General features: G+C 45.4%; 2 protein-coding genes across 2 annotated transcripts; one reads left to right on the forward strand and one right to left on the reverse strand.

Annotated features, from left to right (window-relative positions):
* The first annotated feature begins 30,395 nt into the window (after positions 1–30,395).
* Positions 30,396–234,562, forward strand: PTCHD4 (patched domain containing 4). Its single transcript, XM_069728186.1, is given in 4 exon segments — positions 30,396–30,441; positions 30,443–31,024; positions 151,992–152,472; positions 232,870–234,562. Coding segments are annotated over 4 exon segments (2,730 nt in total). The 5' UTR covers positions 30,396–30,408; the 3' UTR covers positions 234,504–234,562.
* Positions 234,563–244,224: 9,662 nt separating this feature from the next.
* Positions 244,225–347,452, reverse strand: OPN5 (opsin 5). Its single transcript, XM_069728187.1, has 7 exons — positions 347,224–347,452; positions 287,392–287,544; positions 274,871–274,990; positions 267,365–267,535; positions 265,120–265,454; positions 257,174–257,400; positions 244,225–245,641 (listed from the first exon to the last, which is right to left on the reverse strand). Exons 2-7 carry the CDS (start codon positions 287,519–287,521, stop codon positions 245,566–245,568), a joined length of 1,059 nt encoding a protein of 352 aa, XP_069584288.1. The 5' UTR covers positions 287,522–287,544; positions 347,224–347,452; the 3' UTR covers positions 244,225–245,565.
* Positions 347,453–576,716: the final 229,264 nt, after the last annotated feature.

The following is a 576,716-nucleotide window of genomic DNA, read 5'->3' on the forward strand; positions in this document are numbered from 1 at the left end:
GAAAACATGGCAGAGTGGACCCAAGGCAATCCATATCATGTAACACTATAAATGCATATAGTAGTAGAATGGTAACTCAATGCATATGCAACAGCAGGCTCTGGATTTACAGAGATGAATGACCAGAAATAAGATGTAACTGAAACCAGATGAACAGAGTATTTCTATATTATGGCAATTAGTGTATAAGTAGAAGTCTCAAAAAGAAATAGAAAAGTCAAAAGGTAGAAAGTGTACCTACTAAAGTTAATCAGTATATCTTTATAATATAAGACTATGTACTAATACCTATGAGGGGTGCTACGTGGCCGATAGGTATGGGACTGTGCCAACTATCAAGTAGCCCAATGGGTATCAAGTAAAGTGTCAGTGTTTAATACAGTTAGAGAAAATGATCACATATACCTATATAAAAACCATATAGAAGCGGTTATAGATAGAGTATTAGCGCTGTGCGCATACCTGCTGGTGAGTGGATCTGCTGTGGGACAAGGAAACCCCGACGCGCGTTTCGCAGCGTAGCTTCTTCCAGGGGGTCGCGGTGGTAAGGGGGACAAGGTGCGGGCTTATAAAGTGTGGCGGATGTAATGGCGCTGGTGTCCATCAGGCACAGGACAGGAAGCGGTGGGTCCGGCGTCCCACGTCATCAAGTCCCGCCCTGCTCCGACGCGTTAGAGAGGTGGGGATCAGGATGACGCTGCGGGACACGTTGCCACGGCAACCCGAGGAGGCCGACAGACACGAGCGCGCTACGCAGCACCTCGGAAGCACCAGCACAGGGCTACAGGTAAGTATGAAAAGCAAAGGAAATAGGGGGGCGAGAACGATGAGAAGAAAGAATTAACCAGGAGCTGTGTATGATGGGAAGCCGAAGTAGAGCAAAAAAGAAAAGAGAATGTCAGGACCTAAATGACTAAGGAAGCTGCGGAAGTGAGCCTAGCCTATGAAGTGTGTGGAGTGTAAAAAAGGCACTGCAATTAGTACCAAGTAAGCAACGGAGAGTGATGTGCATACAATTAAACATATAAATATACCATACAATATACACAAGATGGAAAAATATGACAAAAATATATAAATATAAACATATAGCGCACAAAGTGAACAGTGTAGAAAAAAGGGAAAAATATGTGTAAAGAATGCGCTTAATTAGTGCGATACACACAAAAACACATATATATCCTACAAAAAAACTAAAAATGTATATAATAAATATGAGTATAAGATATATCCGATTGATAAAAGGTGATGGTGAAGCATATAATATCTTCTTTTTTCTCATGCAGATCCTTGACCTAGATAGATGACATCAGACGTCAAAGGGCAAATACGCAGCTGCTGGATAAGGTAAATTCAGATTATAATAACTAAAAAGAAAGAGGACAACACAATATTAATAACAAGCATAAAAAATACACAGAGAAAGGAAATCCTATATAGATATAAAATATTCATATGCGCTCAAAGACTAAAAAACGTTAGTAATAGCACTAAAAGACGTCCCTAAAAATATTAAAAGAATTTTAAAGAAAGGGAGCAAAACTCATCACTTCATTCAAGCCTTTAGGTTGAAGTGAGCCTAACCTTGAGATCCACTTGGTCTCAAGTTGAGCCAATTTTGTTTTCATGTCACCACCTCTTGAGTCCTTCAGAATCCTATCAATACCAATCACCCTCAGTAGGCTGGAGTCACAGTCGTGGGTCAATTTAAAATGACGTGGTATCGGTTTTAAAGATGTTAAATCACTAGCCTCCCGTGCATTGGTTATGTCACGGATATGCTCTCGAGTCCGTATTTTTAGTGGCCTGGAGGTCATGCCTATGTACATGTGACGCCCAGGAGACCGGGATACCCAGCACCGGACCAATGGAGTCTGTCTCTTGAGGGGGATGTCACGGGTGGCTTGACCCGGTGCTGTGGCCTCAGGCAATGCACAGTGTAAGGGGTATCATGAGGGGACAGGCACTTACTTGATCAGCAGCAGGTTCTCCCAGCGGTGACGATCTCGATCCTGGATAGATGGCTATTGTCCAAATGAAAGACTGAGGCACTGAAACGTTTAACCAGTTTACTTTAACATAAAAGGATTTACAACCAGTCCTGTCACCGGAGTCTGTATGGGAACTCTGAGTTACTTTGACCCTGCCGGGGTCTTCGCCTCTTATTGTGCGCAATTTCTGTGTGGCCCTGCTGCTGTATGTGAACTGGCTGCCGGCCCAATCTGTCCCCTCCGGGTCCTGGTTCAACGGGCAACCCGAGTCCTTTTATCGGTTTACCCCCTCTGGGAGTACCGCTGAACTCTGTGTCTGTTGCTGCATCCGACCCTAGTGAAGCTGATATCACCTCACGTTTTTCCGGTTGCTGTATTATACAGTGGGGCAAAAAAGTATTTAGTCAGTCAGCAATAGTGCAAGTTCCACCACTTAAAAAGATGAGAGGTGTCTGTAATTTACATCATAGGTAGACCTCAACTATGGGAGACAAACTGAGAAAAAAAAATCCAGAAAATCACATTGTCTGTTTTTTTATCATTTTTTTTGCATATTATGGTGGAAAATAAGTATTTGGTCAGAAACAAACAATCAAGATTTCTGGCTCTCACAGACCTGTAACTTCTTCTTTAAGAGTCTCCTCTTTCCTCCACTCATTACCTGTAGTAATGGCACCTGTTTAAACTTGTTAACAGTATAAAAAGACACCTGTGCACACCCTCAAACAGTCTGACTCCAAGCGCCACTATGGTGAAGACCAAAGAGCTGTCAAAGGACACCAGAAACAAAATTGTAGCCCTGCACCAGGCTGGGAAGACTGAATCTGCAATAGCCAACCAGCTTGGAGTGAAGAAATCAACAGTGGAAGCAATAAGTAGAAAATGGAAGACATACAAGACCACTGATAATCTCCCTCGATCTGGGGCTCCACGCAAAATCCCACCCCGTGGGGTCAGAATGATCACAAGAACGGTGAGCAAAAATCCCAGAACCACGCGGGGGGACCTAGTGAATGAACTGCAGAGAGCTGGGACCAATGTAACAAGGCCTACCATAAGTAACACACTACGCCACCATGGACTCAGATCCTGCAGTGCCAGACGTGTCCCACTGCTTAAGCCAGTACATGTCCGGGCCCGTCTGAAGTTTGCTAGAGAGCATTTGGATGATCCAGAGGAGTTTTGGGAGAATGTCCTATGGTCTGATGAAACCAAACTGGAACTGTTTGGTAGAAACACAACTTGTCGTGTTTGGAGGAAAAAGAATACTGAGTTGCATCCATCAAACACCATACCTACTGTAAAGCATGGTGGTGGAAACATCATGCTTTGGGGCTGTTTCTCTGCAAAGGGGCCAGGACGACTGATACGGGTACATGAAAGAATGAATGGGGCCATGTATCGTGAGATTTTGAGTGCAAACCTCCTTCCATCAGCAAGGGCATTGAAGATGAAACGTGTCTGGGTCTTTCAACATGACAATGATCCAAAGCACACCGCCAGGGCAACGAAGGAGTGGCTTCGTAAGAAGCATTTCAAGGTCCTGGAGTGGCCTAGCCAGTCTCCAGATCTCAACCCTATAGAAAACCTTTGGAGGGAGTTGAAAGTCCGTGTTGCCAAGCGAAAAGCCAAAAACATCACTGCTCTAGAGGAGATCTGCATGGAGGAATGGGCCAACATACCAACAACAGTGTGTGGCAACCTTGTGAAGACTTACAGAAAACGTTTGACCTCTGTCATTGCCAACAAAGGATATATTACAAAGTATTGAGATGAAATTTTGTTTCTGACCAAATACTTATTTTCCACCATAATATGCAAATAAAATGTTAAAAAAAACAGACAATGTGATTTTCTGGATTTTTTTTTCTCAGTTTGTCTCCCATAGTTGAGGTCTACCTATGATGTAAATTACAGACGCCTCTCATCTTTTTAAGTGGTGGAACTTGCACTATTGCTGACTGACTAAATACTTTTTTGCCCCACTGTATATAATGAATACAGCCACGGATCCGGTATCCGTCTTTGCGCCTGTTCTGGGTAGTGATTAATGCTACCCGGTTCTCACAATGTCCTTTTTCTCTATCCCTCTTCTCCTCAGGCCGGTGATTTAGGCCTGGTAACAGTCACAGGGCTGTTAGAGATTCAACTGTATGACCTCTCACTATCAGCTCCTTGGCCCAACTGCCATTTCTTCTCTCAGACCAGAATGGATCAAGGGGAGTCTCTGGAGCTCCCCCTTCTGGCCGGAGGTGGTAGTGCAGTCTTGCTATTTTAGTATTTGTACTTACTGTCAGTAACTATTTTTGTGGCAAATACCCCTAGGGGTGCCACATTCCCCCTTAGTTAAGAACAGTACTCCGGGACTGTGGGACAATAACATTTTGAAATAACAATTAATATGTACAGAGTCTTAAAAATGAAAAGTTACAAGAACCACTCAAGGAAACAAAAATAGAGTTCTGTAAAAAGTCACTTCAAATAGCGTCCATTAATACAGTTCTATCCTTGAAGGTATTAGGAACGGCACTGTACTTAGTGTCCAGGAATTTAGTTCCATTTTTCCAACGGAGTTATCAATATAAAGTCTAAAGAAAGTTCAAAAAGAGCAAAAAGCAAAGTTCAAAAAGCAGTCTTTCCGGAGCTTTGATTTAGTGCCTCCGGGCTGATAAAAAGTTCAAGAATATGCAATAAGTTCATACAGACAAGTCTCTGTAGGCACTGGGCTTAAACGTTGCAGACTGATAGCAATGACTATACTACATTTTCTGTTTAACTATATACGGCATAACATATATACAATTCACATTATGAGCTTTATAGTTGGTAATCTGCATACCTGGCCGGTAATTGACCCTGGGTACTACGCTGTGATCTACGTAATAGCGGTGTCTCTTCATGTGGTGTACTACTGTCTACTGCGGATGTAGTATCTGCCCGCTCTGCTAAAGATAATTCCACGACTATGGAGTTGGCAAGTCCACCGTGAATGGGATTACTCTGACCAGGAATCTGTTCTTCCTGGCCTGGAACCTCCTGTAGTACGGGGTCAGCCTCTTCCTGTCTTGGGACTTCTGGTATTGGGTTCGGTGTTGGGTAAAAGGCCACCATGGGAACCACTACTGCACCATGGTATGTTAGTAGGGTTTTGGGAAAGTCTCCTATACAGGTGTGATACACTTCCTCTTCTTTTTCCTTTACTGGTTGAACCTGTATGGGTTGAATAACTTCTGGTTCTGGCTGGACAACGTCTGGCTCTTTCAATGCTTCCGGACATAATTTAAGATTGTCTCTTGACACTAGTACAGATGTTAAGCCTCCGTTTTTGCTAATGAGACACATTTTAGGATTATCCACTCTTGTTGGTAAAACTGTGTAGGGTACGGCTTCCCACTGATTGTCCAGTTTATTGGTTCGACGATTTCTCTTGAGCACTTGGTCACCCGGTCTTAATGGGGTCGCTAGAGCATTCTGGTTGAAAGTTCGCTCTTGTCTTTCTCTAGTTTGCTGAAGGCTTCTTTCCACACTCTCTTGCACTTGGCGATACTGCTTTTGCCGTATGATATCCCAATTGGAGTCTTGAACTTCTGCGTCTGGTTTCAGAATTCCCATTTCAAGATCGATTGGTAATTGGCCGGGTCTTGCACGCATAAGGTAAGCTGGGGTGCAGTTGGTGGAGCTCACCGGGACATGATTATACAGATCCACCAAGTCAGGCAATTTCTCTGGCCATTGATTCCTTTCTGTCTCAGGTAAAGTCTTTAGTAGGTCTATTACAATATGGTTCATCTTCTCGCATAAGCCGTTTGTTTGTGGATGATAGGCCGTCGTCCGGATCTTTTTGCAACCATACATATTACAGAATTCTCTGAAGATCTCTGATTCAAAGGCTGTACCTTGGTCGGTGAGAACCTGTTCCGGATATCCATGGGGTCTACAAAAGTACGTTTGGAACGCTTTGGCTGCTGTTTTTGCTGTCAGATCTTTTACGGGTACTACTACCAAGAAACGTGAATAATGGTCCACGATGGTCAAGGCATAGACATAGCCGGACTGGCTTGGTGTCAACTTCACGTGGTCCATGGCTACAAGTTCAAGTGGTTGTTTGGTGATTATGGGCTGCAGTGGTGCTCTTTGGTTCTTTTGATCGTTTCTTCTGAGGTTACACGGGCCACAATTTCTGCACCACTGTTCGATTGATTTTCTCATCCCGACCCAATAAAATCTTTCTCTTAGAAGTACTTCTAACTTTTTCCAACCGAAGTGACCAGCACCATTATGGTAAGCTTCGAGGACCATCTTCACATCTTGTTTAGGCACAATAATCTGCCAAACCAATTCATGTGTTTTCGGATTGGTGTATCTTCTACAGAGCTTCCCTTGATACAGGAACATTTTGCCTCTCTCTTTCCAGAGTTGATGCGTCTCTTCTGGGGCATCCTCATAGGGATATGCACTTTGCTCAGTCAACAGTTCCTTCACCAACTTCACAGCCGGATTGCTGTCTTGGGTGTCAGCCCATCTATGGTGTGCTAACGGATTAAAATTCACCTCTTGTTGTTTCTGATAGGTACTTGACTGATGATGTTTTGCCTTGGGACGATGGAAGGCTGGTAGTTCAATTTCTTCAAGCTCCCCCGTTTCCTCTTCTACATCTCTCAAGTGTGGCATCCGGGATAGGGCATCGGCATTTCCATTCTTGCGACCTGCTCGATACTTGATTATGAAGTTGTAATTAGATAACCGGGCGATCCATCGCTGTTCTAACGCACCTAATTTGGCTGTGTCCAGGTGGGTCAACGGATTGTTGTCAGTATAGACAATAAATTCTGCAGCGGCCAGATAGTGTTTGAAACGCTCCGTCACAGCCCAAACTACTGCCAGTAGTTCCAATTTGAAGGAGCTGTAATTTTCTGAATTTCTTTCAGTAGGTCGGAGCTTTCTACTTGCAAAGGCGATGACTTTCTCCCGACCTTCTTGCTTTTGTGACAGCACCGCTCCTAGTCCCACATTACTGGCATCGGTGTAGAGGATGAAAGGTTTATGGTAATCTGGGTATGCCAGAACCTCTTCTCCGGTTAGTGCCTTCTTTAGTTGTTCAAAGGAGTCTTCCCTTTCGTCGTTCCACTGAAAAGGAGGGTTTCGGTTTGAAGGTTTCTTCATCTGCCCTACCAAGGTGTCTTGCAAGGGTGCTGCCAACTTGGTAAATCCTTTTATAAATCTGCGATAGTAACCCACCAATCCCAGGAATTGTCTCACTTCTTTTGCGCTGGTAGGTCTTGGCCAATCCCTTATGGCGCTTATTTTCTCGGGATCTGGTGCTACTCCCTCCGAACTCACGATGTGTCCCAGGTACTGTACCTTTGGCTTGAGAAGGTGACATTTGGATGGCTTGACTTTCATGCCATACCTGGATAAGGCTTCGAACACTTCTGCCAGGTCTATTAAGTGTTGTTCGTAAGTCTTTGAGTAGACGATCACATCATCTAGGTACAGGAGGATGGTCTCGAAGTTCTTGTGTCCGAGGCAGCATTCCATCAGCCGCTGGAAGGTACCGGATGCGTTGCAGAGTCCGAACGGCATGCGATTAAATTCACATAGACCCATTGGTGTGGTGAATGCCGTCTTTTCCTTATCTCTCTCAGCCACAGGGACTTGCCAATACCCGCTTGTTAAGTCTAAGGTGGAAAAATAATTAGCAGATTTCAAAGCAGTTAAGGACTCTTCTATCCTAGGCAAGGGGTAGGCGTCTTTATGGGTGATGTTATTAATCTTCCGGTAGTCTACGCACATTCTCATGGTTCCGTCCTTTTTTTTGACAATCACTAGAGGGGCCGCCCAGGGGCTACAGCTGTCTCTTATTACCCCGGCCTGTTTCATTTCCCTCAGCATATCTTTTGCACATTGATAGTGAGCGGGCGGTATGGGTCTATATCTTTCTTTTATTGGGGGATGGTCACCTGTGGGGATTGTGTGTTCTACCCCTTCTATCCGTCCGAAGTCCAATGGGTGTTTACTGAAGACTTGTTCATATTCCTTCAGTAGCCTATACACCCCTTGTTTTTGATGGGTAGGTGTTGAATTTATGCCCACGTGTAGCTGTTGGCACCAATCCTCCATTTCTCCATCTGAGCCATTGCCTTCCACCTGACAGGTTGGTTCTAAGGGCTCAATGGTTGTGACGGCATTGTTGTCAACAGTATATAGCTTTGCCATTGTAGCATACCTTGGCAAAGTGACCTCTTCCTCTCCACAGTTCAAAAGTCGTACCGGCACTCGTCCCCGGTGTACCTCGACTATCCCTCGTGCTGTGAGTATAGTGGGCCTGCTGTCGGTGTACACTGGTTCTATTAAGGCTTGATAATCTCGTCCCTTAGTACCAATGGCTGCTCTACACCATACCAGCATTTCTGTTTTTGGTGGGATTACAATAGACGTTGGATCACTTACCCTCACACTGCCGATTTCTCCACCTGCAACTTCTACCTGTTGCCTTAACATCAATACTTTTATTTCCCTCCGGAGAACTCTCTGCTGGCAGGATTGGGCAGTTTCAGCAATTTGCTGTAAGATAGAAATGACTTCGGAAAAGCAGTTCTCTAACACATTCATTCCTATCAATACAGTTGGTTCACAGTTCCGCCGGTCAACATCAACAACAATTATACCCTGTTTCTTCAGTTCTACTTTACCAATCTTTATGGTCATCTCCCTGAATCCTAGTTTCGGTACCAACTTACCATTACTGGCCCATATATCTAGTTCAACATCAGAGGGCCCTTTATCAATATCTGCATCAGCCCAGTACCTCTTATAAAGGATATACGGTATAGATGAAATCTGGGAACCTGTGTCTAGCAAAGCGTTGAGGGGAATTCCGTCCAGCACGATAGGGATAATGGGTCGTCCTCCGATGTACCTGTCGTGCCAGGGTGTTGGGCCTTGAAAGTTCATTCCTGCGAAGCGGCCCGCATTCCCAGGGGATTCCCGTTTAAATCACAATCTCGTGCAAAGTGGCCCGGCTGCTGGCAACGGCGGCAAATGGGCTGTCCATCCGGTTGGTAGCGGTCGCGGGGTCGTCCTCTCCATGTCGGGTATCTCCGGGGTCTCATCCATGGAACATCCTCTCTACAGTTTGCCAACTCCATCTTGTGTCCTCTCATCTCCTGCATGGTTTTAGCCATTGAAGCAACAACATCAGCTAAAGAGTCAAGCTTTTGTTGAAGAGCCTCATTAGTACTGGGCCCCAGGGGCTTAGCAATGGCCCCGGACATAGCTGATGTCACTGGCACTCCCTGTTGTTGAGGTGCCTCTGCCATGGGTTGCGCAGGATCCTGATCCCGAGGTGCCTCTGCTAGCTGGAGACGTATAGCGCTCTCCTTTAATTGGGCAAATGTCAATTCAGGGTTCTTAAAAACAAGCATGCTCACATGCCCCCGGTGAGAAGGGGTGTAGAGTCCCTCAATAAATTGATCTCTTAGCAGTTTATCCGCTCCGGTGTTAAAAATGGGTTCAGCCAGTGTAAGTGATTTAAGGGCTTCCTGCAGGTTTAAGGCAAAGTCTCTCACGCCCTCATTAGCTTTTTGTTTGCAACTAAAGAATCGTATTTTAGCTTTGCTGCTGGCCGTGGTTTCAAATGTAGCTTTTAATCCAGCAAATATGCGTTCAACAGTGCCTTTTAGATCAGCTGCCCATGCTGTGACTTCTCGCTTAGCATGGCCACTTAACTGCATCATCAGGAGACTAACACGCTGAACTTCACCCACAGGGAACATGTCAAAATGGGCCAGCATCTTTTCTCTGAAATCGTCAAGGGTATTAGGCTCACCTTCATACATTGGAAGCCATGGGCCACCCGGGGTATATGGCATCAGCACCGGCATGATGGGCGCCACTCCTTGCACCGCTGCGCTGCCGGACTCTCTATTGACACTCTGTCTTTCAGCTGCATTAGCGTTGCCGAGTGCTGCGGCGTCTCCGTGCTGCGACATACTGTGCCCCCTTAGTTAATCCGGACCCTTCCGGTCCTCCGCTTCCGTCGGGATAGTGTAGATTCGTTCCGCTGTGCAGCAGGATCGATTTTCCCCTTGCTCTGATGTCAGAGCGCTCAGCTTGGTGCCGCCCACAATGACACGCCCCCTGCTGCTCCCACCCACCGCGCTCTGTAATGGCGGATTCTGAAGTTTTTCAGTTAGACTGGGGCTCAGGTGATGGCGTAGCTCAATTAACAGTCTCGTGCCTAACGGTTATGAGGTGTTGGCGGCCATCTTTACTCCATTATAACCAATGGGGAAAAGTCACTTTCAATAGTTTTCAATGGGGAATGGATTTTTCTTTAATAAAGTCAATTTTCAAGATTTTTCATCCCAGTTTTCACAGTTTTGGGCTCCAATCACGGCACACAATACCCGGTATACGGGCTGGCTAGATCCTGTTCGTGACGCCAATTGTGACGCCCAGGAGACCGGGATACCCAGCACCGGACCAATGGAGTCTGTCTCTTGAGGGGGATGTCACGGGTGGCTTGACCCGGTGCTGTGGCCTCAGGCAATGCACAGTGTAAGGGGTATCATGAGGGGACAGGCACTTACTTGATAGCAGCAGGTTCTCCCAGCGGTGACGATCTCGATCCTGGATAGATGGCTATTGTCCAAATGAAAGACTGAGGCACTGAAACGTTTAACCAGTTTACTTTAACATAAAAGGATTTACAACCAGTCCTGTCACCGGAGTCTGTATGGGAACTCTGAGTTACTTTGACCCTGCCGGGGTCTTCGCCTCTTATTGTGCGCAATTTCTGTGTGGCCCTGCTGCTGTATGTGAACTGGCTGCCGGCCCAATCTGTCCCCTCCGGGTCCTGGTTCGACGGGCAACCCGAGTCCTTTTATCGGTTTACCCCCTCTGGGAGTACCGCTGAACTCTGTGTCTGTTGCTGCATCCGACCCTAGTGAAGCTGATATCACCTCACGTTTTTCCGGTTGCTGTATTATATATAATGAATACAGCCACGGATCCGGTATCCGTCTTTGCGCCTGTTCTGGGTAGTGATTAATGCTACCCGGTTCTCACAATGTCCTTTTTCTCTATCCCTCTTCTCCTCAGGCCGGTGATTTAGGCCTGGTAACAGTCACAGGGCTGTTAGAGATTCAACTGTATGACCTCTCACTATCAGCTCCTTGGCCCAACTGCCATTTCTTCTCTCAGACCAGAATGGATCAAGGGGAGTCTCTGGAGCTCCCCCTTCTGGCCGGAGGTGGTAGTGCAGTCTTGCTATTTTAGTATTTGTACTTACTGTCAGTAACTATTTTTGTGGCAAATACCCCTAGGGGTGCCACATTCACAAGATTGCACGGGCACGTGGCGTGGTAGATCACATGATCCGTACCGCAAGTGATGTTGTGGGTAATCCGAATGGTTTTGCCCTGCATGTCCTTAAATTCATGGGCCTTATCCATATTCTTGCAGGCCAGGCACTTTTTACAGGGGAAGAAACCCCAACTAGGCCCTCTAGAGTTGAAGACATTCCGGGTAGTCCCACCCTTGTATTGGCTGTGGACCAACATGTCCTTCAAGTTTTGGGATCTCCTGTAGGTAATGGAAGGAGTGGGGGGGACACTCCTTCCATTACCTTCTTCAACTCTAGAGGGCCTAGTTGGGGTTTCTTCCCCTGTAAAAAGTGCCTGGCCTGCAAGAATATGGATAAGGCCCATGAATTTAAGGACATGCAGGGCAAAACCATTCGGATTACCTACAACATCACTTGCGGTACGGATCATGTGATCTACCACGTCACGTGCCCGTACAATCTTGTGTACATAGGCATGACCTCCCGGCCACTAAAAATACGGACTCGAGAGCATATCCGTGACCAGTGGCGTAGGAAGGAGGGTGCGGGGGGGGCGGTCCACCCCGGGCGGCACAATGCTGGGGGCGGCCGCCGCTGCAGGAGAAGAAGATAAAAAAAAAAAAAAAAAGACGCCCCTTTAAATCTTCGGGCGGCGCCGTCCGCCGCCACGACCAGGGCCAGCTCCCCCCACCCCCGGGTCCTGCCCCCGCCCCCGCCCCCCGCTCTAATACTCACCTCTCCTGGTTCCTGCGGCTTCAGCGTCCTCTGACTCTGCGACGTCTCAGAGCAGAGGGCGCGATGACGTCACTACTGTGCGCGCCGCTCTGCCTCTCTGTCCTGAGCGTCGCAGAGCCGGAGAGACGCTGACTGCACCGGACCTGCGCTGGGAACGGGAGAGGTGAGGATTTTACTTTTTTTTTTTTTTTCTTTATGTCTGACTGTCTGGGGCTGGGGCAATGCTGGAGACCATGGGGCAGATTGCTGGACACACTGGGGCAGTACTGGAGACCATGGGGCAGAATGCTGGACACACTGGGGCAATACAGGAGACCATGGGGCAGATTGCTGGACACACTGGGGCAATACAGGAGACTATGGGACAGATTGCTGGACACACTGGGGCAATACAGGAGACCATGGGGCAGATTGCTGGACACACTGGGGCAATACAGGAGACTATGGGGCAGATTGCTGGACACACTGGGGCAATACTGGAGACCATGGGGCAGAATGCTGGACACACTGGGGCAATACTGGAGACCATGGGGCAGAATGCTGGACACACTGGGGCAATACTGGAGACCATGGGGCAGAATGCTGGACACACTGGGGCAATACTGGAGACCATGGGGCAGAATGCTGGACATACTGGGGCAATACTGGAGACCATGGGGCAGATTGCTGGACACACCGGGGCAATACTGGAGACCATGGGGCAGAATGCTGGACACACTGGGGCAATACAGGAGACCATGGGGCAGATTGCTGGACACACTGGGGCAATACTGGAGACCATGGGGCAGAATGCTGGACACACTGGGGCAGTACAGGAGACTATGGGGCAGAATGCTGGACACACTGAATACTGGAGACCATGGGGCAGATTTCAGGACACATTGAGGCAATGCTGGAGACCCTGGGGCAGACTTCTGGACATACTGGGGCAATACTGGAGACCATGGGGCAGATTGCTGGACACACCGGGGCAATACTGGAGACCATGGGGCAGAATGCTGGACACACTGGGTCAATACAGGAGACCATGGGGCAGATTGCTGGACACACTGGGGCAATACTGGAGACCCTGGGGCAGATTGCTGGACACACTGGGGCAATACTGGAGACCCTGGGGCAGATTTCTGGACACATTGAGGCAATGCTGGAGACCCTGGGGCAGACTTCTGGACACACTGGGGCAATGCTGGACACTGGGGCAGATTGCTGGACACACTGGGGGTAATATACTGGACACACTGGGGCAATGCTGGACACTGGGGGTAATATGCTGGACACACTGGGGCAGACTGCTGGACACACTGGGGAAAGGCTGGACACTGGGGCAGATTGCTGGACACACTGAGGGCAGATTGCTGGACACACTGGGGGTAATATGCTGGACATACTGGGGCAGATTGCTGGACACACTGGGGGTAATATGCTGGACACACTGGGGCAGATTGCTGGACAACATGGGGGTAATATGCTGGACACACTGGGGCAGATTGCTGGACAACATGGGGGTAATATGCTGGACACACTGGGGGCAGGACTTGAGGCATGGGCAGAATGTAGATACGGGGCATGATTGGAGACACGGGGCAGGATTGGATCATGGGGCAGGACGGATACAATGGAGGCTGGTGGGGCAGGATGGGGAGATCATATGGGGTAGAATGGATACTCATGAGGGCAGGATACGACAACATATGGCTGGAGCCAGGAATGAGATAAACGGGGCCAGGGTGGGGAATATTATTACCATAGGGGATAATTAAGGGATATTGTTACTGCAGTGATGTATTTATTTTATTTTTTGAGTATACTGTTTTAAATGGGGGGGCGGTCCTGTTACTGTGCAGAGTGACACTATCACCTTTTTTTCTTCATGTGGTGTAATGTAGAAGTTGTGAAAAATTAAGTAATGTGTTCTGCAAGCGGAGCTCGAGATAACTGTGTTATTTCCTGCAGAAACGAGTCCTGGCTGGAAGGAATGATGGCGGTCTGTGCTGGATGAAAGATGAAGGACTTCACCTAGAGACGTCACTGGTGAGTCAGTGTTACCTATACACTGACACTATACACTGTATACTATATAGAGGTCCTGTGTATAATGTCACCAGTGATCTCTGTATTACCTCTACACAGACACTGCATACTAAGTACAGATCTCCTGTGAATACTGGCACTTATGGTGATAGTATTGTGGTTTTTTTTTTATTACTGATCAGTATTGTAGTATTCAGTCACTATGTGGTGGTAATATGTGGTCTGGAAATGGTGCGGTGGTATTTGTCCCTTGTATGTAGTATTATTCGGTCACTATGTGGCCTGGTCATGGTGTGGTGGTATTAAGTCACAGGTGTGGCATGTGGGGGTGACACCATTAGGCCCAGTTTAAGTTCTACAAAACAGGAAAACCATTTTTGGTAACCTTTGTGTGTATTGAGCTGGGGGGGGGGATGGGGGGGGGGGCGCCAAACTCAGGAACAGCCCCGGGCGGCAAAAGCTCTAGCTACGCCTCTGTCCGTGACATAACCAATGCATGGGAGGCTAGTGATTTAACATCTTTAAAACCGATACCACGTCATTTTAAATTGACCCACGACTGTGACTCCAGCCTACTTAGGGTGATTGGTATTGATAGGATTCTGAAGGACTCAAGAGGTGGTGACATGAAAACCAAATTGGCTCAACTTGAGACCAAGTGGATCTCAAGGTTAGGCTCACTTCAACCTAAAGGCTTGAATGAAGTGATGAGTTTTGCTCCCTTTCTTTAAAATTCTTTTAATATTTTTAGGGACGTCTTTTAGTGCTATTACTAACGTTTTTTAGTCTTTGAGCGCATATGAATATTTTATATCTATATAGGATTTCCTTTCTCTGTGTATTTTTTATGCTTGTTATTAATATTGTGTTGTCCTCTTTCTTTTTAGTTATTATAATCTGAATTTACCTTTTCCAGGAGCTGCGTATTTGCCCTTTGACGTCTGATGTCATCTATCTAGGTCAAGGATCTGCATGAGAAAAAAGAAGATATTATATGCTTCACCATCACCTTTTATCAATCGGATATATCTTATACTCATATTTATTATATACATTTTTAGTTTTTTTGTAGGATATATATGTGTTTTTGTGTGTATCGCACTAATTAAGCGCATTCTTTACACATATTTTTCACTTTGTGCGCTATATGTTTATATTTATATATTTTTGTCATATTTTTCCATCTTGTGTATATTGTATGGTATATTTATATGTTTAATTGTATGCACATCACCCTCCGGTGATTACTTGGTACTAATTGCAGAGCCTTTTTTACACTCCACACACTTCATAGGCTAGGCTCACTTCCGCAGCTTCCTTAGTCATTTAGGTCCTGACATTCTCTTTTCTTTTTTGCTCTACTTCGGCTTCCCATCATACACAGCTCCTGGTTAATTCTTTCTTCTCATCGTTCTCGCCCCCCTATTTCCTTTGCTTTTCATACTTACCTGTAGCCCTGTGCTGGTGCTTCCGAGGTGCTGCGTAGCGCGCTCGTGTCTGTCGGCCTCCTCGGGTTGCCGTGGCAACGTGTCCCGCAGCGTCGTCCTGATCCCCACCTCTCTGACGCATCGGAGCAGGGCGGGACTTGATGACGTGGGACGCCGGACCCACCGCTTCCTGTCCTGTGCCTGATGGACACCAGCGCCATTACATCCGCCACACTTTATAAGCCCGCACCTTGTCCCCCTTACCACCGCGACCCCCTGGAAGAAGCTACGCTGCGAAACGCGCGTCGGGGTTTCCTTGTCCCACAGCAGATCCACTCACCAGCAGGTATGCGCACAGCGCTAATACTCTATCTATAACCGCTTCTATATGGTTTTTATATAGGTATATGTGATCATTTTCTCTAACTGTATTAAGCACTGACACTTTACTTGATACCCATTGGGCTACTTGATAGTTGGCACAGTCCCATACCTATCGGCCACGTAGCACCCCTCATAGGTATTAGTACATAGTCTTATATTATAAAGATATACTGATTAACTTTAGTAGGTACACTTTCTACCTTTTGACTTTTCTATTTCTCTTTGAGACTTCTACTTATACACTAATTGCCATAATATAGAAATACTCTGTTCATCTGGTTTCAGTTACATCTTATTTCTGGTCATTCATCTCTGTAAATCCAGAGCCTGCTGTTGCATATGCATTGAGTTACCATTCTACTACTATATGCATTTATAGTGTTACATGATATGGATTGCCTTGGGTCCACTCTGCCATGTTTTCATCCCCCTTGTTTTTTGTACATTTGATTACAATTTGTATTTTTGTCTTTTAATATTGTTAATAAAAATCTCATATTTTATTTTTTTGGTATGTTACTTCCCTTTTTTCTTGGGTATTTGCAATATGTGTGCCAACATTCTTAAACCTCCTTGTACATCTGGGGCGAGATCTGCCGATATCTCTCCTGGGTTGGTGCGGCATTTCCTGTGGGTATCTCGTGGGTTATAGCTGTAGTGCACCTGAAGTCATCTTCGTGATGGGCAAAGACATCCTGGTAATGCTCCAGTACAGCTTCCACCTGTTGCAGCGAGAGTCCCGTCAATTCAGCCCTCATCTGTTCCATGATTCGACATCCCTTCCTTCATACTTCCAAGTGGGTGCTCTGGGGTCATGGTAATGGTTACAGCTAGGGTTGAGCGAAACGGGTCGTTCATTTTCAAAAGTCACCGACTTTTGGCAAAGTCGGGATTCATGAAACCCGATCCGACCCCTGTGTGGGGTCGGCCATGCGGTACACGACTTTCGCGCCAAAGTCGCGTTTCAATGATGCGAAAAGCGCCATTTCTCAACCAATGAAGGTAAACGCAGAGTGTGGGCAGCGTGATGACATAGGTCCTGGTCCCCACCATCTTAGAGAAGGGCATTGCAGTGATTGGCTTGCTGTCTGCGGCGTCACAGGGGCTATAAAGGGGCGTTCCCGCCGACCGCCATGTTACTGCTGCTGATCTGAGCTTAGGGAGAGGTTGCTGCCGCTTCGTCAGAAGCAGGGATAGCGTTAGGCAGGGTCCATTAACCACCAAACAGCTTGTGCTGTAGCGATTTCCACTGCCCAACACCACCTTCGGTGTGCAGGGACAGTGGAAGCTACATTTTTTTTTTTTTTCCCCTCAGCGCTGTAGCTCATTGGGCTGCCCTAGAAGGCTCCCTGATAGCTGCATTGCTGTGTGTACGCCGCTGTGCAAACCAACTGCTTTTTTCAAAGCACAAATCCTCTTGTTCCTTCCTTTCTGCACAGCTATCTTTTTTGTTTGTCCACACTTTTTATTTAATTTGTGCATCAGTCCACTCCTTATTGCTGCCTGCCATACCTGGCTGAGATTACTGCAGGGAGATAGTAATTGAAGGACACTCCCTGTTTTTTTTTTTTTTTTTTTTTGTGGGAGATTAAGATTGACATTTCTGCTAGAGTGCCATCCCTGTGTGTGCCATCTCTCACTCAGTGGGCCATAGAAAGCCTATTTATTTTTTTTCTTGATTTGGGTTATAAAATCTACCTGAAAAAATCACTACATCAATCAGTGGGAGAAAAATATTGGCCTCAGGGCTTGTGTGCCACTCTTGACTCCTGTGTGTGCCATCTCTCAGTCAGTGGGCCATAGAAAGCCTATTTATTTTTTTGCTTGATTTGGGTTCTAAAATCTACCTGAAAAAATCACTACATCAATCAGTGGGAGAAAAATATTGGCCTCAGGGCTTGTGTGCCACTCCTGACTCCTGTGTGCATCATCACTCACTCAGTGGGCCATAGAAAGCCCTTTTTTTTTTTTTTTTTGCTTTATTTGGGTTCTAAATTCTACCTGAAAAAATCAATAAATCAATCAGTGGGAGATTAATATTGGCCTTTGGGCTTGTGTGCCAGTCCTAAGCGTGCCATCTCTCTCTCTCAGATAGTGGGCCATAGAAAGACTATTTATTTTTTTTTTTATTGGGTTTATAAATTTTCCCTGGAACAAAAAAAAAAAAGTGGGAGATTAATATTGGCCTCTGGGCTTGTGTGCCAGTCCTGAGCGTGCCATCTCTCTCACAAATAGTGGGCCATAGAAAGCCTATTTATTATTTTTTTTATTGGGTTTATAAATTTTCCCTGGAACAAAAAAAAAAAAAGTGGGAGATTAATATTGGCCTCTCGGCTTGTGTGCCAGTCCTGAGCGTGCCATCTCTCTCACAAATAGTGGGCCATAGAAAGCCTATTTTTTTTTTTTTTTTTGGTTTTATAAATTCTCCCTGAAAAAAAAGGGAGATTAATATTGCCCTTTGGGCTTGTGTGCCAGTCCTAAGCGTGCCATCTCTCTCTCTCAGATAGTGGGCCATAGAAAGCCTATTATTTTTTTAGCTTGATTTGGGTTCCAAAATCTACCTGAAAAAATCACTACATCAATCAGTGGGAGATAAATATTGGCCTCTGGGCTTGTGTGCCACTCCTGACTCCTGTGTGCGTCATCTCTCACTCAGTGGGCCATAGAAAGCCTTTTTTTGTTTTATTTGTTTTCTAAATTCTCCCTGAAAAAATCATTTTATTTTATTTGGTTTCTAAATTCTTCCTGAAAAAATCATTTTATTCTATTATTTTTTTTTCCTAAAGTCTTCCTGAAAAAAAAAAAAAAATCAAATCAGTGGGAGATTAATATTTACATTTGTGCTTCAGTGACAGTCCTGCGTGTGTGGCATCTCTCTCATTTGTTGCCACCAACAACAGAGTGTGTAACATTGTGCCTGATTTTCGTTGTGGTCTCACTCACCTGTAAAGGGTTAGCTAAATCATACTGAAGTTATAGCTCACCGTGTAAGTTGTGTGACAGCAACAAATACCGTTAGTTTGTTTACGTTTTTAAAACAATGAGGAAGTCTGGTGGAAGAGGTCGTGGCCGGGGGCGTTCATTGTCAGCTGGTAATGAGGGTAGTGGTAGTGGTGGAGCATCAGCTGGTCGTGGGAAAAAAAATATTGCACCTAAGTCTGGAGCTGTGGAGCCAGGTTCGTCGTCTGGCTACACAAGGCCTCGAACGCTCCCTTTTCTGGGAGTAGGAAAACCGCTTTTAAAGCCGGAGCAGCAAGAGCAAGTTTTGGCTTATCTTGCTGACTCAGCCTCTAGCTCTTTTGCCTCCTCTCGTGAAACTGGTAAATGTCAAAGCAGCGCGTCGTTAGTGGATGTTCACGGTCAGGGACAAGTCGCTTCCTTGTCCTCTTCAGCAAAAACAACAACAGAGAAGAATGCAGCAGGCGACACAACGGGTTACTCCATGGAGCTCTTTACACATACCGTCCCTGGCTTAGAAAGTGAAGCAGTTAACAGTCCATGCCCATTACAAGTTGAATCTGACATGGAGTGCACTGATGCACAGCCACAGCCAGACTACTATGCTGGTCCTTTGACTCAGACCACAACATTGCCCTCGCAGGGTAATGATCAAGAATCAGACCCTGATGAGACTATGTTGCCCCACCGACTGACACGGTGACACAGACGAAGTTGCACACGAGCTACAAGAAGAGGTAATAGATGACCCAGTTCTTGACCCCGATTGGCAGCCATTGGGGGAACAGGGTGCAGGCGGCAGCAGTTCTGAAGCGGAGGAGGAGGGGCCGCAGCAGGCATCAACATCGCAACAGGTTCCATCTGCCGGGCCCGTATCTTGCCCAAAACGCGTGGCAAAGCCAAAACCTGTTGGAGGACAGCGTGGCCATCCGGTTAAAGCTCAGTCTGCAATGCCTGAAAAGGTATCCGATGCTAGAAAGAGTGCAGTCTGGCATTTTTTTAAACAACATCCAATTGATCAGCGCAAAGTCATCTGTCAAAAATGTTCAACTACCTTAAGCAGAGGACAGAATCTGAAAAGTCTCAATACAAGTTGCATGCATAGACATTTAACCACCATGCATTTGCAAGCCTGGACTAACTACCAAACGTCCCTTAAGGTTGTAGCACCCTCGGCCAATGAAGCTAGTCAGCAACGCAACATCCCTTCCGGCAGTGTAGGGCCACCATTTTCCGCACCACCTGCAGTATCTGTGCAGGTTTCTTTGCCAGGCCAAAGCAGTCAGGGTCAGGGAATCACCAGTTTCGTAGTAGGAAACACTGCATCTAGGGCACCGGCGGCAACAATACCATCTCCCACCGTCTCTCAGTCTGCCATGCCCACCGGCACCCCCGCTAGTTCCACGATCTCCAGCTCTCCAGTCCAGCTCACCCTACATGAGACTATGGTTAGAAAAAGGAAGTACTTAGCCTCGCATCCGCGTACACAGGGTTTGAACGCCCACATAGCTAGACTAATCTCGTTAGAGATGATGCCCTACCAGTTAGTTGAAAGCGAAGCTTTCAAAGCCCTGATGGACTACGCTGTACCACGCTACGAGCTACCCAGTCGACACTTTTTTTCCAGAAAAGCCATCCCAGCCCTCCACCAGCATGTTAAAGAGCGCATCGTCCATGCACTCAGGCAATCTGTGAGCACAAAGGTGCACCTGACAACAGATGCATGGACCAGTAGGCATGGCCAGGGACGTTACGTGTCCATCACGGCACACTGGGTGAATGTTGTGGATGCAGGGTCCACAGGGGACAGCAAGTTTGGGACAGTTCTGCCTAGCCCACGGTCTAGGAAACAGTTGGCTGTAGCCGTTCGCACCCCCTCCTCCTCCTCTTCGTCCTCCTGCAGAAGCGAGAGCTCGTCCACAGACCGCAGTTGCACAACCACTCCATCCGCAGCTGCCACTGTTGCACACCAGGTCTCCCATTATGGGGCAGCTACTGGCAAACGTCAGCAGGCTGTATTGGCTATGAAGTGTTTGGGCGACAACAGACACACCGCGGAAGTTCTGTCCGAGTTCTTGCAGAAAGAAACGCAGTCGTGGCTGGGCACTGTAGATCTTGAGGCAGGCAAGGTAGTGAGTGATAACGGAAGGAATTTCATGGCTGCCATCTCCCTTTCCCAACTGAAACACATTCCTTGCCTGGCTCACACCTTAAACCTGGTGGTGCAGTGCTTCCTGAAAAGTTATCCGGGGTTATCCGACCTGCTCCTCAAAGTGCGTGGACTTTGCTCACATATACGCCGTTCGCCCGTACACTCCAGCCGTATGCAGACCTATCAGCGTTCTTTGAACCTTCCCCAGCATCGCCTAATCATAGACGTTGCAACAAGGTGGAACTCAACACTGCACATGCTTCAGAGACTGTGCGAACAGAGGCGGGCTGTTATGTTTTTGTGGGAGGATACACATACACGGGCAGGCAGTAGGATGGCAGACATGGAGTTGTCAGGTGTGCAGTGGTCGAAGATTCAAGACATGTGTCAAGTCCTTCAGTGTTTTGAGGAATGCACACGGCTGGTTAGTGCAGACAACGCCATAATAAGCATGAGCATCCCCCTAATGCGTCTGCTGATGCAAAGTTTGACGCACATAAAGGATCAGGCGTCTGCAGCTGAGGAAGAGGAAAGCCTTGATGACAGTCAGCCATTGTCTGGCCAGGGCAGTGTACAGGACGAGTTAGCGGGCGAAGAGGAGGAGGAGGACGAGGAGGATGATGGGGATGATTATATTTTTAATGAGGAATCTTTTCCGGGGCCACTGGAAATTGGTGGCGCGGCAAGGCCGGGTTCTGGTTTTTGGAGGGACACAAGTGACGTGGATTTGCCTGAAACTGCCCCTCAACCAAGCACAACCGCAGATTTGAGAACTGGAACTTTGGCCCACATGGCGGATTATGCCTTACGTATCCTCAAAAGGGACACACGCATAACTAAAATGATGAACGATGACGATTACTGGTTGGCCTGCCTCCTTGATCCTCGCTATAAAGGCAAATTGCAAAATATAATGCCACATGAGAACTTGGAACTAATATTAGCAACCAAACAATCAACTCTTGTTGACCGTTTGCTTCTGGCATTCCCTGCACACAGCGCCCGTGATCGTTCTCACACGAGCTGCAGGGGCCAGCAGACCAGAGGAGTTAGAGGGGCAGAAATCAGAAGTGGCGTTGGCCAGAGGGGTTTTCTGACCAGGTTGTGGAGTGATTTTGCTATGACCGCAGACAGGACAGGTACTGTAGCATCAATTCAAAGTGACAGGAGACAACATTTGTCCAGTATGGTTACAAACTATTTTTCATCCCTTATCGATGTTCTCCCTCAACCGTCATTCCCATTTGATTACTGGGCATCAAAATTAGACACCTGGCCAGAATTGGCAGAATATGCATTGCAGGAGCTTGCTTGCCCGGCAGCTAGTGTACTATCAGAAAGAGTATTCAGTGCTGCAGGTTCAATACTAACAGAAAAAAGGACTTGTCTGGCTACCCAAAATGTAGATGATCTAACCTTCATTAAAATGAACCAAAACTGGATTTCGAAATCTTTTGCCCCACCTTGCCCGGCTGACACCTAGCTTTCCTATGAAAAGGTCTTGCCTGTGGACGATTCTGAATGCCTTTTCCAATCTCGTAATTTTCTGCACAAGATTGTCCAGCATACAACATGTTTACACCTCACTAAATGGCCAAACTCCCCACACGGGGCCGTGGTATCGACACTTGGCGACAGCACCCGTGAGAGTGCTGTTTGTCTGAAGAGGTGGGTGTGCCCGCTTTTGGTCGACGGCACTGCCACTGGGTCCCTCCTAGTACAATAAAGTGTCTATGGCGGTGGTGGTGCGCACCCAACGTCAGACACACCGTTGTAATATGAGGGGCCCTGGGCCTGTACCGCCGGCCACAAGACAGTTCCCCCCCCCAGCTCAAACAGTGCTCTACCACTTGCAAAATTATCTCACAGCTCCACCAATGTTTAGTCTATGCGCTGACATCCTTCAATGCCTTCCACTGACAATACCATTGTATTGACATTTTTGTTATGTTAGGCCTTCGAAGCCTGTCTGCGGTCACTCCTTCCACTATGCCTCCACTGACCACACCACTGCTGCCCGTGTACCCCTGGAACCAATTTAAAATTGCCTATAGCCAGCCCAATTTTTTTTATTTTAGGCCTTCGATGCCTGTCTGCGGTCCATTCTTTCTACTACTACTACACTGACCAGGCCACTGCTGCCCGTGTACCCCTGGAACCAATTTAAAATTGCCTACAGCCATGTGTTATTATTTTAGGCCTTCGATGCCTGTCTGCGGTCACTCCTTCCACTAGGCCTCCACTGACCACACCACTGCTGCCCGTGTACCCCTGGAACCAATTTAAAATTGCCTACAGCCAGCCCAATTTTTTTATTTTAGGCCTTCGATGCCTGTCTGAGGTCACTCCTTCCACTAGGCCTCCACTGACCACACCACTGCTGCCCGTGTACCCCTGGAACCAATTTAAAATTGCCTACAGCCATGTGTTATTATTTTAGGCCTTCGATGCCTGTCTGCGGTCACTCCTTACAATATGCCTCCACTGACCACACCACTGCTGCCCGTGTACCCCTGGAACCAATTTAAAATTGCCTACAGCCAGCCCAATTTTTTTATTTTAGGCCTTCGATGCCTGTCTGCGGTCACTCCTTCCACTAGGCCTCCACTGACCACACCACTGCTGCCGTGTACCCCTGGAACCAATTTAAAATTGCCTACAGCCATGTGTTATTATTTTAGGCCTTCGATGCCTGTCTGCGGTCACTCCTTACAATATGCCTCCACTGACCACACCACTGCTGCCCGTGTACCCCTAGAACCAATTTAAAATTGCCTACAGCCAGCCCCATTTTTTTACTTTAGGCCTTCGATGCCTGTCTGCGGTCCGTTCTTTCTACTACTACTACACTGACCAGGCCACTGCTGCCCGTGTACCCCTGGAACCAATTTAAAATTGCCTACAGCCATGTGTTATTATTTTAGGCCTTCGATGCCTGTCTGCGGTCACTCCTTCCACTAGGCCTCCACTGACCACACCACTGCTGCCCGTGTACCCCTGGAACCAATTTAAAATTGCCTACAGCCAGCCCAATTTTTTTATTTTAGGCCTTCGATGCCTGTCTGCGGTCACTCCTTCCACTAGGCCTCCACTGACCACACCACTGCTGCCCGTGTACCCCTGGAACCAATTTAAAATTGCCTACAGCCATGTGTTATTATTTTAGGCCTTCGATGCCTGTCTGCGGTCACTCCTTCCACTAGGCCTCCACTGACCACACCACTGCTGCCCGTGTACCCCTGGAACCAATTTAAAATTGCCTACAGCCATGTGTTATTATTTTAGGCCTTCGATGCCTGTCTGCGGTCACTCCTTCCACTAGGCCTCCACTGACCACACCACTGCTGCCCGTGTACCCCTGGAACCAATTTAAAATTGCCTACAGCCAGCCCAATTTTTTTATTTTAGGCCTTCGATGCCTGTCTGCGGTCCGTTCTTTCTACTACTACTACACTGACCAGGCCACTGCTGCCCGTGTACCCCTGGAACCAATTTAAAATTGCCTACAGCCATGTGTTATTATTTTAGGCCTTCGATGCCTGTCTGCGGTCACTCCTTACAATATGCCTCCACTGACCACACCACTGCTGCCCGTGTACCCCTGGAACCAATTTAAAATTGCCTACAGCTAGCCCAATTTTTTTATTTTAGGCCTTTGATGCCTGTCTGCGGTCCGTTCTTTCTACTACTACTACACTGACTAGGCCACTGCTGCCCGTGTTCCCCTGGAACCAATTTAAAATTGCCAACAGCAATGTGTTATTATTGTTAGGCCTTCGATGCCTGTCTGCGGTCACTCCTTCCACTAGGCCTCCACTGACCACACCACTGCTGACCGTATACCCCTGGAACCAATTTAAAATTGCCTACAGCCAGCCCAATTTTTTTATTTTAGGCCTTCGATGCCTGTCTGCGGTCCGTTCTTTCTACTACTACTACACTGACCAGGCCACTACTGCCCGTGTTCCCCTGGAACCAATTTAAAATTGCCAACAGCAATGTGTTATTATGTTAGGCCTTCGATGCCTGTTTGCGGTCACTCCTTCCAATAGTTCTCCACTGACCAGACCAATGCTGGCCGTGTACCCCTGGAACCCAGCTGAAAGTGCATGTAGCCTCCTTTTTTTCTTTGTTTTATATTTAGAAAGCCCAGATGAACTACGCTGTGCAACGGTTCAAGCTACCCAGTCGACATTTCTTTTGCGAGAAAAGCCATCCCAGCCCTCCACCGGCATGAAAAAGTCTGCATTGTCATAGCACTCAGGCAATCAAACAGTAGAAAGGTGCACCTGACAAGAGACGCATGGACCAGTAGGCATGTCCACAAAAAGTTACGTGTCCATTACGGCGCACTGGGTTAATGTGTTGGATGCATGGTCCACAGGGGACAGCCTACAAAGTCTGTCTGAAGTCCCTAATTCCAATTTTCCTCCGCTGACCACACCACTGCTGCCCGTGTACCCCTGGAACCAATTTTACAGTGTCTACAGCCTAATTTTGTTATGTTAGGCCTACTACGCCTGTCTGCGGTCCCTCCTTCCAATACTCGTCCACTGACCACACCACTGCTGCCCGTGGACCCCTGGAACCTATTTTTAATTGCATAGAGCATCCTTTTTTTAATAGTAGGCGTACAAAGTCTGTCTGCGGTCCACTATTGAAATTGTCCTCCACTGCCCAGAGCACTGCTGCTTGTGTACCCCTGTAACTTTTTTAAGCTGCAGTGAGCCACATTTTTGGGTTAAGTCCTACTACCTGTGTCTGTCTGCGCCACTCAATTCAGCTGTGTTCCTTTGAAAAAAGCTGAGCGTCAATAGTCTAGTTTTCAGCCTCTAGGAATTTTAAAACTGCATTGGGGGTACAACTTTGGTAGGGCCTACTTACGGTGTCTGCCTCCCCAAAGTGTGCCCCAGGTTTCCTCGCCATTGCTTCGATCTTAATGCTCTCGTTTAGTAGTTGTTGGAAACTACACTGCATTAGGCCTACAAATTGGGTATGGGGTGTAGAGAGATGGTGTGTTCCACTCCAAGGTGTTCTCCAGGTTGCCTTTCCTGAACTTCTATCTTCAGGCTCTCATTAAATTGTGGTTAAACGGAACAACTGCATTTGGCGTACTAGTTGGTTTGGGGCCTACTATCGGTGTCTGCCACTCCTTGCTGTTCTCCTGGTTTCCTGTCCTGACATTCCATTTTCAGGCTCTCTTTAAGTAGTTGTTAATGTTAGACTGCATTTGGCCTACTAGTTGGGTTGGGGCCTACTATCGGTGTCTGCCACTCCTTGCTGTTCTCCTCCACTGAACAAAGCTGTGCCGCCTGTTTACTACGGTTGCCAATTTTGAACTGCATTTCGACTACTTACTGATTTGGGCCTACTCTCTGTGTCAGCCTCTCATTCCAGTTGTCCTCCACTGCAATGCCCCCTGGTTAGTCCTGTGTTACCAATTTTGAACTGCATTTAGCCCACTTTATTCTTTGGGCCTATATCTGTGTTTCCTCCTCATCCTGCCCATTGCCCAGCCAGTGATAGATGAGTCTGCTGGTACATTGACCCATAACGCAAAATTCCCCGTGCACGCTACACAGCAAGATTGTGACCCTGCTGAAAGTCAGGTTCCTCTTCCCGCATACCATACCACCTTACACGGGGACAAAGAGGAAGGTGCAGATGAAAGTGCAGGTTCCTTCATCAGGTGGGGGGAGGAATACTAGTTGGCGACGTCACTGGCACAGGGCCTCTCATAGTACGCAAAAGTGTTGCTGCCGGTGGGAGGCGCCCCCGCCATGCAAACACACCGCTGTACTTTGAGGGGCCCTGTGCCAGTGCCAATGCCAACGAGTGGGCCCCCCCCTGCTTGCTCAGGATCACAGCACTTGCAAAGTTGAAATACTTACCTCTCCCTGCTCCACTGCCGTGACGTGGTCCAGATTTACTGGGCCCACTAATTACTTGAACCTGCCCTACCCCCCACAACTTTAGCCAAATGACCCCCAATTTCAAATGCCTTCCAATTATTATAAGGTAAATTATGATTGACAAGCTTCTTTAACAAGAATGGATGTTTTTGCCATTAAAATGGGCAGTGTAGGTGTTTTCCTGGCCTCCACTCACTGCCGACTATGCTCCCCCATTGACCTGCATTGGGTTTCGTGTTTCGGGCGATACCCGACTTTTCGCGATAATCGGCCGATTCCACTCGACTCGACTTCTAAGATAGTCGGGTTTCGCGAAACACGGCTCGACTCTAAAAAGGTCAAGGTCGCTCAACCCTAGTTACAGCCCATGGATCTCCTTGTTTTACGGCCAACTGGATGTCCTCCGGCTGCATCAATTCTTCCAGCATGCCCGGCACCTGTGCCACTTGACTCTTTGGCAAAAGGGTAAGATTGTCTTCCTGTAAACTTTGAGAGATTGCTGAGCATGGCCCCCAGCGGTAAGCTGGCCCTTGGGGCACCCATGACCGCTTGGTCTGCTGCCTCCGTGCCCTTGGACTGCATTCTGCCAACTATGCCAAATGTAAGCAGGTTGTGGGATGCAGTGACGTAATGGAGGCAGAGCAAGGGCTAACAGATTAGCAATTTAATTTGGTACAATGAAGAGGCTCCTCGCAGGGAGATAATAGTTAAATTGAAAGAGAAAGCTATACTGTAGCAACAGTCCAGTTATCAAACGTATCGTGTCCTTAGGTTCCTCAGCCACAGATGATCCGTTGAGGATTGAAGTACTGGCAACCGTCGGCGTAGTGCCCTCAGATGAGGTCCCAAAACTAACGGTCCAACTTCTTGCGGCAACGGGCGGTCTCCGGTTTAACCCGTTGAGCCCCTAATTCATAAGACTGTGCAGCTAAAGAGAGCTGCAGAGATGCCGGTATCAAACGTGGGCTGATGCGTGCTGTCCAGCAGGGGGGACTGCAACTTAATCTCCCATAACCAGCTCACGTTCTCCTGCACAAGCACGGTCTTACCCTCATCTGGGCACACGGCGCTTCCCACTCTCAATACCCTGCTGAAGTGTCCAGGAGGTCTTGGCTGCAATACGTCATGGTGCTGCTGCTCTGGGTGCAGAGCCCCCTGCTCACCATCCTGCACTTTACCTGACGGCGGGAAACTGCAACTTCACGCGCTTTCTGCTCTGTATTCTCTCTAGACACGCCCCACTTCCTGGGTCATGGGGCCTGTCCAGTTCTCTATTCGCTCCCCCGGGCAACATGTGATGCAGCCTCAACAGTTCCGGACCCGACTCAATACAGGTACCCGCAGCCCGATCTTCCTCCTTACACCTACAAAGTAGCCTCACAGGACCAAGCAGGCTCACTGTGCTCTGCCCAAATGTGAGCAGAGCATAAAACAGCACTGTTGCAATTTTGCAGATTAATATTTCATATATACAACCCCTGGAAAAATTATAGACTCACCGGCCTTGGAGGATGTTCATTCAGTTGTTTAATTTTGTAGAAAAATGCAGATCATAGACATGGCACAAAACTAAAGTCATTTCAAATGGCAACTTTCTGGCTTTAAGAAACACTAAAAGTAATCAAGAACAAAAAAAAATGTGGTAGTCAGTAATGGTTACTATTTTTAACCAAGCATAGGGGAAAACTTATGGAATCACTCAATTCTGAGGAAAAAATTATGGAATCACCCTGTAAATTTTCATACCCAAAAATAACACCTGCATCAAATTAGATCTGCTCGTTAGTCTGCATCTAAAAAGGAGTGATCACACCTTGGAGAGCTGTTGCACCAAGTGGACTGACATGAATCATGGCTCCAACAGGAGAGATGTCAATTGAAACAAAGGAGATGATTATCAAACTCTTAAAAGAGGGTAAATCATCACACAATGTTGCAAAAGATGTTGGTTGTTCACAGTCAGTCTAAAATCTGGACCAAATACAAACAACATGGGAAGGTTGTTAAAGGCAAACATACTGGTAGACCAAGGAAGACATCAAAGCGTCAAGACCAGAAAACTTAAAGCAATATGTCTCCAAAACAGAAAATGCGCAACAAAACAAATGAGGAACGAATGGGAGGAAACGTCTGTGACCGAACTTTAAGAAACCGCCTAAAGGAAATGTGATTTACGTACCGATCATTGGAGATGGAGAACATCCTATTTCAGTCCTTTATAGCCATACACACTGAGGACGTATCTCATGGCCATAACATTTCTGAATCTTTTCTTATATGTGAACAATTAGAAACATTATGTTTTATTTATTTATTTTACTCATTTATATGGTGCCATTTATTCCACATTGCTTCCCAGATAATATCTGCAAAATTGTTATATCCGCCTTAGATAAGGGTTTAGCCAGCTGTCAAATTGCAAAAAAAAAAAGTGTTTAAAAAAAAGAAATCTAGAGAGCCCCTTTAAGACTTTGTATCTAGTGAATAGCAGCTTGTACTAGGAAAGGAGAACATAACCCCTATTCTCCGGCATATTGCTCTGCAGCTTCCCACGTGGAGTGGAGGAAGAGGAAAGGAGAAGGAGGAGGTGAGGAGCGTTGTAGACAGCGGAGGAGATACAGAGAGCTCTATATACTATTGACGGTATATAGCGCGCAGCTGTCAATCAATGGCAGAGATGTGCTGGCCATTGTATCCCTATAGTATCCCTATAGTATCAGTATAGATGTGTGCACAAGGATACAGAAGTGTCACTGAATAATGATAGCAGGGATACAGGCACAGAAGGGAGGCAGCCAGCCAGGAGAGATGTCTGCAGAAGCCTCACAGTGAAGAATGCTGCAACATCCTCCATGCTACAGAAGGAATCCCCATCTAGACAGAGGATCTCCAGCAGCAGCTCAGGATCCCCCATCCTCCTCATCCTCCTCCTCCTCATTTCATTGCTACCACACTGCAGTAAAATGGATTTAATCTCTCATCCTCCCCCCCAAAAGCGCTTCACTCCAGCCAGTTCATGTGGTTGCAGTGTCATAATTCCTCATCTTCTGCTCCAGATGACTTGTACACCTTGAATGAATGAATGGATGGATGGATGGGTGGGTGGATGGATGGATGGATGGATGGATGGATGGATGGATGGATGGATGGATGGGTGGGTGGATGGATGGATGGAGCCTCCATTTATCTGTTCTTTTGCCATGACTTGAGGAGGACCCTACAAGCCCATCATTGTATTCCTTCCTCCCAACATCAAACAGGGAAGCTTTGTTACTGCAAAGAGCAAATAATCCCCAGTACAAGGCTGATCAGAGAGAGAGAAGGAGAGGAGTGAAGGAGAGAGGGGGGAAGAGGGGCAGTCTTGGTGGAGCCCCCCCAGATCAATATTTGGCAGGCTTGCTGCAACTTGCTGCAGTCTGGAGCAGAGTAGAAGAGTGCATAGCGAGTGACCAAGGAGGGCAAAGCCCCACACATGTCACATGTGCTTCCTAAGGCCACCTGGAGCATCATCAGTGGTGGTGAGCAGGATCTGCTGGAGGATGCTGCGGCAGGTGATCCACAGAGGGCTCAAGTCGTTCTTCTACAAGCTGGGCTTATTTGTCAGCAGGCACCCGGTGTTTTTCCTCACTCTCCCTGCTGTCCTCACCATCATCTTTGGCTTCATCTTCCTCAGTCGCTATAAAACAGACAGTGACCTGGAAGCCCTGGTAGCCCCAAGCCACAGCCTGGCCAAGATAGAGAGGAGCCTGGCCAGCAGCCTCTTCCCCCTAGAACAGTCCAAGAAGCAGCTGTATTCAGACCTGCACACCCCAGGGAGATATGGAAGGGTGATCCTCCTGTCCAAGCCTGGGGGGAACATCCTGCTGCAGGCTGAGCACATCCTCCACATCCACAGGGCAGTGCTGGACATGAAGGTGAACCACAGGGGCTACAACTACAGCTTCTCCCATCTGTGTGTGCTGGGCAACGAGGACAAGAGATGCCTGCTGGATGATATCATAGCAGTGCTGGAGGAGATCCGGGCAGCCACACTGTCCAACACCACGGCCAGCAAGGTGGCAGTCACCTACCCCAACACCAAGCTGAAGGTAGGTGCCACCGTGCTGCTGCTGCCCTCCACCCTGCTGCTGCCTACCACCCTGCAGCTGCCCTCCACCCTGCTGCTGCCCACCTCCCTGCAGCTGCCCTCCACCCTGCTGCTGCCCACCTCCCTGCAGCTGCCCTCCACCCTGCAGCTGCCCACCTCCCTGCTGCTGCCCACCTCCCTGCTGCTGCCCACCTCCCTGCAGCTGCCCTCCACCCTGCTGCTGCCCACCTCCCTGCAGCTGCCCTCCACCCTGCAGCTGCCCACCTCCCTGCAGCTGCCCACCACCCTGCAGCTGCCCACCACCCTGCAGCTGCCCACCACCCTGCTGCTGCCCTCTTCCCTGCAGCTGCCCTCCACCCTGCTGCTGCCCTCCACCCTGCTGCTGCCCACCTTCCTGCAGCTGCCCACCTCCCTGCTGCTGCCTACCACCCTGCAGCTGCCCACCACCCTGCTGCTGCCCACCTCCCTGCTGCTGCCCTCCTCCCTGCTGCTGCCCACCACCCTGCTGCTGCCCTCCTCCCTGCAACTGCCCACCACCCTGCTGCTGCCCTCTTCCCTGCAGCTGCCCTCCACCCTGCTGCTGCCCACCTTCCTGCTGCTGCCCACCTCCCTGCATCTGCCCACCTCCCTGCTGCTGCCCTCCACCCTGCTGCTGCCCACCACCCTGCTGCTGCCCTCCTCCCTGCAGCTGCCCACCACCCTGCTGCTGCCCTCCTCCCTGCTGCTGCCCACCACCCTGCTGCTGCCCTCCTCCCTGCAGCTGCCCACCACCCTGCTGCTGCCCACCTCCCTGCTGCTGCCCTCCACCCTGCTGCTGCCCACCTCCCTGCTGCTGCCCTCCACCCTGCTGCTGACCCCCTTCCTGCTGCTGCCCACCACCCTGCAGCTGCCCACCACCCTGCTGCTGCCCACCTCCCTGCTGCTGCCCTCCACCCTGCTGCTGCCTACCACCCTGCAGCTGCCCTCCACCCTGCTGCTGCCCACCTCCCTGCAGCTGCCCTCCACCCTGCTGCTGCCCACCTCCCTGCAGCTGCCCTCCACCCTGCAGCTGCCCACCTCCCTGCTGCTGCCCACCTCCCTGCTGCTGCCCACCTCCCTGCAGCTGCCCTCCACCCTGCTGCTGCCCACCTCCCTGCAGCTGCCCTCCACCCTGCAGCTGCCCACCTCCCTGCAGCTGCCCACAACCCTGCAGCTGCCCACCACCCTGCAGCTGCCCACCACCCTGCTGCTGCCCTCTTCCCTGCAGCTGCCCTCCACCCTGCTGCTGCCCTCCACCCTGCTGCTGCCCACCTTCCTGCAGCTGCCCACCTCCCTGCTGCTGCCTACCACCCTGCAGCTGCCCACCACCCTGCTGCTGCCCACCTCCCTACTGCTGCCCTCCTCCCTGCTGCTGCCCACCACCCTGCTGCTGCCCTCCTCCCTGCAACTGCCCACCACCCTGCTGCTGCCCTCTTCCCTGCAGCTGCCCTCCACCCTGCTGCTGCCCACCTTCCTGCTGCTGCCCACCTCCCTGCATCTGCCCACCTCCCTGCTGCTGCCCTCCACCCTGCTGCTGCCCACCACCCTGCTGCTGCCCTCCTCCCTGCAGCTGCCCACCACCCTGCTGCTGCCCTCCTCCCTGCTGCTGCCCACCACCCTGCTGCTGCCCTCCTCCCTGCAGCTGCCCACCACCCTGCTGCTGCCCACCTCCCTGCTGCTGCCCTCCACCCTGCTGCTGCCCACCTCCCTGCTGCTGCCCTCCACCCTGCTGCTGACCCCCTTCCTGCTGCTGCCCACCACCCTGCAGCTGCCCACCTTCCTGCTGCTGCCCACCACCCTGCTTCTGCCTCCTGGGGGGCGACTGACTCCTGGACAGGTGCAGATAGATTCATGTGTGAGTCTGTGCGTATAGATATATATATATATGTCTGTGTGTGTACAGTACATATTGATTTGTACTGTACAACACACACACACACGCTATGTTGTCTATGTACTATATATATCAGATGGGTAGATGAGCAGACACTGTTTATAGTAAATATTATAGGAGAAAGAAGGAGCTGTAGAGATACAACATATAAAAAAGTAACAATGCAACAAATATCATAGGAAATATATAGAATATGAGATAGATAATAGATAGATGTGATCAGTGCCAGTAAGATATATGCAAAGTCATATATAAATCTGTATATTCTAATACGCATTACTGTGATTTATTTATTCACTTACTGAGAATATTTAAAGTACTTTGTTTCTTTGTTGTCGCCTCTCTATTTGATTTGATAACTATTCTGGAAAGATTTAGCAAGAACTGTAAAATTGAAGCATAATCCTGTGTTACTAGCTATTATCTATTTATTATCTATCTATCTATCTGTTATATATCTATTATCTATCTATTTATTATCTATCTATTATCTATCTATGTATCTACTATCTATCTATCTATCTATCTATCTATCTATCTATCTATCTATCTATCTATTATCTATTTATTATCTATCTATTATCTATCTATCTATCTATCTATCTATCTATCTATCTATCTATCTATCTATTATCTATTTATTATCTATCATCTATCTATTATCTATCTATCTATTATCTATCTATCTATCTATATCTATCTATCATCTATCTATCTATCTATCTATCTATCTATCATCTATCTATCTATCTATCTATCTATCTATCTATCTATCTATATCTATCTATCTATCTATCTATCTGTCTATCTATCTGTCTATCTATCTATCTATCTATTATCTATCTATCTATCTATTATCTATCTATCCATCTATCTATCTATTATCTATCTATCTATCTATCTATCTATCTATCTATTATCTATCTATTATCTATCTATTATCTATCTATCATCTATCTATTATCTATCTATCTATTATCTATCTATCTATCTATTATCTATCTATCTATCTATCTATCTATCTATTATCTATCTATTATCTATCTATTATCTATCTATCATCTATCTATTATCTATCTATCTATCTATTATCTATCTATCTATCATCTATCTATCTATCTATCTATCTATCTATCTATCTATCTATCTATCTATCTATCTATCTATCTATCTATCTATCTATATCTCTCCATCCGTCCCCGTTCCTCTGCCATGTATAGGGCTAGCTGTGATACGTGGAGGGGGTGTAGATAATTGGGGTAGTTTTCATAGTCTCCAGCACTGCATTGCTCAGGACACAATGGCTGTGCTTCCATTGTTGATGCCCGCTCATTGTCCTCTCGGTTACATTGCTGTCCTGTAACTGTTGCTCATTGCCCGGCGGTGGGCATTGTGTGCTGGAGAATTGGCAGCAGGTTGTGCATTGAGGAGTTATCTCTGGAGGGTTGTGACAGCATTGCCGCAGAATCTCGGATGTGGCCATTATTACCCTGTGTGTTCAGTAGAAGTGTAGGAATGAATTTGGCATTTTTAACTCTTGTACGTTGCGATATCATAAAATGTGATGTCCCAGGTAATTTGTGAGCTGCACAAGAAAACAAACTCCGTTCTGCTGTATCCTGGCAATTTGCTTCTAGCACAACACAAGATCAAGGATTCGTTTTCTCAAGTGCATGACTGAGCTGCTGTAATATATGGATTTGCATTGAGTGCATTCAGTGTATAGATTGCAGTGATGTATCGTCAGTGACACCTTGCATGTCGCTCTTATTGTGAGCACGCACTTTAGTAAATGGTGCATTGACAGATCTGACAAGTACAATCTACGACAGGACTCCCTGGATTAAGCCGTTATTGATGAGTCTATCCTTCCAGAATTTATGTATTTGCATCAAATATTGGGATTAACCATTTGATTATTATTGGTAACTTATATAAAAAAAATATCCCATTCTGTATATATAGAGGAAATGTCTCCATTGGGCAATCAATGATCATAATCCCTAGCGTACCGGCCACCAGACTACTTCTGGCAGAGCGTGCTGAGAGTCGTAGGTTTGCACCAGTTGGAAAGTCACAGGTTGCAGAACATTAACCAGTAGGGTATATGGAGATACAGTGCTGGGTATAACTGGCGTAAGGTCCTTGGAAAATATGGCATTGAGCTGAACACCAAATTAATGAAACCCTAGAACTACTTTTTGTCCCAATTAAGCATCACTTTGGCTAAATGTGTCCAGTAAGGGTGGCGAGGCTTCACGGTCAAGACCTGTCACCATAGTCAAGACCTGTGACCATAGTCAAGACCATCGTCGCATTTTACTGCAGCTTGTCTAAACAGGGAAAGGAAAAAGAGTAAGGACCAACTTGGGTAGGGTAGTAAGGATCCACTTGGATGATTTTGTGATACTTCGTGAACATCGTTTGCCATTTCTAAGCTTTGGTAGTGAAGTTGGCATCCCAGCTGGTCTAAGGAAGTTGAGGCCTAATGTCAGCAGTCCTGGTGGTCTACACCATTACTGGGTTAATGTCAGAAACTTTGATGGTCTACAACACTGGTGGGATATAGTCAGCAATCTTGGCGGTCGTGGCAGTGGAGGGTAAGATCAGCAATCTTGGCGGTCAAGAAGAGTAGAGGGATAATGCCATCTGCTGGTGGTCACGAGCAGTGGACAAATAATGTCAGAAGTCTTAAAGGTGTTGGACAGTGGAAGGGTAATGTCAGCAGCCTTGGTGGTCTATGATAGTGGAGGGTAATGTGATCAACTCTGGTGGTCTTTGGTAGTGAAGGGGTGATCTCAACAGTCTTTGTGGTCTAGGACATTGGTCAGACCAATCATAAACAGCACTCCAGAGGGGATAGATGAGGTTCCTTGGTAGGGATCCAATCCGTACCAGTAGTAGTAATGAAACTCGGCACTCAAAAGGATATGTTGCAAAACAAATTGAATCTATTTATAGTCCGTGGATCAACAGCTAGTGGATAATGTTTTGATCCACATGGACTTTCATCAGATAAATGCTGTGTTGTTAAATTGGGAGATGAGTAGTCAATACTCATAGGGGATGACGCTTTAAACCAACTGAAGATGGTAAGAGGTATGTCTGCGCTGGGGTGTGGTGGCTGAAAGTCTCAGTCAGGATGCCTTGGTGGTCTTGGGCAGTGGAGGGTAATATCAGCAGCCTTACTGGTTTAGAAAAGTAGAGGTGTAATGTCATCAGGCCGCGTTGTCACGACTCACAAGCAATGGATGAATAATGTCAGCAGCCTTGGTGGTCTAGGATAGTGGAGACTAATGTGATCAGCCCTGGTGGTCACGAGTAGTGGACGAATAATGTCAGCAGTCTTGGTGGTCTGGGACGGTGGAAACTAATGTGATCACCCCTGGTGGTCTTTAACAGTAGAGGGGTAATGTCAACAGTTTTTGTCATCTAGGACATTGGTGAGATAAAGTCAGAAGCCTTGGTGGTCAAGGGCAGATGTACTATGGTTTTCTCATCTCCCCATTATCCAATGTTGATCCTGTAACAAAAAATTCTGGCCATAACCACCTCAGTGCTCTTTTTCCACATAGATACTGACATTAACCCCTTCGTTACCAAGGGACTACCAAGACAGTGACACCAGAGATGTTGGCACTAACCACTTCCTTAGCCTGGACCCCTCATGATGTTAGCATGAACCTCTCCATTCCCCCTAGACCATCAAGAACATTAACTTTTACATACATACATTTTTGGTAAGGCTGAAAGCAGGCACATGTCCATTCTTTACCTGTGACAACCAAGGAGGTTGACATTAACCCCTTCAACTACCAAGACAACCTGGGATAGCGACATTAAAAGGCAGTGTAAAGAGTAGTAAAAAAACCCTGGTTACATTCTGTCTTGGCTCCACATTGTGAGGGGAAAAATCTGTAGCAGAAATTGATATCCTGCAGATCAAAAATCCACACCACATTTACGTTGCTGATTTTTTACGGGCGAGATTTTTTAACACCATAAATACCGTTACTGTAATTGGTTGTAATGCAATAACACACTAGAGATTTATAGCAACAACTTCTGCAATTAAAGGTTTTTTTTCCTTTCTCTTCTCCCAAGAATCATAACTTTTTTTTTATCTTCCCTTCAACATAGTAACTCAACGGCTTGTTTTGTGCGGGTTGAGTTACGGGGCTACCTGATGGTTTTTTTTTACCATTTTCATAGCTTTTAATTTTTTTTTTTTAGGTGGTGGCAGAGAAACCTGAATTACAGAGTTGTTTTTTTTCTTTACCTCATTTACTGTATTAATTTTATATTTTGATAAATCGTATTTTTATGCTGATTTTCACAGTTTAGTTCATTTTTGTAGAGTGGAAAAGGAGAGGAGGCGATTGAAATATTTCTATTGTTTTACATTTGTCATACTATTTTTTTTATATTTTGGGGCTTCTTTTGATCACTATCACACCCAATTGTACACTTCTTTCCCTGACATCACCCCTACCATAATTCAAAATACCAAGGATTGTCTGTCTGCTGTCTCTAACATCATTTCCTCCCTCTATCTGAAACTAAAGGTACCTTCACACATAACGATATTGTTAACGATATCGTTGCTATTTGTGACGTAGCAACGATATCGTTAATGAAATCGTTATGTGTGACAGCGACCAACGATCAGGCCCCTGCTGGGAGATCGTTGGTCGCTGAATAAAGTCCAGAACTTTATTTCGTCGCTGGACTCCCTGGAGACATCGCTGGATCGGCGTGTGTGACACCGATCCAGCGATGTCTTCACTGGTAACCAGGGTAAACATCGGGTAACTAAGCGCAGGGCCGCGCTTAGTAACCCGATGTTTACCCTGGTTACCATGCTAAAAGTAAAAAAAAACAAACACTAGATACTTACCTAGCGCTGTCTGTCCTCCAGCGCTGCGCTCTGCACTCCTCCTGTACTGGCTGTGAGCCGGAAAGCAGAGCGGTGACGTCACCGCTCTGCTTTCCGGCTCACAGCCAGTACAGGAGGAGAGCAGAGAAGCAGAGCGCAGCGCTGGAGGACAGACAGCTGTAGGTAAGTATCTAGTGTTTGTTTTTTTTTACTTTTAGGATGGTAACCAGGGTAAACATCGGGTTACTAAGCGCGGCCCTGCGCTTAGTTACCCGATGTTTACCCTGGTTACCGGCATCGTTGGTCGCTGGAGAGCGGTCTGTGTGACAGCTCTCCAGCGACCAAACAGCGACGCTGCAGCGATCCGGATCGTTGTCGGTATCGCTGCAGCGTCGCTAAATGTGAAGGGGCCTTAAATCTCTCCAAAACTGAACTACTTGTGTTTCTCCCTTCTACTAACCTCACTCTACCCAACATCGAAATTACCCTGCTGGAGGGTTCAACCATAACTCCCAAGCAGCATGCCCGCTGTCTTGGGGTCATATTCGACACCGAACTTTCCTTTACTCCCTATATCCGATCACTCACTCGCTCCTGTCACCTGCATCTTAAAAACATCTCCAGAATCCGACCATTTCTAACCTTTCAAACTGCTAAGACTCTTACTGTCGCTCTTATTCATTCTCGTCTGGACTACTGCAACTCTGTTCTGATCGGTCTCCCTCTTTCCAAACTTTCTCCTCTCCAATCCATCCTGAATGCTGCAGCCAGAGTCATATTTCTGTCCAGCCGCTTCACCGATGCCTCCATCTTGTGCCAGTCATTACACTGGCTACCCATTCGCTACAGGGTCCAGTATAAACTCATCTCTCTCACCCACAAAGCTCTCCACAGTTCTGCACCGCCTGATATCTCCTCTCTCATCTCCGTCTATCGCCCTACACGTGCCCTCCGTTCTACAAATGACCTAAGACTAACATCCCCTGTAATCTGAACCTCGCACCTCCGTCTCCAAGACTTCTCTCGTGCTCTGCCAGCTCTCTGGAATGCACTTCCCCAGATGATCAGACTGATACCTAGCCCCGACCTATTCAAGCGCGCTTTAAAAACCCATCTCTTCAAACAAGCCTACCACATCAACTACTCAGTAAGGCTACGTTCACATTAGCGTTACGCTAATGTGCGTCGCTGTTGCGTCGGCGACGCAGCGGCGACGCACCCCTATGTTTAACATAGGGGACGCGTGCGTTTTTTTGTTTGCGTTTTTCGACATGTGCGTCGTTTTCGACGCTAGCGTCGGACGCACGAAAATGCAACAAGTTGCATTTTTCGTGCGTCCAATTTTCGTCAAAAAACGATGCACGCGTCCCAAAACGCAGCGTTTTTGCGCACGTTTTTGGTGCGTCGCGCGTTGCGTCGCCGTTGCGTCACCGACGCACCGGCGCGCAACGCTAATGTGAACGTAGCCTAAACTAACTTTGTCCTGTTCCCTCCTTCCAAATATTATCTGCATGTGAATCTGCACCCTACTATTCATCTGTCTCCACACCCTCCATGCACACGATAACTGCACTTGATACTTGACTATTGCACTTAAACTCACGGGCTGATGACCGGATCATGCAGCTTTATATGAAAATCCCTATTTATTATAATTGCCAGACCTGAAATAACAAGCACTTTTCACCTATTGTGTCCCCCCATTTCCTTGTAGATTGTAAGCTTGCGAGCAGGGACCTCACCCCTAATGTCACTGTTTAAATTGTCTTAACTTGTACTGAATTTATTGTCTGTACATGTCCCCGCTAATTGTAAAGTGCTGCGGAATATGTTGGCGCTATATAAATAAAAATTATTATTATTATTATACAGGTCCTTCTCAAAAAATTAGCATATAGTGTTAAATTTCATTATTTACCATAATGTAATGATTACAATTAAACTTTCATATATTATAGATTCATTATCCACCAACTGAAATTTGTCAGGTCTTTTATTGTTTTAATACTGATGATTTTGGCATACAACTCCTGATAACCCAAAAAACCTGTCTCAATAAATTAGCATATTTCACCCATCCAATCAAATAAAAGTGTTTTTTAATAACAAACAAAAAAACCATCAAATAATAATGTTCAGTTATGCACTCAATACTTGGTCGGGAATCCTTTGGCAGAAATGACTGCTTCAATGCGGCGTGGCATGGAGGCAATCAGCCTGTGACACTGCTGAGATGTTATGGAGGCCCAGGATGCTTCAATAGCGGCCTTAAGCTCATCCAGAGTGTTGGGTCTTGCGTCTCTCAACTTTCTCTTCACAATATCCCACAGATTCTCTATGGGGTTCAGGTCAGGAGAGTTGGCAGGCCAATTGAGCACAGTAATACCATGGTCAGTAAACCATTTACCAGTGGTTTTGGCACTGTGAGCAGGTGCCAGGTCGTGCTGAAAAATGAAATCTTCATCTCCATAAAGCATTTCAGCCGATGGAAGCATGAAGTGCTCCAAAATCTCCTGATAGCTAGCTGCATTGACCCTGCCCTTGATGAAACACAGTGGACCAACACCAGCAGCTGACATGGCACCCCACACCATCACTGACTGTGGGTACTTGACACTGGACTTCAGGCATTTTGGCATTTCCTTCTCCCCAGTCTTCCTCCAGACTCTGGCACCTTGATTTCCGAATGACATGCAAAATTTGCTTTCATCAGAAAAAAGTACTTGGGACCACTTAGCAACAGTCCAGTGCTGCTTCTCTGTAGCTCAAAAGTGGCTTTACCTGGGGAATGCGGCACCTGTAGCCCATTTCCTGCACACGCCTGTGCACGGTGGCTCTGGATGTTTCCACACCAGACTCAGTCCACTGCTTCCTCAGGTTCCCCAAGGTCTGGAATCGGTCCTTCTCCACAATCTTCCTCAGGGTCCGGTCTCCTCTTCTCGTTGTACAGCGTTTTCTGCCACATTGTTTCCTTCCAACAGACTTACCATTGAGGTGCCTTGATACAGCACTCTGGGAACAGCCTATTTGTTGAGAAATTTCTTTCTGGGTCTTACCCTCTTGCTTGAGGGTGTCAATGATGGCCTTCTTGACATCTGTCAGGTCGCTAGTCTTACCCATGATGGGGGTTTTGAGTAATGAACCAGGCAGGGAGTTTATAAAAGCCTCAGGTATCTTTTGCATGTGTTTAGAGTTAATTAGTTGATTCAGAATATTAGGGTAATAGGTCGTTTAGAGAACCTTTTCTTGATATGCTAATTTATTGAGACAGGTTTTTTGGGTTATCAGTAGTTGTATGCCAAAATCATCAGTATTAAAACAATAAAAGACCTGACAAATTTCAGTTGGTGGATAATGAATCTATAATATATGAAAGTTTAATTGTAATCATTACATTATGGTAAATAATGAAATTTAACACTATATGCTAATTTTTTGAGAAGGACCTGTATTTAGTTTTACTTCAATATGGTGGATTTTTATAAATAAGGGTATAGATTGGATTATCGTTCAAAGGGCCAGATGACTTAATAGGTGGTTTCGGGGGACTGATGGGTTACTTACGATAAGGGGATATGTAATCTGAGAATAGAATGATGTAGGGGCAGGCACAATGATTCCAGCGCTATATCACTTCGTTTACTGGGTGCAGCAGTTGTGATGTAATCCCTGTTTTTTCTGCTGCAGATCAATCAGAGCTCGGAATAGTAAGCTGCGTATAACCCCGCCCACACCCCTGATTGGCTGCTTCCTGTTAGGCCTCTTTCACACGTCAGTGTCTCCGGTACGTGTAGTGACAGTTTTCTCACTTACCGGAGACACTGACACACATAGACCCATTCAAATGAATGGGTCTATGCACATGTCTCCGTGTTTTCACGGACCGTGTGTCCGTGTTGAAAACACTGAGACATGTCCGCTTATCTCTGGCAGCACTGTCCGCAAAGCATCCCGCACATGTGCACACGGAGAACAGTGTGCACTCTCCTCCGTATGCACGTACCGCCCGCAGGAGAGACAGCACTACAGTAAGCGCTGTCTTCCTGCGTGTGGTGCTGAAGCCTGCATTCATTCCTTCTCCCCAGCAGCGTTCGCTGGAGAGAAGTAATGAAAAATCACGATTTTTTTGTTTAAAATAAAGTTTGTGGGTCCCCTCCCGCCTCCCATCCCCTGTGCGCCAGCCCGCTTGCCGAGAAATACTCACCCAGCTCCTGTGATGTATGCTCTCAGCACCGGCAACAGGTCCTGTGTGAGCGGTCACATGGTACCTCTCATTACAGTGATGAATATGCGCATATTCATCACTTCAATGAGCGGTACCACGTGACCGCTCACACAGGACCTGCTGCCAGGGCTGAGAGCATACATCGCAGGAGATGGGTGAGTATTTCTCAGGATGCATTGCGAAATTACCCAGATGACTTAGCGGTCTCGCGAGACCACTAAGTCTTCTGGGTAATTTCGCAATGCATCACAGGGAACGGAAGATGGTGACCGGCGCGAGCGGCTCTCCGGACAACGGAGGGTGAGTATAGCAGGTTTTTTGTTTTTTTATTATTTTTAGCATTACATTTTTTTACTATTGATGCCGCATAGGCAGCATCAATAGTAAAAAGTTGGGGACACACAGGGTTAATAGCAGCGGTCCGTTACCGCCGCCATTAAACCTGTGTAAGCGGTGACTGGAGGGGAGTATGCGGGCGCCGGACACTGACTGCGGGGAGTAAGGAGCGGCCATTTTCTTCCGTAATGTGCACGTCGCTGTTTGGTCATGGCTGTTTTGCCGCGACCAATCACCGACTTGGATTTCCATGATAGACAGAGGCCGCGACCAATGAATATCCGTGACAGAAAGACAGACGGAAGTGACCCTTAGACAATTATATAGTAGATGAGATTCCCACAGGAATGCTTGGCTCTTTCTATAACTTCGAAACACATTCACAGAGAGAGCCATGTACAAACTATTTCATCTCAATGCTGAAAGTTACCACCGTGAGCAAACATTCTCCAGAGAGGTGAGATTTGACACAGGCTAATATTGTATTTTATAGATTGGAATCCTCCTTAAAGGGAGTGTGTCAGTAGGATCAACCCTCCTAAGCCATCTATACGGGCACGCAGGTCATATAAAGATCAATAAAATGATGCCTTGATATCTGCAATCCAATGTCTTATTTCAGAGACATACACGTGTTTCTTAACATGTAAATGAGCTGTTCAGATCTATGGGCCAGATACTGATCTCCATCAGAATCTGAGCTTATATTAAATGAAACGTGGCATTGCCAGTGTGAGATATTGTACATCAGGAAACCAGACTGTCAGTCATTACATGTCTCACACTGGTAACGCCACTTTTCATTTATAATAAGCTCTGGAGTCAGATTCTTCGGGAGATCTATGTCCGGCCCATAGATCTTAACAGCTCATTTACATATTAAGAAAAATGTAGATTTCTCTGGAATAATACATCGGATCGTAGATATCAAGGTATCATTTTATTCAGCTTCATTTGACCTACGTGCCCATGTAGATGGCTTAGGAGGGAAGATCCTACTGACAGATTCCCTTTAAATCTATATTTATAGAATTTAGGGCTCCTTCTTTCTGATTGAAAACCCACAGAAACATTGAATCAGACATGTACATTCTGTTTTCCTGCAGGCACCCCTAGGGGGGAGCTTATTGCGTACTGTTTTAGCATTAAGTTTAGGACTATGAAGACAAATTGGTAGTAAAAGTAGACATTCCCTTTAAAGTTTACTCATGCCTAAAGTTTTTCTGGTCCTCGCTTTGTTCTAAATCTGTGCTTACTGCCCATGAATGCAGACATTCTTCTATATATGCAAAGCCAATGCAGACCTAATACATAATCTATGGTGAGACGAATAACTGGGGCTATTGGAAATTATTTTATATTCTCATTGAACTGATATATTATTGCAAACTGTCAGGGGAGGAAAAATATTAGCAATAAAGATGTATTCAGATTACAGTGAATATTGTAAACTGGATACAATAGTCATCATGTAAACCACATGGCCCGACTCTCCAACACACTAAGCCAGGACCACAGTATAAGCAAAGTGGTCACTTCCTAAAGGCCTCCACCGACTGGAGATATCTACTACCTCAACCTATTCTGATGGGGTCCACAGTATAGGAACTGTATCAAACTATTATTTCAGCAGTTTATTTTTATTTTTGCCCGGGTATGTTCACTGTATGATATTGTTATGCATTATGTGTTGGCATTGTATTGTCCGGGTATTTGGCATTATATGGTGGCAGTATTTATAAAGTGTATTAAGGCTGTTATTGACCTCCATTTTCTTCTCTTCTAACAAAAAAAAAAGAGAATTTTTTACAATACGTTTGGTGGGAAAGTGACATTCGACACCCCCTACGATCAGCTGTTCCCGATCCTGGCAGCTGCTGAATGTGATGAGTTGTGGATAGAGATGGGTGAACCCGAAGAGAAATTCTGGCATTTATAGTGGACAGGTACTGTTCAGGTCTGAACGCCAAACACAGACTTTCGGCTGAAGAACTTCCACCGCTCTGCCCATCCCTAGTTGTGGAGCTCTACAGAACAGCTCCATCAACTGCATAGTGGCCATGGTCGGGTACTACACATCTGCCCCTATTCAGATGAAGAGGAGTGGACTTGCAGTACCCCACTATGACCACCATACAGCTGACGGAGCTATACTGTTCTGCTCCACAGCAAAACATATCTAACAGCTGATTGGCTGGTTTGCCGGGTGTTGCACCCATATCGATCTGCTATTGTTGACCTATCCCAAGGATAAGCCATTGATATTAAAATACCGGACAACCCCTTTAAGTCTCAGAAAGAGCCAACCAAAAGAGACCAACGACCAAAGAGGATTAGTCATGTCATGAAGCACCAGGATAGCCTCCATCTGAGTAACTGCAGTCTCTGAGCTCTTGGACACCCTACGACAATTGACACTGTCTCTATGAGACTTCCATATATAAATAAAAATGGAATTCTCCTTTAAGAGCTACAATACAAACCAGACATTTTCTGAATACATCTACAATATCTAGAAGTCTTGAAAATCTCATTGTTGTTCCTCCGGAATAGCCGCTCATATTATTTGGGCTGTCAAGCCGAGTCCGGAATATTATAACAAATAGATTGGGCTGTCTCCCCGGGCAAAGACATTTATAATAATAGCAGATTGACACCACATCGAAGGAACAGGAGAAGGATTCTGGCTCCATCCCTAGAAGAGATGTTTCTAGTAACTGGTCGCATACAAAGTCCAGCCTGCACAGATAGGAGAGGAGGCTGCACCACACAGACGAGACGAGCCGCGATCACAGTATGCCGGCCATTAAAGATGTACAACTAAGGCCATATTCACATGGTCAGTATTTGGTGAGTGTTTTACCTCAGTATTTGTAGGCCATAACCAGGAGTGGGTGATAAATACAGAAGTGGTGACGTGTTTCTATTATCCTTCACTCTGATTGTTCCACTCCTGGTTTTGGCTTACAAATACTGAGGTAAAATACTCACCAAATACTGAACATGTGAACGTGGCCTAAGAACATGTTCACACGTTGAGTATTCGGACAGTTTTTTACCTCAATATGTGTAAGCCAAAACCAGGAGTGGAAGAATCAGGGGAAAAGCCTAATAGAAACATATGCACCACTTCTGCATTTATCGCCCCCTCTCCAGGTTTTGGCTACAAATACTGAGGTAAAATACTCACCAAATACTGAACACGTGAATGTGGCCTAAGAACATGTTCACACGTTGAGTATTTAGGCAGTTATTTACCTCAACATGTGTAATCCAAGACCAGGAGTGGATCAATCAAGGGAAAAGTATAATAGAAACACGTCACCACGTCTGTATTTTTTACCCACTCCTGGTTTTGTCAATTTTTCGTTTTTGCGCATTTGTTTTTATCCTCCCCATTTTCCAAGAACTATAACTTTTTTTAGTTTTCCATCCCCGCAGCCATATGAGGGCTTGTTTTTTTTGTGGGGCGAGTTGTATTCTTAAATATCACCATCCATTTTATCATGTAATGTACTAGAAAGAGGGGAAAAAAATTCCAAGTGTGGCAAAAAAGCAAAAAAAAGCGTAATTTTTTTAATTGTTTTTATTACTTTATTTGTTTATTTACAATGATCATTTAATGGTAAAACTGATATGATTCTCCAGGTCAGTATGATTATGCAGATACCAAACATGTATAGTTTTTGTTTTATTTCAGCAGTGGAACAAAAAGAGCAAAAATACGTAAAAAAAAATAAATAAATAAGAAAATCTGCTGGTGATGCCATATTCTGAGATCCATAACGTTTCCAACTTTCGGGATATCGACCCATCTTAGGGGCTTTTTTTTGCTCCCTGAGCTGATGTATGTATTGATATCATTTTTTTTTTGTTCTTTCAGCTTTTTTAAGCGTTTTTTTCACCACAAAAAGCAATGAGAAAGTGCAAAAAATGTGATTTTTCTGATTTTTTTTATGAATAAAACAAACTTTATTAAACATGTACTGTACATAAATAACATATATAAACTGCACCCCCCCCCCAAAAAAAAAAGCAGCAAAAATGTAACAAAACCTTCTTTGGGGTAAGCAGCTCCATTTCTGCCAAGAGAGCAGGATTTGCCTGCAGAAAAAATAGTACAGCAAAAATGTAACGTGTGAACATAGCCTATGGGGGCATAAGATGTTTTGATCTCTTATTTGTTGCATTTGGGGGGCTGTCCAAAGTTGATTCTGGGTCTTGATTTTTTTTGTTTGCTGTATGGCATGAATGTTTTTATATTTTATAAGTTTGGTTAATTACACATGAGATAACATCAAATATGTTATTTTTTTATTTTTACATTCTTCTCTTTACTTTTGGGGAAAAGGGGACAAAATTTCAACATTTTAATTTTTGGATTAATCAATATATTTTTTACATTATTCAGTAGCCCCCTTTGATATACTGCAATACTATGGTTTTCAAATGTATTGAATCCCAATAATAATCTTATGGCAGACACTGAGACCTTCAGAAGGCTCCCGGTTATCATGGCAAATCACACAGATTTTTATCCAAGCAGACCTTTGGCCGTGTTGAAAATTGGCCATTGGCGATAATAGGTGTGTGCCCTTCGAAGCGCACGAGGACAGCTTACGTCCATCTGAACAAGCCCTTAAAGGGAATCTGTCAGCAGTTTTTTGCTACCTCATATGAGAGCAGCTCAATGTTGTCAAAGAGAAGATGAATCCAGAGATGTATCACTCAGATTACTGGGTTCAGCCATTCTGGCAAAATCAGACTTTTTTGATTAAGCATGAAGCAGAGCTGAGAAAGCTGCCTCCGCCCACACCACAGCTAACCCCGCCCACACCAGGCTCTCTGTGTACAAAATCCCTAGACTGTGAGCTGCCTATCACAGGAGGGGGCGTGTTGGACTAGCATGCAGGACACTGCCTAGTCCAGCAATGATAATCTCCTGGTGTTAAAACAAGAATTGCAAGCACACAAAACCACAGAGCTTGATAAAAGAGGCATCGCTAAAATCTGTGTTGTATCCCCTACCTCATTCTGTCTTCAGATTACATAGCAGAAACCTGTCTATAGATTCCCTTTCATGACATTTTTAGGTTTTGGAGAATATAAATAGTGGTGTGAAATTTCGTATTTTTTATTTTGGAAAAAATAGGGGAGCATTTTTTTTTTTTCTAATTAAAGTTCCTCCTCATTTCCCCAGTACTAATACATAAATGGTGTCAGTTCCGTTTGTGCCAGGACAATTCTGCAATCCAACTAACAAACTGGTTGGGGTTATTATTATTATTATTTATATAGCACCATTAATTCCATGGTGCTGTACATGTGAAAAGGGATTACATACAGGGTTATAGATATTGTTAACAGTAAACGAATTTACAGTGACAGACTGGTGCAGAGGGGAAAGGGGTTTATGCAAAAGCAGCCATAAGTGTCCATTTAGGGGGCATTTCTAGGTGGTTTGGGGTATGCTTCTTATATTTCCTTATTTTGATCATAAAAATATGTATGCTACAAGGTAAGACCTAAAATATTTCTGTTTATTTAATGGTTACTGTATATACTCGAGTATAAGCCGACCCAAGTATAACCCGACCCCCCTTATTTTGCCACAAAAAACTGGGAAAACTTAATGACTCGAGTATAAGCCTAGGGTGGGAAATGCAGCATCTACTGGTAAATTTAAAAAATAAATATAGATATCAATAAAAGTAAAATTAGTTGAGACATCAGTATGTTAAGTGTTTTTGAATATCCATATTGAATCAGGAGCCCCATATAATGCTCCATACAGTTCATGATGGGCCCCATAAGATGCTCCATATTAAAATATGTCCCATATAATGCTTCATATACAAATGTTCCACATATAATGCTCCATGCAGTTCATTATGGCCCCATAGATGCTCCATATAAAACTGTGCCATATAGCATGCTCCATACATTTCATCATGGCCCCATAGATGCTCCATATAAAACTGTGCCACATATAATGCTCCATACATTTCATCATGGCCCCATAGATGCTCCATATAAAACTGTGCCACATATAATGCTCCATACATTTCATTATGGCCCCATAGATGCTCCATATAAAACTGTTCCAGGTATAATGCTCCATACATTTCATCATGGCCCCATAGATGCTCCATATAAAACTGTGCCACATATAATGCTCCATACATTTCATTATGGCCCCATAGATGCTCCATATAAAACTGTGCCACATATAATGCTCCATACATTTCATTATGGCCCCATAGATGCTCCATATAAAACTGTGCCATATAGAATGCTCCATACATTTCATTATGGCCCCATAGATGCTCCATATAAAACTGTGCCATATAGAATGCTCCATACATTTCATTATGGCCCCATAGATACTCCATATAAAACTGTGCCATATAGAATGCTCCATACATTTCATCATGGCCCCATAGATGCTCCATATAAAACAGTGCCATATAGAATGCTCCATACATTTCATTATTGCCCCATAGATGCTCCATATAAAACTGTGCCACATATAATGCTCCATACATTTCATTATTGCCCCATAGATGCTCCATATAAAACGGTGCCATATAGAATGCTGCTGCTGCAATAAAAAAAAAACATACTCACCTCCCTTGTTTGCTGCCTGCTGCTCCTCAGCGTCCCATCTCTCCGCACTGACTGTTCAGACAGAGGGCGGCGCGCACACTAATACGTCATCGCGCCCTCTGACCTGAACAGTCACTGCAAGAGGACAGAAAGACGGAGCGGCGCCCGGCGGGTGGAGTGCGGACAGGTGACTATGAAATACTCACCTGCTCCGGCAGGGTTCCTGGCAGCTTCTCCCGGACAGATGGTCTCCGGGAGCCGACAGCTTCTTCCTCTGTTCAGCGGTCACATGGTACCACTCATTACCGGAATGAATATGCGGCTCCACCCCTATGGGAGTGGAGTCCATATTCATTACTTTAATGAGTGGTACCATGTGACCGCTGAACAGAGGAAGAAGGTGCCGGCTCCTGGAGACCATGGGACATGCAGGGACCGCATCAGGGGCGCCAGGAGCAGGTGAGTATGCGACAGTCCTCTCTCCCCCTCACTCGCCGACCCTGCCGCCGACTATGACTCGAGTATAAGCCAAGAGGGGCATTTTCAGCCCAAAAATTTGGGCTGAAATTCTCGGCTTATACTCAAGTATTTATGGTATTTTATACCATAAAATGTCAGAGTTCTTATAATTAGGTCAGTGCCCCAGTAATGATTATTGTGGGCTAGGGATTTGAGTGGGGTTATTACTTTATTTATGCTTTTATTTATTACTTTTTACATTTTTAAAGTATGTAACCCAATGAATTGACAGGGACATTTATATTTTTATCATTTTTTTTTCATTTATACATAAGACAACATATGAAAAAAATCAGCCCTATATGGTTATAGTCACACAGTGGAAATGCTGTGAACTTTCCATCTGGATCTGCAAAAATGTTACAGCAGAGTAAAAATGAAAATTCCCTATTTTTACGCTTTGTGTGTTGATTTAGATATTTTTAAAAAATGAGATTAAAAAAATGAATAAATATCACTAAATGAGATTTTCATAAACAAGTTGTAGTAAAATATCAGTGGATAAATTGATGGGCTGTGGGTTTTTCTAGGACATTGATGCGCTAATCTCAGGGCAGGTCAATATCAGATCTGTGGGAGTCCAACACTCAACAGCCTCACAAAGCTGCAATGGTGGCCAAGTATAAACAGTGGACGGAGCTGGAACAGCACGGCTCCGTTCACTGGGTAGTTGCTATTTCCGGTGACTCTATCTCAACTATGGTTCCCTGCAATGGTAGCTGAACTGCAGTAACCGGGAATGGCAACTACACAGTGAACGAAGAAGTGCTATTTGGATCCATTACATCCAGCCATCGCAGGAGCTGAAAACAGCTAATTGGTGGAGCTACTGGGTGTTGGACCACCATCAATCTGATATTGATTATCTATCATACCTGATATTGATCATCTATCTCCAAACTAATTTCCCGATATCTTCCCTCACATAACCTTGGTCCTCCCAAGACCTCCTTCTCTCCTCCGCACTTATTCGTTTCTCACCCAATCGCCTCCAAGGCTTCTTCCGAATATCCCCCATCATCTGGAATTCTGTGCCCCAACACGTCTCATTATCCACCACATTCGGTTCCTCCAGAACTTGAAAACCCATCTGTTCAAGAATGCTTATCACCTGCAATAACCCTGATGTCTCCTCACCACCATCGGAGCTACCGCCTTCACAACACCAAAGCTTCTGCAACCCTCAACCTTCTGTCTCCTTCCCCATAATTCTGTAGAATGTAAGCCCGCAAGGGCAGGATCCTCTTCCCTTTGTACCCGTCTATCATTGTTAGTATGTTTACTGTACGTTATTTTGTATGTAACCCCTTCTCATGCACAACACCATGGAACCAATGGTGCTACATAAATAGTAATAATAATAATGTTGGGCCTTACATGTAGCAATTTGGACAACCCCTTTAATTATGCAAACTCAGACTAGGAAATGTTGTCATTAGACTCTCTAACTAGTGTAGCTTCAAGCTTAGGATCTCTTGTAGTGACATGCCCAATATTCACGTAGCTGTAAGATATGAAAAAATGGCTTTGAATATACTGTCCTGTGCATAAGTTTTAGACAGTTATTGAAAAAATACTGCAAAGCCAGAATGCTTTCAAAAATAGGTGTGTAACTGTGAAGTATAACTACCTTTGTGTCTTGCTGCTGTGCTCAGTCTTGCCATGGTGTATGTGTTGTGACTTGAAACTGTCTTCCACGACCTCACCTTTGTATCAGAGTTTGGCTATTTCTCACCCAGTTTTAAGAGTCATACACAGCTTTTTCTGTTTCAGTTAATGACTGTGATTCAACTTGCATAAGAAAATGATGATATTACCTGCTTGGTATAATTGGTTACTCATAGACCTGACCATAATCTTACAAAAACTCTGACTTTGCCAAGTATATCCTAAAATGACTGATAAAGGAGTTGCATAGTTTGGTGGCAGAACAAACTTGTGAGAGTAGATTATATGGGGTAATTCAAATTTTATCTCCACAGAACATGAGGCAAATGCATCAGCTTCTTAATACAGCATAACAGGAAGTCTAAATGACCTTTTTACTAGAGAGAAAGTGAATCCAAAGTGCAACAAGTATATGCAGTACATTCAACTCAGCATATAACAGTAACAACATCGCCATCTACTGTCAGAAAAGTGTAAACTCCTCCTGCACACAAATAAGTCTGTATCTGTTGTGTTTCTGCCAATAAAAAGTAGAGGGCGGTCACCAAATATTGTAATTTATATTTCTCCTTTGTTCGTTCTCTTTTCATTTTGTTAATTGATATAAATGGACTATTAACATTTCTATTTTTTAAAGCATTCCTACTTTCCAGAATTTTTTTTTCCGCATCTGCCTACTAAAACTTTTGCCCAGCATGTGCACACTTTTTGTAGATCTGTTGTGAAGCCAATGATGGGCATGCAGAGGTTAATGTCGTCTCTGGATATATTCTTTTAGATTTCCGTCAAATGAATATAAAGCCCATTTCAATATTTTCTGTGATCTAATAAAAGAATTCTACAAAGTGGCTTGAAATGGAAATTTATATAAAAATATTATCTTTGATTTGATTAAGATTAAGATGGAGAGCGTGGCGTTTCCTTCTCTGTAGGTCTACGACACACAATGATGTTCTGATGGGAAAGAGATGTACTTGATTAAAAATAAATGATCTTAAAATCGTTGTGCAACACTGGCTTAAAAACTATCAGTGACTCCATAATTTATGAAGGCTCGATTGTCTCCAGAGTTTGGAGTAGGATGTGCCTGTCGTGGTAGGTCAGATTGATATTCAGGGTTGGGGGTGATCTTCTGGTCAGAAATTGGTGGGAGATATTTATCAGAATTATACTTAGTATCACAAGCAAAAAAAACCAATGAAAACATATAAAAATACAAGCAGTGACTCTGGGAACTGTTGAGGAAATACAGACTGTTATGTCTCACCTGGTTTGATAGATCCTTGAAGCCCATGGTCTTGATGAACAATTATTGAGCAACACGGACTGGTGACGATGGTGCAGCAGAACGGTTGGGTCAAAGTTTAGTTGTGTCCACGATGTAGCAGTTTATAGAGGGTGTATAGAAGAGCTATAACAACACTGACATATATCAGGGTAAGGACTGACGTAGGAGAGCTGGAACAGCAGTAAGTGATAAATCCAAGATGGAACAGCAAAGGATGATGTAGCAGATCTGTTTCAGCAATAACCAGAATAGAAAAATTGTAAGAGTGGTGTGGCAGAGGTAGTAGTTGAAAAAGAGAAAAGTTCCAGCTCACCCCCATATGATATCACACAGTTCAGAGCAAAAGTGGTATATACTGTATGTCTAGATGCAGAAAATCCAAGGAAAAGAAGAGTAGATCCAGTTTCATGAACATGCAAATATTTATTTGTGAATAAGTACAAAAAAGATTCAAATATAATTGATCCATCCTTAAAACATTCAACGCGTTTCTGGTGTGTGACACCCTTAGGCTACTTTCACACATCAGGCTTTTTGTTTCAGGCACAATCCGACAATTTTGGGAAAAAACAGATCCGTTTTTTACGCCAGATCGTTTTTTTTCCCCATAGAGTTGTATTAGCGCCGGTCTGTGACTGATGGCCAGACGTTTCATTTGTTTATTTCCGGATCTTTCCAAATAGTAGTTTCCGGCGGACGGCGAAAATGTTCACTGCAACGTTTTTTTGTCCGGCGGAAAAAGCCGCACAGTGACGGAATCGGCCTAAGACATATGAAACGGAGGTGTGAAACAATGAATCCGGCACCCGGATCCGGTTTTCAAAGTATTTTCCATACAAAGCATGCAGATTTTCTGTTCTGGTCTCTCTCTCTCTCTCTCTCTCCTCCGAAACAGGAAGTCAAAAATCCATGCGCATTAAAGATGGACGGATCCAGCTAAATAACGGATCCGGCGCTTCAGTTTTTCACAATTTGCTCCTGATCCGTTTTTTTTTACAAATTGGCCGGATCTAGCCTGAACACAAAAAACTGATGTGTGAAACTAGCCTTAATCATACTCAAAGGGTGTTCATGATTAAGGGTGCACCTGAAATCTCCCGTAAAATGTGTTCCAGACACATGGGGCCACATGTTTCGCCAGTGGGGCCAATAGACTGTAATGGTGACGACAGATCAAACATGTGCTCTGCCCTGCATCATTTTCAAGAATGTGTGCCTACAGGAGGCTGATACTCAACCGTAGTAGACTGCATCTGAATGTCCGCCTCATGTAGGCGTACACTCCCAGAAAAAATGCATGGCTGCTTTGCCATCATCATTACAGTGTATGGCCCTGTCGGAGCATGCATCCAGACGTCATCAATATACTGGTGTTTCAGGTTGCAGTCATCATCAAGAAATATACAGTATAATCACTAATGCGCCTCCTGACAAAGCTGGGCGAAACGCGCATTGGGGCACAGAATATTCTCTCATGGCTGGTTGCCTGTTAAAGCATAACTGTAATTTTTTTTATAAATCAATAGTACACATGAAAATAACGTATGTATTTTATTTTATCAGCGAAATCTGTTCCTTTCTCCTCCTGGACTGCTCAAAATTCTTAACTCCTGGGTACAATCTTCCTTCAGTGAACACAAATTTTCTCATTATTGAGATGGGTCCGTCCCAGGTAGTGCTCATAAAGTTCTATGAAGAAACGTAGCCGTCATTTTAGCAGAACTTCCAGCAGAATGTCTGTGTCTGCCTTCAGCTCCTCTTCCCTCCATACAATTTTAAAAGCACCAACGGTCATCTTTCTCTCTAATGAAATCTGCCATCACTGAATACAGATTTTACACATTATACCAGTGAATTAAAAAGGAAGGATGAGAAAGAAGATGGTTTCTCTGATAAGATAAATTATAAAGTTTCTTATTTTTAAGTGTACTGTTGATTTCTGAAATTAAAATTAAAATGACGGTTATTCTTTAACTTTTAGAATAACATGATGTTGCCAAATTTTTAATGAGCTCTTTCCCTTGCAGTTTTCCTCTACATCCTTGCAGGCATAAGTCACTTTACCAGGTATTTTATTTATTTTATTTATTTTCTATTGTGTTTTACTTTGGTGACTCTTATTACAGACCTATCCATTTTTTCCACTATATTGCTTTTAGTTATATTAATTGTATACATTAAAATGCGTCCTCGGGCCTTGCAGGGCCAACTACCCTTTCCTGTGGCACCCCGCTTTTGACAGACAGGAGGTAACGACAATCTTAGTCCATTGAGGCATGTGGCCAGGTGACCGGATGGTCCCAACTTGTCTTTTACGAATGTCTCTATGGAGCCAGGTTACCGGATCGTCCCAACCTGGCTTCTCAAAACGTATCCATGGGTTTAGTGATAGTCAATAAAGCAGATCTGTGTTCTTCCAGCTGGGGCTGTGGTCCCCTAAACTGACATCCTGTAGAAAGTCAAATCTGTGTCCCTCTTGTTGGAGCCATGTTGTCCTGGCAGAGTGTTCTTTTATGGAGTCATGGTGTCCTGGTTGTTGTTTTGTCAAGTCACTTTTAATATCCCCCTGATATAGTTCACAGCTGTCCTTCAAGCCATCATCAAGGGGAAGTTGTGATGAGATTAACTCGTATTGTTTGAGTATTTAATCAGTCTGCCTAGTTTGTCCTCCTTTTTGTTGCAGATCAACACTAGCTGGCCTGGTACAATGTGTAATCAACATATTAACAAGCATTTATTGTTCAATTACCCTATGTCCCTGTCCTCAAAAGATAACAGACAATAAGTTACAACAAACATCAACTCAAGTATCAACATTCAATAGTCCATGTATTTTGGCCAAGCAAAGAAAAACACATAAGTTCAATAGTCAACATAAATATAATAGCCTATGTCTCCTGGCCTACTGAAAATACATGCCTGGAAAAGTAAAATGAAATGCTGCATCATCACAGTTATATATTTTTTTGTTAAACTTATTCATTTATTGGGAGAAGTCATAGTTTCCTACTTTCATATATGGCCAATTGTTGGTAGTAAGAATATTGTAGCCAGTATACAATATGAAAATATATGCAAATACACATTTCAAGACTCTAATCACCTTGTATTTACAAAGTGAATGCTGCCACCACAGGAAATTAAAGGATATTAAATCATAACCAACCTAATCAAATTAAGTGGGACCTCAGTGGATCTTTAGACTGATACGGTGCATTGGGACATTTGTAAAATGTAACATGCTGATTATATTGTCAGTTGTTTAATTTTACATGTAAACACCAGAAATATCACCGCAGAATTTACACGCTATACAAGTCTCACGTTAAAAGGCTTATCTGGGACTTTACAATTGATGTTATATCCTTAGGATAAACCGCTAATATTAGATCATGAGGGTCCACATCCCAGCACTCCCACCGATCGGGTCAGATGAATGCAAAGTCCCCATCATTATTTACTAGATGTAGCACCATACTTTTAGTAGCGCCTGTACCTGGTATTACAGCTTATTACAGATTCGTCCCTTTGTAGTGATGAGGACATAACGAGGACCAGTCACCAGGCCAAAATGGGTCAGCTTTTCCTCTTATTTTATTCATGCAGCACCCCAGAGTATTTGTTTTTCTCTTTCTTTTTTTTATAATCTGCCATACGGTTCCAGACATATGAGCTTTTTTTATTTAGTGCTCATTTTTATGGTCTTTACAAAGGGGGCGTGGCTCACCAGGTAATAATGAAGAGCAGCCTAAAGACACGCCCCGGAGGAATGCTGTGAGCCACTCCCCCTTAGTAAAGACAAAAAAATTATACTAAATAAAAAGGCCCATATCACTGGTACCTTATGTTGGATTTAAAAAAAAAAATGGAATACCTGGAGGAGTACCAAGACTAAAATAAGAGGAAAAACAGGCTGTTTTTTTCCTGGTGATACATTCTCTGTAAAGTACAAAACCCGGCCTGGTAAAATAAAATAAAAAATGGCACTTGCCTGAGCTGATGTGACCCCTCTAACTCCTTTCCGACATCGAGCATAATAATACACCGATGTCTGACACCCTCCCTTTGATGTGGGCTCTGGCGGTGAGCCCACAACTTTCTGGCACATGTCAGCTGTTTTGAACAGCTGACATGTGCCTGGAACAGCCACGGGTGGAATCGTGATCCACCCACGGCTGATAACCCTTTAAATGCCACTGTCAAACTCTGACAGCGGCATTTAACACGCGCTTCTGGCAAGCGCACTGGAAATCCGCCCAATTGGTGACTCCCCGTTACGTGATCGTGAGTCACCGCTGGGTTGGCATGACAACAAGAGGTCTCCTGCAGACCTCTATAGTTGTCACTGCCGGATTGCTATGAGCACCACCCGATTGTCGGCGCTCATAGCAAGTCAACAATTCTGCTACATACATGTGATCTGATCATTGCCTGTATATAGCACAGGTGATCGGGTTATGGCAGTTTCTAGTCTCCCATGGAGGCTATTGCAGCATGCCAAAAGTAAAAAAAAATGTTTTTAAAAATATAAAAAAAAGAAAAAAATATAAAAGTTCAAATCACCTCCCTTTCGCCCCATTCAAAATAAAACAATAAAAAAAAATCAAACATACACGTATTTGGTATCACCCGCCGCGTTCAGAATTTATCAATATAAAAAAAGAATTAACCTGATCGCTAAACGGTGTAACAAGAAAAAAAGTCAAAACGCCAGAAATACCTTTTTTTTGTCACCGCAACATTGCATTAAAATGCAATAACGGGTGATCAAAAGATCATATCTGCATGAAAATGGTATCATTAAAAACATCAGCTCGGCAAGCAAAAAATAAGCCCTCACCCAACCCGAGATCTTTTAACAAACTTTGTAAAAAAAATGTCACCATGTTGATAATAAATAACCTAGACATGTTTGGTGTCTGTGACCCCGTAATGACCTGGAGAATCATGCTGGCAGGTCAGCGAACATAGTAAAAAAAAGCAAAATAAAAAAACAATTGTGAAATTGCACTTTTTTTGCAATTTCACCGCACTTTGAATTTTTTCCCATTTTCCAGTACATGATATGGTAAAACCAATGGTGTCATTCAAAAGTACAACTCGTCCGGCAAAAAACAAGCCCTCACATGGCCATATTGACAGAAAAATAAAAAAGCTATGGCTCTGGGAAGAAGGGGACCAAAAAACTAAAACACAAAAACGAAAATACCTCCGGTCATGAAGGGGTTAAACAGCTGATCTGAAACAACGTCAAAAGTCCTCTGAGTAAGTATTACCTGAATATATTAACCCTTTCATAACCTTGCGATTTTCCGTTTCTGTGCTTTCATTTTCTCCTCTCCTTATTTCAAGAGCCATAATAGTTTTATCTTTAGATCAGCATAGCTGTATAAAGGCATATTTTTTGCGGGATGAGATGTACCGTATATACTCGAGTATAAGCCGACCCGAGTATAAGCCGACCCCCCTAATTTTGCCACAAAAAACTGGGAAAACTTATTGACTCGAGTATAAGCCTAGGGTGGAAATGCAGCATTTACCGGTGAATTTCAAAAATAAAAATAGATCATTATTTCCCCATAGCTGTGCCATATAGTGCTCTGCACCGTTCATATTTCCCCATAGGTGTGAACCATATAGTGCTCTGCACCGTTCATTGTGCCCCCTAGCTGTGCCATATACGGTGCTCTGCACCGTTCACTGTGCCCCATAGATGTGCCATATACGGTACTCTGCACCGTTCACTGTGCCCCATAGCTGTGCTGTGCCATATACGGTGCTCTGCACCGTTCACTGTGCCCCATAGCTGTGCTGTGCCATATACGGTGCTCTGCACCGTTCACTGTGCCCCATAGCTGTGCTGTGCCATATACGGTGCTCTGCACCGTTCATTGTGCCCCCTAGCTGTGCCATATACGGTGCTCTGCACCGTTCATTGTGCCCCATAGATGTGCCATATACGGTGCTCTGCACCGTTCACTGTGCCCCATAGCTGTGCCATATACGGTACTCTGCACCGTTCACTGTGCCCCATAGCTGTGCTGTGCCATATACGGTGCTCTGCACCGTTCACTGTGCCCCATAGCTGTGCCATATACGGTGCTCTGCACCGTTCACTGTGCCCCATAGCTGTGCTGTGCCATATACGGTGCTCTGCACCGTTCACTGTGCCCCATACATAGCTGTGCTGTGCCATATACGGTGCTCTGCACCGTTCACTGTGCCCTATAGCTGTGCTGTGCCATATACGGTGCTCTGCACCGTTCACTGTGCCCCATAGCTGTGCTGTGCCATATACGGTGCTCTGCACCGTTCACTGTGCCCCATAGCTGTGCTGTGCCATATACGGTGCTCTGCACCGTTCACTGTGCCCCATAGCTGTGCTGTGCCATATACGGTGCTCTGCACCGTTCACTGTGCCCCATAGCTGTGCTGTGCCATATACGGTGCTCTGCACCGTTCACTGTGCCCCATAGCTGTGCTGTGCCATATACGGTGCTCTGCACCGTTCACTGTGCCCCATAGATGTTCCACATAAATTTGTGCTGCCGCAATAAAGAAAAAAAAACACATACTCACCTCCCTTGATTGCAGCTCCCGGCGTCTCGTTCCGGCGCCTCCATCTTCCCAGCGTCTCTGCTCTGACTGATCAGGCAGAGGGCGCCGCGCACACTATATGCGTCATCGCGCCCTCTGCCTGAACAGTCAGAGAGCAGAGACGCCGGGAAGATGGAGGCGCCGGCCGGGAAGATGGATCGGCGCCCGGCGGCTGGAACGAGGACAGGTGAATATGCTATACTCACCTAGTCCTGGCGATCCTCGCGCTGTCCCCTCCTGTCTTCGGTGCCGCAGCTTCTTTCTCTATCAGCGGTCACCGGCACCGCTGATTAGAGAAATGAATAAGCGGCTCCGCCCCTATGGGAGGTGGAGCCGCTTATTCATTTCTGTAATGAGCGGTCCCACGTGACCGCTGAAGAGAGGAAGAAACTGCAGCGCCGAAGCCCGTGGGACGGCAGGGACAGCGCGAGGATCGCTGGGACTAGGTAAGTATACCCCAGCGCCCTCACCCCCTCACCCGCCGACCCCACCGCTACCGTGACTCGAGTATAAGCCGAGGGGGGCACTTTCAGCCCAAAAATTTGGGCTGAAAATCTCGGCTTATACTCGAGTATATACGGTACTTTCGAATTACATTATCCATTTTATCACGTGATGCACCAGAAAGAGGGGGAAAAAATCCAAGTGCGTTGAAATTGCAAAAAAAGTGCATATGGGAATAAAAAATTCTGTCTCTGAGCTCCTTGGCCAGTTCCTTTGACCTCATGATTCTCATTTGGTCTGACATGCACTGTGAGCTGTGAGGTCTTATATAGACAGGTGTGCGCCTTTCCAAATCACGTCCTATCAGTTTAATTACACACAGCTGGACTCCAATGAAGGAGTAGAACCATCTCATTGAGGATCACAAGGAAATGGACAGCAGGTGACTTAAATATGAGTGTCTGAGCAAAGGGTCTGAATACTTATGACCATGTGATATTTCAGTCTTTCTTTTTTAATAAATTTGCAAAAATTTCTACATTTCTGTCTTTTTCTATAAAGACTGGATGCAGAGTGTACATTAATGAGAAAAAAATGAACTTTTTTTAATTTACCAAATGGCTGCAATGAAACAAAAAGTGAAAAACTTAAAGGGGTCTGAATACTTTCCGTTCCAACTGTATATGCACACTGTTCTTTATGTTTACAGTTAAGGGACAGTTATTGTCTTGTCTAGTCCTAAAGCCTCAACCTAACGCTCATTACTCTCATTACTGGGCCTGACACTGTTGTCTTTCCTCTAGGTAGCTGAAATCATTACACAAGCCCTAACCGGTGTCAATGATACTAGCCGCTAAGACGCAAATTGCAGATAGGCTAGTTACTTGTTATACGGTACACTTGTCACACGTGCCGCCTTCATCCCCTGAAGCATGGCCCAGTCTCCACTCTGTATCGTATCTCTACGCTGAAAGTAACAGCTCACACAAACATCCTTCCTCTGTGGCTAGGTCTCTTCTTCAGCCCTTGCACGGCTCACTTGGCTCAGATCTTCTGGATCTGGTCTCTCTCTGGTCTTGGCCCACTAGGCTTGGATCTTCCAGATCTGGTCTCTTGTCACTAGTCTTCACTCGGCTCGGATCTACTGCATCTGGTCTCTCATTTCTGGCCTTGGCTCTGCCCCTCAGGTCAGATCTTCCAGATCTGGTCTCTCATCTCTGGCCTTACCTTGGCCCACTCAGCTCAGATCTACTGACTGTATCTGGTCTCTAGTTTCTGGCCTTGGCTCGGATCGTCCAGATTTGGTCTTTTGTCTCTGTTCCTGGCTCGGTCCACTCGGCTTGGATCCTTAGAATCTGGTCTCTCATCTCTGGCCCTTGCTTGGCCCACTTGGCTGTGATCTCCCAGATCTGATCTCTCATAATCACGGCTACAAGCAAGCTCGCTGTTGCGCACGTTCGTCCTGCTACAAGTCCAGGTGCCAACTTCTCCCCTTCAATGCCCTTCTCGGCCTTTTATAGTTACTAACTGGGCCACAACTATCCCCTGACCCAGTTTCTTCTGCAATCTCTTCCCAGAAGGAACATGCACTTCACTCTTGGGTTCCTACTACTGCTATTCTTTCTTTCAGTTTCTCTATAATCTTTATCCAGCAGATGGCTACTCTGTTAGGCAATAGCTGTGTGCATCTTCTTTCTTGTCTATCTCCTTACATACGTGACGTGACTGCTGTGATGCTTATTGACTGCTGGCTCCTTGCAGTAAGGCATGACGTCAGCAGTCACGTTTCATCAACAGAGCAGAAGAGAAGATGTTTCTCTGTCGATGTGTTATAGTGCCGGTACAGATCAGCGCCAAATAGAACAGGCAGGTAGGTAGTGACTACCTGCCTGTTAGTTCTTAGGCACATATTTAAAAAAAAAAAAAGAAGTAATCCCAGATAACCCCTTTAAGTAGTCTATTATACAGCACATCGTAGCCAATCCAATCATGGGATTGATGACAAAACTATGAGAAGAGTGAACTGTCCTTGACGCAGGTAGTGACTTATGGAACTGTGTCAGTAAGGACAAGGGTATGGTCTTCAACTTTTGTAATCAATTACGAAACTACTACGCAAAATTATTAATCAGAGAAATGATAGCAAATTATATTTTGGATTTTAGAAAGTTATAAATGGCGGTGAATCTGTATTTTTTGTGATGTCTTTTTGATCAGAAGGTTTCTGTTCATCAACACGATGTTCGTTGACACGTCGACCCCAACTAATGATGAGATCTAGTAGAAGACATCGCCCATATCAAAAGTTATAGCTACGAATCCAAGAAGCTGCACCTCAGCGGTGTTATGTGACTACAGCTCTTTATTCCAGCCGCTTGTCTGATTAGTATTGTAAGCGTTAATCATAACAGAAGGGGAACGTTGGATTTATTTCAAGGATTTAGTAATTAGTGGTACAGAGGAAGAATGGCCTAATTATGAAGAATGTGTTTTTAAGTTGGAACACTGATTGTATATGCAGCGTGTTACTTACCTATTCTATTTTTTTTGCATTTATAACTTACATTTTTTTTAGAAAGCCAGTGCACTCCAGAAAGTTTTCTAATATAATTCTTACATGTGTCATACTATAAAAATATAATGATTTCAAAGATAGAAATAAGGGAATTGATTCAAATTTGCATCAAACAATTTGCATTTTCATTTGCGCGAACCACTAAAATTGCCATCTGGTATTTTACACAATTCAGAAGATTGTATCAGCCAGAGAAGGCTCACATGACCTCAGGCACGAATGATCAGGCCAGTAGTGTGTGTCAAAGCAACAGAGAAGAATAACCACCATCCATTTATATTGATATCCATATATTTGGAGGTCACTTTGACATTACTAAGGCTGTGTTAACATTTAAGAGGTTGAAAGGGGTCAGATACAGTCCTAGGAAACCTCATAGTGTTACACTCTTCCTTTCAGGCAATTTGAGTGACGGTGATTTGCTGCAAATTTCTTTAGGAAAAATGTATTGAAGCTGGGGACTTCATATTTCAGACATTCCAGGTGTATGAGAAATAACTGTGACATATGACCACTAAACCTAAGTGTGCCATATATAATACTTACTTGCTTAGAGCCGCTGTTGGGGTTGAATACAAGACAAACTTTATAATTGATAGGTTGAGGATAGGGATGATCAAAAACATAAATTGCAGGACCCTGGTACAGCAGCCTCATTGTTGTCCTTGGCTGTCGGGACAGAGAACCCAGAGAACATCTTTCCACCTGCCAGTATCCCCAGGGTGGCCTCTGATTAGTAGGCATATAATGATGTTATGTATATAACGTCTCAATTATGATGTTACACCGGATCTACTAATCAGAAGAAGAACTTGGGATGTTGGCATGTAGGAGGAGGATCACAGGACTGTTGTCCAGTGGCTAAAGATTACTGACGTGGCTGCTAGACCAACCAGATTCCTAAAAATTGTCATGCTTCAACCCCTTAGTGTGGCTGGGATGCAGTTACTGACGGCTCAGTCGTTTAATCTGGTACAGGGGTGTGTTGATGCTGTCAGTACTTTGATTGACAGCTCAGTTTCCAGTCTGAAGCAGGAGCATTCTGAGCTGTAGATATTGTAATTGACAGCTCGGCTGTCCAATCTGAAACTGGGAAATGCTGGCTGTATCCATGTGTTCATTGTCCCTGGTGATTGCTCTTAGTCCCAGACCTCTGCCAGACGTAGCGTCATCTAAGTATGGTTGGTTTTCTCTGTGCCTATTGCTTTGTTTGAAGATCTTTTGATGAATGATCTCGGCCCTCATTTTGACTCTCCATCTGTTTAATCCCTCTGTTTTGATCCGCTGTCCTACTGGTATTTTGACCTCGGTCTGTTATCTGACTACGCCTTTGTCTCTTTTCTCTACGACGTACCCTACTGGATATGGACCTCGGACTCCTTGACTACCCCAACTCACAGCTTGTACCTGAGAAGTGACTCGGCGTCACTTTACTTCTGGACAAAAAACTTTTTCTTTTTGACAGTATGGACTCTGTTCACACGCTTAGTGACCAGGTGGTGAATTTGATTCAGATGAATCAGGATCTGGCTAAGGAATACCAGAGTCTGGAGTCATCATAATATCAGCTGAGGGATCAGATAATTCATTTTATGAATACTTACTTCTTTCACTGCCGGCAGTGGTTGTTACGTTAGCATCTTATGACGTACAGTTGTTCTCTTCTGAATCTGTAATGACCCTCCCTGATAAATTTTCGGGAGAGAAGGCCCAGTTTAGAATGTTCAGGAAGAGCTGTATGTTGTTTTTTACCCTGCCTACGTTCCTGTTCATTAGGGGATGAGTTCCAGCGGGTGGGAATAATCCTGTCCCTACTGCAAGGGGGTTATAAGAACTATCTTATTTTGACACTTTATGTCTGATCTATGATAAACCCAACAGGATCCAGGTCCTGAGGCTAAGATCCTGAACCTGGCACAGAGTGATCACATAGAGGAAGTTCCAGCAGTGGTCCTCTGAAGTTTTGTGGAATAATGCAGCTCTCAGGTGCCAGTCCCTCAAAGGCCTTACTGAAAATGTAAATGATGCTCTGGTCCTTCATGACACCCCTTGTTCTCTGGCAGAGGCCATGACCCAAGCCAAACAATTAGACCCCAAACTCCATGAGAGATGTGGGGAACAGCAGGCTGCCTGTTATACTACCCTAGAGTGAGTACATTTACCAGAAGTGGAGCCATTGAAGGTGAGAGTTGGCAGTCTGTGTTGTGGAAAAATAAACATAAACATGAATTTGGACTCTGTATGTACTGTGGTCTCTCTGGACATTTTCTCAGCAATTGCCCAACTCGTCCTCAGGTCAGCAAACCGATGGGAGAAAGTCTGAGATGGCTGAGGAGGTCACCCGGACTCCCAGGTACCTTTTTCTTCCTCTGATTAAGTACTGATATATACGATGTTATTGTTCAAGAACCATGTGTTATCAACATTTGTGTTCATTGACTGTGGGTCTACTGCTAACTTTATTGATTTGGGACTCATTCTGAAGATAAGATTAAGGACAGTTAGCTTCAAAAGACCCATTAAAATTTTCACCATTGTTAAATCCACTGTAACACTCATGACGAATTTCCGGGTTAACGGTGGATTTCACGCGCTAAGTAGAAGCACTCCACTGTTAATCCATCTCCTGTTTTGTTTTGGATAATTTACCTACTGATTTGGTACTGTGGCTTCCACGGCTGCATGTTCACAATCCTTTTATTGATTGGTGTCAAAAGGAGTTTGTCCCTTTGGCAGTTTCTCCCTCTTCCTCGACTCCTCCAGTTTCTGTCAACAGTGGCTTGGAGCATGAGGTTCAGAGAGTTGTAGATTCTCATAAGGTCCAAAACTCCCTCGAATACCTCAACCAATGGTGGAGACACAAACTAGAGGAGAGATCCTGGGTCCAAGCTCGAGATGTGGAGGTCGAGCAGTTATTCAAGGCGTTCCATCTAAATTTTTCTGGGAAACCTGGGAGTCTTTTTGCCCCCCCCCCCCCCCCTCAGAAGAGGGGGTACTGTCAGGATTCCACCCTACAGTGTGTCAGGGATGCAGTTTCTGATGGCTCAGCCATCCAGCCTGGTGCAAGGGCATGCTGAGCTGTTGATGTTTTGATTAGCTCAGCCATCTAATCTGAGGCTCGGAGGTGCTTGCTTTCTCCAGTTGTTCATTGTCCCAAGTGATTGACCGGCTACTTAGCTGGGCTGTTAGTCCCAGACCTCTGACTACGCCTTTGTCTTTTCCCTCTGTATATAACGTACCATCCTGGCTTTTGACCTCAAAGTCCTTGACTATCCCGACTCACGGCTTGTCGATGAGAAGTGACTCAGCATCACACAAATCTTTTCACTCAAACCAACTTTCTATGAGCTCAGAATGACCATTAACGAACCGAAAAATTATTCAATGTAAAAATCATATACAAAAGTTTTGGCTTTTTTAGTTGGCAGCTTTTTCTATATCATCAGAATTCTTGTAGCACTTTAGGTTCAGGAATATCCTTTCCAGCATGCATTACAGTGTCCAAAGGCTTGTTTGCCCTTAATGGATTGTCTGCCCTTATCTGAAATCCTGCCTCTTTGTTAGGCCTGTATGAAGTTGCGCCAAACAGGAGACCAGGAGCAGAGTGGTAAAGCAGCTTACATTCCAGTTTACACAGAAAGGAGACACCTAAAGGATGACACTTTATAGCAGTGTTCCCCAACTCCGGTCCTCAAGAGCCACCAACAGGTCATGTTTTCAGGATTTCCTTAGTATTGCACAGGTGATGCAATTATCACCTGTGCAATACTAAGGAAATCCTGAAAACATGACCTGTTGGTGGCTCTTGAGGACCGGAGTTGGGGAACACTGCTTTATAGTGTTTTTTCAGGGTTTAGACAGCATACTTTTTAATTATAGTGATTTGTACATGCCTAAAAGTAAAGGAACTATTTCATTTTTTTTTACCGCTGGAAGTCTCGGGCTAATTTTTTTGAAGCTCATACACAAAAATAACGTCAGTGATCACTAATCTCTATGGAGTTTGGATGAGGTTTTGGCTCTTTATAGCATTTTTCAGCAATGCTCCTGTAGAATTTCAGTGCCTCTCTTCTCCTGCACACACTGTCTCTCCAGGATGCTTCACTGAAGTGCTATAGTAGAGACGATAAAGTCCTTTAAAATTCAAATTCACTAGCTTTGATTAAAAATGTTATATTTTCCGCTATTTTTATACATTGCAAATCATCAAAGTGTCATGAAGAGATGTAACACTCCAGGGATTCATAGTGCCCAACTCTTAAGGTACCGTTACACTAAACGACTTACCAACGATCACGACCAGCGATACGACCTGGCCGTGATCGTTGGTAAGTCGTTGTGTGGTCGCTGGGGAGCTGTCACACAGACAGCTCTCTCCAGCACCAACGATCAGGGGAAAGACTTCGGCATCGTTGAAACTGTCTTCAACGATGCCGAAGTCCCCGGGTAACCAGGGTAAATATCGGGTTACTAAGCGCAGGGCCGCGCTTAGTAACCCGATATTTACCCTGGTTACCATTGTAAAAGTTAAAAAAAAAAACAGAACATACTCACATTCCGATGTCTGTCACGTCTCCCGCCGTCAGCTTCCCTGCACTGTGTAAGCGCCGGCCGTAAAGCAGGTCGGTGACGTCACTGCTGTGCTCTGCTTTATGGCCGGCCGGCGCTGATACAGTCAGTGCGGGAAGCTGACACCAGGGGACATGACAGACATTGGAATGTGAGTATGTACGGTTTTTGTGTTTTTTTAACTTTTACAATGGTAACCAGGGTAAATATCGGGTTGCTAAGCGCGGCCCTGCGCTTAGTAACCCGATATTTACCAAGGTTACCAGTGAACACAACGCTGGATCGACGTCACACACGCCGGTTCAGCGATGACAGCGGGTGATCAGCGACCAAAAAAAAGGTCCTGATCATTCCCCAGCGACCAACGATCTCCCAGCAGGGGCCTGATCGTTGGTCGCTGTCACGCATAACGATTTAGTTAACGATATCGTTGCTACGTCACAAAAAGCAACGATATCGTTAACGAAATCGTTATGTGTGAGGGTACCTTTACACTCATCTTCACTGCTGCAGCTGTGCAGCACAAACAGTCTGCAGTATTTGTCTAATGTTTACTGACCTTCTCTCATTATCTCTATTGCTGAGCACAGTGCCATTCTCTACATACCCAGATTTTCAATAAAATGGCTGCTACATTCTTGCTTCAGCTTTTATACAGGCTATAATAGTTCCTCCTGAATAGTTGTCCTACATGATGTGACGTGAAAGATGCATGCAAGATATTACGGGAAAACCCGGCTGATGCAATCTTCTGCTTTGGGTAAAACGGCAGCAAGAATTTCTTTGATGACTGAATTGCAAACTGTTCAAATTTGCTTTGTTCTGCGACTTTCCTAAAATGAATTTGATTCACATCAAATCAATTCACTCATCACTACTCTGCAGCTCTTTTTACTTGGCTGCAAATCTTCGAGCCGGTCTCCACATGGTAGGATGTTCCCTTAAAGAAACACTCCCATGAAGTTCTATGCGTGAGCTGGAAGTCTCTGTTACAAATAAAGCCTATGGAGTCTCCTTCTGATGCTCCATAGGCTTACATGGTAAAAGCCACTTCTGGGTCATGCGGAATGCAGCGTGACCTGGAGCTTCTGCAGAGCGGTGATGTCACTGAGATGTGGAGCAGAACGACACTGGATCCAGGAGAAAACGGCATTAGGTGAGAATATTTATACTCTCGCACTACACTACATGCATATATACACAGATTTAAAGGCGTTGTCCAGCTTTAGGGTACAAGCATAGAATCATTCCATTTGACTGCAGACTTGTGAATCCTCACATGAGAATTCACAAGTCTGCAGTTACAACTTAAAGTCAGACCACCCTTTAATGAAGAACAATCATCATTGGTGTGCTTCTTTAAGTATTGTCTTGTGAACTTGGCTGTGCATCAGTACTCACCCCTCCATGTGGGGTTCAGTGCACACCATGCGGCGGCTCCTGCCCCTTTTACATGGCACTGTATGGCACTTATATGCTGGCCACCCCTGAACCTCCTGAAGTAGCAGCACTTCTTCTCTTCAAGCAGTTTGTGTTACTTCCGGCGCCATCTCTACAACTTGGAATGGCAGTGTCGATCAGATCACTGACACTTTGGTCTTTCATAGGGGGCCACAGCCATTTTTCGAATTTTAGGTTGACTTCAGACAGTGTTTATCCTACTTATTATGTGTAGAAAGTCTGTGCATTTTTGTTCCATGGAGACTTCCTTAATGAAGTACATTTTAGAAGTGACAAAACGGATTCTGCACCCCTCGATTTGTTATGATCCTCCCCAATGGTTTTCTCTCTGCTTATGTGCTGTGGTTGTGTGGAGAATACATTTTTGATCTTGCGTTATTGGATTTTCCCTTGAGCGATAATTGAGCCGCAAAGTTCTCAAATCTCAAGTCAGTGTGATACAAATTGACCAAAAAATTAAGTACAGAAAATCTTTCTTTAAATAAACGGGAACAACGTGAATATTGACGAAAGGATTCTTTTTTTTTTTCATGTGATGCAGGAGTTATTAAAAAAAAGAAGGAAAAAGAAACTTATGGGGAATCTATCACATAAAATGTAGACTAAGGAAATCCCGAAACTGAAGTGAACCAAAATATTTATTACATCTGGTTTTATTTCCCAATTTTTATGCATTTTATTTTCTGTACATGTAGTGACCATCTTACCTCAGCATCTACTCTGAACTGTCCATTGCCAACCAGTCAGAAAATGACCCATCAATATGCCAACATGGCAGAGCCATTTACTGAGTGCCCCTCGAAAATGGGTTTAGCTTTTTAGGTCAAGGTTTATATGTTTGGCTAAAGATTTTGGTGACGTGATGTACATTTATGTAACATGCACACAGGTGATGTATGGACATCTGTACATGGCGGGTGCTGGATGTGTTATACCGCTGGCACTTGTTTGTAACTCTTACAGTCAGCTCTAGGAAGTTTTCCTCACAGTTGAACACATTGGGTATGTTTCGCATGATCGAAATTAATGGTATTGACCTCAATGTCCGGACTGTCCACAAATCTCCTAATTAGAAATGAGCGAACCGGAACTTAAAACTTTGAGGTTCGTACGGGACAGTTAGTGTTCAGTGCTAAACACCGAACACAGACTTCTTCCAGAAGTCATTTGCAATGTTTGGAGTTCTGGAAGACGTTGGTTGCAGAAAGGGAGATTTTTCCATCTAAATATTTGGGTTCTCTTTGTTTTCAATGTGGTTCGGGTTCTAGCTCAAGTTCGGGTAAAGTACTGGTACCTGAACTGAACTTTGGAATAAAGTTTGGGTAGGATAACAGAACCTTAATTTCCATGGGTCCGCTCATCCCTATCCCTGTCTAGTGTTGAACGGACCTGTCGAAGTTTGGGTTCTGGTACTCAACGAAAAATTTTTTCAAAACTTCGGTTTGGATACCAGAACTGTACCCGAACTTGAACCAGATCACGAACCACATTGAAAACAATGGAGACCTGAACTTTGGATCTGGAAAAACATTCTCTCTTCTGAACGGATTTCGCCCAGAACTCCAGAAGAAGTCCTTATTCGGTGTTTAACACCGGACACTAATTGTCAAGTATGAACCCTGAACTTTTAAAGGGAACCTGTCACCCCCAAAATCAAAGATGAGCTAAGCCCACCGGCATAAGGGGCTAATCTACAGTCCGATGGGCATCGCGGTCTTCATAGGATGACGTCCTCTTCTTGTTTTCACGCTACGGCAAAGTACTGCAGTGTGCAGGCGCCGGGCTTCTCTGACCTTTTACCGGCGCCTGCGCACTGCAGTACTTTGTTCTGCCCTCAACAGGGCAAAGTATGCTGGAGCCACAGTGTGAATACAAGAAGAGGATGTCATCGTAAGAAGATGGGAGGCCCCAAACCGGACCGCAACACACATCAGACAATACCACCCCCCAGGTGAGTATAATCTAACCTCTTTTTCTCATCTTTCAGGATACATCGGGGGCTTAACTACAGCATTACAGAATGCTATAGATAAGCCCCAGATGCCGGTGGGCTTAGCTCATCTTCGATTTTGGGGGTGACAGGTTCCCTTTAAGTTCAGGTTCATGCCTCTCTACTCCTGACCTGTTTTTAACATATACTAATGAGACAGTTGAGTTTCGGTCAGGAGACCCACCTCCCCTTGTAGATATCCCCTCCATACTGAGACCGTGAATGTTAGACCTGTGAAACAGACCTTAGATGTAGTTGTCAATACAGACTACAGTATATAAATGGAAAAACATAGGCTTACAAGGTGATCGTAGGGTGCCAGTCAGTTATCATGGCAGCCGTGGACCTAAAAAAAGTACCTATATCTGCCATCTTTTTACTCCTGCTATTTCTAGTCTCCTTTGGTATGTCTACTCACCTCCCATATGATTTGATGCAGTGGACTTGGAGTAATGGCATGAGGGCAGCTACAACTGGAAAAAGTAACCTTCTTTCAAATTTTGTACACTTGGAAAAAACTTTTTATTGAACTTCCCTCAGTTTTATGCAAGACAATCGGGCTGTTTATGCCAATGACTCTCTGCCAGAATGTGAGCCGAGTCTTATCCTACAGCACATTTGCGGAGAAGATGGAGAACTTAATTTCTCCATCTTCTCCATTCTCTGTGTCCATGAATGTCAGACTGTACTCAGATGTAATCTGTGAAGAAAACAGATTCAACATATATATGTAGCATGGACGTGTGAATGAGGCCTTAGGGTATGTGCACATGTAATGTAGACCACCTGAAACAGCGCTCAATAAATGATAATGAACATTGGCACAACAATGTCAAAACTACTTTTTGTGCCCATGTTCCATCTTTTTTCACTTCTTTAAGCCGCTTCAGTCTTCGAAAGTCGGAAAGTGGACAAAATAATTGACCTGTCCTTCTTCAGGTAACCTCCGACTCTCTGTTATATATGGAACATTTTTTTAAAAAGATGACAGATGAAAAACCACAGCAAAAACAACAAAATAGACGCTTTAGGAAAAATACCGCCAAGGATTCCCTGAATTATATTCTCTGGCATTTTTTGATCATCCAAATAGAAGCCACCTGAAGAACGAACAAGTTGAGATTTGTGTGCATTTTGTTCAGTTTTTTGAAGCATAATTTTAGAGCTTTTTCAGGCTGGTTCCAGGCGGAATCCGCCAGAAAAAGACAACATGCGCGCATATGTTTAGGGTATGTTCCAACAGAGCTTTTTGACTAGATTCTGCTTCAAAATCCATGTAAAAAATCAGTGGGAACAAAACTTCAAGCAATAGACTCGTCTGAAAATTCCTTTGACTGGTGTCATTTCTGCAGTGTGTGCATGATTTTCTATGAGACCTATTTAGATAAAAGTAAAAATGGCAGAAAATTCTGCAACAAATCTGATGCATATAATTCTTGTATGACCCGACTCTCATTGTTCTCACTGTGGGGATCAATATTTCATGAGGTTTAGTTTCTACAAGGCTTGAAGCAATCAACTGTGACTTAGTTCAGTCAACTGAGTCTAATTACGGTATTTGGCTACTTGGTTGAAAGAATAAGTCTAACTAAAGGAGTAGCTATTTTTTCTCGCCTGGGGGGTATAGGTATCGACAAATGTGTCTTAAAATTCCATGTTAACTTTTGCAAACCAATTTTCACTGTAATGCATCAAAGATAACAAAAAATAAATTATCTGCAAATAGTTTAGATTAAAACTGTACTATTTTGTGTACACTGCTCCAATGCAATCCTGTGAACCAAAGTAACGCAGCTGATGCTATATAGCTAAAGATCAACATGAGTATAACTGGACCCAGCAGTCATTTAGTATTCCTCTGCCTGTTACTATCCTGGAGTATGTGATGCCAGTACTGCTATTTACAGATTATATATTCCTCTTATGAGTTTTCCGAATTGAAGACGAAACGCGTGGGCCGGGAGAAAAGAATAGGGGTGACTAGGGTTTTTATTTAGGCAGTTACCCACTTGGAACATTTTTTATTTTGGGCAAAATTCATAAAGTCGTGTGCACTATTTTGAAGAATTTAGCACAAAAAATAACAATGAATACCAGAAAACAAAAAAGAAATGCGACTTAAAAAATGCAATAGATGAATCGGGCTCTACGTGTGTAAATATAGTAAAAAACATATTCTTCTACATCATGAAAAAGATGGTCATTAAAGGGGTTACATTTAAATTTCTCCAGTGCATCTATCTCACAGTACATTGCTGCATTCTGAGTGTAACAAACACACAGTTAGGATTCCACTCTGTTGCATGCTCAAGCAGGATCCTAACTGTGTGCATATTGCACTTTCATAATTTGGCATTCTGCAGTGTGATAAAAAAAAACTGCAGAATGTTGGGCTTTGAACGGAAATGATCCTTGAGACCATTATCACTTTTTGAACATTCACTGTGGCCTAGAGACGCTGTGAGCGACAGTGTAGCCACCCTATGGGATCTGGCGTGTGTTGTACTGTCCACCTTGTGAGTGACAGTCCAGTCATCAAATCTGATGCTGGGGAGTGCTTCACAGTCAGCATTTTGATTAACAGCCCTGCTGCTCAATCTGACCAAGCCTGCAGGCGTTACTCCCAGTGCTTCCCATCCTTAATTATTTGCTAGCTATTTAGCTGGCTAGCTTTGAGCAGACCATTGTCAGCTGTAGCTTTGCTTTGCTTAGTATGTGTTTTGATCGGTGCTGTGTCTGATTCCCTGATCTCGTTGCCGGACCTAGGATTTGTCTTGACTATTCGTGTGTGTTATCCCTTTTGCTCTTGATGCTCTGTGACCTCAGGTACCTTACCCCGATCTTGGTCTCTGACTGACCGTTGTTTTAGCCCCTTATTTTGATGAACCCTCTTGACATTTGACCCAGGACTGTTACTTGGCCATGCCTTCGTCTTGCCCCTTGGTAATATGAGCCCTACTGGTATCTGACCTCGTACCTCCTGACCACTATAACTCACGGCTTGTCCATGATTAGTGACTCAGTGTCACAGCCATGTTCAGTCTTGGTCAGTTTTTTACATCAGCATTTGTAAGCTATAACCAGGGGTGGGTGAAAAATGCAGAAGTGGTGACGTGTTTATGTTATACTTTTCCTTTGATTGTTCCTCTCCTGATTCTGGCTTACAAATACTGATTTAAAATATGGACCAAATACTGAATATGTCAACGTGGCCTAACTCTTGGTCATGAAAAGTTTAACTCTAGAGGGCGGTAGGTTCGGGGCTGATTGTGTCAGATGATGTAGAAGACAGGTGGATTCTCTGTGATGAGATCTCTACCCATTGGATCACACGGCACACCGCTTCATCACTGGTATTACCTTCTGCCGATTCGAATACATACTGTACATGTAAATCAGAATGTGGAAAATGATTAAGGAATCTTATTGCAGCAATAGTAAAAGCGTAAAACAAAATTGTTTCTTTTCCAGAAATAAATTCAGAGCGTTCTGCATATTATGAAAGATTTCAGGCATTGAAAATTCCTCTGCACCTGAGCATTGTATAAAATATTCAGCTGAATTGTACATAGAAAATGTAGCTCTTAATCTGTGCCGGCTTAGTTGAAATTTATTAAACTTCTTCCGAAGAAGACAGTTTATTTGATGCCATTGTGTTCTCTATGTACAGGGAAAGGATTTTTTGCTAACGAACAGAATTGTTCCATCACCTGATATTATATTCAGAGGTATCCTTTAATGCATTTTAGGGAATGTTTTTGAGGCGGTCAAAAATGGCTTGTTTTCTAGTTGATGCCGCTTAAGGAAATATTCATTCTTTGGCAAGTATTTGGAGGCGTTTTTTGTTTCCTGAAATGTTTTCTGAAACCGTTATAGGAGAATTTTAAGAGTATGTGCACACAACTTATTATTTAGATCGACCTGAAAAAGTGTTAAAAAAGATGGCAAAAATAACAAACATATGCATTGCAATTTGCTATCTCAAAATGATTTGCTGTGCGCAAGTTACTGGGTTTTTTTTCACTTCATTTAACCACTTCAGCCTTCAAAAGCCATGAAGCCTCGAAAAGAAGTGACAGGTCCATCCTTCAGGCACCCTCTGTTTGAAAGTTGCCACTATCTTATGTATAACATTAAAAAAAAGGACTGGGGTAAAATAAAGGTACCGTTACACTAAACGACTTACCAACGATCACGACCAGCGATACGACCTGGCCGTAATCGTTGGTAAGTCGTTGTGTGGTCGCTGGGGAGCTGTCACACAGGCAGCTCTCTCCAGCGACCAACTATCAGGGGAACGACTTTGGCATCGTTGAAACTGTCTTCAACGATGCCGAAGTCCCCGGGTAACCAGGGTAAATATCGGGTTACTAAGCGCAGGGCCGCGCTTAGTAACCCGATATTTACCCTGGTTACCATTGTAAAAGTAAAAGAAAAAAAAAACACTACATACTCACATTCCGATGTCTGTCACATCCCCCGCCGTCAGCTTCCCGCACGGACTGTGTCAGCGCTGGCCGTAAAGCAGAGCACAGCGGTGACGTCACCGCTGTGCTCTGCTTTACGGCCGGCGCTGACAGTCAGTGCAGGGAAGCTGATGGCGGGGGACGTGACAGACATCGGAATGTGAGTATGTACTGTTTTTTTTTTTTAACTTTTACAATGGTAACCAGGGTAAATATCGGGTTACTAAGCGCGGCCCTGCACTTAGTAACCCGATATTTACCCTGGTTACAAGTGAACACATCGCTGGATTGGCATCACACACGCCGATTCAGCGATGACAGCGGGTGATCAGTGACCAAAAAAAGGTCTTGATCATTCCCCAGCGACCAACGATCTCCCAGCAGGGACCTGATTGTTGGTCGCTGTCACACATAACGAGATCGTTAGCGGGATCGTTGCTCTGTCACAAAAAGCGTGACATTGCAACGATATCGTTAACGAAATCGTTATGTGTGAAGGTACCTTAACACTCAAGACTTAGAAGATGTCAAAGAAGATGCTTCAGGAAAATCATCACCTTAAGTTTTCCCAAAGTGTCTTCTGCTTCAAAAAAATGCAGGTACGCCAGCATCTGTAAGATGACATATGCACATACTCTGAAGCTAAGGTCACGCGACTATTTTCTCCACATCCGTTTTTGTTAATCACACTCTGATTAGAGTTTGGTCAAAGGGTGAATCGAGTATGATCCGATTTACTTGGAGTTGGAGCGAAAAAAAAGTTATTCCACCTTCTCCAATCCGTGAAAACAGGAACGAACTCAGATGTCATCGGCTTGTGGTCCAACATTTTCCATGGACCCATTAACTTGAATGGGTGAGTGCCATCCGATTATCGAAGGCAAGTCCGAAATGTATTTAAATCATGAAGTACTACTTTTTTTCTTGTAAATTATGACGAATGTGACAGGCCTTGCTGCCTTCCAGAAAGATAGGGGACCTAATAAATTTGACAAAATTTCAGGATGCCACCAAAGCTTTTGGAAGCCTCTTGGAAAGCAAGTTTGAGAAGCTTCAGGGGCAACCAAACTCAAATTCTGGGGGCATGGAAGTGGAATAGGAGTAGAGGGTGTGTAGAAAAGCCGTGGAAGGGATTGGTCTGAAAAAGGGACATTGCTCTAAGAAAAAGTTGCTATCAATGTTTGAAGATTAGGTTCTCCAACAAAAAGGTGGAGACGAGGTTATAAATGTCTTAGCTGGAAATATAACTTTTATTGCAATTTGAGAACAGTACGTTCTTACTGGAGAAACTTGTGCATCTTTGCTTTAAATATTAAGAATATTTTTATTTTATTTCACTTTTCCCAGGTCGCCGGTTTTGCGCAGTCTTGGAGAATCTCCTGTAGCACTCCCCTCCCCCCATCCCTCAATCCCATCTGTCTTACCTTCCTTAACCTAGTTATCATAATGAGTATTCACAATTTAGATACAATGACATGAAGCAGCTCCTGTGAGATCTAACAAATGAGGCAGATTTAGTTCTCATCTTGTTCTTTCTTTGCCGTAAGCACATTGCTTCATTTATGGTAACATCAGAGCTCGGTATTATGTGTATGCTATGGTGTATGGTATCTGCCACCTCGGACATATGATATGACAACTTGTTTTTGCACCATGAGATTGTGATACTTAGTGTTGTCTGTGACGGGGTGTGCGACAGAGCATGAAGGGACACCAGGCCGATGATCAATCCAACGGAATTTATTGAGACAGAGAACATAGAACGTAAAATATCAATAGCTTCTCTTAGAGTCCACAGTGAGTCCACACCAATCCACACCAAGAGAGGAACAATTTCGGGGGCACCACCCGGTAATCCGATGCCAGGGAAAAGACAGAGATATTTCTGGGATAAGTTCAATGGACCCAACAGATGAGGGACATAACACAATTCCACATGGCAACTTTTAACCCTCCACACACGGGCACCAGGATCAGCATAAGATCCTAGCCCCTGGCCCGTCAACATCCAACTGCTTGGGCCAAATGTGTCAATTCTTCTGTGTCCTGGGATCCACCCCTCCATGGGGGAAGGCTCCGACCTACTTTTGACTGTGTGGCTAACTTAAGAATTTTCCAGAAGCTTCGAGCTTGTATTGAATAAGTCCTATGCTGAGTTGAACAAAGACAGACTCCCCCACTGGTTGTTGACAGCTGATTACATTGCAGTCCAGGGACACAGGCCGGGGGAGGGACACGCTGTTACAGTGTCATTTATTGACTAAATATGGTCGACTATGTGTTCATATGGCCAATGATTCTAAAAACTGTTTTTGACAAAATCATTCTCCAAAATTACATTATTACTAACTAGCAAATCAAAAGATATTTAGAGACGGGGCTAAGTAGAGGAGCCAAATCATTTGGGTTCTCATTTAGGATTGTACTGAAGGATCATTGCCAGAAGAAATGAGATTGGTAGCCATAGTTCCTTGGAGAGCTTCTGTCAGAAGATCAAAAGTGGTCAGTTTCCCCTCTTATTTTATTCCTGTTTCTCTCCTCAGTATTCAATTTTTTTACGTGACATACTGTATATTTCCAGAGATGTGGGGCTTTTTATTTGAAGCTATAATATGCTAGTCTTTACAAAGAGATGAGGCTCACCGTGTAATTATACAGAGAAGCCTGAAGATGCACCCCCAGAGATTCCTGTGAGCCATGTCCCCTTATAAAGGCTATGTGTCATGTTCCACACATATATGTGTGTGTGTGCCTAATGGGAGTGTTCTTGTTAGTTTGCATGTGTTAGTCTTTGTTGTTACTCACCTACTGAGGTCAGTTCTCCAAGCCGTAGCTCAGGATGAGGAACACAGACCAGAAGTTCTTGATGCAGTAGAGTAGAATATGCCAGACAATATATGGGACAACAGTTCTGGATTAACCAGATAACACCTGAAGCAGCATAAATGGATAAAGAGATGGTATGTGGATCAATAAGAAAGAACAAAACTGATGTGTGAACAAACACCAAGAACAGCAGAGCCGAGTGTGCTGACTGGTACCTTGAAATAGCAAAGCCGAGTGTGCGAACAGCACCTTGGAATAGCAGAGCTGAGCTGGATAACATGCACAGTGGTATAGAAGAGCCAAGCATGTGGACAGCATTTTGAAACAACATATCATATTGGCAAACAGGTTCCTTAGAATAGCAGAGGCGAGTGTGCAGACAGTGGAGATGTGTTAGAGAGGAGGCACACTGGAACAAGACTGCAGCAGAGCCCAGAGATTGGAGAACTGGGTGTGTCAATATTCTTAAGAAGGTCTGTACATGTAGTAGTAGCATGGTCACACTACCTATGTACTACAAGCCAACTAATCCAGCCTTAAAAGGCCTGAGAGGATAACATCACAGGTGCACACTGGGTTGCCAGTTCCCCGTTACACTCATTAGAGTAGAAAAAGATGACTAATGGGAGAGGAAGATCTGCTGGAGCCAGGAGGGGCGAGAAACATTATGGTGGGTGGGGCTGAGCCGTATACATCCTGATCAGGGGTCCTTTGTTGTGATTATCCATCTCTGATAGCAGGTACATATCTGGTAATTTTGGCAACGACAATAAATTATAACATTAAATATTCCTTTCTTGAGAAAAAGAGAGGAATTTTAATAACAAGTAAACTACAAAGTTGCTTGTTTAAACAATGGACAGTATATAGTTTTGTTAAAAAAAAATCAGTATATCGTGGTTTTTTTTGGACTCCTTAGGTTAGAATAAACTGGAATATATTACCTGACAGGCATCCCAAGCCCCTCTTTGAATTATCTAGACTGGCGTGATGTCACCATTGTGGTGTGATGTCATGCATAGCCAACTAATTAAAAAAAGCCACATGTTGGCATAAGGAAGGTGGTTCGCTGGGCTCCTGCCCAACGACCAGAGATTACCGACGTGGCCCCTTGTCCGGGCCCTGCAAATCAGTTTGCAGGAACACTTTTGTATAGGGCTAATGTGGTCATGGTCACACAAAGTCATATAAAGATTTTTCTAATCATCGAATCCTATGGAGTCCAACAGGGGGATAATGGACACTTCTTACTTTTCTGTGTAATATTTCACATATAGGTCTAGTGTAAATGAAATAAGCAAAATTAGTTTCTGATGTGTTGTCCTCGATACTGTACAAATGTGTCCCTCATTTTTGCAGGGTAATCGCCACCTAATATTTAAAACAGAAGAACGTTCGTTTGACATTTTCAGTGTCATTAATCATCCACATCTCTGATCTGTCATAAGTAGCTGCACAGTACTTAACCAGGGAAATTGGATTTTTCACTTTACTCTCCTTGAACAACTCATAAATCCACTTATTGGCGACTTGTTCCTCAGCAAACAAACTTGCTCTCAGCAAGAAATAAGTAGTGGCAGTAGGGTAATCATGGCACCTACTGATGATCTAGTCGTGTGCCAGGCTTTAGATGATTATTTTTTATAAATATGTCTTGATGAATTGCATTCTTTGATATCTTCGGAAGGTTCTTTACTAAAGTTGAGGAATCGATGTATGCTCTACAGAACAAGGTATCTATTGGCGAAGAGCCAACTATCCTGGAAACTACCTAAAGGCAAGGGAAAATCCACCCAAAAGTGATTATTTTACCCGTCATAAATGTTTCTCAGAAGACTACATCAAAAACTGATTTCAATAATTAGAAAATACAGTATGATGCTCAAAATCCATTGAGTACAACTTTGATTAACTAAAATCTCACAACATGGTCAAAAGGCTTAAGGCACTGCAGCTATGGCTACGTTCACACTAGCGTTGTGCGCCGCTGCGTCGGCGACGCGACGCACAACGCACCGAAAAACGCTGCGTTTTTCGACGCGTGCGTCGTTTTTTGACGAAAATCGGACGCAAGAAAAATGCAACTTGTTGCGTTTTCTTGGTCCGACGCTAGCGTCAAAAAAGACGCACGTGTCGGAAAACGCAACAAGCAAAAACGCATGCGTCCCCCATGTTAAACATAGGGGCGCATGACGCGTGCGTCGCCGCTGCGCCGCCCGACGCTAGCGCGACGCACACTAGCCGAACGCTAGTGTGAACGTAGCCTATCTGCAGCTTCAAGTGTTTCCGTCATGAAGACAAGCCACATCCATATTTCCTACTATAGCGCATGGACATCATTGAGTGATTCCTCAGCCAAGACCCATTTCTATGGTTAAAAGCACATACTCTTGTACACTACCAAACATTTACACTTTTCCCCTTCAACTACTCAAGTGTTGCTTTAGAAGTATGCTTTGGGTCATTGTCTTATTGGAAGGAGAACCTCCATCCCAGTGTCAAATCACTGACAGACTGGAACAGGTTTTGCCCAAGAATATCCCTATATTTTGCAAAATTCATCTTCCCCTCAACTCAGACTATTTTCCTTGTCCCTGCTGCCAAAAAATATTTCGACATCATAATGCTGCCAATACCATGTTTAACTGTGGGGATGGTGTTCTTGGGGTGATGAGCTGTGTTGGTTTGGTGCCAGACATAATGTTTACCTTGGTGGCCAAAAAATTCAAGTTCTCGTTTTGGTCTCATCTGACCACGTCACCTACTTCCATACATTTGGGGAGCCTCCCACAAGCTGAAAACGAGCCTTGCAATTTTTGTGTGTAATTAAATGCTTTATTCTGCCCACTCTTCCATAAAGACCACCTCTTATTGTGGTCATATGGACATATCCTCCAATCTCTGCTTGGGAATTCTGCAGCTCCTTCAGGGTTACCTTTGGACTCGGTGTTGCCTTTTTGATTAATGCCCTCCTTGCCCGGGCTGAGAGCTTTGGTGGGTGGTCCTTTCTTGGCAGATCTGTTGTGGTACCATGTTCTTTCCATTTGACGATAATAGATTTTATGGTGCTCTAGAAGATTTATCAGAGATTGGGAGATTTTTTATTTTAGAATCCTGACCTGACCTGGACTTCCCAACAACTTTGTTCCTATCTTGTTTGTAGATCTCCTTGATCTTCGTGGTGTTTGGTTAGTGGTGCCTCTTGTTAATGTGTTGCAGCCTCTGTGGCCTTTCAGAAAAGGTAAAGTGTATATACTGACAGACAGGTGACACTTAGGGTACCGTTACACTAAATGACTTACCAACGATCACGACCAGCGATACGACCTGGCCGTGATCGTTGGTAAGTCGTTGTGTGGTCGCTGGGGAGCTGTCACACAGACAGCTCTCTCCAGTGACCAACGATCAGGGGAAAGACTTCAGCATCATTGAAACTGTCTTCAACTATGCTGAAGTCCCCGGGTAACCAGGGTAAATATCGGGTTACTAAGCGCAGGGCCGCGCTTAGTAACCCGATATTTACCCTGGTTACCATTGTAAAAGTTAAAAAAAAAAACAGTACATACTCACATTCCGATGTCTGTCACGTCCCCCGGCGTCAACTTCCCGCACTGACTGTGTCAGCGCCGGCCGGCCGTAAAGCAGAGCACAGCGGTGACGTGCTGCTTAGAGAATCCACTTCACCAGATGAGCCACAATATTACCCTTCAAAATCATCTGAGATACAATGACCCCTAAAGGATTATTCCCATCCTTAGTATTTATCACCTATTCACTATATAGGTGATAAATTGCTGATCGGGGGGGCTTTGGCTGCTAGTACTCCCACCGATCCAGGGAAAGGGGCACTTCTCAGCTCTGTCTGAATAGAGTGGTAGCCAGACATGTGGACATCCACTCTATTCATTCTCTACTGGACTACCAGAGATGGCAGAGTACAGCGCTCTATCTGCTATGGCTCTCCCATAGAGAGTGAATGAAGCCATAGGGCACATGCCCAACCTTATCTACATTCAAACAGGGAACTTCAGAGGCAATTTCTTCAGATCAGTTGAGGTTCCAGCAATGGTATCTCCAGTGATTTGCAGGATCGGTGCAACTTGCCATGTTGGAACAATCCGCACAATGTATTCTTCCGACAAGTACCTATGAATTCCCATAACACCTCTTTTCCGCTATAATAAATGTGATTGCTAAATGGCTAACATTTTACAACCCTTCACTCTACATTATGGAGCCTTTTTATCACTTATACAACCTGTGCTTAATATGCATGTGGATGTGTGGTCAGGAAAAATAATGTAAGAGTTTTAGTAATCTCACCCTGATCACTCCAGCTTTTAAAGGGAACCTGTCACCCCGTTTTTTCAAGAAGAGCTAAAAATAGCGTTAAATAGGGGCAGAGCTGGGCTTTACATTAGTGTATTTTGGAGCCTTTATTCCCCACCTATGCTGCCGAAATACCTTTGTAAAGTCGACGTTTTGGGCTGTCTCGGGGCTTCAGGAAAATGGCCGCGGAATGCCGCGCGTGCGCAGATGGAGATCGCGGTGGCCATTTTCCTGCAGCCGAGATGCGAACTTGGCTTCAGGAAAATGGCCTTCGAGATCGCCATCTGCGCACGCGCGGCATCCCCCGGCCATTTTCCTGAAGCCCCGGGAAGCCGAGAAGAACCATCTGCGCACGCACGGCCTCACAAAGATGGCCGCGCCCACCGATAAACGGCTGAATAGCGCAGATCGCACTATTTTCCTTGAAGCTGCGCAGTGGATTCGCCACTTGGACATGCGCACACCACTACGCCACCAACAGAGATCTGGGGGAGAAACAGCGCTGTCACCACGCCAATATGACCTGACCAGCGTGAGTGACAGCCCAAAACGGCGACTTTACAAAGGTATTTCGGCAGCATAGGTGGGGAATAAAGGCTCCAAAATACACTAATGTAAAGCACAGCTCTGCCCCTATTTAACGCTATTTTTAGCTCTTCTTGAAAAAACGGGGTGACAGGTTCCCTTTAAAGAGGCCAAGCTAGTTAATATTGGGGATCCAGCTTCTTAAACCTTTGACAATCAACTATCGACTGTGAAAGTTAAGGATGGACATACATGTAGCATAACATACAAGTCAATCAAATTTGTGAACAACCACGTGATAAGTTAATGGTCCAAAACCAGCAAACTGTGAGCCACAATAGCTTATAAAGAGGAGCCAGAACATATAATTCCGCCAATACCTTTAAGATGTATTTACTGGAAAAAGCGGCAGTTCTCTAATTAAGCTGCTTATTATTATTTATTGTTATAGCGCCATTTGTTCCATGGTGCATTACATGTGAGGAGGGGTATACATAATAAAAACAGGTACAATAATCTTGAACAATACAAGTCACAACTGGTACAGGAGGAGTGAGGACCCTGCCCGCGAGGGCTCACAATCTACAAGGGATGGGTGAGGATACAGTAGGTGAGGATAGAGCTGGTCGTGCAGTGGTTTGGTCGATCGGTGGGTACTGCAGGTTGTAGGCTTGCCTACTGGAGTCATAGTGTGAAGCCAGAAATATGACCACGTCTTCAAAATACATTACCAGACGTGTACAGAAACAAAGGAAAGAATCAGAAAGAGAGGAAAAAATCAGAACTGGCTATCGATATTAGAAACTGAAAAGTTTGATGGACATTCCGGAAGTGCCCATCTGCCAAGTTATTAATAGTGGGGGTGAAGAAGTGACTGTTGCAGTAGAGTTCTGGTGCTACAAAGGGTCTAAATATCCACTTGTCATATAAGTAGACACCACTATCATACATGGCAGATAGCAGATTCCCAGGCGCAGGTTTTGCATCCGGTATCTTCAAATTATATCTCCACCCAATGAGATGGAGGACCATTTTGGACATTGCAAGGGGGCAGGAGGCAAAGAGGAGCTCTAAATGGAGATATGGTGTCTTTTCTAGACTTTGCTAGAGCCATGTAGTTTTTGAAGGATCATCTTTCTTACTGAAGGAGAATTCAAAAAAAGCAAACATTTCCCCATATGCGATGTTTTCACCTTTGACGAAATGTGTTCTCACATCATGATTTGGAATTGAATTATTTTATAGTAAAACATACTAGAATTGCACACAAGATTTGTAAGAAAATGTATCAAGCCAAATGTGCCCCAAGACCCCTACAAAACTGCAGACTTCACTCGGGTCTCTGCGTTTCCTTCCAGACTTATGAGCGGCTGGAGAGATAAGTTTAGCAGGGAAAGTGGTGTCCGACTTTAATGGATTAAATCTATCATTGTAATTGCCCACAGTCAGCATTCGGATCACATAGGAATAGGCTGTGAATTATGAACCAGTCAAATCTTCTGACATGCAATTTCCAAATGAGAAGGAGCTTGTATTTGTACCAGAGATGATTCCTCTTGGAAATAATACTTGCGCCATATTCTTCTGAGAGAAAATAGCAATTAATCAGTGTCAAGATCCAGCCCATGAAGATCTCAGCTGGATGAATATTCAGTGGAAGCACGTCCTCATCTAACAAGTAAATCGGAAACTAATTCCATTTAATGAATACAATGCGTTAGAAGACGTCATAGACGCGCATGCATCTCCAGAGAAGACTGGGATAGGCTTTGAGTGTGTCATTTTATCATTCATTTATATTAAATATAGTCTGTAATATTGACATGATAGACATTTCCAAACATACCTAAAGGGAAATTCTAGTTTTTCAATATGAATAAGAATGGGCAGATGCTGATTGTCAATGTTTCTAGATTGCTGGTCCAATCTAATGATCTAATGAAGTTCTGTTGTGCACAAACTTTGATGGCTGGTCTGATTCTATAGCTTCACTTTCCGGGACTACCATACAAATGTATTATCCTTAGACCAGAAATAACAGATTGGTGGAGGGCTGACTTCCCGGAGCTAGAGATGAGCGGATCTTTTTTGAAATTCAAGTTCACACTCTACAGGAACAAGAGAGAGGACCTTGCTGACCATAAAAGCTTACACTCTACAGTAGAGAGAGAGAACTTCACTGACCATAAGAGATTATATTCTACAGTAGAGAGGGAGGATCCCACTGATCATTTGAGCTTACTCTACAGAGGAGATAGACTTACGCTTCTATTCATCATTGCCTTTGCGCCTGTTTAGTTTTGTGTTTAGCAACTCTTTTTTTCTTATTTTTACCCAATTTTTTATTCTGTATGCACCATTTTTTAAGCCTATTTTCTATGTGCTTACCTGTTTTTTTACACTTTGTGGGCAGAGTCTAGCAATTCCAGATGTTTTAGCCTGATTCTTCACTTGCGACTTTTTTAAAAGCTGCAAAATATGGCACTGCAGCTCATTGCTATTCTGTGAATACCAAACACAACTGGTATCGAAATTAAAGAGCTTTTTCTAGTAAGGAGGGATAAGTGTACCCGTGGAAGTCTGGGTTCTGGTACCCAACCCAAATTTAATTTCAAAGTTCGGTTCGGGTACAAGAACAGTACACGAACTTAAACCGGAACCTAAACCCCATTGAAAATAATCAGGACCCAAAAATATGAGCTGGAAAAAAATCTCTCTCTTCCTCCTGAACTTCGAACATTGCAACGGACTTTCGGAGAAGTCAGTGTTCGGAGTTTAGTACCGGACACTAATTGTTCATTATGAACCCCGAACTTTTAAGTTCAGGTTCGCTCATCTCTAGTAGTAAGTTATCAAGGGTACTAGAGTGTTACTAGTGCCAGGAGGTGGACTATTATATGTGATAGTGATAGGTTATTCATGTTACAGTCCCAGAAAAATCCAGTAGGTGAGTAGAACAAACTGCAGTATCAGCTGTGAAAAATTGTTAGAAAAGGCAAATATTAACATTATCTGTACATAGTTATTTCACATCCAACACTGCAATGTTCTTTACCAAACTTATTAATGTTTTCCAAAATCGTTAAGACATTTTTGTGGTAGAGGAATTGAGATATTACCAGGAGAATTTGTGTTCCTTAGTCATTGAAGCTTTTACAACATGTATGACAAGGTGGCCAGTATCCACTTCTTGCAGAGTCATTACTACCCCACATGTGCATCTCCTAGGCAGGGCAAGTCAAAAAGAATTGAATTGCTTAACATTATTAAATTAAATTTTTTCTTTATCCAAATGTTACAGTGGTGTTGCGACTTTGGTCACTAAACAGGTCCCTAGAACTAGAGGAAGCCTTGTCTATCCTTGTCTCCAGATTACTCCTGAAAGTGAATGCGCTGGGTTCTCGTGTCTTGCTATGCTCCTATGTCTACCCTGATCTGTCCCCTCCCAGAGTAGTGGTAAGCTGAAGTGTATAGTAACACACTAATCAAACAAGCGAAGACAGACAAGGATAAATGAAAATACCAACAATACAAAATGCACGCACCAAACAACAGAGTGGGACACAGGAGTTCAAGGAAGGAGAAACCAAATAGCAGAGTATAAGGATGTACATACAAACAAAACTCCAAGCAGCAATCTCCTGAACAATCTCCAAATGCCAACTCCAACCACAAACATCTCCAATTCCTGAATCACGCAGTAAGAACTAATACTGGCAATCCCTAAGTGCTAGAGGTGTGCATATATAACAGAGGGGAGTGTCCAATAAATAATATCCCAGACAAAGGATCTCCTGAATTGATAACATATATTTCTATGGTTTGACAAATAATATATTGTCTCTAAGTATCTGTAAAACCTGAGTAACATGTACCTCATGTGACTTGAGGTCAGGCAAATAAATCAGTATGTCACCGCAAATCTACCAGCAGCCAGGTGGCTAAAAAAATATAATTTGCAAAGTTCTGAAAGACGACAGGACATTTGTCAACCCAAGTGGCATCACAAGGTTTTCATAGTGTCCCTCAGGTGTATTAAAGGCTGTCTTCCACTCATCCCCCATCCTAATTCAAATAAGATTATATGCCCCCTGAGATCCAGTTTAGAAAATCATTTTGCCCCGACGATCTGGTTAAAGAAGTCTGAAATAAGAGAGAGAGGATATGGATCCCGGACTGTAATCCGATTAAGTTTGTGGAAATGTAAGCAAGGGCGTAACCCCCCATCTTTTTTCTTAACAAAATAACCCGCTGCAACGGGAGAAGATGGAGGCCTCATATGACCCTTTGCCACACTTTCTGCAATATAGTTCTTCATGGCCTTCGTTTCCAGATAAGAAATATTATACCAATCCCCACAGTTTTAAGCGTGCCCTAAAAACTCATTTGTTCAGACTGGCCTACCGCCTCAATGCATTAACCTAACGATCCCTGTGTGGCCTATTTATAATAAAAAAAAAAAATTAAAAAAAAAGGTTCCTTGCATCATGTTCTCATACACTTTATGCAGTATTAGCCCTCTGTGTCTGTACTGCTACATACTTAGGCAGTTAACTGGTTCATGCAGCTTTACATGAACACCTGAGCCTTACACTATAGCTGGTCCGAATAACTAAAGCAATTGTTACCATCCACCTCTCGTGTCTCCCCTTTTCCCCATAGTTTGTAAGCTTGCGAGCAGGGCCCTCACTCCTCCTGGTATCTGTTTTGAACTGTATTTCTGTTATGCTGTAATGTCTATTGTCTGTACAAGTCCCCTCTATAATTTGTAAAGCGCTGCGGAATATGTTGGCGCTATATAAATAAAAATTATTATTATTATAATAATAATAATAATAATAACAACCTGCTCTTAGGCAGCTTGTCCCCAACAGTAAAATTATTTGACCAATCATAAGGACTATGAGAAGGGAGTTCTTGACATTCCTGTTTTGAAAACACATCCCTGAAGACACATACCATATTTTTTGCACCATAAGACGCACTTTAAAAAAAAAAAAAAATTGGGAGGAAAATGGGGTGTGCATCTTATGGTGTGAATGCAGGCTTACCAGGGGGGTGCAGCAATGGAATCGGCGGCGGCAAAAGTGTAGTGATGCTGCGGCGCTGGGCGGTGCGGAGTGCACCTGAGCAGGGTCCCTTCCTCAGGATGTAGGCAGCACAAATGTGTCCACACCGCGGCCCGATGTCCACGCTGCTGTCCGGTGTCCATGGTGAGCGCATCCCTGTGTTCATCTTGCTGAAGCTGTGGGCCACCATAGGATTCAGGAAAATGGGCTCCGGAGGCCAAGTGTGCACAGATTGAGATCTCGGCAGCACTCGGCTTCAGGAAGATGCCCACAAAAACCGGTGATGCGCTCGCCATCGACACTTGGCCGCAGCATGGATACCGGACAGGAGTGTGGACACCAGACAGTAGCATAAACACATTTCTGCTGCCAGCATCCTGAGGAAGGGACCCTGCTCTTATTCTCTGCCTCACCGCCGACACTAGACCCGCAGCATCGCACCCCGGGACTGCAGCATTGCCCCACTTCTGCCGCTGCTGTGACTCTGCTGTACCACCACTGGCCCTCAGGTAAGATACCTTAAATTCAGACAATAAGATGGACCCCATCTCATAAAAATATTTTTTCTGCTATTTTCCACCCCAAAATTTGGGGTGCGTCTTATAGTCCAAAAAATATGGTACTCCAAGAGAGACTAGTTATTCATCCTGGCTAGCCGAGTGCCTAAAGGACAGTACTCGCTTCATCTGACCACTTCCCAAGTGCACCAGTCCACTACGGGATTGTGCAGCATAAGCCAAAGTCGTTCAAGAACCACAGGAGAGGGCAACCCCTCTAGCACATAGCAATCAATTCTGAGTGCATGGGCCTTACCTGCAGATGTATCACTCGAACAACCTGAGTAAAATACTTCTGGCTCAAGGGTGCAGAGTCAATAGCGAGCATTGGTATTGGTCTACACAGTTTATGTGGCTTTAGACTCTGGTCCCAGGTACGAACCGGGCATCAATCCAATCAGATTAAACTCCTCCCCAAAAAAGCTGAAATAACCATCTTACTTTTGCCAAGATGAGTCTCAGCCGGCAAATTTTGGCAAAAATTGAGACCTATCCACAGAGGAGATATGTACACCTGTGTTGCTGACCTCCCTGCAACTGTTGTGAATTCTGTGGCCAAGCTCCCTCCTGTGGTCGAGAGTGGTACTGCGGCTTCTGAGTTTCCTTCCTCAGGTGATGAGGTTAAGTCGTTAGGTGCTGCTCTATTTAACTCCACCTGGTGCTTTGATCCTGGCCTCCAGTCAATGTTCTAGTATTGGTCTTGCTTCCTCCTGGATCGTTCCTGTGGCCTGTCTATCCAGCATAAGCTAAGTTTTGCTTGTGTTATTTTTTGTTTGCTATTTTTTCTGTCCAGCTTGCTATATTGGTTTTTCTTGCTTGATGGAAGCTCTGAGACGCAGAGGGAGCACCTCCGTACCGTTAGTCGGTGCGGAGGGTCTTTTTGCCCCTCTGCGTGGTTGTTTGTAGGTTTTTGTGTTGACCGCAAAGCTATCTTTCCTATCCTCGGTCTATTCAGTAAGTCGGGCCTCACTTTGCTAAATCTATTTCATCTCTGTGTTTGTATTTTCATCTTACTCACAGTCATTATATGTGGGGGGCTGCCTTTTCCTTTGGGGAATTTCTCTGAGGCAAGGTAGGCTTATTTTTCTATCTTCAGGGCTAGTTAGTTTCTCAGGCTGTGCCGAGTTGCATAGGGAGCGTTAGGCGCAATCCACGGCTACCTCTAGTGTGGTGTGTTAGGATTAGGGATTGCGGTCAGCAGAGTTCCCACGTCTCAGAGCTCGTCCTTTGTTTTTGGTAATTGTCAGGTCACTTTGTGTGCTCTGTACTTCTATGTCCATTGTGGTTATGAATTACCTGTTCATAACATGCAACCCAAGCTCCTTAATTTTCTGATGGCTTTTTTTGATTATGTATGAAAGGACCCTTCCCACCACGGAATAACACACTTCAACTGCTGAACTGCAGGAGGACCAATAAAACGAGTTATCCCCACCATTTGCATGGGTTCCTCGGCTGACTCAGCCCTAGGATGCCTTGACCACGGGGCCCTCGAAAATTGAGGTGTCTCTTTAAATGTTTTCTGTAGATGGAGTAGAAAAAAACTGCAATTATTGTACATTTTTATTTAAAAGGTTTGATTTTTGTATTATTTTTCTTTAGTCTTATTATGTGGTCATCAATCTATGATCGCATTGTAACGCTTCATTCAGACTTCTTCGTACAATCATTCTTTTAGATGTCCCAAATAGTCTGAAGGGGGTTTCATCAGAGAAAATAACTTTAACCTCGTCCTCTATTGTCCACTCCCTGTGCTTCCTGTAGAATGTCAGTCTGTTCCTGATGTTTTTCTTGAACTGCTGTGGTTTCTAAGCTGCCCTTATTGACATCAGGCCTACAGTAACTGTACATGCGCATTCATTGACACTTGCCTGCTGCCATTCCCGAGGAAACTCAACACTGGTGTTGAGCTGAAACTATTTAGGTCATGGTCCTTGCACTTGCAGGAGTTTATTTTGCACTCAAAATCCTATTTGATGTTCTTGATGAGCTGAATAATGGTTGATTTAGGGGCAATCTTGCAAGTGGCAATGTCCCTGACTGTAAAGCCCATTTGATGCAAATCGATGATGACTGCACATGTTTTCTTGGAGGTTACCATTGTTAACAAAGCAACACAATGATTTCAAGAACCAGCCCCTTTTAAAGCAACTAGTCTTATCTTATAATTAAATCAGCATTACAGCGTGAAATCAGCTACCTTGTCCTTTTTGATGCTTTCTTCTGACCTAATGAAAAAAATCATTATGTAAGCAGGTCATTTTGTTAGAGGCTGAAATTTAAGAGAATTTTTTTATGACTAATTGTTATGGCAAGGAATGAATTAGCAATGTATAGCTTTTCATCTGATCACTCTTCATAACAATCAAGAGTTAATGTAAATTGATACTATGAAAACTAAAGCTGAAAAACTTTTGGCCATGAGCATGTGTTAAAGGTCTGGAATTTTTGAGCCAAGCCTTACTGTTGCAATGGGATGTCAACAGTATATGGTAACACAGCTGACACCTGCTGACGATGGCATCGGGACAGCTGCTCATCAAGGTGCATGAAAGCACTATAGTCTTTGTCAAATATAGGAGCTATACTTTAAAGGGAACCAGTCACTAGAAATATTGCTCTTAACCTGCAGATATGCGGTTAATCTGCAGGTTACAGAGTTATAATGCAGTCCGGCACCTGCATGCAGCCAAATGCAACGGGGAGAAAATAAGATTTATTCTTCAAGTCAGCATTTAGAATCCACTCATATGGGCGTGGTGGCGCTGGTTCAGTCACCACTCTGAGTATAATAAGCGGTCGCTGTTAACTCGTCCCCGGCCCTTACTGACAGCCGGCCACAATGTAGAGCCAGTGTCAGTCAGTGCCACTCTATATTCTCAGAGCAATTACTGAACCGGCACCGCCATGCCCCTATGACTGAATACCGAATGCTGTCGGGGAGAATAAAAATCATCCATTTCATCACTAATTTAACTATAGCCTGCAATGTTATGTGTATCGAGGAAATCATCCAGCCCTTTTTTAAAAGCTGTTAAAGTGTCTGCCATTACTACCTCATTCCACAGTCTGACTGCTCTAACTATAAAGAACCCTTTCCTATTTAGCTGCCGGAATCTCATTCCACCTCTAATGAGACTCCACTAGTCCTCAGTATGGTCTTTGGAAGGAATAAGTCATGTACTAGTCCTTTTGTGCTGTACTTTTCTACTGACCACACATATATTTATACATGTAAATGAGATCTAATATGAGGCGTCCATTTTTCTAAGCTAAATGGAGCGCCCCCAGACACAGGGCCACGAGTTCTCGGTACCGGGCCTCTCTGATTCGGTTCTGAGGCTGTCACGGTGGCTAGACCCGGTCCGTGACCCTGCTAAGGGGCGTCCAATAAAAGGTGATAGGAGTCTGTCAAGGTTTCGTGACGCCACCTGTGGTGTTCGGTCAGGGTGACCGATGCTGCTGTGGGGTCCACTGGGGTGATGGAATGGCAGCTGGATGGTATACCTTCCCACAGGTGAAGTATGTCCCCAGGGCTTCCCAGTAAGGTGGATGGTGATGGTGTGAGGTGCAGTCAATAACGAAGACACAAGGTTGCAGTCTCTTTACCTCTTTACTGAAGACTTCAGGATCCTCAATCCAGAGTACGTTTAACAGGGCTGTCTGAGACCGGCCGGTCCGATGGGCACTTCCAGAGTACCCTTTGCAGGTGGAAATCAGTGCCTACCACTAGCGCCTGTGTGTTGTAGTGCTACCCTGCTGAGCATTCGGGATAGTCCTCACAACTGCTGTTCTCGTTCGTTCGTTCTCTACAGCTCTCGCTCTCTTTAGTTCCATATGTTACTAGTTTCTCGTCTCCCAGGTATGTTATGGCTAGGACGCACCCGTATGACGGGATGGCTCGGAGCTCTTCCGGGACCCTAGAGACGCCCCTCTCCACGCGTTGCCCCCTATGTCTTCGTAGGAAATTTAAGGTAGACAGCCAACCTATAATTAACTGTCCTGCGGAGTTCGAAGTAAGGCCTAGAGTCAGTTACTCCGGCGGTGTTCCGGCCACCGGCTACGCGCCTCAGTAGGATGTTGCCTCGGTCTCACGGCACAACTCCTACTGGTTCTCCTTTGTGCTTGATCTCGATTCTCACTGTTCCACAATATCCTACCCTTCGTGTCTCTCTCTTAGATACCGCCGTGGGGTGTGCAGGCGCGGTTCCGTTACGTTCTGCTCTGTTCGCTAGGCACCTTCCAGGTTCCCACACCTGACAGGGACCCCCCTGTGTCTTTTCCCTGCAACACCCCTTGCCACGGGATGTTGCCTGAATCCAACCCAGTCAGCTTCTGACTAACTTCCTATCCAACCCCTAGTTTTACCAGTATTAGGAATGGCCCAATAAATAAAGCCTTTTGCTCCCCCTAGTGGCCGGAGTGTGAAGTGTAATGTGTGCTGGTGATACCTGGTCAGTAGAATTCCTTCAGTGCCATCAGACGTACCATCACTCCCCTTGGTGGCAGAGTGTCATACTGCAACGACCAGATCTCTGGGGCGCTGCATAAACAAGCCCAATTTTTCCAACCTCTCTTCATGAGAGGCCTTCCATCCCTTGTAATAATATAGTTGCTGCCTTTGAACTGACTTCTGAATATCCTTTTTAAAATGGATGTGGCCTCACCAGTGATTTATAAAGGGGTAATAATACGTTGGGATCACAGGATTTTATCTCTCTTTTTACACAGCTTAGAATCGTGTTTGCTTTTGTGGCTGCTGATTGACATTGAGTACTGCTGCTCAGCTTACTTGTAACCAGAATACCCAAGACCTTCTTCTGTTCTGTAGTCCTGAGTATACTCCCATTTAATGTATATGCAGTAATAGGATTACTCCTTCCTAGGTGCATTGCTCTACATTTATCTACATTAAACATCATTTGCCGAGTATTTGCCCATTCAGACATCTTATCCAGATCTTTTGTAATATTGCAGTGTCAATGTCAGATTTTAATATCGTACATAGTTTGGTGTCATCAGCAAAGACTGACCCTTTACTCTCAATCCTATCCACTAAGTCATTAATAAAGAGGTTAAAAATAATCGGTCCTAGCACAGATTCCTGCGGTCCCCACTGCTCCCAAGACAGATCCCTGCCATTCCCACAGCTCCCAGAACAGATCCCTGAGGTTCCCACTATTTCCAGTACAGATCCCTTTGACCCCTACTGCTCCCAGTACAGATTCCAGCTGTCCCCACTGCTCCCAGTACAGATCCTTGTGGTCCCCACTGCTCCTAGTACAGATCCCTGCAGTACCCTCTGCTCCCAATACAGATCCCTGTGGACTTCACTGCTCCCTTTTCAGATCCCTGCAATTCCCACTGATCCTAGTACAGATCCCTGCAATCCCCACTGCTCCCAGTGCAGATCCCTGCCGTACCCCACTGTTGACTATATCCCATTTAGAGAACGTACCATTTCTGACAACTCTTTGTTTCCTATCATTTAGCCAATTCCTTACCCATCTGCATATAGTTTCCCCCATTCCTTGATTCTGTAGCTTCAGTATAAGGCTGTTATATGGTACAGTATCAAATGCCTTTTCAAAGTCCAGATAAAATCACATCAGCCACATTACCAACATCTAGATTTGCACTTACCTCCTCATAGAAACCCAACATGTTGGTTAGACACGTAGTTGCCTGGATCCACCTTTTTACCTTTCTTAAATATCTGTACCATGTGAGCCATCCTCCAATCCTGTGGCACCACCCCTGTTACAAGAGAGTCTAAGAATATGAGATACAACACGGTCTGTAAATTACTGCACTCAATTCCCTTAGTATCCATGGATGAATATCATCTGGGTCAGGGGATTTGTCAATGTTTAATTTCCTCAGACACAGGCATACTTCTTCTGTTAAACTAGTCATATCGAGTGGTGAACTTTGATTTATGCCTTGTGGAAAAGTCACTGGAACACACAGGTCATTGGTGAGCATGGATGAAAATTGCCTGTTTAATAGCTCAGCCTTTTCTTTGTCCTCTATAATTATCTTATTATATTTTAAGGGGCAAATACCTTATGTTTTTTCTTTTTGGCATTGATGTATTTATAACATTTTGGGGGCTTTATTTTAATGTCACTGGCAATTTATTTTTCTGTAGATAAATTTGCTGGCTTGATTTATTTTTTACATTTGTTATTTAGATTGTTATACTCCTGAAATGCTATTTCTGTTTTCTCAGCCTTCAGGATTTTGAATGCCCTTTATTTTTGTCGTATTAAACTGTGTACTGCCTTATTTATCTATAATGGTTTATTTTTATTCCCTGATGTTTAATTGCAAGAGGGTATAAGTTTTCTACAGGATTCTAGTAGTATTTCCTTAAACATGCCCCATTTATGTTCAGTATCACCAGTTACCGTGACATAATCCCAGTCTACTCAATTAAGCACTTCCCTTAATTTGTTGAAATCAGCTTTTCTAAAGTTCCAGGTTTTTGCATTTCCCCTTTTGAATGTTTGATTGAAAATCACATTGAAACTTACCATATTATTGTCACTGCTTCTCAAATGCTACCTGATCTGTAGGTCTGAAATTGTATCTGGACTATTTGACAAAACCAAATCAAGCAGGTTACCTCCCCTGGTTGATTCATCTACCAGCTGACAGAGGTAATTGTCCTGAACTGTCGATAAGAACTTGGAGCTTTTCGCACAACCAGAAGATTCTATGTCCCATTGAATGTCTGGATAGTTAAAAGTAGAATGTTAGTTCTTCCTGTGAGCTCCAGAGACCTCAGTCCAATACTGCTCTCTCTCTCTATATATCTCTCTGCATGTAATTGAAAACATTAGTAATGTAATAATGGGAGGGCAATCGTAAAGAAGAGGTACAGTAGAAGGACCAGGAAAGATAATGACATTATCAAGATTGATAATCCAAGAAAGAAGACCAGGAGACCAAACTAAAGCATCATTAGATATTAAAGGGCTTTCCCAGATTTGGCACAAATGCATTAAAATTATAAAATAACTCATATTCACCTGCTAATTCTTCTCGCTGCTCCAGCACTTCCACTCAAATGCCACTGGTGCTTCGGATTCAAGTGGTATGAAAGCCACATTTAAACCCATCCCAGGAACGACCACAAAATTTGTGGGATCGCCACAATTTTGGGTGCAGCTTAATAAGACTGTGATTCTGAGACCAGATTTGTCACACTGTCAAGTATACAGGGTCAGAACATCACCACTTCTTCCTGGATCACAAGAGTAGCACCACTGGATCAACAGGGAAATATGCACATAAGTATAAATAATATTATTATTTTAGTCCATTCCATGCTTTGTAGCTGCTTTAAAAAAAAATGTATACAGCTTGTTTAAGTTTTAAATACTTTCTAGCACTTGATCTGTCATCCAGCAAGCAAGATGTAGTTGTCACTAGGGATGAGCAAACATTCTCTGTGAAAAATGGATATCACTCAAGTATCTGGGTGCTCGGATGTGCTCGACACTCAGTGAGCAGTAACCCGTGCTTTATTTCAAACTCAAATTTCAAACTCGAAGGTCAGGCACCTGGGTGTTCTCATCATTGGAAGAACATGCTGCAGCTCTCTGCTATATTCCACTTATAATACCTAATATTTGTCTAGCAGTTGTGCTACTGGTGCCATCTGGGTCGAGATAATCGTATGTGATAATGTAGCAGGGGCAATAATCTTCATTAGGGCTCATACCCATTTGTGCGAGAAACGGTCGAGTGCAATCCGATAGAAAATCAGGTTGCACTCGAACCAATGGTATTCAATAGGTGACATCTCATTTGCAAGTTTTTTTCTCAGCCGAGATCGGACTGAGAAAAAAATCGCAGCATACTGTATATTGCTGCGATTCTCGGACGAGACTGTGCGAGTGCTGTCCGATTTTTACGCACGAAATTGCATTACACTCGCGTAGCACTCGTCCATTTTTTCAGTCCAGAAATCGGACCGTTTTTTTCTCGCAAATGGGTACGTACCCTTACTCTGCATATGGAGTGTGTGAGCAAGACGATTGAAAAAAAAAATCATTATTTTCTATTAGTTTAAAAAATAGCGTTTCTATATCTAGCAGTTGTGCAACTGGTGCAATCCGGGTACAGATAATTTTAAGTGACAATTCAACAGGGTCAATAATCTTCATTACTCAGCTGTTGGAATATGTCAGCAGGTGACTCGATGGGTAGTACAAGTTTCGCCATTGCACAATGTGCCAAGTTTTCACAAAATACAAAACATTAGCCACGTGGGATATACATACATGAACACTAAGTACTTGTTGCAGAAACAGGAGAAAGGAAGAAAATGTGATCTTATGAACAAAATGGTTTTGGATGATAAAGGATGGATGTTAAGAAAACTTCCCAAACAAAAAATGTGGGCTGCTTTTACATTACGTTGCTGTCATCCGTAGGGCTTACAAAGTCACCGGAAATTCAGCCCTTGTTCAGTTTTAGAGGAGTCAGCGTGTCTACATTTTCCATTGACAGACGTGTGTGCCTATCCGTTATGATTGCACCAGCCAAACTAAACATCCGCTCAGGCAATACACTTGCAGCAAGACATGGCAGCACCTCCAAGGTGTAGAAGGAGAGGTCGGGCCATATGTGGAGCTTGGACAACCAATAGTTAAAGGGCACTGAAGAATAAGGAAGGACGCTGGTATGGTCACTTAAGTAGTCCTTCGTCTTGATCAGCTTCTCCCTCCTCGTCATAGTTACACCCACAGATAGCCCTTGCTGATGTGACAGTCTCATGAAATTATGTCAGTTGGTGGATATTACCCCTCCGGAGTTGCATCTGATGTATGTGGCCCTCCCCTGTCATCCTTGTGGGTGGAAAAAGCCGGGACCTCTGCCAGCGGCGTTGTCTGACTTGGTTTAGCAAGTCTTCCACAATGATCATATGAGATACATGCACTGAAAATGGTACGTCTGCCTCAGACATGAGAGAAGCAGATTTCTCCTTGTAATGTGAGTCAAGAAAGGTGCACAGCCAGTATTTCATGTTGGACAAAATGTGTTTCACGCAAGGGTCTTGGGAAAGGCATCTGGACATGAACTCTGCCACGTGTGGCAGACTGCAAAGTGTCAACCTTTTGGTATCCTCACCAGGAAGAACACTAGCAATCCTCTCCTCCTCATGACGCATAGCCTCCTCCTGTTCCTTCTCCTCTTCGAGCCATCCGTGCTGGATAGGCTTGAAGATGGGATTGGGAGTCCCCTCTGTTGTGCAGACCAAAAACTCCTGTTCCACCTCATCCTCATCCTTCTCCTACTGTTCCTCGTCATCAGCCAATGTGGCTTGAGAATATTGTGTGTGGCTGGGCTGTGTGGTATCAGCCACTGTAAAATCTTGTTCCATAGCCACCTGCTCAACATTCAAAGCTGCCTCTGTGAGATTCTGCAGCAAACGTTTTAATAGACAGGGCAGTGGGGTGGTTACGCTGATAGTGGTGTCATCAGCACTCACTATCCTGGTGAAGTACTCAAAGTTTTGAAGAAACTGAGAAATTATTATTATTATTATACATTTTTATAGCGCCATTTATTCCATGGCGCTTTACATGTGAATACGGGGCAAATATAGACAAATACATTAAACATGAGCAGATAACAAGGCACACGAGTACATAAGGAGGGAGGACCCTGCCCACGAGGGCTCACAGTCTGCAGGGGGTGGGTGAGGATACACTAGGAGAGGGAAGAGCTGGCTGTGCGGCTGTTCAGTAGGTTGAGGATCACTGCAGGCTGTAGGCTTGTCGGAAGAGATGAGTCTTCAGGTTCTTTTTGAAGGTTTCTATGGTAGGCGCGAGTCTGATGTGTTGGGGTAGAGAGTTCCAGAGTATGGGGGAAGCACGGGAGAAGTCTTGGATGCGGTTATGGGAAGAAGAGATGAGAGGGGAGTAGAGAAGGAGGTCTTGGGAGGATCGGAGGTCGCGTGTAGGTAGGTACCGGGAGACCATGTCACAGACCATGTCACAGAAATGTCATTGATCTACATCCACTCGGAAGTTGTTATGTGTAGAGGCTGAGTGTGGTAAAGTAGACCTTCCCTGTGACTGCCTTGCCCAGAGCACGGCTGATATTGTGTAACACGTGCTTATGTAATGCATTGTCGGTGCACTAGGAAAAATAATGTTGGATGCAAATTGAGTACCGCGGGGCTGCCACCGTCAAGAGATCACAGAAGACTCCGTTTCCACAAGTTGAAACAGCAACATTTCCAGGGCTACCAGTCTGGCTATGTGGGTGTGCATTTTTGGCCTGTGAGTGGGTGGGTCTATAGTTCTGCTGTCTGTTAAACGTTTGGGGCAGGGACAAGTGAACTCTGTGCTGGGACAATAAACTGGACGTGGTTGCTGACTGTTGTGTCTGTGCAATGGCAGTGGTTTTACCATCAGACACAGATTTTGTACCCAGGCGTTCTGCCCACCAACTGCGGTGCTTGACTGCCAAGTGCTTTGGCATGCTGATGGTGCTCAGGTTCGCAGATGATACAAATTACAGTTGTTTTGTCTGAAGGAATTTCAGAAAAAACTGCCATACAGGGGAACAATGAACTCTTGACCTGTTATCTAGGCGAGTGCGTTGGCTCTTGAAACAGTTGACCGAATTCTCCCTCTGGTCAAACCACTACCTCTTCTTGCCTGTTTTTGTGCAAGAAAAGGCAACAAAGATAATAGAATGCCACTAGACTCCCTTGGGAGCGTCCAGAAAAACATGGGAGCCAGACCAAGCTGTTGCAACAGTGGAGGTGGCTGTAGCCTGTGGTGCAGAAGAATCGCTTTCCCAGAGCCACCAAGTCCCAAACCCTGGCCACAGCCTTCACCACTGAGGTTCTTGTGGACTGCAGACAGGAGAGCCAGGAACCAGTGAGTGGACTGCGGGGCCTAGACTGGTCGGAAGAGAGAAGGAGGCCAGAAAGGACCAGTTCTGGAGAAATGCTAGTGGACCTGCTAGCTGCAAGACACTGAGAAAGAGCTTGCCTCAAAGACTGCAAGACCTGATGGCTGAAATAAACGTCACGTTCCTCAAAATGGAGGGTCAACATCTCTGGTATGTGTTGGGTGGGATCCGAGAAAGAAGGGAGCAGCATGAACCATTCTTGAGAAATCAAAAGGCCTCATGTCGGGTTGAGATGGGGCTGCCACCCCAAGAGATCGTACTGTCTTTGATGTCCCCCACTTCCTATGCGGGAGCAGGCAATGATGCAGATACAGGGGGTTGTCACCAATTTTTACATGTCTCTTACAGCCCACAAACCTGGGAATCAAGCTTCAAGAAGCAGGTGAAAGCAGTCCCCCCAGCCTCCCGAGGAAGGAGAAATGGATACCAGAAGAGGATTACTGTATACCCTCCTTATAATTTTTTCCTGGCTTTGCACTTACTGCAAAGCATTTATGGGTGTAGGAGTACATCAACTACACTTTCAAAATATTTATGTTCAAAGTTTTTTTCTGGTTTCAAATAGTCATCCATACAGTTTAAAGAGTTATTGCTACATTGCGGTGATATCTAAAAAAAAATAAATAACTTTAAAAAATATTTCTGGAGTCAATTAGTCATCCATAGAATTTAATGCGTTTTGTGTAAAATTAAGGTGGCTTAAAAAAATTTAAAACCGCTTGGCTTGGTACAGTTCACAAAATATTTTTCCAAAAATTGACTATTGTTATATACAATGTATTCTTTGTGTAAAATTTAGTTTGTTTGAAATATAAACAAAAAATAGCCTGATATAGGTGTACAAATTTGGTTGTTCAAAAATAAACTATTGTCATATATTCTCTAGATCTTGGTTTGTGTGAAATTTCGTTGGTTCAAAATAAAAACCAAAATTGACCTGCTACAGATGTAGAAGTTTGGTTGTTCAATAATTGACTGTTGCCGTCAAGATTTTAATTTTTTCATGTATTTTTTTTACGACAAAGATATTTTCCCACTCAGTTTTCTTTTACTTACCATTTTTTTGAGTGTAGGAGTAACACAACTACACTTTGCTCACAATATTTGAATGAGGTACTACAGTTGGTGCCTTCAAGGGTGTATGGATGATCCTCCATGTAATTTCTGGCAGGATTTGAACTTAGTGTACAGCCTTTATGAGTCTATGAGTACCACTACATGACAATTTGAAGATAATGTGTATAAGGCCTCCTTTCTAATACAGGGTATATCTGAGTCCCTAATTTTTGACACTTCTTGCTTCCTTCAGAAATTACACTGAAATTTCCAATTTTATAATAAATAATTCAATTTTGGTTTACTTAAATTATATATATTTTTTTAAATCCTTTTTAACTTTGCCTTATATAGTATTTATTATACAGGAAAAAATGTTTTTTAACATTTTTTTTCCTGTAAACTCCAATTTTTCTTCGATTTTGAATGTTTTATTGTCAGTCCTTAAAGAGGAGTAAAAGTGTGACACCATTGTTCTCAGCAGTGATCTGGGAGTTAGAGATGCTTCAAGGGGTCTTCCACATCTTGTTCTCCCTTCATTCAGCATTTTTCCCATCCATTTCAACATTTTCACTGCCCCCTACACCTCATTGTAGGGTCTGCTGGAAAAATGCTCAGATTTCCTATTGACTCCCATTATACTTTTTACTCGAAACGAGCATCCTAACATTAGAAATTGCTATGTTTGAGTAATGAGCATCCGAGCATTTTAGTGTTCTCTCATCTTTAGTTGTCACGTCTCCTCCGGGATCTGCACATGCTATGTCTGCTCCTGTCACCAGATGCCACTGTTTTCATTCTGCTATTGGTGGGTGAGACATTGGTACCAGAAGCTGTAGGCGGTGCTGGCTATGTCCAGCCACTGAGACAAGGCTAGCTGAGATCTGTTATGCTATCTAGTCTGGTAGTATGGTTGTGTGTGCTATCCTCCTGGAGTAATCAGCTCCCTGTCTTGGCCAATTGAACAGCTTTGTGAGAGCCACCAGGTGACCACTATCAGAGATCTTATACTGGTATTCCCTATGTTGTGTCCACTCATTCAACAATTTTATAAAGTTTTTTTATCATAATTTCAAAAGTTGCATACTGTTATATAATGTAAAAATATTACTACCTTAAAGTATTCCATAAATTCCAAATTATTCAAAGAATAATATCATATAGTGTTCATACAACACTGTTATTAAATGTGCACATGCCATTTAGTGCCCAAATAAGGCCTCTTTCAGACGTCCGTGTTTCCGGTACGTGTGGTGACAGCTGGCTTGGAAGCGAGTTCAGAGTAGAGCTTTATCAGGTGGAGTTAAAAGCCTTCCTTCTAGCGCTGTGTTGCTATGGTCACTTACTGCCTATGGCTTTGTAGCAAGGTCCTCTCTGTTATCTCTGTCCTTTGTTGAACTGGGACACAAACCCGTATGACAGGTGACTCGAGCCTTTTTATAGGGTCTCTATCCTGAACCGGGCTCTATGTGTCACTGTGTCTCCTGGTTGTTAAGGCAAACAGGTGATGTATAATCCAGCTGTCCTGCCGGTTTCTGTTATGTATCTTAGAGTCCCACAAAAGCCTCGGTCTTCCGGCTATCGGTGTCTGCGCTCAATCAGGGATGTAGCCCAGTCCCAGCTATTCTCCCCTGTTGTCACTCTCCTGTGCTTTGCTCTCCGGCATGTTAGCTAAAGGCTGTTCTTCCTTCTGTATCTCGCTATCTAGGAGCTACAGCACCTCAGGCTGTATGGCCCCTCACCCATCCTTCTGCCTCAGACTGCTGCACTCTGTTGTCTGGCACCGACTGTCTAAATCTTCCCAGCTGCCTAGCAACTGCCTAGCAACTAACTCCTCCCGACCAAAGAGAGAGCAGCTCTCCTGATTTTGGGTGTAGAACTCCCCCTTCTGGCCTGAAGTCAGAATGGTGTTGTATGTGCTAATTACCTGTTAAAAGGAATCTTCCATCGCTTCCAAGCATGACATCACTCTCCCCGTGAGGAAAGCAATGCCACTGTGACAACCAGGACCCTGGGGTGTCACATAGACCCATTCAATTGACTGTGTCTATGGACATGTCAGTGTGTTTCCATGGACCATGTGTCCACGAGCAAAACACGACATTTCCATTTTTTAACAGCAGTATGGGCCGCAAAACATCCCACACATGTGCACATGGATGACACACAGGGATGTCATCCGTGTGACACTTACCAGCACCTAGAAAGCAGAGGTACATTTAGCAGCGGCGGGTGCTGAAGACGGCTTTCCCATCAGCCAACACCTGCTCTCATTGTTATTAGCGGCAGCAGGTTTAGGCTGATGGGAGTGATAGTCCCATCAGCCGCCTCCTGCTGTCGCTGTTATCAGTTGTATATAACTCTCATCATTCTTCCCTGCTCGTGCTAATCATCAGCAGAGCAGGAGAGAATGATGAGAGCAGTGTTAAGCACCCAGCACCGGGGAACAGCACTCAGGTGCCGTTACGTGTAGTACTGATGCGGCACACGGTTGCCAAACGTGTGCCGCAAGTATTACACACAGACACTGATATTTCTTATACTGTTTTTTCCAGTACCAGAAATATCAGGACGTGTGAAATCTTCTTAAAACATAGTTTCCACCTCAACTCCATCTCTGCCTCTCTTGGGAATGCTTAATTTCCTCTCAGGAATACTCCCTGTCCACCCCAGAATGCCCTCTTGTTGTTGTTGTTGGATTTCCACCAGCAGGACCCAAAATCCGGGCCCATTAGAAAAGCCTCTTAACAACTACTTTGCTGAAGCCTTTCCTTCAAGCTTCACATTACCGAGGGTAACCACCTCGGGACACATAGATCCCATTCAGGGCCTGTCCAGCAGCATCCATACACCCCAACAAAAAAATACAGAATAATTTTGTGCTACATTTAATATAAGACCTAAAACATAAGTTTCCTGGGCAATACATTATTTTGCCATCTCCAATGCAAGATGACACAATTGTGTTGTTTTTGCATTTGCTGTTTAACTAAATTGAAAAATTAATTACAGCACTTAAAGAGAAAAAGCTTTTTTATTTTTGCTCATTCCCCTTTAATGCCCACCGTTTATCTGCCTGGTAGAATTATTAGATTTACACTTCCATAAACACCTTTTTAATGTTTTATCGACTTCTGTTTAAGCCAAGAAACTAAAAATATACCAATATAATTCAATCGCCTTCCTTCTGTCGGTGCCTCATACAAACATATGCCTCATTGATGGAGCTTAGTACATAAATCAAGCACAACTACAGGGAGGCTCTTCCCGAGGTGTCTTTGATGCTCACATCAGAGAGAAAAAATAATCCAAAATCTGGAGAACAGAGCTGGGTAAATAAGTATGTGAGACACAGAAAAGCGGCTTAAGATCTTCCCGTACGTGCCTACTGAAGAGGGCACACAGAGTCCAGAGAAATTAATTTTAGGATAGAACTGAAAGGGTTTGTCACCCAAAAGACATTTAAGGTATATTTGTAGAATAAGCCAGGAGTGTTTAATAGATGTGAATTCCATTCTTGGCTGTATTCTGATAGATACAGGTTCCACCTCTCATGATGGGGGTCACTCGATTTCCCCCCCCCCCCAATCTTGACAGTGTCCGACCAACACTCCCTTCATTTATTGAAATAGGAATTATGAATACATCCAAGAGTATTTGATCAGCTTTTCTAAACAATGGAAATGGAGAGCATTCCAGCTCTCCATTCACAGTTGGTTTTACATCGGCTCATTAGGGTATCAAAGGACCGCCATTCTAATAGATGGAAGCTGTATCTTTCAGAATACAGCCAAGAATATTTATTCAGCTGTATTCTGAATTCCTATAACAATTAACGGAGAGAAATGCACATGCGCCTACATCTTTCCGTTCACTGATGTCAGGTGCATGAGTGGGTGGTCAAAGGACTCCTATTTTATTGGTGGAACATGCATTTATCAGAATATACTGTATATACTGTATTTATTCATCTGTATTCAGAACTGCTATAACCATTAATGGAGAGAGCCGACGCATCTACCAACATCTCTCCACTCACTGATGGTTGGACACCGGTCGGATCGGGACGTCTCAAAGGTGGAACCTGTGTCTATCAGCATAAAGCCAAGAGAATTTGTTCTGTTGTATTCATAACACCTGTAATCATGAATGGATAGAGTTGCCTTTTGTGCTACCATTTCTCGACTCACTGGTGGTATGATACTGGCTAGAATGTGAGATCGAAGGCCCCCTTTTGTGGATAAAGGTACCGGTTTCCAAAGTGAGACTTGCATCTATCATACATTGATGTATGCTTTCTTGTGAGACAACCCCTTTATAAATGCTGTTGAAAGGGTATGATAAAACCTCCCCTACCCCTAAAAAATTTTTTTTTAAAATGTTATATAATGAAATAATCTAATTCAATTGTGCCAGATGTACCAATTGTGAGCTACCTGCTCCTGTCTTAACATCCAACTTGTGATCACAGATTTCTGTGTCAGTAAAGGACTAGTGCTCTGTGTGAAGGGGGCTATCTGCTAATTTCTATAGACTGAGATAATGACTGGCTTAGCCATTGCATTGAGCAGTCAGTAAGCCGCCTTCAGTCAAGTAACATGCACCATGGTCTATATGGTCTATATGGTTCCACATTCTCGGCTTGTTAGTGCAGCATGTTTACTTACCCGTCCATGCTCCCTCGGAGTCTGTTTCCTCTCAGGACCTAAGCACAGCATGCAGGTCTCCTGGGAGACGCTTGGATCCTCAATGTTATTGTCCAGAGGATAAGGTATGGCTACAAGATGGGTCCTTGCCTCATCGTTCCCGTTGAAGTCAGCAAAGAAATTAATGCCGTACCCTATAATTTGAAGCTGCCAACCTCCTTACGAATACCCAGCTCCTTCCATGTGTCACTCCTAAGACCAGTCTTCTTGAGTCCCTTTTTCAAGGATCCTGGTGTTACACATGCTCCCATCAGCTCCAAGGATGTATTTGAGGTGAAGAATATCCTAGCCTTAAAGAGGGTGAGATGGAAGACCTTTTTCTTAGTCGATTGGGAGGGATTTGGACCTAAAGAAAGTTCTTGGAAGCCCAAAGAAAATATTCATGCTCCATTTCTTCTTCATAAATTTCAAGTGGGCTTGAAGAAGAGAGACGTAAGGGGTCATACTTTTAGCACAGCATCTGTGTCCCTATATGTGTCTCCCTCCTTTCCTCTGTAGGATCGTTGGCATGTTTACTTACCCGTCCTCGCTCCCTCACAATCTCTTTCTTTCTAGTACCTGCACACGGCACGCAGGTCTAATGGGAGCATGCTTTGGTTAAGCGGGCATGCACTCCCAGTCTCTTAAAGGACCATTGCATGCTGCTAAATATGTCCTCAGCCAATCGCTGGGAGATGTTTGATATTTAAGGCACCCTCCCTAATTGGGAGGTGCCTTAGCAGCTTCAGTTATCAGTCTATATCCTGCTACCTAGGTGTAAGGTCCTGTGCTCTCAGTATCTGATTGTGTCCAAGCTGCTAACCTGATCCTGTCCGCCCGCTGTACCTATACCTTAATTATGTCCTGCCTGTGTCTAGTCCTTTTCCTGATCCATCTGAATCCAGTCCTGTGTACCTGAACCAGTGATCCTGTACCTGTGGCCTTCCCGTGTTCCTGTATCAGTCCTGCTTGTGCATCTGTCTACAAGCTGCATGCACCCTGCTAACCAGTTCCTGGCCAGTCCTACTTCCCTGTCCTCTCGGTGGTCAGCTGCCATGGCTCCAAGTATCCGTCCTGGAGTAGCATCTATGAGTCCACCTGGGTTCAAGTCTGACCACACCATGACCATGCCCTTTCAGGCTCTATTCGGACCACGGCACAGTGGTTCCACAACCATGTGCGAAACACAGCTCTTCAATGCTCAGGTCTGTGTTTAGCGCCAACTGCTCTCTACCACGTTTTTCCTGCACAACCCCTTTCTTTCCTTGTCTTTGGATCTAGTTGGATGAAAAACGTTAGATAGGTTACCCTTCTGTGGTAAATCGATTCTTCAACAATGACTACGGTAAGCTTTCTTTATCACAACGTGTTTCAACTCCATACCGGGTTCTTTATAAGGTGTTTTTTTTACTTGATAAAAATGCCGGTGTACCAGGCCATATTGACCCCTATCCAGCTTAAACCTGGGTATAGTTTGGCCTAAGTGTAAAATAGTCTACGCCAAACTATACCTCTCCTGGCTACAATAGCCCCCTCTATATTATGAGCCATTGTAAATTAGAGAGATTTTAGATGCCATTTTTTAATAACTTAATCTTGAGTTACACGTAGTAGGAAGTTATTTGTATTGTTAATCACAAGATGAAGATTGATCTTACAATACAATGTGACTAGGAAGTCTAACATCTGAGATGTACCATGTTTATTGTAATGGCCCAGATGTTAGAGTTCCACAAAGAAAGAAGATGACTTGCTCAAACCTGAACCCCCATTGCGATGTTGAAAAATGAAGTAATTCTTGTGTATAACACTCAACGCTGCTGATATCCAGGGGGGGTACAATCTGGCAAGAGGGGGTATGAAATGGCTTAGGCCAATTTATATCCCGGAGTATTGGTCTACGCCATATTATACCAGGGGTATAATCAAGCCTAGGCTGCTTTAACCCAGGATATAGTCTGGACTCAGGGTATACTATGGTCTGCTTCACCTGTATGGCATTGAAACACATTGTGAGTTTAAAAAAAATGCTTATTATCATCATTGTTGAAGAATCTGTTTACACCAGCCCACTTAATGTGTTTCATTCAACCCTATCCAATATTTCCTGGAGGCGCTATCCACCAACCAAAGGGCAGAAGCTGTTTTGAAATCATGCCTATATAGAAGTTGTGCCTGCCACAACTCCACCAGGGGATTGTAACCAGAACTTACCCACTCCCCTTCCATAGGGTATCACCTTATCATTCGCTCTGTTTACCACATCTAGTTGTCTCCTAGTACTCAGAAGTTCCCAGACGTTCTCTTACTAGTATCCATACCCTTAGACTCCTCACAATGGCTTATCATCACAGCAGACTGTACCAGCAGGCTGTCACAATGTGCATACTATCGTCTTTGGTATAAGGTGGTGGAATCTCTTTCTCCAATCCACTAGGTCTTCGCTATACACTTAACAGACCTTATTGTCTCTGCATCAGATGTGGAACCACTCCACCTTGATAGCCATACTCTGCTTCTTGGTAGTAGCATAGCAACAAAAATGCATACGTGGGTCCAAAATGAGACTAGTCCACCAGTCCGACAGGTGCAGCTGTTTCTATTTCCCGCGATGACCGGTAGTAAACAGTTCACTGCCCTGTTAGATCCGTACACTGTGTCAAGGCCGTTTTTGGGTACTGTAGCTCAGATCTCATTCACTCCCATTGGGAACGGAAACTAATGACTTATCCTAAGTCTAGGACAACCCCTTTGACCTTTCTATAGATACCTAAATGTCTTCCATAAGAGTGTACTTTTGCGATAAGTTGGCTGGTACACCTTAAGATTCTGAACCCTCAACGGTTAAGACACAGTATTCATGAATCTGAGGGCAGAATATTGTCATGGTTTGTTAGAATTGCCGTGGACCACCAGAGATGTGCCTTTTTTTTTTTTTTACAATAATAAACAAACAGTGATGACTACATTCATCCATACTCTGCCTTACACCCTCAGAAATTTTTAGGCCACATTCACACGTTCCTTTTTATCCTGCGGGTTCTCCCGCAGCAGATTTGATAAATCTGCAGGGCAAACCCGCTGCGGTTATCCCTGCAGATTTATCGCGGTTTGTCCTGCGGGTTCCGCTGCGGGATTTACCCCTACTATTGATGCTGCATATGCAGCAATATTCAGCATCAATAGTAATGTTAAAAATAATAAAATCATGATGATATACTCACCCTCTGACGTCCCGATCTCCTCGGCGCTGCAGGCGGCGGTCCGGTTCCAAAGATGCTGTGCGACCAGGACCTTCGGTGACATCACTGTCATGTGACCGCGACGTCACTGAAGGTCCTGGTCACATAGCAAACCTGAGACCGGACGGCCGCGTGCAGCGCTGAGACTTCAGAGGTGAGTATATCATGATTTTTTATTTTAAATTCTTTTTTTTAATACAAATATGGTATAACCCGCACATTATCCGCATTACTTCCCGCATGGTGGGCACAGCCCCATGCGGGAAGTAAGCGGATCAATGCATTTCTATGTGTGCAGAATCGCTGCGATTCTGCACAAAGAAGTGACATGGTCCTTCTTTTTTTCCGCAGCAATTCTGCGCGTTTTTTTTCGGGTTTTTCCGCATCATGTGCACTGCGGTTTCTGTTTTCCATAGGGTAACATTGTACTGTACCCTGCATGGAAAACAGCTGCGGACCCGCAGCGGCAAAATCACCGCGGTTCCGCAGTAAAAACCGCATAGGGTGAACATGGCCTTACAGTAACCTGTTACGTGCCCTACACCATCCCTGTATGCATACAGTGTCCATTCATCAGCGCTTACCTGATGTGATCGTGGGGCACCAATGGGCTGGGAAAAGATCAAATCACCCCTATTTTCCCCCATGAAAATTAAGAAATAAAAAAATTAAAAAATACTTACGGTATATTTGAAATTGCAGCATTAGTCAAAGCCCGATCTGTCAAAAAATAAGTTAGATCGTTAACGTAACGAGAAAAAAGTTCAAAACATTAGAATTGTGTTATTTTGGCCTCCGCAAAAACACAGGAAATGTAATAACAGATCAAAATATCATATATACCCCAAAATGATATAAATAAAAACATCACCTCGAAATGCAGAAAACAAATCCTCACAAGGCCACATAACCCCAAAATTGAAAATGTTACAGCTCTTGAAATATGGCATTACTAGCAAAAGTTTTTTTTCACAAATTTCACAATTTTTGTTCACCACTTAAAGGGAACCTGTCACCTGAATTTGGCGGGACTGGTTTTGGGTCATATGGGCGGAGTTTTCGGGTGTTTGATTCACCCTTTCCTTACCTGCTGGCTGCATGCTGGCTGCAATATTGGATTGAAGTTCATTCTCTGTCCTCCATAGTACACGCCTGCACAAGGCAAGATTGCTTTGCGCAGGCGTGTACTATGGAGGACAGAGAATGAACTTCAATCCAATATTGCAGCCAGCATGCAGCCAGCGGGTAAAGAAAGGGTGAATCAAACACCCGAAAACTCCGCCCATATGAGCCAAAACCAGTCCCGCCAAATTCAGGTGACAGAGTCCCTTTAAGTAATACAAAAACTATGCATATTTGGTATATCGATAACCGTACTGACCAGGAGAATGGTATTCCCAGGTAATTTTTTACTGTGAACGCTGCAAATAAAAAAATAAAAATAAATATAAATAAATATAAATGTTATGGCTCTTGGAATAAGGAAAGGAAAAAACGAAAGTTCAAAGACGAAAAATCACCTCGTCCTGGAGTCTCTTGCTTCATGAGAATTGCATTTAATAAAACATTCTGCCTTCTCTCTAGTCTGTTTAAATCTGCTAATTCCACAAAATGCTAGGTATGGCAGCTTTCTTGAGATGAGAAAGATGGTTTATGGCTCATTAGTTGCCCTGGGATTCCTTGTACAGGAGCCGAATTCCAACTGTAAATTCTGAATAGAACATTTTGTTCTTTGTGAGAAGTTCTGAAGCTTTAAATTGAAGACTGAAGATATCCAGATATGAGGACACTTATATTCGGATAATCCCCTGCCAGTATTTTCAGGTAAAGAAGCTCAAATCGTATTATTCCAAGGGGTTTCTATATAGAACCACTATATCAGCTAACACAACTTTTAAGGCTACGTTCACATTTGCGCTGTTGGGCGCAGGAATTTCGGCACAGGGAAAAAGCTACAAGTAGCGTCCTCTGCGCCCTGTCTTGTGCATCTATATGACGCATCCATCGTAAAATGCAGTACAACGCATACCGGCGCATGTCCATGCGCCCCCCATGTTAAAGATAGGGGCGCATGACGCATGCGTCGGTATGCGTCGACGATGCTGCGCCCAACAACGCAAATGTGAACGTAGCCATACAGGGTAATTCAAGGGTGCAGCTATTGTAGGTGCAGAGGTAGAAATTGCACCCAGACTCTGATGACTTTGGGGAGCAAAGGAGGCTATAAATGTTGCACCGTATTTGTGTGGGTCCGGTTACAGGATCTGCATTGGAGGCCACAAATTTTTCAGGTTAACCTTCGGGTCATATAATATTGGGTTTGGAATATAACATGACTGGAAAAATGCCCTTGCAGTTTCTGTGGCAGTTTTTTTTTTTTGCAGGACAGACAAACGTAGATCCCCGAGAAAGGAAAAAGTAGGTAGAATTTGCCAGGAGTAACACAAATTTTCCAGCAAATTTTGAGATGTCCCAGTGTTAAAAAGTGTCAAGATTTATATTAACCCCACTTTAAAGGGGATTTTCTTGCAGGACGGTCCTCGGGGGCAGGACTTAAAAAAATGTTGAATTTAAAATGGTGGTGTTTCTAAGCATATTAAGAAAATTTAATTTCTAACTTTGATTAAAAAAATAAAACAAAAGAAACAACCCCAAAAAAACACAAAGATCCTGGTGTCAGTGCATATTCTGTAACAGTGACCTCCTAGGATGTGTCACTAATTCAGACACCAGGACACAGGGGTAACCGTTATCTCTGTACGCCTCACCTCAGGCCAAACATGATTTTGTTTTCACGACTTGCTGCAAGCTTCGTGAGTGCGGAAGAGATAATTGGTCCCTTCTCTTACGTTCCGTGAATCTCCTTGGGTTGAAACCTCCAGGCTTGTTTGATAAGTTGGAGAGCATGATGAGCACATTTCACTTCTGTGGGACATCTAGGATGCATTTAGCAATTTTTTTCTTTATCAGCTCCATCCCAATGCCTCCCATTTATCTGTTCCAAACCAGGCAATATTTATGGTAAGCGCAGAAAGTTCCTAAGAGCATCTGATCGCTATCTGCCAGTGAATAATTCAATGTCTCAATTCGCAATGCAAGTCTCCTGCTAGATCTGATTAAATGTCAGAAATTTTCACAAGACACGAGATAGTGCAGATGAATGCATGCATGGCCTCTCCTCGACTATAAAGCGTTCTGACAGCAAAAGAGCTTCACTGAATAAGAATATAAAGTCATCTCTTATATATATATAAGACCTCCGCTCAATGGCTATAAATATTATAGCCAGTGAGCGGAGGTCTTATATATATATATATACTAGATGGTGGCCCGATTCTAATGCATCGGGTATTCTAGAATATGTATGTCCAAGTAGTATATTGCCCAGCCACGTAGTATATTGCCCAGCCACGTAGTATATTGCCCAGCCACGTAGTATATTGCCCAGCCACATAGTATTTTGCCCAGTTACGTAGTATATTGCCCAGTCACGTAGTATATTGCCCAGCCACGTAGTATATTGCCCAGCCACGTAGTATATTGCCCAGTTACGTAGTATATTGCCCAGTCACGTAGTATATTGCCCAGCCACGTAGTATATTGCCCAGCCACGTAGTATATTGCCCAGCCACGTAGTATATTGCCCAGTTACGTAGTATATTGCCCAGCCACGTAGTATATTGCCCAGCCACGTAGTATATTGCCCAGCCACGTAGTATATTGCCCAGCCACGTAGTATATTGCCCAGTCATGTAGTATATTGCTCAGCCACGTAGTATATTGCCTAGTGACGTAGTATATTGCCCAGTTACGTAGTATATTGCCCAGCCACGTAGTATATTGCCCAGTTACGTAGTATATTGCCCAGCCACGTAGTATATTGCCCAGTTACGTAGTACATTGCCTAGTGAGGTAGTATATTGCACAGCCACGTAGTATATTGCCCAGTGACGTAGTATACAGCACAGAGCCACGTAGTATATTGCCCAGTGACGTAGTATATTGCCAAGCCACATAGTATATTGCCCAGTCACATAGTATATTGCCCAGCCACATAGTATATTGCCCAGCCACGTAGTATATTGCCCAGCCATGTAGTATATTGCCCAGTCACGTAGTATATTGCCCAGCCACATAGTATATTGCCCAGCCACGTAGTATATTGCCCAGCCATGTAGTATATTGCCCAGCCACGTAGTATATTGCCCAGCCATGTAGTATATTGCCCAGCCACATAGTATATTGCCCAGCCACGTAGTATATTGCCCAGCCACGTAGTATATTGCCCAGCCATGTAGTATATTGCACAGTCACGTAGTATATTGCCCAGCTACGTAGTATATTGCCCAGTCACATAGTATATTGCCCAGCCACGTAGTATATTGCCCAGCCACTTAGTATATTGGCCAGCCACGTAGTATATTGCCCAGCCACGTAGTATATTGCCCAGTCACGTAGTATATTGCCCAGCCACGTAGTATATTGCCCAGTCACGTAGTATATTGCCCAGCCACGTAGTATATTGCCCAGCCACGTAGTATATTGCCCAGCCACGTAGTATATTGCCCAACCATGTAGTTCACGTAGTATATTGCCCAGTTACATAGTATATTGCCCAGCTACGTAGTATATTGCCCAGTCACATAGTATATTGCCCAGCCACGTAGTATACAGCACAGAGTCATGTAGTATACAGCACAGAGCCACGTAGTATACAGCACAGAGCCACGAAGTATACAGCACAGAGCCATGTAGTATACAGCACAGAGCCACGTAGTATACAGCACAGAGTCACGTAGTATACAGCACAGAGCCACGTAGTATACAGTACAGAGCCACGTAGTATACAGCACAGAGCCACGTAGTATACAGCACAGAGCCACGTAGTATATTGCCCAGCCACGTAGTATACAGCACAGAGTCATGTAGAATACAGCACAGAGCCATGTAGTATACAGCACAGAGCCACGTAGTATACAGCACAAAGCCACGTAGTATACAGCACAGAGCCACGTAGTATACAGCACAGAGCCACGTAGTATACAGCACAGAGCCACATAGTATACAGCACAGAGCCACATAGTATATTGCCCAGTTACGTAGTATATTGGCCAGTAGTAGTATGCACCATATCCCTGTTAAAAAAAAGAATTAAGATAAAAAATAGTTACATACTCACCTCCTGGAGCCTCCGGATCGAAGCGGCCGGTTCCAGATGCTCGTCGCGTGCTCCGGTCTGTAGATTGCATTGCGGTCTCGCGAGATGATGACGTAGCGGTCTCACGAGACCGCACGTCATCATCTCGCGAGACCGCAATGCATGCAGCGGTCACCGGGGCGTCGCGCGGAGCGGGAAAGGCTGGTTCCTGATCCGGGGGGCCACCGGAGGGTGAGTATGTAACTATTTTTTATTTTTTTTATTATTTTTAACATTAGATATTTTTACTATTCATGCTGCATAGGCAGCATGAATAGTAAAAAGTTGGTCACACAGGGTTAATAGCAGCGTTAACCGAGTACATTACACCGCGGTCAAAGCTGCCATTAACCCTGTGTGAGCGCTGACCGGAGGGGACTATGCGGACCCCGGGCACTGACTGCGGAGAGGAAGGAGCGGCCATTTTCTTCTGGACTGTGCCCGTCGCTGATTGGTCGTGGCTGTTTTGCCGCGACCAATCAGCGACTTGGATTTCCATGACTGACAGAGGCCGCGACCAATGAATATCCGTGACAAACAGAAGGACAGACAGACGGAAGTGACCCTTAGACAATTATATACACATAGATTCGTAAATTCGTACAGAGGAGATTCTTTCCATATGTGGTCTGAGCGTCAGACATGATGCATAAAGCTAAAACAGAACTGGTTGCCACCTTTTGATCCCCATGAGATAAATTCAGGAGCACTCATAGGTCATCTAGAGAAAAATTGGCTATCCATGCAAAATATGCATATATGCATATTTTACCAGCAGCTACATGGTATGTAAATCGCAATGCAACATAAGAGGATTGCTGAAGATCAGGGACTGGAAAACAAAATGTGCCTAAGGCTAGTTTCACATTGCGTTAATGGCAATGCGCTGACGGCATCCGTTACATAGCGGCACTAGCGCTATGTAACGGATGCGTTAGCGCACCCATTGACTGCCATTATATAGTGCATCGCTTAAGCTTGCAATGTATTCTCATTAGTGATGAGCGAATACATTCGATACTATTCGTTACTTACACGAATAGTACGTTATTCGGGCTATTCGTTACTCAGCGAGTAATTACTGTAGGTATTCACCTCGGTATAGTCGAGTAACCCGCCCAGAATGTTTGTCGCTTTATTTTCAGCCAGTGAACATGCTGGACTGGTTTGCCAATCACAGTAATGCTCGAGCCATCTTTGGTGTGGCGTTACCGTGATTTGCTGGGCTTCCAGTGTTATAGGAACTATTTAAAAGCTGTCGGCGCCATCTTGTGCACATTGCAGCCGGAAACAGCATAGTAAGAGCATAGTTTGAGTGTAGGGACAGTGAAAGGAGCATATGGAAAGTGATATGAGGTTATAGTAAGCGTTATTTATTTCAAAAAGCTCTTTTAAGAGCTGAAGATTGTCAAGATTAGTTGTTTTTTTTAGGTGGGGATTTAGTAGGGAGGGATTTAATAGGAGGGAGAGTGAAAGGCAGGCACCTGGGTGTTCTCATCATTGCAAGTACATGCTGCAGCTCTCTGCTATTTTCCACTTAAGATACCTAATATTTGTCTAGCAGTTGTGCAACTGGTGCAATCTGGGTAGAGATAATCCTAGGTGACAATTTAGCAGGGGCAATAATCTTCATTACTCCACTGGATTTAGATAATCGTATGTGACAATTTAGCAGGGGCAATAATCTTCATTACTTCTCTGTTGGAGTGTGTCAGTGTGCGAGGTAGAGCCAGGGCCATAGTCGTGGCTGAGTTACTATAGTTTAACACACCCTGGTCTCCCGTCACATGAATATAGTGCCTCCACTGCAGCATACCTTCTGGTCCGCCTTCTGCACCATCAGGGTCCCGTCGGGCTGGCTGAAGATCCACTGCTGCCATTGTTCCACATAAAGACTCAGAGTCTGTTTCAAACTTCAAATGCAAAACTTTACTTTCATACTTTCGCAGCACATCCATTTTTGTTGCAGCATCAACATCAGATTTCACATCACACATTTCTTCCTCTTTCCCTGTACTCTTCTCCCTGTCACACAGCACATACACAGGATGGACCGTATCATACGGTTCCTCAGCGTCCTCCCTGGTCAGACTCTCTGCGCTTGGAGATTCCCTCAGCTGTTTCTCTCCGAATCTGAGAGCATTAGTCCATGTGATGATCTGCCACATGGTGAGCGTCCTGCCCTTCGTTACTGCCGTGACATCTCCTGCAGCTCCAATTCTCATTAAACACTGTCACTGCTGCTGTTCTGCTGATGGTCTGGCCAGCTTCTGGTCTACACAACCTATAGATTTTTTTCCCCTTTTTTTTCCCAAGGAGAATATATGCTCCCAAAACAACAGTATGTATCAACCTATAAAAATATAGTCCAAATCCTCAAAATACCCAAAGAAATAGAGTTCTAAGGACTATATACCAAAATGGAAGCAGAGCACCAGAATTTGTAAATGTAACAAATTTTATTAAATATCATAATAATAATCACAATGCATAGTGTCTCTGCGCAGCATTTTCATAGAATATTTGTTGATACTAGGCTAGTCAGGAGGGAGGTTGTCCTTTGTATTCAGGTTCATTATTATCCCTTCTAATGCTTATAATTATTTTGGATTAGTTCCAGACTGTTTTATAGGGAAAGATGATTTTTCATCAGTTGGTCCTCTTATTGGTTGTACTAATTTTATTCAGGTGTCTTCTGTACATTTGCTTTTATTGTAAATGTGTTTTGTAACATGATGTAATTGATGTAGTCATGTGTTTGTCTTTTCACAAAGGTGTACCTGGCAATTACTGGATCTGGTGTGCATGGTTTGAGTGGGAGGGTCCATTTGTGACTCACCTACTTCAGCCGGCGTCACTTCCCAGTTTGCTAGACCTGTAGAAGCGCTGGTAGAGCGCGAAACAGCTGTTGTCTTCCCCTGCTCACTTCCACTATGTCCGCACTCCCCCGAGCCGTGAACACGTCATGATGGATTTTTTACCTTCAATAAAGGTTTGATCTACGCAATCTGGTGAGTGCTGCCGCAGTTCTTCTTTTTTCATATTTATACTGGATTGTTTGTTTTTTCGTATGCGAGCACCTCCAGTTACTGAAGCCCTACACCCACAAGTGACTGTGTTCTTACCAGTACGTTACATTCAGGCTGTGCAGCAATACCCCTTTTTTTTTTTTTCTCTTCATTGATTGGATTAAGCCCGTCTGGACTGTCTGGGCACTCGGGCCCCCTCCTGAGCTGTTCAGCTCCCAGGCTATTTCTCCCTGAAAACAGGAACTACTCCCTATCTTATCCTACGGTGGCCCCTCTTATGTTAATTATGCACAGTGTGCTGACTACTAATACAAGGTGCTCCCTCAAGTGGACTCTTTAGTAAACTACACTTTCCGTAGCCAAATAACATACATTGAACAAGAGCATTGGATCAATAAAACCTTATATACAATAAAACATGATGGGAAGAGTGTGAGGGGGAAATAGCACCACCTTTGAACCCCCTTACATCAGCAAGGGAATCGATAGGGAGTACAAGTTTCACCATTGCACAATGCCAAGTTTTCACAAAGTGAAAAATATTGTTGCAGAAGCAGGAGGAGGAGGTGATTTCATGAACAAAATGGGTTTGGTTGGTAAGGGATAGATGTTAAGAGGAATTCCCAAACAAAACATTTGGGCTGCTTTTACATTATGTTGCTATCATCCATAGTTCTTAAAAAATCGCCGGAAATCCAGCCCATGTTCAATAGAGTCAGCCTATCTGCATCTTTCGTTGACAGGCATGTGTGTATCCATTATGATTGCAGCGGTCAAACTAAAACCCACTCAGACAACACACTTGCAGGAGGGTATGGCAGCACCTCCAAGGTATAGAAGGAGAGATCGGGCCAAATGTGGGGCTTGGACAACCAATAGTTAATGGGCACTGAAGAATAAGGAAGGACTCTGGTATGGTCTCTTAAGTAGTCCTTCACCATCTTGGTCAACTTCTCCCTCTTTGTCATAGTTACACCCACAGATAGCCCTTACTGATGTGACGGCCTCATAAAAAAGTGTCAGTTGGTGGACATTTCCCCGCCTGAGTTGCACCTGATGTGCATGGCCCCCCCTGTAGTAATCCTTGTGGGTGAAAAGAGTCAGTACCTCTGCCAGCAGCGTTGTCTGAGTGTAATCTTCTAAGCAAGTCTTCCACAATGGCCCTGTTGCATACATGCACTGAAAATGGCACGTCTGCCTCCGACATGAGAGAAGCAAATTTCTCCTTGTACCATGGTCAAGAAAGGTGCACAGCCAGTATTTCATGTTGAACAAAATGTGTTTCACACAAGGGTCTTGGGAAAGGCATCTGGACATGAACTCTGCCATGTGTGGTGGACTGCAAAGAGCCAAACATTCAGTGTCCTCACTAGGAAGAAAATTAACCATCCTCTCCTCCTCATGATGCATCACCTCCTCCTCTTCTTCAGGCCCTCCATCCTGGACAGGCATGAAGCTTGGATTGGGAGTCCCCTCTTTAGCGCAGACCAAAAACTCCTGTTCCTACTCATTCTCCTCCTCCTCCTGTTCCTCGTCATCATCCAATTTGGCCTGAGAATATTGTGTGAGACTGAGCTGTGTGGTATCAGCCACTGTACAATCTTGCTCCATAGACACTTGATCAGCAATCAAAGCTTCCTTTTTGAGATTCTGCAGCGATCATTTTAATAGACAGAACTGCGGGATAGTTATGCTGACAATCGCGTCATCAACGCTCACTATCTTGGTGTAGTACTTAAAGTTTTTATGAACCTCAAAAATGTCATCAATCCACACCCACTCAGCAGTTATGTGTGGGGTCTGAGTGTTATTCTTACAGGCATTGAGAAGCTGGAATTCAGACACTGCTCTCTGCTACTCACTAAGGGTATATGCACACGTTGCGGACTCGTTTGCGGATTTTTCCACACGGATTCTGCAGAATGTGCAGGTAAAATGACATGTGTTTTACCTGCGAATTCCCTTGCGGGTTTTCCATGGATTTTGAGCGGATTTCACCTGCGTTTTTACACCTGCAGACTCCAATTATGGAACAGGTGTAAAACGCTGCGGAATCCGCACAAAGAATTGGCATGCAGCAGAAAATAATCTGCAATGTTTCCGAGCTGTATTTTCCACAGCATGCGCACAGCGGATTTGGTTTTCCATAGGTTTACATGGTACTGTAAACCGCATGGAAAACTGCTGCGAATCCGCAGCGTCAAACCGCTACGGATCCGCAGCAAAATCCGCAATGTGTGTACATACCCTAAGCCTTGCCAACATATGAACCGCCTACCACCTCATCATATTTATCTAACTATCCCTGTGTTGCCCATTCAAAATTTTCAAAATTCAGAACCAGGACCCTCGTATCATGTTCTCACATGCTTTATGCATTTAATAGCCCTCTGTGATTGTACTTTTACACATACTGGTTGTTAACCGATTCATGCAGCATTACATGAACACCCGATTTCTTACATTATGACTGGTAAGAACAATGAAAGCAATTGTTCCCATCGTTCCTCAATATGTCACGATCACACCGTGACCGTCACCCCTACGTCACGGATCGGGGTGACTTTAGGCCAACAGACGGCTATCACATGTGCAGGGGGCTTATCTTAGTTATCCCTCTACTGCGACAATGTGATGAAAAAAAACACACACAAGGCTATTGACCTCTTAGTTTACAGCAGAGGCTTATTTTAATTATCCCACTGCTCTTCAATATACCACGAACTGCAGGGATTTATGCATATCACGCTTTACAGTTCTGCTTGAACTTGCAGCTCTCTGGCGCCCCCCTTATCCTGAGGTCGGATTAGGTACTGCACCTAGGGTAATTAGTCACCAGAAAGGCTGCCTGCTATGTACTGGCTATTGGGCACGCTGCAGCAAGGCGATATAACTACTCCCACGCAGGCAGGAACAATAATTATCAACGCCGCAGTTGCTACAATGACTCCCAAAGGCACAGCACACGGTATGCTGCCACCAGCTTCAATTAAATGGGTCCGAAGCTAACCCAAAACAGTTGCGTAATTCCCTTCAGAAGACTTAGGAGACTTTAGAGCAGGAAGAACGAAAACTAGTAATTTATATATTTTACTCCGAAAGAAGGCAGTGTTTGTAAAAAGGCATAGAAAGATGTTACAATATGAGACAATTGAAATATGTACAAAGTAATTATAAAATAAAGGGATAAAATGAGAAAAGGTAAAACTCACATGTTCTCAGGTCATTTCAGGCAAGACCATGCTGATAGGCAGTGCTCCCAAATATCCCAATGCATAGTACAGCTCCTCAGGCAAAAAAATTCAGACTAAGACTCTGAAGGCTGGGTAAAGTGGAGTCACTTAAATAATGTGAGCGATATGAAAAAAACCCTGGAAGAATACAAAACACAGCTGCAGTATGATTTGTCAATTAAACAAATGCAGGATAATGTGTGTGCCTTTGTGGATGAAATTACAGATCGAAAAAAAACGCAAATTTGAAAGAGATCTGAACGACTAGTCAACTGACAATGTTTATGAATGGGGGAAATGGGAAAATAAATACAAATCACCCAAATCCATCCTGAAGAATAGTCGAGCACGCCAGAGACCAACCAATAGACCTCAGGTGTATTTCTCCTCTACTGAGCCCGAGTCATCAGACACTAATGCTAGTATATCGGATCTGGCTACAACCAGTAATACGCATGAAAGAAGAAAGGGAAATTATAAGGTGTCAAAAAACGGAAAAGACGTGGCGGAAGGAAACACAAAAGAACATCTAGGGGTAACGACACGTCACAGGAGGAAATACAGACAATAGAAAGAAAAAATAATGTATTGAACCTATCGTCACATAAGTTTACTCAGGATCATTTGGATGTACTGGCCTTGGGTCTCAACTTTGTTCCTGATGCTGATTTCAACTTATTTTTAACAATTTTGGATATTAATAAATTTATTAGGAATTTGACAATAAAGAAACATTTTTTCTCAGACCATGAAGTAGTATCGGAGGATATTGGGAATCCAAGAATTAATGAATTTGAGAGTCTAGATTTTAGGGAACAAGTTGCCCTGAATTGTTTACTGAAATTATCGAAAGAACAACAAGCAACATCGGTAGAGGGACCTGAGAATTTTTCAAGAACTTTCAAAACAAAAAATCCTTACTTTTACCCGATTCAATCAAGAGCTGAATGTATGGACAGATTTCAGGAATTAATTGAAAAGGATCTGAAGAATCTACATGATTCAAGCCCTATTAGAACCCATAAGAATAATTTGTCACATAAACAACGTAAAGCATTGGAGGAGTTAAAAAATATGAAGGATATTGTTATAAAAAAGAGTGACAAAGGGATACTTATTGTAATTATGGACACAGGGGATTATAAAGAAAAAATGACTGAACTTTTGTCTGACACTGCCACGTACAAAAAATTGAAAGGAAATCCAACTAAAAAAATCAATGAGCAAACAGCCAATTTAATTGCTGAAGGTGTTAGTTTGGCAGTGCTAGACAAAAAACAAGCAGATTATATTTACGTACAATACCCAAAACTTCCTGTTATGTATGGCCTCCCAAAGGTGCACAAAAGGGATGGCTTTCCATCAATGCGTCCTATAGTTTCGGGTATTGGATCTGGTCTGGAGCATCTATGTGAATGGGTGGACTCTTTGCTTCAGCCCTTGGTATTGAGAATGCCAGGGTACATTAAGGACTCACGAGAAGTATTGAAAATCTTTAAACACAAAAAATGGGAACAGAGTTACACATGGCTCAGTTGTGATGTTGTATCTTTGTATACAAGTATACCACATGAGGTGGCAATAAGAACCTTACAATTTCACCTCACTGAATGTGGAGATTACTCTCAGAATTTAATTGATTTTTGTTTACAGGTTATATCTTTTCTTATGAAACATAATGTGTTCACATTTGGGGATGAGATATATGTGCAGACATCAGGAGTTCCAATGGGAGCGAAATATTCCCCATCTTTGGCTAATCTAACCATGGCTTTATGGGAACAGGAGTATATTTACTCAGCCAGTAATCCATTCATTGATTGCATCTCCTGGTATGGCAGATACATCGATGACACCCTCATTATTTGGGGGGGCAATGTGTCTGCCATACCGGGATTTGTAGAATATATAAATAATAATAACTTCGGTATAAGGTTTACTCATGTCTGGGATCCTTGCAGTATCACATTTTTGGATCTTGACCTGTGCGGTATAAATGGTGAATTCATTGTAAGTAAGACGCACATTAAACCGGTAAGTGGGAATACTATCTTGCATGCTGCCAGCAGTCACCCTGCTCACACAATCAAAGCTATACCGGTTGGTGAATTCACCAGAGCTAAACGTAATTGTAGTAGGGAGGAAGACAGACTTAAGGAATATGGGGATTTAAAGAAAAAATTCAGTGACCGTAAATATCCATATTGGTCGCTTGATAGGGCCAAAGAAATAGTGAACAAGAAATGTAGGGATGATTTATTAACATCAAATAAAAATAACCTATCTGCGAGACAAAATTATAATAATAAGCCCCATGTATGTCTTCAGTACAGCCCCCAATTTGGACAGATTAAGAATATTATTAACAATAGATTACCCATCCTGTATGAGGATCACATTCTTATGGATATCCTGAAGGAAGGAGTTAACGTGGTTGCAAGAAAAGCCCAAACTATAGGGGATATTGTTGCTCCAAATACAATTACAAGTAAACCTGAAGGGAGCACATGGTTGGAGTACAAAGGTTTCTTTAAATGCGGCACAACAGCATGTAGTACGTGTGCACACTCTATAACTGGGAATACATTTATGAACTCAGAAAAAAATAAGAGTTATAAAATAAATAACTATATTAATTGCCATACAAAAAATGTAGTATATAAAGTGGAGTGCACAGCCTGTCAATTAGCATATATAGGCTGTACAACACGTAAACTTAAAACGCGCATTACAGAACATATCAGAGACGCTAATATCTCCAATTTTACCACCAGGAATGTATCCATGGTTTCCAAACATTTTAACACAGTACATAGGGGAGATATTAAAACGTTAAAAGTTCAGGGTATTGAAAAAGTTCACTCACATAGACGTGAAGGCGACACTAAAAGGCGGCTACTTACCAGAGAAGCCTTTTGGATGTATAATTTAAACACCCGTTCCCCTGCAGGTCTTAATAAAAGAAATGAAATTTTGTATCATTACTGTTAATATCTTTATTATAAGAATTTTTCTGATGCTATTTCTATACATGTCTCCTGCATTTAAACTCAATTGACTGCGGTCTTTAGGACCTTATGTACCATCATGTGACTCTGGTATAGTGGCTGAAATTCTGTTTTTCATTTCTCTTTTTGGGGTCAAAATAGAAGGAATGACATTTTATATTATTATTGTTAATATTTTATATGAGTACTCACTATTTGTATATGTTTTTTACTCTTTTCCGCTGTGTCTTGCGATAGAATTTATGCAGCAGTGACCTGCAGGACCTGTCTATTTGTCATGTGATCTCAATGGAATATGTGATAGGTCCATAGTATATATATATAAGCAAGACCAAACGTGGAATGTATATGGGCATGAATAAGATCCTGCGTGATCGAAACGCGTTGCCTACATTCATGTAACCACCAGTGTCCTCAGTAACCTGTAAGGATGTCCTTTTAAATGAAGATGGACTAATAAAGATTTTCACCATTTTTTGAGCTGGAGTTTCCACGTTTTCGTATATTGTCACTTAAATAACCACAGCCTCATGACATCACTAACAGGGCTGGTTTCCTCAGACTCTCCTATCTCTTCAGTTTTACTAAATTTCACACAAGTTTGTCTAATGCTTGTATCTCCTCTACAAAACATGTCAGAATCATAACACACCCAGCGTTCATCTTGTATTGACATTGGTATTCTAATGAGACCATATTTGGGCTTGATGGGATGCATAGTTCCAGAGAAATCCATACTCTGTCCCTGTTGGAACTAGAAGCCCGCGCTTACCCTGGCAAATAGATCCGTCGATGGAGATTCACAATATATCCTTATTATTTTTCTAGCCCAAATCGGTGGCCCAATATCTTACTATAACCGAACAAAGAACTGCATGTCTTTGAGAAGGATAATCAGACCAGTTTCAGCTGGAGGGAGCTTTGGGCCGCTACAAGCGCAATAAACCTTCCTGGGCTTGGGGGCAGGGCAGAACATTGAGAAGAATAGCTGCACACACACACACACACACACACATAGAAATTACCATCCACCATTCCCATTTCCCGTTTCCATTTCTTACATTATGGCTGGTAAGAACAATGAAAGCAATTGTTCCCATTGTTCCCAATTGTTACCATCCACTGTTCGTGTCTCCCCTTTTTCCTCATAGATTGTAAGCTTGCGAGCAGGGCCATCACTCCTCTTTGTATCTGATGTTTATGTGATTATTATAGGCACAGAACTTGGAGGTTACCCATAACAAATGAGGCACCTAACTTTGGAGGTTACGCATAACAGAACCTCTTGTGTGTATATTTAACCCTTTACTAATATTGGATTAATAATGGATAGGTGTCTTATTGATATTTCCATTATTAACCAGGCTTAATGTCACCTTACAATAGCAAGGTGACATTAACCCCTTATTACCACATATCTCACCGCTACAGGGGAGTGGGAAGAGAGTGGCTAAGTGCCGGAATAGGCGCATCTTACAGATGCCCTTTTCTGGGGTGGCTTGGGGAAGATGTTTTTAGCCAGGGAGGAGCAATAACCAAGATCCCTCTCTAGGCTATTAATGTCTGCCCTCAGTCACTGGCTTTCCCAATCTGGCAGAGAAAATAGCGCGGGAGCCCACACCAGATTTTTCCGTGATTTAACCCTTTATTTTAACATCTGGAGCTCCAAAATTTTGCACACACACTACTAACATTATTACTGAGGAATATGTAAAAATATAATGGATATGAAATGGTTTACTGTATGTAAACCATGTCTCATATCATGTCGGGTTGGGCAAAGAGTTATCAAAAGCCGAAAATTGAATTACCAGCTTTTATGCTATCTAGCTCTGTATTAAATATAAATATGCATATGTGTCTCACTGACATATATATACACTGAAACAACAGAAAATAACTCCAAGTAAATAAAACTTCTGTGTAATCAAACTGTCCACTTAGGGAGCAACACTGATTGACAATCAATTTCACATGCTGTTGTGCAAATGGAATAGACAACAGATGGAAATTATTGGCAATTATCAAGACCACCTCAATAAAGGAGTGGTTCTGCAGGTGGGGACCACAGACCACATCTCAGTACCAATGCTTTCTGGATGATGTTTTGGTCACTTTTGAATGTTGGTTGTGCTTTCACACTCGTGGTAGCATGAGACGGACTCTACAACCCACACAAGTGGCTCAGGCAGTGCAGCTCATTCAGGATGGCACATCAATGCAAGCTGTGGCAAGAAGGTTTGCTGTATCCGTCAGCGTAGTGTCCAGAGGCTGGAGGCAAGTACACCAGGAGACAGGCCAGTACACCAGGAGATATGGAGGGGGCTGTAGGAGGGCAACAACCCAACAGCAGGACCTCTGCCTCAGCCTTTGTGCAAGGAGAAACAGGAGGAGCACTGCCAGAGCCCTGCAAAATTACCTCCAGCAGGCCACAAATGTGCATGTGCCCGACGTCCACAGATGGGGGTTGAGCTCACAGCCCAACACCATGTGGGAAGCTTGGCATTTGCCACAGAACACCAGGATTGGCAAATTCGCCACTGGCACACTGTGCTCTCCACAGATGAAAGCAGGTTCACATTGAGCACATGTGACAGACGTGACAGAGTCCGGAAACGCCGTTGACAGCGATCTGCTGCCTGTAACATCCTTCAGCATGACCGATTTGGCAGTGGGTCAGTAATGGTGTGGGGTGGCATTTCTTTAGAGGGCCGCACAGCCCTCCATGTGCTCACCAGAGGTAGCCTGACTGCCATTAGGTACTGAGATGAGATCCTCAGACCACTTGTGAGACCATATGATGGTGCGGTTGGCCCTGGGTTCCTCCTAATGCAGGACAATGCCAGACCTCATGTGGCTCGAGTGTGTCAGCAGTTCCTGCAAGATGAATGCATTGAAGCTATGGACTGGTGCGCCCGTTCCCCAGACTTGAATCTGATTGAACACATCTGGGACATCATGTCTCGCTCCATCCACCAACGTCACATTGCATCACAGACTGTCCAGGAGTTGGGGGATGCTTTAGTCCAGGTCTGGGAGGAGATCCCTCAGGAGACCATCAACTGCCTCATCAGGAGCATGCCCAGGCATTGTCATACAGGCATGTGGAGGCCACACACACTACTGAGCATCATTTCCTTGTCTTGAGGCATTTCCACTGAAGTTGGAGCAGCCTGTAATTTGTTTTTCCACTTTGATTTTGAGTATCGTTCCAAATCCAGGCCTCCATTGGTTAATAAATCTGATTTCCATTGATGATTTTTGTGTAATTTTGTTGTCAGCACATTCAACTTTGTGCAGAACAAAGTATTCAATGAGAATATTTTATTCATTCAGATCTAGGATGTGTTATTTGAGTGTTCCCTTTATTTTTTTGAGCAGTGTATATATATATATATATATACCGTATATACTCAAGTATAAGCCGACCCGAGTATAAGCAGACCCCCCTAATTTTGCCACAAAAAACTAGCAAAACTTAATGACTCGATTATAAGCCTAGGGTGGAAAATGCAGCAGCTACCGGTAAATGTCAAAAGTAAAAATAGATACCAATAAAAGTAAAATTAATTGAGACATCAGTAGGTTAAGTGTTTTTGAATATCCATATTGAATCAGGAGCCCCATATAATGATCCATAAAGTTTATGACGGTCCCCATAAGATGCTCCATATTAAAATATACCCCATATAATCCTGCATAAAGGTTAATAATGGCCCCATAAGATGCTCCATAGACACATTTGCCCAATATAATGCTGCATAAATGTTGATTATGGCCCCATAAGATGCTCCATAAAGATATTTGCCCTATATAGTACTGCACAAACGTTATGGCCCCATACAGACACTTGCCCCATATAGTGCTGCACAAACGTTATGGCCCCATATAGTGCTGCACAAGCGTTATGGCCCCATAGAGACACTTGCCCCATATAGTGCTGCATAAACATTATGGCCGCATACAGACACTTGCCCCATATAATGCTGTACAAACGTTATGTCCCCATACAGACACTTGCCCCATACAGTGCTGCACAAACGTTATGGCCCCATATAGTGCTGCACAAACGTTATGGCCCCATAGAGACACTTAACATAGTAACATAGTAACATAGTTAGTAAGGCCGAAAAAAGACATTTGTCCATCCAGTTCAGCCTATATTCCATCATAATAAATCCCCAGATTTTCGTCCTTCTACAGAACCTAATAATTGTATGATACAATATTGTTCTGCTCCAGGAAGACATCCAGGCCTCTCTTGAACTCCTCGACTGAGTTCGCCATCACCACCTCCTCAGGCAAGCAATTCCAGATTCTCACTGCCCTAACAGTAAAGAATCCTCTTCTATGTTGGTGGAAAAACCTTCTCTCCTCCAGACGCAAAGAATGCCCCCTTGTGCCCGTCACCTTCCTTGGTATAAACAAATCCTCAGCGAGATATTTGTATTGTCCCCTTATATACTTATACATGGTTATTAGATCGCCCCTCAGTCGTCTTTTTTCTAGACTAAATAATCCTAATTTTGCTAATCTATCTAGGTATTGTAGTTCTCCCATCCCCTTTATTAATTTTGTTGCCCTCCTTTGTACTCTCTCTAGTTCCATTATATCCTTCCTGAGCATCGGTGCCCAAAACTGGACACAGTACTCCATGTACGGTCTAACTAGGGATTTGTACAGAGGCAGTATAATGCTCTCATCATGTGTATCCAGACCTCTTTTAATGCACCCCATGATCCTGTTTGCCTTGGCAGCTGCTGCCTGGCACTGGCTGCTCCAGGTAAGTTTATCATTAACTAGGATCCCCAAGTCCTTCTCCCTGTCAGATTTACCCAGTGGTTTCCCGTTCAGTGTGTAATGGTGATATTGATTCCTTCTTCCCATGTGTATAACCTTACATTTATCATTGTTAAACCTCATCTGCCACCTTTCAGCCCAAGTTTCCAACCTATCCAGATCCATCTGTAGCAGGAATACTATCTTCTCTTGTATTAACTGCTTTACATAGTTTTGTATCATCTGCAAATATTGATATTTTACTGTGTAAACCTTCTACCAGATCATTAATGAATATGTTGAAGAGAACAGGTCCCAATACTGACCCCTGCAGTACCCCACTGGTCACAGCGACCCAGTTAGAGACTATACCATTTATAACCACCCTCTGCTTTCTATCACTAAGCCAGTTAATAACCCATTTAAATACATTTTCCCCCAGACCAAGCATTCTCATTTTGTGTACCAACCTCTTGTGCGGCACGGTATCAAACGCTTTGGAAAAATCGAGATATACCACGTCCAATGACTCACCGTGGTCCAGCCTATAGCTTACCTCTTCATAAAAACTGATTAGATTGGTTTGACAGGAGCGATTTCTCATAAACCCATGCTGATATGGAGTTAAACAGTTATTCTCATTGAGATAATCCAGAATAACATCCCTCAGAAACCCTTCAAATATTTTACCAACAATAGAGGTTAGACTTACTGGCCTATAATTTCCAGGTTCACTTTTAGAGCCCTTTTTGAATATTGGCACCACATTTGCTATGCGCCAGTCCTGCGGAACAGACCCCGTCGCTATAGAGTCCCTAAAAATAAGAAATAATGGTTTATCTATTACATTACTTAGTTCTCTTAGTACTCGTGGGTGTATGCCATCCGGACCCGGAGATTTATCTATTTTGATCTTATTTAGCCGGTTTCGCACCTCTTCTTGGGTTAGATTGGTGACCCTTAATATAGGGTTTTCATTGTTTCTTGGGATTTCACCTAACATTTCATTTTCCACCGTGAATACCGTGGAGAAGAAGGTGTTTAATATGTTAGCTTTTTCCTCGTCATCTACAACCATTCTTTCCTCACTATTTTTTAAGGGGCCTACATTTTCAGTTTTTATTCTTTTACTATTGATATAGTTGAAGAACAGTTTGGGGTTAGTTTTACTCTCCTTAGCAATGTGCTTCTCTGTTTCCTTTTTGGCAGCTTTAATTAGTTTTTTAGATAAAGTATTTTTCTCCCTATAGTTTTTTAGAGCTTCAATGGTGCCATCCTGCTTTAGTAGTGCAAATGCTTTCTTTTTACTGTTAATTGCCTGTCTTACTTCTTTGTTTAGCCACATTGGGTTTTTCCTATTTCTAGTCCTTTTATTCCCACAAGGTATAAACCGCTTACACTGCCTATTTAGGATGTTCTTAAACATTTCCCATTTATTATCTGTATTCTTATTTCTGAGGATATTGTCCCAGTCTACCAGATTAAGGGCATCTCTAAGCTGGTCAAACTTTGCCTTCCTAAAGTTCAGTGTTTTTGTGACTCCCTGACAAGTCCCCCTAGTGAAAGACAGGTGAAACTGCACAATATTGTGGTCGCTATTTCCTAGATGCCCGACCACCTGCAGATTTGTTATTCTGTCAGGTCTATTAGATAGTATTAGGTCTAAAAGTGCTGCTCCTCTGGTTGGATTCTGCACCAATTGTGAAAGATAATTTTTCTTGGTTATTAGCAGAAACCTGTTGCCTTTATGGGTTTCACAGGTTTCTGTTTCCCAGTTAATATCCGGGTAGTTAAAGTCCCCCATAACCAGGACCTCATTATGGGTTGCAGCTTCATCTATCTGCTTTAGAAGTAGACTTTCCATGATTTCTGTTATATTTGGGGGTTTGTAACAGACCCCAATGAGAATTTTGTTACCATTTTTCCCTCCATGAATTTCGACCCATATGGACTCGACATCCTCATTCCCTTCGCTAATATCCTCCCTTAAAGTGGACTTTAGACAAGACTTTACATAGAAACAAACCCCTCCTCCTCGCCGATTTTTACGATCCTTTCTAAACAGACTGTAACCCTGCAAGTTAACTGCCCAGTCTGTTGTGAATTCTGTGGCAGAGTTCACTCCTGTGGTCACAAGTGGTACTTCGGATGATTCTCTCTGGGATCTTCCGTTTGTGGAGGAAAGTGGTACTGCAGCTTCTGAGTTTCCTCCCTCAGGTGATCTGGTGAGCTCGTTGGCTTCTTCTCTACTTAACTCCACCTGATGCTTTGATCTATGCTTCCTGTCAATGTTTCAGTGTGGGACTTGTTTTTTCCCTGGATCATTCCTGTGGCCTGCTGCTCTGCAAAGCTAAGTTTTGCTTATGTTATTTTGTTGCTATTTTTCTGTCCAGCTTGCTTAATTGGTTTTTCTCGCCTGCTGGAAGCTCTGAGATGTAGAGGGACCACCTCGTACCGTTAGTCGGTGCGGAGGGTCTTTTTGTCCCCTCTGCGTGGTTTTTTGTAGGTTTTTGTGCTGACCGCAAAGTTATCTTCCCTATCCTCGTTCTGTTCAGCTAGTCGGGCCTCACTTTGCTAAATCTGTTTCATCTCTATGTTTGTGTTTTCATCTTACTCACAGTCATTATATGTGGGGGGCTGCCTTTTCCTTTGGGGAATTTCTCTGAGGCAAGGTAGGCTTATTTTTCTATCTTCAGGATTAGCTAGTTTCTCAGGCTGTGACGAGGCGCCTAGGTTCTGGTCAGGAGCGCTCCACGGCTACCTTTAGTGTGGTTTGATAGGCTTAGGAATTGCGGTCTGCAGAGTTCCCACGTCTCAGAGCTCGTTCTATTATTTTGGGTTATTGTCAGTTCACTGTATGTGCTCTGACCTCCATGTCCATTGTGATTCTGAATTGCCTTTCATAACAGTACAGGAAGCCCAAAGTGCTAATGATTCTCAATAGAGGGAAAAAAGAAGTTCTGAGACCATTTTTTTTTCTTTGCACTGTGTTTTGTCTTTTTTTTCCCCTAGACATTTGGGTGGTTCAGGACACAGGTGTAGCAATGGACATTAAAGGTCTGTCTTTATGTGTGGCTCAGCTCACGGCAAGAGTTCAAAATATTCAAGATTTTGTGGTCCAGAATTCTTTGCTTGAACCGAGAATTCCTATTCCAGATTTGTTTTTTGGAGATAGAACTAAATTTCTGAGTTTCAAAAATAATTGTAAACTATTTCTGGCTTTGAAACCTCGCTCTTCTGGTGACCCAATTCAACAGGTTAGGATCGTCATTTCTTTTTTGCGCGGCGACCCTCAGGACTGGGCGTTTTCTCTTGCGTCAGGAGATCCTGCATTGAGTAATATCGATGCGTTTTTCCTGGCGCTTGGGTTGCTGTGCGATGAGCCTAATTCAGTGGATCAGGCAGAAAAAAATTTGCTGGCTCTTTGTCAGGCTCAGGATGAGATAGAGGTATATTGTCAGAAATTTAGAAAGTGGTCAGTGCTCACTCAATGGAATGAATCTGCGCTGGCAGCAATATTCAGAAAGGGTCTCTCTGAAGCCCTTAAGGATGTCATGGTGGGATTTCCTATGCCTGCTGGTTTGAATGAGTCTATGTCTTTGGCCATTCAGATCGGTCGACGCTTGCGTGAGCGTAAACCTGTGCACCATTTGGCGGTATTACCTGAGCTTAAACCTGAGCCTATGCAGTGTGATAGGACCTTGACCAGAGTTGAACGGCAAGAACATAGACGTCTGAATGGTCTGTGTTTCTACTGTGGTGATTCCACTCATGCTATCTCTGATTGTCCTAAGCACACTAAGCGGTTCGCTAGGTCTGCCACCATTGGTACTGTACAGTCAAAATTTCTTCTGTCCGTTACCTTGATCTGCTCTTTGTCATCATATTCTGTCATGGCATTTGTGGATTCAGGCGCTGCCCTGAATTTGATGGACTTGGAATATGCTAAGCGTTGTGAGTTTTTCTTGGAGCCCTTGCAGTGTCCTATTCCATTGAGAGGAATTGATGCTACGCCTTTGGCCAAGAATAAGCCTCAATACTGGACCCAGCTGACCATGTGCATGGCTCCTGCACATCAGGAGGTTATTCGCTTTCTGGTGTTGCATAATCTGCATGATGTGGTCGTGTTGGGGTTGCCATGGCTACAAGCCCATAATCCAGTATTAGATTGGAAATCCATGTCGGTGTCCAGCTGGGGTTGTCAGGGGGTACATGGTGATGTTCCATTTCTGTCAATTTCGTCATCCACTCCTTCTGAGGTCCCAGAGTTCTTGTCTGATTACCGGGATGTATTTGATGAGCCCAAGTCCAATACCCTACCTCCGCATAGGGATTGTGATTGTGCTATCAATTTGATTCCTGGTAGTAAATTCCCAAAAGGTCGATTGTTTAATTTGTCCGTGCCTGAGCACACCGCTATGCGCAGTTATGTGAAGGAATCCCTGGAGAAGGGGCATATTCGCCCGTCATTGTCGCCATTAGGAGCAGGGTTCTTTTTTGTAGCCAAGAAGGATGGTTCTCTGAGACCTTGTATAGATTACCGCCTTCTTAATAAGATCACGGTTAAATTTCAGTACCCCTTGCCATTGTTATCTGATCTGTTTGCTCGGATTAAGGGGGCTAGTTGGTTCACAAAGATAGATCTTCGTGGTGCGTATAATCTGGTGCGAATTAAGCAAGGTGATGAATGGAAAACTGCATTTAATACGCCCGAGGGTCATTTTGAGTATCTCGTGATGCCGTTCGGACTTGCCAATGCTCCATCAGTGTTTCAGTCCTTTATGCATGACATCTTCCGAGAGTACCTGGATAAATTCCTGATTGTGTACTTGGATGACATTTTGATCTTCTCGGATGATTGGGAGTCTCATGTGAAGCAGGTCAGAACGGTTTTTCAGGTCCTGCGTGCTAATTCTTTGTTTGTGAAGGGATCAAAGTGTCTCTTTGGTGTGCAGAAGGTTTCATTTTTGGGGTTCATCTTTTCCCCTTCTACTATCGAGATGGATCCTGTTAAGGTCCAAGCCATCCATGATTGGACTCAGCCGACATCTCTGAAAAGTCTGCAAAAGTTCCTGGGCTTTGCTAATTTTTATCATCGCTTCATCTGCAATTTTTCTAGTATTGCTAAACCATTGACCGATTTGACCAAGAAGGGTGCTGATGTGGTCAATTGGTCTTCTGCTGCTGTGGAAGCTTTTCAAGAGTTTCAAGCGTCGTTTTTCTTCTGCCCCTGTGTTGTGTCAACCAGATGTTTCTCTTCTGTTCCAGGTCGAGGTTGATGCTTCTGAGATTGGAGCAGGGGCTGTTTTGTCGCAGAGAGGTTCTGGTTGCTCAGTGATGAAACCATGCGCTTTCTTTTCCAGGAAGTTTTCGCCTGCTGAGCGTAATTATGATGTGGGCAACCGAGAGTTGCTGGCCATGAAGTGGGCATTCGAGGAGTGGCGTCATTGGCTTGAAGGAGCTAAGCATCGCGTGGTGGTATTGACTGATCATAAGAACTTGACTTATCTCGAGTCTGCCAAGCGCTTGAATCCTAGACAAGCTCGTTGGTCGTTGTTTTTTGCCCGTTTTGACTTTCTGATTTCGTACCTTCCGGGCTCTAAGAATGTGAAGGCGGATGCTCTGTTTAGGAGTTTTGTACCCGACTCTCCGGGTTTATCTGAGCCGGCGGGTATCCTCAAGGAAGGAGTAATTGTGTCTGCCATCTCCCCTGATTTGCGGCAGGTGCTGCAAAAATTTCAGGCTAATAAACCTGATCGTTGCCCAGCGGAGAAACTGTTTGTCCCTGATAGGTGGACGAATAGAGTTATCTCTGAACTTCATTGTTCGGTGTTGGCTGGTCATCCTGGAATCTTTGGTACCAGAGAGTTAGTGGCTAGATCCTTTTGGTGGCCCTCTCTGTCGCGGGATGTGCGTGCTTTTGTGCAGTCCTGTGGGATTTGTGCTCGGGCTAAGCCCTGCTGTTCTCGTGCCAGTGGGTTGCTTTTGCCCTTGCCGGTCCCGAAGAGGCCTTGGACACATATCTATATGGATTTTATTTCTGACCTTCCCGTTTCTCAAAAGATGTCAGTCATTTGGGTGGTCTGTGATCGCTTTTCTAAGATGGTCCATCTGGTACCCTTGTCTAAATTGCCTTCCTCCTCTGATTGGGTGCCTTTGTTCTTCCAGCATGTGGTTCGTTTGCGTGGCATTCCAGAGAATATTGTTTCTGACAGAGGTTCCCAGTTTGTTTCGAGGTTTTGGCGAGCCTTTTGTGGTAGGATGGGCATTGACTTGTATTTTTCCTCGGCTTTCCATCCTCAGACTAATGGCCAGACCGAGCGAACCAATCAGACCTTGGAAACATATCTGAGGTGCTTTGTTTCTGCTGATCAGGATGACTGGGTGTCCTTTTTGCCTTTGGCTGAGTTCGCCCTTAATAATCGGGCCAGCTCGGCTACCTTGGTTTCACCGTTTTTCTGCAATTCTGGGTTCCATCCTCGTTTCTCTTCTGGACAGGTTGAGTCTTCGGACTGTCCTGGTGTGGATACTGTGGTGGACAGGTTGCAGCAGATTTGGACTCAGGTAGTGGACAATTTGACCTTGTCCCAGGAGAAGGCTCAACTTTTCGCTAATCGCAGACGCCGTGTGGGTCCCCGACTTCGTGTTGGGGATCTGGTTTGGTTATCTTCTCGTCATATTCCTATGAAGGTTTCCTCTCCTAAGTTTAAACCTCATTTTATTGGTCCGTATAGGATTTCTGAGGTTCTTAATCCTGTGTCTTTTCGTCTGACCCTTCCAGATTCTTTTTCCATACATAACGTATTCCATAGGTCATTGTTGCGGAGATACGTGGCACCTATGGTTCCATCTGTTGAGCCTCCTGCCCCGGTTTTGGTGCAGGGGGAATTGGAGTATATTGTGGAGAAGATTTTGGATTCTCGTGTTTCAAGACGGAAACTCCAGTATCTGGTTAAATGGAAGGGTTATGCTCAGGAGGATAATTCCTGGGTTTTTGCCTCTGATGTCCATGCTCCCGATCTTGTTCGTGCCTTTCATGTGGCTCATCCTGGTCGGCCTGGGGGCTCTGGTGAGGGTTCGGTGACCCCTCCTCAAGGGGGGGTACTGTTGTGAATTCTGTGGCAGAGTTCACTCCTGTGGTCACAAGTGGTACTTCGGCTGATTCTCTCTGGGATCTTCCGTTTGTGGAGGAAAGTGGTACTGCAGCTTCTGAGTTTCCTCCCTCAGGTGATCTGGTGAGCTTGTTGGCTTCTTCTCTACTTAACTCCACCTGATGCTTTGATCTATGCTTCCTGTCAATGTTTCAGTGTGGGACTTGTTTTTTCCCTGGATCATTCCTGTGGCCTGCTGCTCTGCAAAGCTAAGTTTTGCTTATGTTATTTTGTTGCTATTTTTCTGTCCAGCTTGCTTAATTGGTTTTTCTCGCATGCTGGAAGCTCTGAGACGCAGAGGGACCACCTCCGTACCGTTAGTCGGTGCGGAGGGTCTTTTTGTAGGTTTTGCGTGGTTTTTTGTAGGTTTTTGTGCTGACCGCAAAGTTATCTTCCCTATCCTCGTTCTGTTCAGCTAGTCGGGCCTCACTTTACTAAATCTGTTTCATCTCTATGTTTGTGTTTTCATCTTACTCACAGTCATTATATGTGGGGGGCTGCCTTTTCCTTTGGGGAATTTCTCTGAGGCAAGGTAGGCTTATTTTTCTATCTTCAGGATTAGCTAGTTTCTCAGGCTGTGATGAGGCGCCTAGGTTCTGGTCAGGAGCGCTCCACGGCTACCTTTAGTGTGGTTTGATAGGCTTAGGAATTGCGGTCTGCAGAGTTCCCACGTCTCAGAGCTCGTTCTATTATTTTGGGTTATTGTCAGTTCACTGTATGTGCTCTGACCTCCATGTCCATTGTGATTCTGAATTATCTTTCATAACACCAGTCATAGCTTTCATCTAACCATGTCTCGGTTATTCCCACTATGTCAAAGTTACCTGTAGATATTTCTGCCCCATATAGTGCTGCATAAACGTTATGGCCCCATACAGTACTGCACAAACGTTATGGCCCCATACAGTGCTGCACAAACGTTATGGCCCCATACAGTGCTGCACAAACATTATGGCCCCATAGATGCTGCATACAGACACTTGTCCCATTTGCTGTTGCTGCGATAAAAAAATTAAAAAATCACATACTCTCCTCTCCATCGCTCAGGCCCCCGGCACTTTCAATATTTACCTGCTCCCCATTCCGACGCCACTCCATCTTCAGCGTCTCCTGCACTGCCACTGATGTTCAGGCAGAGGGCGCGCACTAACTACGTCACCGCGCCCTCTGACCTGAGCATCATTGCTGAAGACGGAGCGGTGCCGGAACGAGGAGCAGGTGAATAATCTCCTATTATACTCACCTGTTCCTGGTGTGGTCCCTGCACGTCTGTTCCCTGGTGCCAGCAGCTTCTTCCTGTACTGAGTGGTCACCGTTACCGCTCATTACAGTAATGAATATACAGCTGCACCTCTATGGGAGGTGGAGCAGCATATTCATTACTATAATGAGCGGTACCATGTGACCGTTCGGTACAGGAAGAAGCTGTCAGCGCCGGGGAAAAGATGTGCAGGGACCACACCAGCTGCCTCCTTATAAATTAATACCCCAGCTAAAATGAAGCTGTTCACACCAAGCAACCTTTGGTGAATATACCTAAACCGATATCACAGCCTAAAAGCACCACACATGCAATGAACTATGGAACCTCTTCACCAGGCTGGTCAACGGGGTTCAGATTTCAATCACACTAAGGGCAGAAGACGAGTATTCTTCTCTTCTCTAAAAACGTCTTTATAATAAGTCTAGGAGAAGTGACTTATTATCGGGGGACTCTTGTAGCCACTCATCTTAAACAAGGGTGAGTCAAAAATATTCCGCACAACGGTTATATTAAAATCTCTGTTGGCCGGATCACCTTATCAGCTCTTTCCGTACAAGATCGCTGTATCCCCTGTATCCGCTGTATGCTTTTTCCATGTTCCACTGCATCATTTATTATCAGAATTGCTTCTATAATATTGTTAATTTTCATCTTCCATTGTTGTTTTTTTTTAATTACAATCCATCAGTAATTATGTTATAAGCCATTCCCATTCTGTATTTCTTCTCCTTTGCGCCATTAACAATAAGGATGGGATGTGGAGGCGGAGAGCTGAACCCTAGAGCATTATGTTTCATTAGATTCAAGAGCACTACTCCGATCCGTCCACGTTGTATGTTTATATTTTTTGGCATCCGGTGTAATGTTATTCTGTTTGTATTGTAAATTGTGACATCAATGTTTTGTACCGCCCGAGGTCGTATTCCATGGGAGGACGAATCTGCATAATAAATCCATGGAGATCTGCTGGGTTGTGCAGTTTGACATTTCGCGGTGGAATATAACATTTTGTTTGTAGGTTTCATGTGCGAAGGGGTGTGCTGATCTCCGCAGACGTGTCTTTGTAGGAATGATGCGGTAACACAAACAGATTTTGCAGACGATGTTGATGACTTCCTGCCCTGTGAAGTCAGCAGCCTTGTATGCATTATGTATGCAACCCAAGCACAAAATCCAGTTACATACTATACTGAAGCCAGTGGTGTAACTAGAATCTGATGGGACCCCAGTGCAAAATTTGGACCTTAGTCCCCACCTCCATGTTGGTCAGGTGTATGTGCCTTTGAGGCTTTCTATAAAGACGTAAGTTTTCACCCTCCATGTAATAATGTCCCCATCCTGACACCTGCTGTCTGTAACAATGTCCTTCGTTGTGGTCCATTCCTGCAATAATGTTCACCTACCTGGGCCCCTTTCTGTAATAATGTTCCCTGTCTTGGTCTCTTCCTGCAATAATGTTCACCTTCCTGGGCCCCTTTCTGTAATAATGTCCCCGGTCTCGGTCTCTTCCTGCAATAATGTTCACCTTCCTGGGCCCCTTTCTGTAATAATGTACCCTGTCTTGGTACCTTCCTGCAATACTGTTCAGCTTCCTGGGCCCTTTTCTGCAATAATGTCCTCTATCATGGTACCTTCCTGCAATAATGTTCACCTTCCTGGGCCCCTTTCTGTAATAATGTCCTCTGTTTTGGTCCCTTCCTGAAATAATCTTCTCCTTCCTGGGCCCCTTTGTGGAATAATATCCCCTGTCTTGGCCCCTTCCTGCAATAATGTTCACCTTCATTTGCACCTTTCTGTAATAACGTCCTCTGTCTTGGTCCCTTCCAGCAACAGTGTTCACCTTCCTGGGCTCCTTTCTGTAATAATGTCCTCTGCCTTGGCCCCTTCCTGCAATAATGTTCACCTTCCTGGGCCCATTTCTTTAATAATATCCTCTGTCTTGAACCCTTCCTGCAATAATATTCACCTTCCAGGGCCCCTTTCTGTAATAATGTCCTCTGCCTTGGCCCCTTCTTGCAATAATGTACACCTTCCTGGGCCCCTTTCTGTAATAATGTCCCCTGTCTTGGCCCCTTCCTGCAATAATGTTCACCTTCCTGGGCCCCTTTCTGTAATAATGTCCTCTGTCTTGGCCCCTTCCTGCAATAATGCTCACCTTCCTGAGCCCCTTTCTGTAGTAATGTTCCTTGTCTTGGCCCCTTCCTGCAATAATGTTCACCTTCCTGGGCCCCTTTCTGTAGTAATGTTCCTTGTCTTGGCCCCTTCCTGCAATAATGTTCACCTTCCTGGGCCCCTTTCTGTAGTAATGTTCCTTGTCTTGGTCCCTTCCTGCAATAATGTTCACCTTCCTGGGCCCCTTTCTGTAGTAATGTTCCTTGTCTTGGCCCCTTCCTGCAATAATGTTCACCTTCCTGGGCCCCTTTCTGTAATAATGTCCTCTGTTTTGGTCCCTTCCTGAAATAATCTTCACCTTCCTGGGCCCCTTTGTGGAATAATATCCCCTGTCTTGGCCCCTTCCTGCAATAATGTTCACCTTCATTTGCACCTTTCTGTAATAACGTCCTCTGTCTTGGTCCCTTCCAGCAACAGTGTTCACCTTCCTGGGCTCCTTTCTGTAATAATGTCCTCTGCCTTGGCCCCGTCCTGCAATAATGTTCACCTTCCTGGGCCCCTTTCTTTAATAATATCCTCTGTCTTGAACCCTTCCTGCAATAATGTTCACCTTCCAGGGCCCCTTTCTGTAATAATGTCCTCTGCCTTGGCCCCTTCTTGCAATAATGTACACCTTCCTGGGCCCCTTTCTGTAATAATGTCCCCTGTCTTGGCCCCTTCCTGCAATAATGTTCACCTTCCTGGGCCCCTTTCTGTAATAATGTCCTCTGTCTTGGCCCCTTCCTGCAATAATGCTCACCTTCCTGAGCCCCTTTCTGTAATAATGTTCCCTGTCTTGGTACCTTCCTGCAATACTGTTCAGCTTCCTGGGCCCTTTTCTGCAATAATGTCCTCTATCATGGTACCTTCCTGCAATAATGTTCACCTTCCTGGGCCCCTTTTTGTAATAATGTCCTCTGTTTTGGTCCCTTCCTGAAATAATCTTCTCCTTCCTGGGCCCCTTTGTGGAATAATATCCCCTGTCTTGGCCCCTTCCTGCAATAATGTTCACCTTCATTTGCACCTTTCTGTAATAACGTCCTCTGTCTTGGTCCCTTCCAGCAACAGTGTTCACCTTCCTGGGCTCCCTTCTGTAATAATGTCCTCTGCCTTGGCCCCTTCCTGCAATAATGTTCACCTTCCTGGGCCCATTTCTTTAATAATATCCTCTGTCTTGAACCCTTCCTGCAATAATGTTCACCTTCCAGGGCCCCTTTCTGTAATAATGTCCTCTGCCTTGGCCCCTTCTTGCAATAATGTACACCTTCCTGGGCCCCTTTCTGTAATAATGTCCCCTGTCTTGGCCCCTTCCTGCAATAATGTTCACCTTCCTGGGCCCCTTTCTGTAATAATGTCCTCTGTCTTGGCCCCTTCCTGCAATAATGCTCACCTTCCTGAGCCCCTTTCTGTAGTAATGTTCCTTGTCTTGGCCCCTTCCTGCAATAATGTTCACCTTCCTGGGCCCCTTTCTGTAGTAATGTTCCTTGTCTTGGCCCCTTCCTGCAATAATGTTCACCTTCCTGGGCCCCTTTCTGTAGTAATGTTCCTTGTCTTGGCCCCTTCCTGCAATAATATTCACCTTCCTGGGCCCCTTTCTGTAGTAATGTTCCTTGTCTTGGCCCCTTCCTGCAATAATGTTCACCTTCCTGGGCCCCTTTCTGTAGTAATGTTCCTTGTCTTGGCCCCTTCCTACAATAATGTTTACCTTCCTGGGCCCCTTTCTGTAGTAATGTTCCTTGTCTTGGCCCCTTCCTGCAATAATGTTGACCTTCCTGGGCCCCTTTCTGTAGTAATGTTCCCTGTCTTGGCCCTATTCTGTAATAATGTCCCTTATCCTGGGCCCCTTCTGGGTATAATGTCTCCCATCATCTTTCCCTTCCTGGTATAATGTCCCCTGTCCTAGGCTTCTTCTAATTGGCCGATGATGTGTATTGCAATGCGAATCTAAACATCAACTGAATGTGTGTCCTCGACCACACATCCAGCTGAAATAGGCGCCTCGCGTCAGCGCCTTGCCTCACCCCCCTCCTGCACGGGCACGGTCTCACCCTCTGGCACCTTTATGGACTAAATGGTCGCACCCTCTAGGTTCTGGAGTCTTTTATGCTCAGTATGCTGGAGCCATTTAGTCTCTTTTTCACTGCATCCGAAGGATACTTTTACCACATATGCTGCTTAATCAGTTCATGACGAAGCCAAAAATGCATCTTAGTGCTTTTGTTTTTTCTTCCCCTTTTTTACAAGACGTATACCTTTTTTTTCTTCGGTTGAAGTAGGCTGTGTGAGGGCTTGTTTTTTTGTAGAACAAATCTAGTTTATTAGTCATCAAGTTTTGAATTATGGTATTCATTTTACCATATAATGTACTGAAGTACTGGAAAAAAAATTCAATGGGTTGAATGGTTAAAAAAAATCATAGTCTTCTGGGTTTTGTTCTTACATTTGTACATTTTCATTTCAAGGTAAAAATGACATAGTACCTTAATTCTCTAGGTGGGGTACTATTAGGCCGGCGTCACACTAGCGTGTTTTATGGACGTAAGAGAGGTACAGAAAATACGGATTGCATATGGCAGGGGTGTCAAACTGCATTCCTCGAGGGCCTCAAACCATGCGTGTTTTCAAGATTTCCTTAGCATTGCACAAGGTGCTGGAATCATTCTCTGTAGGTGATTAAATTATCACCTGTGCAATACAAGGAAATCCTGAAAACATGACCTGTTTGCAGCCCTCGAGGAATGCAGTTTGACACCTCTGGCATACGGTACAATGCTTCTCTATGGCCCTGCTCCTATCTGCCGTATTTTACTGATCCGTATTATATGGTCTTCTACGGCCGTAGAAAAATGCAGCATGCTGCGTTTGTCACCGTACTGCGCAAAAAATACGCCAATGAAAGTCTATGGGGGCCCGAAAAATACAGATTACACTTGGACCAACAGTGTGACTTTGCGAGAAATACGCAGCAGTGTTCTATAGAAAAGCCGGAAATTCAGTGCAGTGTACAGTAAAATCACACAGACAGGTTAGAATAGAATAGCTAAGATAAATGTCTACAGATAGTATAGGGGTATATATATATATATATATGTATATATATATATGTCAGTGAGACACACATATATATATATATATATATTAATATTTCATCCAGCGCTAGATAGCTTAAAAGCCGGTAATTCAATTACCGGCTTTTGCTATCTCCTTCCTAAACCCGACATGATATGAGACCTGGTTTACATACAGTAAACCATGTCATATTCCTTTTTTTTGCATATTCCACACTACTAATGTTAGTAGTGTGTAAGTGCAAAATTTGGACGCTTTAGCTATTAAATTAAAGGGTTAAATCGCGGAAAAAATTGGTGTGGGCTCCGGCGCAATTTTCTCCGCCAGAATGGTAAAGCCAGTGACTGAGGGCAGATATTAATAGCCTGGAGAGGGTCCATGGTTATTGCCTCCCCCCCCCAACTAAAAACATCTGCCCCCAGCCACCCCAGAAAAGGCATATCTGGAAGATGCGCCTATTCTGGCACTTGGCCACTCTCTTCCCATTCCCATGTAGCGGTGGGATATGGGGTAATAAAGGGTTAATGTCACCTTGCTATTGTAAGGTAACATTAAGCCAGATTAATAATGGAGAGGCGTCAATTATGACACCTATCCATTATTAATCCAATAGTATGAAATGGTTAAAAAACACACACACACACACATTATTACAAAGTATTTCAATGAAATAAATACACAGGTTTTTGTAATATTTTATTCTACTGCTAATCCACCTGAAGACCCTTGTTCTGTAAAAAAGGTAAAATAAAAAAACAATATTCCATAACTTCCGTCGTTCTGTCACGTCCCACGATGTAAATCTATCTGAAGGGGTTAACTAATTTTACAAGCAGAAGCTCTGCTAATGCAGCTATGCTCCTGCCTGTAAAACCCCGGGGAATGAATGGAATGTAGGTCAATGACCTGTAGTTACCTTCAGTCGCGGTGATGCGCCCCCTGCTGGATGTCCTCATTTTTCTGAACAAGAGAGATACTGCCATTGCCCGTCACGTTAATGAAATACATGGTGGCCATCAGGAGGAGATCTCCTTCTGCATGACTGAGCTGATAAGACCAAAACCAAGAGGTGGAGACTTTGATAAGGATATTTTGAAACGTGAGGCAGAGTGGATTTTCAGGATGCAATCTGTGGCACCAGGGGGGGCTAAATGAATCCCTTACATATGCATGCCTCTTGTAGAACAATTATTCTTAATTTCCCACTTCTGTTATTCTGTTGGAAGTACTGTGTATGTGTCTTGCTGTCCCTTAGGTCCAGAAGGGGGATCCGGGTTCAGAACCCACATCCTAATCTTGATATTATATCAAGTACCAATTATGGTATATTATATAAGTATCGTCTATTTACTAATTGAATCATTTTGGACCGGATAGACCTATTGCGCTCTGACATCGGGTCTTGGTAAAGCTATTTTGGGTCAGGATATGCATCTGGCTGAGGACGAATTTCGGTATCTTAGCGTGCCATATGTATAAGGATCTATATATTTAATAAAAGGCTCTATAGTACTTAGATTTGGGACCATTTTATTTTATTTCAACTGTATATGACTACCAGTTCTAACAAGATGTCGGATATGTGAGAGGTTGGACGCATATAAATAAAAGAATTTTCTCTATGGCAAGCGCTTGGGTATGTCACATATGCAAGTGGAGTGAGACATTGCGCCTTACTTTCAAAGATGGGCGCTTGGAGACATGAGATGAGGCGCCTGCGCACTGAGACGCTTACCTATGCAGGGAAGTGGCGCATGTGTATTTAAACGTACACTGGCTGTGTGGCGCCTATTAACAAATAGCCAGCCCGCTATGAAAATAGAGGGATGCGGCGCGTGCCCTTACTAACAAAAGGACACGGTACGTACACAGCGAGGCGCCAATTCACTGTGGCGCCTACTAACAAAAGAATACGGTGCAGGCGCACTATGGCGCTCTGGCAGAAAGCAGTGTCTGTTCCACACTAGAGCGCGGGATACCATACCCCCCCCCCCCTATGACGTTTATCCACACATTACATGATACACATATTGCTTTTTGGTCACTTTTTATTTATTTCTGGCATTTGATTTTTTTGATGGCGTCAATCATGTAAGTTAAATAATTTTATATTTTGAAAGATTGGATTTTTATGGACAAATATGCTTTTTTATTTTTTTTGCATTTGTAAAAAGGGGCTGTGATTTAAAATTTTATTTTTTTATACATTTTTTTAGCCTTCCTATAAAAAAACTTAATTCAGTAAAAACAAACCTATTCTGTGCCGTTTAATTATTTTTTTGTACTGCAAAAAATGATCAATGTGTGATGAACGCCACTTAATATATTCAGACTTCAACCCAGACTGTGAAATAAATTCAGATCCCATGTCAGATCCTAGAAAAAAAATGTACACCCCAGACTGGATTCCAAAACAAATTCAGATCCCAAGTCAGACCCGCCTCCAAAAAAAAATACATCCTAAAATAAATTCAGACCCTAGACCTGTCTTTTAGACCTAAAGTTCAATCCAAAAGAGACCATGGAATGAATTCACACTTCAGATCAGAGGCCCCCAAAAATTACACCCCAGACAAGAACTCAAAATAAATTCGGACCCCAGCTGAAACTCTAGAATAAATTCAGGCCATAGATCCTCTCCCCCCAAAAAAATCAAGACCCCAAATCAGACCACAGAAAAAATTCAGACCCCAGATCCAGCCAATACAAATTGAGACCGTAGATCAGACTCTAGAATAAATACAGACCTCAGAACACATCACCAAATCATTTACACCCCAGACCAAATCCCAAATAAATGTGATCCTCACACCAGACCCCAAATTAATCTCAGACTCCAGACAAGATCCTATAATAAATTAAGACCCTATATCCATTCCTGAAATAAAGCCAGAGACCAGAACCCAAAATAGATTCCGTCTCCAGACCAGACCTCAAAATAAACCCAGACTAGGCCCTAGAATAAATTCAGACTCAAAACCAGATCCCAATAAAATGTACACCCCAAACTAGACCCCAAGATAAATTCAGACCTCAGACAAGACCCTAGAGTAAACTCAGACCATAGATCTGTTTGCAAAATAAATCCAGAACCCCAAAAATACAATTCAGACCCAAGACCAGACCCCAAAATGACTGCTCTGCACTCCCTGTCAAGAATCTCTTGACAAGGATACTTGATAAGTGACTGATAAGGTCCCTGATGGTCATGTGGAAATCATTATAGTCTATGATGGGGAAGATAATGATTATGGTCTACTAAGAAGAACATATTTTGTATGCTACGGTGGCATTTTTCAATAACTTTTTTTTATTGGGGGTGATAGTCTACTTATCGACAAGAACAGGAAAATTGGGTAAGTGACTGATATGGTCCCTGATGGTCATGTGGAAAGCTTAATAGTCTATGATGGTACAGATAGTCATTATGGTCTACTAGGAGGAGGATATTTTCTATGCTATGGTGGTGTGTGATAGGATAACCCTTTTTTGGGGGGGGAGGGGGAGAAGGGATAGTCTAGTTATTTGTTAGAGCAGAAAAATTAGATAACTGACTGATATGGTCCCTGATGGTCATGTGGAAAGCTTTATAGTCAATAATGGCAAAGATAATCATTTTGGTCTACTAGGAGGAGGATATTTTGTATGCTGTTGTGGTGTGTTATAGATAATTTTTTTTTATTGGGTGTGATAGTCTATTTATCTGATAGAACGGAGAAATTGGGTAAGTGACTGATATGGTCCCTGAGGGTCATGTGGATAGCTTTATAGACTATGGTGGAGAGGATAGTCTCTTAAGTTTATTACGAGAATATTTTGTATGCTATGGTGGGGATAGTCTAGTTATAACATAGTAACATAGTAACATAGTAAGGCCGAAAAATGACATTTGTCCATCCAGTTCAGCCTATATTCCATCATAATAAATCCCCAGATCTACGTCCTTCTACAGAACCTAATAATTGTATGATACAATATTGTTCTGCTCCAGGAAGACATCCAGGCCTCTCTTGAACCCCTCGACTGAGTTCGCCATCACCACCTCCTCACTGCCCTAACAGTAAAGAATCCTCTTCTATGTTGGTGGAAAAACCTTCTCTCCTCCAGACGCAAAGAATGCCCCCTTGTGCCCGTCACCTTCCTTGGTATAAACAGATCCTCAGCGAGATATTTGTATTGTCCCCTTATATACTTATACATGGTTATTAGATCGCCCCTCAGTCGTCTTTTTTCTAGACTAAATAATCCTAATTTCGCTAATCTATCTGGGTATTGTAGTTCTCCCATCCCCTTTATTAATTTTGTTGCCCTCCTTTGTACTCTCTCTAGTTCCATTATATCCTTCCTGAGCACCGGTGCCCAAAACTGTACACAGTACTCCATGTGCGGTCTAACTAGGGATTTGTACAGAGGCAGTATAATGCTCTCATCATGTGTATCCAGACCTCTTTTAATGCACCCCATGACCCTGTTTGCCTTGGCAGCTGCTGCCTGACACTGGCTGCTCCAGGTAAGTTTATCATTAACTAGGATCCCCAAGTCCCCCAAGTTATCTACTAGAACAGGAAACTTTGGTAAGTGACTGATATGGTCCCTGATGGTCATGTGGATAGCTTTATAGTCTATGATGGGGAAGATAGTCACTATGGTCTACTAGGTGGAGGATATTTTGTATGCTCTGATAATGTGCGAGACTCATTTTTTTATTGGGGGCGATAGACTAGGTATCTGTTAGAATAGGAAAATTGAGTAAATGATTGATATGGTCCCTGGTGGACAGGTGGATTTAATATCCAAAAAGAGGAATGATAATCCGGTGATACATTTGGGGACTATCATGGTACATTGGGGACAGTTTATTAACAGTATAGGTAACTAATTTGGGTTGGTTCAGTGAGGAGCGGACAGTTACTTATTAGATTTTTACCTGGAGGACTAGATATAAAACATGCAAGGTAAGTGAGTAGATTCTGTGGATTCCCGGGCACATGACGCTATTGTTCTACGTCTCCAGTAATTCTTACCTCTCGGCATTGACACCTTCTATTCCCCGGTCATGTCTTCATGATGCGGCTGATTTGTTATCTCCTGTAGACACATGCAGCCGACACAGAAAATCCACATGCAGCAAAATGTAACGACGCTGCAGCCATTGTTTCCCCGATAATGAGGTTAGCGCTTTCCTCTCCGCCGAGACTCCGTGAGTCATTTCCACTCGCTACTTGTTAAAATACAAAAACTCGTTGATGTGCCATGAGAATAAACGTAGCCGCACACAGGATGAGATCAGATGTCTCCGCAGCGGAGGCGGCAGCTCACGGTGTCACTACACCACTGGAAAGTAATGATGAAATCACAATGTGTCCGGCAGATCTGCAAAAAAAAAACTTCTACAATAAAAAAATGTAAGCAAAAAAAAAAAGTCTTCTGACAGAGCTAATGACAGATGATCTGTGGGGGTGTCGGGTGTCGGACTGTCACCAATAGGATATTAGTGACCTACATGAAGAATAAGTCATCAATATCATTTGAACCCTTTAAATAGATAAATTAGGCCTGATGAGATTGGTGTACTTACTTTGAAAAGACTATGTAGTTCTGAGGAGATTGGTGTACTTACTTTGAAAAACTATGTAAGTCTGATGGGATTGGTGCACTTACTTTGAAAAACTATGTAGGTATGAGGAGATTGGTGTACTTACTTTGAAAAGACTATGTAGGTCTGATGACATTGGTGCACTTACTTTGAAAAACTATGTAGGTCTGATGAGATTGGTGCGCTTACTTTGAAAAACTATGTAGGTCTGATGGGATTGGTGCACTTACTTTGAAAAGCTATGTAGGTCTGAGGAGATTGGTGCACTTACTTTGAAAAGACTATGTAGGTCTGATGACATTACTGCACTTACTTTGAAAAACTATGTAGGTCTGATGAGATTGGTGCGCTTACTTTGAAAAGCTATGTAGGCCTGATGAGATTGGTGCACATACTTTGAAATGACTATGTAGGTCTGATGGGATTGGTGTACTTACTTTGAAAACCTATGTGGGTCTGATGAGATTGGTGCGCTTACTTTGAAAAGACTATGTAGGTCTGATGAGATTGGTGCGCTTACTTTGAAAAACTATGTAGGTCTGATGGGATTGGTGTACTTACTTTGAAAAGACTATGTAGGTCTGATAACATTGGTGCACTTACTTTGAAAAACTATGTAGGTCTGATGGGATTGGTGCGCTTACTTTGAAAAACTATGTAGGTCTGATGAGATTGGTGCGCTTACTTTGAAAAACTATGTAGGTCTGATGAGATTGGTGCGCTTACTTTGAAAAACTATGTAGGTCTGATGAGATTGGTGCACTTACTTTGAAAAACTATGTAGGTCTGAGGAGATTGGTGCACTCACTTTGAAAAACTATGTAGGTCTGAGGAGATTGGTGCACTCAATTTGAAAAACTATGTAGGTCTGATGAGATTGGTGCACTCACTTTGAAAAACTATGTAGGTCTGAGGAGATTGGTGCACTCACTTTGAAAAACTATGTAGGTCTGATGAGATTGGTGCGCTTACTTTGAAAAACTATGTAGGTCTGATGAGATTGGTGCGCTTACTTTTAAAAACTATGTAGGTCTGATGAGATTGGTGCGCTTACTTTTAAAAATTATGTAGGTCTGATGGGATTGGTGCACTTACTTTGAAAAACTATGTAGGTCTGAGGAGATTGGTGCACTTACTTTGAAAAACTATGTAGGTCTGATGAGATTGGTGCGCTTACTTTTAAAAACTATGTAGGTCTGATGAGATTGGTGCGCTTACTTTGAAAAACTATGTAGGTCTGATGAGATTGGTGCGCTTACTTTTAAAAACTATGTAGGTCTGATGGGATTGGTGCACTTACTTTGAAAAACTATGTAGGTCTGAGGAGATTGGTGCACTTACTTTGAAAAACTATGTAGGTCTGAGGAGATTGGTGTACTCACTTTGAAAAACTATGTAGGTCTGAGGAGATTGGTGCACTTACTTTGAAAAACTATGTAGGTCTGAGGAGATTGGTGCACTTACTTTGAAAAACTATGTAGGTCTGAGGAGATTGGTGTACTCACTTTGAAAAACTATGTAGGTCTGAGGAGATTGGTGCACTTACTTTGAAAAACTATGTAGGTCTGATGGGATTGGTGCACTCACTTTGAAAAACTATGTAGGTCTGAGGAGATTGGTGCACTCACTTTGAAAAACTATGTAGGTCTGAGGAGATTGGTGTACTCACTTTGAAAAACTATGTAGGTCTGAGGAGATTGGTGCACTCACTTTGAAAAACTATGTAGGTCTGATGAGATTGGTGCGCTTACTTTGAAAAACTATGTAGGTCTGATGAGATTGGTGCGCTTACTTTTAAAAACTATGTAGGTCTGATGGGATTGGTGCACTTACTTTGAAAAACTATGTAGGTCTGAGGAGATTGGTGCACTTACTTTGAAAAACTATGTAGGTCTGATGACATTGGTGCGCTTACTTTGAAAAACTATGTAGGTCTGAGGAGATTGGTGCACTCACTTTGAAAAACTATGTAGGTCTGATGAGATTGCTGCGCTTACTTTTAAAAACTATGTAGGTCTGATGGGATTGGTGCACTTACTTTGAAAAACTATGTAGGTCTGAGGAGATTGGTGCACTTACTTTGAAAAACTATGTAGGTCTGAGGAGATTGGTGCACTTACTTTGAAAAACTATGTAGGTCTGAGGAGATTGGTGTACTTACTTTGAAAAACTATGTAGGTCTGAGGAGATTGGTGCACTTACTTTGAAAAACTATGTAGGTCTGATGAGATTGGTGCGCTTACTTTGAAAAACTATGTAGGTCTGATGAGATTGGTGCGCTTACTTTTAAAAACTATGTAGGTCTGATGGGATTGGTGCACTTACTTTGAAAAACTATGTAGGTCTGAGGAGATTGGTGCACTTACTTTGAAAAACTATGTAGGTCTGAGGAGATTGGTGTACTTACTTTGAAAAACTATGTAGGTCTGAGGAGATTGGTACACTTACTTTGAAAAACTATGTAGGTCTGATGAGATTGGTGCGCTTACTTTGGAAAACTATGTAGGTCTGATGGGATTGGTGCACTTACTTTGAAAAACTATGTAGGCCTGATGGCATTAGTGCACATACTTTGAAAAGACTATGTAGGTCTGATGACATTGGTGCACTTACTTTGAAAAACTATGTAGGTCTGATGAGATTGGTGCGTACTTTGAAAAACTATGTAGGTCTGATGGGATTGGTGCACTTACTTTGAAAAACTATGTAGGTCTGAGGAGATTGGTGCACTTACTTTGAAAAGACTATGTAGGTCTGATGACATTAGTGCACTTACTTTGAAAAGCTATGTAGGTCTGATGAGATTGGTGCGCTTACTTTGAAAAACTATGTAAGTCTGATCGGATTGGTGCACTTACTTTGAAAAGCTATGTAGGCCTGATGGCATTAGTGCACATACTTTGAAAAGACTATGTAGGTCTGATGACATTGGTGCACTTACTTTGAAAAACTATGTAGGTCTGATGAGATTGGTGCGCTTACTTTGAAAAACTATGTAGGTCTGATGGGATTTGTGCACTTACTTTGAAAAACTATGTAGGTCTGATGGGATTGGTGTGCTTTGAAAAAACTGTGTACGTCTGATGAGATTGGTGTACTTACTTTGAAAAAAAACTATGTAGATCTGATGAGATTGGTGTACATACTTTGAAAAAGTATGTCAAAATAGCTGCATAATCCTCCTTTACACAATTTTATTGCCTTATATTAAAACGACTGCTGGACTCATGAAAGACTCGATTTAATATCAGGATAAGGATAGGTTCATATAGGAATAAAATTGCCATATACCCTGCTGTAAGGAAGTAAAACGCAAAAGTGCGTACAAATAACAAAGGGCACTTGGTAAACACGTAAAAAAAAATAATAAAAGCCGTCCCACCTCGACAAGGTGCACCCTATTAGGACGGTCTTAATGTTAGAGAATAGGACCATCCCAATTCAGGTACACCTTGTCGACGTGGGATTGATTTTACATTTACTAAGTACCCTATGTTTTACTTACTTACACCAGGGCAGGGCCGGACTGGCCATCTGGCAATTATGGCAAATGGTAGAAGGGCCTGTCTGGTTATGGGCCGCCTTGCCTGCTATGTTGTTAGCAGAATCAGTGTTCTCAAGTCACCCATACTGTTGAGAGTTGTGATGGAGCACAAAGCCGCTGATTCCGTCACCCCAGCAGGCCAAAGGTATCGTTATTGTTCTGGTGCTTGGGGACGGGGACAACACGGGCCAGGGCTGAATTTCAGCCCCACTCCTTACCTGCACCAGGGTATTTTCTCATTTTGTTTCTATCTTAGGTTTTGTTTCTTGAATGGCCAGTGTGAACATGCTCTTCAAGCACATTGTGCCAAGTACTGCTCATATAAGAGGGTTGTAGTTCACCCTTGAACAGCGGCCCACCAGAGGATTGTCCTGCTCTCCGGTGGGCCAGTCCAAGACTTTTTGCATTCACACCAATTTATACTCATTTCTTTGGATTAGATTCACATAGGAGTTTATTTTACATGGATTTTTCTGGCTGAACAATCCACATTTAAAAATCTCTAGGTGTTTTTCATTGTCATTTTGTAGGCACGCGCCTCTTTTCCTGCTATTTTGATGTAGTTTTCATTGGTTTTATTTATTTAGATTTATTTGTTAGGACGGGCAGTCAGCGTTCGTAGCGCTGTAGGATTTGTGTCTGCTGCACTGCGTAAAGTATGACAAAGCCTATAAACTATCTAGTCATATACAGGAGGACGCAGAGATGTTTTATTTCTGCCTTAAGACATTTATGTACCTAATAAAAAAAAACATCAAAATACAAAAACGCATAGAAAGGAAAAATAGAAAGGGAAATGTAATAATAAGGACGTGATCAGACTCTTGGATTAGGTAAAAGTAAGGATGACATAAGGGGTAACCTTTCTCCTTGAGGAGAGTGACAAGCCAAGCCTGGCATGTCAGAGTGAGGAGACTTATAAGCCATGCATGCTCCTCGGAGAAATGAAATATTCAAATTGCCTCTTCAGGAGCCTTGAACTCTACTGCCCCTTATTGGAAGCAGCAATCCTAAACCCTAACCCTTTAAAAGGGAACCTGTCAGCAGGATTGTGCACAGTAACCTACAGGCAGTGTCAGGTCGGCGCCGTTATACTGATTACAATGATAACAGGTGATGAAATCTGTCTTGTGGTTGTTGTGTAATCTTTATTTTCAGTTTTGAGCTAATGATATGGTCGTGCTCCAGGGCGGCCTGTGGGGGGATCTGTATGTGGTGCTCTGATTAGGTATTCACCAGTATGGCTTCTGACAGGTCACTGATCCCTCACTGACCTGCCCCCTAGTTTACATAATGAATATTATATATACTTATTGAAAAAAAACAAAACCCTACTGGTGTATATAGAGATCCGATAGCTGCTACTGCATAGGCGTGGGCGACGCCATCTTGGAGGAGGAATTTTTTTTCTTCTCCAGCAAGATGGCGCCGCCTGCACCTCTCTGAAGAGGCGATTTGCATTCCCAATATTTAAAAACCTATTGATTTCTAAGAAGCTTTGCGTTCTTACTTCATTTGCTTGTTTCTCTACATGCATGGATGGATGGATGGAGATAGATACTAGATATATAATAGATAGATAGATAGATAATAGATAGATAATAAACAGATAATAAATAGATAATAGATAGATAAATCTGAGATAGATGATAGATAATAGATAGATAATTGATAGATAATAGATACTAGATAGATAATAGATACATGATAGATAGATAGATAGATAGATAGATAGGAAATAAATAGATAAATAGATAATAGATAGATAATAGATAGATAGATAGATAGATAGATAGATAAATAGATAGATAATAGATAGATAATGGATAATAGAGATAGATAATAGATAATAGATAGATAGATAATAAATAGATAACAGATAGATAGATGATAGATAATAGATAGATAATAGATAGATATTAAGTAGATAGATATATAATAGATAATAGATAGATAGATAGATAGATAGATAGATAGATAGATAGATAGATATCAAAGAGAATCAGTATACCATGTGTATGTCAAGGTAAGTGAATTAAGTAGTAATAATGACATGTAAAACATTTTTTTTTAATTCAATGGTTGCAAAAATATTAGCACCCATAGTATGTTATTATATTTCTCAGGTCTCTAACTCCTCTCTTTCATTGCCGGCCTTTAATTCCATTGTTTTTTTGTGGTTTTGCAGAATGGAAGACAGAGTTTCATTGGACACCAGTTGGGGGGAGTTGCAGAAGTCCCAAACAGCAAAGATCAAAGGGTCAAGTCAGCAAGAGCCATTCAAATGACCTACTACCTCCAGAACTATGGCTCTGCTATACAAGACCACATCAACACACAGTGGGAAAATGAATTTTGCACACGCATTCACCAGCTGCAAGAAGAACATCCAGATATCCAGATGTTTTCGATCACATCGTTCAGCTTGCTCAGAGACTTTCAGAAAACCATAGAGTTGTCTAGAAGTATGATTGTGGTGAGTCTTATGCTGGTTCTCCTGGCGGCCACTCTCTCCAGCTCTATGAAAGACTGTCTACGTAGCAAGCCTTTCTTGGGTCTACTGGGAGTACTCACTATTTGTATCTCCATTGTCACAGCGGCAGGGATATTTTTCGTAACGGGTGGAAGATATAACTCGACTCTGCTGGGAATACCATTCTTTGCTATGGGTAATGATTTATTTTTACTTATATGGTTGATTAGAGAAGTGTGATCTCTAATATGAATTATTAGAAAAAAAACTAACTGTTGATTGTTGACAGGATAAAATAAATAAATTGGAGATATGTTTGGGCAAGGTGAGTGTGAAAATGTATTATTTTTTAATATATTCTTTTAATTATATTATTATAGTATTATTGTATAGTATGACAAGGCAGGATAAAGTAGGGGGTTGTCTCATAACGAATACCACTTCTTGCAATGAAGCCTATGTAAGGGTCAGTAGATTGCTATAGTTCAGGTCTTTCAAATCCTTGGTGATCAACTGACATAGATATGTGAGGTAGCCAGTGTTAGGTGTCGAGTTCCCGCCTCCACACAGGGGGAATCTCGAACCATGCCCGCTACGGTCTCCCATTCTTCTCCAGCCGCAATGGAGCCTGCTCAGCGGAGACGTCAGTCCCAGCATCTGGCTCAAGCTGATACTGTGTGACTGGTTACTGCTGCCTTTCCAGGCTCTGCCTTTGTAGCCAGCACTGATCACTGATCAACAGCGAGCAGGTCTTTCTGGGACTAAGTCCTGCTTTTCCCATACTGAGCATGCCCATTGGAGGTCGGTGGTCACATGCTCAGGTCCTGTTGCACCTCCTATTGGACCATCTGGAAGGTCCCGTAGCACTACAGCTATAAAAGGTTCGCATGGCCGCTCGGCTATGCGCTAGTGTATACTTGAAAACATGTGTGTGCAGATGTGTGAAAGTCGCTCTTTAATCATCCCCCTTCCTAGTGTTGTTGTTTGCTCGCGTATGGTGGATGTTTGCTATCTAGCGCCCGACCGTGCCATCTGCACACTAATCACACGTTACAGTGCCTTTGCAGTGCCCGCTTATATGGCACCGTGCGCAATCAGTGCGCTTTCCTGACAGCTTGTCAGTGTAGCGTGGGAATTCCCGCTTGGACTCAGCATCTGACTCAGGGCATCCTCAGGCACGGGCTCAAAAGCCACCAAGGGTCAGAGCGGGTCCAATCACCAGCTTAGTGGGGGTGATTCTTTGGGATCCCACTAGTGTCTTTCAGCTGCACCCTGTGACTGCTAACAGGGTGCAGCATATTCGTGGCGACTCTGTGAAGCAACAGAATTTGCTTCTATTCACACTGGATGAGGTTTAACCCACGTGTGAGCAAGCGTCCGTCCGCCATTACTCAGCAGCAGGTGTCATCTCTGCACAGTGGACCCCGGACTGCGAACGCACCTCATATTCCCTATTACTATTATTTGGTGCGTTCTGTCAGTCCTAACAGCCAGGGTGGTAGTTATGGCAACGGACTGTTGTGTTCCCACACCCTGGCACCCCGCAAAGAAAATATAATGTCTTGTCTGTTGTGTGGTGTGGGAGTATTACACAAAACTCACATTTGCAGATCCTGCTGCTCCCATAGTCCCCTCTCCAGATGATATCACAGACACACAGGAGCAGACACCATATTCCGCTTTAACAGTGCAACTTTACTTGATAACAAGGAATCCATGGGAGTTTCAGTACAGCACAAGTTCATATTTTCAGCCTAGGCTTTCCCTTTCAATGCTGGCTCCTCTAGCCTCTAAGATTCTTGTCCTGGCTCTGCGGTCCTATACTCAGCCTGAGCTTTCCCTCTCAATGCTTGATCCTCTAGCCTCTGAGAGGCTCATCCAGGTTCTGTGGTCCCATACTCAGCCTGAGCTTTCTCTCTCAATGATGGCTTCTCTAGCCTCTGTGATGCTCTTCCTGGCTCTGCGGTCCCGTACTCATCCTGAGCTTTCATTCTCAGTGCTGGCTAGGGTTGAGCGACCTTCACTTTTATAGGATCGGGTCGGGTTTCACGAAACCCGACTTTTGGAAAAGTCGGGTCGAGTGAAATCGGCCGATCCTATAAAAAAGTCGGGGTCGGCCGAAACTCGAAACCCAATGCAGTGCATTGGGTTTCCATGGTTCCCAGGGTCTGAAGGAGCGGAAACTCTCCTTCAGGCCCTGGGATCCATATTTAAGTGTAAAATATAGAATTAAAATAAAAAATATTGCAATACTTACCCTCTGACGCGCCCTGGTACTAACCGGCAGCCTTCCTCCTTCGAATCCGCGCTTCTAGGACCTTGCCGTGACGTCGCGGTGACGTCGCGGCTTGTGATTGGCCGCGCGGCCGCCCATGTGACCGCTCGCGCGGCCAATCACAAGCCGCGACGTCACCCGCGACGTCACCGAAGGTCCTGGAAGGGCTGATTCTTAGGAAGGAAGGCTGTCGGAAGGAAGCAGGGCGCTTCCGAGGGTGAGTATATTCCTATTAGGTATATACTCACCCTCGGAAGTGCCCTGCTTCCTTCCGACAGCCTTCCTTCCTAAGAATCAGCCCTTCCAGGACCTTCGGTGACGTCGCGGGTGACGTCGCGGCTTGTGATTGGCCGCGCGAGCGGTCACATGAGCGGCCGCGCGGCCAATCACAAGCCGCGACGTCACCGCGACGTCACGGCAAGGTCCTAGAAGCGCGGATTCGAAGGAGGAAGGCTGCCGGTTAGTACCAGGGCGCGTCAGAGGGTAAGTATTGCAATATTTTTTATTTTAATTCTATATTTTACACTTTAATCTGAATTCCGATACCAATTCCCGATATCTTAAACATATCGGGAATCGGGATCGGAATTCCGATTCCAGATTCAAAAGATCGCCGACTTCATGGCCGACCCCCCACTGGGGTCGGGTCGGGTTTCATGAAACCCGACCTTGCCAAAAGTCGGCGACTTTTGAACAATTTCGACCCGTTTCGCTCAACCCTAGTGCTGGCTCCTCTAGCCTCTAAGATGCTCTTACTGGCTCTGCAGTCCCATATTCAGCCTGAGCTTTCCTTCTCAATGCTGGCTCCTCTAGCCCCTGAGATGCGCTTCCCGACTCTGCGGTCCCATATTCAGCCTGAGCTTTCCTTCTCAATGCTGGCTCCTCTGGCCTCTGAGATGCTCGTCCTGGCTCTAGGGTCCCCATATTCCTGCGCCAACTTTCCCATACTGGTTCCCACACCAGCATCCATTTACTGGTAGATGAAAAAGGTTCCTCTGTCCTGATTTGAGCCATAGGACCCGGATTCTCTGAGGGATGCCGTTGTACCAATTGGTGGCCGACCGCATTCTGCTTTTCCCAAGCGCTCTGTGCCTTTCCGTACTTCTTGGTCCTCTGGCCTGTTCTGCTGTCTCCTGCATCACTCTCCCGCACTTTTCTTAATGTTACAACAATGGTACATTACTTTTCACAGCTCCCACTGACTGAGAATCAGGAAGTGTCCGCTAGAAAAACTCACTCACTCTTACCCTTCCCAACTTGGAAATCCCCTATTTATATTGGCACCCTAGTTTCCTGACTCTATTGTGCCCCACTACACTAAATCCCATCCTATCTGTCATGGTCAGGACATGGTTAAAGGGCCACTGTCACCCCCCTGCAGCCGTTATAAACTAAAAGAGCCACCTTGTGCAGCAGTAATGCTGCATTTCAACAAGGTGGCTCTTTTAGTTTTGTGTTCAGGTATTATTAAAATAAAGCGTTTTGAAACTCTGCAGAAATACCTGTCTTTGTCCACGGAGGCGGGTCTGAAGCCTCCTCTGTGAAGTGCCCAACAGCCGTCACTCACATCTTCTGGGGCGATGGTCGCCGCCCCCTGCACGCTGTTTTCTTTTCAAATCCAACGCCGGCGCTGTGTAAATATTTGTGGGGCAGGCGCAGTAAGCTCTGGCTGTCTGACGTCACAGCCAGGCTTGCAGACTGCGCCTGTGCTGGCAGTGCGGGCACCCACCTCGGGAATCCCTGCCCCGCAATATGTTATGCATTATGCACAGTGCGGGGCTAGGATTCCTGGGAATGTGCACTGCATGTCTCAGACTCTCACCCACGTCCCCCGCCCCCCTCCTTCCAGCCTCTGGCTATTCAGCTGAGCCCATCCTGCCGCCTCCTCCTTCTGCTCATAGCAATCGCCGGGAAAGAAACAACCTACGAAACTTGCCTGCTAGCTGGCTGGAAGGCGGGGGGCGGGGGACGTGGGTGAGAGTTGGATTTGAAAAGAAAACAGCGTGCAGGGGGCGGCGACCATCGCCCCAGAAGAGATGAGTGACGGCTGTTGGGCACTTCACAGAGGAGGCTTCAGACCCGCCTCCGTGGACAAAGACAGGTATTTCTGCAGAGTTTCAAAACGCTTTATTTTAATAATACCTGAACACAAAACTAAAAGAGCCACCTTGTTAGAATGCAGCATTACTGCTGCACAAGGTGGCTCTTTTAGTTTATAACGGCTGCAGGGGGTGACAGTGTCCCTTTAATGTCCTGCGCTCTCAGGGTTAATGTTGCTAGCCTCTTTTCCAAAATAGGAGGAGTATTTATACACGCTCCTAATCTGGATTCTCTGTCAGCTATAGATTCTGTTTCTGTCTGTATGTGTGACTTCTGGAGTGTGTGTCAGGCTTGCATAGTGTTATCTTGCTTTCCGTGCTTTACTCTGTTTGTGTTCCTGGCTTACTGAACTCTGGCTTTGCTTCTGACTATCCCGTCTCTCCGTTTTGGTACCTCATAATCTCCTGGCTACGACCTCTGCTTGTTTGATTATTCTTTAGTGCTTGTCCCTTCTTTGTTTCCCCGGCGTCTGGCTCCTCCTTACCTCCTCCCACTGTGTCACATGGTCTAAGGTCACGTGGGTTCAGTAACTTGGCGTCTTGCTCAGCTGCTGTGTGCAGCTTCCCCTGCAGCATTGATACCCGGGCACCGTGACATTATAGCTGACCACACAGTCTTTTTCCCTGGTGGGAGGGGTGTTGGTATGCCATGGATCCTGTACAGGTTCTCACAGGGCAGATTAATGAGCTCTCCCAGTTGTTGCAGAAGCTGTCTGTGGAACAGCAAGCTCTGGTCCACTCACACCAGCAGGTGCAGAGAAATGTGGCAGGTGCTTTACAGATGTCTGCTTCATTGCGGTCCCGGGAGGGGGGCCCCACTGATGTGTCCCTGGTGGACCCCGAACCACCTGTAAAGTGGCCCGATACTTTTCCTGGGGCTAAAAAGTTGTTCAAGGTCTTTAGGGAGGGATGCAGGTTGTTTTTTCAGTTGCGTCCCCGGGCCTTGGACAATGAAAGACAGAGGGTGGGGGTAGTTATGTCTTTATTAAGAGGGTTCCCACAGGCATGGGCTTTCTCTCTCTCCCTCTGCTCCTGAACGCATGTCTGTCAATCTGTTTTTTGAGTCCCTGGGGCTTATTTATAATGAACCTGATAAAGTGCGTTTGGCAAGGGATATGGTAATGAGTTTCACACAAGGGAAGCACTCCACTGAATGGTTCTGCTCAGATTTTAAGCGCTGGGCAGCCGAAATTTCTTGGAATGATGCAGCCCTGAGGGGGTTGTTCTGCATGGGTCTGTCTGACCGTCTGAAGGACTCTCTGGCACTTCATCCTCCTCCTGATACCCTGGAGGACACCATGACTCAGGCAGTTCGAATGGACCGGAGACTCCGTGCTAGAGGAGTGATGCAGCAAGAAACTTCCTTGTTTTCCAAATTGTGTGACGCTGCACCTGTGTCTGAGCCCAAGGAAATTGGGTCAGTTTTGGTTATGGAGAAAGAGACTAGGTGCCGTAGAGACAATCAATTGTGCTTTTACTGTGGAGCCTCTGGACATTGGAAAAGGAACTGTCCATCCTGCCCTTCTTCTGTGAAACCGTCTGAGAAACAACTGAATCTGGGCAACAATCGAAGAGCTTGTCCAGACTCCTAGGTACATGTTTTCTCACTTGCCAAAATTGTGCTTCAAGTGGAATTGGAACTTGCTGGCGGTCCTGTGGTGACCACCGCCTTTGTTGACTGTGGTTCTTCTATTAATTTGATTGATGCCCATGTTGTGACTCGTAATAAGATAAGGACAGTCAGGCTGAAAGACCCTATTAAAGTTGTGGCTGTTGATTCACCCTCTCTTACCCGGGATGGAATTTGTTTCAGGACTGATGTTTTTTCTCTGAAAGTGGGTTCCACTCACGTGGAAAAATTACGTTGCTTTGTCTTGAATAATCTACCTGCACGACTGGTACTGGGAATGCCCTGGCTTCAACGCCACAATCCTGTCATTGATTGGGTGACAGGGGAGATCACTCAATGGAGATGTAAGGGTAATGGTCCGTGTTGTAACCTGGGACCTCTTGTTAACCTGATTAATTCTGTATCTGTGTCGTCTGTCGGTCTGGAGGGTATTCCGGAGTACCTGAAAGACTTCGAAGACGTGTTTTCTGAAAGTGAGACTGAGGCGCTTCCACCACATCGACCCGGTGATTGTGCAACTGATTTAATCCCCGAAGCCCAATTACCCAAGGCTCGTCTGTACAATTTGTCTGGGCCTGAGCGCCAATTATGAAAGAGTACATCACAGAGAGTCTCCACAAGGGGCATATTCGTCCCTCTGTCTCACCCATTGCAGCGGGGTTTGTCAAGAAAAAAGATGGTGGTTTGCGACCATGCCTCAACCTTCAAGAACTAAATAAGATTACTGTAAAAAACACGTATCCTCTTCCTCTAATTCCTGATTTATGTAATCAACTCACTGGGGCCAAATGGTTTTCCAAGCTTGACTTACAACCTGATAAGGATCCGAAAGGGGGATGAATGGAAAACAGCATTTCTGACAACCGAGGGCTTGTTTGAAAATTTGGTCATGCCCTTCGGTCTCACCAACGCTCCTGCTGTTTTCCAGAGTTTCATTAATGTTGTTTTTTCTGACCTGATTGGGCGTTATGTTGTCATTTACCTGGATGACATCTTGATATACTCTGAGGACAGTCAGTCACACTTACACCATCTTCATTCGGTTCTTGTGAAACTCAGGGAGAACCATTTATATGCTAAGCTGGAGAAGTGCTCGTTCTTTATGCAAGAACTGTCTTTTCTGGGATTAATTGTATCAGGGGAGGGATTCTGCATGGATCCTGGGAAGGTTCAGGCCATTTCTGATTGAGTGCAATCTCCTGACCTGAAGGGGTTGCAACGATTTCTGGGCTTCGCTAATTATTATAGGAAGTTCATTAAAGGGTTTTCGCAGGTATTGAAACCCTTGATGGACCTCACACTCAAAGGGGCGGATGTAAAAAATTGGTCCGTGGCCGCAAAAAATTCCTTTCTGATACTGAAGAAATGTTTCACTTCAGCACCCTTGTTGATACAACCCGATCCATCGAGACCTTTTATCGTGGAGGTTGACGCTTCGGAAGTGGGGGTGGGAGCAGTGTTGTCTCAGGGCCCGTCCACCCTTACTAACCTTAAACCCTGTGCCTTTTTCTCTAAAAAATTGTCTTCGGCCGAGAAAAATTATGATGTCGGCAACAGGGAATTGTTAGCAATTAAATTGGCCTTCGAAGAATGGAGGCATTTTCTGGAGGGGGCTGTTCATCCCGTTACGGTCATCACTGATCATAAAAATTTGGCCTATATCAAGTCCGCTAAGAGATTGACCCCCAGACAGGCTCAGTGGGCACTTTTTTTTTCTCGGTTTCATTTTACAATTACGTTCTGACAAGGGTCTAAAAATGTAAAGGCGGATGCCTTAACCCGAAGTTTTGATTCTGTGTTCCCTCCAGTACCTCCGTCCTCCATTCTTCAACCTGGAGTGGTTGTGGCTGAAGTCTCATCTTAATTACTGAGGGAGATTTTTGATGCACAAGCTCCCAGGAATAATCCCCAAGGTAAACTGTTTGTACTCGATCATTTCCGTCTCACACTTCTGCAAGAATTTCATGACTCTGTGTTGAGTGCACACCCTGGGATTGCAGCTACCCAGGGGGCAGTAGCTAGGAACTTTGGTGGCCTTCTATGGGTACTGATATCAAAAAGTTTGTGAATTCTTGTGGGGTGTGTGCTCATTCTAAGAGCTCTCTGGTCCGGCCGGCCGGGGAATTTATACGTCTGCCAATTCCGAATAAACCCCGGACACACCTGTCCATAGATTTCCTTAGCTCGCTTGTTTATTCAACATATATTTCGGTTGCATGTGGTATCTGACAGGGGTGTGCAATTTGTGGCCAGGTTTTGGAGGGCTTTTTGTAAGAAGTTGGGGGTTACGTTGTCATTCTCCTCTGCTTATCACCTGGAATCTAACGGACAGACTGAACACACCAACCAGTCGTTGGAACAAATTTTGAGATGTCTGGCCTCTTCCAGACAGGAGGACTGGAGTGAGGTTTTACCCATGGCTGAATTTGCGTTCAATTGTCGTATTAATCAGTCTACTGGCAAATCTCCCTTTCAGGTCAATTATGGGTTTGTTCCGCAGTTTGGAGAATTTTCCCGCATGGATTCTGCTTGCCCTGGTGCAAAGGGTTTGGTGCAACAGTTAAGAACCCTTTGGAGGGAGGTCCAGGCGAACATCTCCAAAGCCCAAAAGAGGTACAAACATTCTGCGGACAGGAGGAGGGGGTCAGTTCCCACACTAACTGTGGGGGAGAAGGTGTGTCTGTCCACCCGTAACATCAAACTTAAGATTTCCTCTATGAAGTTGGGCCCCAGGTTTATAGGTCCATACAAGATTATTGAGGTGATCAACCCGGTGGCCTATAGGTTTCAGTTGCCCACCTCTTTCAAAATTTCTAATGTCTTCCACAGGTCCCTATTAAAACCTGTGGGAACGGTTAGAGAAGATTCTTCATCTAATGTTCCGCCAGTATTGGTAGAGGGTCAGCTGGAATACGAGGTAGGGCGCATCATTGATTCATGGTGGGTGTGTCGAAGGCTTCAGTACCTAATACATTGGAAGAGGTATTCTATTGAGGATAGGTCATGGGTTCCGACAAGTTCTGTGCATGCTGATCGACTGGTGCGGGCTTTTCATGCAAGGTACCCTGAGAAGCCTGGGGGTCCAGTGGCCCCCCGTTAAGGGGGAGTACTGTCATTGTCAGGACATGGTTAATGTCCTGTGCTCTCAGGGTTAATGTTGCTAGCCTCTTTTCCAAAATAGGAGGGGTATTTATACTCGCTCCTAACCTAGTTTCTCGGTCAGCTATAGATTCTGTCTGTATGCGTGACTTCTGGAGTGTGTGTCCGGCTTGCATAGTGTTATCTTGCTTTCCGTGCTTTACTCTGCTTGTGTTCCTGACTTACTGAACTCTGGCTTTGCTTCTGACTATCCCCTGTCTCTCCGTTTTGGTACCTCGTAATCTCCTGGCTACAACCTCTGCTTGTTTGATTATTCTTTAGTGCTTGTCCCTTCTCTGTTTCCCCGGCGTCTGGCTTCGCCCCCTTACCTCCTCCCACTCTGTCACATGGTCTAAGGTCCTGTTTATTACCGGTACACTCTGTTTCATGTCAAAGGTCCCGTGGGTTCAGGTTAGTAACTTGGCGTCTTGCTCAGCTGCTGTGTGCAGCTTCCCCTGCAGCATTGATACCCGGGCGCCGTGACTCTATCCTAATTTATAGCTACCCTCTTATCTTATCCTGTACATCTTTCCCTAATCTTGTAACAATATTAAAACACATAAAATTAGATGTAAAATCCTTATACAATATAGCAAGCACATTAATATTAGTAAGGTACACATACGCATCATTTACATTACCACACATTAATTGTATGTACATGAACTCTATGGGAAAATGCATGTAAAGAAGCTGCGGAGACACCATCACGTGTTTCTCGACGCAAGCAGTGAATAGCCAGGCCTTTCCTCGGGAAGGAACAACCACGGGAAGGGCAGCATCCTATGAAGGAAAGCCACCTATGCCAAGCATGGTATCCATCCACAGGCAGCTGTTTTGGAGTTTTTGCCCCTCATCAGTGTGGAGTAGGAATCTGGCTATTAGGAGCAGTGCCTAGTAAAAAGGCATTTTCTATGGGAAAATGCACAGGACAGTTTCTGTCACACTCTTACAGATAGATAACCTGAGAAGATGAGCCACACATTTTCCCTGCAACATTTACTGCTGGGGAGTAATGATATTACATGGCAACCATTCAAATGAATGTGCCAGAGTGGTAGCTGCTTTTATTTAGGGTTACATACAAATGACTGCTGGTTGAAATATCCCATTTAATATTATATTTGACTATTTTTGACATCTTTGGGCTTATTCAGGCATCATGTGCCAAAACATGGTGTGAATCTTGGAGAAAAACAATAATTTCAATATTGACCCCTGTTCTGTGTTTTGGAGACACTTGGTTTTGCCATTCAAATACTGATTTAAAGATACTGATGTGTGAATAAAGCCTAAAGGTACCTTCACACATAACGATTTCGTTAACGATATTGTTGCAACATCACGCTTTTTGTGACGTAGCAACGATATTGTTAACAAAATCGTTATGTGTGACAGCGACCAATGATCAGGCCCCTGCTGGGAGATCGTTGGTCGCTGGGAATGATCAGGACCTTTTTTTGGTCGCTGATCACCCGCTGTCATAGCTGGATCGGTGTGTGACGCCGATCCAGCGATGTGTTCACTTGTAACCAGGGTAAATATCGGGTTACTAAGCGCAGGGCCGCGCTTAGTAACCCGATATTTACCCTGGTTACCATTGTAAAAGTAAAAAAAAAAACAGTACATACTTACATTCCGATGTCTGTCACATCCCCCGCCGTCAGCTTCCCTGCACTGACTGTCAGCGCCGGCCGTAAAGCAGAGCACAGCGGTGCCGTCACTGATGTGCTCTGCTTTACGGCCGGTGCTGACACAGTCAGTGCGGGAAGCTGACGGCGGGGGACGTGACAGACATCGGAATGTAAGTATGTACTGGTTTTTTTTTTTTTACTTTTACAATGGTAACCAGGATAAATATCGGGTTACTAAGCGCGGCCCTGCACTTAGTAACCCGATGTTTACCCTGGTTACCCGGGGACTTCGGCATCGTTGAAGACAGATTCAACGATGCCGAAGTCGTTTCCCTGATCGTTGGTCGCTGGAGAGAGCTGCCTGTGTGACAGCTCCCCAGCGACCACACAACGACTTACCAACGATCATGGCCAGGTCGTATCGCTGGTCGTGATCGTTAGTAAGTCGTTTAGTGTAACGGTACCTTTAGATAGGACCTTAAAGACTTCACGTTTACTACCGAGTCATATTAACATTCACTGTACTGTACAAGCTCTCCTAAGTAGAGGCAAATAGGAAACATCCTCCTTAAAACTGAAGAATGGTTGTCGAAGGGAAAGTGCCAGCTGATTCATGCTGCCCAAAATACGGGAGCATGAAATAGATCCTGGCTGAATGATTGCAACTGCTTTTTAAAATTAGCTAACAGTCTTAATTGAGAAAATATCTAATATATTGTGTATCCAGCTTCTATACTGATTGATAAGGTGCACATTTTTGTTACTCTAGTTCCTTTGTGCCTATATGAAGTAGACAGATGAAACGGAGTATAACCAACCGCATGTTTTGTAGAGGATTCAAATTTGAGAGAAAAAGTATGCTCAAGCCCAATGGCTCAGCTAAATAATACAGTTTTGTTATTTCTTAACATATCAAAAGATATCCAGGTTTCATCCAACAAGGGTAGGCTTAACCTCTGCACATTCCTTCAGTTAGGCTGCACTCCAGTGTCCTTTGTATAACACAAACTATATATTCCTGATTATGCTATGGGATTTTTTATGTGTTTTTTGTCCTTTATCTAACCAGTATTCTGGCTTATTGCCTTGATAAGTCTCTGTGCTTGTTGACATTTGTTTAACTACTGGCCCTGCCCATTAAAACCCCAATACACAATAGATGAAAGTTTGTGGAACTTGATGGACTTCGGCCTATGATCTAATAATATGTATGGAGGATTGGTCGGGGGAGATCTTGATCACACATGTCTGATTTCGGACTGCCAATCGTATTGTTTTTCCTGAGATAAGCTCCTGGCAACTTGCCACTTGGTGGCTTTCTTGTAGAGAACCCAAGAACGCTCTCTGCCGAGTGATTGCTCCTGTCTATGAGAAAGTCAGCTGAGATGTCTGTCCTCTGAACACTTAAAATATTTGATACTGTATTCCACCATATATAGTAAACATTAGTTTAATCTAAATATTCAAATATCACCCAATGCTGTAAGATAGGATGGGGACAATATATTCGACAGAGGAGAGCTACACAGACATAAAAACTCTCCCATCTCCCCACTACCTAACCTACTTGCAACACTCAGGAGCATTGAAAACCTGGAGACGAGTTGAGCTTGCGCTGGCTGGGGCCAGCGATATGGAGGAGGGTGGAAGTGGGGCAGATCAGGACAGAGAAGTAAGCAGGGGAAATGTTACAAGAAGGGGTAGGGGGAGGTGGAAACGTTCCAGGGAGCCCAGTCCTGATCTGGCACAACCTAGTAAATATACCTGTTTGGCTGATATTAGTAATGCAAGCCCATGACTGGATTCACTGTAGCAGGACATTGCTCCTAGTGCAGCAAAGGCCAAAGGCCAGACAGATGTTGGTGGTAGGGGACTCTATAATTAGGAGGACAGACAGGGTCATCTGCCGCCGAGACTGTGAATGCCAAACAGTGTGTTGTCTGCCGGGTGCTCAGGTTTGACATTTTGTGAATCGGATAGACAGATTGCTGGGTGGGTCAGGGGAAAACCCAGTGGTCCTGGTACACATCGGTACCAATAACAAAGTTGGAGGGAGGTGGAAAGTCCTTAAGAATGATTACAGAGAACTAGGAGAGAAGCTGAAGGCCAGGACCTCCAAGGTGGTATTTTCAGAAATATTTAGCTTAGAATAAAGACGCCTTAGAGGGGATCTCATTTACATATATAAATATATGTGTGGCCAGTATAAAACACTGGCACATGACTTGTTCCTTCCAAAGACCGTGCTGAGTAGTAGGGGGCACTCATTACGGGTGGAAGAAAGGTGATTCCGACAGCTAAACAGGAAGGGTCCTTTACAGTTAGAGCAGTCAGACTGTGGAATGCCGACCACAAGAGGTAGCAATGGCCGACACTATAACAGCTTTTAAAAAGGGCTGGATGATTTCCTTGATACACAACATTGTGGGTTATAATTAAATTAGTGACGAAATGTATAATTGGTGGAGAAAGGTTGAACTTGATGGACCTAGGTCTACATAACTATGTAACTATGTACAACATAATAGAGCTAAATAGCAAAGTGCACTGGCAGACACCAATGCATGCACACTAAAAATTGCTGACTGCCTCCCTGTATTAGAATATTACCAAACATTTGGAGGCAATATATGTTTATGTCGTAGAAAATAATAGTTTTCACTTTTAATTTTCAAATATAGAGGGATCTAGAGTTGCAAAACAGCACCTGCATAGATGCAGTACAGACGTGTCCAGCGTGCGCTGATGCCAGACATGTACACCAGCCAACTTATGATGAATTTGATGGGAGGCTGTGCCCATGCCCGCCCATGCCATACTCCTATTGGTGTAGCTGACCAGGACTGACATATAAACACTGAACGCTGCAGTGTTTTTGTGCAACCGCTGAGTTGCATGTCTCACAGATGTTCAACAGCCAAACACATGCAGAGATTGCCAAACAAATAGTCAATCCCTGCACATGTTGCGGCTGTCAAACAACCATGAGACATGCAGCCACAGGGACTCATACATAATATTAGAGCACACCGAAGACACTCACGAGCATGCTCAGATAACACCTTATCTGAAAACCCTCGATCATCATTACTGGAGAACCTTTTTGTGCCAGTGGCCCATTTGGATATTTATACCAATATTTAGGGACCACACAAAATTATCAACTTGAAAATGATCATGCTATATTTCGTCAGACAACTAAATAACTCACCCTAATGTGATGTCTGGAACTGATTCTCTTTGATGAGATGTGCGATGTTAGGTGGTATATCAAGTTGCTACTCACAATTGCTTTTCCAAGTTTGCGTTGACTTGGGGCACAGTCGACTCTTTGTGACGATAAGTTTTGTAGCAGTAAGTTGCTCTGAACACAATTGTATATTACACAGTGCGAAATTCATACACATTACATAAGAGACACTGGGGTTGGAGCATGTACAGCACATAGAAGACACTGGTGCTGAAGCGTACACATCATATAGTAGACACTGGGGCTGCAGCATATACATTACATAGGATTTGCTGGAGCTGGAGCATATACATCACATATGATTTGCTGGAGGTAGGAGCCTATACATCACATAGAAGATTCTAGGGCAGAAGCATATGCATCACATAGCAGATGCAGCAACTGCAGTATATACAGAATATTGGAGAAGCTGGTGCTGGACTATATACAATAGAAGACATTGGGGCTGGAGCACATACATCAAAAGAGGCAATGGAGCAGAAGGATGAACATTACAGGAGATATTGCAGCAGCAGAATGTACATCACCGGGCACAGTAGGGTTGCAGTATATACAATACGAGACAATGAGGCTGGAGCATATACATCACAGGAAACAGAGGGGCAGGAGCATGTACATCACAAAAGACAGTGAGGCTGGAGCATGTACATCAGTGGAGACAGTGAGGCTGGAGCATGTACATCACAGGAGACAGTGAGGCTGGAGCATGTACATCAGTGGAGACAGTGAGGCTGGAGCATGTACATCACAAGAGACAGTGAGGCTGGAGCATGTACATCAGTGGAGACAGCGAGGCTGGAGCATGTGCATCACAGGAGACAGTGAGGCTGGAGCATGTGCATCACAGGAGACAGTGAGGCTGAAGCATGTACATCAGTGGAGACAGTGAGGCTGGAGCATGTACATCACAGGAGACAGTGAGGCTGGAGGATGTACATCACTGGAGACAGTGAGGCTGGAGCATGTACATCAGTGGAGACAGTGAGGCTGAAGCATGTACATCACTGGAGACAGTGAGGCTGGAGCATGTACATCAGTGGAGACAGTGAGGCTGGAGCATGTACATCACAAGAGACAGTGAGGCAGGAGCATGTACATCAGTGGAGACAGTGAGGCTGGAGCATGTACATCACAAGAGACAGTGAGGCTGGAGCATGTACATCACAGGAGACAGTGAGGCTGAAGCATGTACATCACAGGAGACAGTGAGGCTGGAGGATGTACATCACAAGAGACAGTGAGGCTGGAGCATGTACATCACTTGAGACAGTGAGGCTGGAGCATGTACATCACTGGAGACAGTGAGGCAGGAGCATGTACATCACTGGAGACAGTGAGGCTGGAGCATGTACATCACAGGAGACAGTGAGGCTGGAGCATGTACATCACTGGAGACAGTGAAGCTGGAGCATGTACATCAGTGGAGACAGTGAGGCTGGAGCATGTGCATCACAGGAGACAGTGAGGCAGGAGCATGTACATCACAAGAGACAATAAGGCTGGAGCATGTACATCACAGGAGACAGTGAGGCAGGAGCATGTACACCACAAGAGACAGTGAGGCTGGAGCATGTACATCACTTGAGACAGTGAGGCTGGAGCATGTACATCACTTGAGACAGTGAGGCTGGAGCATGTACATCACAAGAGACAGTGAGGCAGGAGCATGTACATCACTGGAGACAGTGAGGCTGGAGCATGTACATCACTGGAGACAGTGAGGCAGGAGCATGTGCATCACAAGAGACAGTGAGGCAGGAGCATGTGCATCACTGGAGACAGTGAGGCTGGAGCATGTACATCACAAGAGACAGTGAGGCAGGAGCATGTACATCACAAGAGACAGTGAGGCAGGAGCATGTGCATCACAGGAGACAGTGAGGCTGGAGCATGTACATCACAAGAGACAGCGAGGCAGGAGCATGTACATCACAAGAGACAGTGAGGCAGGAGCATGTGCATCACAGGAGACAGTGAGGCTGGAGCATGTACATCACAAGAGACAGTGAGGCAGGAGCATGTACATCACTGGAGACAGTGAGGCTGGAGCATGTACATCACAAGAGACAGTGAGGCAGGAGCATGTACATCACAAGAGACAGTGAGGCAGGAGCATGTGCATCACAGGAGACAGTGAGGCTGGAGCATGTACATCACAAGAGACAGCGAGGCAGGAGCATGTGCATCACAGGAGACAGTGAGGCACGGTGGCGCAGTGGTTAGCACAGCAGCCTTGCAGCGCTGGGGTCCTGGGTTCTAATCCCACCCAGGACAACATCTGCAAAGAGTTTGTATGTTCTCTCCGTGTTTGCGTGGGTTTCCTCCGGGCACTACGGTTTCCTCCCACATTCCAAAGACATACTGATAGGGATTCTAGATTGTGAGCCCCATCGGGGACAGTGATGATAATGTGTGCAAAACTGTAAAGCGCTGTGGAATATGTTAGCGCTATATAAAAATAAAGATTATTATTATTATTGTTATCACAAGAGACAGTGAGGCAGGAGCATGTACATCACAGGAGACAGTGAGGCTGGAGCATGTACATCACAGGAGACAGTGAGGCAGGAGCATGTACATCACTGGAGATAGTGAGGCTGGAGCATGTGCATCACAAGAGACAGTGAGGCAGGAGCATGTACATCAGAAGAGACAGTGAGGCATGAGCATGTACATCACAAGAGACAGTGAGGCTGGAGCATGCACATCACAAGAGACAGTGAGGCAGGAGCATGCACATCACTGGAGACAGTGAGGCAGGAGCATGTGCATCACAAGAGACAGTGAGGCTGGAGCATGTACATCACAAGAGACAGTGAGGCAGGAACATGTACATCAGAAGAGACAGTGAGGCATGAACATGTACATCACAAGAGACAGTGAGGCTGGAGCATGCACATCACAAGAGACAGTGAGGCAGGAGCATGCACATCACTGGAGACAGTGAGGCAGGAGCATGTGCATCACAAGAGACAGTGAGGCTGGAGCATGTACATCACAAGAGACAGTGAGGCTGGAGCATGTACATCACAGGAGACAGTGAGGCTGGAGCATGTACATCACAAGAGACAGTGAGGCTGGAGCATGTGCATCACTGGAGACAGTGAGGCTGGAGCATGTACATCACTGGAGACAGTGAGGCTGGAGCATGTACATCACAAGAGACAGTGAGGCTGGAGCATGTACATCACTGGAGACAGTGAGGCTGAAACATGTACATCACTGGAGACAGTGAGGCTGGAGCATGTACATCACTGGAGACAGTGAGGCTGGAGCATATACATCACAAGAGACAGTGAGGCTGGAGCATGTACATCACTGGAGACAGTGAGGCAGGAGCATGTACATCACTGGAGACAGTGAGGCTGGAGCATGTACATCACAAGAGACAGTGAGGCTGGAGCATGTACATCACAAGAGACAGTGAGGCTGGAGCATGTACATCACTAGAGACAGTGAGGCAGGAGCATGTACATCACAGGAGACAGTGAGGCAGGAGCATGTGCATCACAAGAGACAGTGAGGCTGGAGCATGTACATCACTGGAGACAGTGAGGCTGGAGCATGTACATCACAAGAGACAGTGAGACTGGAGCATGTACATCACTGGAGACAGTGAGGCTGGAGCATGAACATCAGTGGAGACAGTGAGGCTGGAGCATGTGCATCACAAGTGACAGTGAGGCTGGAGCATGTACATCACTGGAGACAGTGAGGCTGGAGCATGTGCATCACAAGTGACAGTGAGGCTGGAGCATGTGCATCACTGGAGACAGTGAGGCTAGAGCATGTACATCACAAGAGACAATAAGGCTGAAGCATGTACATCACAAGAGACAGTGAGGCAGGAGCATGTACATCACAAGAGACAGTGAGGCTGGAGCATGTACATCACTGGAGACAGTGAGGCTGGAGCATGTACATCACAAGAGACAGTGAGGCAGGAGCATGTACATCACTGGAGACAGTGAGGCAGGAGCATGTATATCACAGGAGACAGTGAGGCTGGAGCATGTACATCACTGGAGACAGTGAGGCAGGAGCATGTACAATACAGGAGACAGTGAGGCTGGAGCATGTACATCACTGGAGACAGTGAGGCAGGAGCATGTACATCACTGGAGACAGTGAGGCTGGAGCATGTACATCACAAGAGACAGTGAGGCTGGAGCATGTGCATCACAAGAGACAGTGAGGCTGGAGCATGTACATCACTGGAGGCAGTGAGGCTGGAGCATGTACATCACAAGAGACAGTGAGGCAGGAGCATGTACATCACAGGAGACAGTGAGGCAGGAGCATGTACATCAGTGGAGACAGTGAGGCTGGAGCATGTACATCACAAGAGACAGTGAGGCTGGAGCATGTACATCACAAGAGACAGTGAGGCTGGAGCATGTACATCACAAGAGACAGTGAGGCAGGAGCATGTACATCACTGGAGACAGTGAGGCTGGAGCATGTACATCACAAGAGACAGTGAGGCTGGAGCATGTACATCACAAGAGACAGTGAGGCTGGAGCATGTACATCACTGGAGACAGTGAGGCTGGAGCATGTACATCACAAGAGACAGTGAGGCTGGAGCATGTGCATCACAAGTGACAGTGAGGCTGGAGCATGTACATCACAAGAGACAGTGAGGCAGGAGCATGTACATCACTGGAGACAGTGAGGCAGGAGCATGTACATCACAAGAGACAGTGAGGCAGGAACATGTACATCACAAGAGACAGTGAGGCAGGAGCATGTACATCACTGGAGACAGTGAGAAAGGAGCATGTACATCAGTGGAGACAGTGAGGCTGGAGCATGTACATCACAAGAGACAGTGAGGCAGGAGCATGTACATCACTGGAGACAGTGAGGCAGGAGCATGTACATCACTGGAGACAGTGAGGCAGGAGCATGTACATCAGTGGAGACAGTGAGGCTGGAGCATGTACACCACAAGAGACAGTGAGGCTGGAGCATGTACATCACAGGAGACAGTGAGGCAGGAGCATGTACATCACTGGAGACAGTGAGGCTGGAGCATGTACATCACTGGAGACAGTGAGGCAAGAGCATGTACATCACAAGAGACAGTGAGGCAGGAGCATGTACATCACTGGAGACAGTGAGGCAGGAGCATGTACATCAGTGGAGACAGTGAGGCTGGAGCATGTACACCACAAGAGACAGTGAGGCTGGAGCATGTACATCACAAGAGACAGTGAGGCTGGAGCATGTATATCACTGGAGACAGTGAGGTTGGAGCATGTACATCACAAGAGACAGTGAGGCAGGAGCATGTAAATCACAAGAGACAGTGAGGCTGGAGCATGTGCATCACTGGAGACAGTGAGGTTGGAGCATGTGCATCACTGGAGACAGTGAGGCAGGAGCATGTACATCACAAGAGACAGTGAGGCTGGAGCATGTACATCACAAGAGACAGTGAGGTTGGAGCATGTACATCACTGGAGACAGTGAGGCTGGAGCATGTACATCACAAGAGACAGTGAGGCAGGAGCATGTACATCACTGGAGACAGTGAGGTTGGAGCATGTGCATCACAAGAGACAGTGAGGCTGGAACATGTACATCACTGGAGACAGTGAGGCTGGAGCATATACATCACAAGAGACAGTGAGGCTGGAGCATGTACATCACAAGAGATAGTGAGGCAGGAGCATGTACATCACTGGAGACAGTGAGGCTGGAGCATGTACATCACAAGAGACAGTGAGGCTGGAGCATGTACATCACTGGAGACAGTGAGGCTGGAACATGTACATCACTGGAGACAGTGAGGCTGGAGCATATACATCACAAGAGACAGTGAGGCTGGAGCATGTACATCACTGGAGACAGTGAGGCAGGAGCATGTACATCACTGGAGACAGTGAGGCTGGAGCATGTACATCACAAGAGACAGTGAGGCTGGAGCATGTACATCACAAGAGACAGTGAGGCTGGAGCATGTACATCACAAGAGACAGTGAGGCAGGAGCATGTACATCACAGGAGACAGTGAGGCAGGAGAATGTGCATCACAGGAGACAGTGAGGCTGGAGCATGTACATCACTGGAGACAGTGAGGCTGGAGCATGTACATCACAAGAGACAGTGAGGCTGGAGCATGTACATCACTGGAGACAGTGAGGCTGGAGCATGTACATCACAAGTGACAGTGAGGCTGGAGCATGTACATCACTGGAGACAGTGAGGCTGGAGCATGAACATCAGTGTAGACAGTGAGGCTGGAGCATGTGCATCACAAGTGACAGTGAGGCTGGAGCATGTGCATCACAAGTGACAGTGAGGCTGGAGCATGTACATCACAAGAGACAATAAGGCTGAAGCATGTACATCACAAGAGACAGTGAGGCAGGAGCATGTACATCACAAGAGACAGTGAGGCTGGAGCATGTACATCACTGGAGACAGTGAGGCTGGAGCATGTACATCACAAGAGACAGTGAGGCAGGAGCATGTACATCACTGGAGACAGTGAGGCAGGAGCATGTATATCACAGGAGACAGTGAGGCTGGAGCATGTACATCACTGGAGACAGTGAGGCAGGAGCATGTACAATACAGGAGACAGTGAGGCTGGAGCATGTACATCACTGGAGACAGTGAGGCAGGAGCATGTACATCACTGGAGACAGTGAGGCTGGAGCATGTACATCACAAGAGACAGTGAGGCTGGAGCATGTACATCACTGGAGACAGTGAGGCTGGAGCATGTACATCACTGGAGACAGTGAGGCTGGAGCATGTACATCACAAGAGACAGTGAGGCAGGAGCATGTACATCACAGGAGACAGCGAGGCAGGAGCATGTACATCAGTGGAGACAGTGAGGCTGGAGCATGTACATCACAAGAGACAGTGAGGCTGGAGCATGTACATCACAAGAGACAGTGAGGCTGGAGCATGTACATCACAAGAGACAGTGAGGCAGGAGCATGTACATCACTGGAGACAGTGAGGCTGGAGCATGTACATCACAAGAGACAGTGAGGCTAGAGCATGTACATCACAAGAGACAGTGAGGCTGGAGCATGAACATCAGTGGAGACAGTGAGGCTGGAGCATGTGCATCACAAGTGACAGTGAGTCTGGAGCATGTACATCACTGGAGACAGTGAGGCTGGAGCATGTACATCACAAGAGACAGTGAGGCAGGAGCATGTACATCACTGGAGACAGTGAGGCAGGAGCATGTACATCAGTGGAGACATTGAGGCTGGAGCATGTACACCACAAGAGACAGTGAGGCTGGAGCATGTACACCACAAGAGACAGTGAGGCAGGAGCATGTACATCAAAGGAGACAGTGAGGCAGGAGCATGTACATCACTGGAGACAGTGAGGCTGGAGCATGTACATCACTGGAGACAGTGAGGCAGGAGCATGTACATCAGTGGAGACAGTGAGGCTGGAGCATGTACACCACAAGAGACAGTGAGGCTGGAGCATGTACATCACAAGAGACAGTGAGGCTGGAGCATGTACATCACTGGAGACAGTGAGGCTGGAGCATGTACATCACAAGAGACAGTGAGGCTGGAGCATGTACATCACTGGAGACAGTGAGGCTGGAACATGTACATCACTGGAGACAGTGAGGCTGGAGCATATACATCACAAGAGACAGTGAGGCTGGAGCATGTACATCACTGGAGACAGTGAGGCAGGAGCATGTACATCACTGGAGACAGTGAGGCAGGAGCATGTACATCAGTGGAGACAGTGAGGCTGGAGCATGTACATCACAAGAGACAGTGAGGCTGGAGCATGTACATCACAAGAGACAGTGAGGCTGGAGCATGTACATCACAAGAGACAGTGAGGCAGGAGCATGTACATCACTGGAGACAGTGAGGCTGGAGCATGAACATCACAAGAGACAGTGAGGCTGGAGCATGTACATCACAAGAGACAGTGAGGCTGGAGCATGTACATCACAAGAGACAGTGAGGCTGGAGCATGTACATCACTGGAGACAGTGAGGCTGGAGCATGTACATCACAAGAGACAGTGAGGCAGGAGCATGTACATCACTGGAGACAGTGAGGCAGGAGCATGTACATCAGTGGAGACAGTGAGGCTGGAGCATGTACACCACAAGAGACAGTGAGGCTGGAGCATGTACACCACAAGAGACAGTGAGGCAGGAGCATGTACATCACAGGAGACAGTGAGGCAGGAGCATGTACATCACTGGAGACAGTGAGGCTGGAGCATGTACATCACTGGAGACAGTGAGGCAGGAGCATGTACATCAGTGGAGACAGTGAGGCTGGAGCATGTACACCACAAGAGACAGTGAGGCTGGAGCATGTACATCACAAGAGACAGTGAGGCTGGAGCATGTACATCACTGGAGACAGTGAGGCTGGAGCATGTACATCACAAGAGACAGTGAGGCTGGAGCATGTACATCACTGGAGACAGTGAGGCTGGAACATGTACATCACTGGAGACAGTGAGGCTGGAGCATATACATCACAAGAGACAGTGAGGCTGGAGCATGTACATCACTGGAGACAGTGAGGCAGGAGCATGTACATCACTGGAGACAGTGAGGCTGGAGCATGTACATCACAAGAGACAGTGAGGCTGGAGCATGTACATCACAAGAGACAGTGAGGCTGGAGCATGTACATCACAAGAGACAGTGAGGCAGGAGCATGTACATCACAGGAGACAGTGAGGCAGGAGCATGTGCATCACAGGAGACAGTGAGGCTGGAGCATGTACATCACTGGAGACAGTGAGGCTGGAGCATGTACATCACAAGAGACAGTGAGGCTGGAGCATGTACATCACTGGAGACAGTGAGGCTGGAGCATGAACATCAGTGTAGACAGTGAGGCTGGAGCATGTGCATCACAAGTGACAGTGAGGCTGGAGCATGTACATCACTGGAGACAGTGAGGCTGGAGCATGTGCATCACAAGTGACAGTGAGGCTGGAGCATGTACATCACAAGAGACAATAAGGCTGAAGCATGTACATCACAAGAGACAGTGAGGCAGGAGCATGTACATCACAAGAGACAGTGAGGCTGGAGCATGTACATCACTGGAGACAGTGAGGCTGGAGCATGTACATCACAAGAGACAGTGAGGCAGGAGCATGTACATCACTGGAGACAGTGAGGCAGGAGCATGTATATCACAGGAGACAGTGAGGCTGGAGCATGTACATCACTGGAGACAGTGAGGCAGGAGCATGTACAATACAGGAGACAGTGAGGCTGGAGCATGTACATCACTGGAGACAGTGAGGCAGGAGCATGTACATCACTGGAGACAGTGAGGCTGGAGCATGTACATCACAAGAGACAGTGAGGCTGGAGCATGTACATCACTGGAGACAGTGAGGCTGGAGCATGTACATCACTGGAGACAGTGAGGCTGGAGCATGTACATCACAAGAGACAGTGAGGCAGGAGCATGTACATCACAGGAGACAGTGAGGCAGGAGCATGTACATCAGTGGAGACAGTGAGGCTGGAGCATGTACATCACAAGAGACAGTGAGGCTGGAGCATGTACATCACAAGAGACAGTGAGGCTGGAGCATGTACATCACAAGAGACAGTGAGGCAGGAGCATGTACATCACTGGAGACAGTGAGGCTGGAGCATGTACATCACAAGAGACAGTGAGGCTGGAGCATGAACATCAGTGGAGACAGTGAGGCTGGAGCATGTGCATCACAAGTGACAGTGAGGCTGGAGCATGTACATCACTGGAGACAGTGAGGCTGGAGCATGTACATCACAAGAGACAGTGAGGCAGGAGCATGTACATCACTGGAGACAGTGAGGCAGGAGCATGTACATCAGTGGAGACTGAGGCTGGAGCATGTACACCACAAGAGACAGTGAGGCTGGAGCATGTACACCACAAGAGACAGTGAGGCAGGAGCATGTACATCACTGGAGACAGTGAGGCAGGAGCATGTACATCACAAGAGACAGTGAGGCTGGAGCATGTACATCACAAGAGACAGTGAGGCAGGAGCATGTACATCACTGGAGACAGTGAGGCTGGAGCATGTACATCACAAGAGACAGTGAGGCTGGAGCATGTACATCACAAGAGACAGTGAGGCTGGAGCATGTACATCACAAGAGACAGTGAGGCTGGAGCATGTGCATCACAAGTGACAGTGAGGCTGGAGCATGTGCATCACAGGTGACAGTGAGGCTGGAGCATGTGCATCACAAGTGACAGTGAGGCTGGAGCATGTACATCACAAGAGACAATAAGGCTGAAGCATGTACATCACAAGAGACAGTGAGGCAGGAGCATGTACATCACAAGAGACAGTGAGGCTGGAGCATGTACATCACTGGAGACAGTGAGGCTGGAGCATGTACATCACAAGAGACAGTGAGGCAGGAGCATGTACATCACTGGAGACAGTGAGGCAGGAGCATGTATATCACAGGAGACAGTGAGGCTGGAGCATGTACATCACTGGAGACAGTGAGGCAGGAGCATGTACAATACAGGAGACAGTGAGGCTGGAGCATGTACATCACTGGAGACAGTGAGGCAGGAGCATGTACATCACTGGAGACAGTGAGGCTGGAGCATGTACATCACAAGAGACAGTGAGGCTGGAGCATGTACATCACTGGAGACAGTGAGGCTGGAGCATGTACATCACTGGAGACAGTGAGGCTGGAGCATGTACATCACAAGAGACAGTGAGGCAGGAGCATGTACATCACAGGAGACAGCGAGGCAGGAGCATGTACATCAGTGGAGACAGTGAGGCTGGAGCATGTACATCACAAGAGACAGTGAGGCTGGAGCATGTACATCACAAGAGACAGTGAGGCTGGAGCATGTACATCACAAGAGACAGTGAGGCAGGAGCATGTACATCACTGGAGACAGTGAGGCTGGAGCATGTACATCACAAGAGACAGTGAGGCTAGAGCATGTACATCACAAGAGACAGTGAGGCTGGAGCATGAACATCAGTGGAGACAGTGAGGCTGGAGCATGTGCATCACAAGTGACAGTGAGGCTGGAGCATGTACATCACTGGAGACAGTGAGGCTGGAGCATGTACATCACAAGAGACAGTGAGGCAGGAGCATGTACATCACTGGAGACAGTGAGGCAGGAGCATGTACATCAGTGGAGACATTGAGGCTGGAGCATGTACACCACAAGAGACAGTGAGGCTGGAGCATGTACACCACAAGAGACAGTGAGGCAGGAGCATGTACATCAAAGGAGACAGTGAGGCAGGAGCATGTACATCACTGGAGACAGTGAGGCTGGAGCATGTACATCACTGGAGACAGTGAGGCAGGAGCATGTACATCAGTGGAGACAGTGAGGCTGGAGCATGTACACCACAAGAGACAGTGAGGCTGGAGCATGTACATCACAAGAGACAGTGAGGCTGGAGCATGTACATCACTGGAGACAGTGAGGCTGGAGCATGTACATCACAAGAGACAGTGAGGCTGGAGCATGTACATCACTGGAGACAGTGAGGCTGGAACATGTACATCACTGGAGACAGTGAGGCTGGAGCATATACATCACAAGAGACAGTGAGGCTGGAGCATGTACATCACTGGAGACAGTGAGGCAGGAGCATGTACATCACTGGAGACAGTGAGGCAGGAGCATGTACATCAGTGGAGACAGTGAGGCTGGAGCATGTACATCACAAGAGACAGTGAGGCTGGAGCATGTACATCACAAGAGACAGTGAGGCTGGAGCATGTACATCACAAGAGACAGTGAGGCAGGAGCATGTACATCACTGGAGACAGTGAGGCTGGAGCATGAACATCACAAGAGACAGTGAGGCTGGAGCATGTACATCACAAGAGACAGTGAGGCTGGAGCATGTACATCACAAGAGACAGTGAGGCTGGAGCATGTACATCACTGGAGACAGTGAGGCTGGAGCATGTACATCACAAGAGACAGTGAGGCAGGAGCATGTACATCACTGGAGACAGTGAGGCAGGAGCATGTACATCAGTGGAGACAGTGAGGCTGGAGCATGTACACCACAAGAGACAGTGAGGCTGGAGCATGTACACCACAAGAGACAGTGAGGCAGGAGCATGTACATCACAGGAGACAGTGAGGCAGGAGCATGTACATCACTGGAGACAGTGAGGCTGGAGCATGTACATCACTGGAGACAGTGAGGCAGGAGCATGTACATCAGTGGAGACAGTGAGGCAGGAGCATGTACATCACAAGAGACAGTGAGGCTGGAGCATGTACACCACAAGAGACAGTGAGGCTGGAGCATGTACATCACAAGAGACAGTGAGGCTGGAGCATGTACATCACTGGAGACAGTGAGGCAGGAGCATGTACATCACAAGAGACAGTGAGGCTGGAGCATGTACACCACAAGAGACAGTGAGGCTGGAGCATGTACATCACAAGAGACAGTGAGGCTGGAGCATGTACATCACTGGAGACAGTGAGGCTGGAGCATGTACATCACAAGAGACAGTGAGGCTGGAGCATGTACATCACTGGAGACAGTGAGGCTGGAACATGTACATCACTGGAGACAGTGAGGCTGGAGCATATACATCACAAGAGACAGTGAGGCTGGAGCATGTACATCACTGGAGACAGTGAGGCAGGAGCATGTACATCACTGGAGACAGTGAGGCTGGAGCATGTACATCACAAGAGACAGTGAGGCTGGAGCATGTACATCACAAGAGACAGTGAGGCTGGAGCATGTACATCACAAGAGACAGTGAGGCAGGAGCATGTACATCACAGGAGACAGTGAGGCAGGAGCATGTGCATCACAGGAGACAGTGAGGCTGGAGCATGTACATCACTGGAGACAGTGAGGCTGGAGCATGTACATCACAAGAGACAGTGAGGCTGGAGCATGTACATCACTGGAGACAGTGAGGCTGGAGCATGAACATCAGTGTAGACAGTGAGGCTGGAGCATGTGCATCACAAGTGACAGTGAGGCTGGAGCATGTACATCACTGGAGACAGTGAGGCTGGAGCATGTGCATCACAAGTGACAGTGAGGCTGGAGCATGTACATCACAAGAGACAATAAGGCTGAAGCATGTACATCACAAGAGACAGTGAGGCAGGAGCATGTACATCACAAGAGACAGTGAGGCTGGAGCATGTACATCACTGGAGACAGTGAGGCTGGAGCATGTACATCACAAGAGACAGTGAGGCAGGAGCATGTACATCACTGGAGACAGTGAGGCAGGAGCATGTATATCACAGGAGACAGTGAGGCTGGAGCATGTACATCACTGGAGACAGTGAGGCAGGAGCATGTACAATACAGGAGACAGTGAGGCTGGAGCATGTACATCACTGGAGACAGTGAGGCAGGAGCATGTACATCACTGGAGACAGTGAGGCTGGAGCATGTACATCACAAGAGACAGTGAGGCTGGAGCATGTACATCACTGGAGACAGTGAGGCTGGAGCATGTACATCACTGGAGACAGTGAGGCTGGAGCATGTACATCACAAGAGACAGTGAGGCAGGAGCATGTACATCACAGGAGACAGTGAGGCAGGAGCATGTACATCAGTGGAGACAGTGAGGCTGGAGCATGTACATCACAAGAGACAGTGAGGCTGGAGCATGTACATCACAAGAGACAGTGAGGCTGGAGCATGTACATCACAAGAGACAGTGAGGCAGGAGCATGTACATCACTGGAGACAGTGAGGCTGGAGCATGTACATCACAAGAGACAGTGAGGCTGGAGCATGAACATCAGTGGAGACAGTGAGGCTGGAGCATGTGCATCACAAGTGACAGTGAGGCTGGAGCATGTACATCACTGGAGACAGTGAGGCTGGAGCATGTACATCACAAGAGACAGTGAGGCAGGAGCATGTACATCACTGGAGACAGTGAGGCAGGAGCATGTACATCAGTGGAGACAGTGAGGCTGGAGCATGTACACCACAAGAGACAGTGAGGCTGGAGCATGTACACCACAAGAGACAGTGAGGCAGGAGCATGTACATCACAGGAGACAGTGAGGCAGGAGCTTGTACATCACAAGAGACAGTGAGGCTGGAGCATGTGCATCACATGAGATAGTGAGGCAGGAGCATGTACATCACTGGAGACAGTGAGGTTGGAGCATGTACATCACAAGAGACAGTGAGGCAGGAGCATGTACATCACATGAGATAGTGAGGCTGGAGCATGTACATCACAAGAGACAGTGAGGCTGGAGCATGTACATCACATGAGATAGTGAGACTGGAGCATATACATCACAAGAGACAGTGAGGCAGGAGCATGTGCATCACATGAGACAGTGAGGCAGGAGCATGTACATCACTGGAGACAGTGAGGCTGGAGCATGTACATCACAAGAGACAGTGAGGCTGGAGCATGTACATCACAAGAGACAGTGAGGCTGGAGCATGTACATCACAAGAGACAGTGAGGCTGGAGCATGTACATCACAAGAGACAGTGAGGCTGGAGCATGTACATCACAAGAGACAGTGAGGCAGGAGCATGTACATCACTGGAGACAGTGAGGCAGGAGCATGTACATCAGTGGAGACAGTGAGGCTGGAGCATGTACACCACAAGAGACAGTGAGGCTGGAGCATGTACACCACAAGAGACAGTGAGGCAGGAGCATGTACATCACAGGAGACAGTGAGGCAGGAGCATGTACATCACTGGAGACAGTGAGGCTGGAGCATGTACATCACTGGAGACAGTGAGGCAGGAGCATGTACATCAGTGGAGACAGTGAGGCTGGAGCATGTACACCACAAGAGACAGTGAGGCTGGAGCATGTACATCACAAGAGACAGTGAGGCTGGAGCATGTACATCACTGGAGACAGTGAGGCTGGAGCATGTACATCACAAGAGACAGTGAGGCTGGAGCATGTACATCACAAGAGACAGTGAGGCTGGAGCATGTACATCACAAGAGACAGTGAGGCTGGAGCATGTACATCACAAGAGACAGTGAGGCTGGAGCATGTACATCACAAGAGACAGTGAGGCAGGAGCATGTACATCACTGGAGACAGTGAGGCTGGAGCATGTACATCACAAGAGACAGTGAGGCTGGAGCATGTACATCACAAGAGACAGTGAGGCTGGAGCATGTACATCACAAGAGACAGTGAGGCTGGAGCATGTACATCACTGGAGACAGTGAGGCTGGAGCATGTACATCACAAGAGACAGTGAGGCAGGAGCATGTACATCACTGGAGACAGTGAGGCAGGAGCATGTACATCAGTGGAGACAGTGAGGCTGGAGCATGTACACCACAAGAGACAGTGAGGCTGGAGCATGTACACCACAAGAGACAGTGAGGCAGGAGCATGTACATCACAGGAGACAGTGAGGCAGGAGCATGTACATCACTGGAGACAGTGAGGCTGGAGCATGTACATCACTGGAGACAGTGAGGCAGGAGCATGTACATCAGTGGAGACAGTGAGGCTGGAGCATGTACACCACAAGAGACAGTGAGGCTGGAGCATGTACATCACAAGAGACAGTGAGGCTGGAGCATGTACATCACTGGAGACAGTGAGGCTGGAGCATGTACATCACAAGAGACAGTGAGGCTGGAGCATGTACATCACTGGAGACAGTGAGGCTGGAGCATGTGCATCACAAGTGACAGTGAGGCTGGAGCATGTACATCACTGGAGACAGTGAGGCTGGAGCATGTACATCACAAGAGACAGTGAGGCAGGAGCATGTACATCACTGGAGACAGTGAGGCTGGAGCATGTGCATCACAAGTGACAGTGAGGCTGGAGCATGTACATCACTGGAGACAGTGAGGCTGGAGCATGTACATCACAAGAGACAGTGAGGCAGGAGCATGTACATCACTGGAGACAGTGAGGCAGGAGCATGTACATCACTGGAGACAGTGAGGCTGGAGCATGTACATCACTGGAGACAGTGAGGCAGGAGCATGTACATCAGTGGAGACAGTGAGGCTGGAGCATGTACATCACAGGAGACAGTGAGGCTGGAGCATGTACACCACAAGAGACAGTGAGGCAGGAGCATGTACATCACAGGAGACAGTGAGGCAGGAGCATGTACATCACTGGAGACAGTGAGGCTGGAGCATGTACATCACTGGAGACAGTGAGGCAGGAGCATGTACATCAGTGGAGACAGTGAGGCTGGAGCATGTACACCACAAGAGACAGTGAGGCTGGAGCATGTACACCACAAGAGACAGTGAGGCAGGAGCATGTACATCACAGGAGACAGTGAGGCAGGAGCATGTACATCACTGGAGACAGTGAGGCTGGAGCATGTACATCACTGGAGACAGTGAGGCAGGAGCATGTACATCAGTGGAGACAGTGAGGCTGGAGCATGTACACCACAAGAGACAGTGAGGCTGGAGCATGTACATCACAAGAGACAGTGAGGCTGGAGCATGTACATCACTGGAGACAGTGAGGCTGGAGCATGTACATCACAAGAGACAGTGAGGCTGGAGCATGTACATCACTGGAGACAGTGAGGCTGGAACATGTACATCACTGGAGACAGTGAGGCTGGAGCATATACATCACAAGAGACAGTGAGGCTGGAGCATGTACATCACTGGAGACAGTGAGGCAGGAGCATGTACATCACTGGAGACAGTGAGGCTGGAGCATGTACATCACAAGAGACAGTGAGGCTGGAGCATGTACATCACAAGAGACAGTGAGGCTGGAGCATGTACATCACAAGAGACAGTGAGGCAGGAGCATGTACATCACAGGAGACAGTGAGGCAGGAGCATGTGCATCACAGGAGACAGTGAGGCTGGAGCATGTACATCACTGGAGACAGTGAGGCTGGAGCATGTACATCACAAGAGACAGTGAGGCTGGAGCATGTACGTCACTGGAGACAGTGAGGCTGGAGCATGTACATCACAAGTGACAGTGAGGCTGGAGCATGTACATCACTGGAGACAGTGAGGCTGGAGCATGAACATCAGTGTAGACAGTGAGGCTGGAGCATGTGCATCACAAGTGACAGTGAGGCTGGAGCATGTACATCACTGGAGACAGTGAGGCTGGAGCATGTGCATCACAAGTGACAGTGAGGCTGGAGCATGTACATCACAAGAGACAATAAGGCTGAAGCATGTACATCACAAGAGACAGTGAGGCAGGAGCATGTACATCACAAGAGACAGTGAGGCTGGAGCATGTACATCACTGGAGACAGTGAGGCTGGAGCATGTACATCACAAGAGACAGTGAGGCAGGAGCATGTACATCACTGGAGACAGTGAGGCTGGAGCATGTACATCACAAGAGACAGTGAGGCTGGAGCATGTACATCACTGGAGACAGTGAGGCAGGAGCATGTATATCACAGGAGACAGTGAGGCTGGAGCATGTACATCACTGGAGACAGTGAGGCAGGAGCATGTACAATACAGGAGACAGTGAGGCTGGAGCATGTACATCACTGGAGACAGTGAGGCAGGAGCATGTACATCACTGGAGACAGTGAGGCTGGAGCATGTACATCACAAGAGACAGTGAGGCTGGAGCATGAACATCACTGGAGACAGTGAGGCTGGAGCATGTACATCACTGGAGACAGTGAGGCTGGAGCATGTACATCACAAGAGACAGTGAGGCAGGAGCATGTACATCACAGGAGACAGTGAGGCAGGAGCATGTACATCAGTGGAGACAGTGAGGCTGGAGCATGTACATCACAAGAGACAGTGAGGCTGGAGCATGTACATCACAAGAGACAGTGAGGCTGGAGCATGTACATCACAAGAGACAGTGAGGCAGGAGCATGTACATCACTGGAGACAGTGAGGCTGGAGCATGTACATCACAAGAGACAGTGAGGCTGGAGCATGTACATCACAAGAGACAGTGAGGCTGGAGCATGAACATCAGTGGAGACAGTGAGGCTGGAGCATGTGCATCACAAGTGACAGTGAGGCTGGAGCATGTACATCACTGGAGACAGTGAGGCTGGAGCATGTACATCACAAGAGACAGTGAGGCAGGAGCATGTAAATCACTGGAGACAGTGAGGCAGGAGCATGTACATCAGTGGAGACAGTGAGGCTGGAGCATGTACACCACAAGAGACAGTGAGGCTGGAGCATGTACACCACAAGAGACAGTGAGGCAGGAGCATGTACATCACAGGAGACAGTGAGGCAGGAGCATGTACATCACTGGAGACAGTGAGGCTGGAGCATGTACATCACTGGAGACAGTGAGGCAGGAGCATGTACATCAGTGGAGTCAGTGAGGCTGGAGCATGTACACCACAAGAGACAGTGAGGCTGGAGCATGTACATCACAAGAGACAGTGAGGCTGGAGCATGTACATCACTGGAGACAGTGAGGTTGGAGCATGTACATCACAAGAGACAGTGAGGCAGGAGCATGTAAATCACAAGAGACAGTGAGGCTGGAGCATGTGCATCACTGGAGACAGTGAGGTTGGAGCATGTGCATCACTGGAGACAGTGAGGCAGGAGCATGTACATCACAAGAGACAGTGAGGTTGGAGCATGTACATCACTGGAGACAGTGAGGCTGGAGCATGTACATCACAAGAGACAGTGAGGCAGGAACATGTACATCTCTGGAGACAGTGAGGCTGGAGCATGTGCATCACAAGAGACAGTGAGGCAGGAGCTTGTACATCACAAGAGACAGTGAGGCTGGAGCATGTGCATCACATGAGATAGTGAGGCAGGAGCATGTACATCACTGGAGACAGTGAGGTTGGAGCATGTACATCACAAGAGACAGTGAGGCAGGAGCATGTACATCACATGAGATAGTGAGACTGGAGCATATACATCACAAGAGACAGTGAGGCAGGAGCATGTGCATCACATGAGACAGTGAGGCAGGAGCATGTACATCACTGGAGACAGTGAGGCTGGAGCATGTACATCACAAGAGACAGTGAGGCTGGAGCATGTACATCACAAGAGACAGTGAGGCTGGAGCATGTACATCACAAGAGACAGTGAGGCTGGAGCATGTACATCACAAGAGACAGTGAGGCTGGAGCATGTACATCACTGGAGACAGTGAGGCAGGAGCATGTACATCACTGGAGACAGTGAGGCTGGAGCATGTACATCACTGGAGACAGTGAGGCAGGAGCATGTACATCACAAGAGACAGTGAGGCTGGAGCATGTACATCACAAGAGACAGTGAGGCTGGAGCATGTACATCACAAGAGACAGTGAGGCTGGAGCATGTACATCACTGGAGACAGTGAGGCAGGAGCATGTACATCACAAGAGACAGTGAGGCAGGAGCATGTACATCACTGGAGACAGTGAGGCTGGAGCATGTACATCACAAGAGACAGTGAGGCTGGAGCATGTACATCACAAGAGACAGTGAGGCAGGAGCATGTACATCACTGGAGACAGTGAGGCTGGAGCATGTACATCACAAGAGACAGTGAGGCTGGAGCATGTACATCACAAGAGACAGTGAGGCTGGAGCATGTACATCACAAGAGACAGTGAGGCTGGAGCATGTACATCACAAGAGACAGTGAGGCAGGAGCATGTACATCACTGGAGACAGTGAGGCTGGAGCATGTACATCACAAGAGACAGTGAGGCTGGAGCATGTACATCACAAGAGACAGTGAGGCTGGAGCATGTACATCACAAGAGACAGTGAGGCTGGAGCATGTACATCACTGGAGACAGTGAGGCAGGAGCATGTACATCACAAGAGACAGTGAGGCAGGAGCATGTGCATCACTGGAGACAGTGAGGCTGGAGCATGTACATCACAAGAGACAATGAGGCTGGAGCATGTACATCACAAGAGACAGTGAGGCTGGAGCATGTATATCACATGAGATAGTGAGACTGGAGCATGTACATCACAAGAGACAGTGAGGCTGGAGCATGTACATCACTGGAGACAGTGAGGCTGGAGCATGTACATCACAAGAGACAGTGAGGCTGGAGCATGTGCATCACATGAGATAGTGAGGCTGGAGCATGTGCATCACATGAGATAGTGAGGCTGGAGCATGTACATCACTGGAGACAGTGAGGCTGGAGCATGTACATCACTGGAGACAGTGAGGCTGGAGCATGTACATCACTGGAGATGATTGTGCTGCATCACAAATATCAGAGGAGATGCTGGGGCTGTCACTATGGGTTTCATCTGTTGCATGGGAGCGCTTTACACACTAACTCTGTCCGCAGAATATGTCCAGGCGCTGGCACAATGCATAATCTTTCAATGCATATACTGCTCTTTTCAATAGTGAACATTGCGTGTACATACTTACAGTGCAAGAACAAATTAAAGGGCTGGCAAGCAAAACCGCCTGCCCGAGCACTGTGGTCCCAGGGAATCTGTCCAAGGGCTGGGGTAAAGGTCGCGGGCTGGAAGTTCTGTGGAAACAAAATAGTAGGAACATTTTAATCAAGACTATTTCAAGTTGTTTATTTTTTTTATTAAAGATGCATCTCAACAATAAAAAAAATTATTGATCTCAAAATTGTGAAAAATGGCGAAGCCTTTGGAGCGCTATCTTGCATCTTTCAGAGAAAATAGACTTGTAGCCTTGCGTGGTACTGCAGCTAAGTCTCTGAGCTTAGGATGAGCTGTAGTACCACACACAGGGGTAGATCCCTCAACATAAAACATATTGAAGAAAAATGGTTGAAACTCTAAAATGTATTTAACGAGTCACCCAACATAATAAAAAACGTCCTCAACCATAATAACAAACAAGGTTTTCCACTGATTGTATGAGGCTTTAATGAACATTTCACTTTAAAGAGACAACATACAAGCTAAATATATATTTACCGTAATTTAGTTAATCAACCGGTATCCATACTTTTTTTTCTTGCCCAGACAGACCCAAGAAAAAAAAAACAGTCTCGACTCTCCAGTAATTGATATTGCGATTATGACAGAAGACGGATAGTGAAGTCAATAGAATATTTGTGTTTTAGTGGGAAGGAGGACAGAGGGAATACTAAACGGTTTTATATAATTTTCTACTTGGCTGAATTTCTCCAGAGTCCCTCTGGTGATTTAATATAGACACAGAAAAGAGATTTTTACCTTTCGGAGTAAATGTAAGTTACATCCACAAAGTCATAAATTGCATTTTATAACCACGGGAGGTTTGAGGTTAGGGGCTGAGTAAATGGACATAGAACAGAACATCTATAGGATCGGTGGTGAGAAGGAGTTCTACGATAAACTGATTTCTCTGTGGCTCAACTTGGGTTTCGCTATTGGTTTCTATGACATCTGTGTATGTGAATACCCGGTCAGGTTATGAAACAAGTAACACCAACGTGATGACTTACCGTCAATATATCACCAGCGGAAAATACGGGAATAGGTGGCTCACCTGCTTTGATTGTTTCTGTAGCCCAACCTCTGGTGATCGGAGCCCGGAGGGAAGTATTCTTGTTTCAGCAATGAAAGGCTCAGATGGGAATAACACTTGTTCTCCATCATGTCCTCTGATGGATTTCTACAAGATAGCTTCAGCATTTGTTTAGAGACGAGTGAACCAATTCATAATGACTAAAATTTGTTATGAATTTCCTGAAAATGTCAGTTTCTGGCAAATCTGAAATTTATAGGGCTCGATTCACAGAAATTTGGCAAAATGTCAGAAAGATGGTGGACATTATGCTGTTCATATGATCACTTGCCTCAGCACCAGAAGGGGGTCGGGGTCGGTGTTGGGACCTATTCTCTTCAACATATTTATTAACGATCTGGTAGAAGGTTTACACAGTAAATTATTGATATTTGCAGATGATACAAAACTATGTAAAGCAGTCAATACAAGAGAAGATGGTATTCTGCTACAGATGGATCTGGATAAGTTGAAAACTTGGGCCGAAAGGTGGCAGACACACTGAATGGGAAACCACTGGGTAAATCTGACATGGAGAAAGACGTGGGGATCCTACATCATGATAAACTTACCTGGAGCAGCCAGTGCCAGGCAGCAGCTGCCAAGGCCAACAGGATCATGGGGTGCATAAAAGAGGTCTGAATACACATGATGAGAGCATTATACTGCCTCTGTACAAATCCCTGGTTAGACCGCACATGGAGTACTGTGTCCAGTTTTGGACATCAGTGCTCAGGAAGGATATAATGGAACTAGAGCGAGTACAAAGGGCAACAAAATTAATAAAGGGGATGGGGGAACTACAATACCCAGAGAGATTAGCAAAATAAAGATTATTAAGTCTAGAAAAAAGATGACTGAGGGGCGATCTAATAACCATGTATAAGTACATAAGGGGACAATACAAATATCTCTCCGAGGATCTTTTATACCAAGGAAGGTGACGGTCACAAGGGGCATTCTCTGCGTCTGGAGGAAAGGAGGTTTTGCCACCAACATAGAGGAGGATTCATTACAGCTAGAGCAGGGAGAATCTGGAATTCCTTGCCTGAGGAGGTGGTGATGGCGAACTCAGTCGAGGGGTTCAAGAGAGGCCTGGATGTCTTCCTGGAGCAGAACAATATTGTATCTTACAGTTATTAGGTTCTTTAGAAGGACGTAGATCTGGGGATTTAGTCTGATGGAATATAGGCTGAACTGGATGGACAAATGTCATTTTTCGCCTTGCTAACTATGTTACTATATTACTATGTTACTATGGAGCACCAGAAAAACTGAACACTTAGTGAGCTGTGGTCTGGTGAGCTGTGGTGGAGAAAGCAGCATAAGGCCTCGTTGACACTTCCATTATTTACAGTCAGTCACAATCCGTCAAAATGTTGAAAAGATGGATCCTGTGCAGATTGTAAAAAAACTGATGCACTGGATCCGTTTTTTTGACAGATCCGTCGAGGCAGTTGCCGAAAATTTAAGGCTATGTGCAAGCGTTGTGTTGTGTATACGTTTTCGCTGCGAAAACACATACACAACACAACCCATTGAATTCAATGGGATACTCACCTTCTGGCGGCCCCCCGAAGCCTTCCCCGCAGCCCAAGCAGCCTTCCAGATCCTCGTGATGCTCCCGGCAGCTACCATTCCCAGTGATGCCTTGCGAGACAATGATCTGTGATGACGTAGCGGTCTCGCGTGATGCTACGTCATGCTGGGGTCATTTCGCAAGGCATCCCGGGAATGGGAGCTGGTGGGAGCATCGCGAGGATCGGGAAGGCTGCGGGGGCCGCTGGAAGGTGTGCGCCCATAGGCTTCCATTATAGCCAACGACGGACGGCACAGGATCCGTCGCTGTCCGACTTTTCGACGTACAAAAAAAAGTTCCTCTGTGTGTTGTCTCTGCCTGACGGACAGTGATTTTATGACGGATCCAGCGCACGGCGGATGAAACGGAAGGCCATCCGTCGCTAACACAAGCCTATGAGAAAAAAAATGGAATATTTGCTGGATCTGTTTTTTTCTAAAAACGACGGATTGTGACTGATGCCAAAAAACGGAAGTGTGAAAGCGGCCTAAGAGCAGAAGAGATAAAATATCATAGAAGTGTTACGCTATAATAAACACATGTATGTAAACAATAAATATTTTATTGAGGTGCACAACCAATTGTACAATACTAATTATAAGTTAATAATTAAAATCAATAAGCAATGAAAGCAAGGGGAGGCCGATGAGAGACACAAAAATGAAGATAAGAAAACAACACAAGGGGCAGCCACCAGAATGCAGAATACTACCAAGGAATGATGCACATGTATGCATATGCACATATGTATATCCACAAAGTGAATTACAACATAATTCTGAAAGCTATAACTGTAGAAATTTGGTGCAATGTAATACGCAAAATTAAATCAATAGTAAAGCGATAAAGATGCATTATAGTCAGACATAACCACAAATAAAAATAGAATGTGTCACCATATTCGCCTCCATCTCAGACCCCAAGAGCAGATAGGGACATGTGAGTATGGTGTACTCTATCATTTTCTACCCTCCGTTTAGTATGTTTTGGGTCTGGGTAGAGGAGAAATGCATTTTTATGACAATCGGGACAATCTATGTTTGGATGAAATCAAATAAATCTGCCCTAAATTTTCGGGAGATTTGCTCATCTCTATAGGGGATCCATCATCAATAAGTACTAAAGGTGCCTATACACATTAGATGGAGGTCAGCTCAACCTATCAATTTGGCTTGTTCGCTATCTTGTGTTCGGTGGTGTAGAGTTGTGATTAGACAACTACACCTTATGTTTTTGGTACCTTTATATTCTTTCCCTCTTGAAGAGGCTTTTTGCCCTTTGTTCATTAAAAATACACGATTGTGAGAAATTGAAATTTGGCAGTGTACTGTATTGTCATCTAATACTCTATGTTAGTGTTTCTCAACTCCAGTCCTTAAGACTCACACACAGGTCAACTCCAGTCCTCAAGATGCACCAACATGTCAACTCCAGTCCTCAAGACCCCTCAACAGGTCAACTCCAGTCCTCAAGACCCACCAACAGGTCAACTCCAGTCCGTAAGACCCCCCAACAGGTCAACTCAAGTCCTCAAAACCCCCCAAAAGGTCAACTCCAGTCCTCAAGACCCACTAATGGGTCAATTCCAGTCCACAAGACCCACCAAAAGGTCAACTCCAGTCCGCAAGACCCACCAACAGGTCAACTCCAGTCCTCAAGACTCACCAACAGGTCAACTCCAGTCCTCAAGACCCACCAACAGGTCAACTCCAGTCCTCAAGACCCACCAACAGGTCAACTCCAGTCCGTAAGACCCCCCAACAGGTCAACTCAAGTCCTCAAGACCCCCCAAAAGGTCAACTCCAGTCCTCAAGACCCACTAATGGGTCAATTCCAGTCCTCAAGACCCACCAAAAGGTCAACTCCAGTCCTCAAGACCCACCAACAGGTCAACTCCAGTCCTCAAGACTCACCAACAGGTCAACTCCAGTCCTCAAGACCCACCAACAGGTCAACTCCAGTCCTCAAGACCCATCAACAGGTCAACTCCAGTCCTCAAGACCCACCAACAGTTCAACTCCAGTCCTCAAGACCCACCAACAGGTCAACTCCAGTCCTTAAGACCCCTCAACAGGTCAACTCCAGTCCTCAAGACCCACCAACAGGTCAACTCCAGCCCCCAAGACCCTTCAACAGGTCAACTCCAGTCCTGAAGACCCACCAACAGGTCAGCTCCAGTCTGTAAGACCCCCCACCAGGTCAACTCCAGTCCTCAAGACCCATCAACAGGTCAACTCCAGTCCTCAAGACCCACTAATGGATCAAATCCGGTCCTCAAGACCCACAAACAGGTCAACTCCAGTCCTCAAGGCTCACCAACAGGTCAACTCCAGTCCTCAAGACTCACCAACAGGTCAACTCCAGTCCTCAAGACCCACCAACAGGTCAAGTCCAGTCCTCAAGACCCATCAACAGGTCAACTCCAGTCCTCAAGACCCACCAACAGGTAAACTCCAGTCCTGAAGTCCCACCAAAAGGTCAATTTTTCAGGATTTCCTTAGTATTGCATAGGTGATGGATTTAATGCTTGAGCCAGTGATGAAATTATCACCTGTGCGATACTAAGGATATCCTGAAACCTCAACCTGTTGGTGGGTCTTGAAGAATGGAGTTGAGAAACACTGCTGTAGGAAGACCGCCATGGCAAATATTGTTTCTGAAGTCACCTCCAAAATGAGATGTCTTCTGCTAGACCTTTTGAGCATAACCTTGATTTCATAACACCATTGAGCTCATTTTGCAGTTGTTTCATTGATTTTAAGGTCCTGGGTTATAACAAATATAAATGTTTAGAAATATAAAGCATGTATTGGTTTTTTTACAATAGGAGAGTCGGCGTCCCCCGGAGATGTAAATCTTTCTCCATAAGCACTTTCTGTAATTGGCTCTGGGTTTTGCTAGGCTCAGGATTTGACTCTAGTATTGATAAGGCTTTCCACTTGAATAATGTAGATATACAATATTTAATTCTCAGCGGGGGCAGGACTCAGCTCACACTTTGCTAATTAAAATGGCTTTTATTTTGGTATTAACTAAATTACAGAACTGCCTTCAGGAAATGCTAAAAATATACTGCAGCGCTAATGATATGTAACCGATAAAATAGGTTTAGATGATATTTTCAAGCTTCATTACTCTGGAATACAGCTAATCTTTTCTGTGGTGTAGTTATTTAATTAATTACTAATATCTGAGAAATTAATATTTTACTTATTTATGTAAATTAGACAAATGAACTTCATACAGTAATTCAAGGTTAAATTCTAGATTAGGTTAAACATCCCAAAAGTTTCGCCTTCATGTATATGACTTCATAGGAGAATGTTACTTTACAATAGTTCTCAATAATAAAGCATTGTGCTGTATTGTACAAGCGATAGCAGGTTCAAGTCCCGTAAAAGAATAATTAGAAAAAATTATATTAAAAAAGTTCAAATTAACCCCTTTTTCCCAGTCTGTAAGTAAAATAAATGTATATCCATAAGCATATTTCATATTATCGCATCTACTATAGTGTGATATTTCAAGATAAAGATGTATTCCTTAATTGAAAGACATAAGAAAACACACAAAAAAAACACTAGATTCGCTACTTTTCGGTCATCTCACCTCTGTCAGAGAAAAAGGAATAAAAAGAGATCGAAAAGTCATATGCACCAATAAAAACTCTATAAAGACCTTGCAAAGCTCCATAAAATATATATAAAAAAAAATCTCAGAATATGACATCACAAACCATTTTATGATTAACATTTTTAATTGTTTGAAAAGTAATATTGAGTCATTTTGTAATTGCATTACATGAATTATCCTGTACTGATCCTGAGTTACATCTTGTATTATACCCCAGAGCTGCACTCACTATTCTGCTGGTGCAGTCACTGTGTACATACATTACTGATCCTGAGTTACATCTTGTATTATACCCCAGAGCTGCAATCACTATTCTGCTGGTGCAGTCACTGTGTACATACATTACATTACTGATCCTGAGTTACATCCTGTATTATACCCCAGAGCTGCACTCACTATTCTGCTGGTGCAGTCACTGTGTACATACATTACATTACTGATCCTGAGTTACATCCTGTATTATACTCCAGAGCTGCACTCACTATTCTGCTGGTGCAGTCACTGTGTACATACATTACATTACTGATCCTGAGTTACATCCTGTATTATACTCCAGAGCTCCACTCACTATTCTGCTGGTGCAGTCACTGTGTACATACATTACATTACTGATCCTGAGTTACATCCTGTATTATACCCCAGAGCTGCACTCACTATTCTGCTGGTGCAGTCACTGTGTACATACATTACATTACTGATCCTGAGTTACATTCTGTATTATACTCCAGAGCTGCACTCACTATTCTGCTGGTGCAGTCACTGTGTACATACATTACATTACTGATCCTGAGTTACATCCTGTATTATACTGCAGAGCTGCACTCACTATTCTGCTGGTGCAGTCACTGTGTATGTACATTACATTACTGATCCTGAGTTACATCCTGTATTATACCCCAGAGCTGCACTCACTATTCTGCTGGTGCAGTCACTGTGTACATACATTACATTACTGATCCTGAGTTACATCCTGTATTATACTGCAGAGCTGCACTCACTATTCTGCTGGTGCAGTCACTGTGTATGTACATTACATTACTGATCCTGAGTTACATCCTGTATTATACCCCAGAGCTGCACTCACTATTCTGCTGGTGCAGTCACTGTATACATACATTACTGATCCTGTACTGATCCTGAGTTACATCCTGTATTATACACCAGAGCTGCACTCACTATTCTGCTAGTGCAGTCACTGTGTACATACGTTACATTACTGATCCTGAGCTACATCCTGTATTATACCCCAGAGCTGCACTCACTATTCTGCTAGTGCAGTCACTGTGTACATACGTTACATTACTGATCCAGTACAGATCCTGAGTTACATCTTGTATTATACCCCAGAGCTGCACTCATTATTCTGCTGGTGCAGTCACTGTGTACATACATTACATTACTGATCCTGAGTTACATCCTGTATTATACTCCAGAGCTGCACTCACTACTCTGCTGGTGCAGTCACTGTGTACATACATTACATTACTGATCTTGAGTTACATCCTGTGTTATACTCCAGAGCTGCACTCACTATTCTGCTGGTGCAGTCACTGTGAATGTTCATTATATTACTGATCTTGTACTGATCCTGAGTTACATCCTGTATTATACCCCAGAGCTGCACTCACTACTCTGCTGATGCAGTCACTGTGTACATACATTACATTACTGATCTTGAGTTACATCCTGTGTTATACTCCAGAGCTGCACTCACTATTCTGCTGGTGCAGTCACTGTGAATGTTCATTATATTACTGATCTTGTACTGATCCTGAGTTACATCCTGTATTATACCCCAGAGCTTCACTCACTATTCTGCTGGCGCAGTCACTGTGTGCATAAATTACATTACTGATCCTGTACTGATCCTGAATTACATCCTGTATTATACTCCAGAGCTGCACTCACTATTCTGCTGGTGCAGTCACTGTGTACATAGATTACATTGCTGATCCTGAGTTACATCCTGTATTATACTCCAGAGCTGCACTCACTACTCTGCTGGTGCAGTCACTGTGTACATACATTACATTACTGATCCTGAGTTACATCCTGTATTATACCCCAGAGCTTCACTCACTATTCTGCTGGCGCAGTCACTGTGTACATAAATTACATTACTGATTCTGTACTGATCCTGAATTACATCCTGTATTATACTCCAGAGCTGCACTCACTATTCTGCTGGTGCAGTCACTGTGTACATAGATTACATTGCTGATCCTGAGTTACATCCTGTAGATCTTTTATTTAAAAAATGTAAAACATTAACAATAAGGCCGGCGTCACACACAGCGTAAAACAATACGGTCCGTATATTACGGCCGTAATACGCTGGAAAGTCCCGAAAAAAGTGGTCCGTAGCTCCTCCGTAGGCAGGGTGTGTCAGCGTTTTTTGCGCATGGCATCCTCCGTATGTAATCCGTATGGCATCCGTACTGCGTGGCTTTCTCGCAGGCTAGCAAAACCAACATACCGCTATAGAAGTGATCCATGTGTCCCAAAAAGAAAAGAAAATATATATATACTGTCTATATATATATATATATATATATATATATATATATATATGTGTGTCAGTAGACACATATATTAGAGAGAAAAGCCGGTAATTCAGTGCGGTGTACAGTAAAATCACACTGACAGCTTACAGTAGAATAGGTAGAATAAATGTGTACACATAGAATAGGTATATATATATATATATATGTCAGTGAGACACATATATGTATATATATTAATATTTATTCCAGCGCTAGACAGCTTGAAAGCCGGTAATTCAATTACCGGCTTTTTCCTTCTCCTTCCTAAAACCCGACATGATTTGAGACATGGTTTACATACAGTAAACCATGTCACTGAAGACCCTCGTTCTGTGAGTAAAAAAACATAATAAACCAACAATATACTTACCCTCCGCAGATCTGTAACGTCCAACGATGTAAATCCTTCTGAAGGGGTTAAAACATTTTGCAGCAAGGAGCTGTGCTAATGCAGGCTGCTCCTCGCTGCAAAACCCCAGGGAATGAGGCTAAAAATAGATCAATGATCTATATTTAGCTTCATTTGCGGTGAGGCGCCCTCTGCTGGCTGTTCATAGATCGTGGGAAATTACCTAGAAAGCTCCCTGGCTTTCTAGGTAATTTCCCACGATCTATGAACAGCCAGCAGAGGGCGCCTCACCGCAAATAAAGCTAAATATAGATCATTGATCTATTTTTAGCCTCATTCCCTGGGGTTTTGCAGCGAGGAGCAGCCTGTATTAGCACAGCTCCTTGCTGCAAAATGTTTTAACCCCTTCAGAAGGATTTACATCGTTGGACGTTACAGATCTGCGGAGGGTAAGTATATTGTTGGTTTATTATGTTTTTTTACTCACAGAACGAGGGTCTTCAGTGACTGGATTGGGCGTTGAATAAAATACTGCAACAACCATTGTTTTTATTTCATTAAAATAATTTTAAAAAATGTGTTTGTGTTTTATTTAACCCTTTACTAGTATTGGATTAATAATGGATAGGTGTCATAATTGACGCCTCTCCATTATTAATTAGGCTTAATGTCACCTTACAATAGCAAGGTGGCATTAACCCTTCATTACCCCATATCCCACCGCTACACGGGAATGGGAAGAGAGTGGCCAAGTGCCAGAATAGGCGCATCTTCCAGATGTGCCTTTTCTGGGGTGGCTGGGGGCAGATATTTTTAGCCAGGGGGGGGCCAATAACCGTGGACCCTCTCCAGGCTATTAATATCTGCCCTCAGTCACTGGCTTTACTACTCTGGCGGAGAAAATTGCGCGGGAGCCCACGCCAATTTTTTCCGCCATTTAACCCTTTATTTTAAGAGCTAGAACGGCCAAATTTTGCAGATACACACTACTGACATTAGTAGTGTGGAATCTGCAAAAAAAATGGAGAGAAGACATGGTTTACTGTATGTAAACCATGTCTCAAATCATGTCGGGTTTTAGGAAGGAGAAGGAAAAAGCCGGTAATTGAATTACCGGCTTTCAAGCTGTCTAGCGCTGGAATAAATATTAATATATATACATATATGTGTCTCACTGACATATATATATATATATATACCTATTCTATGTGTACACATTTATTCTACCTATTCTACTGTAAGCTGTCAGTGTGATTTTACTGTACACCGCACTGAATTACCGGCTTTTCTCTCTAACAGCGCTGCGTATTTCTCGCAAGTCACACTGCTTGTCCGTGTGTAATCCGTATTTTTCACGCTTCCATAGACTTTCATTGGCGTATTTCTTGCGCAGTACGGTGACAAACGCAGCATGCTGCGATTTTGTACGGCCGTAGAAAGCCGTATAATACTGATCAGTAAAATACGGCAAATAGGAGCAGGGGCATAGAGAATAATTGTGCCGTATTTTTTGCGAGTTTTACGGACGTAGATTCTGCGCTCTTACGTCCGTAAAACTCGCATGTGTGACGGCGGCCTAATAATAACAGAAACAAAAGAGAAATATCAGCCAGAAAACAATTAGTATAATGAACATTGGTCCACCTGCTCATTCTCTCCTCTCACACATTTTATATATACAGAATAACAAACATTAAGTACTTACACCTTCTGGTCCGGTCACCAAAATAAATAACAAATAAACAATAGCAAACAAAAACAAATAAACAATAGCAAACAAAAACTATGTATACATAAACTTTTTTTTATGTTTTAATTTTTTTTAATTAATATTTTTTTTTTATTGTAAATAAAATAACCACAAACTATACAAATATATACAATACTAAGCTAACCACCACCGCACACTCATGCCCACCATTCCCAACCCCTGCAGTGACCTGAGAGCTGGTCCTTTATCTCATGCCTCAGTCCATGTCCAATATCCATAGGCCAGATCAGGCAGTGCCAGTTTTTTTCCCCCAAACACCCCAGTGTTCCATAATGCCACAAGATAAGCCCACTTCCCCCCTTTTCCCACCACCCAACCTAACACCTACACCCAAATAAATATCCCTATATACACTATATACAATAGATACAGCAGCACACACTACAATAATCACAAATCACGAAGCCCAAGTTCAGCGCCTGCAGCCCTACATCACTGTATAATGATCAAACAAAACAAAAGTGTCAGCAGAAGCCCACCACCAGGAAAAGAAATGACCAGACTAGGGGACACTAAAAGAAAATCCCCTCCAGAGAAGAGCGGCCCTCCGTGTGCCCAGTCTCCCATACTCCAGAGAGCACTCCTTCACCAGGTCACCGAGTATGGTCCTAAACACATCGTCTACTGGGAGGATTTTCCGTTGCGTCGATACTAAGCACCCGGGGGCTCCAAATATGACACCTAACCACTGCGCTAACTAGAAATAAGGTGCAGTGGTCGCGACCACCAAGGTCTCCGAATGCTCCATAGGCACATTCCACATAAGAGAGACCGGCCAGCCGAGACCAACCAATGGAGGCACCCACCCTGTGTTACACCTCTGTTTTGAAGGGACAATGAAGCAGGAAGTGGTCCATGCTTTCCAGCACAGTACCACAATGCCCCCGGGGGACAGTTCCTGTCCTCAGAGCTCCTACACTTCAGATTGTCCCTCACACACAGTTTCCCATGGAAGAAGCGCCAAGCCAAGTCCCAAAACTTCGAGGGGATCCTGATAGAATTCAAAAGATTCTATTCTGTTAAAAGGAATCCTACATCACTTCCAAGCATGACATCACTCTCCCTGTGAGGAAAGCAATGCCACTGTGATAACCAGAACCCTGGGGCATCACACAAACCCACCCCAAGATCTCGACTTGGGCAATCCCTGAGCGCCAGAGGCCTCTGGAAATGGGTCAACAGAACCCTATTTAAAGGAGTTTCCCTGGCAGAGTCCTGATCTCCCACATTCCCAGACCCCACCGGTGAATTACCTTCAGAACCAAGGTAGCGTAAGCCGCAAGATGTCCATGCAGTGTGCGAAGATCCTTCACTTGCCCTCTTGTCTCCAATTCCTGGAAGAAATGCTGAAACCATCCCCTACAGGAGAATACCCATGGAGGAGCCCTCTCTTTCCAGAGGTTTGCAATATTGATCTTAATGAAGATATCCACAAGGAATACCACAGGGCTGACCATACCCAACCCTCCTAGTCTCCTCGTATGGTAAGGAACCTCTCTCTTGACCAAATTCAGTCTTTCCCCAAAACAGTTGGAAGGACAAACTGTAGACCCAAGTCCAGATAGACTCCGGCAAGAAGCACACACTGCCCAGATAAATCAGTAAAGGGAGCAGGTAAGTTTTGATCAAGTTTACCCTTTCCCTTAGGGTCAAAGACCAACCCTTCCATTGGTTAACCTTCTGAGTGGCCCTCTCTAGCCTGCTGTCCCAATTTTGTTTGGGGTAATCCCCCTGGCCAAATTCCATGCCAAGGACTTTTGCAGACATTTTGGGTCCTGGAAGGATGTCTAGGAAATCAAAACCAAGATATCCTCCTCCCAGCCAGAGACTCTCACACTTATCCCGGTTGATCTTGAACCCAGATGCCTCCGAGTACCGATCTACCTCTGACATCAGCCACCCTGCCTCCTCATGAGAGGAAACAAAAACAGTGACATCTTCGGCATATGCCACCATCCTCAGAGTGGCTTCCGGTGCTGCCCGGTCCATCCTAATCCCGGCCAACAGTCCACGATCCACCCTCCTAAGAAGTGGGTCAATTGCAAAAATGTACAGCAGTAGGCTCAAGGAACAACCCTGGCAAACACCAGACCTAACCTCAAAAGAGCTGCCAGCCCAACTGTTCACAAGCACAAAACTCTCTGCCCCACTGTACAAGGTCTTAAGCCATTCAACAAACCCCCCCGGCAGGCCATATCTTAGAAGTATAAACTAGTATAAACTCATGATTAACCCGATCAAATGCTTTTGCCTGGTCCAGTGACAGCATGAACCCCTTCCAGTGACCAGCTCTACCCTGCTCCACCACCTCTCGGAGATAGAGCACAGCACTAAATGTGCTACAGCCTGGAACAGAGCAATGCTGGGCCTCTGAAAGGCGTCGGGGTGCAATTTTCACCAGCCGATTAAACCGCACCTTTGTCAGAACCTTCCTGTCTTTATTGAGAAGCGCTATGGGACGCCAATTCTCAATGCAAGATGGGTCCTTTGACAAGATGATCAGGGAAGACCTCCTCATTGACTTTGGCAGAGTGCCCAAGGAAAGACTCATTGAATACCTCAGGCAAGAGGGGAACCAAAGCATCCTTAAAGGTCTTATAGAATTCAGATGTTAAGTCATGTGGACCAGGCGATTTTTGGGGGGCAAGCCCTTCAATCGCCAACTTAACTTCCTCTTCCCTGGTCATTTCTGTCAAAACATCAAGAGAGGGGTCTACCCCTGGTTCGGGAATGGCTTCAGCCAGGAAAGCCCACATCTCATCCCAATCAAGATCCTTCTTCCCCAAGAGGTGCGAGTAGAAGGATCTGTCAACCTCCAGGATCCCTGATCTGGATAGCCTTAGGGACCCCGTAGTGTCGATCAGTCCTGTAACTATTTTACTATTCACTGACATCTTGCAGTTCCTGTATGGGTCGGGTGAGTGGCACTTCCCGTAATCCCTCTCAAAAACCAAAGATGCGTGTCTATCATACTGACACCTCATAAGCAAAGGACTGTCTTATCTCTGCTTCTTCCAAGAGAGATGAATTGAACCTCCAAAAGCCTCTTCCCATCTGGAAGGTCTCGGTTACATTCAGAGAAAACAAAATTAAACAGTGGTCGGAGAACTCCACCTCAACAACAGACACTGCTGCAGAGACAGCTTCCTCCTTTAAATAAAACCTATCTATCCTGGACCTACATTTACCTCTATTAATAAGTGAACCCCTCGTGGCCTGGTGTGTGCTGAATGTGGACATCCACCAGGCGAGCCTCACTAGCTATACTATTAAGGGTGACGCTTGTTGTGAATTCTGTGGTCGAGCTCCCTCCTGTGGTCATGAGTGGTACTTCGGCTGGTTCTGTCTATGAGCTTCCTCTGGTGGATGTGAGTGGGGCTGCGGCTTCTGAGTTTCCTTCCTCAGGTGACGAGGTTAAGTCGTTAGGTGCTGCTCTATTTAACTCCACCTAGTTCTTTGTTCTTTGCCTCCAGTCTATGTTCCAGTATTGGTGTTTCTCTCTCCTGGATCGTCTTGTGGCCTGTCTGCCCTGCATAAGCTAAGTTCTGCTTGTGTTACTTTTGTTTGCTATTTTTTCTGTCCAGCTTGCTATATTGGTTTTTCTTGCTTGCTGGAAGCTCTGGGACGCAGAGGGAGCACCTCCGTGCCGTTAGTCGGTACGGAGGGTCTTTTTGCGCCCTCTGCGTGGTTGTTTGTAGGTTTTTGTGCTGACCGCAAAGCTATCTTTACTATCCTCGGTCTATTCAGTAAGTCGGGCCTCACTTTGCTAAAACCTATTTCATCTCTGTGCCTTTTCCTTTGGGGAATTTCTCTGAGGCAAGGTAGGCTTATTTTTCTATCTTCAGGGCTAGCTAGTTTCTCAGGCTGTGCCCGAGGCGCCTAGGTCTGGTCAGGAGCGCTCCACGGCTACCTCTAGTGTGGTGTGATAGGATTAGGGATTGCGGTCAGCAGAGTTCCCACGTCTCAGAGCTCGTCCTATGTTATTAGTAACTATCAGGTCACTTTGTGTGCTCTTAACCACCAGGTCCATTGTGTTTCTGAATCACCAGTTCATAACAGACGCTATCATAAGTCATCTTGCCTCTGGAACCTCCTCTATCTCGGGGCCTCATGACAGCATTGAAGTCCCCTCCAAAGACAACCTGCCGACTTGTAAAAAGGTAGGGCTTGATCCTCATAAAAAGACACTTCCAGTCCCACTTAGATTGGGGACAATAGATGTTAATGAGCCAGAGCTCTTGTGCTTTCATGAGGATATCTAAGATCAGGCACCTCCCCATTTCTAACTCCATCGGCATTCCACCGGTGCGGTAAAAAGGACCGCCACAAGAGACCAATAGGAGGTCCCAAGTCTCCACTTCCTCTTAGCTTTAAACACGTCAGCCATGTTTGGCAGCCTGGTCTCTTGCAAAAAGAAAATGTCAGCTTCAACCCGGCTGAGAAAATCAAAGGCCGCAAATCTAGCTGTATTTGACTTTATGCTGGTGACATTAATGGATGCCAGCGTCAACGGAGTGGGTACCACCATCATTGGTGATTGAGTTAGATGGCATTCTTCTTCCCACTCCCCTTATCCTCTGCCTCAGAGGAGGAATCCTTCCCACTCTTTAATGACATAGAGGTGTCTATTCCCACGTGTTTTTTTCTTTTTATAGTCCTCATCTCCGGACTCTGGGCCAGTCCCTGCCTCCAAGGACCTTACATTCCCAGAAGAAGAAGACTCGGCACCCCCTGTAAGCCCCTCCGAAACCGGAACCTCACCCTCAGCTTCCTCCTCAGAGGAAGAGATGTTCTCAAGGACTTGGAACAGGTTAGACAGACCAACCAGAGGGGAGTCAGTTTTTCCTTCCTCTGACCTTGGTCAGAGCGGGAGAAGATGTTTTATCTCCCTTCTTTCACTTCTTTTTGGTGCCGAGCTTACGCTTGTCCTCTAGCCACTGCCTATTATCCTTATCCATACTTTCATAATGGGAGGATTCCGAGGCAGTGGCGCTTTCCTCCCTGTGGATCCTCCTGACCACCTCATCCAACGCATCATCCTTCATGGCCTCAGCAGTAAGACTGGCGTTCAGGACGGGCCGACCCAGTAGCCCAGGGCTTGCCCAGCTCCCTCTCCTGTCTGCGCTTGTCAGCTGGGTTGGTGTCTTTTTATTGTTTTTCCTCCTTGGCCCCTCAGCTCTTTCACCCTTGCTAGTCCCTTCCCCAGCAGAATCAGCCTCACGGCTTTCTCCCACCAGGATCACGACTGTATTAGCGAAAGAGCGAGGACAACGGCTGAATGGGTGACCTAACTCACCACACAGGTGACACCTAATCTTCACACAAGATGCAGCAAGGTGGCCAATATCTCCACACAATGCACACCAACTGAATGGCAAAGTCTCGCCAGCTGGGCTAATTTTTTGCCAACTCTTAGTTTGACCAGAAGAGCTCAAGCCCCTCCGGCCGAGTGAAGCTGACATCAAACTCAGGCATAGAATAGGGATGTATCAAGGTGTAGATGTCAATCGCCTTGAAGCCCAATCTCAGTAGGTGCTCCACAACATAGACCTTGGAGGACACGCATCACTGCCCCTCCACCGAAGATGGACTACATTCCTACCCACACTACCCGGCCCGGCTGTTGGGAGGGACCACACTGTATCCCCCCATTTTGCTCTTGGAAGTCCCCGAGGCCATGCCTCTCTATCCAGAAGGATAGATCAACCTCTTGACCTTCTACCATTAGTGATCTCTCCCCCTTTAGAGCCTCCAGGAGATGCCACTGCAACATGCTGTCCCCAGAGCCTGGAGACGAGAAGGACGCCCTATTTCCCCTGGAGGTGACAGTGGCATAATTTCTGTCAGGTGCTGCCACCACCTGGGGGTCAACGGACCAGCGACTACATTCACACCAACAGTATCACTATTACCCACCTCCATAACCCCCTCACCCTCCACCAAACCAGCAACCACACCACTAGACAAAGAATTTTCCTCATTCATACCCATCACCACATTCTCTCCTGCTGGACCAGTGACAACAGGGGGTGACATTTTAACCTCCGCATGATCAGACACAAGGGCTCAGTCTCCTCCACAGAACTGGAGGCGACCTCATCCCTGGTTTTATGTGTGCCCTCTGCATCATCAGTTGGTAATTTCTGTTGCTTAACTACTGATGCCAGACGCCACTGATTCTTAGCCACCGTTGATCCTTTATATCAGGATCTTGCTGACCAGCGGCACCAACACAGAACAGGACTTTGGGAGGACCGAAACTCCCAGACTCGACAACCCCATCACACTACCGCCGCTTCTCAACTAAGTAATCAGGGGCAACAGCAATAAGGAGCGCCGAGGCTACCGGAGTTGCCCCTGACACCGGGCTGCTCCCCCCTCCCACTGAGGAGCACACCACAGTATCGTGGCCTGACCGTACGCCTGCCTACGGGCCGCCCTCACTGTCCAGCCTCTTGGCTGATGCACCTCCTGCTACTTTCCTGCTACTAAAATCAGAGATGGAGGTCTGCGCCTCACTACCATGCTCTGTAATCTTCCTGCGCCTTTGCACCAGATCCACAGCAGAACCCTGGCTGTGCTGGGCTGGGCAACGGGGCTTATACAATGAGCTGACCCTGCAGCTGACTCAGGGGGTACAGGGAGGGGGCATTTACATAGCTTACCGCTTACTGCACCTTTGGCTTTGTGGTTTTCTTTGCCTTTTTATTCTGGCCCCCAGGTGCCTCCTCTGATAAATCATCACCAAGATAGAAGTTCTGAAGACACACTGGGGACTCCAGGAGCTTTATCTCCGCCATTAGCGCCCCTCCCTGGCCACTGTTTTCACTGTCCTCCCCAGAGCCAGCAGAACTGCGCCCAGAAGTTAATGTCGCCTGTCCTGCAGGGAGATCGCTGCACGTGGCCTGCGGGTGACTTTGCAAACTGCCAGGTGGGGCTTTCTGCTGGTCATCATCCTCCGCATCATCATGATCATCCACCTGGCTCTCAGGCTGCAGCCCCATCTGTCTTTGCTCTCTGTTATCAGCCACTTCTCTGAATCGGTCTTCATTCTGTAGTTTTTCTTTAAATGGTCCACTTTTTTCTCTGATGAAGGCTTTCCTCATCTCCAGCTCATTAATTTCAAGCTTCAGCCTCTTTACTTCCACCTGGAGTTGGGTTTTCCTCGGTTTGGAGGCACCTGCAGCTTTAGCGCTTGTGCAGCGCTGCTTCTCCCAGTGCCTCCTCAGGGTCTTACTTGCATCTTCATACTCACGGAGGTGGCTCATGACCCGTTAGTCAGTAGATGAACACAGACTCCTGCGTTCTCTGCAGCCCCCAACCTTCCTCAGTGAGGTCGGCCACACCTCCGCGAGCACTCAGATTTTCTCCAGAATGGCCGCTATCTTGCACGCTAGCATGCATCAGTCAAACATCCCTTTGGTGGACATTAGCTACTCACAAATGGCACCCTTGCAAAATCCAGCTGCTGCAGCATCTCAACAAAGATGACACAGATTGGCGCGCTGAATTTGCAGAATGGGCAAAACAAAAATTGGAACAGGACCCTCAGTTTACACAGAACATTATGTTCAGTGATGAGGCACACTTTTTAGGGTTGGCCATTTATATGGATACACCAGAATCACTTGGGAATGGTGACAGTTTTCTTGCGTAGGGTGTCTTGCATTGAAATCTGCTGCAATGACCTGGGTACTGCGTTCACCAGACATCAACACAATTTCTATCCGCTCCTCACGTGTTAACCTCTGCGACATGTCAATGGCTGTAAACAAAGAGAAACTTCTAAATAACTAATGAAAGAATAAAGCTACGTTGAAACCAAGCACACCATTGTTTTTCTTGTCAATAAGTTTGATGTGTCACATGACCCTCTTCCCATTGGAAAAAATAAAGTTGGATCCAAAATGTCTGACTTCAAAATGGCCGCCATGGTCACCACTCATCTTGAAAAGTTTTCCCCCTCCCATATAGCAGGGCGTTAAACTAGAAGAAGAGGGGACGGGAAGAAAAACATTAGACTCGAACAAAGACGACCCAGGAAAACATACTCAGAAGGGAGGTAAGAACATTTCTAAAACAATCCACAGTGAGGAGATTGGAACAAAACAAAATCCTCTAAACTGCATGCTCGCAAACGCCAGAAGCCTGACAAACAAGATGGAAGAACTAGAAGCAGAAATATCTACAGGTAACTTTGACATAGTGGGAATAACCGAGACATGGTTAGATGAAAGCTATGACTGGGCAGTTAACTTACAGGGTTACAGTCTGTTTAGAAAGGATCGTAAAAATCGGAGAGGAGGAGGGGTTTGTCTCTATGTAAAGTCTTGTCTAAAGTCCAAATTAAGGGAGGATATTAGCGAAGGGAATGAGGATGTCGAGTCCATATGGGTTGAAATTCATGGAGGGAAAAATGGTAACAAAATTCTCATTGGGGTCTGTTACAAACCCCCAAATATAACAGAAAGCATGGAAAGTCTACTTCTAAAGCAGATAGATGAAGCTGCAACCCATAATGAGGTCCTGGTTATGGGGGACTTTAACTACCCGGATATTAACTGGGAAACAGAAACCTGTGAAACCCATAAAGGCAACAGGTTTCTGCTAATAACCAAGAAAAATTATCTTTCACAATTGGTGCAGAATCCAACCAGAGGAGCAGCACTTTTAGACCTAATACTATCTAATAGACCTGACAGAATAACAAATCTGCAGGTGGTTGGGCATTTAGGAAATAGCGACCACAATATTGTGCAGTTTCACCTGTCTTTCACTAGGGGGACTTGTCAGGGAGTCACAAAAACATTGAACTTTAGGAAGGCAAAGTTTGAACAGCTTAGAGATGCCCTTAATCTGGTAGACTGGGACAATATCCTCAGAAATGAGAATACAGATAATAAATGGGAAATGTTTAAGAACATCCTAAATAGGCAGTGTAAGCGGTTTATACCTTGTGGGAATAAAAGGACTAGAAATAGGAAAAACCCAATGTGGCTAAACAAAGAAGTAAGACAGGCAATTAACAGTAAAAAGAAAGCATTTGCACTACTAAAGCAGGATGGCACCATTGAAGCTCTAAAAAACTATAGGGAGAAAAATACTTTATCTAAAAAACTAATTAAAGCTGCCAAAAAGGAAACAGAAGCACATTGCTAAGGAGAGTAAAACTAATCCCAAACTGTTCTTCAACTATATCAATAGTAAAAGAATAAAAACTGAAAATGTAGGCCCCTTAAAAAATAGTGAGGAAAGAATGGTTGTAGATGACGAGGAAAAAGCTAACATATTAAACACCTTCTTCTCCACGGTATTCACGGTGGAAAATGAAATGCTAGGTGAAATCCCAAGAAACAATGAAAACCCTATATTAAGGGTCACCAATCTAACCCAAGAAGAGGTGCGAAACCGGCTAAATAAGATTAAAATAGATAAATCTCCGGGTCCGGATGGCATACACCCACGAGTACTAAGAGAACTAAGTAATGTAATAGATAAACCATTATTTCTTATTTTTAGTGACTCTATAGCGAGAGGGTCTGTTCCGCAGGACTGGCGCATAGCAAATGTGGTGCCAATATTCAAAAAGGGCTCTAAAAGTGAACCTGGAAATTATAGGCCAGTAAGTCTAACCTCTATTGTTGGTAAAATATTTGAAGGGTTTCTGAGGGATGTTATTCTGGATTATCTCAATGAGAATAACTGTTTAAGTCCATATCAGCTGTTATGACCCCAATGGCGAGGGTCTCAGAGGAACGTGGAAGTCTGCAAGATACAAAAATCCAGCTCATAGGGCAGTGGTAACTGGGTTGACCATATATCTACTCCTAACGCCAACACTAGAAGTAGCCGGGGGTCATACCTACGTTGATCCTAGATGACTCGCGCCAGCCGGAGAATCTAACTACCCCTAGTAGAGGAAAACAAAGACCTCTCTTGCCTCCAGAGAAAGGGACCCCAAAGCAGGATAGAAGCCCCCCACAAATAATAACGGTGAGGTAAGAGGAAATGACAAACACAGAAATGAACCAGGTTTAGCACAGAGAGGCCCGCTAACTAATAGCAGAATATAGAAAGGTAACTTATATGGTCAACAAAAAACCCTATCAAAAATCCACACTGGAAATTCAAGAACCCCCGAACCGTCTAACGGTCCGGGGGGAGAACACCAGCGCCCTAGAGCTTCCAGCAAAAGTCAGGATACAGATTAGGAACAAGCTGGACAAAAATACAAAACCAAAAACAAATAGCAAAAAGCAAAGTAAATGACTTAGCTGAATAACCGGACCAGGATCAGTAGACAAGAGCACAGCAGATTAGCTCTGATAACTACGTTGCCAGGCATAGAACTGAGTGTCCAGGGAGCTTATAAAGCAACGCCCCTAACTAACGACCCAGGTGCGGATAAAAGGAAAGACAGAAAAACCAGAGTCAAAAAACTAGTAACCACTAGAGGGAGCCAAAAAGCAAATTCACAACAGTACCCCCCCCTTAGTGAGGGGTCACCGAACCCTCACCACGACCACCAGGGCGATCAGGATGAGCGGCATGAAAGGCACGAACTAAATCGGCCGCATGAACATCAGAGGCGACCACCCAGGAATTATCCTCCTGACCATAGCCCTTCCACTTGACCAGGTACTGAAGTCTTCGCCTGGAGAGGCGAGAATCCAAGATCTTCTCCACCACGTACTCCAACTCGCCCTCAACCAACACCGGAGCAGGAGGCTCAGCAGAAGGAACTACAGGCACAACGTACCGCCGCAACAAGGACCTATGAAATACATTGTGAATAGCAAACGACACAGGAAGATCCAGACGAAAAGATACAGGATTAAGGATTTCCAATATCTTGTAAGGACCAATAAAACGAGGTTTAAATTTGGGAGAGGAGACCTTCATAGGAACAAAGCGGGAAGAAAGCCATACCAAATCCCCAACGCGTAGTCGGGGACCCACACCGCGGCGGCGGTTGGCAAAGCGCTGAGCCCTCTCCTGTGACAACTTCAAGTTGTCCACCACATGATTCCAGATCCGCTGCAACCTATCCACCACAGAATCCACCCCAGGACAGTCAGAAGACTCCACATGACCTGAAGAAAAGCGAGGATGGAAACCAGAGTTGCAGAAAAAAGGCGAAACCAAGGTGGCGGAACTAGCCCGATTATTAAGGGCAAACTCAGCCAACGGCAAGAATGTCACCCAATCGTCCTGATCAGCAGAGACAAAACACCTCAAATAAGCCTCCAAAGTCTGATTGGTTCGCTCCGTCTGTCCATTAGTCTGAGGATGGAAAGCAGACGAAAACGACAAATCAATGCCCATCCTACTACAAAAGGATCGCCAGAACCTGGAAACGAACTGGGATCCTCTATCTGACACAATATTCTCAGGGATGCCGTGCAAACGAACCACGTTCTGGAAAAACACAGGAACCAGATCGGAAGAGGAAGGCAGCTTAGGCAAAGGAACCAAATGGACCATCTTGGAGAAGCGATCACATATCACCCAGATAACAGACATGCCCTGAGATAGCGGAAGATCAGAAATGAAATCCATGGAGATATGTGTCCAAGGTCTCTTCGGGACAGGCAAGGGCAAGAGCAACCCGCTGGCACGAGAACAGCAAGGCTTAGCTCTAGCACAAGTCCCACAGGACTGCACAAATGACCGCACATCCCTTGACAAAGAAGGCCACCAAAAGGACCTGGCCACCAGATCTCTGGTGCCAAAAATTCCCGGGTGACCTGCCAACACCGAGGAATGAACCTCGGAAATGACTCTGCTGGTCCACTTATCCGGAACAAACAGTCTGTCAGGTGGACAAGACTCAGGCCTATCAGCTTGAAATCTCTGCAACACACGTCGCAGATCCGGAGAAATAGCTGATAAGATAACTCCATCCTTAAGAATACCAACAGGATCAGCGACTCCAGGAGCATCAGGCACAAAGCTCCTAGAAAGAGCATCGGCCTTCACATTCTTTGAACCTGGTAAATACGAGACAACAAAATCAAAGCGGGAGAAAAACAATGACCAGCGGGCCTGTCTCGGATTAAGGCGTTTAGCAGACTCGAGATACATCAGATTTTTGTGATCAGTCAAGACCACCACACGATGCTTAGCACCCTCGAGCCAATGACGCCACTCCTCAAATGCCCACTTCATGGCCAACAACTCCCGATTGCCCACATCATAATTTCGCTCGGCAGGCGAAAACTTCCTAGAGAAAAAGGCACAAGGTTTCATAACAGAGCAACCAGGGCCTCTCTGCGACAAAACGGCCCCTGCTCCAATCTCCGAAGCATCCACCTCAACCTGAAAGGGAAGTGAGACATCGGGCTGGCACAAAACAGGCGCCGAAGTAAACCGGCGTTTCAACTCCTGGAAAGCCTCCACGGCAGCAGGAGCCCAGTTAGCTACATCGGAGCCCTTCTTGGTCATATCCGTCAAAGGTTTCACAATGCTAGAAAAATTAGCGATAAAACGACGGTAGAAGTTAGCGAAACCCAAGAACTTCTGAAGACTCTTAACTGACGAGGGCTGAGTCCAATCAAGAATAGCTCGGACCTTGACCGGGTCCATCTCCACAGCAGAAGGGGAAAAAATAAACCCCAAAAAGGGAACCTTCTGTACACCAAAGAGACACTTTGAGCCTTTGACAAACAAAGAATTTTCACGCAAAATTTTAAAGACCAACCTGACCTGCTCCACATGCGAGTCCCAATCATCAGAAAAAACCAAAATATCATCCAGATAAACGATCAAAAATTTATCCAGATACTTCCGGAAAATGTCATGCATAAAGGACTGAAAAACTGAAGGCGCATTGGAGAGCCCAAAAGGCATCACCAAGTACTCAAAATGACCTTCGGGCGTATTGAATGCGGTTTTCCATTCATCACCTTGCTTAATGCGCACAAGGTTGTACGCACCACGAAGGTCTATCTTGGTGAACCACTTGGCACCTTTAATTCGGGCAAACAAGTCAGACAACAGCGGCAGAGGATACTGAAATTTGACAGTGATCTTATTTAAAAGCCGATAATCAATACAAGGCCTCAAAGATCCGTCCTTTTTAGCCACAAAAAAGAATCCTGCACCAAGAGGGGAAGAAGACGGACGAATATGTCCTTTCTCCAAAGACTCCTTGATATACGAACGCATAGCGGTATGTTCAGGTACCGACAGATTAAAGAGTCTTCCCTTAGGAAATTTACTGCCTGGAATCAAATCTATAGCACAGTCACAGTCCCTATGAGGAGGCAATGCACTGGACCTGGACTCACTAAAGACATCCTGATAATCAGACAAATACTCCGGAACTTCCGAAGGCGTAGAAGAAGCAATAGACACAGGCAGGGTATCCCCATGAATACCACGACAGCCCCAACTAGAAACTGACATAGCCTTCCAGTCCAGGACGGGATTATGGGTCTGTAACCATGGCAGCCCTAAAACAACCAAATCATGCATTTTATGTAAAACAAGAAAACGTATCACCTCGCGGTGTTCAGGAGTCATGCACATGGTAACCTGTGTCCAATACTGCGGTTTATTTGCTGCCAATGGCGTAGCATCAATACCCCTAAGAGGAATAGGATTTTCTAATGGTTCAAGAGTAAAACCACAGCGCTTAGCAAATGACAGATCCATAAGACTCAGGGCAGCACCTGAATCTACAAACGCCATGACAGGATAAGACGACAGTGAGCAAATCAAAGTTACAGACAAAATAAATTTAGGTTGCAAATTTCCAGCGGTGACCGGACCAACAACCTTAGCTATACGTTTAGAGCATGCTGAGATAACATGTGTAGAATCACCACAGTAGTAGCACAAGCCATTCCGGCGTCTATGAATTTTCCGCTCATTTCTGGTCAGGATTCTATCACATTGCATTAAATCAGGTGTCTGTTCAGACAACACCATGAGGGAATTTGCGGTTTTTCTATCACATTGCACCGAATTAGGTGTCTGTTCAGACAACACCATGAGGGAATTTGCGGTCTTGCGCTCCCGCAATCGCCGGTCAATTTGAATAGCCAGTGCCATAGCATCATTCAGACCTGTGGGAATGGGAAAACCCACCATAACATCTTTAATGGCATCAGAAAGACCATTTCTAAAATTAGCGGCCAGTGCACACTCGTTCCAATGTGTCAGCACGGACCATTTCCGAAATTTTTGGCAATACACTTCAGCCTCGTCCTGCCCCTGAGACATAGCCAGCAGGGCCTTTTCTGCCTGAATCTCAAGATTGGGTTCCTCATAAAGTAAACCGAGCGCCAGAAAAAACGCATCAATATCAGCCAATGCCGGATCTCCTGGCGCCAGCGAAAAAGCCCAATCTTGAGGGTCACCCCGTAAGAACGAAATAACAATTTTTACTTGCTGAGCGGAGTCTCCAGATGAACAGGGTCTCAGGGACAAAAACAATTTACAATTATTCTTGAAATTCCTAAACTTAAACCTGTCTCCGGAAAACAGTTCAGGAATCGGTATCTTAGGTTCTGACCCAGGACTTCTGATAATATAATCTTGTATGCCCTGCACTCGAGTAGCCAGCTGGTCCACACTTGTAATCAAGGTCTGGACATTCATGTCTGCAGCAAGCAGAAGCCACTCTGAGGTAAAGGGGATGAAGAAAAAAAAAAAAAAAAAAAAAAAAAAAAAAATATGAGAGAGGAGAAAAAAAAAACTCAGAATCTTCTTTCTTATAATCCCTCTTTTGCAATGCATTAAACATTTAATATAGGCCTGGCAAACTGTTATGACCCCAATGGCGAGGGTCTCAGAGGAACGTGGAAGTCTGCAAGATACAAAAATCCAGCTCATAGGGCAGTGGTAACTGGGTTGACCATATATCTACTCCTAACGCCAACACTAGAAGTAGCCGGGGGTCATACCTACGTTGATCCTAGATGACTCGCGCCAGCCGGAGAATCTAACTACCCCTAGTAGAGGAAAACAAAGACCTCTCTTGCCTCCAGAGAAAGGGACCCCAAAGCAGGATAGAAGCCCCCCACAAATAATAACGGTGAGGTAAGAGGAAATGACAAACACAGAAATGAACCAGGTTTAGCACAGAGAGGCCCGCTAACTAATAGCAGAATATAGAAAGGTAACTTATATGGTCAACAAAAAACCCTATCAAAAATCCACACTGGAAATTCAAGAACCCCCGAACCGTCTAACGGTCCGGGGGGAGAACACCAGCGCCCTAGAGCTTCCAGCAAAAGTCAGGATACAGATTAGGAACAAGCTGGACAAAAATACAAAACCAAAAACAAATAGCAAAAAGCAAAGTAAATGACTTAGCTGAATAACCGGACCAGGATCAGTAGACAAGAGCACAGCAGATTAGCTCTGATAACTACGTTGCCAGGCATAGAACTGAGTGTCCAGGGAGCTTATAAAGCAACGCCCCTAACTAACGACCCAGGTGCGGATAAAAGGAAAGACAGAAAAACCAGAGTCAAAAAACTAGTAACCACTAGAGGGAGCCAAAAAGCAAATTCACAACAATCAGCATGGGTTTATGAGAAATCGCTCCTGTCAAACCAATCTAATCAGTTTTTATGAAGAGGTAAGCTATAGACTGGACCACGGTGAGTCATTGGACGTGGTATATCTCGATTTTTCCAAAGCGTTTGATACCGTGCCGCACAAGAGGTTGGTACACAAAATGAGAATGCTTGGTCTGGGGGAAATTGTGTGTAAATGGGTTAGTAACTGGCTTAGTGATAGAAAGCAGAGGGTGGTTATAAATGGTATAGTCTCTAACTGGGTCGCTGTGACCAGTGGGGTACCGCAGGGGTCAGTATTGGGACCTGTTCTCTTCAACATATTCATTAATGATCTGGTAGAAGGTTTACACAGTAAAATATCGATATTTGCAGATGATACAAAACTATGTAAAGCAGTTAATACAAGAGAAGATAGTATTCTGCTACAGATGGATCTGGATAAGTTGGAAACTTGGGCTGAAAGGTGGCAGATGAGGTTTAACAATGATAAATGTAAGGTTATACACATGGGAAGAGGGAATCAATATCACCATTACACACTGAACGGGAAACCACTGGGTAAATCTGACAGGGAGAAGGACTTGGGGATCCTAGTTAATGATAAACTTACCTGGAGCAGCCAGTGCCAGGCAGCAGCTGCCAAGGCAAACAGGATCATGGGGTGCATTAAAAGAGGTCTGGATACACATGATGAGAGCATTATACTGCCTCTGTACAAATCCCTAGTTAGACCGCATATGGAGTACTGTGTCCAGTTTTGGGCACCGGTGCTCAGGAAGGATATAATGGAACTAGAGAGAGTACAAAGGAGGGCAACAAAATTAATAAAGGGGATGGGAGAACTACAATACCCAGATAGATTAGCGAAATTAGGATTATTTAGTCTAGAAAAAAGACGACTGAGGGGCGATCTAATAACCATGTATAAGTATATAAGGGGACAATACAAATATCTCGCTGAGGATCTGTTTATACCAAGGAAGGTGACAGGCACAAGGGGGCATTCTTTGCGTCTGGAGGAGAGAAGGTTTTTCCACCAACATAGAAGAGGATTCTTTACTGTTAGGGCAGTGAGAATCTGGAATTGCTTGCCTGAGGAGGTGGTGATGGCGAACTCAGTCGAGGGGTTCAAGAGAGGCCTGGATGTCTTCCTGGAGCAGAACAATATTGTATCATACAATTATTAGGTTCTGTAGAAGGACGTAGATCTGGGTATTTATTATGATGGAATATAGGCTGAACTGGATGGACAAATGTCTTTTTTCGGCCTTACTAACTATGTTACTATGTTACTATGTTACTATATACTAATGTGCCACAAACAGGAAGTTGATATCACCAACCATTCCCATTTTATTTAGGTGTATCCATACACATAGCCCACCCTGTACATTCATTACGTTACTGATCCTGAGTTACATCCTGTATTATACTTCAGAGCTGTATTCATATGTAGCCCAGTGTTCCCAGCACATGCTAGCAGCTTAGCTGAGTTATTGTAATGCGGTATAACAATCTGGAGGAATACACACAAAAATAAAGATCATGATTGCAAAATTTTGCATAGGAATAACCCCCGCAGAGATTCAATTAAGGCTGTGGGAGTGCAATGTGGTTCAGCAGCAATCATCAGAAGGAAAAGCCACCGCACCCCTTAATGACCCTAGAGTCCCTGCAGTAAAGGCTAGACAGAATGCCAATCACCTGTGCAGACATTGAGCCAGCAGGGAGTCCTGTGAGACCTCAGAAGTGAAGCTTGCTGAATGGGTTTTGAGCCCTCAACTCCATACATAATGTAACTTTTCCGACTCTGTGTCAGCTCATAGTTTCTGAGAAGCGAAGAAGGGAGCTGGGAGGTGAAGACCCCCTACGTGCTGGAGGCACAAATTATTCTTTATATGATGGTGGATGACTGTAAGGGGGAATTAATTAAGCAGCCAAAAAATCGACGACCTGAGTTCAGCATCTCTTCAGGTTAAAAAAAACATGTCAATAATTTGTTCTGTGCATTTGATTAAAAATGTTAATAGCAGCTGTTTGAAGTCTCTTTTAGGTAACTTTACAGGATATGCTGCCACATGCATGCGTGTACATGAGCAAAAATATTAGTTCTGTTTATTATATAACAAGTATGCTACATTTTTGGCAAGTTTTCAACTCCATCTGCAATTTTCCTTTGTTTCTGAGCTAATGACTGGAGATAAGCTGGTATGATGTCTCCAATACACAGCACACACAGAAATGAAGGATTTCTGCTCTTATGTCTCTATGTAGAAAATGTTCATCAACAGCAATAACAACGTTCAGAACTTTATACTGCAGTGCTGAGCTGTGTAGCTGTGACTCCAGCACTGGTGTGAGATAAAACACTTACTAGAAAGCCGCATCATAATCTCTCCAACATTTTTATTCGCCGTAGACTTCTACAGGCAGTTGTAATCTGATCCCTCGGTGATTTAGCAATTTGTTTTATTTTGAGCCAGATGAATTTAAGCAGTTTTGTTTTAAAGTTAATGATGAGTTCAGGAGACAGAGAAAGACGAGAAGTGGCTTATAAGTGTAGAAAGAAGCTTTTTTTATCTGATATATTGCTACATTTATTCTATTTGCTTTTGCTATTGATTTATGCAAAGTTTATTGAGATGATAGTGACCATTTAAAATTATCTTCAAAAGAACCATAGCTAGTGGCTCATAAGTGGAGAAAAAAGCATATTGATCTGATAAAATATATTACTAAATTTGTTATATTCGCTTCTACTATTAATTTATGCAAAATTTGTTGAATTCACATTTATATTTCTTAAAATTACCATTTAAATTTTTCTTTAAAAGAGCCATAACTTGGAGACGATCCGTACGGAGGTTGTTATTCGTGAGATCATACATTTCCCAATTTAATTGGCCAATTAAACAACATAAAATAACATACTTAGCAAACACTGATTTTGATTTTTTTTAAAAAGCAGTCATCCCACCAGCGCCAAGGTAACCCCATTCGGGAGAGTCCAAACAATCACTTTTACTTACTTATAGCAGGGTACAGGGCCGGCTCCAGGTTTTAGAGGGCCCCGGGCGAAAGAGTCTCAGTTGGCCCCCCCTTTAACACATAGCACGATTCATGATGCACAGATACAGCAGAGAAATATAGCATAGCAACATAGCATATAACAGCCCACGCAGTATATAATACAGCCCACGTAGCCTATAGCACAGCCATGTAGTATATAACACAGCCACGTAGGATATTGCACAGCCCACATAGCATATAACACAGCCACGTAGTATATAACACAGCCATGTAGTATATTGCACAGCCCACGTAGCATATTGCCTAGCCACGTAGTATATTGCCCAGCCAAGTAGTATATTGCCCAGACACATAGTATATTGCCCAGCCACGCAGTATATTGCCCAGCCACGTAGTATATTGGCCAGCCACGTAGTATATTGGCCAGCCACGTAGTATATTGCCCAGCCACGTAGTATATTGCCCAGTCACGTAGTATATGGCCCAGCAACGTATATTGCCCAGCAACGTTGTATATTGCCCAGCCACGTAGTATATTGCCCAGGCACATAGTATATTGCTGAGCTACATAGTATATTGCCCAGCAATGTAGTATATTGACCAGTCACGTAGTATATTGCCCAGTCACGTAGTATATTGCACAGCCACGTAGTATATTTCCCAGCCACGTAGTATATTGCCCAGCCACGTAGTATATTGCCCAGCCACGTAGTATATTGCACAGTCACGTAGTATATTGCCCAGCCACGTAGTATATTGCCCAGCTACGTAGTATATTGCCCAGCCACGTGGTATATTGCCCAGTCACATAGTATATTGCCCAGCCACGTAGTATATTGCACAGCCACGTAGTATATTGCCCAGCTACGTAGTATATTGCCCAGCCACGTAGTATATTGCCCAGTGACGTAGTATATTGCCCAGCCACGTAGTATATTGCCCAGCTACGTAGTATATTGCCCAGCCACGTGGTATATTGCCCAGTCACGTAGTATATTGCCCAGCCACGTAGTATATTGCCCAGCCACGTAGTATATTGCCCAGTCACGTAGTATATTGCCCAGCCACGTAGTATATTGCCCAGCTACGTAGTATATTGCCCAGCCACGTAGTATATTGCCCAGCCACGTAGTATATTGCCCAGCCACGTAGTATATTGCACAGCCACGTAGTATATTTCCCAGCCACGTAGTATATTGCCCAGTCACATAGTATATTGCCCAGCAACATAGTATATTGCCCAGCCACGTAGTATATTGCCCAGTGACGGAGTATACAGCACAGAGTCACGTAGTATATTGCCCAGCAACATAGTATATTGCCCAGCCACGTAGTATATTGCCCAGTGACGGAGTATACAGCACAGAGTCACGTAGTATACAGACTTAAAATAAAAAATAAACATATACTCACCCTCCATTGAAGTTCTGGCCCTGTACCGCACGCGGCAGGTTCCGGTCCCAGGGCTGGTATGAGCCCAGGACCTGTGATGATGTTGCGGTCACATGACCGTGACGTCACGGCAGGTCCTTGTCGCATACCATCCTTGGCACTGGAACCTGCCGCTTGCATGGAGCGGTCACCGGAGCGTTGCGAGGAGCGGGAAAGGTGACGGATGGTGAGTATAGCAGGTTTTTTGTTTTTTTATTATTTTTAACATGACATATTTTTACTATTGATGCTGCATAGGCAGCATCAATAGTAAATAGTTGGGGACACACAGGGTTAATAGCAGCGGTAACGGAGTGCGTTACACCACGGGCCGTTACCGCTGCCATTAACCGTGTGTGAGTGGTGACTGGAGGGGATTATGGAGCGGGCACTGATTGTGGGGAGTAGGGAGCGGGCGCCGGGCACTGACTGCAGGGGAGTGACTAATTGGACTGTGCCCGTCGCTGATTGGTCGCGGCAGCCATGAAAGGCAGCTGCCGAGACCAATCACGACGACAGACAGAGGCCGCGACCAATGAATATCCGTGACAGAGAAAGACAGAAGTACAGGCCGAAAGACGGAAGTGTGACCCTTAGACAATTATATAGTATATAAACTTCTCACCTGTGTCTTGCCTCTCTGTTGTGTTTTCTGTCTCTCTTCTTACATCTTTTCTGTCTCCCGCTCTGATTTTTATATTTCCTTCTGCCTTCTTCTCCCTGCTTGTCTGTGGCTCCACCCCCGACATTTAGCCCCGCCCCTCCATGGCTCTTCACAGTGTGAGAGCTGTGACACTGCTGGAAGGGAGGGATCCGATGCTTCTGCTGCAAGTGCGGTAAGTAGTGTCACAGCGTGTGTGACTGTGTGCCCCTGCTACACTGCAGCCAGCAACTCTCTGCACGGCCGTGCGCACTGCCAGCGCTCTGCTCCAGTCCTCACTATGCAGAGAGGAAGGAGCAGAGAATGAGTGCGCGCAGCCGCGCTTATACCCGGTTTTCCAGCATGCCGGCTGTACCAGGAGAGCATAAGTGAGGGGACGCTCGGCGCCCCTCTCTGCTCACCGGGCGGGCACCATACGCCAGTAAGGGCTGTAATGTCCTGATGGCGGCCCTGCAGGGAGGGATGAAGTCTGGCTTCGGGGCCCCCCCAGGAACGCATGATGCGCATTAGTGTCGGCAGCAGTGTCTTACCGTTATGGGCCCCCTCCGTCTCATCAGGGCCCCGGCACTTGCCCGGGTACGCCGGGTGCTGACGCCGGCCCTGGCAGGGTGTATGTTTATTGTGTTTCTATCTTGGTTTTATCACTGTCTTTGGCCAGTGTGAACATGTGCCTACACGTTGCTTGTATGCCAACCTATACGCCAGTTCTGTTTTCATTCAATTAAACATTGTGTTAAATCTCGTTGACAAAATGTAATAATTTGTTTTTGGCAAATAATCATCTGGGCAACATGCCCACTAGTCACTCCAATAATGGAGAAGATTCATAAAAATAAGTACAAAGTAAAAAGTGGTGGAGTTACCTGAGTCCACCAGAAAAAAATAATTTGTAAGTGATATCCTCCATGATTATGGCCTCTTTTAACTTTATTTTAATCATCAAGACATAGCATCAGTAAGATCTCATAGATTAAATTTGTGGATAATCATGGAAGAAATAGACTCTAATAACAAGTGGTTGAGTCTCAGGTCAACTTTCAATATGGTTGCCTTCTGCTGGACCCTTGAGGAACAATAATGTCATAGTCTGAGCCCACTGGATGATCTTCTATTACTCCCTTTGGCCAATCTCATGACATCAACCACAAAGAATTCAGTTGATTGCCTTCTTTGGCTCATCTAGTAATTGGATTCTTACAGTCATAGGTCTGGATGTGCAGCATGGACCAGAGGCACTGGTGCAGCGAGGTAAACAAGTAGAAATATCAAAAACTGTAGACCCAGTTAAGCCCTGTGATTTCATGACATACGTTGTTCCTTGCCACCATGACATAACAGGGCTTAGTAAATGCCCTGCATGACAAGCTGAGAGTGCTGGCCGCAGACGTGAAGACTACGTTGGTCTGCCGGCAATGGAGAACGGGACTGGATGCCGGATCCATGCAACAGAAATCTTTTTGCACTCAACTTTACTGTTCATACAGTGTGACTCATTTAAGATCAGTCAAGAGAATAAAAAAAAAATCCCCTAAAAATGAGCAAAACTTCAGGTCTAGTAGACCTTTAACCATCCAACTCTCAAGAGAGGATCTCCAGGAGAGTCGTCCTGGAGAGATTAATTTTCGAGGCCAAAAATAAATGCTAATGTAATAATGAAATAATTAGGTTAATATTTCAGCGTGTGCGGCTGGAGGCTTGTACGCAGGATGAATTACTATCAGCCGCATTTCAGAGGAATCTATACCAGGACATAATTAAGTGAGAAGCTTATTAACCGACTCGAATAAATTATTCATTTCGCTCAGGAAACATCTGGGTAATGTGAAGATGTAATCAGTTTCATCAATATGTTTTGTTTTTTTTGCCTTTCCAACCCCTGGAGTATTTGTCAGAGGTGAATCAAAACGGATACCGGCATGGTAGACCCAATATACTGGTCATTTATTTTAAAAAAAAGGTTGGAGGTCCATTATTTCCTAGATGATGGTTTATTACCTGTTGTATTTGCAGTCTTAGGAATACATTGCATTACAGGGGTATAATTGTGAGCACAACTCCGGTGGTTGTCACTAGCCGTCTCACTCCATGGTTTTTCATGGGTAGACCGGAAGTCCCTTCTCAATGTAAGTCTATGAGAGCCAGAACGAGGGACCCGTAGACTTACTGTAACAACTCTGCTGGCATCGCAGCATGGCCTCACATCTCTCACACAATCTTACCCACTGCTCCAGGCCATGATGTGGTTTCTGTTTCATGCCAGCTCCATGTTCTGTGTCTCTGCTCTCTGTATGCCTCATGGCTATGTGTATAGGGGGCCGGCGCCTGAACTCTCTGGTTCTTATGGGAATCAGGTGCACCTGTCCAATCAGTTCCTGACCAATTACCAAGAGGCCTCCTGTATATAGTGCAGCTCCACCCTGTGCTCTGGGCCTGTGCAATGTGTTTGCTCAGTTAGTGTTTAGCTGCTGAGTTTGCCAGGTCCTGCTCTGAGTTTCTCCCTCGCTGGAGGCTTTTCTCTGTGCATTTGCCTTTATCTTTGTCCGCCCTCCAGGAGGCAGACTATCCTGGTCCCTGTGTCTTTGTCCTTGTGTCTTTGTCCTTGTGTCTTGTTCCATTGCCTTGTCTGTACTTAGTCTTGTCTCGGTCTCCTTGTGTGTGGCTTCCTTCCCTGCTGTGTCTTTCCTTGTGTTCTCGGTCTGCTTGCACTCCGCACTCTTGCGGCTCTGCCTGCTCTGCATCTTGGTGGCTTTGCCGCTGCTCCGCACTTCTGCGGTTTTGCTCCGTCTTGCTCTGCTCCGCTCCCGTTGCTGCAGAAACCTCTTGCTGCAGTTCCTCTCTGCAATCCTTGCGGTTCCATTTTGCTTAGCTTCTGCAGTATCTCTTGCTGCAGCTTCTCTCCACATTCTTTGCGGCTCTGCTCAGCTTTTGTTGCTACGCTACCGCTTGCTGCTTTTCCATTCCTATCTGCAGTCTTTCACTCCTCTCCTGTGTGAACAGGTCCCTACCTGTTCCTCCAAACTATATATCCCTACCTGTTCCTTCATCTCACTCACAATTGGACTGCACTCGGGTGTCATCTGAGTGCAGCCTGATTCTAATATCTCATCAGCTAGTCCTGTGTTTCCTGCCATCCTAGCCAGTCCTGTCTCCTGCCGTCCTAAGTCAGTCCTGTGTCTCCTGCCTATAAGACGCCCCCATTACTAACCCCATAATAAGTTTTGAAATAAACACACAGCAAAAATAAAGTCCTTTATTTGAAATGGTATATTTCACCATCTCACAATATTTGGAGTTTGTTTCCAGTTTTCCAATACATTACATGGTAAAATTAATAGTACCAATCAAACCTACAACTCGTACAAAAAACAAGCTCTTATACAAGTACGTCGACAGAAAAATAAAAAAATGTGTCACTCTTGACAAGAAGAGAAAGAAAATCTAAAGCGCAAAAATGAAAATTGGCCTCATCATTAAGGAGTTAAGTTTTCTTTTACATTCACACCTTATGATGAATCATAGAGATGATGTGGCATCATGGACACATAATCCCAGGGTGCACTTTTTACCGTTTCCTCTCTCCTGTTTTTAGAATTCCCTTATTAATTTAACCAATTAGAAAAAAATAGTAAAGTTGCGCGCTTCTTAATAGAATCAATTTACTCATTAAAATTCTTGGCATAGAATTGTATATGCAGACTTCATTTTCTTCTGGGGTGTAAAGTCGATTTTTGAGGTAGTAATAGAAATGGAACGTGACAAAGAAATGAAAATGAGGAGGCCGAGATATTATATCCAGCAAATGAACAAAGGAAACCCTACAATCAAGGCTCTGTTCACATCAGAGTTGCAGCATACGTCCAGTCACACTGATGTTATAGATCCATAGCACAATGAACACCAGCAGCATCTGATGAATCGCGAAGACTTATAATAGAGTCCACCAGGTTGTGATGGATTTTTCCATTTAAAGGTTTGTCTAGGCTTGGGCTTCTACTTGCAGTCACTCTATGTGACTGCACACTTGTGAATCCTCACAGTGCGCACAGTGCACGCTGTCAGGATTCTCCGGGGTCGGCATTGGGAGGAAGCAGTCACATGACTGCAAATATGCATTTTGCATACTACCGGCCATATTCCAACTAGACGTGTCTGACTTCACTTAATACAATTGCATTGAGTAAGGAGGTGCACGTCTAGTCGGCACGTTACCACATGTATACAAATCGCATACTTGCGGTCAGCTCATTGCGGCACCAGAGAATCCTGACAGCATGCAGTGCACGCCCTGTGAGGATTCACAAGTCTGCAGTTACATAGACTTGAAGCCCAAGCTTGGAAAACAATGTTAAAATATTATGGAATTAGCAATGGATGTTCTTCCCCCAAAAAAATCTGAAATCTGAGATGAAGGCTTAGAGGGTGCAGCCTATTAACTATTGTAAATTAATGTTTTCCATTTGTAAAAATTTTTTTATCAACTTAGTACATTATTTTATTTAATTTATTGTCTTGAAGACTACCATAAGTCCTATTGGGCATTTGGACCCTCCTCAATGAACAAGAACGGCACAGTAAGGGCAGCTCCCATTCTTGTAGACGTGTTTTACAGATATCCCGGATGGCTGTCATGTAACACTACATTCACTCTGTTGGTTTCCTATTAATATCAGTTATTTGCCAGGGATGCAGCCAATGGCCAAGCCAATTAAGTAAGAGAACGCTGTGTAACCATGACTTACCTTTACTGCAGTCTCATCTAGAACATGGAGATCACTTCTGGTCAGCAAGTTATAAAACTGAAATCACTGTCCTGGGAAGCAGCTGACAGATATACAGTAGATAGAAGAGCCCCCGCTTCAATGGGAGAGCAAAAGGGTTTTTCTTGCATTCAATCAAGGTCAGGAAAGCTTAAATTGACAACCGGGTGTTACCATTCCCCTAGAGAAAAGGGTGTGTCCTTACATAGTCTGAATCTCACAGCACTGATTGGACAGTGTTAGAGAGTATGGGGCCAACCCTCCAAACGGTAACACCAAGTTGTCGATTTAGTACTAGGAAGTATAACAGAGAAACGGCACAATGTAGAGTTCTAAGAAAAAAATGTTCCATCATTGTTATATTATTGGGACTATATTACTAAAATATTCAGGAGAAGAAAGGTTCTTTTCAAGAAGCCATGTTCCACTTCTTTTGCAAACACAATGAGGGGCATCCAAAAATTTTCTTTTTTCACCAGGCTGTGTTGTTTTTCCAGAGGGAACTAGCAAAAAACATCACACAATACCTCCATACCGCCGTGTTATGCAAGATTTGGATTGGAGTTTGCCCGCATCCTGGTATATGTATATAAATATATGTCCTCCATTTTGGTGTATATATCCCCCACCCTGGTAGATACAGTGGGGAAAATGAGTGATACACTTCTGATTTTGCAAGTTTTCCCAACTACAAAGAATGGAAAGGTCTCTAATTTTTATAGTAGGTAAACTTCAACTGTGAGAGACAGAATCTAAAAATGAAGTCCAGAAAATCACATTGTATGATTTTTAAAAGATATAATTGCATTTTATTACCTGAAATAAGTATTTTATCACCGACCAACCAACAAGAATCCTGTCTCACAACCCTGTTAGTTTTTCATTTAGAAGTCCTCCTACTCTACACTCATTGCCTGTATATACAGTGCCTCGCGAAAGTATTCGGCCCCCTGGAACCTTTCCACCTTTTCCCACATATCATACTTCAAACATAAAGATACCAAATGTAATTGTTTGGTGAAGAATCAACAACAAGTGGAACACAATTGTGAAGTTGAACGAAATATATTGGTTATTTTACATTTTTGTGGAAATTCAAAAACTGAAAAGTGGGGCGTGCAATATTATTCGGCCCCTTTACTTTCAGTGCAGAAGTTCATTGTGGATCTCTGAATGATCCAATGTTGTCCTAATTGCCTAATGATGATAAATATAATCCACCTGTGTGTAATCAAGTCTCCGTATAAATGCACCTGCTCTTTGATCGTCTCGGGGTTCTGGTTGAAGCACAGAGAGCATCATGAAGACCAAGGAACACAACAGGCAGGTCCGTGATACTGTTGTGGAGAACTTTAAAGCCGGATTTGGATACAAAAAAAAAAATTTAAATATCCCAACAAGCACTATGCAAGCGATCATATTGAAATGGAAGGAGTATCATACCATACGGTGGGGCGGCATACCATACCATGGGGCGGCACGGTGGCGCAGTGGTCAGCACTGCAGCCTTGCAGCGCTGGAGTCCTGGGTTCAAACCCCAGCAAGGACAACATCTGCAAAGAGTTTGTATGTTCTCTCCGTGTTTGCGTGGGTTTCCTCCGGGCACTCCGGTTTCCTCCCACATTCCAAAGACATACTGATAGGGAATTTAGATTGTGAGCCCCATTGGGGACAGCGATGATAATGTGTGCAAACTGTAAAGCGCTGCGGAATATGTTAGCGCTATATAAAAATAAAGAATAATATAAATAATAATATAAATATAATTAATATTGCAAATCTACCAAGACCCGGCCGTCCCTCTAAACTTTCATCTCAAACAAGGAGAAGACTGATCAGAGATGCAGCCAAGAGGCCCATGATCACTCTGGATGAACTGCAGCTGAGGTGGGACAGTCTGCCCATAGGACAACAATCAGTCGTACACTGCACAAATCTGGCCTTTTTGGAATAGTGGCAAGAAGAAAGCCATTTCTAAAAGATATCCATAAAAAATGTTGTTTAAAGTTTGCAACAAGCCACCTGGGAGACACACCAAACATGTGGAAGAAGGTGTTCTGGTCAGATGAAACCAAAATCGAACTTTTTGGCAACAATGCCAAACGATATGTTTGGCGTAGAGACAACACAGCTCATCACCCTGAACACACCATCCCCACTGTCAAACATGGTGGTGGCAGCATCATGGTTTGAGCCTGCTTTTCTTCAGCAGGGACAGGGAAGATGGTTAAAGTTGAAGGGAAGATGGATGAAGCCAAATACAGGACCATTCTTGAAGAAAAACCGTTGGAGTCTGCAAAAGACCTGACACTGGGACGGAGATTTGTCTTCCAACAAGACAATGATCCCAAACATTAAGCAAAATCTACAATGGAATGGTTCACAAATAAATGTATCCAGGTGTTAGAATGGACAAGTCACAGTCCAGACCTCAATCCAATCGAGAATCTGTGGAAAGAGCTGAAAACTGCTGTTCACAAACGATCTCCATCAAACCTCACTGAGCTCGAGCTGTTTGCCAAGGAAGAATGGGCAAGAATTTCAGTTTCTCGATGTAGAAAACTGATAGAGACAAACCCCAAGCGACTGCAGCTGTAATCGCAGCAAAAGATGGGGCAACAAAGTATTAAGATAAAGGGGCCGAATAATATTGCACGCTTCACTTTTCAGTTTTTGAATTTCCACAAAAATGTAAAATAACCAATGAATTTCATTCAACTTCACAATTGTGTTCCACTTGTTGTTGATTCTTCACCAAAAATTTCCATTTGGTGTCTTTATGCTTGAATCATAATATGTGGGAAAAGGTTGAAAAGTTCCAGGAAGCCGAATGCTTTCGCAAGGCACTGTATATCCCCCATCCTGATATATATGTCCCTTATCCTGGTATATATGTCACTTATCCTGTCCTCATCCTGGTATATATATCCACCGTCCATATTATACAGTTATATGAAAAAGTTTGGGCACCTCTATTAATCTTAAGCTTAATGTTTTATAAAAATTGTTTTTTTTTGCAACAGCTATTTCAGTTTCATATATCTAATAACTGTTGGACACAGTAATGTTTCTGCCTTGAAATGAGGTTTATTGTACTAACAGAAAATATGCAATCTGCATTCAAACAAAATTTGACAAGTGTAAAAGTATGGGCACCCTTATCATTTTCTTGTTTTAAATACTCCTACCTACATTTTACTGACTTACTAAAGCACTTTTTTTGGTTTTCTAACCTCATTGAGCTTTGAACTTCATAGCCAGGTGTATGCAATCATGAGAAAAGCTACTTAAAGTGGCCACTTGCAAGTTGTTCTCCTGTTTGAATCTCCTCTGAAGAGTGGCACCATGGGCTCCTCAAAACAACTGTCTAATGAGCTGAAAACAAAGATTATTCAAGGGAAGGATACAAAAAGCTGTCTCAGAGATTTAACCTGTCAATTTCCACTGTCAGGAACATAGTAAGGAAATGGAAGAACACAGGTACAGTTCTTGTTAAGGCCAGAAGTGGCAGGCCAAGAAAAACATTAGAAAGGCAGAGAAGAAGAATGGTGAGATCAGTCAAGGACAATCCTCAGACCACCTCCAGAGAGCTGCAGGATCAACTTGCTGCAGATGGTGTCACTGTGCATCGGTCAACTATACAACACACTTTGCACAAGGAGAAGCTGTATGGGAGAGTGATGCGAAAGAAGCCGTTTCTGCAAGCAGGCCACAAACAGAGTCGGCTGAGGTATGCAAAAGTACATTTGGAGAAGCCAATTTCTTTTTGGAAGAAGGTCCTGTGGACTGATGAAACCAAGATTCAGTTGTTTGGTCATACAAAAAGGCGTTATGCATGGCGGCCAAAAAACACAGCATTCCAAGAAAAAAACTTACTACCCACAGTAAAATTTGGTGGAGGTTCCATCATGCTTTGGGGCTGTGTGGCCAATGCCGGCTCCGGGAATCTTGTTAAAGTTGAAGGACGCATGGATTCCTCTCAGCATCAGCAGATTCTTGACAATAATGTTCATGAATCAGTGACAAAGTTGAAGTTACGCAGGGGATGGATCTTTCAGCAAGACAATGATCCAAAACACCGCTCCAAATCTACTCAGGCATGCATGCAGAGGAACAATTACACTGTTCTGGAATGGCCATCCCAGTCCCCAGACCTGAATATCATTGAACATCTGTGGGATCATTTGAAGAGGGCTGTCCATGCTCGGCGACCATCAAACTTAACTGAACTGGAATTGTTTTGTAAAGAGGAATGGTCAAAAATACCTTCATCCAGGATCCAGGAACTTATTAAGAGCTACAGGAAGCGACTAGAGGCTGTTATTTTTGCAAAAGGAGGATCTACTAAATATTAATGTCACTTTTCTGGTGGGGTGCCAATACTTATGCACCTGTCAAATTTGTTTAAATGCAGATTGCACATTTTTTGTTAGTACAATAAACCTCATTTCAAGGCAGAAACATTACTGTGTCCAGGGGCGAACCTAGCCACCTAGCCTCTCTGCTGCCTGAGGCGAACGGAAAAATGGCGCCCTCCCCCCCCCCACAGTCCCTGCCTCACTGCCTGTGCACACACATCCCTCCACCGGACTCGGTAATCGCCGCTCGCAGTAGCATACCAGCAGAGGTGTATCTAGGGTTTCTGGCACCAGGGACAAGAATTCATTTTGGTGCCCCCCCTCCGCCAAGGACATATGCGATTTGCACACTCAGTCATGTACCGACGAGCTCCTCTCCCTAATGCTCTCAATGTTCAGTGAAAAACTGAGAGAAGCAGAAGATAAGCTCGTTGTCACAGGACCATAAGTATGAAAGTCGCATATGAGTGAAGTGTCCATGTGAGGACTACTGGAACCTGCAGAGCTGAATCCTGACATCGCAGCTTCTGAATTCTCACAACCAATGCACTGCACACTACTAGGATTCTCCCTTGCCGGTGGACGGTCATGTCAGCACAAGCATGTGATTTGTATACTTCTGACCACATTCCGCCTAGACGTGCCCGGCCTCGCTTAGTTCATTTTCAATGACGGAGGCTACACATGTCTAGTCAGCACATGACCGCATGTATGTAAATCACCAGCACGAGAGAATCCTGACAGCGTGCAGTTCGCACTGTGAGAAGTCAGAAGTCTGCAGTCACAAAGAATGACTGCAGACTCATTTCAAACCTGGACAACCCCTTTAAAGCTCCTAACATAAATAAAAACATGAGAATTAGTCAGTATCACAAATAACATTTACATCCAGGTACCTTATAGATGGCGTTGACTCTGGAGCCATTCTTCTTTTCTTCATCTTGTCCAGACCCCATGATGAGTTTTCTCAGCAACAGCTGTCTCTGCAGACTTCCATCTTTTCCGCTCTTTTACAGAAAGTTTCCACAAGACGCCCTTAAAGATACAAGTGTCATTATAATGCTCTGGAATAAAAAATTGCCCCTCACTATATTGTCTGCACAAAATATGACCCCCACACTGTCCCTCTTATGGTACATGCTCTTCACACTGACCTCTCCTTTCTATACCGGCCCCCTCTTCACACTGTCCTCTCACACTGTGTCCCCCCTATAGGGCCTAGTATTTATACTCCATATTTATACTCCATCCTCCCACCCTGTGTGCATGGCTCCCCCATCCTTCTCTCCTGCGTTCACAGCTCCCCATCCTTCTCCCCTGCGTTCACGGCTCCCCCATCTTTCTCCCCTGCGTTCACAGCTCCCCCATCCTTCCCTGCGTTCATGGCTCCCCCATCCTTCTCCCCTGCATTCACAGCTCCCCCATCCTTCTCCCCTGCATGCTTGGCTCCCCCATCCTTCGCCCCTGCATGCATGACTTCCCCATGCTTCTCCCCTGCGTTCACAGCTCCCCCATCCTTCTCCCCTGCGTTCACGGCTCCCCCATCCTTCTCCCCTGCGTTCACGGCTCCCCCATCCTTCTCCCCTGCGTTCACGGCTCCCCCATCCTTCTCCCCTGCGTTCACGGCTCCCCCATCCTTCCCCCCTGCGTTCACGGCTCCCCTATCCTTTCCCCCTGCATTCACGGCTCCCCCATCCTTCTCCCCTGCGTGCATGGGTCCCCCATCCTTCTCCCCTGCGTTCACGGCTCCCCCATCCTTCTCCCCTGCGTTCACGGCTCCCCCATCCTTTTCCCCTGTGTTCACGGCTCCCCCATCCTTCCCCCCTGCGTTCACGGCTCCCCATCCTTCTGCTCTGCGTTCACGGCTCCCCCATCCGTCTCCCCTGCGTGCTTGGCTCCCCCATCGTTCTCCCCTGCATGCTTGGCTCCCCCATCCTTCTCCCCTGCGTGCATGCCTCCCCTATCCTCCCACCCTGCGTGCATGGCTCCCCATCCTTTTTCCCTGTCATACTCACCTCTCACCGCGCGGCACAGAACAGAACTTCCTGGCATCTCTTCTGCAGCGTCTTCCTTCCTGTCTTCAGCGGTCACATGATAGCGCTAATTAAGGTCATGAATATGCGCCTGGGCGGGCACTTGACCCCGGAGTTTTATAAAAAGAAAAAAACCTAGCAGCGCAAATCCAGTTACTATAGAGTCTGCCGCCCTCTCTCTTCTGCCGCCTGAGCCAAAGGGCTCAAATCGCCTAATGGTAGCAGCGTCCCTGACTGTATCCAACAGTTATTAGATATATGAAACTGAAATAGCTGCTGGAAAAAAAACAATTTTTATAAAACATTAAGCTTAAGATTAATAGGGGTGCCCAAACTTTTTCATATAACTGTATGTCCCTTATCCTGGTATATGTCCCTTATCCTGGGCCCCATCCTGGTATATATATCCCCCACCCTGGTATACAGTACAGACCAAAGGTTTGGACACACCTTCTTATTTAAAGATTTTTCTGTATTTTTATGACTATGAAAATTGTACATTCACACTGAAGGCATAAAATTTTTTAAATTTTTCACATGTGAAATTATATACGTAACAAAAAAGTGTGAAACAGCTGAAATTATGTCTTATATTCTAGGTTCTTCAAAGTAGCCACCTTTTGCTTTGATGACTGCTTTGCACACTCTTGGCATTCTCTTGATGAGCTTCAAGAGGTAGTCACCGGGAATGGTCTTCCAACAATCTTGAAGGAGTTCCCAGAGATGTTTAGCACTTGTTGGCCCTTTTGCCTTCACTCTGCGGTCCAGCTCACCCCGAACCATCTCAATTGGGTTCAAGTCCGGTGACTGTGGAGGCCAGGTCATCTAGCGTAGCACCCCATCACTCTCCTTCTAGGTCAAGTAGACCTTACACAGCCTGGAGGTGTGTTTGGGGTCATTGTCCTGTTGAAAAATAAATGATGGTCCAACTAAACGCAAACCGGATGGAATAGTATGCCGCTGCAAGATGCTGTGGTAGCCATGCTGGTTCAGTATGCCTTCAATTTTGAATTAATATCCAACAGTGTCACCAGCAAAGCACCCCCACACCATCACACCTCCTCCATGCTTCATGTTCAGAACTAGGCATGTAGAGTCCATCCGTTCACCTTTTCTGCGTCGCCCAAAGACACGGTGGTTGAAACCAAAGATCTCAAATTTGGACTCATCAGACCAAAGCACAGATTTCCACTGGTTTAATGTCCATTCCTTGTGTTCTTTAGCCCAAACAAGTCTCTTCTACTTGTTGCCTGTCCTTAGCAGTGGTTTCCTAGCAGCTATTTTACCATGAAGGCCTGCTGCACAAAGTCTACTCTTAACAGTTGTTGTAGAGAAGTGTCTGCTGCTAGAACTCTGTGTGGCATTGACCTGGTCTCTAATCTGAGCTGCTGTTAACCTGCGATTTCTGAGGCTGGTGACTTGGATAAACTTATCCTCAGAAGCAGAGGTGACTCTTGTTCTTCCTTTCTGGGGCGGTCCTCATGTGAGCCAGTTTCTTTGTAGCGCTTGATGGTTTCTGCCACTGCACTTGGGGACACTTTCAAAGTTTTCCCAATTTTTTGGACTGACTGACCTTCATTTCTTAAAGTAATGAGGGTCACTCGTTTTTCTTTACTTAGCTGCTTTTTTCTTGCCATAATACAAATTCTAACAGTCTATTCAGTAGGACTATCAGCTGTGTATCCACCAGACTTCTGCACAACACAGCTGATGGTCCCAAACCCATTTATAAGGCAAGAAATCCCACTTAGTAAACCTGACAGGGCACACCTGTGAAGTGAAAACCATTACCGGTGACTACCTCTTGAAGCTCATCAAGAGAATACCAAGAGTGTGCAAAGCAGTCATCAAAGCAAAAGATGGCTAATTTGAAGAACTTAGAATATAAGACATAATTTCAGTTGTTTCACACTTTTTGTTAAGTATAAAATTCCACATGTGTTAATTCATAGTTTTGATGCCTTCAGTGTGAATGTACAATTTTCATAGTCATGAAAATACAGAAAAATCTTTAAATAACGAGATGTGTCCAAACTTTTGGTCTGTACTCTATATGTCCTTTATCCTGGGCCCCATCCTGGTATTTATATCCCCCATCCTGGGCCCCATTCTGGTATATATGTCCCTTATCCTGGTATATATATCACTCATCCTGGTCTTATGCCCCTTATCCTGAGCCCCATCCTGGTATATATATCCCTCATCCTGGTAATATGTCCCTTATCCTGGGCCCCATCCTGGTAATACATCCATTATCCAGCTGAAGTTTCTGCTGGTGTTGGCAGACCTCCCACCCACAAGGGCCCTCTTGTCGTAACGCCCCTGGCGTTATCAAATTATATGTTCTTAATGTGCCCACACTGACATCTGGTCCTACATAAAACCACAATTTCATAATAAAACCAATATACAAACCTAAATCAGATTGTGTCTGTGGTTGTTTTTCTTGAGGTCACGCTAGTGAATGGTAGCCCTAGGCAATTGCCCAGTTTGACAACCCCATGAGTAATGTGCACAATATTGTCAATGGTGGAAGGAAACATGACACAAATAGAGACATACAGAATATAGAATAAGTTTGTAACTCTGTACTTTCATACTGACACGCAAGAATGATCCAGAATTCGAAGATAGTGTCCTATGTTGGGTCCAGACATCCCCTTCATCCATCCTTTTATTTTATCCATGAATATTTCCTGAGAACGCCAACTTCTCTTTCAATAGTTTATGTAAACTTGGTGTTGGTTTGTTCCATCATCGTGATTGATTGCTTTACTGCATGTTGAAAATGAATGACACTTTGTCATCTCTTAGAAAATAAAATATTCAAGAGCTTGCACAGATCCGGCTCATGGCTCTACCGATTGCAATATCTCACCTTTATTGATGGCGTTTGACTTGATTTCTCCCGGTGGAGATGGAGGTGTCGTCAGTATTTTGTCAATGCAGACACAACGGTAGACCATCAATGATGTACCTCTAGAACGCACGCACTCTATGACCTTTACTAAAATAAAGTTGCTCCAAGTCATTAGTTACGCCACATTATCAGTTATTATATTGTTGGCCTTCACGTTTTGTGAACCTGGTCTACTTCGGGAAGCAGAATGTAATGAAACGTTACTTATTGTGTTGAACCAACATTATGAGCTGACATTTTGCAAAAACTCAAAGACCTGCCCCTGGAGGTGAGCTGTGATATCACAGAGAATAGTGGATCCTGTGTTATCTACTGTATTTAGAGGTGTTATCAGTCATGATTATGAAAAAAAAATCACCTTATTGAACAAGTCAAGGACTTAAATGAATTATATGTCACCAATTTTGAAAGTCTCACTTTTTTCTCTAATAATATTTACTAATGATTTATTGTCATTTATATTGCTGATTTGACCACTGATTGACCCATGACAGGCTGTAATAACAGTTATGCAATTTTGTTTTCTTTAGGTCATGGGACTAAAGGGGTTTTTGAACTTCTTTCTGGCTGGAGAAGAACAAGAGAAACTTTGCCTTTTAAGGACAGAGTGGCCGATGCTTACTCCGATGTAATGGTCTCCTACACAATGACGAGCTCCCTCTACATCATCACATTCGGAATGGGAGCAAGTCCCTTTACAAATATAGAAGCCGTCAAGATATTTTGCCAAAACATGTGCATCACCATCGTTCTAAACTATTTCTACGTCTTCTCTTTCTATGGCTCGTGTCTAGTCTTTGCCGGTCAACTGGAGCAAAATCGTTACCACAGTATTTTTTGCTGCAAAATTCCTTCTGAGGAGTATTTAGATAGACAACCAATATGGTTTCAGACTATGATGAGTGATGGGCATCAACATTCAACCCACCATGAACCAGACCCTTACGAGAACCATTTCATTCAGCATTTCCTACGAGAACATTACAATGACTGGATCACAAATACATATGTGAAACCCTTTGTGGTCATAGTATACCTCATCTATGCATCATTTTCATTTATGGGCTGCCTCCAAATTACCGGTGGGTCGAATATTATAAATATTTTAGCAAGTGACTCTCCAAGTGTTTCTTACGCATTTATACAGCAAAAATATTTTAGCAACTATAGTCCCGTGATCGGATTCTATATTTATGAACCTCTTGAATATTGGAATTCAACAGTTCAGGAAGACTTGAAGACTTTAAGTTACGGATTCAATACGGAGTCTTGGATTGAACAATTTTACCAATTTTTAAAAGTTGGCAATATTTCGGCTTCAAACAAAACTGAATTTATCAATGTGCTCCAGAATGGTTTTCTGAGGAAAGCGGAGTTTCAGCACTTCAAGAATGACATCATCATATCCAGGTCAAGTGAAGAGTCCAACATTATCGCTTCTCGAATGTATCTGGTGGCCAGGACGAGTGAAAACACCCAACGAGAAGTGGTCGAGCTTCTCGAAAAGTTGAGACCGCTCTCCTTGATACAAAGCATTAAGTTCATTGTGTTCAATCCAACCTTTGTTTTCATGGATCACTATGGCTTGGCCGTTACTATGCCTGTTCTGATCTCCGGTTTTAGTGTCTTTCTGGTCTTGATTTTGACGTTCTTCCTGGTTATTCACCCTTTGGGGAACTTTTGGCTGATAATTACGGTCATTTCTATTGAGTTGGGTGTGTTGGGTCTAATGACGTTATGGAAAGTTGACATGGATTGTGTATCAATCCTGTGCCTTATGTACTCTTTGAATTTTGCCATAGATCACTGTTCCCCTCTGCTATACACATTCGTCTTAGCCACTGAGCACACAAGAACTCTATGCATACAAGATTCGCTCAAGGAGCATGGCACAGCTATTTTCCAGAATGTGATAACATTTGTCTTTGGGCTAGTAGCCCTGCTGTTTGTGCCTTCGAACTTGACCTCCACACTGTTTAAATGCTTGCTGCTGACTGGTAGTTGCACGCTACTACACTGTTTTGTCATTTTGCCTGTTTTCTTAACCTTTTTCCCTCCTTCTAAGAAGCGTCACAAGAAAAAGAAAAGAGTCAAAAGGAAGGAGAGAGAGGAGATCGAATGCATAGAAATTCAGGAAAATGCAGACCATGTGACTTCTGTCTGAGCTATGGATGCTAAGTCTCATAGACTGGAACTTCACAGGGAAAGTAGGCCAAAATCAGCTGCTTGCTCCGTCCAAAGTTGCAAGTTATATTAAGAAAGGGGTAAATTTTATTTTCTTTTTTTGTTGAAACATCAAGGTGCAAGATTTTTATATCTTTTTATAAAAGAAGAAAAAAAATCTACAGTTCAATTTTCTATTACCTCATTCTCATAATGACTCTGTTTGGTGGAAATAGGAGCTGAGACAGAAATCCCTCTTGTTTGCAGTTGTTCCACTCCAGAGCAAAAAAAAAACAATTTATTAAATTCTATTTGTATGATCACATTATGTAAAGGCCATGATTACATCCTTTTTCATCAGGGATTATCACCTACATCCTCCCCGTCCTTTCACTATTACCTCTTAAGTTGACGTCAATGGTGGTCAAACTTGGTCTTCAAGAACCAGTTGTGCATATTCTTAGCCCTCTTCACAGACTACAGCTGTAGTCAAAAGAATATTGGGGACCACGTATCTATCTTACTGGGGATGTGAACTTTTTAGATATGGATGATCTACCCGTAGGACAGCTCTTCAATATCACATTGGTGGCGGTCCAACACCTGACCACACTTCCATTGATCAGCCGCTGGAAACTCTGATCAGTGGTGGCTTCCAATATTAGTGGTGGCCATTTTCCAGCTCCGTACACATCTGCTGCACGATTGGTGGGGTTGCCACGAGTTAGACGCCTGATATTGATGACTTGTTCTAAGATTAGACCATCAATTTCCAAGTATCTAAGTAATTGATAACCAATTTATTACCATTTATTGTCCACAATTATTAGTTTTATTCATTCATATCTACAAAGTAAATAGTTATTCATATCAGGTGAAGTAACATCAAAAGAGTCCAAAAAATAGAAACCAAACACTAACATCGGTGGGGTGGGAAAATAAGATCTGCAGAGGCTAGGAGGAAAAAGCAGTGGTGGTGCTCAGTGAATAGAAATAGACATAGTAATAAGGGAAAATAAATTATGACATGCACCAAGATGCATAAAAACATTTTCCTTTACTTACAAAGTAAGTGCATATCGCGGGATAGAGTTTCATGTTGTCTGACTGGGTAACAGCCGTTTCGCTTTCACTTACGCTTCATCTGTCCCAATGAAGTCAGATGAAGCTTAAGTGAAGGAGAAACAGCTGGGAACTGTAGCGGTGTAATGCCTATATTCTCCTGTGGGGGTGCTGTAGGGGAATTATACGCTTGCTGTCAAATTCAGTCACATCACAGCTGATCGCTGTATGACTGTGGTTAGCTTATCATCAGGGGAACCTTTCATCATTTAAGAAAAAACTTTTGATATGTCATGAGACAGTCAGTTAAGTACAGCTTTCCAGAAAGTGGGCTCACTCGAAAATCTAAGAGGTCATCTGCCCATTCATTTTAGTGATCGCAGGGGTCTCGGCATCTGGATTCCCATTGATCAAAACTTTATACACTCAATTCAGATATAGCCTTGGTGATGCTACTGACTAAGCTACCATGGCATCAGATAGACAGTAAATGTGGCTCAGTGCTATGTAGTTACATAGTGTTGGTATATAAAAAAAGTCTAATTAATCACTTTTCATAGTTGGGATACCTTCTTATCAATGATAGTGTTATTCCCAAAATCTCAAGGTGGTCCCAAAATAATGTACATGTCTATTTATTAATTTGGGCCAATATAACCTATTTTTGGAACATGTTGCTCCCACACTCCCTTTCCTCCAAAGATTTCCCTCCAGGCTCTATTTTCCCCCCAGTTGCTATTAGAACCTTTCCAGTTCCAATTCTTTTCCAAGTGCTCCTGGTCGATGCAGTGAAGCTCAGCTGGTTCCTGCCAGAAAAGTGCTGCTATGGGACATGTCAAGAATGGAGCTTCTACTGTGAGGGACAATGTCATGGGGCCTCCTTCAGAGATGTACTGCAAAATGGGGCTGTATAAGGAGACTGAGAGAAGAGACATACTACTAAATAGGCTGTATACAGGGGGCTGAGAGGAGAGATGTACTGCAGAATAGGCTGTATACAGGGGGCTGAGAGAAGAAATGTACTAAGAAATGGGGCTGTATACAAGACAAGTGCTGAGAGGAGAGATATACTGCTGAATAGGCTGTATGCACGCGGGGCTGAGAGGAGCGATATACTAAAAAATGGGTCTGCATACAAGGCTATTGCAGAAAGGACAGATATACTATACAATGGACTGCATACAGGGGTCCACGAGGAGAGATGTACTGCAGAATAGGCAGTATACATGGAGCTGAGAGTAGAGAAGTACTGCAGAATAGGTTGTATACAGATGGCTGAGAGAAGAGATGAACTGCAGGATAGGCTATATACAAGGGGCTGGGAAGAGAAATATGCTGCAGGATGGGGCACTGCATAGAGAAGCTAAGATCAGTTGAGCTTTGTTTGTTATCTGCTTCTGAGGGTATGTGTCCACGTTCAGGATTGCATCAGGATTTGGTCAGGATTTTATGCAGGTAAAATCCTGACCAAATCTGCACCTGAGGTCACTGGCAGGTCACCTGCGCTGTCCTTGCGTTTTTTCTGCAATGTAAGGACATGCTGCGTTCTTAAAAGATGCGCTGCATGTGCGTTTTCGCGGGTATGCCGCATGCGTCTTTTAATGCATAGTGGAGATGGGATTTCATGAAATCTGGACGCTGCATTTTTGACACTGCGGCTCAATGCGGCGTCAAAAACGCAGCGTTTCCTGAACGTGGAAACATACCCTGAGAGTTCAGTGATGTGAAACAGCAAATGTTACTCTATTGATTCATATGACAAAGGATTATCTTATGCCATATGCATCAACAGAAAAGCATTTGCCATTTTACAAAACTGACCTGTCAGAGGCAAGCAACAAATGCAGCTCTGCACAGCCATTGTGGAACATGACAGGAGGTTTGAGCTCTGCTAGAACCAGCTAATGATATAAAACCACACTGCAGTTATACTGATTTAGATGGCGGAAGATAAAATCAGTCAGCCAGTACTGTAGAGGAACAGAGATTGGGCACAACTAAGGTGAATTCTATGCTTACATTATCTGAGAGAGATGAGACAAGTTAGGAGCACACATTAGAGGGAGAAGGGGTCTGCAGCACTGAGGAGAAGCAAGTGCTACCGGGAAATGTAGTGTAGCAGATAAGAATAGGATGCTATGTGAAACTTGGTGCATCGAAGGGCAGAGTGAAAGAAAGAAACTTTATGTTGTGCTTTAGTCAATATATTAAAAATAAATATGCATTTACTCTTCTTTCATGATCATTTTACTTTTGATGGACCCCTCTAAAATTGGTATTGTAAACAGTGGATAGCCCCTTGAATTTACTGCAACACAACTTACTGGGACGTTCTAACCAACAGTGGTTTGCCCTTTTGTTGTGGTAGCAAGGTACCCAAGTAATTGCAAATATGTGAATCTGATCCCCAGTCATTGTCATTTTATTCTGAATTATTACAATCCACTTAATATTTGGAAAAATACAAATATGTTTATTTAAGCCTCACAATTTAGCAAAAAAAAACCTGAACTGTTGACTGTTAATTATTATTGAGCCTTTTCTTTACAGATAATCAGTTGGAGACAGCACTACAGGGATCATCAGCCTTTTCCTTTCCACTAAACAGACATTATCTCATTTTTAGCCATTAGTTTTCAAAACTAAATTCATAAAAATTCTGCTTAGTTGGAAATTAAGAAAAAAAAGTTCATTATGTGACGATCAGGGTAATTACCAGTAAAAAAAACAGTTCAGAAAATGGTGAACGGAGTGAATTCTATGCAATATTCAATATCGGAAATGGTTTGAAATTTCTTTTGTTATTTTCATGAACTTTTATTTTGGGGGTCCTGTGTCCCCCCTGAAGCATAACACAGCCATATTATATTTAACCATGCTTCAGAATAACAAGAAAATTGGTGGAAAATGGATCCCAGTGAGGTGGATTGGTGGTCAATATGACATGGAAGCATACACAGTACAGGGGAAGGTCCGATGGCAAAATTAGGATTGGGTCTTTGGCCGTCCATACACAGAAAGCTTGGAAACTTCCCTCCTCTGATATGTACTATAAACAGTGAACAAAAAAGTATTTAGCCAACCACCAATTGTGCAACTTCTCTCACTTAAAAAGATAAGAGAGGCCTGTAATTGACATCATAGGTAGACCACAACTATGAGAGACAAACTGAGAAAACAAATCCAGAATATCACCTTGTCTGATTTGGAAAGATTTATTTTGCCACAGCTGTATTTTGGAAAATAAGTATTTGGTCATTAACAAAAGTTCATCTCAATATTTTGTTATATATCCTTTGTTGGCAATGACAGAGGTCAAAAGTTTTCTGTAAGTCTTCACACGGTTGGCGGCATGTTGGTCCATTCCTCCATGCAGATCTCCTCTAGAGCAGTGATGTTTTGGGCCTGTCGCTGGGCAACACGGACTTTCAACTCCCGCCAAAGGTTTTCCATGGGGTTGAGCTCTGGAGATTGGATAAGCCACTCTAGGACCTTCATATACTTCTTACGAAGCCACTCCTTCATTTCCCTGGTGGTGTGCTTGGGATCATTGTCATGCTGAAAGACCCATACATGTTTCATCTTCAATGCCCTTGCTGATGGAAGTAGGTTTGCACTCAAAATCTCACGATACATGGCACCATTCATTCTTTCATGTACAGGGATCAGTCGTCTTGGTTCCTTTGCAGAGAAACAGCCCCAAATCATGATGTTGCCACCCCCATGCTTCACAGTAGGTATGGTGTTCTTTGGACACAAATCAGCATTCTGTCTCCTCCAAACACGACGATTTTTGTTTCTACCAAACCGTTCTACTTGGTTTCATCAGACTATATGACATTCTCCCAATGCTCTTCTGGACAATCCAAATGCTCTCTCACACACTTCAGACGGGCCCGGTCATGTACTGGCTTAAGCAGGGAGACACATCTGGCACTGCAGGATCTGAGTCCCTGGTGGCGTAGTGTGTTACTGATAGTAGCCATTTTTACAGTAGTCCCAGCTCTATGCAGGTCATTCACTAGGTCCCCCCATGTGGTTCTGGGATTTTTGCTCACCGTTCTTGTGATCATTCTGACCCCACGGGGTGGGATTTTGCGTGGAGCCCCAGATTGAGGGAGATTATGAGTGGTCTTGTATATCTTCCATTATCTTATTATTGCTCCCACAGTTGATTTCATCACACCAAACTGCTTGCCTATTGCAGATTCAGTCTTCCCAGCCTGGTGCAGGGCTACAATTTTGTTTCTGGTGTCCTTCGACCTCTCTGTGGTCTTCACCATAGTGGAGTTTGGAGTGTGACTGTTTGAGGATGTGGACAGTTGTCTTTTATACTGATAACAAGGTATAAAAGGTAATGACTGGAGGACAGAGGAGCCTGTTAAAGAAGAAGCCAGAAATCTTGCATGTTTTTAGGTAACCAAATACTTATTTTCCACCATAATTTGCAAAATAAATCTTGCCAAATCAGACAAAGTGATTTTCTTGATTTGTTTTCTCAGTTTTGACTCTCATAGTTGTGGGCTACCTAAATACTTTTTTTCCCCAGTGTAAAAGTAGCACCCCTGAAGAAAATTTAGAATATCCCCCGAAAATGGCTAAGCACCCACATCTGGTGATAAAAGATAAAAGCTTTAGATGTCTTTCAACACCTGCAGTTTCTTGCTCTCCATTTCTGAGACTGAATGCTGTGAGAAGGGAGGAGGGAGATGCAGCTGCAAATTCTCATTTTCTGTTTGCGAGACTGTATGTTGTGAGAAGAAAGGAGGGGTGTTTATTACTATTTTATGAAGTTTCTAAGCGATCTAAATAGAGAAAAGTGGCATATCACTCATCTTCTAGTGTATTTCCCCTCTTCGTACCTGCAAACTGTCTAAAAATTATCTTAAACTTCCTCAACCCCCAATCCATGCAGTAAAATACAACAAAACTGCTTGCTGGGGAAGTTCCAGAGTGAGATGAGGTTGCAGTTTATTGTTCTTTCTTTGTTAGACCGCTTGCTGTGAACGGGAAAAAGTGGGATACTGCTACAGTTTATTTTTCTTTCTCTTTGAGACTGCATGAGAGGGTAGGAGGGAGATGCAGCTGCAGTTTCTTTTTCTTTCATTGTGAGACTGCTAGTTGTGAAAAGGAAGAGGTTTGATGCTAGCGAAAATTCTTTTTTCTCTATTTGAGACTCCATGCTTTGAGAGGGGAAGAGGGAGATGCAGCTGCAGTTTCTTGTTCTTTCCCTTTGAGACTGCATGATCGGGTTGGAGGGAGATGCAGCTACAGGATTTGTTATTTATTTATGAGACTGTTTGATGTGATAGAGAAGATGTGGGATACAGCTGCAAATTCTTTTTCTCTCCCTTTGAGACTGCATTCTGAAAGAGGAAAGGAGGGAAATGCATCTGCATTTTCTAGTTATTTCTTTGTGAGGTTGTTTGCTGGGAAAGGGGAGAAGTGGAATACTGCTGAAGTGTCTTGTCCTTTCTGTGTTAGACCGCTTGCTGTGAATGAGAAAAAGTGGGATAATGCTACAGTTTATTTTCCCTTTGAGACTGCATGAGAAGGTAGGAGGGAGATGCAGCTGCAGTTATTTCTTTCTGAGACTGCTTGCTGTGAAAGAGAAGTGGCATACTGCTGCAAATTATTTTTCTCTCTGTTTGAGACTGCATTCAGTGAGAGGGTAGGAGGGAGATGCAGCTGTAGCTTGTTTGTCTTTGAGACTGCTTGCTGTGAAAGGGGAGACGTGGGATACTGCTGCACCTTCTTGCCCTCTCCGTGGTAGACTGCATTCTAGGGGAGAAGTGGGATACAGCTTCTTGGTGGTTCTTCATGAGACTAGTTGCTGTGAAAGGGGAGAAGTGGGATACTGCTGCAGCTTTTAGTTCTCGCTCTCTCTGTGAGACTGAATGTAGGGAGGTGGAAGAGGGGGATGCAGCTGCAAATTCTAATGAAAGGAGACAGGGCTGCTGTTGCAGTTTCTTGCTCTCTGTGTGATGAATGCTGTGAGAGGGGAGGAGGAGCAGCTGCAAATTATCTGATCAGCTTAGGCTTATAGCACATGTAACATCACATCCTGTAGAGCAAATCCCTTCATCAGGACTTATTGCAAATTTTCACGCTTTAGATTACGCATCTACAGAATTGGACATTCGGTGTATTTTTTTGGGCAATATGTGGTCTCCAAAAGTTCTGGCAATATTAAATGGAGGAACTTTTTGCCAGTGATTGAAGGTGCTTTTGTTTCATGTAGTTACTTGATTTTCCTTCGTTAGGAAGAACCAGCAACTTTTAGAAATTGACTCAGTGGATAACAGTGGCAGTTCTTAGTTTTGAGGGTCATGCGTGATTATCTTGATCCATTAAGCGTCTAATCTATCTGGAAGTCTTGTGTGCACTCGAACCACAGCAAAGGACATTTCGCCACCTCTGGAGAAGGTCGTAAACCATCACCACCACCACTGGAGAAGGTCGTCAACCATCACCACCACCACTGGAGAAGGTCGTAAACCATCACCACCACCACCACTGGAGAAGGTGGCCATGTTTGGAACGAGACGTTAAGTGAATCTTGTATTCTCCTGTCGATATCTAAATGTTTTTTTCTATTTTTATAATAAGTGTTAACCCCTCGCAGTAATTATGCATGTATCTCTTAATGCACTTACGTACGTGTCAGTGCTCTCAGGGGGTTACGTTGCAGGATACCTGGTTTTGTAATTTTATACAAAGACTATCCTTTATCAGAGCATGAACCTATATTTGGAGTCTAAAGATATATGTAATTATGCAATATCAGTGGCGGCGATGATAAGACGCTTCCGTCAGGCTGTATACACGATATATTTAATAGAGATCCACTCATCGGCTGCTGTTCTTCACTCCGGTCCAAGCTTTTGTGTTTCCAGAGAAGATAAATGTCAATACCATTCACGGGATTTGAGACACATCATAAGCTGAAACACACCAAAGAGAAGCCCCGATGCATAAACTGGTCATAATGGAGGCGGATAGATACAGGATGATATTGGCATTACTTACTATGCTCAACTGATTGTCCATCCTCATTTGTCATTTATTGGCCATGTCCTTTGAAGAGTCACACATTAAAATATCTTTTTTACTTTTGTTTCAATTCTTATGTTTGGAAAGCTCTATTATTGGTGTATAGTGCATGTATTATATTGTTTTACCCAAGGACCCGTTCTGGATGGTGACACTGTCTACAGGACTTTAGGTTCTCCCTGTGCGGCCATATGCTGCCTTCACGCCGTACTATGCTGCTCAAGTCTTCCCGCTAGAAACACATTCTCTAAAGAGAATTAATTTTTTACCTGAATCCATATCAATCCCAGAGAAACATCCTAAGTATGCTAAGCAGTCGAGCTCCGTAGACTTGTATGGGTGCCATATTTCAACTCCGTACAGCCTGGAACTTGGTACAGAGCATTAATACTGATGTGCGCGAGAGACATAAAACATAAAAAAAAAACCTGAATATTTCTATATCTACTAAAAAAAAAAAATCTGACCAGTCGATAATGCTAATCACACTCTGATCAGAGTGTGGGCACAGTGTGATCCAATTTTCTCAGATAAGGAGAAGATGGAGAAAAAAATGTCTCCGTCTTCTCCATTGTGTCAGCCCGTGAACATGGGACCTGCAGTCAGATGTCATTCAAGGGCAGTCCGATGTTTCCCACCGACTCATTGACTTGCGAGGCCGAGTGCGATCTCAATATCGGATCAAACTTGGACACACAGCAAATTTTTCCTCGATGTCTCTTTTGCAAAAAAAAATCGTCGGTGGTGCCATTTTTGAGACCTCTGCAGGAGGGGTTTTGTGGAATGTACGACAATTTCATCACTTTTTATCCATATTTTTGTAGGGATGGGAGATGATTGTATAATTCTAATTTAAATTGTCTCTTCACAGAGAAAGAGGAGTTGAACTCTAGCGCCACCTGTTGGAAGCAGCGATCCTACAAGCCAATTTCGACCCTTTAACGAGCCTTGCAATGTGAGTTAGGATAAAAGCCAAATCAGAATCTCAATTTGAAGACATTGTGTTTCGGGGTATTGCCTCTCATCAGTGCAAAGGATGAGAGGCTAATACTGGGTTCTGAGGATTAGGTTTGCTACTTCCAATAGGTGGCACTAGAGTTCAAGTCCTCTCTAAAGAGACAATTTGCATATTTAATTTCCCAGAGGAGCATTAAAGGCATTTAAGTCTCCTTATACTGGCATGTCAGACCTGGCATGTCACTCTCTACAAGGAGAAACCTTACCACTCAAATCTAATTCTAATGTAGGAATATTCTGAAGACTCAAAAATGCCAATATTTATATATTTTTTTCTTCATGGCGTTTACAGTAATTCATTTAATCGTTTTATAGATTGGACTTTTACTAATGCCCACGCATTTACTCGCCACACCATGTAGGACATAATATTACATCCTATGTCAGGAAGGGGTTAATACTTGCAGCATGTGGCTACCAAGGAGTCCACTGTGAGCCAAGGAGTCCACTTTATTCATGAACTGTGGCTCCTCCCAACCTCCAGCTGCTAATTGCCAACATCTCCCTATGCGCAGTAATAGGAAGACACATTGGATGAAGCATCTCTTTAAGATTTAACAGTATTTTCATTCAATATACATTTACAAAAATCTACTTTTAATGATATGTTTTATTGACCACAAAGGGTTTTCAAATATAAATTATGAATAAATCTGAATATAAAGCCATATTATACACTGTATGGTTGGTGCTTTTTAGTACTGCATCATTTGACATCCAACGTGCTAATAGTTCAATATAGGAATATTCACTTTTATTAATACAACCAATAATTTATTTTATACAAATATATGCTCCATATAACATACATAAGGGACCCGTGATTTGTGACCACGTTTCGCTATTCACTAACCTTAGTGCAACTGTTCTTTAATACAGAATTTTGTTTTTTCTCCAACCTCCCGTAATTAAAAAAAAAAACATTGGGATGGATGCCCCATGCAACCAATCACATCTCAGCTTTCATACTCTGATTGGTTACTTAGAAAGAAAGCCACTACAATAGTCAATACATGATGTCTACTGTAAGTTCACCATCTAAAATCATGATGATCATCGACAAAGCGCAGACACATTGGAAAACAAAAGTTCTACAAAATACAAGGAACACTTATCCGATCACAGCCAGTGATGGACTCAGTAATGGTGTTTAGGTCTTCAGATGACACCATGATCACAGCCAATGATGGACTCGCCAGTGATGGACTCAGTAATAGCGGTTAAGTCTTCAGGTGACACCATGATCACAGCCAATGATGGACTCGCCAGTGATGGACTCAGTAATAGCGTTTAGGTCTTCAGGTGACACCATGATCACAGCCAATGATGGATTCGCCAGTAATGGACTCAGTAATGGTGTTTAGGTCTTTAGTTGACACCATGATCACAGTCAATGATGGACTCACCAGTGTTGGACTCAGTAATGTTGTTTAGGTCTTCAGGTGACACCATAATCACTGCCAATGATGGACTCACCAGTGATGGACTCAGTAATAGCGTTTAGGTCTTCAGGTGACACCATGATCACAGCCAATGATGGATTCACGACTGATGGACACAGTAATAGTGTTTAGGTCTTCAGGTGACACCATGATCACAGCCAATGATGGATTCGCCAGTAATGGACTCAGTAATGGTGTTTAGGTCTTCAGTTGACACCATGATCACAGTCAATGATGGACTCACCAGTGTTGGACTCAGTAATGGTGTTTAGGTCTTCAGGTGAAACCATGATTCCAACTTGATGACAACCAATGGTTTTAGATATCATGAAAAACCTAAAAGTCACCAAGTGATGGATGTCAAGTCCAGTGTTGAGACTGAGGATACAATTTTGAGGAAAATATATATGTGTCGGACAGTAACCCCAAATCTAGATGCTCCCAAGGTCAACCTCCACTTGCCAACTCCTGGACTTGGTCAGACACAGTTTAATCCTCATTGTGCTTTCCTCCACTCGAATCTGTTGATGGAAGTGATCTTCTGTATGTGCTCACAGTATAGATCCTAGAAAACAAGCACATAAATGTTTGACTACTGTAATATACGTAAATGATTTTGTTGCCCTCCAGCCAGAGTTGTAGTTGAGCCCGGATTTGTGAAGCAAAGGTTACTTAGGTTACTTTATATAAAAACACCCACACTATACAATTATAAAAAAATTTATCCTGCACAGTGAATGCTGTAAAAAATAAAACACCATGCCAGAATTGCTGTTTTTAAATTCTCCTGTCTCATAAAAAAAACTAAATACTTCAAAATGGTAACAAAAAATACTACAGCTTGTTCTGCAAAAAAACAAATCCTTACACAGCTTCATAAACAGAACAATTAAAGTAGCAACCAAACTAATTTCTACGAATTTAAGTAATTCCTTAGTTTATTATAAACTAAGTGGGAGGAAGCAAAAAAGGCGACACTGTTAGGACTGGCGGAACGCACCAAGAGAGATGATATAGATGCGTTCGCAGTCCAGGGTCCACCGTGCAGGTGAAACATGCTGCTAGGAAATGACAGACAATATGGCGGTATTCAAAAGTATACACGCGTGGGTTAAACCTCACCCAGCGTGAAGGAAGCGATCCTGTTGCGTCACAGGACCGCGGTACCGCACATAGAGCGCGAGCAAGTGGTCAGCGAACTAAACCCCAACAGGGATTGTAGTCCGATTAGACCCTTGCTGGCACTACACCGCTACTGGGTGTGAAAGGAATTATATAATTAAGGCACCGAAGTGCGAACTGTGCCGTGCTGGCAGGCACCACTAAGCACCCAGACGTGGGTCAGGAAGCGCACACTGGCGCGTGGCACCGCACTGGCGGTCACAGCAGTAGACGCTGACACGTGTGTGACACGTTGAGTGATAAGTCGGGCGCTAGATAGCAGCCATACTCCATACGCGAACAATCATACAATAGGGTAGGGGTATTTAAAGAACGACTTGCACTCACAACAAACACACGTATTAAATTGTACACTAGCGCATGGCCGTGCGGTCATGCGCAGTTTATATAGTTGCAGGACAGGAAGCGGCCACAGAAACTTTGCCCTTCCAAGACCTGCCAAGAGGACCAATAGAATGCGCTGCAGAGTCTGAGCACATGACCCTCGATCTCCAACGGGAGATCTTGCCCTGGGCATGCTCAGTGTGCGCAAACAAGGACTTAGTCCCAGAGAAGTCCACTCGCTGCTGACCAGTATAGGCTTTACAGGCAGAAGCTGGAGAAGCAGAGGTAACTCTTCTCACAGAGTCAGACTGAGCGAGACGCTGGGATCGACGTCCCTGCTGAGCAGGCTCCACTGCGGCTGGAGGAGAATGGGAGACCGCAGCGGAGACGGATCGAGATTCCCCCTGTGCAGCAGAGGAAACTCGACTCCTAACATTACCCCCCCTCCTAGGGCCCCCCCCTCCTTGGGCCTCGCTACGTTCGAAGGCAGCAATGAGCTGTGGGGCCCGAATGTTTTCAGCAGGCTCCCATGACCTGTTCTCTGGACCATAACCCTTCCAATCCACCAGATAGAACTTTTTGCCGCGTACCACCTTACACCCCAAAATAGCGTTCACCTCGTAATCGTCCGTAGACGAACCCGATGTCCCGGCAGATGACTCGGAAAACCGGGACATGTATACGGGTTTCAAGAGGGACACATGAAAGGTGTCGGTGATACCCAAGCGTGGAGGAAGAGCCAGGCGGTAGACCACAGGATTAACCTGTTCGAGAACCTTGAAGGGACCCAAGTAGCGAGGCGCAAACTTAGTGGACTCAACTCGCAGCCTGATGTTACGGGCGGAGAGCCACACCAAGTCGCCAGGAGCAAAGGTCGGAGCGGGGCGCCGATGAACATCGGCGGAGAACCTCATTCTCTCCTTGGAAGCCCGAATGGCATCCTGAGTGCGATCCCAAATGTCCCGTGCCTCCACAGCCCAGTCTGCCACCCTGGAATCGGCGGAAGACACGGGCATGGGCACAGGTACCCGCGGATGCTGACCATAGTTAAGGAGGAATGGGGTCTGTCCAGTGGAGTCAGCTACAGCATTGTTAAGAGCAAACTCCGCCCACGGTAGCAAAGATGCCCAGTCATCTTGTTTAGCAGAGACAAAATGTCGCAGATATGTGACCAAGGTCTGGTTGGCTCTCTCCACCAACCCATTCGTCTCGGGATGATATGCCGAAGAGAGATTCAACTCGATACTGAGAAGGCGACAAAGCTCTCTCCAGAACCGAGACGCAAACTGGGGACCCCGGTCACTGACAATTTTGTCTGGCATACCGTGAAGACGGAAGATGTGTTTAACAAACAATGCTGCAAAGGCCCGTGCAGAAGGTAGCCGGGGAAGCGGCACCAAATGCACCATTTTAGAAAAATGGTCGGTGATAACTCAAATGACAGTACAGCCACGTGACTTGGGCAAACCCACCACAAAGTCCATCCCGATCATCTCCCAGGGCCTGTCTGCCACCAGCAGAGGGTATAACAACCCAGCTGGCCGTTGACGGAGAGACTTATTTTTGGCACAAGAGACACATGCCCGAACGTAGTCTCCAACGTCACGAACCATATGTGGCCACCAATACATTCTCGCCAACAACTCAGATGTCCTCTTTGCCCCAAAGTGTCCACCCACTCTGGACGAATGAGCCCACGAGAGAACCTCCGGACGCAAATTGATGGGGACAAAAGTCTTGCCCGGAGGCACAGACTCAAGCGAAACTGGAGCTACGGTTCTCAGACTCTCTGAAGGGACAATGAGCCGAGGCTCGTCCTCCTCCTCCACAGTTGACACCAGGGAGCGAGAGAGAGCGTCAGCACGAATGTTCTTCTCCCCGGCGAGATAATGTAGAGTGAAGTGGAACCGGGAGAAAAACAAGGACCATCTGGCCTGACGAGAATTCAGCCGCTGGGCTGTCTGTAAATAGACCAAATTCTTGTGGTCCGTGAAGACTTGGAATGGGAACCGAGCACCCTCCAAGAGATGTCTCCATTCCGAAAAGGCCAACTTCATTGCCAGCAACTCCCTATCCCCGATGGAGTAATTTCTCTCCGCTGGTGAGAAGGTTTTTGAGAAGAAGAAGCATGGATGCTTCCGACCTTGAGCATCCTTTTGATAGAGGACTGCTCCTGCACCAACGGAAGAGGCATCCACCTCCATTAGGAATGGCTTATCCACATCGGGACGATGTAAGATGGGAGCGCTAGCAAAGTGGGACTTAATAGAAGTGAAGGCCTTGGAGACCTCTTCGGACCACGATTTAGGATTCGCTCCCTTCTTGGTGAGGGATACCAAGGGAGCTACCAGGGTTGAGAAGTGGGGGATGAACTGACGATAGTAATTTATGAACCCCATAAAGCGCTGCACCGCTTTCAGAGAATGGGGTTCCTGCCAGTCCATCACTGCCTGTAGTTTGGCAGGATCCATAGCCAATCCCTGGGCCGAGATGATGTAGCCCAGGAAAGGTAAAGACTCCTGCTCGAACATACACTTCTCCAATTTGGCATAGAGGAAGTTTGCCCGTAGGAGGTCGAAGACTTTGCAAACATCTCTCCGGTGGGAGTCAATATCTGGAGAGTAGATAAGAATATCATCCAGATAGACTACGACCGAGGTGGAAAGCATATCCCGGAAGATATCGTTCACAAAGTCTTGGAAAACGGCTGGGGCATTACAGAGCCCGAAGGGCATCACCAGATATTCATAGTGCCCATCCCTGGTGTTAAAGGCCGTCTTCCATTCGTCCCCCTCACGGATGCGAATCAGGTTGTAAGCACCCCGCAAATCTAATTTAGTAAATACCCTTGCTCCCCGAAGTCTATCGAATAACTCAGATATCAAGGGCAAAGGATACTTATTCTTAACGGTGATGGCGTTAAGACCCCTGTAGTCTATGCATGGGCGCAATTCCCCATTCTTCTTCTGCACGAAGAAGAACCCTGCCCCAGCAGGTGACACTGACTTCCTAATGAATCCTCTTGCCAGATTTTCCTGGATGTACTGTGACATTGCCTCCGTCTCCGGGAGAGATAGCGGATAAACTCGACCCCGGGGAGGCTCAGCACCAGGCAAGAGATCAATAGGACAGTCATAGGGGCGATGAGGCGGAAGGACCTCCGCCGCCTTTTTGGAGAACACGTCTGCATAAGACCAATACTGCTTGGGGAGAGAGGATAGATCTGCGGGTACCTCAGTAGTAGCAACCTGAACGCACTCCCTCTGACACCTACCCCCACAAGATTCACCCCAACCCAGAATTCTGCCTGAGGACCACTCGATATGAGGAGAGTGGTACCGTAGCCAAGGTATTCCCAACAGGACCTCATCAATTCCTTCTGGAATGACGAGCAGAGAAATTATCTCCTGATGAGATGGCGACATGGACAGAGTAAAAGGGATGGTCTGGTGTGTTATCTGTGAGGGCAATGTCGACCCATTCACCACTCGCACCGTTACTGGTTGAGCAAGCATAACCAGGGGTATTGCGTGACGTTGGGCAAAGGCAAAAGACATAAAATTGCCCTCCGCCCCAGAATCCACGCAGAGCTCTACCGAGTGGGAGAATGAGCCAATAGTAATTGTCCCCTTAAAGGACAACTTAGAGGCAAACGTCGCCGTGTCTAGTGTACCTCCACCTACTACCACTAGACGCTGACGTTTCCTCGACCGCTGAGGACATCTGGTGGCTAGATGTCCTGACTGCTGGCAAACATGACAGACCCTGAGTGCACAAGCGGTCCGGGACTTAGATCCTGCTTGTGACACTTCCCTGGCCTCATGTGACTCAGGAACCAGGACCGGAAATTCCAGGGGTTTGGCGAAAGTAGGAGCCAGCCGAAACCTCTGCCTACACTGGGCTCGCTCTAACCTCCGCTCGTTAAAACGGAGGTCAATTCGAGTGGAGACAGTTATTAACTCCTCCAGTGTGGCAGGAATCTCCCTAGTGGCCAGAGCGTCCTTTACGTGGTCAGCCAAGCCCCTCCAAAATATGGGGATAAGAGCTTTATCCGACCAATCCAGCTCAGATGCTAAGGTGCGGAATTGGACGGCAAAATGACTGACCAAGGACTCACCCTGAGTTAATGCCAGCAATTGGAGCGCAGTATCATGGGTGACTTGAGGTCCTAAAAAGACCTGTTTCAGAGCGCTCAGAAACAGCGGAGCACTCTGCACCACATGATCGCCACGCTCCCACAGCGGCGTAGCCCATTCCAACGCCCTGTCCGACAATAGAGACAGAATAAATCCCACCTTAGCCCGCTCTGTGGGAAAACGTGTAGCCAGGAGCTCGAGGTGAATAGAGCACTGACTCACAAATCCCCTACAAAACTTGCTATCACCAGAAAATTTTTCTGGCAGCGGGAGGCGAGATAATGTCGGAACAGGGGTGGCAATGGACATAGTAGCTGCAGCCACGCTGGCAGCCTGTACAGCTACTGCAGTAACATCCACAGCTGAGGTCGCGCTCTCGAGAGCCGCCAACCTACCCTCCAGCTGCTGGATATGCCGCAGAGATTGCTGTTTGTCTGTCATCACTAGCCAGACCCTGGCGCTAGTGTAATGTTAGGACTGGCGGAACGCACCAAGAGAGATGATATAGATGCGTTCGCAGTCCGGGGTCCACCGTGCAGGTGAAACCTGCTGCTAGGAAATGACAGACAATATGGCGGTATTCAAAAGTATACACGCGTGGGTTAAACCTCACCCAGCGTGAAGGAAGCGATCCTGTTGCGTCACAGGACCGCGGTACCGCACATAGAGCGCGAGCAAGTGGTCAGCGAACTAAACCCCAACAGGGATTGTAGTCCGATTAGACCCTTGCTGGCACTACACCGCTACTGGGTGTGAAAGGAATTATATAATTAAGGCACCGAAGTGCGAACTGTGCCGTGCTGGCAGGCACCACTAAGCACCCAGACGTGGGTCAGGAAGCGCACACTGGCGCGTGGCACCGCACTGGCGGTCACAGCAGTAGACGCTGACACGTGTGTGACACGTTGAGTGATAAGTCGGGCGCTAGATAGCAGCCATACTCCATACGCGAACAATCATACAATAGGGTAGGGGTATTTAAAGAACGACTTGCACTCACAACAAACACACGTATTAAATTGTACACTAGCGCATGGCCGTGCGGTCATGCGCAGTTTATATAGTTGCAGGACAGGAAGCGGCCACAGAAACTTTGCCCTTCCAAGACCTGCCAAGAGGACCAATAGAATGCGCTGCAGAGTCTGAGCACATGACCCTCGATCTCCAACGGGAGATCTTGCCCTGGGCATGCTCAGTGTGCGCAAACAAGGACTTAGTCCCAGAGAAGTCCACTCGCTGCTGACCAGTATAGGCTTTACAGGCAGAAGCTGGAGAAGCAGCAGTAACTCTTCTCACAGAGTCAGACTGAGCGAGACGCTGGGATCGACGTCCCTGCTGAGCAGGCTCCACTGCGGCTGGAGGAGAATGGGAGACCGCAGCGGAGACGGATCGAGATTCCCCCTGTGCAGCAGAGGAAACTCGACTCCTAACAGACACCTCCTAGACTCCCAAAAGAGTTGACAAATCTCTCAAGTGTTACCAGATCTGAGTCCAGACCGGGATTTGCTTCTTCCTTCCTTTGTAGCTATCTCTTTCTGTGCTAGATTGCACTGAGTTACTATGATATGGCATGCAACTGTAATGTCAGCCAGCTCAGGTGGCTGCACGCCACCCATGTATTCAGGTAGTAGTGCATGGTGATATTATGTGCATTCCAGGAGCTTGTCCAGACTTCCCACTGGCTCTACTACAACCTGGTGACCGATTATTCTACACTGTTCCAGAGTGCTAGCCAACATTGAGTCCCACTACCAACTCAACTCTGCTGCTGTAAGTGCTGTCAACACCCTCAACTCTGCTGGATTAAGGTACCTGACAGCCTACTCATTTCTGCAATTTCAAGGTGCTTAATTCTCCTGCTACAAGATTCCTGACTGCCTGCTCATCTCTGCTAATCAAACGTGCTTAACGTTTCTACAACAAGGTATCTAACTCCCTACTCATCTGTTCTATTCCAAGGTGCTCAACTCTCCGGCCACAAGTTGCCCGACTGCCTTCTCATTTCTAATATCCCAAGATGTTCAACTCTCCTGCAACAAGATGCCTGACTGTTTACTCATCTCTGATATTCCAAGGTGCTAAACTCTCCTGCAGCAAGATGCCTATCTGCCTACTCAACTCTGCTGTTCCTGTGTGAGCTTTTTGTACCCTTACAACAATGTGCCTGATTTCCTACTCAACTCTGCTCTTTCTGTGTGCTATCCACACTTCTGGAAGTCCATTAGAAGAAAGAAAAAATGCAGCAACACTTCGAAATCCAGTGACGAAAAAACCTTAGTCCAGATCATCTGGACCCGTGGAAGCGTGTGTATCGCGAAATGGCCGTCGTCCTGTTTCTCGGCCTGTACTATCTGCCTGCTTGCATTACCTTGTCCATGCAATTCGTTTGAAATAAAGGACTAAGGTTTTTTCGTCACTGGATTTTGAAGTGTTGCTGCATTTTTTCTTTCTTCTAATGGACTTCCTTATGTGCACTTCACGTCATGCACCTTCAATACCGCGAACTACGTTCCTGCATTGAGGCCTATGATTCAGAGACCACTTCACCACACCAGTGAGTAAAGCACGCTACTTAGTGCCGTTTTTTTTTTCCTTTTTTCTTCATTCTATCCACACTTCTGCATGAAAGGTTCTGTCTGCACATTTTGTTTTGCTGAGTCTAGCATTTCCAGCTCTAATGAACCACAGCTGCTGCCATTAATCCTGCATATTCAGCTCTACTGGTCCCTGCTGTTCCACATATTGTTCAGTTGTGCTTCTCCACGGCACCTAAGCCTCAAGTGCATGTTGCTGAAACTCAATACTTCAACTTAGTGAATCCACCTCTCCAGGTGTCACGTTGTGACTGTATGTAAATAGGGAAAAGGGCCCTGCACTGTCCCTACGGCTGGGACCATAACTATCCCTGCTCCCAAAGGTACCTCTAAAGGTGAGGAGGTTTGGGCCAGCCTTACTGTTCTCCTGTTATACCCTAAGCTGTCCCCTCTCTCTTCCCCAGGAGGCATGGGTTAGAAATGCTAGTGTAAAAACACGTAAGTAAAACAGGGATAAGAAAAAGCAACTAACATACAAAACACTCACCAAAGGTAGAAAGGTATATAGGGAAGGGTAGGAAGGAACAAACCAAAAGGGAATAGGACAATGAGGAAAGCATACCCCCCAAAACCAGCATTCAACAATCTCCAGCAGGAACAACGATATCCAACTCAGCACAGCAACTCAAAGGATGGCAAGAATGGATTAAACTTACTGGTCAGACAGAAAGAGACTATCACATGTGCCAATCACAGTATGTTAAACATCATATCATTTACTTTAAGGCTACACATATCTCAGAGTGTGTTAACCCTGGAGCAGTACATACAGTGGGTACAGAAAGTATTCAAACCCCTTTAAATGTTTCACTCTGTTTCATTGCAGCCATTTAGTAAATTCAAAAAAAGTTAATTTGTTTTCTCATTATTCTACACTCTGCACCCCATCTTGACTGAAAAAACAGAAATGCAGTAATTTTTCCAAATTTATTAGAAAAAGAAAAACTGAAATATCACATGGTCATAACTCATAAGTATTCAGACCCTTTGCTCAGTATTGAGTAGAAGCATCTTTTGATCTAGTACAGTCATGAGTCTTCTTGGGAATGATGTAACAAGCTTTTCACCCCTGGATTTGGGGATCCTCTGCCATTCTTCCTTGCAGATCTTCTCCAGTTCCGTCAGGTTGGATGGTGAACGTTGGTGGACGGCCATTTTCAGGTCTCTCCAGAGATGCTCAATTGGGTTTAGGTCAGGGCTCTGGCTGGGCCAATCAAGAATGGTCACAGCGTTGTTCTGAAGCCACTCCTTTGGTATTTTAGCTGTGTGCTTAGGGTCATTGTCTTGTTGGAAGGTGAACGTTCGGCCAAGTCTAAGGACCAGAGCTCTCTGGAAGAGGTTTTCATCCAGGATATCTCTGTACTTGGCCGCATTCATGTTTCCTTCAATGGCAAACAGCCATCCTGGTGATGAGCAGTGCCTGGTTTTCTCCACACATACTGTTTAGAATTATCACCAAAAAGGTCTGTCTTCGTCTCATCAGAGCAGAGAATCTTATTTCTCATAGTCTGAGTCCTTCATGTGTTTTTTAGCAAACTCTATGCGGTCTTTCATATGTCTTGCACTGAGGAGAGGCTTCCGTCATAAAGGCCCGACTGGTGGAGGGATGCAGTGATAGTTGACTTTGTGGAACTTTCTCCCATCTCCCTACAGCATCTCTGGATCTCAGCCACAGTGATCTTGGGGTCTTCTTTACCTCTCTCACCAGGACTCTTCTCCCACGATTGCTCCGTTTGGCTGGACGGCCAGGTCTAGGAAGACTTCTGGTGGTCCCAAACTTCTTCCATTTAAGGATTATGGAGGCCACTGTGATCTTAGGAACTTTGAGTACTGCAGAAATTCTGTTGTAACCTTGGCCAGATCTGTGCCTTGCCACAATTCTGTCTCTGAGCTCCTTGGCCAGTTCCTTTGACCTCATGATTCTCATTTGGTCTGACATGCACTGTGAGCTGTGAGGTCTTATATAGACAGGTGTGCGCCTTTCCAAATCAAGTCCTATCAGTTTAATTACACACAGCTGGACTCCAATGAAGGAGTAGAACCATCTCAAGGAGTATCACAAGGAAATGGACAGCATGTGACTTAAATATGAGTGTCTGAGCAAAGGGTCTGAAGACTTATGACCATGTGATATTTCAGTTTTTCTTTTTTATTAAATTTGCAAAAATTTCTGTTTTTTTTCAGTCAAGATGGGGTGCAGAGTGTACATTAATGAGAAAAAAATGAACCTTTTTGAAATTAACAAATGGCTGCAATGAAAACAAAGAGTGAACAATTTAAAGGGGTCTGAAAACTTTCCGTACCCCCTGTATGAGGACATATTCAGACGCATAGATAATATAAAGTTTAGCAATATACAGTATATTAGATGCATTGGGCAATACGCAGAGACAAGAATAAGGCTACTTTCACACTGGCGTTTTTTTTAATGCGTCGTTTAGGGGAAAAAACGCATCCTGCAAAGTTGTTTGCAGGATGCGTTTTTGCCCCATAGAGTTACATTACCGACGCATTGCGAAGTATTGACACATGTTGCAACCGTCTTGTGACGGTTGCGCCGTGTTGTGGCGGACCGCCGGGAGCAAAAAACGTTAAATGTAACGTTTTTTGAAGCTGACGGACCGCTTTTTCCGACCGCGCATGCGCGGCCGGAACTCTGCCCCCGCCTCCCCGCACCTCACAATGGGGCAGCGGATGCGCCGGAGAAATGCATCCGCTGCACCCGTTGTGCAGCACATCCAACGCTAGCGTCGGAATCTCGGCCCGACGCAATGTGACGGGCCGAATCCGACGCTAGTGTGAAAGTAGCCTAACTTACAACAGTCCCATGTATTTTTCTTAGAATCTAAGGCTTAGATGCAATGGTCAGTATCTGCTGCGGTATCTAGGAAGTCTGACAAAGAGATGTCTAGCACTCGCCATGTCTGCCGTCTACTGAAGCCTAGTAGGCCAAATGCCAATTCTAAAATTGCTGTTTTTGCTTTTGGTAACTACAACTTGTCGTTGAAAAAAAACAAAAAAACAAGCCATGACATATTCCAATATATACGGACAAATTAAAAACTTAAAATGGAATATTCTCTTTTTAATGTTGTGCAAAAGTAATAAAACATGGTAAAAACTTGCAGATTTTTCTGCAGCTTTTTTGTTCAGTAAAAAGGGGGGAAAAGCCAGCGTTTTTGCACATGGGAACGTGGCGTAAACATCAACTATACCGCACAGTAAAGGCTGAGAGATAAAAAACAAAAATTATTCCAAAATCGTGATTTTTTTTAAATTCATGACACCATCCAAATATAAAATAAAAAATGATAGACAACCAATGAAAATCCCAAACCAATAAAAAAACTAACACTCGTCCCACAAAAACTGTTTTTACTGCCAAGGAAAGTAAATTGCGAAATGGAGCAAACACTCTCATTAAGCCTGGGAATAAACGGCAAGTTAGACCGTAACATGAGTCGAGTCGTATTGTGACAGCGATAAGCAAGTTGCAATGTTACGCCATTCATTTGTATTGTGCTGCGATGTTGCAGTGACACTTAGCAATTTTTGCCGCCAAAGTTGCACGGTTGCCCGAGGCTAGGGCTAGATTCACGCAACTTGTGAAGTGGAAGTTTTTTCATTGTCAGCGTTATGGACGTAATTCCCAAGCTAACCACGGGTCTTCAGAACACAAAAAAACAGCCTCATTGGCATTTATGAGGTTGTGAACTCGAGTCAGGAAACTCGGGCCAGCAATTGTGGTCGTTAAGACTGTAAAATATGGTCATGTGAATCTAACCTTGAGATACACGGTCACAGCAGGGGCCCCAGTGTCATAAAAGTTGTAAATAAAAATTATTTAAAAAAATACTGTACCTGGAATTGGATTTCTGCAGCGTTTCTCTGTTTCGACAGCACGGGAATTTGTAGTCAATGACTTGATAAATAATTGGATTGTACATAGCGGCTGATTTTGCCAGCAGAGTTGGTACCACTGAAAATTCAATTGGAACAGAATCCGGTTTCCCAAAAGCCGACCAGATCGACACGATGGCATACGGAATCCACGCAATAAGGAATCCTGCACAGATCAACATTGCCACCTGGTGGTGAAAATGGGAAACACAGTTGAAAGTTACTAGAAAGCTGCACACTGAACATCGAAGAAATGTACAGGAGCATAACTGGAGCAGACACACCATTTATACACCATGGGCCGGCAATAAGGCTCACTGCTGCCATAAAAAAAGCCATTTAAGTTAGTCCACACCTGTATTTTGAGCTCCATTGTAAAGGAAGTACAAATCTAAACTAGAACGGATATACAGAAGTAATTACAGGAAAATTATCATCAGAAAGTGATCTTTCATTTAAATCAGGTCTTTGTGTTTCGGTACATTCATTTTTTTTTTTTTCTTAAAAAGCTATTTTATTACTTTTTTAATTAGCTATACACAGCGGATAACTCAGGATCTACCAATCACAATAGGTGATGTCATAGATCCCTGTTATGATCCGGTGACCTTGGAGCCGCATGAATCTTTCTCTGGAGTAGGTGGTAACTGTACTGACCGCAAATCCTGAACTAACACAGCAACTAGAAGTAGCCGTGGGGTGTCCCTAACAAACCCTAGACACCTCGTCACAGCCGGAGGACTAATTACCCCTATAGATGGAAATAGGAAATCTACCTTGCCTCAGAGCAGAACCCCAAAGGATAGGCAGCCCCCCACGAATATTGACTGTGAGTAGGAGAGGAAGGACACACGCAGGCAGAAAACAGGATTTAGCAAAAGAGGCCGCTCTAGCTAAAATAGGAAAGGATAGGACAGGATACTAAGCGGTCAGTATTAAAACCCTTCCAAAAATATCCACAGCAGATAATACAAAAAATTCCAACATCTAATTAAAGAAGTGGAACGTATATCTGCAACTCCTGAGAATCCAACTAGACTGAGAAAACACTGACACAATCTAAGCTGGACAAGAAGAAACCAATGAATAGCACTGAATTATAAAGCACACGGCATGTGTGCCACAGAAACAAAACCAGACACTTATCTTTGCTGATTTGGCAGCAAGGCAGGAGGAACCAGATAGAGATCCAACACCTCCCAAAAACCATGGACAACTGGCAAGGACTAATGAATCCTGCACACCTAAATACCCCAGTCAGAACTGCAATCAGCAGATACACCTGACCAGGACTGCAACCCAGGGACAACTGCATTACTACCTACAACCACTGGAGGGAGCCCAAAAGCAGAATTCACAACAGATCCCCCTCCTTCACAAAGACTTCCTCACATGCTGATTAGATGCTTCAATACAAAAGATAGGCTCAGAGTTTCTTCATTGCTGCTAATCTGCATGTGCTATTTCCTAAGACTGAAAAACGCCCCGGTGGCCAGTGTGAGAATTGCAAGACTTCTATTTTTTTTTTTTTTTAGAATTTTTTATTTTAAATGTATTAATTTTTTGATTAGATGAATGCGGTTTCAAGTCATCTAAGGGGACTACTAACCCCTTCACCCCAGAAGCCTGTCTTCATCTTTATGACCGGGCAAAATTTTACAATTCTGACGCGTGTCACTTTATGAGGTAATAACTCTGGAGCAATTCAATGGATCCCGGTGATTCTGAGACTGTTTTTTTTGTGACATGTTGTACTTCATGTTAGTGGTAAAAATTTCTGACTTGCGATTATTTGAGAAAAAAACGGAAATTTGGTGAAAGTTTTGAAAATGGAGCAATTTTCAAATTTTAATTTTTATGCCCTTAAATCAGAGAGTAACATCACACAAAATAGATACAAAATAAAATAATATTTCCCACATGTCTACTTTACATCAGCACAATTTTTTGAAACATTATTTTTTTTTTGTTAGGATGTTATAAGGGTTAAAAGTTGACCAGCGATTTCTCATTTTTCCAACAAAATTTACAAAACCATGTTTTTAGCGATCACATCACATTTTAAGTGACTACGAGGGGCGTATATGACAGAAAATACCAAAACGTTTTTTTCACAAAAAATTTACTTTAGATCCAATTTTTTTATTTTCACAAAGGTAACAGGAAAAAGTGGACCCCAAAATTTGTTATACAAATTCCCCTGAGTACGCCGATACCCCATATGTGGTCGAAAACTACTTTCGAGGCACAGTGCACATAATATTTTAGATCACATTTACCCTGCACACTACGCTGAGCACTTATATTGGGGTTTCCATCTAAATCTCCGAGTGACATGATTCAGATGAAACCCCTGAGGGATCCATTCACTATAATTAGGCATAAAACTGTACTGACGGCACCTTTATGCACACCTAAAAAGACGGACACCGCCAGATCACAGACCAGACGGCATCCACAGTGCCTTCACCTACATCATTATAGGGAATCTTCCTCTGGAGGTTCCGTCAAAGGGTATGTGTCCACGTTCAGGATTGCATCAGGATTTGGTCAGGATTTTATGTCAGTATTTGTAAGCCAAAACCAGGAGTGGGTGATAAATACAGGAGTGGTGCATATGTTTCTATTACACTTTTCCTCTAATTGTTCCACTCCTGGTTTTGGCTTACAAATACTGATGAAAAATCCTGACCAAATCCTGATGCAATTCTGAACGTGGACACATACCCTAAATCACGAATTTCAGAGATTTCACATGTAAACCCCGGCGCAGGATAAATGTGCCTTACTGCAATCTTTGGGAGGCAGAACGAACAAATCAACAGCAGGTGAAGAATTGGTTTTATTTATTTATTATGCCGTTCGTCGTGCAGTATATGTGATTTTATTCTTTGGGTCGGTGCGATTACAGCAATACCAGATTTATATTTTTTTATGTTTGGCTATCACACACTAAAACAAGTCTTTGCACTGCCATATGTTGAGACCTATAATTTTTCCATATTTCAGCCCACAAAGTCATGTGACTGCTTGTTTTTGGGATGCACAATAAAAAATTAAGGAATTGTTTTCTTTTTATGCCGTTCTGTGCGTGGTAAAATTCATAAGGCTGCTTTATTCTTCAGGTCGGTACGATTACAGCGATACCCCATTTATATCTTTTTTCATGTTTTGCAGCTTTTACGCAATAAAAACTATTTTATAGAAAAAATAATTATTTTTGAATCACTTTATTCTGAGAGCTATTGGTGTTCACTGAAGAGGTTAACTAGTGGGACAGTTTTATGAGTCAGGTCATTCCGGACGTGGCATTCTTTCATAAAAAAATGTATTTATTGGTATTAATATATAGATAGATAGATAGATAGATAGATACACAGTACAGACCAAAAGTTTGGACACACCTTCTCATTTAAAGATTTTTCTGTATTTTCATGACTATGAAAATTGTACATTCACACTGAAGGCATCAAAACTATGAATTAACACATGTGGAATTATATACTTAACAACAAAGTGTGAAACCACTGAAAATGTCTATATTCTAGGATCTTCAAAGTAGCCACATTTTGCTTTGATGACTGCTTTGCACACTTTTGGCATTTTCTTGATGAGCTTCAAGAGGTAATCACAGGGAATGGTTTTCACTTCACAGGTGTGCCCTGTCAGGTTTAATAAGTGGGATTTCTTGCCTTATAGATGGGGTTGGGACCATCAGTTGTGTTGAGCAGAAGTCTGGTGGATACACAGCTGATAGTCCTACTGAATAGACTGTAAGAATTTGTATTATGGCAAGAAAAAAGCAAGTAAAGAAAAACGAGTGGCCATCATTACTTTAAGAAATGTAGGTCAGTCAGTCCGAAAAATTGGGAAAACTTTGAAAGTGTCCCCAAGTGCAGTGGCAAAAACCATCAAGCGCTACAAAGAAACTGGCTCACATGAGGACCGCCCCAGGAAAGGAAGACCAAGAGTCACCTCTGCTTCTGAGGGTAAGTTTATCCGAGTCACCAGCCTCAGAGATCGCAGGTTAACAGCAGCTCAGATTAGAGACCAGGTCAATGCCACACAGAGTTCTAGCAGCAGACACATCTCTACAACAACTGTTAAGAGGAGACTGTGCAGCAGGCCTTCATGGTAAAATAGCTGCTAGGAAACCACTGCTAAGGAAAGGGAACAAGCAGAAGAGACTTGTTTGGGCTAAAGAACACAAGGAATGGACAATAGACCAGTGGAAATCTGTGCTTTGGTCTGATGAGTCCAAATTTGAGATCTTTGGTTCCAACCACCGTGTTTTTATGCGACGCAGAAAAGGTTGAACGGATGGACTCTACATGCCTGGTTCCCACCGTGAAGCATGGAGGAGGAGGTGTGATGGTGTGGGGGTGCTTTGCTGGTGACACTGTTGGGGATTTATTCAAAATTGAAGGCATACTGAACCAGCATGGCTACCACAGCATCTTGCAGCGGCATGATATTCCATCCGATTTGTGTTTAGTTGGACCATCATTTAATTTTCAACAGGACAATGACCCCAAACACACCTCCAGGCTGTGTAAGAGCTATTTGACCAAGAAGGAGAGTGATGGGGTGCTACGCCAGATGACCTGGCCTCCACAGTCACCAGACCTGAACCTAATCGAGATGGTTTGGGGTGAGCTGGACCGCAGAGTGAAGGCAAAAGGGTCAACAAGTGCTAAGCATCTCTGGGAACTCCTTCAAGATTGTTAGAAGACCATTCCTGGTGACTATCTCTTGAAGCTCATCAAGAGAATGCCAAGAGTGTGCAAAGCAGTCATCAAAGCAAAAGGTGGCTACTTTGAAGAACCTAGAATATAAGACATAATTTCAGTTGTTACACACTTTCTTGTTAAGTATATAATTCCACATGTGTTAATAGTTTTGATGCCTTCAGTGTGAATGTACAATTTTCATAGTCATGAATATACAGAAAAATCTTTAAATGAGTGTCCAAACTTTTGGTCTGTACTGTATATAGACAGTATATATATATATATATATATATATATATATATATATATACTGCTCAAAAAAATAAAGGGAATGCTAAAATACCACAACCTAGATATCTCTGAATGAAATATCCCAGTTGCAAATTTTTATTCATTGCATAGTGGAATGTGTTGAGAACAATAAAACAATAAAAACAATAAAACATAGCAATTATCAATGTTAATCAAAATGAATAGGTCTGGATTTGGAATGATGCTCAAAATCAAGGTGGAAAATCAAATTACAGGCTGATCCACCTTCAGTGGAAATGCCTCATGACAAGGAAATGATGCTCAGTAGTGTGTGAGGCGTCCATGTGCCTGTATGATCTCCCTACAATGTATGGGCATGCTCCTGATGAGGTGGCAGATGGTCTCCTGAGGGATCTCCTCCCAGACCTGGACTAAAGGATCCGCCAACTCCTGGACAGTCTGTGGTGCAACGTGACGTTGGTGGATGCAGCGAGACATGATGTCCCAAATGTGCTCAATCAGATTCAGGTCTGGGGAATGGGCGGGCCAGTCCATAGCTTCAATGCCTTCATCTTGCAGGAACTGCTGACACACTTCAGCCACATGAGGTCTGGCATTGTCCTGCATTAGGAGGAACCCAGGGCCAACCGCACCAGCATATGGTCTCACAAGGGGTCTGAGGATCTCATCTCGGTACCTAATGGCAGTCACACTAACTCTGGCGAGCACATGGTGGGCTGTGCGGCCCTTCAAAGAAATGCCACTCCACACCACTACTGACCCACTGCCAAACCGGTCATGCTGAAGGATGTTGCAGGCAGATCGCTCTCAACGGCGTCTCCAGTCATGTCTGTCACATGTGCTCTGTGAACCTGCTTTCATCTGTGAAGAGCAAAGGGTGCCAGTGGCAAATTTGCCAATCCTGGTGTTCTGTGGCAAATGCCAAGCGTCCTGCACGGTGTTTGTCTGTGAGCACAACCCCCATCTGTGGACGTCAGGCACTCAGACCATCTTCATGGAGTTGGTTTCTAACCGTTTGTGCAGACACATGCACATTTGTTGCCTGCTGGAGGTAATTTTGCAGGGCTCTGGCAGTGCTCCTCCTGTTCTTCTTTGCACAAAGGCTGAGGTGGTGGTCCTGCTGCTGGGTTCTTGCCCTCCTACGGCCCCCTCCACATCTCCTGGTGTACTGGCCTGTCTCCTGGTAGTGCCTCAGCCTCTGGACACTACGCTGACAGACATAACAAACCTTCTTGCCACAGCTCACATTGATGTGCCATCCTGGATGAGCTGCACTACCTGAGCCACTTATGTGGGTTGTAGAGTCCGTCTCATGCTACCACGACTGTGAAAGCACAACCAACATTCAAAAGTGACCAAAACATCAGCCAGAAAGCATTGGTACCGAGATGTGGTCTGTGGTCCCCACCTGCAGAACCACTCCTTTATTGAGGGGGTCTTGATAATTGCCAATAATTTCCATCTGTTGTCTATTCCATTTGCAGAACATCATGTGAAATTGATTGTCAATCAGTGTTGCTCCCTAAGTGGACAGTTTGATTTCACAGAAGTTTGATTTACTTGGAGTTATATTCTGTTGTTTAAGTGTTCCCTTTATTTTTTGAGCAGTGTATATATACATATATATATATATATATATATATAATTATTTTATGATTTTTTGCTATCGCCCGTAGCATTTAGAGGGCTAAACTGGCCAGAGGACTGCGGAAACAGCTCCTGGCAGTGAGTGACAGGTGTCAACTGTCATATCAGAGTCTGTGCACACAAAATCGCTTGGATGCATCCATATGTCTAAGGTCATTAAATACCTACCGCCATGGACATATGAAAACATCCAAGATCGTGAATGGGGTTAAAAGTGAAAAAAAATAGTTTTGAAAAAATAAAAAAAAAACCACAAAAGCTCAAATCAATCCCCTCATTCCCCATTAAAAATATAACGAAAGAAAAAAGTACACATAAACGGTATTGTTGCATTTGTAAAAGTCTGATCTATCAAAATATAAAATACATTAATCCAATCAGTATATGGCGTAACGAGAAAAAAAAATTAAAATCAGAATTATGTTTTTGGTCTCTGCAACATTGCAATAAAATGCAAGAAAATGTGATCAAAAGATCATATCTGCTCCAAAATGGTCACAATAAAAACGTCAGCTCAGGGCACAAAAAATAAGCCCTCACCCGGCCATGGATCCCAAAAAACTGAAAAGGTTTTTTTTTCAAGAATTTCTAAAAAATGTTTTCGCTATTTACATAAAAAAATCTATACATGTTTGGTATTTGAGTAATCATACTAACTTGGAAAATCATACTGTATAGTGAACATGGTAAATAAAAAAACATAAAAAACAATTGTGGAATTGCACGTTTTTTTGCAATTTCAAGACTTGGAATTTTTTTCTGCTTTGCAGTGCATCAAGAGATAAAATGAATGATGTCATTCAAAAGTTAAAAAAAATTATGGCTCTTGGAAGGAGAGGAGGAAAAAAAAGGAAAGTGAAAAAATGGAAAATGGCAATGGCCCCTAGGCGTTAACTTACTAATTGCTGGATGTCGGACTGTTGGGTTCACCAGGTATGCCAAAATCAGGACTTTGGAACCCAGGACCTAGATTCAAAAAAGCTCCATCTTAGATGGAGCGGAAGGGTGCATATTCGACCGCCATTCCATTCATTGTCAAAGGGACTTCCTCCTTTTACTTCAATATTTGGGTAATTTGGAGTCCAACCCTGATTTGGTGGAAGATTTTGGATTCCATTGTCCGTTTTTAAGTCAATAATTTAAAAACTATTGTTTATCGAGATCCAAAAATGTGTGAGTTATGTGTTCCCATAGTTTACTGAACAGTGTGCATTATCCGCTCATCATATAGACACATATAAAGCCCCGGTAGATCACCTTGGTCAGCTTCATCTCCAACGTGTGGTTGTTCTGGTTCCTGGTATCATATTGTGCCACCTCCTGGGCAGACGACTTGACCTTGGCAATGATCATTGCATATGAGAAGACGATGATGGCGGTGGGCAGAGCAAGGCAGAAGAAGAAAATAGAAAGTACGAAGACCTTGCCCCTCAAAGACGCCTGTGCCAGCCACCAATCTAGGGTACAAGACGTCCCAAATGGCTCTGGGGCATAGTTACCCACACCCACCAACGGAAGAGTCGCCCAAAATGATGCATAGATCCATGCGAAGATTACACTCATAAAAGCGTGACTTCTTTTAAGCCAGGTACCTGCAAAAAAAAGTAAAAAACATTAGTCGAGCAACAAGCAGATGTGTCAAATGTGCCGTCCTTCAGGACTACAGGTAAATCTGCTGTCTCATCCTCACATAATACAAATACTGGGCAACTCTCTGAAAAAAGGGGAGCCCTCCAAGACTCTCAGGAGAGTTAAGTCTCCCAGGTGCTGCCGGAACCTCCCAAAATAATATAGTGTAGCCCCACTGGTGGCAACGTTATTCCAGCCCGCCACTCAGACACACCGGTACTCCTCCTGTTATATGTGCACAGTATATGTATGTTCCCTTTGCAGTGTTCTGCTATGTGTCCCCTCTCTCAAATGTCTCCGCTCTAGTCTTTCCACCCTCTAGAGCTCTTACTCTTCCTTGTGCACTCACTTCCGGTCTTACACTTATTACCACAGCATCAGATGTTCCCCTCCCTTATTATCCCAGCTTGAGATGTTCCCCCTTACTACCCCAACTTCACATGTCCCCCCTTATTACTCCAGCTTCAGATGCTCCCACTTTATTATCCCAGCTTTATTATCCTTGCTTCAGGTGTCTCCCTTTTATTATCCTGGCTTCAGATGTTCCCCTCTTATTACCCTGGCTGCAGATGTCCCCACTTATTAGCCCGGTTTCACATGTCTCCCCTCTTTACTCCAGCTTCAGATGCTCCCACTTTATTACCCCGGCTTCAGATCTCACCCCTTATTACCCTGGATTCAGATGTTCCTCCTTATTATCACTGCTTCAGATGTCCCCTTATTACTCCAGCTTTAGATAGTCCCCCTTATTACCCCAGCTTTAGATGTCCCCCTTTTATTATCTAAGATTTAGATGTCACTCGTTATGGCTTCAGTTGTCACCCCTTATTACCTGAGCTTCCGATGTTCCCCCTTGTTACCCCGGCTTCAGATGTCACACCTTTATTACCTAAGCTTCAGATGTCCCTTTTCATTACCTGAGCTTCAGATGTTCCCTTATTACTCCAGCTTCATATGTTCCCCCTTATTACCCCGGCTTCAGGTGTGACCCCTTTATTACCTGAGATTTAGATGTCTCTCCTTATGGCTTCAGATGTCCTCCTTATTACCTTGGCTTCAGATGTCCCCCTTATTACAATGGCTCCAGATATTCCTCCACATATTACCTGAGCTTCAGATGTCCTCCTTATTACCTTGGCTTCAGATGTCCCCCCGTATTATCTCATCTTCCTAACAGCAGCTTCAGATGTCCCCCCGTATTATCTCATCTTCCTAACAGCAGCTTCAGATGTCCCCCCGTATTATCTCATCTTCCTAACAGCAGCTTCAGATGTCCCCCCATATTTCCCTGGCTTCAGATGTCCTCCCCTTATTACCCTGGCTCCAGATATTCCTCCACATATTACCTGAGCTTCAGATGTCCTCTTTATTACCTTGGCTTCAGATGTCCCCCTTATTACCATGGCTCCAGATATTCCTCCATATTACCTGAGCTTCAGATGTCCCCCTTATTACCCTGGATCCAGATATTCCTCCACATATTACCTTGGCTTCAGATGTCCCCCTTATTACCCTGGCTCCAGATATTCCTCCATATTACCTGAGCTTCAGATGTCCCCTTTATTACCCTGGCTCCAGATATTCCTCCATATTACCTGAGCTTCACATGTTCCCTTATTACCCTGGATCCAGATGTTCCCCCGTATTACCTCATCTTCATAACAGCAGCTTCAGATGTCCCCCCATATTTCCCTGGCTTCAGATGTCCTCCCCTTATTGCCCCAGCTCAGGAAAATCTGTACATATGATATATAGTAATGGGTCATGTGACATAAATGTGAAGTGATGGTTCGGGCAGCAGGAAACAGCTGACAAGTTCTCTTTAAGACAATCGGCCCTGTTACATCCTATTTCCAGGTAACTGTCTATTTACCATATTTCAGATAGCAGATCTTCAAGTATCTGTCAAAACTAACGACCGTCATGGTTATGAGGCTCCCACATCCAAAGAAGAAACCGGTCCATCCGTACCATTGGCACACGCTCCATCCGAATACCCAGCGGTGACTGAAGAAGGACACAATGGAGAACGGCTTTCCTGTCACTGGGAAACAAGACGGCAATATGGATTTTACAAATGCACCTGATATAATCGTGCATTACACTGGCAGCCCAAAGATCTCAATTGGAACTATGTAATTCATTATATCTCCTGTGGGGGAGCTGCAGATAAATGAAACACTTGGGGATCCTTATAGATTACAAATGATCACTGAGGTCTCAGCTGCGGCACCCCCTGTAATCAGCCTTTAGTCAAAAAGAATAATTTTACAGGAGACAAAACTTTTTTCTCTAGTAAACAGATGAACAGAAACACACCTGGTGGTCTAGGGTGGTTAAAATATTATATTATCAAGTCCCTGGTGGCCTAGGGTTAAGGAAAGGCTGAATGGCACATCCTCCATGGTCCAGGGTGGTTAATCAGTTAATGGTCCTATTTCTGGTGGTAAGAAGTGGCGATTGGGTGAACATTTACACTTTTTGTTGTTTACGGTGATGAAGAAATAAATACCACCCTGATGGTCCAGGGTGGTAAAAGGCTTGATAGGTTTGTCCCTGGTAGTCTGGGTGTGTAAGGGCTTAAAGGCAACAATGTAAGTGGCCTAGTATAGCTAAAAGGTTAATGGTCACATTACTGGAGGTCTAGACTGGTGACGGCATCATCACTAGTGGTCTAGGACCTGAGGGAAGGAGGGCGGTGATCCTGGGCCCACTGACACATTGGGGCCCACCTGGATTCATAGGCTTCCTGCTCAAACAATCTCCAACTTGTAGGAGCAAGCCGCTTGTCAGGAATCACAGGAAGGATATTTTTATCCTCCCACCCGCTGACACCAATATGTCATGAACTGGGATTGTTGGTTGTCCCGGTTCTTTTCTGAAGGGGATTTATCTATATCCCACTTCCCAGTTCTGATTTGGAACTTGCAGCTCTCTGGCGCTCCCTTACCCTCAGGTCAGTCAGGGTACTGCACCTAAGATAATTAGTCGCCAGAAAGGCTGCCTTACTATGTACTGGCTAATGGGCACACTGCAGCGAGGGCGATATAACTACTCCCACTCAGGCGGGAACAATAATTATCAACGCCGTCCGTCGCTACCAGGTTTCCCAAAAGCGCAGGACAATTTCCGCTGCCACCAGCTCCTATCTCTGAATTAAGGGGTCAGGAGCCAACCCAATTAGTAGCGTAATTCACTTCAGAGGACGTGACAGTACGTCATAGAGCATGGAGAAATGAATCTAGTAATTTTATATATTTTACTCCAAAAGGTAGGCAGTGTTTTACAAAAGTATAAAAATATATTATAAAATGAGACAAAGTATACATGTACAAACGATTACAAATAAAAAGGGATTAAAGGAAGAAAATAGACTTACGGTTCTTTCATATAATTTCAGATCATGGCTGGCCATGTGGCTCGGCGGAGGGGCGATACATAAAGTTGTATTAGACCCTAGACAAACACTAGTGAAGACTGACTTCTCACTCACTTATCCCTGTGCCCAAAACCAAGGCATTCCCTCTGTGGTGACCTCACTCAGAGGCTGAATACTCCCCTTTCTTAAAATTATGAAAAGCCATTTTTACACATATCTTGACGTATGAACCTCACAGCAGAAAGACAAATTAAACACTATGCTCAGTAAGGGTACCGTCACACAGTGGCACTTTGGTCGCTACGACGGCACGATCCGTGACGCTCCAGCATCGTAACAATATCGCTCCAGCGTCATAGACTGCTGTCACACTTTGCAATGTACGACGCTGGAGCGATAATTTCATGATGTATGTGCGATGTAGAAGCCGTTGTTTACTATGCGCACATCGTATACAATATCGTGCACACCTTTGTTACACAATGCGATCATGCCGCCACAGCGGGACACTAGACGACGAAAGAAAGTTTCAAATGATCTGCTACGACGTACGATTCCCAGCGGGGTCCCTGATCGCAGGAGCGTGTCAGACACTGCGAGATCGTAACTATATCGCTGGAACGTCACGAATCGTGCCGTCGTAGCGATCAAAATGCCATTGTGTGATGGTACCCTAAGACCTGGAGGTCAATTTAAGTATAAACACGTCTTTGCTATGAGCAACAATTAAGCAGTAATGCATTTCTCAATTTCTGCTAAGTGCTGAGCTCCCAAAACCCACAAGTTAGGAGCCCTGTCCCTGCGGTTTCCGGAAATATGAACAGCCTATTTCCTGTTTTAATATATTTGGTCTTAAAGGACCACTGTAGCTACACAATGGGATTTACATTTGGTTTCACAGCTGCAAACAAAGACATTCCTGAGGGAGGGGGGAAAATAGTGGCTAAAGGTACTGTCACACTAGACGATATCGCTAGCGATCCGTGACGTTGCAGCGTCCTCGCTAGCGATATCGTCCAGTGTGACAGGCAGCAGCGATCAGGCCCCTGCTGGGAGATCGCTGGTCGGGGAAGAAAGTCCAGAACTTTATTTCGTCGCTGGACTCCCCGTAGACATCGCTGAATCGGCGTGTGTGACACCGATTCAGCGATGTCTTCACTGGTAACCAGGGTAAACATCGGGTAACTAAGCGCAGGGCCGCGCTTAGTAACCCGATGTTTACCCTGGTTACCAGCGTAAAAAAACAAACAGTACATACTTACATTCAGCTGTCTGTCCCTTGCCGTCTGGTTCCTGCACTGACTGCTGGCCGTAAAGTGAAAGCAGAGCACAGCCACAGCGGTGAGTCACCGCTGTGTGACTCACCGCTGTGCTGTGCTTTCACTTTCACTTTACGGCCAGCAGTCAGTGCAGGAACCAGACGGCAAGGGACAGACAGCTGAATGTAAGTATGTACTGTTTGTTTTTTTACGCTGGTAACCAGGGTAAACATCGGGTTACTAAGCGCGGCCCTGCGCTTAGTTACCCGATGTTTACCCTGGTTACCGGGGACCTCGGGATCGTTGGTCGCTGGAGAGCTGTCTGTGTGACAGCTCTCCAGCGACCAAAAAGCGACGCTGCAGCGATCCGGATCGTTGTCGGTATCGCTGCAGCGTCGCTAAGTGTGACGGTACCTTTAGAAGCTCACTGTTCTGACAGGCAGAGAGAAGAGGGGCAGTCAGAGAGCCCACAGGCTTGTGTCTGCCACCATGGTATCTTCTAAAAAATTACTCAGACCATGGCATTTTTACATTATCGTGACATTATTTTACAAGGAGATGGGGCACACAGAAGATCTCAATATCCCAGCGCTGGCAGCGCCATGATGTCTCCGCATTGCACCTCCTTTGTTTTTGTCCTGGGGCATTAAGATTAGAGAAAACACTGAGGGGGTCTAATACCTTTTAAGAGGGCACTCACAGGGCAATGTTTAGAAGGGCACTAGGGAGCATTTTTACTTTTTGGGACCATTCATGGGAAATTTTTTCATATTAAAGGGCACTCAGGGAGCATTATTAGTTTTTCTGGGGTGTCAGAACAATATAGCTGAAAAATGGTGCACTCTAGGTGTCATATCCAGAAGAAAGAGTATGGATTGTAGTTCTGTCTGAATTCCAGAGATTCTCCTCTACAGAAGCTCTCACCGATCCAGTCAGCACCTAATCCATAGCACTGGTCATTATCAATTATTTAGAGGGCACTTAAGGGGCATTATTACTTTAAAAATGACACTTATGGCATTACTACTTAATAACGGTACACTTGGGCCATTGTTTCTCCATAAAGGGGCACTGGGGGATTATTGCTTTATAACGGATTACATGGGGCATAGCTGCATTATAACGTGGCACGGGGGCATTGTTACTTTATAAAGAGGTGTAGTGCCGCGGTAGCACACTTATGCAGTGAGGAGGCAGGAACCTAACAAAGTTTCAACACAAAGTCTCTTTAATGCGGTTACTTCACAGCATTAAATGTCCAATTCACACAAGCATGTGTCATTAAAGTCCAATTCACAGCACTACATAGTACCCGGTATCCTTTGGATTGCTGCCGGGAACCATATCCTCCGGATTATCGTCACTAAACACGCTAGTCCTCCTTCGGGCACATGACAGTCTACCTCAGGTTCACTGCTCGGCACAATACAGTCCACCTCCGAGACCGGTTACCGTGGGCGACTGCACCACCGAGTTAATGTCTCTTTACTCACAGCTTTCCACAGTACACAATATCCTTCAGGTTACAGTCATGCTAGTCCCCTTCTGACCAGTTACTGTGGGCAACTGCAGCTCTGTGCACGCTGTGGGTGCCAGGAGTTCACTTTGCTGGGCACTGTGCTACTCTCCCACAGAGCTGAGCTTTGCAGAGCTTTGCAGAGCCGTCTGCTTTGCTTGCTGCAAACTTCAATCTGATACTGAAACACCCAAACCCTTTACTACAGGGATTTTAACTGGGATCTGTGGCCTTCAGCCACATGGAAAATCCGGGACTGGAATGAAATGGACTGCACGACTACCATCTTGCAGTCTGTTTCAAAACAAAAGCCCAGAGCAGGTTTTTCCTAAATCTGCCCTGGACAACCAGAATGTCCAAGGCCTATACTCATGGCCTCCATACACCTCCATGCAAATCCTGGGGAGAACCCACAGCGACCCTCACATGTAACACCAGTCACTGCCTCACAGGGGGCACTGGGGGCATTATTGCTTTATAAAGGGGGCACTGAAGGCATGGTTGTTTTATAAGCGTGGACTGGAGGGATCATTACCTTATAAGGCATCAATGAGGAGATTATTCCTTTATAAGGGGGCACTGGGGGCATTATTGCTTTATAAGGGGGGATTATTGCTTCATAAGGGAGTACAGGGGGCATTGTTGCTTTATAAGTTTTACTGGGGGATTATTGCTTTACAAGGGGTCGCTGGGGACTTTATTGTTTCATAAGGGGGTACTAGGGAATTATTGCTTGAAAAGGGGGTCACAGGGGATATTATTGATTTATAAGGGGGACCTGAGAGGATTTTTTATAAGGAGGTACTGGGGGTAATATTTCTTTATAAGGCTACGTTCACACTAGGGTTGTGCGCCGCTGCGTCGGCGACGCACAACGCACCGAAAAACGCGTGCAAACGCACGCAAAAACGCTGCGTTTTTCGACGCGTGCGTCGTTTTTTGACGAAAATCGGACGCAAGAAAAATGCAACTTGTTGCGTTTTCTTGGTCCGACGCTAGCGTCAAAAAAGACGCACGTGTCGGAAAACGCAACAAGCAAAAACGCATGCGTCCCCCATGTTAAAAATAGGTGCGCATGACGCGTGCGTTGCCGCTGCGTCGCCCGACGCTAGCGCGACGCACACTAGCCGAACGCTAGTGTGAACGTAGCCTAAGGGGCCACTTGGGGATTATTACGTTATAAGGGTAACACTCTGGAAATGAAGGCCTTAAGAGAGGCGCACGTGGGCCATTATTATTGTCTAGGGGACATAAAGGGGGCACTACAATGGCACCAATATTTCTACAGTACAATACTTGGGGTATAGCATAACAAGGCAGGGGCAGCTATAGACTCAGAATTGGGGTATCAGCAGGATTGGAAATTTGTGCAAGTTGGGAATATGTGTACGGAGCTGGAAATGTGAGAAGCGAAATGTGCCTCTGTAGACAAGTTGTAGCTGAAAGAAATCATCACAACTAAGATGTAAGGCTACTTAATGATTGACGACAGTAATCCCTTAATCCAAAAATTAATTCTCCATTGGCCAAGAACACTGTAAAAATGTAAGTGTGTAATTCCTTTCCACTGCACTAGATGGCAGCGTTGTAATGTTTAGTTTTTTTTCCTTTTATCACTGTAATAAAAACCTTTATAATTTTTTTTTCTTATTTCCAAAAGTTTCCACATCCAATCTAAAGAAAAGAGTGTGAAGTCCCTGGAGATGCTTCTGTATTTTTCTATGGCTGCATTTAATCATTTTGATTGCTTCCTGTATTGACAAATAGAGAAAATCCAGACAGAGTGTTAGCGGTCGCATTAACAAGACTCGGGGGGAAACTGTAAAAATTTATCTGGCCGTAATAAATCTGCGCGGCGTGTAAGAGATCTGTATGATCAGACATGCTCTTTCGGAAATCATAATGACCCCAATTTTTCCCTACAGAAATCAACTGAGACTTTAAACTCTGGATCCATCTATGACTATGCGTTATTAACCCCTAAACTACAGCTGCATGAATAGTAATATAACATTCATCTATCTTTTTTATTCTTATATTTTATCCATACAGAAATCATATCTAACAAATAGTATAACCATTCTGAACCGCATACCGGACCGGGGAATTTTTCCCGATTCCTAACGAGGAACATATTCGCGTTTTTTTGTATATGTGGTTTTAAGAGCTCTAAAAAAACTGCTACCCGCTAAAATACATTTTAAATTTTGATCCCTTTGAGAAACAACAATTTTTGATATATTGGCCACATTTTTCGCCCACACAGCTAAAAACAAAGTTGTCCTAACCTGATAGTTTCGACAAGACAAGTGATGGCACAAGGATCGGCACGAGCTTCTTGTACGAGATAAGACGCTTCAAATACCTTTACCGGTGGCCTATCTGTCAACCATTTACCTCAGGTGGCCTATCTGTCAACAATTTACCTCCAGTGCCCTATCTGTCAACCATTTACCTCCGGTGGCCTATCTGTCAACCATTTACCTCCGGTGGCCTATCTGTCAACCATTTACCTCAGGTGGCCTATCTGTCAACCATTTACCTTCGGTGGCCTATCTGTCAGCCATTTACCTCAGGTGGCCTATCTGTCAACCATTTACCTCAGGTGGCCTATCTGTCAATTATTTACCTCAGGTGGCCTATCTGTCAACCATTTACCTCAGGTGGCCTATCTGTCAACCATTTACCTCAGGTGGCCTATCTGTCAACCATTTACCTCAGGTGGCCTATCTGTCAACCATTTACCTCAGGTGGCCTATCTGTCAATTATTTACCTCAGGTGGCCTATCTGTCAACCATTTACCTCAGGTGGCTTATCTGTCAACCATTTACCTTCGGTGGCCTATCTGTCAGCCATTTACCTCAGGTGGCCTATCTGTCAACCATTTACCTCAGGTGGCCTATCTGTCAACCATTTACCTCAGGTGGCCTATCTGTCAACCATTTACCTCAGGTGGCCTATCTGTCAATTATTTACCTCAGGTGGCCTATCTGTCAACCATTTACCTCAGGTGGCCTATCTGTCAACCATTTACCTTCGGTGGCCTATCTGTCAGCCATTTACCTCAGGTGGCCTATCTGTCAACCATTTACCTCAGGTGGCCTATCTGTCAACCATTTACCTCCGCGCAGTGTGTCCCTAGTATTACATGGCTTTTATTTAATTTGCAAAAGTAGAATTTTCTCAAAAATGTGTTCCAAGGGATAAAAAAGCAATTACGGTACCTGAAATTCCCAGGTCAGAGATGGCTAAGTTAATGGTCATTATTTCAGCCGGTCTGAGCTTCTTCTTTCTTTTACAAGCCATGTACAACACATAACCGTTCCCGAGAGTAGATAGGACGCCTGAAAGAAAAGAATATCCAATAAATATTCCTGAGGACTAGTGATGAGCAAACGTGCTCGGAAAAGGTGTTATCTGCCATGCTTGGGGCTAACCGATTGTCTTCGGCGTGCTCGAATAATATGTTCGATGTCCTGTATGTTAGCCAAACCCTACATGCGTGCGTTGCGGCTGTTGAACAGCCACGAGACATGGAGCCCCGGGGACTCAAACATATTTTTCGAGCAGGCCGATGTCACTCAGTTAGCACACGAGCATGCTCAGATAATGCCTTACACACGTTCGCTCATCACCTTTTGGAAAAAGAGCACCCAGAGCGCCGTATTTTGCCCAAAAAGTGCCCACACAGCGCTATTCTAGGCCAATTAACACAGAGTGTAACTGTATGGCTAATTTGCCATCACCTCTGAACCAGGAATCTGGAGGCAAAAAGTTGCAAGATTTGTCGCAGGTGCTAATTGCACAAAATTTTACCACCATTGGTACTAGCGGCCTAATCACTTTACAAAAAAAAAAAGGAATTTTGGTAAAAGGCGGGATGGTCTACTACAGATCGACAAATGCTTTGTAATGAACTCCAGAAAACTTGACATTTCCACCAGCTTCTTGGCAAGCGCAGATTTTGTTTTTTGATTCACAGGCCGACCAAAGATGTGCCAACTCTATTATCATAACTCTGACGCTCCTTACTCCAGGGCGCTACGGAGGAAATGCATTCAATATTTTACGCCATTTTTTATTTGCTGTTAAAAATGTCACAAGTTTTATTGCACGACGTTTTTGGTTTAAGCTAAATTTAAGAGTTACACTACTTCTAAAAAATATACAAAAAAAAAAGAATAAAAGGGAGAAAATCAGCTTCAAACACAAATGTCAAATCTAAAGATGTGGCAAATTTATAAAACATGATAAATTTGGCCCAAAAAACGGCAATTCAGCTTCAAGGAAATGTGTCTTTAAATATTCCGCCCTATGGGTACAAAACAGGCATGCATAAATCTCCCCCGTAGTGCTGATATGGGGGGCATTTATCTCGGCTTTTGTACCAATTTTCAGAAATTAAAAGTAGCATATTTTTTAGCACTGGGAGATGTGAATGCATGTGGGGTACTTCGTATAGATGCATTGCTATGCCCCCATTAGATACAGGGATAGGCTTAGTGAACTAAACTATTTCCCCTGGTGAAGTAAAGCCTAGCCATTGCTTTATGTGCACATTTAGTTTGGTCCAGAAATATTTAGGCATTGGCACACGTTTTGGCATTTTTGTTGTTTGCCAAAACATATTCAAGATGAAGTTACATATTCAATCTGGGCTTAAAGTGCTGACTCTCATCTTTTAACTTGAGGGTATTCACATTCTAATTGGAGTAAGGGTTCAGGAATTACAACTCTTTAATATGTAGCTGCCTCTTTTTCAAGGGACCAAAATTGATTGGACAGATAGCTCAAAAGCTACCGGTATTTAATGGGCTGCATGGAATTTTTTGTCATGTGAATCCATTATTAACTAAGCTGTTAAAGGTCTTGAGCTGATTCCGGATTTGACATTTGTCTTTGGAAGATGTTGCTGTGAACCCACAACATGCAGTCAAATGAACTCTCAATGGAGGAGAAACAGACAATTATTAGAACAAATCCATCAGAGAGACAGTAGAAATGTTAAGAGTGGCCAAATCAACGCATGGTACATTCTGGAAAAAAAAAAAGAGGACACTGCTGAACTTGGGAATTTAAAAAGGCCTGGACAACCACGAAAGACAATAGTAGCGGATGCTCACAGAATCGTTTCCATGGTGAAGAAAAAAAACTTTCGCTACACCCACCCAAGTGAAGGACACTCTGCTGGAAAAGCATTTTTTGGACAGAGGAAACTTAGTTCAATCTGTACCAGTATGACAGGAGGAAGAAAGTATGGAGAAGGTTTGGAACGGCTCATGATCCAAAGTACAGTACATCCTCTGTAACACATGGTGGAGGTAGAGGAATGGCGCGGGCATGTATGGCTTCCAAACTAGTGTTTATTAATGATGTGACTGAAGACAGAAGCAGCCGGATTTTTAAGTGTACAGGGTGATACCTTCTGCTCAGATTCCACCAAATGCAGCAGGGATGATTGGACGGCGTGCCACAATACAGGCGGACAATGACTCATAACATACTGCCAAAGCAACCCAGGTGTTTTCTAAGGCAAAGAAGTGGAATATTTTGCAATGGCCAACTCAATCACCAGATCTCAACCCCATTGAGCAGCATTTCACATGCTTAAGACAAAACTTAAGCCAGGAAGACCCACAAACAAGCAACACCTGAAGTCGTCTGCAGTAAAGGCAGCAAAACCTCACAAAGCAGGAAATCCAGCGTTCAGTGACGTCCATGGCTTCCAGACTTCAGACTGTCATTGCCTGCAAAGTATCCACTGCAAAGTATTAAAAATGAAGAATTTATTTTATTTATGATAAAGTTAGTTTGTCCAATTAATTTGAGCCCCTGAAATGAGGTTGCAATTCCTAAATGTTGAAGAGGATAATTTAGTCTAACCCCTTAAATTAAACCTGAATGTCCACATTTCAATTGTATCTCAGTGGTTTCATTTTAAATCCAAAATAGTCGCCTGCAGAGCTAAAATCGCAGAGATTGGGTCACTGTCTAAATATTTCTGGACCTAAGCGTGTATATACCGTATATATATATATATATATATATATATATATATATATATATAGTGCCCACACAGCATCATTTTCATAGGGTCAAATGGCGACAAGCAGTGCCCAAAATCAGCCCTATTTTCTCAGGATCATTAGTGCTGTCTCCACCTTCCCTGTAGAGAGAGAAAATCCAAAAACCAATCCTTAATCCTTATTTCACATTATTTCCCTCGTTTGTATTAATCATAGCAATTACCTTCCCATTATGGAGCTAAAAATGACAGCCATCAGCGGGAACTAATGAAACTACAAGTAAGATGCCGTATGGATAATGTCTTGGATAATGTCTTAGGATGAGAACACAATAAGCTGGGAATAGTCGATTAGACTGTATGTTTATCTAAAGACGAGGCTTCAGAAGAACCCGTTACTGAGAAATAGACAAAGAGGAAGGAGATTGTTTCCTCTTAAGTTTTTACATTCAAGGACACTGCTTACTTAATACTGCCATTAACAGAATATCTTGTTAGCTGAATCTAAGAAGCAAAATAACTGTACAGTAACTCCAGTTCTTGTTTTTGAAGATTCCTAAATAATAGAACTTGGTTCCTGGATTTATTCTTTCCTTTTGTGCAAATTCCAGTTATCCTTGATTGTCATGCATGGTTTACCCTTTTGGGATCTGAGCCATGTCTTCTTAAGATGTAGGTTCATACACATTGACTGTGCTTGCTTTGCATCAAAGTCGTACAGGTGGTTTACTTTCGTTTCCTATTTGTTCTCTATCCAGTATTGTTTGGTTCTCCTCACATCTGGGCGTGCGCTTACTTTAGTATTTGTCCAAAAGTAGTTTAATCATTTTTGTTTTTCTCTTATGTTCTCATTTCCAACTTTACCATCACATCATCTTTCAGGTCCTCTGTTCGGTTTTTGCCTATAAGTGCAGATACAGTCATGTCGTTCTTATGTACAATCTCACCTGTTCCTTTGTTGAGATAATATAAATGCTCATCTGCTTTGTTATTAGCTATCATCCACTTTTCATTCAGGATGCCACACTTGTCGCCGATAACAGAATTCCTTCTAGACTGGGAATATACAACACGTTTTTTTACTGCCATGGCTAAATTCTATCCATTCTTACTGGGAAAGTAATGACCCCAGGTTTAGTACTTTTTTATTTTATTCTGATTAACTCGGCAATATAGGTTATTATTCAGTCAATTATTATTATTTAACCCCTTCATGACCCAGCCTATTTTGACCTTAATGACCTGGCCGTTTTTTGCAATTCTGACCAGTGTCCCTTTATGAGGTAATAACTCAGGAACGCTTCAACGGATCCTAGCGGTTCTGAGATTGTTTTTTCGTGACATATTGGGCTTCATGTTAGTGGTAAATTTAGGTCAATAAATTCTGCGTTTATTTGTGATAAAAACGGAAATTTGGCGAAAATTTTGAAAATTTCGCAATTTTCACATTTTGAATTTTTATTCTGTTAAACCAGAGAGTTATGTGACACAAAATAGTTAATAAATAACATTTCCCACATGTCTACTTTACACCAGCACAATTTTGGAAACAAAATTTTTTTTTGCTAGGAAGTTATAAGAGTTAAAATTTGACCAGCAATTTCTCATTTTTACAACGAAATTTACAAAACCATTTTTTTTAGGGACCACCTCACATTTGAAGTCAGTTTGAGGGGTCTATATGGCTGAAAATACCCAAAAGTGACACCATTCTAAAAAATGCACCCCTCAAGGTGCTCAAAACCACATTCAAGAAGTTTTTTAACCCTTCAGGTGCTTCACAGCAGCAGAAGCAACATGGAAGGAAAAAATGAACATTTAACTTTTTAGTCACAAAAATTATCTTTTAGCAACATTTTTTTTATTTTCCCAATGGTACAAGGAGAAACTGAACCACGAAAGTTGTTGTCCAATTTGTCCTGAGTACGCTGATACCTCATATGTGGGGGTAAACCACTGTTTGGGCGCACGGCAGGGCTTGGAAGGGAAGGAGCGCCATTTGACTTTTTGAATGAAAAATTGGCTCCACTCTTTAGCGGACACCATGTCACGTTTGGAGAGCCCCCGTGTGCCTAAAAATTGGAGCTTCCCCACACGTGACCCCATTTTGGAAACTAGACGCCCCAAGGAACTTATCTAGATGCATAGTGAGAACTTTGAACCCCCGGGGGCTTCACAAATTGATCCGTAAAAATGAAAAAGTACTTTTTTTTCACAAAAAAATTCTTTTAGCCTCAATTTTTTTCATTTTCACATGGGCAACAGGATAAAATGGATCCTAAAATTTGTTGGGCAATTTCTCATGAGTACACCGATACCTCACATGTGGGGGTAAACCACTGTTTGGGCACATGGTAAGGTTCGGAAGGGAAGGAGCGCCATTTGACTTTTTGAATGAAAAATTATCTCCATCGTTAGCGGACACCATGTCGTGTTTGGAGAGCCCCCGTGTGCCTAAACATTGGAGCTCCCCCACAAATGACCCCATTTTGGAAACTAGACCCCCCAAGGAACTTATCTAGATGCATATTGAGCACTTTAAACCCTCAGGTGCTTCACAAATTGATCTGTAAAAATGAAAAAGTACTTTTTTTTTCACAAAAAAATTCTTTTCGCCTCAGTTTTTCATTTTCACATGGGCAATAGGATAAAATGAATCCTAAAATTTGTTGGGCAATTTCTCCCGAGTACGCCGATACCTCATATGTGGGGGTAAACCACTGTTTGGGCACACGGCAGGGCTCGGAAGGGAAGGCGCGCCATTTGACTTTTTGAATGGAAAATTAGCTCCAATTGTTAGCGGACACCATGTCGCGTTTGGAGAGCCCCTGTGTGCCTATGCATTGGAGCTCCCCCACAAGTGACCCCATTTTGGAAACTAGACCCCCCAAGGAACTTATCTAGATGCATATTGAGCACTTTAAACCCCCAGGTGCTTCACAGAAGTTTATAATGCAGAGCCATGAAAATAAAAAATAATTTTTTTTTCCTCAAAAATGATTTTTAGCCTGGAATTTCCTATTTTGCCAAGGGTAATAGGAGAAATTGGACCGCAAATGTTGTTGTCCAGTTTGTCCTGAGTACGCTGATACCCCATATGTGGGGGTAAACCACTGTTTGGGCGCACGGCAGGGCTCGGAAGGGAAGGCACGCCAATTGGCTTTTTAAATGGAAAATTAGCTCCAATCATTAGCGGACACCATGTCACGTTTGGAGAGCCCCTGTGTGCCTAAACATTGGAGATCCCCCACATATGACCCCATTTTGGAAACTAGACCCCCAAAGGAACTAATCTAGATGTGTGGTGAGGACTTTGAACTTCCAAGTGCTTCACAGAAGTTTATAACGCAGAGCCATGAAAATAAAATAAAAATTTTATTTTCTCTAAAATGATTTTTTAGCCTGCAATTTATTATTTTCCCAAGGGTAACAGGAGAAATTTGACCCCAAAAGTTGTTGTACAGTTTCTCCTGAGTACGCTGATACCCCATATGTGGGGGTAAACCACAGTTTGGGCACATGTCGGGGCTCGGAAGTCAAGTAGTGACATTTTGAAATGCAGACTTTGATGGAATGCTCTGCGGGCGTTACGTTGCGTTTGCAGAGCCCCTGATGTGGCTAAACAGTAGAAACCCCCCACAAGTGACCCCATTTTAGAAACTAGACCCCGAAAGGAACTTATCTAGATGTGAGGTGAGCACTTTGAACCCCCAAGTGCTTCACAGAAGTTTATAACACAGAGCAGTGAAAATAATAAATACGTTTTCTTTCCTCAAAAATAATTTTTTAGCCCAGAATTTTTTATTTTCCCAAGGGTTACAGGAGAAATTGGACCCCAAAAGTTGTTGTCCAGTTTCTCCTGAGTACGCTGATACCCCATATGTGGGGGTAAACCACTGTTTGGGCACACGTCGGGGCTCAGAAGGGAAGTAGTGACTTTTGAAATGCAGACTTTGATGGAATGGTCTGCGGGCGTCACGTTGCGTTTGCAGAGCCCCTGGTGTGCCTAAACAGTAGAAACCCCCCACAAGTGACCCCATTTTGGAAACTAGACCCCCCAAGGAACTTATCTAGATATGTGGTGAGCACTTTGAACCCCCAAGTGCTTCACAGACGTTTACAACGCAGAGCCGTGAAAATAAAAAATCATTTTTCTTTCCTCAAAAATGATGTTTTAGCAAGCAATTTTTTATTTTCTCAAGGGTAACAGTAGAAATTGGACCCCAGTAATTGTTGCTCAGTTTGTCCTGAGTACGCTGATACCCCATATGTGGGGGTAAACCACTGTTTGGGCACATGTCGGGGCTCGGAAGTCAAGTAGTGACGTTTTGAAATGCAGACTTTGATGGAATGGTCTGCGGGCGTCACGTTGCGTTTGCAGAGCCCCTGGTGTGCCTAAACAGTAGAAACCCCCCACAAGTGACCCCATTTTGGAAACTAGACCCCCCAAGGAACTTATCTAGATATGTGGTGAGCACTTTGAACCCCCAAGTGCTTCACAGACGTTTACAACGCAGAGCCGTGAAAATAAAAAATCATTTTTCTTTCCTCAAAAATGATGTTTTAGCAAGCAATTTTTTATTTTCTCAAGGGTAACAGGAGAAATTGGACCCCAGTAATTGTTGCCCAGTTTGTCCTGAGTACACTGATACCCCATATGTGGGGGTAAACCACTGTTTGGGCACACGTCGGGGCTCGGAAGGGAAGGAGCACCATTTGACTTTTTGAATAAAAGATTGGCTGGAATCAATGGTGGCGCCATGTTGCGTTTGGAGACCCCCTGATGTGCCTAAACAGTGGAAACCCCTCAATTCTAACGCCAACACACCCCTAACCCTTATCCCAACTGTAGCCGTAACCCTAACCACAACCCTAACCGCAACACACCCCTAACCACAACCCTAACCCCAACACACCCCTAACCCTAACCACAACCCTAATTCCAACCCAACCCTAACCCTAAGGCTATGTACCCACGTTGCGGATTCGTGTGAGATTTTTCCGCACCATTTTTGAAAAATCCGCGGGTAAAAGGCACTGCGTTTTACCTGCGGATTTTCTGCGGATTTCCAGTGTTTTTTGTGCGGATTTCACCTGCGGATTCCTATTGAGGAATAGGTGTAAAACGCTGCGGAATCCGCACAAAGAATTGACATGCTGCGGAAAATACAACGCAGCGTTTCCGTGCGGTATTTTCCGCACCATGGGCACAGCGGATTTGGTTTTCCATAGGTTTACATGGTACTGTAAACCTGATGGAACACTGCTGCGGATCCGCAGCCAAATCCGCACCGTGTGCACATAGCCTAATTCTAAAGGTATGTGCACACGCTTCGGAAAACGCTGCGGATCCGCAGCAGTTTCCCATGAGTTTACATTTCAATGTAAACTTATGGGAAACAAAAATCGCTGTACACATGCTGCGGAAAAACTGCACGGAAACGCAGCGGTTTACATTCCGCAGCATGTCACTTCTTTCTGCGGATTCCACAGCGGTTTTACAACTGCTGCAATAGAAAATCGCAGTTGTAAAACCGCAGTGAAATGCGCAGAAAAACCGCGGTAAATCTGCCATAAATCCGCAGCGGTTTAGCACTGCGGATTTATCAAATCCGCTGCGGAAAAATCCGCAGAGGACCAGAATACGTGTGCACATACCGAAACCCTAACCCTAACCCTACCCCTAACCCTACCCCTACCCCTAACCCTACCCCTAACCCTAACCCTAGTTCTAACTCCAACCTTAGTGGAAAAAAAAAAAAATTCTTTATTTTATTATTGTCCCTATCTATGGGGGACAAATGGGGGGGGTCATTTACTGTTTTTTTATTTTGACCACTGTGATAGATTATATCACAGTGATCAAAATTCACATTGGAACGAATCTGCCGGCCGGCAGATTCGGCGGGCGCACTGCGCATGCGCCCGCCATTTTGGAACATGGCGGCGCTCGGGGAGAAGACGGACGGACCCCGCCAGGATCGGTAAGTATAAGGGGGGGAGATCAGGGCACAGGGGGGGAGATCAGGGCACGGGGGGGCGTCGGAGCACGGGGGGGGAGGGATCGGAGCATGGGGGAGAGTGATCGGTGTGCGGGCGGGTGGATCGGTGTGCAGGGGGGGTGGATCGGTGTGCGGGGGGGTGGATCGGAGCACGGGTGGGGGATCGGAGTGCGGGGGGGTTTGATTGGAGCACGGGGGGGTGTGATTGGAGCACGGGGGGAGCGGACAGGAGGACGGGGGAGCGGAGCACAGGACGGAGGGGAGCGGGCCACAGATCGGGGGGCTGGGGGGGCGATCGGTGGGGTGGGGTGGGGGCACATTAGTATTTCCAGCCATGGCCGATGATATTGCAGCATCGGCCATGGCTGGATTGTAATATTTCACCATTTTTTTAGGTGAAATATTACAAATCGCTCTGATTGGCAGTTTCACTTTCAACAGCCAATCAGAGCGATCGTAGCCACGAGGGGGTGAAGCCACCCCCCCTGGGCTAAACTACCACTCCCCCTGTCCCTGCAGATCGGGTGAAATGGGAGTTAACCCTTTCACCCGATCTGCAGGGACGCGATCTTTCTGTGACACAGCATATGCGTCACAGGTCGGATTGGCACCGACTTTCATGACGCATACGCTGTGTCACAGGTCGGGAAGGGGTTAAGTCACATTTTGTGAAAAAGCTTCTATCATCTGTCATGCAGAACTATGAGGGAGCGCAGACCGAGCATGCGTTGGATTTGACAACTGACTACTCTAGCCTCTGAAACGAATGTCACTGATGATGCAACATTTCATGGTGGAGAAAGCAGCTGCGGCAGTGTCCACAGCCCCGGTCCCATGATGACATAGTGTTTCAGTATCCCAGCACATAATCGGGTGTTGCATAGTTTGGTCTCAGAAGAAACTTGTGAGAGTAGATTATATGGGGTGATTCAACTTTTATCTATACAGAACATGAGGTACATGCATCAGCTTCTTAATGCAGCATAACAGGAAGGCTGAAGGATCTTTGACCAGAGAGAAAGTGAAACCAATGTGCAACAAGTATATGCATTACATTCAACTAAGCATATAACAGTAACAACGTCGCTATCTACTGTCCGAAAAGTGTAAACTCCTCCTGCACACAAATAAGTCTGTATCTGTTGCATATCTGCCAACATCGGGATTCTCAAACAAAGCTTAATGGGAACGGAAGTAAAAAATAAAATAAAAACTGGAAGACAGAGAGGTATAGGTAGAGAATTTTTAACTGAAGTCTATTTGAAAAGGACTAGATTTTAAAGCAAATGCCCAAATATAACTGGCTGTGTAATAATGAGGGGAATTTACCAAATATGCTGATAACCATGGAGAAAAAAAGTAATTTTTTGGGAACTTTTTACATTATGTTTTTCTTATACTATTTACTGACCACCTTAAATTTTATAGATCTAGTTTTTGCAGTTCCTCTATAAAACACCAAATATATTTTCACCAGAACACAAAACTTGATATAGATTTTACTGGAACCAATGCTGTCTACCCAAAAAAGGGTTGGTAGATCATGTATAAATCATTCCTCAGGTGATGGCAAAATAATGGTACATGTCGTGCATTGCACACTGGAGCTGAAAGAAATGTTAAATTTCCCTGGTGAACGCCTCTTAATCCCTTCACCACCTTGCAATTTTCTGTTTTTGCGTTTTCGTCTTTTGCTCCCCTTATTCCCAGAGAAATAAGATTTATATTTTTATATCAATATCAGGGCTTGTTTTTCGCAAGACGAGTTATACTTTTTGGACCCGTAGAAGAGCTAAGCAAGCGCAAAACGTCCGTAGTTTGTCGGGCTCTCTCACCTGCATAGCTCCCCTGCTACGTGCACTCCGTCGCACTTAAATATGACTTGATGTCATGTTTTACCAAGGAAGAAAATTGCTCATCAAGAACGATCTGGGTGAGGGTTTGAATTTTTTACATTTCCTATGATTTACTGAGTTGTACTTTTGAATGGCACAATTGGTTTTACCATATAAGTGTACTGGAAAATGGGGAAAAAATTCCAAGTGTGGCGAAATTTTAAAAAAACTGCAACACCAAAATTGTTATTTTTTTTTTTATTTTTTTAAAATTTACCATGTTCACTAAATGCTAAAATTATGATTGTCCAGGAAAGTACGAGTTTGCAGATACCAAACATGTCTAGGTTCTTTTTTTTAACCCTGCTGTTGTCTTCGGTCAAAAACGACCCACCTTGAACTTCAATATTCTTTAAAATATTCAAGATGCGCCTCTGAAACCCATGGCCGACCGACCCATCCTCATTTAAGTCAATCAACCACAAGTTTCGGAACCGCATCTTGAACACCCCAAAAAATACCAAAGTTCAAAATAGGTCTCCCCAGACCAAAGACAACAGCAGGGTTACGTGCTGAAAAAAAAATCCGAAATTTGTAAGAAAAAATAAAATGGTGCCATTTTCCAAGACCCATGCCTCAATTTTTCATGATCAGGGGCTGAGCGAGGGCTTATTTTTTTGCACCCTAAGCAGATTTTTTTTATTAATGCCATTTTGGGACAGACAGGATATTTTGATCACCTCTTATTGCATTTTATTGCAATGTTGCGACGTTGCAAAAAAATAATTCTAGCGTTTCGATTTTCTTTTCATTACGCCGTTTACCGATCGCAATGTGTTAGATGCACATGACAGTTGATCAGATTGACTGTCATGTCATGCCGGAGTATGTATCAAATGTAGGAACAAGACCTTGTACGTACCTGTACTTCCAAGGTCATGAAGGGGTTGAATGGAACCTGTCAACAAGGTTTCAATATTTAATCTGAGAGCAGCATAATATAGAGGCAGAGAGCCTGATTACAGGGATGTGTCACTTGTTAGGTTGTGTGTTGCAGTTTCATTACAATGAGTGTTTTATTAGCAGACGATTATCACTGCAGGACTAGGTGTCACGTGCCAGGCAGTCCTACTTACCTCTATAACCCCGCCCCCACCACTGATTGGCAGCTTGCTGACAGTGTACACAGGATGCTGCCAATCAGTGGTGTGGGTTGGGTTACACAGAGCTCAGCATTCTGAGCAATGCTACATTTACAGCAGAGAAAACAGGGATTTTATCAAAACTGCAAAAAGCAGCCCAGTAAGTGATACATCGCTGGAATCAGAGTATCGGCCCCTACATCATTCTGCTCTCAGATTACATATCAAAATCTGCTGTCAGATTCCCTTTAATGAATTTGGCTTATACCTTACTGCAGCACAAAATGTCCATTTTGATTTACTTGGAACATTTCCTGAATTAAATGAGTTATCAAATTTTCTTTCTGCAGGAGCACACAGATCCTCTGCCTCTTTGCAGTGCATTCTTAAAAATTGACATGTTGGACCAGTGGCAATGATCACGCTGCTGGTTTTTGTTTTCTCCAAGCAGAAGCATCTTTGCCTCTTCAGCATTGAAGGAGTGCAGAGGCGCAGTTCTAAAGCTGCGCATACAAGCTCTGTGCACCTTACCTAGGATGCCAGTAACCTCTGTTAAACTGCGTAGCCAACAAGCGGTAATCCATACAATTAAAAATCCCTCTGTCCTTGAAAATGGAGATTTTAAAAAAGAGGTAAATTGCATAGTTGTTTTTACAAGCACTTTGCAATTTTACCCCTTCAAGAAGTTGCGACAACCCATTTTAAAGAGTGGCAGATAGAATATTAGCATTGTTGACTTACCAATGATTGTCAGGTATAATGCAGCCACGATATCAGCTTCCTTTGACAGCTTTGATTGAAAAATGTCTCCTTCCCTGTCGAATAACGGAAGTAAGGCCTCACTGCCGAAGAAACTTTTGTTGGTTGCCATCCTGTTTTACATGTCATTCGTGCCTGTGGACATAACCAAGAAGTCAATATATATGAGCTAGAAATAGAGAAAAAAGTGCATGACTGCAGGATCAGACTACGCAGGGTATGTTTGTAGTCTGTAACCATGGAGACACATAGGTCTACAGAAGAGCTGTCTACCAAAATTGGTAACAGAATTTTAACTGAGATCTTTTAGAGCGGTCAGTTATTTTCTGTTTTTCTCGTAGGTGGAAAATGCTGACGTTTGAATGAATGAGCCCTAAAGTGTAACATAACGTTTCAAAAAGTTTTGATGTGTTTTTGCCACTGATCAGAAGTCCCCGTCTTCACTCGGAGGAAGGGGCAGAAGTGTTCAGCATATTGTGACGCTAGTCACTACTTTCGGAATAGCCATGAGGCTGGGTAATCAAGAGGTCTCAAGTCAAAAGACAAGAGAGTATGTCATAGACAGAGAGATGAGACAAAAGAGTAGTCAGGAAACAGTTTGCAGTGAGAATTCCCAGAAGGTACTGGATCAAGACCAAAAGGGAGCAGCAAAGATCAGAATACCAGACAAGGAGCAAAGAGCAAAGACACACCTCATGAGCAAAGGTACAATCAAAGGCAGAGAGCTGGTTAAATAGCAAGGTAATTACTTTGGACAAGAGACACATGGATGAAGGCCGAATACACCCTGGTCCTGATTTGACAGCTAAACTGTTAGGGTACCGTCACACTCAGCGACGCTGCAGCGATACCAATAACGATGTCGATCGCTGCAGCGTCGCTGTTTGGTCGCTGGAGAGCTGTCACACAGACAGCTCTCCAGCGACCAACGATCCCGAAGTCCCCTGGTAACCAGGGTAAACATCTGGTTACTAAGCGCAGGGCCGCGCTTAGTAACCCGATGTTTACCCTGGTTACCAGCGTAAGCGTAAAAAAACCAAACACTACATACTTACCTTCCGTGTCTGTCCTCCGGCGCTGTGCTTTCCTCTGCACTGTCAGCACTGTTCAGCCGGAAAGCAGAGCGGTGACGTCACCGCTGTGCTTTCCGGCTGGCCGGCGCTCACAGCCAGTGCAGAGAAGCACAGCGCCGGAGGACAGACACGGAAGGTAAGCATGTAGTGTTTGTTTTTTTTACTTTTACGCTGGTAACCAGGGTAAACATCGGGTTACTAAGCACGGCCCTGCGCTTAGTAACCCGATATTTACCCTGGTTACAAGTGAAGACATCGCTGGATCGGCGTCACACACGCCGATCCAGCGTTGTCAGCAGGGAGTCCAGCGACGAAATAAAGTTCTGGACTTTCCTCAGCGACCAACGATCTCCCAGCAGGGGCCTGATCGTTGGTCGCTGTCACACATAACGATTTCCTTAACGATATCGTTGCTACGTCACAAAAAGCAACGATATCGTTAACGATATCGTTATGTGTGACGGTACCTTTACTCCAGACACTGACAGCCCAGCACGTCCCAGCATCAGCTTGGATGGCATAGATAAGATGTCCACCACCATACGAAAAGCTCAGCACACCTCTGTGAGGGACGAGGGAGACGCCATTTTGGATTTATGAATTCAGGCCCTATAGGTTATCCAGAGATCTCCCTCCACTCCTGAATTGTGGTCTTCCACCCTTGGGAAAAGTACACAATTCCCAAAAGAGCAGAACTTTTGCCAAATAGCCAGAGAATTAGAACTTTAGAAGCCACGTGTTAATGAAGGCAGGGAGGAGCAGAGCTAGGACCCCCTTCTGTCTTGTCTGCCTACTTCAAGGAAAAACTCTTGACTCTTTTGCACCGACATATAGAGATGAATTATGAAAGTACTGTGCATCTCAGGGTTGAGTCCAATAAACCACCAGACCCCTGGGAGCCCCCTGCACGCACCCCTGCATCACATATTTCTCTAGCTGTCCTGGACTGGCTCTCCAGAACCTCTTAGCCAACCCAAGTTTGGACTCTCCGTATCAGTCGAGGCCTAACGAAATGGTTGAAACGTCAGTTGACCAGTTTGGACCTCTCCCTAGGAAGTTATTACCTATCCTAGATATTGGGAATTATTTCAGCTAGAAGGTCAGCGAAGGAGAATTCAGTCCAACCCAGAGGGGCGGTGGCAAATATGGGAGGGGGTGATCTAGGGTTTAAAAGCTAGCTACACATATTTAACCTCCGTCTTTGTTTTGCCATGGAAGCCACGTCAAGTCACGTGTGGAGACGGACCAGGAACTAAGAAGGTGCCTGTGGATACGAGGGCTTCCCTCCATCCACAAGGGGTAAAGGACCCGTAACGTGACACATACAGCTAACTGCTCTTCCCAACCTGTACCCTAATTTTTATCTGTACTTCTGTCTGTAATATCTGTATAATTCTCTGTATATATTTGTAGTTTCTAGTGCGCCTTTCGGCAATTAAAATATCAATTAATTTTAGGCTGCTCTTTTATCTCAAACCTGATTTCCCACATCTGTGAGTCCGGCTAGTATTTATACGCTACCTGGGGTTGGTTTCTGACCCGATTTAAGCTTGTTAACGGACTGGGCTTAGATCTAACGAGGAACTGGTGGCAGCATACCATTCTGGTGATATTGGGGGACCTTGGAAGTGACGGATCGGAGGTTTATATATATATTCCTGGCCTAGGACTGGGGATATATATACCGCTGCAGAGTGCCCCGATAACCAGTACATGACATTGCAGCCTCTCCGATAACTACTTGCCCTAGGTGCAGTTCTCTGACTGACCTGAGGCAAAAGGGGGGCACCAGGGAGCTGTGACTGTGTATGCTCCGTCACAGATTGGTGACGGCGGGGTGATATCCGTGTCCCCTAGCTCCTCTCGCGTGTATTTTCCTTACAACCTCATTCCTAGATTGGACGGCAGAACTGTCATTCACTGAGTTCAGATGCTGTGATAGGGGGAATCATGACAAATATGTTCCTTTGTCATTTTTCTTTTATAATTCCATATACAGGGCAGGTCTCATGTGAGGATACTTGCTCTAATGTCTTGATAACACTTATGATTTCTATAATTTTCTCATTGGTTATCAGAGTTGGCTATATAAACATAGAATAATTAAGAATTGGAAACATTGGTAATCAGGTCAAAGAACTTATCCAATTCAGTCATAATCACCAAGGTTCAGTGATGGACCTTCCACATAGCCAGTCCATGAACTGTAGTTGATAAAAAGGATGGCATGGCAGCAGATCATGGTTGTGTTTGCTATTGAGTGACTATGGAGACCTCTAAACCTAACCAGTAATGCTTAGGAATGGGCAGACTTCAGAATTTAACCTATTGTTAAAATTCTCTGCCATGATGGTGTACTCTACAGTACAGACCAAAGTTTGGACACACCTTCTCATTTAAAGACTTTTCTGTATTTTCATGACTATGAAAATTGTACATTCTCACTGAAGGCATCAAAACTATGAATTAACACATGTGGAATTATATCCTTAACAAAAAAGTGTGAAACAACTGAAATGATGTCTTATATTCTAGGTTCTTCAAAGTAGCCACCTTTTGCTTTGATGACTGCTTTGCACACTCTTGGCATTCTTTTGATGAGCTACAAGAGGTAGTCACCGGGAATGGTTTTCACTTCACAGGTGTGCCCTGTCAGGTTTAATAAGAGGGATTTCTTGCCTTATAAATGGGGTTGGGACCATCAGTTGTGTTGTGCAGACGTCTGGTGGATATACAGCTGATAGTCCTACTGAATAGACTGTTAGAATTTGTATTATGGCAAGAAAAAAGCAGCTAAGTAAAGAAAAATGAGTGGCCATCATTACTTTATGAAATGAAGGTCAGTCAGTCCGAAAAATTGGGCAAACTTTCAAAGTGTCCCCAAGTTCAGTGGCAAAAACCATCAAGCGCTACAAAGAAACTGGCTCACATGAGGACTGCCCCAGGAAAGGAAGACCAAGAGTCACCTCTGCTTCTGAGGATAAGTTTATCCGAGTCACCAGCCTCAGAAATCGCAGGTTAAAGGAAACCTGTCACCCCGAAAATCAACGGTGAGCTAAGCCCACTGGCATCAGGGGCTTATCTACAGCATTCTGGAATGCTGTAGATAAGCCCCTGATGTATCCTGAAAGATGAGAAAAAGAGATTATATTATACTCACCCAGGGGCGGTCCCGTTCCGGTTCTGGTCCGATGGGCATCGCAGTCCGGTCCAGGGCCTCCCATCTTCATAGGATGACGTCCTCTTCTTATCTTCACGCTGGGGCTCCGGCGCAGGCGTACTTTGTCTGCCCTGTTGAGGGCCGAGCAAAGGACTGCAGTGCGCAGGCACCGGACCTCTTTAACCTTTCCCTTTCCCGGCACCTGCACACTGCAGTACTTTGCTCTGCCCTCAACAGGGCAGACAAAGTACGCCTGCGCCGGAGCCACAGCGTGAAGACAAGAAGAGGATGTCATCATAAGAAGATGGGAGGTGCTGGACCGGACTGCGACACCAGTCGGACCGGACCACAGCGGGAACGCCACTGGGTGAGTATAATCTAACCTCTTTTTCTCATCTTTCAGGATACATCGGGGGATTATCTACAGCATTACAGCATGCTGTATATAAACCCCTGATGCCGGTGGGCTTAGCTTACCTTCGATTTTGGGGGTGACAGGTTCCCTTTAACAGCAGCTCAGATTAGAGACCAGGTCAATGCCACACAGAGTTCTAGCAGCAGACACATCTCTACAACAACTGTTAAGAGTAGACTTTGTGCAGCAGGCCTTCATGGTAAAATAGCTGCTAGGAAACCACTGCTAAAGACAGGCAACAAGCAGAAGAGACTTGTTTGGGCTAAAGAACACAAGGAATGGACATTAGACCAGTGGAAATCTGTGCTTTGGTCTGATGAGTCCAAATTTGAGATCTTTGGTTCCAACCACCGTGTCTTTATGCGACGCAGAAAACGTGAACAGATGGACTCTACATGCCTGGTTCCCACCGAAAAGCATGGAGGAGGAGGTGTGATGGTGTGGGGGTGCTTTGCTGGTGACACTGTTGGGGATTTATTCAAAATTGAAGGCATACTGAACCAGCATGGCTACCACAGCATCTTGCAGCGGCATGCTATTCCATCCGGTTTGCGTTTAGTTGGACCATAATTTATTTTTCAACAGGACAATGACCCCAAACACACCTCCAGGCTGTGTAAGGGCTATTTGACCAGGAAGGAGAGTGATGGGGTGCTACGCCAGATGATCTGGCCTCAACAGTCACCAGACCTGAACCCAATCGAGATGGTTTGGGGTGAGCTGGACCGCAGAGTGAAGGCAAAAGGGCCAACAAGTGCTAAGCATCTCTGGGAACTCCTTCAAGATTGTTGGAAGACCATTTCCGGTGACTACCTCTTGAAGCTCATCACGAGAATGCCAAGAGTGTCAAAAAGCACTCATCAAAGCAAAAGGTGGCTACTTTAAAGAACCTAGAATATAAGACATAATTTCAGTTGTTTCACACTTTTTTGTTAAGTATATAATTCCACATGTGTTAATTCATAGTTTTGATGCCTTCAGTGTGAATGTACAATTTTCATAGTCATGAAAATACAGAAAAATCTTTAATTGGGAAGGTGTCCAAAGTTTTGGTCTGTACTGTATATCATGATTTGGTGCAGACACGTGGAGAATGTGCCAAGAACTTAAATGTAGAACATTGAGAACAATGACTTTTATGATAAAGGTGAAAAGGGGAGAAGAAGGACTTTGGTGCACTTGAACTTCCTGACATATGGATAATATATGACATGGGCTTTCAGCACTTTTTCAGCCAACAGGTATCTTATTTTATTGGGCTCAACTGGTGAGATGGACCCAGAAAGCCAATAAATTAGGTAGTAGCTCCAGCTTCAATGCAAAATGCGCAAAAAATCTAGTTTATTTTATCTTCAATAAAATCAGATAGATGAAGCAAAATAATTAAAAAGAAACACGCAGCCAATGCATTTCAAAACTATTATGGTTTTTCGAATCATAGCAAGCCCAAGAAGCAACGAGTCAGGGTGAACACCCGGACCCACTGCATTGGGGAAGTTGGCTGGAAGTCACTTGGACACACTGCAAACCAGAAGCTATGAAAGATAGACCAGAGGGAAATGGTGAATTTGAAGCATACAGAGGAATGCAGAAGAACCACAAGCATTTAACAAGGATGAATGCAAAATATGAAGAAGAGTGCAATAAGAGATTGTTATGAATTCAGCAACTGATGGGTTAATCCAGAAGGTGGATAGCAAAAGGTATGACTCAGGGTATCCCGGAATCAAAGTACAATTGTAGAACAAATGCACAATGTGAATGGATGGTGGAGAACTCCAAACAACAACTCAACTCTCTAGAGTCTTAATAGTAAGACATGGGTCTAGGGAGATGACATCACAGAGACACGCCGAGCAACTTGTAAAACCCGATGTGGAGAACAGCAAAGGTTGGCAGCCATTGGGAAACGGAGCCAAGCCCAGCATTGCTAGGACAGGTAACACCTTCAGCCTTCACCTTTTCGGAATGATGGTTGGGTTGGGTTGGCTTGGCCAAGAATGCAAGTTTACTTTATTGTGTGAAGGGATACAAGTCGCCACCAAACTTTCTCGACATGTTGAAATCCGTTAGGTCTGCCTTCCTCACAATTTAACATGCTATCATGGGTCAGTTGGGGGGCTTGCAAAAAGATTGTGTTCGGATCTAATCTGTAAGGGTGTCAGACTTCACAATGTGACTTGTCATGTAACTTAGCCAGCTAATGGACATGGATTTAGGGTGAAGTCATCAAGAGAGACAGATTAAATCTTATTTCACAGCATTAAATGACAAATTATAGTAATTTGAGTCGAACAGATGACTGAAGGCAATAGGAAGAGATATCTATGACTACGTCAATCTAGGAAAGAAAATTATATCTTACAGATAGACTCCAAGAATGCGATACAAGGCTATGTAATCCAGTGTAAGGTATATATAGAGAATACAGGTATAATATGTTAATTAGAGTTTGGATTTTTTTTACGGTCTTTGAATATAAATTAGTTTGCCCATGAGACCCATAGACCACAGCACAAGTAAATGTATTCTCTGTCCATGGTACTGAAATCGGTTTTCCTTTGCCTACACAACATTGAGCTCTAAGGAATGACTGTATGTCCAGGTAGAGATATAATAAAGTAGTTATCACAGGGGCAGAGATTTTTCTACATTTCCATCACAACCATTACCACTCCACCGTGGAAAACAAAATATCACTTTCGGCTGGACTGTAACTGGAAATGATGGACGATGTGTTTTGAGAACCTTTCATTCACACCGTTCTCGTAAGGAAAATAAATAATACAGAGGGAGAGGTAAGAAAGTGTCAAAGTATCTCCTTTCCTCTTAGCAAATTCTTGAATTTTTTAGACTCATTTCTAGTAATGATCGAGCACTGAAATTTACTTGAATTGAGCATGTCGGATGGTTGGACATGTTTGACTCGAGTCGCGAGCATAATGAAGGTGAATGTGAAACTCAAGCATTTTTTCAGAAGTCAGTCTTGGTCTTGGTCTCAGTCTCTCCAAAGTACTACAGCTCACAAATAGTCCGGCTGACAGAGGAGTCTTCTCTCCCACACGTTCAGTGCGATGCGCGATTCAAATCAGCTTCTTACGGGAATTCGAGCACTACGTGGTACTCTGCACTGCTCGATACTTGTAGACAAAGAAACAACCGAGTTTAACACCCAATAATGTGAAATAACTAAAGGGCGTGTGCATGTGCTTTCACTTTGATACATTAATGGCCATGAACGGTGCCAAAGGGACATGTGACCACAACGTGAAAAATTGCTGCCATAGCATCACATAGTGTATTACCTGTGGAAAGATGGAGGAGAAAAAGGGGGGTCCGAGTCTGTCCCAAGGATGCGTCCACCCCGACGCACGTTTTGGAGTCTGTGTTCGATACTCGGTTGACCACCCTGATGCTCAATCAAGTATCGAGTAGTGCCGAGCACGATCGCCCATCACTACTCTTTTACAGTATTCATTGTATTTTTTAAAAAGTTACAAATATTGAAAAAGCAAAAAAAAATAAAAAAGGTAAAAAAAAATGATAAAGAAACAAGTTTTAAAGTAGGCCAACGCTACAGGCCTCCAAGAATCAAACATTAGCAGCATGAAGGTAATCATCACTGTCCTGATCTGGTCTCTGAACGGCAATTGTATTAACATCTCAGACCACATACCAAGGAATGAAAGCGAAAGGCAGTTTGGCTGTAGTGTAAAGCAGCGGCGACCACTATCATAACACCTGATCGCCGTATGGTGGCAGGCACAACCTGGGTGCCCCATCAATAAATTGATGTGGAAGAGAATATTACAAGGAAAGCAATTTTGTTTGAGAAATAATTCATTTCAGATCATGCAGAGATGTCTCACCGAAATGGTGGAAAAGTCAGAAATAGTCAGCGGTATGATGTGAAGAGCAAAAATAAGCACAATAACAACTGCTCAGCTGTATAAAATGCTGCTTTTATGTAAAAGTACAACAAAGGAAAGTGGAACTGCGCCTTTTGAATCGCAACTGTTTCATTAAAGGGGTTTTCTGGAATGTTATATTTGTCTAAAAGCTTAATGTTATACCATAATAATATAACAACTAAAACTTACCTCTCAGGTACAGGTGGAGAGACATGTCTGTCTATGTGAGCGGGGATCTGCTTTTTGGGCTATTCAAACAAGTCACTTTGTCTCTTTTTGTCTTTTCAAAATTAGCTTTCTTTGAAATACCACAGTGTTTACGAGTGGGACATACAGTACATGGATGAAATAAGGCAGCATCAATTAGCTGACAGATTCCTTTTAAAACTAGAGTAACTAAACTGTTTTTTTAATTAGTCTTGAGGAATTGCAAAGCTATACATTTGTGCTATATACTTAGTTCGTTTATTTTGTTTCCTTTTTTCCAAAACTATGCTGCAATGCCGTTCCACATGCTCCTTGAGATGCTGCTTTTAACTGCTGCTCAGCTAAGATCTAAAAATTATTTACACACAATTAGAGTAGGGGAATTACCCATGTCTGAGTATGAAAATGGAGAGCAGAAAGGTTCAAACCAGAGTAATTCACGTATTCTGATTATTCATGAATAGTGTTGAGCATTCCGATACCGCAAGTATCGGGTATCGGCCGATATTTGCGGTATCGGAATTCCGATACCGAGTTCCGATATTTTTGCGATATCGGGAATCGGTATCGGGAAGAAGAATCATGTGTAAAATAAAGAATAAAAGTAAAAAATATTGATATACTCACCCTCAGACGCGCCCTGGTTATAACGGCTGCAACCGCCATGCTTCCCTTCCTAAGAATGAGCGCGTGAAGGACCTGCGATGACGTCGCGGCTTGTGATTGGTCGCGTGAGCGGTCACATGAGCGGTCACGTGACCAATCACAAGCCGTGACGTCATCGAAGGTCCTTCACGCGCTCATTCTTAGGAAGGGAAGCATGGCGGTTGCAGCGGTGACAACCAGGGCGCGGCCGAGGGTGAGTATATCAATATTTTTTTTTTTTATTCTTTATTTTACACATGAATATGGATCCCAGGGCCTGAAGGAGAGTTTCCTCTCCTTCAGACCCTGGGAACCATTACAGGATACATTCCGATATTTGTGTCCCATTGACTTGTATTGGTATCGGATATCGGTATCGGCGATATCCGATATTTTTCGGATATCGGCCGATACAATCCGATACCGATACTTTCAAATATCGGAAGGTATCGCTCAACACTATTCATGAATACAATACAGATCTCAACTGAGCAGCAGTTGAAAGCAGCTTCTAAAGGAACATAAATTGCCCATGTGAAACAGCAACATGGCATTTGGAGAAGGACGTAAAACATGGTATTGAAGTAGTTGCTCTTTAAAGAGGCTTTCCTATCACACACCTATGATTTATTAGGTGGATGTGTCATCTGTGTAAACAACTAGATAAGATTTCAAGGACCTGGCCACAACAGGGGTTTATTTTGTCTAAAGGTACCTTCACACTGAGCAACTTTAGAACGATAACGATAGCGATCCGTGACGTTGCAGCATCCTGGCTAGCGATATCGTTGTGTTTGACACGCAGCAGCGATCAGGATCATGCTGTGACATCGCTGGTCGGAGCTAGAAGGCCAGAACTTTATTTCGTCGCTGGATCACCCACTGACATCGCTGAATCGGCGTGTGTGATGCCGATCCAGCGATGTCTTCACTTGTAACCAGGGTAAACATCGGCCCTGCGCTTAGTAACCCAATATTTACCCTGGTTACCATTGTAAATGTAAAAAAAAAAACACTACATACTTACATTCCGGTGTCTGTCGCGTCCCCCTACACAGTGCAGGGAAGCTGACGCCTGGGGGACGCAACAGACACCGGAATGTGAGTATGTAGTGTTTTTTTTTTTTTACATTTACAATGGTAACCAGGGTAAACATCGGGTTACTAAGCGCGGCCCTGCGCTTAGTAACCTGATGTTTACCCTGGTTACCCGGGGACTTCGGCATCGTTGGTCGCCGGAGAGCTGTCTGTGTGACAGCTCTCCAGCGACCACACAACGACTAAACAGCGACGCTGCAGCGATCGGCATCGTTGTCTATATCGCTGCAGCGTCGCCTAATGTGACAGTACATCTGTCAGCAGTATGAACCCTACTAAGTCTTCCATATGGGTATGCAGGTCATACGAAGGAATGCAATGGTACCTTGATATCTGAGATCCGATGATTTATCCCAGAGAAATCTAATTTTTCTTAATATATAAATAAGTTGTTAAGATCTATGGACTGGGCATAGATCTCCCTGAGAATCTGCTTCCATGGCCTATTTAAATGAAATTTTTTCCACAAAAATGATCTTTTAGCAAAATCTTTTTAATTTTCACAAGGGTAACAGGAGAAATTATATCCTAAATGTTTTTGTGCAATTTATCCTGAGTACGCTGATACCCCATATGTGTGGGAAAACTACTTTTTGGGTGCATGGCAGAGCTTGGAAAGGAAGGAGCACTGTTTGACTTTTTCAACGCAAAATTGGCAGGAATTGAGAGCGGACACCATTTCGCGTTTGCAGAGCCCTGATGTGCCTAAAGTGTGTAAATCCCCAACAATTGACCCCATTTTGGAAACTAGACATCCCAAGGAATTTATCTAGATGTGTCGTGAGCACCTTGAACCCTCAGGTGCTTCGCAAAAAATGATAACGGTGAGTTGTAAAAACAGAAAAAAATCAAACTTTTCCACAAAAATGTTATTTTAGCCCTAAAAAATATTTTCACAAGGTTAACAGGAGAAAATGGACCTCAAAACTTGTTTCTCCTGAGTACATTGATACCCAATATGTAGGAGAAAACTACTGGTTGGCCCGGAAGGGAAGGAGTTTTGGAATTCAGACTTTGATGGAATGGTCTGCTGGCAGAGTTTGCAGAGTCCTTGATGTGCCTAAACGGTGGAAATCTCCCACAAGGACACCATTTTGAAAACTAACCCCCCCCCCCCCTTCCCAAGGAATTTATGTAGATCTGTGGTGAGCACCTGGAACCTGCAGAAGAAAATGATAACACTGAGTTGTGATACAGTAATAAAAAAATGACATTTTTTCCATAAAAATGTTATTTTAGAAGAAAATTTTTTTTACAGGGTTAATAGGAGAAAATGGACCTAAAAATTTGGCGAGCAATTTCTACTGACCACGTTGATACCCCAAATGTGGGCACATGTGGGAGAAAACACTGTTTGAGCGCACGTCAGGGCTCAGAAGGGAAGGAGTGACGTTTTGGTAAGTTGTGTATTGTGCGTCAGGTTGGCAAATATGAGTTTAGTGTTCATTTGGTTGACATTCGTGGGTTGTGCAGTGTTCGTCAGGTTGGCAAACATGAGATGTTCAGTGTTCGTTTGGTTGACATTTGTGGGTTGTGTATTGTTCCTCAGGTTGGCATACGTAAGTTGTGTAGTATTCGGCAATTCGGCATTTGTGAGTTGTGTGGTGTTTGTAAGGCTGGCATACATGAGTTGTATAGTGATCGTCAGGTTGGCTTATGTGAGTTGTGAAGTCAGCAATGAATTTAGTACACTCCCTCCCAGACAGAAGTTATGTCGCTTATACATGTTATGTAAATAAAAGCTTGTAACCTGACCTGAAATTCATCCATTGGTTGTATAAATTATTCTTTTGAAAGCTGAAACACCTCCGAAATGTGGTTTAGGTTAAGAAAATAAAATGGCATCAATGCAGAAATATTGATCAGTTAATGGAAGCAGAATGGTCAGATTTTGGCAAGACAAAAGTTTTGTCGCCCACAGAAAGTAATGTGATATTCAAACAAATAGTTAACTTAAAATACAAATATATGTTGCATTACATTGGTGAATGAAGTTGTGGCGCTATTAGAGTCATATTTAATATTTTATGTGACTTCTATGAGCTTGAAGGACTGCATCCATGCGGTTTAACAATGATTCATACAATCTATTAATGAAGTCATCAGGAATAGCAAAGAATGCAGTCTTACATGCCTCCCAGAGTTCATCTAGATTCTTTAGTTTTGTCTTCCAAGCTTCCTCTTTCATCCTACCCCAAACATGCTCAATGATGTTCATGTCTGGTGACTGGGCTGGCCAGTCCTTGAGCACCTTGATCTTTTTTGCCTGGAGGAACTTTGTTGTAGAGATGGATGTATGAGATGGAGCACCATCCTGCTGCCGAATTTGACCCCTTTTATGGTTTGGAATATAAGAGGTAGCTAATACTTCTTGATAAGCGACATAACTTCTGTCAGGGAGTGTAGTCCATGGACGTGTGGTACAGTCTGAAGCATTCTTTTATATACAAGCCAGGTTTGTCGGGGCAGGTGTCGCATTGATAAGTGGTGTCCTTGCGTATCTTCTTACCATAACATACTCAGCACTTCTTTTGTGACCATCCTTTTTTGCAGTTTAGGGGACCTTCGTGGGGAAATGTTGGCCTGGTGTGACAAGCACCTTCAGTTCATGTACTGGGGTCTAATCCTTCCTGATCTCCAAAGATTAGTGCTTTGATCACTACCTCCTGGAACTGAAGGTATGACGTACTGGTTTGTCCTGCACATCGTGATAGCACAAAAGTGTTGCACATTGTCATCTGGCCGTGCTTCTTGTACCACACCTTGGTCTGTTTCATGGCACTGTATGGCTTGAGGACTTGATGAGTGAGATCAACTCCCCTTATACTCTTATTGTACCCCAGTACACAGTCCGGTTTGCAGACCTGTGTAGCAGTACCTCGTACTGTGCTGGGGGCCGTCACCATGTATGGTTGTCAAGAATAGGACATTCCTCTTGTCCTTGTACTTAACCACAAGCACATTCTCGCTAAATTGGGCTCTACTCTCACCATTCCTAAGCAGCTGCCCAATTAGCATCTTAGGGAGGCCTCTGATTTTTGTGGACAGTACAGCAGGCTGCACTAGCTCGCACAGAGAAGGACTTGAACAGTGGGATGCTGGTATAAAAGTTATCTTCACAGAGGTGATAACCTTGATCTGGCAGTGGGTGCCCCAAATCCCACACAATTTTCCCACTCACTCCCAGGACAGGGGGGCATTCCGGGGGTTCAATCCGGTACTCTCATACAATTTGCACAGCTCAATTCTGTACCTAGCCCTCTTACTGGGCAGGTATAGCCGGAATTTGTGCCTCCCTTTGAAATGTATTAGGGACTCATCCACACAGATGTTCCTTTGGGGCATGTATGCAGCGCCCCAGAGATCTGGTCGTTGCAGTATGACACTCTGCCACTAAGGGGAGTGATGGTACGTCTGATGGCACTGAAGGAATTCTCCTGACCAGGTATCACCAGAACACATTACACTTCACACTCCGGCCACTAGAGGGAGAAAAAGGCTTTATTTATTGGGCCACTCCTCACACTGGTAAAACTAGGGGCTGGGGAGGAAGTTAGTCAGAAGCTGACTGGGTTGGATTCAGGCAACATCCCGTGGCAGGGGGTGTTGCGGGGAGAAGACACAGGGGGGTCCCTGCCAGGCGTGGGAACCTGGCAGGAGCCTAGCGAACAGAACAGCACATTACGGAGCCGCGCCTGCATCTCTTGCGGCGGCATCCTAAGAAAGAGACAAGAAGGGAAGGATATTGTGGAACAGTGTAAACGAGATCAAGCAAAAAGGAGTACCAGTAAGAGTCGTGCCGTGAGACCGAGGCAACATCTTACTGAGGCGTGTAGCCGGTGGCCGGAACACCGCGGGAGTAACTGACTCTAGGCCTTACTTCGAACTCCACAGGACAGTTAATTATAGGTTGGCTGTCTACCTTAAATTTCCTAAGAAGACACAGGGGGCAACATTGGGAGAGGGGCGTCTCTAGGGTCCCGGAAGACCTCCAAGCCTTCCCGTCATACGGGTGCATCCTAGCCAAAACATACTGGGGGACGAGAAACTAGTAACATCTGGAACCAAAGAGAAAGAGAGAGCTGTAGAGATCGAACGAACGAGAACAGCAGTTGTGAGGACTATACCGAATGCTCAGCAGGGTAGGACTACAACACACAGGCGCTAGTGGTAGGCAACGATTTCCATCTGCGAGGGAAACTCTGGAAGTGCCCATCAGACCGGCCTGTCTCTGATAGCCCTGTTAAACGTGCTCTGGATTGAGGATCCCGAAGTCATCAGTAAAGAGGTAAAGAGACTGCAACCTTGTGTCCTCGTTATTGCCTGCACCTCACACCATCGCCACCTACACCACTGGGAAGCCCTGGGGACATACTTCACCTGTGGGAAGGTATACCATCCAGCTGCCATTCCATCACCCCAGCGGACCCCATTGCAGCGTCGGTCACCCTGACCGAACACCACAGGTGGCGTCACGAACCCCTGACAGACTGCACCACCCTCATTGGACGCCCCTTAGCAGGGTCGCGGACCGTGTCTAGCCACCGTGACAGCCTCAGAACCGAACCAGAGAGGCCCGGTACCGAAACGCGTGGCCCTGTGTCTGGGGGCGATCCATGTACACCTCAGGAAACTTGTTGCTGAAGTGCTCAATGACCGGTCTAACTTTGAGCGGTGGTCAAAGTTGGAGTCATCTGGGGAGGACACTGTGCATTATCATTATAATGCTAGAATTTTTGGATGGCCTCAAAACGTTTACGGGTCATAGCCATGTGGAACAGTGGAGTGTTATACAAAATGTCAACACTCCAATATTGCCGAAGTTTAGGCTTCTTCAGGATCCCCATGTGAAGAACCAGGCCCCGACACATCATCAATTCTACTACGTCTACAGGAGTGCGGTTAGAAAATGATGACGGGCTGTTTTGTGACAAAAATTGCAGGGCGTACAAATTAGTTTGGTCTTCCATGAGGTTTACAAAATCCTCAGAGTAAAAGAGTTTGAAAAACTCTATTTCTGTGAGGCCGGTGGTGTCAAATTTGATTCCCGGTGGTACATGTGTGTGAATTTGTGTGGTATGTGTGCATGCCTGTGTGGTATATGTGTGTATCTGTGAGGGCTATGTGTCTGTGATTTATGTGTGAGTGTACACAGCATGTGAAATAAGTATAAAACATGTTGCCAACACATGCACACCTTGATACACACACACACCACACAGTTACACACCCACATAAATCACAGATATAAACAATTAAACAAATAAACCACACAGGTACATACACACAAAAATCACAAAGATAAATATTGAACATGCCACCAATTTTGAAAGTAAATCTATTTCTAACAGTGGTATTGACATGAAATTCTCACCAGATGTCAGTAACAACCCATCCAATTCACACACGCAAATGCATCATCCTTAGATGTCTATAAATTAAGTTACGGTATGTGTAATAATGAAAATGACACAGGGAAAAAGCATTCAACACATGAAGAAAGAGAGGTGCAAAAAGTCACGGATGGTCATGACACCAGCTGAAATCAGTAATCTAATATATAAAGCTGAATGTGTGTGTATGTATGTATGTATGTCTGGGATTGGCATCTGAACCGTCGCAGCTACAGCCACAAAATTTTGCACAGTCACACGTCTGGTCCCCGAGAGCGTCACAGGCTACGTTGTGAGGTGAAATTTTAACCCCGCGCTTTCCAATTCACCAAACAATTTTGCCCCTATCTACATAATGGGGAAAAAGTGAAAGGAAACGTGTCGGAGGCGTCGCAGCTACAGCCACAAAATTTTGCACAGTCACACGTCTGGACCCCGAGAGCGTCACAGGCTATGTTGTGAGGTGAAATTTTAACCCCACGCTTTCCAATTCACCAAACAATTTTGCCCCTATCTACATAATGGGGAAAAAGTGAAAGGAAAAGTGTCGGAGGCGTCGCAGCTACAGCCACAAAATTTTGCACAGTCACACGTCTGGACCCCGAGAGCGTCATAGGCTATGTTTTGAGGTGAAATTTTAACCCCGCGCTTTCCAATTCACCAAACAATTTTGCCCCTATCTACATAATGGGGAAAAAGTGAAAGGAAAAGTGTTGGAGGCAAATTGACAGCTGCCAGATGTGAACAAGGGGGACTTAAAGAATGAGAGCGATGGCGCCAAAGAGTATATACCGTACAGTTGCTAAGGTGGCGCCCCGACATGGGATACTCACCACACACGGGGATATGAACACACACACAAAATGCGCCACATTTCACCACACATACACCAACCTCGCCACATAAAAATCGAAACACAAACGTCGCCGCTCAAAACTCGCCATGCACAAAACTCGCCACATGCAAAACTAGGCTCGCGCAAAGCTCGCCACACGTGCAAAACTCACCTCATGGAAAACTCGCCACACGCAAAACTTGCACACGCGGAAAAATTGCCACATGCACAAAAGTTGCAACACATGCAAAAGTTGCCTCACACAAAACTTGCACATACTCAAAAGGCAACACACATAAAACTCGCCACGCGCAAAACTCGCCATGCGCAAAACTTTCTGCACACAACTTGCTACACTAACCTGTCACATGCAACTCGACACACAAAAAGTTGCTACACGCATGTCGCTACACAAAACTCATCTCACAAAAGTCGCTACATGCATGTCGCCATATGCAACTCAACACACACAACTTGACACATGAAACTCGCCCTAAAACACACACAAGTCTGGTATTATCCTTCAAAAATAAAAATCTGATTAATAAGCAGACAAACTACAAGAGCAACAAATGTACCATATAGGAAATACGGCAGCTGTCAGTCACATGACCTGTCTATTATGTGTATGTGTGAGCTAATATATATTGCCAGGGGGGAGGGCTTCCTGTTGGCTGGGGATTTATCAGGCTGCCAATTTAGCTTACAAATACTGAGGTAAAAATATTGACCAAAGAAATGACACACAGATATATACTATATACAGGAGGAGATGACATACAGGTATATACTATATATAGGAGGAGATGACATACAGGTATATACTATATACAGGGGAGATGACACACAGCAGGTATATACTATATACAGGGGAGATGACATACAGGTATATATTATATACAGGAGATGACATACAGGTGTATACTATATATAAGGGAGATGACAAACATGTATATACTATATATAAGGGAGATGACAAACATGTATATACTGAGGTGAAAATGAGAGGTGTGAGGTGAAAATGAAAAGGTGTGAGTGCAAAATGAGAGGAGTGAGGAAAAATAGTGGAGTGATCAGAAAATGACAGATGACAAGACAAGTGTTAGGGGGGAATGAGAGGAGTGAGGGGGAAAATAAGAGGAGTGAGGGGGAAAATGAGAGGTGTGAGGGAGAAAATGAGAGATGTGAGGGGGAAAATGAAAGATGTGATGGCGAAAATGAGAGGCGTGATGGGAAAATAAGAGAAGTGAGGAGCTATAACTAACCACAGATATTTACTATGCCCAGGCAACGTCGGGCTCTTCAGCTAGTTAGAAATAAATCCTGCCACATAGTGACAAATAATATCGGCTGGTTCCTCTAATGGTCTATAAAAATGTGTCTCACTACTGTATGCAGGTTACTTGGATGCACCAGCACAGACAATGAGGAGGCAATGGTACTTAACGAACACTATTTATTTCACTAACACAAAGTATGTAAATACTAGTAAGCACTATATGGTGGGTTACAGTAACGGGGTTAACCCCTTTCTGCCATCGGATGGAATAGTACGTCGAATGTCAGTATCCCCCATTTTGATGTCGGCTCTGGCGGTGAGCCCGCATCAAAGTCGGGACATGTCAGCTGTTTTGAACAGCTGACATGTGCCCGCAAAAGGGCGCGGGTGGAATCGCGATCCACCCACGCCTATTAACTAGTTAAATGTCGCTGTCAAACTCTGACAGTGGCATTTAACAAGCACTTCCGGCCATCCGGTCGGAAATGCACGCACCGATGACCCTCGTCACGTGATCGGGGGTCATCAGCGTGACGGCATGACAACCGGAGGTCTCCTTGAGACCTCTATGGTTGTCGATGCCGGATTGCTATGAGCGCCACCCTGTGGTCGGAGCTCATAGCAAAGCAGTAATTCTACTACATAGAGGCGATCTGAGCATCGCCTCTATGTAGCTGTGCCGATAAAGTTGTGGCTGCTTCTAGCCTCCCATAAAAAATATATAAAAGTTGAAATCATCCCCCTTTTCCCCATTCACAATAAAATTAAAAAAAATCAAACCTACACATATTTGGTACCGCCGTGTTCAGAATCGCCTGATCAATAAAAAAAAAGGATTAACCTGGATTAACCTGGATTAAGCGGAGTAGCGATAAAAAAATTAAAAATGCCAGAATTACATTTTTTTGGTTGCCGCGACATTGCATTAAAATAATAACGGGCGATCAAAAGAACGTATCTGCATCAAAATGGTATCATTAAAAATGTGAGCTTGGCAAACAAAAAATAATTCCTCACCCAACCCGAGATCACAAAAAAATGGAGACGCTATGGGTATCGGAAAATTGCGCTTTTTATTTTTTTTAAGCAAAGTTTGGAAATTTTTTTCACCACTTAGATAAAAAAAGAACCTAGATATGTTTGGTGTTTATGAACTCATAATGATCTGGAGAATCATAAGGGTAGGTCAGTTTTAGCATTTACTCAACCTAACAAAAAAGCCAAACAAAAAACAAGTGTAGGATTGCACTTTTCTTGCAATTTCACCGGACTTGGAATTTATTTGCCATTTTCCAATACACGACATGGTAAAACCAATGGTGTCGTTCAAAAGAACATCTCGTCCCGCAAAAAATAAGCCCTCACATGGCCATATTGAAGGAAAAATAAATAAGTTATGGCTCTGGGAAGGAGAGCAAAAAACAAAAACGCAAAAATGAAAATACCCCGGGTCATTAAGAGGTTAATACAGTATATTAGGCTGGTTTCACATTTGTGTTTTTTTTTTTGCGTTTTTGCGCAAAAAAAAACGCTAAAAAACGCATGCGTTTTTTCCCCTATACTTAACATAAAAAACGCATGCGTTTTTTTTTGCATGCGTTTTGACGCGTTTTGACAACGCATGCGTTTTTTCTCTGCATGCGTTGTGTTGCAGAAATGCAACATGTAGTAATTTTAGCTGTGTTTTTTTGCCGCAAAAAAACGCATGCGTTTTTTTGCGGCAAAAAAAACGTATTTATGTCTATGTAAACGCATGCGTTTTTAAGCACATGCGTTTGCATGCGTTTTTATAGAAAAGCACAAGAATACACACTGAAAAGCCACCCCCCAACCCTAACCCTAAGGGATCCTAACCCTAAGGGTTAGGATCCCTAGGGTTAGGGTTAGGATCCCTAGGGTTAGGGTTAGAGTTTGTGTTTTAGGGTTAGGGTTAGAGTTTGTGTTAGGGTTAGAGTTTGTGTTAGAGTTTGTGTTAGAGTTTGTGTTAGGGTTAGAGTTTGGGTTAGGGTTAGAGTTTGTGTTTTAGGGTTAGAGTTTGTGTTAGTTTGTGTTAGGGTTAGGGTCCCTAGGGTTAGGGTTAGGATCCCTAGGGTTAGGGTTAGGGTCCCTAGGGTTAGGGTTAGGTTTAGAGTTTGTGTTAGAGTTTGTGTTAGGGTTAGAGTTTGGGTTAGGGTTTGTGTTTTAGGGTTAGGGTTAGAGTTTGTGTTAGAGTTTGTGTTAGAGTTTGTGTTAGGGTTAGGGTCCCTAGGGTTAGGGTTAGGATCCCTAGGGTTAGGGTCCCTAGGGTTAGGGTTAGGATCCCTAGGGTTAGGGTTAGAGTTTGCGAGTTTGTGTTAGAGTTTGTGTTAGAGTTTGTGTTAGAGTTTGTGTTAGGGTTAGAGTTTGGGTTAGGGTTAGAGTTTGGGTTAGGGTTAAAGTTTGTGTTTTAGGGTTAGGGTTAGTTTTTGTTAGAGTTTGTGTTAGAGTTTGTGTTAGGGTTAGAGTTTGGGTTAGGGTTAGAGTTTGTGTTTTAGGGTTAGGGTTAGAGTTTGTGTTAGAGTTTGTGTTAGAGTTTGTGTTAGGGTTAGAGTTTGGGTTAGGGTTAGAGTTTGTGTTAGGGTTAGAGTTTGTGTTAGGGTTAGAGTTTGTGTTAGAGTTTGTGTTAGGGTTAGAGTTTGGGTGTGGGTTAGAGCTTGTGTTTTAGGGTTAGGGTTAGAGTTTGGGTTAGAGTTTGTGTTAGAGTTTGTGCTAGGGTTAGGGTTAGAGTTTGTGTTTTAGGGTTAGGGTTAGAGTTTGTGTTAGAGTTTGTGCTAGGGTTAGGGTTAGAGTTTGGGTTAGGGTTAGAGTTTGTGTTTTAGGGTTATGGTTAGAGTTTGTGTTTTAGGGTTAGGGTTAGGATCCTAACGCTAACCCTAGGTATTTCTGTTTATAGTGGGCTTTCTAGTTGATTTTGATGATTGGCAGCTGTCACACACTTCTCATCATGCGTTTCAAAAATGCAAATGCAGTTAAAAACGCTTGTAAACGCGTCAAAACGCCGCGTTTGTGTAAAAACATGCAAAAACGCATGCGCCTAAAAAACGCAGTGTTTAAACGCGTTTAAACGCATTTTTTCACCAAATGCGTTTGCGTTTAAAACGCTGCGTTTTTAAATGCAAATGTGAAACCAGCCTTACACAGCAATGCAACTAAATACAATACTGTATCTGTGCAATAATCTATTACAAACACCGTTCTTGTTATCTAGCAGTTAAATGACTGTTAATGCCTTTATGTCCAACTTCACAGGCGTCATTCTTAGTATAAAGGTACTGTCACACTAGACGATATCGCTAGCGATCCGTGACGTTGCAGCGTCCTCGCTAGCGATATCGTCCAGTGTGACAGGCAGCAGCGATCAGGCCCCTGCTGGGAGATCGCTGGTCGGGGAAGAAAGTCCAGAACTTTATTTCGTCGCTGGACTCCCCGTAGACATCGCTGAATCGGCGTGTGTGACACCGATTCAGCGATGTCTTCACTGGTAACCAGGGTAAACATCGGGTAACTAAGCGCAGGGCCGCGCTTAGTAACCCGATGTTTACCCTGGTTACCAGCGTAAAAAAACAAACAGTACATACTTACATTCAGCTGTCTGTCCCTTGCCGTCTGGTTCCTGCACGGACTGCTGGCCGTAAAGTGAAAGCAGAGCACAGCCACAGCGGTGAGTCACCGCTGTGTGACTCACCGCTGTGCTGTGCTTTCACTTTCACTTTACGGCCAGCAGTCAGTGCAGGAACCAGACGGCAAGGGACAGACAGCTGAATGTAAGTATGTACTGTTTGTTTTTTTACGCTGGTAACCAGGGTAAACATCGGGTTACTAAGCGCGGCCCTGCGCTTAGTTACCCGATGTTTACCCTGGTTACCGGGGACCTCGGGATCGTTGGTCGCTGGAGAGCTGTCTGTGTGACAGCTCTCCAGCGACCAAACAGCGACGCTGCAGCGATCCGGATCGTTGTCGGTATCGCTGCAGCGTCGATAAGTGTGACGGTACCTTTAGGCCCAAACCTGTCACAGTCTCTATTAATACTGTAGCTATGATTGTTACACTAGCCCTAGTGGGGGATGTAACTGCTCTCCAAATCATTGGAATCGTCGTGGGACAGTATGGATTGTCTTCACTTCGGACAGGTGAAGGCTATGGTTGTTTATTATTTTGTTTTTTACAGTGGACATTGGCATCAGTGTATTAGGCATAAGGTGAGCATCACTGTTGTTTTATTATTTTCTGTTTTTAACAAGTGACAAGAGCTTCAATGGAATAAGCGTAACGTGAGTACAACTGTGCTTTTTTATTTTTATTTCAAATAAAGGAGTCTGTGTCTTTCTTTCAAAAAAAGGATTTTTTTCTGGCTGTGTCTTTTTGCAACCTAACTATGGGGTTAGTAATGGGGCATCTTATAGACGCCTCTCCATTACTAACCTGTGGGCTTGATGTCAACGGCCATGAAAGAGCTGACATCAACCCCACTTGCCTCCACACCAGGGCAAGTGGGAAGAACTGGGCAAAGCATCAGAATTGTTGCATCAAGTAGATGCACCTTTTCTGGGGCGGCAGTGGGGTGCTATTTTTAGGCTAGGGCACCAATATCCATGGTTCATTATAAGCCTGAGAATACCAGCCCCCAGCTGTCTGCTTTAACTTGGATGGATGTCAAGAATGGGGGGGGCACATGCTGTTTTTTTATATTATTTATTTAAATAATGTAAAAAACTGCGTGGGGACCCCTCTATTCTTGGTAACCAGCCATGATAACGCTGACAGCTGAGGGTTGCAGCCCTGAGCTGGCTATCAAAAAATAGAAGAGACCCCACATCATTTTTTTTTTTATTATTTATTTATAGCACAGGTGCCGGTTGATGAATACTCTTCATCAGTGGTGCCTGTTCTCACTGTTTTCAGTGACAGCAGGCATAGGCTGATGGTAGAAGTACAGTACAGTAGTATTTCCGCTGATGCTTGTGACCATTGGTAACCTTTTTCCTGCTATCATCTTTTTACTGCAGATTAGAGCCCATGTTTGCAGTGCTGTCATGCAGATGACTACTTGGCAAACAATAGATGTTCGTGCTGAATGGGGTCCGGGTTCAGGTTGCGGTACTGTTCCAGTACCCAAACCAAACTTTTTTTTAGATTTTTGCCTATTAGTAGTCAGCTGACCTTGTGTCGTTCACAAAAACTCCTTCTGGGAACATAGGTTCCCATTAATAGTTTCCTACTACTGTGAATAAAAACTACCCTAAAAATTAGGAGAGAAAAGGGAAACAAACGTCACACACGATCTAAGTGCAGCAAAAATTAATTAGGAAATGCACACTCCGATAATTGCACTCATCTGATGAGAGGCGAAATAAAGCATTGAAAGAGGATCCCACAAGAATCCAAGAGAAATGGATTGCATCTTGGCCAACTGGGCTCATGGAAAGTTATAATCATCCGTGGTAGTAACAAGCGATGAGTAAGAATACACCCAGTAAATAATCGGCGCTTCTGTATAAAAATTCTCGTAGATGTAAAATATGAACATCTGTTTTATTTAGGAAATACAGGACAACGCGTTTCAACTCCAACGCCCTGGCGTCTTCTTCAGGTCATTAAAAATGTAATACATTTATAACGACCTCTTCATTGGACTCTGTGGATGTCATAATACACACTATGTTTGGAGGTAAAAAGTCACTGCATATTACCCCAAACAGACAATACCAACAGCGAAGTTTGGAGGTGGGATTCATTGGGATTTTTATGGACTTGGCAGATGAGACAAACCAGGTGAGGGTAGCCTTTGAGGACCATGGTGAGTTTAAGTGCTTACAAGTGCTTGTGAAGTCTGGATTCGGCAGAAACCATCTAACATTCAATGAACAGAAAAGCGATTCCCCATGGAGTGCTGAGAGAATGCGGCGAGGCACGTATAAGACACTGCTAGCCATCCATTGCATCCTCAAAATATCTCCAAATGTCATGACTAGCAGTTACCACTGGGACTCGATAAGCATGGATGAGAGAGTGAGGTTGATAACCTACGTACTCTAACTCTTCCTCACTTTAATCCAGATCAAGTGCAAGTCATGACTTCAATCACCGCACTTCAAAGTCCTGTGGCAATGGGGGAGTAGTGAAGCAGCAGGTGTGGAATCACTGGATGCTGTAGTCATGAACCTGTACACAGGTGGCCAAGGGCATAAGATCACTTCCCACTGGACCGAGTCAGCAGTGTAGTTTGGCAGCCCCCTGGGTATCTAAGCAACCCTTGTTAGGATCAATATGCTCACTACTGATGAGGAATGGGCTAGAAAAGGTGCCTCAAACATACGTGGACTAATCGACATTAGTGATGGGCAAGCATGCACAGCACTGCTTGGTACTCAATCAAGTATCCGGGTGCTTGGGCGCCATGCTCAATTCCACATCACGCATGTTACCCAGCTGAATTTCATCCACTAAACATAAGGTGATTGCCTGCCAACCACGGTAACACTGAAGCCATGTTGGCTACTGGCATTATTACTGTGACTGGCTGACCGCATCACGTCATTGAGTCCATATAAGATTCATTGACGCGATGCTTGCCACACTGTACCAGAAAACAGAGTAGGGAAAGTCGCTACAAAATGGAAAGTGAGCATTATAGGCCTTGCTGAAAAAACTAACACCAACAGTCTTTATTAGGGCTCCATCTATTGTATTCAATAAAGCTGTGATCTGTACTATTGAGGGTAAGAAAAGCTGGTGGAGAAGGGATTGTGCATTACAGGTGTCGCCGAAGAAAAAAAATACATATTAGGGCCCCATCTATTGTATTCAATACCACTGTGAGCTGTACTATTTAGTGAAGAGACAGTGCATTACAGGCGTTGCAGAAGAAAACAAATCCTTGTCAGAGCTCCATCTATTCTATTCTAATCCCTATTAATACTGCTGTTAGCAGCATAACTAATTTAAAATGCGCAAGGTGTGCGGTAAGGGACGGGGAAGTAGATGTGCTGATGATGGTGCACGCAGAGGTAGAGGCCTTGAAACTGTGCCTGCTGAAGGAGCACAAGCATGCTCATCGACGAGACCTAGCTTTCTGTCCCACTTTGCCAGGGGTGTGGGACTCTTGTAGCCAGAACAGTGCAAACAAGTGGTCAGTTGGATTGTAGATAATACCAATCTGTTTTGCAGCACCACCCTGTCTTCCACACATTCCAGTCTCACTAGGCAAGAGTCTGGGCAACATAGTCTTCACCCTGAACCTTCCGCCTCCCAAGGTGAGTTCAAAGAGACAAGTGACCCCACACTTAGACACCCCAAGGAGCTCTTTACCTTACCATTTATGGCTTCTTCAGGCCTCTCACTGTGTACGTTTAAAGAAGGACATGAGGATATGCCATGTGCAGTGATGCAAAAATATTTGAGCAGTGATGGTCAGAAGCTGAAAGGTGAAGAACAGCAATTACTGTCCCAAGAGGTGGAGGATGATGAGATACAGTTGTCAACAAGTCATGTTACGTCCACAAGTCAGGAGGAGGACCAGAATGAGGAAGTGGCGAGGTGGCACGTAGAGCCAGCACAGCAGCGCAGAGGGGGAGGGATCCGCAGCACCACAACAGGCAAGAAGAGGCAGTGGGGTGACCAGAGGAAGAACGCAGTCAACTGTCTCCCAGAGCACTCAAATATGGCCGAATGCAAGGCTAAGAGTTAGGTGTTCCCCAGTTTGGTGCTTTATACGGGAAATGCAGAAGACAAGAAAATGGTCATTTGAAACCTGCGCCATGCCAAACTCAGCAGGGGCCAGACCACTACCAGCGTGACGACCACCAGCATGCTCAGGCATATGTCATTCAAGCAACTGACTACTTGGGTCGAATGCCTGGGTCCACAATCAGTGCCTGCAAGTGACACAACTGTTTCTTCCCCTGTGCTACGTCCTTGCCAATCCTATGTCCAGGATCCAGGCGCAGATGCCTCCCGCCCTGCACCTGTCTTTGCACATACTAAATTACCATCAACAACCACATCCACTTCCTTGTCCCAGCACAACGTTCAGCTGTTCCTATCCCAGGTAATGGAATGCAAGTAGAAATATGCAGCCATCCACCCACAGGCCCAAACACTAAACTGCCACATTTCCTGACTGCTTGCCCTGGAAATGTTGTCATTTAGACTTGTGGACACTGAGGCTTTCCGCAACCTCATGGCGGTGGCCATCCCTTGTACCTGGTCCACAGCTGTCACCAAATTTTCCAGTTGGCCATCCCTGCATTACACCAGCATGTGTTCCATAACATCACCCTTGCTTTGACCAACGCAGTTACTGGAAATATTCGGTAACTGGAAATACTGGGGAGAGTGGGCAGCCGTTTATTGTAATGGATAGGTACATTGGGGGGGTCGCGTGAGATGGGGGGAAAGACAATGAATTCTGTTTTGTCTATGTTAAGTTTTAGAAATCTAGCGGAGAAGAGGGATGAAATAGCGGATAGAGATTGAGGGATTCTGGTTAGTAGGGTGGTGATATCTGGTCCCGAGATGTAGATCTGTTTGTCATCAGCATAGAGATGATACTGAAAACCGTGAGATTCTATGAGCTGTCCCAGGCCAAAAGTGTAAATGGAGAAGAACAGGGGCCCTAGAACTGAACCTTGCGGGACTTCAACAGATAGGGGGCGAGGTGAGGAGGTGGTGTGTGAATGGGAGATGCTGAATGTTCGGTCAGATATGGTATGACGAGATCCAGGATAGGGCCAAGTCTGTGATGCCAAGGGATTAGAGTGTCTGTAGTAATAGGGAATAGTCCACTGTGTCAAAGGCAGAGGACAGGTCCAGGAGGAGGATAGAGTAGTGTCACTTGCTCTTGGTGGCTAATAGTTCATTGGTGATCTTAGTTAGGGCAGTTTCAGTGGAGTGGTGTGACTGGAAGCCTGATTGTAAGCGGTCAAAGGGAGCAGGAAGATAGATGGGAGGACAGTTCAAGATGGACGTGTTGTTCCAGTAGTTTTGAGGCATAGGGGAGAAGTGATATAGGGCGATAGCTAGATACAGAGGATGGTTCAAGAGAGGGAGGCATGTTTAAAGCTTGAGGGGAAAACACCAGTTGTTAGTGATAGGTTGAAGAGATGGGTTAGAGTTGGGATGAAGACTGTGGTGAGGTTTGTGATGAAGTGGGAAGGGATCGGGTCAAGTGCACAGGTGGTGAGATGCGATCTTGAGAGTAGAGTTGAGAGTCGATCTTCTGTAATGGTGGAGAAGTTGGTTTTGGAGGTGGAGGGCTTGGTATTTGGGAGGAAGGGCTCTGGGGTTTGTCGACTAAAACTTTCTCTGATGTTCTCAATCTTCTGCTTGAAAAATGAGGCAAAGTCTTCAGCTGAGATGAGTGGGGACGGAGGAGAGAATTGAAGGTGTTGAATTAACTGTTCAGGGTTGTGAGACAGGGAGGATATGAGAGATGAGAAGTAGGTTTGTTTAGCTGTGGCGAGTGTGGTCTTGAAAGTAGTGAGGGACTGTTTGAATGCGATAAAGTGCTCGTTGGAATGGGATCTTTTCCATCTCCACTCTGCAGCTCTGGAAGCTCGCCTCAGTTCTTTGGTCAGGCTGGTGTGCCAGGGGTGTCTGTTGATTTTGCGAGCTTTGGTATGTGTGACAGGGGCAACAGATTCCAAAGCTGCAGCTATTGTGGTGTAGGGAACTTATGTCTGTGAGAGGGAGGAGGGATTCAGAGAGTGAATGTAGATCAAGGTGTTTAAGATTTCTGCGATGGTGTGCAAGTTTGTGCGGTGGGGATTGTAGACAAGGAGTGGAGAGGGAAGAGAATGTGAGTAGATTGTGGTCAGAAAGAGGAAGAGGTGAGTTAGATAGGTTAGCTAGGGAGCAGAGACGGGTGAAGATGAGGTCCAATGTGTGACCATCTTTGTGAGTGGCTGCAGAAGACCATTGAGTGGTACAAGGAGAACTTTCCATTATGACCATTCGCAGTTTCACTGTACCATCTGTATGTACGTGGTAGTTGTGGAGAATGCCTCTTCTTTCAAACATTTTCCAATCCAATTCACAATCTTTTTAAAATCGACTAAAAATGTATGCTAAGGCCAAGTCAAGATCTTTCTTTGTCTTATCTTGTTGTATTTCTCATTGCCAAATGTCAGTATCAACTGATAGAAGTTAGTGTTCTTCTGCTCACATACATCTTTTCCACAGTCCGCAACATGATACAATACTAGTCACTCAAATTGAGCATCCGAGCAGTCCAATGTGATTCGAGTAACGAGCAGCTTTTTAGTGTTCACTCATCATTAGTCGACCTACAAATAAGAAAATTATGGCACTAAACACAGGCATATGGTATGTGAGAACTCTGCTAGACAATAGCAAGGCAGACAGTCCAGAGACAAGAACGGCACTGATCTCTAAGGAGCTAGCTAGCTACAATGTGCACATGGAAGCTCACATCAAAACGCGCTTAGCAGATAAGGGCCAAATGACAGAGCGCAGTGGTAGTTACCCACTTTTCTGGAGTGGTCAAGGCAGCACTGAACGACAAGAAGAAGGCGTGGGATTTGATGTCAAATCTCACTTTGCTCGTAAACTTACCCAGCTTTTGGAGGGCATCAATGAACGCCTGATGGCACTTCAGCTCCCACTTGCAAACCAAAAGTGTGGTATACTGTTTAGTGCTTATGCTTCCACCATGACTAATTCAAATGACATTAAGGATAAGTTTTATGATGAGCTTGACACACTTATATCAGTATTCCCTCAGTCAGACAAGCTCATTATACTCAGAGACTTTAATGCCAGAGTGGGAACAGCCTGTCAAAACTAGGAAGGAGTCACTGGGAAACACAGCATTGGCAAGTGTAACAGCAATAGCCTTCTGCTCCTCAAGACGTGTGCCTCACATGACCTCGATATCATCAACACCCTGTTCCATACAGCTCTGGCAAAAATTAAGAGACCACTACATCAAAACCCTGAAATGGGCAGCCCGATCTCCAGACCTGAACCCCATTGAAAACCTCTGGAATGTAATCAAGAGGATGATGGATAGTCACAAGCCATCAAACAAAGGAGAACTGCTTAAATTTTTATGCCAGAAGCAGTGTGAAAGACTGGTGGAAAGCATGCTAAGATGCATGAAAGCTCACAGTTATTCCATAAAAAATTGATTTCTGAACTTTTCCTGAGTTAAAACATTAGTATTGTTGTTTCTAAATGATTATGAACTAGTTTTCTTTGCATTATTTGACGTCTGAAAGCACAGTTTGTTTTTAATTTGGACCAGTTCTCCTTTACAGAAAAAAAAAACTAAATTTATTGCTTGGAAATTCGGAGACATGTTGTCAGAAGTTTATAGAATAAAAGAACAATTTACATTTTACTCAAAAATATACCTATAAAGAGAAAAATCAGACAAACTGAAAATTTTGCAGTGGTCTCTTAATTTTTGCTAGAGCTGTATATCCACTCCCAAGAAGACATCATGGATACACCCATACTCAAGGCATTGGCATCTCATGGAGTACATAATTTCAAGGAAGAGGGATAGGATGGACTTTTGAGTAACGAGAGTCATTTGTGGTGCTGACTGCTGGACCGACCACCCCCTCATTGTGTCTAAGTGCAGGCTTCACATTCTGCCATCGAGAAAACCTCAAGGCCAGAATACCACAAAGAGGCTAAATGTCTCCAAGCGACAAAGTAGAAAAGTTGTAGCGGAATTCACCAATGACCTTTATGGCAGGCTGTCAGATACACTGAAGACAAAACCAGTGTTGAAGAACAGTCAACAATTCTTAAAGATGCTATTTACAATAGTGACCTGGAGCATCTCAGACCAGCAGCCCGAAGTAACCAAGATTGTATTAGATAAAAATGACAACGAATTAAAGGCACTCTTACAAGAAAAACATCAGCAGCAAAAAGCACATCAAAACAATCCCACATCACTAGCCAAGAAGGATACCTTTATCAACACGAAAAGAAAGGTACAGATAAAGCTACGTGAGATGCAGAAGAGCTGGTTTAGCATGAAGATTGCTGAAAACTAGGGCTATGTAGCCAGCCAAGATCTGAAGCGCTTCTATGGTGCGCTAAAGGCTGTATATGGACCTCAATCATCCAACTCCTCATCTCTCCTCAACACATACGCAACTGAGCTGCTGACAAAAAAAAGAAACAGATTCTGAAACGGTGGGCTGAGCACTTCAACACTGTCCTTAATCGCCCTGCTAATATTAACGGAGGCCATTGCTCGCCTGCTCCAGGTGGAAATCAACAAGGACCTCAATGTTCTTACCATTGAAGATGAAGTCAGGAATGTAGTAAATCAAGTCTCCTGTGGAAAAGCACCAGGAAACGATGCTATACTGCCAAGGTATATGAAGCAGGTAGCTCCGTTCTGATGCAAAATAATAAATAAACTTTTCCAGTCCATGTGGAAAAAGGAACAGGTTCCGCAACAGCTGAAAGATGGCAGCATAACTCAAATCTAAAAAATAACAAGCAACTGCAAATCTTGCGACCATTGAGGCATTTCCCTTCTGTCCACTGCTGGGAAGATTCTGGCTCTCCTCTTGCTAAACTTCCTCCTCCAGCACATTGAGTAAGGTCTACTATCTGAAAGCCAATGTGGCGTCCATGCTGAACATGGGATGGCAGATATGGTCTTTGCGTAACTCAAACAAAAGTGCCAAGAGCACTGCAGCGAAATTCAAGGGAAAAGAAAGCGGTCACTAGGGAGCGCTGTGAGGGTCACAGTTACAATTGAAAGCAAAAGGTCCACCGCAGCTCCAGCCGTTAACCTTCTGGGAGGATACAAAATGCAGTAAATGGTAATAACGGTCCTAGGAGCGCTGGGAATGAGACCAAAACAAGGATTTTAGTGTTGAACCACAACGCGTTTCAACGGTTAAACCGTCTTCATCAGGTGGAAGTTTCCACCTGATGAAGACGGTTTAACCGTTGAAACGCGTTGTGGTTCAACACTAAAATCCTTGTTTTGGTCTCATTCCCAGCGCTCCTAGGACCGTTATTACTATTTACTGCAAGAGCACTGCAGCGACATTTTCATGACATTCTGTTGACTTGATCAAGGCTTTTGACACAGTTAGCAGAGATAACCTGTGGAAAATCACGTCAAAGTTTGACTGCTTGAGCAAGATCATCACAATTGTCCGATAGCTACATGATGGTATGATGGTTAAGGTCTTGAATGTTGGAGATCAATCAGAGGCCTTCAGAGTTACAAACGGTGTAAAACAAGGCTGTGTACTTGCCCCGACACTGAGTATACTATTTTCTGTCATGTTGAGAGATGCCTTTAGCAACTGCGAAGATGGAATCCAAGTCAGGTACAGGACTGACTACAAGCTATTCAACTCCAACTGCTACAAAGGTGCACGAGACTGCTATCCGTGACTCCTTGTTTGCTGATGACTGTGCACTCAATACCAGCACAGAGCAGCAGGTGCAGCATGAAATGGACTATTTTTCACAAGCTTGTGACAACTTCAGTCCCGAAATCAATACTAGAAAGACTAAAGCTATGTACCAACATTTTCGAGGAGAACCATGCCAGGAATCATTGCTGTAAATGAGCACAACCTCAAAGCAGTTGACAACATATACCTGGGCAGCACACTCTCCAAGTAATAACCACAGACGCTGAGGTCAATATCAGAATTGCCAAAGCCAGCACTGCCTTTGGGAAACTCCATAAGAACGTCTAGGATCGAAAGGGACTCAGCCTTACCATCAAGCTGAAGGTCTACTGCACGGTAGTCCTTTCCACACTTCTCTATGCCAGCAAGACCTGACAGCTGGCATTACAAACAGCTCAATCACTTTCACCTGAGTTGTCTTCGTAGACTTCTCCACATCAGGTGGCAAGACAATATCTCTGAAACGGCTATCATGAAACTAGATGGGTTATGCAGCCTTGACACTCTCCTGCTGAAAGTCCAAGACAGGTGGGATAGACATGTGGTCAGAATGACAGACAGCTGATTACCCAAGCAACTCCTGAACGGAGAACTGTTGTCAAGGAAAGTGAACATTTGGGGGGCAGAAGAAACATTACAAAGACTGCCTTAAAGTGTCTTTCAAAAACCTGGGTGATGATATTAACGGATGGGAAAAGCTTACCCTGGACCGTCCAGCTTGGCGAGGCAGAATCACTTCAGGAGCATGTGCAGCTGAAGACAGGAGAGTCTTCGAAGCAAAAAGAAAGCGAGCTGTGAGCAAAGCGCCAGCGGTATCTACTGTCCTGACTACATCTACTTACTTATGTCACGTACGTGGGCAAGCCTTCAGTGCCCATATTGGCCTCATCAGTCACCTCCAGACCCACAGCCACTGAACCTCCTCTAAACTCTGAACTCATCGTATCTTCGACTACGAAGGACAAACAGCATATCTGTGTGGTTTATGTATGTGTGCATCTATGTGATTCATCTGTATGTGTACATGTGTGGCATACGTGTATGTGGGCATGTGTGTGTGAGCTCCTTTTATGTTTTGTCCACGTAGTTTTTTTCGATACACAAACATGTCCTGCAAAAGGGTTAATTAAGCAGCATAAATATTACCGTAGAAAGTCTCAGTTCACACACAAACAAGAAAATAAAGCAATCCATTGTCTGTCCAGCAACTCTCATCTCATTGATACAGTTCCAAGGAATACTAAAGGTACTGTCACACTAGACGATATCGCTAGCGATCCGTGACGTTGCAGCGTCCTCGCTAGCGATATCGTCCAGTGTGACAGGCAGCAGCGATCAGGCCCCTGCTGTGATATCGCTGGTCGGGGAAGAAAGTCCAGAACTTTATTTCGTCGCTGGACTCCCCGCAGACATCGCTGAATCGGCGTGTGTGACACCGATTCAGCGATGTCTTCACTGGTAACCAGGGTAAACATCGGGTAACTAAGCGCAGGGCCGCGCTTAGTAACCCGATGTTTACCCTGGTTACCATCCTAAAAGTAAAAAAAAAACAAACACTACATACTTACCTACAGCCGTCTGTCCTCCAGCGCTGTGCTCTGCACTCCTCCTGTACTGACTGTGAGCGTCGGTCAGCCGGAAAGCAGAGCAGTGACGTCACCGCTCTGCTTTCCGGCCGCTGTGCTCACAGCCAGTACAGGAGGAGTGCAGAGCACAGCGCTGGAGGACAGACGGCTGTAGGTAAGTATGTAGTGTTTGTTTTTTTTTACTTTTAGGATGGTAACCAGGGTAAACATCGGGTTACTAAGCGCGGCCCTGCGCTTTGTTACCCGATGTTTACCCTGGTTACCGGCATCGTTGGTCGCTGGAGAGCGGTCTGTGTGACAGCTCTCCAGCGACCAAACAGCGACGCTGCAGCGATCCGGATCGTTGTCCTTATCGCTGCAGCGTCGCTAAGTGTGACGGTACCTTAAGTATGATTAAATCAATCTATCTCCAGTGGCTTGCAAAAGTATTCACTTCCCATGGCATTTTTCATATTTTGCCACCTCATAACCTGGAATTTCACTGTTTTTTTTCTTTTTTTAGGACTTGCATCAGTTCATGTACAGAACATGCCTACAACGGTGAACATTTGGCTTTCTTTGTATTGTGAAGCAAACAACAAATAGGACAAAATAACTAAAAACTTCAGTGTACATAACTACCGTATTCATCCTCCTAAAGTCAGTACTTTGTAGAGCCTCCTTTTATGGTAATTAGAGCTGCAAGTCGCTTTGGATAAGTCTCTATGAGCTTTCCACATCTCGCCACAGGTATTTTTGCCCATTTCTCAAGGCAAAACTGCTCCAGCTCCTTCAAGTTAAATGGTTTCCTCTGGTGAACTCTGTTAATATATATTTACCCTGTATATATGTATACACTCCCTGACAGAAGTTATGTCGCTTATCCATGTTATGTAAATAAAAGCTTATAACCTGACATTAAATTCATCCATTGGTTGCATAAATTATTCTTTTGAAAGTTGAAACCCTCTGAAATGTGGTTTAGGTTAAGAAATAAATTGGCATCAAAGCAGAAATATGGATGAATTTAGGGTTATAAGCTTTTATTTACATAACTTCTGTCAAGGAGTGTATGCACTTACAAACAGTATAATTGGGTTATTCCACTTCCCATCAGTCTTGCTCAAAAAAATTATTGTATAAAATTAAAACATTAAACTACATAATTAGTATTAATTGGATATTAAAATTAGAGAATTCAAGATATAGAGGGTTAAAAAAAAAAACTTTTGTACAAATATGATTGTATTTAGTTTTTTTTAAGTCACCAAGTACAATATTCCCACAGAAAATGAATAATCTGACATTTAGGCTGTGTGCACACGTTGCGTTTTTTTTCGCAGTTTTTCCCGATAAAAATGCTATAAAACCGCAAAAAAAACGCATACAATAAGCATCCCATCATTTAGAATGAATTCCGCATGTTTTGTGCACATGATGCGTTTTTTTCTGCAAAAAAAACGCATCGCGGTAAAAAACGCAGCATGTTCATTAATTTTGCTGATTTCCCACTACAAAATGCATTGGGAAGTGTCCGGAAAAAAACTCGGCAAAAAACGCGGCAAAACCGCGGCAAAACCGCTGCAAAAACGCATGAGGTTTTTTTTGCGGATTTCTTGCAGAAAATGTCCGGTTTTTCTCAGGAATTTTCTGCGAGAAATCCTGAACATGTGCACATAGCCTTAAGGTCAAGTCAGGCTTAAGGTGTCTCAATAACCAAATCATAGTTCTGCTCAAAGGACTGTAGTAAAGAACATGGTTAATCCACACGTGATCACTGAACTTACGGATTTACCGCGTCCAATACATTCTATTGGTGACATTTCTCTTGCAGAGGCTCGCGTCTCTGCAAGAGAAATTGACATTCTGCGGTCTGGAAAGACGCACCGCATGTCTGTCTCCGCGGGTGAGCCACCGGCATCTGTGGACACATAATGGGCATGGGATTTCTTGAAATCCCATCTACTCTGCTGCAACATCTGGATGCTGTGGGTTCGACGCTGCCCAAGGATGTGCACATACCCTAACATAGTTCAGGTTTTACTATTATTTAATATATTTTAGCAAAATTGTTGAGACAGGGGCTTCAGATCTACAAACAAATCTTCACCCTCATTTGCATTTCAATTTAAATGCTTGATTTCTCAGTAACAGAGGAACGGACTGGCCATGTAAATGTATGGCTAGACTAGTTTTTGAACGCTACTTGCACTTATAAATAGTTTGGGCAGTGAAATTTTGCCGACCAATTCCCTTTAAGGAGAACCAGCTCCATACACCAAAAGCTACAATGTTAAATAGGTTTATTTTGTAAATAATTAGAACTTTAATTACTCCAGAGGCATGCCCATTGGATGATAAAGGGCATAAAGTAATTATAACGACGTGAATACTGCAATTAACGACTATGCAGCCAGCCTCACTGCCAGGCGCAAATCAATCGCCTAGACACATGAGTTTCTGAACAGATACTGTAGTGCAGACACACATCACAACGCTCTCTGCAGATGATTCCAGAAAACAGACTGCAACAACCCCTGGAAATGGGAAGACCCGTAAATGTGAAGCGACATAGTCACAAGGTTGTAATACTAGAGGCATGCCAGAAATCATCCAGAGCTGTAAGGTCACAGAGGATAAAATCACAAGACGTAAAGTTGAACAAATTACAACACGCAACAAAGGTCGTATTGTTCTAACAGGATAGTGCGGAAAGCAGATAAATGAACCGAATTCAATAGTGGAGAAAAGTGAAAAAATGAATGGGACCAATCAATTCCATGTAATTCTAGTACATAGTGTAATACATACAGATTTTGCTGTTTGGTTTTGGCCCCATAAGGATACATAGAACTCTAAGAAATGGCCGGTATATATGGTTGTTTTGGCCACTTGCATTAAAGTTATTGCCACGATCAGCTGCGGCCGCCAATGCGGCCCAGCCCATAGACGCCCCCAAGCCGACCAACCTCAGAAGGCATGGGGGGGGTGTCCCCCGGGGACGCAATACGGACCCTTTAAACCACAGAGGGGGACCCGACCTACCCGAACTTGGGGAGGGCAGCGACCGGGGTTCTGTGGCAGCTGAGCATGTGGACAAAGAAAGAAACACGTAGGACTCGATTACACCAACACTTCAGGTATAGAGAAAGTAAAGTTTACTAAAGTAAAGTCACACAGTACATAAACAAAACATGACGATGTCAGGCTCCCGATTTCACACCTCAGAAGGGTCCCACCCAGTGGACCCCAAGGCACCAACGGATCACCGAGGCACAGATAGGCGGGACATCAGGACCCAGGCAGGACATCAGAGAACACGAGGACATCAGGGTGCGGGAAAGACATCAGGATACAGACAGCACATCAGGACATCTGGACTCAGGAAAGACCTCAGGACACAGGCAGGGCATCGGGACATCAGGGAACAGACAGGATATCAGGACATCAGGGTCCATGAGGTCATCAAGACACAGGCAGGACATCAGGGTACAGACAGGACATCAGGACATCTGGACCCAGGGTCACCGGCAGACATCAGACAGGAGTCGTTCGGTTCCGGACATCCGACACGACCTACAGGCACCACCAGAGACATCAGGCTCCAAGCTCCAGACAGCGGTCATCAGGTTCCAGACTGCGGTCGTCAGGCTCCGGGCATCGGACCTAGGAAGGAACTCAAGCATGAAGGTGCAAACACCGCCGTACTGGACATGAGCCAGACAGGATAAACACCGCATGATAGTCAGAGCACAGAGTAGTAGATGCTCAACAGAAACACCGGTTTCATGAGACTCAAAGTCACTGGGTGCGAGGCTCCAGATGTAGAGGGAGTCCAGGAACATAATCACAGCAGACACAGTTCAGACAGGGTCAGGTACAGGACAGGTACAGGATCAAGGATTCAGGCCTGGATATACCGCCTCCAGGACAGGCACAAAACAGGAATCAAGGCAAGGACTTTGGTACCAAAACATAGACATGAGAGGTGCAGGAACAGAAACACACATAGCAAAGTTCAGGAGCTTTGTGAGTAGCTCATGCCCTGCCCATAGGGCAGGGGAGTTTTATATATGAGCTGCCCCTCAGCAAATGGCTGGGGACAGCATTTCAAGTACACACCCTAACCCTGATAAAAGCAAGGGAGGTGTGGCCGCGCACGCCCTAAGCACACACAGAAACCATTACAGCACCAACAGTGCAGGTTCTGAGGCTCAGGGCACCTGGCTGAGACTGCATGCACTGAGCCACGTGGAAAGTCATGCACCATCTGCAAATGAGCTCACAACCCGTGGACAGCTTCACAGCAGCAACCAGGGACCGCACATGAGGAAGGTATGCAGCAGGGAAAATACCTAAACACCCATGCACGACTGCGCAGCAGAGCAGGGAACTGAGAAGGCTCATTAACCCCTTCCCGACCTGTAACACAGCGTATGCGTCATGAAAGTCAGTGCCAATCCGACCTGTGACGCATATGCTGTGTCACAGAATGATCGCGTCCCTGCAGATCGGATGAAAGGGTTAACTCCAATTTCACCCGATCTGCAGGGAAAGGGGGAGTGGTACTTTAGCCCAGGGGGGGTGGCTTCACCCCCCCCCCCCCCCCGTGGTACGATCGCTCTGATTGGCTGTTGAAAGTGAAACTGCCAATCAGAGCGATTTGTAATATTTCACCTATGAAAAAAGTGGTGAAATATTACAATCCAGCCATGGCCGATGCTGCAATATCATCGGCCATGGCTGGAAACACTGGTCTGCCCCCCCCCACCCCACCGATCGCCCCCCCCCCAGTCCTCCGATCAGTCCTATGCACCGCTACGCTCCCCTCCGTCCTGTGCTCCGCTCCCCCCGTGCTCCTGTCCGCTCCCCCCGTGCTCCAATCCCCCCCGTGCTCCGATCCAACCCCCCTGCACTCCTATCCACCCCCCCGTGCTCTGATCCACCCCCCGTGCTCCAATCCACCCCCCCATGCTCCGTTCCACCCCCCAGTGCTCCGATCCACCCCCCGCGCTCCGATCCACCCCCTCATGCTCCGATCCACCCCCCCCGTGTTCCCCCCCACCCCATCATACTTACCGATCCTCCCGGGTTCCGTCCGTCTTCTCCATGGGCGCCGCCATCTTCCAAAATGGCGGGCGCATGCGCAGTGCACCCGCCGAATCTGCCGGCCGGCAGATTCGTTCCATGTACATTTTGATCACTGGGATAAAACCTATCACAGTGAACAAAATAAAAAAAACAGTAAATGACTTCCCCTTCCCTTTGTCACCCCCATTGGTAGGGACAATAATAAAATAAAGAATTTTTTTTTCCCACTAAGGTTGGTGTTAGAACTAGGGTTAGGGTTAGGGTTTCGGTATGTGCACACGTATTCTGGTCCTCTGCGGATTTTTCCCCAGCGGATTTGATAAATCCACAGTGCTAAACCGCTGCGGATTTATTGCGGATTTACCACGGTTTTTCTGCGCATTTCACTGCGGTTCTACAACTGCGATTTTCTATTGGAGCAGTTGTGAAACCGCTGCGGAATCCGCAGAAAGTGACATGCTGCGGAATGTAAACCGCTGCGTTTCCGTGCAGTTTTTCTGCAGCATGTGTACAGCGATTTTTGTTTCCCATAGGTTTACATTGAACTGTAAACTCATGGGAAACTGCTGCGGATCCGCAGCGTTTTCCGCAGAGTGTGCACATACCTTTAGAATTAGGCTATGTGCACACGGTGCGGATTTGGCTGCGGATTCGCAGCAGTGTTCCATCAGGTTTACAGTTCCATGTAAACCTATGGAAAACCAAATCCGCTGTGCCCATGGTGCGGAAAATACCGCGCGGAAACGCTGCGTTGTATTTTCCGCAGCATGTCAATTCTTTGTACGGATTCCGCAGCGTTTTACACCTCTTCCTCAATAGGAATCCACAGGTGAAATCCGCACAAAAAACACTGGAAATCCGCTGTAAATCCGCAGGTAAAACGCAGTGCCTTTTACCCGCGGATTTTTCAAAAATGGTGCTGAAATATCTCACACGAATCCGCAACGTGGGCACATAGCCTTAGGGTTAGGGTTGGAATTAGGGTTGTGGTTAGGGTTGTGATTAGGGTTATGGCTACAGTTGGGATTAGGATTAGGGGTGTGTTGGGGTTAGTGTTGGAGGTAGAATTGAGGGGTTTCCACTGTTTAGGCACATCAGGGGTCTCCAAACGCAACATGGCGCCACCATTGATTCCAGCCAATCTTGTATTCAAAAAGTCAAATGGTGCTCCCTCACTTCCGAGCCCCGACGTGTGCCCAAACAGTGGTTTACCCCCACATATGGGGTACCAGCATACTCAGGACAAACTGCGCAACAATTACTGGGGTCCAATTTCTCCTGTTACCCTTGTGAAAATAAAAAATTGCTTGCTAAAACATCATTTTTGAGGAAAGAAAAACATTTTTTTTATTTTCATGGCTCTGCATTATAAACTTCTGTGAAGCACTTGGGGGTTCAAAGTGCTCACCACATATCTAGATAAGTTCCTTGGGGGGTCTAGTTTCCAAAATGGGGTCACTTTTGGGGGGTTTCTACTGTTTAGGCACACCAGGGGCTCTGCAAACGCAACGTGATGCCCGCAGACCATTCCATCAAAGTCTGCATTTCAAAAGACACTACTTCTCTTCTGAGCCCCGACGTGTGCCCAAACAGTGGTTTACCTCCACACATGGGGTATCAGCGTACTCAGGAGAAACTGGACAACAAATATTGGGGTCAAATTTCTCCTGTTACCCTTGGGAAAATTAAAAAATTCTGGGCTAAAAAATTATTTTTGAGGAAAGAAAACATATTTATTATTTTCACGGCTCTGCGTTATAAACTTCTGTGAAGCACTTGGGGGTTCAAAGTGCTCACCAAACATCTAGATAAGTTCCTTTCGGGGTCTAGTTTCCAAAATGGGGTCACTTGTGGGGGGTTTCTACTGTTTAGCCACATCAGGGGCTCTGCAAACGCAACGTGACGCCCGCAGAGCATTCCATCAAAGTCTGCATTTCAAAACATCGCTACTTCACGTCCGAGCCCCGGCATGTGCCCAAATAGTGGTTTACCCCCACATATGGGGTATCAGCGTACTCAGGAGAAACTGGACAACAACATTTGGGGTCCAATTTCTCCTATTACCCTTGGCAAAATAGGAAATTCCAGGCTAAAAAATCATTTTTGAGGAAAGAAAAATTATTTTTTATTTTCATGGCTCTGCGTTATAAACTTCTGTGAAGCACCTGGGGGTTTAAAGTGCTCAATATGCATCTAGATAAGTTCCTTGGGGGGGTCTAGTTTCCAAAATGGGGTCAATTGTGGGGGAGCTCCAATGTTTAGGCACACAGGGGCTCTCCAAACGCGACATGGTGTCCGCTAACAATTGGAGCTAATTTTCCATTCAAAAAGTGGAAAAATGGCGCGCCTTCCCTTCCGAACTCTGCCGTGTGACCAAACAGTGGTTTACCCCCACATATGAGGTATCGGCGTACTCGGGAGAAATTGCCCAACAAATTTTAGGATCCATTTTATCCTATTGCCCATGTGAAAATGAAAAAATTGAGGCGAAAAGAAATTTTTTGTGAAAAAAAAGTACTTTTTCATTTTTACGGATCAATTTGTGAAGCACCTGATGGTTTAAAGTGCTCACTAGGCATCTAGATAAGTTCCTTGGGGGGTCCAGTTTCCAAAATGGCGTCACTTGTGGGGGAGCTCCAATGTTTAGGCACACAGGGGCTCTCCAAACGCGACATGGTGTCCGCTGACGATGGAGATAATTTTTCATTCAAAAAGTCAAATGGCGCTCCTTCCCTTCCGAGCCTTACCATGTGCCCAAACAGTGGTTTACCCCCACATGTGAGAAATTGGTGTACTCAGGAGAAATTGCCCAACAAATTTTAGGATCCATTTTATCCTGTTGCCCATGAGAAAATGAAAAAATTGAGGCTAAAAGAATTTTTTTGTGAAAAAAAAGTACTTTTTCATTTTTACGGATCAATTTGTGAAGCACCTGGGGGTTTAAAATGCTCACTATGCATCTAGATAAGTTCCTTGGGGCGTCTAGTTTCCAAAATAGGGTCACTTGTGGGGGAGCTCCAATTTTTAGGCACACGGGGGCTCTCCAAACGTGACATGGTGTCCGCTAAAGAGTGGAGCCAATTTTTCATTCAAAAAGTCAAATGGCGCTCCTTCCCTTCCAAGCCTGGCCGTGCGCCCAAACAGTGGTTCCCCCCCCCCCCCACATATGAGGTATCAGCGTACTCAGGACAAATTGGACAACTTTCGTGGTTCAGTTTCTCCTTTTACCATTGGGAACATTAAAAAATTGTTGCTAAAAGATCATTTTTGTGACTAAAAAGTTAAATGTTTTTTCCTTCCATGTTGCTTCTGCTGCTGTGAAGCACCTGAAGGGTTAATAAACTTTTTGAATGTGGTTTTGAGCACCTTAAGGGGTGCAGTTTTTAGAATGGTGTCACTTTTGGGTATTTTCAGCCATATAGACCCCTCAAACTGACTTCAAATGTGAGGTGGTCCCTAAAAAAAATGGTTTTGTAAATTTCGTTGTAAAAATGAGAAATCGCTGGTCAAATTTTAACCCTTATAACTTCCTAGCAAAAAAAAATTTTGTTTCCAAAATTGTGCTGATGTAAAGTAGACATGTGGGAAATACTATTTATTAACTATTTTGTGTCACAAAACTCTCTGGTTTAACAGAATAAAAATTAAAAATGTGAAAATTGCGAAATTTTCAAAATTTTCGCCAAATTTCCGTTTTTATCACAAATGAACGCAGAATTTATTGACCTAAATTTACCACTAACATGAAGCCCAATATGTCACGAAAAAACAGTCTCAGAACCGCTAGGATCCGTTGAAGCGTTCCTGAGTTATTACCTCATAAAGGGACACTGGTCAGATTTGCAAAAAACGGCAAGGTCTTTAAGGTCAAAATAGGCTGGGTCATGAAGGGGTTAAAGTAACAGCCAACAGTATCCCAGCTCAAATTGGGGGAAAAGAGTAAAGGGTTAAAGCAAACATATGCATTGTCATGCCGAAAACCAGAAACAGACAGAACGGCATGACAGATATACTATTATTTTATATACCACAGATGGAAAAACTAATGTTTCAGTGTCACAGGTGGAAAAAGTAAATGTTGAGAATATGGTCAATCATAGTTATATTAATAGTTTACTGTCAGTGCCCTCAATGTCACAGATGCCACAAAAAAACAATATTCATATCTGGTATCTGGTGCCACAGTGTATAATATAATTGCCCTATGTTGCTTTTGAAGACAGGAAGAGTTATCCACACAGGAGAGAAAAGTCTCACCTCCCAGCCACTCTTACTGACTTTATGTCTGCTGTCTATCAGATAACCCACTTCATACCTGATCACAGCACTGGGGTTATAGAACATAAAGGGGTCAGAGCTTTTTTTTCCATTTACAATTTGTTATGAAGCTTCTATGCTCAATATAAGGATGACAAGTCCTAATTGAAGAGATTGTTTAGAGATTAGTCTTATTTTGCCATTTCATTTATGACAAATACCATGTAAATTATCTCTTGACCAGAAGGAATAAACAGTCTGATTTTGGCCGGCTTCACACTCAGCGTATGAAAATACGGTCCATATATTACGGCCGTAATACGCTGAAAAGTCCCGAAAATAGTGGTCCGTAGCTCCTCCGTAGGCAGGGTGTTTCAGCGTTTTTTGCGCATGGCATCCTCCGTATGTAATCCGTATGGCATCCGTACTGCGTGTTTTTATCGCAGGCATGCAAAACCGACATACGGCTGTACAAGGGATCCATGTATTAAAAAAAAAAAATATATATATATATACTGTCTATATATATATATATATATATATATATATATATGTCAGTAGACACATATATATGTATATATATTAATATTTCATCCAGCGCGATATAGCAGAAAGCCGGTAATTCAATTACCGGCTTTTGCTTTCTCCTTCCTAAACCCGACATGATATGAGACCTGGTTTACATACAGTAAACCATCTCATATCACCATTTTTTTTGCATATTCCACACTACTAATGTCAGTAGTGTGTCTATCCAAAATTTGGCCGTTCTAGCTAGTAAATTAAGCACAATTTAATTAAGCCAAATTAATAATGGATTATTAATCCAATACTAGTAAAGGGTTAAAAAAATACACAAACACAATATTAAACATTATTTTAATTATTTTAATGAAATAAAATCGTGGGAACTTTCCTAGAAAGCTCCCTGGCTCGAGATCATAAGAGGGCGCCCTCTGCTGGTTGTCCTCATATGAACTCGAGCCAGGGAGCTTTCTAGGAAAGTTCCCACGATCTAGGAACAGCCAGCAGAGGGCGCCTCACCGCAAATGCAGGTAAATATAGGTCATTGACCTACTTTACCTACATTCTCCGGGGTTTTGCAGACATGAGCAATGTTGCATTAGCAAAGCTCGTGGCTGCAAAATATTTTAACCCCTTCAGATGGATTTACATCGTTGGACTTTACAGATCTGTGGAAGGTAAGGATATTGTTGGTTTATTATGTTTTTTTTGTTACAGAACGAGGGTCTTCAGTGATTGGATTGGGCGTTCAATAAAATATTAAAACAACCTTTGTTTTTATTTCATTAAAATAATGTTTAATATTGTGTTTGTGTATTTTTTTTAACCCTTTACTAGTATTGGATTAATAATGGATAAGTGTCATAATTGACGCCTCTCCATTATTAATCTGGCTTAATGTCACCTTACAATAGCAAGGTGGCATTAACCCTTCATTACCCCATATCCCACCGCTACACGGGAGTGGGAAGAGAGTGGCCAAGTGCCAGAATAGGCGCATCTTCCAGATGTGCCTTTTCTGGGGTGGCTGGGGGCAGGTGTTTTTAGCCAGGGGGGGGCCAATAACCGTGGACCCTCTCCAGGCTACTAATATCTGCCCTCAGTCACTGGCTTTACTACTCTGGTGGAGAAAATTGTGCGGGAGCCCACGCCAATTTTTCCGCCATTTAACCCTGCTGTTCTGTTGGTCAAAAATGACCGACTTTGAACTTCAATATTCTTTAAAATATTCAAGATGCGGCTCTGAAACCCGTGGCCGACCGACCCATCCTCATTTAAGTCAATCAACCACAAGTTTCAGAACCGCATCTTGAACACCCCAAAAAATACCAAAGTTCAAAATAGGTCTCCCCAGACCGAACAGAACAGCAGGGTTAACCCCTTAATTTACTAGCTAGAACGGCCAAATTTTGCATACACACTACTAACATTAGTAGTGTGGATTATGCAAAAAAAATGGTGATATGAGATGGTTTACTGTATGTAATCATGTCACATATCATGTCGGGTTTAGGAAGGAGAAAGCAAAAGCCGGTAATTGAATTACCGGCTTTAAAGCTGTCTAGCGCTGGAAGAAATATTAATATATATATATATATATATGTATATATATATGTGTGTCTCACTGACATATATACAGTTAGGTCCATATATATTTGGACAGAGACAACATTTTTCTAATTTTGGTTAAAGACATTACCACAATGAATTTTAAACAAAACAATTCAGATGCAGTTGAAGTTCAGACTTTCAGCTTTCATTTGAGGGTATCCACTTTAAAATTGGATGAAGGGTTTAGGAGTTTCAGCTCCTTAACATGTGCCACCCTGTTTTTAAAGGGACCAAAAGTAATTGGACAATTGACTCCAAGGCTATTTCATGGACAGGTGTGGGCAATCCCTTCGTTATGTCATTCTCAATTGAGCAGATAAAAGGCCTGGAGTTGATTTGAGATGTGGTGCTGCATTTGGAAGGTTTTGCTGTGAAGTATACATGCGGTCAAAGGAGCTCTCCATGCAGGTGAAACAAGCCATCCTTAAGCTGCAAAAACAGAAAAAACCCATCCGAGAAATTGCTACAATATTAGGAGTGGCAAAATCTACAGTTTGGTACATCCTGAGAAAGAAAGAAAGCACTGGTGAACTCATCAATGCAAAAAGACCTGGGCGCCCACGGAAGACAACAGTGGTGGATGATCGCAGAATAATCTCCATGGTGAAGAGAAACCCCTTCACAACAGCCAACCAAGTGAACAACACTCTCCAGGAGGTCGGCGTATCACTATCCAAATCTACCATAAAGGGAAGGCTGCATGAAGGTAAATATAGAGGTTAACTGCACGGTGCAAGCCACTCATAAGCATCAAGAATAAAAAGGCTAGACTGGACTTTGCTTAAAAACATCTAAAAAAGCCAGCACAGTTCTGGAAGAACATTCTTTGGACAGATGAAACCAAGATCAGCCTCTACCAGAATGATCGAAAGAGAAAAGTATGGCGAAGGCGTGGTACAGCTCATGATCCAAAGCATACCACATCATCTGTAACACCCGGCGGAGGCAGTGTGATGGCTTGGGCATGCATGGCTGCCAGTGGCACTGGGTCACTAGTGTTTATTGATGATGTGACACAGGACAGAAGCAGCCGAATGAATTCTGAGGTCTTCAGAGCCGCCATACTGTGTGCCCAGATCCAGCCAAATGCAGCCAAACTGATTGGTCGTCGATTCATACTACAGATGGACAATGACCCAAAACATAAAACCAAAGCAACCCAGGAGTTTATTAAAGCAAAGAAATGGAATATTCTTGAATGGCCAAGTCAGTCACCTGATCTCAACCCAATTGAGCATGCATTTCACTTGTTAAAGACTAAACTTCAGACAGAAAGGCCACAAACAAACAGAAACTGAAAACCACCGCAGTGAAGGCCTGGCAGAGCACCAAAAAGGAGGAAACACAGCGTCTGGTGATGTCCATGAGTTCAAGACTTCAGGCAGTCATTGCCAACAAAGGGTTTTCAACCAAGTACTAAAAATGAACATTTTATTTAAAATTATTGAATCTGTCCAATTACTATTGGTCCCTTTAAAAAGAGGGTGACACATGTTAAGGAGCTGAAACTCCTAAACCCTTCATCCAATTTTAATGTGGATACCCTCAAATGAAAGCTGAAAGTCTGTACTTCAACTGCATCTGAATTGTTTTGTTTAAAATTCATTGTGGTAATGTCTATAACCAAAATTAGATAAATGTTGTCTCTGTCCAAATATATATGGACCTAACTGTATATATATATATATACCTATTCTATGTGTACACATTTATTCTACCTATTCTTCTGGAAGCTGTCAGTGTGATTTTACTGTACACCGCACTGAATTGCCGGCTTTTCTCTCTAACAGCGCTGCGTATTTCTCGCAAGTCACACTGCTGGTCCGTGTGTGATCCGTATTTTTGGGGCTTCCATAGACTTTCATTGACGTTTAATTTGCGCAATACGGTGACAAACGCAGCATGCTGCGATTTTCTACGGCTGTAGAAAGCTGTATAATACTGATCAGTTTAATACGGCAGATAGGAGCAGGGGCATAGAGAATAATTGTGCCGTATGTTTTGCGAGTTTTACGGACGTAGTTTCTGCGCTCTTAGATCCGTAAAACTCGCAAGTGTGAAGCCGGCCTTTCAAGATGACCACAAATGAAGTAACTGAAACTGTTATCAGGTCAAAATTGTGCAGTTTTTGCTCTTACCGTATTTTATTCCAACTGATTCCCTGAGTATCACAGTTTATTGTTTTTATTTTATTTTGAAATCCGCCATATGGTTCCAGAGATATGGGCCTTTTTATTAAGTTCAAATTTTTATGGTTTTCACCACAGGCATGGCTCACAGGATTCCTTTTAGGTGTGTTTTTTTGCCACTTTGAATTATTACCCTAAGCGGCAAAAAAACACACCCAAAAAGAATCCTGTGACCCATGCCCTTTGGTAAAAACCATAAAAATTTGCACTAAATAAAAAGGCTCATACCTCTGGAACCATACAGTGGATTTTAAAAAATCCGGAATACTCAGGTGAGCAGCAAGATTAAAATAAGAGCAAAAAGTGGCCACTTCTGACCTAAATACGGGTTCTCTTTAAAGAGGTTGTCCAATACTTTTTCTTTGATGTCCTTTGCATAGGTCATCAATGTCAGATCAGTCAGAGTCCGTCACCCAGCTCCCCCAGTCAGCTGTTCCTGATGTCAGCCTCCACAAGACGGAATTGCTCGATTGTGGAGCTGGCTTCTGCAGGGTACTGCACATCCGCATATTATTGATTTGAATATTATTATTATATTATTTATTTATATAGCACCATTAATTCCATGGTGCTGTACATGAGAAGGGGTAAGTATCACTTACAGTAAACAAAACTAACAATGACAGACTGGTACAGAGGGGCGAGGACCCTGCCCTTGTGGGCTTACATTCTACAGGATTATGTGGAAGGAAACAGTAGGTCAGGGGTTGCAGTAGCTCCAATGGTGTTGAGGTGGTCATGTGGTCGTTATAGGCTGTAAGCTTCTTTGAAGAGATGGGTTTTCAGGTTCCATTTGAAGGATCTAAGTGTGGTGGATAACCGGACATGTTGGGGCACAGAATTACAGAGGATGAGGGATATTCGGGAGATGTCTTGGAGGCAACTGGGTGAGGAGCGAATACGCGTGGAGGAGAGAAGGAGGTCTTGGGAGGACCGGAGATTATGTGAGGAAAGATATTGAGAGATTAGTTTGGAAATATACGGAGGAGAAAGGTTATGGATGGCTTTGTAGGACAGTGTTAGTAGTTTGAACTGGATACGCTGGGAAATTGTGATTTACAAATAGGGGAAGCAGGAGTGTAGTGAGGAGAGAGATTAATTAGTCGGGCAGCAGAGTTGAGGACGGACTGGAAGGGTGCGAGAGTGTTAAAGGGTAGGCCACAAAGGAGGATGTTGCATTAGTCGAGGCCGGAGATAATTAGGGCATGCGCCAGCATTTTGGTAGAGTGTGGGTTGAGGAAAGGACGGATTCTGGAAATACTTTTGAGCTGGAGGCGACAGGAGGTGGCGAGAGCTTGGATGTGTGGTTTAAAGGACAGGACAGAGTCAAGGGTTACTCCAAAGCAGTGGATTACTGGGACGGGGAAAGTGTGAATTCATTTATTGTGATAGATAGATCAGGTAGGGAAGGTGTGCGAGATGGAGGAAGGACAATTAGTTCGGTTTTGTCCACATTGAGTTTGAGGAAGTGAGAGGAGAAGGAGGATATGGCTGATAGACACTATGGGATTCTGGAGAGCAGAGAGGTGACATCTGGGCCAGAGAGATAGATCTGATTGTCATTGGCATATAGATAGTACTGGAAGCCATAGGACTTTACAAGTTATCCCAGGCCAAGGGTACAGATTGAGAAGAGAAGAGGTCAAATGTGTAGTACACTGCCGCAGCCACTAACAAAAGATGGAGAAGCTCTTCAATTGAGCTGTTCCGGTAGGCACCACCAACACCAGGAACAGCTGACCGGTGGGCTTCCAGGTGTTAGACCCTGACCAATCAGACATTGATGACCTATCCTAATGATGAGTCATCAATGAAATGTAGTGGACAACCTCTTTAAAGCTTATAGGATCCAATGCAAAATCTCCAAGGGACTTTTAACTATCAAGGGATATTAAGAGGTATTAGTATTCTTATATGGACCAAACGAATCCTGCAGCTACTATAAGTCCTGATGGCTACATTTAGGTAACACATGAGGGATAATTTCTTGCTTCTTGAGCAGAACTAATTTGCATACATTTTCCCAGGGAACCTTGCCTTTAAAATGAGAATCTCTACAAGAACCAGTACCGCAACAGTAAAAATGTAGTAATTCTCAATCATCATCCCAAACCAGATGTCCGCCTTTGGCTTATGCCCTTAGTCATGTTTACGTTTCGAAGATCAGAAACTAAATTAAAGGGTGACGCGGAAGGTTACAAGACTTGTCCCATCTGGAAATGCTGACAACTGGACAGGAGAAATATCTTCTTACGTGACACCTGTGAAAATGAATAGGTACTGTAGTAGTAGTAGTACCAGCAAAGTTCAAAGCAAAACGTGTTTTAATGTCCAACTCACAGAAAAATACACAGCACACGATATCCTCTGAATCGCAGCCGAAAAACATGACAGTCCACATCCGAGACCTTGATTCCGTGGGCGACTGCACCTCTGTGTACGCTGTGGTTGCCAGGCCTTTTGGTTTCGCTTGGCTTTTTAGCTCTGCTTGCTTGTGTTACCTCACACAGGTGTAGCTCTGCAGAGCCTTCTGCTCTGTACTCTTGCAAAACCAAACTGACACCCAACCCTCTGCTTCATGGGTTTTCACAAGGAACCTGTGGCCATAGGCCACATTGAATACCCAGCCAGGAAGAAAACAGACTGCTCCACTACCAACTTGTAGTCCGTTTCAAAAACAAAAGCCCAGAGCAAGTTTTCTTAAATCTGCCTTGGACAAATAGCTTGCCCAAGACCAACACTTACTTTTATTCTGCATTGCAATCACAGCCATTAATATTCAAACAACAATTCAGAAAAACATACCTAAAGGAAACAGCCTTACCAAGACCAGTCAGATGATACATGCACTAGCAAGATGCAGCAGGTCTCCATTATATAGGCTGAGACAGCACAGGTGCAAACTACTGATAAAAGCAGCCACTCACAAACCTACCAAAATTATGGAGGCAGTGGCTGCCTAGTAGAAAAAAATGCACACGAATAGGGCTTGAGTAGGACGCCATTCACAAAGGTGAGCAGCAGATGCCTGCTGCATCCTGCTAGTGCATGTATCATCTGACTGGTCTTGGTAAGGCAATCACAGCCATGCCTGTGACTGCAGTACACTCCCACAGCCTCATTACACCTCCGGGTGCATCCTGGGGGGACACAGTGACCCTCACATGTGACACCGGTCACGGCCTCACATGCCCCTCCTCTGTTCAAACCTGTGGGGTTGAACACTTGTCACCCCACATGGGGTGTGTGACAGGGCATCCGCATGTCCCTGTGACTTTCCCACCTGATGCTCTACTGAGAAACCAAAGTTTTGTAGGAACCGAAACCATCGGTTGAAGCGAGCATTCCTCCACTTTGCGTTTCTCCTCCACACTTTAAGTGACCACCCCCTCCCCGTTCTCCGTTGCTGAAGACACGCCCACTTTCCTGACTAATAGTAGATTTGGGCCAGTTTTGGGTGGTCTTAACCTTGTTTATTTGGGGTTCGATAACCCCGCAGCTCATCCCATAATGTAAGCATCCGCCTTCTGTCACTCGGTACCATTTCCTCCGTACCCATGCCTCGATGACTATGTCACACTGGATCACTGTGGTCCACCAAAGAAAATCCAGGCATACATTTTTATTATGTCACACCCGAACTTGAGCCTCCCGTTGCTGCTGATTAGCGAGAGCTCTATTCATTTTAACCTGACCCACGGCTACAACCTTGGTCGGTGCCAGAGGGTTCCCCGTGGGTACGACCATAGTTACCCCCATGACCACACCTTCCTTCCTGATACCTGCAAGCTTTCTTTCTATACATGCGTCTCTGCATGGGACCCTGGAACTGAACTGTCCCGAATTTACTAGGGGACATTTCCAGCTCGGGGTTCGGAGAGGTCTCCTCGACCTCTCCTGCTAAAACTTCTAGGGGAAATCTATCGGGGCTACACTCTGTCCCTAGGTTGGCGACCCATATGGCAGGTATCCCTGACTCGGGATCTTCGGGTTCTGCACCCGGAACAACATTTACCTTGGTAGAGTTAACTCTGATCTCCCACAGGGACCAGAAAAGGGGCAAGTCTCTTCCCAACACAGTCCCATATGGAAAAGTCTTCATCACCCCCACCACATGTTTGATGTCTCCACACGGTGTGGAAAAAATAACCTCCACGGTCGAGTACTCTCAGATTTCCCCATGGATACCCATCACCTTCACTTTCCGCCCTTTGGGGTTGTCCTCGGCAACAAGTGACCCATGGACTCAAGTGACTAAGCTCCCCGAGTCCAGGAGCGCCTCTGTTTGGTACCCGTTCACAAGTACCTGACACAGCTGGTGTTCATAGTGGTGGTACAAACTGGCTGGACATACATAGACATACGGATCGTATACCCCCAGTCCATGGGTTCAGATATCAGGGGGCAGTTGGCAGCCACATGACCGGGCCCTTGGCACCACCAACACTTGTTCGCTGCGGCATGATTATACCATGGGGCTGCTTTAGGGGAAACGGGACTTTTGTCACCTTCACTTCGGGTTACCCCCTCATCATGGGCTAAGTCCTGGTTAGCCCCAACAGAGGTTTGTGGACTTTTCCCCTGCTCCTGGACTGGAGAGGCCCAACATGACAGCCGAAGTGGAGCAGGGTCCGGTATAAAGTCCTGAGTAGCCGTATACTGCTTAACCAGTCCTACCAGCTGGTCCAGAGTGTCTGGGTCCCCTGCCCCACCCAATGCTGTATGTCTGCTGGCAGAGCACTCACCAGCTGGTCGATCACCACCCTCTCTACTATCTGGAGCGGGGTTAAGATCTCAGGTTGGAGCCAATTTTTACCAGCAGAAGTTAGCCATATGCCTGAAACCTGGAGGGACTAGACTCCACAAAGGACAACTGGTACACCCGCTGAGTCTGCACATTATTATTATTTATTTATATAGCACCATTAATTCCATGGTGCTGTACATGAGAAGGGGTTACATCAAAATACAAATATCACTTACAGTAAAAAAAACTAACAATGACAGACTGATACAGAGGGAAGAGGACCCTGCCCTTGCGGGCTTACATTCTACAGGATTATGGGGAAGGAGACAGTAGGTCGAGGGTTGCAGTAGCTCCAATGGTGTTGAGCTAGCCGTGTGGTCTTTACAGGTTGTAAGCTTCTTTGAAGAGGTGGGTTTTCAGGTTTCTTTAGAAGGATCCAAAAGTAGTGGATAACCGGATGTGTTGGGGCACTGAATTCCAGAGGATGGGTGATATTCGGGAGAAGTCTTGGAGGCGATTGAGTGAGGAGCGAATAAGTGTGGAGGAGAGGAGGAGGTCTTGGGAGGACCGGAGATTACGTGAGGGAAGATATTGAGAGATTAGTGTGGAAATATACGGAGAAAGGATATGGATGGCTTTGTAGGTCAGTGTTAGTAATTTAAACTGGATACGCTGGGAAATTGGGAGCCAGTGAAGGGATTTGCAAAGAGGTGAAGCAGGAGTGCAGCGAGGAGACAGATTAATTAGTCGGGCAACAGAGTAAAGGATGGACTGGAGGGGTGCGAGAGTGTTAGAAGGTAGGCCACAGAGAAGTATGTTGCAGTAGTCGAGGCGGGAGATGATTAGGGCATGCAGGAGCATTTTGGTAGAGTGTGGGTTGAGGAAAGGACGGATTCTGGAAATATTTTTGAGCTGGAGACGACAGGAGGTGGCGAGAGCTTGGATGTGCAGTTTGAAGGACAGGGCAGAGTCAAGGGTTACTCAGAAGCAGCGGATTTTGGTGATGGGGAAAGTGTGATTTCATTTATTTTGATAGATAGATCAGGTAGGGAAGATATGCGTGATGGAGGAAAGATAATGAGTTCAGATTTGTCCACATTGAGCTTGAGAAAGCGAGAGGAGAAGGAGGATATGGCTGATAGACACTCTGGGATTCTGGAGAGCAGAGAGGTGACATCTGGGCCAGAGAGGTAGATCTGAGTGTCATCAGCATACAGTATAGATGGTACTGGAAGCCATAGGACCTTATGAGTTGTCCCAGGCCGAGTGTATAGATTGAGAAGAGTAAGGGTCCTAGGACAGAGCCTTGGGGGACTCCAACAGAGAGGGGGCGAGATGAAGAGGTAGTATGGGAGTAGGAAACGCTAAATGTGCGGTTGGCAAGGTATGAGGAGATCCAAGATAGGGCAAGGTCTTTGACCCCAAAGGAAGAGAGGATCTGTAGTAGGAGGCAGTGGTCAACTGTGTCGAAGGCAGAGGACAGGTCTAGGAGGAGGAGTATAGAGAATGGTCTGTTAGCTTTGGCTGTAAGTAAGTCGTTAGTTATTTTGGTCAGGGCAGTCTCAGTGGAATGGTGGGGACAGAAGGCAGATTGTAGGTTGTCGAAGAGAGAGTTAGATGCAAAGTGAGAGGAAAGTTCAGCATGGACATGCTGCTCAAAGAGTTTGGAAGCAAATGGGAGCAAAGATATGGGGCGATAGCTGGACATACCGCTTGGGTCAAGGGAAGGCTTTTTGAGGATAGGTGTGATTGTGGCATGTTTGAAGGCAGAGGAGAACGTACCAGAAGTTAGTGAAAGGTTGAAGAGATGGGTTAGGGATGGGATTAGTGTGGTGGTGAGGTTGGGGAGGAGGTGGGATGGGGTCAAGTGCACAAGTGGTGAGGTATGATTTGGAGAGATGAGCAAGCTCCCCTTCAGAGATTTTGGAGAGTGAAGTTATGGTGTTTGGGCATTGGTTTCTCATACAAAGGGGTTGTGGTGGTTGGACAACAAAGACTTGCCTTGTTTGGTCTATCTTATTTTTGAAGTGCGTGGCAAAGTCCTCGGCAACGATTAGGGAACTCGGAGGGGGCAGTGGTGGGCGGAGGAGGGAGTTAAAAGTGTTGAACAACTGTTTGGGGTTGTGGGATAAGGAAGATACGAGGGTTGTGAAGTAGGCCTGTTTAGCAGAGGTGAGAGCTGATTTGAATGCCAGTGTTGCTTTTTTGAGTGCAGTGAAATCATCTTGTGAATGCGTTTTCTTCCAACGCTGTTCTGCAATTCTGGATACTTGCCAAAGCTTTTTATTGATGTTATTGTGCCAGGGTTGTCTATTGGTTCGTCGCACTCTGCTTTGCATGACAGGGGCGACCGTGTCAATAGCTGATGCAAGAGTGGCATTGTAGAAAGCAGTGGCAGTGTCTGTGTCTGTGTCGTGAGGATATAGAGGACACCACATAGAGCACATAGGTATTAATCCCCAGTCGGGCAAGGATCTCACCTCTCAGCTACTCGTAGTCCAGTGCATCGTCTCGACTGAGGTCCAGGTAGGCTTTCTGGGCATCTCCTGTCAGGAAGGGGGCCACCACTTCAGCCTACTGGGTCACTGGCAAGCTCTCCTGCTCCGCAGTGCATTCAAAGACGGAGAGGAAGGCCTCCATGTTGTCCTCAGGACCCATCTTCTTCAGTGCTGACCAGACTTTGTACTGGGCCTCCAAATGGAACGTGGTCGCCGGTGTGGATGTCTCTCGCAAAGCCGCAATCTGTTGCAGGATCAGCTCATTAGTCTTTTGCTGCTGCTGATACAACAGCTGATGATGACTGTGCGGCTCCTGCCATTGCTGCTGATCGTACTGCTGTTGCTGAGTGAGGACCAACTGATTCAAAAGCTCCTCCATTTTGTCAGCAGGCTTGAACTGTAGTGTTGCAAGCTTAATCACTGACATGCAGCACACTTTGTGGTATGCCTCAGTTTACACTGCCCGCATTCTCCAACTATATGTAGTGAAGCGGTATCCACACTGTGCAATGATGAGGCAGTGACCCAGCAAAGTTGAAAGCAAAAAGGGGTTTTAATGTCCAACTCACAGAAAAATACACAGCATATGATATCCTCCGGATCACAGCCGGGAAACAAGATAGTCCACATCTGAGAACTGGTTGCCGTGGGCGACTGCACCGCCATGTATGCTGTGGGTGCCAGGCCTTTTGGCTTCGCTTAGCCTTTTGGCTCCGCTTGCCTGTGTTGCCTCACACAGGTGAAGCTCTGCAGAGCCTTCTGCTCTTTACTCTTGCAAAACCAAACTGACACCCAACCCTCTGCTAGCGGGGTTCTTACAAGGAACCTGTGGCCGTAAGCCGAATGCAAAACCCGGCCGGGAAGGAAACGGACAGCCCCACTACCATCCTGTAGTCCGTTTCAAAAATTAAAGCCCAAAGCAGATTTTCTTAAATCTGCCTTGGACAAATAGCTTGCCCAGGATCAACACTTACTTTTATTTTGCATTGCAATGACAGCTATGCCTGTGGCTGCAATGAACTCCCACGGCCTCAATACGCCTCTGTCGGCATCCTGGGGGGGAAACATAGTGACCCTCGCATGTGACACCAGTTACTGCCTCACAGTACCATATGGTCACCCCAAGTCTTCCACTGTCGTTTACAGAGGTCCTCCATTCTGGATAAGAAAGAACTCTAGAACAATTAGCAAAAGTTGTCATTTTGTATGTTTTTTTACTTCCTCTGATGGTGGTCTGCTGTGGAGTAGGTGGGCATAAAACCTATTATGTGTAGTGAAATCCCTTCGATTTGACATTCAATAAAAAAATGTAACCATTCACCCACAAGCTGCAAAATAATACGAAATGCAGTATTATCAGATTTTCCGGATTAAATAAAATTTGTTGCATACAAAAGAACATAGAAAAAATAAATTTGGAAATTACTAACAGTTATATAGTTTATTTCATGGTTACAAACAACTTCTTTTTATTTCTAAGGAATTTATACCCTTACAAATAAATAGGCTTTTCTATGATCGATGAGACGGATTATTAAGTGGAAAGAACAAAGGGACGGAGAACCGATCCACATTTCCTCTTTGTCTTCTCCAGACCAGAAGAGCTTGTACAAACTCATCCCATGGAAGCCCGACGTTTATTTCTAAAGATGTCACCTTTAGATAGTCATTGTATACTGTAAATTACTTTATTCATCCTAAATTATATTCCTAACCAATAAAATCCCTTCAAAGAGACATACACTTAGCGTCTCCATTCTGTCCATTGGATGTTGTCAAGTGTAATCCATCTTAAATAAAATCTGATACATACACAGGAATATTTAGCCAAGAATTATTTAAAAATATAATTTCTTTATTGCATAAATATAAACAAACAATGATACAAATTGCATATCAAAAGAGAGTCAGACATAAGCTAAAACCATACATTTGCCCAGAAATACAAAGGTAATGGTACAGATAGTAGATAGTCTCCATAAAGGATATTGGTCAGGATCATTGATGGTCATTGATTGATTGGTCATGATCCCTCAAAGTAAGGGGAATGTGAAACGCGTGTTGGGGTACTCTGTGGCTACCATACAGGTTCTATTCGTTTCCCCTATTGCATTGCGATTTAGCATTGCATATATCGTTTTTACAGGGTTGTACTCCCTTTATTATTTCTTTATTCATGGGAGAGGCTTTAGTTTCGGTCTATTAGGTACTCATAATCCATCTTTAGCGGCAGAGACATCTTCTCTTTGTCAAACTGCTTATAGGTATAATAGAGAAGTGGGTTCTCAGTTAAAGTAAGGCAAATCACTGAACAATGACCAAAGCAATGCTGAGATGAAAGGAAGTTCCAACACTTATAGTGCTGGTAGAATGCTGATTAAAAAAGAATAGCTTGAAAAAGAGAGGATGGAAAGTTACATTGGAATGAGCATCAGGATAGTTTCTGGACAACTCAGACTGTTATATATCAAAAGTATGTGTGAGGGGGAGATACCAAGCATTTACTCCATGATTTCGAAGAGCAGATGTGATCACTGCGATAAGCACTGTCCCCAACCTGAGGTTCTCAGGCCACAACGGACCACAAAAGGTCACTGAGATCAACCACTGGAGATCGATGACATCTGTGTATTGCATTTATTGGGACTTTATGTAGAGAGTAGATATGATGGCGGAAAGTGTAATCCTAGCAGTTGTTCTGTCCTCCTGCCTCCAGACCGGTCATCCTACTAAGTGTCTTCTTACTCTGGTTCTAGAATGGGTTTACTGCAGTAAAGGGAAGCTCCAGTATACAGAATATGTGATCATTATATCAGGGGCTGGCAGAATTAGGGATCCCGTACCCAAACTACAAGCCAGGGGCTTCCAATATTAGCCTGGAGCCACCAGCAGAACACATCCTACCGGGATACAAGCCATGCCTCTGCTGAGTCTTGCCTCTCCTCTCTCCCACCTGCTTTCCCTGACTCTTCCTTCTCTATGAATCTTTTGTCTCCGTTGCCTTCTCAGCCTCCCCAAAGACTTCTGACACTCTAAACTTTGTTGAGCTCCTCCGTCTTTTCCTCTGCCTTAACTCGACTATTTCTCCTGAGTTTTTGTCTCCTAATTCTTCCAAATTCTTTCTCACTGTTGAGTTCCCCTCACCTATATTTCTTCTGCCTCCCTCTATTACCATCCCTGGCTTTTAAAGACTTTTTGTGATCCCGATCTCTTGTTTCCTTTGACTCGATAGCCTCCTATGACTTTTTGTCTCCAGACTCTTCTGCCTCCCACGACTCTGTTGTGCTCCCCTGAATTGGTGTCCCCCATCTCCTGTCTCCCTTGCCTCTCCTAAGTTTTTGTCTCCCAGTTCTTCTATTCTTCTGCCCTCCATGACCCTTTTGCTTCCTGTCTCTCCAGCCTCCCCCATTCTTTTTTGTTTCCAGACTCTTTAGCCTCTCCTGACTTTTTTTTGTCTCCCACCTCTTCAGCCTTCTTTGACTCTTGTGCTCCCCTGACTTTTCCCCTTTTTTTTTTGCTGCCTGGCTTGACTCTTGCTTCTCCTGGCGATTGTGCTTATCTATTTTGCCTCCATTGACTTTTTGCCCACAGACTCTCCTGTTTTGTTTTTTTTTTAACTCTACTGCACTCCTATTTTCTGTTTCTAACTCTCCTGCCTCCTCTGACTTTTATATCTCCACTGACACTTCTGCCTCTATTGCCTTTCTTGCCACCCTGACTATCCTTTTCCCTAACTCTTGTGCCTCCCATGACTCCCCTATTTTTTCCCCATCTCTTCTGTCTCCCTTGACTCTATTGCTTCTCCTGTTTTTTTTAACTCTACTGCACTCCTATTTTTTTGTTTCTAACTCTCCTGCCTCCTCTGACTTTTATATCTCCACTGACACTTCTGTCTCTTTTGCCTTTCTTGCCACCCTGACTATCCTTTTCCCTAACTCTTGTGCCTCCCATGACGCCCCTATTTTTTCACCATCTCTTCTGTCTCCCTTGACTCTATTGCTTCTCCTGTTTTTTTTTTGTCTCCCAACTCTTCTGCTTCCTTTGACTCTTTTGCCTCTCCTGTTTCTACTGTTTTTCCCACGTTTTTTGTTTCCCGACTCTTTTGCCTGAGGTTTTTTGTCCACCACCTCTTGGACCTTTTGACTGTTCTGCTCCTTTGACTCTTGTTCCCTTTCTCTGCTGCCTTCCTTGATCCTTTTGCGCTCCTGACTTTTTCTTCCCAGACTCGCCTGCTCTCCTTGACTCTACTGCACTCCTGTTTTCTTCTTTTCTACCTCTCCAGCCTCCCCTGAATTGTTTTCTTGTCTCTCCACTGATTCTCATGCCTCCATTCCCTTTCTGCCCTCCCTGATTATCCTTTTCCCTTCTGCCTTCCCAAAATCTATCATACCCAATACCAGCTTAGGAAAGCTTACAGGGCGATTCCCATCTCAGCTGCTGACTGTCCCATTTCCCACCCAATATCACACAATACAGACCCATAAATCAGCCGGGCAGAACAATGTGATGGGATTTCAGGATTTCACTGCATGTGTCCTGGAAGAGTACGGGGGGCTTCATATCAGGATAAAGAAAAGCTCCACCCTTAAAAGTGCATTCATTGACATATAGAATTTCACACATAGCAACTCCCTAATGTTTGTCTAAACACGGGGTAATCACAGCTGAAAACATGAAATGTGCAAAAACACTAAAATAAAAAATACACAATGAAAAGATGACATACTATAAATACCTACTGCCAGGTATAAAGACCACCACACGGGTTTCTGCTCCTAATGGGGCACTATCCACCACGTTTGGCAGATTTCTCCTACACCCGTTGGTTTTATATAGAAAATACGAGTTTTACATTTAATAAAACTCATAATAACATAAAACAATATCACAGATAAAGAAGCGTTTTCGATGTGACATCAGCATTACAGCTATTAACAGACACCAGGAGCAGCGGTGCAGACTCTGCACTGGACCTGGGGAGGAGGAGTTTTCCTTTAAAATAAACTACACCCTGGAGGACAGAGTTTTTCCAGGTTCATAAAACAGAGCAGCACATGGATCCAATAACAAAGAAGTGTTCTTTCTATTTCATAACTCTCCTATATTTATGTATCTGTCTCATATTTATCATCAATCTCATCTTTCTTCATGTATTATCTATCATCTATTATCTATCATCTATCTATTATCTAACTATCATCGATCTATTATCTATCTATTATTATCTATTTATCATCTATTATCTATCAATCTATTATCTATCTATCATCTATCTATCATCTATCTATTATCTATCTATTATCTATCTATTAGCTATCTATATATTATCCCTCTATTATCTATCAATTATCTATCTATCTGGTCCATCAGACTAGTTCACCTGCTCACTCCTGTGTCTCCTGCACTTTAATGAGATGTTGATATCATCTAATATGGATTAAAGGAATTCAACAAGAATAGACAGGGTGAGTGCTCCATTTCTTTTCTTCTTGTATGTGCAAACTATCTATCTATTATCTATCTATCATCTATATATCTATTATCTAATATATATATATATATATATATCTCCTATCTTTTATCTATGATCTATTATATATCGATCTATTATCTAATATATATCTCTCCTATCATCTATCTATTATCTCCTATCTGTTATCTATCATCTATCTACATAAATCTATTATCTATCTATTATCTATCTATGATCTATGATCTAATCTATCTCTCTCCTATCTGTTATAATGGCAGCGGATCACCACACAGAACACATACCTCGTACATGAGATGAAGCCCCGGTAATGCCCCCCATGTCTCACGGCCCCGGAGCTGAGCGCCTCATTACACAGGTAACTAATGATGAAAGGTGCCGTTACCTGCACAGACGGGAGCGTTCACATGGTGCGGCACGGTCGGTCCCGGCCGCTCACACTCTCCTCACTGCCTCCTCTTCCTCCCGCACATTCTGGGCTACCACTTCCTCCTGGTGGGCGCGGAGTTCCATGTCTGGAGTCCTCGGTCTCCGTGTCCCGCAGCCGGTGCTGCCGCCTTATATAAGAGCAGCGCAGACTGCAGGAGACTCCTCGGGGAGACGGCGCTGGGTCTGACGGGGCAGGAGCTGCCGCCGGGATGTGCAGCCTCTGGGAGGGGCCGTACTGTCCCAGCATGTCCGCCGGGAGGAGCGGGAGGAGGGGTGGTAGTCCTCTGGCTGCATGAGGGGTAATAATGGGGCTCTGAGGTGGCAGTCACTGTATACAGGGATCAGAGGTGGCAGTCACTGTATACAGGGATCAGAGGTGACAGTCACTGTATACAGGGATCAGAGGTGGCAGTCACTGTATACAGGGATCAGAGGTGACAGTCACTGTATACAGATATCAGAGGTGACAGTCACTGTATACAGGGATCAGAGGTGACAGTCACTGTATACAGGGATCAGAGGTGGCAGTCACTGTATACAGGGATCAGAGGTGGCAGTCACTGTATACAGGGATCAGAGGTGACAGTCACTGTATACAGGGATCAGAGGTGACAGTCACTGTATACAGGGATCTGAGGTGGCAGTCACTGTATACAGGGATCAGAGGTGGCAGTCACTGTATACAGGGATCAGAGGTGACAGTCACTGTATACAGGGATCAGAGGTGACAGTCACTGTATACAGGGATCAGAGGTGGCAGTCACTGTATACAGGGATCAGAGGTGACAGTCACTGTATACAGGGATCAGAGGTGGCAGGTACTGTATACAGGGATCAGAGGTGGCAGTCACTGTATACAGGGATCAGAGGTGGCAATCACTGTATACAGGGATCAGAGGTGGCAGTCACTGTATACAGGGATCAGAGGTGGCAGTCACTGTATACAGGGATCAGAGGTGACAGTCACTGTATACAGGGATCAGAGGTGACAGTCACTGTATACAGGGATCAGAGGTGGCAGGTACTGTATACAGGGATCAGAGGTGGCAGTCACTGTATACAGGGATCAGAGGTGGCAGTCACTGTATACAGGGATCAGAGGTGGCAGTCACTGTATACAGGGATCAGAGGTGGCAGTCACTGTATACAGGGCTCTGAGGTGACAGTCACTGTATACAGGGATCAGAGGTGGCAGTCACTGTATACAGGGATCAGAGGTGGCAGTCACTGTATACAGGGATCAGAGGTGACAGTCACTGTATACAGGGATCAGAGGTGGCTGTCACTGTATACAGGGATCAGAGGTGGCAGTCACTGTATACAGGGATCAGAGGTGGCTGTCACTGTATACAGGGATCAGAGGTGGCAGTCACTGTATACAGGGATCAGAGGTGACAGTCACTGTATACAGGGATCAGAGGTGGCTGTCACTGTATACAGGGATCAGAGGTGGCAGTCACTGTATACAGGGATCAGAGGTGACAGTCACTGTATACAGGGGTCAGAGGTGGCAGTCACTGTATACAGGGATCAGAGGTGGCAGTCACTGTATACAGGGATCAGAGGTGACAGTCACTGTATACAGGGATCAGAGGTGGCAGTCACTGTATACAGGGATCAGAGGTGACAGTCACTGTATACAGATATCAGAGGTGACAGTCACTGTATACAGGGATCAGAGGTGGCAGTCACTGTATACAGATATCAGAGGTGACAGTCACTGTATACAGGGATCAGAGGTGACAGTCACTGTATACAGGGATCAGAGGTGGCAGTCACTGTATACAGGGATCAGAGGTGGCAGTCACTGTATACAGGGATCAGAGGTGGCAGTCACTGTATACAGGGATCAGAGGTGACAGTCACTGTATACAGGGATCAGAGGTGGCAGTCACTGTATACAGGGATCAGAGGTGGCAGTCACTGTATACAGGGATCAGAGGTGGCTGTCACTGTATACAGGGATCAGAGGTGGCAGTCACTGTATACAGGGATCAGAGGTGGCAGTCACTGTATACAGGGATCAGAGGTGGCAGTCACTGTATACAGGGATCAGAGGTGACAGTCACTGTATACAGGGATCAGAGGTGGCAGTCACTGTATACAGGGATCAGAGGTGACAGTCACTGTATACAGGGATCAGAGGTGGCTGTCACTGTATACAGGGATCAGAGGTGGCAGTCACTGTATACAGGACTCAGAGGTGGCAGTCACTGTATACAGGGATCAGAGGTGACAGTCACTGTATACAGGGATCAGAGGTGGCAGTCACTGTATACAGGGATCAGAGGTGGCAGTCACTGTATACAGGGATCAGAGGTGGCAGTCACTGTATACAGGGATCAGAGGTGACAGTCACTGTATACAGGGATCATAGGTGGCAGTCACTGTATACAGGGATCATAGGTGGCAGTCACTGTATACAGGGATCAGAGGTGGCAGTCACTGTATACAGGGATCAGAGGTGGCAGTCACTGTATACAGGGATCAGAGGTGGCAGTCACTGTATACAGATATCAGAGGTGACAGTCACTGTATACAGGGATCAGAGGTGGCAGTCACTGTATACAGGGATCAGAGGTGGCAGTCACTGTATACAGGGATCAGAGGTGGCAGTCACTGTATACAGGGATCAGAGGTGACAGTCACTGTATACAGGGATCAGAGGTGGCAGTCACTGTATACAGGGATCAGAGGTGGCAGTCACTGTATACAGGGATCAGAGGTGGCTGTCACTGTATACAGGGATCAGAGGTGGCAGTCACTGTATACAGGGATCAGAGGTGGCAGTCACTGTATACAGGGATCAGAGGTGGCAGTCACTGTATACAGGGATCAGAGGTGACAGTCACTGTATACAGGGATCAGAGGTGGCAGTCACTGTATACAGGGATCAGAGGTGACAGTCACTGTATACAGGGATCAGAGGTGGCTGTCACTGTATACAGGGATCAGAGGTGGCAGTCACTGTATACAGGACTCAGAGGTGGCAGTCACTGTATACAGGGATCAGAGGTGACAGTCACTGTATACAGGGATCAGAGGTGGCAGTCACTGTATACAGGGATCAGAGGTGACAGTCACTGTATACAGGGATCAGAGGTAACAGTCACTGTATACAGGGATCAGAGGTGACAGTCACTGTATACAGGGATCATAGGTGGCAGTCACTGTATACAGGGATCATAGGTGGCAGTCACTGTATACAGGGATCAGAGGTGGCAGTCACTGTATACAGGGATCAGAGGTGGCAGTCACTGTATACAGGGATCAGAGGTGGCAGTCACTGTATACAGATATCAGAGGTGACAGTCACTGTATACAGGGATCAGAGGTGGCAGTCACTGTATACAGGGATCAGAGGTGGCAGTCACTGTATACAGGGATCAGAGGTGGCAGTCACTGTATACAGGGATCAGAGGTGACAGTCACTGTATACAGGGATCAGAGGTGGCAGTCACTGTATACAGGGATCAGAGGTGGCAGTCACTGTATACAGGGATCAGAGGTGGCTGTCACTGTATACAGGGATCAGAGGTGGCAGTCACTGTATACAGGGATCAGAGGTGGCAGTCACTGTATACAGGGATCAGAGGTGGCAGTCACTGTATACAGGGATCAGAGGTGACAGTCACTGTATACAGGGATCAGAGGTGGCAGTCACTGTATACAGGGATCAAAGGTGGCAGTCACTGTATACAGGGCTCAGAGGTGGCAGTCACTGTATACAGGGATCAGAGGTGGCAGTCACTGTATACAGGGATCAGAGGTGGCAGTCACTGTATACAGGGATCAGAGGTGGCAGTCACTGTATACAGGGATCAGAGGTGGCAGTCACTGTATACAGGACTCAGAGGTGGCAGTCACTGTATACAGGGATCAGAGGTGACAGTCACTGTATACAGGGATCAGAGGTGGCAGTCACTGTATACAGGGATCAGAGGTGACAGTCACTGTATACAGGGATCAGAGGTGGCAGTCACTGTATACAGGGATCAGAGGTGACAGTCACTGTATACAGGGATCATAGGTGGCAGTCACTGTATACAGGGATCATAGGTGGCAGTCACTGTATACAGGGATCAGAGGTGACAGTCACTGTATACAGGGATCAGAGGTGACATTCACTGTATACAGGGATCAGAGGTGACAGTCACTGTATACAGGGATCAGAGGTGACATTCACTGTATACAGGGATCAGAGGTGGCTGTCACTGTATACAGGGATCAGAGGTGGCAGTCACTGTATACAGGGATCAGAGGTGGCAGTCACTGTATACAGGGATCAGAGGTGGCAGTCACTGTATACAGGGATCAGAGGTGGCAGTCACTGTATACAGGGATCAGAGGTGACAGTCACTGTATACAGGGATCAGAGGTGGCTGTCACTGTATACAGGGATCAGAGGTGGCAGTCACTGTATACAGGACTCAGAGGTGGCAGTCACTGTATACAGGGATCAGAGGTGACAGTCACTGTATACAGGGATCAGAGGTGGCAGTCACTGTATACAGGGATCAGAGGTGACAGTCACTGTATACAGGGATCATAGGTGGCAGTCACTGTATACAGGGATCAGAGGTGGCTGTCACTGTATACAGGGATCAGAGGTGGCAGTCACTGTATACAGGACTCAGAGGTGGCAGTCACTGTATACAGGGATCAGAGGTGACAGTCACTGTATACAGGGATCAGAGGTGGCTGTCACTGTATACAGGGATCAGAGGTGGCAGTCACTGTATACAGGACTCAGAGGTGGCAGTCACTGTATACAGGGATCAGAGGTGACAGTCACTGTATACAGGGATCAGAGGTGGCAGTCACTGTATACAGGGATCAGAGGTGACAGTCACTGTATACAGGGATCAGAGGTGACAGTCACTGTATACAGGGATCAGAGGTGGCTGTCACTGTATACAGGGATCAGAGGTGACAGTCACTGTATACAGGGATCAGAGGTGGCAGTCACTGTATATAGGGATCAGAGGTGGCAGTCACTGTATACAGGGATCAGAGGTGACAGTCACTGTATACAGGGATCATAGGTGGCAGTCACTGTATACAGGACTCAGAGGTGGCAGTCACTGTATACAGGGCTCAGAGGTGGCAGTCACTGTATACAGGGATCAGAGGTGGCAGTCACTGTATACAGGGATCAGAGGTGGCAGTCACTGTATACAGGGATCAGAGGTGGCAGTCACTGTATACAGATATCAGAGGTGGCAGTCACTGTATACAGGGCTCAGAGGTGGCAGTCACTGTATACAGGGATCAGAGGTGACAGTCACTGTATACAGGGCTCAGAGGTGGCTGTCACTGTATACAGGGATCAGAGGTGGCAGTCACTGTATACAGGGATCAGAGGTGGCAGTCACTGTATACAGGGATCAGAGGTGACAGTCACTGTATACAGGGATCAGAGGTGGCAGTCACTGTATACAGGGATCAGAGGTGACAGTCACTGTATACAGGGATCAGAGGTGACAGTCACTGTATACAGGGATCAGAGGTGACAGTCACTGTATACAGGGCTCAGAGGTGACAGTCACTGTATACAGGGATCAGAGGTGACAGTCACTGTATACAGGGATCAGAGGTGACAGTCACTGTATACAGGGATCAGAGGTGACAGTCACTGTATACAGGGATCAGAGGTGACAGTCACTGTATACAGGGATCAGAGGTGACAGTCACTGTATACAGGGATCAGAGGTGACAGTCACTGTATACAGGGATCAGAGGTGACAGTCACTGTATACAGGGATCAGAGGTGGCAGTCACTGTATACAGGGATCAGAGGTGACAGTCACTGTATACAGGGATCAGAGGTGGCTGTCACTGTATACAGGGATCAGAGGTGGCAGTCACTGTATACAGGGATCATAGGTGGCAGTCACTGTATACAGGACTCAGAGGTGGCAGTCACTGTATACAGGGATCAGAGGTGACAGTCACTGTATACAGGGATCAGAGGTGGCAGTCACTGTATACAGGGATCAGAGGTGACAGTCACTGTATACAGGGATCATAGGTGGCAGTCACTGTATACAGGGATCAGAGGTGACAGTCACTGTATACAGGGATCAGAGGTGACAGTCACTGTATACAGGGATCAGAGGTGACAGTCACTGTATACAGGGATCAGAGGTGACAGTCACTGTATACAGGGATCATAGGTGGCAGTCACTGTATACAGGACTCAGAGGTGGCAGTCACTGTATACAGGGCTCAGAGGTGGCAGTCACTGTATACAGGGCTCAGAGGTGGCAGTCACTGTATACAGGGATCAGAGGTGACAGTCACTGTATACAGGGATCAGAGGTGGCAGTCACTGTATACAGGGATCAGAGGTGGCAGTCACTGTATACAGGGATCAGAGGTGACAGTCACTGTATACAGGGATCAGAGGTGGCAGTCACTGTATACAGGGATCAGAGGTGACAGTCACTGTATACAGGGATCAGAGGTGGCAGTCACTGTATACAGGGCTCAGAGGTGGCAGTCACTGTATACAGGGCTCAGAGGTGGCAGTCACTGTATACAGGGATCAGAGGTGGCAGTGACTGTATACAGGGATCATAGGTGGCAGTCACTGTATACAGGGATCAGAGGTGGCAGTCACTGTATACAGGGATCAGAGGTGGCAGTCACTGTATACAGGGATCAGAGGTGGCAGTCACTGTATACAGGGATCAGAGGTGGCAGTCACTGTATACAGGGCTCAGAGGTGGCAGTCACTGTATACAGGGCTCAGAGGTGGCAGTCACTGTATACAGGGATCAGAGGTGGCAGTCACTGTATACAGGGATCAGAGGTGGCAGTCACTGTATACAGGGATCAGAGGTGGCAGTCACTGTATACAGGGATCAGAGGTGGCAGTCACTGTATACAGGGATCAGAGGTGGCAGTCACTGTATACAGATATCAGAGGTGGCAGTCACTGTATACAGGGATCAGAGGTGGCAGTCACTGTATACAGGGATCAGAGGTGGCAGTCACTGTATACAGGGATCAGAGGTGGCAGTCACTGTATACAGGGATCAGAGGTGGCAGTCACTGTATACAGGGATCAGAGGTGACAGTCACTGTATACAGGGATCAGAGGTGGCTGTCACTGTATACAGGGATCAGAGGTGGCAGTCACTGTATACAGGGATCAGAGGTGGCAGTCACTGTATACAGGGATCAGAGGTGGCAGTCACTGTATACAGGGATCAGAGGTGGCAGTCACTGTATACAGGGATCAGAGGTGGCAGTCACTGTATACAGGGATCAGAGGTGGCAGTCACTGTATACAGGGATCAGAGGTGGCAGTCACTGTATACAGGGATCAGAGGTGGCAGTCACTGTATACAGATATCAGAGGTGGCAGTCACTGTATACAGGGATCAGAGGTGGCAGTCACTGTATACAGGGATCAGAGGTGGCAGTCACTCTATACAGGGATCAGAGGTGACAGTCACTGTATACAGGGATCAGAGGTGACAGTCACTGTATACAGGGATCAGAGGTGGCTGTCACTGTATACAGGGATCAGAGGTGACAGTCACTGTATACAGGGATCAGAGGTGGCAGTCACTGTATACAGGGATCAGAGGTGACAGTCACTGTATACAGGAATCAGAGGTGACAGTCACTGTATACAGGGATCAGAGGTGGCTGTCACTGTATACAGGGATCAGAGGTGGCTGTCACTGTATACAGGGATCAGAGGTGGCAGTCACTGTATACGGGGATCAGAGGTGACAGTCACTGTATACAGGGATCAGAGGTGACAGTCACTGTATACAGGGATCAGAGGTGGCTGTCACTGTATACAGGGATCAGAGGTGGCTGTCACTGTATACAGGGATCAGAGGTGGCAGTCACTGTATACAGGGATCAGAGGTGGCAGTCACTGTATACAGGGATCAGAGGTGGCTGTCACTGTATACAGGGCTCAGAGGTGGCAGTCACTGTATACAGGGCTCAGAGGTGACAGTCACTGTATACAGGGATCAGAGGTGGCAGGTACTGTATACAGGGATCAGAGGTGGCTGTCACTGTATACAGGGATCAGAGGTGACAGTCACTGTATACAGGGCTCAGAGGTGGCAGGTACTGTATACAGGGATCAGAGGTGGCTGTCACTGTATACAGGGATCAGAGGTGGCAGTCACTGTATACAGGGATCAGAGGTGGCAGTCACTGTATACAGGGATCAGAGGTGACAGTCACTGTATACAGGGATCAGAGGTGGCTGTCACTGTATACAGGGATCAGAGGTGGCAGTCACTGTATACAGGGCTCAGAGGTGGCAGTCACTGTATACAGGGCTCAGAGGTGGCAGTCACTGTATACAGGGATCAGAGGTGACAGTCACTGTATACAGGGATCAGAGGTGGCTGTCACTGTATACAGGGATCAGAGGTGGCAGTCACTGTATACAGGGATCAGAGGTGGCAGTCACTGTATACAGGGATCAGAGGTGGCTGTCACTGTATACAGGGCTCAGAGGTGGCAGTCACTGTATACAGGGCTCAGAGGTGGCAGTCACTGTATACAGGGCTCAGAGGTGGCAGTCACTGTATACAGGGCTCAGAGGTGGCAGTCACTGTATACAGGGATCATAGGTGGCAGTCACTGTATACAGGACTCAGAGGTGGCAGTCACTGTATACAGGGATCAGAGGTGGCTGTCACTGTATACAGGGATCAGAGGTGGCAGTCACTGTATACAGGGATCATAGGTGGCAGTCACTGTATACAGGACTCAGAGGTGACAGTCACTGTATACAGGGCTCAGAGGTGGCAGGTACTGTATACAGGGCTCAGAGGTGGCAGTCACTGTATACAGGGCTCAGAGGTGGCAGTCACTGTATACAGGGATCAGAGGTGACAGTCACTGTATACAGGGATCAGAGGTGGCTGTCACTGTATACAGGGATCAGAGGTGGCAGTCACTGTATACAGGGATCAGAGGTGGCAGTCACTGTATACAGGGATCAGAGGTGGCTGTCACTGTATACAGGGCTCAGAGGTGGCAGTCACTGTATACAGGGCTCAGAGGTGGCAGTCACTGTATACAGGGCTCAGAGGTGGCAGTCACTGTATACAGGGCTCAGAGGTGGCAGTCACTGTATACAGGGATCATAGGTGGCAGTCACTGTATACAGGACTCAGAGGTGGCAGTCACTGTATACAGGGCTCAGAGGTGGCAGTCACTGTATACAGGGCTCAGAGGTGGCAGTCACTGTATACAGGGCTCAGAGGTGGCAGTCACTGTATACAGGGCTCAGAGGTGGCAGTCACTGTATACAGGGATCAGAGGTGGCAGTCACTGTATACAGGGATCAGAGGTGGCAGTCACTGTATACAGGGCTCAGAGGTGGCAGTCACTGTATACAGGGCTCAGAGGTGGCAGTCACTGTATACAGGGATCAGAGGTGGCAGTGACTGTATACAGGGATCATAGGTGGCAGTCACTGTATACAGGGATCAGAGGTGGCAGTCACTGTATACAGGGATCAGAGGTGGCAGTCACTGTATACAGGGATCAGAGGTGGCAGTCACTGTATACAGGGATCAGAGGTGGCAGTCACTGTATACAGGGATCAGAGGTGGCAGTCACTGTATACAGGGCTCAGAGGTGGCAGTCACTGTATACAGGGCTCAGAGGTGGCAGTCACTGTATACAGGGATCAGAGGTGGCAGTCACTGTATACAGGGATCAGAGGTGGCAGTCACTGTATACAGGGATCAGAGGTGGCAGTCACTGTATACAGGGATCAGAGGTGGCAGTCACTGTATACAGGGATCAGAGGTGGCAGTCACTGTATACAGGGATCAGAGGTGGCAGTCACTGTATACAGGGATCAGAGGTGGCAGTCACTGTATACAGGGCTCAGAGGTGGCAGTCACTGTATACAGGGATCAGAGGTGGCAGTCACTGTATACAGGGATCAGAGGTGGCAGTCACTGTATACAGGGATCAGAGGTGGCAGTCACTGTATACAGGGATCAGAGGTGGCAGTCACTGTATACAGGGATCAGAGGTGGCAGTCACTGTATACAGGGATCAGAGGTGGCAGTCACTGTATACAGGGATCAGAGGTGGCAGTCACTGTATACAGGGATCAGAGGTGGCTGTAACTGTATACAGGGATCAGAGGTGGCAGTCACTGTATACAGGGATCAGAGGTGGCTGTAACTGTATACAGGGATCAGAGGTGGCAGTCACTGTATACAGGGATCAGAGGTGGCAGTCACTGTATACAGGGATCAGAGGTAGCAGTCACTGTATGCAGGGATCAGAGGTGGCAGTCACTGTATGCAGGGCTCTGAGGTGGCAGTCACTGTATACAGGGCTCTGAGGTGGCAGTCACTGTATGCAGGGCTCTGAGGTGGCAGTCACTGTATACAGGGCTCTGAGGTGGCAGTCACTGTATACAGGGCTCAGAGGTGACAGTCAATGTATACAAGGGTCTGAGGTGGCAGTCACTGTATACAAGGGTCTGAGGTGGCAGTCACTGTATACAGGGCTCAAAGGTGGCAGTCACTGTATGCAGGGCTCTGAGGTGGCAGTCACTGTATACAGGGCTCAAAGGTGGCAGTCACTGTATGCAGGGCTCTGAGGTGGCAGTCACTGTATGCAGGGCTCTGAGGTGGCAGTCACTGTATACAGGGCTCTGAGGTGGCAGTCAATGTATACAAGGGTCTGAGGTGGCAGTCACTGTATACAAGGGTCTGAGGTGGCAGTCACTGTATACAGGGCTCAAAGGTGGCAGTCACTGTATGCAGGGCTCTGAGGTGGCAGTCACTGTATACAGGGCTCAAAGGTGGCAGTCACTGTATGCAGGGCTCTGAGGTGGCAGTCACTGTATACAGGGCTCTGAGGTGGCAGTCACTGTATACAGGGCTCAGAGGTGGCAGTCAATGTATACAGGGTCTGAGGTGGCAGTCACTGTATACAGGGCTCAAAGGTGGCAGTCACTGTATACAGGGCTCAGAGGTGGCAGTCAATGTATACAGGGTCTGAGGTGGCAGTCACTGTATACAGGGCTCAAAGGTGGCAGTCACTGTATGCAGGGCTCTGAGGTGGCAGTCACTGTATACAGGGCTCAGAGGTGGCAGTCACTGTATGCAGGGCTCTGAGGTGGCAGTCACTGTATACAGGGATCAGAGGTGACAGTCACTGTATACAGGGCTCAGAGGTGACAGTCACTGTATACAGGGCTCTGAGGTGGCAGTCACTGTAAACAGGGCTCTGAGGTGGCAGTCACTGTATACAGGGATCAGAGGTGGCTGTCACTGTATACAGGGATCAGAGGTGGCAGTCACTGTATACAGGGATCAGAGGTGGCAGTCACTGTATACAGGGATCAGAGGTGGCAGTCACTGTATACAGGGATCAGAGGTGGCAGTCACTGTATACAGGGATCAGAGGTGGCAGTCACTGTATACAGGGATCAGAGGTGGCAGTCACTGTAAACAGGGCTCTGAGGTGGCATTCACTGTATACAGGGCTCAGAGGTGGCAGTCACTGTAAACAAGGCTCTGAGGTGGCAGTCACTGTATACAGGGATCAGAGGTGGCTGTCACTGTATACAGGGATCAGAGGTGGCAGTCACTGTATACAGGGATCAGAGGTGGCAGTCACTGTATACAGGGATCAAAGGTGGCAGTCACTGTATACAGGGATCAGAGGTGGCAGTCACTGTATACAGGGATCAGAGGTGGCAGTCACTGTATGCAGGGCTCTGAGGTGGCAGTCACTGTATACGGGGCTCTGAGGTGGCAGTCACTGTATACAGGGCTCTGAGGTGGCAGTCACTGTATACAGGGCTCTGAGGTGGCAGTCACTGTATACAGGGCTCAGAGGTGGCAGTCACTGTATACAGGGCTCAGAGGTGGCAGTCACTGTATACAGGGCTCTGAGGTGGCAGTCAATGTATACAAGGGTCTGAGGTGGCAGTCACTGTATACAAGGGTCTGAGGTGGCAGTCACTGTATACAGGGCTCAAAGGTGGCAGTCACTGTATGCAGGGCTCTGAGGTGGCAGTCACTGTATGCAGGGCTCTGAGGTGGCAGTCACTGTATACAGGGCTCTGAGGTGGCAGTCACTGTATACAGGGCTCAGAGGTGGCAGTCAATGTATACAGGGTCTGAGGTGGCAGTCACTGTATACAGGGCTCAAAGGTGGCAGTCACTGTATACAGGGCTCAGAGGTGACAGTCACTGTATACAGGGCTCAGAGGTGACAGTCACTGTATGCAGGGCTCAGAGGTGGCAGTCACTGTATGCAGGGCTCTGAGGTGGCAGTCACTGTATACAGGGATCAGAGGTGACAGTCACTGTATACAGGGCTCAGAGGTGACAGTCACTGTATGCAGGGATCAGAGCTGACAGTCACTGTATACAGGGATCAGAGGTGACAGTCACTGTATACAGGGCTCAGAGGTGACAGTCACTGTATACAGGGATCAGAGGTGGCAATCACTGTATACAGGGATCAGAGGTGGCAGTCACTGTATACAGGGATCAGAGGTGGCAATCACTGTATACAGGGATCAGAGGTGGCAGTCACTGTATACAGGGATCAGAGGTGGCAGTCACTGTATACAGGGATCAGAGGTGGCAATCACTGTATACAGGGATCAGAGGTGGCAGTCACTGTATACAGGGGTCTGAGGTGACAGTCACTGTATACAGAGCTCAGAGGTGGAAGTCACTGTATACAGGGCTCAGAGGTGGCAGTCACTGTATACAGGGCTCAGAGGTGGCAGTCACTGTATACAGGGATCAGAGGTGGCAGTCACTGTATACAGGGCTCAGAGGTGGCAGTCACTGTATACAGGGATCAGAGGTGGCAATCACTGTATACAGGGATCAGAGGTGGCAGTCACTGTATACAGGGATCAGAGGTGGCAGTCACTGTATACAGGGATCAGAGGTGGCAATCACTGTATACAGGGATCAGAGGTGGCAGTCACTGTATACAGGGGTCTGAGGTGACAGTCACTGTATACAGAGCTCAGAGGTGGAAGTCACTGTATACAGGGCTCAGAGGTGGCAGTCACTGTATACAGGGATCAGAGGTGGCAGTCACTGTATACAGGGGTCTGAGGTGACAGTCACTGTATACAGAGCTCAAAGGTGGAAGTCACTGTATACAGGGCTCAGAGGTGGCAGTCACTGTATACAGGGATCAGAGGTGACAGTCACTGTATACAGGGATCAGAGGTGGCTGTCACTTTATACAGGGGTCTGAGGTGGCAGTCACTGTATACAGGGCTCAGAGGTGGCAATCACTTTATACAGGGGTCTGAGGTGGCAGTCACTGTATACAGGGATCAGAGGTGCAAGTCACTGTATACAGGGCTCCGAGGTGGCAGTCACTGTATACAGGGATCAGAGGTGGCAGTCACTGTATACAGGGCTCTGAGGTGGCAGACACTGTATACGAGGGTCTGAGGTGGCAGTCACTGTATACAGGGCTCAGAGGTGGCAGTCACTGTATACAGGGATCAGAGGTGACAGTCACTGTATACAAGGGTCTGAGGTGGCAGTCACTGTATACAGGGCTCAGAGGTGGCAGTCACTGTATACAAGGGTCTTAGGTGGCAGTCACTGTATACAGGGCTCTGAGGTGGCAGTCACTGTATACAGGGATCAGAGGTGGCAGTCACTGTATACAGGGCTCAGAGGTGGCAGTCACTGTATACAGGGTTCTGAGGTGGCAGTCACTGTATACAGGGCTCTGAGGTGGCAGTCACTGTATACAGGGCTCTGAGGTGGCAGTCACTGTATACAGGGCTCTGAGGTGGCAGTCACTGTATACAGGGATCAGAGGTGGCAGTCACTGTATACAGGGCTCCGAGGTGGCAGTCACTGTATACAGGGCTCAGAGGTGGCAGTCACTTTATACAGGGGTCTGAGGTGGCAGTCACTGTATACAGGGATCAGAGGTGCCAGTCACTGTATACAGGGATCAGAGGTGGCAGTCACTGTATACAGGGCTCCGTGGTGGCAGTCACTGTATACAGGGATCAGAGGTGGCAATCACTGTATACAGGGCTCAGAGGTGGCAGTCACTGTATACAGGGCTCCGAGATGGCAGTCACTGTATGCAGGGATCAGAGGTGGCAGTCACTGTATACAGGGGTCTGAGGTGGCAGTCACTGTATACAGGGATCAGAGGTGGCAGTCACTGTATACAGGGCTCAGAGGTGGCAGTCACTGTATACAGGGATCAGAGGTGGCAGTCACTTTATACAGGGGTCTGAGGTGGCAGTCACTGTATACAGGTATCAGAGGTGGCAGTCACTGTATACTGGGATCAGAGGTGGCAGTCACTGTATACAGGGCTCCGTGGTGGCAGTCACTGTATACAGGGATCAGAGGTGGCAGTCTCTGTATACAGGGATCAGAGGTGGCAGTCACTGTATATAGGGATCAGAGGTGGCAGTCACTGTATACAGAGATCAGAGGTGGCAGTCACTGTATACAGGGCTCCGAGGTGGCAGTCACTGTATACAGGGATCAGAGGTGACAGTCACTGTATACAGGGCTGAGAGGTGGCAGTCACTGTATACAGGGCTCCGAGGTGGCAGTCACTGTATACAGGGATCAGAGGTGGCAGTCACTGTATACAGGGGTCAGAGGTGGCAGTCACTGTATACAGGGATCAGAGGTGGCAGTCACTTTATACAGGGGTCTGAGGTGGCAGTCACTGTATACAGGGCTCAGAGGTGGCAATCACTGTATACAGGGCTCAGAGGTGGCAGTCACTGTATGCAGGGCTCAGAGGTGGCAGTCACTGTATACAGGGCTCCGAGGTGGCAGTCACTGTATACAGGGGTCTGAGGTGGCAGTCACTGTATACAGGGATCAGAGGTGGCAGTCACTGTATACAGGGATCAGAGGTGGCCGTCACCGTATATAGGGATCAAAATCGCCAACAAACAACAATACCACATAATTGGGGGGATTATAGACTATTTGGTATGTATATAATAATTAATCGCACCATCCCATGTGGAAACTTTATACTAAGGACACATCCATATACATAGAACCTAATTCCCATCGAGAAAAATGATGTACTAGTCCATTGATAAAATGTACAAAATCTTTATTGAAGACATTAAAATACGGTACATAAGGAAGCATAACCAGGTGTATGTAAGTTACAACCTGAAACAATATTACACCAAGGGCCCCACCCCCACCAGTTACCCCACCATTTATAAGAAACTGAGCTATTAAATGCCCTAACAGAGAATCAGCCTGAATAGTGGTGCACATGATGTGTGACTAGCTGCGATACATCCCACTACGAGACCTCATTCAGGAGCCCAATTGATTATGTGCCTACTATACCAGTGCAAACATACAGCCACATTGGGATACCATGGGAATATCCACCTGTTTATACTGTCACATGTGTGACTAATTATAGTTCTCTCCTTCTAGCAGGCCTCATGTTAGGGACAAATACCTATGTACTTACTCTAAGTGCAAAGTGCGCAGCAGAGGCGGGGAACCAGGGGAGTGAGTGCCCGCCCCAACGCGCGTTTCAGTCCGTCCTTCGTCAGAGATGGCAGTCACTGTATACAGGGGTCTGAGGTGGCAGTCACTGTATACAGGGATCAGAGGTGTTAGTCACTGTATACAGGGCTCAGAGGAGGCAGTCACTGTATACAGGGATCAGAGGTGGCAGTCACTATACAGGGCTCAGGGGTGGCAGTCACTGTATACAGGGATCAGAGGTGGCAGTCACTATACAGGGCTCAGGGGTGGCAGTCACTGTATACAGGGATCAGAGGTGGCAGTCACTATACAGGGCTCAGGGGTGACAGTCACTGTATACAGGGATCAGAGGTGGCAGTCACTGTATACAGGGCTCAGAGGTGGGCAGTAACTGAATATAGGGATCAGAGGGGACAGTCACTGTATGCAGGGCTCAGAGGTGGCAGTCACTGTATACAGGGTCTGAGATGACAGTCACTGTATTCAGGGATCAGAGGTGGCAGTCACTGTATACAGGGATCAGAGGTGGCAGTCACTGTATACAGGGGTCTGAGGAGGCAGTCACTGTATACAAGGATCAGAGGTGGCAGTTACTGTATACAGGGGTTTGAGGTGGCAGTCACTATATACAGGGATCAGAGGTGGCAGTCACTGTATACAGGGATCAGAGGTGGCAGTCACTGTATACATGGATCAGAAGTGGGCAGTCACTGTATACAGGGATTAGAGGTGACAATCACTGTATACAGGGATCAGAGGTGACAGTCACTGTATACAGGGATCAGAGGTGGCAGTCACTGTATACAGGGATCAGAGGTGGCAGTCACTGTATAAATGGATCAGAGGTGGCAGTCACTGTATACAGGGATCAGAGGTGGCAGTCACTGTATACAGGGATCAGAGGTGGCAGTCACTGTGCAGCGCCCCAGGGTCCTGGTCGTTGCAGTAATATCATTCTCCTCTGGGGGGAGTGATGTTACGTCTGAAGGAAATAAAGGAAATTACTTTACCAGGTATCACAAACCATTCAACACACTTCACACTCCAGTCCACCAGGGGGAGCTATGCTCCTATTTAGTAGGGCACTCTTCGCAATTAGGTAAAACTGGTGGTCTGGATAGGAAGTTAGGCAGAGGCGAGCTGGGCTTCACCCAGTGAGCAGCTATCTGAGCTCCACTCAGTTAGTGGGTCCCTGACAGGAGTGGGATCCTGTCAGAGGCCTAGACCGAAAGACATGGAGCTGCGCCTGCCCCACATGCGGCAGCATCCTAAGAAAGATACATGAATTGTATTGTAGAGGGTGAGAAACAAAGTCATAGCAAAAGGAGAGGAAACCAGAAGGAGTTCTGCCCTGCAACAGGCTGCCTCCTTCTGCGGCGCAGCATCCGGTGGCCGGAACACCGAGGGAGCAATCGTCTCCATTCCTTGCTCCAGAGACCGGCAGGACAGCTAATTGCACATTACTGATCCGCACCTACACCCAGGAGGCACGGTGGCAACTTGTGGAGGCCAGGGCGTGCTAGGGTCCCCGTAAAAAGCCTCAGGCCACCAGTCATACGGGTTTGTCCTATCCGTAGGGGCGACAGAGAGAAACATAACACCTACAACAGTTGTGAGGTCCATACCGAGAAGCTCAGCAGGAAGGGGCTACAACACTCAGGCGCTAGAGGAAGGTGTTATGATCTGGTGGCCTTGGAGCAGCATGAGACGTACTCTGGAGAAGGTGGTCCCTGTACTGACCGCAAACCCTGAACCTAGCAGCGCAACTAAAAGTAGCCGTGGGGGGTACCTAACGCTCCCTAGACCCCTCGGCACAGCCTAAGATCTAACTACCCCTAAAGACAGAAACAGGAAACCTATCTTGCCTCAGAGAAAATCCCCAAAGGATAGCCCCCCACAAATATCGACTGTGAGAGGAGAGGGAAATAATATACACAGATATGAAATCAGATTTTAGCATAGCAGGCCATACTAGCTAAAAAGAAAGAATAGAACAGAGTACTATGCGGTCAGTATAAAAACACTAGAAAATATCCACTGCCGAAAATACGGATCACCACATCTGACTAAAGACATGGGGGGTATATCTGCATCTCCAGAGAAATAGCTAGGCTGCAAAAAATCCTTCACAGACCAACCTGGACAAGACAAAAACATGAAAATGCACAGAACTATAAGGTCCACTGCAGGTGGACAGCAAACACAAAGCCAGGACTTATCTTTGTAGAAAAACACAGCAAACTGGAGAGACCAGCAGGGAAGTGAATCCTTCAAGAACAATGGACAACTGGCACTGACTAAAGGATCCTGCAAAGCTATATACCCCAGTCAGTCCTGCAATTAGTAGATACACATGTCCACTCCTGAAATCCAGGCACAACTGCATTACTCTCTACAACCACCGGAGGGAGCCCAAAAGCTGAATTCACAACAGTACCCCCCCTTGAGGAGGGGGTCACCGAACCCTCACCAGAGCCCCCAGGCCGATCAGGATGAGCCCGATGAAAGGCACGAACCAAATCAACGGCATGGACATCAGAGGCAGAAACCCAAGAATTATCCTCCTGGCCATAACCCTTCCACTTGACAAAGTACTGAAGCTTCCGCCTCGAAAAACGAGAATCCAAAATCTTCTCAACAACATATTCCAACTCCCCATCGACCAATACAGGGGCCGGAGGATCAACAGAGGGAACAACGGGCTCCACATATTTCCGCAACAAAGATTTATGGAAGACATTATGAATAGCAAATGAGGCCGGAAGCGCCAGGCTAAAGGACACCGGATTAATAATCTCATAAATCCAATAAGGACCAATAAATCGAGGCTTAAACTTAGGGGAAGAAACCTTCATAGGAACATGACGGGAAGATAACCAAACCAGATCCCCAATCCGAAGCCGGGAACCAACACACCAACGACGATTAGCAAAACGTTGAGCCTCCTCCTGCGACAGCACCAAATTGCCCACCACATAAGCCCAAATCTGCTGCAACCTGTCGACCACAGAATCCACACCAGGAAGGTCAGAAGGCTCAACCTGCCCAGAAGAAAAACGAGGATGAAAACCAAAATTACAAAAAAAAGGCGAAACCAAAGTAGCCGAACTAGCTCGATTATTAAGGGCAAACTCGGCCAATGGCAAAAAAGCCACCCAATCATACTGATCAGCAGACACAAAGCATCTCAAATAGGTCTCCAAGGTCTGATTAGTTCGCTCAGTCTGGCCATTTGTCTGAGGATGAAATGCAGAAGAAAAAGACAAATCAATGCCCAGCTTGGCACAAAAGGCCTGCCAAAACCTACAAACAAATTGGGAACCTCTGTCGGACACAATATTCTCCGGAATACCATGCAAACGCACCACATGCTGAAAAAACAACGGAACCAAATCAGAAGAAGAAGGCAATTTAGGCAAAGGCACCAAATGAACCATCTTAGAAAATCGGTCACAGACAACCCAGATAACCGACATTCTTTGGGAAACAGGAAGATCGGAAATAAAATCCATAGAAATATGTGTCCAGGGCCTCTCGGGGACCGGTAATGGCAAAAGCAACCCACTAGCGTGGGAACAGCAAGGCTTAGCCCGCGCACAAATCCCACAGGACTGCACAAAAGAACGCACATCCCGCGACAAAGAAGGCCACCAAAAGGAACTACTAACCAAATCTCTGGTACCAAAATTCCCAGGATGGCCAGCCAACACAGAACAATGAACCTCAGAAATCACTTTAGTAGTCCATCTGTCAGGAACAAACAGTTTCCCCACAGGACAGCGGTCAGGCTTATCAGCCTGAAATTCCTGAAGAACCCGTCGCAAATCAGGGGAGATGGCAGAAAGAATCACCTCTTCCTTCAAAATGCCGACCGGCTCAAGAACCCCAGGGGAATCAGGAAAAAAACTCCTAGAGAGGGCATCCGCCTTAACATTCTTAGTACCAGGAATGTACGAGACCACAAAATCAAAACGGGAGAAAAACAGGGACCATCAAGCCTGTCTAGGATTCAGCCGTTTGGCAGACTCGAGGTAAATCAGATTCTTATGATCGGTCAGGACCACAATACGGTGCTTGGCCCCCTCAAGCCAATGTCGCCACTCCTCAAATGCCCACTTCATAGCCAACAACTCCCGATTGCCGACATCATAATTGCGTTCCGCAGGCGAAAACTTCATAGAAAAGAAGGCACACGGTTTCATCAAGGAACCATCAGAATTCCTCTGAGACAAAATGGCCCCTGCCTGTCATGATCCCAATGGCAGGGGATCACAAAAGGACAAGCACAAAAACAAAACAAGCTCTAGGGTGATGGAACCTGAGCTGACCGCGATCCTGAACCTAAACACACAACTAGCAGTAGCCGGGGAACGTGCCTACGATGATTCCTAGACGTCTCGCGCCAGCCGAAGGATTAACTTCCCGTATTAGAAGAAACACAGACCTCACTTGCCTCCAGAGAAACACCCCACAGAAATAGCAGCCCCCCACATGTAATAACGGTGAAATGAGAGGAAAGCACATACGTAGTTATGAAAATAGAATCAGCAAAAATGAGGCCCGCTAAAGCTAGATAGCAGAGGATACAAAAGTGAACTGCGCGGTCAGCGAAAAACCCTTCAAAAAACCATCCTGAAATTACTTGAACTCATGTGCCAACTCATGGAACATGAGGAGTAATTTCAGCCCACTAGAGCAACCAGCAGCAAGGAATCACATATCTGCAAGCTGGACTAAGACAAAAATAAAACAAAACGTGGAACAGGAAAATCAAAACTTAGCTTGTCCTGAAGATAACAGACGCAGGGAGCCGAGGTAAAAAGACACGCTGATTACATTGATAGCCGGCGAGGAAATGACAAAAAAGCCAGGTTAAATAGGAAACTCCCATAACCTGATGGAACAGGTGGACACCAGAGACCGCAGAGAACACAAGTCACCCAGTACCATCAGTAACCACCAGAGGGAGCCCAAAAACAGAACTCACAACAGTACCCCCCCCTTGAGGAGGGGTCACCGAACCCTCACGAGAACCACCAGGGCGACCAGGATGAGCCCTATGAAAAGCACGGACCAAATCGGCAGCATGAACATCAGAGGCAATCACCCAAGAATTATCCTCCTAACCATAACCCTTCCACTTGACCAAATACTGGAGTTTCCGTCTGGAAACACGAGAATCCAAGATCTTCTCCACAACATACTCCAATTCACCCTCCACCAGCACCGGAGCAGGAGGCTCAAGCGAAGGAACAACAGGTACCTCATACTTCCGCAACAACGACCTATGGAACACATTATGAATAGCAAACGATGTCGGGAGATCCAAACGAAACGACACAGGGTTAAGAATTTCCAAGATCCTATAGGGACCGATGAACCGAGGCTTGAACTTAGGAGAAGAGACCTTCATAGGAACAAAACGAGAAGACAACCACACCAAGTCCCCAACAAGAAGTCGAGGACCCACGCGGCGACGGCGATTAGCAAACTGCTGAGCCCTCTCCTGGGACAACTTCAAATTGTCCACCACATGACTCCAAATCTGATGCAACCTATCCACCACCATGTCCACTCCAGGACAATCAGAAGGCTCCACCTGACCAGAGGAAAAACGAGGATGAAACCCCGAATTACAAAAGAAAGGAGAAACCAAGGTAGCAGAACTAGCCCGATTATTAAGGGCAAACTCGGCAAGCGGCAAAAAGGAAACCCAGTCATCTTGATCAGCAGAAACAAAACATCTTAAATAAGTTTCTAAAGTCTGATTAGTTCGTTCCGTCTGGCCATTCGTCTGGGGATGGAATGCAGACGAAAAGGACAAATCAATGCCCATCTTAGCACAGAACATCCGCCAAAATCTAGACACAAACTGGGATCCCCTGTCACAAACGATGTTCTCCGGAATGCCATGCAAACGGACCACGTTTTGAAAAAACAGAGGGACCAACTCAGAGGAGGAAGGTAACTTAGGCAAGGGTACCAGATGAACCATCTTAGAAAAGTGGTCACACCCAACCCATATGACGGACATTTTTTGAGAGACAGGGAGATCCGAAATAAAGTCCATGGAAATGTGCGTCCAAGGCCTCTTCGGGATAGGCAAAGGTGACAACAATCCACTGGCCCGAGAACAGCAAGGCTTAGCCCGAGCGCAAACTCCACAAGACTGCACAAAAGAACGCACATCCCTCGACAAGGAAGGCCACCAAAAAGACCTGGCCACCAAGTCTCTAGTACCAAAAATTCCAGGATGACCTGCCAACACAGAAGAATGGACCTCGGAGATGACTCTACTGGTCCAATTATCCGGAACAAACAGTCTTTCCGGCGGACAACGATCAGGTTTATCCGCCTGAAACTCCTGCAAAGCACGTCGCAAGTCTGGGGAGACAGCCGACAAAATCACCCCATCCCTAAGGATACCAGTGGGCTCAGAATTTCCAGGGGAGTCAGGCACAAAACTCCTAGAAAGAGCATCCGCCTTCACATTCTTTGAACCTGGCAGGTATGAAACCACAAAATTGAAACGGGAGAAAAACAGTGACCAACGAGCCTGTCTAGGATTCAGACGCTTGTCAGACTCAAGGTACATCAGATTTTTGTGATCAGTCAAGACCACCACACGATGTCTAGCACCCTCAAGCCAATGACGCCACTCCTCAAATGCCCACTTCATGGCCAAAAGCTCCCGATTACCAACATCATAATTCCGTTCAGCGGGCGAAAATTTTCTAGAAAAGAACGCACATGGCTTCATCACTGAGCCATCGGAGCTTCTCTGTGACAAAACCGCCCCCGCTCCGATCTCGGAAGCATCAACCTCAACCTGAAAAGGAAGCGACGTATCTGGCTGACGCAACACAGGAGCAGAAGAAAACCGGCGCTTAAGTTCCTGAAAGGCCTCCACAGCCGCAGGAGACCAATCAGTAACATCAGCACCCTTCTTAGTCAAATCCGTCAAAGGCTTAACAACACTAGAAAAATTAGTTATGAAGCGACAATAAAAATTAGCAAAGCCCAAGAACTTCTGTAGACTCTTAAGACATGTAGGCTGCGTCCAGTCACAAATAGCCTGAACCTTGACGGGATCCATCTCAATAGTAGAAGGGGAAAAAATATACCCCAAAAAAGAAATCTTCTGGACTCCAAAGAGACATTTAGAACCCTTTACAAACAAAGAATTGGCCCGCAGGACCTGAAACACCTTCCTGACCTGCTGAACATGAGACTCCCAGTCATCAGAAAAAACCAAAACATCATCCAAATACGATAATAAATTTATCCAGATATTCACGGAAAATATCGTGCATAAAAGACTGGAAGACAGAAGGAGCATTAGAAAGTCCAAAAGGCATCACCAAATACTCGAAATGACCCTCAGGCGTATTAAATGCGGTTTTCCACTCATCACCCTGCCTTATCCGCACAAGATTATACGCACCCCGAAGATCAATCTTAGTGAACCATTTAGCCCCCTTAATGCGAGCGAACAAATCAGTCAACAATGGCAAAAGATACTGATATTTGACTGTAATCTTATTCAAAAGACGATAATCTATGCAAGGCCTCAAGGAACCATCTTTTTTGGCCACGAAAAAAAAACCTGCTCCCAAAGGGGACGAAGATGGACGGATATGTCCCTTTTCCAAGGACTCCTTAACATAATTCCGCATAGCAGTATGCTCTGGAACTGACAGATTGAACAAACGACCTTTAGGGAATTTACTGCCAGGAATCAAATCTATAGCACAATCGCAATCCCTGTGAGGAGGAAGCGAACTGAGCTTAGGCTCCTCAAAAACCTCCCGATAATCAGACAAAAATACCGGAACCTCAGAAGGAGTAGATGAAGCGATAGAAATCGGAGATGCATCATCATGAACCCCCTGACATCCCCAGCTTAACACAGACATTGTTTTCCAGTCCAGGACTGGGTTATGAGTTTGTAACCATGGCAGACCAAGCACTAAGACATCATGTAAATTATACAGTACCAGGAAGCGAATCACCTCCTGATGAACGGGAGTCATACGCATGGTCACTTGTGTCCAGTACTGAGGTTTATTCATAGCCAAAGGTGTAGAGTCAATTCCTTTCAAAGGAATAGGAACTTCCAGAGGTTCCAGACTAAATCCACAGCGATTGGCAAATGACCAATCCATAAGACTCAGGGCAGCGCCTGAATCAACATAGGCATCGACGGAAATGGATGATAATGAACAAATCAGAGTCACAGACAGAATGAACTTAGACTGTAAAGTACCAATGGCAACAGACTTATCAACCTTTTTTGTGCGTTTAGAGCATGCTGATATAACATGAGCTGAATCACCACAATAAAAACACAATCCATTTTTCCGCCTATAATTTTGCCGTTCACTTCTGGACTGAATTCTATCACATTGCATTATCTCAGGTGCCTGTTCAGAAGACACCGCGAAATGGTGCACAGGTTTGCGCTCCCGTAAACGCCGATCAATCTGAATAGCCATAGTCATGGACTCATTCAGACCTGTAGGCGCCGGGAACCCCACCATAACATCTTTAATGGCCTCAGAAAGGCCATCTCTGAATTTTGCAGCCAGAGCGCACTCATTCCACTGAGTAAGCACCGACCATTTCCGAAATTTCTGACAATATATTTCTGCTTCATCTTGCCCCTGAGAGAGAGCCAATAAAGCTTTCTCAGCCTGAATCTCTAGGTTAGGTTCCTCATAGAGCAAACCCAATGCCAGAAAAAATGCATCCACATTGAGCAATGCAGGATCCCCTGGTGCCAATGCAAATGCCCAATTCTGAGGGTCACCCCGCAGGAAAGATATAACAATCTTGACCTGCTGAGCAGGGTCTCCAGAGGAGCGAGATTTCAAGGAAAGAAACAACTTGCAATTGTTCCTAAAATTCAGAAAACTAGATCTATCTCCAGAAAAAAACTCTGGGATAGGAATTCTAGGTTCAGACATAGGCGTATGTACAACAAAATCTTGTATATTTTGAACCTTAGCAGCAAGATTATTCAGGCTGGAAGCCAAACTCTGGACGTCCATCATAAACAGCTGAGGTCAGAGCCATTCAAGGATTAAGAGGAGGAAAAAAGCAGCCAAGCTGCAATTAAGGCCAGGCAGCAAACACTGAGGAGGGGAAAAAAAAAAACTTCCTCAGACTACTTTTCCTCCTACTTCAGCCAAAACGATGACCAATTTTTTCAGGCCGGCTATACTGTCATGATCCCAATGGCAGGGGATCACAAAAGGACAAGCATAAAAACAAAACAAGCTCTAGGGTGATGGAACCTGAGCTGACCGCGATCCTGAACCTAAACATACAACTTGCAGTAGCTGGGGAACGTGCCTACGATGATTCCTAGACGTCTCGCGCCAGCCGAAGGATTAACTTCCCCAATTAGAAGAAACACAGACCTCACTTGCCTCCAGAGAAACACCCCACAGAAATAGCAGCCCCCCACATGTAATAACGGTGAAATGAGAGGAAAGCACATACGTAGTTATGAAAATAGAATCAGCAAAAATGAGGCCCGCTAAAGCTAGATAGCAGAGGATACAAAAGTGAACTGCGCGGTCAGCGAAAAACCCTTCAAAAAACCATCCTGAAATTACTTGAACTCATGTGCCAACTCATGGAACATGAGGAGTAATTTCAGCCCACTAGAGCAACCAGCAGCAAGGAATCACATATCTGCAAGCTGGACTAAGACAAAAATAAAACAAAACGTGGAACAGGAAAATCAAAACTTAGCTTGTCCTGAAGATAACAGACGCAGGGAGCCGAGGTAAAAAGACACGCTGATTACATTGATAGCCGGTGAGGAAATGACAAAAAAGCCAGGTTAAATAGGAAACTCCCATAACCTGATGGAACAGGTGGACACCAGAGACCGCAGAGAACACAAGTCACCCAGTACCATCAGTAACCACCAGAGGGAGCCCAAAAACAGAACTCACAACACCTGCCCCAATCTCAGACGCGTCAAACTCAACCTGAAATGGAAGAGAAACATCTGGCTGACGCAACACAGGGGCAGAAGTAAAGCGGCGTTTAAGCTCCTGAAAGGCAGAAACAGCCGCGGAGGACCAATTCGTCACATCAGCGCCTTTCTTGGTCAAATCGGTCAGAGGTTTAACCACACTGGAGAAGTTGGCAATGAAACGACGATAAAAATTAGTAAAGCCCAAGAATTTCTGAAGGCTCTTCACAGATGTGGGCTGAATCCAATCATGAATGGCCTGAACCTTAACCGGATCCATTTCTATAGATGAGGGAGAAAAAATGAAACCCAAAAAAGAAACTTTCTGGACTCCAAAGAGGCACTTTGACCACTTCACAAATAAAGCATTATTACGGAGGATCTGAAATACCATCCTGACCTGTTTCACATGAGACTCCCAATCATTGGAAAAAATCAAAATATCCAAATATACAACCATGAATTTATCAAGATAACTCCAAAAGATATCATGCATGAAGGATTGGAACACAGATGGGGCATTAGAGAGTCCGAATGGCATCACAAGGTATTCAAAATGGCCTTCAGGCGTATTAAATGCAGTTTTCCATTCGTCACCCTGCTTGATACGAATAAGATTATATGCCCCTCGAAGGTCAATCTTAGTAAACCAGCTAGCCCCCTTAATCCTAGCAAACAAATCAGTAAGCAAAGGCAAGGGGTATTGAAATTTGACCGTGATCTTATTCAAGAGGCGATAATCAATACAGGGTCTCAAGGAGCCATCCTTCTTGGCAACAAAAAAGAACCCTGCTCCCAACAGTGAAGAGGATGGCCGAATATGCCCTTTCTCCAAAGACTCCTTAATATAGCTCCGCATGGCGGTATGTTCAGGCACAGACAGGTTGAAAAGTCGGCCCTTAGGGAACTTACAACCTGGAATCAAATCAATAGCACAATCACAGTCCCTATGCGGTGGAAGGGAACTGGATTTGGGCTCATCGAATACATCCTGGAAGTCAGACAAAAACTCAGGAACTTCAGAAGAGGGGGAAGAGGAGATTGACATCAAAGGAACCTGATCATGAACCCCCTGACAAACCCAACTAGTCACAGACATGGATTTCCAATCTAACACCGGATTATGTAGCTGCAACCATGGAAAACCCAGCACAATATCATCATACAAATTATGCAACACCAGAAAACGACAATCTTCCTGATGGGGGGCGCCATGCGCATGGTCAGCTGTGTCCAAAACTGAGGTTTATTTTTAGCCAACGGTGTAGCATCAATGCCCCTCAAAGGAATATGGTTCTGCAAAGGCTGCAAGGGAAAACCACAATGTCTGGCAAATTCTAAGTCCATTAAGTTCAGAGCGGCGCCTGAATCCACAAATGCCATGACAGAAAATGATGATAATGAGCAGATCAAGGTCACAGATAACATAAATTTAGGTTGTATAGTACTGATGGCAACAGAACTAGCAATTCTCTTAGTACGCTTAGGGCAATCAGAAATAACATGAGCAGAATCGCCGCAGTAAAAACACAACCTATTCTGACGCCTGAATGTTTGACGTTCAGCTCTAGACAAAATCCTATCACACTGCATAGGCTCAGGGCTCCGCTCAGAGGACAACGCCACAGTGTGCACAATTCTGCGCTTGCGCAAGCGCCGATCAATCTGAATGGCCAGAGATAGAGTTGAGCGACCTTGACCTTTTTAGAGTCGAGCCGGGTTTTGCGAAACCCGACTATGTCCAAAGTCGGGTCGAGTGAAATCGGCCGATTATGACGTAAAGTCGGGATCGACCGAAACACGAAACCCAATGCAAGTCAATGGGGCAGCATAGTCGGCAGTGAGTGGGGGCCAGGAAAACACCTAGAGTGCCCATTTTAATGTCAAAACCATCCATTCTTCTTAATGAAGCTTGTCAAGCGTAATTTACCTTAAAATAATTGGAAGGCATTTGAAATTGGGGGTCATTTGGCTAAAGTTGTGGGGGGTAGGGCTGGTTCAAGTAATTAGTGGGCCCAGTAAATCTGGACCACGTCACGGCAGTGGAGCAGGGAGAGGTAAGTATTTCAACTTTGCAAGTGCTGTGATCCTGAGCAAGCAGGGGGGGGCCCACTCGTTGGCATTGGCACTGGCACAGGGCCCCTCAAAGTACAGCGGTGTGTTTGCACGGCGGGGGCGCCTCCCACCGGCAGCAACACTTTTGCGTACTATGAGAGGCCCTGTGCCAGTGACGTCGCCAACTAGTATTCCTCCCCCCACCTGATGAAGGAACCTGCACTTTCATCTGCACCTTCCTCTTTGTCCCCGTGTAAGGTGGTATGGTATGCGGGAAGAGCAACCTGACTTTCAGCAGGGTCACAATGTTGTTGTGTAGCGTGCACGGGGAATGTTGCGTTATGGGTCAATGTACCAGCAGACTCATCTATCACTGGCTGGGCAATGGGCACGATGAAGTGGAAACACAGATATAGGCCCAAAGAAGAAAGTGGGCTAAATGCAGTTCAAAATTGGTAACACAGGAATAACCAGGGGGCATTGCAGTGGAGGACAACTGGAATGAGAGGCTGACACAGAGAGTAGGGCCAAATCAGTAAGTAGTCGAAATGCAGTTCAAAATTGGCAACCGTAGTAAACAGGCGGCACAGCTTTGTTCAGTGGAGGAGAACAGCAAGGAGTGGCAGACACCGATAGTAGGCCCCAACCCAACTAGTAGGCCAAATGCAGTCTAACATTAACAACTACTTAACGAGAGGCTGAAAATGGAATTTCAGGACAGGAAACCAGGAGAACAGCAAGGAGTGGCAGACACCGATAGTAGGCCCCAAACCAACTAGTACGCCAAATGCAGTTGTTCCATTTAACCACAATTTAATGAGAGCCTGAAGATAGAAGCTCAGGAAAGGCAACCTGGGGAACACCTTGGAGTGTAACACAACCTCTCTCTACACCACGGAAGGGCTGATTCTTAGGAAGGAAGGCTGTTGTAAATAAGCATTGCGCGTCCGAGGGTGATTATATTCTTATTCGGTATCTACTCACCCTCGGACGCGCCATGCTTCTTGATTTGTAATTAATGTTTATTTGCAATGTGCTTTTGACTTACTCAATTATTTTTTTAATTATTGATTTTATTAAATTAATAGTTTAACATCTTATTGGAAATAATTTAAAGGAGACGCGACAGGACAACACTCGGTGGATGCCATATCTGTGTTAACAACTCCAAAAAACTTTCAGTTAACTTCTTGCAGGAGAAAGAAATTGTAGCTGTTGGACCTTTGTAGTACAGTTCCAGATATTTGTTGTGTGTTTGTTTTGATTGTTAAAATGTCTGCATTTGAGATCTCAACACGATCTTATTTTTTATAATCAAATTAATTTTTTAAATATTTTATTAGGTTGGTTCAAGGGGTACACGGGCCGCAGTAGACAGGTCAGTGGAGGCCTAGTGGAAGGAGGGACCACAGACAGGCATCGAAGGCCTAAAATAATAACACATGGCTGTAGGCAATTTTAAATTGGTTCCAGGGGTACACGGGCAGCAGTGCCCTGGTCAGTGTAGTAGTAGTTGAAAGAATGGACCGCAGACAGGCATCGAAGGCCTAAAATAAAAAAATTGGGCTGGCTGTAGGCAATTTTAAATTGGTTCCAGGGGTACACGGGCAGCAGTGGTGTGGTCAGTGGAGGCCTAGTGGAAGGAGTGACCGCAGACAGGCATCGAAGGCCTAAAATATTAACACATGGCTGTAGTCAATTTTAAATTGGTTCCAGGGGTACTTGGGCAGCAGTGCCCTGGTCAGTGTAGTAGTAGTTGAACGAATGGACCGCAGACAGGCATCGAAGGCCTAAAATAAAAAAATTGGGCTGGCTGTAGGCAATTTTAAATTGGTTCCAGGGGTACACGGGCAGCAGTGGTGTGGTCAGTGGAGGCCTAGTGGAAGGAGTGACCACAGACAGGCATCGAAGGCCTAAAATATTAACACATGGCTGTAGTCAATTTTAAATTGGTTCCAGGGGTACTTGGGCAGCAGTGCCCTGGTCAGTGTAGTAGTAGTTGAAAGAATGGACCGCAGACAGGCATCGAAGGCCTAAAATAAAAAAATTGGGCTGGCTGTAGGCAATTTTAAATTGGTTCCAGGGGTACACGGGCAGCAGTGGTGTGGTCAGTGGAGGACTAGTGGAAGGAGTGACCGCAGACAGGCATCGAAGGCCTAAAATAATAAAACATGGCTGTAGGCAATTTTAAATTGGTTCCAGGGGTACACGGGCAGCAGTGGTCTGGTCAGTGGAAGTCTAGTGGAAGGAGTGACCGCAGACAGGCTTCGAAGGCCTAACATAACAAACTTGGGCTGGCTGTAGGCACTTTTAAATTGGTTCCAGGGGTACATGGGCAGCAGTGTATGGTCAGTGGAAGTCTAGTGGAAGGAGTGACCGCAGACAGGCTTCCAAGGCCTAACATAACAAACTTGGGCTGGCTGTAGGCACTTTTAAATTGGTTCCAGGGGTACACGGGCAGCAGTGGTCTGGTCAGTGGAAGTCTAGTGGAAGGAGTGACCGCAGACAGGCTTCCAAGGCCTAACATAACAAACTTGGGCTGGCTGTAGGCACTTTTAAATTGGTTCCAGGGGTACACGGGCAGCAGTGGTCTGGTCAGTGGAAGTCTAGTGGAAGGAGTGACCGCAGACAGGCTTCGAAGGCCTAACATAACAAACTTGGGCTGGCTGTAGGCACTTTTAAATTGGTTCCAGGGGTACATGGGCAGCAGTGGTCTGGTCAGTGGAAGTCTAGTGGAAGGAGTGACCGCAGACAGGCTTCCAAGGCCTAACATAACAAACTTGGGCTGGCTGTAGGCACTTTTAAATTGGTTCCAGGGGTACACGGGCAGCAGTGGTCTGGTCAGTGGAAGTCTAGTGGAAGGAGTGACCGCAGACAGGCTTCGAAGGCCTAACATAACAAACTTGGGCTGGCTGTAGGCACTTTTAAATTGGTTCCAGGGGTACATGGGCAGCAGTGGTCTGGTCAGTGGAAGTCTAGTGGAAGGAGTGACCGCAGACAGGCTTCCAAGGCCTAACATAACAAAATTGGGCTGGCTGTAGGCACTTTAAATTGGTTCCAGGGGTACATGGGCAGCAGTGTATGGTCAGTGGAAGTCTAGTGGAAGGAGTGACGGCAGACAGTCTTCGAAGGCCTAACATAACAAAATTGGGCTGACTATAGGCACTTTTAAATTGGTTCCAGGGTAACACGGCCAGCAGTGGCCTGGTCAGTGTAGTAGTTGTAGAAAGAAGGGACCGCAGACAGGCTTCGAAGGCCTAACATAACAAAAATGTCAAAACAATGGTATTGTCAGTGCCAGGCATTGAAGGATGTCAGCGCCTAGACTACACATTGGTGAAGCTGTGAGAGATAATTTTGCTAGTGGTAGAGCACTGTTTGAGCTGGGGGGGGAACTGGCTTGTGGCCGGCGGTACAGGCACAGGGCCCCTCATATTACAACGGTGTGTCTGACGTTGGGTGCGCACCACCACCGCCAGAGACACTTTATTGTACTATGAGGGACCCAGTGGCAGTGCCGTCGACCAAAAGCGGCCACACCCACCTCTTCAGACAAACAGCACTCTCAAGGGTCCAAGCGCAAAGTGGCGATAGCACGGCCCCGTGTGGGGAGTTTGGCCATTTCGTGAGGTGGAAACATGTCGTATGCTGGACAATCAGGTGAAGAAAATTACGAGATTGGAAAAGTCATTCAGAATAGTCCACAGGCAAGACCTTTTCATAGGAAAGCTAGGTGTCAGCCGGGCAGGGTGGGGCAAAAGATTTTGAAATCCAGTTGTGGTTCATTTTAATGAAGGTTAGATCATCTACATTTTGGGTAGCCAGACGAGTCCTTTTTTCTGTTAGTATTGAACCTGCAGCACTGAATACTCTTTCTGATAGGACACTAGCTGCCGGGCAAGCAAGCTCCTGCAATGCATATTCTGCCAATTCTGGCCAGGTGTCTAATTTGGATGCCCAGTAATCAAATGGGAATGACGGTTGAGGGAGAACGTCGATAAGGGATGAAAAATAGTTTGTAACCATACTGGACAAATGTTGTCTCCTGTCACTTTGAATTGATGCTGCAGTACCTGTCCTGTCTGCGGTCATAGAAAAATCACTCCACAACCTGGTCAGAAAACCCCTCTGGCCAACGCCACTTCTGATTTCTGCCCCTCTAACACCTCTGGTCTGCTGGCCCCTGGAGCTCGTGTGAGAACGATCACGGGCGCTGTGTGCAGGGAATGCCAGAAGCAAACGGTCAACAAGAGTTGATTGTTTTGTTGCTAATATTAGTTCCAAGTTCTCATGTGGCATAATATTTTGCAATTTGCCTTTATAGCGAGGATCAAGGAGGCAGGCCAACCAGTAATCGTCATCGTTCATCATTTTTGTAATGCGTGTGTCCCTTTTGAGGATACGCAAGGCATAATCCGCCATGTGGGCCAAAGTTCCCGTTGTCAAATCTGCGGTTGTGCTTGGTTGAGGGGCAGTTGCAGGCAAATCTACGTCACTTGTGTCCCTCAAAAAACCAGAACCCGGCCTTGCCACGCCACCAATTTCCCGTGCCCCCGGGAAAGCTTCCTCATTAAAAATATACTCATCCCCATCATCCTCCTCATCCTCCACCTCCTCTTCGCCCGGTACCTCGTCATGTACACTGCCCTGACCAGACAATCGCTGACTGTCATCAAGGCTTTCCTCTTCCTCTGGTGCAGACGCCTGATCCTTTATGTGCGTCAAACTTTGCATCAGCAGACGCATTAGGGGGATGCTCATGCTTATTATGGCGTTGTCTGCACTAACCAGCCGTGTGCATTCCTCAAAACACTGAAGGACTTGACACATGTCTTGAATCTTCGACCACTGCACACCTGACAACTCCATGTCTGCCATCCTACTGCCTGCCCGTGTATGTGTATCCTCCCACAAAAACATAACAGCCCGCCTCTGTTCGCACAGTCTCTGAAGCATGTGCAGTGTTGAGTTCCACCTTGTTGCAACGTCTATGATTAGGCGATGCTGGGGAAGGTTCAAAGAACGCTGATAGGTCTGCATACGGCTGGAGTGTACAGGCGAATGGCGGTTATGTGCGCAAAGTCCACGCACTTTGAGGAGCAGGTCGGATAACCCCGGATAACTTTTCAGGAAGCACTGCACCACCAGGTTTAAGGTGTGAGCCAGGCAAGGAATGTGTTTCAGTTGGGAAAGGGAGATGGCAGCCATGAAATTCCTTCCGTTATCACTCACTACCTTGCCTGCCTCAAGATCTACAGTGCCCAGCCACGACTGCGTTTCTTGCTGCAAGAACTCGGACAGAACTTCCGCGGTGTGTCTATTGTCGCCCAAACACTTCATAGCCAATACAGCCTGCTGACGTATGCCAGTAGCTGCCCCATAATGGGAGACCTGGTGTGCAACTGTGGCAGGTGCGGATGGAGTGTTTGTGCGACTGCGGTCTGTGGACGAGCTCTTGCTTCTGCAGGAGGACGAGGAGGAGGAGGAGGAGGAGGGGGTGCGAACGGCTACAGACAACTGTTTACTAGACCGTGGGCTAGGCAGAACTGTCCCAAACTTGCTGTCCCCTGTGGACCCTGAATCCACCACATTTACCCAGTGTGCCGTGATGGACACGTAACGTCCCTGGCCATGCCTACTGGTCCATGCATCTGTTGTCAGGTGCACCTTTGTGCTCACAGATTGCCTGAGTGCATGGACGATGCGCTCTTTAACATGCTGGTGGAGGGCTGGGATGGCTTTTCTGGAAAAAAAGTGTCGACTGGGTAGCTCGTAGCGTGGTACAGCGTAGTCCATCAGGTCTTTGAAAGCTTCGCTTTCAACTAACCGGTAGGGCATCATCTCTAACGAGATTAGTCTAGCTATGTGGGCGTTCAAACCCTGTGTACGCGGATGCGAGGCTAAGTACTTCCTTTTTCTAACCATAGTCTCATGTAGGGTGAGCTGGACTGGAGAGATGGAGATCGTGGAACTAGCGGGGGTGCCGGTGGACATGGCAGACTGAGAGACGGTGGGAGATGGTATTGTTGCCGCCGGTGCCCTAGATGCAGTGTTTCCTACTACGAAACTGGTGATTCCCTGACCCTGACTGCTTTGGCCTGGCAAAGATACCTGCACAGATACAGCAGGTGGTGCGCTAAATGGTGGTCCTACACTGCCGGAAGGGATGTTGCGTTGATGACTAGCTTCATTGGCCGAGGGTGCAACAACCTTAAGGGACGTTTGGTAGTTAGTCCAAGCTTTCAAATGCATGGTGGTTAAATGTCTATGCATGCAACTAGTATTGAGACTTTTCAGATTCTGACCTCTGCTTAAGGAAGTAGAACATTTTTGACAGATGACTTTGCGCTGATCAATTGGATGTTGTTTAAAAAAATGCCAGACTGCACTCTTTCTAGCATCGGATACCTTTTCAGGCATTGCAGACTGAGCTTTAACCGGATGGCCACGCTGTCCTCCACCAGGTTTTGGCTTTGCCACGCGTTTTGGGCAAGATACGGGCCCGGCAGATGGAACCTGTGGCGATGTTGATGCCTGCTGCGGCCCCTCCTCCTCCTCTGCTTCAGAACTGCTGCCGCCTGCACCCTGTTCCCCCAATGGCTGCCAATCGGGGTCAAGAACTGGGTCATCTAATAACTCTTCTTGTACCTCCTGCGCAACTTCGTCTGTGTCACCGTGTCGTTCGGTGGTATAGCGTTCGTGATGGGGCAACATAGTCTCATCAGGGTCTGATTCTTGATCAGCACCCTGCGAGGGCAATGTTGTGGTCTGAGTCAAAGGACCAGCATAGTAGTCTGGCTGTGGCTGTGCGTCAGTGCACTCCATGTCAGATTCAATTTGTAATGGGCATGGACTGTTAACTGCTTCACTTTCTAAGCCAGGGACGGTATGTGTAAAGAGCTCCATGGAGTAACCCGTTGTGTCGCCTGCTGCATTCTTCTCTGTTGTTGTTTTTGCTGAAGAGGACAAGGAAGTGACTTGTCCCTGACCGTGAACATCCACTAACGACGCGCTGCTTTTACTTTTACCAGTTTCACGAGAGGAGGCAAAAGAGCTAGAGGCTGAGTCAGCAAGATAAGCCAAAACTTGCTCTTGCTGCTCCGGCTTTAAAAGCGGTTTTCCTAATCCCAGAAAAGGGAGCGTTCGAGGCCTTGTGTAGCCGGACGACGAACCTGGCTCCACAGCTCCAGACTTAGGTGCAATATTTTTTTCCCCACGACCACCTGATGCTCCACCACTACCACTACCCTCATTACCAGCTGACAATGAACGCCCCCGGCCACGACCTCTTCCACTAGACTTCCTCATTGTTTTAAAAACGTAACCAAACTAACGTTATTTGTTGCAGTCACACAACTTACACGGTGAGCTATAACTTCAGTATGATTTAGCTACCCCTATACAGGTTGGTGAGACCACAGCGAAAATCAGGCCCAATGTTACACACTCTTTTTTTGGTGGCTGCAAATTAGAGAGATGCCCCACACGCAGGACTGTCACTGAAGCACAAATGTTAATATTAATGTCACACTATTATTTTTTTTTTATTTTTATTTTTTTCAGGAACACTTTAGAAACCCCCCCAAAAAAAAAACATTGATTTTTGCAGGGAGAATTTAGAAAACAAATGTAACAAACTATATGCTTTCTATGGGCCACTGAGTGAGAGATGACGCACACAGGAATCAGGAGTGGCACACAAGCCCAGAGGCCAATATTTTTCTACCAATGATTGATGGAGTTATTTTCTCTGGTAGATTTTGGAACCCAAATCAAGGAAAAAAAATATAGGCTTTCTATGGACCACAATTGGAGAGAGAGAGAGAGAGAGAGATGGCACACCCAGGAGTCAAGACTGGCACACAAGCAGAAAGGCCAATATTAATCTCCCACTGTTTTTTTTTTTTTCAGGGAGACTTTAGAAAAAAAAATAATAAAAAAAATATGATTTTATCAGGAAGAATTTAGAAACCAAATAAAATAAAATGATTTTTTCAGGGAGAATTTATAAAACAAATAAAACCAAAAATAGGCGTTCTATGGCCCACTGACTGAGAGATGACGCACCCAGGAGTCAAGACTGGCACACAAGCAGAAAGGCCAATATTAATCTCCCACTGTTTTTTTTTTTTTTTTTTTTTTTTTTTTCAGGGAGACTTTAGAAAAAAAAATAATAAAAAAAATATGATTTTATCAGGAAGAATTTAGAAACCAAATAAAATAAAATGATTTTTTCAGGGAGAATTTATAAAACAAATAAAACCAAAAATAGGCGTTCTATGGCCCACTGACTGAGAGATGACGCACACAGGAATCAGGAGTGGCACACAAGCCCAGAGGCCAATATTTTTCTACCAATGATTGATGGAGTTATTTTCTCTGGTAGATTTTGGAACCCAAATCAAGGAAAAAAAATATAGGCTTTCTATGGACCACAATTGGAGAGAGAGAGAGAGAGAGAGAGAGAGAGAGAGAGATGGCACACCCAGGAGTCAAGACTGGCACACAAGCAGAAAGGCCAATATTAATCTCCCACTGTTTTTTTTGGTTGTTTTTTTTTTTTTTTTTTCAGGGAGACTTTAGAAAAAAAAATCATAAAAAAAATATGATTTTATCAGGAAGAATTTAGAAACCAAATAAAATAAAATGATTTTTTCAGGGAGAATTTATAAAACAAATAAAACCAAAAATAGGCGTTCTATGGCCCACTGACTGAGAGATGACGCACCCAGGAGTCAAGACTGGCACACAAGCAGAAAGGCCAATATTAATCTCCCACTGTTTTTTTTTTTTTTTCAGGGAGACTTTAGAAAAAAAAATAATAAAAAAAATATGATTTTGTCAGGAAGAATTTAGAAACCAAATAAAATAAAATGATTTTTTCAGGGAGAATTTAGAAAACAAATAAAACCAAAAATAGGCGTTCTATGGCCCACTGACTAAGAGAGAGAGAGAGAGATGGAACGCTTAGTACTGGCACACAAGCCCAAAGGGCAATATTAATCTCCCTTTTTTTTTCCAGGGAGAATTTCTAAAACCCCCCAAAAAAAAAAAATAGGCTTTCTATGGCCCACTATTTGTGAGAGAGATGGGACGCTCAGGACTGGCACAGATGGCACGCTCAGGACTGGCACAGAAGCCCAGAGGCCAATATTAATCTCCCTTTTTTTCTGGGAGAATTTATAAAACCAAAAAAATATTTAAATAGGCTTTCTATGGCCCACTATTTGTGAGAGAGATGGCACGCTCAGGACTGGCACAGATGGCACGCTCACAACTGGCACACAAGCCCAGAGGCCAATATTAATCTCCCTTTTTTCAGGGAAAATTTATAAAACCAAAAAAAAAATTAAATAGGCTTTCTATGGCCCACTATTTGTGAGAGAGATGGCACGCTCAGGACTGGCACAGATGGCACGCTCACAACTGGCACACAAGCCCAGAGGCCAATATTAATCTCCCTTTTTTCAGGGAAAATTTATAAAACAAAAAAAAAAAATTAAATAGGCTTTCTATGGCCCACTATTTGTGAGAGAGATGGCACGCTCAGGACTGGCACAGATGGCACGCTCACAACTGGCACACAAGCCCAGAGGCCAATATTAATCTCCCTTTTTTTCAGGGAGAATTTATAAAACCAAAAAAAAAATTAAATAGGCTTTCTATGGCCCACTATTTGTGAGAGAGATGGCACGCTCAGGGCTGGCACAGATGGCACGCTCAGGACTGGCACACAAGCCCAGAGGCCAATATTAATCTCCCTTTTTTTCAGGGAGAATTTATAAAACCCCAAAAAAAATAAAATAGGCTTTCTATGGCCCACTATTTGTGAGAGAGATGGCACACTCAGGACTGGCACACAAGCCCAAAGGCCAATATTAATCTCCCACTGTATTTTTATCAGGGAGAATTTATACACCCCACAAAAAAAAATACAGAAAAATGAAAAGGCTTTCTATGGCCCACTATGTGAGAGAGATGGCACACACAGGGATGGCACTCTAGCAGAAATGCCAAATTGCCAATCTTAATCTCCCACCAAAAAAAAAAAACACAGGGAATGTCCTACAATTACTATCTCCCTGCCTGCAGTAATCTCAGCCAGGTATGGCAGGCAGCTACTATCTCCCTGCCTGCAGTAATCTCAGCCAGGTATGGCAGGCAGCAATAAGGAGTGGACTGATGCACAAATGAAATAAAAAGTGTGGACAAACAAAAAAGATAGCTGTGCAGAAAGGAAGGAACAAGAGGATTTGTGCTTTGAAAAAAGCAGTTGGTTTGCACAGCGGCGTACACACAGCAATGCAGCTATCAGGGAGCCTTCTAGGGCAGCCCAATGAGCTACAGCGCTGAGGGGAAAAAAAAAAAAAAAAAACTTCCACTGTCCCTGCACACCGAGGGTGGTGTTGGACAGTGCAAATCGCTGCAGCACAAGCGGTTTTGTGGTTAATGGACCCTGCCTAACGCTATCCCTGCTTCTGACAAAGCGGCAGCAACCTCTCCCTAAGCTCAGATCAGCAGCAGTAAGATGGCGGTCGGCGGGAACGCCTCTTTATAGCCCCTGTGACGTCGCAGACAGCAAGCCAATCACTGCAATGCCCTTCTCTAAGATGGTGGGGACCAGGACCTATGTCATCACGCTGCCCACACTCTGCGTTTACCTTCATTGGCTGAGAAATGGCGCTTTTCGCGTCATTGAAACGCGACTTTGGCGCGAAAGTCGCGTACCGCATGGCCGACCACGCACAGGGGTCGGATCGGGTTTCATGAAACCCTGACTTAGCCAAAAGTCGGCGACTTTTGAAAATGTTCGACCCGTTTCGCTCAACCCTAGCCAGAGACATAGAATCACTCAGACCAGCAGGCGTGGGGAACCCCACCATAACATCTTTAACGGATTCAGAAAGACCCTTTCTGAAAATTGCCGCCAAGGCATCCTCATTCCATTTAGTCAGTACAGACCATTTTCTAAATTTCTGGCAATACATTTCTGCCGCTTCTTGACCTTGACACAGGACTAACAAGATTTTCTCAGCCTGATCCACAGAAATAGGCTCATCATACAACAACCCCAATGCCTGAAAGAACGAATCAACATTAAGCAAAGCAGGATTGCCAGATTCCAGGGAAAATGCCCAATCCTGTGGGTCACCACGCAGCAGAGATATGATGATTTTAACCTGCTGAATAGGATCACCAGAAGACCGGGGTCTTAATGCAAAAAACAGTTTACAGTTATTTTTGAAACTCAAAAATTTGGATCTGTCACCAAAGAATAAATCAGGAGTGGGAATCTTAGGTTCTAAGGCAGGAGTCTGAACAATGAAATCTGAGATCCCCTGTACCCTAGCAGCAAGCTGATCCACCCGAGAAACTAACTCCTGAACATTCATGCTAATACTAGACTCCGTAGCCACCCAGAGGTAAAGAGGGAGGAACAGACCAAACAGGCTAAGGAAAAAAAATGGCTCAAAATCTTTCCACCCTTCTTCTGAGATGCAACTCATTGTTGGCCAGTTGTACTTTTATGATCTGGTGGCCTTGGAGCAGCATGAGACGTACTCTGGAGAAGGTGGTCCCTGTACTGACCGCAAACCCTGAACCTAGCAGCGCAACTAAAAGTAGCTGTGGGGGGGTACCTAACGCTCCCTAGACCCCTCGGCACAGCCTAAGATCTAACTACCCCTAAAGACAGAAACAGGAAACCTATCTTGCCTCAGAGAAAATCCCCAAAGGATAGATAGCCCCCCACAAATATTGACTGTGAGAGGAGAGGGAAATAACATACGTAGATATGAAATCAGATTTTAGCATAGGAGGCCATACTAGCTAAAAAGAAAGAATAGAACAGAGTACTATGTGGTCAGTATAAAAACACTAGAAAATATCCACCGCAGAAAATACGGATCACCACATCTGACTAAAGACATGGGGGGTATATCTGCATCTCCAGAGAAATAGCTAGGCTGCAAAAAATCCTTCACAGACCAAGCTGGACAAGACAAAAACATCAAAATGCACAGAACTATAAGGTCCACTGCAGGTGGACAGCAAAAACAAAGCCAGGACTTATCATTGTAGAAAAACACAGCAAACTGGGGAGACCAGCAGGGAAGTGAATCCTTCAAGAACAATGGACAACTGGCACTGACTAAAGGATCCTGCAAAGCTATATACCCCAGTCAGTCCTGCAATTAGATACACATGTCCACTCCTGAAATCCAGGCACAACTGTATTACCCTCTACAACCACCGGAGGGAGCCCAAAAGCTGAATTCACAACAGGAAGGCTACTGACTTCCACCTGGGTAAGGGGACTCTGGATTTGCCTTCAGACCGGCGGGACTCTGCCTGCCATGTGATCTAGTGCTCTGGACTGTGGATGCTGAAGCCTTCAGTAAAAAGGTAAAGAGACTGCACCCATTGTGTCATCGTTCTTCACTGCGCCTCACACCATCCACCATCCTCAATGGCAGGCGGAGACAAAGACCAAGAAATCACCCACAGAGAAAAGAGTGGGAAAAGGATGAGGAAGGAGCCAGCCACGTGGATGTCGGCATGGCCAGCCGCCCAGAACCAGAGTGTTGGGTCGGAGCAGAGGACTCCCCCAGCCACCTGGAGAGGCGCCGCAACCAGGCCTCCACCGCTGATGCTGACTTCCTGCAGGCCAGGGTGGAAGAGTTGATTGACCAGCTCCTGCAGCTGCGGGCGAACACTAAGGCCACGTACCGGACAACACCTGCGGAGGACCCACCGCCACCAACACCGCTTCCTACACCACTCCAGGAGCCATGGCCAACACTGCTGCAGACGCCGCCGCCAGCGGAGCCAGCCGACATCGAAGACACCGTCGCTGCAGGTAAGAACGCCGACCCTTCCCCGGTGACGGAAGACTCACTGATAGGCCCCGTAGCAGCGCCACCTCCTCGCGGTACCCACCGCCTGCAGCGTTTCGAACCTTGGGACCAGGTCACGGAGATGGAGCTATGCTCCTATTTAGTAGGGCACTCTTCACAATTAGGTAAAACTGGTGGTCTGGATAGGAAGTTAGGCAGAGGCGAGCTGGGCTTCACCCAGTAAGCAGCTATCTGAGCTCCACTCGGGTAGTGGGTCCCTGACAGGGGTGGGATCCTGTCAGAGGCCTAGACCGAAAGACACGGAGCTGCGCCTGCCCCACATGCGGCAGCATCCTAAGAAAGATACATTGAAGGAGAATTGTATTGTAGAGGGTGAGAAACAAAGTCATAGCAAAAGGAGAGGAAACTAGAAGGAGTTCTGCCCTGCAACAGGCTGCCTCCTTCTGCGGCGCAGAATCCGGTGGCTGGAACACCGAGGGAGCAGTCGTCTCCATGCCTTGCTCCAGAGACCGGCAGGACAACTAATTGCACATTTGGAATAGAAAACCACTATGTTTCGGTTTCTTTTAACATTCACCCCCATACTACTTTATTTCTTCCTATCTCCTGTAATCACTCCACCCAGTAAGGAACTAGTCATTTATTCCTCAATCCTCCCCAGCCACCTCACCTCCTCAACAGAACTGTTCCTCCACATACAATCCTTTCTCTCCAGGCACACACGGCCACATCATGACCTATCCAGCTCACACCTTCTAACGCTCAGTCTGCTGCTCCTCATTGCTGGCGACATATCCCCAAATCCTGGCCCTCCTCATCACATCCCCACACTCATTTCTAATCCCCTGCCACGATCCTCTACACGTCCTCGCAACCACAGTAACCTCATACCTATTCATCCTGCCCCCACTGTTGTGAATTCTGTGGCAGAGCTCCCTCCTGTGGTCACAAGTGGTACTTCGGCTGGTTCTCTCTGTGAGCTTCTGTTGGTGGAGGAAAGTGGTACTGCGGCTTCTGAGTTTCCTTCCTCAGGTTATGTGGTGAAGTCGTTAGGTGCTGCTCTATTTAACTCCACCTAGTGCTTTGATCCTGGCCTCCAGTCAATGTTCTAGTATTGGACCTGTTTCCTCCTGGATCGTTCCTGTGGCCTGCTGCTCTGCATAGCTAAGTTACTATTTGTTTGCTGTTTTTTTCTGTCCAGCTTGTCAATTTGTTTTTTACTGCTTGCTGGAAGCTCTGGGACGCAGAGGGTGTACCTCCGTGCCGTTAGTTCGGTACGGAGGGTCTTTTTGCCCCTTTGTGTGGTTTTTGTAGGGTTTTGTGTTGACCGCAAAGTTACCTTTCCTATCCTCGCTCTGTTCAGAAAGTTGGGCCTCACTTTGCTAAATCTATTTCATCTCTACGTTTGTCTTTTCATCTTAACTCACAGTCATTATATGTGGGGGCTGCCTTTTCCTTTGGGGTATTTCTCCGAGGCAAGGTAGGCTTATTTTCTCTCTTCAGGCTAGCTAGTTTCTCAGGCCGTGCCGAGTTGCATAGGGAGCGTTAGGCGCAATCCACGGCTGCCTTTTGTGTGGTTGGAGAGGATTAGGGATTGCGGTCAACAGAGTTCCCACGTCTCAGAGCTCGTTCTTGTTTTTTGGGTTATTGCCAGGTCACTGTATGTGCGCTGACCTCTATGTCCATTGTGGTACTGAATTACCTTTCATAACACCCCACTCCCCCAATTTCCCTATCTGGAGCACTATGGAACGCACGCTCTGTCTGCAATAAACTTCCATTTATCCATGACCTCTTTATCAATAACAAACTCTCCTTCCTCGGCATCACTGAAACCTGGCTCACCCCTTCTGACACAGCCTGCCCTGCTGCACTCTCTTACGGTGGCTTCCACCTTTCTCACACACCCCGCCCCAGCAGCAAGCATGGCGGAGGAGTTGGTTTTCTCCTGTCAGATAACTGCTCCTTCACCCCAATCCCACTGCCACCCTCTGTTACCCTCCCTTCCTTTGAGGTGCACTCTGTGCGCATCTACTCACCCTCCAACCTCCAACTGGCTGTCATCTACCGTCCTCCAGGGCCAGCCACCACCTTCTTTGACCACTTCACCACCTGGCTACTCCATTTCCTCGCCGCTGACATCCCCACTATCATCATGGGCGACTTCAACATCCCCATTGACACTTCCCTCTTAGCTGCCACTAAACTTCTATCCCTCACTTCCTCCTTTGGCCTCACTCAATGGTCTTCTACAGCCACCCACAAAGATGGTCACACACTGGACCTCATCTTCACCCGCCTCTGCTCCCTATCTAACCTCTCAAACTCACCTCTTCCTCTTTCTGACCACAACCTACTCACATTCTCTTCCCTTTCCACTCCTTGTCTACAACCCCCACCCCACAAACTCTCACACCCTCGCAGAAATCTTAAACACCTTGATCTTCACTCACTCTCTGAATCCCTCCTCCCTCTCACAGACATAAGCTCCCTACACAATGCGGATGATGCTGCCGCTCTATATAACACCACAATAGCTGCAGCTTTGGAATCTCTTGCCCCTCTCACACATACCAAAGCTCGCAAAATCAACAGACAGTCCTGGCACACCAGCATAACCAAAGAACTGAGGCGAGCTTCCAGAGCTGCTGAGCGCAGATGGAAAAGATCCCACTCCAACGAGCACTTCATCGCATTCAAACAGTCCCTCACTACTTTCAAGACCACACTCGCCACAGCGAAACAAACCTACTTCTCACCTCTCATATCCTCCCTGTCTCACAACCCCAAACAGTTATTCAACACCTTCAACTCTCTCCTCCGTCCCCCAGCACCTCCTCCCTCCCCACTCATCTCAGCTGAAGACTTTGCCTCATTTTTCAAGCAGAAAATTGAGAACATCAGAGACAGTTTTAGTAAACAACCCCCTGAACCCTTCCTCCCAACTACCCAGCCTTCCACCTCCAAAACCAACTTCTCCACCATTACAGAAGACGGACTCTCCACTCTACTCGCAAGATCGCATCTCACCACCTGTGCACTTGACCCACTCCCATCCCACTTCATCCCAAACCTCACCACAGTCTTCATCCCAACCCTAACCCATCTCTTCAACCTATCACTAACAACTGGCGTTTTCCCCTCAAGCTTTAAACATGCCTCAATCACACCTATCCTCAAAAAGCCCTCTCTTGACCCATCCTCTGTATCTAGCTATCGCCCTATATCACTTCTCCCCTTTGCCTCAAAACTACTGGAACAACATGTCCATCTTGAACTGTCATCCCATCTATCTTCCTGCTCCTTCTTCGACCGCTTTCAATCAGGCTTCCGGTCACACCACTCCACTGAAACTGCCCTAACTAAGGTCACCAATGACCTATTAACCACCAAGAGCAAGCGACACTACTCTACCCTCCTCCTCCTGGACCTGTCCTCTGCCTTTGACACAGTGGACCGTTCCCTGCTGCTGCAGATCCTCTCATCCCTTGGAATCACAGACTTAGCCCTATCCTGGATCTCGTCATACCTAACTGACCGTACATTCAGCGTCTCACACACCACCTCCTCACCTCGCCCCCTATCTGTCGGAGTCCCGCAAGGTTCAGTTCTAGGACCCCTGCTCTTCTCCATTTACACCTTTGGCCTGGGACCAGAATCCCTCAATGTCTGTCTGCTATTTCATCCTTCTTCTCCACTAGATTTCTAAAACTTAACATGGACAAAACAGAATTCATCATCTTTCCCCTATCTCACACGACCTCCCCAACGAACCTATCCATTACAGTAAACGGCTGCCCACTCTCCCCAGTCCCCCAAGCCCGCTGTCTTGGGGTAATCCTTGACACTGATCTCTCTTTTAAACCACATATCCAAGCCCTTTCCACTTCCTGCCGCCTCCAACTCAAAAATATTTCACAGATCCGCACATTCCTAAACCAAGAATCCGCAAAGACCCTAGTCCATGCCCTCATCATCTCCCGCCTTGACTACTGCAACCTCCTGCTCTGTGGCCTCCCCTCTAACACTCTTGCACCCCTCCAATCTATTCTAAACTCTGCTGCCTGACTAATCCACCTGTCCCCCCGCTATTCCCCAGCCTCTCCCCTCTGTCAATCCCTGCACTGGCTCCCCATCACCCAGAGACTTCAGTACAAAAGCCTAACCATGACATACAAAGCCATCCACAACCTGTCTCCTCCATACATCTGCGACCTCGTCTCCCGGTACTCTCCTGCACGCAACCTCCGATCCTCACAAGATCTCCTTCTCTACTCCCCTATTATCTCCTCTTCCCACAATCACATACAAGATTTCTCTCGTGCATCCCCCCTACTCTGGAATTCTCTACCACAACATATCAGACTCTCGCCTACCATCGAAACCTTCAAAAAGAACCTGAAGACCCACCTCTTCCGACAAGCCTACAACCTGCAGTAACCACCGATCGACCAAACCGCTGCACGGCCAGCTCTACCCTACCTACTGTATCCTCACCCATCCCTTGTAGATTGTGAGCCCTCGTGGGCAGGGTCCTCTCTCCTCCTGTACCAGTTGTGACTTGTATTGTTCAAGATTATTGTACTTGTTTTATTATGTATACCCCTCCTCACATGTAAAGCGCCATGGAATAAATGGCGCTATAATAATAAATAATAATAATAATTTCTGATCCGCACCTACACCCAGGAGGCACGGTGGCAACTTGTGGAGGCCGGGACGTGCTAGAGTCCCAGTAAAAAGCCTCAGGCCACCAGTCATACGGGTTTGTCCTATCTGTAAGGGGGACAGAGAGAAACATAACACCTACAACAGTTGTGAGGTCCTTACCGAGAAGCTCAGCAGGAAGGGGCTACAACACTCAGGCGCTAAACGAAGGCTACGGATTTTCACCTGGATAAGGGGACTCTGGATTTGCCTTCAGACCGGGGGGATTCTGCCTGCCCTGTGATCTGGTGCTGTGGACTGTGGATGCTGAAGCCTTCAGTAAAAAGGTAAAGAGACTGCAACCTTGTTTCTCGTTCTTCACTGCGCCTCACACCATCCACCATCTACATACTGGGAAGTCCTGGGGACATACTTCACCAGTGGGAAGGTATACCATCTAGCTGCCATAACATCACCCCAGCGGACCCCTAAGCAGCGTCGGTCACCCTGACCGAATACCACAGGTGGCGTCACGAACATTATCCCTTTAAAGACCTTTCCCCCTTTTATTAACGGACCTCGGGTCAGCCACTGTGACATCCCCTTGAGAACCGAAGGGCCCGGTACCGAGTACCCCACTGCCCTACACGGGGGCAATCCAACTGTATACAGGGATCAGAGGTGACAGTCGCTGTATACAGGGCTCAGAGTGTTGTGAATTCTGTGGCCAAGCTCCCTCCTGTGGTCGTGAGTGGTACTTCGGCTGGTTCTGTCTATGAGCTTGCTTTGGTGGATGAGAGTGGTACTGCGGCTTCTGAGTTTCCTTCCTCAGGTGATGAGGTTGGGTCGATAGGTGCTGCTCTATTTAACTCCACCTGGTGCTTTGATCCTGGCCTCCAGTCAATGTTCTAGTATTGTATATACAAAAAAGGTTGCACTCTATCGTGCAAAAGCATGTCTAATATGAAATATATGAAATATGAATAGCAAAATGGCTTTTGAACATTAGGAAAATATTTAAGAGACGCTTTGCACAGAATTTGATGTAATCAAATAGTGTGAGCCCATCAACCAATTGCCAAGGTGGTCTCATAAAACTGATGGGTCCCTGATCTCCCTGTCCAAATGTGAACACTTACCGAAGGCCAATGTCTGTATGCCTGGGTGAATGTGGACACCTCTGTTCAGCAAAGCCTACATATGGGTTGACCGGGACCAAGTGTGATGAGATGCAATTAAAAACCACATGGTGATGGGAGGAGTGCGCAGTCAGTCAGCTAACATAGAAATGACAGAAAAAAAGACTCGCACATCCAAACTAGTGTGAATAGGTGCATACCAGGAGCAGCTACCTCCATACATAAATATACAAAAAAGGTTGCACTCTATCGTGCAAAAGCATGTCTAATATGAAATACAGTTAGGGCCAGAAATATTTGGACAGTGACACAAGTTTTGTTATTTTAGCTGTTTACAAAAACATGTTCAGAAATACAATTATATATATAATATGGGCTGAAAGTGCACACTCCCAGCTGCAATACGATAGTTTCCACATCCAAATCGGAGAAAGGGTTTAGGAATCATAGCTCTGTAATGCATAGTGTCCTCTTTTTCAAGGGACCAAAAGTAATTGGACAATGGACTCTAAGGGCTGCAATTAACTCTGAAGGCGTCTCCCTCGTTAACCTGTAATCAGTGAAGTAGTTAAAAGGTCAGGGGTGGATTCCAGGTGTGTGGTTTTGCATTTGGAAGCTGTTGCTGTGAGCAGACAACATGCGGTCAAAGGAACTCTCAATTGAGGTGAAGCAGAACATCCTGAGGCTGAAAAAAAAGAAAAAATCCATCAGAGAGATAGCAGACATGCTTGGAGTAGCAAAATCAACAGTTGGGTACATTCTGAGAAAAAAGGAATTGACTGGTGAGCTTGGGAACTCAAAAAGGCCTGGGCGTCCACGGATGACAACAGTGGTGGATGATCGCCGCATACTTAATTGGGGGAAGAAGAACCCGTTCACAACATCAACTGAAGTCCAGAACACTCTCAGTGAAGTAGGTGTATCTAGAGTTGAGCGACCTTGACCTTTTTAGAGTCGAGCCGGGTTTCGCGAAACCCGACTATCTCAAAAGTCGGGTCGAGTGAAATCGGCCGATTATGACGTAAAGTCGGGATCGACCGAAACACGAAACCCAATGCAAGTCAATGGGGCAGCATAGTCGGCAGTGAGTGGGGGCCAGGAAAACACCTAGAGTGCCCATTTTAATGTCAAAACCATCCATTCTTCTTAATGAAGCTTGTCAAGCGTAATTTACCTTATAATAATTGGAAGGCATTTGAAATTGGGGGTCATTTGGCTAAAGTTGTGGTGGGTAGGGCTGGTTCAAGTAATTAGTGGGCCCAGGAAATCTGGACCACGTCACGGCAGTGGAGCAGGGAGAGGTAAGTATTTCAACTTTGCAAGTGCTGTGAACCTGAGCAAGCAGGGGGGGCCCACTCGTTGGCATTGGCACTGGCACAGGGCCCCTCAAAGTACAGCGGTGTGTTTGCACGGCGGGGGCGCCTCCCACCGGCAGCAACACTTTTGCGTACCATGAGAGGCCCTGTGCCAGTGACGTCGCCAACTAGTATTCCTCCCCCCGCCTGATGAAGGAACCTGCACTTTCATCTGCACCTTCCTGTTTGTCCCCGTGTAAGGTGGTATGGTATGCTGGAAGGGGGACCTGACTTTCAGCAGGGTCACAATCTTGCAGTGTAGCGTGCACGGGAAATGTTGCGTTATGGGTCAATGTACCAGCAGACTCATCTATCACTGGCTGGGCAATGGGCAGGATGAGGAGGAAACACAGATATAGGCCCAAAGAATAAAGTGGGCTAAATGCAGTTCAAAATTGGTAACACAGGACTAATCAGGGGGCATTGCAGTGGAGGACAACTGGAATGAGAGGCTGACACAGAGAGTAGGCCCAAATCAGTAAGTAGTCGAAATGCAGTTCAAAATTGGCAACAGTAGTAAACAGGCGGCACAGCTTTGTTCAGTGGAGGAGAACAGCAAGGAGTGGCAGACACCGATAGTAGGCCCCAACCCAACTAGTAGGCCAAATGCAGTCTAACATTAACAACTACTTAACGAGCGCCTGAAAACGGAATTTCAGGACAGGAAACCAGGAGAACAGCAAGGAGCGGCAGACACCGATAGTAGGCCCCAAACCAACTAGTACGCCAAATGCAGTTGTTCCGTTTAACCACAATTTAATGAGAGCCTGAAGATAGAAGTTCAGGAAAGGCAACCTGGAGAACACCTTTGAGTGGAACACACCATCTCTCTACACCCCATACCCAATTTGTAGGTCTAATGCAGCGTAGTTTCCAACAACTACTAAACGAGAGCATGATGATCGAAGCATTGGCGAGGAAACCTGGGGAACACCTTGGAGTGGAACACACCATCTCTCTACACCCCATACCCAATTTGTAGGCCTAATGCAGCGTAGTTTCCAACAACTACTAAACGAGAGCATGATGATCGAAGCATTGGCGAGGAAACCTGGGGAACACCTTGGAGTGGAACACACCATCTCTCTACAGTGGAACACACCATCTCTCTACACCCCATACCCAATTTGTAGGCCTAATGCAGCGTAGTTTCCAACAACTACTAAACGAGAGCCGGAAGATCGAAGCTCAGGAAAGGCAACCTGGAGAACACCTTGGAGTGGAACACACCATCTCTCTACACCCCATACCCAATTTGTAGGCCCAATGCAGCGTAGTTTCCAACAACTACTAAACGAGAGCCGGAAGATCGAAGCAATGGAGAGGAAACCTGGGGAACACCTTGGAGTGTAACACACCATCTCTCTACACCCCATACCCAATTTGTAGGCCTAATGCAGCGTAGTTTCCAACAACTACTAAACGAGAGCCGGACGATCGAAGCAATGGAGAGGAAACCTGGGGAACACCTTGGAGTGTAACATACCATCTCTCTACACCCCATACCCAATTTGTAGGCCTAATGCAGCGTAGTTTCCCACAACTACTAAACGAGAGACGGAAGATCGAAGCAATGGAGAGGAAACCTGGGGAACACCTTGGAGTGTAACACACCATCTCTCTACACCCCATACCCAATTTGTAGGCCTAATGCAGCGTAGTTTCCAACAACTACTAAACGAGAGCATGAAGATCGAAGCAATGGAGAGGAAACCTGGGGAACACCTTGGAATGGAACACACCATCTCCCTACACCCCATACCCAATTTGTAGGCCTAATGCAGCGTAGTTTCCAACAACTACTAAACGAGAGCATGATGATCGAAGCATTGGCGAGGAAACCTGGGGAACACCTTGGAGTGGAACACACCATCTCTCTACAGTGGAACACACCATCTCTCTACACCCCATACCCAATTTGTAGGCCTAATGCAGCGTAGTTTCCAACAACTACTAAACGAGAGCCGGAAGATCGAAGCAATGGAGAGGAAACCTGGGGAACACCTTGGAGTGTAACACACCATCTCTCTACACCCCATACCCAATTTGTAGGCCTAATGCAGCGTAGTTTCCAACAACTACTAAACGAGAGCATGAAGATCGAAGCATTGGCGAGGAAACCTGGGGAACACCTTGGAGTGGAACACACCATCTCTCTACAGTGGAACACACCATCTCTCTACACCCCATACCCAATTTGTAGGCTTAATGCAGCGTAGTTTCCAACAACTACTAAACGAGAGCCGGAAGATCGAAGCTCAGGAAAGGCAACCTGGGGAACACCTTGGAGTGGAACACACCATCTCTCTACACCCCATACCCAATTTGTAGGCCCAATGCAGCGCAGTTTCCAACAACTACTAAACGAGAGCCGGAAGATCGAAGCTCAGGAAAGGCAACCTGGGGAACACCTTGGAGTGTAACAAACCCTCTCTCTACACCACGGAAGGGCTGATTCTTAGGAAGGAAGGCTGTCGGAAAGAAGCAGGGCGCGTCCGAGGGTGATTATATTCTTATTAGGTATATACTCACCCTCGGACGCGCCCTGCTTCTTTATTTGTAATGAATGTTTATTTGCAATGTGGTTTTGACTTACTCTATTTTTTTGGTAAATAATGATTTTATTATTTTCATTGTTTTGCATCTTCTTGGCAATAATATAAAGAAGACGCGACAGGACAACACTCGGTGGATGCCATATCTGTGTTTAAAATTGAAAAAACCTTTCAGTTAACTACTTGCAGGAGAAAGTTATTGTAGCTGGTGGCCATTTTTAGTACTGTACCAGATTTTTGTTGTATGTGTTTGTTTTTAATGTTAAAATGTCTGCATTTGATATCTCTCCAGTATTTTCTTTTTTATAAGCAAAATACTTATTTTTATATTTTCTGATGTTGGTTCCAGGGGTACACGGGCAGCAGTGGTGTGGTCAGTGGAGGCCTAGTGGAAGGAGTGACCGCAGACAGGCATCGAAGGCCTAAAATAATAACACATGGCTGTAGGCAATTTTAAATTGGTTCCAGGGGTACACGGGCAGCAGTGGTGTGGTCAGTGGAGGCCTAGTGGAAGGAGTGACCGCAGACAGGCATCGAAGGCCTAAAATAATAACACATGGCTGTAGGCAATTTTAAATTGGTTCCAGGGGTACACGGGCAGCAGTGGTGTGGTCAGTGGAGGCCTAGTGGAAGGAGTGACCGCAGACAGGCATCGAAGGTCTAAAATAATAACACATGGCTGTAGGCAATTTTAAATTGGTTCCAGGGGTACACGGGCAGCAGTGGTGTGGTCAGTGGAGGCCTAGTGGAAGGAGTGACCGCAGACAGGCATCGAAGGCCTAAAATAATAACACATGGCTGTAGGCAATTTTAAATTGGTTCCAGGGGTACACGGGCAGCAGTGGTGTGGTCAGTGGAGGCCTAGTGGAAGGAGTGACCGCAGACAGGCATCGAAGGCCTAAAATAATAACACATGGCTGTAGGCAATTTTAAATTGGTTCCAGGGGTACACGGGCAGCAGTGGTGTGGTCAGTGGAGGCCTAGTGGAAGGAGTGACCGCAGACAGGCATCGAAGGCCTAAAATAATAACACATGGCTGTAGGCAATTTTAAATTGGTTCCAGGGGTACACGGGCAGCAGTGGTGTGGTCAGTGGAGGCCTAGTGGAAGGAGTGACCGCAGACAGGCATCGAAGGCCTAAAATAATAACACATGGCTGTAGGCAATTTTAAATTGGTTCCAGGGGTACACGGGCAGCAGTGGTGTGGTCAGTGGAGGCCTAGTGGAAGGAGTGACCGCAGACAGGCATCGAAGGCCTAAAATAATAACACATGGCTGTAGGCAATTTTAAATTGGTTCCAGGGGTACACGGGCAGCAGTGGTGTGGTCAGTGGAGGCCTAGTGGAAGGAGTGACCGCAGACAGGCATCGAAGGCCTAAAATAATAACACATGGCTGTAGGCAATTTTAAATTGGTTACAGGGGTACACGGGCAGCAGTGGTGTGGTCAGTGGAGGCCTAGTGGAAGGAGTGACCGCAGACAGGCATCGAAGGCCTAAAATAATAACACATGGCTGTAGGCAATTTTAAATTGGTTCCAGGGGTACACGGGCAGCAGTGGTGTGGTCAGTGGAGGCCTAGTGGAAGGAGTGACCGCAGACAGGCATCGAAGGCCTAAAATAATAACACATGGCTGTAGGCAATTTTAAATTGGTTACAGGGGTACACGGGCAGCAGTGGTGTGGTCAGTGGAGGCCTAGTGGAAGGAGTGACCGCAGACAGGCATCGAAGGCCTAAAATAATAACACATGGCTGTAGGCAATTTTAAATTGGTTACAGGGGTACACGGGCAGCAGTGGTGTGGTCAGTGGAGGCCTAGTGGAAGGAGTGACCGCAGACAGGCATCGAAGGCCTAAAATAATAACACATGGCTGTAGGCAATTTTAAATTGGTTACAGGAGTACACGGGCAGCAGTGGTGTGGTCAGTGGAGGCCTAGTGGAAGGAGTCACCGCAGACAGGCATCGAAGGCCTAAAATAATAACACATGGCTGTAGGCAATTTTAAATTGGTTCCAGGGGTACACGGGCAGCAGTGGTGTGGTCAGTGGAGGCCTAGTGGAAGGAGTGACCACAGACAGGCATCGAAGGCCTAACATAACAAAAATGTCAATACAATGGTATTGTCAGTGGCAGGCATTGAAGGATGTCAGCGCATAGACTAAACATTGGTGGAGCTGTGAGATAATTTTGCAAGTGGTAGAGCACTGTTTGAGCTGGGGTGGGGGGAAACTGTCTTGTGGCCGGCGGTACAGGCCCAGGGCCCCTCATATTACAACGGTGTGTCTGACGTTGGGTGCGCATCACCACCACCAGAGACACTTTATTGTACTAGGAGGGACCCAGTGGCAGTGCCGTCGACCAAAAGCGGGCTCACCCACCTCTTCAGACAAACTGCACTCTCACGGGTGCTGTCGCCAAGTGTCGATACCACGGCCCCGTGTGGGGAGTTTGGCCATTTAGTGAGGTGTAAACATGTCGTATGCTGGACAATCAGGTGCAGAAAATTACGAGATTGGAAAAGGCATTCAGAATAGTCCACAGGCAAGACCTTTTCATAGGAAAGCTAGGTGTCAGCCGGGCAAGGTGGGGCAAAAGATTTCGAAATCCAGTTGTGGTTCATTTTAATGAAGGTTAGATCATCTACATTTTGGGTAGCCAGACGAGTCCTTTTTTCTGTTAGTATTGAACCTGCAGCACTGAATACTCTTTCTGATAGGACACTAGCTGCCGGGCAAGCAAGCTCCTGCAATGCATATTCTGCCAATTCTGGCCAGGTGTCTAATTTTGATGCCCAGAAATCAAATGGGAATGAGGGTTGAGGGAGAACATCGATAAGGGATGAAAAATAGTTTGTAACCATACTGGACAAATGTTGTCTCCTGTCACTTTGAATTGATGCTGCAGTACCTGTCCTGTCTGCGGTCATAGCAAAATCACTCCACAACCTGGTCAGAAAACCCCTCTGGCCAACGCCACTTCTGATTTCTGCCCCTCTAACTCCTCTGGTCTGCTGGCCCCTGCAGCTCGTGTGAGAACGATCACGGGCGCTGTGTGCAGGGAATGCCAGAAGCAAACGGTCAACAAGAGTTGATTGTTTGGTTGCTAATATTAGTTCCAAGTTCTCATGTGGCATTATATTTTGCAATTTGCCTTTATAGCGAGGATCAAGGAGGCAGGCCAACCAGTAATCGTCATCATTCATCATTTTAGTTATGCGTGTGTCCCTTTTGAGGATACGTAAGGCATAATCCGCCATGTGGGCCAAAGTTCCAGTTCTCAAATCTGCGGTTGTGCTTGGTTGAGGGGCAGTTTCAGGCAAATCCACGTCACTTGTGTCCCTCAAAAAACCAGAACCCGGCCTTGCCGCGCCACCAATTTCCAGTGGCCCCGGAAAAGCTTCCTCATTAAAAATATAATCATCCCCATCATCCTCCTCGTCCTCCTCCTCCTCTTCGCCCGCTACCTCGTCCTGTACACTGCCCTGGCCAGACAATGGCTGACTGTCATCAAGGCTTTCCTCTTCCTCAGCTGCAGACGCCTGATCCTTTATGTGCGTCAAACTTTGCATCAGCAGACGCATTAGGGGGATGCTCATGCTTATTATGGCGTTGTCTGCACTAACCAGCCGTGTGCATTCCTCAAAACACTGAAGGACTTGACACATGTCTTGAATCTTCGACCACTGCACACCTGACAACTCCATGTCTGCCATCCTACTGCCTGCCCGTGTATGTGTATCCTCCCACAAAAACATAACAGCCCGCCTCTGTTCACACAGTCTCTGAAGCATGTGCAGTGTTGAGTTCCACCTTGTTGCAACGTCTATGATTAGGCGATGCTGGGGAAGGTTCAAAGAACGCTGATAGGTCTGCATACGGCTGGAGTGTACGGGCGAACGGCGGATATGTGAGCAAAGTCCACGCACTTTGAGGAGCAGGTCGGATAACCCCGGATAACTTTTCAGGAAGCACTGCACCACCAGGTTTAAGGTGTGAGCCAGGCAAGGAATGTGTTTCAGTTGGGAAAGGGAGATGGCAGCCATGAAATTCCTTCCGTTATCACTCACTACCTTGCCTGCCTCAAGATCTACAGTGCCCAGCCACGACTGCGTTTCTTTCTGCAAGAACTCGGACAGAACTTCCGCGGTGTGTCTGTTGTCGCCCAAACACTTCATAGCCAATACAGCCTGCTGACGTTTGCCAGTAGCTGCCCCATAATGGGAGACCTGGTGTGCAACAGTGGCAGCTGCGGATGGAGTGGTTGTGTGACTGCGGTCTGTGGACGAGCTCTCGCTTCTGCAGGAGGACGAAGAGGAGGAGGAGGGGGTGCGAACGGCTACAGCCAATTGTTTCCTAGACCGTGGGCTAGGCAGAACTGTCCCAAACTTGCTGTCCCCTGTGGACCCTGCATCCACCACATTTACCCAGTGTGCCGTGATGGACACGTAACGTCCCTGGCCATGCCTACTGGTCCATGCATCTGTTGTCAGGTGCACCTTTGTGCTCACAGATTGCCTGAGTGCATGGACGATGCGCTCTTTAACATGCTGGTGGAGGGCTGGGATGGCTTTTCTGGAAAAAAAGTGTCGACTGGGTAGCTCGTAGCGTGGTACAGCGTAGTCCATCAGGGCTTTGAAAGCTTCGCTTTCAACTAACCGGTAGGGCATCATCTCTAACGAGATTAGTCTAGCTATGTGTGCGATCAAACCCTGTGTACGCGGATGCGAGGCTAAGTACTTCCTTTTTCTAACCATAGTCTCATGTAGGGTGAGCTGGACTGGAGAGCTGGAGATCGTGGAACTAGCGGGGGTGCCGGTGGACATGGCAGACTGAGAGACGGTGGGAGATGGTATTGTTGCCACCGGTGCCCTAGATGCAGTGTTTCCTACTACGAAACTGGTGATTCCCTGACCCTGACTGCTTTGGCCTGGCAAAGAAACCTGCACAGATACTGCAGGTGGTGCGGAAAATGGTGGCCCTACACTGCCGGAAGGGATGTTGCGTTGCTGACTAGCTTCATTGGCCGAGGGTGCTACAACCTTAAGGGACGTTTGGTAGTTAGTCCAGGCTTGCAAATGCATGGTGGTTAAATGTCTATGCATGCAACTTGTATTGAGACTTTTCAGATTCTGTCCTCTGCTTAAGGTAGTTGAACATTTTTGACAGATGACTTTGCGCTGATCAATTGGATGTTGTTTAAAAAAATGCCAGACTGCACTCTTTCTAGCATCGGATACCTTTTCAGGCATTGCAGACTGAGCTTTAACCGGATGGCCACGCTGTCCTCCAACAGGTTTTGGCTTTGCCACGCGTTTTGGGCAAGATACGGGCCCGGCAGATGGAACCTGTTGCGATGTTGATGCCTGCTGCGGCCCCTCCTCCTCCGCTTCAGAACTGCTGCCGCCTGCACCCTGTTCCCCCAATGGCTGCCAATCGGGGTCAAGAACTGGGTCATCTATTACCTCTTCTTGTAGCTCGTGTGCAACTTCGTCTGTGTCACCGTGTCGGTCGGTGGTATAGCGTTCGTGATGGGGCAACATAGTCTCATCAGGGTCTGATTCTTGATCAGCACCCTGCGAGGGCAATGTTGTGGTCTGAGTCAAAGGACCAGCATAGTAGTCTGGCTGTGGCTGTGCATCAGTGCACTCCATGTCAGATTCAACTTGTAATGGGCATGGACTGTTAACTGCTTCACTTTCTAAGCCAGGGACGGTATGTGTAAAGAGCTCCATGGAGTAACCCGTTGTGTCGCCTGCTGCATTCTTCTCTGTTGTTGTTTTTGCTGAAGAGGACAAGGAAGCGACTTGTCCCTGACCGTGAACATCCACTAACGACGCGCTGCTTTGACATTTACCAGTTTCACGAGAGGAGGCAAAAGAGCTAGAGGCTGAGTCAGCAAGATAAGCCAAAACTTGCTCTTGCTGCTCCAGCTTTAAAAGCGGTTTTCCTACTCCCAGAAAAGGGAGCGTTCGAGGCCTTGTGTAGCCAGACGACGAACCTGGCTCCACAGCTCCAGACTTAGGTCCAATATTTTTTTTCCCACGACCAGCTGATGCTCCACCACTACCACTACCCTCATTACCAGCTGACAATGAACGCCCCCGGCCACGACCTCTTCCACCATACTTCCTCATTGTTTTAAAAATGTAAACAAACTAACGGTATTTGTTGCTGTCACACAAATTACACGGTGAGCTATAACTTCAGTATGATTTAGCTACCCCTTTACAGGTGAGTGAGACCACAACGAAAATCAGGCACAATGTTACACACTCTGTTGTTGGTGGCAACAAATGAGAGAGATGCCACACACGCAGGACTGTCACTGAAGCACAAATGTAAATATTAATCTCCCACTGATTTGATTTTTTTTTTTTTTTTAAGGGAGACTTTAGGAAAAAAAAATAATAGAATAAAATGATTTTTTCAGGAAGAATTTAGAAACCAAACAAATAAAACAAAAAAAGGCTTTCTATGGCCCACTGAGTGAGAGATGACGCACACAGGAGTCAGGAGTGGCACACAAGCCCAGAGGCCAATATTTATCTCCCACTGATTGATGTAGTGATTTTTTCAGGTAGATTTTGGAACCCAAATCAAGCTAAAAAAAGTAATAGGCTTTCTATGGCCCACAATTGGAGAGAGAGAGAGAGATGGCACACCCAGGAGTCAAGACTGGCACACAAGCAGAAAGGGCAATATTAATCTCCCACTGATTTGTTTTTAATTTTTTTTTTTTTTCAGGGAGACTTTAGGAAAAAAAAAATAGAATAAAATGATTTTTTCAGGAAGAATTTAGAAACCAAATAAAATAAAATGATTTTTTCAGGGAGAATTTAGAAAACAAATAAAACAAAAAAGGCTTTCTATGGCCCACTGAGTGAGAGATGACGCACACAGGAGTCAGGAGTGGCACACAAGCCCAGAGGCCAATATTTATCTCCCACTGATTGATGTAGTGATTTTTTCAGGTAGATTTTGGAACCCAAATCAAGCTAAAAAAATAATAGGCTTTCTATGGCCCACAATTGGAGAGAGAGAGAGAGATGGCACACCCAGGAGTCAAGACTGGCACACAAGCAGAAAGGGCAATATTAATCTCCCACTGATTTGTTTTTAATTTTTTTTTTTTTCAGGGAGACTTTAGGAAAAAAAAAAATAGAATAAAATGATTTTTTCAGGAAGAATTTAGAAACCAAAGAAAATAAAATGATTTTTTCAGGGAGAATTTAGAAAACAAATAAAACAAAAAAAGGCTTTCTATGGCCCACTGAGTGAGAGATGACGCACACAGGAGTCAGGAGTGGCACACAAGCCCAGAGGCCAATATTTATCTCCCACTGATTGATGTAGTGATTTTTTCAGGTAGATTTTGGAACCCAAATCAAGCTAAAAAAAATAATAGGCTTTCTATGGCCCACAATTGGAGAGAGAGAGAGAGATGGCACACCCAGGAGTCAAGACTGGCACACAAGCAGAAAGGGCAATATTAATCTCCCACTGATTTGTTTTTTTTTTTCAGGGAGACTTTAGGAAAAAAAAAATAGAATAAAATGATTTTTTCAGGAAGAATTTAGAAACCAAATAAAATAAAATGATTTTTTCAGGGAGAATTTAGAAAACAAATAAAACAAAAAAAGGCTTTCTATGGCCCACTGAGTGAGAGATGACGCACACAGGAGTCAGGAGTGGCACACAAGCCCAGAGGCCAATATTTATCTCCCACTGATTGATGTAGTGATTTTTTCAGGTAGATTTTGGAACCCAAATCAAGCTAAAAAAAATAATAGGCTTTCTATGGCCCACAATTGGAGAGAGAGAGAGAGATGGCACACCCAGGAGTCAAGGCTGGCACACAAGCAGAAAGGGCAATATTAATCTCCCACTGATTTGTTTTTTTTTGTTTTTTTTCAGGGAGACCTTAGGAAAAAAAAATAGAATAAAATGATTTTTTCAGGAAGAATTTAGAAACCAAATAAAATAAAATGATTTTTTCAGGGAGAATTTAGAAAACAAATAAAACAAAAAAAGGCTTTCTATGGCCCACTGAGTGAGAGATGACGCACACAGGAGTCAGGAGTGGCACACAAGCCCAGAGGCCAATATTTATCTCCCACTGATTGATGTAGTGATTTTTTCAGGTAGATTTTGGAACCCAAATCAAGCTAAAAAAATAATAGGCTTTCTATGGCCCACAATTGGAGAGAGAGAGAGAGATGGCACACCCAGGAGTCAAGACTGGCACACAAGCAGAAAGGGCAATATTAATCTCCCACTGATTTGTTTTTAATTTTTTTTTTTTCAGGGAGACTTTAGGAAAAAAAAAAATAGAATAAAATGATTTTTTCAGGAAGAATTTAGAAACCAAAGAAAATAAAATGATTTTTTCAGGGAGAATTTAGAAAACAAATAAAACAAAAAAAGGCTTTCTATGGCCCACTGAGTGAGAGATGACGCACACAGGAGTCAGGAGTGGCACACAAGCCCAGAGGCCAATATTTATCTCCCACTGATTGATGTAGTGATTTTTTCAGGTAGATTTTGGAACCCAAATCAAGCTAAAAAAAATAATAGGCTTTTTATGGCCCACAATTGGAGAGAGAGAGAGAGATGGCACACCCAGGAGTCAAGACTGGCACACAAGCAGAAAGGGCAATATTAATCTCCCACTGATTTGTTTTTTGTTTTTTTTTTTCAGGGAGACTTTAGGAAAAAAAAAATAGAATAAAATGATTTTTTCAGGAAGAATTTAGAAACCAAATAAAATAAAATGATTTTTTCAGGGAGAATTTAGAAAACAAATAAAACAAAAAAAGTCTTTCTATGGCCCACTGAGTGAGAGATGACGCACACAGGAGTCAGGAGTGGCACACAAGCCCAGAGGCCAATATTTATCTCCCACTGATTGATGTAGTGATTTTTTCAGGTAGATTTTGGAACCCAAATCAAGCTAAAAAAATAATAGGCTTTCTATGGCCCACAATTGGAGAGAGAGAGAGAGATGGCACACCCAGGAGTCAAGACTGGCACACAAGCAGAAAGGGCAATATTAATCTCCCACTGATTTGTTTTTTTTTTGTTGTTTTTTTCAGGGAGACTTTAGGAAAAAAAAAATTAGAATAAAATGATTTTTTCAGGAAGAATTTAGAAACCAAAGAAAATCAAATGATTTTTTCAGGGAGAATTTAGAAAACAAATAAAACAAAAAAAGGCTTTCTATGGCCCACTGAGTGAGAGATGACGCACACAGGAGTCAGGAGTGGCACACAAGCCCAGAGGCCAATATTTATCTCCCACTGATTGATGTAGTGATTTTTTCAGGTAGATTTTGGAACCCAAATCAAGCTAAAAAAAAAATAATAGGCTTTCTATGGCCCACCATTGGAGAGAGAGAGAGAGATGGCACACCCAGGAGTCAAGACTGGCACACAAGCAGAAAGGGCAATATTAATCTCCCACTGATTTGTTTTTTTTGTTTTTTTTTTCAGGGAGACTTTAGGAAAAAAAAAAATAGAATAAAATGATTTTTTCAGGAAGAATTTAGAAACCAAATAAAATAAAATGATTTTTTCAGGGAGAATTTAGAAAACAAATAAAACAAAAAAAGGCTTTCTATGGCCCACTGAGTGAGAGATGACGCACACAGGAGTCAGGAGTGGCACACAAGCCCAGAGGCCAATATTTATCTCCCACTGATTGATGTAGTGATTTTTTCAGGTAGATTTTGGAACCCAAATCAAGCTAAAAAAATAATAGGCTTTCTATGGCCCACAATTGGAGAGAGAGAGAGAGATGGCACACCCAGGAGTCAAGACTGGCACACAAGCAGAAAGGGCAATATTAATCTCCCACTGATTTGTTTTTAATTTTTTTTTTTTCAGGGAGACTTTAGGAAAAAAAAAAAATAGAATAAAATGATTTTTTCAGGAAGAATTTAGAAACCAAAGAAAATAAAATGATTTTTTCAGGGAGAATTTAGAAAACAAATAAAACAAAAAAAGGCTTTCTATGGCCCACTGAGTGAGAGATGACGCACACAGGAGTCAGGAGTGGCACACAAGCCCAGAGGCCAATATTTATCTCCCACTGATTGATGTAGTGATTTTTTCAGGTAGATTTTGGAACCCAAATCAAGCTAAAAAAAATAATAGGCTTTCTATGGCCCACAATTGGAGAGAGAGAGAGAGATGGCACACCCAGGAGTCAAGACTGGCACACAAGCAGAAAGGGCAATATTAATCTCCCACTGATTTTTTTTTTTTTTTTTTTTCAGGGAGACTTTAGGAAAAAAAAATAGAATAAAATGATTTTTTCAGGAAGAATTTAGAAACCAAATAAAATAAAATGATTTTTTCAGGGAGAATTTAGAAAACAAATAAAACAAAAAAAGGCTTTCTATGGCCCACTGAGTGAGAGATGACGCACACAGGAGTCAGGAGTGGCACACAAGCCCAGAGGCCAATATTTATCTCCCACTGATTGATGTAGTGATTTTTTCAGGTAGATTTTGGAACCCAAATCAAGCTAAAAAAATAATAGGCTTTCTATGGCCCACAATTGGAGAGAGAGAGAGAGATGGCACACCCAGGAGTCAAGACTGGCACACAAGCAGAAAGGGCAATATTAATCTCCCACTGATTTGTTTTTAATTTTTTTTTTTTTCAGGGAGACTTTAGGAAAAAAAAAATAGAATAAAATGATTTTTTCAGGAAGAATTTAGAAACCAAAGAAAATAAAATGATTTTTTCAGGGAGAATTTAGAAAACAAATAAAACAAAAAAAGGCTTTCTATGGCCCACTGAGTGAGAGATGACGCACACAGGAGTCAGGAGTGGCACACAAGCCCAGAGGCCAATATTTATCTCCCACTGATTGATGTAGTGATTTTTTCAGGTAGATTTTGGAACCCAAATCAAGCTAAAAAAAATAATAGGCTTTCTATGGCCCACAATTGGAGAGAGAGAGAGATGGCACACCCAGGAGTCAAGACTGGCACACAAGCAGAAAGGGCAATATTAATCTCCCACTGATTTGTTTTTTTTGTTTTTTTTTTCAGGGAGACTTTAGGAAAAAAAAATAGAATAAAATGATTTTTTCAGGAAGAATTTAGAAACCAAATAAAATAAAATGATTTTTTCAGGGAGAATTTAGAAAACAAATAAAACAAAAAAAGGCTTTCTATGGCCCACTGAGTGAGAGATGACGCACACAGGAGTCAGGAGTGGCACACAAGCCCAGAGGCCAATATTTATCTCCCACTGATTGATGTAGTGATTTTTTCAGGTAGATTTTGGAACCCAAATCAAGCTAAAAAAATAATAGGCTTTCTATGGCCCACAATTGGAGAGAGAGAGAGAGATGGCACACCCAGGAGTCAAGACTGGCACACAAGCAGAAAGGGCAATATTAATCTCCCACTGATTTGTTTTTTTTTTTTTTTTTTTCAGGGAGACTTTAGGAAAAAAAAATTAGAATAAAATGATTTTTTCAGGAAGAATTTAGAAACCAAAGAAAATAAAATGATTTTTTCAGGGAGAATTTAGAAAACAAATAAAACAAAAAAAGGCTTTCTATGGCCCACTGAGTGAGAGATGACGGACACAGGAGTCAGGAGTGGCACACAAGCCCAGAGGCCAATATTTATCTCCCTCTTTTTTTTTTTTGTTCCAGGGAAAATTTATAAACCCAATAAAAAAAATAATAAATAGGCTTTCTATGGCCCACTATCTGAGAGAGAGAGAGAGATGGCACGCTTAGGACTGGCACACAAGCCCAAAGGCCAATATTAATCTCCCTTTTTTTTTTAAGGGAGAATTTATAAAACCAAAAAAAAATAAATAAATAGGCTTTCTATGGCCCACTGAGTGAGAGATGACACAGACAGGGATGGCACTCTAGCAGAAATGTCAATCTTAATCTCCCACAAAAAAAAAAAAAAAACAGGGAGTGTCCTTCAATTACTATCTCCCTGCAGTAATCTCAGCCAGGTATGGCAGGCAGCAATAAGGAGTGGACTGATGCACAAATTAAATAAAAAGTGTGTACAAACCAAAAAGATAGCTGTGCAGAAAGGAAGGAACAAGAGGATTTGTGCTTTGAAAAAAGCAGTTGGTTTGCACAGCGGCGTACACACAGCAATGCAGCTATCAGGGAGCCTTCTAGGGCAGCCCAATGAGCTACAGCGCTGAGGGGGAAAAAAAAAAAAATGTAGCTTCCACTGTCCCTGCACACCGAAGGTGGTGTTGGGCAGTGGAAATCGCTACAGCACAAGCGGTTTGGTGGTTAATGGACCCTGCCTAACGCTATCCCTGCTTCTGACGAAGCGGCAGCAACCTCTCCCTAAGCTCAGATCAGCAGCAGTAACATAGTAACATAGTAACATAGTTAGTAAGGCCGAAAAAATACATTTGTCCATCCAGTTCAGCCTATATTCCATCATAATAAATCCCCAGATCTACGTCCTTCTACAGAACCTAATTGTATGATACAATATTGTTCTGCTCCAGGAAGACATCCAGGCCTCTCTTGAACCCCTCGACTGAGTTCGCCATCACCACCTCCTCAGGTAAGCAATTCCAGATTCTCACTGCCCTAACAGTAAAGAATCCTCTTCTATGTTGGTGGAAAAACCTTCTCTCCTCCAGACGCAAAGAATGCCCCCTTGTGCCCGTCACCTTCCTTGGTATAAACAGATCCTCAGCGAGATATTTGTATTGTCCCCTTATATACTTATACATGGTTATTAGATCGCCCCTCAGTCGTCTTTTTTCTAGACTAAATAATCCTTATTTCGCTAATCTATCTGGGTATTGTAGTTCTCCCATCCCCTTTATTAATTTTGTTGCCCTCCTTTGTACTCTCTCTAGTTCCATTATATCCTTCCTGAGCACCGGTGCCCAAAACTGGACACAGTACTCCATGTGCAGTAACATGGCGGTCGGCGGGAACTCCCCTTTATAGCCCCTGTGACGCCGCAGACAGCAAGCCAATCACTGCAATGTCCTTCTCTAAGATGGTGGGGACCAGGACCTATGTCATCACGCTGCCCACACTCTGCGTTTACCTTCATTGGCTGAGAAATGGCGCTTTTCGCGTCATTGAAACGCGACTTTGGCGCGAAAGTCGCGTACCGCATGGCCGACCCCGCACAGGGGTCGGATCGGGTTTCATGAAACCCGACTTTGCCAAAAGTCGGCGACTTTTGAAAATGAACGACCCGTTTCGCTCAACCCTAGGTGTATCTGTCTTTAAGTCAACAGTAAAGAGAAGACTCCATGACAGTAAATACAAAGGGTTCACATCTAGATGCAAACCATTCATCAATACCAAAAATAGACAGGCCAGAGTAAAATTTGCAGAAAAACACCTCAAGAAGCCAGCTCAGTTCTGGAAAAGTATTCTATGGACAGATGAGACAAAGATCAACCTGTACCAGAATGATGGGAAGAAAAAAGTTTGGAGAAGAAAGGGAACGGCACATGATCCAAGGCACACCACATCCTCTGTAAAACATGGTGGAGGCAAGGTGATGGCATGGGCATGCATGGCTTTCAATGGCACTGGGTCACTTGTGTTTATTGATGACATAAGAGCAGACAAGAGTAGCCGGATGAATTCTGAAGTGTACCGGGATATACTTTCAGCCCAGATTCAGCCAAATGCTGCAAAGTTGATTGGACGGTGCTTCATAGTACAGATGGACAATGACCCCAAGCATACAGCCAAAGCTACCCAGGAGTTCATGAGTGCCAAAAAGTGGAACATTCTGCAATGGCCAAGTCAATCTCCAGATCTAAACCCAATTGAGCATGCATTTCACTTGCTCAAATCCAGACTTAAGACGGAAAGACCCACAAACAAGCAAGACCTGAAGGCTGCGGCTGTAAAGGCCTGGCAAAGCATTAAGAAGGAGGAAACCCAGCGTTTGGTGATGGCCATGGGTTCCAGACTTAAGGCAGTGATTGCCTCCAAAGGATTTGCAACAAAATATTGAAAATAAAAATATTTTGTTTGGGTTATGTTTATTTGTCCAATTACTTTTGACCTCCTAAAATGTGGAGTGTTTGTAAAGAAATGTGTACAATTTCTACATTTTCTATCAGATATTTTTGTTCAACCCTTCAAATTAAACGTTACAATCTGCACTTGAATTCTGTTGTAGAGGTTTCATTTCAAATCCAATGTGGTGGCATGCAGAGCCCAACTCGCGAAAATTGTGTCACTGTCCAAATATTTCTGGCCCTAACTGTATATGAAATATGAATAGCAAAATGGCTTTTGAACATTAGGAAAATATTTAAGAGACGCTTTGCACAGAATTTGATGTAATCAAATAGTGTGAGCCCATCAACCAATCGTCAAGGTGGTCTCATAAAACTGATGGGTCCCTGATCTCCCTGTCCAAATGTGAACATTTACCGAAGGCCAATGTCTGTATGCCTGGGTGAATGTGGACACCTCTGTTCAGCAAAGCCTACATATGGGTTGACCGGGACCAAGTGTGATGAGATGCAATTAAAAACCACATGGTGATGGGAGGAGTGCGCAGTCAGTCAGCTAACATAGAAATGACAGAAAAAAAGACTCGCACATCCAAACTAGTGTGAATAGGTGCATACCAGGAGCAGCTACCTCCATACATAAATATACAAAAAAGGTTGCACTCTATCGTGCAAAATGGGCTCACACTATTTGATTACATCAAATTCTGTGCAAAGCGTCTCGGTAAGTGATCACATTTGGACAGGGAGATCAGGGACCCATCAGTTTTATGAGACCACCTTGACGATTGGTTTATGGGCTCACACTATTTGATTACATCAAATTCTGTGCAAAGCGTCTCTTAAATATTTTCCTAATGTTCAAAAGCCATTTTGCTATTCATATTTCATATATTTCATATTAGACATGCTTTTGCACGATAGAGTGCAACCTTTTTTGTATATTTATGTATGGAGATAGCTGCTCCTGGTATGCACCTATTCACACTAGTTTGGATGTGCGAGTCTTTTTTCTGTCATTTCTATGTTAGCTGACTGACTGCGCACTCCTCCCATCACCATGTGGTTTTTAATTGCATCTCATCACACTTGGTCCCGGTCAACCCATATGTAGGCTTTGCTGAACAGAGGTGTCCACATTCACCCAGGCATACAGACATTGGCCTTCGGTAAGTGTTCACATTTGGACAGGGAGATCAGGGACCCATCAGTTTTATGAGACCACCTTGACGATTGGTTGATGGGCTCACACTATTTGATTACCTCAAATTCTGTGCAAAGCGTCTCTTAAATATTTTCCTAATGTTCAAAAGCCATTTTGCTATTCATATTTCATATATTTCATATTAGACATGCTTTTGCACGATAGAGTGCAACCTTTTTTGTATATTTATGTATGGAGGTAGCTGCTCCTGGTATGCACCTATTCACACTAGTTTGGATGTGCGAGTCTTTTTTTCTGAATGTTCTAGTATTGGTCTTGCTTCCTCCTGGATCGTTCCTGTGCCCTGTCTATCCTGCATAAGCTAAGTTCTGCTTGTGTTACTTTTGTTTGCTATTTTTTCTGTCCAGCTTGCTATATTGGTTTTTCTTGCTTGCTGGAAGCTCTGAGACGCAGAGGGAGCACCTCCGTACCGTTAGTCGGTGCGGAGGGTCTTTTTGCCCCTCTGCGTGGTTGTTTGTAGGTTTTTGTGTTGACCGCAAAGCTATCTTTCCTATCCTCGGTCTATTCAGTAAGTCGGGCCTCACTTTGCTAAATCTATTTCATCTCTGTGTTTGTATTTCATCTTTACTCACAGTCATTATATGTGGGGGGCTGCCTTTTCCTTTGGGGAATTTCTCTGAGGCAAGGTAGGCTTATTTTTCTATCTTCAGGGCTAGTTAGTTTCTCAGGCTGTGCCGAGTTGCATAGGGAGCGTTAGGCGCAATCCACGGCTACCTCTAGTGTGGTGTGATAGGATTAGGGATTGCGGTCAGCAGAGTTTCCACGTCTCAGAGCTCGTCCTATGTTTTTGGTCAATGTCAGGTCACTTTGTGTGCTCTGAACTTCAAGGTCCATTGTGGTTCTGAATTACCTGTTCATAACAGTACTGGAGGCCCAAAGTACTAATGCTTCTCAATAGAGGGAAAAGAGAAGTTCTGATACCATTTTTTTTTCTTTGCACTGTGTTCTGTCTTTCTTTTCCCCTTTACATCAGGGTGGTTCAGAACACAGGTGTGGACATGGACATTCAGGGTCTGTCCTCTTTGATGGATAATCTCACTATAAGAGTACAGAACATTCAAGATTTAGTGGTTCAGAATCCTATGTTAGAACCTAAAATTCCTATTCCTGAGTTATTTTCTGGAGATAGAGCTAAGTTTTTGAATTTTAAAAATAATTGTAAACTATTTCTGGCTTTGAAACCCCGCACCTCTGGTGACCCAGTTCAACAAGTTAAGATCATTATTTCTTTATTACGTGGCGACCCTCAAGACTGGGCATTTTCCCTTGCGCCAGGAGATCCTGCATTATGTAATATTGATACGTTTTTTCTGGCGCTCGGATTTCTGTACGACGAACCTAATTCAGTGGATCAGGCAGAGAAAAATTTGCTGGCTCTGTGTCAGGGTCAGGATGAGATAGAGATTTATTGTCAGAAGTTTAGAAAGTGGTCCGTGCTCACTCAATGGAATGAATGTGCGCTGGCAGCTATTTTCAGAAAGGGTCTCTCTGAAGCCCTTAAGGATGTCATGGTGGGATTTCCTATGCCTGCTGGTCTAAATGAGTCTATGTCTTTGGCCATTCAGATCGGTCGACGCTTGCGTGAGCGTAAATCTGTGCACCATTTGGCGGTATTATCTGAGCATAAACCTGAGCCTATGCAGTGCGATAGGACTTTGACCAGAACTGAAAGGCAAGAACACAGACGTCAGAATGGGCTGTGTTTCTACTGTGGTGATTCCACTCATGCTATCTCCGATTGTCCTAAGCGCACTAAGCGATTCGCTAGGTCCGCCACCATTGGTACGGTACAGTCAAAATTTCTTTTGTCAGTTACTTTGATCTGCTCTTTGTCTTCCTATTCTGTCATGGCATTTGTGGATTCAGGCGCTGCCCTGAATTTGATGGACTTGGAGTTTGCTAGGCGCTGTGGGTTTGTCTTGGAGCCCTTGCAGTGTCTTATTCCATTGAGAGGAATTGATGCTACGCCTTTGGCCAAGAATAAGCCTCAGTATTGGACCCAACTGACCATGTGCATGTCTCCTGCGTACCAGGAGGATATTCGCTTTCTGGTGTTGCATAATCTGCATGATGTGGTCGTGTTGGGGTTGCCATGGGTACAAGTCCATAACCCAGTATTAGATTGGAAATCAATGTCTGTGTCCAGCTTGGGTTGTCAGGGGGTACATGGTGATGTTCCATTTCTGTCTATCTCATCATCCACCCCTTCTGAGGTCCCAGAGTTCTTGTCTGATTACCGGGATGTATTCGATGAGCCCAAGTCCAATGCCCTACCTCCGCATAGGGATTGTGATTGTGCTATCGATTTGATTCCTGGTAGTAAGTTTCCTAAGGGTCGACTGTTTAATTTATCTGTACCTGAGCACGCCGCTATGCGGAGTTACGTGAAGGAGTCTTTGGAGAATGGTCATATTCGCCCGTCATCGTCGCCATTGGGAGCGGGTTTCTTTTTTGTGGCCAAGAAGGATGGTTCGCTGAGACCTTGTATTGATTACCGCCTTCTAAATAAAATTACGGTCAAATTTCAGTACCCCTTGCTGCTGCTGTCTGATTTGTTTGCTCGGATTAAGGGGGCTAGTTGGTTCACCAAGATAAAAGATTGCTCTGCATTTTTGTCTCTTTTTGTCCAGCTTGTCACTATGTCTTATTCAGGCTAGCTGGAAGCTCTGGGAAAGCAGATTTGCCCCTCCACACCGTGAGTCGGTGTGGAGTTCATTTTTGTAAACTCTGCGTGGATTTTGTAGTTTTTAATACTGACCGCACAGTATCCTTTGCTTTCTGTCTATCTAGTTTAGTTTTGGCCTCCCTTTGCTGAATTCTGATTTCATTTCTATGTACGTCATTTCCCTCTCCTTTCACAGTCAATATTTGTGGGGGCTGTCTTTCCTTTTGGGGGTTTCTCTGAGGCAAGATAGCTTTCTGTTTCCTTCTTTAGGGGTAGTTATATATGAGGCTGTGACGAGGTGTCTAGGGAGAGTCAGGAACATCCCACAGCTATTTCTAGTTGTGTTGTTAGGATTAGGGACTGCAGTCAGTAGAGATACCACCTTCTCAGAGCTCGTTCCATGTTGCGTTTTAGCCACCAGGTCATATCAGTGTGGCCTCTTAACCACCAGGTCATAACAGGAGTGGCCGGATTCAGTCCTTTATACGGTGGGAATGCCGGCAGAACTCTCCAAGTTCTTGATGTAACTTGCTTCAGAGGGTAAAAACAAGCTGCGCTCTCTCCAACAGCGCGGGTATATCTGAGGGGACAACAACACTGCAGCGTAGAGGGATGCAAATCCGCCATGCTCAGTCTCTCACAGCAAGTTGCCACCTGCGCTTCTTTCTCTGAACTTTTGCTTTCACTTTCTGGCCAGCTCCTCCCTCCAAGTCCCTCCTCATCCAATCCAGGCTGTGTCATCTGACTGAAACAAGGGTCCCTGGGAATGGTAGTCCACTGCAGCTCAGGGGAAAATCTGCTAATGTCTGTAGGTCCCTGCCTAACAGCAGCTGCAAAGCTCTTCTTAGTGTCTGTAAGTCCCAGTATACCAGTAGCTGCCCTGACAGTTTGCAGTGCAGGTGTTACACATAAATCCACACTTACTTCACATCCCAGAGAAACAGAAAATTATGAGATTACTGGAGAGGATCTCACTTGGCATATTCTGTCTAATGAAATGATCAGGGTCCCTTGGATTTTTCATCCCAACCTTAATTTTTTAAAAATATTGGGCCATAATATAAAATATAATCTTATGATCTTTATATACAATGTTAAATAAAGTAGTGGACAACAGGTAGCAAATGGCAAAAAACAAGGTCTTTTTAGATTTATGATTTTATGATTTAACCCTTTCACCCCCAAGGCTGGTTTGCATGTTAATGACTGGGCCAATTTTTACATTTCTTACCACTGTCCCTTTATGAAGTTATAACTCTGGAACGCTTCAACGGATCCTGGTGATTCTGACACTGTTTTCTCGTGACATATTATAATTCATGATAGTGGTAAAATTTCTTTGATATTACCTGCGTTTATTTGTGAAAAAAATGGAAATTTGGCGAAAATTTTGAAAATTTTGCAATTTTCTAGATTTGAATTTTATGCCCTTAAATCACAAAGATATGTCACACAAAATACTTAATAAGTAACATTTCCCACATGTCTACTTTACATGAGCACAATTTTGGAACCAAAATTTTTTTTGTTAGGGAGTTATAAGGGTTAAAATTTGACCAGCAATTTCTCATTTTTACTACACCATTTTTTTTAGGGACCACATCACATTTGAAGTCATTTTGAGGGGTCTATATTTAATAAAAAATAACCAAATGTGACACCATTCTAAAAATTGCACCCCTCAAGGTGCTCAAAACCACATTCAAGAAGTTTATTAACCCTTCAGGTGTTTCACAGGAATTTTTGGAATGTTTAAAAGAAATGAACATTTAACTTTTTTTCACAAAAAATTTAATTCAGCTCCAATTTGTTTTATTTTACCAAGGGTAACAGGAGAAATTGGACCCCAAAAGTTGTTGTACAATTTGTCTTGAGTATGCCGATACCCCATATGTGGGGTTAAACCACTGTTTGGGCGCATGGCAGAGCTCGGAAGGGAAGGAGCGCCATTTGACTTTTTCAATGCAAAATTGACTGGAATTGAGATGGGATGCCATGTTGCGTTTGGAGAGCCCCTTATGTGCCTAAACATTGAAACCCCCCACAAGTGACATTATTTTGGAAACTAGACCCCCTAAGGAACTTATCTAGATGTGTGGTGAGCACTTTGACCCACCAAGTGCTCCACAGAAGTTTAAAATGCAAAACCGTAAAAATAAAAAATCATATTTTTTCACAAAAATGATGTTTTTGCCCTCAATTTTTAATTTTTCCAAGCGTAAGAGAATAAATTGGACCCCAAAAGATATTGATCAATTTGTCCTGAGTACGCTGATTCCCCATATGTGGGGGCAAACCACTGTTTGGGCGCATGGCAGAGCTCGGAAGGAAAGGAGCGCTGTTTGACTTTTCAGTGCAAAATTGATTGGAATTGAGATGGGACACCACGTTGCGTTTGGAGAGCCCCTGATGTACCTAAACAGTGGAAACTCCCAATTCTAACTGAAACCCTAACCCAAATGCAGCGCCCCAGAGATCTGGTCGTTGCAGTATGACGCTCTGCCACTAAGGGGACTGATGGTACGTCTGATGGCACTGAAGGAGTTCTCCTGACCAGGTATCACCAGAACACTTTACACTTCACACTCCGGCCACTAGGGGGAGCAAAGTGCTTTATTTATTGGGCCACTCCTCACGCTGGTAAAACTAGGGGTTGGGGAGGAACTTAGTCAGAAGCTGACTGGGTTGGATTCAGGCAACATCCCGTGGCAGGGGGTGTTGCAGGGAGAAGACACAGGGGGTCCCTGTCAGGCGTGGGAACCTGGCAGGTGCCTAGCGAACAGAACAGAACGTAATGGAACCGCGCCTGCACACCCCGCGGCAGTATCCAAGAGAGAGACACGAAGGGAAGGATATTGCGGAACAGTGTAAACGAGATCAAGCACAAAGGAGTACCAGTAGGAGTCGTGCCATGAGACCGAGGCAACAACCCACTGAGGCGTGTAGCCGGTGGCCGGAACACCGCGGGAGTAACTGACTCTAGGCCTTACTCCGAACTCCGCAGGACAGTTAATTATAGGTTGGCTGTCTACCTTAAATTTCCTAAGAAGACATCGGGGGCAACATAGGTTGGCTGTCTCACCTAAACACCTACGAAGACATAGGGGGCAATTGTGGGAGAGGGGTGTCTCTAGGGTCCCAGAAGAACTCCAGGCCTTCCCGTCATACGGGTGGCGTCCTAGCCATAACATACCTGGGGGACGTTAGAAACTAGTAACATCTGGAACCAAAGAACCTAGAGAGCTGTAGAGAACGAATGAACGAGAACAGCAGTTGTGAGGACTATTCCGAATGCTCAGCAGGGTAGGACTACAACACACAGGCGCTAGTGGTAGGCAACGATTTCCATCTGCGAGGGAAACTCTGGATGTGCCCATCGGACCGGCCGGTCTCAGAGAGCCCTGTTAAGCGTACTCTGGATTGAGGATCCTGAAGTCTTCAGTAAAGAGGTAAAGAGACTGCAACCCTGTGTCCTCGTTATTGACTGCGCCTTACACCACCACCATCTACCTTATTGGGAAGCCCTGGTGACATACTTCACCTGTGGGAAGGTATACCATCCAGCTGCCATTCCATCACCCCAGCGGACCCCACAGCAGCATCGGTCACCCTGACCGAACACCACAGGTGGCATCACGAACCCCTGACAGACTGCACTACCTTTATTGGACGCCCCTTAGCAGGGTCGCGGACCAGGTCTAGCCACCGTGACAGCCTCAGAACCGAACCAGAGAGGCCCGAAACCGAGAACTCGTGGCCCTGTGTCTGGGGGCGCTCCAACTTGGCGTCACGAACAGGATCCTACTTAAGCCTGAGAAGCAGGTCATGTGTGCCTTGGAACTGTGATTGAAATGTGTTGGACTGTGATTTGTTGCAAGGACTGTGTATTGCTATCTGCTGCCAGGTTCCCGCCAAAGCTGCCGCCATAATAGCTCCACGAGGAACGCAAGAGAAGAAGAAGGGCGTGGAAGTGGGCGTGAGTAAGCTGGAAAGCGCGAAAGATAATGGCCGCCCAGTCTAAATATTTCTGTACCTTGATGACGTGTCCGTCAGCGGCTGAGATCCGCCTCCTGATCCTCAATGGGTGCGGAGGAACAAGAAACGAAACTGCCCACGAAGAAGAGAGCGGGAAAGAGACCAGGAGGCGATCCACGTGGAGGACGCCATGGCCGGCCGCTCAGAACCAGACAGCGGGGTTGAAGCAGAGGGCTCCCCCAGCTACCCAAATGAGTACAACAGCCAGAGCAGTACCTCCAGGATTGGACTCCTGCAGGGTGAGATGGAGGACCTGGCGGAGCAGCTGCTCCAGTGGAGGCTTGATACCAAGGCCTCGTGTCAGGCAGCACCAGCGGAGGAATTCACGACCCCGGGTCCTGTACCACCCCTGGAGGCGGCTGCAATGGAGGAAGCCGCGTCGACTGGTGAGTCCGCCGACCCTACCCTGCCAGCGGAAGACTAGCTGATAGGCCCGGTCGCAGCGCCCCCTTCCCCGGGGACACACAAACTCCAACGCCTTCCGCAATGGGACCAGGCCACGGGCATGGAGCACTTCTTAAAGGCCCCGATCTCGCCGCTCACCATGCCAGGTGAGGTATATGCGGAGCGCACGGTGTGCCCCTGGGTGAACCCGGGATGTGACTTCATGGGGTTCCCCGAGGTGAAGACACGAGAAGGGGAGATGGTGGAGGCCCTTAGCTTTGAAGAGTACCAGTCCCAGCTGGATCGGCAGTGGGAGGAGCAGGAGAAACAACACCAGGCCCAGCGAGCAGCTCACTATCGGCGGGATCTTGAGATAAAGGATTGAGCCCGCAAGGAACGCACCGCTCACCAGGCCCTGCGCAGGCAGGGCACCGTAGTGGACTTTAAGCTCCGTGGGGAATGGGGCTTCATTAAGGAGCCGGATCTGTATTCCGAGGTTTTCGTAAACCGGAGGGATGTGGAGTCCCATCTCAAGGAAGGCCACCCGGACCGGGATCTGTTATGAACAGGTAATTCAGAACCACAATGGACCTTGAAGTTCAGAGCACACAAGGTGACCTGACATTTACCAAAAACATAGGACAAGCTCTGAGACGTGGAAACTCTGCTGACCGCAATCCCTAATCCTAACACACCACACTAGAGGTAGCCGTGGATTGCGCCTAACGCTCCCTATGCAACTCGGCACAGCCTGAGAAACTAACTAGCCCTGAAGATAGAAAAATAAGCCTACCTTGCCTCAGAGAAATTCCCCAAAGGAAAAGGCAGCCCCCCACATATAATGACTGTGAGTAAGATGAAAATACAAACACAGAGATGAAATAGATTTAGCAAAGTGAGGCCCGACTTACTGAATAGACCGAGGATAGGAAAGATAGCTTTGCGGTCAACACAAAAACCTACAAACAACCACGCAGAGGGGCAAAAAGACCCTCCGCACCGACTAACGGTACGGAGGTGCTCCCTCTGCATCTCAGAGCTTCCAGCAAGCAAGAAAAAACCAATATAGCAAGCTGGACAGAAAATATAGCAAACAAAAATAACACAAGCAGAACTTAGCTTATGCAGGATAGAGAGGCCACAGGAACGATCCAGGAGGAAGCAAGACCAATACTAGAACATTGCAAATAAATATCGTGTGCACTGCTATATATGTGGTGCAGAGACTAGGTTCCCAAACCATAGACAGTAAATATAAAAGTCTCGCACTCAACTTAAGTTACTTTGATGATTTTTTATTTGTGCTTAGCCATACACGTATTGGACGGACTATCATGTGTTGGTGTAGATAGTCCGTCCAATACGTGTATGGCTAAGCACGTGACTGATGAAAGCTCCATGTGAGCTGAAACGTTTCCAGTGCTACCTTGCACAAATAAAAAATCATCAAAGTAACTTAAGTTGAGTGCGAGACTTTTATATTTACAATACTAGAACATTGACTGGAGGCCAGGATCAAAGCACCAGGTGGAGTTAAATAGAGCAGCACCCAACGACTTAACCTCATCACCTGAGGAAGGAAACTCAGAAGCCGCAGTACCACTCTCATCCACCAAAGGAAGCTTATAGACAGAACCAGCCGCAGTACCACTCACGACCACAGGAGGGAGCTTGGCCACAGAATTCACAACAGTACCCCCCCTTGAGGAGGGGTCACCGAACCCTCCCCAGGCCGACCAGGATGAGCCACATGAAAGGCATGAACCAGATCGGCAGCATGGACATCAGAGGCAAAGACCCAGGAATTATCTTCCTGACCATAACCATCCACTTAACCAGATACTGGAGTTTCCGTCTCGAAACACGAGAATCCAAAATCTTCTCCACAATATACTCCAATTCCCCTTCAACCAAAACCGGAGCAGGAGGATCAATAGATGGAACCACAGGTGCCACGTATCTCCGCAACAATGACCTATGGAACACGTTATGGATGGAAAACGAAGCCGGAAGAGTCAAACGAAAAGACACAGGATTAAGAACCTCAGAAATCCTATATGGACCAATGAAACGAGGCTTAAATTTAGGAGAGGAAACCTTCATAGGAATATAACGAGATGACAACCAAACCAAATCCCCAACACGAAGTCGGGGACCCACACAGCGCCTGCGGTTAGTGAAACGTTGAGCCTTCTCCTGGGACAAAGTCAAATTGTCCACTACATGAGTCCAAATCTGCTGCAACCTATCCACCACAGTATCCACACCAGGACAGTCCGAAGAGTCAACCTGCCCTGAAGAGAAACGAGGGTGGAACCCAGAATTGCAGAAAAACGGCGAAACCAAAGTAGCCAAGCTGGCCCGATTATTAAGGGCGAACTCAGCCAAAGGCAAAAAGGACACCCAATCATCCTGATCAGCAGAAACAAAACATCTCAGATATGTTTCCAAGGTCTGATTGGTTCGTTCAGTCTGGCCATTTGTCTGAGGATGGAAAGCCGAGGAAAAAGACAAATCAATGCCCATCCTAGCACAAAAGGCTCGCCAAAACCTCGAAACAAACTGGGAACCTCTGTCAGAAACGATGTTCTCTGGAATGCCATGTAAACGAACCACATGCTGAAAAAACAATGGCACCAAATCAGAGGAGGAAGGCAATTTAGACAAGGGCACCAAATGGACCATCTTAGAGAAGCGATCACAAACCACCCAAATGACCGACATTCTTTGAGAGACAGGGAGATCCGAAATAAAATCCATAGAGATATGTGTCCAAGGCCTCTTCGGGACCGGCAAGGGCAAAAGCAACCCACTGGCACGAGAACAGCAGGGCTTAGCCCGAGCACAAATCCCACAGGACTGCACAAAAGAACGCACATCCCGCGACAGAGACGGCCACCAAAAGGATCTAGCCACCAAATCTCTGGTACCAAACATTCCAGGATGACCAGCCAACACCGAACAATGAACCTCAGAGATAATTTTATTCGTCCACCTATCAGGGACAAACAGTTTCTCCGCTGGGCAACGGTCAGGTCTATTAGCCTGAAATTTTTGCAGCACCCGCCGCAAATCAGGGGAGATGGCAGACAAAATTACCCCCTCTTTGAGAATACCCGCCGGCTCAGACAAACCCGGAGAATCGGGCACAAAACTCCTAGACAGGGCATCCGCCTTCACATTTTTAGAGTCCGGAAGGTACGAAACCACAAAGTCAAAACGGGAGAAAAACAGCGACCAACGAGCCTGTCTAGGATTCAACCGTTTGGCAGACTCGAGATAAGTCAAGTTTTTGTGATCAGTCAAGACCACCACGCGATGCTTAGCTCCTTCAAGCCAATGACGCCACTCCTCGAATGCCCACTTCATGGCTAGCAACTCTCGATTGCCAACATCATAATTTCGCTCAGCAGGCGAAAATTTCCTGGAAAAGAAGGCGCATGGTTTCATCACCGAGCAATCAGAACTTCTCTGCGACAAAACAGCCCCTGCTCCAATTTCGGAAGCATCAACCTCGACCTGGAACTGAAGCGAAACATCTGGTTGGCACAACACAGGGGCAGAAGAAAAACGACGCTTCAACTCCTGAAAAGCTTCCACAGCAGCAGAAGACCAATTGACCACATCAGCACCCTTCTTGGTCAAATCAGTCAACGGTTTAGCAATACTAGAGAAATTATTGATGAAGCGACGATAAAAATTAGCAAAGCCCAGGAACTTCTGCAGACTCTTCAGGGATGTAGGCTGAGTCCAATCATAAATGGCCTGAACTTTAACAGGGTCCATCAAGATAGTAGAAGGAGAAAAAATGAACCCCAAAAATGAAATCTTCTGAACTCCAAAGAGACACTTTGACCCCTTCACAAACAAAGAATTAGCACGCAGGACCTGGAACACCATTCTGACCTGCTTCACATGAGACTCCCAATCATCCGAGAAGACCAAAATATCATCCAAGTATACAATCAGGAATTTATCCAGGTACTCTCGGAAGATGTAATGCATAAAGGACTGAAACACTGATGGAGCATTAGAAAGTCCGAATGGCATAACCAGGTACTCAAAATGGCCTTCGGGCGTATTAAATGCTGTTTTCCATTCATCACCCCGTTTGATACGCACAAGATTATACGCACCACGAAGATCTATCTTGGTGAACCAACTAGCCCCCTTAATCCGAGCAAACAAATCAGACAGCAGCGGCTAGGGGTACTGAAATTTGACCGTAATTTTATTTAGAAGGTGGTAATCAATACAAGGTCTCAGCAAACCATCCTTCTTGGCCACAAAAAAGAAACCCGCTCCCAATGGCGACGATGACGGGCGAATATGACCCTTCTCCAAAGACTCCTTCAAGTAACTCCTCATAGCGGCGTGCTCAGGTACAGATAAATTAAATAGTCGACCCTTAGGAAACTTACTACCAGGAATCAAATCGATAGCACAATCACAATCCCTATGCGGAGGTAGGGCATTGGACTTGGGCTCATCGAATACATCCCAGTAATCAGACAAGAACTCTGGGACCTCAGAAGGGGTGGATGATGAGATAGACAGAAATGGAACATCACCATGTACCCCCTGACAACCCCAGCTGGACACAGACATTGATTTCCAATCTAATACTGGGTTATGGACTTGTAGCCATGGCAACCCCAACATGACCACATCATGCAGATTATGCAACACCAGAAAGCGAATATCCTCCTGGTGCGCAGGAGCCATGCACATGGTCAGTTGGGTCCAATACTGAGGCTTATTCTTGGCCAAAGGCGTAGCATCAATTCCTCTCAATGGAATAAGACACTGCAAGGGCTCCAAGACAAACCCACAGCGCCTAGCAAACTCCAAGTCCATCAAATTCAGGGCAGCGCCTGAATCCACAAATGCCATGACAGAATAGGAAGACAAAGAGCAGATCAAAGTAACTGACAAAAGAAATTTCGACTGTACCGTACCAATGGTGGCGGACCTAGCGAACCGCTTAGTGCGCTTAGGACAATCGGAGATAGCATGAGTGGAATCACCACAGTAGAAACACAGCCCATTCTGACGTCTGTGTTCTTGCCTTTCAGCTCTGGTCAAAGTCCTATCGCACTGCATAGGCTCAGGTTTATGCTCAGATAATACCACCAAATGGTGCACAGATTTACGCTCGCGCAAGCGTCGACCGATCTGAATGGCCAAAGACATAGACTCATTCAGACCAGCAGGCATAGGAAATCCCACCATGACATCCTTAAGGGCTTCAGAGAGACCCTTTCTGAAAATAGCTGCCAGCGCACATTCATTCCATTGAGTGAGCACGGACTACTTTCTAAACTTCTGACAATAAATCTCTATCTCATCCTGACCCTGACACAGAGCCAGCAAATTTTTCTCTGCCTGATCCACTGAATTAGGTTCGTCGTACAGCAATCCGAGCGCCAGAAAAAACGCATCAATATTACATAATGCCGGATCTCCTGGCGCAAGGGAAAATGCCCAGTCTTGAGGGTCGCCATGCAATAAAGAAATAATGATTTTAACTTGTTGAACTGGGTCACCAGAGGAGCGAGGTTCCAAAGCAAGAAACAATTTACAATTATTTTTGAAATTCAGAAACTTAGATCTATCCCCAAAAAACAAATCAGGAATTGGAATCCTAGGCTCTAACATTGGATTCTGAACCACAAAATCTTGAATGTTCTGTACTCTTATAGTGAGATTATCCATCAAAGAGGACAGATCCTGAATGTCCATGTCCACACCTGTGTTCTGAACCACCCTGATGTATAGGGGAAAAGAAAGACAGAACACAGTGCAAAGAAAAAAAAATGGTCTCAGAACTTCTCTTTTCCCTCTATTGAGAAGCATTAGTACTTTGGGCCACCTGTACTGTTATGACCTGGTGGTCAGGACAATAATGGACCTGGTGGTTAAGAGCACACGGAATGACCTGATAGTTACTGATAATATAGGACGAGCTCAGAGACGTGGGAACTCTGCTGACCGCAATCCCTAATCCTATCACACACACTAGAAATAGCCGTGGAGCGCTCCTGACGTTCCCTAGGCGCCTCGTCACAGCCTAAGGAACTAGCTAGCCCTAAAGATAGAAAAATAAAGCCTACCTTGCCTCAGAGAAATTCCCCAAAGGAAAAGGCAGCCCCCCACATATAATGACTGTGAGTAAAGATGAAAATTACAAACACAGAGATGAAATAGATTTAGCAAAGTGAGGCCCGAATTACTGAACAGACAGAGGATAGGAAAGGTAGCTTTGCGGTCAGCACAAAAAACTACAAAAAGACCACGCAGAGGGCGCAAAAAGACCCTCCGCACCGACTCACGGTGCGGAGGCGCTCCCTCTGCGTCCCAGAGCTTCCAGCAAGCAAGACAGCAATCAAAATAGCAAGCTGGACAGAAAAATAGCAAACCAGAGAAAAACAAGCAGGAACTTAGCTTCTGCTGGGAAGACAGGTCACAAGAACGACCCAGGAGTGAACTAGACCAACACTGGAACATTGACAGGTGGCATGGAGCAATGATCTAGGTGAAGTTAAATAGAGCAACCAGCCAACGAATTAACCTCGTCACCTGTGGAAGGAACCTCAGAAGCCGCAGCCCCACTCACCACCACCAGAGGAAGCCCATGGACAGAACCAGCCGAAGTACCATTCATGACCACAGGAGGGAGCTTGACAACAGAATTCACAACAGGACGCCCCTTAACAGGGTCGCGGACCAGGTCTAGCCACCGTGACAGCCTCAGAACCGAACCAGAGAGGCCCGGTACCAAGAACTCGTGGCCCTATGTCTGGGGACGCTCCACAAACACACCCCTAACCCTAATCTCAACCACACCCCTAACCCCAACCACACCCCTAACCCCAACACACCCCTAACCCTAATCCCAACCATAACCCTAACCACACCCCTAACCCTGACACACCTCTAACCCTAATCCCAACCGTAAATGTAATCCAAACCCTACCCCTAGCCCCGACCCTAACCCTAGCTCCAACCCTAACCCTAGCCCTAAACCTAGCCCTAACCCTAACCCTAGCCCTAAACCTAGCCCTAACCATAATGGGAAAATGTAAATAAATACATTTTTTTAATTTTTTAATTTTTCCCTAACTAAGGGGGTGATGAAGGGGGGTTTGATTTACTATTTATAGCAGGTTTTCTATCGCATTTTTATGATTGGCAGCCGTCACACACTAAAAGACGCTTTTTATTGCAAAAAATACTTTTTGCATTACCACATTTTGAGACCTATAATATTTCCACATTTTGGTCCACAGAGTCAAGTGAGGTCTTGTTTTTTGCGGAACGAGTTGCCGTTTTTATTGGTAACATTTTTGGGCACGTGACTTTTTTTGATCTCTTTTTATTCCAATTCTTGTGAGGCAGAATGACCAAAAACCAGCTATTCATGAATTTCTTTTTTTTTTGGGGGGGGGGGGGGAGGCGTTTATACCGTTCCGCGTTTGGTAAAATGGATAAAGCAGTTTTATTCTTCGGGTCAGTATGATTACAGCGATACCTCATTTATATCATTTTTGTATGTTTTGGCGCTTTTATACGATAACTATTTTAGAGAAAAAGTAATTATTTTTGCATTGCTTTATTCTCAGGACTATAACTTTTTTATTTTTTTGCTGATGATGCTGTATGGCGGCTTGTTTTTTTTGTGGGACAAGATGACGTTTTCAGCGGTACCATGGTTATTTATATCCGTCTTTTTTATCGCGTGTTATTCCACTTTTTGTTCGGCAGTATGTTAATAAAGTGTTTTTTGCCTCATTTTTTTGTTTTTTGTTTTACGGTGTTCACTGAAGGGCTTAACTAGTGGGACAGTTTTATAGGTCAGGTTGTGATGCAGCGATACTAAATATGTGTACTTTTATTGTTTTTTTATTTAGATAAAGAAATGTATTTATGGGATCAATATTTTTTTTGTTTTTTTTTAAGGAATTTTTGTAAAAAATTTTTTACACATCTGAATATTTTTTTTTACACTATAACATTGCCCTGGGGGGACATCATGTTATAGTGTAAGATCGCTGATCTGACACTTTGCAGAGCTCTGAAGTGCACTGCAGAGAGGCTGCCCGGCTCTGAGCAGGCGCTGGTAAGCCACCTCCCTGCAGGACCCGGATGCAGCCCCACGGCCATTTTGGATCTGGGGCCTGCAGGGAGGAGACGCTCAGTGCAATGCAAGCACATCGCGTTGTACTGAGGGTTTCAGGGAAGTCTGCAGGGATCCCCCTCCCTGCGCGATGCTTCCATATGCCCCTGGAACACTGCGATCATGTTTGATCGCAGTGTTTCAGGGGTTAATGTGCCAGGAGCGGTCCGTGACCGCTCCTGGCACATAGTGCCGGATGTCAGCTGCGATAGTCAGCTGACACCCGGCCGCGATCAACCGCGCTCCCCCCGTGAGCGCAACCGATCGCTATGACGTACTATCCCGTCGGTGGGCATACAGGCCCACCCCAACTTGACGGGATAGTACGTCACATGTCAGAACGGGGTTAAAAAAAGGAAAAAGTAGTTTGACAATAAATGGCTGCACCCAACCACTAACCATAAGTAGAGACAAAGTATTGGTGTTATCATTCATATTCTCTAAAAAAAAAGGCCAAGAAAACAAAAATTCGGTCAGGATACTGTTGAGCATAACTGTATATATCTGTCATGGAGCTAAAAAAAAAATGAAAAATGCAAAAAATTTCATTTTTCAGTCACCAGACATTCCACAAAAATGCAATCTAACTCAAAATAGTGCAATTAAAATGTACAACTCTCGGCGTAAAAACAAGCCCTAATAAAGCTCCATTGCAGGAAAACAATAAAAGTGTTACAAATCTTTGAAAATGGTGAAAAAAAACAATTTTATCTAAAGTCCCATATGAGGTCTCCCCTATGCCTCAAAACTACGGGAACAATTCGTCCATCTTGGACTGTCCTCCCACCTCTTCTCCCACTCCCTCATTGACCACTTACAATCTTGCTCCACTGAAACTGCCCTGACTAAAGTCACCAATGACCTACTAACCGCCAAATCCAAGAGATGATTGGCTTCATCCTTTGATCCCCAGATTGATCACCCTATAGAATCCTGGCCTGGTTGCTCCTTGCTTGTGAGATTATTGAGCTCCCAAGCAGCAGAAGACCACCATGCCAACCTTTAGCTTCCCTACTGACGACAATACCTCCTATTCCTTCAATACCATACTGCCACTCCTGTGTACTGACCTCTAGCTTCCCTACTGACGACGCTACCTCCTATTCCTCCAATATCGTACTGCCACTTCTGTGTACTGACCTCTGGCTTCCCTACTGTCAGCGCTACCTGCTAATCCTCCAATACTGTACTGCCACTCCTGTGTACTGACCTCTGGCTTCCCTGCTGTCGACATTACCTGCTAATCCTCCAATCCATACTGCCACTCCTGTGTACCGACCTCTGGCTTTCCTACTGTCGGCGCTACTTGCTAATCCTCCAATACCGTACTGCCTCTCCTGTGTACTGACCTCTGGCTTCCATACTGTCGACGTTATCTGCTAATCCTCCAATACTGTACTGCCACTCCTGTGTACCGATCTCTAGCTTCCCCACTGTCAACGCTACTTGCTAGTCCTCCAATCCGTACTACCACTAATGTGTACTGACCTCTGGCTTCCCTACTGTCGACGCTACCTGCTAATCCTTGAATACCGTGCTGCACTCCTGTGTACCGACCTCTGGCTTCTTTACTGTCAATGCTACCTGCTAATCCTCCAATAATGTACTGCCATTCCTGTGCTCTGACATCTGGCTTCCCTACTGTCAATTCTACCTGCTAATCCTCCAATACCGTACTGCCACTCCTGTGTACTGCCCTCTGGCTTCCCTACTGTCAACGGTACCTGCTAATCCTCCAATATTGTACCGTATTGTACTGCCACTCTTGTGTACCGACGTCTGGCTTACTGTGACTACATCACTAGCCTCTGCTACCCCTACTCCTCATGAGTTTGCCACAACAGAGAGGAGCCAGAAGGTCGCAGAGTCTTATTTCTCCTACTAATGCACTGATTAGAAGCACTTCACCTTATTAAACGGTGTAAATTTCTTTTGGCAGGGCAGGTTTAATCTGCTCTGTTGAGAGCTCCTGGAGCTCCTATATAAACTAGGCCCTGGCTAGCACTCATTGTCAGAGTAGTTTGTTCTGCATGGCTGGAGGTTGTTGATTATTGTAGAAGTTGATGGATCTGAAGTGAGGGTGGGGGCTGTATTGTCGCAGGGTGAGTCTCTTGGTAATTGGCATCCATGTGCATACTTTTCCCCAAAAAATATGATGACACCAGTAACAGGGCACTTTTTACAATTGTGGCACCCCTGGGGTCCAGTCGCCACAGAGATACTGCACGTCATCTAGAGTTTTGGTATCCCACTCTCAGGTAAGTAGGGAGCACTACCCAGGACTCTAACACTCACATCCAACGCACTCAAGTTCAGTCGGGGCACCTGGGCATACCCTTTGGGAGGAAGGCCTCATCCCAGACTGGATAGGAATGGGTGTTAGGAGTGGGTGGGGTAGGTAGAGTAGAGGAGGAGCTAATAAGGATGGAAAGTGAGAGGAAGTGGAGCAGAGCAGATGTGCTGGTCTGCAGCTCCTAACAGACAGACAGAAGTGTGAAATAGAGACAGAAAGAAGCTCCAGAAGCAGGAAGGGGTCTTAGGGGCACGGGAAGTGCAGAAGCCGCCCATGGGGCCCGCATCCAGACATGGAGGGACCAAGTCGCAGTAAGGGGACCGGCCCCAACTTAGTGAGAAACTACAAGTCTAGCTAAGAAACCGAAGGCTGTGGCTTCTGCAAGAGTCACAGCCACATCCACCCATAGTTCACCAAAAAGGCAGCCGGATAGAATCCAAGGGACTGAAAGAACATCACCCGACCAGGTTCGTGGCTGCTGGCTTGGTACACTGTGGGTAAGGCACTGGGCAGGAGAAGAGGAAAGCCAGCGTAGAGAGATGACTAGAGGAAGGCATATACAAGGAGTCCTGGAAGGGTGCATCCTAAACTACCTGGGAGTGTGCTGGACCATGGACTCGGGGGACACAGCACACCCAGCTGGGTGCCATAAAGAACTGTAAGTAAAAGTCTGGAAACTGCACCTTGCTGTGTCCTTTGCGTTATTCCAATTGCACCTGCCCGGCATAGCCACCACCTCCATCTTTTATCCCTACACTACATCTGCCCTGGGGTTAGCTATACCTGTGGAGAGCTGCATCATCTCTGCTGCATCACCATCTGCCCCAGAGGATCTGAACCGCAGCGTCGGCCACCACCTCATTGCCGAACACCATGGGTGGCGTCACGAACATTTCCCCTTTTCCATATAAACTTTATTCCCATTTCCCATTATCCATTTGCAACTGAAACAACGCTTTATTATTGGATGCCTGGAGCCATGGACCGGGTCACTACTGCCGTGACCTTCCCCTTTAAGAACTGCCGTGTCGGACCCAGTACCAAGTACCCCTCAGCCCCATGGGGCGCTCCATAATCAAGTGGGCCTTTAAAGAGTGGCATAATTTTCTGGAGGGAGAAGTTAGTCCGATTAAGGTAATCACAGATCATAAGAATCTCGTATATCTAGAGTCTGCGAAACGTCTAATGCCTCGACAGGCAAGATGGGCATTGTTCTTCACCTTTTTTGTTAAATATAAATCAGGGAACAAAAACATAAAGGGGGATGCCTTATCTCATTGTTTTCCAGGGGGTGGAGATAATTGTGAACCGGATCTTATATTCTTGACGCTCGGGGGACGCCCCTGCTGCCTGTCTGTTAGGTAAACTGTTTGTGCCTGTGAATAACTGTCTGAGAGTTCTTAGTGAACATCATTATTCCGTTATGGCCGGACATCCTAGTAATAAAGCCATCTTCTTACTCGGCATTTTTGGTGGTCAGGGTTATATCAGGATGTGGCCGCCTGCAGTGTCTGCGAGTGTTGTTAAACCTCTCACACTCGTCCATCTAGGTCTCTCCCACCATTCGCGATACCCAGTAGACCTTGGACTCATTTATCGGTTGATTTTATCACCGATCTACCTGTGTCGGGAGGTAATGCTGTGATTTTGGTGGTGATGGACAGATTCCACCGCAAATTTTTATCAGTGAGACAGTAAAATTACATGGGATCCCTACCAATATTGGGTCTGACCGGGGGGGGGGGGCATGCAGTTTGTTTCCAAATTTTGGAAGGGTGTTTTTCACAAATTTGGGGATCCACCTGTCATTCTCTTCAGCATTTCATTCGCAGTCTAATGGGCAAACTGAACAGGTTAACCAGAATCTTGAGACGTATCTTAGATGTTTTGTGTCTGAGTATCAGGAGGTTTGGGTTACCTACTTACCTCTAGCTGAATTTGTGGTAAATAATCATTGACTTGAGTCTACTGGTAAGTGCCCGATTTTCAGGGCACACAGGTTTCATCTTCAGTTCAGCTCATTTAATGGGAATTGCTCTTCACTGCTCTAGTCTTTCAAGGATGCTGACATTAACCTCTTCGCTGACGTGGGTCACGCGATTTAACGCTAGCAATGCCCCGATACCTAACTGTCCCACTCACTAGTTACAAAGCTGCTGCAACCAACCCCAGTTTCTCTCAAATTGTATGTGTTTTGTTTATTTGATTGCTCAGGTAATCCTATTTTTGTATTACTTTGTTACTCGCAGAGCAGACATTTTAAGAAAACATCAAAGGGCAATGCATTTTGTCCACCCAGGGCTATTTCGGCTCCTTGTGACATCCACGCTTCGTTAGCAAGGCTCTTGGTGCTGCTTAGTTTGTGATCTTGCATATTACACAGAGATTACAAGTTGCTACCACTGACGTCTCATGCAGTTACTGCGCAGTAAACCTTCATAGATAAGAATAATTGGGGTTAATAAGGAATAAGAGCCCTCTGGAATGCTATAATATATTTCATTTATATGCAGACACTTTATGTTGGTTCAGCATCTGCTTCCACTAAATGTCTGAAAGCACTAAGGCCCTGATTCATCAAGCCAATTTCGCCAGAACTCTGGCGTTAATCACTTTAGAAGGTCACAAACGTTTTGTGCAACTCAGTTTTCAAAAGTTTTTCCCAGCTCTGCCAAAATAGCCTGTGCTAGGGTTAGATTCATGACAAGCTGTGGTGTTTCCTATGCCAGAAATCTTACATTATTCGACAGACTCACTCTCCTAATTCATTAAAAGCCGTGCACTTCTTCTTCAATCAGGAGTATCTGACTCCATCATGGACCTCATAAAGACCGTCGAGAAAATCAGTTCCCAACCATCCTAAATTCATCGGGACTGTCCCGTCACGTCAGAGCTTTTTTTCTGGCTTCTATACTCACCTCTCTTTAATAATAATAATAATAATCTTTATTTTTATATAGCGCTAACATATTCCGCAGCGCTTTACAGTTTGCACACATTATCATCACTGTCCCCGATTGGGCTCACAATCTAGAATTCCTATCAGTATGTCTTTGGAATGTGGGAGGAAACCGGAGTGCCCGGAGGAAACCCACGCAAACACGGAGAGAACATACAAACTCTTTGATGTCTTCATCACTCTGTAGCTCCTCCTCTTCGCTGGGCTGGGCCGCATCTGTCTGTTCAGTGCATAAATTAAATATTCACTGCTTTTCCTTCCTGCCTTCAGTCTCCATCCATGTTCGCAATTTGCAGCTCTACCAATGATCCACAGCTAATAATGATGTACACAGGAGAATTTGGTATTCTTGACCTCTATTGCAGGCAATGAAGCCAGAAGCAGGTTATGCATGTCCATAGAGATACATTGGGTATCTATCAATGTATTTATATGGTCCCTGTATAAAAAGAGGCTCACACACAAAAATGACATTTTTGTATTTGCTTATTATTTTTACTATTTTTATAGGAACAAAAAAAATCTTTTTATACAGGGACCATATAAATACAAAGGTCATCATCAGTTTATGTCAAAAAGGCAGAAGAATATGGGAATATAAACTGATGATGACCTTTGACAGTCTTAGTGCAGGAATGAATGTGTCGCGTGGATTTATGTCTTTTTACATCAACTAAGGAATTAAGGAATTTGTCCCTCAGACCATGTGGGGTCATCACAACAGAACCAGACCCCAATCAGAGGACAATAAAACATTCACACTCCTTATCTGAGGACTGGTCCAATATTTATGGACATAATTGTTTATCATTCATGGTAATTCTCCTTCATGTCAGCTGTCTTATCCATGTTTTTTTCAGGATTTTTTTCTGTGATGTGTTGTGCATAAATATGTGAATCTCCAGAATTTCTTTTAGTCTATGACTGATGAAGAGACCTGTGTAGTCTCGAAAGCTTGCAATTTGTTACCATCTTTTCAGTTAGCCATGAAAAGGTATCAACTACTGAGGACTCTCACTTCTAAATATTTTTCTATCCACTGGCTAACACGGTACCAAGATATATTTCTTTCCTGTAGGGATGTATGCGTTTATATCACCAGCTGCAATTTTCACTGTGAAATCCTCTATGATGTAGAGGAAGAGAATGTTATAGACCTCCAGCTGATCGCGGCTGGTGGGGGGCTGAAATACATCAGTGTAACAGATCAGATACTTGTATTGTTTGATGCTTCTCTATGAACACAGAGCTCCTTCATTCTTACAAGCAAATGTTTAAAGGGCCCCAGGGCAATACTGATAGCAGGGCCCCCAATAGCCGTACGTGCACATTGATATTTACACATGATATGTGTTTTTGCATAGCTTGTTAGTTAAAGATTTGAGTTTTATCTTTCTACAAAATCTTTTAGAAATGGAGACCATTATCATCGCTGTCTTCTGTTGCCACGATTCAGTAAAGGATGGTGTCTTTTTGATTGCTTCAATGAGCATTTATTTAAAAATAAAAGATTATTGAAACACTAGTTTGCACAATGCGTTTTGGCTGATTACAGGCCTCATCAGATGTATAATAAAAATATACTATATAAGGTGAGAAAGTTTCCTTAAACAACTCACCTTTTACAACTTGACATAAACTTACTACGCTTAGATAGCTCCACGTCTTTTTTTCTCTTTTAGGATATTCCGTACAAATACAAAATCTTTTAATGAGGATTTTTCACCAAATTTTTCATGTTGAGATGGACACATGATAAAATATTGGCTACAATGGAATAAATCAAAATAATTTGATAAGTTACCGTATATACTCGAGTATAAGCCGACCCGAGTATAAGCCGACCCCCCTAATTTTGCCACAAAAAACTGGGAAAACTTATTGACTCGAGTATAAGCCTAGGGTGGAAATGCAGCATTTACCGGTGAATTTCAAAAATAAAAATAGATCATTATTTCCCCATAGTTGTGCCATATAGTGCTCTGCACCGTTCATATTGCCCCATATCTGTGCCCTATATGCTCTGCACCGTTCATATTGCCCCATATCTGTGCCCTATATGCTCTGCACCGTTCATATTGCCCCATATCTGTGCCCTATATGCTCTGCACCGTTCATATTGCCCCATATCTGTGCCCTATATGCTCTGCACCGTTCATATTGCCCCATATCTGTGCCCTATATGCTCTGCACCATTCATATTGCCCCATATCTGTGCCCCATATATGCTTTGCACCGTTCATTTTTGTCCCATAGCTGTACCCCATATAGTGCTCTGCACCGTTCATACTGCCCCATATAGTGCTCTGCACCGTTCATACTGCCCCATATAGTGCTCTGCACCGTTCATACTGCCCCATATAGTGCTCTGCACCGTTCATACTGCCCCATATAGTGCTCTGCACCGTTCATACTGCCCCATACAGTGCTCTGCACCGTTCATACTGCCCCATATAGTGCTCTGCACCGTTCATACTGCCCCATATAGTGCTCTGCACCGTTCATACTGCCCCGTATAGTGCTCTGCACCGTTCATACTGCCCCGTATAGTGCTCTGCACCGTTCATACTGCCCCATATAGTGCTCTGCACCGTTCATACTGCCCCATATAGTGCTCTGCACCGTTCATACTGCCCCATATAGTGCTCTGCACCGTTCATACTGCCCCATATAGTGCTCTGCACCGTTCATACTGCCCCATATAGTGCTCTGCACCGTTCATACTACCCCATATAGTGCTCTGCATCGTTCATATTTCCCTATAGATGCTCCACATAAATCTGTGCCGCTGCTGCAATAAAAAAAAAAAGCCACACTCACCTCTCATCTCTCTCCGCTCTGACTGATCAGGCGGCTGGAACGGGGACAGGTAAGTATGACATACTTACCTAGTCCCAGCGATCCTGGCGCTCCCCGCCTGTCACACCGTCTTCTGTGCTGCAGCTCTTCCTGTCAGCGGTCACCGGCACCGCTGATTAGAGAAATGAATAGGCGGCTCCACCCCTATGGGAGGTGGAGCCGCCTATTCATTTCTCTAATGAGCGGTCCCACGTGACCGCTGAAGAGGGGAAGAAGCTGCAGCACAGAAGACCGTGGGACGGCAGGGGGAGCGTCAGGATCGCTGGGACTAGGTAAGTATACCTCAGCGCCCTCTCCCCCTCACCCGCCGTCCCCACCGCTACCATGACTCGAGTATAAGCTGAGAGGGGCACTTTCAGCCCAAAAATTTGGGCTGAAAATCTCGGCTTATACTCGAGTATATACGGTAACTTAAAGGGAACCTGTCACCCCCAAAATCGAAGGTGAGCTAAGCCCACTGGCATCAGGGGCTTATCTACAGTATTCTGGAATGCTGTAGATAAGCCCCCATGTATCTTGAAAGATGAGAAAAAGAGGTTAGATTATACTCACCCAGGGGCGGTCGCATTGCGGTCCGGTCCGATGGGTGTCACGGTCCGGTCCAACGCCTCCCATCTTCTTACGATGACGTCCTCTTCTTGTCTTCACGCTGCGGCTCCGGCGCAGGCATACCTTGTCCTCCCTGTTGAGGGCAGAGCAAAGTGCTGCAGTGCGCAGGCGTCGGGAAAAGTCAGAGAGGCCCAGTGCCTGCACACTGCAGTACTTTGCACTGCCCTCAACAGGGCAGACAAAGTACGCCTGCGTCAGAACCCGCAGCGTGAAGACAAGAAGGGGACATCCTATGAAGATGGGAGGCCCCGGACCGGACCGCGACGACCATCGGATCGGACCGCCCGCCCAGGTGAGTATAATCTAACCTCTTTTTCTCATCTTTCAGGATACATCAGGGGCTCATCTACAGCATTACAGAATCCCCATCACCACTGCTCCACACCTCCCGTAGCCTGGACTGCCCTGAACTCTGTCATCCCTATTTTGGACACCTGCACCAAACTAGCCTGTATGTTCAGTGCGGAGTGTCTGACAGTAATGTTACAGTGGTGATCTCTTGGCCAAACCTCCTGGGAGATTAGCGCACAGATGGCCCACACTTTTCAGATACAGACCCTATAGGGCAGGTACAGCACAGCTGAGTTTAGCTGTGTCACATTACAAACCCTTCTAGCAGCTCCCCTCCTCTCATGGCTCTGTCAGCTGTGCTGTACTGCCCTTTCCGCACACTGCCTGTCCAGAGATGAGTCATACTTCTGTTTGTTGTGTGCACAGCATCTTCTACTCACTCTACAGTGAGAGCACAGCTGGGTATCATTATCTCTCACACAAGCATAGCTTGTTGAGTTCTCATTGCAAAGTGATTACAAGTTGTCTGTAGCACAACAAACAGAAGTGTGGCTCATCTAGGGACAGGCAGTGTGGGAGAAGGGCTATTGAGATGACAGTTCAATGAGAAAAGGAGAGCTGATAGACAGGTTTGGAATGTGACATTGCAGATCTCAGATGTGATGCCCCTCCCCGCACAAGGACATTATCTGAACGGTGTGGGTCATCTGCACTCTAATCTCCCATCACTTTCTAATCATGTAGGAGGTTGGACCAGGAGATCAGAGCTATATCCTTACATCTAACACTCTGAGAAACCTAAGGTATGGTGAGGGTGTGTTGTTTAATACTTTGTTGCTGCCTGCAAATGATTGGTCAGCATCAGCATCATACAGGGAGAGGAAATACACACCCACAGTGAAAAATATCTGATAACACCCACTTGAACTTATCAAAAGTGAACTCATTACTAGGTATATATATCAAAAACAGATAGCTTACAATTAAAAGTATGATCATTAGGGACTAATATTTGATTCACACTTCCACTTCTGTATGGATAACTTTTTGTCAATTTCATTATTTTTTGGATTTTTTTTTTACAAAAAAGAAAAAAAACTTGCTTGGCACCATATCCCACACTGAGGAAGCATCAAAGAGTGGTCAAACATAATTTTTGCCATGCAGGCCTCACCATAATGCCCTGCAACTATGACATCTAGCAGATTATCCTACCTTGTACAGGGGTGGTCAGTACCCGGGATATTACAGGTCAACGGTTCCCAGTGAAGCACAGTTTGCACGCCAGAGTCTGTTTCCATCTCCAAAGTCACTGGGTAAGTCTCCCTCTTCGGTAGAGTGTAAGTTCTTATGGACAGTGCGGTATTCTCTTTCTGTCTCCTTTAGAATTTGAGTTCTACTGGTCAATGGGGTCCTCTCTTTCTCTTGTAGAATGCAAGCTTTATAGTCAGTGAGGTCCTCCCTTTCTCTCTCTTGTAGAGTGTATGCTCCTCTGGTCAGTGGGATCCTCTCTTCCTCTAACCTGTAGAGTGTAAGCTTTTATAGTCAGTGGGGTCCTCCCTTTCTCTCTCTTGTAGAGTGTAAGCTCTTACGATCAGAGCCGTCCTCTCTTTCTCTCTCCTGCAGAGTGTATGCTCTGGATACCTTTCTGGAAAAGTATAATGTTACAGGGTATATACACTAGATTCCTTGATAGGGCGTTGATCCAGGGAACTAGTCTGATTGCCGTATGTGGAGTCGGGAAGGAATTTTTTTTCCCCAATGTGGAGCTTACTCTTTGCCACATGTTTTTTTTTTGCCTTCCTCTGGATCAACATGTTAGGGCATGTTAGGTTAGGCTATGGGTTGATCTAGATGGACTTATAGTCTTCCTTCAATCTTAATAACTATGTAACTATGTAACTATGCTCCTCTAGTCAGTGAGATCCTCTCTTCCTCTAACCTGTAGAGTGTAAGCTCTTATGGTCAGTGGGGTCCTCTCTTGTAGAGTATAAGCTCTTACGATCAGTGGGGTCCTCTCTTTCTCTCACCTGTAGAGTGCAAGTTCTTTTGGTCAGTAGGGTTTGCTCTCTACTCTCCCTCCATATGTATCTTACAAGCAATTACAAGCTTTCCATTATTGAATTTCATGTGAATTTACTCGCTGCAAATCAATTTTTTGTGCAAAATCTAGCAAACTTTAATTTTTTAAGATCAACTCATCTCTCACCACTTCTACTATATACTGCAATACTTCAGTAATACTTTGCTTCATACAGAATACAAAAAATAATCTCCTATAAAGCCCAGCGTGATACTTCACATTAGTACCAGACATATAGAAGTGGGTGATCTGGGGGTCACATACAGCTCTGGCAAAAATTAAGAGACCAGTGAAAAATGTTCAGTTTGTCTGATTTTTCTCTTTATAGGTATATTTTTGAGTAAAATGTAAATTGTTCTTTTATTCTATAAACTTCTGACAACATGTCTCTGAATTTCCAAGCAATAAATGTTGTATTTTTTTTCTGAAAAGGAAAAATGGTCAAAATAAAAAAAACAGTGCTTTCAGACCTCATATAAAATAAAACAAAGTTCATAATCATTTAGTAGCAACAATACTAATGTTTTAACTCAGAGTTCAGAAATCAATATTTTGTGGAATAACCATGATTTTTAATCACAGCTTTCATGCGCTTTCCACCAGTCTTTATCGCTACTCCTGGAGCAAAAATATAAGCAGTTCTTCTCTGTTTGATGGCTTGTGACTATCCATCATCCTCTTGATTACATTTCAGAGATTTTCAAAGGGTTCAGGTCTGGAGATTGGGCTGCCCATGACAGGGTTTTGATGTGGTGGTCTCTATTTTTGCCAGAGCTGTATGTGCACTACTGCACAGGGGATTTCGGGATTGATATTCCATTCTAATTGTCTCCTATTTCTCCATTAATCCTTATACCAGGGACGTTCTCTTAAGTGCTCTAGACGTCTAACAAAGCTACAGTAAACCTATTACAATACATACAAACGAATTTACGACCTGTGTGTATTTTACAGAATCTGAGAATACCAGTGACATTACGACTACTGTTGATACCGATGTAGAGAACATTTTCACATCCTTGACTTTTTTAAATTGTAGTTTTTTATTTAAATTTTTACAGCTTTACAGAAAAATAAAATGATCAAGTAGCCCTGCAGTCTGAATGACTTACAATCAGAGAACCTGGGCAATACTGACTGTGCCGTTATAACCAGCACAAACGTTAAAATACCTAACCCCAGGTATTACCAAACTCAAACATGAAATGAAGCCATGGATAGATTCCAAATAAAAATCAAATATGATCTGAACAAAATGATCTGAGTATTTCTGTCCAGATTGCTCATCGCAACAATTTGTCAGCCCCTTAAATAAAGAAATACATCAATTAAAAAATAACAGTGAAATCAAAATGAAAAATCCAATAAAAGTGACTCAATTCTTGTAATGAGCACTGGTGACAAAATGAATTACCAACAGTTACCCAATATAAACTGATGATGACCTTTGACAGTCTTAGTGCAGGAATGAATGTGTCGCATGGATTTATGTCTTTTTACATCAACTAAGGAACTAAGAAATTTGCCCTTCAGACCTTGTGGGGTCATCACAACAGAACCAGACCCCAATCAAAGGACAATAAAATATTCCCTATCTAAGAACTGGTCCAATATTTATGTACATAACTGTTTATCACCCATGGTAATCCTGCTTCATGTCACCTGTCTTATCCATGTTTTTTTTAATTTTTTTTCTGTGATGTTTTGTGCATAAATATGTGATTCTCCAGAATTTCTTTTAGTCTATGCCTGATGAAGAGGCCTGAGTAGTCTCGAAAGATTGCAATTTGTTAAAATCTTTTTAGTTCACCATTAAAAGGTATCAACCACTGAGGACTCTCAATTCTAAATATTTTTCCAACAGTTACCCAAAAATCCAACTTTAAATTGTAAAGAACATCTGTTTAGATTAATTGATGATGGTGAAGTTCTGTTTTTTTTTTTTTACCATTGAGGAAGCCTTCATGTCTGGCACTGTCCTTTGAAATACCAACCTTTCCCCAGCCTGTCAAGGCAGCTATGCATGCAGAATACGTGACGGTCCAGCATGTTTGGCAGGCTGAGCAGAAGCCGGAACTTAGTCATGAGATAGGATTGGGGTATCGCTGCAGTTGTGCGGAACATCCTGATGGCCTTTGTTCAGTGAAGCCTAAAAATATCCAACGCCTTGTGCTCTCCACAAACTACTATGCCTGGGTCTGTGGCAAGTGGAGGCTTTGGTTCGGTGTAGAGTTTGTGCTGCAAGCCGTGAAGAGTGGGTGTCAGATTCCTACCCGACAGCTCCAGAATTCGGTGAGGGTGTTGTCAAGTGAAGGACGAGCCCTACTCAGAAACTGTCAAGTCACATCTGAGCAACTTAAACACCAGATTGGAGCATTATACACAGAGAAAATCACCTTCCATGTGCTTTCTGGTATTCCCATAGGTTGTCCAGAGCTGAGAACTCAAGTGCCCGTTCTTGTCTGGAGACCCTGTGTGGTGCTGCTTTGACAGCCAAGTCATAAGAGGTGTACCCATATGTCCAGGTCAGTCATTAGTGTCACCATCTTCTCCACCAGGTCTGCTAGTTGGCAAATTGCTGTGTGCTGGTGTCTCTGAAGAAAGGGAAACAGAGGTAATGTCCCCACACAGTCCCAATGACTGTATCAATGATCTGCCCTCAGTAACCTCCTCGCAACGTAGATGTGTAGTCTTGAAGACCAGGCTGAAGAAGGACACCGAACAGTTATCTTCAGTCTTCATTAGATCTTGTCTAGAGAACATCAAGGCGGTGACATCTTCCAAGTCTCTGCTATCTACCAACCAAGCTGAGGAACTCCACTTGGTCCTTGAATCCTCTGGGTTGGTAGCTGATCTCAACGAATGGAGAGAGGCTTTCCAATGCCCTGCTCCTGGTACTACATTAACTTCATCCTATAATGAGGATTGTTTTGTGGAAAGAAGCATCCTAGTTGTTAAGATGGTGAGACGTGTCTCTTTTCTTCTGCTGGCCAGAAGAAGTCGTTGTCCTGAAGAAAAGTCATGGGAGTACGTGAAGAGGTGTCGGCCTCCAGCTTCACTGCAAAGAGTCCACGTGGATTTGAAGAAGATGGGGCATAAGGGGGGTAATGTAGTGCAAAAAAGAAAAATGGGCTTATACCCTGTAGTAAGTAAATAAGTCAATGATAATGTAGTGCTATTGTTGGTGCCCCTGCATGGTGTTCTCTTCTCCCTCCATGAAGAGACGTCGGCTTACTCACCACCCACGGTGTGGTTCCCCGCCTTGCTCCTGCTTTTTCCTGGTGTGTGCGCCACAGATCCCAGCGGCGCGTTCCCCTATTCTTAAAGGGGCAGCTTGCACATAGAGTGAATGCCCTTTGCTTGTTTCTGAGGCATTTACTATAATGAGTACACCTGCAAGATGGCTCCCAGCCAATTGCTGGGAGTCATCCTGTATAAAAGAGTCCCTCTCCCTTAAGGAGTCGCCAATCAGCGAGTTGAATCAATAGGTAGTTAGTGTTCTACCAATACAGTTGTGAAGTCCCCTGGTCCAGGTGCTGCCAGTGTCCTGAATGTTGTCTCTTGTCCTGGCGTAGGCAGTCCTGTTCCCAAAGTCTCTTGGTCTAGGTGCGGCCAGTCCTGTTCTCGAAATCCCATTATCCCAGTGCAGCCAGTGCCTGAACATTGTCTGTGTTCAGCCAGTCCCTGATCCAGTATCCTAGACCGGTGAGTCTGAACATAGCCCTAATCAGTGTCAGGAAGCCTGCAGTAATGAGTTCGGCCTTGGAGTGGTACCTGATGGCCATCTGCAGACTCTTCTGTCTCCACCATCAGTAGCTCCAGTGAACACCTGGTAGCAGCTTAGCTGTACCCCTCCCTAGGCATTCCTGGCTCTTTGGCACAGTGGGTCCACAAACATGCATGCACCACCGTTGGGTAATAAGTAATAGTACATGTAAATAACGTAGAGTACTTGCTTAACAGTTTTTTGACAAAACAGCGTGAAAGCCATCCCAATGTGACAAGCTTTGCTAAATCGAAATGGTCCTATCCTGTCTTTAGTATGAAAACCTAACCTTGTGTCAGATGACCTCAATATAGATAGGGGCAAAGCAGGACCAAGGCCCGACTGTTCAGCCACATGCCCATGGTTACCAATACATTGAAATGCCTAGCTCAGAAAAATCGGCCATGCCAATGATTATACAAAGTACAAGGAACTAGACCAAAGAAATGAGCCGGAACATAATTTGTCAGTAGTTATGGCCTGTGGGATAATTATTGAAAATGCTCAAAGGATCCTTAGCTTGTGAGCTTTTACAAATTTATCAGCCCTGATTCATGTTATATATGAATTACCGTATTTTCCTGTGTATAAGATGACTTTTTAACCCCTGAAAATCTTCTCAAAAGTCAGGGGTCATCATATACGCCGGGTACGGCATGTGCGGAGCTCTAAAGTCGCCGCATATGGTGCAGGGAGCGGTCCCAGATGGTTCCCAGGATCTGGAGGAGAGGAGACTCCTTCAGGCCCTGGGATACATATTCGTGTAAAAAAAAAGAATAAAAATAAAATGTCACAAAGGTCCTTCACGGCGCGCAATGCATCCCTGGGAACAGAAGCCGTCACATGCATCGCAGAAAGCCGAGAGAACTCCGGAGGCAGTCGGAAGGTAAGTAGATCCAGATTTTTTATTTTTATTCTTTTTTTTACATGAATATGGATCCCAGGGCCTGAAGGAGAGTCTCCTTTCTGTTATGATCCGGTGACTTTGGAGCTGCATGAGAACTTTCACTGGAGATGGTGGCCACTGTACTGACCGCAAACCTGAACTTAACACCGCAACTAGAAGTAGCCATGGAGTGTACCTAACACACCTAGACACCTCGTCACAGCCAGAGGACTAATTACCCCTAAGGATGGAAAGAGGAAAACTATCTTGCCTCAGAGAAAATCCCCAAAAGATAGACAGCCCCCCACAAATATTGGCGGTGAGTCGGAGAGGAAAAAACATACACAGGCAGAAAACAGAATTTAGCACAGGAGGCCACACTAGCTAGATAGGACAGAATAGGACAGAGTTCTGTGCGGTCAGTAAAAAACCCTTCAAAAACATCCACCGCAGAAATTACAAAAACTTCCTACATCTAACTAATAGATGTAGGAGCGTAAATCTGCAACTCCAGTGAATCCTACAATCAGAGCAGGAATAAAACTGAAACAAGCACACAGCAGTGTGCAACAGATACAAAGAACCAAACACTTATCTTTGCTGAATTTGGCAGTAGGCAGGAGAAGCCAGAAAGTGATCCATCACTTAACAAGGAACATTGACAACTGGCAAGGGCTAAAGGATCCTGCACACCTAAATATCCCAGTCCGAATTGTAATTATCAGATACACCTGGCCAGGACTGTGACTCAGAGACAACTGCATTCCCACCTTCAACCACCAGTGGGAACCCAAGAGCAGAATTCACAACAGTACCCCCCCCCCTTGAGAAGGGGTCACCGAACGCTCACCAGGGCCCCCAGGACGATCAGGACGAGCGAGATGAAAGGCACGGACCAAATCAGCAGCATGGACATCAGAGGCAAAAACCCAAGAATTATCCTCCTGGCCATAACCCTTCCATTTGACCAGGTACTGAAGCTTCTGCCTTGAAAAACGGAAATCCAAAATCTTCTCAACAACATATTGCAACTCCCCATCAACCAACACAGGGGCCGGAGGATCAACAGAGGGAACAACAGGCTCCACATATTTCCACAGCAAAGATCTATGGAAGACATTATGGATAGCAAAAGAGGCCGGAAGCGCCAGTCGAAAAGACACCGGATTAATAATCTCAGAAATCCTATAAGGACCAATAAACCGAGGCTTAAATTTAGGAGACGAAACCTTCATAGGAACATGACGAGAGGACAACCAGACCAGATCCCCAACCCGAAGCCGGGAACCAACACACCGACGATGATTAGCAAAACGTTGAGCCTCCTCTTGAGACAACACCAACTTGTCCACCACATGAGCCCAAATCTGCTGCAACCTGTCCACCACAGAATCCACACCAGGACAGTCAGAAGGCTCAACCTGCCCAGAAGAAAAACGAAGATGAAAACCAAAATTACAAAAGAAAGGCGAAACCAAGGTAGCAGAACTAGCCCGATTATTAAGGGCAAACTCGGCCAATGGCAAGAAAGCCACCCAATCATCCTGATCAGCAGACACAAAGCATCTCAAATAAGTCTCCAAGGTCTGATTAGTGCGCTCGGTCTGTCCATTTGTCTGATGAAATGCAGAAGAAAAAGACAAATCAATGCCCAGCCTAGCACAAAAGGCCCGCCAAAACCTAAAAAAAAACTGGGAACCTCTATCGGACAAAATATTCTCTGGAATACCATGCAAATGAACCACATGCTGAAAAAACAACGGAACCAAATCTGAAGAGGAAGGCAATTTAGGCAAGGGCACTAAATGAACCATCTTAGAGAAACGGTCACAAACAACCCAGATAACAGATCTTCTGGGAGACCGGAAGATCAGAAATAAACTCCATTGAAATATGCGTCCAGGGCCTCTCAGAGATGGGCAATGGCAAAAGTAACCCACTAGCACGGGAACAACAAGGCTTAGCCCGCGCACAAGTCCCACAGGACTGCACAAAAGAACGCACATCACGTGACAATGAAGGCCACCAAAAGGACCTACCAACCAAATCTCTGGTACCAAAAATGCCAGGATGGCCAGCCAACACGGAACAGTGAACCTCAGAAATCACTCTACTAGTCCATCTGTCAGGAACAAACAATTTCCCCACAGGACAGCGGTCAGGTCTGTCAGCCTGAAATTCCTGAAGAGCCCGTCGTAAATCAGGGGAAATGGCAGAGAGGACCACCCCTTCTTTCAGAATACCGACCGGCTCCAAGACCTCAGGAGAATCAGGCAAAAAACTCCTAGAGAGGGCATCAGCCTTAATATTCTTAGAACCCGGAAGGTACGAGACCACGAAATCAAAACGGGAAAAAAACAAGGACCATCGAGCCTGTCTAGGATTCAGCCGTCTAGCAGACTCGAGGTAAATCAAATTCTTATGATCGGTCAAGACCACAATACGGTGCTTATCTCCCTCAAGCCAATGTCGCCACTCCTCAAACGCCCACTTCATAGCCAACAACTCCCGATTGCCGACATCATAATTGCGTTCAGCAGGCGAAAATTTACGGGAAAAGAAGGCACACGGTTTCATCAAGGAACCAACAGGATCCCTCTGAGACAAAACGGCCCCCGCCCCAATCTCAGAAGCGTCAACCTCAACCTGAAACGGAAGAGAAACATCCGGTTGGTGCAACACTGGAGCAGAAGTAAATCGACGTTTAAGCTCCTGAAAGGCTGAAACAGCCGCAGAGGACCAATTCGCCACATCAGCGCCCTTCTTCGTCAAATCGGTCAAGGGTTTAACCACGCTAGAAAAATTAGCAATGAAACGGCGATAAAAATTTGCAAAACCCCAAAATTTCTGAAGGCTCTTCACGGATGTGGGCTGAATCCAATCATGAATGGCCTGAACCTTAACCGGATCCATCTCTATAGACGAGGGAGAAAAAAATGAAGCCCAAAAAAGAGACTTTCTGCTCCCCAAAGAGACACTTAGACCCTTTCACAAACAGGGCATTGTCATGAAGGATCTGAAATACCATCCTGACCTGTTGCACATGAGACTCCCAATCATCGGAAAAAATCAAAATATCGTCCAAATATACAATCAAGAATTTATCAAGTTATGTCCGGAAAATATCATGCATAAAGGACTGAAAAACAGATGGAGCATTAGAGAGTCCGAATGGCATCACAAGGTATTCAAAATGGCCTTCGGGCGTGTTAAACGCAGTTTTCCATTCATCACCCTGCTTAATACGAACAAGATATATGCCCCTCGAAGGTCAATCTTCGTAAACCAACTAGCTCCCTTAATCCTAGAAAACAAATCGGAAAGCAAAGGTAGAGGGTATTGAAACTTGACCGTGATTTTATTCAAGATGCGATAATCTATACTGGGTCTCAAGGAACCATCTTTTTTAGCAACAAAAAAGAACCCCGCTCCCAACGGTGAAGAAGATGGCCGAATATGCCCTTTCTCCAAAGATTCCTTAATATAGCTCCGCATGGCGGTATGTTCAGGCACAGATAGGTTGAAAAGTCGACCCTTAGGAAACTTACTGCCTGGATTCAAGTCAATAGCACAATCACAGTCCCTGTGCGGTGGAAGGAAACTGGACTTGGGCTCATCGAATACATCCTGAAAATCAGACAAAAACTATGGAATCTCAGAAGGTGAAGAAGAGGAGATTGACATCAAAGGAAGATCATTATGAACCCCTTGACAACCCCAACTAGTCACAGACATGGACTTCCAGTCAAACACAGGATTATGTACCTGCAACCACGGAAAACCCAGCACGACAACATCATGCAAGTTATGCAACACCAGAAATCGACAATCTTTCTGATGGGCTGGCGCCATGCGCATGGTTACCTTTGTCCAAAACTGGGGCTTATTTTTAGCAAAGGGTGTAGCATCAATACCCCTTAAAGGAATAGCGTTCTGCAAAGGCTGCAAGGGAAAACCACAACGCTTGGCAAACTGAAAATCCATTAAATTCAAGGCGGCGCCTGAATCCACAAACGCCATGACAGAAAATGATGACAATGAGCAGATCAAGGACACGGATAACAAAAATTTAGGTTGTACAGTACTGATGGTAATTGAACTGGCGATCCTCTTTGTCCGCTTAGGGCAGACAGAAATGACATGAGAAGCATCGCCACAATAATAACACAACCCATTTTGACATCTGAAACCTTGTCGTTCCGTTCTAGACAGAATTCTATCACATTGCATAGGCTCAGGAATTTGCTCTGAGGATAATGCCACAGCGCGCACAGTTCTGCGCTAACGCAGGCGTTGGTCAATCTGAATGGCCAGAGACATAGATTCAGTCAGACCGGAAGGCATGGGAAACCCCACCATAACATCTTTAACGGATTCAGAAAGCCCCCTTCTGAAAATTGCCACTAATGCATCATTATTCCATTTAGTCAGAACTGACCATTTTCTGAATTTCTGACAATACAATTCTGCCGCCTCTTGACCCTGAGACAGGGCCTACAACGTCTTCTCAGCTTGATCCACAGAATTAGGCTCATCATACAATAATCCTAAAGCCTGAAAAAAGGAATCAATATTAAGCAAAGCCGGATTCCCAGATTCCAGAGAAAACGCCCACTCCTGCGGGTCGCCACACAGCAGTGAAATAACGATTTTTACCTGCTGACTGGAATCACCAGAGGATCGAAGTCTCAGGGCAAAAAAAAGTTTACAGTTGTTTTTGAAACTCAAAAATTTAGACCTGTCGCCAGAAAATAAATCAGGAGTAAGAATCTTTGGTTCTAAAGCAGGAGTCTGAAAAATATAATCAGAAATACCTTGCACCTTAGCAGCAATCTGGTCTACACGAAAAGCCAAATCCTGAAAATTCATGCTTGCACCAGGCTCATCAGCCACCCAGATATTAAGAGGGAGGAAAACACAAAACAGACTGGAGGAAAAAAAATGGCTCAAGAGCTTTCTTCCCTTCTTCTGAGATGCATTTAACTCATTGTTGGCCAGTTGTACTGTTATGATCCGGTGACTTTGGAACTGCATGAGAACTTTCACTGGAGATGGTGGCCACTGTACTGACCGCAAACCTGAACTTAACACCGCAACTAGAAGTAGCCGTGGAGTGTACCTAACACACCTAGACACCTCGTCACAGCCAGAGGACTAATTACCCCTAAAGATGGAAAGAGGAAAACTATCTTGCCTCAGAGAAAATCCCCAAAAGATAGACAGCCCCCCACAAATATTGGCGGTGAGTCGGAGAGGAAAAAACATACACAGGAAGAAAACAGAATTTAGCACAGGAGGCCACACTAGCTAGATAGGACAGAATAGGACAGAGTTCTGTGCATTCAGTAAAAAAACCCTTCAAAAGCATCCACCACAGAAATTACAAAAACTTCCTACATCTAACTAATAGATGTAGGAGCGTAAATCTGCAACTCCAGTGAATCCTACATTCAGAGCAGGAGTAAAACTGATACAAGCACACAGCAGTGTGCAACAGATACAAAGAACCAAACACTTATCTTTGCTGAATTTGGCAGCAGGCAGGAGAAGCCAGAAAGTGATCCATCACTTAACAAGGAACATTGACAACTGGCAAGGGCTAAAGGATCCTGCACACCTAAATATCCCAGTCCGAATTGTAATTATCAGATACACCTGGCCAGGACTGTGACTCAGAGACAACTGCATTCCCACCTTCAACCACCGGAGGGAACCCAAGAGCAGAATTCACAACACCTTTCCTCCAGACCCTGGAAACCATCTGGGACCACTCGCTGCACATGCCGTATAAGATGACACCTGTTATGACCTGGTGGTCAGGACAATAATGGACCTGGTGGTTAAGAGCACACGGAATGACCTGATAGTTACTGATAATATAGGACGAGCTCTGGGACGTGGGAACTCTGCTGACCGCAATCCCTAATCCTATCAACCACACTAGAAATAGCCGTGGATTGCTACTAACGCTCCCTATGCAACTCGGCACAGCCTAAGGAACTAGCTAGCCCTGAAGATAGAAAAATTAAGCCTACCTTGCCTCAGAGAAATTCCCCAAAGGAAAAGGCAGCCCCCCACATATAATGACTGTGAGTAAAGATGAAAATACAAACACAGAGATGAAATAGATTAAGCAAAGTGAGGCCCGACTTACTGAACAGACTGAGGATAGGAAAGGTAGCTTTGCGGTCAGCACAAAAATCTACAAAAAGACCACGCAGAGGGCGCAAAAAGACCCTCCGCACCGACTCACGGTGCGGAGGCGCTCCCTCTGCGTCCCAGAGCTTCCAACAAGCAAGACAACAATCAAAATAGCAAGCTGGACAGAAAAATAGCAAACCAGAGAAAAACAAGCAGTCACTTAGCTTCTGCTGGGAAGACAGGTCACAAGAACGATCCAGGAGTGAACTAGACCAATACTGGAACATTGACAGGTGGCATGGAGCAAAGATCTAAGTGGAGTTAAATAGAGCAGCCAGCTAACGAATTAACCTCGTCACCTGTGGAAGGAAACTCAGAAACACCCACAGCCACCGGAGAAAGTCCATGGACAGAACCAGCCGAAGTACCATTCATGACCACAGGAGGGAACCCGACAACAGAATTCACAACAGTACCCCCCTTTGAGGAGGGGTCACCGAACCCTCACCAGAGCCCCCAGGCTGACCAGGATGAGCCAAATGAAAGGCACGAACCAGATCGGCAGCATGAACATCAGAGGCAAAAACCCAGGAATTATCTTCCTGACCATAACCCTTCCACTTGACCAGGTACTGGAGTTTCCGTCTTGAAATATGAGAATCCAAATTCTTCTCCACCACATACTCCAACTCCCCCTCAACCAACACCGGGGCAGGAGGATCAACGGATGGAACCACAGGCGCCACGTATCTCCGCAATAACGACCTATGGAACACATTATGGATGGCAATAGAAGCAGGAAGGGCCAAACGAAATGACACAGGATTGATAACCTCAGAAATCTTATACGGACCAATGAAACTTTGGAGAGGAAACCTTCATAGGAACATAACGAGACGACAACCAAACCAAATCCCCAACACGAAGTCGGGGACCCACACAACGCTGGCGGTTAGCGAAACGTTGAGCCTTCTCCTGGGACAATGTCAAATTATCCACCACATGAGTCCAAATCTGCTGCAACCTATCCACCACAGTATCTACACCAGGACAGTCCGAAGACTCAACCTGCCCTGAAGAGAAACGCGGATGGAAACCAGAATTGCAGAAAAACGGCGAAAACAAAGTAGCCGAGCTGGCCCGATTATTAAGGGCGAACTCAGCCAATGGCAAAAAGGACACCCAATCATCCTGATCAGCAGAAGCAAAGCATCTCAGATATGTTTCCAAAGTCTGGTTAGTTCGTTCGGTTTGGCCATTTGTCTGAGGATGGAAAGCCGAGGAAAAAGACAAATCAATGCCCATCCTAGCACAAAAAGATCGCCAAAACCTCGAAACAAACTGGGAGCCTCTGTCAGAAACGATGTTCTCCGGGATACCATGTAAACGAACCACATGCTGGAAAAATAATGGCACCAAATCAGAGGAGGAAGGCAATTTAGACAAAGGTACCAAATGGACCATCTTAGAAATGCGATCACAAACCACCCAAATGACCGACATCTTTTGAGAGACGGGGAGATCCAAAATAAAATCCATAGAAATATGCGTCCAGGGCCTCTTCGGGACCGGCAAAGGCAAAAGCAACCCACTGGCACGAGAACAACAGGGGTTAGCCCGAGCACAAGTCCCACAGGACTGCACAAAAGAACGCACATCCCGTGACAAAGACGGCCACCAAAAGGATCTAGCCACCAAATCTCTGGTACCAAAGATTCCAGGATGCCCAACCAACACTGAACAATGAATCTCAGAGATAACTCTACTAGTCCATCTATCAGGGACAAACAGTTTCTCCGCTGGGCAACGGTCAGGTTTATGAGCCTGAAATTTTTGCAGCACCCGCCGCAAATCAGGGGAGATGGCAGATAAAATTACCCCCTCTTTGAGAATACCCGCCGGCTCAGGAACACCCGGTGAGTCAGGCACAAAACTCCTTGACAGGGCATCAGCCTTCACATTCTTAGAGCCCGGAAGGTACGAAACCATAAAATCAAAACGGGAGAAAAATAACGACCATCGAGCCTGTCTCGGATTCAACCGTTTGGCAGACTCAAGATAAGTCAAATTCTTGTGATCTGTCAAGACCACCACGCGATGCTTGGCTCCTTCAAGCCAATGACGCCACTCCTCGAATGCCCACTTCATGGCCAACAACTCTCGATTACCAACATCATGATTGCGCTCAGCAGGCGAAAACTTTCTAGAAAAGAAAGCACATGGCTTCATCACCGAGCCATCAGAACTTTTTTGCGACAAAACAGCCCCAGCTCCAATCTCAGAAGCATCAACCTCAACCTGAAACGGGAGCGAAACATCTGGCTGGCAAAACACAGGGGCAGAAGAAAAACGACGCTTCAACTCCTGAAAAGCCTCTACAGCTGCAGAAGACCAATTGACCACATCAGCACCCTTCTTGGTTAAATCAGTCAACGGTTTAGCAACACTAGAAAAATTAGCGATGAAGCGCCGATAAAAATTAGCAAAGCCCAGGAACTTTTGCAGGCTCTTCACAGATGTCGGCTGAGTCCAATCGTAAATGGCTTGGACTTTAACAGAGTCCATCTCGATAGTAGAAGGGGAAAAAATGAACCCCAAAAATGAAACCTTCTGAACTCCAAAGAGACACTTTGACCCCTTCACAAACAAGGAATTCGCACGAAGGACCTGGAACACCATTCTGACCTGCTTCACATGAGACTCCCAATCATCCGAAAAGACCAAAATATCATCCAAATACACAATCAGGAATTTATCCAGGTACTCTCGGAAGATGTCATGCATAAAGGACTGAAATACTCATGGAGCATTGGAAAGCCCGAATGGCAAAACCAGGTACTCAAAATGGCCCTCGGGCGTATTAAATGCTGTTTTCCATTCATCGCCTTCTTTAATACGCACAAGATTATACGCCCCTCGAAGATCTATCTTGGTGAACCAACTAGCCCTTTTAATAAGAGCAAACAAATCAGACAGCAACGGCAAAGGATACTGAAATTTGACTGTAATTTTATTGAGAAGGCGGTAATCAATACAAGGTCTGAAAGAACCATCCTTCTTGACCACAAAAAAGAACCTTGCTCCTAACGGTGATGACGACGGGCGAATATGGCCTTTCTCCAAGGATTCCTTTATATAACTCCGCATAGCGGCGTGTTCTGGCACAGATAAATTGAACAATCGGCCCTTAGGAAACTTACTACCAGGAATCAAATTAATTGCACAATCGCAATCCCTATGAGGAGGTAGGGCACTGGCTTTGGGCTCATCAAATATATCCCGATAATCCGACAAAAACTCTGGAACTTCAGAAGGAGTGGAAGACGAAATAGACAAAAATGGAACATCACCATGTACCCCCTGGCAACCCCAGCTGGACACAGACATAGATTTCCAGTCCAATACTGGATTATGAACCTGTAGCCATGGCAACCCCAACACGACCACATCATGCAGATTATGCAACACCAGAAAGCGGATATTCTCCTGATGTGCAGGAGCCATGCACATGGTCAATTGGGTCCAGTACTGAGGCTTATTCTTGGCCAAAGGCGTAGCATCAATTCCTCTCAATGGAATAGGATACTGCAAGGGCTCCAAGAAAAAACCACAGCGCCTAGCATACTCCAAGTCCATCAAATTCAGGGCAGCGCCTGAATCCACAAATGCCATAACAGAATAGGATTACAAAGAGCAAATCAGAGTAACGGACAATAGAAATTTAGACTGTACCGTACCAATGGTGTCAGACCTAGCGAACTGCTTAGTGCGCTTAGGACAATCGGAGATAGCATGAGTGGAATCACCAGAGTAAAAACATAGCCCATTCCGACGTCTGTGTTCTTGCCGTTCAGCTCTGGTCAAAGTCCTATCACATTGCATAGGCTAAGGCCCATGCTCAGATAGTACCGCCAAATGGTGCACACCTTTACACTCACGCAAGCGTCGATCGATCTGAATGGCCAAAGACATAGACTCATTCAGACCAGCAGGCATGGGAAATCCCACCATGACATCCTTAAGGGCTTCAGAAAGACCCTTTCTGAAGATTGCTGCCAGGGCACATTCATTCCACTGAGTGAGCACAGACCACTTTCTAAACTTCTGACAATATATCTCCGCTTCATCCTGACCCTGACACAGAGCCAGCAAGATTTTCTCTGTCTGATCCACTGAATTAGGTTCGTCATAAAGCAATCCAAGCGCCAGGAAAAACGCATCCACATCACGCAATGCCGGATCTCCTGGCGCAAGGGAAAATGCCCAGTCTTGAGGGTCACTACGTAACAAAGAAATAATGATCTTTACTTGTTGAACAGGGTCACCTGAGGAGCGAGGTTTCAAGGCAAGAAACAATTTACAATTATTTTTGAAATTGAAGAACTTAGATCTATCACCAAAAAACAAATCAGGAATTGGAATCCTAGGCTCTGACATCGGATTCTGAACCACAAAATCTTGAATGTTTTGTACACTTATAGTGAGATTATCCATCAAAGAGGACAGACCTTGAATGTCCATGTCTACACCTGTGTTCTGAACCACCCAGATGTAAAGGGGAAAAGAGAGACAAAACACACTGCAAAGAAAAAAAAATGGTCTCAGAACTTCTCTTATCCCTCTATTGAGATGCATTAGTACTTTGGGCCACCTGTACTGTTATGACCTGGTGGTCAGGACAATAATGGACCTGTTGGTTAAGAGCACACGGAATGACCTGATAGTTACTGATAATATAGGACGAGCTCTGGGACGTGGGAACTCTGCTGACCGCAATCCGTAATCCTATCAACCACACTAGAAATAGCCGTGGATTGCTCCTAACTCTCCCTATGCAACTCGGCACAGCCTGTTGTGAATTCTGTGGCAGAGCTCCCTCCTGTGGTCACAAGTGGTACTTCGGCTGGTTCTCTCTGTGAGCTTCCGTTGGTGGAGGAAAGTGGTACTGCGGCTTCTGAGTTTCCTTCCTCAGGTGATGTGGTGAAGTCGTTAGGTGCTGCTCTATTTAACTCCACCTAGTGCTTTGATCCTGGCCTCCAGTCAATGTTCTAGTATTGGACCTGTTTCCTCCTGGATCGTTCCTGTGGCCTGCTGCTCTGCATAGCTAAGTTCCTCTTTGCTATTTGTTTGCTGTTTTTTTCTGTCCAGCTTGTCAATTTGTTTTTTACTGCTTGCTGGAAGCTCTGGGACGCAGAGGGTGTACATCTGTGCCGTTATTTCGGTACGGAGGGTCTTTTTGCCCCCTTTTGCGTGGTTTTTTAGGGTTTTGTGTTGACCGCAAAGTTACCTTTCCTATCCTCGCTCTGTTCAGAAAGTTGGGCCTCACTTTGCTAAATCTATTTCATCTCTACGTTTGTCTTTTCATCTTAACTCACAGTCATTATATGTGGGGGCTGCTTTTCTATCTTCAGGCTATCTAGTTTCTCAGGCCATGCCGAGTTGCATAGGGAGCGTTAGGCGCAATCCACGGCTGCCTTTAGTGTGGTTGGAGAGGATTAGGGATTGCGGTCAACAGAGTTCCCACGTCTCAGAGCTCGTTCTTGTTTTTTGGGTTATTGCCAGGTCACTGTATGTGCGCTGACCTCTATGTCCATTGTGGTACTGAATTACCTTTCATAACAGTACTGGAGGCCAAAAGTACTAATGATTCCCAATAGAGGGAAAAAAGAAGTTCTGAGACCATTTTTTTTTCTTTGCACTGTGTTTTGCCTTTTTTTTCCCCTAGACATTTGGGTGGTTCAGGACACAGGTGTAGCAATGGACATTAAAGGTCTGTCTTCATGTGTGGATCAGCTCACGGCAAGAGTACAAAGTATTCAAGACTTTGTGGTTCAGAATTCTATGTTAGAACCGAGAATTCCTATTCCTGATTTGTTTTTTGGAGATAGAACTAAAATTCTGAGTTTCAAAAATAATTGTAAATTATTTCTGGCTTTGAAACCTCGCTCCTCTGGTGACCCAGTTCAACAAGTTAGGATCGTTATTTCTTTTTTGCGTGGCGACCCTCAGGACTGGGCATTTTCTCTTGCGTCAGGAGATCCTGCATTAAGTAATATCGATGCATTTTTCCTGGCGCTCGGATTGCTGTACGATGAGCGTAATTCTGTGGATCAGGCAGAGAAGAATTTGCTGGCTCTGTGTCAGGGTCAGGATGAAATAGAGGTATATTGTCAGAAATTTAGAAAGTGGTCCGTACTCACTCAGTGGAATGAAGGTGCGCTCGCAGCTATTTTCAGAAAAGGTCTCTCTGAAGCCCTTAAGGATGTCATGGTGGGATTTCCTATGCCTGCTGGTCTGAATGAGTCTATGTCTTTGGCCATTCAGATCGGTCGACGCTTGCGCGAGCGTAAATCTGTGCACCATTTGGCGGTATTACCTGAGCTTAAACCTGAGCCTATGCAGTGCGATAGGACTTTGACCAAAGTTGAACGGCAAGAACACAGACGTCTGAATGGGCTGTGTTTCTACTATGGTGATTCCACTCATGCTATCTCTGATTGTCCTAAGCGCACTAAGCGGTTCGCTAGGTCTGCCACCATTGGTACGGTACAGTCAAAATTTCTTCTGTCTGTTACCTTGATCTGATCTTTGTCTTCGTATTCTGTCATGGCATTTGTGGACTCAGGCGCTGCTCTGAATTTGATGGACTTGGAGTATGCTAGGCATTGTGGGTTTTTCTTGGAGCCCTTGCAGTGTCCTATTCCATTGAGAGGAATTGATGCTACGCCTTTGGTCAAGAATAAGCCTCAGTACTGGACCCAGCTGACCATGTGCATGGCTCCTGCACATCAGGAGGTTATTCGCTTTCTGGTGTTGCATAATCTGCATGATGTGGTCGTGTTGGGGTTGCCATGGCTACAAGTCCATAACCCAGTATTAGATTGGAAATCAATGTCTGTGTCCAGCTGGGGTTGTCAGGGGGTACATGGTGATGTCCCATTTCTGACTATTTCGTCATCCACCCCTTCTGAGGTCCCAGAATTATTGTCTGATTACCGGGATGTATTTGATGAGCCCAAGTCCGATACCCTACCTCAGCATAGGGATTGTGATTGTGCTATCGATTTGATTCCTGGTAGTAAATTCCCAAAAGGTCGACTGTTTAATTTATCTGTGCCTGAGCACGCCGCTATGCGGAGTTATGTGAAGGAGTCTTTGGAGAAGGGGCATATTCGCCCGTCATCGTCGCCATTAGGAGCAGGGTTCTTTTTTGTGGTCAAGAAGGATGGTTCACTGAGACCTTGTATAGATTACCGCCTTCTAAATAAGATCACGGTTAAATTTCAGTACCCCTTGCCATTGTTATCTGATTTGTTTGCTCGGATTAAGGGGGCTAGTTGGTTCACCAAGATAGATCTTCGTGGTGCGTATAATCTTGTGCGTATTAAGCGAGGCGATGAGTGGAAAACTGCATTTAATACGCCCGAGGGCCATTTTGAGTATCTAGTAATGCCATTCGGACTTGCCAATGCTCCATCAGTGTTTCAGTCCTTTATGCATGACATCTTCCGAGAGTACCTGGATATATTCCTGATTGTGTACTTAGATGACATTTTGATCTTCTCAGATGATTGGGAGTCTCATGTGAAGCAGGTCAGAACGGTGTTTCAGGTCCTGCGTGCTAATTCTTTGTTTGTGAAGGGATCAAAGTGTCTCTTTGGTGTTCAGAAGGTTTCATTTTTGGGGTTCATCTTTTCCCCTTCTACTATCGAGATGGACCCTGTTAAGGTCCAAGCCATCCATAATTGGACTCAGCCGACATCTCTGAAAAGTCTGCAAAAGTTCCTGGGCTTTGCTAATTTTTATCGTCGCTTCATCTGCAATTTTTCTAGTATTGCTAAACCATTGACCGATTTGACCAAGAAATGTGCTGATTTGGTCAATTGGTCTTCTGCTGCCTTGGAAGCTTTTCAAGAGTTGAAGCGTCGTTTTTCTTCTGCCCCTGCGTTGTGTCAACCAGATGTTTCGCTTCCGTTCGAGGTCGAGGTTGATGCTTCTGAGATTGGAGCAGGGGCTGTTTTGTCGCAGAGAAGTTTTGATTGCTCGGTGATGAAACCATGCGCCTTCTTTTCCAGGAAGTTTTCGCCTGCTGAGCGAAATTATGATGTGGGCAATCGAGAGTTGCTGGCCATGAAGTGGGCATTCGAGGAGTGGCATCATTGGCTTGAAGGAGCTAAGCATCGCGTGGTGGTCTTGACTGATCATAAGAACTTGACTTATCTCGAGTCCGCCAAGCGGTTGAATCCTAGACAAGCTCGTTGGTCGTTGTTTTTTGCCCGTTTTGACTTTGTGATTTCATACCTTCCGGGCTCTAAAAATGTGAAGGCGGATGCTCTGTCTAGGAGTTTTGTGCCCGACTCTCCGGGTTTATCTGAGCCGGCGGGTATCCTCAAAGAGGGAGTAATTGTGTCTGCCATCTCCCCTGATTTGCGGCGGGTGCTGCAAAAATTTCAGGCTAATAAACCTGATCGTTGCCCAGCGGAGAAACTGTTTGTCCCTGATAGGTGGACGAATAAAGTTATCTCTGAGGTTCATTGTTCGGTGTTGGCTGGTCATCCTGGAATCTTTGGTACCAGAGAGTTAGTGGCTAGATCCTTTTGGTGGCCATCTCTCTCGCGGGATGTGCGTACTTTTGTGCAGTCCTGTGGGATTTGTGCTCGGGCTAAGCCCTGCTGTTCTCGTGCCAGTGGGTTGCTTTTGCCCTTGCCGGTCCCGAAGAGGCCTTGGACACATATCTCTATGGATTTTATTTCAGATCTTCCCGTCTCTCAAAAGATGTCAGTCATTTGGGTGGTCTGTGAACGCTTCTCTAAGATGGTCCATTTGGTACCCTTGTCTAAATTGCCTTCCTCCTCTGATTTGGTGCCATTGTTTTTCCAGCATGTGGTTCGTTTACATGGCATTCCAGAGAATATCGTTTCTGACAGAGGTTCCCAGTTTGTTTCGAGGTTTTGGCGAGCCTTTTGTGGTAGGATGGGCATTGATTTGTCTTTTTCCTCGGCTTTCCATCCTCAGACTAATGGCCAGACCGAACGAACCAATCAGACCTTGGAAACATATCTGAGATGCTTTGTTTCTGCTGATCAGGATGACTGGGTGTCCTTTTTGCCTTTGGCTGAGTTCGCCCTTAATAATCGGGCCAGCTCGGCTACCTTGGTTTCACCGTTTTTCTGCAACTCTGGGTTCCATCCTCGTTTCTCTTTAGGGCAGGTTGAGTCTTCGGACTGTCCTGGTGTGGATACTGTGGTGGACAGGTTGCAGCAGATTTGGACTCATGTAGTGGACAATTTGACTTTGTCCCAGGAGAAGGCTCAACGTTTCGCTAATCGCAGACGCTGTGTGGGTCCCCGACTTCGGGTTGGGGACTTGGTTTGGTTATCTTCTCGTCATATTCCTATGAAGGTTTCCTCTCCTAAGTTTAAACCTCGTTTTATTGGTCCATATAGGATATCTGAGGTTCTTAATCCTGTGTCTTTTCGTCTGACCCTTCCAGATTCTTTTTCCATACATAACGTATTCCATAGGTCATTGTTGCGGAGATACGTGGCACCTATGGTTCCATCTGTTGATCCTCCTGCCCCGGTTTTGGTGGAGGGGGAGTTGGAGTATATTGTGGAGAAGATTTTGGATTCTCGTGTTTCAAGGCGGAAACTCCAGTATCTAGTTAAGTGGAAGGGTTATGCTCAGGAAGATAATTCCTGGGTCTTTGCCTCTGATGTCCATGCTCCCGATCTTGTTTGTGCCTTTCATATGGCTCATCCTGGTCGTCCTGGGAGCTCTGGTGAGGGTTCGGTGACCCCTCCTCAATGGGGGGGTACTGTTGTGAATTCTGTGGCAGAGCTCCCTCCTGTGGTCACAAGTGGTACTTCGGCTGGTTCTCTCTGTGAGCTTCCGTTGGTAGAGGAAAGTGGTTCTGCGGCTTCTGAGTTTCCTTCCTCAGGTGATGTGGTGAAGTCGTTAGGTGCTGCTCTATTTAACTCCACCTAGTGCTTTGATCCTGGCCTCCAGTCAATGTTCTAGTATTGGACCTGTTTCCTCCTGGATCGTTCCTGTGACCTGCTGCTCTGCATAGCTAAGTTCCTCTTTGCTATTTGTTTGCTGTTTTTTTCTGTCCAGCTTGTCAATTTGTTTTTTACTGCTTGCTGGAAGCTCTGGGACGCAGAGGGTGTACCTCCGTGCCGTTAGTTCGGTACGGAGGGTTTTTTTGCCCCCTTTTGCGTGGTTTTTCAGGGTTTTGTGTTGACCGCAAAGTTACCTTTCCTATCCTCGCTCTGTTCAGAAAGTTGGGCCTCACTTTGCTAAATCTATTTCATCTCTACGTTTGTCTTTTCATCTTAACTCACAGTCATTATATGTGGGGGCTGCCTTTTCCTTTGGGGTATTTCTCTGAGGCAAGGTAGGCTTATTTTCTATCTTCAGGCTAGCTAGTTTCTCAGGCCGTGCCGAGTTGCATAGGGAGCGTTAGGCGCAATCCACGGCTGCCTTTAGTGTGGTTGGAGAGGATTAGGGATTGCAGTCAACAGAGTTCCCACGTCTCAGAGCTCGTTCTTGTTTTTTGGGTTATTGCCAGGTCACTGTATGTGCGCTGACCTCTATGTCCATTGTGGTACTGAATTACCTTTCATAATAACAGCCTAAGGAACTAGCTAGCCCTGAAGATAGAAAAATTAAGCCTACCTTGCCTCAGAGAAATTCCCCAAAGGAAAAGGCAGCCCCCCACATATAATGACTGTGAGTAAAGATGAAAATACAAACACAGAGATGAAATAGATTAAGCAAAGTGAGGCCCGACTTACTGAACAGACTGAGGATAGGAAAGGTAGCTTTGCGGTCAGCACAAAAACCTACAAAAAGACCACGCAGAGGGCGCAAAAAGACCCTCCGCACCGACTCACTTTGCGGAGGCGCTCCCTCTGCGTCCCAGAGCTTCCAGCAAGCAAGACAACAATCAAAATAGCAAGCTGGACAGAAAAATAGCAAACCAGAGAAAAACAAGCAGTCACTTAGCTTCTGCTGGGAAGACAGGTCACAAGAACGATCCAGGAGTGAACTAGACCAATACTGGAACATTGACAGGTGGCATGGAGCAAAGATCTAAGTGGAGTTAAATAGAGCAGCCAGCTAACGAATTAACCTCGTCACCTGTGGAAGGAAACTCAGAAACACCCACAGCCACCAGAGAAAGTCCATGGACAGAACCAGCCGAAGTACCATTCATGACCACAGGAGGGAGCCCGACAACAGAATTCACAACAGACACCCATTGTTTAAGATGACCCCCGAAAAGTTGGGGGTCATCTTATACGCCGAACAATACGGTATTAATTTTTGACTATTTCTTTTTCTCAATTCTGTACTGAGCACATTGTTTCTCGCTGACATTTAGAAAAGCTATTTCTGTATATTTAGCTCAGAGTAAGTTAACACCATATAGAGAGAACACGTGTTCTATGGGACATATATAATCAAGTCTTTTAGGAGGTGGGGGCGGTTACGTGGGGGCTGTCACCTTGAGCCTTCTCTCCTTCATTCTCCACGGACTTCAGACTACTCACAGAAGAAATGAACAGCCGGTAGTCATGATGACTTCTACTCCATGACAAAGACTGATGCCTTTTACCATTCAGAATCTAAAATGAACAATCTCTTGGTAACTACTTCCCCTATTTTATGTTTTGCTGCAATGTGGTTTTTTTGTGGACAATCCAATAAACCACTACATTTTTTATGAAAATATCATGACATTTTTCTTTAAGAGTATCGCATCTGGTAAAGAGTCCTGATTAAATAAATGTGCGAAATAAGCATATATAACATTTGGCCAAGCCAGCCAGATCTGATTTTTTGTGCAATTTTTTTTCGGGAATTTCCTTCTTCTTGCACACGGGGAAGAGAAGAGCTTCGTTAAATGTAAATTATGCAAGTTTTCAGGAATTCCACTACAACACTTCAGGTCACAAGGATCATACAGAACCTATAAGTGAGGCCTAACAGGTGCCAGATGGATTGACAAGTAGTAGAAGTACAAGTGCCAGACGTACTGAAGACAGACAGACGTGCTGATGACCAGAGCCCTGCGTTGTCCAACAAAGGAACTACAAGCTGAGATATTTCAAGGTAAGAAAAATGGATTTAGTTAATTTGTATTCTAAGTCAAGTCAGCTGAAATTTTTATTTTTAACCGAGTTTTTTGGCTTTCTTTTTATGCAGAATGCAAGATAGCAAATCTAAAGATAGATTCTAAGCTGATGTCTTACAATAGAGAAAGAGAAAAATTGAAAAATATTTTACATTTGGTTGATGTATTTCACAAGTTTGTGTCAGAGAAATTCAAAAAAGACTGTGTAGAAAAAGTAAGGAAATTAGTGGTGTTCCCAAGATTGACTGTAATGCGGAGAGTGAACAAGATGTAAGGCACGTGTCTGTAATGGCCATTCAAGGTGACCTTGTGTCTCATGATGGGAGGTGACTTGAGAATTGACGAAGATGATGTACAAGGAACAAATGTACAAAGACCACTAAAAATAGGAGACGACTCAGAGGCCCAACTCCTCCAAACTAAAGTTAGGAAAAACTTGTTAAAATTATGCAAAATTATTCCTGCATATGATAACAAAATCCATGTGTGCAGAAATTCAGAGATATTTGAGAGTTTTGCTGATAAGTTTGATTTGACTAATGAGGAGAAAAATCAGTTGTTTAAAACGTGGCTTCCTGCAACTTTTTACAGAATTCAGAATGATGATGAGTTCCACGAAGAATTAACCGATATAGAAAGATTAAGAATTCTGATATTCTGTGGATTAAAAGAAAATTATCCAGATATTGATATTCTTCTAAAATTAAGGATTGGCCGGAAAGAATGTACTTTTACATTCATGTCCATATTTGAAAGGTTGTACAAAACTGTCATTACAAATTTCAATACACAATCAATGATAAAATGTTTTGTAAGCAAATTTGGATTCCTAAATTCTGTATCTCGTGTTATTGCGTCACAAAAAGATTCTTTATTTGAATGTGCGCAATTCCTTGATTTTTTCTAGAAAACATGAGAATCGTGAAAGGAAAATAAATCATACTAAGTTTTTGAAAACAAACAGAGTAAAATTTTACCAAAAGCCAAAATCAAAATCTCCTAAAATGAGTTATCCCCAAAATCAAATCTATGAAGTACGAAGAAAATTACATATTGGTTACAAGCCCTACCAAAAGATCTAAGAGTCTACTGAAGAAGTTGCACTGAAAAAGTTAAAAACTACTGAAGGTTCAGATCTCTCTGTAAAAATGGTGGAAATTGACAAACAGGAGCAGGTGTCTTCACAAAGCCACATCATGGGAGGTAAGCTGAAGACTCCATTATCAGAACTCTTCAAAGAATCCATAAATTTAAAAATGACCATTTTAAATAGGGCTTTTCAGGACATTATCGTCAGAGATAAGATTTGGTTTAGGAATTGGCTAAAAATGTAATTATATCATATGTTGTGTAAATGTGTTAGATACAATGTATTATTTAGTAATTTTTAATTATTTTAACAGTATAATTCTGCAGTTCTATATATTCATACAGTATACAGTAAATACTGGAGCATATTTGTATAAGTAGAGATTGTATAACTGTATTTTTATATGTATAGTGAAATAATTAAAATTTACTCCAGTAATAATACTTAGAATTACAATAAATACATATATTAAATATATATTATAATTATAAATATAAATAATTATATAATTATAAATATATTATAATTATATATATTAAAAATATGTATATATATGATGGGCAGTACCCCGAAACACAGTGTCAGGCAAATTGAGATTCTGGTTTGGCTATTATCCTAAGTCATGTGACAAGGCTCGTTAAAGGGTCGACATTGACTGTTAGGATTGCTACTTCCTATAGGTGGCGCTAGAGTTCTAGTCCTCTTCCTCTCTGAAGAGACAATTTGCATATTTCCCAGAGGAGCATTGCGGCTTTAAGTCTCCTCACCTCGACATGCTTATCATGTCACTCTCCGCAAGGAGAAACAATACTTTTTGGATCCCGGTCAGACGCCTTTCAATCAGGCAAACCAGATCTCCACTTTGCACTGACGAGGGGCAGTACCCCGAAACACTGTGTCTGCAAATTGAGATTCTGGTTTGGCTATTATCCTAAGTCATGTGACAAGGCTCGTTAAAGGGTCAACATTGACTTTTAGGATCGCTACTTCCAATAGGTGGCACTAGAGTTCTAGTCCTCTTCCTCTCTGAAGAGACAATTTGAATAAATACATATATTAAATATATACATATGTACAAGATTTTTAAATTATTTTGTTTCTGAATGAATATGAAATGAACCTTTATATTTTATTTTTCCTTAGAATTTTCATTTCAAAGCAGGAATTGATCAAAAACCTCTTACATGGATTTATGTCTTTATTTACACAGGAAGTTATAATAATTGCACGATTTTATATATTTAACACTTAAAAGAAATAATATATGCTAATTTAGTATGTGTGCTGTTAACATTTTTGCAGATTTTAATTCTTTGCATGGTAAAAATATATATTTACTGCATGGCATGAAATGACAGTTGAAGGTGGCATCTCAACTGTGGGCTAATAATAAGGATACCGTACACCCCTGTTTCAGTTTAAAGCTGGTAACCTTAGTAAGAAGAAGCCTTTGCAGTCCTCAGCCTTTGCAAGTCAGAGGAATTTTTTTAGGCCTAAGTTCCAGGGTTCTGTTCCAATTGCAAACCCTTGCACCAAATATAAGTTACCCAGGTTTCTTATGAGTCCTTCTATCTATAGAATGGTTTACAAAGTGTTAGGTGATGTGTATTTGGGGAATATTCAAAGAAATATTAAAATATTAAATTTAATAGTTTACAATGCGCATTGATAATTAGGATACAATAATTTGGGTTAACAAACATGTATTCATATCTTTGTATGTGGAATATGTAGTGTCAACCTATATATGTGTGTCACAGTCTGAGTGAAAGTTGCGCGCATGACCAGCTGCTAAGAGTGAATATAACGTTTGATGTATGAAAGAGGCCTCATGATTCATGGTATGCTGGAAAAAAAAACAAAAAAACAACAACTTGTGTTTATGGGAAATAATGCGATTCAGTTACATTATTAGAATATTAAGATATATTTAAATATTATTTACTCAACATATGTTTCTATATTTCTTTAGTAATTATTATTTCTTGATGTAGTTAATAGTGGATAAGTGCAATCACACATCAATATGGTTTATCAAGAAAATCTACATTTAGAACATTTTTTCCAAATGATAATTTTACGGTATTCAGTGTTTTTTTTAATGGTTATATAGATAGGTACACATCTTTAAACAAATATATGGCATAAAGCCGATATGACAGTTATAAAATAATTAATTATCTTTAATTTTGATTTTTATAAGTGAATTTTTTTTCATAAAATAATTTTTTTTTTATATAAAGGGGGAAATGTGTTTTTGATCCTGATTACATCATCACATTTCATCAATACTTCCTCATCACACATTTTAATAAAGAAGAATTATTAATAAGGTACTATTGGGTATAATGACATTAAGTATTATAAAAATCATTTTTTTACTCTAATGAAGGGTATTATATGCAAAGTTGCATAATTTCAATATTTTGGTAATACAAGGTGTTACAGAACCCCCCAGCACCAAGAATGTTATGCAGTATATGTATGTATAATACCGTATATACTCGAGTATAAGCCGAGATTTTCAGCCCAAATTTTTGGGCTGAAAGTGCCCCTCTCGGCTTATACTCGAGTCACGGTAGTGGTGGGGTCGGCGGGTGAGGGGGAGAGGGCGCTGAGGTATACTTACCTAGTCCCAGCGATCCTGGCGCTCCCCGCCTGTCCCACGGTCTTCGGTGCTGCAGCTTCTTCCCCTCTTCAGCGGTCACGTGGGACCGCTCATTAGAGAAATGAATAAGCGGCTCCACCTCCCATAGGGGTGGAGCCGCCTATTCATTTCTCTAATCAGCGGTGCCGGTGACCGCTGACAGGAAGAGCTGCAGCACAGAAGACCGTGTGACAGGCGGGGAGCGCCAGGATCGCTGGGACTAGGTAAGTATGTCATACTTACCTGTCCCCGTTCCAGCCGCCGGGCGCCGCTCCATCTTCCCGGCATCTATCTCCGCTCTGACTGTGCAGGTCAGAGGGCGCGATGACGCATATAGTGTGCGCGGCACCCTCTGCCTGATCAGTCAGAGCGGAGAGAGACGCCGGGACCGGATGCCGGAACGAGATGCCGGGAGCTGCAATCAAGAGAGGTGAGTATGGCTTTTTTTTTTTAATTGCAGCAGCGGCACAGATTTATGTGGAGCATCTATAGGGAAATATGAACGGTGCAGAGCACTGTATGGGGCAGTATGAACGGTGCAGAGCACTATATGGGGCAGTATGAACGGTGCAGAGCACTATATGGGGCAGTATGAACGGTGCAGAGCACTGTATGGGACAGCATGAACGGTGCAGAGCACTATATGGGGCACAGCTATGGGACAAAAATGAACGGTGCAGAGCATATATGGGGCAGTATGAACGGTGCAGAGCACTGTATGGGGCAGTATGAACGGTGCAGAGCTCTATATGGGGCAGTATGAACGGTGCAGAGCACTGTATGGGGCAGTATGAACGGTGCAGAGCACTATATGGGGCAGTATGAATGGTGCAGAGCATATAGGGCACAGCTATGGGACAAAAATGAACGGTGCAGAGCACTATATGGGGCACAGATATGGGGCAATATGAACGGTGCAGAGCACTATATGGCACAAATATGGGGCAATATGAACGGTGCAGAGCATATATGGGGCACAGATATGGGGCAATATGAACGGTGCAGAGCACTATATGGGGCACAGATATGGGGCAATATGAACGGTGCAGAGCACTATATGGCACAGATATGGGGCAATATGAACGGTGCAGAGCATATATGGGGCACAGATATGGGGCAATATGAACGGTGCAGGGCATATAGGGCACAGATATGGGGCAATATGAACGGTGCAGCGCACTATATGGGGCACAGATATGGGGCAATATGAACAGTGCAGAGCATATAGGGCACAGATATGGGGCAATATGAACGGTGCAGAGCACTATATGGGGCACAGATATGGGGCAATATGAACAGTGCAGAGCACTATATGGCACAGCTATGGGGAAATAATGAACAGTGCAGAGCACTATATGGCAGAGCTATGGGGAAATACAGAGCACTATATGGCACAGCTATGGGGAAATAATGATCTATTTTTATTTTTGAAATTCACCGGTAAATGCTGCATTTCCACCCTAGGCTTATACTCGAGTCAATAAGTTTTCCCAGTTTTTTGTGGCAAAATTAGGGGGGTCGGCTTATACTCGGGTCGGCTTATACTCGAGTATATACGGTAGTTTCCATGTGAAATGCATCAGTCCACAGGCTGCACCCCTGGACAAGATATTCTCTTTCTGACCTCCCCCAACCTTTGTAATTCCCACAGTAAATAGCGGCAGGCTCCGGCCCTCTGTGGCTATTGTAATGTATGTCTGGCCTGCTGTTTTCCTATTGGCCGACCCTGTGTATCTGTGTTATATATTCTGTGTGCTGTAAATAAAGGGTGTTCTTTTAGACTGGAAATACGTGGGGTAACAGTCAGCTTTTATATGCTCTCACGTAACCAAGGAATTCCAGCCAGCGTCCTTCATTCAGAATCCAGCAAAAGCAGACTGGACCTCCTGAAACACGGGGTGGTACTGAAAGAGGAACCCCAGCTTGGTAGACCCCGTTACACTGGTAGCAGACAGCAGGATGTGATATCCCTTCTACAGGAGGAAAGGAATGAATGGAAGCCCGAGGGTTAATTGCCAGCAACAAAACAAAAGCGGATTTGATAGCAGCCATCATGGAACACGACAGTGCAGCGCCCCCAATGTGAACGTGGAGGAGACTGAATTCCAGAGGGAGGTAAAGAACAGACTGGCATTCTATGGCCCAAACCCTGCAGTAGAGATCATACGAGAGGTGATGGCTGATGTGTGTACTGATCTGAAGGAAGAGATGGCCGAGCGGACCAGGATAGAGCTAACCAAGATGGAGATGGCAGAGCGGACCAAAGTGGAGCTGGCCAAGATGGAGATGGCAGAGCGGAGAGAGGAGAGTCAGCGAGCAAGGGGAGCTCTGGCCTCCGCCCAGGTACCTTCAACCGTAAGCCACAAAAAGATTCAGTATAATGCCTTCCGACAGTTGGGGGAGGCAGAGGAAGACATTGATGGCTTTCTGCAGGACTTTGAGCGGCAGTGTGCCCTTCATCAAGTGAAGCCGGAGGAACGGGTTCAGATTCTGGCCAGCAAGCTGACAGGCCGGGCAGCGGACGCCTATCGCACAGTACCCGATGAGGACTGTATGGACTATGAGCAGATCAAAGAAGTGATCTTGGCCCGGTATGCGCTGACACCAGAGGCATACCGCCAAAAGTTCCTCGGACTTATAAAACGAGTAACCGATACCCACGTTGAAGGGCCTGTAAATTACGGCGGTCACTGCTACAGTGGGTACAAGGAAGCCAAGCAACCACTAAGGAGGACGTCCTCCAGCTCTTCTTGTTAGAACGATTCTTTAATGGACTAAATCCCGAGACACAGGAATGGCTTCGGGACAGGCGGCCAATGACTCTTGAGGAAGCCGCTCGTCTGGCCGATGAACATCATGACGCCAGGAGGCCTCAGTTGTCCGGATCAAAGATGGTCACTAGGGGTCCGCCCACGGACCTGGAGGGCCCCAAACCACTGAAGATTGTAGGGGGACCAGCTAGAAACCCGGCCTACCACAGTTCCCCTGGGGCGCGATGCCACACCTGCCGTCAGCTGGGCCGCCTGCAAAGACAATGTCCCAACCGGACTCAGCATACCCAGTGGCCAAAGGCGGGAACAGCTATCTTCCGCCAGGCCGCTGTACACTGCTACCAAGGCGAAGCTGACCCAGCATTGGGGGCTACAACTAACCAAGGGGTGGAAGACGTGGAGGAAGTGCTGCATGAAGTAGACCCCATGCAGGCAGCCCGGGCAGATAATCGACAACAGCATTGACAGGTCGTGTGGGTTAATGGGAAACGCATGCAGGGACTAAGAGATTCCGGAGCAACTTTGACCCTTGTGAAGCCTCATCTCATCCGGAACCAAGAGAAGACGGACCAGACAGTGGCAGTCCGTGTAGCAGGGGGAGCCATACATCGACTGCCCACTGCCAGGATTCACCTGAACTGGGGAGTTGGGAAGGGCCTTGTTGAGGTTGGCTTGATGGAGGATTTGCCTGCAGACGTTTTGCTGGGAAATGACTTGGGGCCCATGTTGTCTGCCTTCTCAGTTGCCCCTCTGGCTGAGACATATCCTGTGACCACCCGAAGACAAGCTCGAGCTGCGGAGGCGGAATCACACTCAGAGGAGGCCCAGGTAAGACATCCCAGCCCTACATGTATTCCCATAGCCAGACACATTTCTTGGGCCACCCCAGATGAATTTAAGAGGGAGTTACTTGAGGATCCTTCATTGGAGGGATATCGTGGGAAGGCACAGGAGGGGAGAAGGGTACTGGAAGGGGAACAGTTTATATGGAAGCAGGGACTCCTCTACCGGATCACAGAGCAGCACCACACAGGGACGAGCCCCACTATAAAACGACAGCTGGTAGTTCCCAAGAAGTATAGGCAGGAGTTACTGTGAATCTCTCATGACATACCCTTGACCGGGCACTTTGGCGTCAGTCGCACCAGGCATCGTCTGACACAAAACTTCTTTTGACCGGGGGTAACCTATGATGTTCGTCAATACTGCCAGACCTGTGACAGTTGCCAGCGCATTGGCAAGAGGGGAGATCGATGCAAGGCCAAATTACGCCCCCTCCCCATTGTGGAGGAACCATTTAGCCGAGTAGCGGTCGATCTGATAGGGCCGTTAGCCAAACCCAGTCCGTCAGGGAAAAGGTATATATTGACAGTGGTAGATTATGCCACACGGTATCCAGAGGCGGTTGCGTTACCTAACATACTGGCAGAGACGGTGGCGGCTGCCTTGCTCCAGGTTTTCTCACGGGTTGGATTTCCCCAGGAGATTATCTCAGACCAGGGTACCCAGTTTACAGCAGAGGTGACCAACCAACTGTGGAAGCTGTGCGGCGTAAAGTCCATTAGAAGCGCCCCGTACCACCCGCAAACCAATGGGTTGTGTGAACGCTTTAACGGGACGTTAAAACAACTCATTGGGACTTTTACCAGGACCTACAGGGACTGGGAGAAATTCTTGCCTCACCTCCTGTTTGCCTATCGAAAGGTGCCCCAAGAATCCACGGGCTTCTCCCCATTCGAACTGGTATACGGGAGACGGGTAAGGGGACCCCTAGACTTAGTGCTAGAACACTGGGAAGGGGAGGGCACCATAGAAGGGGTACCTATTGTACCCTATGTGCTGGAATTCCGGGACCGCCTACAGGAGCTGACCCAGGCTGTACGTGGGAACATGCAGGTGGCCCAGCAGCACCAGCGCATATGGTACGATCAGAGGGCCAGAGAGCGCACCTTGGAAATAGGGCAGAAGGTCCTGGTGTTAGAGCCCACTAGGCAGAACAAGTTCCAAGCTGCATGGCAGGGGCCCTACCAGGTAGTGGGGAAAATAGCCGACACCACCTATAATGTCACCGATTGTGACGACCCCAGGGTTATCCGCATGTTCCACGTGAATATGCTGAAGCCCTATCGGGAGCGCCCTGAAGAGGTAGTGGCCATCTGTGCACCTGAAGCAGAGGATTTAGCCGGACTTCCCTTGCCTGATGTCTTAGGGGAGAGGACTCAGTCTAAAACATGGGACCAGGTACACTGGGGTGAAGACTTAGGTCTCTGGGAGAGACAGCAGGCGGAGGAGTGACAGAGGATGTTTTTGGGGAAAACAGACCCCCCTGCGACAACCCCCCTTCCGTGTCCCTGAGTCTGTACGAGAAGGGATACGACAAGAGATACAAGAGATGTTGCGTTTAGGGGTCATTGAAGAGTCAGATAGTCCCTGGGCATCCCCCGTAGTGTTAGTGCCCAAGAAGGATGGGACTACACGGTTTTGTGTAGACTATCGTAAGCTCAATGAGAAAACAGTGACGGATGCGTATCCCATGCCGTGTGTGGATGACTTGTTAGACCGGCTGGCAGGGGCAAAGTACTTGACCACCATCGATCTATGCAAAGGCTACTGGCAGATTCCCCTTAGTCCTGATGCTATTCCTAAGTCGGCATTTGTCAACCCGTTTGGCTTATTCCAGTTTCGAGTTATGCCATTCGGGATGAAGACTGCCCCGGCAACCTTCCAGAGGCTGGCTGACCAGCTTCTGGATGGTCTCCAGGACTATGCGTGTGCCTACCTGGACGACATCGCCATCTACAGCGCAACATGGGAAGAGCATCTAAATCACCTAGAGACAGTATTAGACAGGATCCACAAGGCCGGAATCACCCTGAACCCAAACAAGTGTCACGTGGGTAAAGCAGAGGTTCAGTATTTAGGGCATTGGGTGGGAAGTGAGAAACAGAGACCAGAACCAGCCAAGATTGAGGCCATAGCCAAATGGCCCACCCCACGCACTAAAACCCAGGTCATGGCGTTTCTAGGGACAGCGGGGTATTACAGGAAATTCGTTCCCAATTACAGCAGCGTAGTCAAGCCCCTCACTGATCTGACCCGTAAGAACCAACCCCGCCAGGTAACCTGGATCCCAGAGTGTGAGGAAGCCTTCCGCCAGCTAATGGACGCCCTCACCAATACCCCTGTATTGGCCGCACCCGATCCAACTAAACGTTTCCTTGTCCACACAGACGCTTCTATGTTTGGATTGGGGGCAGTACTGAGCCAAGTCGGGCCGGACGGCCAAGAACACCCGGTAGCTTACCTGAGTCGGAAACTACTGCCCCGTGAAGTGAGCTATGCGGCCATCGAGAAGGAGTGCCTGGCAATAGTATGGGCACTCAAAAAGTTACAACCATATTTGTATGGATGACAGTTTTCCCTCCTAACGGACCATAATCCCCTAGTCTGGCTTAATCGGGTCTCCGGAGACAGCGCCAGATTACTGCGGTGGAGTTTAGCCCTACAACCTCTGGACTTCACCATCCACTACAGACCTGGCAAACAAAACGGTAACGCCGATGGACTAAGTCGACAAACGGAACTCGTACCAACCCCATAGACTTCGGTCATCCCCAAACCGATCCGTTAAGGATCAGACTGTGTATGCCGATCGCGTCGCTGAAAAGGGGAGCCGTGTTACAGAACCCCCCAGCACCAAGAATGTTATGCAGTATATGTATGTATAATAGTTTCCATGTGAAATGCATCAGTCCACAGGCTGCGCCCCTGGACAAGATATTCTCTTTCTGACCTCCCCCCACCTTTGTAGTTCCCACAGTAAATAGCGGCAGGCTCCGGCCCCTTCCGGCTATTGTAATGTATGTCTGGCCTGCTGTTTTCCTATTGGCTGGCCCTGTGTATCTGTGTTATATATTCTGTGTGCTGTAAATAAAGGGTGTTCTTTTAGACTGGAAATACGTGGGGTAGCAGTCAGCTTTTATATGCTCTCACATAACCAAGGAATTGCAGTCAGCGTCCTTCATTCAGAATCAGCAAAAGCAGACTGGACCTCCTGAAACACGGGGTGGCACTGAAAGAGGTACCCCAGCTTGGTAGACCCCGTTACACAAGGTTATGACAAATACAAAAACATCTAGATAATGGAAATATTAAAGGGAATGTGTTACTGAGACATAGCCTCTGCATTTGTCATCAACATATAAAGGCCTTTTTATTCTTATTTCATTTTTAATCTTAATTTTTATTTTTTATCTCAGGAAGAAAAATCAATATTTAATAAAGTAATGTCTAGTACAAGAATATTGCTTCATTAAATATAGTGATCATATGGTTTCATTATAGTTCTGAGTTAAATACAATTTTTTCACTCATTCATTCATATATATTCTTATTTTGGTTCATGGCTATACATTCTTACATATTATTGGTCTAATAAATATAGTTTATTAATAAAGTTTTAGTAATAAAGATGGAAACACTTGTTACATTAAATACACACTGACATCTATGGGTTCAAAAAGAAATTACACCTATAACATAAAAATGTTCTATCACATGAAGAATATGGTTAATAATGTATTATCATTTATTATTATTTTATTTTTGAAAATATAAATTCCGTATTAATATTCTGATAATAATTATATGCATATTATTGATTGTTATGGTACGCTGTGATATTATAGGTCAGGAAAATTACCAGATTTGGAATTGAATTAGGGAATGAAGACTTCAATCAAGATACTGGAGTTATGTTAATAAAGACTTTTCATATTTCTAAATTCAATTGATTGTTAAAAGTTACAAGAAGAAAAAACGCTATCCAGAAGTTCCACAAGGTAACAAAGCTAATGATTTCTGAGTAATAATAGACTGTGTCAAATACAATTTATGTCATCACTGACAACCACAACTGCAGTATCCATCACTGACAACCACAACTGCAGTATCCATCACTGACAACCATGATTACAGTATCTAAACTGACAACCACAATTGGAGAGGACATTGATCCTATGATGCTAAGATGAACTGTGTTATCATGTTTTATCATGTTCCAGTGGTTTCCCATCACCTATAAAGCTTCGTTGGAAAGCTGATGAACAATCAGGTAATTGTCAGGAAGCTCCATTGCTATGATTAGCAAGGCAGAGTCAATTTAACTTTTGCTGTGCTGACCAAAGGCGTCACACCTATTCCAAGACTAGTGCTCATGTGACCGCCACGCGACCAATCAGAAGCCGCGACGTCATTCTCATTCACTAAACTCCTAATTCTAGGTATTGAGGACCTGCGAATGACGTCACGGCTTCTGATTGGTCGTGTGGTGGTCACATGGGCGGCACGCGACCAATCAGAAGCCTGCCGGTTAGCAGCGTGATGCCCAGGGGCCGCCGGACAGGTGAATATATCAATATTTTTTATTTTAATTCTTTATTTTACACATTAATATGGATCCCAGGGCCTGAAGGAGAGTTTCCTCTCCTTCAGACCCTGGGAACCATCAGCATACCTTCCGATACTTGGTGTCCCACTGACTTGTATTGGTATTGGATATCGGTATCGGCGATATCCGATATTTTTCAGGTATTGGCCGATACTATCCGATACCGATACTTTCAAGTATCGGACGGTATCGCTCAACACTAATAGGGAAGTATAATTATAAATTTTATATGAATATTGGTCACGGCTTACAACAACATGATTTTACTTATCATTATGTTATTGAATATGTATAACAATTATTATTATTATTATTATTATTAATAATAATAATATTTAATTATTTTGCGAAAGAAGAAGAAAAGAAGAAGAAAAAAGATCTTATTATTAATATATTTACTTTGAGGGTTCCAATCAATGTCTGTCACCCTCAAAAGGGGTAATTGTTAAACATGAATTATTCACTTTTGACTCATTCTTATTCTCAATTCTGTATTCAGCCCATTGTCTCTCGCTGACATTACAAAAGCTATTTCTGTATATTTAGCTCAGAGTAAGTTAACAACATATAGAGAGGACACGTGTTCTATGGGACATATATAATCAAGTCTTTTAAGAGGTGGGGGTGGTCATGTGGGGGCTGTCACCTTGAGCCTTCTCTCCTTCACTCCTTCATTCTCCACGGACTTCAGACTACTCAGAGAAGAAATGAACAGCCGGTAGCCATGATGACTTCCACTCCATGACAAAGACAGAAGCCTTTTACCATTCAGAATCTCAAATGAACAATCTCTTGGTAACTACTTCACCTATTTTATGTTTTGCTGCAATGTGTTTTTTTTGTCGACAATCCAATAAACCACTACATTTTTTATGAAAATATCATGACATTTTTCCTTAAGAGTATCGCATCTGGTAAAGAGTCCTGATTAAATAAATGTGCGAAATAAGCATATTTATCAATTCACCATTGCTGTTTCTCCACTTTTCTGGAGTAATTTTCTTTGTTTTAGTAGCTTTAGTATTTGCCCTTATTTTCTATATGTTTTGTGACAATTTGACACTTTTGTGACACTTTTTTTCTATGTGTTTTGTGAAGTTTTCTTTTTTTTAAGTCTGTTTATATCTCTTCTTGATAAGTTTGATTATTCAGATGTTTTAGACTGATTCAGAAAGTTCAACTTTTTAAAATATCGCTTTTTTTTGCATATCTCACCCCAGTTCCTGCTTAGAATAAAGTTTCGGGTGGATTTCTTTTTTCTTGTTAAGAATTAAAGACAAAAATAAAGAGCATTTTCAATTTTCGGCCAAATTCATGAACCGCGTGCGGCATTTTCAGCAAAAAAGCAAAAAAAAAAAGTAAAGTGACTTAAAAAAAAGTTGTAAATGATGGCTTGGGGCCATAGACTTTTTAAGAGTCCATACACCTCTCTGTATGCATTCTGAGGATCAGCAGAGCACCTCCACTTCTTTATTCAGTTGGGTGGTCCCAAGATCGGATCCCCCACCAATTACAATCTCTGACATGCTTTTAATACATGTCAAAAGTTTTTTTCAAAGTTTAGTAACTCTTCAACTACCCTTCATAATTCATTTTTCTGTTTCCTAGAATCCTAGATATTTACATAATTACCATTGTAAGCTTTCTATGTTACTGGAGTTCCCCTTTAATTAATACCTCAAAGCCAGAACTTCACTTTACGCCGAATTTCTCGGATTTCCTTGGCAACGGATTTTGCAATAGTAAAAGTGGCATCAAAACAAGTGAAGAAGAACTAAGTAAATTAATCACGCCTCCTAGACAGAGCACAAAATAGTAGAATTAATATGAAGAAAGAATCCGTTTGTTAAAGAGACTCCCTGCTACCACCGCGTGTTATGAATGGAGTCACAAGGATCATTATTCAGGCTTGTCTCCTTATATCATTCTCAGTGCTACTAATTGTGTCTGATTATACTGGTCCGACTCCTCTCATTATGAATGTGTTCATTAATATATTGTTCATTTAAGGAGTTTTCCATCTTAGGGGACATTTGATATTACTAAAATGCATTTTTTGGGGGGGTAAAAATAATTTTTGCAATTGGGTTTCATAAAAAAATGTTGCATTGTTTCTCTTCTATAGCCCCTTGTATAGTGTATTGCAGGCTGCAGAATTAGTTTTTTGAGAATCTGTCAGTGAGCTCATTCTGACGTTCTGATAGGGAGTTTGTAGCTCTGGTTATCTGCTCTTTCTTGAGTTTCTTTCAGCTGATCTAAGGCCACATCAAAGTTTAATGTTCAGGGAAACAAAGAACCTGTAAAAGCTGAACAATGCAGCATTTTTTATGTCTCCCAATTTAAAAAAATATATATATTTTTAATTCTTAAACACATGCATTAAAGTAAAAAAAAATCCTCAAAGTGGACAATTCTTTTAAATTACCATTAATTTGACTTCATATGTGTTTTTATTTTTTTTACTGACTTCTGAACAATACTTTTATACATTTTACAAGTTTATTATAATCTAGGGTGGCTGTCACACTGTGATGGTCTTCAGTAAGGAAGGGGGGCCTCAAACTGTCCCTGGAACTGGGACCCTAACTATCCCTGTCTCAGGGGTACTCTTGAAGGTAGAGAGGCCTGAGTCTCCAATCTTACTATGCTCCTGTTAAACCCTGATCTGTCCTCTCCCCCACTCCATGATGCATGGGCCAGAAATGTAAGGTAAACAAGACACAAAGACAAAATAAGGATAACAGAAAACCTCTATCATACAAAAGCACTAAAAAGCAATAGGGAGGAGGATAGGGACAGGGAGGAATAAACTAAATAGTAACAGGAACCAGGAGATAAACACACACACGTACTACAGCAAACCACAGATCACTACTACAACAACTCCACTCCAACCACTTAAATTTAGTACACTGCACAGGAAGATTAATCTTTCACCGGCAGGGAAAAGAAGGTCTAGCCAGCTTTTATAGGAAGAGGTAATGACCAGATCAGAAGCAGCTGAAATGGAGCTGCATGTTTATGACCAGCATAGAAAGCATTGTTAACATCTTCAGCACCAGAGGAAACTAAATCCACGGAAGGAAAAAAAACATGATTTGTGGTACATGTATATGTATATGGGTCTATGTCTGGGCCAACCAATGGCTAAGATGTGAACTTCAGGTTAGTACAAAAAGACACAGAAATGTAAGGAGGGATACATCTGTTAGTCCCTCTTGCCATCGGCCCCATAGTAGAGGCATAGCCTACGTCTAGCAGAGGTAAGTCAGGGGGCTAAAAATCTGCTGTAATCTGTAAGCTTTTAAAATAATGGTATATGGTGAAGACTCATCCTGGAGGAACTGTGTTGATTAGACAGAATGAAGTAATGGTGATGGTTTACTCTCTACCTTGTGACCTGTTTTGTTTTTGTCACTTTTCTTCTGTGTAATGCTCCATGTTGTGATAATGCAGATAATGGTTGCTTGGTAGAGTTGAGTTTAATGATTAGCCAGGCACATTGGTAGTTCATGGCTGCTGGATCAGAACCCTGTGAATCTTTTCCATCTCTTTAAATTAGTAGACTCAGCTCAACGTCATCGTTGCAGCGTGGTTTCACACAGGTCCAAATGATCAGAAGGGCTGCTGGTAGAAGGAGGTTTACAGGACTCTGGTCTGGCAGCCATGGACTACCGGTGTGGTCACTGGATTGGGGTCCTACAAACATTTTTCCTCAACTCTATTGCTGTCTGTCCCATGTTCCTTCTCCTACAGTGTCTGCACATTGATTCTGCGGAAATCTGCAATATGAGCAAACCTGACGGTAAGTGATCCATTGTCTAGCAGTGGACCAGAGGTCACATTAAAAGGGGTTGCACATTACCGGACAAACCCTGCTTAATCACTTCATTCCAGCGATGCCAGTGCTGCCATTACTGGCAGGTCAAGTGACGTTGTTTAACATTAGTGATGTAGTCAGTCAGCTATTGTTGATCTCAATATCACAAGAAACTTGGCACTCTGCTTTGTGTATTCAGCAAACGCTTTTAATGACAGTGGCAAAATCCAGAAAAAATTAGACGTTTCAATCACTAAAGACCTTCCCCAGTCCTCGTCTGGATGGTTTAAAGCTAAGAACTTCAGCGCCAGGTGCTGTCTACTATCCAGACGACGACTGATGAAGGTCTTTAGTGTCCAAAATGTCTAATTTTTTTCTGTATTTTGCCACTATCACTAAATGCTTTTGTTGAATACGGCAAGTGCCAAGTTTCTCCCCATATTGAAGACAGATTTGGTACCCTACTTGTGCACCACCTCTATTCCAGAAGTGCCTTGTCTCTTTTTATGATATAGCTACTGTTGATCAGCGGCAGCCTTTACTATTTCATCAGAAGGGACTTCCATTCTGATGAAATGTTGATGAGCACTGAGAACAGTGGTGCCGAGATCCCTGGAATGGTGGTGCAGGAAGTCAATATAGATTATTTTAGCACTGAATTGATTTATCAGGGGCTTTCAAGAAGTGAATGATCCTTTTAAGTACTGTACAGTCAACAAGGACCTGTCTTGTAATGTAAAGATTTGCTGGGTCCTCCAGGGAGGGACTCTCAACGTAACTGTTCCCCATTCTAGCTAACATGAAAGTCTTGAAAGTGGGATGCCTTCTATTAACGCTCCTAAACCACGCCGCCCTTTTAACTTTTGCTTCACATATATTCCGCATTTTATAAGAAATGATCCTGGGTCTACACTGTTCTTCGAGTCACCGAACATCACAATTTTTTTTCAACAGAAAACGTCTTCCAGCAGGATATTAATCTCAGAAGAATTACAGCTCAATCATTTATAAAACATCTCTTTGGTTAATTAATTTAGGATCACAACTGCTACAAATATGAGACTGTGATTAGATATAATGCAAGGACAAATACTCCGGTAATGTAATTATTCATTTCCCATGTATGCACAGCGCCAACATGTTTCATAGGCAGAGGTGTAATTCAAAGACTTGGTCTCTAATGAAAAATGCGCATTTACTTTTATATTACTGGTGTTCAAGTTTCTAAAAGAAAAATGTCATATAAAAGAAATAAATAAAAAGTGGTTGTCCACTTTTGTGGACCTTCTTTCAGTGGTGATGAAGCCTCCGGGCTACCACACGCATTCATCTCTGCTCTTGGCACAACTATACCCCTGCCCCTCATCACCAGCATGCTGGACAACACCTACATATTTTAAATGAAAAGATACTTGTGTTTAACAGGAGACCATTAGATCTAACCCCGTATGATCAATTGCATACAGTGGGGGAAATAAGTATTTGATCCCTTGGTGATTTTGTAAGTTTGCCCGCTGACAAAGACCTGAACAGTCTATAATTTTAAGTGTAGGTTAATTTTAACATTGAGAGATAGAATATCAAAAATAAAATCCAGAAAATCACATTGTATGAATTATAAAAATGTATTTGCATTTTGCAGTGAGAAATAAGTATTTGATCACCTACCAACCATTAAGAGTTCTGGCTCCTACAGACCAGTTAGACGCTCCTAATCAACTCGGTACCTGCATTAAAGACAGCTGTCTTACATACTCACTTTTATAAAAGACTCCTCTCCACAGACTCAATTAATCAATCAGACTCTAACCTCTACAAGATGGGCAAGACCAAACAGCTTACTAAGGATGTCAGGGACAAGATCATAGACCTGCACAGAGCTGGAATGGGCAACAAAACCATAAGTTAGATGCTGGGTGAGAAGGAGACAACTGGTGGTGCAATAGTAAGAAAATGGAAGAAATACAAAATACCTGTCAATCGACATCGATCTGGGGCACCATGCAAAATCTCACCTCATGTGGTATCCTTGATGATGAGGAAGGTGATAGATCAGCCTAAAACTACACGGGGGGAACTTGTTAATGATCTCAAGGCAGCTGGGACCACAGACACCAAGAAAACCACTGGTAACTAGTGTTGAGCGATACCTTCCGATATCGGAAAGTATCGGTATCGGATAAGATCGGCCGATATTCAAAAAATATCGGATATCGCCGATACCGATACCCGATCCCAATGCAAGTCAATGGGACCAAAATATCGGAATTAAAATAAACCCTTTCTTGCCTTGTAGGTTCATTCTACATGAAGGAAAACAACTAAGAATAATGCCGGATGTATTTGGGGAGGTGGCGGAGACATTAAAGTCATAGAGGTTTATCCCAATCAAATAGAATAGCATGTTTTTTGTTTTTTTTTAAGAGGTTCGGAGTGACAAAGATATTGACTATGTAAATTTTTTTTTTTATTTTGTCAGATATTGATGTTTCACTATTCCACGCCCTTCCCCTTCTTTTTTTTCTTTTTTTTTTTTTCTTTTCCCACACTTTCATCTTCATCATCATCAGCATCTTTGACATCAACTTCTTCTTCACCTTATTCATCTTCTTCTTCATCCTTTACATTTTTTTTTTTTTTTATTACATTCTTCATATTCATTTTATTCAACTATTATTATTCTTCCTATTCTACATATTCTTTTTATTCCACTGTTATTATTCTTCCTATTCTACTTCTTCATCATATTCTCATTTGTGACAGGCATTCCCGTAGTTGTTATCTATAAAAGTTGGAAGATTACAGCTTCCGTTCTGCCAGTCACAAAAGTTACATTTGTCCGCGTTCAGTTTGGCCTGCAGCATCAGGCTTTATCCAGGGGCACCACGAGGAGGAACGGACTCACCCCCATACACTACTTAGTCTTCTTCTGCATATAATTTAGAGAATATCTTTTGCTCTGATATTAAGTCTTATGCTTAATGTTCTTCTGCTCTTTGTTCTGCAGCCTCTTGTTCTTCTGCTTCTCGGTCTTCCATGTCGTCGTCTCCAGGGTCGTCGTCTCCAGTGTCGTCATCTCCGCCGTCGTCATCTCAGCCGTCGTCGTCTCCGCCGTCGTCGTCTCCGCCGTCGTCATCGGGGTGGTCTTCCGGGTCGTCGTCGTCGTCATCGGGGTGGTCTTCCGGGTCGTCGACTTTAGGGTCTTCAACTTGGAAATGTAGCAGAAGGTACAAGAAGGCTGAGAAAATGCCAAGAACCAGCTGATGGAACTGGAACTCGGATGGCTACCCGAAGGTTCAAGAGCCTATGGAACTACCGAGGACCAGCTGACGTTACTGGAACCCGGTTACTAAGCAGGAGGTACCCGTGCTAAAAAGCACTACCAAGGACCGCCTGACGTTGGCGGAACTCGGATACCCAGAAGGAGGCACCTAAGCCAAAGGCTCTGCCCGGAACCAGCTGACGGTACTGGAACCAGGATGGGGAGCAGAAGGTACAAGAGCAAAAGACACTGCCGAGAACCAGCTGACGGTACTGGAACCCGGATGGGTAGCCGAAGGTCCAAGAGCCAATGGAACTACCGAGGACCAGTTGACGTTACTGGAACCCGGTTACTAAGCAGGAGGTACCCGTGCCCGAAAGCACTACCAAGGACCACCTGACGTTGGTGGAACTTGGATACCCAGAAGGAGGCACCTAAGCCAAAGGCTCTGCCCGGAACCAGCTGACGGTACTGGAACCAGGATGGGGAGCAGAAGGTACAAGAGCAAAAGACACTGCCGAGAACCAGCTGACGGTGCTGGAACCAGGTGGTGGACCTGAAGGTCCACAGGAGAGGAGAGAAAAGCTAGGCCGCGAGGCAGCCGCAGTTACCGAACCCCAACAGTCTTACAGGGGGAGCTGGGCCTACTGGCACTACAGAACCAGCCTTGACTACCAGTTCACGCAGCCCACATAGGAAGCTCCTAAACTGGAGGCACCCTGAAGTTGGCTAACCCGACCGCAACACGACGGGGCAAGCATAGGCGTCTCAGCGAGTTTGACACAACCCGGAAACAGCTGACGGTGCTGAAACCAGGTTTGGCACGAGGGAGTACCTGTGACAAAAACACTGCCGAGAACCAGCTGGCGGTGCTGGAACCCAGATGCGTTGCCCCAGTGTGCAAGAGCCAATGGCACGACCGAGGACCAGCTGGCGGTGCTGGAACCCTGTTACTAAGCTGTAGGTGCCCGCGCTTAAAAGCACTACCAAGGACCGCCTGACGTTGGCGGAACTCGGATACCCAGGAGGAGGCACCTAAGCCAAAGGCTCGGCCTGGAACCAGCTAACGGTGCTGGAACCAGGTGGTGGACCCCAAGGCCCACAGGAGAGGAGAGAACAGCTAGGCCGCGAGGCAGCCGCAGTTACCGAACCCCAACAGTCCTACAGGGGGAGCTGGGCCTACTGGCACTACAGAACCAGCCTTGACTACCAATTCACGCAGCCCACATAGGAAGCTCCTAAACTGGAGGCACCCTGGAGTTGGCTAACCCGACCGCACCACGACGGGGCAAGCATAGGCGTCTCAGTGAGCTTGACACAAGCCGGAAACAGCTGACGGTGCTGAAACCAGGCTTGGCACGAGGGAGTACCTGTGTCAAGAACACTGCCGAGAACCAGCTGGCGGTGCTGGAACCCAGATGCGTTGCCCCAGTGTGCAAGAGCCAATGGCACGACCGAGGACCAGCTGGCGGTGCTGGAACCCGGTTACTAAGCTGTAGGTGCCCGCGCTTAAAAGCACTACCAAGGACCGCCTGACGTTGGTGGAACTCGGATACCCAGGAGGAGGCACCTAAGCCAAAGGTTCAGCCTGGAACCAGCTGACGGTGCTGGAACCAGGTGGTGGACCCCAAGGCCCACAGGAGAGGAGAGAACAGCTAGGCCGCGAGGCAGCCGCAGTTACCGAACCCCAACAGTCCTACAGGGGGAGCTGGGCCTACTGGCACTACAGAACCAGCCTTGACTACCAGTTCACGCAGCCCACATAGGAAGCTCCTAAACTGGAGGCACCCTGGAGTTGGCTAACCCGACCGCACCACGACGGGGCAAGCATTGGCGTCTCAGTGAGCTTGACACAACCCGGAAACAGCTGACGGTGCTGAAACCAGGCTTGGCACGAGGAAGTACCTGTGTCAAGAACACTGCCGAGAACCAGCTGGCGGTGCTGGAACCCAGATGCGTTGCCCCAGTGTGCAAGAGCCAATGGCACGACCGAGGACCAGCTGGCGGTGCTGGAACCCAGTTACTAAGCTGTAGGTGCCCGCGCTTAAAAGCACTACCAAGGACCGCCTGACGTTGGCGGAACTCGGATACCCAGGAGGAGGCACCTAAGCCAAAGGCTCGGCCTGGAACCAGCTGACGGTGCTGGAACCAGGTGGTGGACCCGAAGGCCCACAGGAGAGGAGAGAACAGCTAGGCCGCGAGGCAGCCGCAGTTACCGAACCCCAACAGTCCTACAGGGGGAGCTGGGCCTACTGGCACTACAGAACCAGCCTTGACTACCAGTTCACGCAGCCCACATAGGAAGCTCCTAAACTGGAGGCACCCTGGAGTTGGCTAACCCGACCGCAACACGACGGGGCAAGCATAGGCGTCTCAGTGAGTTTGACACAACCCGGAAACAGCTGACGGTGCTGAAACCAGGTTTGGCACGAGGGAGTACCTGTGACAAAAACACTGCCGAGAACCAGCTGGCGGTGCTGGAACCCAGATGTGTTGCCCCAGTGTGCAAGAGCCAATGGCACGACCGAGGACCAGCTGACGGTGCTGGAACCCGGTTGCTAAGCTGTAGGTGCCCGCGCTTAAAAGCACTACCAAGGACCGCCTGACGTTGGCGGAACTCGGATACCCAGGAGGAGGCACCTAAGCCAAAGGCTCGGCCTGGAACCAGCTGACGGTGCTGGAACCAGGTGGTGGACCCCAAGGCCCACAGGAGAGGAGAGAACAGCTAGGCCGCGAGGCAGCCGCAGTTACCGAACCCCAACAGTCCTACAGGGGGAGCTGGGCCTACTGGCACTACAGAACCAGCCTTGACTACCAGTTCACGCAGCCCACATAGGAAGCTCCTAAACTGGAGGCACCCTGGAGTTGGCTAACCCGACCGCAACACGACGGGGCAAGCATAGGCGTCTCAGCGAGTTTGACACAACCCGGAAACAGCTGACGGTGCTGAAACCAGGTTTGGCACGAGGGAGTACCTGTGACAAAAACACTGCCGAGAACCAGCTGGCGGTGCTGGAACCCAGATGCGTTGCCCCAGTGTGCAAGAGCCAATGGCACGACCAAGGACCAGCTGGCGGTGCTGGAACCCGGTTACTAAGCTGTAGGTGCCCGCGCTTAAAAGCACTACCAAGGATCGCCTGACGTTGGCGGAACTCGGATACCCAGGAGGAGGCACCTAAGCCAAAGGCTCGGCCTGGAACCAGCTGACGGTGTTGGAACCAGGTGGTGGACCCGAAGGCCCACAGGAGAGGAGAGAACAGCTAGGCCGCGAGGCAGCCGCAGTTACCGAACCCCAACAGTCCTACAGGGGGAGCTGGGCCTACTGGCACTACAGAACCAGCCTTGACTACCAGTTCACGCAGCCCACATAGGAAGCTCCTAAACTGGAGGCACCCTGGAGTTGGCTAACCCGACCGCACCACGACGGGGCAAGCATAGGCGTCTCAGTGAGCTTGACACTACCCGGAAACAGCTGACGGTGCTGGAACCAGGTTTGGCACGAGGGAGTACCTGTGACAAAAACACTGCCGAGAACCAGCTGGCAGTGCTGGAACCCAGATGCGTTGCCTATTAAAGATTGTCTTCCTAGAGCCCCAACTAGCGGTGCTGGAGCAAAGGGTAAGCAGGGGGAGCAGAGTGTAGGCCGAAGTCTGCACTGGAGGCAGCTTTGTGTCAGCGTTGCGTTTGCAGGACACTTTGCCGGCTACACAGTGTGGGAACAGCTGGCGTTGCTGAACCCCACTAACACAATGACGGGTGTTTTTCTCTGTGCAGCTTGCACTTGCGGGCAAAAACTTGCGATGTTAGAGCCCGTGGTGAAGCAGGAGGAGGAGGAGAGGAGCAGAGTGTAGGCCGAAGCCTAGTTGAACCAATTTCAAAGGAAACCTTTAACCCCCCCTCAGGTGTTACATAGTACAAGAGACACACCTTGTGCAGTATTAATGCTGCACAAGTGAAAGGTTGCTCTATTAATTTGTCTACTTGCACACGCTGAATGAAAGACGTACACAATTTAGCCCATTCTACAGTCAAACTGTAGTGGATGCGTGACTTGGCATTTTAAGGAGACGCAGCACAGGTGTCCCAAATAACGCCTTGGTGCTTGGCGCAGCTTTCTGAGTGTTGTTATTTGCTGTACAGGAGTCTGCACTCTTGTGTTATCCCTTGGCAATGCCCTGTTAGAGCTGCCCGTCTTATGACCTCATTTCATGTTGGCCGGTGCGGTTAACGATGGCCATAAATCCCAGACCCACAGTGCCTTTTCATAAAGTCACACTGCGGTGCTGGGATTCGTGGCCTTGAGCAGTAAATATTTTGGCCGCTCACACACGTCCTTACACCTGCTTCAGACTGGGCGGCCTCTGCTGATCCCTTCTCGCATGCCGCGGCCATGAGGCTGCACAGTCTGAAGAAGGCGGAAGGAGATGAGTTAAGACAGGCGAAGATATGCACTGCTCGTGCCCATCAATCACACCCTCGCAGTCAAAATAAGTAAGACAACGAGGAGCATTGTTTCAGGCAGGGCGGACGCACAGGCGCAACAAGCCAACCAATGATGTCAGAAGACGGGCAGCGCTACCAAGGGGGGTGCTGCGTATCATTAGAAAGGAAAGTCACACCTCAGGGACAGTGGAATGGTCTCTAATGAGACACATTTTGTACGTGTTGAGTTCCACGTGGGCAAGGAGAAAAAGTCAGCCACCTTGTACAAATGCAGCAGTACTGCTGTACAAGGTGGCTGTTATACATAGAAACACCTGGGGGGTGGGGCCAGGTTCCCTTTAATTTCAGTTCATGTGCCTGCGTGGCGTTTGCAGGTCACGTTGCCGGCTACACAGCAGGGGAACAGCTGGCGGTGCTGAACCCCACTAACACATTGGCTGGTGTTTTTCTCTGTGCAGCTAGCACTTCCGGGCAAAAACTAGCGGTGTTTGAGCCCAGGGTCAGCAGGAGGAGGAGAGGAGCAGAGTGTAGGCCGAAGCCTGCACTGGTGGCAGCTTTTGTTCTGTTGTGCCAGCGTGGCTTGTGCTGAACACGTTGCCGACTACACAGCAGGGGAACAGCTGGCGGTGCTGAACCCCACTGACACATCAGCTAGTGTTTTTTCTGTGTAGACAACACTTCCAGGTGGCAACTGACAGTGTGGAAACCCAGGGAATCAAAGAGTAGCAGAGTGTAGGCCGAAGCCTGCAGTGGAGCAAGTTGAAAGGGAACCTTTAACCCCCCCCCCCCCAGGCATTTGTTGCTGAAAGAGCCATCTTGTACAGCAGTAATACTGCACATGGAAAATGGTGGCTCCGAAAATTATGCTCCTTGCAAACGCTGAAGTACACACTCATATAATGTGTCCCCTCACACCGTCAAACCATCCCGGAAGTGGGACTTTCCTTTGTAATGTGACACAGCACAGCCGTCATTCCAACCCCCTTGGTGCCGGGCGCCACCTCCTCAACGTTGTTTGGTTCTGTCACGGAGCCCGCGCTGTAATGTTATCCCTTGGCCATGCACAGTTAGCGGTGCCCGTCTTCTGACATCATGTAGGTGTCAGGCTGGCAGTGCCTGTGCGTCCAAGCTGCCCGAGATCCAACCTTGCAGTGTCATCTAATGTAGTCCCACTGCGGGCCAGGGATCCATGGGCATGCGCAGTGCATATCATCGCCTCTCACTCACCTCCTTCCTGCTTCTTCAGACTGTGCGGCGTCACGGCCGTGGCATGCTATTAGGGATCAGCTGACGCCGCCTAGTCTGAAGAAGCGTGAAGAAGGGGAGTGAGAGGCTAGTATATGCACTGCGCATGGCCATGGATACCAGGCCCACTGTGGGATCACATTAGACGACACTGCGAGGTGTGATTTCGGGCAGCGTGGACGCACAGGCGCAGCCAGGACGACAACAAATGATGTCAGAGGACGGGCAGCGCAAACTGTGCCTGGCCAAGGGATAACATAACAGCGCAGGGTCCATGACGGAATCAAACAACGCTAAGGAGGCAGCGCACGGTGCCAAGGGGGTAGCAATGACGACTGTGCTGCGTCACATTACAAAGGAAAGTCCCACCTCCGGGACGGTTGGACGGTGTGAGGGGACACATTACATGAGTGTGTAGTTCAGCGTTTGCAAGGAGCATAATTTCAAGAGCGACCTTTCCCTTGTGCAGTATTAGTGCTGCACATGGTGGCTCTTTCAGTAACAAACGCCTAGGGGGGGGGGACAGGTCCCCTTACATTTTAGTTGTGCCAGCGTGGCGGTCGCATGACACGTTGCCGGACACACAGCTGGGGATCAGCTGACGTTACTGAACCCCAATAACAGAGGAGCGACTGTTGACTGTGCACACAGCACTTCCAGGCACCAACTGGCGGTGTTAGAGCCCAGGGACAGCAGGAGGAGCAGATTGGAGGTATTGCCGCACACACAGCTGGGGATCAGCTGACGTTACTGAACCCCAATAACAGAGGAGCGACTGTTGACTGTGCACACAGCACTTCCAGGCACCAACTGGCGGTGTTAGAGCCCAGGGACAGCAGGAGGAGCAGATTGGAGGTATTGCCGCACACACAGCTGGGGATCAGCTGACATTACTGAACCCCAATAACAGAGGAGCGACTGTTGACTGTGCACACAGCACTTCCAGGCACCAACTGGCGGTGTTAGAGCCCAGGGACAGCAGGAGGAGCAGATTGGAGGTATTGCCGCACACACAGCTGGGGATCAGCTGACGTTACTGAACCCCAATAACAGAGGAGCGACTGTTGACTGTGCACACAGCACTTCCAGGCACCAACTGGCGGTGTTAGAGCCCAGGGACAGCAGGAGGAGCAGAGGAACAGAGTCTAGGCCGAAGCCTGATTGGAGCAAGTTGAAAGGGAACCTTTAACCCCCCCCCCCCAAGACGTTTGTAGCTGAAAGAGCCATCTTGTGCAGCACTAACGATGCAAAAGGAAAAGGTGGTTCTTTTAATTATGCTCCTTGCAAACACCGAAGTAAACACTAAAAATGTGTCCCTTTATACCGTTAAACCGTCCCGGAGGTGCGAATTTCCTTCGTAATGGGACACAGCACAGCTGTCATTCCTATCCCCTTGGTGCCGTGCGCTGCCTCCTCAGCGTTGTTTTAAGCTGTCACGGAGCCTGTGCTGTTCTGTTAGCCCTTGGCCATGCCCAATTAGTGCTGCCTGTCTTCTGACATAATTTGGTGTCAGGCTGTCACTGCCTGTGCGTCCACGCTGCTCCAGATCCCACCTCGCAGTCTCGTCCAACGTAATCCCACTGCGGGCCTTGGAACCATGGACATGCACAGTGCATATCCTCGACTCTCACTCCCCTCCTTCCCTCTTCTTCAGACTGTGCGGTGTCACGGCTGTGGCATGCTATTAGGGATCAGCTGACGGCGCACAGTCTAAAGAAGGCGGAGGGAAATGAGCGAGAGCCCGAGGGGAAGATATGCACTGCGCATGCCCATGGATCCCAGGCCCGCAGTGTGACTCAATCAGAAGACACAGCGAGGCGGGATCTCGGGCAGCGCGGCCGCACAGGCGCAGCCAGCCTGACACCAAATTATGTCAGAAGACAGGCAGCGCAAATAGGGCATGCCCAAGGGATAACAGAACAGCACAGGCTCCGTGACAGCTTAAAACAACGCTGAGGAGGCAGCGCATGGCACCAAGGGGGTAGGAATGACGGCTGTGCTGCGTCACATTGCGAAGGAAAGTCCAAGCTCCGGGACAGTATAACGGTATCAGTGAACACATTTTATAAGTGTTAAGTTCTGCGTGTGCAAGGAGCTAAAAAAAAAGAGCTACCTTTTCCTTGTGCAGCATCACTGCTGCACAAGATGGCTCTTTCAGTAACAAACGACGAGGGGGGGGGCAGGTTCCCTTACATTTAGGTTGTTGTGCCAGCGTGGCGGTCGCAGGACACATTGCCGGCTACACAGCTGGGGATCAGCTGACGTTACTGAAACCCAATAACACTGGGTCGTATGGTTTTACTGTGCAGCCTGCACTTCTGAGCCGCAAAAGGCGGTGTTGGAGCCCAGGAATAGCAGTTCAGGTGGTAGAAAGATGAACACAGCAGGAGACCTGGATGACACCCAATTATTTAATCAGGCAGAGGAGTGGCAAATTCCTGCGAGATCCAGGCCTGGTTCATTTTCAGGAAAGTAAGCCGGTCAACGTCATCGGAGGATAGTCGCATGCGACGGTCTGTTAGTACACCACCTGCGGCACTAAAGACATGTTCCGATAAGACACTAGCCGCAGGGCAAGCCAGCAACTCCAATGCATACTGGCTTAGCTCTGGCCATGTATCCAGCTTAGAGACCCAAAACTTGAACGGGGAAGAGCCGTCTGGGAGTACAGTAAGAGGGCAAGCCATGTAGTCTGTCACCATCTGACGGAACCGTTGCCTCCTGCTGACTGGAGCCACCGGTGATGGTGTAGACATTTGGGGCGGGCACACAAAAGTGTGCCAGAGTTGTGCCATACTGGGCTTGCCTTGGGCAGAGGCACTGCTTCTGCTCCCTCTTTGGGCAGAGCCTCCCCCACTGCCTCGACGCACTGAGCTGCTTTGTAAAGCACTAGCAGCACTCCTCTCAGTTGGACAGGAGAAGATGATGGAATTCACCAGTGTGTCGTGGTACTCCCGCAATTTACGCTCCCGGGTCAACGCAGGGATGAGGTTTTGGACGTTGTCCCGGTAGCGAGGATCGAGGAGGGTGAACACCCAATAATCAGGCATGTTGAGAATGTGGTCGATGTGGCGGTCGTTTCTCAGGCACTGCAGCATGAAATCCACCATGTGCTGCAGAGTGCCAACTGGCCCAGAAACGCTGTCCCCTGCTTGAGACATGATCTCTGCCCGCTCGTCATCACCCCACCCTCGCTGTACACACTGACCACTGGACAATTGTGTCGCTCCCTCCTCTGGACGGAGCTCTTCCTCCTCCATTGACTCCTCCTCATCCTCCTCACAAATTGGCCCCTGCGTACCCCTTTGTGAGGAACCACGTGGCGCTGACTCTCCAGAAGCTGCTGGAATAGGTGACTCCTCATCCTCCACCTCTTCCACAACATCATCCCTTAACCCTTGCAAAGTTTGCTGAAGCAGGCAGATAAGGGGGACAGTCATGCTGACTAGTGCATCATCTGCACTTGCCATCCACGTGGAATAATCAAAAGGACGCAAAACCTGGCAGACGTCCTTCATAGTGGCCCACTCTGTGGTTGTGAAGTCTGATCGGCGCTGACTGCGACTTCTTTGCGCCTGATGCAGCTGGTACTCCATAACTGCTTGCTGCTGCTCACACAACCGCTCCAACATATGTAACGTGGAATTCCACCGGGTAGGTAGGTCACATGGGATTCAAGCTTCAAAACCAGGGATTCAAGCTTCAGGAGGCTAATTTGCATATTCCAGGTGCCTTCTGGGAGAAGTGAAGTCTCCCTAAGCTAGAAGATCGTTGGGTACAGCCGGGACCAGCTGCTTCGAAAGCATCACCAAACGAATTTTTGCCTGTAGGACATTATTGCAAGAGAGCTTGGCTGAGTAGATTACACAAGAAGGAAAACACACAGCAAGTCAGCAGGATCTAGGAGCAACATGGCAGATGTGACAACCTACATGGTGAGCTGCAGCATGTGCTACATGTTCACAGATCGACCAGAAGAAGAATCCAATTTCACCTGTCAGAAGTGTAGACTAGTGGCCCTTTTAGAAGAAAAGGTGCGGGGTCTGGAAGAAAGAATAGCAACTTTGAAACTCATCAAAGAGAATGAAGACTTTCTAGACAGAACAGAAGCATCTCTACTGGTCACAGAAGGTGCAAAAAGCGTCAGAGAACCTCCAAAAGCAGATGAGTGGAAGCATGTGACCAAAAGAAGCAAGAAGACCATGGAGAAATCACCAACCACACAACTGAAGAACCGATATCAAATCTTTGTAGAGGATGAAGATGGCACACCTAAGAATGAAGCAATACCAGCAAGCAAAAAACAAAAGGGCACACAGCAACAAGTGACAGCAAAAAGTACAGCCAAGAAGCAACGAAGAGTGGTGGTGGTGGGAGACTCACTACTGAGAGGCACCGAAGCAGCCATCTGCAGACCGGACATAACTGCAAGAGAAGTATGCTGCCTTCCAGGTGCGATGATCAAGGATGTGACCGATAGGATACCAAAGCTCTTCAGCTCCAAGGACGTCCACCCATTTCTTCTGATACATGTTGGCACCAATGACACGGCAAGGAAGGACCTACCGACAATCTGCAAGGACTTTGAAGAGTTGGGGAAGAAAGTAAAGGAACTGGATGCACAGGTAGTTTTTTCTTCTATCCTTCCAGTAGACGGGCATGGCACCAGGAGATGGAACAGGATCCTTGATGCAAACAACTGGCTAAGACGATGGTGCAGACAACAAGGATTTGGATTCCTGGACCACGGTGTGAATTACTGGTATGATGGACTCCTCGCCAGAGACGGACTACACCTCAACAAACCTGGGAAACACACATTCGCCAGAAGACTCGCTACACTCATCAGGAGGGCGTTAAACTAGAAGAAGAGGGGACGGGAAGAAAAACATTAGACTCGAACAAAGACGACCCAGGAAAACATACTCAGAAGGGAGGTAAGAACATTTCTAAAACAATCCACAGTGAGGAGATTGGAACAAAACAAAATCCTCTAAACTGCATGCTCGCAAACGCCAGAAGCCTGACAAACAAGATGGAAGAACTAGAAGCAGAAATATCTACAGGTAACTTTGACATAGTGGGAATAACCGAGACATGGTTAGATGAAAGCTATGACTGGGCAGTTAACTTACAGGGTTACAGTCTGTTTAGAAAGGATCGTAAAAATCGGAGAGGAGGAGGGGTTTGTCTCTATGTAAAGTCTTGTCTAAAGTCCACTTTAAGGGAGGATATTAGCGAAGGGAATGAGGATGTCGAGTCCATATGGGTCGAAATTCATGGAGGGAAAAATGGTAACAAAATTCTCATTGGGGTCTGTTACAAACCCCCAAATATAACAGAAACCATGGAAAGTCTACTTCTAAAGCAGATAGATGAAGCTGCAACCCATAATGAGGTCCTGGTTATGGGGGACTTTAACTACCCGGATATTAACTGGGAAACAGAAACCTGTGAAACCCATAAAGGCAACAGGTTTCTGCTAATAACCAAGAAAAATTATCTTTCACAATTGGTGCAGAATCCAACCAGAGGAGCAGCACTTTTAGACCTAATACTATCTAATAGACCTGACAGAATAACAAATCTGCAGGTGGTTGGGCATTTAGGAAATAGCGACCACAATATTGTGCAGTTTCACCTGTCTTTCACTAGGGGGACTTGTCAGGGAGTCACAAAAACATTGAACTTTAGGAAGGCAAAGTTTGAACAGCTTAGAGATGCCCTTAATCTGGTAGACTGGGACAATATCCTCAGAAATGAGAATACAGATAATAAATGGGAAATGTTTAAGAACATCCTAAATAGGCAGTGTAAGCGGTTTATACCTTGTGGGAATAAAAGGACTAGAAATAGGAAAAACCCAATGTGGCTAAACAAAGAAGTAAGACAGGCAATTAACAGTAAAAAGAAAGCATTTGCACTACTAAAGCAGGATGGCACCATTGAAGCTCTAAAAAACTATAGGGAGAAAAATACTTTATCTAAAAAACTAATTAAAGCTGCCAAAAAGGAAACAGAGAAGCACATTGCTAAGGAGAGTAAAACTAATCCCAAACTGTTCTTCAACTATATCAATAGTAAAAGAATAAAAACTGAAAATGTAGGCCCCTTAAAAAATAGTGAGGAAAGAATGGTTGTAGATGACGAGGAAAAAGCTAACATATTAAACACCTTCTTCTCCACGGTATTCACGGTGGAAAATGAAATGCTAGGTGAAATCCCAAGAAACAATGAAAACCCTATATTAAGGGTCACCAATCTAACCCAAGAAGAGGTGCGAAACCGGCTAAATAAGATTAAAATAGATAAATCTCCGGGTCCGGATGGCATACACCCACGAGTACTAAGAGAACTAAGTAATGTAATAGATAAACCATTATTTCTTATTTTTAGTGACTCTATAGCGACAGGGTCTGTTCCGCAGGACTGGCGCATAGCAAATGTGGTGCCAATATTCAAAAAGGGCTCTAAAAGTGAACCTGGAAATTATAGGCCAGTAAGTCTAACCTCTATTGTTGGTAAAATATTTGAAGGGTTTCTGAGGGATGTTATTCTGGATTATCTCAATGAGAATAACTGTTTAACTCCATATCAGCATGGGTTTATGAGAAATCGCTCCTGTCAAACCAATCTAATCAGTTTTTATGAAGAGGTAAGCTATAGACTGGACCACGGTGAGTCATTGGACGTGGTATATCTCGATTTTTCCAAAGCGTTTGATACCGTGCCGCACAAGAGGTTGGTACACAAAATGAGAATGCTTGGTCTGGGGGAAAATGTGTGTAAATGGGTTAGTAACTGGCTTAGTGATAGAAAGCAGAGGGTGGTTATAAATGGTATAGTCTCTAACTGGGTCGCTGTGACCAGTGGGGTACCGCAGGGGTCAGTATTGGGACCTGTTCTCTTCAACATATTCATTAATGATCTGGTAGAAGGTTTACACAGTAAAATATCGATATTTGCAGATGATACAAAACTATGTAAAGCAGTTAATACAAGAGAAGATAGTATTCTGCTACAGATGGATCTGGATAAGTTGGAAACTTGGGCTGAAAGGTGGCAGATGAGGTTTAACAATGATAAATGTAAGGTTATACACATGGGAAGAGGGAATCAATATCACCATTACACACTGAACGGGAAACCACTGGGTAAATCTGACAGGGAGAAGGACTTGGGGATCCTAGTTAATGATAAACTTACCTGGAGCAGCCAGTGCCAGGCAGCAGCTGCCAAGGCAAACAGGATCATGGGGTGCATTAAAAGAGGTCTGGATACACATGATGAGAGCATTATACTGCCTCTGTACAAATCCCTAGTTAGACCGCACATGGAGTACTGTGTCCAGTTTTGGGCACCGGTGCTCAGGAAGGATATAATGGAACTAGAAAGAGTACAAAGGAGGGCAACAAAATTAATAAAGGGGATGGGAGAACTACAATACCCAGATAGATTAGCGAAATTAGGATTATTTAGTCTAGAAAAAAGACGACTGAGGGGCGATCTAATAACCATGTATAAGTATATAAGGGGACAATACAAATATCTCGCTGAGGATCTGTTTATACCAAGGAAGGTGACGGGCACAAGGGGGCATTCTTTGCGTCTGGAGGAGAGAAGGTTTTTCCACCAACATAGAAGAGGATTCTTTACTGTTAGGGCAGTGAGAATCTGGAATTGCTTGCCTGAGGAGGTGGTGATGGCGAACTCAGTCGAGGGGTTCAAGAGAGGCCTGGATGTCTTCCTGGAGCAGAACAATATTGTATCATACAATTATTAGGTTCTGTAGAAGGACGTAGATCTGGGTATTTATTATGATGGAATATAGGCTGAACTGGATGGACAAATGTCTTTTTTCGGCCTTACTAACTATGTTACTATGTTACTATGTTACTATGTTACATATGATGCAGTGTTCCGGAAGGCGGAATCGGCGCTGCAGAGCAGCAATGCGGGATCTGGCCAAGCTGGAACGCCGCAAGTGAGCACACTCTAGGCGGACCTTGTGCAGCAGGGCATCAAGATCCGGATAGTCCCTCAGAAAACTCTGCACAACCAAATTGAGCACATGTGCCAGACATGGGATGTGAGTGAGGTTGCCAAGGGCCAAAGCTGCCACCAGATTTCGGCCATTGTCACACACTACCATGCCTGGCTGGAGATTCGCTGGCAGTAACCACACATCGCTCTCCTGCTTGATGGCATTCCAGAGCTCCTGCGCTGTGTGGCTTCGATGCCCCAATGAAACTAGTTTCAAGACGGCCTGCTGACGTTTGGCCACGGCTGTGCTCATGTCGGTCATAGGTAAACGTTCACGGGTCCATGTGGAGGTGGACTGTGACGGATCCTGCAGAGAGGAATCTGAGGAACTGGTGTAAGAGGAGGAGTCGATGCGTACAGACTGGATTCCTGCAATCCTTGGAGTGGGCAGGACACGTCCTGCGCCACTCGCACGATCTGTACCTGGCTCAACAACATTAACCCAATGGGCAGTGAGTAGTGTTGAGCGATACCGTCCGATACTTGAAAGTATCGGTATCGGATAGTATCGGCCGATACCCGAAAAATATCGGATATCGCCGATACCGATATCCGATACCAATACAAGTCAATGGGACATCAAGTATCGGAAGGTATTCTCATGGTTCCCACAGTCTGAAGGAGAGGAAACTCTCCTTCAGGCCCTGAGATCCATAGGGATGTGTAAAATAAAGAATTAAAATAAAAAATATTGATATGCTCACCTCTCCGGCGGCCCCTGGACTTCACCCATGTGACCGGCACGCGGCCAATCAGAAGCCGCGACGTCATTCTCATTCACAAAACTGCTAATTCTAGGAATTGAGGACCTGCGAATGACGTTGCGGCCTCTGATTGGTCGCGTGCCGGTCACATGGGCGGCACGCGACCAATCAGAAGCCGGGACGTCATTCACCGGTCCGAAAGGCGCGCTTTTTAAACAAAGAAGCCTCCCGGATAGCAGCGTGAAGTCCAGGGGCCGCCGGAGAGGTGAGCATATCAATATTTTTTATTTTAATTCTTTATTTTCCACATCCCTATTGATTCGATACCGATACCCGATATCACAAAAATATCGGATCTCGGTATCGGAATTCCGATACCGCAAATATCGGCCGATACCCGATACTTGCGGTATCGGAATGCTCAACACTAGCAGTGAGGGAAACATATCACCCCTGTCCATGCTGACTGGTCCACGCATCGGTGGTGAGGTGGACCTTGCTACTGACGGCGTTCAGTAGCGCATGTTTTATGTTTGCCTCAACATGCCTGTGCAGGGCAGGGACAGCCTGCCTGCTGAAGTAAAAGCGGCTGGGCACCTTGTACTGTGGGACTGCCAATGCCATCAAGTCACGGAAGCTGTCAGTCTCCACCAGCCTGAATGAGAGCATTTCCAGGGACAACAGTTTGGCAATGCCTGCATTCAGAGCCTGTGCTCGGGGGTGGTTGGCCGAGAATGCCCACCTTTTCTCCCATGCCTGTACTACCGATGGCTGTAGAGTAGACTGGGAGTGTGAGGATGACTGGGAAGGTGGTGCTGTGGGTGGAATTACACTAGGTCTCTGGACAACAGTGGAGGAAGAGGCAACACGAGATGAAGAGGTGGTAGCTGCCGCTGTTGGTTGGCCTACGTCTTCACTGTGTTTCTGTAACTCCACCGCGTGCCTGGTCTGCACATTTTTCCACATATTTGTGGTATTGAGATTGCTGACACTTTTACCTCTTTTTACTTTCTGATGACACAGCTTGCATTTGACAAAACAAATGTCATCTGCAACTGTGTCAAAAAAGGACCAGGCACTGCAAGTCTTGGGAGCGCCCTGTTTGGCTTTGGAAAGAGACAGGCTCCTAACGGGTGCCAAAGTGGAGGCTACAGGCTCCGCAGTCTTCCCCCTCCCTCTCCCTCTTTGGCCCGTAAGGGGAAGCTCTTCCTCAGAGCTGCTCCCACCACCTTCCTGTTCCTCACGCCACGATGGGTCAAGGACCTCATAATCTCCACTACCCTCTGCCACCAACTGCTCCTCCTGGGTAGTCTCGGCAGCACAGTACGCATCAGAAAGCGGCACCTGAGTTTCATCATCAGATGCGTACTGCGCTGTGGTCACCGGAGGCACTGGCCCACCTGCCTCTTCAGAGTCAGAGAGAAAAAGCTGTTGGGCATCACTGCACACTGCCTCTTCTTCCATTTCTCCAATGCTGCTTGGCTGGCCCCCTGTTTCCAAGCCAAGAGATTCAGAGAACAGAAGTAGAGACGGCTCCTGTCCTGGGCTCTCTGACTGCCTGGCCAATTTGGCAGGTGGTGAAGAGACAGATGGCTGCTCTCCAGTGCTCTGTGCCTGAGAGGATGTGGCACTAACTGAAGTCGATGCCGAGGCGTTAGCTGCCATCCACCCGACAACGGCTTCAATTTGGTCTTCACGCAGCAGCGGTGCACGGCGCTCTCCGACAAAGCTGCGCATGAAGGACTGTTCCCTGCTGAAACTGAGTGACGACGAGTCACCGGCGCCCGCAGCAGGCACAGAATCACCACGTCCTCTCCCTGCTCCTCTCCCTGCTCCGCGCCCACGCCCACGTGCCTTACTCCCTGCCCTCTTCATCTTGGTTGACAGATAAAGATAAGCAGAAAAGTACTAAGGCCTTAGCGTGCTTATTCCTGAAATGCTCCTCCTAACAGGTGTAAGAAACACTAATGATGTAAAGTGTGGACTAAACTTTATTATTTTTCAAATGTGGCCTACACAAGTGTTAAGTTGTGTTTGGTGAACTTTACTTTTTTTTTTGTGCAGATCGGGCTACAGAGCTAGTTTAAATCACACGGAGACCGTGCAGACAGCCGTAAACGGCGCTGCAAGGCCAAAAAACCCTCCTCTAGGTTATCCTATGTAGTGTTTTTCCACTATTTAGCTGGAGATGGGTGTAAAGACACTAATAGGAATTTTTTTTTTTTAATTTTAAACAGGCTGCACTATTTGAAAAAAAGGAAATTGTTTTTCAAGGTATGAGGCAGTAACGCACCCTGAGCTGAATCCAACCGGCTATAGCTGCACACAGACTACAGGGCGAGCTGCGCTCACACAGAGACCATGCAGACAGCCGTAAACGGCGCTGCAAGGCCAAAAAACCCTCCTCTAGGTTATCCTATGTAGTGTTTTTCCACTATTTAGCTGGAGACGGGTGGAAAGACACTAATAGGAATTTTTTTTTTTTTAATTTTAAACAGGCTGCACTATTTGAAAAAAAGGAAATTGTTTTTCAAGGTATGAGGCAGTAACGCACCCTGAGCTGAATCCAACCGGCTATAGCTGCACACAGACTACAGGGCGAGCTGCGCTCACACAGAGACCGTGCAGACAGCCGTAAACGGCGCTGCAAGGCCCAATAAACCCCCTCTAGGTTATCCTATGTAGTGTTTTTCCACTACTTAGCTGGAGACGGGTGGAAAAACACGAATAGGGAATTTTTTTTTTAATTTTTAAACAGGCTGCACTATTTGAAAAAAAGGAAAATTTTTCTCAAGGTATGAGCCAGTAACGAACCCTGAGCTGAATCCAACCGGCTATGGCTGCACACAGACTACAGGGCGAGCTGGGCTCACACGGAGACCGTGCAGACAGCCGCAAACGGCGCTGCAAGGCCCAAAAAACCCCCTCTAGGTTATCCTATGTAGTGTTTTTCCACAATTTAGCTGGAGACGGGTGGAAAAACACTAATAGGGAATTTTTTTTAAAATTTTTAAACAGGCTGCACTATTTGAAAGAAAGGAAAATTTTTCTCAAGGTATGAGCCAGTAACGAACCCTGAGCTGAATCCAACCGGCTATGGCTGCACACAGACTACAGGGCGAGCTGGGCTCACACGGAGACCGTGCAGACAGCTGTAAACGGCGCTGCAAGGCCCAAAAACCCCCCTCTAGGTTATCCTATGTAGTGTTTTTCCACAATTTAGCTGGAGACGGGTGGAAAAACACGAATAGGGAATTTTTTTTAAAATTTTTAAACACGCTGCACTATTTGAAAGAAAGGAAAATTTTTCTCAAGGTATGAGCCAGTAACGAACCCTGAGCTGAATCCAACCGGCTATGGCTGCACACAGACTACAGGGCGAGCTGGGCTCACACGGAGACCGTGCAGACAGCCGTAAACGGCGCTGCAAGGCCCAAAAACCCCCCTCTAGGTTATCCTATGTAGTGTTTTTCCACAATTTAGCTGGAGACGGGTGGAAAAACACTAATAGGAAATTTGAGAAAAAATGTGCAGCAGGCTGCACTATGAGCAAAAAAGGACAACTGTGTGAGGCAGTGTGAACCCCCCCTGAGCTGAATACAACCGGGTATATGGCTGCACACAGACTACAGAGTGAGCTGCACACACACACACAGAGACCTTGCAGAACGCTGTTAAAACAGCGCTGCAAGGCAAGAGCAAGGTGAACAGTGAAGAACACACAGCGTTTTGCTAAATTAGCCTTGGGAAAGGAAAATAAAGCAATTAGCTAGCTCAACTGGCCCTCAGTTAGAACACAGCATCCTGTCCCTAACTGAAATCACAGCAGAGTGAGCGCAAAATGGCGGCAGCGTTTTTTATAGTGCAGAGTGACATCATTTCAGCAGCCAATCACAGCCTTGCCAGTACTTACATGCCCACCATGCTAAACAGGATGTGCCCACACTTCCAATCATTCCTCATTGGCTGCTGCGTTCTGTTTGAATTCTGGGAACTTCCGATTACGGTATCCGATACGCGGGAAGTATCGGAATTCGGTATCGGAATTCCGATACCGCAAATATCGGCCGATACCCGATACTTGCGGTATCGGAATGCTCAACACTACTGGTAACATATTACACCGTAAAGGTTTAAAATCCTGCAGTGCCCGCAAGGTCCCCCTGCTCAAGAAGGCATATGTGCGGACCCATCTGAAGTTTGCCATTGAACACCTGGATGATTCTGTGAGTGATTGGGAGAAGGTGCTGTGGTCAGATGAGACAAAAATTGAGGTGCTTGGCATTAACTCAACTCGCCGTGTTTGGAGGAAGAGAAATGCTGCCTATGACCCAAAGAACACCATCCCCACTGTCAAGCATGGAGGTGGAACCATTATGTTTTGTGGGTGTTTCTCTGCTAAGGGCACAGAACTACTTCACCGCATCAATGGGAGAATGGATGGAGCCATGTACCGTAAAATCCTGAGTGACAACCTCCCTCCCTCCGCCAGGACATTAAAAATGGGTCGGGGGTGGGTCTTCCAGCAAGACAATGTCCCAAAACATACAGCCAAGGCAACAAAGGAGTGGCTCAAAAAGAAGCACATTAAGGTCATGGAGTGGCCTAGCCAGTCCCCAGACCTTAATCCCATAGAAAACGTACGGAGGGAGTTGAAGCTCCGAGTTGCCAATCAACAGCCTCAAAATCTTAAAGGGAACCTGTCACCCCCAAAATTGAAGGTGAGCTAAGCCCACCAGCATCAGGGGCTTATCTACAACATTCTGTAATGCTGTAGATAAGCCCCCGATGTATCCTGAAAAATGAGAAAAAGAGGTTAGATTATACTCACCCAGGGGCTGTCCCGGTACGATGGGCATTGCGGTCCGGTCCGGGACCTCCCATCTTCTTACGATGATGTCCTCTTCTTGTCTTCACGCTGCGGTTCCGGCGTTGGCGTACTTTGTCTACTCTTTTGAGGGCAGAGCAATGTACTGCAGTGCGCAGGCGCCGGGCCTTTCTGACCTTTCCCGACACTGCAGTTGTCACGGGGCTACTGTGACAGAGAGGTTCCAGAGAACCGCAGAGCTCTGGGCCTCGTTCACACAAAGTGATCAGAAGCTCTTCACCTATATTCTAACCTGGCTGCTTTGTGCTAGCAGTGCAGGAGTTAACCTTATTGCTGAGTTTCTGAGAGCTGGGTCTCTCTCAGCTGAAGTGGATTTCGCAATTTGATCCTCTATATAGACCCAGTCCTGACTTCAGCTATTGTCAGTGATCAGTTCTACTGCCTGACTTGGAGCTTGAAGGAGCGTAGTGTTGGTGTTGGAGGTTTATTTACAGAGATTGGTGTCTGTGGTTTTGGTTGCATGTTTAACCTGTTTTCCTTCCTAGTTTATTCCTTCTCTTCCCTTCTCTGTGTTTCCTCTGTGGTTGTGTGAGCATTTGGTGAGTTTGAGACTTTTAGTTACCTTGTCTGTATACCCTGTTATTTGTTGTGTTATTACACTGGTGCAGTCCACCTCCTTTGGGGGGAGAGGGGGCCACTGATAGGGCCTGCACAGGAGACAGGGATACGCTGGCGGCTCGGGCCTCCTAACCATCATAGGTACCCCCGAGATAAAGGAAAGCCAGGGCCCCATTAAAGTGGTAGGGACAGGTGCGGGTCGCAGTACGCCGTCCTGCCCCTTTAACGCAGCTTACGGCATGACAGTATCACTGACCTTAAAAAATTTTCTTGGTCCAATATGGACCCCATTGCTGCTTTAGCTGGACAAATGCAGCAACTCAGTCTAGAGGTGGCTGACCTCCGCTCGACGGTTGTGCATGCACTCCAGTGGCCAGTGCAGGGGTTGCTACACCTCCACAAGCTTCACTGGAGCCGAAGATTGCGTTACCTGACAGGTTCTCAGGGGGGCGTGACAAATTTGTTACATTCAGGGAGGCCTGTAAATTGTATTTTAGGTTGCGTACTCACACTTCTGCTTCAGAGGAGCAGAGGGTTGGAATTATAGTATCGCTCCTACAAGGTGATCCTCAGGCCTGGGCATTTTCACTTCCCGCTGACGCTTTGCTGTTACGGACTGTGGAGGAGTTTTTTCGAGCCTTAGGTCAGGTGTATGATGATCCTGACCGCGTCTCCCTCACTGAGTCCACAATTCGCCATCTTACACAGGGAGTCCAGCCGGTAGAGGAGTACTGCTCTGAGTTTCAGAGATGGGCTACTGACACATTGTGGAATGACCCTGCACTCCATAGTCAATTTTATCAGGGCCTATCTGATTAAATAAAAGATGCCTCCGCCCTACAGGAGACACCAACCACACTGGAGGCAGCTATGTCTCTTGCGATCCATGTGGACCGCCGCCTGCGCCAGAGACTTAATGAATCGCCGCTATTCAAGTGTAATTCAGATTTGGACTCACCAGAATCTGAGTCTCTAGGAGAACCTATGCAGTTGGGTGGCGCTTCTCGTTCTAAGGGGGCTGCAGTAGTACGGCGTAAGGAAGGTGCATGTTTTTTGTGGCAGAAGGAGTCATTATGTGAATGTGTGTCCTTCTAGAAGACAACCGCCGGAAAACTATTGAGCCCGGGTTGCGGGGAGTTTGGCAACTCGGGTGTACTAATTTCCTCCTTAGGTAAACCTCAATTTTTCCCACCAGCTGAGATTCGTCTTGGTGAAAATAGGTTCAATATCTCTCCCTTTCTGGACTCTGGGGCAGGGTTTAATTTAATAGATGCTGGGTTTGTTCAGGCACATGGGCTTAAGACTCAAGAGTTGTCTAGACCCATACCTTTAATTGCCATTGATTCTGCACCCTTGAGCCAGGGGACTTTCACTCAGATCGTCCGTGGGGTGAGCCTACAAATAGGGGCGTTACACTCTGAGTCATTAGATTGTTATGTGTTGGGAAGATTGCGTCGCCTGTAGTTCTCGGTTTACCATGGCTCACGTTACACAACCCGGTGTTAGACTGGCAGACTCGGGAGATTACTAGATGGAGTGAGTTTTGTCAGGAACACTGCCTGGGTACTCGGCTGGCCGGATTGAGTTCTCAGGTTTTGCCAGAGTTCATCTCAGATTTTGAGGATGTATTCTCTGAGGAGGGGAGTCGAGAGCTACCTCCACACTGTCCTTATGATTGTTCCATACGTCTCATTCCTGGTGCTAAACTGCCTAAGAGTAGGCTATACAACATCTCAGCCCCAGAGAGACAGGCCATGAAGGACTATATCACGGAGAGTCTGGCCAAGGGTCATATCAGACCCTCGTCATCGCCCATTGCTGCCGGGTTCTTTTTTGTTAAGAAGGACGGGGGTTTACGCCCATGCTTAGACTTCCGTGAATTAAATCAGATTACGGTCTGGATTCTTTTCCGCTCCCTCTTATTCCGGACCTCTTTAACCAAATTGTGGGGACTAAATGGTTCTCCAAATTAGAGTTCAGGGGGATGCCTCAGCAGCCTGTCTGTTAGGTAAACTTTTGTTCCAGCTAATCTCCATCTCAGGGTCATAAATGAGCATCATGACTCGGTTTTGGCCGGACACCCTGGAAGTAAGGTTACCGCGGACCTACTCACTCTGCGTTTTTGGTGGTCTGGGGTAAGACATGATGTATAGGAATATGTCGCTGCCTGCAGTGTGTGTGCGCGTTCCAAGTCCTCTCGTTCTCGCCCGTCTGGGTCTCTCCAACCTTTGGAGATTCCCAATAGACCTTGGACTCATTTGTCAATAGACTTCATCACTGACTTACCGGTTTCAGAGGGTAATACAGTTATTTTAGTCGTAGTTGATAGATTTAGCAAGATGTCTCATTTCATTGCGCTCCCCGCATTACCAAATGCTAAGACTCTGGCACAGGTCTTTATTACGGAGGTTGTGAGACTGCATGGTATTCCTTCAGATATTGTCTCAGACCGGGGGGTGCAGTTTATTTCTATATTTTGGAGGGATTTCTGCAGCCGGCAGGGGACTCATTTGTCATTTTCTTCAGCTCTTCATCCTCAATCCAATGGTCAGACTGAACGTGTAAATCAAAATCTTGAGACTTATCTCAGGTGTTTCATCTCAGAGAATCAGGAGGACTGGGTTAAATACTTACCGCTAGCAGAATTTGCTATAAACAATCGTACTCATGAGTCTACTGGTAAGTCATATGGTTTTCATCCTCAATCTAGTTCATTTAATAGGAGGGATTCCTCAGGTGTTCCTGAAGAGGAGAGGTTTTCTTCATCCATCACGTCCGTATGGCAAGGGATTCTTGAAAAATTAAAGAGGATGGGTTCCAGGTATAAGAATGCGGCTGATCGGAGACGTGTGGAAGGTTCGGACCTGTGTGTGGGTGATTGGGTTTGGTTGTCCTCGAAAAATATTAAGCTGAGATTTCCTTCGTGGAAATTGGGCCCTAGGTTCATTGGCCCTTATAGGATTGTGGCCATCGTGAATTACATTGCTTCTCGGCTGGCTTTGCCTCAGTCATTTAAGATCCATAATGTTTTTCATCGCTCCTTACTCAAAAAGGTTGTGGCGTCATCCAATCAGTCCCCTTCACCTCCATCTCCGGTCCTTGTTGATGGAAATCTCGAGTTCCAGATTTCCAGGGTTAAGGATTCTCGTTTAGTTCGTCGATCCCTATAATATCTGGTACATTGGAGAGGGTACGGTCCTGAGGAAAGGACGTGGGTACCTGCTGCCGATGTCCATGCGGTTAGGTTGATTCGGGCATTTCATATAGCTCATCCTGAGAAACCTGGTCCTAAGGTTCCAGCGGTCCCTCGTAGAAGGGGGGGTACTGTCACGCAGCTACCGCGACAGAGAGGTTCCAGAGAACCGCAGCGCTCTGGGCCTCGTTCACACACAGTGAACAGAAGCTCTTCACCTACATTCTGACCTGGCTGCTTTGTGCCAGCAGTGCAGGAGTTCATTTAAAAAAACTGACCTGCACATCCAAACATAAACTCAGTGTGAACAGGTGCTGAACCTAGAGTCGCCAACTCGTATATAGTTAAATAAATAAGGCAGCACACTGCAGCGCTAGAACATACAAACTTGAAATACGAAATTTGAACTGCATTACTGCACTAGAAATATGAAAAATGAGAGCGTTTAGCGCATAAAAATGGCCAATTTTATGTGTACCTGGTAGCCCCTTTACGGCATCTCTCTTATACCAGGTCCTACGCTTGCCGTACCTCGCTGAGAATAAACGTCTCCATCTGAATGGGTACATGTGAAACCTCTTCCTAGACTAAAATTCTCTCTCTCTATGGAGGGGTATTGGACCTGCTGTAATTAAAACACCTGTAGGCTAGGAGGCGGAGTGCACGATCAAAAGGCTAGAGAATACATTTCAAAAACCTGACCTGCACATCCAAACATAAACTCAGTGTGAACAGGTGCTGAACCTAGAGTCGCCAACTCGTATATAGTTAAGTAAATAAGGCAGCACACTGCAGCGCTAGAACATACAAACTTGAAATACGAAATTTGAACTGCATTACTGCACTAGAAATATGAAAAATGAGAGCGTTTAGCGCATAAAAATGGCCAATTTTATGTGTACCTGGTAGCCCCTTTACGGCATCTCTCTTATACCAGGTCCTACGCTTGCCTTACCTCGCTGAGAATAAACGTCTCCATCTGAATGGGTACATGTGAAACCTCTTCCTAGACTAAAATTCTCTCTCTCTATGGAGGGGTATTGGACCTGCTGTAATTAAAACACCTGTAGGCTAGGAGGCGGAGTGCGCGATCAGAAGGCTAGAAAATACATTTCAAAAACCTGACCTGCACATCCAAACATAAACTCAGTGTGAACAGGTGCTGAACCTAGAGTCGCCAACTCGTATATAGTTAAGTAAATAAGGCAGCACACTGCAGCGCTAGAACATACAAACTTGAAATACGAAATTTGAACTGCATTACTGCACTAGAAATATGAAAAATGAGAGCGTTTAGCGCATAAAAATGGCCAATTTTATGTGTACCTGGTAGCCCCTTTACGGCATCTCTCTTATACCAGGTCCTACGTTTGCCTTACCTCGCTGAGAATAAACGTCTCCATCTGAATGGGTACATGTGAAACCTCTTCCTACACTAAAATTCTCTCTCTCTATGGAGGGGTATTGGACCTGCTGTAATTAAAACACCTGTAGGCTAGGAGGCGGAGTGCACGATCAGAAGGCTAGAGAATACATTTCAAAAACCTGACCTGCACATCCAAACATAAACTCAGTGTGAACAGGTGCTGAACCTAGAGTCGCCAACTCGTATATAGTTAAGTAAATAAGGCAGCACACTGCAGCGCTAGAACATACAAACTTGAAATACGAAATTTGAACTGCATTACTGCACTAGAAATATGAAAAATGAGAGCGTTTAGTGCATAAAAATGGCCAATTTTATGTGTACCTGGTAGCCCCTTTACGGCATCTCTCTTATACCAGGTCCTACGCTTGCCTTACCTCGCTGAGAATAAACGTCTCCATCTGAATGGGTACATGTGAAACCTCTTCCTAGACTAAAATTCTCTCTCTCTATGGAGGGGTATTGGACCTGCTGTAATTAAAACACCTGTAGGCTAGGAGGCGGAGTGCGCGATCAGAAGGCTAGAGAATACATTTCAAAAACCTGACCTGCACATCCAAACATAAACTCAGTGTGAACAGGTGCTGAACCTAGAGTCGCCAACTCGTATATAGTTAAGTAAATAAGGCAGCACACTGCAGCGCTAGAACATACAAACTTGAAATACGAAATTTGAACTGCATTACTGCACTAGAAATATGAAAAATGAGAGCGTTTAGCGCATAAAAATGGCCAATTTTATGTGTACTGTTATGAAAGGCAATTCAGTACTACAATGGACATAGCGGTCAGAGCACATACAGTGATCTGACAATAACCCAAAATCATAGAACGAGCTCTGAGACGTGGGAACTCTGAAGACCGCAATCCCTAATCCTCTCCAAACAACACTAGAGGCAGCCGTGGATTGCGCCTAACTCTGCCTATGCAACTCGGCACAGCCTGAGAAACTAACTAGCCTGAAGATAGAAAATAAGCCTACCTTGCCTCAGAGAAATACCCCAAAGGAAAAGGCAGCCCCCCACATATAATGACTGTGAGTTAAGATGAAAAGACAAACGTAGAGATTAAATAGATTCAGCAAAGTGAGGCCCGACTTTCTTAACAGATCGAGGATAGAAAAGATAACTTTGCGGTCTACACAAAACCCTAAAGAAAACCACGCAAAGGGAGCAAAAAGACCCTCCGTACCGAACTAACGGCACGGAGGTACACCCTTTGCGTCCCAGAGCTTCCAGCAACAAAATAGACAAGCTGGACAGAAAAAATAGCAAACAAATAGCAAAGAAGAACTTAGTATGCAGAGCAGCAGGCCACAGGAATGATCCAGGGAAAAGCAAGTCCAACACTGGAACATTGACAGGAAGCCAGGATCAAAGCATTAGGTGGAGTTAAGTAGAGAAGCACCTAACGACCTCACCAGATCACCTGAGGGAGGAAACTCAGAAGCCGCAGTACCACTTCCCTCCACCAACAGAAGCTCACAGAGAGAATCAGCCGAAGTGCCACTTGTGACCACAGGAGGGAGCTCTGCACAGAATTCACAACAGTACCCCCCCCTTGAGGAGGGGTCACCGAACCCTCACCAGAGCCCCCAGGCCGACCAGGATGAGCCACATGAAAGGCATGAACAAGATCGGGAGCATGGACATCAGAGGCAAAAACCCAGGAATTATCTTCCTGAGCATAATCCTTCCATTTAACCAGATACTGGAGTTTCCGTCTAGAAACACGAGAATCCAAAATCTTCTCCACAATATAATCCAATTCCCCCTCCACCAAAACCGGGGCAGGAGGATCAACAGATGGAACCACAGGTGCCACGTATCTCCGCAACAATGACCTATGGAATACGTTATGTATGGAAAAAGAATCTGGAAGGGTCAAACGAAAAGACACAGGATTAAGAACCTCAGAAATCCTATACGGACCAATGAAACGAGGTTTAAACTTAGGAGAGGAAACCTTCATAGGAATATGACGAGAAGATAACCAAACCAGATCCCCAACACGAAGTCGGGGACCCACACGGCGTCTGCGATTAGCGAAACGTTGAGCCTTCTCCTGGGACAAGGTCAAATTGTCCACTACATGAGTCCAAATCTGCTGCAACCTGTCCACCACAGTATCCACACCAGGACAGTCCGAAGACTCAACCAGTCCTGAAGAGAAACGAGGATGGAACCCAGAATTGCAGAAAAATGGCGAAACCAAGGTAGCCGAGCTGGCCCGATTATTAAGGGCGAACTCAGCCAAAGGCAAAAAGGACACCCAGTCATCCTAATCGGCAGAAACAAAGCATCTCAGATATGTTTCCAAGGTCTGATTGGTTCGTTCGGTCTGGCCATTAGTCTGAGGATGGAAAGCCGAGGAAAAAGACAAGTCAATGCCCATCTTACCACAAAAGGCTCGCCAAAACCTTGAAACAAACTGGGAACCTCTGTCAGAAACGATATTCTCTGGAATGCCATGTAAACGAACCACATGCTGGAAGAACAATGGCACCAAATCAGAGGAGGAAGGCAATTTAGACAAGGGTACCAGATGGACCATCTTAGAAAAGCGATCACAGACCACCCAAATGACTGACATCTTTTGAGAAACGGGAAGATCAGAAATAAAATCCATAGAGATATGTGTCCAAGGCCTCTTCGGGACCGGCAAGGGCAAAAGCAACCCACTGGCACGAGAACAGCAGGGCTTAGCCCGAGCACAAATCCCACAGGACTGCACAAAAACACGCACATCCCACGACAGAGACGGCCACCAAAAGGATCTAGCCACCAACTCTCTGGTACCAAAGATTCCAGGATGACCAGCCAACACCGAACAATGAACCTCAGAGATAACTTTATTGGTCCACCTATCAGGGACAAACAGTCTCTCCGCTGGACAACGATCAGGTTTATTAGCCTGAAATTTTTGCAGCACCCGCCGCAAATCAGGGGAGATGGCAGACACAATTACTCCTTCCTTGAGGATACCCGCCGGCTCAGACAAACCCGGAGAGTCGGGCACAAAACTCCTAGACAGAGCATCCGCCTTCACATTTTTAGAGCCCGGAAGGTACGAAATCACAAAGTCAAAACGGGCGAAAAACAGCGACCAACGAGCCTGTCTAGGATTCAACCGCTTAGCAGAGTCAAGATAAGTCAAGTTCTTATGATCAGTCAATACCACCACGCGATGCTTAGCTCCTTCAAGCCAATGACGCCACTCCTCGAATGCCCACTTCATGGCCAGCAACTCTCGGTTGCCCACATCATAATTTCGCTCAGCAGGCGAAAACTTCCTGGAAAAAAAAGCGCATGGTTTCATCACTGAGCAATCAGAACCTCTCTGCGACAAAACAGCCCCTGCTCCAATCTCAGAAGCATCAACCTCGACCTGGAACGGAAGAGAAACATCTGGTTGACACAACACAGGGGCAGAAGAAAAACGACGCTTCAAGTCTTGAAAAGCTTCCACAGCAGCAGAAGACCAATTGACCAAATCAGCACCCTTCTTGGTCAAATCGGTCAATGGTTTGGCAATACTAGAAAAATTGCAGATGAAGCGACGATAAAAATTAGCAAAGCCCAGGAACTTTTGCAGACTTTTCAGAGATGTCGGCTGAGTCCAATCATGGATGGCTTGGACCTTAACAGGATCCATCTCGATAGTAGAAGGGGAAAAGATGAACCCCAAAAATGAAACCTTCTGCACACCAAAGAGACACTTTGATCCCTTCACAAACAAAGATTTAGCACGCAGGACCTGAAAAACTGTTCTGACCTGCTTCACATGAGACTCCCAATCATCCGAGAAGATCAAAATGTCATCCAAGTACACAATCAGGAATTTATCCAGGTACTCTCGGAAGATGTCATGCATAAAGGATTGAAACACCGATGGAGCATTGGCAAGTCCAAATGGCATTACTAGATACTCAAAATGACCCTCGGGCGTATTAAATGCAGTTTTCCATTCATCTCCTCGCCTGATTCGCACCAGATTATACGCACCACGAAGATCTATCTTGGTGAACCAACTAGCCCCCTTAATCCGAGCAAACAAATCAGATAACAATGGCAAGGGGTACTGAAATTTAACCGTGATCTTATTTAGAAGGCGGTAATCTATACAAGGTCTCAGCGAACCATCCTTCTTGGCTACAAAAAAGAACCCTGCTCCTAATCGTGACGATGACGGGCGAATATGCCCCTTCTCCAGGGATTCCTTCACATAACTGCGCATAGCGGCGTGCTCAGGCACGGATAAATTAAACAGTCGACCTTTTGGGAATTTACTACCAGGAATCAAATTGATAGCACAATCACAATCCCTATGCGGAGGTAGGGCATCGGACTTAGGCTCATCAAATACATCCCGGTAATCAGACAAGAACTCTGGAACCTCAGAAGGGGTGGATGACGAAATTGACAGAAATGGAACATCACCATGTACCCCCTGACAACCCCAGCTGGACACCGACATGGATTTCCAATCTAATACTGGATTATGGGCTTGTAGCCATGGCAACCCCAACACGACCACATCATACAGATTATGCAACACCAGAAAGCGAATAACCTCCTGATGTGCAGGAGCCATGCACATGGTCAGCTGGGTCCAGTATTGAGGCTTATTCTTGGCCAAAGGCGTGGCATCAATTCCTCTCAATGGAATAGGACACTGCAAGGGCTCTAAGAGAAACCCACAACGCTTAGCATACTCCAAGTCCATCAAATTCAGGGCAGCGCCTGAATCCACAAATGCCATGACAGAATACGATGACAAAGAGCAGATCAAGGTAACGGACAGAAGAAATTTTGACTGTACCGTACCAATGGTGGCAGACCTAGCGAACCGTTTAGTGCGCTTAGGACAATCAGAGATAGCATGAGTGGAATCACCACAGTAGAAACACAGCCCATTCAGACGTCTGTGTTCTTGCCGTTCAACTCTGGTCAAAGTCCTATCGCACTGCATAGGCTCAGGTTTAAGCTCAGGTAATACCGCCAAATGGTGCACAGATTTACGCTCGCGCAAGCGTCGACCGATCTGAATGGCCAAAGACATAGACTCATTCAAACCAGCAGGCATAGGAAATCCCACCATGACATCCTTAAGGGCTTCAGAGAGACCCTTTCTGAACATAGCTGCCAGTGCAGATTCATTCCATTGAGTGAGCACGGACCACTTTCTAAATTTCTGACAATATACCTCTATCTCATCCTGACCCTGACAAAGAGCCAGCAAATTTTTCTCTGCCTGATCCACTGAATTAGGTTCATCGTACAGCAATCCGAGCGCCAGGAAAAACGTATCGATATTACTCAATGCAGGATCTCCTGGCGCAAGAGAAAATGCCCAGTCCTGAGGGTCGCCGCACAAAAAAGAAATAACAATCAAAACCTGTTGAACTGGATCACCAGAGGAGCGAGGTTTCAAGGCCAGAAATAATTTACAATTATTTTTGAAACTCAGAAACTTAGTTCTATCTCCAAAAAACAAATCAGGAATGGGAATTCTTGGTTCCAACATAGCTTTCTGATCAATAGTGTCTTGAATCTTTTGTACTCTTGCCGAGAGCTGATCCACAAATGAAGACAGACTTCTAATGTCCATCGCTACACCTGTGTCCTGAACCACCCAAATGTCTAGGGGAAAAAAAAGGCAAAACACAGTGAAAAGAAAAAAAAATGGTCTCAGAACTTCTTTTTTCCCTCTATTGAGAATCATTAGTACTTTGGGCTTCCTGTACTGTTATGAATGGCAATTCAGTACTACAATGGACATGGCGGTCAGAGCACATACAGTGATCTGACAATAACCCAAAATCATAGAACGAGCTCTGAGACGTGGGAACTCTGCAGACCGCAATCCCTAATCCTCTCCAAACAACACTAGAGGCAGCCGTGGATTGCGCCTAACTCTGCCTATGCAACTCGGCACAGCCTGAGAAACTAACTAGCCTGAAGATAGAAAATAAGCCTACCTTGCCTCAGAGAAATACCCCAAAGGAAAAGGCAGCCCCCCACATATAATTACTGTGAGTTAAGATGAAAAGACAAACGTAGAGATTAAATAGATTCAGCAAAGTGAGGCCCGACTTTCTTAACAGATCGAGGATAGAAAAGATAACTTTGCGGTCTACACAAAACCCTAAAGAAAACCACGCAAAGGGAGCAAAAAGACCCTCCGTACCGAACTAACGGCACGGAGGTACACCCTTTGCGTCCCAGAGCTTCCAGCAACAAAATAGACAAGCTGGACAGAAAAAATAGCAAACAAATAGCAAAGAAGAACTTAGTATGCAGAGCAGCAGGCCACAGGAATGATCCAGGGAAAAGCAAGTCCAACACTGGAACATTGACAGGAAGCCAGGATCAAAGCATTAGGTGGAGTTAAGTAGAGAAGCACCTAACGACCTCACCAGATCACCTGAGGGAGGAAACTCAGAAGCCGCAGTACCACTTCCCTCCACCAACAGAAGCTCACAGAGAGAATCAGCCGAAGTACCACTTGTGACCACAGGAGGGAGCTCTGCCACAGAATTCACAACAGTGTACCTGGTAGCCCCTTTACGGCATCTCTCTTATACCAGGTCCTACGCTTGCCTTACCTCGCTGAGAATAAACGTCTCCATCTGAATGGGTACATGTGAAACCTCTTCCTAGACTAACAAGAGAGGAGGGTGGAGGGCACCATCATCCTTGTAACAAACTGGGATCTACCCGGGGTATGTCAGACTAAAGTATTGTCAAAAACAGAAGAAAGAAAGAGGACATACAACTAACCGGGGATCACCAAAAGAAAAACAATAATAATAGTACTAAATAATTTTTATTAAGGTCAAAGAAACAGGACATAGCACACATTAAAAACATTTAAAAACCAAACAGGTACATCCCTGAATAGGGAATACCCCCCAAGACCAGATCAAAGCTAATACTCTAATAGAGATACAAATGTATCACAGCTAATACATGACATGGCAAATAGATGGTATATGAAAGGCACATGCAAATATACAAACAATTGCTGAGGAGCAGAGAAATACAATCTGCCCTATATACACAGAGTTGTTATGGCCATAACAAGTACAAAAATATCTATATAATACAATACATAAACAATAGTGCTATTGTGCGCATACAAACAAAACGCCCAAACTTCGTCAGGAGCAAGTCCTGACGAAGCCACGCTGTGGCGACACGCGTTGGGCTCTTTTTTGTCCCCCCCTTGACCAGTGGCATGCTGCTCTAGCGCCGGTCCCGTTTTTGGGCTACCATCCCCTTGTTTTTTGGCGCATATGGCCTTGTCTTCTGTGCTTAGTGTTGTGCGTACCTGTATGCCTCCTTCTTCATTTACCACTGCCTGCTGGCAGTTAGGATAGTGATAGGGGTTCCTTTGTTTGGTATTTTTACAGCCCTGACATTCATTTTATAGGGCCTTTGCATTCTGCCTCATCTTTTGATAACAGACCACGTTATGGGGTGTATATTTCAGATGCATGTATGCACCAGTTCCTGCTCTACCAGCTATCGCTTATTTTGTGTATATATTACCCCTTGCTTCATATAGATTATTTTGATAGGCAGGTATTACATCTATATACTCTTTATTGGGGGATATATACCCATTATTTTGCAGGGTTTAGTATTTTCTGGTTCACCTTACACTGCTGATGCTATATACCCTGTATATGACACCTTTCAATCGGGGTCTCTGTCTGGCAGTTTGGGCGTTTTGTTTGTATGCGCACAATAGCACTATTGTTTATGTATTGTATTATATAGATATTTTTGTACTTGTTATGGCCATAACAACTCTGTGTATATAGGGCAGATTGTATTTCTCTGCTCCTCAGCAATTGTTTGTATATTTGCATGTGCCTTTCATATACCATCTATTTGCCATGTCATGTATTAGCTGTGATACATTTGTATCTCTATTAGAGTATTAGCTTTGATCTGGTCTTGGGGGGTATTCCCTATTCAGGGATGTACCTGTTTGGTTTTTAAATGTTTTTAATGTGTGCTATGTCCTGTTTCTTTGACCTTAATAAAAATTATTTAGTACTATTATTATTGTTTTTCTTTTGGTGATCCCCGGTTAGTTGTATGTCCTCTTTCTTTCTTCTGTTTTTGACTCTTCCTAGACTAAAATTCTCTCTCTATATGGAGGGGTATTGGACGTGCTCTCAGCTGAAGTGGATTTTGTTATCTGATCCTCTATATAGACCCAGTCCTGACTTTAGCTATTGTCAGTGATCAGTTCTACTGCCTGGCTTGGAGGTTGAAGGAGCGTAGTGTTGGTGTTGGAGGTTTATTTACAGAGATTGGTGTCTGCGGTTTTGGTTGCATGTTTAACCTGTTTTCCTTCCTAGTTTATTCCTTCTCTTCCCTTCACTGTGTTTCCTCTGTGGTTATGTGAGCATTTGGTGAGTTTGAGACTTTTAGTTACCTTGTCTGTATACCCTGTTATTTGTTGTGTTATTACGCTGGTGCAGTCCACTTCCGTTGGGGGGAGAGGGGGCCACTGATAGGGCCTGCACAGGAGACATGGATACTCTGGCAGCTCGGGCCTCCTAACCATCATAGGTACCCCCGAGATAAGGGAAAGCCAGGGCCCCATTAAAGTGGTAGGGACAGGTGCGGGTCGCAGTACGCCGTCCTGCCCCTTTAATGCCGCTTACGGCGTGACAGCAGTACTTTGCTCTGCCCTCAAAAGGTGTTATGGACCTGGTGGTTAGGAGCACCCGGAACGACCTGATGGTTAAACTCACACAGGACAAGCTCTGGGAAGTGGGAGCTCTGCTGACCGCAACCCCTAATCCTATCACACAACTAGAAATAGCCGTGGAGCGTACCTAACTCTGCCTAGACGCCTCTTCACAGCCTAAGAGCTAACTAGCCCTAGAGATAGAAAATAAAGCCTACCTTGCCTCAGAGAAATTCCCCAAAGGAAAAGGCAGCCCCCCACATATTTTGACTGTGAGTTAAGATGAAAGTCACAAACACAGAAATGAAACAGGTTTCAGCAAAGGGAGGCCAGACTTACTAAACAGACAGAGGATAGGAAAGGTATCTTTGCGGTCAGCACAAAAACTACAAAAAAACCACGCAAAGTGTGCAAAAAGACCTCCGCACCGACTCACGGTGCGGAGGTGCCACTCTGCATCCCAGAGCTTCCAGCTAGCAAGGCAAAATCATGATAGCTAGCTGGACAAGGAAACAATGAACAAATAATAAACTAGCAGGGACTTAGCTTCTGCTGGAGTAGACAGGTCACCAGAAAGATCCAAGAGCGAACTGAACCAGTACAAGAACATTGACAGCTGGTATGGAGTAACGATCTAAGTGGAGTTAAATAGAGCAGCCAGCCAAAGAATAAACTACGTCACCTGTGGAAGGAACCTCAGAAGCAGCAGCTCCACTCACAGCCACCAGAGGGAGTCCATGGACAGAACTCCCCGAAGTACCATTCATGACCACAGGAGGGAGTTCGATAACAGAATTCACAACAGTACCCCCCCCTTGAGGAGGGGTCACTGAACCCTCACCAGAGCCCCCAGGCCGATCAGGACGAGCCAAATGAAAGGCACGAACAAGATCGGCAGCATGAACATCAGAGGCAAAAACCCAGGAATTATCTTCCTGACCATAACCCTTCCACTTGACCAGGTACTGGAGTTTCCGTCTCGAAGTACGAGAATCCAAAATCTTCTCCACCACATACTCCAACTCCCCCTCGACCAACACCGGGGCAGGAGTATCAACGGAGGGAACCATAGGCGCCACGTATCTCCGCAATAACGACCTATGGAACACATTATGGATGGCAAAAGAAGCTGGAAGGGCCAAACGAAATGACACAGGATTGAGAACTTCAGAAATCTTATACGGACCAATGAAACAAGGCTTAAACTTAGGAGAGGAAACCTTCATAGGAACATAACGAGACGACAACCAAACCAAATCCCCAACACGAAGTCGGGGACCAACACAGCGCCGGCGGTTAGCGAAACGTTGAGCCTTCTCCTGGGACAATGTCAAATTGTCCACCACATGAGTCCAAATCTGCTGCAACCTGTCCACCACAGTATCCACACCAGGACAGTCCGAAGGCTCAACCTGCCCTGAAGAGAAACGAGGATGGAAACCAGAATTACAGAAAAAAGGCGAAACCAAAGTAGCCGAGCTGGCCCGATTATTAAGGGCGAACTCAGCCAAAGGCAAGAAGGACACCCAATCATCCTGATCAGCAGAAACAAAGCATCTCAGATATGTTTCCAAAGTCTGATTAGTTCGTTCAGTTTGGCCATTTGTCTGAGGATGGAAAGCCGAAGAAAAAGACAAATCAATGCCCATCTTAGCACAAAAGGACCGCCAAAACCTCGAAACAAACTGGGAACCTCTGTCCGAGACGATGTTCTCCGGAATGCCATGCAAACGAACCACATGCTGGAAAAACAATGGCACCAAATCAGAGGAGGAAGGCAATTTAGACAAGGGTACCAAATGGACCATCTTAGAGAAGCGATCACAAACCACCCAAATGACCGACATCCTTTGAGAGACAGGGAGATCTGAAATAAAATCCATGGAAATATGCGTCCAGGACCTCTTCGGGACCGGCAAGGGCAAAAGCAACCCACTGGCACGAGAACAGCAGGGCTTAGCCTGAGCACAAGTCCCACAGGACTGCACAAAAGAACGCACATCCCGTGACAAAGAAGGCCACCAAAAGGATCTAGCCACCAAATCTCTGGTACCAAAGATTCCAGGATGACCAGCCAACACCGAACAATGAACCTCAGAGATAACTCTACTAGTCCATCTATCAGGGACAAACAGTTTCTCCGCTGGACAACGGTCAGGTCTATCAGCCTGAAACTTCTGCAGCACCCGCCGCAAATCAGGGGAGATGGCAGACAAAATTACCCCCTTTTTGAGAACACCCGCCGGCTCAGGAACACCCGGAGAGTCGGGCACAAAACTCCTTGACAGGGCATCAGCCTTCACATTCTTAGAGCCCGGAAGGTACGAAACCACAAAATCAAAACGGGAGAAAAACAGCGACCATCGAGCCTGTCTAGGATTCAACCGTTTGGCAGACTCGAGATAAGTCAAATTCTTGTGATCCGTCAAGACCACCACGCGATGCTTGGCTCATTCAAGCCAATGTCGCCACTCCTCGAATGCCCACTTCATGGCCAACAACTCTCGATTGCCAACATCATAATTGCGCTCAGCAGGCGAGAATTTTCTAGAAAAGAAGGCACATGGTTTCATCACCGAGCCATCAGAACTTCTTTGCGACAAAACAGCCCCTGCTCCAATCTCAGAAGTGTCAACCTCGACCTGAAACGGGAGCGACACATCTGGCTGCCACAACACAGGGGCAGAAGAAAAACGACGCTTCAACTCCTGAAAAGTCTCTACAGCCGCAGAGGACCAATTGACCACATCAGCACCTTTCTTGGTCAAGTCAGTCAACGGTTTAGCAACACTAGAAAAATTAGCGATGAAGCAACGGTAAAAATTAGCAAAGCCCAGGAACTTCTGCAGGCTCTTCACAGATGTCGGCTGATTCCAATCATAAGTGGCCTGAACTTTAACAGGGTCCATCTCGATAGTAGAAGGGGAAAAAATGAACCCCAAAAATGAAACCTTCTGAACTCCAAAGAGACATTTTGACCCCTTCACAAACAAGGAATTCGCTTGAAGGACCTGGAACACCATTCTGACCTGCTTCACATGAGACTCCCAATCATCCGAAATGACCAAAATATCATCCAAATATACAATCATGAATCTGTCCAGGTACTTTCGGAAGATGTTATGCATAAAGGACTGAAACACAGATGGAGCATTAGAAAGCCCGAATGGCATAACCAGGTACTCAAAATGGCCCTTGGGCGTATTAAATGCTGTTTTCCATTCATCGCCCTGTTTAATTCGCACAAGATTATACGCCCCTCGAAGATCTATCTTGGTGAACCAACTAGCCCTCTTAATCCGAGCAAACAAATCAGACAACAGCGGCAAAGGGTACTGAAATTTGACTGTGATCTTATTAAGAAGGCGGTAATCAATACAAGGTCTCAAAGAACCATCCTTCTTGGCCACAAAAAAGAACCCTGCTCCCAATGGTGATGACGACGGGCGAATATGACCTTTCTCCAAGGATTCCTTTATATAACTCCGCATAGCGGCGTGCTCTGACACAGATAAATTAAACAGTCGGCCCTTAGGAAACTTACTACCCGGAATCAAATTAATAGCACAATTGCAATCCCTATGAGGAGGTAGGGCACTGGATTTGGGCTCAACAAATACATCCCGGTAATCTGACAAAAACTCAGGGACTTCAGAAGGAGTGGAAGGTGAAATTGACAGCAATGGAACATCACCATGTACCCCCTGACAACCCCAGCCGGACACAGACATAGATTTCCAATCCAATACTGGATTATGGACCTGTAGCCATGGCAACCCCAAAACGACCACATTATGCAGATTATGTAACACCAAAAAGCGAATATCCTCCTGATGTGCAGGAGCCATGCACATGGTCAATTGAGTCCAGTACTGAGGCTTATTCTTGGCCAAAGGCGTAGCATCAATTCCTCTCAATGGAATAGGATACTGCAAGGGCTCCAAGAAAAAACCACAGCGCCTGGCAAACTCCAAGTCCATCAAATTCAGGGCAGCGCCTGAATCCACAAATGCAATAACAGAATAGGACGACAAAGAGCAAATCAGAGTAATGGACAAAAGAAATTTAGACTGTACCGTACCAATGGTGGCAGACCTAGCGAACCGCTTAGTGCGCTTAGGACAATCGGAGATAGCATGAGTGGAATCACCACAATAAAAACACAGCCCATTCCGACGTCTGTGTTCTTGCCGTTCAGCTCTGGTCAAAGTCCTATCACATTGCATAGGCTCAGGCCTATGCTCAGAGAATACCGCCAAATGGTGCACAGCTTTGCGCTCACGCAAGCGCCGATCGATCTGAATGGCCAAGGACATAGACTCATTCAGACCAGCCGGCGTGGGAAATCTCACCATGACATCCTTAAGGGCTTCAGAAAGACCCTTTCTGAAAATTGCCGCCAGGGCACACTCATTCCACTGAGTAAGCACAGACCACTTTCTAAACTTCTGACAATACACCTCCGCTTCATCCTGACCCTGACACAAAGCCAGCAAGATTTTCTCTGCCTGATCCACTGAATTTGGTTCATCATAAAGCAATCCAAGCGCCAGAAAAAACGCATCTACATCACGCAATGCAGGATCTCCTGGCGCAAGGGAAAATGCCCAGTCTTGAGGGTCACCACGCAACAAAGAAATAATAATTTTTACTTGTTGAACGGGGTCACCAGAGGAGCGGGGTTTCAAAGCCAGAAACAGTTTACAATTATTTTTGAAATTCAGGAACTTAGATCTATCCCCAGAAAACAAATCAGGAGTTGGAATTCTAGGCTCTAACATCGGATTCTGAACCACAAAATCTTGAATGTTTTGTACCCTTGCAGTGAGATGATCTACACAAGAGGACAGACCTTGAATGTCCATATCTACACCTGTGTCCTGAACCACCCAGAGGTTAAGGGGAAAAGAAAGACAAAACACACTGCAGAGAAAAAAAATGGTCTCAGAACTTCTCTTATCCCTCTATTGAGATGCATTAATACTTTTGACCAGCTGTACTGTTATGGACCTGGTGGTTAGGAGCACCCGGAATGACCTGATGGTTAAACTCACACAGGACAAGCTCTGGGAAGTGGGAGCTCTGCTGACCACAACCCCTAATCCTATCACACAACTAGAAATAGCCGTGGAGCGTACCTAACTCTGCCTAGACGCCTCTTCACAGCCTAAGAGCTAACTAGCCCTAGATATAGAAAATAATGCCTACCTTGCCTCAGAGAAATTCCCCAAAGGAAAAGGCAGCCCCCCACATATATTGCCTGTGAGTTAAGATGAAAGTCACAAACACAGAAATGAAACAGGTTTCAGCAAAGGGAGGCCAGACTTACTAAACAGACAGAGGATAGGAAAGGTATCTTTGCGGTCAGCACAAAAACTACAAAAAAAAACACGCAAAGTGTGCAAAAAGACCTCCGCACCGACTCACGGTGCGGAGGTGCCACTCTGCATCCCAGAGCTTCCAGCTAGCAAGGCAAAATCATGATAGCTAGCTGGACAAGGAAACAATGAACAAATAATTAACTAGCAGGGACTTAGCTTCTGCTGGAGTAGACAGGTCACCAGAAAGATCCAAGAGCGAACTGAACCAGTACAAGAACATTGACAGCTGGCATGGAGTAACGATCTAAGTGGAGTTAAATAGAGCAGCCAGCCAAAGAATAAAAAGCAAAAGAAAAAAAAGTGGTTGGCACTCACCAAACCCGATGCTGTAAAAAGTCTTTATTTTGACATGGACATGGACGGAGAGAACATGATGTCTGGAGGATGACAGCTGTTTCGCGCTACATGCGCTTCCACAGATCCCAATCGGGATCCCAATCGGGATCTGTGGAAGCGCATGTAGCACGAAACAGCTGTCATCCTCCAGACATCATGTTCTCTGTGTCCATGTCCATGTCAAAATAAAGACTTTTTACAGCATCGGGTTTGGTGAGTGCTAACCACTTTTTTTTCTTTTGCTTTTGAATTACATATCTTTTTGGTGAGCACCCCTTATGCCCATGTTTTGAGTAGGAGGTATAGGGGCTGGTACAGCATATTGTAGCACGCCGATAGGTGATCGCTAATGACAGCAGTGCGGGTATATTTTGTTTCTTCTTTTTTTAGACTTCACAGCCAAAGAATAAACTACGTCACCTGTGGAAGGAACCTCAGAAGCAGCAGCTCCACTCACAGCCACCAGAGGGAGTCCATGGACAGAACTCGCCGAAGTACCATTCATGACCACAGGAGGGAATTCGATAACAGAATTTACAACAACAGGGCAGACAAAGTACGCCTGTGCCAGACATCATCGAAAGAAGATGGGAGGCCCCGAACCGGACCGCAACACCTATCGGATCGGACCGCAGCGGGAACGCCCCTGGGTGAGTATAATATAACCTCTTTTTCTCATCTTTCAGGATACATCGGGGGCTTATCTACAGCATTCCAGAATGCTGTAGATAAGCCCCTGATGCTGGTGGGCTTAGCTCACCTTCGATTTTGGGGGTGACAGGTTCCCTTTAATGATTTAGAGATGATCTGCAAAGAGGAGTGGACAAAAATTCATCCTGACATGAGTGCAAACCTCATCATCAACTACAAAAAAGTCTGACTGCTGTGCTTGCCAACAAGGGTTTTGCCACCAAATATTAACCCCTTTCTGACCTCGGATGGGATAGTGCGTCCGAGGTCAGATCCCCTGCTTTGATGCGGGCTCCGGCGGTGAGCCCGCATCAAAGCCGGGACATGTCAGCTGTTTTGAATAGCTGACATGTGCCCGTAATAGGCGCGAGCAGAATCGCGATCTGCCCACGCCTATTAACTAGTTAAATGCCGCTGTCAAACGCAGACAGCGGCATTTAACTACCGCTTCCGGCCGGGCGGCCGGAAATGACGTCATCGCCGACCCCTGTCACATGATCGGGGGTCGGCGATGCTTCAGAATTGTAACCATAGAGGTCCTTGAGACCTCTATAGTTACTGATCGCCGGCAGCTGTGAGCGCCACCCTGTGGCCGGCGCTCACAGCACACCTGATTTTCAGCTACATAGCAGCGAACAGCAGATTGCTGCTATGTAGCAGAGGCGATCGTACTGTGCCTGCTTCTAGCCTCCCATGGAGGTTATTGAAGCATAGCAAAAGTTAAAAAAAAAAGTTTAAAAAAATGTGAAAAAAATAAAAAAAAATATAAAAGTTTAAATCACCCCCCTTTCGCCCCAATCAAAATAAATCAATAAAAAAAATCAAAACTACGCATATTTGGTATCGCCACGCTCAGAATCGCCCGATCTATCAAATAAAAAAAAGCATTAACCTGATCGCTAAACAGCGTAGCGAGAAAAAAATTTGAAACGCCAGAATTATGTTTTTTTGGTCGCCGTGACATTGCATTAAAATGCAATAACGGGCGATCAAAAGAACGTATCTGCACCAAAATGCTATCATTAAAAACGTCATCTCGGCACGCAAAAAATAAGCCCTCAACCGACCCCAGATCATGAAAAATGGAGGCGCTACGGGTATCGGAAAATGGAGCAATTTTTTTATTTTTTTTAAATTTTTTTTAGCAAAGTTTGGAATTTTTTTCACCACTTAGGTAAAAAATAACCTAGACATGTTAGGTGTCTATGAACTCATACTGACCTGGAGAATCATAATGGCAGGTCAGTTTTAGCATTAAGTGAACCTAGCAAAAAAGCCAAACAAAAAACAAGTGTGGGATTGCACTTTTTTTGCAATTTTACCGCACTTGGAATTTTTTTCCCGTTTTCTAGTACACGACATGCTAAAACCAATGATGTCGTTCAAAAGTACAACTCATCCCACAAAAAAGAAGCCCTCACATGACCAAATTGACGGAAAAATAAAAAAGTTATGGCTCTGGGAAGGAGGGGAGTGAAAAACGAACACGGAAAAACGAAAAATCCCAAGGTCATGAAGGGGTTAAGTGTTGTTTGCCAGAAGGATCAAATACTTATTTCTCACTGCAAAATGCAAAACATATATATAATGTAAACACTGTGATTTTCTGCATTTTATTTTTTATATTCTATCTTTCAATGTCAAAATTTACTTACCCTTACAATTATAGACTGTTCATGTATTTGTCAGTGGGCAAACTTACAAAATCAGCAAAGGATCAAATAATTATTTCCCCCACTGCATGTCTCGCACTCAGATAAGATGCAACAGAGTAAGCAAAGAGTAAATGTAAACAACATATGTTATTGCACATACGCTTGGGCTTAGCTAGGCGTCATATCAATAATAATAGTGCTAAAATTGCATATATCCCAAATACCAAAAGTGCATAGTCCATCACCACTGTATATGGAAAATATTGCAATGATCTATTGAGCTAATGGAAGGGGGAAGAATGTGGAGAGTAACTGTAGTATGTGATGTCCAGCAAGCTGTGTGGCGCTCATGAAGAACACATCAAAACGTGCGCCGGGGTGTCCTTACTAATGCTGTAACTTCCATCATCCCCAATGCTGCTGTCATGGCCATTTTGCGACAGAGAAGGGCCAGAAGATTGCAGTGTCAAGCTTCAAACACACTTGCACTGGTTAAAGTATTTCACCATCGTATTAAACAGTGCGGGCTTTTTCCTTGCTGGCAGTGCAAGGGTTAATCTGTTCAGGTGAAGCTCCTGGAGATTTCCAACTTGGATTGTCTCAGCTGTTCTGTGTTGTCCACTTCCCTCTGCTTTCTTTGCTCATCTCTGGCACTTAGGGATTGCAAGTATAAGTTCTTACTGCCTGTTTCTGGAGTTGAAGATGTAGTTCGTGGTTGGAGTCGGTGCTTGGAAATTGTTCAGGAGATTGCTGCTTGGAGTTTTGTCTCTGTGCACATCCTCATCCTCTCCTATATGGTTTCTCCTTCCCTTAACACCCCTGTGACACACTGCTTGGTGTATTTATTTTGTTTGGTTGGTATCTTCATTTATCCCTGTCTGTCTTCCCTTGTTTGTCTGGTAAGTGTGTTCCTATACACTTCAGCTTCCCACTACCCTGGGTGGGGGCGGGTACAGATCAGGGTAGATGTAGGAGCATAGCAAGACATGAGAAGCAACATTGCCACCTTCAGTAGTAATCTGGGGGACAGGCACAGACCAGGGTGCTCCTAGTTCTAGGGACTTGGTAAGCGCCCAAATTCCCAACACCTTTGTGACAGCTGCAATGTATCAAGAAATGCAGAAAAACGGAATAAAACATGTTGTATTTTTTCAATATTTCTTTTATCAATTTTCAATTTGCAGATCCAGAATCATGCATCGAAATATGACAAATATAGGCAATGATCGACCACCATAATCATCACAGTGAAGAAAATCCAAAGTTTCATCAAGCAGCGTCCTTTCCTCTGCTCTTTGGGATCAATTCCAAGAATCGTCTACAGGGACGCGCATACGTGACTGCTTCTTATATACCCTTTGGGGCTACCAAACGCTGCGCTCAATTTTTTCCAACTGCGCCATAGAGAATGACTGAAGTGGTGGTCTACCTGCTGCTTAATAAATATGGATAAAAAATTATCGTTCTGTGAATCTGTGTCGGTCCCATTGTTCGGACCCCCACCTATACTATTTTATTCTGCACTACTGGGGCATGGGAGAACAGGAATAGGAGTCTCTTGTTATAGAGGAGTTTGTTTGGAGTCAGAAGTCTGTCATTCCGCACGTGTGGTTTTATTTTTTATTTTTCTCTGAAGAATTTCTTTACTCTTAATAAGTCTCAGCATCAACACTGGTGGAAAACAATCTATTAAAGTGCATGATTTATCTATGATCCTTCTCTATCCCGCCTCGATCCTGAGTCCATTAACTGTAATTGTTGCAAACAAGAAAACCTGCCTGATGCTAATGTAAGGAAATGTTCCACCTTATCGCCTCCTTGTGGGTAGAAGCATTACCTAATTTTATAGCTCTCCGACATTAGGAGAGTGTTGATGTATCAGTAAAGGCCGTGGGCTGTCAATAAATGGATAAATATAGGACCATTTATATTATGCATGCTGCTCTGAGCTTTTTTATGGTTCTTTAAAGCGAGCTGAGGTGTGTCGTAAAAATATTTGTCAGGTAATATTTAGACAAGGCGCGCGCTGATGGACACACCAGACAGGCGGAAAATATTACACATGTTTTATAATGATAGAAACAAAGCTTTTTCTTTCCATGTTGTGGATTGCTGTGGGGAATGGCAGGTGGCAGCAGCTAGAAATGTGTGGAGTAATATTAACATTGTCTATTATCAAACCGTGGCTTCAATAAATTTCCCAATTGTAAAGATAAACTGTTTTGATTCAGTTGAAGCTGTAGACTCAGATTTCAGGTGATCAGTTTACCTCTGCTTCTGTCACTGTGATACACACTTGTCCTAGTCCGCAGCACTGTGCTGCACTACAGGAGAGACAGTACCCCGCTGACCATAAGAGCTTACACTCTACAGGAGAGACAGTACCCCGCTGACCATAAGAGCTTACACTCTACAGAAAAGAGAGGACCCCGCTGACCATAAGAGCTTACACTCTACAGAAAAGAGAGGACCCCGCTGACCATAAGAGCTTACACTCTACAGAAAAGAGAGGACCCAGCTGACCATAAGAGCTTACACTCTACAGGAGAGAGAGAGGACCCCGCTGACCATAAGAGCTTACACTCTACAGGAGAGACAGTACCCCGCTGACCATAAGAGCTTACACTCTACAGAAAAGAGAGGACCCAGCTGACCATAAGAGCTTACACTCTACAGGAGAGAGAGAACCCGCTGACCATAACAGCTTACACTCTGCAGGAGAGAGAGGACCCCGCTGACCATAACAGCTTACACTCTACAGGAGAGAGCGGATCACACTGACCATAAGAGCTTACACTCTACAGAAGAGAGAGGACCCCGTTGACCATAAGAGCTTATACTCTACAGGAGAGAGAGGACCCCGCTGACCATAACAGCTTACGCTCTACAGGAGAGAGAGAGGACCCCGCTGACAATAACAGCTTACACTCTACAGAAAAGAGAGGACCCAGCTGACCATAAGAGCTTACACTCTACAGGAGAGAGAGGACCCCACTGACCATAACAGCTTACACTCTACAGGAGATAGAGAGGATCCTGCTGAACATAAGTGCTTACACTCCACAGGAGAAGGGACTCTGCTGATCATAAGAGCTTACATTCTACAGGAGAGAGAGAGAGAGACAGAACCACACTGACCATAAGAGCTTACACTCTACAGGAGAGAGAGATCACCCCGCTGACCATAAGAGCTTACATTCTACAGGAGATAGAGAGGATCCTGCTGAACATAAGTGCTTACACTCTACAGGAGAGGAGACTCTGCTGATCATAAGAGATTACACTCTACAGAAGAGAGAGAGGACTCCGCTGACCATAAGAGTTTATATTCTAGAGGAGAGAGAGGACCCCGCTGACCATAACAGCTTACATTCTACAGGAGAGAGAGAGGATCCTGCTGACCATAAGAGCATACACTCTACAGGAGAGAGAGGACCCAGCTGACCCTAAGAGCTTACAATCCAGAGGAGAGAGAGGACCCCGCTGACCATAAGAGGTTACACTCTACAGGAGAGAGAGGACCCCGCTTTAACATATACCATGATTCATGATGCACAGATACAGCAGAGAAATATAGCACAGCCACGTAGCATATAACACAGCCCACGTAGTATATACACAGCCCACGTAGCGTATAACACAGCCACGTAGCATATAACACAGCCCACGTAGTATATAGCACAGCCACGTAGTATGTAACACAACAACGTAGTATATAGTACAACTATGTAATATATAACACAGCCACATAGTATATAACACAGCCATGTAGTATATAGCACAGCCACGTAGTATATAACACAGCCCACATAGTATATAGCACAGCCCACAAAGTAACACAGGCAGCCCACGTAGTATATAGCACAGGCAGCCCACGTAGTATATAGCACAGCCAGCCATGTAGGATATGGTCTACAAGTCCCAGCATCACTCAGATGCCATACTGTAGGTCTGTGTAGTGTCGGACTACAAGTCCCAGATAGGCTGCATCCCCTCGCAATGCTTTGAGACAAGGAAGGAAGACTCACTGCTTCACTTTCACTGTCACGTCACTCACGAGTCATGACTCACGCCATTGCCCCCGACCATTGTGGACACAGGGTGCACGTGCACTGACTGCTGCTCGCTGCTGCGCTGGACCTGGACGGTGGACCCGGACGTGTCGCGACGATCTGTGTGTGAGCTCTTAGGATGATGGGCTCATCCTCACTCTCACCCGAAAGTGACCACCGCCGGCCCGGAAGTGACTGTTCGTATCCCCATGGTGAGTATTCCTGCAGCTACGCTTAACCCAGCAGGAAGTGCGGCGGCGTCTACAAATCACTAAAATTGACAAATCTCCGGGCCCGGATGGGATACACCCTCGAGTACTGCAGGAATTAAGTACAGTCATTGATAGACCATTATTTTTAATCTTTAAAGACTCCATAATAACAGGGTCTGTGCCACAGGACTGGCGTATAGCAAATGTGGTGCCAATATTCAAAAAGGGAACAAAAACTGAACTCGGAAATTATAGGCCAGTAAGCTTAACCTCTACTGTGGGTAAAATCCTGGAGGGCATTCTAAGGGACGCTATACTGGAGTATCTGAAGAGGAATAACCTCATGACCCAGTATCAGCACGGGTTTACTAGGGATCGTTCATGTCAGACTAATTTGATCAGTTTCTATGAAGAGGTAAGTTCCGGATTGGACCAAGGGAACCCAGTGGATGTAGTGTATATGGACTTTTCAAAAGCTTTTGATACGGTGCCACACAAAAGGTTGATACATAAAATGAGAATAATGGGGATAGGGGAAAATATGTGCAAGTGGGTTGAGAGCTGGCTCAGGGATAGGAAACAAAGGGTGGTTATTAATGGAGCACACTCGGATTGGGTAGCGGTTAGCAGTGGGGTACCACAGGGGTCAGTATTGGGCCCTCTTCTTTTTAACATATTTATTAATGACCTTGTAGGGGGCATTCAGAGTAGAATTTCAATATTTGCAGATGACACTAAACTCTGCAGGGTAATCAATACAGGGGAGGACAATTTTATATTACAGGATGATTTATGTAAACTAGAAGCTTGGGCTGATAAATGGCAAATGAGCTTTAATGGGGAAAAATGTAAGGTCATGCACTTGGGTAGAAGTAATAAGATGTATAACTATGTGCTTAATTCTAAAACTCTGGGCAAAACCGTCAATGAAAAAGACCTGGGTGTATGGGTGGATGACAAACTCATATTCAGGGGCCAGTGTCAGGCAGCTGCTACAAAGGCAAATAAAATAATGGGATGCATTAAAAGAGGCATAGATGCTCATGAGAAGAATATAATTTTACCTTTATACAAGTCACTAGTTCGACCACACTTAGAATACTGTGCACAGTTCTGGTCTCCGGTGTATAAGAAAGACATAGCTGAACTGGAGCGGGTGCAGAGAAGAGCGACCAAGGTTATTAGAGGACTGGGGGGTCTGCAATACCAAGATAGGTTATTACACTTGGGGCTATTTAGTTTGGAAAAACGAAGACTAAGGGGTGATCTTATTTTAATGTATAAATATATGAGGGGACAGTACAAAGACCTTTCTGATGATCTTTTTAATCATAGACCTGAAACAGGGACAAGGGGGATCCTCTGCGTTTGGAGGAAAAAAGGTTTAAGCATAATAACAGACGCGGATTCTTTACTGTAAGAGCAGTGAGACTATGGAACTCTCTGCCGTATGATGTTGTAATGAGTGATTCATTACTTAAATTTAAGAGGCGACTGGATACCTTTCTGGAAAAGTATAATGTTACAGGGTATATACACTAGATTCCTTGCTAGGGCGTTGATCCAGGGAACTAGTCTGATTGCCGTATGTGGAGTTGGGAAGGAATTTTTTTCCCCAATGTGGAGCTTACTCTTTGCCACATGGGTTTTTTTTGCCTTCCTCTGGATCAACATGTTAGGGCATGTTAGGTTAGGCTATGGGTTGAACTAGATGGACATATAGTCTTCCTTCAACCTTAATAACTATGTAACTATGTACGCAACATCAGTCCCAGAAAGCTCTGTGTGCCGCGCCTCCTGCTGCCGTGGATGTCAGCTCCAGCTCCGCCTCCGAGTCCTGGCTGGGAGTTGACTGTGTAGTGACAGTTAAACAGCACACTAGCACAGGGAGGTATGTAGTCTGGCTTCGGGGGCCCCCCAGGAGTGCATGATGCGCATCAGTGTCGGCATCAGTGTCTTACCGTTATGGGCCCCCCGTCTCGCCAGAGCCCCGACACTTGTCCGGGTACGCCGAGTGCTGACGCCGGCCCTGACCATAAGAGCTTACACTCTACAGGAGAGAGAGGACCCTGCTGACCATAAAAATTTACATTCTACAGGAGAGAGAGGAGCCCGCTGACCATAAGAGCTTACACTCTACAGGAGAGAGAGGATCCTGCTGACCACAAGAGCTTACACTCTACAGGAGAGTGAGGACCCCGCTGTCCATAACAGCTTACACTCTACAGGAGAGAGAGGACCTCGCTGACCATAAGAGCTTACAATTTACAGGACGGAGAGAAGACCCCGCTGACCTAAAGAAATTACACTCTACAGGAGTGAGAGAGGACCACGCTGACCATAACAGCTTACACTCTACAGGAGAGAGAGAGTATCCTGCTGGCCATAAGTGCTTACACTCTACAGGCGAGGGGACTCTGCTGGTCATAAGAGCTTACACTCTACAGGAGAGAGAGAGAACCCTGCTGACCATAAGAGCTTACAATCTACAGGAGAGAGATCACCTCGCTGACCATAAGAGGTTGCAATCTACAGGAGAGGGAGAGGACCCCACTGACCATAAGAGATTACACTCTACAGGAGAGACAGTACCCCGCTGACCATAACAGCTTACACTATACAGGAGATAAAGAGGACCCTGCTGACCATAAGGGCTTACACTCTTTAGGAGAGAGAGGACCCCGGTGACCATAAGAGCTTACACTCTACAGGAGAGAGAGGACCCCGATGACTTTAAGAGCTTACACTCTACAGGAGAGAGGACCCCTGTCTGGAAATAGGAAGAATGTCTTGTTGACCCAATTGCACTTCCGGGACTTTGCACTACATTTGCTCATACAAAAGCCCTATGTCATACAAAAGCCCTATGTCAGGCAAAATAATAATAATAATAATAATAATTTTTATTTATATAGCGCCAACATATTCCGCAGCGCTTTACAAATTATAGAGGGGACTTGTACATACAATAGACATTACAGCATAACAGAAATACAGTTCAAAACAGATACCAAGAGGAGTGAGGGCCCTGCTCGTAAGCTTACAAACTATGAGGAAAAGGGGAGACACGAGAGGTGGATGGTAACAATTGCTATAGTTATTCGGACCAGCCATAGTGTTAGGCTTGGGTGTTCATGTAAAGCTGCATGAACCAGTTAATTAATTTTTTTTTTTTTTTTTTTTTTTTAATATAGGCCACACAGGGATCGTTAGGTTAATGCATTGAGGCGGTAGGCCAGTCTGAACAAATGAGTTTTTAGGGCACGCTTAAAACTGTGGGGATTGGGGATTAATCGTATTATCCTAGGTAGTGCATTCCAAAGAATCGGCGCAGCACGTGTAAAGTCTTGGAGACGGGAGTGGGAGGTTCTGATTATTGAGGATGCTAACCTGAGGTCATTAGCGGAGCGGAGGGCACGGGTAGGGTGGTAGACTGAGACCAGAGAGGAGATGTAGGGTGGTGCTGAGCCATGGAGTGCTTTGTGGATGAGGGTAGTAGTTTTGTACTGGATTCTTGAGTGGATGGGTAACCAGTGTAATGACTGGCACAAGGTAGAGGCATCGGTGTAACGGTTGGTGAGGAATATGATCCTGGCAGCAGCATTCAGGACAGATTGGAGCGGGGAGAGTTTGGTAAGAGGGAGGCCGATTAGTAGGGAGTTACAATAGTCCAGACGAGAATGAATAAGTGAAACAGTAAGAGTTTTTGCAGAGTCGAAAGTAAGAAAAGGGCGAATTCTAGAAATGTTTTTGAGATGCAGGTAAGAAGAGCGAGCCAGTGATCGGATGTGGGGGGTGAATGAAAGGTCAGAATCAAGGATGACCCCAAGGCAGCGGGCATGTTGCTTTGGAGTAATGGTGGAACCGCAAACGGAGATGGCAATGTCAGGCAAAGGTAGGTTAGTAGAGGGAGAAAACACGAGGAGTTCAGTTTTTGACAGGTTTAGTTTCAGATAGAGGGAGGACATGATGCTAGAGACAGCGGTAAGACAATCACTGGTGTTTTCTAATAAGGCAGGCGTGAGATCAGGAGAAGAAGTGTATAGTTGGGTGTCGTCAGCATAGAGATGGTACTGGAAGCCAAATCTACTGATTGTTTGTCCAATAGGGGCAGTATACAAAGAGAAGAGGAGGGGGCCTAGGACTGATCCTTGAGGAACCCCAACAGTAAGGGGAAGGTGAGAGGAGGAGGAACCAGCGAAACATACAGTGAAGGATCGGTCAGAGAGATAGGAGGAGAACCAGGAGAGAACGGTGTCCTTGAGGCCGATGGAGCGGAGCATAGTGAGGAGGAGCTGATGATCCACAGTATCAAATGCTGCAGAGAGATCCAAGAGAATTAGCATGGAGTAGTGACCATTAGATTTAGCTGTTAGTAGGTCATTAGAGACTTTAGTGAGGGCAGTTTCAGTAGAGTGTAAAGAGCGGAAACCAGATTGAAGAGGGTCGAGAAGAGAGTTATCTGAGAGATAGCGGGTAAGACGGGAGTGGACCAGGCGTTCGAGGAGTTTAGAGATGAAGGGAAGATTAGAGACAGGTCTATAATTAGCGGCACAGTTTTGGTCGAGGGATGGTTTTTTAAGTAATGGATGTATGATGGCATGCTTAAATGAGGAGGGAAAAATACCGGAAGTGAGGGAAAGGTTGAATATTTTTGTTAGGTGAGAGGTGACAGCCGGGGAAAGGGACTGGAGGAAATGTGACGGAATGGGGTCACTGGTGCAAGTGGTCGGGCGAGAAGATGCAAGGAGCCTGCTTACTTCTTCTTCTGTAACTGGTTCAAAGTCAGAGAGTGAACTAGATGCAGTGGGGGAGGGAGGACAGTGCATGGTATGAAGAGATTGGGAGATGATTTCCTGTCGAATATGGTCAATTTTTTCTTTGAAGTAATTGGCCAGATCGTCAGCACGGAGATCCGTGGTTGGGGCCTGCGCTCTTGGGTTGAGTAGGGACTGGAACGTGTCAAAGAGACGTTTAGGGTTATTGGACAGGGAGGTGATGAGGGTGTTGAAGTAGGTTTGTTTGGAGAGGTGAAGGGCAGAATTGTATGTCTTTAGCATGAACTTAAAGCCTGTGAGTGATGACAGCCCATCTTCACCCGAGAAAAAACAGCTTTTCTCCTCTTCACTCTGCCTGCCAGCTCTGTGTAATTCTAAACCATTCTCCCCCTCCTCCCTGCAAGCAGCTGTGAAAAAGTACAGTGTAGTAACACATGGCAATCCTTTTATTCTCTTAAACTGGAATATAATCACGCAGCTTAGGTCTGGAAGCAGGACAAACATACGATACTTGTCTCCTTTTGTAATATCTACCTATCTGCCTACCTTTTGGAGTTAAATATATAAAATTACTAGCTTAGTTTCTCCTTGCTCTATAGCGTACTGTAACGTCTAGGGTTGAGCGAAACGGAGCGGACAAATTCAAAAATCGCCGACTTTCGGCAAAGTCGAGTTTCATGAAACCCGTTCAGATCCTAGTGTGGGATAGGCCATGAGGTCGGCGATCTTCGCACCAAAGTCGCATTTCGTATGACGCTTTCAGCGCCATTTTTCAGCCAATGAAGGAGGACACAGAGTGTGGGCAGCATGATGACATAGGTCTCGGTCCCCACCATCTTAAAGAAGGGCATGACAGTGATTGGCTTGCTTTCTGCAGCATCACAGGGGATATAAAGGGACGTGCATGCCGACCGCCATCTTACTTCTGCCGATCGTAGCATGGGGAGAGGTTGCCGCAGCTTCATCAGAAGAAGGGATATAGTTAGGGAGGGAAGATTAAGCCCCGAAACTGCTTGTGCTGTAACGATTTCCACTATCCAACACCACTATTTGTTAACTCGTATACAGTCAAGTAAATAAGTGCTGCCTTATTTACTTGACAGTATACGAGTTGGCGACTCTAGGTTCAGCACCTGTTCACACTTAGTCTATGTTTGGATGTGCCGGTCAGGTTTTTGAAATGTATTCTTTAGCCTTCTGATCGTGCACTCCGCCTCCAAGCCACAGGTGTTTTAATTACAGCAGGTCCAATACCCCTCCATAGAGAGAGAGAATTTTAGTCTAGGAAGAGGTTTCACATGTACCCATTCAGATGGAGACGTTTATTCTCAGCGAGGTAAGGCAAGTTTAGGACCTGGTATAAGAGAGATGCCGTAAAGGGGCTACCAGGTACACATAAAATTGGCCATTTTTATGCGCTAAACGCTCTCATTTTTCATATTTCTAGTGCAGTAATGCAGTTCAATTTTCGTGTTTCATGGTTGCATGCTTTAGCGTTGCAGTGTGCTGCCTTATTTACTTGACTGTATACGAGTTGGCGACTCTAGGTTCAGCACCTGTTCACACTTAGTCTATGTTTGGATGTGCCGGTCAGGTTTTTGAAATGTATTCTTTAGCCTTCTGATCGTGCACTCCGCCTCCTGTTGTGAATTCTGTGGCAGAGCTCCCTCCTGTGGTCACAAGTGGTACTTCGGCTGATTCTCTCTGGGAGCTTCCGTTTGTGGAGGAAACTGGTACTGCTGCTTCTGAGTTTCCTCCCTCAGGTGATCTGGTGAGGTCGTTAGGTGCTTCTCTACTTAACCCCACCTAATGCTTTGATTCTTGCTTCCTGTCAATGTTCCAGTGTTGGACTTGTGTTTCTCTGGATCATTCCTGTGGCCTGCTGCTCTGCATAGCTAAGTGCTTCTTTGCTATTTGTTGCTATTTTTTCTGTCCAGCTTGTCTATTTGTTTTGCTGGAAGCTCTGGGACGCAAAGGGTGTACCTCCGTGCCGTTAGTTCGGTACGGAGGGTCTTTTTGCCCCTTTGCGTGGTTTTCTTTTGGGTTTTGTGTAGACCGCAAAGTTATCTTTCCTATCCTCGTTCTGTCTAGAATATCGGGCCTCGCTTTGCTGAATCTATTTCATCCCTACGTTTGTCTTTTCATCTTACTCACAGTCATTATATGTGGGGGGCTGCCTTTTCCTTTGGGGTATTTCTCTGAGGCAAGGTAGGCTTATTTTTCTATCTTCAGGCTAGTTAGTTTCTCAGGCTGTGCCGAGTTGCATAGGTAGCGTTAGGCGCAATCCACGGCTGCCTCTAGTTGTGTTTGGAGAGGATCAGGGATTGCGGTCTGCAGAGTTCCCACGTCTCAGAGCTCGTTCTGTTATTTTGGGTTATTGTCAGATCACTGTATGTGCTCTGACCTCCATGTCCATTGTGATACTGAATTGCCACTCATAACAGTACAGGAAGCCAAAAGTACTAATGATTCTCAATAGAGGGAAAAAAGAAGTTCTGAGACCATTTTTTTTTCTTGGCATTGTGTTTTGTCTTTTTTTTCCCCTAGACATTTGGGTGGTTCAGTACACAGGTGTAGCGATGGACATTAGAAGTCTGTCTTCATTTGTGGATCAGCTCTCGGCAAGAGTACAAAAAATTCAAGACACTATTGATCAGAAATCTATGTTAGAACCAAGAATTCCTATTCCTGATTTGTTTTTTGGAGATAGAACTAAGTTTCTGAGTTTCAAAAATAATTGTAAGTTATTTCTGGCCTTGAAACCTCGTTCCTCTGGTGATCCAGTTCAACAGGTTTTGATTATTATTTCTTTTTTGCGCGGCGACCCTCAGGACTGGGCATTTTCTCTTGCGCCAGGAGATCCTGCATTAAGTAATATCAATGCGTTTTTCCTGGCGCTCGGATTGCTGTACGATGAGCCTAATTCAGTGGATCAGGCAGAGAAGAATTTGCTGGCTCTTTGTCAGGGTCAGGATGAGATAGAGGTATATTGCCAGAAATTTAGAAAATGGTCAGTGCTCACTCAATGGAATGAATCTGCGCTGGCAGCTATGTTCAGAAAGGGTCTCTCTGAAGCCCTTAAGGTTGTCATGGTGGGATTTCCTATGCCTGCTGGTTTGAATGAGTCTATGTCTTTGGCTATTCAGATCGGTCGACGCTTGCGTGAGCGTCAATCTGTGCACCATTTGGCGGTATTACCTGAGCTTAAACCTGAGCCTATGCAGTGCGATAGGACTTTGACCAGAGTTGAACGGCAAGAACACAGACGTCTAAATGGGCTGTGTTTCTACTGTGGTGATTCCACTCATGCTATCTCTGATTGTCCTAAGCGCACTAAGCGGTTCGCTAGGTCTGCCATCATTGGTACGGTACAGTCAAAATTTCTTCTGTCCGTTACCTTGATCTGCTCTTTGTCATCATATTCTGTCATGGCGTTTGTGGATTCAGGCGCTGCTCGGAATTTGATAGACTTGGAATATGCTAAGCGTTGTGGGTTTTTCTTGGAGCCCTTGCAGTGTCCTATTCCATTGAGAGGAATTGATGCTACGCCTTTGGCCAAGAATAAGCCTCAATACTGGACCCAGCTGACCATGTGCATGGCTCCTGCGCACCAGGAGGATATTCGCTTTCTGGTGTTGCATAATCTGCATGATGTGGTCGTGTTGGGGTTGCCATGGCTACAAGTCCATAACCCAGTATTAGATTGGAAATCAATGTCTGTGTCCAGCTGGGGTTGTCAGGGGGTACATGGTGATGTTCCATTTTTGTCAATTTCGTCATCCACCCCTTCTGAGGTTCCAGAGTTCTTGTCTGATTACCGGGATGTATTTGATGAGCCCAAGTCCGATGCCCTACCTCCGCATAGGGATTGTGATTGTGCTATCAATTTGATTCCTGGTAGTAAATTCCCAAAAGGTCGACTGTTTAATTTATCCGTGCCTGAGCACACCGCTATGCGCAGTTATGTGAAGGAATCCCTGGAGAAGGAGCATATTCGCCCGTCATCGTCGCCATTAGGAGCAGGGTTCTTTCTTGTGGCCAAAAAGGATGGTTCGCTGAGACCTTGTATAGATTATCGCCTTCTTAATAAGATCACTGTTAAATTTCAGTACCCCTTGCCTTTGTTATCTGATTTGTTTGCTCGGATTAAGGGGGCTAGTTGGTTCACCAAGATTGATCTTCGTGGTGCGTATAATCTGGTGCTAATCAGGCGAGGCGATGAATGGAAAACTGCATTTAATACGCCCGAGGGTCATTTTGAGTATCTAGTGAAGCCATTCGGACTTGCCAATGCTCCATCAGTGTTTCAGTCCTTTATGCATGACATCTTCCGAGAGTACCTGGATAAATTCCTGATTGTGTACTTGGATGACATTTTGATCTTCTCGGATGATTGGGAGTCTCATGTGAAACAGGTCAGAACGGTTTTTCAGGTCCTGCGTGCTAATTCTTTGTTTGTGAAGGGATCAAAGTGTCTCTTTGCTGTGCAGAAGGTTTCATTTTTGGGGTTCATCTTTTCCTTTTCTACTATCGAGATGGATCCTGTTAAGGTCCAAGCCATCCATGATTGGACTCAGCCGACATCTCTGAAAAGTCTGCAAAAGTTCCTGGGCTTTGCTAATTTTTATCGTCGCTTCATCTGCAATTTTTCTAGTATTGCCAAACCATTGACCGATTTGACCAAGAAGGGTGCTGATTTGGTCAATTGGTCTTCTGCTGCTGTGGAAGCTTTTCAAGAGTTGAAGCGTCGTTTTTCTTCTGCCCCTGTGTTGTGTCAACCAGATGTTTCTCTTCCGTTCCAGGTCGAGGTTGATGCTTCTGAGATTGGAGCAGGGGCTGTTTTGTCGCAGAGAGGTTCTGATTGTTCATTGATGAAACCATGCGCTTTTTATTCCAGGAAGTTTTCGCCTGCTGAGCGGAATTATGATGTGGGCAACCGAGAGTTGCTGGCCATGAAGTGGGCATTCGAGGAGTGGCGTCATTGGCTTGAAGGAGCTAAGCATCGCGTGATGGTATTGACTGATCATAAGAACCTGACTTATCTCGAGTCTGCTAAGCGTTTGAATCCTAGACAGGCTCGTTGGTCGCTGTTTTTCGCCCGTTTTGACTTTGTGATTTCGTACCTTCCGGGCTCTAAAAATGTGAAGGCGGATGCTCTGTCTAGGAGTTTTGTGCCCGACTCTCCGGGTTTATCTGAGCCGGCGGGTATCCTCAAGGAAGGAGTAATTGTGTCTGCCATCTCCCCTGATTTGCGGCGGGTGCTGCAAAAATTTCAGGCTAATAAACCTGATCGTTGTCCAGCGGAGAAACTGTTTGTCCCGGATAGGTGGACAAATAAAGTGATCTCTGAGGTTCATTGTTCGGTGTTGGCTGGTCATCCTGGAATCTTTGGTACCAGAGAGTTAGTGGCTAGATCCTTTTGGTGGCCATCTCTGTCGCGGGATGTGCGTTCTTTTGTGCAGTCCTGTGGGATTTGTGCTCGGGCTAAGCCCTGCTGTTCTCGTGCCAGTGGGTTGCTTTTGCCCTTGCCGGTCCCGAAGAGACCTTGGACACATATCTCTATGGATTTTATTTCAGATCTTCCCGTCTCTCAAAAGATGTCAGTCATTTGGGTGGTCTGTGATCGCTTTTCTAAGATGGTCCATCTGGTACCCTTGTCTAAGTTGCCTTCCTCCTCTGATTTGGTGCCATTGTTCTTCCAGCATGTGGTTCGTTTGCATGGCATTCCAGAGAATATCGTTTCTGACAGAGGTTCCCAGTTTGTTTCGAGGTTTTGGCAAGCCTTTTGTGGTAGGATGGGCATTGACTTGTCTTTTTCCTCGGCTTTTCATCCTCAGACTAATGGCCAGACCGAACGAACCAATCAGACCTTGGAAACCTATCTGAGATGCTTTGTTTCTGCCGATCAGGATGACTGGGTGTCCTTTTTGCCTTTGGCTGAGTTCGCCCTTAATAATCGGGCCAGCTCGGCTACCTTGGTTTCGCCATTTTTCTGCAATTCTGGGTTCCATCCTCGTTTCTCTTCAGGACAGGTTGAGTCTTCGGACTGTCCTGGTGTGGATACTGTGGTGGACAGGTTGCAACAGATTTGGACTCATGTAGTGGACAATTTGACCTTGTCCCAGGAGAAGGCTCAATGTTTCGCTAATCGCAGACGCCGTGTGGGTCCCCGACTTCGTATTGGGGATCTGGTTTGGTTGTCTTCTCGTCATATTCCTATGAAGGTTTCCTCTCCGAAGTTTAAACCTCGTTTCATTGGTCTTTATAGGATTTCGGAGGTTATTAATCCTGTGTCTTTTCGTCTGACCCTCCCAGATTCTTTTTTCATACATAACGTCTTCCATAGGTCATTGTTGCGGAGATACGTGGCACCTATGGTTCCATCTGTTGACCCTCCTGCCCCGGGTTTGGTGGAGGGGGAATTGGAGTATATTGTGGAGAAGATTTTGGATTCTCGTGTTTCAAGACGGAAACTCCAGCATCTGGTTAAATGGAAGAGTTATGCTCAGGAGGATAATTCCTGGGTTTTTGCCTCTGATGTCAATGCTCCCGATCTTGTTCGTGCCTTTCATGTGGCTCATCCTGGTCGGCCTGGGGGCTCTGGTGAGGGTTCGGTGACCCCTCCTCAAGGGGGGGGTACTGTTGTGAATTCTGTGGCAGAGCTCCCTCCTGTGGTCACAAGTGGTACTTCGGCTGATTCTCTCTGGGAGCTTCCGTTTGTGGAGGAAACTGGTACTGCTGCTTCTGAGTTTCCTCCCTCAGGTGATCTGGTGAGGTCGTTAGGTGCTTCTCTACTTAACCCCACCTAATGCTTTGATTCTTGCTTCCTGTCAATGTTCCAGTGTTGGACTTGTGTTTCTCTGGATCATTCCTGTGGCCTGCTGCTCTGCATAGCTAAGTGCTTCTTTGCTATTTGTTGCTATTTTTTCTGTCCAGCTTGTCTATTTGTTTTGCTGGAAGCTCTGGGACGCAAAGGGTGTACCTCTGTGCCGTTAGTTCAGTACGGAGGGTCTTTTTGCCCCTTTGCGTGGTTTTCTTTAGGGTTTTGTGTAGACCGCAAAGTTATCTTTCCTATCCTCGTTCTGTCTAGAATATCGGGCCTCGCTTTGCTGAATCTATTTCATCCCTACGTTTGTCTATTCATCTTACTCACAGTCATTATATGTGGGGGGCTGCCTTTTCCTTTGGGGTATTTCTCTGAGGCAAGGTAGGCTTTTTTTTCTATCTTCAGGCTAGTTAGTTTCTCAGGCTGTGCCGAGTTGCATAGGTAGCGTTAGGCGCAATCCACGGCTGCCTCTAGTTGTGTTTGGAGAGGATCAGGGATTGCGGTCTGCAGAGTTCCCATGTCTCAGAGCTCGTTCTGTTATTTTGGGTTATTGTCAGATCACTGTATGTGCTCTGACCTCCATGTCCATTGTGATACTGAATTGCCACTCATAACAGCCTCCTAGCCACAGGTGTTTTAATTACAGCAGGTCCAATACCCCTCCATAGAGAGAGAGAATTTTAGTCTAGGAAGAGGTTTCATGGTTGCATGTTTTAGCGCTGCAGTGTGCTGCCTTATTTACTTGACTGTATACGAGTTGGCGACTCTAGGTTCAGCACCTGTTCACACTTAGTCTATGTTTGGATGTGCCGGTCAGGTTTTTGAAATGTATTCTTTAGCCTTCTGATCGTGCACTCCGCCTCCTAGCCACAGGTGTTTTAATTACAGCAGGTCCAATACCCCTCCATAGAGAGAGAGAATTTTAGTCTAGGAAGAGGTTTCACATGTACCCATTCAGATGGAGACGTTTATTCTCAGCGAGGTAAGGCAAGTTTAGGACCTGGTATAAGAGAGATGCCGTAAAGGGGCTACCAGGTACACATAAAATTGGCCATTTTTATGCGCTAAACGCTCTCATTTTTCATATTTCTAGTGCAGTAATGCAGTTCAATTTTCATGTTTCATGGTTGCATGTTTTAGCGCTGCAGTTTGCTGCCTTATTTACTTGACTGTATACGAGTTGGCGACTCTAGGTTCAGCACCTGTTCACACTTAGTCTATGTTTGGATGTGCCGGTCAGGTTTTTGAAATGTATGCAGTACTTTGCTATGACCTACCCAGTCGACACTTCTTTGCGAGAAAAGCCATCCCAGCCCTCCACCAGCATGTCAAAGACCTCATTGTCCATGCACTGAGGCAATCAGTCAGTAGAAGGGTGCACCTCACAACAGATGCTTGGACCAGTAGGCATGGCCAGTGACGTTACGTGTCCATCACGGCACACTGGGTTAATGTGGTGGATGCAGGGTCCACAGGGGACAGCCATAGTGGGCCAGTTCTGCCTAGCCTACGTTCTAGGAAACAGTTGGCTGTAGGCGTTCGCCACCCCTCTTCCTCCTCCTCCAGAAGTGAAAGCTCGTCCACAGAGCGCAGTCACACGACCACTCCATCCGCAGCTGCCAGTGTTGCACACAAGGTGTCCCATTATCGAACAACTAGTGGTAAGCGTCAGCAGGCTGTGCTACAAATGAAGTGTTTGGGCAACAACAGGCACACCGCGGAAATACTGGCCGAGTACTTGCAGCAAGAAACGCAGTCATGGCTAGGCAGTAGTGTTGAGAGATACCTTTCGATATCGGAAAGTATCGGTATCGGATTGGAACGGCCGATATTCAAAAAATATCGGATATCGCCGATACCGATACCCGATCCCAATACAAGTCAATGGGACCAAAATATCGGAATTAAAATAAACCCTTTCTTTCCTTGTAGGTTCATTCTACATGAAGGAAAACAACTAAGAATAATGCAGGATGTATTTGGGGAGGTGGCGGAGACATTAAAGGCATAGAGGTTTAGCCCAATCAAATAGAATAGCATGAATTTTAATTTTTTTTAAAGACGTTCGGAGTTACAAAGATATTGACTATGTAAAGATTTTTTTTATTTTGTCAGATATTGATGTTTCACTATTCCACGCCCTTCCCCTTCTTTTTTTTTACTTTTCCCACACTTTTATCTTCATCATCATCAGCATCTTTGACATTAACTTCTTCTTCACCTTATTCATCTTCTTCTTCATCTTCTACATTTTTTTTTTATTACATTCTTCATATTCATTTTCTTCAACTATTATACAGTAATTCTTCCTATTCTACTTCATCATCATATTCTCATTTGTGACAGGCATTCCCGTAGTTGTTATCTATAAAAGTTGGAAGATTACACCTTCCGTTCTGCCAGTCACAAAAGTTACATTTGTCCGCGTTCAGTTTGGCCTGCAGCATCAGGCTTTATGCAGGGGCACCACGAGGAGGAACGGACTCACCCCCATACACTGCTTAGTCTTCTTCTGCATATAATTTAGATAATATCTTTTGCTCTGATATTAAGTGTTATGCTTAATGTTCTTCTGCTCTTTGTTCTGCAGCCTCTTGTTCTTCTGCTTCTCGGTCTTCCATGTCGTCGTCTCCAGGGTCGTCGTCTCCAGGGTCGTCGTCTCCGCCGTCGTCGTCTCCGCCGTCGTCGTCTCCGCCGTCGTCGTCGTCATTGTCGTCATCGGGGTGGTCTTCAGGGTCGTCATCTCCAGGGTCGTCGTCATCTCAGTGGTTGTCGTCTCTGGTGTCGTCGTCATCTTAGGGGTGGTCTTCCGGGTCGTCGTCTTTAGGGTCTTGAACTTGGAAATGTAGCAGAAGGTACAAGAAGGCTGAGAAAATGCCGAGAACCAGCTGATGGAACTGGAACTCGGATGGCTACCCGAAGGTCCAAGAGCCAATGGAACTACCGAGGACCAGTTGACATTACTGGAACCCAGTTACTAAGCAGGAGGTACCCGTGCTAAAAAGCACTACCAAGGACCGCCTGACGTTGGCGGAACTCGGATACCCAGAAGGAGGCACCTAAGCCAAAGGCTCTGCCCGGAACCAGCTGACGTTACTGGAACCAGTATGGGGAGCAGAAGGTACAAGAGCAAAAGACACTGCCGAGAACCAGCTGACGGTACTGCAACCCGGATGGGTAGCCAAAGGTCCAAGAGCCAATGGAACTACCGAGGACCAGCTGACATTACTGGAACCCGGTTACTAAGCATGAGGTACCCGTGCCTGAAAGCACTACCAAGGACCACCTGACGTTGGTGGAACTCGGATACCCAGAAGGAGGCACCTAAGCCAAAGGCTCTGCCTGGAACCAGCTGACGGTACTGGAACCAGGATGGGGAGCAGAAGGTACAAGAGCAAAAGACACTGCCGAGAACCAGCTGACGGTACTGGAACCCGGATGCGTTGGCCAACTGTGCAAGAGCCAATGGCACGACCGAGGACCAGCTGACGGTGCTGGAACCCGGTTACAAAGCTGTAGGTACCCTCGCTTAAAAGCACTACCAAGGACCGCCTGGCGTTGGCGGAACTCGGATACCCAGAAGGAGGCACCTAAGCCAAAGGCTCGGCCCAGAACCAGGTGATGGTGCTGGAACCAGGATGTGGACCAGAAGGTCCACAGGAGAGGAGAGAACAGCTAGGCCGCGAGGCTGCCGCAGTTACCGAACACCAACAGTCCTACAGGGGGAGCTTGGCCTACTGGCACTACAGAACCAGCCTTGATTGCCAATTCCCGCAGCCCACATAGGACGCTCCTAAACTGGAGGCACCATGGAGTTGGCTAACCCGACCGCAACACGACGGGGCAACGTATAGGCGTCTAAGTGACCTTGACACTACCTGGAACCAGCTGACGGTGCTGGACCCAGGCTGGGCACGAGGGAGTACCCGTGACAAAGACACTGCCGAGAACCAGCTGACGGTACTGGAACCCAGATGTGTTGCCCAAGTGTGCAAGAGCCAATGGCACCGAGGACCAGCTGACGGTGCTGGAACCCGGTTACAAAGCTGTAGGTACCCGCGCTTAAAAGCAGTACCAAGGACCGCCTGGCGTTGGCGGAACTCGGATACCCAGAAGGAGGCACCTAAGCCAAAGGCTCGGCCCGGGACCAGCTGACGGTGCTGGAACCAGGATGTGGACCAGAAGGTCCACAGGAGAGGAGAGAACAGCTAGGCTGCGAGGCTGCCGCAGTTACCGAACACCAACAGTCCTACAGGGGGAGCTTGGCCTACTGGCACTACAGAACCAGCCTTGATTGCCAATTCCCGCAGCCCACATAGGACGCTCCTAAACTGGAGGCACCATGGAGTTGGCTAACCCGACCGCAACACGACGGGGCAACGTATAGGCATCTAAGTGACCTTGACACTACTCGGAACCAGCTGACGGTGCTGGAACCAGGCTGGGCAGGAGGGAGTAACCGTGACAAAGACACTGCCGAGAACCAGCTGACAGGGCTGGAACCCGGATGCGTTGCCTATTCAAGATTGTCTTCCTAGAGCCCCAACTAGCGGTGTTGGAGCAAAGGGTAAGCAGGGGGAGCAGAGTGTAGGCCGAAGTCTGCACTGGAGGCAGCTTTGTGTCTGCATTGGGTTTGCAGGACACGTTGCCGGCTACACAGCGGGGGAACAGCTGGCGTTGCTGAACCCCACTGACACAATGGCGGGTGTTTTTCTCTGTGCAGCCTGCACTTCCAGGCACCAACTGGCGGTGTTAGAGCCCAGGGTCTGCAGGAGGAGCAGAGTGTAGGCTGAAGCCTAGTAGAACCAATTTCAAAGGTAACCTTTAACCCTCCCTCAGGTGTTACAATGTAGAAGATCCACACCATCTTGTGCAGCAGTAATGCTCCACAAGTGAAAGGTTGCTCTTTAAATTTTGCTCATTGCACACGCTGAATGAAAGACGTACACAATTTTGCCCATTATACAGTAAAACTGTATTGGAGGCGTGACTTGTTTTTTTAAGGAGACGCAGCACAGGTGTCCAAAAATAACGCCTTGGTGCTGGGCGCAGCCTCCTGAGCGTTTTTATTTGCTGTACAGGAGTCTGCGCTCTTTTTATCGCTTGGCCATGCCCTGTTAGCGCTGCCCGTCTTATGACCTCATTTCATGTTGGCCGGTGGGGTTAAAGATGGCCATGAATTCCAGACCCACAGTATCTTTTCATAAAGTCACTGTGCGGGGCTGGGATTCGTGGCCTTGTGCAGTAAATATGTTTGCCGCTCACTCATGTCCTTACACCTGCTTCAGACTGGGCGGCCTCAGCTGATCCCTTATTGCATGCCACGGCCATGAGGCCGCACAGTCTGAAGAAGGCGGAAGGAGGGGAGTGAAGACAGGCGAAGATATGCACTGCTCGTGCCCATCAATCACACCCTCGCAGTCAAAATAAGTAAGACAACGAGGGGCGTTGTGTCGGGCAGGGCGGACGCACAGGCACAGGCAGCCAACCAACGATGTCAGAAGACGGCCAGCGTTACCAATAAGGGTGCTGCGTGTCATTTGAAAAGGAAAGTCACACCTCAGGGACAGTGTATTGGTCTCTAATGAGACACATTTTGTACGTGTTTGTTGAGTTCGACGTGGGCAAGGAGAAAAAGTCAGCCACCTTTGTACAAATGCAGCAATACTGCTGTACAAGGTGGCTGTTATACATAGAAACTCCTGGGGGGGGCAGGGTCCCTTTAATTTCAGTTCAGGTGCCTGCGTGGCGTTTGCAGGACACGTTGCCGGCTACACAGCAGGGGAACAGCTGGCGGTGCTGAAGCCCACTGACACATTGGCTGGTGTTTTTCTCTGTGCAGCTAGCACTTCCGGGCAAAAACTGGCGGTGTTAGAGCCCAGGGTCAGCAGGAGGAGGAGAGGAGCAGAGTGTAGGCCGAAGCCTGCACTGGTGGCAGCTTTTGTTCTGTTGTGCCAGCGTGGCTTGTGCTGGACACGTTGCCGACTACACAGCAGGGGAACAGCTGGCGTTGCTGAACCTCACTGACACATTGGCTGGTGTTTTTCTCTGCGCAGCCAGCACTTCCGGGCCCCAACTGGCGTAGTTAAAGCCCAGAGTCTGCAGGAGGAGCAGAGTGTAGGCCGAAGCCTAGTAGAACCAATTTCAAAGGTAACCTTTAACCCCCCCTCAGGTGTTACAAAGTACAAGAGCCACACCTTGTGCAGCATTAATGCTGCACAAGTCAAAGGTTGCTCTCTGAATTTTTCTACTTGCACACTCTGAATGAAACACGTACACAATTTAGCCCATTATACAGTCAAACTGTATTGGAGGCGTGACTGACTTGCCTTTTTAAGGAGACGCAGCAGAGGTGTCAAAGTTTACACCTAGGTGGTGGGCGCAGACTCATAAGCGTCGTTATTTGCTGTACAGGAGTCTGCGCTATTGTGTTATCCCTTGGCAATGCCCTGTTAGCGCTGCCCGTCTTCTGACCTCATTTCATGTTGACCGTTGCGGTTAGCGATGCCCATGAATTCCAGACCCGCAGTGTCTTTTCAAAAACTCACACTGCGGGCCTTGGATTCATGGCCTTGTGCAGTAAATATGTTCGCCGCTCGCACATGTCCTTACACCTACCTCAGACTTGGCGGCCTCCGCTGATCCCTTATCGCATGCCGCGGCCATGAGGCCGCACAGTCTGAAGAAGGAGGAAGGAGATGAGTGAAGACAGGCGAACATATGCACTGCACATGCCCATCAATCACACCCTCGCAGTAAAAAAAAAAACACACCGAGGGGCGTTGTGTCGGGCTGGGCGGACGCACAGGCGCAGCCAGCCAACCAATGATGTCAGAAGACGGGCAGCACTACCAAGAGGGGTGCTGCGTGTCATTAAAAAGGAAAGTCACACCTCAGGGACAGTGTAATGGTCTTTAATGAGACACATTTTGTACGTGTTGAGTTCCACGTGGGCAAGGAGAAAAAGTTAGCCACCTTGTACAAATGCAGCATTACTGCTGTACAAGGTGGCTGTTATACATAGAAACACCTGGGGGGGGCAGGTTACCTTTAATTTCAGTTCAGGTGCCTGCATGGCGTTTGCATGACACGTTGCCGGCTACACAGCAGGGGAACAGCTGGCGTTGCTGAACCCCACTGACACATTGGCGGGTGTTTTTCTCTGTGCAGCTAGCACTTCCGGGCAACAACTGGCGGTGTTAGAGCCCAGGGTCAGCAGGAGGAGGAGAGGAGCAGAGTGTAGGCCGAAGCCTGCACTAGTGGCAGCTTTTGGTGTGTTGTGCCAGTGTGGCTTGTGCTGGACACATTGCCGACTACACAGCAGGGGAACAGCTGGCGTTGCGGAACCCCACTGACACATCAGCGAGTGTTTTTTCTGTGTAGACAACACTTCCAGGTGACAAATGACAGTGTTGAAACCCAGGGAATCAAAGAGGAGCAAAGTGTAGGCCGAAGCCTACACTGGAGGCAATAAAATGTCTGTTATTGTGCCAGCGTGGCTTGTGCTGGACACGTTGCCGGCTACACAGCAGAGGAACAGCTGGCGTTGCTGAACCCCACTGACACATTGGCGGGTGTTTTTCTCTGTGCAGCTAGCACTTCCGGGCAACAACTGGTGGTGTTAGAGCCCAGGGTCTGCAGTAGGAGCAGAGTGTAAGCCGAAGCCTGCACTGGAGCAAGTTGAAAGGGAACCTTTAACCCCCCCCAGGCATTTGTTGCTGAAAGAGCCATCTTGTACAGCAGTAATACTGCAAATGGAAAAAGGTGACTCTTTATATTATGCTCCTTGAAAACGCTGAACTACACACTCATATAATGTGTCCCCTCACACCGTTAAACCGTCCCGGAGGTGGGACTTTCCTTTGTAATGTGACACAGCACAGCCGTCATTCCAACCCCCTTGGTGCCGTGTGCCACCTCCTCAACGTTGTTTGATTCTGTCACGGAGCCCGGGCTGTAATGTTATCCCTTGGCCATGCACACTTAGCGGTGCCTGTCTTCTGACATCATTTAGGTGTCAGGCTGGCAGTGCCTGTGCGTCCAGGACAATTGTGTAACTCCCTCCTCTGGACGGAGCTCTTCCTCCTCCATTGACTCCTCCTCATCCTCCTACCAAAGTGTCCCCTGCCTACCCCTTTGTGAGGAACCACGTGGCGCTGACTCTCCAGAAGCTGATGGAAAAGGTGACTCCTCATCCTCCACCTCTTCCGCAACATCATCCCTTAACGCTTGCAGTGTTTGTTGAAGCAGGCAGATAAGGGGGACAGCCATGCTGACTAGTGCATCATCTGCACTTGCCATCCGCGTGGAAATCAAAAGGACGCAAAACCTGGCAGACGTCCTTCATAGTGGCCCACTCTGTGGTTGTGAAGTCTGATCGGCGCTGACTGCGACTTCTTTGCGCCTGATGCAGCTGGTACTCCATTAATGCTTGCTGCTGCTCACACAACCGCTCCAACATATGTAACGTGGAATTCCACCTGGTAGGTAGGTCACATATGATGCGCTGTTCCGGAAGGCGGAATCGGCGCTGCAGAGCAGCAATGCGGGATCTTGCCAAGCTGGAACGCCGCAAGTGAGCACACTCTAGGCGGACCTTGTGCAGCAGTGCATCAAGATCCGGATAGTCCCTCAGAAAACTCTGCACAACCAAATTGAGCACATGTGCCAGACATGGGATGTGAGTGAGGTTGCCAATGGCCAAAGCTGCCACCAGATTTCGGCCATTGTCACACACTACCATGCCAGGCTGGAGATTCGCTGGCACAAACCACACATCGCTCTCCTGCTTGATGGCATTCCAGAGCTCCTGCGCTGTGTGGCTTCAATTCCCCAAAGAAACTAATTTAAAGACGGCCTGTTGACGTTTGGCCACGGCTGTGCTCATATCGGTCGTAACAGGTAAACGTTCACGGGTCCATGTGGAGGTGGACTGTGACGGCTCCTGCAGCGATGATTTTGAGGAACTTGTGTATGAGGAGGAGTCAGTGCGTATAGACTGGATTCCTGCAATCCTTGGAGTGGGCAGGACACGTCCTGCACCACTCGCACGATCTGTACCTGGCTCAACAACATTAACCCAATGGGCAGTGAGGGAAAAGTATCACCCCTGTCCATGTTGACTGGTCCACGCATCGGTGGTGAGGTGGACCTTGCTACTGATGGTGTTCAGTAGCGCGTGTTTTATGTGTCCCTCCCCATGCTTGTGCAGGGCAGGGACAGCTAGCCTGCTGAAGTAAAAGCGGCTGGGCACCTTGTACTGTGGGACTGCCAATGCCATCAAGTCACGGAAGCTGTCAGTCTCCACCAGCCTGAATGAGAGCATTTCCAGTGACAGAAGTTTGGCAATGCCTGCATTCAGAGCTTGTGCTCGGGGGTGGTTTGCCGAGAATGCCCGCCTTTTCTTCCATGCCTGTACTACCGATGGCTGTAGACTAGGCTGGGAGTGTGAGGATGACTGGGAACGTGGTGCTGTGGGTGGAATTACACTAGGTCTCTGGACAACAGTGCCAGAGGTTCTTCCATGGCGATCCTGGGAGGAAGCCGAACCAGCTGTGTGGAAGCTGGAGGAAGAGGCAACACGAGCTGAAGAGGTGGTAGCTGTCGCTGTTGGTTGGCCTAGGTCTTCAGTGTGTTTTTGTAACTCCACTGCGTGCCTGGTCCGCACATGTTTCCACATATTTGTGGTATTGAGGTTGCTGACACTTTTCCCTCTTTTGACTTTCTGATGACACAGCTTGCATTTGACAAAACAAATGTCATCTACAACTGTGTCAAAAAAGGACCAGGCACTGCAAGTCTTGGGAGCGCCCTTTTTGGCTTTTGGAAGAGACAGGCTCCTAACGGGTGCCAAAGTGGAGGCTACATGCTCCGCAGTCTTCCCCCTCCCTCTCCCTCTTTGGCCCATTCGGGGAATCTCTTCCTCAGAGCTGCTCCCACCACCTTCCTGTTCCTCACGCCACGATGGGTCAAGGACCTCATCATCTCCACTACCCTCTGCCACCAACTGCTCCTCCTGGGTAGTCTCGGCAGCACAGTACGCACCAGAAAGTGGCACCTGAGTTTCATCATCAGATGCGTACTGTGCTGTGGTCACCGGAGGCACTGGCCCACCCGCCTCTTCAGAGTCAGAGAGACAAAGCTGTTGGGCATCACTGCACACTGCCTCTTCTTCCATTTCTCCAATGCTGCTTGGCTGGCCCCCTGTTTCCAAGCCAAGAGATTCAGAGAACAGAAGTAGAGACGGCTCCTGTCCTGGGCTCTCTGACTGCCTGGCCAATTTGGCAGGTGGTAAAGAGACAGATGGCTGCTCTCCAGTGGTCTGTGCCTGAGAGGATGTGGCACTAATTGAAGTCGATGCCGATGTGTTAGCTGCCATCCATCCGACAACGGCTTCAATTTGATCTTCACGCAGCAGCGGTGCACGGCGCTCTCCGACAAAGCTGCGCATGAAGGACTGTTCCCTGCTGAAACTGGGTGATGATGAGTCACCGGTGCCCGCAGCAGGCACAGAATCACCACGTCCTCGCTCCTCTCCCTGCTCCGCGCCCACGCCCACGTGCCTTACTCCCTGCCCTCTTCATCTTGGTTGACAGATAAAGATAAGCAGAAGAAGCCTTAGTGTGCTTATTCCTGAAATGCTCCTCCTAACAGGTGTAAGAAACACTAATTTTGTAAAGTGTGGACTAGACTTTATTATTGATAAAATGTGGCCTACACAAGTGTTAAGTGGTGTTTGGTGAACTTTACTTTTTTTTTCTGCAGATCGGGCTACAGAGCGAGTTTAACTCACACGGGGACCGTGCAGACAGCCGTAAACTGCGCTGCAAGGCCCAAAAACCCTACTCTAGGTTATCCTATGTAGTGTTTTTCCACTATTTAGCTGGAGACAGGTGGAAAGACACTAATAGGAAATTTTAGAAAAAATTTGCAGCAGGCTGCACTATTTGCAAAAAAGGACAAGTTATTTAACGGTATGAGGCAGTGACGCACCCTGAGCTGAATACAACCGGCTGTGGCTGCACACAGACTACAGGGCGAGCTGCGCTCACACGGAGACCGTGCAGACAGCCGTAAATGGCGCTGCAAGGCCCAAAAACCCTCCTATAGGTTATCCTATGTAGTGTTTTTCCACAATTTAGCTAGAGACGGGTGGAAAGACACTAATAGGAAATTTTTAGAAAAAATGTGCAGCAGGCTGCACTATGAGCAAAAAAGGACAATGGATAGAACAGTATGAGGCAGTGTGAACCCCCCCTGAGCTGAATACAACCGGGTATATGGCTGCACACAGACTACAGAGTGAGCTGCACACACACACACACACTGAGAGAGACTTTGCAGAACGCTGTTAAAACAGCGCTGCAAGGCAAGAGCAAGGTGAACACACAGCGTTTGCTAAATTAGCCTTGGAAAAGCGCAATGAAGCAATTCGCTATCTCAACTCGCCCTCAGTTAGAACACAGCGTCCTGTCCCTAACTGAAATCACAGCAGAGTGAGCGCAAAATGGCGGCAGCGTTTTTTATAGTGCAACGTGACATCATTTCAGCAGCCAATCACAGCCTTGCCAGTACTTACATGCCCACCATGCTAAACAGGATGTGCCCACACTTCCATTCATTCCTCATTGGCTGCTGCGTGCAGTTTTGAATTCTGGGAACTTCCGATTCCGGTATCCGATATGCGGGAAATATCGGAATTCGGTATCGGAATTCCGATACCGCAAATATCGGCCGATACCCGATACTTGCGGTATCGGAATGCTCAACACTAGGGTTGAGCGAAACGGGTCGGTCATTTTCAGAAGTCGCCGACTTTTGGCAAGGTCGGGTTTCATGAAACCCGCCCCGACCCCTGTGTGGGGTCGGCCATGAGGTCGGCGATCTCCTGAATCTGGTATCGGAATTCCGATACCGAGTTCCGATATGTTTGCAATATCGGAATTCGGTATCGGAATTCATATTTAAGTGTAAAAGAAAGAATTAAAATAAAAAATATTGCTATACTCACCCTCTGACGCGCCCTGGTACTAACCGGCAGTCTTCCTTCCTTAGAATCAGCGCTTGAAAGACCTTCGGTGACGTCGCGCCTTGTGATTGGTCGCGCGACGGCCCATGTGACCGCTCACGCGACCAATCACAAGCCGCGACGTCACCGAAGGTCCTTCAAGCGCTGATTCTTAGGAAGGAAGGCTGCCGGAAAGAAGCAGGGCGCGTCCGAGGGTGAGTATATTCTTATTAGGTATATACTCACCCTCGGACGCGCCCTGCTTCTTTCCGGCAGCCTTCCTTCCTAAGAATCAGCGTTTGAAGGACCTTCGGTGACGTCGCGGCTTGTGATTGGTCGCGTGAGCGGTCACATGGGCCGTCGTGCGACCAATCACAAGCCGCGACGTCACCGAAGGTCTTTCAAGCGCTGATTCTAAGGAAGGAAGACTGCCGGTTAGTACCAGGGCGCGTCAGAGGGTGAGTATAGCAATATTTTTTATTTTAATTCTTTCTTTTACACTTAAATATGGATCCCAGGGCCTGAAGGAGAGTCTCCTCTCCTTCAGACCCTGGGAACCATAGTAACCCATTGCAATGCATTGGGTTTCGGGTTTCGGCCGACCCCGACCCCGACTTTTTTATAGGATCGGCCGATTTCACTCGACCCGACTTTTGAGAAAGTCGGGTTTCGTGAAACCCGACCCGATCCTATAAAAGTAAAGGTCGCTCAACCCTACTCAACACTACTGGGCAGTGTACATCTTGAGGCAGGCAAGGTAGTCAGTGATAACGGAAGGAATTTTATGGCTGACATAGCCCTTTCAGAACTTAAACACATACCTTGCCTGGCTCACACCTTGAACCTGGTGGTGCAGTGCTTCCTCAAAAATTATCCGGAGTTACCAGCCCTGCTCCTGAAGGTCTAAAGACTTTGTTCGCACATCCGCTGGTCGCCCGTACACTCCAGCCGTATGCTGAACCATCAGCGATCGCTGAATCTTCCCCAGCACCGCCTAATAATCGACGTTGCAACAAGGTGGAACTCCACACTGCGCATGGTTCAGAGGCTGTGGGAACAGAGGCGTGCTGTAATTAATTTGTGGGAGGATACACATACACGGGAAGGCAGTTGGATGGCAGGCATGGAGTTGTCTGGTGTGCAGTGGTCGAAGCTCCAAGACCTCTGTCAAGTCCTTCAGTGTTTTGAGGAATGCACACGGCTGGTCAGTGCGGACGACGCCATCATAAGCATGAGCATCCCACTAATACATCTGCTGATGCAAAGTTTGACACACATTAAGGAGCTGGCGTCTGCAGCCGAGGAGGAGGGAAGCCTTGATGACAGTCAGCCATTGTCTGCTCAGGGAACTCTCCTGGACGAGGTGGTGGACGAAGAGGAGGAGGAGGATGATGATGGGGATGAATATTTATGGGAGGAGGATGCTTCACAGGGTGCAATAGAAACTGGTGGCGTTGCAAGGTCAGGTACAGGGTTCTTGCGGGACACAAGTGATGTTGATTTGCAAGAAAGTGCTCCTCAACCCAGCACAAGCAGTGAATTGACACCTGGAACATTGGCCCACATGGCTGAGTATGCCTTGCATATCCTAAAAAGGGACCCCCGCATTATCAAAATGATGACCGATGATGATTACTGGTTGGCCTGCCTCCTGGATCCATGATATAAAGGAAAATTACAAAATATCATGCCACATGAGAACATTGAGCAAATATTGGCTACTAAACAAGCAACTCTTCAAGACCGTTTGGTTCAGGCATTCCCAGCACTCAGCGGTGGTGATGGTTCTCACACGAGCCGTAGGGGGCAACATAGCAGAGGTGTTAGAGGTGCACAAATCCGAAGTGGCGTTGGACAGAGGGGTTTTATGACCAGGTTGTGGAGTGATTTTGCAATGACCGCTGACACGACAGGTAGTGCTGCATCGATTCAAAGTGACAGGAGACAGCATTTGTCCAGTATGGTTACGAACTACTTTTCCTCCCGTATCGATGTTCTCCCTCACAGGTCATTCCCCTTTGACTACTGGGCATCTAAAATAGACACCTGGCCTGAATTGGCAGAATATGCATTACAGGAGCTCGCTTACCCTGCTTCTAGTGTGCTATCAGAAAGAGTCTTCAGTGCTGCTGGTTTAATACTGACACATCTGGCTACCCAGAATGTTGGTGATCTAACCATAATTAAAATGATCCAATCATGGATTTCAAATTATTTTGCCCCACCTTCTCCTGCTGACACGTATCTTGCCTGAAAAATGTCTTGCTTTTGGCTTCCTCTTACTGACTTCTCCAATTCCGCCATTTGCAGCTGCTGAATGTCCACCATAGGCCATTTTTATACCTCCCTAAATGGGCTGACTCCCCACACAGGGCCGTGGTCACCACCTGGCGCAAGCACCCGTGCGAGTGCCGTTTGTGTTGTGAATTCTGTGGCAGAGCTCCCTCCTGTGGTCACAAGTGGTACTTCGGCTGATTCTCTCTGTGAGCTTCCGTTGGTGGAGGAAAGTGGTACTGCGGCTTCTGAGTTTCCTTCCTCAGGTGATGTGGTGAAGTCGTTAGGTGCTGCTCTATTTAACTCCACCTAGTGCTTTGATCCTGGCTTCCAGTCAATGTTCTAGTATTGGACCTGTTTCCTCCTGGATCGTTCCTGTGGCCTGCTGCTCTGCATAGCTAAGTTCCGCTTTTCCTTTTTGTTTGCTGTTTTTTTCTGTCCAGCTTGCTTATTTGTTTTCTCGTTCTTGCTGGAAGCTCTGGGACGCAGAGGGTGTACCTCTGTGCCGTTAGTTCAGTACGGAGGGTCTTTTTGCCCCCTTTGCGTGGTTGTTTGTAGGGTTTTGTGTTGACCGCAAAGTTACCTTTCCTATCCTCGCTCTGTTCAGAAAGTCGGGCCTCACTTTGCTAAATCTATTTCATCTCTACGTTGGTCTTTTCATCTTAACTCACAGTCATTATATGTGGGGGCTGCCTTTTCCTTTGGGGTATTTCTCTGAGGCAAGGTAGGCTTATTTTCTATCTTCAGGCTAGCTAGTTTCTCAGGCTGTGCCGAGTTGCATAGGGAGCGTTAGGCGCAATCCACGGCTGCCTCTAGTTGTGTTGGAGAGGATTAGGGATTGCGGTCAGCAGAGTTTCCACGTCTCAGAGCTCGTTCTATGTTTTTGGGTTATTGTCAGGTCACTGTATGTGCTCTGACTCCTATGTCCATTGTGGTACTGAATTACCAGATCATGACAGTACTGGAAGCCCAAAGTACTAATGATTCTCAATAGAGGGAAAAAAGAAATTCTGAGACCATTTTTTTTTCTCTGCACTGTGTTTTGCCTTTTTTTTCCCCTAGACATTTGGGTGGTTCAGGACACAGGTGTGGACATGGACATTCAGGGTCTGTGCTCTTCAATGGATAATCTCATTATAAATGTACAAAAGATTCAAGATTTGGTGGTTCAGAATCCTATGTTAGAACCAAGAATTCCTATTCCTGATTTGTTTTATGGTGATAGAGCCAAGTTTGTGAATTTCAAAAATAATTGCAAACTGTTTCTGGCCTTGAAACCTCGCTCCTCTGGTGACCCAGTTCAACAAGTGAGAATTATTATTTCTTTTTTGCATGGCGACCCTCAAGACTGGGCATTTTCCCTTGCGCCAGGAGATCCTGCATTGAGTAATGTTGATGCGTTTTTCCTGGCGCTCGGATTGCTGTACGATGAGCCTAATTCAGTGGATCAGGCAGAAAATAATTTGCTGGCTCTGTGTCAGGGTCAGGATGAGATAGAGGTATATTGTCAGAAATTTAGAAAGTGGTCCGTACTCACTCAATGGAATGAAGGTGCGCTATTTTCAGAAAAGGTCTCTCTGAAGCCCTTAAGGATGTCATGGTGGGATTTCCTATGCCTGCTGGTCTGAATGAGTCTATGTCTTTGGCCATTCAGATCGGTCGACGCTTGCATGAGCGTAAATCTGTGCACCATTTGGCGGTATTACCTGAGCTTAAACCTGAGCCTATGCAGTGCGATAGGACTTTGACCAGAGTTGAATGGCAAGAACACAGACGTCTGAATGGGCTGTGTTTCTACTGTGGTGATTCCACTCATGCTATCTCTGATTGTCCTAAGCGCACTAAGCGGTTCGCTAGATCTGCCACCATTGGTACGGTACAGTCAAAATTTCTTCTGTCCGTTACCTTGATCTGCTCCTTGTCATCGTATTCTGTCATGGCATTTGTGGATTCAGGCGCTGCCCTGAATTTGATGGACTTGGAGTATGCTAGGCGTTGTGGGTTTTTCTTGGAGCCCTTGCAGTGTCCTATTCCATTGAGAGGAATTGATGCTACGCCTTTGGCCAAGAATAAGCCTCAGTACTGGACCCAGCTGACCATGTGCATGGCTCCTGCACATCAGGAGGTTATTCGCTTTCTGGTGTTGCATAATCTGCATGATGTGGTCGTGTTGGGGTTGCCATGGCTACAAGTCCATAATCCAGTATTAGATTGGAAATCCATGTCTGTGTCCAGCTGGGGTTGTCGGGGGGTACATGGTGATGTCCTATTTCTGACTATTTCGTCATCCACCCCTTCTGAGGTTCCAGAGTTCTTGTCTGATTACCGGGATGTATTTGATGAGCCCAAGTCCGATACCCTACCTCCGCATAGGGATTGTGATTGTGCTATCGATTTGATTCCTGGTAGTAAATTCCCAAAAGGTCGACTGTTTAATTTATCTGTGCCTGAGCACGCCGCTATGCGGAGTTATGTGAAGGAGTCCTTGGAGAAGGGGCATATTCGCCCGTCATCGTCGCCATTAGGAGCAGGGTTCTTTTTTGTAGCCAAGAAGGATGGTTCACTGAGACCTTGTATTGATTACCGCCTTCTTAATAAGATCACGGTTAAATTTCAGTACCCCTTGCCGTTGTTATCTGATTTGTTTGCTCGGATTAAGGGGGCTAGTTGGTTCACCAAGATAGATCTTCGTGGTGCGTATAATCTTGTGCGTATTAAGCGAGGCGATGAATGGAAAACTGCATTTAATACGCCCGAGGGCCATTTTGAGTATCTAGTAATGCCATTCGGACTTGCCAATGCTCCATCAGTGTTTCAGTCCTTTATGCATGACATCTTCCGAGAGTACCTGGATAAATTCCTGATTGTGTACTTGGATGACATTTTGATCTTTTCGGATGATTGGGAGTCTCATGTGAAGCAGGTCAGAACGGTGTTCCAGGTCCTGCGTGCTAATTCTTTGTTTGTGAAGGGATCAAAGTGTCTCTTTGGTGTTCAGAAGGTTTCATTTTTGGGGTTCATCTTTTCCCCTTTTACTATCGAGATGGACCCTGTTAAGGTCCAAGCCATCCATGATTGGACTCAGCCGACATCTCTGAAAAGTCTGCAAAAGTTTCTGGGCTTTGCTAATTTTTATCGTCGCTTCATCTGCAATTTTTCTAGTATTGCTAAACCATTGACCGATTTAACCAAGAAGGGTGCTGATGTGGTCAATTGGTCTTCTGCTGCTGTGGAAGCTTTTCAAGAGTTGAAGCGTCGTTTCTCTTCTGCCCCTGTGTTGTGTCAACCAGATGTTTCGCTTCCGTTCTAGGTCGAGGTTGATGCTTCTGAGATTGGAGCAGGGGCTGTTTTGTCGCAGAGAAGTTCTGATTGCTCGGTGATGAAACCATGCGCCTTCTTTTCCAGGAAGTTTTCGCCTGCTGAGTGAAATTATGATGTGGGTAATCGAGAGTTGCTGGCCATGAAGTGGGCATTCGAGGAGTGGCGTCATTGGCTTGAAGGAGCTAAGCATCGTGTGGTGGTCTTGACTGATCATAAGAACTTGACTTATCTCGAGTCTGCCAAGCGGTTGAATCCTAGACAGGCTCGTTGGTCGCTGTTTTTTGCCCGTTTTGACTTTGTGATTTCGTATCTTTCGGGCTCTAAAAATGTGAAGGCGGATGCTCTGTCTAGGAGTTTTGTGCCCGACTCTCCGGGTTTATCTGAGTCGGCGGGTATCCTCAAAGAAGGAGTAATTGTGTCTGCCATCTCCCCTGATTTGCGGCGGGTGCTGCAAAAATTTCAGGCTAATAAACCTGATCGTTGCCCAGCGGAGAAACTGTTTGTCCCTGATAGGTGGACAAATTAAGTTATCTCTGAGGTTCATTGTTCGGTGTTGGCTGGTCATCCTGGAATCTTTGGTACCAGAGAGTTAGTGGCTAGATCCTTTTGGTGGCCATCTCTGTCGCGGGATGTGCGTACTTTTGTGCAGTCCTGTGGGATTTGTGCTCGGGCTAAGCCCTGCTGTTCTCGTGCCAGTGGGTTGCTTTTGCCCTTGCCGGTCCCGAAGAGGCCTTGGACACATATCTCTATGGATTTAATTTCAGATCTTCCCGTCTCTCAAAAGATGTCAGTCATTTGGGTGGTCTGTGATCGCTTCTCTAAGATGGTCCATTTGGTACCCTTGTCTAAATTACCTTCCTCCTCTGATTTGGTGCCATTGTTCTTCCAGCATGTGGTTCGTTTGCATGGCATTCCAGAGAATATCGTTTCTGACAGAGGTTCCCAGTTTGTTTCGAGGTTTTGGCGAGCCTTTTGTGGTAGGATGGGCATTGACTTGTCTTTTTCCTCGGCTTTCCATCCTCAGACTAATGGCCAGACCGAACGAACCAATCAGACCTTGGAAACATATCTGAGATGCTTTGTTTCTGCTGATCAGGATGACTGGGTGTCCTTTTTGCCTTTGGCTGAGTTCGCCCTTAATAATCGGGCCAGCTCGGCTACCTTGGTTTCGCCGTTTTTCTGCAACTCTGGGTTCCATCCTCGTTTCTCTTCAGGGCAGGTTGAGTCTTCGGACTGTCCTGGTGTGGATACTGTGGTGGACAGGTTGCAGCAGATTTGGACTCATGTAGTGGACAATTTGACCTTGTCCCATGAGAAGGCTCAACATTTCGCTAATCGCAGACGCTGTGTGGGTCCCCGACTTCGTGTTGGGGATTTGGTTTGGTTATCTTCTCGTCATATTCCTATGAAGGTTTCCTCTCCTAAGTTTAAACCTCGTTTCATTGGTCCGTATAGGATTTCTGAGGTTCTTAATCCTGTGTATTTTCGTCTGACCCTTCCAGATTCTTTTTCCATACATAACGTATTCCATAGGTCATTGTTGCGGAGATACGTGGCACCTATGGTTCCATCTGTTGATCCTCCTGCCCCGGTTTTGGTGGAGGGGAAGTTGGAGTATATTGTGGAGAAGATTTTGGATTCTCGTGTTTCAAGACGGAAACTCAAGTATCTGGTTAAGTGGAAGGGTAATGCTCAGGAAGATAATTCCTGGGTCTTTGCCTCTGATGTCCATGCTCCCGATCTTGTTCGTGCCTTTCATGTGGCTCATCCTGGTCATCCTGGGGGCTCTGGTGAGGGTTCGGTGACCCCTCCTCAAGGGGGGGTACTGTTGTGAATTCTGTGGCAGAGCTCCCTCCTGTGGTCACAAGTGGTACTTCGGCTGATTCTCTCTGTGAGCTTCCGTTGGTGGAGGAAAGTGGTACTGCGGCTTCTGAGTTTCCTTCCTCAGGTGATGTGGTGAAGTCGTTAGGTGCTGCTCTATTTAACTCCACCTAGTGCTTTGATCCTGGCTTCCAGTCAATGTTCTAGTATTGGACCTGTTTCCTCCTGGATCGTTCCTGTGGCCTGCTGCTCTGCATAGCTAAGTTCCGCTTTTGCTTTTTGTTTGCTGTTTTTTTCTGTCCAGCTTGCTTATTTGTTTTCTCGTTCTTGCTGGATGCTCTGGGACGCAGAGGGTGTACCTCCGTGCCGTTAGTTCGGTACGGAGGGTCTTTTTGCCCCCTTTGCGTGGTTGTTTGTAGGGTTTTGTGTTGACCGCAAAGTTACCTTTCCTATCCTCGCTCTGTTCAGAAAGTCGGGCCTCACTTTGCTAAATCTATTTCATCTCTATGTTGGTCTTTTCATCTTAACTCACAGTCATTATATGTGGGGGCTGCCTTTTCCTTTGGGGTATTTCTCTGAGGCAAGGTAGGCTTATTTTCTATCTTCAGGTTAGCTAGTTTCTCAGGCTGTGCCGAGTTGCATAGGGAGCGTTAGGCGCAATCCACGGCTGCCTCTAGTTGTGTTGGAGAGGATTAGGGATTGCGGTCAGCAGAGTTTCCACGTCTCAGAGCTCGTTCTATGTTTTTGGGTTATTGTCAGGTCACTGTATGTGCTCTGACTCCTATGTCCATTGTGGTACTGAATTACCAGATCATGACACGTTTGCCTGGACAGGTGGGTGCACCCACTCTTGGGCGACGGCACTGGCACAGGGTCCCTCATAGTACAATGAAGTGTCTCTGATGGTGGTGGTGCACAACCAACGTCAGACACACCGTTGTAATATGAGGGGCCCTGTGCCAGTACCGCCACCCATGAGAGAGTGTTCCCCCCAGCTCAAACAGTGCTCTACCACTTGCAATACTTACCTCTCCCTGCTCCACCACTGTGTAGTCTGTGCTGTTAAGTCCTTCAATGGCACTGCCAATACAAATTTGTTGAAATGATAGATGATAGTTAAAATACACAGGGGCCCTGGCCTCCATTTAGACCAGTTAATACTTTGCGCCTACTACCACTGTCTGCTACTCAGCAGAGGAGCCCACCCCAGTACCTATCTATGCCGCCTGTTTAGTCCTGTTACCAATTTTGAACTGCATTTAGCCTACTTTATTATTTGGGCCTACTAACTCTGTCTGCGCCACTCATTACAGTTGTCCTCCACTGAACAAAGCTATGCTGCCTGTTTAGTCCTGTTACCAATTTTGAACTGCATTTAGCCTACTTTTTATTGTGGGCCTACTAACTGTGTCTGCGCCACTCATTACAGTTGTCCTCCACTGAACAAAGCAATGCCGCCTGTTTAGTCCTGTTACCAATTTTGAACTGCATTTAGCCTACTTTTTTATTGTGGGCCTACTAACTGTGTCTGCGCCACTCATTACAGTTGTCCTCCACTGAACAAAGCAATGCCACCTGTTTAGTCCTGTTACCAATTTTGAACTGCATTTAGCCTACTTTTTTATTGTGGGCCTACAAACTGTGTCTGCGCTACTCATTACAGTTGTCCTCCACTGAACAAAGCTATGCCGCCTGTTTAGTCGTGTTACCAATTTTGAACTGGATTTAGCCTACTTTTTTATTGTGGGCCTACAAACTGTGTCTGCGCCACTCATTACAGTTGACCTCCACTAAACAAAGCAATGCCGCCTGTTAAGTCCTGTTACCAATTTTGAACTGCATTTAGCCTACTTTTTATTGTGGGCCTACAAACTGTGTCTGCGCCACTCATTACAGTTGTCCTCCACTGAACAAAGCAATGCCGCCTGTTTAGTCCTGTTACCAATTTTGAACTGCATTTAGCCAATTTTTTATTGTGGGCCTACTAACTGTGTCTGCACCACTCATTACAGTTGTCCTCCACTGAACAAAGCAATGCCACCTGTTTAGTCCTGTTACCAATTTTGAACTGCATTTAGCCTACTTTTTTATTGTGGGCCTACAAACTGTGTCTGCGCCACTCCTTACAGTTGTCCTCCACTGAACAAAGAAGAGGATTCTTTACTGTTAGGGCAGTGAGAATCTGGAATTGCTTGCCTGAGGAGGTGGTGATGGCGAACTCAGTCGAGGGGTTCAAGAGAGGCCTGGATGTCTTCCTGGAGCAGAACAGTGTTGTATCGTGCAATTATTGGGTTCTGTAGAAGGACGTAGATCTGGGTATTTATTATGATGGAATATAGGCTGAACTGGATGGACAAATGTCTTTTTTCGGCCTTACTAACTATGTTACTATGTTACTATGTATTACAGTTGTCCTCCACTGAACAAAGCAATGCCGCCTGTTTAGTCCTGTTACCAATGTTGAACTGCATTTAGCCTTTTTTATTTTGGGCCTACTAACTGTGTCTGCGCCACTCCTTACAGTTGTCCTCCACTGAACAAAGCAATGCCGCCTGTTTAGTCCTGTTACCAATTTTGAACTGCATTTAGCCTACTTTTTTATTTTGGGCCTACTAGCTGTGTCTGGCCACTCATTACAGTTGTCCTCCACTCAGTAGCGTAGCTACCGGGGGGGCAGAGGGGGCCATCGCCGCGGGCCCCGCGCTCTGAGGGGGCCCATCCGGAGCTACACTACTGTAACTGCATCGGCGCGCTCAGCGCGCCGATGCAGTTACATTCTGTGGAAGAGCAGGGAGAATCGATCTCCCTGCTCTGCCCCTATAGGCCCCTGAGCAGGCGGGGGGGGGCCCGGTGCCAGCAGTGGGCCCCCCTCCCGTTATCGCATGGTGAGCTGTATCGGCATCTAGCCAATACAGCTCACCGCAGTGATGAGGGAAGGAGCGCTGCGCTGCGCTCCTTCTCCCATCATCCCCCACACTGACAGCGGGCGCGATGACGTCACAGCCCGGCGCACGCTGTCAGTAGATGAGCGGGAGCAGGGAGCGCCGCTGGAACAAGGAGGAAGAGAGGTGAGTATTGTTTTTTTTATAGGATCTGCCTATTGGGGGGGGGGTGCTGCCTTATTTACAGGTCTGTCTATTGGGGAGGGAGTGCTGCCTTATTTACAGGTCTGTCTATTGGGGGGGAGTGCTGCCTTATTTACAGGTCTGTCTATTGGGGGGGAGCGCTGCCTTATTTACAGGTCTGTCTATTGGGGGGGAGTGCTGCCTTATTTACAGGTCTGTCTATTGGGGGGGGAGTGCTGCCTTATTTACAGGATCTGTCTATTGGGGGGGAGTGCTGCCTTATTTACAGGTCTGTCTATTGGGGGGGGAGTGCTGCCGTATTTACAGGATCTGTCTATTGGGGGGGTGCTGCCTTATTTACAGGTCTGTCTATTGGGGGGGAGTGCTGCCTTATTTACAGGATCTGTCTATTGGGGGGGTGCTGCCTTATTTACAGGATCTGCCTATTGGGGGGGTGTGCTGCCTTATTTACAGGATCTGCCTATTGGAGGGGTGCTGCCTTATATACAGGATCTGCCTATTGGGGGGGTGCTGCCTTATTTACATGATCTGCCTATTGGGAGGGTGCTGCATTATATACAGGATCGGCCTATTGGGGGGGGGGTGCTGCCTTATATACAGGATTTGCCTATTGGGGGTGTGTGCTGCCTTATTTACAGGATCTGTCTATTGGGGGGGAGTGCTGCCTTATTTACAGGATCTGTCTATTGGGGGGGAGCGCTGCCTTATTTACAGGTCTATCTATTGGGGGGGGAGTGCTGCCTTATTTACAGGATCTGTCTATTGGGGGGTTGTGCTGCCTTATTTACAGGATCTGTCTATTGGGGGGGGGTGCTGCCTTATTTACAGGATCTGCCTATTGGGGGGGGGGTGCTGCCTTATTTACAGGATCTGCCTATTGGGGGGGTGCTGCCTTATATACAGGATCTGCCTATTGGGGGAGTGCTGCCTTATTTACATGATCTGCCTATTGGGAGGGTGCTGCCTTATATACAGGATCGGCCTATTGGGGGGGTGCTGCCTTATATACAGGACTTGCCTGTTGGGGGGTGCTTCCTTATATACAGGATCTGCCTATTGGGGGGGTTCTGCCTTATATATAGGATCTGCCTATGGGGGTGCTGCCTTATATACGGGATGTGCCTATGGGGGTGCTGCCTTATATACAGTATCTGCCTATGGGGGATGCTGCCTTATATACAGGATCTGCCTATAGCGGGGGTGCTGCCTTATTCTACAGGATCTGCTTATGGGGGGAGTGCTGCCTTATATACAGGATCTGCCTAGAGGGGGGAGTGTTGCCTTATTCTACAGGATCTGCCTATGGGGGAGTGCTGCCTTATTCTGCAGGATCTGCCTATGGGGGGGTGCTGCCTTATTCTAAAGGATCTGCCTATGGGGGGGTGCTGCCTTATACTACAGGGTCTGCCTATGGGGGGTGCTTTAAACTACAGGGTCTGCCTATAGGGGTGCTGCCTTGTGCTATATTGAGGACTATCTGGCACATTATACTATATGGCGGTTATCTATGGGGCCATCATACAGTGTGGGGATTACAGTGTTGGAGCCATCAAACAGTTTGACGGCTACTAAGGGGTCAGTATACTGTGTGGGTGGTACTATACAGTTAGGGGGCATTATACTGTGTATAGGGGAGCTGTATGGGCGGGAGACTCGGGACATTATTAAATGTAAAGTGGGCACTTATTGTAATAGGGGAACTCAGGTTACTGTGACTATCAAAGGGGCACACAGAGGGCATTATTACTTTCTAGGGGCAAAATGTGGGCTCTGTTTTTTAGGGCACTTGCACCCGGCATTACTATATTATAGAGGGGTGCTTTAGAATTTAGAGGGTACAGAGAACCACAGAGTAGGTGCAGTAATAGGGACACATACGGCAGCAGAGGCTCAGTATCGGGGTATCAAGTGGAGTAACAGGGACACATACGGCAGCAGAGGCTCAGTATTGGGGTATCAGGTGGAGTAATAGGGTTACATACGGCAGCAGAGGCTCAGTATCGGGGTATCAGGTGGAGTAATAGGGTCACATATGGCAGCAGCGGCTCAGTATTGGGGTATCGGGCAGTAATATGGACACATACGGGAGCAGCGGCTCAGTATTGGGGTATCAGGTGCAGTAATAGGGACACATACGGCAGCAGCGGCTCAGTATTGGGGTATCAGGTGCAGTAATAGGGACACATACGGCAGCAGCAGCTCAGTATTGGGATATCAGGTGCAGTAATAGGGACACATACGGCAGCAGCGGCTCAGTATTGGGGTATCGGGCAGTAATAGGGACACATACGGCAGCAGCGGCTCAGTATTGGGGTATCGGGCAGTAATAGGGACACATACGGCAGCAGCGGCTCAGTATTGGGGTATCAAGGGCAGTAATAGGGAAACATACGGCAGCAGCGGCTCAGTATTGGGGTATCAGGTGTAGTAATAGGGACACATACGGCAGCAGCGGCTCAGTATTGGGGTATCAGGTGTAGTAATAGGGAAATATATGGCAGCAGGGGCTCAGTATTGGATTAGGGGATTGTGCAGGTTGGGAATAGATGGTAATGGCTGGAATGTGAGAAGTTAAACGTGTCTTTGTTGTTTTCTCTGCAGACAAGTCGTTGCTGGAAGAAGTTGTCATGTCGGTCTGGGCCAGATGGAAAAGACGGGAAAAGTGACGATTCCATCATAAAGAACGTCAATGGTAAGTCATTATCTGTAACTGTGCAGTGATCTGTTATATGTTCTGTAGGGCTGGTATCTACCACTGACCATATGGCGGTAATATCCATGTTGGTCGTTATATAGAGATTATCTTCAGTAACAGCGCGGTCATCTGCTGAGGTTCTCCTCCACCATTAGGGGCATCATCGAGTTGTAACCGAGGTTACCTGGTTAGGGGCCCACTCAGAAGCTTCGCCCCCCCCTGGACCAAAACCCTAGCTACGCCTCTGCCTCCACTGAACAAAGCTATGCCGCCTGTTTAGTCCTGTTACCAATTTTGAACTGCTTTTAGCCTACTTTTGTATTTGGGCCTACTAACCGTGTCTGCGCCACTCATTACAGTCGTCCTCCACTGAACACAGCTATGCCGCCTGTTTAGTCCTGTAACCAATTTTGAACTGCATTTAGCCTACTTTTTTACTGTGGGCCTACAAACTGTGTCTGCGCCACTCATTACAGTTGTCCTCCACTGAACAAAGCAATGCCGCCTGTTTAGTCCTGTGTTGTGAATTCTGTGGCAGAGTTCACTCCTGTGGTCACAAGTGGTACTTCGGCTGATTCTCTCTGGGATCTTCCGTTTGTGGAGGAAAGTGGTACTGCAGCTTCTGAGTTTTCTCCCTCAGGTGATCTGGTGAGCTCGTTAGCTTCTTCTCTACTTAACTCCACCTGATGCTTTGATCCATGCTTCCTGTCAATGTTCCAGTGTTGGACTGGTTTTTTTTCACTGGATCATTCTTGTGGCCTGCTGCTCTGCAAAGCTAAGTTTTGCTTTTGTTATTTTGTTGCTATTTTTCAGTCCAGCTTGCTTTATTGCTTTTTTCTCGCCTGCTGGAAGCTCTGAGACGCAGAGGGACGACCTCCGTACCGTTAGTCGGTGCGGAGGGTCTTTTTGTCCCCTCTGCGTGGTTATTTATAGGTTTTTGTGCTGACCGCAAAGTTATCTTCCCTATCCTCGTTCTATTCAGCTAGTCGGGCCTCTCTTTGCTAAATCTGTTTCATCTCTATGTTTGTGTTTTCATCTTACTCACAGTCATTATATGTGGGGGGCTGCCTTTTCCTTTGGGGAATTTCTCTGAGGCAAGGTAGGCTTATTTTTCTATCTTCAGGAATAGCTAGTTTCTCAGGCTGTGACGAGGCGCCTAGGTTCTGGTCAGGAGCGCTCCACGGCTACCTTTAGTGTGGTTTGATAGGATCAGGGATTGCAGTCTGCAGAGTTCCCACGTCTCAGAGCTCGTTCTTTAATTTTGGGTGTTTGTCAGATCACTGTATGTGTTCTGACCGCTATGTCCATTGTGTTACTGAATTGGTTAACACAACAGTACAGGAAGCCATAAGTGCTAATGATTCTCAATAGAGGGAAAAAAGTTCTGAGACCATTTTTTTTTCTTTGCACTGTGTTTTGTCTTTTTTTTCCCCTAGACATTTGGGTGGTTCAGGACACAGTTGTGGACATGGAGATTCAGGGTCTGTGCTCTTCAATGGATAATCTCGTTATAAATGTGCAAAAGATTCAAGATTTGGTGGTTCAGAAGCCTATGTTAGAACCAAGAATTCCTATTCCTGATTTGTTTTATGGTGATAGAGTCAAGTTTGTGAATTTCAAAAATAATTGCAAACTGTTTTTGGCCTTGAAACCTCACTCCTCTGGTGAACCAGCTCAACAAGTGAGAATTATTATTTCTTTTTTGCGTGGCGACCCTCAAGATTGGGCATTTTCTCTTGCGCCGGGAGATCCTGCATTAAGTAATATTGATGCGTTTTTCCTGGCGCTCGGATTGCTGTACGATGAGCCTAATTCAGTGGATCAGGCAGAGAAAAATTTGCTGGCTTTGTGTCAGGGTCAGGATGAGATAGAGGTATACTGTCAAAAATTTAGAAAGTGGTCTGTACTCACTCAATGGAATGAAGCTGCGCTCGCAGCGATTTTCAGAAAGGGTCTCTCTGAAGCCCTTAAAGATGTCATGGTGGGATTTCCTATGCCTGATGGTCTGAATGAATCTATGTCTTTGGCATTCAGATCGGTCGACGCTTGCGTGAGCGTAAATCTGTGCACCATTTGGCGGTATTACCTGAGCTTAAAACTGAGCCTATGCAGTGCGATAGGACTTTGTCCAGAGTTGAACGGCAAGAACACAGACGTCTGAATGGTCTGTGTTTCTACTGTGGTGATTCCACTCATGCCATCTCTGATTGTCCTAAGCGCTCTAAGCGGTTCGCTAGGTCTGCCACCATTGGTACGGTACAGTCAAAATTTCTTCTGTCCGTTACCTTGATCTGCTCTTTGTCATCGTATTCTGTCATGGCATTTGTGGATTCAGGCGCTGCCCTGAATTTGATGGACTTAGAGTATGCTAAGCGTTGTGGGTTTTTCTTGGAGCCCTTGCAGTGTCCTATTCCATTGAGAGGAATTGATGCTACGCCTTTGGCCAAGAATAAGCCTCAGTACTGGACCCAGCTGACCATGTGCATGGCTCCTGCACATCAGGAGGATATTCGCTTTCTGGTGTTGCATAATCTGCATGATGTGGTCGTTTTGGGGTTGCCATGGCTACAAGTCCATAATCCAGTATTAGATTGGAAATCCATGTCGGTTTCCAGCTGGGGTTGTCAGGGGGTACATGGTGATGTTCCATTTCTGTCAATTTCGTCATCCACCCCTTCTGAGGTCCCAGAGTTCTTGTCTGATTACCGGGATGTATTTGATGAGCCCAAGTCCGATACCCTACCTCCGCATAGGGATTGTGATTGTGCTATCAATTTGATTCCTGGTAGTAAATTCCCAAAAGGTCGATTGTTTAATTTGTCCGTGCCTGAGCACACCGCTATGCGCAGTTATGTGAAGGAATCCCTGGAGAAGGGGCATATTCGCCCGTGATCGTCGCCATTAGGAGCAGGGTTCTTTTTTGTAGCCAAGAAGGATGATTCGCTGAGACCTTGTATAGATTACCGCCTTCTCAATAAGATCATGGTTAAATTTCAGTACCCCTTGCCATTGTTATCTGATCTGTTTGCTTGGATTAAGGGGGCTAGTTGGTTCACTAAGATTGATCTTCGTGGTGCGTATAATCTGGTGCGAATTAAGCAGGGCGATGAATGGAAAACTGCATTTAATACGCCCGAGGGTCATTTTGAGTATCTCGTGATGCCGTTCGGACTTGCCAATGCTCCATCAGTGTTTCAGTCCTTTATGCATGACATCTTCCGAGAGTACCTGGATAAATTCCTGATTGTGTACTTGGATGACATTTTGATCTTCTCGGATGATTGGGAGTCTCATGTGAAGCAGGTCAGAACGGTTTTTCAGGTCCTGCGTGCTAATTCTTTGTTTGTGAAGGGATCAAAGTGTCTGTTTGGTGTGCAGAAGGTTTCATTTTTGGGGTTCATCTTTTCCCCTTCTACTATCGAGATGGATCCTGTTAAGGTCCAAGCCATCCATGATTGGACTCAGCCGACATCTCTGAAAAGTCTGCAAAAGTTCCTGGGCTTTGCTAATTTTTATCGTCGCTTCATCTGCAATTTTTCTAGTATTGCTAAACCATTGACCGATTTGACCAAGAAGGGTGCTGATGTGGTCAATTGGTCTTCTGCTGCTGTGGAGGCTTTTCAAGAGTTGAAGCGTCGTTTTTCTTCTGCCCCTGTGTTGTGTCAACCAGATGTTTCTCTTCCGTTCCAGGTCGAGGTTGATGCTTCTGAGATTGGAGCAGGGGCTGTTTTGTCGCAGAGAGTTTCTGATGGCTCAGTGATGAGACCATGCGCTTTCTTTTCCAGGAAGTTTTCGCCAGCTGAGCGAAATTATGATGTGGGCAACCGAGAGTTGCTGGCCATGAAGTGGGCATTCGAGGAGTGGCGTCATTGGCTTGAAGGAGCTAAGCATCGCGTGGTGGTCTTGACTGATCATAAGAACTTGACTTATCTCGAGTCTGCCAAGCGCTTGAATCCTAGACAAGCTCGTTGGTCGTTGTTTTTTGCCCGTTTTGACTTTGTGATTTCGTACCTTCCGGGCTCTAAAAATGTGAAGGCGGATGCTCTGTCTAGGAGTTTTGTACCTGACTCTCCGGGCTTATCTGAGCCGGCGGGTATCCTCAAGGAAGGAGTAATTGTGTCTGCCATCTCCCCTGATTTGCGGCGGGTGCTGCAAAAATTTCAGGCTAATAAACCTGATCGTTGCCCAGCGGAGAAATTGTTTGTCCCTGATAGGTGGACGTATAGAGTTATCTCTGAACTTCATTGTTCGGTGTTGGCTGGTCATCCTGGAATCTTTGGTACAAGAGAGTTAGTGGCTAGATCCTTTTGGTGGCCCTCTCTGTCGCAGGATGTGCGTACTTTTGTGCAGTCCTGTGGGATTTGTGCTCGGGCTAAGCCCTGCTGTTCTCGTGCCAGTGGGTTGCTTTTGCCCTTGCCGGTCCCGAAGAGGCCTTGGACACATATCTCTATGGATTTTATTTCTGACCTTCCCATTTCTCAAAAGATGTCAGTCATTTGGGTGGTCTGTGATCGCTTTTCTAAGATGGTCCATCTGGTACCCTTGTCTAAGTTGCCTTCCTCCTCTGATTTGGTGCCTTTGTTCTTCCAGCATGTGGTTCGTTTGCATGGCATTCCAGAGAATATTGTTTCTGACAGAGGTTCCCAGTTTGTTTCGAGGTTTTGGCGAGCCTTTTGTGGTAGGATGGGCATTGACTTGTCTTTTTCCTCGGCTTTCCATCCTCAGACTAATGGCCAGACCGAGCGAACCAATCAGACCTTGGAAACATATCTGAGGTGCTTTGTTTCTGCTGATCAGGATGACTGGGTGTCCTTTTTGCCTTTGGCTGAGTTCTCCCTTAATAATCGGGCCAGCTCGGCTACCTTGGTTTCACCGTTTTTCTGCAATTCTGGGTTCCATCCTCGTTTCTCTTCTGGACAGGTTGAGTCTTCGGACTGTCCTGGTGTGGATACTGTGGTGGACAGGTTGCAGCAGATTTGGACTCAGGTAGTGGACAATTTGACCTTGTCCCAGGAGAAGGCTCAACGTTTCGCTAATCGCAGACGCCGTGTGGGTCCCCAACTTCGTGTTGAGGATCTGGTTTGGTTATCTTCTCGTCATATTCCTATGAAGGTTTCCTCTCCTAAGTTTAAACCTCGTTTTATTGGTCCGTATAGGATTTCTGAGGTTCTTAATCCTGTGTCTTTTCGTCTGACCCTTCCAGATTCTTTTTCCATACATAACGTATTCCATAGGTCATTGTTGCGGAGATACGTGGCACCTATGGTTCCATCTGTTGAGCCTCCTGCCCCGGTTTTGGTGGAGGGGGAATTGGAGTATATTGTGGAGAAGATTTTGGATTCTCGTGTTTCAAGACGGAAACTCCAGTATCTGGTTAAATGGAAGGGTTATGCTCAGGAAGATAATTCCTGGGTTTTTGCCTCTGATGTCCATGCTCCCGATCTTGTTCGTGCCTTTCATGTGGCTCATCCTGGTCGGCCTGGGGGCTCTGGTGAGGGTTCGGTGACCCCTCCTCAAGGGGGGGGTACTGTTGTGAATTCTGTGGCAGAGTTCACTCCTGTGGTCACAAGTGGTACTTCGGCTGATTCTCTCTGGGATCTTCCGTTTGTGGAGGAAAGTGGTACTGCAGCTTCTGAGTTTTCTCCCTCAGGTGATCTGGTGAGCTCGTTAGCTTCTTCTCTACTTAACTCCACCTGATGCTTTGATCCATGCTTCCTGTCAATGTTCCAGTGTTGGACTGGTTTTTTTCCCTGGATCATTCTTGTGGCCTGCTGCTCTGCAAAGCTAAGTTTTGCTTTTGTTATTTTGTTGCTATTTTTCAGTCCAGCTTGCTTTATTGCTTTTTCCTCGCCTGCTGGAAGCTCTGAGACGCAGAGGGACGACCTCCGTACCGTTAGTCGGTGCGGAGGGTCTTTTTGTCCCCTCTGCGTGGTTATTTATAGGTTTTTGTGCTGACCGCAAAGTTATCTTCCCTATCCTCGTTCTATTCAGCCAGTCGGGCCTCTCTTTGCTAAATCTGTTTCATCTCTATGTTTGTGTTTTCATCTTACTCACAGTCATTATATGTGGGGGGCTGCCTTTTCCTTTGGGGAATTTCTCTGAGGCAAGGTAGGCTTATTTTTCTATCTTCAGGAATAGCTAGTTTCTCAGGCTGTGACGAGGCGCCTAGGTTCTGGTCAGGAGCGCTCCACGGCTACCTTTAGTGTGGTTTGATAGGATCAGGGATGGCGGTCTGCAGAGTTCCCACGTCTCAGAGCTCGTTCTTTAATTTTGGGTGTTTGTCAGATCACTGTATGTGTTCTGACTGCTATGTCCATTGTGTTACTGAATTGGTTAACACAACAGTCCTGCTACCAATTTTGAACTGCATTTAGCCTTTTTTATTTTGGGCCTACTAACTGTGTCTGTGCCACTCATTACAGTTGTCCTCCACTGAACAAAGCAATGCCGCCTGTTTAGTCCTGTTACCAATTTTGAACTGCATTTAGCCTACTTTTTTATTTTGGGCCTACTAGCTGTGTCTGGCCACTCATTACAGTTGTCCTCCACTGAACAAAGCTATGCCGCCTGTTTAGTCCTGTTACCAATTTTGAACTGCATTTAGCCTACTTTTTTATTTTGGGCCTACAAACTGTGTCTGCGTCACTCATTACATATGTCCTCCACTGAACAAAGCAATGCCGCCTGTTTAGTCCTGTTACCAATTTTGAACTGCATTTAGCCTACATTTTTATTTTGGGCCTACTAACCGTGTCTGCGCCACTCATTACAGTTGTCCTCCACTGAACAAAGCTATGCCGCCTGTTTAGTCCTGTTACCACTTTTGAACTGCTTTTAGCCTTCTTTTGTATTTGGGCCTACTAACCGTGTCTGCGCCACTCATTACAGTCGTCCTTCACTGAACAAAGCAATGCCGCCTGTTTAGTCCTGTTACCAATTTTTAACTGCATTTAGCCTACTTTTTTATTGTGGGCCTACTAACTGTGTCTGCGCCACTCATTACAGTTGTCCTCCACTGAACAAAGCAATGCCACCTGTTTAGTCCTGTTACCAATTTTGAACTGCATTTAGCCTACTTTTTATATTGTGGGCCTACAAACTGTGTCTGCGCCACTCATTACAGTTGTCATCCACTGAACAAAGCAATGCCGCCTGTTTAGTCATGTTACCAATTTTGAACTGCTTTTAGCCTACTTTTGTATTTGGGCCTACTAACCGTGTCTGCGCCACTCATTACAGTCGTCCTCCACTGAACAAAGCAATGCCGCCTGTTTAGTCCTGTTACCAATTTTGAACTGCATTTAGCCTTTTTTATTTTGGGCATACTAACTGTTTCTGTGCCACTCATTATAGTTGTCCTCCACTGAACAAAGCTATGCCGCCTGTTTAGTACTGTTACCAATTTTGAACTGCATTTAGCCTACTTTATTTTTTGGGCCTATATCTGTGTTTCCTCCTCATCCTGCCCATTGCCCAGCCACTGCTAGATGAGTCTTCTGGTACATTGACCCAGATCACTACATTCCCCTTGCACTCTACACAGCCTGAATCTGACCCTGCTGAAAGTCAGGTTCCCCTTCCCGCATACTACACTGTTATGGCTGGCAATCAGGCAACACAGCGTGCAGTAATCAGCGCACATACAGAGATCTGGCAATAACCAAAAACAATAGGACGAGCTCTGAGACGTGGAATCTCTGTAGACTGCAGTACCTGATCTATCCTCACACAACTATAAGCAGCAGTGGATTGCGCCTATCACTACCTATGCAACTCGGCACTGCCTGAGGAGCTGACTAGCCTGAAGATAGAAATACAAGCCTGACTTACCTCAGAGAAATACCCCAAAGGAATAGGCAGCCCCCCACATACAATGACTGTTAGCAAGATGAAAAGACAAACGTAGGAATGAAATAGATTCAGCAAAGTGAGGCCCGATATTCTAGACAGAGCGAGGATAGCAAAGAGAACTATGCAGTCTACAAAAAACCCTAAAACGAAAACCACGCAAAGGGGCAAAAAGACCCACCGTGCCGAACTAACAGCACGGCGGTGCACCCCTTTGCTTCTCAGAGCTTCCAGCAAAAGTTAATAGCAAGCTGGACAGAAAAAACAGAAAACAAACTAGAAGCACTTATCTAGCAGAGCAGCAGGCCCAAGGAAAGATGCAGTAGCTCAGATCCAACACTGGAACATTGACAAGGAGCAAGGAAGACAGACTCAGGTGGAGCTAAATAGCAAGGCAGCCAACGAGCTCACCAAAACACCTGAGGGAGGAAGCCCAGAGACTGCAATACCACTTGTGACCACAGAAGTGAACTCAGCCACAGAATTCACAACAGTACCCCCCCCTTGAGGAGGGGTCACCGAACCCTCACCAGAACCCCCAGGCCGACCAGGATGAGCCACATGAAAGGCACGAACAAGATCTGGGGCATGGACATCAGAGGCAAAAACCCAGGAATTATCTTCCTGAGCATAACCCTTCCATTTGACCAGATACTGGAGTTTCCGTCTAGAGACACGAGAATCCAAAATCTTCTCCACAATATACTCCAATTCCCCCTCCACCAAAACAGGGGCAGGAGGCTCCACAGATGGAACCATAGGTGCCACGTATCTCCTCAACAACGACCTATGGAATACATTATGTATGGAAAAGGAGTCTGGGAGGGTCAGACGAAAAGACACCGGATTGAGAATCTCAGAAATCCTATACGGACCAATAAAACGAGGTTTAAATTTAGGAGAGGAAACCTTCATAGGAATATGACGAGAAGATAACCAAACCAGATCCCCAACACGAAGTCGGGGTCCCACACGGCGTCTGCGATTAGCGAAAAGCTGAGCCTTCTCCTGGGACAAGGTCAAATTGTCCACTACCTGAGTCCAGATCTGCTGCAACCTGTCCACCACAGAATCCACACCAGGACAGTCCGAAGACTCAACTTGTCCTGAAGAGAAACGAGGATGGAACCCAGAATTACAGAAAAATGGAGAGACCAAGGTAGCCGAGCTGGCCCGATTATTAAGGGCGAACTCAGCCAACGGCAAAAATGACACCCAATCATCCTGGTCAGCGGAAACAAAACATCTCAGATATGTTTCCAAGGTCTGATTGGTTCGTTCGGTCTGGCCATTAGTCTGAGGATGGAAGGCCGAGGAGAAAGATAGGTCAATGCCCATCCTACCACAAAAGGCTCGCCAGAACCTCGAGACAAACTGGGAACCTCTGTCAGAAACAATATTCTCAGGAATGCCATGTAAACGAACCACATGCTGGAAGAACAAAGGCACCAAATCAGAGGAGGAAGGCAATTTAACCAAAGGCACCAGATGGACCATTTTAGAAAAGCGATCACAGACCACCCAAATGACCGACATTTTTTGAGAAACGGGAAGGTCAGAAATGAAATCCATCGAAATATGTGTCCAAGGCCTCTTCGGGACCGGCAAGGGCAAAAGCAACCCACTGGCACGTGAACAGCAGGGCTTAGCCCTAGCACAAATTCCACAGGACTGCACAAAAGCACGCACATCCCGTGACAGAGATGGCCACCAGAAGGATCTAGCAACCAACTCCCTGGTACCAAAGATTCCTGGATGACCGGCCAGCACCGAACAATGAAGTTCAGAGATAACTTTACTGGTCCACCTATCAGGGACGAACAGTTTCTCGGCCGGACAACGATCAGGTTTATTAGCCTGAAATTTCTGCAACACTCTCCGCAAATCAGGGGAGATGGCAGACACAATGACTCCTTCCTTGAGGATACTCGCCGGCTCAGATAACCCCGGAGAGTCGGGCACAAAACTCCTAGACAGAGCATCCGCCTTCACATTTTTAGAGCCCGGAAGGTATGAAATCACAAAATCAAAACGAGCAAAAAATAACGACCAACGGGCCTGTCTAGGATTCAAGCGCTTGGCAGACTCAAGATAAGTAAGGTTCTTATGATCAGTCAAAACCACCACGCGATGCTTAGCACCCTCAAGCCAATGACGCCACTCCTCGAATGCCCACTTCATGGCCAGCAACTCTCGGTTGCCCACATCATAATTACGCTCAGCAGCAGAAAATTTCCTGGAAAAGAAAGCACATGGTTTGAACACTGAGCAACCAGAACCTCTCTGTGACAAAACCGCCCCTGCACCAATCTCAGAAGCATCAACCTCGACCTGGAACGGAAGAGAAACATCAGGTTGACACAACACAGGGGCACAGCAAAAACGACGCTTCAACTCCTGAAAAGCTTCCACGGCAGCAGAAGACCAATTAACCAAATCAGCACCCTTCTTGGTCAAATCGGTCAATGGTCTGGCAATGCTAGAAAAATTACAGATGAAGCGACGATAATAATTAGCAAAGCCCAGGAATTTCTGCAGACTTTTTAGAGATGTCGGCTGAGTCCAATCCTGGATGGCCTGAACCTTAACCGGATCCATCTCGATAGTAGAAGGGGAAAAGATGAACCCCAAAAATGAAACTTTCTGCACACCGAAGAGACACTTTGATCCCTTCACGAACAAGGAATTAGCACGCAGTACCTGGAAAACCATTCTGACTTGCTTCACATGAGACTCCCAATCATCTGAGAAGATCAAAATGTCATCCAAGTAAACAATCAAGAATTTATCCAGATACTCACGGAAAATGTCATGCATAAAAGACTGAAAAACAGATGGAGCTTTGGCAAGTCCGAACGGCATCACCAGATACTCAAAATGACCCTCGGGCGTATTAAATGCCGTTTTCCATTCATCTCCCTGCCTGATTCTCACCAGATTATACGCACCACGAAGATCAATCTTAGTAAACCAACTAGCCCCCTTAATCCGAGCAAACAAGTCAGAAATCAATGGCAAGGGATACTGAAACTTAACAGTGATCTTATTAAGAAGGCGGTAATCAATACACGGTCTTAGCGAACCATCCTTCTTGGCTACAAAAAAGAACCCTGCTCCCAAAGGTGACGGCGATGGGCGAATATGTCCCTTCTCCAGGGACTCCTTCACATAACTGCGCATAGCGGTGTGTTCAGGTACGGACAAATTAAATAAACGACCCTTAGGGAATTTACTACCAGGAATCAAATCGATAGCACAATCACAATTCCTATGCGGAGGTAGGGCATCAGACTTGGACTCTTCAAATACATCCTGAAAGTCCGACAAGAACTCTGGGATGTCAGAAGGAATGGATGACGAAATAGACAAAAATGGAACATCACCATGTACTCCCTGACAACCCCAGCTGGATACCGACATAGAGTTCCAATCCAATACTGGATTATGGGTTTGTAGCCATGGCAACCCCAACACGACCACATCATGCAAATTATGTAGCACCAGAAAGCGAATAACTTCCTGATGTGCAGGAGCCATGCACATGGTCAGCTGGGCCCAGTACTGAGGTTTATTCTTGGCCAAAGGTGTAGCATCAATTCCTCTCAACGGAATAGGACACCGCAAAGGCTCCAAGAAAAATCCACAACGTTTAGCATAATCCAAATCCATCAGATTCAGGGCAGCGCCTGAATCCACAAACGCCATGACAGAATACGATGACAAAGAGCACATTAAGGTAATGGACAAAAGGAATTTGGACTGTACAGTACCAATAACGGCAGAGCTATCGAACCGCCTAGTGCGTTTAGGACAATTAGAAATAGCATGAGTAGAATCACCACAATAGAAACACAGTCTGTTCAGACGTCTGTGTTCTTGCCGTTCTACTTTAGTCATAGTCCTGTTGCACTGCATAGGCTCAGGTTTACTCTCAGACAATACCGCCAGATGGTGCACAGATTTACGCTCGCGCAAGCGACGACCGATCTGAATGGCCAAGGACATAGACTCATTCAAACCAGCAGGCATAGGAAATCCCACCATTACATCCTTAAGAGCTTCAGAGAGACCCTTTCTGAACAAAGCCGCTAGTGCAGATTCATTCCACAGAGTGAGTACTGACCACTTCCTAAATTTCTGACAATATACTTCTACATCATCCTGACCCTGGCATAAAGCCAGCAGATTTTTCTCAGCCTGATCCACTGAATTAGGCTCATCGTAAAGCAATCCCAGCGCCTGGAAAAATGCATCAACATTACTCAATGCAGAATCTCCTGGTGCAAGAGAAAACGCCCAGTCCTGTGGGTCGCCGCGCAAAAAAGAAATAATAATCAAAACCTGTTGAATAGGATTACCAGAAGAATGAGGTTTCAAGGCCAAAAATAGCTTACAATTATTTCTGAAGCTCAGGAACTTAGTTCTGTCACCAAAAAACAAATCAGTAATCGGAATTCTTGGTTCTAGCATCGATTTCTGATCAATAGTATCTTGAATCTTTTGTACATTTACAACGAGATTATCCATTGAGGAGCACAGAGCCTGAATATCCATGTCCACAGCTGTGTCCTGAAGCACTCTAATGTCTAGGGGAAAAAAAAGACTGAAGACAGAGCTAAGAAAAAAAAATGATGTCAGGATTTCTTTTTTCCCTCTATTGGGAATCATTGGTGTGGCTCCTTGTACTGTTATGGCTGGCAATCAGGCAACACAGCGTGCAGTAATCAGCGCACATACAGAGATCTGGCAATAACCAAAAACAATAGGACGAGCTCTGAGACGTGGAATCTCTGTAGACTGCAGTACCTGATCTATCCTCACACAACTATAAGCAGCAGTGGATTGCGCCTATCACTACCTATGCAACTCGGCACTGCCTGAGGAGCTGACTAGCCTGAAGATAGAAATACAAGCCTGACTTACCTCAGAGAAATACCCCAAAGGAATAGGCAGCCCCCCACATACAATGACTGTTAGCAAGATGAAAAGACAAACGTAGGAATGAAATAGATTCAGCAAAGTGAGGCCCGATATTCTAGACAGAGCGAGGATAGCAAAGAGAACTATGCAGTCTACAAAAAACCCTAAAACGAAAACCACGCAAAGGGGCAAAAAGACCCACCGTGCCGAACTAACAGCACGGCGGTGCACCCCTTTGCTTCTCAGAGCTTCCAGCAAAAGTTAATAGCAAGCTGGACAGAAAAAAACAGAAAACAAACTAGAAGCACTTATCTAGCAGAGCAGCAGGCCCAAGGAAAGATGCAGTAGCTCAGATCCAACACTGGAACATTGACAAGGAGCAAGGAAGACAGACTCAGGTGGAGCTAAATAGCAAGGCAGCCAACGAGCTCACCAAAACACCTGAGGGAGGAAGCCCAGAGACTGCAATACCACTTGTGACCACAGAAGTGAACTCAGCCACAGAATTCACAACACTACACCACCTTACACGGGGACAAAGAGGAAGGTGCAGATGAAAGTGCAGGTTCCTTCACCAGGTGGGGGGGCATACTCGTTGGCGACATCACTGGCACATGGCCCCTAATAGTACGCAAAAGTGTCTCTGGCAGTGGGAGGCGCCACCCGCCATCAAACACACCACCGT

The sequence above is a fragment of the Ranitomeya imitator genome, chromosome 5, assembly GCF_032444005.1.
Source record: "Ranitomeya imitator isolate aRanImi1 chromosome 5, aRanImi1.pri, whole genome shotgun sequence".
Taxonomy (NCBI): domain Eukaryota; kingdom Metazoa; phylum Chordata; class Amphibia; order Anura; family Dendrobatidae; genus Ranitomeya; species Ranitomeya imitator.

Excerpts from the sequence above, each read along its gene's own strand:
- OPN5 (XM_069728187.1), bottom strand. The coding sequence starts at position 287,521 with ATGGCAACCAACAAAAGTTTCTTCGGCAGTGAGGCCTTACTTCCGTTA. Across the intron at positions 267,536-274,870 it reads CTCTGACCTGGGAATTTCAG|TGACAGGAAAGCCGTTCTCC; the intron begins GTACCGTAATTG and ends CTTGTTTCCCAG. Across the intron at positions 257,401-265,119 it reads TGGAGATGAAGCTGACCAAG|GTGGCAATGTTGATCTGTGC; the intron begins GTGATCTACCGG and ends TTTCACCACCAG.